Source organism: Epargyreus clarus, unplaced genomic scaffold (genome assembly GCF_041222505.1).
Source record: "Epargyreus clarus isolate Ecla_fem2 unplaced genomic scaffold, WU_Ecla_fem_2.2 ptg000008l, whole genome shotgun sequence".
Classification (NCBI taxonomy): domain Eukaryota; kingdom Metazoa; phylum Arthropoda; class Insecta; order Lepidoptera; family Hesperiidae; genus Epargyreus; species Epargyreus clarus.
Genome location: NW_027332216.1, coordinates 14,149,004 through 14,725,719, shown reverse-complemented (window position 1 = coordinate 14,725,719; position 576,716 = coordinate 14,149,004). Strand labels below are relative to the sequence as shown.

General features: G+C 35.3%; 8 protein-coding genes, 1 long non-coding RNA gene, 3 other non-coding genes and 1 pseudogene across 17 annotated transcripts; 6 read left to right on the top strand and 7 right to left on the bottom strand.

Annotated features, from left to right (window-relative positions):
• Positions 1-8,096: 8,096 nt before the first annotated feature.
• Positions 8,097-54,305, bottom strand: Ggamma30A (guanine nucleotide-binding protein subunit gamma-e). 3 transcript variants are annotated; one of them, XM_073076181.1, is made up of 4 exons: positions 54,201-54,305; positions 50,465-50,530; positions 35,130-35,252; positions 8,097-10,909 (listed from the first exon to the last, which is right to left on the bottom strand). In XM_073076181.1, exons 3-4 carry the CDS (start codon positions 35,240-35,242, stop codon positions 10,804-10,806), a joined length of 219 nt encoding a protein of 72 aa, XP_072932282.1. In that variant the 5' UTR covers positions 35,243-35,252; positions 50,465-50,530; positions 54,201-54,305; the 3' UTR covers positions 8,097-10,803. The 3 variants fall into 3 exon arrangements, with proteins under 3 accessions (XP_072932282.1, XP_072932285.1, XP_072932284.1); XM_073076184.1 differs by lacking the exon at positions 54,201-54,305 and adding an exon at positions 53,911-54,085; XM_073076183.1 differs by lacking the exon at positions 54,201-54,305 and adding an exon at positions 53,752-53,889.
• A 30,606-nt stretch (positions 54,306-84,911) lies between these two features.
• On the bottom strand, positions 84,912-115,550 carry LOC140744550 (uncharacterized). Its single transcript, XM_073076180.1, has 28 exons — positions 115,336-115,550; positions 108,947-109,132; positions 107,646-107,777; positions 106,776-106,905; positions 104,589-104,788; positions 101,477-101,609; positions 100,374-100,510; positions 99,644-99,788; positions 98,707-98,864; positions 98,004-98,048; positions 97,024-97,128; positions 96,225-96,610; positions 95,874-96,086; positions 95,375-95,669; positions 94,921-95,172; positions 94,350-94,693; positions 93,714-93,987; positions 93,269-93,442; positions 91,578-91,679; positions 90,111-90,160; positions 87,706-87,829; positions 86,981-87,192; positions 86,651-86,723; positions 86,503-86,542; positions 86,339-86,392; positions 85,844-85,970; positions 85,448-85,608; positions 84,912-85,050 (listed from the first exon to the last, which is right to left on the bottom strand). The coding sequence occupies exons 1-28, from the start codon at positions 115,447-115,449 to the stop codon at positions 84,929-84,931; spliced, it is 4,488 nt and encodes a 1,495-aa protein (XP_072932281.1). The 5' UTR covers positions 115,450-115,550; the 3' UTR covers positions 84,912-84,928.
• Positions 115,551-117,355: 1,805 nt separating this feature from the next.
• TRNAV-AAC (transfer RNA valine (anticodon AAC)) lies at positions 117,356-117,428 on the bottom strand. Its single transcript has one exon. It is a non-coding gene; the product is annotated as a tRNA-Val (tRNA).
• An 882-nt stretch (positions 117,429-118,310) lies between these two features.
• Positions 118,311-118,383, bottom strand: TRNAV-AAC (transfer RNA valine (anticodon AAC)). Its single transcript has one exon. It is a non-coding gene; the product is annotated as a tRNA-Val (tRNA).
• An 18,238-nt stretch (positions 118,384-136,621) lies between these two features.
• On the top strand, positions 136,622-272,314 carry Cht7 (chitinase 7). Its single transcript, XM_073076179.1, has 19 exons — positions 136,622-136,854; positions 210,042-210,120; positions 211,979-212,181; positions 214,266-214,503; positions 218,537-218,716; positions 254,320-254,443; positions 255,765-255,946; positions 256,392-256,519; positions 257,504-257,628; positions 258,785-258,898; positions 259,595-259,800; positions 262,577-262,794; positions 267,204-267,358; positions 267,693-267,864; positions 268,115-268,231; positions 269,173-269,308; positions 269,723-269,895; positions 270,231-270,432; positions 270,820-272,314. Exons 1-19 carry the CDS (start codon positions 136,852-136,854, stop codon positions 271,032-271,034), a joined length of 2,970 nt encoding a protein of 989 aa, XP_072932280.1. The 5' UTR covers positions 136,622-136,851; the 3' UTR covers positions 271,035-272,314.
• TRNAN-GUU (transfer RNA asparagine (anticodon GUU)) lies at positions 185,176-185,248 on the top strand. Its single transcript has one exon. It is a non-coding gene; the product is annotated as a tRNA-Asn (tRNA).
• Positions 272,315-289,813: 17,499 nt separating the features above from the next.
• Positions 289,814-289,934, top strand: LOC140744598 (uncharacterized; annotated as a pseudogene).
• Positions 289,935-293,389: 3,455 nt separating this feature from the next.
• mwh (multiple wing hairs) lies at positions 293,390-452,575 on the top strand. Of its 3 annotated transcripts, none has more exons than XM_073076176.1 (12): positions 293,390-293,595; positions 332,934-333,137; positions 333,632-333,784; positions 432,192-432,255; positions 438,047-438,204; positions 439,352-439,456; positions 447,198-447,347; positions 447,916-448,048; positions 448,603-448,869; positions 449,342-449,506; positions 450,172-450,337; positions 450,695-452,575. In XM_073076176.1, exons 2-12 carry the CDS (start codon positions 332,989-332,991, stop codon positions 452,137-452,139), a joined length of 2,955 nt encoding a protein of 984 aa, XP_072932277.1. In that variant the 5' UTR covers positions 293,390-293,595; positions 332,934-332,988; the 3' UTR covers positions 452,140-452,575. The 3 variants fall into 3 exon arrangements, with proteins under 3 accessions (XP_072932277.1, XP_072932278.1, XP_072932279.1); XM_073076177.1 differs by lacking the exon at positions 293,390-293,595 and adding an exon at positions 293,894-293,911; XM_073076178.1 differs by lacking the exons at positions 293,390-293,595; positions 332,934-333,137; positions 333,632-333,784 and adding an exon at positions 347,163-347,322.
• LOC140744547 (uncharacterized) lies at positions 442,431-444,903 on the bottom strand. Of its 2 annotated transcripts, none has more exons than XR_012102557.1 (4): positions 444,755-444,903; positions 444,233-444,416; positions 443,737-443,899; positions 442,431-442,727 (listed from the first exon to the last, which is right to left on the bottom strand). It is a non-coding gene; the product is annotated as an uncharacterized LOC140744547 (long non-coding RNA). The 2 variants fall into 2 exon arrangements; XR_012102558.1 differs by having other exon boundaries at positions 444,233-444,347; positions 444,755-444,894.
• A 365-nt stretch (positions 452,576-452,940) lies between the features above and the next one.
• Positions 452,941-457,873, top strand: LOC140744544 (uncharacterized). The gene is made up of 5 exons (XM_073076174.1): positions 452,941-453,145; positions 453,395-453,513; positions 454,066-454,242; positions 454,660-454,845; positions 457,492-457,873. The coding sequence occupies exons 1-5, from the start codon at positions 452,982-452,984 to the stop codon at positions 457,683-457,685; spliced, it is 840 nt and encodes a 279-aa protein (XP_072932275.1). The 5' UTR covers positions 452,941-452,981; the 3' UTR covers positions 457,686-457,873.
• A 14-nt stretch (positions 457,874-457,887) lies between these two features.
• RhoGDI (rho GDP-dissociation inhibitor) lies at positions 457,888-477,097 on the bottom strand. The gene is made up of 5 exons (XM_073076175.1): positions 476,939-477,097; positions 475,287-475,483; positions 471,186-471,295; positions 464,361-464,475; positions 457,888-461,520 (listed from the first exon to the last, which is right to left on the bottom strand). Exons 2-5 carry the CDS (start codon positions 475,471-475,473, stop codon positions 461,321-461,323), a joined length of 612 nt encoding a protein of 203 aa, XP_072932276.1. The 5' UTR covers positions 475,474-475,483; positions 476,939-477,097; the 3' UTR covers positions 457,888-461,320.
• Positions 477,098-482,842: 5,745 nt separating this feature from the next.
• LOC140744543 (guanylate cyclase 32E-like) lies at positions 482,843-573,427 on the bottom strand. Its single transcript, XM_073076173.1, has 22 exons — positions 573,286-573,427; positions 566,321-566,971; positions 563,281-563,426; positions 556,061-556,172; positions 553,291-553,476; positions 544,225-544,342; positions 540,812-540,958; positions 529,297-529,387; positions 525,433-525,517; positions 521,284-521,436; positions 517,933-518,190; positions 515,444-515,566; positions 511,382-511,679; positions 504,315-504,506; positions 496,665-496,842; positions 495,354-495,494; positions 489,413-489,536; positions 487,972-488,040; positions 485,369-485,528; positions 484,753-484,955; positions 484,393-484,468; positions 482,843-484,151 (listed from the first exon to the last, which is right to left on the bottom strand). Exons 2-22 carry the CDS (start codon positions 566,918-566,920, stop codon positions 483,937-483,939), a joined length of 3,675 nt encoding a protein of 1,224 aa, XP_072932274.1. The 5' UTR covers positions 566,921-566,971; positions 573,286-573,427; the 3' UTR covers positions 482,843-483,936.
• LOC140744542 (uncharacterized) lies at positions 499,463-503,707 on the top strand. The gene is made up of 2 exons (XM_073076172.1): positions 499,463-499,799; positions 502,881-503,707. The coding sequence occupies exons 1-2, from the start codon at positions 499,634-499,636 to the stop codon at positions 503,450-503,452; spliced, it is 738 nt and encodes a 245-aa protein (XP_072932273.1). The 5' UTR covers positions 499,463-499,633; the 3' UTR covers positions 503,453-503,707.
• Positions 573,428-576,716: the final 3,289 nt, after the last annotated feature.

Sequence of the window (576,716 nt, the reverse complement as noted above, 5' to 3'; positions counted from 1 at the left end):
TAGAATTATATGTAAATTATTCATTGGCAATAGGTAGGTCTATATACATATGTAATATTTCCAGTTAATTCGTATTTCCTATTATTATCACTTAAAATATATGTTAACGCTAATTAAAATATTTTAACGGTATATTTGAGGAAATTATTTAAAATTTGAGGATAAATTTATTAATTTATTTAATTTAAATAATTGCCTACAACGGTCCAAGCATACTAATAGCAATATAATAATAATGAACAAGTGTTCACTAACATATAATATTAAGATAAACCTATTAAAATAAAATATATAGTAAACTAGCTGACCCGGCAAACGTTGTGTTGCCATATAAATAAAAAAAATGTTTGGGCTGAATCACCACTCAGGGGTATGAAAAATAGATAGTAGCCGATTCTCAGACCTAGTGAATATGCATATAAAATTCGGTGAAAATCGGTAAATCCGTTTCGGAGGGGGACGGTAACTAACATTGTGACACGAGAATTTAATATATATGATTTCTATTGGCCGCAGTAGCTTACTATCGTGTTGCAGTTCACCTAATGGTAAGTAACGTTCGCTCGTCAGCTTGTCTGCTATTATAATACTATAAAAACCTTAAAAATACTGACTGATGGACGGGGATCCAACATATGTTATTTTCAAATAAACACCCGTTTTTGTTCGTTTTCGCAGTATATTACCATCTGCGATTAAGGGTTGAATTTTTTACCCGCCTCAAAGTCAGCCCGAACGAAGGGTTGCTTTTTATGGACTCAAGTTACGTGAATATGCCATAATGATGACAGTACATTCTCATTTTCGCTAAGTCATGCAAATGCAATGCAACTTATTTGAACAAATAGTCAAAAGGCTGTGTTAAGATCTCTTTTTCTGGAACAGAAAGAATGGAGAATTACTATTTTCTTAAAGAAGATATAAAATATTTTGATATTTTCGAACTGTAACAAAATTATAAAAATAATTACAACAAAATTAATTAATATCTTAATCCATATACAGTCAAATTAATGTAGTACGTATAATAATAATATTTTTTCGGTAAAACCCTTAAAATGAACGAGATATTGTTTATTATAAATTTCCTTTTCTTTTCTTGGATCCACATTGAACCAGTACGGCGTAATATACTTTAGCCCAGCAAAGGGACAGTAAGGGTTGCCATACACTTCGTCATTATTAAAATTACACAATACCTAAAACAATGGTGGAATTTTACACAAATATTGTAACAAGGAAAGAACTGTTTGCATACATAAGTACCGAGTAGTGGAACTTCTTGAAAGTGAAGACAAACTTCGGATAGTGGTCGGCGAGTTCGCACTGGAATACGGGATTGTGTTGTTTCTGGCTCAAGTGACAGGAAAGAGCGGGGTAAGAAAGTAAACAGAATCTTAAAATATAAAAAAAAACATTTAGAAGGTGATAGAACCCTTTATAGTTTGACTCCCGCGGCACCACCGTCACACTTATGCTGCTGTATTCCAGTTTGAAGGGTGTGGTAAGGAAGACATACTTTTCCGAGACGTTCCAGCTTAGTTCTCAGGGGTAGGGGTAGGGTAGGGATTGCATCTGTGGACGACCTCATGTAGGAATATCTAATTCTGTCTGGGTTGATTACAGATGTCCATGGGCTGCAGTAGCCCCTTACAATCAGGTGGTCTGCTTGCTCGTCTGCTACTCCTATATTATATAAAAAATACGAAAGTAACGTAATAAAAGCCGTGACTGGCCAGTTTATGGATTTACTATACTACAGTTTCGAGTTTGAATGTTGGACTGGTACCAATAGTTTTTCTATTATCCAAACTTTAGAACAACAATAATAATCGCTTCAATATACCTTAGATGGTATTGTGTGCGAATAAAAAACTTTAAAGGTGGTAGAACCCTTTGTGGTTCGACTCCGGCGGCACCACCGTCACACCTATTTCTGCCTCATTGTTAAACGCTGCTGTGTTCTGGTTTGAAGGGTGTGGTAAGGAAGACATACTTTTCCGAGGCGTTCCAACTTAGTTCTCAGGAGCAGCGGGACATCTGTGGCCGACCTCAGGTAGGAATATGTAAACCCATCTAGGGTCTCATGCACGTCTGCTACTCTTATTTTAAAAAAAAAACTCCTAACAGAATATGAGTTCTAAAATGTTTTTTTGGATTTTTTGTTTATTGCTCTTTTGAAATGATATTTTACTTAAGCCATATTTTTCACATGTTATGTCAGATGTTGAAGAGGCAATTCATCTGATGGTGAGTGCCTAATGCCGGCTATAGACATCTGTAACCAACTCTATATCAAACATGTTCCATCTGAAGTCGATCACAGGTGCTTACCACTCCCGAAAACTAGATGTATCCTAGAAGACTAGATGATAAACTAGCCAGTATCAAAACTCCTTCAACAACACACAAGAACTGCTTCACGATAAAAATAGTCAAAGCTTTACTTCTGCATAAACCATATTTTTAAATATCTTTCAAAATATCAGTCGTGGCATTACTTCGCATCAAACCAAATTTTCAACTCTATTAAAATATCAATTAGAATTTACAAGTCGCTTCAGCTCATCACAAATACTACACAAACAGTTCAGTATCTCACGCTCCCCATTTTCACCTCATTAATTAAGGTCCAGTGTAAATTCGTTTGACTATCCCATCCCCGGGCTTAAAATAATTACCTACTGTCAGCTCCGGGAAAGGAAATAAGATTTACGGAGCTCGGAAAAGATACCCCGGTTAATTGGGTAAATATATACAGCGTTATCGCGGTAAATTATCTTTTGTGATTGACGTTCTTTGCCATATTGGGGAGTGTACTTTGTAGGTCGCCTGGAGTACTATCTTCGCACATATCTGCTTTATAATAGCATTTGTGCTATGGTGTAGGAGTTTATAATGTGCTACATCAGCACGTAGCCTCCAGACCTCTACAAACGCACAAATGTGTGGACGCATCGCAAGTACTTGCGGTAAATTTCCTTTGATTTATGCAAGTCTATCGAATCGGTTACAAGCGCTTGCAACACAAAGTCAAATACTATATCCACGTTTAAATTCGTAACAGTTTGTCTGGTTTGGCGAGCATGTGGACGCGGCGTATGTGAAAGACACTAGCACGAGGTATTGTAGCTTTGTCTTCGGAGATGGCGTATTTGTATTCGCCCCCTACCGCCACACATATTTTGTTCTGCCTTATATCAGCGTAGCGGTGCTTTTGTGGGCGTGTAGGTCTAAAACTAGATTTAGGTGACACTTATACGAGGCGTTCCAACTTTGCCCTAACGGATAGCACCCTATATGTGGCCGACCTCAGGTGGGATTCCAATTTTATTTGAGGCTCATACCAGATATCCGATATCATGAAAGAAAATACAAAGTGATGTTTACAGAAATATTTTTAAAAGTCCAATCTTACCACTACTTTCAACGGTGTTTCGTGGAAAAAAACGAAAAAAAACTACATTGCACATATTTTTTACAAAAAATATCACACAAATAAATAACCTGAACAATTGGAGCAAGTGGAGCTGGAGTTATTTCAGACCACACGTTTTTATCGCTAACTTATTATTTATTTTATAATACGCTTTTTCACAAAGCAATTGTTTAATGACCTGATTAAACTTTTTGCTGAATTCATTATATTATAGGGCACTGGATGGGAAAGAATGGAATCACTTACAAAATTTATATTACGGTGTAGCCAGTATACTCTATTTACTACTTAGTATTAAAATTATGCTTATTACTATATTTAATCAACAATAACTATCCCTATTATTAACAATATTCATATAGACCACCGCTTATCTACATTGGGGTCACGACTTCTAAGGATTTCGCAATATGTTAAAAAAACAATATCTACGTATATTTAAAAGTATTTTTGTTTATAAATTAATTTTATTTCATGTTTTTATAATTTTTTATAAATTATTGTTAATTTTAAATAAGTGCACTTGTCATTAAAATAAAAGGGAGTGGAGCGGTTGCAATTCATTTTTTAATTACACTTTTGCCTTTTAGGGGTCGCGATATAAAAACGGTTGAGAAACAATGCCATAGTCACACTGGCCATGCATTGTTAGTGCCCTTGATAGTGCCAACCAGTTCTCCGAGGGACTGTCCAAGTTCACATCGTGGACTAACCTCAAGGGACACAGTAAATATCAGTTTAAGGATGGTATCTCGCGAGTATACATAGAACTTTCATTACGCCTTATAAAAATATATAGCAATTATCGTCTTGAATGTTGTAGTAAGCACTATGCCTGACTGATACGCCGTGGGTTCCTGCTACGATCACTGGCCAGACACATTTCTAATGATAAATTTAGTTTTTTTTTTTATATTAGATTGAAATAGCAAACGAGTATCAAGTCCACCTTATGGTAAGTGGCTAAGTGGTTATTGCCGTTAGCAACTTCATATAGAACATGGTTTCTAGAGTATAGAAATTATCAGTACATTTTAGAATTAGGCTAAAATAATAGTGTAATTATTATTCGTTTGTGGCAATTTTATCAGTACTTATAGTCTAGATTTAATTATTTAAGCACAGTTTTTCAGAAATTGTAAAGATAATTTGTCTATTTTTAGCAAAGGTCTTCTAATATTTACTACTACTCTTAGAGTTGGTATTCAAGGGTTCTATCTCTAATACACAAACAGTACAGCACCCATACCTAATTTCATGATTCTAGGATTGGTTTACAAAATAAAGCCCAAACTAATAGACCACATAATTTAAGATATGAGAGGACGTATCCTGGATATCGTAAAACCGAATAAAAGCTAGAAGCGGATACGGCCAGTTCGAACTGGCTCCAACCGGTACAAAGCAGGATTTTCGGCTTTACTAAATGACTAAAGGGGCTTAGTTGAAATACACGTGTAGAGTATTAGCTACAAATGGAACTGTGATGTTATATTCATTGTTGTTTGTGCTCGTTCTTACAGCCGTTGTGCAGTGATAGAAGGCAGAAGGTTTGATTCCAGCTAAAAATATCTTAATTATCTTATTGTATATCTATTATAGTAGTTTTTCTTATAATATAGCAGTAGCAGCCAAGCATGTAGTCCACCTGATGGTTAGTGGCTACTGCCGCCCATGGACATCTTTAACCAACCCCAGATAGGATTAGATATTCTAACTGAGGTCGACCGCAAAGGGTTCTACCATCTTTTAATTTAAAGTATCACCAGTAGAGGATGTGCAATGTCCATTTTCTTCTCTTGTGTGTTATTCATTATCATCTTTTTGTTTTAAAGAGACTATTAACATCAGGTCTCTTCTTAGTGATAAAGTTATACGCTATGTTATAGATAGCTAGAAAAAAATAGTTTCAATTCATTTTGGATTAGTTGTAGAGTAGCTACTTCGTTCCAAGTATTCTTATCACTTGCTACTTATCAGTTTACGATTATAATGACAAGTATGTCTGTTTTATTCAAGTGTGTGTAACTAATTCTATGGAATGTTAATTTGAACTGACTAGCCAAGTTGCTATGTGGTGTAAAATCTAAGAGAACTTTGCCTAATTGAAACTACGATGCAGATGCAGGTGGTGCATATTGACGACCCGCGTGGCGGAGCGGTCACCATGCCGGTCTGACGCGTAAAGTGTCCCGGGTTCGATCCCCGGCCAAACAGATTTCTAAATGATGAATTTAGATTTCTGATTCTGGGTCTGAGTATTTGTGTATTTGTCTCTGTGTGTCCATAGCACACACGACACAAGGAATCCTACTGAGGGGCTGTGAGTGTAGAAAGCGTTTTATATCTGCAACCTGTATATTATAGGATCTAAGATAGAATGCTGCTGATGTTACTGCAAATGTATTATTTGAAACTTACAAAGCTATCCTCTAGTACTTGACATGGACTCATTTGATCATTATTTCAAAAAGGTTCATAAAATCGGCTTACCGAAACCTACAAAAACACCTATTTCTACCTAATAACAGAAGTATTAAGCGCTGCTGTGTTCTGGTTTGACGGGTGTGGTAAGGTAAGTCTTCAGGGGTAGCGACTGTGGCCGACCTAAGGTACGAATATCTAATCCTGTCTGGGATTGATTACAGATGTCCATGGGCAGCAGAATCCACTTACGACCAGATGGACTGAATGCTCGTCTGCTTCTTCTATTTTAAAAAAATGCTTCTTATTACAATTATACATATATCATGTTCCTACATTACCTATATTACGTATTATATTATATTATTATTATATATTATATATTATGTTCCTATATTACGAGTATCTTACCATTTTATCTATATCTAATTGTTGGTTTTAGGTTTATACACTTAGCAAATGACAAATTTTCCCTTCCTATTGACCCTACCATTTATCTCCTAATGAAGGCCATTAATAAGGGGAAGTTAAGATAGTTGAAGGATTTTTCGGATGGAAATATACAGATATCCAAGCGAGGCCTTGAGCCCAAAATTAATCATTTCTCTAACCACTTAATCAATAGCCTCCTCTATTTTCTGAGGGGATAAACCACGGATAAATGTTCCTTGTTATTGACTTAGATTTTGTTAACAACAGAAAAAGATCGAAAGATATTCTATAATGTAGAGTAAAGCTTGCAGGCCAAATATTTCTAGACCTGTAGTGCTTCGGAAAAGTATGTCTCCCTTACCACAACCTTTAACTAGAATACAGCAGCACTTAACACTGTCATTATTAGGTAGAATTGTTGTGGCGAAGTGATGCCACCGGAGACGAATCACTGAGGGTTCTTTATTGGTCATGGGCATTATTCAATCCCTTAGAAAAGGGCTCTGAAATGGGCCGAAAAGCAAGAAATATCAGCGATCTAATTAAATGACAACAACATTAATCCTACAATGGGGGCGATCGAGAGGATTAAGCCAATCTGTATTGATTTCGCGTTGCCTAGAGATATAAGGGAGCGTTCTCAAAGTTTTGCAGATGAAACGGGCTGATGTAGAATGTTGTATATTTTTGGGACTAATTGACATTTCTCATATTTATGTTTATATTATTGTTGATGTAATGGACAGTTAAAATCAGATGAAACATAGATTGCTAGAATATTTCACTTGATATTTCTACTCTCTTCAAAAAAGGCACAAATAGAGCTCTTCTTCAAAGCCGGTGATGCATTGGCGACTCTTCTGGTGTTACAAATGTCCACAAGCGACGTTGATTTTCTATCAGGTAGCCCATCTGCCTCATCGTTTAAGTATGAATATAAAAAAAATAAGTTTCATCATTCTTATACAATAAGAAGTTACTTGTACTAAAAAAAAAATTATACTATACAGATACACTAATGATCTTTTATGACTGAGTATAACACTAATATACCAATGTGCTGCCCTCTATTAGACCAAAATGACTGGTTTAAACGTTATTTGTTTCAAAAACAACATGAAAGTAGATATTTTTAGAAGCGTCCGCTTTATTTTTTACGGTTGTAGAATACTTCTTAATTCAAATTGCGGTAACACTTTCGCTACATCTTTCTGCCTTATAATAGTCAAAATAGCAACGTAAAGCCGCTATGCTCTGGTTTGCAAAAATGTGGCAAAGCAAATGTACTTATGGAAGCCGTTCCAACTGGTCTTCAAGCTGTTCAAACAGCAACGCATGTGTGATGAAGAAGGAGACGCATATTACAGAATATTAAATTCGTGTGTACAATCGTACATTACGTGGAATTGTGTCAGAATAGGTGACAATCACTAGGTATTTTTTTTAATATAGGAATAGCAGACGAGCATGCAGTCCACCTGACGGAAGTGGCTACTGCCGCCCGTGGACATATGTAATCAACCCCAGTTAGTATAGGATAGGATGTAATAGGATAGGATAGGAGTATATAATAGGATAGGATGCGCCGCCACCCCTGGGGGCTAAGCTGGAACGCCTCGGAAAAGTATGTCTCCCTTACCACACCCTTCAAAACGGAACACAGCAGCGCCTAACACTGCTGTAATGAGGCAGAAATAGGCGTGGCGGTGGTGCCGCCGGAGTCGAACCACAACAACTACCTTCAACAAAGGGTTCTTCACCACCTTCAGGTAAATTGGGTTATAGAAGTAAATGCAACAAGTATTACAGATTTTGATTTATTTCAGTGATTACTGATTACATATTAATAATAACATATAATACCTTAGCCTATTGATTCTAAAAAAATCATTTCCAATATCACCTTACCTAGTTATTAAATTTTGGATTAATCCGTTAAAAATTACTGTTTAAGTTTTTACTTAGTAGCTTAAATTAAATATGGAGTTGAATAATACGTTAAACTATAACGCTAGGATTTATTTATTGACGTTACGTTAGCGTTACTCCGTACAACGCAGTGGTTTTAACGCCGTCGATACAAGCGAATCTTTGGTTTAATCAACTTAGAATACAAATAAATATGAAGAAATAAAATATACAATAAAACTTAATAAAATCGTAAATGCCTTGAAAATCTCCCAAACAGCTTCGCCAATAAAGGAAAAACTTTGCCACCTTAAAAACATCCCTTAATTAATTTACTAGGTCATTTTAAATAAACACATTACGTTTCATTTTAATTATAACTACGGCTAATGCTCTGAATTGCAATTTTATCGTATAAGTTAACAAACAACTTTGATTCTCGCTTAGTTTATTACTAACACTACGCATTACTCGCTAATTCTATTTTAAAACTATATCGGCTAAGAAAGGACATATGTAAAATTATACTTGATGGGGAAGAAGATGAGAAAAGAAGAAAAGATGAAGTGATGAAGATACAAGATATGAGAAGTAACGCTAATGGAGAAGTAGACGTACGTATAAGAAATTGACATAGATTCCAAATGCTAGTAATGGGTTCGGGAAGGTAAACTGAACAACCAAAGTCAAAATTACTTTATTGTCGGTAGCGTTTAGTCCAGGAAACCCTTTCTGACTCTAATGACGATGAGAGACATCTAAACGAATGGGAATTACTCACAGCCAGAATGATTTTTCATAGTTCATGTCTAGATATGGTAATAAGGAGGAAGGTATTTAATTAATTTAAGATTTTTTTTTAAGTTTAGGTTAGTTTTTACTTTAAATCTATAATTACCTACAGTGCGTACGTTTAAACTTTTCTATTTTAATCAAAATTAGGATTATAGGCAATCCCTTTAAATGGAATGTAAGATTAGTAGCACTACTTGAGATGACACTAATAGTCTTTCTGATTGAATGCCCTCTGTACATGTCCAATCGATAGGTTTCGAAACAGGATTCAATCAGTAAGAATATTAGAATTTCAAATCCAATATTCTTAGATATAATTTAGAAGAATTTTATTTTGGAATCTACGATAGTTCGCTTTAGCAAGTAAACCTTGTGACTTAGGTAGAAGTTTATTTTGATTTAAATTTTGAATTAATACTAAGCTAATCAAGTGCTAGATTTAAAATTGTAGTCGATAGATGAATAATTACCTAAATGTTTAATGCTTAATGTGGGGCAAATCCTGTTCGATACATTACGTGAACTTAGATAGGTGGGAAAGAAACCTGAAGACAGTTTTGGGATACAATAACATATGTATAAATAGACGTACTGGAGCGTAGAGATAGAGCGCTAAGAGTTATGTCATAGAAGCATTACTATATAATGGCACTGCGGAATATACCTGATCTCATAAAAAATTATCCTAAATCGGCTTACAATTAAATTGTTTTTGAACAAGATTATGTCGCATTTATCCATGAAAGTTACCTTAAGTTTAATATTAGTTTTCACTGCACTACGTTTAACATTTCGTCGTTTATTCTCATCTAAGATTTCTTTATTGCCAATACCTAATTTAAATTCCTGAATAGCATCCACGATACCGTGATTCAGCAAATAGATGTTAAGTTGTGATCTGCGATTTAACCCTATAAGATTATTAATATTAAGTATTATTTTTAAATACGAAGACTCACGAGCTCAATGAATCTTCGCATTTAAGTCATGAATTTTATCAACTAGGTCCGATGGCAAAGCTTTTGCTTGTACCAAGAGATCAACACAAAAACCACTGACCGTGGAAGTTAGATCTTCGCTTCCGGTCGCCACGAATCAGAATCCATAGCAAATCCATACAAATATCTAGGAGGAAGTTGCTGTCTGTATGGAGCCGCACGGGTTCTATATCAACAAACGCGAGAGATTCTGGAGATTTTCAAGGCATTCGTATAACACAAGTTACAACAAAATCTCTTTCATTAAATTTAAAACAAAATAAACTGGTTGTCAATATACGTTGTCGTAATTACGCTTTAATGTACAATTTTAATCCGTCCAACGATTACTTTCCCTTTACTTCTACCCACAGACTCGTGACCGAACATTCTATTACTAGAAATACAAAATTTAACGTATTTACAACCATTTTTATTTCTTTTAACAAAACATTCATAAGTACATCCTTGCGTCGCGCACAGTCAAAATGTACATTCTTTACATCATAGAATTTAAGGACTAGATTATCTTGTCGGTGAACGAAATTCACGTCGAAATCAATAAACAAATCTAAGTGGAGTTTGGCTTATCTAAAACGACCGTTGGACTCGATTCTACGTGGCTATTCTTTATATTGTCCGGCAGTAGCAATAGTTCCGCTTCGTCCAAGTCATCCAATATCATTCCTTAGTCATCATATACTGAGCTTGGTGCAATTAGTGGTATAACCAGACCAGTATCATTAAAGTGATCGCACGCCAAAACAGTGTTGTCTTTTTAGAATTTTCGGTGATATTTTTATTAGGGTTTGTTTTACGTTTGTAAGGTTACATGATGACGCATTTCCCTTTCTCAGCCCAAGGGTTGTTTTTCTTGTCTGGAGCGTGTATGAGAGGGTCGTTCTTCTCATTTTCTTCAACGTACTCTCTCATCCTGAAACAGAATTGGAATATATTAAATAACAGTTGTAATAAATTACCATACCGCTACGCGGCTCGAAATTGAAATAGTTTGGATAACATTTGCAATTTCTGGGGCAAATTTTCATATTTAGTTGGAAAGTTGGTTAATGGAAACAGGGAGTGACATATGAGTCGTAATTGATAATTTGCAGTACACAGAAGTTTTAAGTTTATAAAAAGTAGATCATGATGTATTTAGATCATTTAATGATAATCATATTTTTTAGTATCATATCGTATCATTACCTGATAACAGCAATTATACTGATAAAAATAAAATTAGTTTTAGACTAATAAGACCAAGAATACCAATCAGACGGAGAGTCGTAAATATTCTTAAGAGCATCCTACTCTGAAAACATTAAACCTCTTGAAGATATCTCAAATAACAACATAGAGCACTAAAACGTAGATGAAAACAAAATGAACTTGAATAATAATCATAAAATGAAGATATTTTCTTTCCGAATATTGTTTCGCTGAAAAGTTGGACTGCTGGAACAATTTATAGTGTGTATGAATCTCTAGAACAATAAGACTATAGGAACAATGGAGCATTCTCGGTATAAATTCTGTTAGTGCACATCTACTCTATAAATATGGAAACGTCACTTTATTGCACAATTTTATGCCATTTTCACATGCTATGAACATATAAACGTAGGAAATATTGTAGAATGGGCTTAATTTATATTTATGAACTTCAAAAAGTAAACCATATTTTTCCATACAAAATTTGAAGGTACAGTTCGAGTCTGTGCTGTCGTGTAACTGAAGATATAAATATCAATATTCATACACATTGTATATATCTAACACTTTCACCATATGAATATATAAATGCACTATATTTTTATAGAATTTTAACTTCATGAACTACCTAGTTCGAGAAATAATTAAAATCTGAAGATAATACGAATTCACACCACAATACGAAGAAGATTTCTTGGCTCTAATCCTACAATAATTTCTTTCAATGTACCAAGTTAGCATAACTTAAACGTAATAAACGCTTCACGTTAGTATGAAATACAGCCTCCAGACAATACGTCGTTTTAAACAATAGAAGATTTCTCCGTATAAATTATATCAAAGTACTTGTTTGCTCCATAATACGGTTGTTTGGCTCAATAAGGCTTAATGGATAAGGACATGAGGTTTAAATTTGAAAGAATACGAGGATACGATGACAATAACATATTTAATGGATGTGGTAATAGGACTTTTATGGTTTACCGTCGAGGTCATTACCGCTTCATTATTTCAGCCTGTGCAGTTATATTTTTTTGTTATTTTTGACTTGATGGGTATGTTGAAAGCTTAAACTGAGAGAGATTTAGCAAGATTTGAGGCAAGTACGAGTATGTAGAAGCTTTTGCAGATGCCTTTTTGTTGCAGTGATCCTTCTTGTGAAGTTTGTGTTTTTTTCTATAATATTGAAGTATCCAACAAGCATACAACTTGATACATACACATATATTTGATAATTGCCTATAGCCGCCCATGGACATCTATAAACATCCGCCATTTTGATTAAAATCCTACCTAGGGTTGGCAACAGATGCCTCGTTACCTCAGGACTAAGTTGGAAAATCTCGAATAAGGATGTCTTCACCACACCAGAATATAGCAGCGCTTAGCATTACTGTTATTATCAAAAGTAGGGATGGGGCAGTGCCGGACACAGTGGTTCACCACCTTCAAAGACTTATGAGGAATTAGACAGTTTATATTTAAAAAGTTCCATCTAGGGATGTTGCACATATACGCATCCGTCGCAATGACGGAACTTCCGCAATACTTTTAGCATCCGCATTGGCATCCGCACGTGCAAATGATGCGGAGCTTGGCGGATATGGTTGTTGTGCAAGTGGCAATAAGAAATACCCGGAAAATGATGGTGAATTTTTGTGTCTTTATGCCTGTGTATTTTCGTCCATGGGAATCCTGTTTCAATTCGGTTATCGCAGTGTTGAGTGATAAGAGCTGACTCAATTAGTATGTACTTAAAATATGAATATGAATCTTGAAACTTATCCAAATAATGCTGAATGAAAGGTGTTAGAATCAGTATGGTCGGTCTGGGAGGTATTCCAAACCTACAATTTTATTTTTTATTTTATTTATTAGACTCTTAAAGTATTATACAATTTTCATGCTCAATGAACACAATGAAGAAGTTCTTCACTATCGGTGGAAATGTGTGATTGCCGACTAATATACATTTGAGAATCTTAGTTTCTAAAGTTAAGCAACTCTTGTTGTACATTATTATGGAGTTGGTTAACGATGTCCATGGGTGGTAGTAACCACTTAACATCAGGTAGACGGAATGCTCGTTTGCTATTTTAATCTCATAAAAATATACATATCTTATTTACAAAATTCTCGTGTCACAATATTAGTTGCCGTACTCCTCCGAAATGGCTTTGCCGATTTCCACCAGATTTTATATGCATATTCAGTAGGTCTGACAATCGGCTACTATCTTTTTTTCATACCCCTAAGTGATAAGTGTTATTCACCCTTAACATTTTTTTATTTACATGGTAACACAACGTTTGCCGGGTCAGCTGGTAAATAAATGTGCGATAGACGTGCGATAATGTGATATAGATGTGCGAGCTTTTATATACGTACCTACACTCAAAAAATACATTCCTTTTAGGGCATTCGAGTTAAAATGTTTGAATATAGCAACATTTCGTATTACAACCATAGAGTTGAACTTTTCCAGTTTGCAGACTTTTATGTGAAAATAAATACATCGTTTGCGTAATTGCTCCCTCATAGTTCACAATCTGGATGAGGTTTCCCCAAAACTCTCGTAAAATATTACATTTTAATGTTACGAACTGCGTTATAAAGTACGCAGTGATTTTTCGGGCTTTTACAAGTTTTATTGGATGTTTGCTTAATAAATAACATTTCTTGGCAAGCGCGATAACTTTTTAAAAATCCTCTCTTTAAAAGCGGTATGTGTCGTGTAACTTGTGTTGCAAATATCCTTGAAGTAGTGAAGAAATAAATAGGTAGTTCATTTGTGTCTATGGTAAGATTAGGCTTATATTTTTTTATATAAATCTAGGAAAATGTAAGTCCAATATTTACTAATGAATGAATAAGGCCAACGTCTTAATCATCCATCGCGCTAGCCAAGGAATTGGTAGACTTCACACACCTTTGACAACTTTTTTAAGAACTCCCAGGAGTGTAGCTTTCCTTCTGTTTACGATGCTTTCCTTCATCGTTATAGAAAGTGACAACTTTGAAAAATTAGTTGGCCCGGGATCCGAACCTCGGACCCCAGTTCGAAGGTACTTCCAACCACTAGATTATTACAATTACCAACGTGAATAACCCCAATTACATATGTTATATGATATATTGTTTAACATATAAAACAAAGGGTTCCTGGAATTCCCGGAATTAAAGCGGAAAGCCGCCGCGATATTGGATATTGGCAATCAAAGCTGGTTCCCAATCTGCTTTAAATTTAGCGCCGATTAAATTCCGATGAAATATCAAACGCGAATCGAATACCAAACAAAGAAGCGCCTGTCCACGTTTCAACCTGAAGGGAGTGACCATATGTTTTGATGGAAAATATGAGATTGTCAAATTTTACAATTAGATTAAAGATAAAAGATGTTTTTTATTGAACAAAAACACGTTACAAAAATACAGTATTCGTAAACATATGCGCATAGTAAGAAACTGTGTCGCAGGTGTTTACGCCCATGCGAATTAATTTCAATAAAAGATAACTAATAATGTAATCGACCCCAGATAGGATTAGATATTCCTGAGGTCGGCCACAGATTCGCCGCTACCCCTGAGGATGAAACTGGAACGCCTTGAAAATGTATGTATACTCACCACGCCCTTTAAACTAGAGCACAGCAGCGCTTAACACTGCTATTATGAGGCAGAAATAGATGTGGTAGTGATGCTGCCAGAGTCGAACCAAAAATACCAAATTAAGTACGGGTGTGTCCATCGTACCCATCCAAGTAATTAATACATCATACGTCATCATTAATTTGACAACTGCTTTATTTTTATATTTTCGCGTAATTAATTTTTAATGGTTATAAAGTCTATTGTTTTATAACAAAGAGTTCAGAGTGCGCGTGTGGAATTAACGCCACGCCGTTCGCGATAGCATATTGCCAATCAACGATGACATCCAATCTACTTTAAATTTTGCTGCCGATAAATTTCTTGATTGTGAATATCAAATTAAATAGGAAGCCTACTATATAAGCCCAAAGCGGTAGTTCTTGGTTTTTCTCTGATTCACTTAGGAATGTCCGAAACGGGCTTTAGGAATAAACAATATTACTCGTACCTAACGACACTTTTCAAACCAGAACATTATCAGTGCTTAACACTGTTGTTATGAGGCAGAAATAGGTGTGGTGGTGGTGCCTCCGGATTCGAACAACGGGTTCTAGCACATTCGCAACATTTATAGCAGTCCCTTAAAAATAATTTAGTAGCTTTTCGGATAATAATGTATTTGTTTGCAGACAGATCAGAATCTACGTTGATGTGTTGGATATTGATACTTTGTAAACCAATAGAACGCTGTAGAAAAACTCTGTTTTGATTTTAGGAAATATGTCATCGGTTTTCTTGCTGTAGTGTATTCATGATGCATGTAACTAGAGAGTGGACCGCTGCATTCCAAATAAAGAAGATTGTGCCCACGTTACATCCTGCGTGACAATAAAACGTTACGTCCTGAGTGACAATAAAATAAGTTATATAAATTGACTTTTCAGTAATTATTCTTTTAACATAATTGTCTCTTTCTAAGGTATAATAATTTTCATGTTACTAATACATAGAAAACCGTTTTTTAAACAATTTTTATATCAACTTACATACCCGAACACAACACTACTGCAGCTGTAAATAACACAAGACCTAAAAGGGTCCACTTACGAAAACATTTTGAACGAAGCAATAAGAATCTAAACTGTTTACCGAACAAACTCAGTACAAATGTGTTCGCTTAACGAAACTATTGGATAGAACACTGCTATTATGAAAATGGCTCCCCCAAATCGATTATGTCATACATAATTCAGTATTTGGGCAGGATAAACTGATATTGCGTCTAGTATTGCAAAATTATAACGGAAATGTGTTTTCGTTATGGAGGTGCTTAAGCTCATGTTTACTGCATTTTACCTTTAAAGACTAAATTGGAATGCTTCATGTTCCCACGGTGGCACAACGACTACAACTTATGTATGTAATTCCTGTAGCACTTAAGTGTTCTACCACCTAAATTTTCCATACCGTCTTCCACCTATTTTTGATGACTTGACACGCAGTGAATCCTGAGTTTGATCCAGGCAGATATCTCAATGATAAATTTAGATTATCTGGGTCTGGGTGTTTGTATATTTGTCCTTGTGTGTGTGTGAGAGAGAGAATGCAGTGACCGTTACCCAATATGGCCCACCGTTAGGCGTGGGTCCCCTTTCAGAATAAAAAAGGTTTCAGCCCTAGTCCATCACATTGAAAAAGTGCGGGTCCATTTAATACAATTTTGAGAACTTTTTTGGATAACATATTGTTTCTTTACAGAGTCCTTTTTTTACTGCTCAAAGAATTGATGGTATAATTCTTATGACATAAATCGAAAAATCACAGCCTGAGGTCAAAACCCCAGGCCCCGAACATGAGAGGACGAAATTAATACTGCAGTTTTATTACACAAATACTGAAAATTACACAGGCATAAATCATATCATTTTGACGACCCGCGTGGCGGAGCTGTCACCATAGCGGTCTGACGCGCAAAGGCTCCCGGGTTCGATCCCCGGCCAGACAGATATCTAAATGATGAATTTGGATTTCTGTTTCTGGGTCTCGGTGTTTGTGTATTTGTCCATGGCACCCACGTCACAGGGAATCCTAGTGTGGGGCTGTGAGTGTAGAAAGCGTTTATAGCGTTTATATCTTAGAAAAAAATATAATAATCAATTTTATTTCATGTAACATGGTATGAATAATTCAGAATACGTTCATATTATACAAATTTTGGGAACACAAACGGTGTATACTACATTGTTATTATATACTATACGTAAACACAATACAGCGTTTTATATAATGCCTGGTATGCGATATAACCTTCGTTTCATACGTGAAATTTATTTATGTTATTCTGAATTCATTTCAAAAGTAGTCTCTCTTTTCCGAGAAATGTCTGTCATGAGGTGTTATTGTATTATTTGATTTGAGATTGCATAATGATTTTTATATGTAAAGATATACAAAATTGAGCCATTTAAAGTAAACATTCTGGTGGTTCGACTCCTAAGGCACCATCGCCATTTTATGTCTGACTAATAACAAGGGTTATAGCAGTGATAGCCTAATGGTTAAGAAACTCGGCCTCTCGATCGAGGGGTCTAAGGTTCAAATCCGATGCATGTACCTCTGATTTTTAGGGTTCCGTACCCAAAGGGTAAAAACGGAACCCTATTACTAAGACTTCGCTGTCTGTCCGTCTGTCCGTCTGTCACAGGGCTCTACCGCTTAAACCGTAATAGATAGACACATGAAATTTTGACAGAGGAGGCATAACGGGGGCAGCTATACCAACAAATACTAAAAATAAAATAAAGTTGAATATTAAAGGGGTCTCCATACAACAAACCGGATTTTTTCGGCACTTTTCGATCTAACTGTTAAACTGTAATAGGAAGACGGTTGAAATTTTTATAATACGTTTACTACTATAACTGGTACTATAATAAATACAAATAAGAACCATAAAACATATTTTAATATACTTATTTTAATTTTATTATACTTTGATCTATATATATAAAAGCGAAAAGATACTCACGTTCAAAACGTATTAATCAAGGTTTTGGCTAAACTACTGAAGCTCGAATCATGAAATTTGGAATATAGCTTCATTTTATAATGTAGATGCGCACTAAGAACGGATTTTAAGATATTCCACCGTTAAGGGGGTTAAACAGGGGTTGAAAGTTAATATGCAAGTCCGTCAGTTTTAATGCAAACTGGATGAAAATTGGTATTTAGCTTTCTGATTTAAAGTTATAAAAATCTAATCTAAGGGTTTTTCCAAAATCATCCCTAAAGGTGGTTAAATAGGGGTTGACAGCTTATTTTCAATTTTGCCATTTTGAAAGCCAGCACTATGAAAGTTAGCCATTGCTTTACTGGTTAGATATAAAAGAATTTTAGTTTTACCGTTTTTGGAAAATCAACCCCTATATGGGTCAAATAAGGGTTGTAAGTTTGTATGAAAGTCCCCCAGTTTTGATGTAAACTCTATGAAAATCGGTATTTGGGTTTTCGATACAAAATAATTAAATACATATTTCACATTTTTTGGAAAATCAACCCTTAAGTTGGTAAAATAAGGGTTGACAGTTTATTTTAAAATTTGCCAATGTGGTAGCCAGCGCTACGAAAATTAGCCATTGCCTTACTGGTTCGATATAGTGGTATTTTAATTCTACCATTTATGGAAAATCAACCCTTATGTAGGTTAAATAAGGGTGGTAAGTTTGTATGAAAGTCCCCCAGTTTTGATGTAATCTCTATGAAAATCGGTATTTGGCTTTTCGATAGAAAATAATTAAATACCTATTTCATTGTTTTTGGAAAATCATCCCTTAGGGTTGTTAAATGGGGGTTGGAGTTTTATTTCAAACTCCGTTAATTTGGAAGCAGGGATAGTAAAAACTTGCATTTGGCTTTCTGGTTGGGATAGATAGAACTTTTTTAACACCAATTATGAAAAATCTACCCCTTACCGGGTAATACAGGGGTTGAAAGTTTGTTTAGAAGTAAGCCGATTATGAAGCAAAGTCTATGAAAATTGGTGTTTTTCTTTATGGTTGTAATTAACATATCACTTATTTTTCCGTTTTTGGAAAATGAACCCTTAAGGTCGTTAAATAGGGATTGAAACTATATTTTATAATCCGTTACTTTGGAAGCAACCACTATGAAACACTATCATTAGACTCAATGAAGCATCTGAGTCACTGCTTTTTTAGATCAACCCTAAGACGGCTATAAAAGGGTGTATGCATTATGCCTTTCTGTTTACACATCTGTGTCAGCATTTTTAGCAACTCAACAATCAACCACATTAGGGTACTATAAGTAAAGAAAGTTTCTTTAAAAACCGTTATCGATGTTACTTCCTTTGGCGTGTCTGGAAAAAGAACAGAGTGCAGAGAAGTTTAGTGTAGGGCGAAATTCCACGGGCCGTCGTAACATATATTTTTAACATGGGAATGTATTGCGCGTGCTGAAGTGCAGAACAGCGGTTTTTTAGAGTTCCGTACCTAAAGGATAAAAACGGAACCCTATTACTAAGACTTAGCTGTCTGTCCGTCTGTCCGTGTGTCACAGGGCACAGGGATAAACATTTAAAATTCTTACAGGAGATGCATAACGGTGGCCGCTATAACACCAAATACTAAAAATAAAACAAAGTTGAAAAAAAATAGGGGTCCCCATACAACAAACTGCTATTCGATATTTTTCCAACTAACTTTTGAACCGTTACAGGTAGACAGTTCAAATTTTCACAATGCGTGTACTTTAATGGCTGCTGCAATATGAAATACTAGAAATTAAAAAAAAATGAAACTTTTGGTTCTACGGAACCCTCCAGGTGCGGGTTTGACTGGCACTTTGCCAATTATTAGTAACGCGCGGACCCGCGGGCCACAAGGGAAAGTCGCGGGCCACACACCAACCGCGGGTGTCGGGTTGCCGACCGCTGGTGTTGAATATTAGCTTTCAGAAATTTGCTGATAAAGTATTTATTGATGCATATGTACGAGTACATAGGAATATTTTTGAAATTCTACTAAGGAGGTAAAAGAAGTGTTATATGTATGGTTTGAAGTTAGAAACGTGAAATTTTAGATAACGTCTATTTAGACATATACACGACAACGTGGACGGGTGCAAATTTCATACATCATAATGCGTCATTTTATTCAAATTGGCCTATATTTTGGTATACTGATTAGGTACATCGCAACTACTTTGGACACACTGCATGCCAACATTTTGTCCTGCCGTGGGGTATGGTTGTGGTTATGCGTGGATTAGTGATGGTGATGTGGTAGACACATAGACCTTGGATTAAAATTTTGGGCTAGAACAGGGCTACAGTATCCCCTGCCTGTCGTACGAGACTAAAGGGGGACCTCTGGAGTTGCGGGTGGCAAGAATGGGATCTCTAACCGCCCAGCCAGCGACCCTGGAAAGATCCACTGTATGTAAGGCCCCATATAACATGGTCGGTTCCTATGGAATAGTGTAAATAATAATTATTGTATCCTACATGAAACTTATATTTCAAAGAAAGTTTCATTACAGTCCACTAATTAGAGTTTTAGTGTATGTTTCTGAAGAAAGCTTGACCAATTTAGGTACACATGACGAAAAAAAAGCTTTTATTAATTAAATATTAATGCGACTTAAAATTGTTAAAGGTATAAATTTACGATTACAGTTATTTGTATGTCATATCATATTTTTTTACGCGGGCGAAGCCGCGGGTTCTGCTAGTTACGTATAATCGTCGTCCCATTGTCACCGCAACGCCATCTATTTGTGTGTTATATAACTAAGTATTGTTGAAAATTTACGTCATCATCATCATCATCATCAACCCATTACTGTCCCACTGCTGGGCACGGGTCTCCTCTCAGAATGAGAAGGATTAGGCCATAGTCCACCGCGCTGGCCAAGTGCGTATTGGTAGACTTCACATACCCTTAACATTTTTTTTTTTTATAAATCTCTCAGGTATGCAGGTTTCCTCACGATGTTTTCCTTCACCGTTTAAGCAAGTGATAATTAATTTCTAATACGCACATTAATTTGAAAATCAGAGGTGCGTGCCCTGGGATTTGAACCTCGGACCCCTCGATCGAGAGGCCGCGTTTCTTAACCACTAGGCTATCACTGCTTGAAAATTTACGTATCATTCATCATCACCCCAACGCCATCTATTGTTGTTTCATATGACTAAGTATTGTTGAAAATCATAAAATGAATTAAAATAATGAACATTTGGTAGTACGGAAGCCTCCATGTGCGAGTTCGACTCGTACTTGGCGAATTATTTAAAGATATGCACGTATTAGTAATTAATTATCACTTGCTATACGGTGAAGGAAAACATCGTGAGGAAATCTGCACACTTGATAGACTTTATAAAGAAAAAATCTCAAAGGTGTGTGAAGTCTACCAATACGCACTTGGCCAGCGCGGTGGACTATGGCCTAATCCTTCTCATTATGAGAGGAGACCCGTGCCCAGCAGTGGCAGTGATGGTTTGATGATGAATAACAAGGGTTTTGGGTATACTTAGTTTTTTCAACTTGCAAATCTCAGGTAGGAATGTAATCTTACCGGAGGTTGATAACAGATGTTCAAGAGTGGCAGTGGCCAGTTGCCATCAGATGGACTGCATGGTCCTTTGTTATTTTTGATTCACTTATAAAAAAAGGCTGACGTATCGAAATTGCAACTATGATTTTCGATATTACTTTTTTTATAATATAGGAGTAGTAAACGAGTATGTAGTCCACCTGATGGTAAGTAGCTACTGCCATCCATTAGATATTCCTACCTGAGGTCGGCCAAAGATGCGCCTCTACCCCTCAAGACTAAGCTGGAACGCCTTGGAAATGTCTCCCTTACCACACCCTCCAAACCAGAACATAGCAGCGCCTAACACTGTTGTTATTAGGCAGAAATAAGTGTGCCGGTGGTGGCGTCGCAGTCGAACCTCAAAGGGTTCTACCAAGGGTTCGACCTTTAAATGTGTGTATTATGAGTAAAATAGTAATATACATACTATAATTATAATACTCGACTCTCATATCGAGTATCACTCAGTAAGCATTATCGATTTGTATTATTTTTATCGTAACGGCCTTCATAAAGCCCTCGGCTAAAGGTTGACGCTGAAGATATCTTTACAGCACAATTAACTTCTAACCATTTTTAGTAACACATTTGCATATATTTTTTTCTGATTTTGACTGTTTACAAACAAAAATTTGTCAATCTATATGCGTATTGGAAAATTATTCATCATCGTCATCATCAATCCATTACTGTCCCACTGTTGGGCACGGGTCTCCTCTCAGAATGAGAAGGATGAGGCCATAGTCCACCGCGCTGGCCAAGTGCGAATTGGTCAACTTCACATATCTTTGAAAACTTTTTTTAACATTTCTCTCGTACGCAGGATTCTTCACCATGTTTTCCTTCACCGTTTGAGCAAGTCATAATTAACTGCTAATACGCACGTAACTTTGAAAAATCAGAGGTGCCTGGGGTTTGAACCTCGGACCTTTCGATCAAGAGGCCGATTCTTAACCACTAGGTATCACGGCTATAAAATTGATAGTAAGCATTAATATCTTCAATCTTCATAATGTTTTCATTCCGAAATAGATTTATTTACACACGCGGGCGATGGTCTGCGATCGTCAGCTGTTTATATTGGTCCAAATATAGTTGGCCCAATGAAAACAGTATGGCATACTTAATTGCTATAGTGTCTATAAATAAATTTGTTGAAGGATTGTCCCGTTTTAGTTTGTTCATAAATTATCATAGTGGCGCATACTTGAATAAATAATAATGATTTTTGAAGAAATAATAATGTCCTTAGGTGCAATTAACCTCTTTATTCCATATCGAGTGGAAATCGGATTTGGGACCATCCGAATGATAGACTGCTACAACAAATACGCCTCGTATATGTATCTATAATTCTATTAAAAAGATTGTCGCTTAAAATTTTCTGTTTATCTCTCGCATGTTCTACGCCAGACACAAAATCCGGAGTTTTGCAACACAATCTTTATTCAACTAGCTTAAAGGTACTCTTAAATCTTCCTGAAACAAAGACATGTACTAATGAGCCAAGTTAGAAAACCATAAACATAAACCAATACCATATTAATGATAAGATATGATACACTACGATTCCCCAAGTCGTGGTTGCCATGGAGAGACATAGACGAAAACTCAAATACCTAGATCCAGAACAGAAATCTTTTATCATTCTGTGTCTGACTGGGAATCGAACCCGAATTCCTCTGACGTCAGACGTCGTCGCGTCAGGGTTGTCACACGCATTTCATTGCCATATAAACCCATTACAATCCCAACAGATGACTCTTCACCGAGCGCCGCCCCTGTCACTTGCCAAGAGCGGCTTTTTGTTTTTGGGTCAGTTATTTCGGATAAGGAGTGATATGTTGATGACACTAAGGCGTGTTCACAGTAAAGGTTTTTTAAGATTTTGTAGTAGTAAATAAATATGTAGTGCAGTTAATAATCCGTTATATTTATTTATGTAAACTCTTTCTACATTAAATGATCCACGATAACACGATCCACATTGTGGTATTATATTTGGATCAAATCAATCTCAACTTAATTCTATTGAGTCCCACCTGAGGTTGGCCACAGGACCATCGGTACCATTGAGGATGAAGTCGGAACGTCTCGCCTAACAAACCTCAAAATGAAAATATTTTTCTTGTTAAAGAGCAGATATAAATGTGGGATCAACTAGATCCCACATTTATATCAGCGTTAAAGCAAGTGATAAATAATACCTATATGGGTGGGCTGTGAGAGGGTGATATTCAAATTAGGATATCACTGCTTCATAAGATAGATTTTTATTTAATCTACGTATCCAACGAAACAAAAGCCTTCTTCAGCCTCAATGTTATGAATAAAACACGGGGTGTTTTTAAAGGCAAATTTAATAGGGGTGGGAAAGAATCGCTCCTCCATTATAAGCCCTATAAATTTGGTGTAAATTTAATATTGGGTAATATTTCCAACGGCCCTATTTCTTACCAATTGCCCTTAAAGTACCTATTATAGATGTTTAATGTTTGTACAATTTTTTTATAATGTCTTTCATTATTCAGTTGTATTGGTCTTTTTAACATTGAGTGACAGTAGTTCAAACAATGAGTCTAGAAATGTACTTTTTTACAAAGGAGTTTCAATAACAGAATAACAATTTTGAAAGGTAGTAGAACCCTTTGTGGTTTGACTCCGGCGGCACCACCGTCACACCTATTTCTGCCTGAGTGAAGGGTGTGGTAAGCGAGACATACTTTTCCTTTCCAGCAACTCTACACCGTCATGAGGTAGAAATACATAGATATGTGATCAAGTAGTGATATCTTAATGGTTGAACCTCGGTCTTTCGATCAGGGGGATACGATCTCTTATACTGAGTGCCCTGCAATGGGACAGTAATAGGTTGAGGACGACATACATAGAAATATCCACTATATAACCACAAAGGATTTACCCTTTTGAATTATTATGACATAATGCGTCATATTGCAAGTATCTATAACTACAAAACTCGTTGAAGGTTTCAAAGAAGTTCCACTACAAAGCTCGTAGTTAAAATTACACACTCCAAAGTAATCGAGGAAACTACAAAGATTGAAGTAATCATGACAAAGGGTCCCATTTTTCAGAGGACTCTTGCCCACAATAATATAATTTGCAACGTGGAAGTGCAATTCCGTTGTGAATAAATGGTTTAATGTGGTTTTTCTTTGAAAGTTTTTCATGTTCCCATAGATTAAGTTTCTATGTTAATGGATAACTGCTTTTATATTCTAGAATCAAGATTTCTTTTTGAACCGCGTGGCTGTGCGGTCACAATACTGTTCTGACGCGGAAAGTATTCCAGGTTCGTTCCCCGGCCAGACAGATATTTAAATGATGAGTATATGTTTATGTTCTTAGTTTGTCTGTTTGTGTCCATGATACTCATGACACAGGTAATCTCAGTGTGGGGATGCGAGTGAAGAAAGCGTTTTCTATTGTTTTAAGTTCTTTGGCATGGTCTAACCCGCATGATACGAGTAGATTTTTACCCAACTGCGTAATGATTTCCGACCGTATGTACGAGTACCTATGTATGTATGTCTCATTTGTTGGATTTTAACATATGAGGTGTCTATAGATTCATTTTCATAGCGCGAGTGACACTGCGTATACTAAATATTAATAAAAAAAAAACAAAAATGTGTCTCGGTTGTTACCGAATTTGCGACTTATTAACACTAGTATACTCGTTTGTTAAAATATGTTATTTCTCATTATAATTTATTAAGAGGTTTTTAAATAGGACAAAATAAAGTGGCATAAAGTAGGCACGAATTACAAATCTTTAATATAAATATTAAATAACCCTTTTTGAAATGGCTATACCTGTATCGTGGGTGCCATGGAAACAGCCAAATCCAGAGCATAAATTTACTTTTAATTGTCTGTCTGAGAACCGAACCTGGAACCGACCGGTTCAGTATGGGAACCGCTGTACTTATTATGTTATATTTCAAATACTTTAAAAAAAGCATAGTATACCAAAATAAAAAATACCTAATATGTATGTGTACGCACCCTTACCGTACGTGTACTGAAAATCTCAATTTTCCACGCCCTTAATTTTTATTCTCCAGTATTCTTTACGCAATGGGGTCTAACAATAAAGAAAATATTCCACGTATTATTTTCTTGTCCTGAATTTGTTTTAACAAAGGCCTTTGTTGCCGAAAACATAAGAATCTGTTTGTATGTACAATATGTTGTGTGTGACCTACTTTGTCTTTGAAAATCTGATAGTCTTGTTGGGCGGCTATAGGCTATCTGAATGGGACTCTTTATGTTTCATTGCTGGGCACTGGTGTACAATTAAGGACGGTGCATGCTTCGCCACGCTGCCACAATACGATTGGTGTAGGAAAGTAAGTTTAGTGGCCTGTATTGAACATTTAAAAAAAGTTGAACGTTAATGCGTACGTTGGTTTACTTCACACGGACATACTTTTTTAAATAATTCAAACTTTTTCAAGTTTTTTATGATTTTTTTTGTCATCGTATATAAATAGATACATTAATTTCGAATACCCACGAATAATGTATAGAATACATTAATTTCGAATACCCACGTAACAGTGAAAACCATTCAATTGTTTAAACAAATACAGATAAATAGGAATAGTAAGTCAAAGTTCTCCGAAACTTCAATAAGCTGACTTACAAGTTTCTTAGCTTATACGAGTATTGTCAGAACGAATTGGGTACAATTGGTCACTCTATCCCTCTCGTTGAGACAATTTAACGGTTTCAGGATCTTCCGAAACGTAATTTACTACCTTCGAAACGTCAGCTCCACAAGTTTGGGACACACTGGGCGAAATTGGATAAAACTTTGATAATTGCGCAATTGTTTTCCTGTCTCCGTGATTAGACGTGATGGAGGAAATTTTTCATAACGTGATAAATATATTGTGTGCGATGAATACAAATTTAATTGCGATTTTTTAAGATTGTTCCTTCATGAAGAAAAAAATGTGTATGTTGTCTTTGCTCGCGGCTTTTTTTGCGTGGGTCTTATCTAGTAAATAGTATGTTATGTGTTAACCCAGGTTATAAACTATACATGTGACGAATTTCATCTAAATCCATTTAGTTGTGTGTGCGTGAACGTGAAATAAACATCCTCCATCCTCACAAACCCTCACGTTTGTTATATTGTATACTAAGAGTAAATAACATCAAAAAAAACATTAATCTTATTATCCTTTACAATAGACTTTCCCAAAATATACATAGGCAATTATAAACAAACACAGATACTTTTATTAACTGCTTAGTATTTATTTAATTACTTATTTATTTCAAATTTTGAGATTTTTCTTTAACTATTCAGATAGCCTCTTTCATAACAGCAACTTTAGCACTTATGGTTTAATAAAAATATTAAAGTGTTAAAAATATAATAGCAAAGTAAATCTTAAAGACGAAATAGAAAGTGCGGAACTCCAGTGTGCTTCGAAGCTCAAAAGAACCTTGTTCAAGAAAGCTCAAAGCCATAAACGTGCGGAATCAAAGAAAATTATTTTCCAGCAGAAGAAAATAAAATCCAGTATGTAACTTTCCAAGGGTAAGCAACTTATACTTGAACTAATAGCCTTCGAACGCAAATTATGAGGAATTCTCATTTTGAGAGTTTTTTTTAGGGTCCCGTCCGCAAAGGGTAAAAATGGAACCCTATTACTAAGACTTTGGTGTGTGTCCGTCTGTCACAGGCTATCTTCTGAACCGTCATAGATACACACTTGAAATTTTTACAGTGTATGTATTACGGTAGCAGCTGTACTAAAAACAGCAAACACAAATCTTGTCAAATCTTATTACCCTCTAACTGTTTTTCCTTCCTAAATTTGTGGTCTTGTTTTCAATCATTTTAAACTGTGTTAACTTGAAGAAATTGCTGTGTTAGCGATAAGGTCGCCTTTTGTATCGTCCTAAATTGTATGTTTTTATATTTTTGTGTACTATATACAATAAAAAAATATTATTACTATTATTAGAATCATACAGCAATAAAAATAAAAAAGTTAAAAATAAATAGCGGTCACTATACAAGAAACCGCTATTTATCGACGTTTTTCACTTTATCTATTGAACCTTAATAGGTAGACAGTTCAAATTTTCGCAATGTTTTTACTTAATTGCTATAATAATAAATACTAAATAAAATGTTGGTACCCTCCATGTGCGAGTTCGACTTACACTTGGCTAGTTGGCGTATTTTATTAACGTTTCAATGGATTCGAGGAATTACCGGTTAGTGACCAATTTATGGCGAATGCCTTTGAAAAGGTTGCTTTTCAACGACAACCGTACTAGTTGATATTAATCGATATTACTCATATTTATGGGAGATATTCACAAAAGTGTAAGAGGAATTACTTATTGGCCTTTTAAAGTAGACTTTTTAACCGTCTATGGAATGTAATGTTTTAGATCAAAAACTTACTCTCTTAGATATACATATTATAAACTTTATAAACCAATAACAGTAAGTTGACACTACTATTGGAAGGCCGACTACCAAGTTCCCCTAGGTACACAAAAGTAACCATACTCAAAAACTCAAAAATGGTCACTTATGCTACCTACAAATAATACTACCTAAAGAAATTTATAATTTACCCTATACCTACCTATCCTATACTTTAGTTATATAACCAGTCGCTTAAAAGAGTTTTTTTTATATAATTATACCTAAACGATGAGGCAGACGGGCTACCTGATGGAAAGCAGTCACTATGGACATTTGCAACACCAGAGTAGTCGCCAATGCATCGCCGGCTGTTTTTACACGTTTCGAAGTGCCCCATGTCAAAAATAACTACTATCACTACCTTAAAAAATAACTACTATCAAAAACTCAAACTACACAACTTTATCACTTAAAAGTAATATCCGAAAGCAATTTATCTTTTACCTACCTATCATATACTTCAGTAACATGGCCCAGTGTAACCCTGCCCTAAATTTATCCTGTAAGGTAAATTCAGGGCGGAATTGGATCCCCTAAACCCAATAACATTGTGTACCTGCTCTGATCTATTTGGGTAGCTTGTTTAATATGATAATTTTATTTTCGTACACCTATATTAATATGGATAACGTTGTGTTGGATAATGCAGGATTAACACATAAATGACACATTTAAGGCGTATAAGGCAAACTTTTATGCCCTTTTTAGCTTATCTAATGAATTTTCGATAATCCTTTCATATGTATATGAGCGATGCATTATGTTTACTAGGCGTCTCCAAAGCCCTTATTATAATAAAGACAACAATCTATGTTAAAGAAATCTATCTATCTATCTATTTCTAATCTATCTATCTACCCAAAGAAATCTATGTAAAAGAAAGTTTATTTTGATACGGAACCCCTACGCAAAATTCTGGGTTTCTAAAGTCTACACCAAGTGGTTTGAGCAACGGTTTAATGTTCATATTAAGCGCCTAGTGGTTAAGAAACTCGACCTCTCGATCGAGGGGTCCGAAATTCAAATTCCAGGCACGCACCTCTGATTTTTCAAAGTTATGTGCGTATTAGAAATTAATTATCACTTGCTAAACGGTGAACGAAAACATAGTGAGGAAACCTGCATACCTGAAAGATTTATAAAAAAAATCTCAAAGGTATGTGAAGTCTACCAATACGCATTTGGCCAGCGCGGTGGACTATGGCCTAATCCTTCTCATTATGAGAGGAGACCCGTGCCCAGCAGTGGGACAATAATAGGTTGTTGATGATTAAGCGATTGAGCTGAAATATTCTCTACACGTTTGGCTTAGATGAAAATGTGTAGTGACGTCATTCTAGATTTAATATGGCCCACGCTTCAAAATGACGGGACACTGATTTTTACGGACCCCCACGATATGAATATCACATAAAAGGTTTTGCGAAGATTGAAGATTAGGAAAAACAAATGTCGTTACTAAAAACGTATTACAAAAACTTTTTATAAATTTATTTCTGATTTGTATCGCACAGGTTTGAAGGTATATTTTATGTTTATATGTCACGCACGACACAAGTGCTAGTACTATGAGCGTAGATTGTAGAGTTATTTCGATACCTCATAAATTATAAATAAAAAATATTATTCAAATAAATATTTTGAACTTTAATTCCTATTTATATACCTTTTCGTTCTGTTTATGGGGGCCATAGTATTTACCTTTATGTGTTTGTGTACCCATTGCTAATATTGTCATGTATATGTTGTGTATGCGCAGACTTGCAACACAATTCATTATACCATGATTTATGAAGCACAATAAATCAATGTTTACGTCTTTGTGAGATTGATTTATTATTTATAGACCACGGTTAGCAACTGTGTTACAATAAATAATAGTTAAGCTCTTCGAACATTGGCTTAGAAGCTTAAAAGCTTGAATGGATGAGCTTGTGCGTCATCGTAGTATTATTAGGTCAGAGTTAGGTAAGTTAATACTTATTTTAAACAGTAATATTTTAAGGAATATTTTACACTAGCTGACCCGGCAAAATTTGTACCGCCTCAAAATCTATTTATCAAATATATATCATATAAAATATAGCCTATGTTACTCGTGGATAATGTAGCTTTCGAATGGTGAAAGAATTTTTAAAAGCGATCCAGTAGTTTTTGAGCCTATTCATTTCAACCAAACAAACAAGGTTTTCCTCTTTATAATATTATTTAGATTGAGAGGAATATTTTACCCAATATATACAAGAACGAAATATTCATAATAATACTCTACACGTTTAGTGGCAATAAGGCGTGTGGAGTACTGGATGTAAATTTTACACCGCTGCCTGTGGTTGCTTGCAACCTTAATAGTCACGTCATAAGTACGAGTTACTAATTAAATTTATTTTGTGATTAATTTTTTTTTATATGTAACCTAACGATAAGACAGACAAGCTACCTGATGGAAAGCAGTCACCGTCGCCTATGGACATTTGCAACACCAGAGGAGTCGCCAATGCATCGCCGGCTTTGAAGGAGAGCTCTTTTAATGTTTATTTACATTGTAATTTGAATGTTTTATTTACATATTCTAAATAAATATCTACTATAAACTTACAAAATAGTTTTAAAGGTATGTGAAGTCTACCAATTCGCACTTGGCCAGCGCGTTGGACTATGCCCTAATCTCATTCTGAGAGGAGATCCGTGCCCAGCAGTGGCACAGTAATGGGTTGTTGATGAGAAATATACGTCGTAGAGTTGCCACCATATTCGAACAGTGAACAGCTCTATAACCTTTATTTTTAAAGTAGCCTTTTGTTATTATTTCAAGTAACTTATGGTTGGAAAGATCGTTAAATGGGGTAATGTTACACGCAATATTTTTTATGAGCCATAGCGTTAAAGGCTGTAGTTACTCTCTGAAAGTGGGGAAATAACGTGCTTATTTGGGGTTTTAAATCTATGTAAATATTTTAATATGATCTATCGAATGTAACTTAAATAAATCAGTTTTATTTTTAAACTTTCGTATATTTATTTTTATATGCGGTTAAAATGTGGTAGAACTCTGTTTCGACTTCGGACCATCACCGCCACACCTATTACTGTCTAATAATAGTAATATTCAGGGATGCCATGTTCAGGTTAAAGGGTCTACAGTCCACACCTTTCAAAACCAGAACAAGGGAGACATACTTTACCAAGACGTTCCGGCTATTTCCTCAGGGGTGGCGGCGCATCTGTGGACGAGCTTAGGTAAGAATCTAATCTTATCTGGGGTTGATTACAGAAGTCTACGGGCAGTAGTAGCCACTAACCATTATTTGGACTGCATGCTCGTCCGCTGCTCTATTATAATAAAATACATTGTCAATTTTCGAGCTGTCGTAAGTGCAAAATGGAAAATTTGATTGGCGATAGCAAAAAGTTCAGTTACATCAGAGTTAATAGTTACATCAGAGTAAAGGGCTTTCACCTATCTCCTGGCACGGTCACACTAATGCCCTGTCAAGCCTCCCAATTATATTGACTGATAGAACGCTAACCTTTACTGACACTGACTCAATAAATTTTCCCCGAAATTGACAGAAAACAATTGGAGCAGGAGATTGAGTTTGATTTAGACACAGTAAGATTATACTTTTTATACACTTACTAGCTGACCCGGCAAAAGTTGTGTTTCCATATAAATAAAAAAATGTTAAGGGTGAACAACCCTTATCACTTAGGGGTATGCAAAATAGATAGTAGCCGATTCTCATACCTACTGAATATGCATATAAATTTTGGTGAAAATCGGTAAAGCCGTTTCGGAGGAGTACGGTAACTAACATTGTGATACGAGAATTTTATATATAAGATTAAATGGAAAATTAGTTTTATAACCTTGACAAAGGGAAGTAAGTGGAAAGAAAAGAAATATAGTCTAGTTAAAGGAAATATTAGAAGGATTAGCTTACAAGCAGTGGTAGCTTAATGGGTGAAACTCTCTCAATAGTGGCGTTTAAATTTTTATAATTATGCGCTTAGATATGCATTAACACTTGCTGTAACAGTGAAGGCAGAAGCCTTTAGAAAAGCGTGGTGGACTATGGACTAACCCTGATTCTCATTCCGAGAGGAGTGCATCGCAGACTCTAGCACATATAAATGTTGTATGAACGCTTTTATGCTTAGTTTATGTGCCATTGTTCTGACCTCGTTTATATTGACTGACGATGGGAAGGAAAAGTGTCTACGAGTTATTACCAATTGGTTAAGTTTTTCGGAAATATATGTCGAACGTTAATCTATCAGACATTTAATGTGAAGCGAGGTGAAGATTTTGTTTGAAAATAAAAATCGTGCCAATGTCCGCTCTATTTCTGCATACGAGTAGCTGTAGCTCTATATAGATACATACTCTTTGTATATAAATGAGCCCATATCCGATAGGGTTTAACTGGCATAAAAACGTGCAGAAGATACTAGAGAATCATTACACAAAATCGCGACTGCTTAAAATATAACATATAATATATTAAATTGTGGAGGTAACATGTAACTCCCAAAATTTAGACAAATCCAACGACACGTCACATGTTACTTCGAGCAGTTTGGGATATATGTATCAAATGATACATCCATACATACGCTCTAAAGACATTACCCTCCGCAGCCGTGTGACAATAGATGAAACGAGATACAGATAGATAGATACAGTATACGTTTTCATGAATTTTGGTACTACGAGACATTTTGTTGTGTGTTTGGGCTGTGAGTGCCAAATGACACATACATACATACATACAAGCATTACCCTCCGCAGCCGTATAACAATAGATGAACTGAGATACAGATAGCTACAGTATAAGATTTCCCGAATTTCGGTGCAACGCAACACTTTGTTGTGTTTGGGATGTGTGTCAAATGACACATACATACACACAAACGCTTGTAAAACATTACCCTCCGCAGCTGTGTAACAATATATGAACAGAGATACAGATAGATACAGTATACGTTTTCGAGAATTTCGGTGCTACGCGATACTTTGTTGTGTTTGGGATGTGTGTGTTAAATGATATACATACATACATACATATATACTCACATACACATATAAATACGCTCTAAAGACATTACCCTCCGCAGCCGAGTGATAATAGCTGAACCGAGACACAGATAGATACAGTTTACGTTTTCGTGATTTTTTTGTACTACGAGACATTTTGTTGTGTGTTTGGGCTGTGTGTGGCAAATGACACATACATACAAACATTACCCTCCGCAGCCGTGTAACAATAGATGAACCTAGATACAGATAAATACAGTAAACGTTTTCGAGAATTTCGGTGCTACGTGACACGTGTTGTGTGTCTGGGCTGTGTGTGACAAATGTCACATACATACGCTTTAAAACATTACCCTCCTCAACTTTGTAACAATAGATGAACAGAGATACTGAAATACATATCTACAGTAGATGTATGTACAGTATACGTTTTCCTGAATTTCGGTGTTACGGGACACGTTGTTGTGTCGGTTACGTTGTAGTCTGAGGATGCTGGAGGGCTCTCAGGGAGCCTTGTCATCAACTTCAAACTTGCAACAATGCCGTGTTGATGAACCTTACCTACCTTGGTTTTGATGTGTATGCAACGTCTGCGACAAAGGTGTTTTTGGTTCTATCATAGTAATAAAGAAATTGTGTTAATAAATGATGTAAAAAATATTTTCTGTGTGATATTCATATGAATAACATCGATATGGTTGTAACTTTGCATTTTTTGTCTTTGCTTTGGTTTTGTCTTGAACACTACCGTGATGGTTATTAAAAAAAAATTAAATATCATCTGTTTAATTATTTACACATATCAATTTATTGATCGAAAAGGTTTTAACTATCTGCCTTCGTTAGATTTGTCTTGAAGATTGACATAATACAAATGTGTTTTTTATTCTTTAATATGGATAAGGAAATATATAATTGATACATAATGTAGAAATATCCTTTTATGTATTAATGTATATACTATGTTTATTCGCAATGTTTATGACTCCCAATCTTTTTTGTTTTATATTAAACCTGATGGAAAATAAAATATGGTTTTATTTTTACAAGTGCAAATAAGGCAATTTTACCGAAATTCATTATATAAAAAATAAGGAAACAAACGGAACAGAAAGTTAATATACTTTGTTTCCTTGTTATAATAATACTTTGAATTTTGATTATTATTATCATTCCCTTAATACACAACAAAAAAACTCTAAGCCAATGGATAATTTCAACCATAATATACCATAATGAGTTACATTACGATAAAATACCCAAGAAACACCGAATGTAAAGATTACCAGCTCCACTTGTAATGAAGCATTCATTCAAATGATTTAATACTTGAAAATGTTACCGATAGTCCCTTTGAAAATTAAGTCAATTAAAACAAACACACACATGTTAAAATACAGATAAAACACACGAATCCAAAAATCGAAGTCAACACACGTAAATTGAAAATTTGTAAAACAAATTTGTGAACTTTAAAAATAGGGAACAATGTATCTTAATTAACATAAAAAGGTTGATTTCCATTAAGATTAGAATACCCGCATTATTGTCCCATCAACTCTTAGATGCTATTATAATGATTGTTACAGTAAAATTTATGACTTAATAGACTTTTTTGCATTAACAGTAATTACTGGATAAAAACATTAAACGATAATTATATAAAATTTAGTATTACGTACTGTAAATAAGGAAATAAGGTATTTATATTACTATTTTCCGTACCACGCAAATAATACTGAAAACAAACGTAACCACTGAATAACTAAAAATAATACTCGTAAAACAAAACAAAATGAATACTTATATGAAATCCTACAAAAGTAAGGAGAAACAAAGTGGAATAAAAACGCTTCAGAATGCTGAAATTTTGTGCTTTCACAGACAGACAAAAGGCTGTTATTATACTCTGTTTCAAAGCTCTAATTATGCCAATTCAACCTTTCAAGAGGCATGCGAGGGGAAAATTAAAAAACAACCACAGCTTAGGAACTAAAATATGTCTGGATCACAAAAAATGATTCGATAAGCGTCGAACAGCTCACTTAGCGACAAACCATGGGATTTTATACCTCATTTCCTTTATCAAAAGCACCAATTCGCGTAACACTAAAAACCACTCCCGACCAGAACCCAATTATTTTCACTTCACGTGTGACGTCACTACACTATTGGAATTTCTCAAATAAATCAATTTCTACTCACGCAGCAATGCTTTTCGAAAGCGGCCAGCGTTCCATGGAGGCCTGGTACTTCATGTTTTCGATCTGCTTTTTCAGTGCCTCTTTGTCCATGGCTGCAAGTACACTGGGATCCATAGCGCAGAATCTGTGGTATAAAACACCCACACACAAGTTAGTTTCGTATACATACATCAATGTCTCGGTGGGCGTACCGCGTACACTCGCCAAGAAAAGACTTAACTCTACGAATAAAATAACAATCGAACTCGTTGCTCGTCGTGAAACGCACAAGCGTCGATACGCACTTAAATTAGAAGTGTTGGACCGAAATAGACTCAATTCGAAAATGGAACGCGGAAATAAATTCCCTGTCGAAACGAATTTTCGTTGTGATTGTACATCTGCCTTCTCGTTCGCACGATAAGGGGAGAAATGTAGGGGTGTGGGTGTGTGTGAATGATGCGCGCGCATGGTGTTACAGTTTCTATGACAACCCCTCCACGCACACAGTAGTAGTCTTGCGCAAATTTAGTTAATAGCGCCACCCGTTCGAAAGAGCACTTAGCGCGTTCAAAAACAAAGTTGATATTGGGTTGGGGTGAAAAGTGTAAAATTAATGAATTAGGCGTAATGCCCGGTAGTCGCCGTGTTTTGTATTCCATTATTCTTCGTCTGTTGTACTGTCGCCAACACAGTGTTGCGGCATCTGTCAAACTTGGGCACGCAGTTTTGGGTGTTTATACCTGAGATGTAGAGGTGATTATCGCGTGAACATTTCTTGTAGTTTGACGGATCTGTGTTGCCAGTGGCGTGTACACGTTGTAGTTATACGCAGAGTGAGATGCGTTGTGTTTACGACGCTCCGAGACATCTAAGGACGGTTAATGTAGCAGACTACTTTGTTTAGCGAATGTCGTTTCTGACCGTAACGATATGTTGGTTACACGAATACGTTTACGAACTCCGTCCTTGAAATTACGTTTACATATTATGAATTTTCTATAGTTAATTGTATCAGGCGTTACTTTGCGGAAATCCATGCTATTAAGTTAAGATTAAAACTACTTCGCAACAATCCGCTACAAATATGTATGATGGTATATATTTTAAACCATGCTGTATGTACCACCCTCCCTCCCTCAAAGGATGCATGCAGATGCAAAAATTAAAAATATACACCAATATGTATAAATTTTCTTATTTGGACACAAAAAGAATATGATTGACAAACAGATAATCAAATATCCATTGTTTTAAACTAAGCAATGTATGTTGAATAAAGCATAGATTGTGACAGACGTATAAAATCTTTATTTTTTTACGATTTTATAACATGTATATCCTTCCTACCTATATCAATACGGTACAAATTTATGTTACTCATTATATCTGTAATTAAAATATCTTTATAATATTCTTATTGCACGTAAAATTACGTAATTAGCGTGTAACGTTTATTAGTACCTACTGCTGCTTATTATAAATAGAATTATCACGGTAAACAGGAAAATACGATGTTAGTACGAGTAGTAGACTATAATGTACCTGGTGGATATCTGTAATCAATCTAAGATAAGATTAGATCCCTACCGGTTGCCCACAGTTACATTGTTGCCTAAGCTGGAAAGCTTCGGAAAAGTATAATGATTATGTTTATAATTATTATTGAAAAAATCTCAGTATTAAGAACGTCATACTTCACAATATTTTTTCTTTTAATCTATTAATAACGCGGATAATGTATTAGTGTTGTCATAATAACTTATGACCACACGAAAACTTAAATTCGAAATATTTCAGAAATTTCGCTCCACGTTAGTCGGAGTAAAAAATAAATAAATAGGTAGGGGAAGGTACACGCGGTCTTTCTTTGATGTGGTTGTGGTTTGAAATTCCCGCGATGTTCGGGATTCTGAGGTAGACGCTTCGGCCAAAAGCCAAAAGCTTTTTCATTTCGATTTCAACCCGAAATAGCCAAAGTTTACTGGTTTTGAACCATTTTTTAACTCAGGTCCGCTTTCTGCGGTTTCCTAGAGTTGAGTAACTTTTGGTGTCTAGAATTTTCCATCGTATATATTGAAATTATAATATAGAAGTATGGCATATTCAATTTATCTAATGGTAAATGCCTACTGCAGCCCATAAACATCTGCAATCAACCCCAGATATGATTATATTCCTACCCGATTTCGGCCACAGATGCGCCGCTACCTGAGGACTGCGCTGGAACGCCTCGGAAACGTATGTCACCCTTACCACAGTCTTTAAACCAAAATACAGCAGCGCTTAACTCTGCTGTTATTGGGCAGAAATGCAGAGTGGAACCACAGAGGGTTCTACTACCTTTAACATCTTATCTGAAGTCGTATCTCAGATACGTTCTTACCTCTAGGAACTGTTTAAACGTCTCATATAAATCCTGAACAATTGTAACACCTTCAAATCTTTTAATTATTTTTTTCCAGAACAGTACGACACAAGAAAACGCAAAGGTGCTTCTTTACCAAGCGAAAATAAAAAAATCGACTACCATTTTTATTTTTGGCTTCCGACAAATATTTGCAATACGTACGCCATTACGAACGAAACAATTTGCATCGAGCTAATTTCCTAATCATTGGCTCAATGGATACGCTCTTATTACTTAATAAGCGTGTCCTAATGGTTTTAATTGTTATACGCTTTTTAGTTCGGTTCGGAGTTTAATTGTTAAACACAATTGGATAATGAACAGAATTTTGTACTAACTTTAATATTGATTGACAAACGACGCTTCAATCTGAAAGAAGCCCTAGAAGGGCTGGTTCTTTTAATATAGCTACTTTATATTTTGCTTACGTAAATACTCGCAAGGCACCGGGTATATACTTAAGAACCTTTGGAGTCAATAAAATTCTAGGTGTAGGAAGAACGTTTTTTTTTTGGGGATACCTTCAAAAGGTACCCGACGACGTGGGAGCGACGCCGGGTTGTGTGGGATTTTTACCGCACTAAAACCCCCCCGGTGGCCGTCCTCAACGCTTGTTGGAGAACTCCGGGATCTCCAACGGAACACAACCGGAGCCCTCCAAGCGCGATGCCCAACGGGCTCTACCCTGGGGGAGCAGTTTTCGCTCCTCCCACACCATGCAGTGTTTACGACGGTATGCGACCACACATACCGCTGTCCTTCCCGGGGTCGCTTGCTGGACGGTTCGAGCTCCCACTCTTGCCGCCCGCAACCCCGGAAGCCCCCTTTTAGTCGCCTTCTACGACAGGCAGGGGATACCGTAGCCCTATTCTAGTCCCGGAACTACAGGGACAAGGTGTAGGAAGACCTAAGCTCCCTAAGAAACCTGAAATGATGACTTTAGGTCCATCTGTGAACTTTTATGAGGGACGAGGCTTTTTTTATCGACTTAGAATTATTTAGGCCGTCTTATATTTCTGCTTAAATCATATTTTTTGTCAATAAATACTTTGATGAAGCCTGAGTCTTTTGAGTGGTCCAAGCCCTCTCCTAAACTATTTCCCTGTGTCGACCACTGGAGGAAGTGATAATTTGCAGTTGATTTGGTCATGTAATGCGTAAATATATAGGCGCTAAGAATATTGAGGTAAGAGATTAAAATATATTTTTTTACATCTTTCATCGTCTAGGGAGGCTAATAATATGATGAAAGCTTTCTACTCATTAAGATAGTAGAGTCTTGGAAAAAAGAATAATTTTGGTCCATCTACAAGTAATTACGAGTAGAAATTGACTACAGTCTCATTAATAATTCTAGTCTAAGACGTGGTAGTTGTACCATGCGGCTACACTTTTAAGTGTAGCTTGAACGTGCAAATTTGACTGAAACTGGAAAGAAGTAAAGTAATAAATACATAGTTCAAAGGGTTACTAATTTATGCAGTCCGTCTAAGGACCAAGTTGAAACGCCTTGTCTCACCTTTACCACACTCGACCAGAATATAGCAGCGTTTGGAATGGTTATTTGATAGAAATAGGTATGGCAGTGGTACCACCTGAGATGAACTACAGAAGTAGTTGGATCATTACCTTCTAACATTTTTAGCGTATTTTAGATGCGACAGCACAATTGCTGTTATAAGTTAAAGAGGTGTGGTGGTGTCTTCGAAGTCGAACTACGAAGAGGTTTACTATAACGCACTGAAAACTTAGCCACTAACGATCACCCATACAACTACCGACTACGCCCAGTATGGCTTAATAGATCAATTGGGATCTATACGTGTGAGATGTACGCTTAATTTTACTAAGAGTTTTATTACTTAGTTACTTAGTGGGATAGCGCGAGGACCCAAAATGAGTCTTGGCCTCCGACAATAAAAGCCTCCATTTCGTTCTGTCTTGCGTGTCTCGCCAATCGTCCACCCAGAGGTCGCATTGGTCTTTCTCCACTTCGTCTTTCCAGCGATACTACAGTGTTTTATTACACATCGTGAAATTATTTTCTAGAGAAAACTGTAAGGGTAGGAACGAACGAGCTTCCATAGTACTTTTCACTCCAATCCCTAAAAAGAAACTAGAAAACTTCAAAAGCTCGGCCGGTGAAAGTCGGGCTCGCTTAATTTGTGTTCCGTACAAGTTATTGGTACTTGGTTGTTTCGCTTATACCCCGAGCACAGATCCTAAGCTTTGAAAAGTTTTTAGAGCTTAATAAACTCGGGTAATATTCAACATTTTTTCATTTCATCCAGTTTTCATGAAACATATTTTTTGATATTAAAATTTTCATGAGCTACATCTGATTTGTCATAAGCGATCCTGCGCTATTTAAATAATGATTTCATGTCCTGAGTGCTATATATGCACATAAAGACACATTTCTAAACACACAAAACCACAACATAAATGTAAATCAATTATTAAGATGTCTGCCTAGTCGGGAACCAAACTCTGAATCCTCATGTCTAGCCAGGATTCGAACTAGAACTGTTTGTGTCAGGTCGGTAAGCACCTCACTACACGGTTGTCTATTTATATTAGTGCTTAGTTGATCGCAGCGGCGGCTCGTAAATTATTATTTGAGTGCTAAGTATTTTTCAATTTGACCACGGAACCCTAAAAACTTGAAAAAGGACTCGAGTGATTAATATCCTTCCAGATAACACGACTGTCTACGACTAGTCGCTTTTTAAACGCCACCAGTCTTTTGTTATCGTGGAAACATCTTGAGGCTCATTGTTTGGTTTAATTAAATTTTTCTCAAGACCATTCTGTATTTATATTACCGGAATAACTGTTTAGTTTCACTGTGAACGGGTGAACGATAGACGATTAAGAAATTAATCGCTTTCTCTACAAAGTAGGTCTCAATGTAGCTACTAGTAGACAGAGTAAATAATGATTATATATTAATCACTAAGAATATTATATTTAAGCACTATCGAATTGTATGTTTAAACTTGTTTGTTAATTTTGGCAAGTCATCAATGAAGATCGCTGAAAATGAAATTGAAATAGTAAACGAGAATGCAATCCAAGTGATAGTAAGTCCTATCAGAGGTTGGCCATAGATTCTTTGCTACTTCGAGTAGCAAGGACTGATGAAATACCCTAGTGTCGATGACAAATGCCTAATTTTTTGATGCAATACAACTTGATGTAGATTATATAATGTTAAGCGAACACATACTTTCACTGAACAATAGTTATAGAACAGTGAGAAATTGTGAACAGCGAAGTGTGTTAATACCAGTGACTATACTAAGTATTTTGAGAACTTTAGTTTATTATTTCTACACATATAAAAATTGCATACCTTGCCTTACCTTCTGTACTACAAAATATTTTTTATGTATTTACGTCACAAAAAAGTACGGTGAAGTATAGTAATTTATCGTTATAAGTTGCCAATGGAACAGGGGGTTAAATCTGATTGACCGTCTGTTGACCTCTGTCTGTCTTATTATCCGAATTAGTATTATAAATCATAATGCTATTATTTAGTAGCTAGCTCAAATAATGGTAGCCAGATTCATTATAAATACATTTTTAGAAAGAATATTTTTATGTTGATACTATTTGATTTTTATAAAAACTACGTTCCATTTTGAAATCAAGTGTATTTTGTTTTAATCCGCGAATTTGAAAAGGGATTAAAACCCTCAAAAGATCCCATTTAATTCTATACAAATTTTGCAAAAGGGATGGAAGGGCGTTTAATCCATACGTCCTTTGATATGTAGGTCAAGTTCATATAAGCGTCCAGCTATTATTTTAGTCAGTCAAGCGTTTATTGGGTCCATATTTCTGAATGTTACTCAATGTCGAAAAATACTTGTAAAATTACATGGAATGTACCCTCTTTTTCTGAAAATTACGTCAAATTTACGTTAAATAGAAATCACGTCAAAAGTGATGATTTTCCATGTAATTGGGAGTAGGTTCGATTTGTGAGTCTATCATGACATCTATGTATGTTTATTATGAAGTAGTTTTTTTTAGTAGTAGATTGTGGATGGCGACTGACTTAGTCCTCGAGAGTGACACCACATTTGTAATCGGCTCCAGGTAAAACCTTATATGGAGTTGGTAATAGATGTCCATGGGTAATGCCTCCAGGGCAGAGCCCGATAGAAGGGCATCGCGTTAGGAGGACTCCGGTTGTGTTCCGTTGGAGATCCCGGAGTTCTCCACCAAACGCCGAGGACGGCCACCGGGGGGGTTTTAGTGCGCAGATGTCCATGGGTGGTAGAAAGCGCTTACCATCAGATGGACTGCATACTTCTTTGGTACTTTAATTTTATAAAAAAGATAAGACGTTGGGAACAATTCATTACGTAGTAGGTAATTTCTTCTAGAAAATAAATTCCATATCCACATAAATATGGATTTAATTTAGCGTCTACCATGCAAAGCAGGTAATTAGTTTTATGTTAAAATATAAGGTTCAGTTAACAATGATGGGAAGAGTAACGTGTGAACGGATGAATTAGTTTTTATTATCATAATTTTTATGGGATGTGAAATAGTGTGGTAAGAAAATATCGCAAAATGTATGTTTTTACATCGTAATTAAATACATGTTATGAGGAGTACGTTCTATTTTTAACACGCTTTTATTAGCTTCAGACGTATGTATGTTGGTATGTTGGTATGTTAGTATGTAACGGAATCTTTGAACATGATTTTAACCCCCTTCAAAACGTCGGATTAACTCGAAATTTGGCATACTTATTAAGGACCGATGACAATTCAATATTTTAAACATTAATAGTTTTGTACCATTGTCCTTATCAACATCCTCAGGATTAACGATTTTCGAGGCGAGATTTTTCAAGCACCTTCAGCAAAGTTCATCGCAACTTTAGATTGCAAATAATAATTATTGCTATTTAGTTTCAATAGGCGTAATTTATATATCGTGATTTTTAGTTTAGAAAATAATAATGTTATTTCCCTATAACTCAAATGTTCTGAAACATATGTATAATGCCCTCTTGTAGAATGATTTTTAGGATTCCGTACTCAAAGGTTAAAACGAAACCCTCTGCGGTCTGTTCGTCTGTCGTTGGGCTTTATCTCTTAAATCGTAATAGATAGACACTTGATTTTTTTACAAACGATGAATAATGGTGGTCGCTATAACGAGAAATACTAAAAATTAATAAATAATTATAGTTCAAAAAACTAAAAAACACGCTTTTATGATAAAATCAACTAAAAAGTAGAAAATAATTTTCAATCTAAGAATCAATTAAGGAACAGTAAATAGTATAATTGTGGAAAAAGTGTGGGGTGCTCCATTTATCAGGTTCGAAAAGCACCCCACACTTTTTCCACAATTATACTATTTACTGTTCCTTAATTGATTCTTAGATTGAAAATTATTTTCTACTTTTTAGTTGATTTTATCATAAAAGCGTGTTTTTTAGTTTTTTGAACTATAATTATTCATATAAAATATAGCCTATGTTACTCGCGGATAATGTAGCTTTCAAATGGTGCAAGAATTTTTAAAATCGGTCCAGTAGTTTTTGAGCCTATTCATTACAATCAAACAAACAAACAAAGTTTTCCTCTTTATAATATTAGTATAGATTTATGTTAAGTAGTAATTGCAGTCCGTATGATTCAAGTATTAATATAATGGGCGCTTCTTAATCGGGATAACACGACACGGTACAACACCGACAATAAATTAATAAAGTGGTGGATGAAGTAGGAATACGTCTACTTACTATATATCCTCACACGTAAATGCTTATGAATTTTTTTACACAGAATTAATATCAAGCACATATAAAGATGGTGGCATGAGACTACGTGACAGTACTTCCGAGGTCATCAAAGAGGCATTACGACAGTACTAAAAGTACTCAAGTAGTAAAATATGGCAATATTGAATATATGAATAATCAGCCGCTAAGGTGTTTAGAGGATGATTATTCAAAAATCCGTTCATAGGAATCATCTACTTTAAATGGAACTTCTATATCATTTTCATGCTTTAACCGATCAACTTTCGTTTATCCTTCAGTCAATGTCGACCTCCCTCTACTCGTCAAGAGATGGCGCCACGAGTATTCTGAATCACGCTATCGAAGTTTTCTAAATATCTGGCATATATACAAGTTCCGAACTGAGACTGTTGGAGCACGGCTGCTCCCCGGGCACGATCACCTAGCCCGGCGGGAGATCTCCCTTTTCCAAATTAGCAATACATAGTGACACTACAAGTCGATGACCAACAGTGCTTAAACTTAATTGTCGCTCGTGTGTCACCACCCTTATTTAATTAGGTAACTTACAACCACAACAGGGGGGCTAGCCATGTTACAAACTTTGCATTCTATTCGTTTTCTATTCTATTCGTTAGCAAGTTTCATTCTACATATACGATAAGTCTATGGTTAGCGATCACATTTAATATCAATGAGCCGTCAAATACAATATCGTCTGGTTTCTACACCAGCCAAAATACCTACATGGTAATGATTAATTATTTAATAGTAATATTAAAATATAACAACATAATATACATAAAAAATATACCATATTTTATAGAACATGTATTTTGTTAATTAAAACTATTTGCAAAAACTAAACTTAATAATGTCTATGAACGGTAACTATGGTGATTGGTGATTGTTTACAAAGAGCATATAAATTATTGTTTATAGCGATATTACTTATGACAGTAACAGCGATTGCATATAATTTGTGATGTGACCAAAAGAAAATATCTGGACGTCCAACTTCGTAAAATTTACTGGCTCATGGCACGAATGTCTCTCAGCAACAAACTTGACTACTACAAAGTCATACTAAAACCGATATGGTCATATGGATCTAAGCTTTGGAGAACCGCATCCAACTCAAACTTGGACATCACACAACGCTTCCAATCGAAAATGCTTCGCATAATAGCTGATGCTGCAGAGACAACAGGGAAAGAGGAAGTGACAAATAAACTAAAATCATATACTCGTCATATAAGGACACCCCAATGGGCTTGCTAGTGAGCTTATGAAATCCACCCGCACTTTTAAGCTCATCAAAAGGAGAGCTACTCAGGATCTTCTCCCATCGTAGGAGCGGCTTCCGAGGAGGCAATAATTATAAATGGGTATGTCACTGGGTGTATAGCATACAAGCCATCTCAACAAATAAACCTCATAACCACCAGCGTTATGCCTAGACAGGGAGATTGCAGGGAAACAGGAGATAATAATGAAAAAAAGGATACGGATATTAATATTATATTTTTCTTTTAAGATTTAAATAAATTGTTTAGTTACAAGTAAAGTTATTATGAGAAGGATTAATAATATTTAATAATGATTCAATAAAACAGTTAAACTGAGACAATATTTTTATTTAAGCACTGGAATAACTCTAAGTTCTATCATATCTACTTATCTATTGTATTATATGTTCATATTAATTTAAAATAGAAAAACGGCTGTGCAATTCATTTCTATAATATTTTAGGATACACTAGTTATAGAGAGCCATATTCAAATTTAAACAAATTTAAAGTAGGTATACATTTTCAAATGATCAAAAGTAATTAAAGTCTATAATGCAGTGATAGTGCGTAGTGAAGTGACAAACAGCTGATACAGAATTCGCCATTTTATTAGCGTTTACGTTTTCTACAGGGTCGGCGCGATCGCTCACTATGACATTTATCTTAGAATACGCTTCGCTAACAAATTTGACAAAAAAATCAAAAGGTTGTCAAAAGGTTGTCATTTGTATGGAAAAAAGCAATGACATGGGCATTGTAGAATCGCTAGCGTTCTATTCTATCGTGTAACTTGGCTACGACTTTTCTACTTCGCTATTTTGATCACGTGATCATTGATAATTTCATACATTTTAGCGTTTCTATAGCGTTTCTACAGCGCAAGCGACTGTAGAATGTCAACTTGGCTAGCCCCCCAGAACTAAAACTACTCGTAAAAACAAAGAAATGTCGCACAAAAGCGCTCGCAATGCAACCACTTCAAAAACTTTCGACTTCCTTTTAAGTACATGGCATATGAATACAATTGTCTGTATGTACATACGTTCCAAAACAGTTCATCTCTATACAGCTATCAAGATCTCGACTGCGCTCACCGTGCGTGAAGCGCATGAGTAATTCATTTAACCTTTTGGTTTATGGATGGAACCAGTTAAACTGGGGACTTGGTTAACCTTTCATGATTACTTGAGTCACTGGTAGATTTAACAATTAAGTAGAGTTAACACAACCATTAAAATAGCTTGGCGACAATAATACAGTACTTTTTACTACTATAGTATACTAATTATGTACAAAGGCGCATGGACTGATCGATTTTTTAACAAAATCAAACATATACCACTCGTTAATAGCGAAAACAACACATTGTACAACATTAACAGGTAGAGCAAATGTTTAGTAGTTGATGCAACAAGTAACCAATGGGCAGTTTTAAGCACAAATTTATCATCGTAATATCATACCTCTTACACATTGCAAAATTACTAAAATATTTCCTGAAAAGTAATTTATGCATATACTAAATTATTTTAAATTTAAATACAATACATTTGATTTACTATAAGAAATTACAAATGACAGTAAAATTATTCTGTCTTTGGACTAACCAAAAATAATATTTTTTATATGTGATGAAGAAAGTGCCCAAGTCCGTACTATTAGTGGTTGCATCCTAATTGAATCACAGAGCGCCCGCACTTGACCCCGCCGAGACATGCAAGATTCAAATTACGTTCTTAGACCAAATGTTATTTGTTTGTGAGTGTCTGTTGTTAGGGGAGATGTGTGTCAGTAACTAGAGAACTATTTTGAAAGAATACAAGGAGTATTCTAAAAAAGCTTAGGAAGCCATTTATAAGGCTTACCAATTATGTTATGGATGCAAGGTATCTGATACATATAAGAGTCCTATTGGGGTCCGATTTAGGGTTGTTACAAATTATGTACACTGCATGCTTAGGTATTTGTTATAATTTCATTAAAAATACACAATAATTCAATTTCTGCTTCATAATAGTAGTTCTAAGTGCTGTTGGTGTGGTAAGGGCTGGTAAGGGCATATTTTACCTTTTTTTTTGTTTACGAGGGGGAAACCTTTAAAAGGTACCCAGTGTCGTAGGAGCGACACGGGGTTATGTGGGATTCTTACCGCACTAAAACCCCCCCGGTGGCCGTCCTCAGCGTTGCCAAGAGGACTCCGGGATCTCCTACGGAACGCAACCGAAGTCCTCTGATCGCGCCTTCGGGCTCCTCCTAGGTGAGCTTCAGGACTCACCACACCGTCTGGTGTTTACGATGGTATGCGACCACACATACCGCCGTCCTTCCCGGAGTTGCTTGCTGGACGGCTCGACCTCCCAATCTTGCCACCCGCAATCTCGGAAGCCCCCTTTTAGTCGCCTCTTACGACAGGCAGGGGATACCGTAACCCTATTCTAGTCCCGGGACTACAGGGACAAAGGGCATATTTTACCTAGGCGTTCCAGCTTAGTCCTCAGAGGTGACCGATCTCAGAGGCCCATTTGTGACCGACCTCGGGTATGCATCGGATAGGCAAAATTTTTTCACCGAAATATTGCGATAACCATTCCTTTTTCAACACATTATAAAGTAAAACAGATGTTTTAAGCAACATTCACGTAAAACATATTTTTGTTAAGCGTAACACTTACATAAGGTTTCATACAAACCAATTTAAACCTTCGTTCGTCGGCCCAGAGTTAAATTTACAAAGTGAAGTTGCATCCGGAATTTCACGTAATAGATCATAATGAGTCAGTTATTCATTAATTAGAACACGTAATGCTTGTTACGAGCGTCACAGACGGACGAATAGTTATACATAATATATACATATAAAGAAATAGTTGTATATTTGTGTTTGTGATCGTTTTATTTCCTGTAATTGTTATACTTGTTCTCTTATACGAATGGTAAATCTACTAAAATACATCATATTTAAAGAAAAGTTTGGAAAATCCAAAAGTGCACGACTCATAATGCTCATTTAATTATGAAATATAAAAAAAAAAAAAACTTAAGTCGTTCAAAATTAATTGCCGAAAAAACAGCTGTAGTAGGAAGAAGGTACTGCACAAGCGCCCCTGGTGGAATAAATGTACATAATATCTATAGATATACAGTCTTGTAGTTTTCGTTTTTTATTAATTGCAATTAAACGACACTGAATTAATTAATCATTCGCATTCAGTGACCTACAATCGTCGAATAGAATTTTTTAATTTTTTTTTTAACTCAAATGGACTTTTTTTTGACCTATTTTGGTGTTTTTTTCCAATTCTATTGCAGTAAATCAATTTTTAAAAAGTATGGAATTAATCTCCATTAAATTATCTCGACAATAGTATGCAAAATATCTTGATTCCGTGAACTATCAAGGTTTTAATAATAAAAATAGCCGCCAAAATGAAGCGAAAAAAATTTTTCGATCGTAAAGCACTCTCTGATGCTTCGCATCATGAGTCGTGCAAAAATCTTATATAGGCATAAGCGTATGGACAATCTAAAGCCGAATATGCAAAAAAAATAAATGCAATTTTTGACATGTCGCTTTATACGTAGGGACCGTCGAATATTTGAGGTCAAAAATAACATTCTTTTTATTTTGTCTTTATTTCTGCATATACTATCGATACATTTTGAAATATACTGGACTAATTGAACAAGGATGAATAATGTTTAATTAAATATAAGTAACAAATATTTAGCTTTATTGCACAAAACTTTTAACAAATATTTTTGTTGTTAGATATTTTTTCTAGAAAATTATTTCATGTATGTATCCTCTAAAAAAATATTATACGTTTCCCGATATTGTATCACGAACACATAGAACAAATAAATCTAATTAAATATATCTGAATACCTAATTAGATATTTGCTAAAGTGAAATGCGCTTTTCTGTCACCAGCTGTCACTTCTATCGATAATTATCAATTGATATAATATAGGCCCTTACTTACTAACATAGTTTTGTCAATACGAGTGTATTATTATTAGGCTATATACTTAGAAAAGTAATCTCCTGTCTGGCTAGTTTGGAGGAGAATTTACGTCTGACTCCTAATTTGTTCTGAACTACAATAATTTCTATGACAGTCACAGCTGGGTATATGAGAAATTAATCTTATACCTAAATATGCCACTAGACAGTTATCAGGGAATAGTAATTTACTATTTTTTTCTTAGTTTCCAGAAATATGTGAGTTTGGTCATGTTAGTTTTCTAAAGAAAAAAAACAGGATGCCATTTCTACTACACGACTAAGGATGATCTAGAACAATGAAAAATTATGTATATTTATTGTATAGATTTGCACGACTCATGATGTGAAGCATCAGAGAATGCTTTACGATCGAAAAATTTTTTCGCTTTATTTTGGCGGCTATTTTTATTATTATAGCCCTGATAGTTCACGGAATTAAGATATTTTGCATACTATTGTCGAGATAATTTAATGGAGATTAATTCCATACTTTTTAAAAATTGATTTACTGCAATCGAATTGGAAAAAAACACCAAAGTAGGTCAAAAAAATTTCCTGTCCGTCATGTGTGAAACCTGAAAACACTGTAACTTGTGAAAAAATCCATCATTTGAGTTAATTTTTTTTTTTAATTCTAATCGACGATTGTAGGTCACTGAATGCGAATGATTAATTAATTCAGTGTCGTTTAATTGCAATTAATAAAAAACGAAAACTACAAGACTGTATATCTATATATATCCATGTAAAATTAACATGGATGGTGATATATCTATATCTATAGATATTATGTACATTTTATTCCACCAGGGGCGCCTGTGCATCACTTTCCTAGTACAGCTGTTTTTTTAATTTTTTTTTCTTTTTATTTTGCACGACTCATGTTTTTTTTTTATTATTTCATAATTAAATGAGCATTATGAGTCGTGCACTTTTGGATTTTCCAAACTTTTATTTTATTTTATTTTGTTTGTAATTTACATTTTTTGCATAAACATAGTACGTCTCTATTTCTATAAATGTTGTACATGCCTATAATTGGCTTGCATACCAGGGTATTTTATTATATCACAATGTTATTTGTAAAAATTCTGTATGTTATGCTGTTGGCGTGTCAAATAAATAAATAAATAACCTAGGAGTACTACGTACTACCAAATAATTCTATACTCAGTTGAAAAGTCCTACATCCGGTATATAAAAACTCGAGCTCGTACGTACTTCCTCATGTACACGTAATGTACGACGGCATGACTCACAAACTGAATACAATACCTTATTAATTATTATAAATTTATTCAAAACGTATTTGACTCCACAAGATTCAGTTCGTTGCCGTATATAGAGCATTGCTTCATTCAATCATATATTCAGTACTTATTATAATAATATATGATGATGGTAGTGGTAAGATACTAACTACTTAATACTTTAATTAATTGTAATGATAGTATAATTAAATGATTAATATAAATGAGTAATAAATTATTTCAATGTATAATTTGTTTCTTGTTTCGTTCTTTCATTCATTCTTACACTTCCTTCTTACTCATAAAAAGTCATTATTTATTTTTTTATACCTATTTATTCATTTTCAATTATAATTTATCAGTTAAGGCATTAACTGATAAATTATAATTAAAATTACAAAGGGCTAACACCTTTAAAATTGTTAAGTACTCGTATAACTAAGATAATAACTTAACAGTTAATTTCATTACTTCTACGTCCAGCACTTTATAATCAAAATTATATATTTATAGGAAATTTATACAATAAATATTTTGTATGAATATTCTTTACTGATTTTACATTCCAACTATACTTTAATGATTGATATTAAATTAATAATAATTATTTAAAAAATGTTACCTTTATTGCTTCCTCTATGATTGAAACTCTTCGACTCTTCGAAGCAATGGAGATTGGTATGAACTCCTGTAAATATAACATAAAAATGTGAGAACACAGTTATTATTTTTTTATCTACAATTTTCTTGTTTCTTTAATTGCTCTAGTTCTTCAATATTCGAATAGTTGCCATTATAAAATATCTATGAATAGATATATATATTTTTTATAATAATTTTATTTGGTTTTATCCAGAAGTATTTCACTTAACGTAAGATACGATACGATAATAATTAATGAAGTGCCGTGTGAAGGTACTGTACCTTCACATGACAATATATAGGTATAATATATGCATATGTAAGTGACCTTTATGTTAGATGGTGTGGTGTAGCTGTTATCATTTTTATAACATAAGAGTAGCTAATTTTAAAGTCTCCCTTACCACACCCTTTAAATCAGAACACAGCAGCGCCTCACACTGCTGTTATTAGGCAGAAATCGGAGTGCCGATGGTCGACAGAGTCGAACCACATGGGTTCTACCTGTATTTTATCTAGTAATGTACGGTAAAATTACTTATATAAAGTGTTCTATTTAATTCTCAGGGGTAATAACGTAATTGGCTTCAAACAGCGCTATTGTATCGTAGTTAATCGTTGTGACCTTTCAACGTCTATTACATTACTTACACGTTTATTTCCTTCAATTATATATAAAAACTTCATTAGACAATACATTCAGGTTGTCACACGACACAATCACGATAAAACCGTAATAACCTCACTCAACATATAAGGGAAAACGAAACGTATGTATGTCATAAATTGTCTTGACATTTGATACCGTCGTCAAATCCCTCAAGTGGCGACCCCTTGTTATCTACACGCAAACTTAATATGCACGAAAGCTGTGAGGAGTGCAGATACATAGACTGTCCTGCTCGCACGTGTAGCCTTCGATCGACTAATCTATAGACTCCTAATGCCTATACTTTCAGGGAAGACACTTAAGCGTCATGGGAAATCCATCATGTATACTCTTCCGTCAATCTATCATGTATACATTCCGTCTATGCTATAATCCAACCAGATAATACACCAAGGTATTCCTCGCTATCCCAAATTATGACACCCTAGGCGATTCCGTTCTACCACGGAATCGCCAGCGTTGACCCTACTTTATGTGGCTGGAGTTCCTCCATCACAACTTCATTTGAGCGGCGGCGGTTGTGTGACCCTGCCTTTTTCAGAAGAAATATAACCTAACCTAACCTAATCAGAGATTCCCTATGTTTACACAATTCCTAATGTCATCAGTTAATGATTGACCATTGAAGTAATATAATACAAGTATACATTGAAGTAATATGCGCGCAGACCTGATGACTTTAATCATTGTTTTTTTTTTATTTTGTTATTTAAAATTGATAGTAAGGATTAGGCTGTTTTGTCTTATAATTGTTCAAAAGGCTACCCTTCAAAGAAGGAAAGACGGTAAGCAGACGCTTAGGATTCTGTGAACTCTACCAATAAAGAGCCTTAAAAATATAAAATAGTTATCTTTTAGGAGTCTATTACTTCGTATCAAATAATTATTTATGAAGATTTATTATTATTAATGCATACTGTATGCACGCAACCTCCATTGTAAATACAGTTCGTGCAGTTTTTTTATTTCATTTGTGCAATCCACCTGACATCAATAAATCATTGCAACCCCTAGACATTTTAAAAGGGTTGCAGTCCGTTCTATTGTTTAACATAGAGCAATGAAATTTTATACTATCTGTGACATAGAGGCGGCAAGTTATATTGACATTAAAGAAGTTTGTACTTTATAAAGAAGCTATTTTGAATTAAAAAAATGATTTGATTTGTTGGAACGCCTTATTTAAATGCAAGCTTTATTTTCATTATATGGAGTAGCAGACGAGTATGCAGTCCACCTGATGGTAAGTGGCTTCTGCCGCCCATGGACGCCTGTAATTGACTACAGATAGGATTCGATATTTGTACCAGAGATCGGCCACAGATGCGCCGCAACTACTGAGAATTAACCTGGAACGCCTCGGAAAAGTATGTCTCCCAAACCACACCCTACAAACCAGATCACAGCAGTGCTTAACACTGTTGCTATAAGGCATAAATAGGTGTGGCGGTGGTGCCGCTGGAGTCGAACTACAAAGGGTTCTACCACCTTCAAAAGTAGCATTTAGTCAAAAATTGATTTCTATAGAATGATTATTGAACATTAACTCGGATGTTTCTCTATTGGATAGATTTCCATACTAGGACATAACTTAAGAAAAAAAATATGTGTCGTAAGTAATAGATACACAACAAATACAATTTGTTGAAAAAAAAATAACCTTTCACAATATCATAATAATATTATGAGCGCAGACGTCACGCCAGTTAAGTGGAACGGATTCGAAGACGATAGTTATAATAGTTCCATTTTTAAATTTATTTTAAAACGTCGTAGAATTACATGATTCGATAAGACAACACTGCTAAGTGTAGCAGCATACAATTTTTAGTGTTCTCGTGTTTCGATAAAAGGGTGTGGATACCCGCTGAATAACATATAAGGCGACAATCTCAGTCTTCAGCAGTGGCAACGGGTCTGTAATTGGCTTCAGGTAGAACCCCTGCTCTATATGGAGTTGTGGTTACAGATGTCCATGAGCGACAATGATCACGTATATCAACGAACTGCATGTCGGTGGCTACTCTTTAAAAAAATGGTTTAAAAATTATCACGAATAAATTAATATTGTAGGCCATTTTACGCCGGTCATAACGTTTAGAAGTTAATTGAACTTCAATCAAAATAAAACCAGTACCTGACACTCATATTAAATAATCAATTAAATAATATTGACACTGAAAATCATTTCGTCCGTTAGAATAACATAACAGTATATTATTAAATGTCAATCACTTCAATATGATTACGGTTTTACAGAATTTGTGTTTGAATTAATACGGTAGTGGTTTTGGCATTCCGGACGGCTAAGAAATTTGTGCTTAATAATTCTGAATTCGAACGTCGAACAGTCGAATACGACGAAAAAAATATAACGTTTTTAAATTACAATTTGAAAATCGAATACGTTTCTTTTATTGTTTTGCTTCATGTTGAAAATGGATTAATTGTATATTTTATAATTTACTTGAAATATCAAATTTCTAGTCAAAACACCTTAACTAATCTTGTATTAGCTATTTTCTTTGGCCTGTTAATTAGTTAACTACATTATGTAAGTAGGTCAATATTCTAATTAAGAAATTATTGGTACTCACGTGTAATTTAATTACGGATCCGAAGCATATGCCACAAAACTAATTAATATTCAAATTCGCGAACATTGTATAAATGTGAAACGAATTGAAACAAACATTAACGTTTAATTTCAGTATTTTAAGACATACATTATTCAGCCTATGACTTGAGTTACTTACGTGGGTCAATGTAATTCAATTACAGCTAATTATATTATCTGTAAGCCTGTCCACTGCGCATAGATAAAACCAAACTCAAAAACTTGGAATAAAAATGAAACTATTTTGGATGTATACGCAAATTGTGATAGACGGATTAATAGCTTTTAATTTAAAAACAATAAGAACACACGTCAACTGACAGGTCACTTAGGCGCGAATTGGTGCGACAAATAAAAAAAAATAAACAAAGCACAATAACACAACTTATACAGCCGATTAAAAGTTTACAAATTTTAAAATTTTCGTACCGTTTTTGAATGGAACAGCGTAAAACAAGCGTCTAACTTGAGTGCCGGTACGAGTGTAATACTGTAATACAAACCTAGTATGGGTTCACTACCGTGGTACGCTCTATTTGAGTGAGAATGTATCATGCAGAAGACAATTAATAATACTTTAGTGGGTTAAACTCAATTTACTGTCATTTGCCTATTAGGTTTTTTGTTTGCGTGTGTATAACGGAATGTAGAAAGTTTTGATATGTCAATATTAGTTTTTGTTTTGTGACGTGTATAAAGATTAACTTGATTGTCGATACTAACGACACGCGTACGTTTTTATTCAATATTTATTATTTTTTTCAAGCGCTTGTTATATTATGAGGTAGTTCTATTTTATTCAACTAAAATTTTATTTATTGCAATGCGTATAGGAATTAACATTTGTGGAAATGTGCATTATAATAATACGATATTTATCTAAGAGAAAAAATGTTTTAATAATTAAGAAATATAAGAAATAATCTTTAATAAACTGAATGTGAAAGTTTCAACGCATAATTCTAAAAGGAAGTTTACGCTGTGAGATACTTTAAGGAACAGTAAAATTAGAAGATTTAAATAGATACAATGAAATATTATTTTGTAATGTAAAACTGTTATTTTTACTTTCACTCAAGTCAATAAATTTTAGTATGTATTCATTTGCAAAAAATGCCAATTAACGACAAGTTATTTTAAAAAGAGTATTCTTTGTTTAAATAATACAAAATTATTTTTGTGTTGTAAATATTTCTGCAATACTGCAATAAATAGCACACAATATTCGCTATGAAATATGTTGCTTACTCCTACAGATATAATATTTTTTAATTCACGTATTTTTTTAATTCCTGGTTCTTAACAGCATAACACCATCACGCCAGCAAGGGCCTCTACATACGATCGCACACATCGCTAGGAATCCCACACACATGCATCAGTGCATATTGACCGTTCTATGCCTATAAGTTGGTTGTAAGCTTTTCCATTGTCATACGGCACGGTATAGATATGGCGAAAAAACGTTTCTTCGTCTTCCTCCTGTGGTATTCCTGCTATGATATGGGGCTCTTCAAGATAGGTTCAAAAAGAGCTCTCCTTCAAGGCCAGCGATGCATTGGCGGCTCCTGTGGTATTTCAAATGTCCATGGGCGACGGTTACTACTTTTCATCAGGTAATCCGTCTGTGTTATATTTAGGTTCCAGTAAAACAAACCACGTTTACAATGTTTTTCCCTTAAATAATGTTATGTGAAGATGGTAGAACCCTCTTTGGTTCACTCTGGCGGCACCAACGCCACACCTATTTCTAATAACTAATAACAGCAGTGTTTAGTGCTGCTGTGTTCTAGTTTGAAGTGGGGTAAGGAAGATCTCTTTTTCCGAGGTGTTTCAGGTTAGTCCTCAGGGAGAGCGGTGCATCTGTGTCCGACCTCAGGTAGGAAAATAATCTTGACTGGGGTTGACTACAGATTACAGATGTCCATGGCAGCAGCAGTGACTTATCCTTAGATGGACTAAAACGATAGTGCAATGGAAACAGATCCGTCGCTTCACCCGACATCACTATAAATGTATAATTCCAGAGGACACATGCCACGTACAGGTGCAAAAATTGTATATGATTCTCATAGGGGCTTTTGTTACACAACACTTGCTATTGGTGTCATTTGTATCACTAGTTTTGTTGAGTTGGAGTGGAACAACAAAGTATTGTTGTTCCACTCCGGAAGCACCGCCATACCTATTTCTACTGATAGAAGCAGTGTTAAGCTCTGCTGTGTTCTGGTTTGGAGGCTGTGAGATATCTCGATAGCTATCAGAGGCGTTGCAACTTAGTTTTCCAAGATATTAACGCATCTTAGTACTCTCAGGTAGCAATGTACCTGTGGCTATTCAATTAATTTTAATATTACGGTAATATGCAAATGTGGGGAAGCCTGAAGCATACTCTACGGTATTTATGGAGTTGCGGAGAAGGATACGGGCTGGCAATTATATTTAAATCGATTAAAGGCCTCCAAGAAGATCAGTTTGCTGGCGGAATACGTTCAAAGGAAGAAATAAGAAAATATAGCCCCCAGCGGTCACCCATCTAACTTTCGATTGAGCCCAATGTTCCTTTACTTTGCAAATCGCTTACAATCGTAAGGCAAGACTTCAAATATTTTTTTTAAAACCTATGCTATGTATAAACTTACTCGTATAGTTTTACTAGCCCTATTGGGGACGTAAGGCCCTATTGATATTGGGCCTTACGTCACTTACACACGCTTGTATGTGACTTTAAAAAATGTTTCACATTAACATGATTCCACACTGTCAATTATACATAATGATATGTAAAAATAGATCCCATGATCGATATAATATTGCACGGTGAAGGTCAATAAATTATGAAACGCCTCGTTGATTGGCCAATTTATGGTAACGTAAGGGCAATTACACATGAATTTATTAATTACACATACATGTATTAGACCAATATATTTGTGATGCTAATTTTAAGCTAAAGTTGTAAGATTTTTATAAATATCTTTGTGCAGACATTGAACGTGTCAGACACGGGTAGTAGCAGATTAAATCATGCTTTTTTTAATGTTTTGACGGGCACCGCCTCTGTATGCGCGGTTGTGTTACGGTAGATATAAATATTCTTATACATATTGTATAGGGAAATACTTCTTCGTCTGCTACGTTACGTGTTTGAAACGCTCTATGTCTGTACCTACCCTAAGATATCACATGATCGTTTTCACCGTTGAATCCATAAATACCTGCTATAAATTAGTATTACATATGTGGACTCGGGCAAATGGAGAATGGACCCGAGTACTAATCAGGAGAACTCGTAAGAGTAAAAGACACACATGAATTAACAATAAATACATTGAGGATTGTTGGGCGTGTGTTTTTTTATTTTTCCCTCTTCTTTGATAGACGAACGCTAATGCCAGGTTTAGATACTTGCCGAGTGCAGGCAAATAGAAATATGTAAATAACCCACTCGATACTCCGCTCGCCACTCATCAGGTCTCCACTGAATGTAGGCTTTTTAAAGTGAACTAAAAGATTTCGCGCTTGTCATTTATATACACTTTATTTTTCAGACAGTTATTTGGACGTATATCCACGAGTATGTACAGTTGTACACCCGGAATAATAATGTACAGTTTACGACAAAGAAATTTACACATCAATATTTTGTTTCATTTCTAGGTATGAGCCTTAAGAAAGATGACTGCTTAACATTGTAGTAGATCACATATGTACGTAATACATAAAGGATAATGTTTATTAACTAGTCGACCATTTAAATTTAGAATTTTAAATATTATTTTCATAAAAAATTGTATAGAATACATTTATCGCATTTTTACGTGTAAAAACTAGAACCCTTCGTGGTTCGAATTGGTTACCACTGAAACACCTATTTCTGCCCTATAATAGTAACGTTTATAACCGCTGTATTCAGGTTTGCGTCTTTGCAGGGTGTGGCTAGATAGTATTATAAACATTTGAATTAGTTCCCAAGGGTAGCAACGCATCTGTGGTTAACTTCGGGGAGAAGTTTAATGTTATTTGGGGTTAATTACAGACTTCCATGGACGAGACCATATGATACTCAATATGAAGATATTTTTATTGTTTTATTAATCCTATTTCAGTTTATTTCATTCCATTTGTATTATTATGTGTGGCATTTAATCGTCTATTTTTAAATTACTAAACGATTTCCATTAGCGTTACGAATATTCATTTTCTTACGCTGAATCTAAATAAATTCACACAAATTTATACTTATCTCTATGTCATAAAATACACTTATCTCTATGTTTATAAACATACTTAATTTCACACAAAATTACGAACAAACATTTATTCACAATCCAATTTTTTTACACACACAGTCCCTCGAGAACTGCCTCCTAAATGTAGCTTGAAATGTAAAAACGACGTTCGAGGGTTAAACTGAGTGGAAAAAATGGTAGGCAGGCGTTGATCTTACAGTAAATTGATCCAGCCCTGGAGGGTTAACCTTTCAAGGCATGACAGTAGTGGGTTATGAAGCATTTTCGTGTGATTTGTTGGATGACGTCTTTTTTACAAGCTTGATAAGTAAGTGGACGGTATATGGGTTAAATGTATTAACCTATTTTTAACTTTTTTTCTTTCGTTTTTATAAGGTACAATACTTTTATTAACTGAAAAATATTTACAATTATAATTAAACTTACAGAAAATTAAAAATAATAAATTAAACTATAAATATAAAATAACTAAATTTACAAAAATTACTTATATAAAAAAATGAAAAATAAAAATATAAAAACAAAAATTTTTAACTACTTCTACTTAACTGCTTAAACTGAAAATTTGAATATGTATGATGTTAGGATGAAAGTGTTATAATTTTGTGAAATATTTTTGAGCTGCTCTGACAATGGATCAAGATGCTGGTTATAGCAAAGGTTCCACTAAACAAGTCTTATTTAAGCTTGTTAAGTTCCTAATGATAAGTACCACTACCTTTTGTATATAAGTTAAAAACCTGTTTAAAAAATCTTTATACTAATTTGAGTTTGTGTTTACGAAACAATGAAACTGAAAATGACGTTAAGTACCTTATTTTACACAATGTTTTTTTTTTTTTTTTTTTTTGTATAAAGTACCAAATGACTAATAGGTACTTTATATTAATTACGATCTAGCCTAATTTATGACTAATGAGTAATTCTACGCTAACTTAAACTGCTAAATAATCATATAATGAAGGTGGCGTCCTCTGTCACTGCACTTCTTTGTTTTAACACATAAGGGAGTAGACACATTGTTCTTGTGTTCTATAATGTTCACTTATCACTATTTCACTAACACTACACTGTGTCATGTCACAAGCTCAAAGGGTTTAGTCCGTTTGAGTCTTCTCACTAGGTCCGTTGTATCGAGGAGCTGGATAGCCTCGATATTAACGTGATGATGAAGTCTTTTTTGATGACCTTCGGCATACGTATTAATTACTTTTTTGACAAGGTCTACTTTAAGGTCCCGATGTAGATCTTCATTTCTTACATACCAAGGTGCATTTGCAATACTCCTAAGTACTTTATTTTGAAATCTTTGAATAATTTCTGCATTACTTTTTTTGGTACAGCCCCAGAGTTGAATACCATATGTCCATACTGGCATTAGGACTTGTTTGTATAATAATAACTTATTGTATGTAGACAGCGAGGAATGTTTCCCAAGCAGCCAATGCATAGCTCTATATTTCAGCTCTAGCTCATCCCGTTTTTTCTTGACGTGAGCTTTCCAGCGCAGCTTCGCATCAAGAGTCATGCCAAGATATTTGGCTGTATTTGCGTATGGTATAGGTGTAGTATTTATATATATAGGTTGATAGTTATTATGCCTATTTGTAAAGTCGACGTGCACTGATTTGCTTTCATTGAGCTTCATTCGCCACTTTTTCGTCCAGTTAACTACTCTGTTGATAGCTAATTGGCATTTTTCGCTGCTTCAGCGTGATCATTCCCAACAGCTAAGATTGCAGTATCATCCGCAAAAGTTGCAAAGATGTTGTTTTTTGTTTCTGGAATGTCACAGGTGTATAAGAGGTACAGGACCGGCCCCAATACACTGCCTTATTTTACACAATGTAACTAAAAAAATATCTTTCTGTGCTGAAGTGTACTATTAATTTGAAGATCATTTTTTATTTGATAATGTTAATAAATTAAAAATGGTCAACGAGCGTGTAGCCTACTTGAGGCTAATTGATCTACAGCCAATCCTAAATAAAGCTTGAACTGTCAAAATGACGTTTCAGTGTTGAAAAGAGCGAAAAAAAAATTAAGAGCCGTTGATCTTACAGTAAATTGATCCAGCCCGGGGGAGTTAACCTTCTGTCAAATTACGACGGTAAATACATTTTTCGCAGCTCTTTTGTTCGTTGACCTCTAACCGTTTTAGGGACTAATTTGTGTTGGTTGTATTTTAATGAAACCGAAGTTTAGGTTAGGTAACGTAATTGACAGGTGTCAATTATTATTTAGAGAAGAAAAATTTGTACAATTTTGAATAATGGAAAAAAAATGGTAAATTCTTGTAGTTTATAAGTAAATATATTCGATTAGATAATTTAGATAACATTAGATAACAATGGCAAAGCTTGGATCTTTTACAGTAGATTATTTCGTCCAGACTATTTTCAGTAAAGGTATCCTGGTCCTTTTGGTTCTTTTCAATCTTCTTGAAAAACAATATACTAACAAAATACAAATAATTGTATCAAGTAGTATTAATATTATTAAGAGGAAGATCTTGAAAGATAATTCGAAGGAGAAGGTAACAAGGTAATGGATGTCTGCTGAGGTATATATGAGGCAACTGCCAGTCCTCGGGAGTAGTAACATATCTATATGGATATGAATATCATATCATATCATATCATATCATATCATATCATATCATATCATATCATATCATATCATATCATATCATATCAGGTTTCAACTACCTTCCATTTTTGAAACACTAAAAGTGACAACTATTTTTCTTTTCTTAATTCGACACGTCACAATTATCAAATCGGATATTCTATACCTATAAGGTTTTATTATAAAATTGTTTAAAAATAATTATTAAATTCGGAAATAATGACATATAGACATGAACAGCTTCAGATGGAACCCCTGCTGTCTATAGAGTTAGTTACCAATGTCTCTAGGCGGCAGTGACCTCATACTATCAGGTGGGCTACATGCCCATTAGACATTGTAATCTTGAAAGAAAAAGTAGAAGATATATTTTCCCTAATGTTAATCACGTGAGAATAATCTCACAGATCTGTAAAAAGGCCATCAGAAGGCCTGAGGGAAAACGGATCAGATTCGCCCATCTATCTTTGAGGACCGATTGAGACCCTTCGCACGGCAAAGTGTCGACTATCAATCTGCGTTACAGACTACTTTATATCAAATGTTTATATGAAAATATTGAATGCTTAGTTTTATTATTTTATTTACAATTACAATACTGGGAATATTGGGTGAATTATACAGGACAGCAAAGGTTGATGAAGACGATGACAAAGAACTTTGAAGGTGGTAGAACCTTTTGTGGTTCGACTCCGGCGGCACCACCGCCACACATATTTCTACCTAAAACAGCAGTATTAGGTGCTGCTGAGTCCCGGTTTGAAGGGTGTAAGGGAGACAGACTTTTCCGAGGCGTTCCAGCTTAGTCCTGAGGGGTAGCGGCGCATCTGCGGCCGACCTCATGTAGGAATATCTAATCCTATCTGGGGTGGGCTGTATGCTCGTCTGCTACTCCTGTATTATAAAAAAATAAATAAAAAAAAAGTATGAATTCCAAATATACAACTTACAGTCATGGATAATTAAAAAAGCAATTTCGTTAAAACAGAGAATAATGCAGTTGGCAACCCTGTCGCTGTGTCGGCAAAGATTAAACACAGTATGAGACGTGTAAAATCAATTAAGTCGGCTCTAGCTCTCATAGAGGTGCTTATAAAGAGGCAACTCTGCATACTACGAGACGGGGCGTTCTACAATGATGTAATTGTGAAATACAATTATTTTTGAAAAAAAAAACTTTCTAAAAGTTAAAAAATTGTTGTGAAAATAGTCTCAACGCTAAATTGTAAGTACTTTCGGTTTTAATTTTCAGCTATATTTTAGAATTAAGACATTTTAGGGCTTAATTATTTATATGTAAAACTAATAGCAGCGAATACGATATTAGAAAGTTCACTCCCAGCTTCATGGATCATAAACGATGAATTAAGATTTTTTAACTAGAAAATTATAACAGTACTATTGATTGATATGATCTCATCGTATGACGCTTTTTAAGTATGTTGATGTTTCCACACCAATGTATGGACTTGTCACGTAATTATGTCAACGACATCCTTCCTTGTATTACGTAAATGACCACTAAGGAAGGACTTTTGAAATTTGACACCTAAAGGGTCTAAATTTAGGACAACATTTTTACCTACATACAATATCAGTTTTATTAAAAAAAACAACTAACGTGAATGGAATACTCAATTTATAAAATTACTCGTTTTATATCTTTCGAATGTGACCACTATAGAGTGCCCCAGACTTCAGATGGTCGTGTTTTTAATCAAGTGCAGGGTGAGTGAATATCCAGGTATATTACAAGGGCCACCCTTACCGACCCACCCCGCCAAGGCCATTGGATTGAACCTTTGATGTTTTGGGAAAATTTCGTAATAATCCAAACCTTAACTTAGGTGAGGTAAAATCGTCCAAAAGGAATAAAATGTATGTATTTGCGTATAAAGTATGTAAATTTAGTTATATGGAACGATTCTTAGTATATATGAAGAAACAAGTAGATTTCTTATGTAATTTAGCAGTAAACTGGTAATCATGGGCTTTTTTTTTTTTATTTGTCGATGGGATCGACCTGATTACAGGTGAGGTTATGAAGAACCTTCCTAGAAAAGCTGTAATCAAGTTAACTTCCCTAATAAATGCTTCATTCAGAATTCAATATGTTCCAGACTTATGGAAGGTAGCTGAAGTAATAATGATACCAAAACCGGGTAAACCGCCACATGAAGCTGCATCATACAGGCCTATCTCCCTATTGCCTATAATGTCTAAGGTCTTTGAGAAGCTCTTGTTAAAGCGACTCAAACCCATATTAGAACATAAAAACTTTATACCAGATCACCAGTTTGGTTTCAGAGAAAAACACTCCACGATAGATCAGATTCATAGGATCTCTAGTACAATAGAAAAATCATTAGAAGAGAAGAAAATCTGCTCTGCAGTATTTTTAGATGTAGCGCAAGCCTTCGATAAAGTTTGGCATGAAGGCTTGATATTGAAGCTAAGAGCAATGCTACCAAAGCAATTCTCAGAAATATTAATATCTTATATTTCAAACAGAGCTTTCCGAGTGAGACAAGGAGAAGCATACTCAGATCTCAAGCAAATAAATGCTGGCGTACCACAAGGCAGTGTATTGGGGCCGGTCCTGTACCTCTTATACACCTGTGACATTCCAGAAACAGAAAATAACATCTTCGCAACTTTTGCTGATGATACTGCAATTATAGCTGTAGGGAATGATCACGCTGAAGCAGCGGAGAATTGCCAAGTAGCTATCAACAAAGTAATCAATTGGACGAAGAAGTGGCGAATGAAACTCAATGAAACCAAATCAGTGCACATTGATTTTACAAATAGGCATCCTAATTATCAACCTATATATATTAACAATACACCCATTCCATACGCAAACACAGCCAAATATCTTGGCATGACCCTTGATGCGAAGCTGCGCTGGAGAGCTCACGTCAAGAAAAAACGTGACGAGCTGGAGCTCAAATACAGAGCTATGCATTGGCTGCTTGGGAAACATTCCTCGCTGTCTATATACAATAAAATATTGCTATATAAACAAGTCCTAATGCCTGTATGGACATATGGTATTCAACTCTGGGGCTGTACCAAAAAAAGTAATTTAAATATCATACAAACGTTCCAAAATAAAGTACTTAGGGGTATTGCAAATGCACCTTGGTATGTAAGAAACGAAGATCTACATCGGGACCTTCAAGTAGACCTTGTTAAAAAAGTGATTAGCACTTATGCTGAAGGCCATCAAAAAAGACTTCACCATCACGTCAATATCGAGGCGATCCAGCTCCTCGATACGACGGACTTAGTGAGAAGACTCAAAAGGACTAAACCGTTTGAGTTAGTGACATGACACAGTGTAGTGTTAGTGAAGAAGTGATAAGTGAACATTATAGAACACAAGAACAATGTGTCTACTCCTTTATGTGATAAGACAAAGAAGTGCAGTGTCAGAGGACGCCGCCTTCATTATATGATTATTTAGCAGTTTAAGTTAGCGTAAAATTACTCATTAGTCTTATAGTAGGCTAGATTGTAATAAACATAAAGTACCTTATTATTCATTCGGTACTTTATACAAGGAAAAAAAAAAAAAAAAAAAATTTGTCGATGGGGAAACCTTCAAAAGGTACCCGATGTCTTGGGAGCGACACAGGGTTATGTGGGACTCTTACCGCACTAAAACCCCCCCGGTGGCCGTCCTCAGCGCTGCGTAGAGGACTCCGGGATCTCCAAAGGAACGCAACCGGAGCCCTCTTAGCGCAATGCCCCGTCGGGCTCCGCCCAGGTGAGGTTATCGCTCACCGCACCGTCTGGTGCGTACGACGGTATGCGACCACACATACCGCCGTCCTTCCCGGGGCCGTTGGCTGGGCGGTTCGAGCTCCCACTCTTGCCGCCCGCAACCCCAGAAGCCCCCTTTTAGTCGCCTCTTACGACAGGCAGGGGATACCGTAGCCCTATTCTTGTCCCGGAACTACAGGGATAGGTAATCATGGGCCTATTGACATTTGTAATCAAAAACAATGTAGTCCTATCTGAGGTTGACCACACATGGCTTTTTACCTCTAACAACTAACGAAAATGACGTCATTTTTCTTAAAAAATTACATACTATACATTCATATCAATATTGCTACATGATCGTCGGCCAATATATGTAATAGTATCTATACATTGGCTGAGTTTCGAGGTGGTAAACTATTGTTGATGAATTCGATTTTATAGCCCGATGACAATATAATGATGGGTGGATGACAATATAATGATGGGCTAATGATATCGCCCGATGAGTATTCATATTATTCATACAAATTGATCATTGGCCTAAAAACGTGTAATTTTAAACCTACTTTAGTTATAAAAGTGTCAGTGATAAAGACCTAAAGTGATGAAGGCCTAAGTAATTTTGTAGAACAGGTGTCTTAGGCGCTCAAAGACATTACAACTATCATTATCAGGTCGTGAAAGCGTCGCAAAATGTCGTGAAACTCGAAAATAAGGTAAAATTAAACGCCGAAGTAGCACTAGACTTTTTATACCTGTAAGGATATAAACAGATATCAAAGTGTATTAGTATTTATGATTCTAATGAACAATATTTTTAAGGCCTTGTCACGCACTGTAACCTAATCATTGTGCCTAATATGATAATTGATGGATGGATAAAGTCTAACAAGTCTTATTAATAATCAAAAAAGTTTACTACGATAATCAGAAGAAACTCGTCCGGGTATATTGTATTTTAACACATTATTATATTTGATCATAGAAAACTAGATTTTTTTTAAAAAAATGTTGGAGTAGTAAACAAGCTACACCGGATAAAACAAAAATATTAGCTATTTTATTACAGTATTTCACTAGTTATAAACTAATGAATACTGAAATATTACCTGTAACAAGTTGGGATACTGTAACGAGGACAGCCATTAGTGACCGCTCATCAAAGATCACTTAGCGGCGCAAGTGACACAAAGTGTTTTATGGAAGTGTTTATTTACATTTCCTTCAATACTTTTCGGCAATTAAAGTTTGGTAAGACATTTTACTAGGCTATATAAAAATGGAATATTTTGCTTATAGGTATTTGTACTTTATAAAATGGTTGCTGTGTTTGGGTTAAAAAGTTATGTCAAGTATGGTATAGAAAATAGAAGATATTCCAACTTAATACTCAAGTAAAACACATCTATGAGCAACTTTAGATGGTGCTCCCATCCATCTGAAGTAACTTAACAAATTGATACTAAGTTAGTAACTAATAACACTTAAATATAACCTGTAACTATTCAGAATCTGATAACGAGGACATCCATTAGAGACCGCTCATCAAAGATCACTTAGCGGCGCAAGTGACGCAAAGTGTTTTATGGAAGTGTTTATTTACTTTTCCTTCACGGTATTTTTCGGCACTTAAAGTTTCGGTGTGATATTTTACTAGGCAATATAAAAATGGAAATTTTGACAATATTTTCCACCTTGGTTCGACTGTGGTGCTATTATTATGTATTTTTGCCTGCTATAAAAGAATATATTAGGGTGTTATATTGCGGTATGAAGAGTGGCAAGGCTGACACTTTATGGAACATTCCAACGTAAACTACAGCTAGCAACGAAACCGTGATAAATTTTACCTGGAAGTCTTATTTTTTTATGAACCGATCAAAGTCACTCCTCTTTAGGTATTTGATAAGATGATAAGTGGTTCATTCATAATTAGTCCTCAGGGAGTTAAATATATATATGTGACCGACTTCAGGTAGAAGTTCAACCTATTTGAGATCAATTAACAGGTGAATTTGTAGCTCCTTATTCCACTTAATTATCATAAAAAATATAAGTAATTCGATTAGAACTTCCTTCCTTGTAAAAAGGCAGATAATTAAAACAATTTAAGTGCTAATTAATTATTTTGAAAGTACCTACTTACTGCATAATTTTCAAATTACCGTGAACAGTAGGAAGTGAACAAAAAACGTCGTAGAATTAATGAAGGCTCTTCTGGAACGCCAAAAATATTGTCCCGAAAAGCCTATTCATAACTTAAGAGCTACTAATTAACCGTTGCCCTTAATTTTGTATAACGTAATTAGTTATTGCTCGGAGGAACTCGAATTTTAATATTATTTGTGAAAAATTGAAGTTGTTGCAAAAGTTACACCTGCAAATATTGGTAGAATTTGAAGGTGGCAGAACTCGTTACCGCTCCTATTTCTGCCATATTACAGTTCTGTTTATCACTGTTAGTTTGAAGGTTGTTAGGTAGAGGTACTAATAATAAGTGAGGCGTACTAACTTAGTCTTCAGGGGTCGAGATTAATCCGAACTCGAGAAAGAAATATTTTCTTTCTTGGGTTGATAATGGTAATGGTAACAGTAAAATTACTGAGTTTGCAGGAGTGTACTTAAGTCGAGACAGTAACGCATTTGGCAGACTTCAATCCTTGGGCATTGACTACAGATCTATGAGCAGCAGTGGTCAATAATCATCGTGAACCAAAGTCCGTTTTCTGGGAACCACCCACGAAAATCTGTAATCAACATGTACTCCCCTGAGTACTAAGCTGGAATACCTTCGATACCTGGAATACTTTCGATATCCCTTACCTTCCTTTAAGCTTTAAAACGGAAAACTACATCGCAACACTGCTGTTATTAGGCATTGTAGAAGTGATACCTCCGGAGTGGAACCCCAAAGAGTTCTACCAACTTCAAAATGCGCACTATCGAGTTCCATTCGATTCGGTACTTTATACAAGGAAAAAAAAAAAAAAAAAAAATTTGTCGATGGGGAAACCTTCAAAAGGTACCCGATGTCTTGGGAGCGACACAGGGTTATGTGGGACTCTTACCGCACTAAAACCCCCCCGGTGGCCGTCCTCAGCGCTGCGTAGAGGACTCCGGGATCTCCAAAGGAACGCAACCGGAGCCCTCTTAGCGCAATGCCCCGTCGGGCTCCGCCCAGGTGAGGTTATCGCTCACCGCACCGTCTGGTGCGTACGACGGTATGCGACCACACATACCGCCGTCCTTCCCGGGGCCGTTGGCTGGGCGGTTCGAGCTCCCACTCTTGCCGCCCGCAACCCCAGAAGCCCCCTTTTAGTCGCCTCTTACGACAGGCAGGGGATACCGTAGCCCTATTCTTGTCCCGGAACTACAGGGATAGGTAATCATGGGCCTATTGACATTTGTAATCAAAAACAATGTAGTCCTATCTGAGGTTGACCACACATGGCTTTTTACCTCTAACAACTAACGAAAATGACGTCATTTTTCTTAAAAAATTACATACTATACATTCATATCAATATTGCTACATGATCGTCGGCCAATATATGTAATAGTATCTATACATTGGCTGAGTTTCGAGGTGGTAAACTATTGTTGATGAATTCGATTTTATAGCCCGATGACAATATAATGATGGGTGGATGACAATATAATGATGGGCTAATGATATCGCCCGATGAGTATTCATATTATTCATACAAATTGATCATTGGCCTAAAAACGTGTAATTTTAAACCTACTTTAGTTATAAAAGTGTCAGTGATAAAGACCTAAAGTGATGAAGGCCTTAGTAATTTTGTAGAACAGGTGTCTTAGGCGCTCAAAGACATTACAACTATCATTATCAGGTCGTGAAAGCGTCGCAAAATGTCGTGAAACTCGAAAATAAGGTAAAATTAAACGCCGAAGTAGCACTAGACTTTTTATACCTGTAAGGATATAAACAGATATCAAAGTGTATTAGTATTTATGATTCTAATGAACAATATTTTTAAGGCCTTGTCACGCACTGTAACCTAATCATTGTGCCTAATATGATAATTGATGGATGGATAAAGTCTAACAAGTCTTATTAATAATCAAAAAAGTTTACTACGATAATCAGAAGAAACTCGTCCGGGTATATTGTATTTTAACACATTATTATATTTGATCATAGAAAACTAGATTTTTTTTAAAAAAATGTTGGAGTAGTAAACAAGCTACACCGGATAAAACAAAAATATTAGCTATTTTATTACAGTATTTCACTAGTTATAAACTAATGAATACTGAAATATTACCTGTAACAAGTTGGGATACTGTAACGAGGACAGCCATTAGTGACCGCTCATCAAAGATCACTTAGCGGCGCAAGTGACACAAAGTGTTTTATGGAAGTGTTTATTTACATTTCCTTCAATACTTTTCGGCAATTAAAGTTTGGTAAGACATTTTACTAGGCTATATAAAAATGGAATATTTTGCTTATAGGTATTTGTACTTTATAAAATGGTTGCTGTGTTTGGGTTAAAAAGTTATGTCAAGTATGGTATAGAAAATAGAAGATATTCCAACTTAATACTCAAGTAAAACACATCTATGAGCAACTTTAGATGGTGCTCCCATCCATCTGAAGTAACTTAACAAATTGATACTAAGTTAGTAACTAATAACACTTAAATATAACCTGTAACTATTCAGAATCTGATAACGAGGACATCCATTAGAGACCGCTCATCAAAGATCACTTAGCGGCGCAAGTGACGCAAAGTGTTTTATGGAAGTGTTTATTTACTTTTCCTTCACGGTATTTTTCGGCACTTAAAGTTTCGGTGTGATATTTTACTAGGCAATATAAAAATGGAAATTTTGACAATATTTTCCACCTTGGTTCGACTGTGGTGCTATTATTATGTATTTTTGCCTGCTATAAAAGAATATATTAGGGTGTTATATTGCGGTATGAAGAGTGGCAAGGCTGACACTTTATGGAACATTCCAACGTAAACTACAGCTAGCAACGAAACCGTGATAAATTTTACCTGGAAGTCTTATTTTTTTATGAACCGATCAAAGTCACTCCTCTTTAGGTATTTGATAAGATGATAAGTGGTTCATTCATAATTAGTCCTCAGGGAGTTAAATATATATATGTGACCGACTTCAGGTAGAAGTTCAACCTATTTGAGATCAATTAACAGGTGAATTTGTAGCTCCTTATTCCACTTAATTATCATAAAAAATATAAGTAATTCGATTAGAACTTCCTTCCTTGTAAAAAGGCAGATAATTAAAACAATTTAAGTGCTAATTAATTATTTTGAAAGTACCTACTTACTGCATAATTTTCAAATTACCGTGAACAGTAGGAAGTGAACAAAAAACGTCGTAGAATTAATGAAGGCTCTTCTGGAACGCCAAAAATATTGTCCCGAAAAGCCTATTCATAACTTAAGAGCTACTAATTAACCGTTGCCCTTAATTTTGTATAACGTAATTAGTTATTGCTCGGAGGAACTCGAATTTTAATATTATTTGTGAAAAATTGAAGTTGTTGCAAAAGTTACACCTGCAAATATTGGTAGAATTTGAAGGTGGCAGAACTCGTTACCGCTCCTATTTCTGCCATATTACAGTTCTGTTTATCACTGTTAGTTTGAAGGTTGTTAGGTAGAGGTACTAATAATAAGTGAGGCGTACTAACTTAGTCTTCAGGGGTCGAGATTAATCCGAACTCGAGAAAGAAATATTTTCTTTCTTGGGTTGATAATGGTAATGGTAACAGTAAAATTACTGAGTTTGCAGGAGTGTACTTAAGTCGAGACAGTAACGCATTTGGCAGACTTCAATCCTTGGGCATTGACTACAGATCTATGAGCAGCAGTGGTCAATAATCATCGTGAACCAAAGTCCGTTTTCTGGGAACCACCCACGAAAATCTGTAATCAACATGTACTCCCCTGAGTACTAAGCTGGAATACCTTCGATACCTGGAATACTTTCGATATCCCTTACCTTCCTTTAAGCTTTAAAACGGAAAACTACATCGCAACACTGCTGTTATTAGGCATTGTAGAAGTGATACCTCCGGAGTGGAACCCCAAAGAGTTCTACCAACTTCAAAATGCGCACTATCGAGTTCCATTCGAGAAAATTCTGAACCCATAGTAACCATACGGGAGGTTTTACTTAAATTGGACGAGGTCTAGAAAAAATGGATATATCACATCACGAACACGACCGACGACGTATGATCCGACGCTAGGAGCAGATGCTGCGTCTTCATATTTTATAAGATGCACGTTTAAACCACTTAGGATATTTTACGATTATGGCTCTTTTGTCTTTCGCCTTAAATTTTTGGAGTCATACTTCTTTTCTTTTGGAAATAATTATCGGATACGAGTCACATGTTACGTGTGTACGCATTATACCCGCACTCCTTTGTAATTATTTTTATTAAGTAGAACAAAGAAGTATAACTTCATTTTATTAAATACGTCAAAGAAGTTTAACTTCTAACATAAGTACACATACGCTTTTTGTATAAATAGAAAACGGACTTTGGTTCACGATGATTATTGACCACTGCTGCTCATAGATCTGTAGTCAATGCCCAAGGATTGAAGTCTGCCAAATGCGTTACTGTCTCGACTTAAGTACACTCCTGCAAACTCAGTAATTTTACTGTTACCATTACCATTATCAACCCAAGAAAGAAAATATTTCTTTCTCGAGTTCGGATTAATCTCGACCCCTGAAGACTAAGTTAGTACGCCTCACTTATTATTAGTACCTCTACCTAACAACCTTCAAACTAACAGTGATAAACAGAACTGTAATATGGCAGAAATAGGAGCGGTAACGAGTTCTGCCACCTTCAAATTCTACCAATATTTGCAGGTGTAACTTTTGCAACAACTTCAATTTTTCACAAATAATATTAAAATTCGAGTTCCTCCGAGCAATAACTAATTACGTTATACAAAATTAAGGGCAACGGTTAATTAGTAGCTCTTAAGTTATGAATAGGCTTTTCGGGACAATATTTTTGGCGTTCCAGAAGAGCCTTCATTAATTCTACGACGTTTTTTGTTCACTTCCTACTGTTCACGGTAATTTGAAAATTATGCAGTAAGTAGGTACTTTCAAAATAATTAATTAGCACTTAAATTGTTTTAATTATCTGCCTTTTTACAAGGAAGGAAGTTCTAATCGAATTACTTATATTTTTTATGATAATTAAGTGGAATAAGGAGCTACAAATTCACCTGTTAATTGATCTCAAATAGGTTGAACTTCTACCTGAAGTCGGTCACATATATATATTTAACTCCCTGAGGACTAATTATGAATGAACCACTTATCATCTTATCAAATACCTAAAGAGGAGTGACTTTGATCGGTTCATAAAAAAATAAGACTTCCAGGTAAAATTTATCACGGTTTCGTTGCTAGCTGTAGTTTACGTTGGAATGTTCCATAAAGTGTCAGCCTTGCCACTCTTCATACCGCAATATAACACCCTAATATATTCTTTTATAGCAGGCAAAAATACATAATAATAGCACCACAGTCGAACCAAGGTGGAAAATATTGTCAAAATTTCCATTTTTATATTGCCTAGTAAAATATCACACCGAAACTTTAAGTGCCGAAAAATACCGTGAAGGAAAAGTAAATAAACACTTCCATAAAACACTTTGCGTCACTTGCGCCGCTAAGTGATCTTTGATGAGCGGTCTCTAATGGATGTCCTCGTTATCAGATTCTGAATAGTTACAGGTTATATTTAAGTGTTATTAGTTACTAACTTAGTATCAATTTGTTAAGTTACTTCAGATGGATGGGAGCACCATCTAAAGTTGCTCATAGATGTGTTTTACTTGAGTATTAAGTTGGAATATCTTCTATTTTCTATACCATACTTGACATAACTTTTTAACCCAAACACAGCAACCATTTTATAAAGTACAAATACCTATAAGCAAAATATTCCATTTTTATATAGCCTAGTAAAATGTCTTACCAAACTTTAATTGCCGAAAAGTATTGAAGGAAATGTAAATAAACACTTCCATAAAACACTTTGTGTCACTTGCGCCGCTAAGTGATCTTTGATGAGCGGTCACTAATGGCTGTCCTCGTTACAGTATCCCAACTTGTTACAGGTAATATTTCAGTATTCATTAGTTTATAACTAGTGAAATACTGTAATAAAATAGCTAATATTTTTGTTTTATCCGGTGTAGCTTGTTTACTACTCCAACATTTTTTTAAAAAAAATCTAGTTTTCTATGATCAAATATAATAATGTGTTAAAATACAATATACCCGGACGAGTTTCTTCTGATTATCGTAGTAAACTTTTTTGATTATTAATAAGACTTGTTAGACTTTATCCATCCATCAATTATCATATTAGGCACAATGATTAGGTTACAGTGCGTGACAAGGCCTTAAAAATATTGTTCATTAGAATCATAAATACTAATACACTTTGATATCTGTTTATATCCTTACAGGTATAAAAAGTCTAGTGCTACTTCGGCGTTTAATTTTACCTTATTTTCGAGTTTCACGACATTTTGCGACGCTTTCACGACCTGATAATGATAGTTGTAATGTCTTTGAGCGCCTAAGACACCTGTTCTACAAAATTACTTAGGCCTTCATCACTTTAGGTCTTTATCACTGACACTTTTATAACTAAAGTAGGTTTAAAATTACACGTTTTTAGGCCAATGATCAATTTGTATGAATAATATGAATACTCATCGGGCGATATCATTAGCCCATCATTATATTGTCATCCACCCATCATTATATTGTCATCGGGCTATAAAATCGAATTCATCAACAATAGTTTACCACCTCGAAACTCAGCCAATGTATAGATACTATTACATATATTGGCCGACGATCATGTAGCAATATTTTATCAGTGGTACCTGATACCTCCCTTGGTAAGGGAGACAGATTTTTCCGAGGAGTTCCCGCTTAGACCTCAGGGGTGGCGGCGCATCTGTGGCCGACCTCAAGTAGGAATATCTAATCCTATCTGGGGTTGATTACAGATGTCCATGGGCGGCAGTAGCCACTTACCATCAGGTGGACTGTATGCTCGTCTGCTACTCCTTTATTATAAAAAAAAACTCTTCGATCCAATTATACTGGCGATTATAAAGTTTCTATATCACTGGATATTCTTTGCGTATTAACTACATAACAACATAGTATTATGTATGCATTACATTGTGTACGTTATTTCATGCATTACTTTTAATACTGATTACGTTACAATACATATAAGTAAAAGTTGCTTTCTTTTTGTACCATCGCTATATTATTTAAAATATTAATTGTTCCTCGGAAAATAGGTTTTTAACCGCTATGTAGATAAATTTGCAGTGAAAATTGTTCATCGCTTCTAGCTTATCGCCTATCTAACAACAAATACCTAATACGTCACTTTGGCGTCGCAGCTGCTTACGTTACTTGTAGCGCTCATTAGGCGAGGCTTCTTCGGAAATGTTTTCTGACGTCACACGTTAAATACCGTGTAACGTCTTGTGACGTGACTTTTTTTACACACGTATAGTATAAATTATGCTTTCTACAATCATAGCCTCACAGTAGGTGTGCCATGGACACACAACGGCAATCATATTCAAACCCAGATAGAAGTCCTAACTGAAGTTGGTAACGCTTGCGTTGCTACACCTGAGAATTAAGATGGAATGCCTTACGTGCACGTTCTTCAAACTGAACACTCTATACTGGTGTGACGGTGGTGCCTTCAGATTTATGAAGTTGCATCTAATAGTAACTTAATACGCTTTCTGCACTCAGTGTCCATAGTAAGATGTGTGACATGGATACTATTCACACATAAGAAAGTTATGTAACCGTCTATGTGTGAATCCAAACCCAGAATAGATTTTTTTACATTTTGTTTCCCTGACCGAGAGTCGAACCTGGAACCGTGACGCTGATATAGTCGTCGTTTAATAACCTGTTCATAATAAACTTAAAGTATTCCTACAAATAGTCTTGCGTGACTGAACATAATATGAAATAGCTAAAGTTTTGGACACAAAAATATTGTTTATTTTGTTAAAACATTTCTTTGTTTCCAACTGTTTTTACACCGAAAAGGTTTCATGCACTCAGGACATTGACATTTTTAGTACAGAAGAGAGAAATACATTTATTATTTACCAAGAAAAGCGGAGAACACGAAAAATATATTACTTGTATGTTTAAAATAATATCTTATATATAAAATTCTCGTGTCACAATGTTAGTTACTCCTCCGAAACGGCTTTACCGATTTTCACCAAAGGTTGTATGCATATTCAGTAGGTCTGAGAATCGGCTACTATTTTTTTTTTTCATACCCCTAAGTGATAAGGGGTTTTCACTCTTAACATTTTTTTATTTATATGGCAACACAACGTTTGCCGGGTCAGCTAGTATTTTTATAATATTGAAATAGCAAACGAGCATGCAGTCCACCTGGTGGTAATTGGCTACTTTTCCTCATTGATATCTGTAATCAACCCCAGATAATATTAGATTTCTACCGGAGGTTGGCAACATATGCTTTGCTGAGTAAGTAATGATAAGTATGTCCCCATTACCACAGCCTTCAAACCAGAACACAGCAGCGTTTAACATTGCTGTTTTAGGCAGAAATAGGTGTAGCGGTGGTGTCGCCAGAGTCGAATCACAGCGGACTCTACCACAATTAAAATTATTTTCCTTGTTTCATTTACAATTGTTTATCCTCTAAAAACTGTCAACATGCACTTAGTACATTGACATTTTTAGTATAGAACAGTGAAACTTGAAGGTGGTAGAACCCTTTGAGGTTCGACTCCGGCGGCACCACCGCCACACCTATTTCTGCCTTATAACAGCAGTGTTAAGCGCTGCTGTGTTCTGGTTTGAAGGGTGTGGTAAGGGAGACATACTTTTCCGAGGCGTTCCAGCTTAGTCCTCAAGGGTAGCGGTGCATCTGTGGCCGACCTCCGGTACGAATATACAATCCTATCTGGAGTCGATTACAGATGCCACTTACCATCAGGTGGACTGCATGCTCGTCTGCTACTCCATATTATTATAAAAAAAGAAACACACTTATTACTCGTAGCAAGAAAAGTTGAAATCGCGCGAAATATAATGAAATTTTGAAAAATAATATAATTAGGTTTTAATCTAGCGAAGGACACTCAAATGGTATTACTGTCGGACAGGTGACCTGCAAAATTATTATACGGCTTCAGCAGCCCTTATTACAATGTATTATGAGTCGAAACCGCGTATTTAGGTGAAGGCGAAGTTCGGTCTGAATTAACTGGAATGGTTCATCCCCTACTATGTTGTTTTATAATTTTTATATTATATTTACTTTATTTTTCATGGTAACCTGTACCCTTACCAGGAGTTTTTACGTTTCGACAAATATGACTGTTTTGGTATTTGTTTACGTATTTGCCCATACAAATTCCAATCAGCGCCCCTAGCGGATTGTGTCAGAACTAGGAAATCGTATGGGCCAATACGTAAACAAATACCAAAACAGTCATATTTGTCAAAACGTAAACTCATAGTAAGGGTACTGAGGTATATTGATGGCACAGTGATAGAAACTCGGCCACTTAATAGGTGGGTCCAAAATTCAAGTCTCAGTCAGCTGTAATTTTTCAAAGTTATGAGCGTATTATAAATGGACACTTGATTTAACGGTAAGTAAGACAACGTGAAGAAACCTACATGCCTGCCATTTCTTCTCTGCCGCTGCTGCTGCTGTCCACCTACAAGTGGACTACCACCTTCAAGTTTCACTGTTCTATACTAAAAATGTCAATGTACTAAGTGCATGTTGACAGTTTTTAGAGGATAAACAATTGTAAATGAAACAAGGAAAATAATTTTAATTGTGGTAGAGTCCGCTGTGATTCGACTCTGGCGACACCACCGCTACACCTATTTCTGCCTAAAACAGCAATGTTAAACGCTGCTGTGTTCTGGTTTGAAGGCTGTGGTAATGGGGACATACTTATCATTACTTACTCAGCAAAGCATATGTTGCCAACCTCCGGTAGAAATCTAATATTATCTGGGGTTGATTACAGATATCAATGAGGAAAAGTAGCCAATTACCACCAGGTGGACTGCATGCTCGTTTGCTATTTCAATATTATAAAAATACTAGCTGACCCGGCAAACGTTGTGTTGCCATATAAATAAAAAAATGTTAAGAGTGAAAACCCCTTATCACTTAGGGGTATGAAAAAAAAAAATAGTAGCCGATTCTCAGACCTACTGAATATGCATACAACCTTTGGTGAAAATCGGTAAAGCCGTTTCGGAGGAGTAACTAACATTGTGACACGAGAATTTTATATATAAGATATTATTTTAAACATACAAGTAATATATTTTTCGTGTTCTCCGCTTTTCTTGGTAAATAATAAATGTATTTCTCTCTTCTGTACTAAAAATGTCAATGTCCTGAGTGCATGAAACCTTTTCGGTGTAAAAACAGTTGGAAACAAAGAAATGTTTTAACAAAATAAACAATATTTTTGTGTCCAAAACTTTAGCTATTTCATATTATGTTCAGTCACGCAAGACTATTTGTAGGAATACTTTAAGTTTATTATGAACAGGTTATTAAACGACGACTATATCAGCGTCACGGTTCCAGGTTCGACTCTCGGTCAGGGAAACAAAATGTAAAAAAATCTATTCTGGGTTTGGATTCACACATAGACGGTTACATAACTTTCTTATGTGTGAATAGTATCCATGTCACACATCTTACTATGGACACTGAGTGCAGAAAGCGTATTAAGTTACTATTAGATGCAACTTCATAAATCTGAAGGCACCACCGTCACACCAGTATAGAGTGTTCAGTTTGAAGAACGTGCACGTAAGGCATTCCATCTTAATTCTCAGGTGTAGCAACGCAAGCGTTACCAACTTCAGTTAGGACTTCTATCTGGGTTTGAATATGATTGCCGTTGTGTGTCCATGGCACACCTACTGTGAGGCTATGATTGTAGAAAGCATAATTTATACTATACGTGTGTAAAAAAAGTCACGTCACAAGACGTTACACGGTATTTAACGTGTGACGTCAGAAAACATTTCCGAAGAAGCCTCGCCTAATGAGCGCTACAAGTAACGTAAGCAGCTGCGACGCCAAAGTGACGTATTAGGTATTTGTTGTTAGATAGGCGATAAGCTAGAAGCGATGAACAATTTTCACTGCAAATTTATCTACATAGCGGTTAAAAACCTATTTTCCGAGGAACAATTAATATTTTAAATAATATAGCGATGGTACAAAAAGAAAGCAACTTTTACTTATATGTATTGTAACGTAATCAGTATTAAAAGTAATGCATGAAATAACGTACACAATGTAATGCATACATAATACTATGTTGTTATGTAGTTAATACGCAAAGAATATCCAGTGATATAGAAACTTTATAATCGCCAGTATAATTGGATCGAAGAGTTTTTTTTTATAATAAAGGAGTAGCAGACGAGCATACAGTCCACCTGATGGTAAGTGGCTACTGCCGCCCATGGACATCTGTAATCAACCCCAGATAGGATTAGATATTCCTACTTGAGGTCGGCCACAGATGCGCCGCCACCCCTGAGGTCTAAGCGGGAACTCCTCGGAAAAATCTGTCTCCCTTACCAAGGGAGGTATCAGGTACCACTGATACTCCAGAAACAACATGGATTCTAGCGCACATACATGATGCAGCAGATATCTTTGTCCTCAATAATGGTAACATATCTGTGATCGGCTTTAGGTGGAATGTAGTGATGTTGCAGGTTCGAGTCAAAGGCGTGTTGATTCGTTAATAGCTTCACTTTATTAAGTGATACCATAACAGAGAAGTACGATCTCGCTATAATTTTACTCTTTATCCCACTGTTTACTAGTTATTCGTCGATAGTCTGCAAAGAGTCTAAGGCTGCCGATATTAGTCCTAATGGACTTTCGTAATAGCCTAATAAGAACCAGCGTGTCTTAAATTTAACGCTTTTAATGGAGGAAAAAGTTTTTAGGGTTGCGAGGCACAATTGCTTGTGAATTTAAGTGTTTATGAAGTTTCTAAGGTTTTTAGGTCGTAGTAACTCCAAAAACATAATCGTATCTTATAATTTGTTCAGGCCATACGTTCTGTCTGTTCGTATATTGCACGACTCATGATGCGAAGCATCAGAGAGTGCTTTACGATCGAAAAATTTTTTTCGCTTCATTTTGGCGGCTATTTTTATTATTATAGCTTTGATAGTTCACGGAATCAAGATATTTTGCATACTATTGTCGAGATAATTTAATGGAGATTAATTCCATACTTTTTAAAAATTGATTTACTGCAATAGAATTGGAAAAAAACACCAAAATAGGTCAAAAAAATTTCCTGTCCGTCATGTGTGAAACCTGAAAACACTGTAACTTGTGAAAAAATCCATCATTTGAGTTATTTTTTTTTTTAAAAATTCTAATCAACGATTGTAGGTCACTGAATGCGAATGATTAATTAATTCAGTGTCGTTTAATTGCAATTAATAAAAAACGAAAACTACAAGACTGTATATCTATAGATATTATGTACATTTATTCCACCAGGGGCGCTTGTGCAGTACCTTCTTCCTACTACAGCTGTTTTTTCGGCAATTAATTTTGAACGACTAATTTTTTTTTTTATATATTTCATAATTAAATGAGCATTATGAGTCGTGCACTTTTGGAATTTCCAAACTTTTTACATATATAGACTATTGATGTGTTATGAAATTTGGAAAATAAATGTAGTTTACTATCAGCTAGAAAATGCTAGGTGAAACATGATAAAGAAAAATCCGAATGCATTATATACTAAAATCTCTCTTGTAATGCTTTCAAATAACCAAAACACCATAGAAATTGGATCAGTAGTTTTTAAGAATAATGCGGACAAACAAATTCAAAAACGAAAAACAAAGCAAATATTCGTGATAAGGAAGAAAGAAGCAAATATTCGTGGAATAATAAGAAGCAGAAAGATGTTGGGGTTAAAATGTAAAGGTTTTTTGTGCAAGTCACATTTATTATTTTTGGTTATTTTCCTGAAGTTTACTTATATTCTACCCATAAAATCTTCAAAACACCCTGTTTAGTAAGATTTAAAAAAAAAAACATTTAATCTAAGAAATTGTGTTATAACTTTGTAACTTAGTATGTAATTTATGCAGTAAATTTTGCATCAAAACTTATAGTATGGAATAATATATGTGGAAGATTCATCTCGGTACACGCGACTTTCTAACTTATAGTCCTTAGGGGAAATCATTTTCAGTGACAAATTTTAGCTGTAAATAAGACAATTTTTAAACTAGTAGCTGCATATAAAACTGTATAATGTAGAGCCGCGTTTTCCAACCTGTGGTCCGCGGACCCCTGGGGGCCCGCGAGTATATGTATGGGGGTCCGCGGTGTCCTCTCTGGACCATACATAAATCGCTCATTAAATGCAAAAGGGACACTTTACTGCTTTTTTTCAACCACATACCTACGTGAAAAGGCATTCTCTACTCTTGTTTATACAAAAAACAAATACGGAAACAGATTACAAGTAGAATCTGATTTGAGATAACAGCTTAGTAGCAACATCGACCCGAATATCCCTGATTTAGTTGCAAAAAAGCAACACCAAACTTCAAAATTATTTTTTTTCACATTTTTCATAATAAACAGTTTTTTTTATTTGTAATAACTAAAATAACTACCTAATCCGTATTTTTTGGTGTTTATTTTATTAAGGGAGTCCATGAAAACTGTGCTTGATTTCCTAAGGGTCCGTGGACTGAAAAAGGCTGGGAAACGCTGACATAGAGGATACAAAAAAGAACCACAAATATACTAAACCCAGACTTAATCTAAAGTTTAGATTATGAGAGAGAAGTAAAGATTACATCTAAAAAGTCATTATTTACATTATTTATTAAACAGATAAAAATGTATTTTCTGAAGTAGCTCTAGGTCTATAGTTCCATTATCGTAAATTAACATTGTATATTAAACTTTTATGAAAAAATGTGTTATAGAGTTTCTTACGCCACTGGGTCTATATACCAAAACACTTTGAGAAGCAGTACGTTACTGATGTTCAAAAATAATTATGTTATGTAAAGAATCTCTTTTGAATAAAATATTTTGATATCCCTATAACTGCTTGGCTGAGAATTATACCCCGAACTGTACATGTGTGTGTCATAACTGATGATCATTTATTTGTCATATGTGAAGCAAATCTTGCATTAGCAGTCTATTCCGTTACTTTATCTACGGCATTTAATACTAAATTCACTCATATTCCTGTAACTATATTCCTAATACACAGTGGTTTAATTAATGTAATTACACCTCAATTGAATATTCTGCAAACGTAACGGCTAGACATGTTGACCTAACTCAATACAAGCCAGAGTATAACTTGTTTCATTAAAGATTGTATCCTAAGATAGCAATACTTTTGTTAGCTACTCATTGCCCATTTCTGGTCCATTGTCTAGGCACGGGTTTCCTCTCAGAGTGATAAGGATTAAGTTTAGAACTTTAAAAACTTTTTAAAAGTTAGACTTCATAAACTTTAGAGATTTTTTTTACCAAATCTAAAGTAGATATTTCGGTATTCTCGCGATATTTTTATCATTATAACAAGAAGTGATGATAATACGCACTTATTTTACAAAAAATCATGGCAACAGGAGCATTCCTGGGATTTGAACTCTCTCTCAGTATGAGGATGTATTTCAAACCATAACGCCATTACTGCTAAAACCAGTCAGCCTCTTATTATTTCTGTTACATGAACAGGATACATACACGAGAGTTGCAATTTTGATTCCATTATTTACTGACCCAAGTTATACAAACGTATTCATTGAAATTAGTCAAACGTAAACCCGTAACCAAATGTATGACAAGTGGGGCGAATTAATTATCATTGTGTCGTACCTAATGAGGTAGAACCTTGTTAGCTTTACAGGTTTCCAGTGAAAATGAGTTTTGGATTCCAAATTTATGAGGTTGTATAAACAAAGGAGCATGCAGTCCACCTGATGGTAAGTGGTTACTGCTATACTAAGATATCTGTGATCAACTCTATATGAGGGCCTATTTAAGGTAGGGTTCAGATGTTTTTATTTCTACCCCTGTGAAAAAGCCTATGTGTGTCGCCCATATCGCACTCTTCAAATCAGAGCATGGCACTAATCAGTTTCTATAGGATAAAAACTAGCGGCAATGGAGTTTCTGAATCAAAACCAATGAGTTTTCTACTATTAAGTTAGATGTCAGTCTGGACGGGATTGACCCCGGAACCCTCACCGTCATAGAACGGTATTGTCACTGAGTCGATCAAATTTTCAGGACCCTAGGATTCCTTTCGTGCATACTATACTGTGTCATGGGTACTATGCACACACACAAAGACGAAAACATAAACACCCAGACATGGAACAGAAATCTATACTCATTATTCAGATATCTGTCTGACCGGGAATCGAACCAGCAAGCCTTTGCGCGTCAGACCGATATAGTGACCGAACCTGTACCTATATCTGTACTTGTTTACTCCAAGTTGCGAAATATGGAGATATCTGTATCATTTCCATATTTCGCAGCTTAGTTGCTAAACGTCCGAGTTTGCATGTAAATAGAACGGTTTGCTAATCATGTTTGTTTGAGGTTTAGGGATTCTGGTAAACACGTCTAGGTTGCTCTCGTGTAAACAAACATACATAGATGCATGTTTTAGTCTACGATATCTTTTTCGGTAAGAGGGGTCTGAGGTCAAATCACAAGCACCTCTATTTTTTTTTAATAAGTTCTAAGTTTTTTTAATAATTATCACTTGTACTAACGGTGAAGGAAAACATAGGGAGAAAACCTGCATACCTGAGAAATCTTAAAAAAGATTTCAAAGGCATGTCAACTGTGAATTCTACCAATTCGCAATTGGCCAGCGTAGTGAACAATGGCCTAATCCTCCTCATTCTGAGAGGAGACGCGCACCCAGCATTGAGACAATAACGGGTTGATGATGGTACCCTTAGTAGCCTAGCAGTTCAGAAACTCGGCCTCTCGATCGAGGGGTCCGAGATTCAAATCCCAGACACGCATCTCTCATTTTTCAAGGTTATATGCGTATTAAAAATTCATTATCACTTGTTTAAAACGGTGAAGAAAAACTTCGTGAGTTTACGTTATTTTTAATTTAACTGAGGAGGGTAATGTTTTTCGAGCGCATATTTGGCAGTATGTATATATGTCTTATTCCTTGGCACGCTCTGCAGACCAAACAAACACCTTGAGGGATTTTAACATACAAGATGTCATTCAATTCGTCTAATTTGTGGGAGTGACATAGGTACCTGTATTGATGGTGCCACCAGTCTAATTCTCCCTATAAAGTAAATTGCATCATTCCCGACTTTCTTTATTTTTAGTACGAGATAGTCAGAAATATAATGTAATAGAGGAACAACAATCTTGCTTTATTAATCCATTGCAATCACTAACGTGTAAAGGGTCACACTCAGAATTATGAGCAGACATAATCACACACCTTCGTTTCGCTAATGTAGTTTCCGCAAAATCGTGAAGTTAGTGAAGTAAATAGGAAAACAGTGAACAGTGTACAAACAGCTCGCGTAGCAACACTTGTTTGGTTAAGCATTTTGGAAAGCTCCACCATTTCGGTAAACACGCTTAGCTCGGAGTTTTGCTTCTATAACGTACAAACATGCAAAGCCCGCGAATTTGTTTGCATTTATTGACAGTTTAAAAGGTACAGTAAACATTTGTACAGTCTAAGATAAATTTAAACTAAGGTTTATTTCAGGTATGAATCCGTGTCCGTTCTGTTATACATGTTTTGGCATTATTTTTTATCCGACTGTGGAAGGTAAGGTTTTTCGAGAGCATGTACGGAGATATGTATGTTTGCTTTATATTTTGGAATGCCTTGCCACCAAAACGGCTTGACGCATTCTAATATATGACATGTCGTTAGATTCGTCTAAGTTGTTAATGTGTCATAGGAATTTTTAAACCGGGGTTTTTCTTTTTATAATTACTATCTACTATTAAATTTGGAGAGCATACAGTAGGTAAGTAATTGATTGACAACCAATGACACAATCAACTCTGAATCGAATTGAAGTTTTATCTAACCTGAAGAATACGTTGTTGCTCTTAAAAATATATCGGAATGTTCTGTGAGCATGTTACAGCTTCATATAATGCACAAGAGCACTTGATACTGCAGCTATGAGGCAGATTTGAATTATTGGTGGTGCCACCAGTCTAATTATTCTACGACTTTAATATAAGTATACTGCATTATTTGCCCACTTTTTTACTTTCAGTAAAAGAACACCAATAATATATGTAATTCAAGAGATGAATATCAGTATTCTTGCTTTATTATTCCACTGCAATCACCAACATGTACACTGTGCAGTGAAGCGTGATGATTCCGAAAATACCTTTTTCGGAAAACGCTTGCATTTTTAAGGATCGCTGTATGAATACATGAATTTATTATAAGAATATTCAATGAAAGCCCGCATCAATTAATTATTGTAACGAACGGATAAAATCCTGATGATATTGTTTATGTATTTACAAAAGCTTTTACATTCAACGTGCAAAATGAAAGGTTTAATGAAAGAGGTATGAAACGAAAACTGAATGCTAATTTTCAATAATTTGGAATACGGGATAAATTTAAATTATTTTGAACAATACAGAGGCTACGCACTACTTGTTATTCTGGCTGATAATGATGATAATTGGAGGAGGTGGAGGTGGAAGCACCACAGCCACACCTCTTTCTGCCTCATCATAGCAGTGTTAAACGCTGCTGTGAGCGACGCATCTGTGGCCAACGATCGAATATCTAATCCTATCTGAGGTTGATTACAGATATCCATGGTTGGCAGTAGCCTCTTAACATCAGGTGGACTGTATGCTCGTCTGCTTCTCCTATGTTGTAAATTAAAAAGGAGTTTCCACAGGAGCAGAAATAAAAGCATCTGAAGTCTAAAACGTACGAGTACCTGTGGGTGACTTTACATAGGACTTATCTTATCTGTGATTGAATATGGACGTCGATGAACATGATGAAAGTAGCCGCCTACTATCGGATGCTCGTAAGTTACTTCCATAATTATAAAAACAATATAAAGGATGAAAAATAAGCGGAATAACATGTTAGTTAGAATGTCCAGTCTGTTGTAATGTCATGATTTTAATAAAATAGTTTCCATGACATTGAAAGGTCACTGCGTCCTACGGGCATGGGTAATTATTTCAATTTTTCAAATATTAATCAATCGTGAAAATAATTCAAGACTCGAAAATATCTAAATGGGGATACACAAATTAAAAGAATATAATATTCAAACTTATTATATTCTGTTCATCAATTACTTCTTTTTTGCCTCTTGCTTCTTTTTCGTTGCTGAAAGAGTTCGATTTAAAGCTTCACGAGCAATTGCTTCATCTCTTTCTTCTAGAACTCTGGTTAATTCTTCACTCCACTGGGAATCTACAAAAAAGAGCTTAGCTATGATAAGCGTTGCAAAAACAGGTACAAACTGTCACCATTATCGTGCCTTCCACTGGCTATGAATATTTAAGTATCAAAACAAGCGTCAGCGTTACTGTTATAAAGCAGAAATTTAACAACAATGGCTGCAGTGGTACCCTATAGTTATTGAAAGTTTTAGTACATTGCATTGAGGAGCCTAATTCATCAAACTTAGCTCTCTTTCAGATCTCTGCCCAAAATATTCTAAATTCGGTGCAGGTTTTGACTTAATAATGAGCTATTTCCCCAAATACAGATATTTCCCCAAAACTGAGGAAGTTTTGAAGGAAAATACACCACGCTCTAAGCGTTTGAATGGGGATAACTTGGCTAAATATTTAGGTCAAAAGCATACCAATAAATAGTTTCTCCAGCAGACGGCATCGTTTCTTCTGCCTTCCCAGAACAAACTCTTCATTATGTGCCTGCAATTCTCTCTTGCGCTCTTGCGATTTTTCGATGCGGAACTCCCGATTCCGTCTGGATGCTTCTGCCATATCTTCTGTGATCAGTATACTAGAAATAGTAGTTATTAACATTTATTTTGCTTTGTATTGTTAAGAAAGATGATTTTATTTATTGCTAGATATAAACCTTTGTAAGCCTTTGTATTTTAGCTGTTTTGATTATTTAAATATATTTTGTTTACTCCATCAAGTTAGTTTACCTGGTCAGTTACCGACGCCTACCGTTTTTGCCCACGACCGCTATCAAGAGTCTATATTTCCTAAGTTAAAGAAAGTTATATAACCTTTCTTCTTCAGTCTTCTCTTTGGTGCAGAAAGGTATGAAGTACAACGACACGAACTTGTCCTTCAACTGTTCAGGCATTGCAAGATATCTGGCTTCTTCCTCACTTTCTATTGACATCTCAAGCACTGCAGGAGGAAATAGATTAGTATGATGTTCAAAGAACAAGCTATATAAGCATAGTAATTTTATTAACACCTATTGTTACTTTACAACAGCATTGTTCAGCCCTACTTGAATAGCATTGTAAGAGAGAAAAACACGATTCGAGTTAGTGCTCAGGAGTAAGATCTGTAGACCTTCTCAGGAAGGACACTAAGACTTATGTTGGGTCAATTATAGACGTTCAAGGGCGGTAGTGGCCACTTACCTTCTAGGGGCTCGTTTAATACTTCTATTATAAACAATGGAATTATAATACTGTAATTCAATTTGACTCTGCGAACATAAATTAATTAAAATGCAATTTAATAGAGCATGACTATAATGAGGTTACTTCCGCTTTCCGTGGCTGGCGTGGGTCCTTGCTGCGGTTGTGGCTCTGGGACTTCTGTAATTCAATAATGAATAATTTAAAACGTGCTCATATGGAATTAAACAAAATTACCATCATATTATTTTAAACAAAACAATAAAAAGAAACACAACAATTCTACTTACTTTTTTCCTCCCCTTCGAGTTCTTCGCCTAAATTCATTTCCTGGAAAACATATAACTTTTTTAAATTAGTTTCTATTGAAGATTTGAAATACAAATTGATAAAAACCAGGTAAATTAATTAAACAACGAAATATACGATAGTTCTGACCTCTGCGATGGTGCGTTCACTTTCTGAAGGTGGTGGAGGTAGAGCTTCGAGGAATTCCGCCCTAAAGTCTTTTCTGTTACAAAAAATAAACAAGTTTATGACCAATAGATAGTATAAATTTTAATTTATTGTTGGAGTTACTGTGTTTCTACACCCGAGGGTTTCATTTTGGAATTGGGATATCTGGTGAAGTCTCTGCTGTTCTAAAATAAAACACATCATCATTAACTGCTGTTATAAGGCACAAATAAGAATGATGCCTCCACAGTCGAACCTCTAAACATACCACTACCCAGTCAATAGATAAATATAAGACTATATGAAATTAACCTGATCTGTGCTCCTCTTGCGTTCCTCCCATGATCCTTAGCATCCCATGCTCGCCTGGCTGCAGCAAACTCAAGATCCCGTACATCATCCCGCCTGGCGTTGGATCCACCCATTACAGCTAGGGAGCACTCCAGCTCCACGTAAGCATCTCCTGGCTGGGGCTGGTGCATGGGCGGCGGGGACAGTTTCTCCTTTTCTTTCGCTGAACCCGGCTAGAATAAACCATGTTAAGATTTCAAAGCATTTTTATCTAAGGTCGTAAGTGATGATAAAACAGTAAACTGACCATTAAACCGCGTATGGCACTCAGCTTTATGGAAGTGGTAAATTGCAAACGATCCAACAACTTTAGTAACAAGTGGTTGTTAAAGATTTATTTTCGTTTGTTTTCATCGATATTTACACTCCAATTTGCATTGAGGGATCATGAATAATCTAAGTTCTATTCTTATTATAGAAAATTTACTATTTTATAAGATAATTTCATATTTTAGAACTAATTTACGTGTTTGTTAAAAAAATAAATACTATACTGCCTATTATAAACTTACATCATCAGATCTCTGATAAATTGACCTGAACTGATATGAAGCAGTTTTGGTTTTGAATTTATGGAATTGGATGTCATTGCGCAACGAACTTTGCACTGAACATAACCTAAGCTACTATGAAATTAACGTTTAATAAGTAGCATAAAACATTAAAAAAAGATAAAAGAGTAAGACCTTTTCTTTGGCCGGTTTCTTGCTTGACGGTGCTTCAAGCTTCATAGTCTCTGGTGAGTTACGGATCTCGTCGACCCTGCTCCATTGCGCCAAAGTTAGCGGCCAGCCGTGTGGTGCTATTACCCTATTTAAAATGGTGATAAACTTTTTCTATAACATTCGTAAGCTATATAGGTTTTCTTTAATTTAGTTATTGTGTCTGATGAAGAAATTTAAGACACTTGATTCTAATATGTGATCAGGGTCTGTCACGAAATGTGGCAAATATTCTATCTAACCTGTGCTTGGGTTTTCAAAAAAATAACCATCTTGTCTATTTCATTCATTGATTGTTTAAATTGTTCAATATTCAATTTTTTTTGTAGTACAAAATGGTCGATAAATAAAAAGGGTCTACACTTAATACGGAACTTATCGTGTATGGGTTTCTTGAAAATCATTTCAGGCAGAATTAACGAAATATCAGAACTCAACCTGATCACATGACTGTCTGCCTGTGGCATGAACAATCCAGTATACAGAACTAAATAGGCCGCTAAAACAATTGTTTATTTAACAAAAAATAGAAATAGAAATAGGAACAGTGATAGAAATCGAACAGAAGCAGCGCAGCGTGCAATCAGCTGTCAATTAGTCGCGAGGCTTTGTTGCGCGCCTGAGAACTGCGCTTTGTCGGGTAAGCTGGGGAAAAAAACAACAAAAGCACCCTCTAATGAACGTCCATCAGAATACGATTCTACTAATAACTGCTATACTTCGTTTGAACCGATACGCTCTCAATTTTATTTATAATCGATCGCAATAAAAAATGTCTTAAATACTACCTACAGGATTTACGTATCTCAATTTAGCATAATTACATGACTGTCTACTTGTGCATTGAAGACTTGAGTTTAGAGAACTAAATAGGCCGCTAAAACAATTGTTTATTTAACAAAACATAGAAATAGAAATAGGAACAGTGATAGAAATCGAACAGAAGCAGTGCAGCGTGCAATCAGCTGTCAATTAGTCGCGAGGCTTTGTTGTGCGCCTGAGAACTGCGCTTTGTCGGGTAAGCTGGGAAAAAAACAACAAAAGCGCCCTCTAATGAACGTCCATCAGAACTCGATTCTACTAATAACTGTTACGTCGTTTGAACAGATACTCTCAATAAACGATCTATTGCAATTTTTTGAAAATTTCTGCCTACTAGAAATTGTCAAATTACGATCTTTGCACAATTTGGATAGATATATCAATTATCATTAATACCGGTCGTGAATGACCAATACGGCGGCCACCGTGATGACACGTAAAGAGTTCGGAGTTCGATTCTGAGCCATATGTAAGTGATGATTTTTTAAAAGAAGCTTTAGAAGCTTTAGCTTTAACACTCGAAGCTCCATTAGTATCCCACGTATCGTGAGTACCATGATTACACACAAAGTCAAATACACATTTTTATTGTAGGTCAGGGTGTTAAAGTACTCATCTTCGTTTGGCAAGTACGTTCCAGGAAATTCGTTGGTCTAAAGTATTAAAAACGACATATCGTAAAAGCCTCCATTTAAAAAAAATATTGTACCTGAATATCAAAAGTTACGCTTACTGAAATGTACGTAGCGGGTTAATTTCCGCAATATATTCTACTCTACATCAGTGAAACTGTAAACTCTACTAAACTGCACACTAAATCAGGTAAATTGTCCGTATCATATTCGACGCTACACTAACAAAATCATAAACTTTACATAATTGTACCAGAGTGTACACGAACAAAGTTTAATTCTATTATTAGACAAATATAACAAAGACAATTACAATAAATATATTACATTTTTGAAACTGAATTAAACAAAGAGCCAGCAGTTTACATGATGATAAGCGGTCACTACCATCTATCAAAATCAAAAATTAAAAATTCATATAATATTGGACTCCTACCTGAGGTTGTCCACTCTCATTTTAGTACCATCATCAAACACAGAACTGTTTACAAACCGATTTTCAACTACCTCCACTGTATATAAAGTTTAATGCAGTCGATACATAAATCAAAGATAGTGGAACCCTTTGTGGTTCGACTCCGGCAGCACTACCGCCACACCTATTTCTGCCTTATAACAGCAGCGTTAAACGGTACTGTGTGTGGGTTTGAAGAGGGACTAGGGAAGACTTACTTTTCCAAGATGTTCCAGCTTAGTCCTCAGGGGTAGCGGCGCATCTGTGGCCGACCTCAGGTAAAAATACCTAAACCTATCTGGGGTTTATTACAGATGTTTACGGGAGGCAATAGTCACTTACCATCAGGTGGACTGCATGCTCGTCTACTACTATATGATAAAAAAACTGACTATTGCATTTTGCTAACAGTCTAGTAGAATAAGTCCCATTTCTTGGTCCTAATAAAGAAAATCACTTACTGTATCGAGTAGTGCTTCGGTTCATGGAATGCCGCCTTCAAATCCTTCAGCTGAAAAGATTTTCTCGTGCTGTACTTCACTGTATTGCCTTTTAATTTATAATGGGCGCTCTCAAACGAACAAAAGAGGAATTCCTATTAATTTTATAGCGCTTCGTTTAAAAGACGCTCTGTAGAAAGTAGGAACTCATTAAGTTACTACTACGTATATGGATACAAAATATTCGTTGCTTCTTTTAACTATTTTAAAAATACTTTGCAAAAAGGTAGTAGTATTAAAAATGTTGCTTTTGCGACAAGTTATTCCATTATGTTTGGACTGTATGAATAGTATTTTAGAATAAAACTTTTTTAAGTTCTTATTGTTATTTACTAATATAAATAAGCGTATTTTGAAACTGTGTATTTTAAGTTATGTGGAGTAACTGCAGACAGCGGACTTTTCATAATATATCATAGGCTAGCTTTTACACCGAAAATAGTCCGAGCAAACCTTTTGATCACTTACTAAATGATTAATCGATATCCACCAAATACAATTTTACATATATTTTATAGTGCTTCGATAATCGTCCATGCGAACGAATCCGCAAGCAAAACCTACCAGAATACAAATGCGTAGGTAATTTAGAATGTCCCTGTAGTAGAATTACAGCGGCCATTGTCAACCGCAGACCGACTGCCGTGGAATAAAACTAGCAAAGCTTGAGCCATTAAATTTGAATGGTGACGTTAAATAAGCATCTGTCCGGAGTAATGGCCGCCACGGGCCCAGAGTGATACAGCGATTTGTTGCGATTATTTTTTATCACGGTCCATTAAATTTCGATCTAAAATCACGCGGGAAATGTTTGATAAGTGGCCTAGTCAAATCGTTTATGTGAGTGGTCGCAAACAGATGTCGACATTGGAAAGGTATGTTAAGTCCGTCCTGATTGTTGTCATTGGAATTGACATTAGTAACGATTAAACTTTAACGAAGGCTTTATCGTTATCGGCTTTATCGGTTTAGAATAATTTGGTCACTGACTAGCACATCCATCCATCAATCCAAGAGATTCTACGGGATATATGGGGAAAGTAAAAAGGACCCAGTTTTGTCAGGCAGTCTGCGTCAGTTCTCTACAAGTGAGATAGTTTAGGCCTTAGTAGATCTTGGTGGCTAATTGCAGATTGGTAGATTGCATACACTTTTGTGTTTTTTTAAAGAACTCTCAGGCGTATACGTTTCTTTGCGACGTTGTTTTTTACCAAAAAGCAAATGATAATTAATTTCTAGTACGCACTTAACTTTGAAAATAGCGCCTGGGAGGAACCAGGGGCAGAGATTCAACTACTAGGCTATCATTACAATTTGTTACAGTATAATTTAGCTTTCACCAGCTAAATCGGAGTCACTTGCCCAGTAGTAGAACATAAAAAATCGTTGCAGCGAAATTTACCCAAAAGTATAACGAAAAGTGCTTACCTTAGTAGTGGATTTAGTTTTAGGATTTGCACTCGATGGTTTTGCCGGCCTAGCGTTTCTTAACGACCGGGCACTGGAATGTACCGTTGATTCACGTATGCTCTAGAATAGTTATAATTATTTACACGTTATAAATAACTAAGACGATAAACACGTGAATGTGGTAGGCCTTAGTGGTGGTTAAGCGCTGCAGTGTTACTGCTTTAAAGGGTGTGGTTAGGAAGATATAAGGCCGTTTGTCCACCGCATCGTCATCGAACCGATAACGAGAACGAGATTATTTCGGGCAGATTTCAATATGACGCGAGGGCAATAGTTTGTCCACCGCGACCGATATCGACGGTTTGTTTTGTTTCAGCTATCACGTGTTATCACGTGTGATGGCAGTGTATGGACAAGTTCCAACGTGTTTGATATTGCAGGCACATCGGCCCGTTAAAATCTCAGTGCCGATCCAGTGGTCACCGCCGATCTACTCGAAATATCGGCGGCCGGGATGACGGTGTTCGGGTGACGGACGTGCGGTGGACAAGTCACTATAGTAAATGTTTGTACGCTACTTCGGCGTCGTCATTAATTATCGGTATCGGCTCGGTGACGGGGGCGGTGGACAAACGGCGTAACTATTTATCCTAGGTGTTCCAAATTATTCCTCAAGGGTAGAAACGCACCTGTGGTCAAAGTCAGCTAAAACTTTAACCTCATCTGGGGTTAATTACCTAGCTTATTTTCTACAAAATTATTATCTACAAAAATATGCTATGAAAACATGCTTGGCTTTACTATTTGTTCTAAACGTGTAGAATATACAGTTTGTTATTTCAAGCTACAGCTTCTTTCATTTAATAAATTAAATAACATAAAAACAACACGAGGATTCCCAGCGATAGCGGACCGCATGCAGGACGGTTTCACGATGCAATATGTTAGCGAAACTTTTCATTTTCGAGAGTGCTATTTGATATAAAGGCTGTGGACTCGGTTTAACTACGCTTTTACAAAAAAAAAACCTATAATTTGTCAGATATAACAAATTGGACGTGATGCTTTGATGTTTCATTTTAAAATGTAGATGAAAATATTTTCAGTAATAGTTTGGTCTTTACAAAATTGTTTGTCACCGTTAATATTTACAAAAGTTAGAATGTTTATGGGAATTTACTAAATCATCGAATATGCAGTCCACATGATGGTAAAAAGTTGCTTGAAGTCACAACTGAGGTCCGTCACAGGTACACTATAACTAATTTGAAGCGCCTTGTAAGTTCCTCTGCCTCACTAAACACTTCAAGATATCGTTGCATTGGAACCACAATATGTTTGGTAGAACACCTTTTAAAAACATACAATACAAGATGGGGAAAACCATAGATATTTGAAGGTGGTAGGGGTTCTACCACCTTTGTGGTTCGACTCCGGTAGCACCACCGTCACACCTATTTCTATCTAATAACAGCAGTGTTAGCCGCTGCTGTGTTCCGGTTTGAAGGGTGTGGTAAGGGAGACAGACTTTTCCGAGGCGTTCCAGCTTAGTCCTCAGGGGTAGCGGCACATCTGTGGCCGACCTCATGTAGGAATATCTAATCCTATCTGTGGTTGATTACAGAAGTCCATGGGCGGCAGTACCCACTTACCATCAGGTGGACTGTATGCGCGTCTGCTACTCCTATATTATAAAAAAAATATAATACCGTTCCCAAATAAGCTTGAGAGTTGGACCGTTTTTTGAATGGAGACATCGCTAAGGGCGGCGTCGGCTCCAGCCTGATGTAGGGCCAGTACAGCTCGCCCTTCCCGGAGCACCTAGCCACTTCCTCCACCTCATGCTGGGATGACGTCGTGCGGAGGATTGCTTCCATTTCCAACTATGAAATGAACCAAATATTAACAATTAATTAAGAAGACACGGTGGTTATATGATTAGAACTAGCTCCTTTCACAGAAATACAAAAATCAAATCATTTTAGATTATTAAAATATACATGAAGTCAAATTGTAATTTAATTTTCTTAATTCTTCAAAATATTTAAGTGAAAGTGAAAGTTAAAGAAAATATTTCTTTAAAAATAAGCTGTCAACGTGTTTTCCGAGAGCTCAATTACAAATAAACTAACTTTAGTTTATGGCAAAACAAACCTCTTCTGACGTAGAAGCGGCTCTAAAGCTAATTATCTCGTGTTTAGTCACGAGAAATTCTATTCCACCAAGAATATTTCGTCTATTCGGTATAAAAATCTCATCAATGTGCAGTTTGCTGGAATGTGGTAACGGCTGCTCCTTGCAACCCTCGATTTCGTTGTCACAAACGTGGAACATATTGGCAATAGAAGACAGGACAGTGACTTGCCAATGTGCTTCAAAGTTCGTGCCACTTGCTTGAAAGAGAGACCCATGGCCCATGACAGTGTATCTGGAGGGAAATTTGATTTTATAGTGGTTTTATCTTGTTTGGTTCTTCTTCTTAAAGGAAAGATAATCTCAATTCGTCGCGAATACATTTTTTTTTGTATATTTGTACATTTATCCAAAATCATCATGATGATTGTTTTTAAGTATTTGATTTGAAACAATTGCTGTTTGTCTAGTCGCCGAAAATCGACAATAATCATTATTACAACTTTAAGGATCTTTATTGGTAACATATAAAGCTCATCAGTAATTATCAAATAAAAGAAAAACAAAACATCTTTTAATAAAAAATGGGCCAACAGCAATAAACTATTTTGTAGTTGCCTATTTACACAGAAAAGCAATAAAATTATGACCAAATACCCGTTATCATTCGGCTTGAAATCAAAAGTTATATGCGCGTTGTAGACTTGCGGCATTTTATCCCCACTATCATTATTGTACACAGCCAGGGTACTGTGCGCTAAGGAGCTCTGGACATCCAGATGAGCCTGTACTGGTGCATGGCAGTGGAATACGCCTTGGAAGAATGGTATCCACTTGCACTTCGGTGTCACGTAGATGGTGCCACTGTGCTGTTGTACTCCGTAAAGGCCGGTCAGAGCAGATGATAGGGAATACGCCCGTTTGGTGCTCGGGTACATTTCGAAGAACTTGTTCATCAACGCTGATAAAGCTTCTAAGTTTCCAAAGGCGTTTTCCATTACCTAGAACAAACCTTGTTTTAGACATCCCAGCCTGTTTCAAATATCAAATCGTCTTGAAAAATACTGGTCGAACTAGTAGTATCGGTAATTAAATTTAACAATGTGTTACAAAATTACTAGAAATTTATAGTAACCAAAGGTACCTTTCCAAATGGTCAAGCTTTTGACCATCACATAGTACTTTCTATAATTATGTTATTATATTACTTTAAACAGAGATCACTTACCAATTTTAAAGCTTCTGGAGTAAAAAAAGCATGATTACTGAGACACTTCCGCGCCCAGGTCCCTCTCCAATGAGCTTGAATAACTGTTGCTGCCTCATGTCTTTGGATTACTTTTTCCCTCTCATCTTTCAATAACCCACAGGGCAATTCCTCTGTGGCCAATTCGCAAACTTTTGATGAATTTGGGTCAATTGGTGAACTTAGTAGCTGGTCCATAATCGATGGGCTGACTAATGGCCTTTCTTCTCCAACCTTAAGTTGATTGTTATAAAGAAGCGTTGTGAATAAAAAATAAACTATAATTTTAAAAATGTTATTTTAATTTTATAAAAGGGATTTTAATTGTTTTACAAGTCAATTGATATACTAATTTAACTATTTTGTTGAGAGCTATTTTATTTCCTTGCAGTACTTAGATCAAAAACCTTGCATTAGAGGAACAATTTGGTTTTACCTGTTCTTCTACCTGTTCTCCAAATATTTCAACTTCCTCAGTTTCCGGCATAACACAATCACACGGATCGGCAGTGGCGATGTCTCTCAAGGACTTTGTTGGTAATGGCTTATTCGGTAACCCGAAGTCAGGGTCACAAAAGTAACGTCTTAGAACAGGGCAGACAGCCCGAAAATCAACAATTGACAATTTCTTCTTCAGCACGGCTTGAAGCGCTTGTCGAAACATCCAATGACGCAAGTGTATATCGTAGCCAACAACTTCCTCATCCCATTCTAAATCTGGTTGATAGGAACTGCGGGAAAAGTAGCAGATTTTCAGCTCTGGTGATGTGAACGGTATCTCATGGTACCTGTCCTCATAAGTCTTAATGAAAAGCTCATAGACGAAGACAATTACAAATCATTTTACTATTTTAAACTTTATTTATCTAGCGTTACGCAACGACGCATATAATTATGTTAATATTTTTAAATGTATTTATATTTTGGAAACCAACCTGTAAAATTCTCTATCCGTTGAAACCATGTTTGTACTGGATTTGACTACTCGGATCCAGTTATTGAAAGCGGATCCAAGGTTAGTTAGAAACCTAGATGCCCAGGGGCACTCTCTTACTGCAGCACACAGTATAGTGTCCCTTGACCCTAGAAGGAGCGTAGATTCACTAAGCAATGCCCCGTGCCAGTTCATGCGAGAATGGACCCAAAGTCTAAAATACCAAAAACAAGTATTTATGTAGCAATATCTTTATAAAAACAAAATATAACAATTTCGCTACAAAAGTTTCCACATAATTACATAAAAAATAAAAAGATTTTTTTTGGGGAAAATTGAATTTATTAGTCACCTGCAAACATGTCTCCCCGGTTGAAACTTGACTTCAACGGTGTCATAGCCTCTCGTGCTTACAAAAGCTTTCGCCAATGGAAGATCACAGTTAACAAACCATTCGAATACTTCCAGAATTAGATACGCAGACTCTATATGATCGACAACGTGTACACCGCTGTTCATTAGGATTCTCGGATGAAGCGTACTCAGTGATATTCTAAGGATATTCTCATCAGGCCCATCCACTTGGAGGTATATAGGAGCAAATTTAGGTGCTGGAATGTCCAATGCTCTGTTCACAGGCGCTTTTGTGACCCTCGTAGGTGGACTGCTTGCCACTGATGTGTATTGAAACATTGAGGGATAGTATACTATGCTGATACTCTTTACTACTTCTTGTATCTGACGGGAAGAAAATTTTAATCATTTGATATGATTTGTCTAACTAATATAATATAATTATCGAGATAGTCAAATAAAATTGAGACTCACTGACATCACACAGCAGTGATGATAACCTAGTGCTTAAAACTTAGCCTCGAGGAAGATTATGATTATGATGATTATGATTATGGGGGATTCTAGGTTCGAATACCTAACACGAACCTCTGACTTTTCCAAGTTATGTTGTGTATGCGTATTAGAAATTAATTATCACTTGCTTTACCCTAGTAGGAAAAAATCGCGAGGAAAACTGACTACCAACACGCATTTAGCCAGCGCGTAGGACTATGGTCTAATCCTTCTCAATGCCGAGAGGAGACCAGTGCCCAGTAGTGGGACAGTAATAAGTTAACAACGACAAGGCTCATTACCGCATTGTACTGCAACCACTCCCGTAGCTCCTCCTTCGCTTGCTGAACTATTGTAGAATTGGCTGTCATGGATCTATTCATTTCTTTACCGCCTACTTTTTTGAGCTACAGAAACAACAACAAAAGTAAAATTAATCTAAATAGCGCAAGTACGTGTTTATCTCGGTGTATTTAGAAGGTGGTAGAACCCTTTGTGGTTCGACTCCGGCAGCACCACCGCCACATCTATTTCTACCTAATAACAGCAGTGTTAGGCACTGCTGTGTTCCGGTTTAAGGGTGTGGTAAGGGAGACAGACTATTCCGAGGCGTTCCAGCTTAGTCCTCAGGGGTAGCGGCGCATCTGTGGCCGACCTCAGGTGGGAATATCTAATCCTATCTGGGGTTGATTACAGATGTCCATGGGCGGCAGTAGCCACTTACCATCAGGTGGACTGTATGGTCGTCTGCTACTCCTATATTATAAAAAAAATCTCGTATGCATCACCGTACTCGTATTTATTTGATTGTTATGAAAATTTGATGACTTGTTTTTCTCACGTCTACCAATATTTTGGATTAGCATAACTATTTTACAATAAATAGAGTACCTATAAACTTCATTATTTTTATATATAGTATAAGAAACCCTTCTTGGAAACTCATTAATTTAATTCGTACAACATAAAATGAAAAATTGAGTAACAATTCATCACTATTCAAGTTTTATTTGTGCGTACGTAATATACCACACTGTCGAAGTCGCTGTAAATGGCTGAAAAACACGCCAAACTTTACTTACTTTTTGCTTTAAAACTCAGCCAATATAATATTCACTGAATCACAAAAGCAATCGCAAACAACAATTAATTCACCTTTGTTCCGTAAAAGCTCCGAGAATTATACAATTTTAAATTATCCACGAATAAGCGGTATATCATATTATCTTTATTGGATCGAATGGGAAGCGTCCGGTGAAATTGTACAGCAATAAGAACTCACCGGAGGGTTCGTTTTGTCGTGCTCTTCTCGAAATTGAAACGTTATCTGGAAAAACAATTATTGCGACGCTGAAACTCATAGATACGTTACGTTTGGCAATTCTAAGTATTCTCATGCTGAACAAACGTAGGGTGTTGAACTTTTTATGGATCGGTTACGGGTATGAAGTGGTTATATCTTTTTTTTCTGTTTTCTATTCTGGGTCTCAGGCTTATATTGTTGGTTAAACCTTGAAACTTAGCCTTCAGAGAAACGATGCATCTGTTCTAAATTAGAAGTAGTTCTCTATTCTTTTATTATTAAATTTTAAAATATTTTGAATTTTAACTAAGAAACTTTTAGACTTACAAAACTACTTACAAAAGAATCAGTAACTATGTCCAACCTTGCTATATTAAGTATTCATGAGATATTATTGAACGTTTGTATTCTTTATAATCATAAAGGTAAGCCTAATTATTCACAGAATTTTTTCTATAGGTAAAGTTATAATAAGTATACGTGACGTAATTCTGAACTTAAAATTATATTCTTCCATACTTCGAAATTTTATGTTTTGAGATCAAAAGCAGAAGATAATCAGAGAAGAAGTCGTGTTTTCTTCTATTCATAAGGTATGGAGATAAGTATGCATACGTTATGCTCTTAAAAAAGAAGAACGTGATTTTATGACACATATTTTTCTGTATAAATTCTCACTTACCGACTCGGTACTTTGGACATCCAACAGATGTGGTGCATGAGACAGCTTCAGCAGCCCGTTGACTTTGAGGTACCTAGTCCTGGGACAGTCGAAGGCCTCATACAAACCGTGTCTCCGTGCCCAGTCCACCCAACGATAGTGCTTCCATAGTGCTACATCTGAAAACATATTTTCATTTAAAACCAAATTTTGTGAGATAAGTTAAATGTGTGAAATAAGTTATACATGGATGGGAGCTATCTACGAGTATATCGACCCCTTCTACGTATAATATCGTAACCCACGAAAGTACCTTTTCGTTTTTATTGTATAAATTGCCTTATTTTAATGCGTTTTATAGACAAAAGTAACGTTATAATGCGTATAAAATAAAATACATATACCAAATTTCATAGAGGTACCTGCAGAAATGCAGGTTTTTTCGCATTTTAGCGTATTCGAAACTTTGAAACGCTCTCCTGTAAAGTTGTCATTTTGCAGTTACAATATTACGTAGGAGGGGTCGATAAAGTTATGCAAAATATCATACTTTTCGGATTCAACGAACGCGATGAAGAGGTCATCATACCGGTCTGACGGATGTTAGGTTCAATTCCCGGCTAGACCGATATGTGAGTGATGAATTTAGCTATCTTTTTTTTGATTCTGGGTGTTTGTACTCGTCTTGTGTGTACATGGCATCCATGTGAGTGTAGAAAGTTTTTTTTGGACATATGGTCGTATTCAGCTAGTTACGGGCAAAAAGGTTTGAATTTCAATTTCAAATCGAATCCATCACCACACTGATACGACAACAAAGGATTCCAGATCCAATACCTGGCTACGTAGATATCTAAATAATGACTTATTTCCATTCTGGCTTGTGTGCTGATGTACTCTTATTTGTATATGTCTATGACATCCACGACCCAGGACCTAGTATGAGTGTTAGATATACCTGGTTCTGGCAATGGTTTTTTGAGCGGCAGATCCCTAGCCATAGTGACGAGGAGGTTCATCTCGTGTCCAGGGGTAATACCCGGCAAAGCGTAAGGGGGTTTGTTCTTCGTGTCTTCGAGCAGGAGAGTCGTCAGTGAACTACGCTAAAAGTTTTAAGCGTAGATTAACGAACTTTACAGGTATACCAGACTAGTTTCAATACTAGAATGTTATAAAAATATTATATAGAATAACAATTATAACTGTAAGTTAAAACGGACTAGGTAAGGAAATCTTATATTAGTTACTACGTTATAAAAATAAACAACGACTTATTGATATAAATAAGAAAATTGATATAAGTACCTATCAAGCTATAAGCAAGGTGACATAACTATACCTATTGTATTTTACCACAGTATAAGGATATATACTGTGATTTTACTTTTCAATCATTGGTCGTAAGAATCAACATTAGAAACTATGTATTTTCTTAGCTTTTTCAAACGGTATGTCTGTGGCCGGCGTTGATATCAATAGGTATAATCGAAAAAGTATTTTTGAAGTCTTTTCTTTACGGTTGAGTTACCTTTTTTATGCCGGCGTCGACATATCGTTAACATATCGAATCATATAATAATGTTACAAAGGTTATTTAATAAGACGTAGGATTTTGACATATCACATGGAGAATTTTGTTTTAAAAAAAATATGGATTCACCTATTTAAATATAATAAAATTATCATACCCTAACAACTGACACTTCCTTGGTGGTCGGTTTCTTAGTACTCTTAGATCGAATGGTGCTGGTCAGGGTGTCATCATCTTCGTCCCAGGAGAACACCGGCACTTCGGTCGTTATGAGGTCCCAGAGGACTTCGGCATCTAGGATGAGTGTCGAATTTTGATATCACTCAAGTTTTCTGGGTTTGAATCCCAGACAGGTACAGTTAAGTCTCCTAAATTGTATGCCTTCTATAAGAGGTGGTAGTGTCCAGAAGAACTCCCTAACTATAACTGCTTTGATTATAACAGAAGAGTAGATCTGCTGTGTTTTAGTTTAAGCGCATAGTAAGACTTCGATGGCCACCGATCTTATCTGAATTTGATGGCAGTTGTCTATGGACGTCTATTACCTAATATTAGATAGAGTATATTTTCAGTTACTACTTCAGTATTATTAACATAATGACAAAATATACACACAGACAGCTCATTACTCAGAATTACAAATAAGAAACAAAATATACCAAAACTGGAAGGTATTTTAAAAAATAGAGTACACAGAAAAGACGACAGCGTTCATTTTATTTCGTTAAGCGCCTGACTTTAGCTAATAAGCGCTTATAAAAGTGGGCGCGCCGCAATTGCGACATTTATTCTCCAGGCGCTGACAGTTAATAATGCACTTTATGGAGACGTAATTATTTGCTGTCCTGAGAACCGGCGTTGTTGAACATTTTTATTTTTGGTATCTTTACGTAAAGGAATTTCAAATTATGATATTTTCTGATGCTTACTGAATATTTGGTTATAATTACAGATGACGGAGAAATGTTGGGAGAAATATTGATTCGCGAATGACATGTTAGATTTGTAGCTTAAAGAACAACAAGTATTATAATAATAATGAACAGAGCGAGTTGTATAATAATTTGGCTCACTACCCGTCCTTTCAAATATACCACAAAATAAACTCCACCAAGATTTCATACACAATATATTCTGCTTTGTACAAAAATATCTATTCTACAAGCAAAGCCAACACTGTAGCGTATGCCAGCTGCTAAACGGAGCGAAAACTGGCATCGGAACGGAAGTATCACATAAATCATCCACCCACAGACTCACCAGAGATATGATAAGTCAAGTTCATCCCCCCAGTGAGGGCGTGCTGTATATCAAACTGCTCCATCAATTCGTCTTCCCAGCAATCCAGGTCTTCGTCGGAATTCATGTCAGGAGCGGCCAACTTCAGCAGCGCCTGTTCATTTTGATTAGTAATTAAACATTCACGCGTCGAGAATGTTTTAGCAGGACAGGCGCTTGATTAATAATTGATGGAAGTGACATACTACGCAAAAATCGATCAAATATAAAGATACACTTCATATAAGTATTATGTTATACAGAGATTGTATATGGATACGGATATGGATGTTCTAAGATTAATTAGGTAGATACAAGTTGTATAAAATCGTATCGTTATATTTGCCTAAAGCGTGAAACTATTGTTAACAGATCTGTTACAAACAAAAAAAAACAATTTAAAACACAATAAACATGTTACACACGCGATTGACCTCGCTCGTGCATTCTCGCTAATGGGGTCGAAATGACCCACATTTATTTTTCATTACGCTACACGAAAAATAACTTCGCAATGGTATTTGTTTTACCATACACGTAATGTCGGGACAAAAACGGCCTAAGGCGATATTTTCCTAACACCATTAGGGAATATAGGGACGGCAATACATTACTACTACAAGAATCGACCGTAGAATGGGACTGTGCCAGAAGTTCGGGTTATTTCTCTAGACATTTTTACGTCATTGTTCGTAGGCAAATAAAAATGTTCGTTTATTAGGGTTCCATACCCAAAGGGTAAAAACGGAACTAAGACTTTGCTGTCTGTACGTCTGTCTGTCTGTCACGGGGCTCTATCTCCGGAACCGTAATAGCTAGACACTTGAAATTTTTACAGAGGATGCATAACGGTGGCCGCTATAACAACAAATACTAAAATAAAAAAGTTGAATATTAAAGGGGTATGCCATGCAACAAACCGGTATTTTTCGATCTAACGGTTAAACCGTACTAGGAAGACAGTTGATTTTTTTACAATCCGTTTATTACTATAACTGCTATTATAATTAATAGAAATAAGAACAATAAATAATTCTTATTCATAAAATAATGAACATTTGGTGGTACGGAAGCCTCCATGTGCGAGTTCGACTCGTACTTGTCGAATTACTTAAAACTAGTATTCGCGCATGCCTGTGCTTGGTTTTTTGATTTTATGTAATAGAAGTGGCAATCGGATGCACTTCGCCTAGCTTTTAGTGGTCAGTTGACCTATATTTAATTGGAAACATTTTATCCTCTATCTGTGAGTGTGGAAAAGCCAGTGAATTCTATGAAGTTATTTAATATTTTCATATCGTATACGTCGTGTCCATGTAACCATGCATTTCATTGACTTTGACTGTGCATATTAGTAACCGCAGTTTGACAAATATCTTCACAGGAAAACGAACTTCACGTAGTTATTTAAATTCATTACTATCACATCATTTTAAACTACAGACATACACTACAATTTAAATTAAATGTATTCAATTCAAAATAATATAAATGAACGATTGTATTGGTGCCTCCTTTGTGTTACGTAGCCAATTTTATTGAGGCCATTTCACACAATTGCTATATGGTGGCTGCTAGGCGTTTTTGTTATGAACATGACTTTATTTACTTCATTATCAATCAAAAAGTGCCATAAAACTTATTAATACTAATGCAGCTGATAGTTTAATGAGTAAAAGATATTAAAAATATAAGTATTGAAGAAGAAAAGTATTTAATGTGACGTGTGATTTGTAAGTAGGAAGGTACCTATAACATCGACAAAATAAATTATTAGGAGTGAATGATTAGAAAGATATAGCTCCGGCTTCGGAGCTCATTTAAGACCATAACGGTCTGACACAAATAGTTTAGGGTTCGATTCCCGGCCAGACAGATATCTGAATAAAGAATTTGTTAATTGTATCAGTTCATGGCACCCACGACACACGAAAAAGCTAGTGTGAGTCTATGAGTGTAGGAAGCATTAAAGCGTTTTTGGATGCAGTTAATAAATAAAAAAGGGAGAAATCGCTTCCAGCCCTCAGACTCCAGGGCATTGTTTATAGAGTGAGGGACAGGGCGCAATAGTTGATCCTTATTTATAACGAGGGATGAAGCAGTTCGTTAACGGAGCCTCGCTGAGATACTGTAGCGCTAGACTAGGACTTATATTAATGTCTGACTAGATTTCCGGGTGACATTTTACATGACGGGTTATTTAAGTATTAAGTAAGAATAAAAGGGCGCTTATTATTGGTTAGGTACATGGAGGCTGGCCGGGGTGTGGATTATGGCACAGTACAAATAATAGATCCTTATACTGTGATTATGGTTAGGTTTGCAGTATTTATTATTTGTGTTTTTTATAAGAATTGATGACCCGCGTGGCGGAGGTACCATACCGGCCTGACAGTCAAAGGGTTTCAGGTTCGATCCCCGGCCAGACTGATATCTGAATGATTAATTTAGACAACTGTTCTGGGTCTGGGGGCTTGTTTATTCGTCTTTGTGTGTGCCCATGTCACCCACAATACAAGAAATCCTCGCGTGTGGATGTGAGTATAGGAAGCGTTTATTATTTATTTATTTATTATCCGTTTCTGATTCTTTTTGTATCGTATTTTTTTAACCCGACTACATTTAAAAGTTTTATTTAGCCACAGCCAGAGCCACAGTGGTAGAACCCTTTGTGGTTCGACTCCGGCGGCACCACCGCCACACCTATTTCTGCCTAATAACAGCAGTGTTAGGCGCTGCTGTGTTCCGTTTTGAAGGGTGTGGTAAGGGAGACATACTTTTCTGAGGCGTTCTAGCTTAGTCCTCAATGGGTAGCGGCGCATCGAATGGGTAGGAAGCTATAAATGGCAAAATGACTGACAAACAGTCAGCCATTTTCCCATTACGTCTCCGACGGTCATGGTGTAATTTACGCGGAAAAATGCCGACATGTGCAGTAAAGTGGTGCAAAAATTTTCATTCGTAAATACTCTAAAAACTACATTTTCCAATATTTTTCAAACACGAAAATAGCTAACAGTGACAATTCCAATTGTCATAACTGGTTACATTTTCTTGTTAGGATTCAGTAATCTTTACTGATCTATGACCTCACCTTACAAATCAACAGCGGCCACAGTTGCACCACCGGCATGGTAGCCATCGCTGGTGGCTGCTTCGCGGCCTTCGGCGGCGTCGCGGTCAGCAGCGGCGAGAACGGCAGCAGCGGGGAGTCCGTCGCGTCCACCGGCACCTGATCGCTGACCCACACGCACCGCCACGCGCCCAGGTAGTATAGGCGGACGAGGTAGCAACCTGTTAGGAAGTTTTTTTGAGGCCATGTGATGTTAAGTGGCTACTGCAACTCATGGATATCTTTGGTAAATTCTAGATGTGCGATGAATGAATTCCCTTACCAGATCCGTTCAAGCAGAAAACAGCAGCACTTAACACTAGTCTTATTAAGCAGGAATAAGTGTAGCGATGGTGCCTCCAGAGTGGAACCACCGCCGGTCCTACAACCTTCATCACGATATATAATAATAGAAAGATAATTTTACTATTAAAAAAAAATTCAACATATGTCAAACGGACGGAATAGTTTCATTTATTGACGATTCCGGTGCACAAGATGAGATAAGAAATGGCTACACATGTATCCTGAATCACGCTATTGAAGTTTTGCAAACAAACTTAAAACAATGAAAGATCTTGTATGTAGATATTAAAATTCTGAGGCTATGATGATAGACTTGTGATGCTAGCCAAAGCAAAGGGTGAAAGGCCCTAGTTTGGAGAGAGATTACTTTTCCAAAAATCTATACGATCCAAGAGGAGTTCTACCACCTTATTATTAGTATTAAGAAATAAATGACCATGTCAGTCACAATTTTATTATATAAACGAGAATACAGTTAAATAATCCAATTGTATTTTACATCATTGACACTGAACACGTGTACAATACGTATATTATGTGCTTAGCAAATGAAGTAATCCGGTTTGTCTGTGGATAAATAGGATTGCATACGATCTGGCTACTGTATTATGCTCATGATTGAAGAATAAATAAATATTGATTTTAAAACATAAGTAGTAGAAAGTCGAAGAGTTGTGGACAGCCTGTAAGTCTGTATATAATTTTAAGGTAATGTCACATTTCCATAGGTATGTATAAGAGTGATTGCGATAGCCTAGTGGTAGAAATAAGGCCTAATTCGAGGGGTTCGAATCCGTGTTATCCGTAGTTTTATGTACATATTAGATATTACTTATTTATTTCTTGTTTTAACTGTAAAGAAAATCGTCGTGTCGAAACCTACGCGCCTGAAAACCTTTATAGGATAAAAAAATGATCTCAAAGGTGCGTGAAGTCATCAATTCGCATTTGGCCAGCAATTTGAGAGTTTTGTAAGGTTCAAATAAAAATAATTACCTATATAAATATATAAATAATTAATATCAATCGAATCGAATATAGTTTGTCAACATCACTACAAAGACAAGAAAAAAGAAACACTTTAAATAAATTATTGGTTAAGCAGGTAGGTACATGATAAATTCTGAATTATTAATCTTTAAAGACCTATTTACTTTGGGAAGTCGGTTAAAAATAACGTTATAACATAAAGGAGTTACTTAAGAACAATAAGTACACAAGCGCATTCATTATGTCAGATTATGTCAGAGAATTATATTGTTAGTTTTTCCCACTGAGCGCCGGAAGGAAACGTTACTATATAATAAAGATATCAACAAAATCTAGTTTCTAGTATTATATAAGTTTATGGGAACATTGTTCTAAAGTGGGTATTATGATTATTAGCGACATGCACGACACGATACGTAGACATTCTGCCGTGAAGTGTCTTACGTTCGCTTCCCAATTATGCGGAAATTTTCGAAAAACTAAATATATTTAGAGAAGAATTTCCAGCATCGTTTACATGCCTGGGCAGGGATCAACCCGAAAATTTTTAGATGTATATTTTAATATCATTTAGTACTTCTTTTGTATCACCGAAAACCCAGCAGGATCTTGTCTAGGAATGAAAAGAATAGGCATTAGTCAACCACGCCGGCTTAGTGCAGTTTGGTACACTTCATACATCTGTAAGATACCTGATGATATTTTCCATTGACATTTCCTTTGGCAAGTGATAATTAATTTCTGAAAGTTATATAATATCGAATAATCAGGAGGTAGGCCCTTGGAATTAGTATTCTGGATCGACAACGTAAGATTCCGAATTATCGACGAATATCTATACCTTCGCTTTTCAATGAAAATAGTTTAACAAACCGTTTTTGGACAGTCCGGGGCGGTGTTGCGGTCCGCCGCCAGGCTTCACCCCCGGTGAATAAATATGGTATCTCGCCCGCCAGCCCTCCGGAGCGAAACTAAACACGAAGTTCTCCCACTGGTGTTCCGTCTGAAAGCAAACTCGTTTCATTTGTTTTCGCAAGGATTCTGATCTAAGATGATATATAGAGTTGGAGTTGGCTATGGAAGCTCAGTACTTAAATGACGCAACTGTAACTCCGTCGCCCATTGATTCGTTTTCTTGTTGATTTTTGTTGTTGTTGATTGTTTGATTAGTTTTCTAAGTATAGTCTGTGCCAAAATTCTAGTCCGCTCTGAAGTTGTTGCGCCCAGCGGAGGGTGCCGGGAGGATCCCGCGCTGCCTTCGTCCCGCTAATATATGCGATGTGCTATTGCGACGCGACTCGTTTCTATATTCGGAGCGGATTAGCAGTTTGGCGCGGACTATACCTAATCTGGTGATAGGTTTTTTTACTAATTGTATATTATAAGTTCCCCTACATCATCACACTCCGCGGGAACCACGTAAGGAATATAACGTCAAGCCTGTCATCTGATTTGTGATCAGTTTGTTAAAAGGTAAGGGGCGGATGTTCTGGTTTCTGCTTTAAAAAGTCATATACAAGACTTTTAACAATATAACCTTATTTTCATTTGAATAAAAATATTTTTTTTCTTTCTGAGTGTAAATAGAAGATTATCTTTAAAACTTTCTTAAACATTAATTAATTTCCGTTTACTTTAACCATCAAAACTCGTTATCAATTTAATTTTACAAATATTACTGTCAGAGGCTGTAATAAAATCAATGCGCATGAGATAACTCTAGTTAGGCGGCATAATACATACAGCGAGGCTCTCGACTCTCTCCAGGATGAAGCAGTGTGACAGCACGTTCCTGCAGAAGGAGGACCTGAGCAGCACCTGGGCGTGGCTCAGCTGCATATCAATCACTGATATCTTACCACTGCCGTTGTTCTCCTGGAAGATGGTAGTTAATATTAACCTATTATATATGAACGCATGGATATGTTGTTTTAATTAAGGTAACATTTAATTCCAACATAGTTTTCCGACCATCACGAGACTTGGTATATCTATCTGAACAGTTTCCAAGGAGGTTTTTTGTTGTAATTATGGTACGCAACTGAAAAGCTTAGCATACGCGAACAAAGTCGTGAGCGGAAGTTAGTAAAGTATTATTAAATAATTCTTATCTAAACTGTAGTGTAATTTTAAAATACATACAACAAAAATCAACCAAATATTTGGTGGTAAAGCATGCATTTTGTACCTATATATTTTTAATAATAATATTTGTAAATATGCACCTATATTAAAATTGAACCATACCTACTTACGAATATAAGAATTGTTTAAACAAGATTAATGATACACACGTTACAACCGCACAAACGAACAGACATATACACGTATATAATTTCATATTAAGTAAGCATAGACAAAGCAAGTACATTTTACATATTGGGTAGTCTTCGCAGCGTATCGGCTATAACTTACCGCCGCGAGTGTACCGAAGTGGCGGTCGTACACTCCGCACCAGATGCTCCTCATTTTAAATTTATACGTAAAACCTCGGAAGCTGAGCATTGTGGCGAGCTACTGAAAATATAGCGAGATTTTCGAAAGCTCTTGTTATTTTTTTTTTTGCTATATAACCGCCCGTAAACTTACGCTTTACAAGTTTTAGACGGTTCATAAAGATTAGAGGATCATTTTAATTTGTTGTTTGCTTTTAAATATTATTGTTGCACGCTATTTAGTGTAAAGGTTGCATTTATTGAAGTTAGGGCTTCAAAAATAAAATACAATCCATTAAAATTAATGACAATTCATGATATACATCGGTGAACATAAAGCTAAGTTTTTATTTTGGTTTACATACCATTTTGATTCGCCAATCAAAGCGAATGGCATTAGCTACTAGTTGTAATAAACTGCGTTAATGACTGCTTCTCATAGACAAAGTCGTCTTATTATAATATGAAAAGCTTTTGTTATTTTTCCCTGTACAATACAATAATCTTCAATATATTTTAAACTTCTAGCAGCGTACGAGTACACGATGTGTATGGGACACATTGACATACAATTTAAGAAGCAGCTATCTTTCTCTCGGACCCACTAACCTCAAAAACCATAACTTCAGCCTCCCATCGCCTCAAGGCTAAGTCCTCAGCTCTGACCCATCCATGTAGGTACTGCCTAACAGACCGCGGTAAGGGTTGGGTCTGATCATCCACCCATACAAAGTCCGCTGGAGGCTTCGAGACTGCCTTACTAATGAGAAGGGTTGCTCTGAAGGCTGCGGGACCCTAAAACATATTTTAAAAACTGCACAAACTAGGTACTTAATAATAAATAAATGCCTAGGAATATCTGTTATAGTCCGCTCCAAACTGCTAGTGCGCTCTGAAGTTCTTGCGAGCAGGTAATCATACAATTAAAGGGGCTTTCGGGGTTGCGGGCGGCAAGAGTGGGAGCTCAAACCGTCCAGCAAGCGACCCCGGGAAGGACAGCGGTTTCTGCGGTCGCATATCGCTGTAATCACCAGGGGATGTGAGAGTAAATTGCTCCCCCTAGGGCAGAGCCCGATAGAAGGGCATCGCGTTAGGAGGACTCCGGTTGTGTTCCGTTGGAGATCCCGGAGCTCTCCACCAAACGCTGAGGACGGCCACCGAGGGGGGGGGGGCGTCGGGTACCTTTTGAAGGTTTCCCCCTCGTCAACAAAAAAAAGGTAATCATACAATTAACTACGGCGAGGCGATTCATTTCTATATTCAGAGCGGACTAGCAGTTTAACGCGGACTATATCAATTCCATATAGAATAAGGTAAAGTCACCTATTTCCGCGGTATTTTCACCAAAACTAGAAAGAGCGTCAAATATTAAGCATTTACTGCGGCTTAAAAAGGAATTAGATAATTTCATCAAAAGCTTTAGTATGTGTTCTTTTGAAATAGACTCGACTTTTTACGGTAAAATATTAATTTAAATGTGTATTTAAAATAAATATGAACCAAGTCAGAAAACCCTAATTCCGATGTAAAAATCCTTATTCCGATGTATTTGATTCCTAATTCCGAGTATACAAAATAAGGGAGTGAAAGAGATAGAACGACTGCTACATGGTGTATAAAAATAAATATTATTTATTTACTTAGGTTTCAATTTTTTTTTTATTATTTAAAGAGTAGCTTTATGAAAAGTATTCTTAGCTAGGAATAAAGGGAAACTGCCAAAATAAAACTTTGTTACAATATAGTTTCTTGAATGGTTAATTTAACTTATGGATTTCATGTTAATTTGTTTAAAACCACGGTCAATTCGTGTATCTGCAATAAAATTTTGGACATTCTCTATAATGTACTTTATACTAGGGCTTATAATCATACACCAGAAATAATAATAATATGGAATGTCATATGCGGTTTGTAGAATTATTTTGATTTGAGTAATTTAATCGAATCGAATCGAAACATCGTAAAATGTTCTAGTTTTTAATTAAATAACTAATAAAGTCGTATAACAATGTTAATTATTCATTATTTAGGATTAAGCGAATTACTTATACAAACAATAAAAACGTTCTTAAAAACCGCTTAAAACTTTAAACACCCTGTATAGTATTTTGTCGTTATGCCGTGGATTAATGTGCCCATATAACCTAATTCCGACATATATACATCGGAATAGCGTTTCATAACTAAAAATCACGTTTCCAAATTCCGATTATTAAATAATAAAAGACTTTTACACTATTTAGAGGCAGAAGGATGATTACTGAAATATGTACATAATAATATACAATACTTGTTCAATATTACATCGATATCTGAATGAACTTCATTTTCTCTCCTTAGTTGTCCCATAGAAGAAATTAGGAAAGTACATAGATAGGTCATCTTTGGTATTATATAATTAGGTAATGCAGTATAATTCAGTACCACGGAAAATGATTTCAATATTAATTGAGTATTAAATTAGTCAAATCCGGAGCAAGACGTGCTTATTCATAAAAACAACTACAAAAATTGAAATTAAAAACAAGTCTATGAAATTGCTATTCCGTGGTATACCTCGGTTTAAGGGACAGTCTAAAATATTTCGCTTAGTCTCCCAGGACCCACCAAGCAGACCCACCAGTGGGTCTGTGAAGACTGATATGTCTCAATGGTCCCACTGGTGGGTCCTGGGAGACTTGTTTGTCTTCCAAGACCCACTATCCTAAATTAAAACCTGCTTAAATTATTAGACCAGTGTATACAATTTTTGAAACCAAAAATATATATATGAAGCCTATTGGAGAAGGACGAGAATATTTTTTTTTTTTTTTTTTTTTTTTTTTTTTTTTTTTTTTTTTTTTTTTTTTATAATTTAAGAGTAGCAGACGAGCATGCAGTCCACCTGATGGTAAGTGGCTACTGCCGCCCATGGACATCTGTAATCAACCCCAGATAGGATTAGATATTCCTACCTGAGGTCGGCCACAGATGCGCCGCTACCCTTGAGGACTAAGCTGGAACGCCTCGGAAAAGTCTGTCTCCCTTACCACACCCTTCAAACCGGAACACAGCAGCGCTTAACACTGCTGTTATTAGGTAGAAATAGGTGTGGCGGTGGTGCCGCCGGAGTCGAACCACAAAGGGTTCTACCACCTTCAGAATATAACAAATATAAAGGAAAAAATAAATTACGTTTATTTTTCCCTTTATTTTTGAATACCAGAGTTGTAGATTATTAGACTTTAGACTTGTAGTACTGCCGGAAATCGAGACAAACCGATTTGTACCCTTAAAAACTCATCCCCCCAGTCGCTAAGTGTAGCGACCGCAAATCGCCCGTAATTTATTACTACGTTTTTATTAGCTTGACCTGTATGTATGTAACGGAATCTTTGTCCAATTTATTTAAAATTTTGAACAATTATCAAGAACCGATGACAATACATTTTAATAATTTTATCCCATTCTCGTCATCAAGAGATCAGTTTTAAGGATTTTCCTTGTGCGATTTTAGCGTGTTTTTAGTTTTTAAACTATTATTATTTATATCTTTATTTTTGTTATATTTTCTTCCTTTTTCAATAGGTTTCACTGTACTATATATTTTTTTCACATTTTACCTATTTTGAAGCTATCTGCACTGGTCTATATTCACAGTGTTCGAAAATAAAACAATTGATTTTATTTGTCACTGTCATTTTATTTTCATTGATATTTATTTAATTCATAATTATTTTATAAATAAAAATGGATGTATCCGATTCATCGTCACGTTCCAATTCGGAAATTAAGTTTTTACCTAGAAGGGGCGGAACTGTATTGTTATATACTGGGTACCAGTATTATAAAAAAAAAGTATATAAAAATGGGTCCAGTATATGGCAGTGCAGCATGAGAAAAAAGTTCAAATGTAGTGGCTCACTGACAATACAAGAGGTAAGTACGATGTTATTATTAATTTCACGCTGGGGAAATACTGACCAATATCATACTCCTTGTTACCCTTAACATTTTATTTTCATTACTTTAATTGATAATAACTAAGTAGGTTGCCACTGTTATTGGCTATCCAACAGTATTTTACTTAAGACGATTTAGCCCTGGAAGTCGAGAAAAGGGGCGCAGGGTCGTTTTGGAGAGTTAGGGCTGCGGCAGTTTACTGTGAGACACGGACCAGTCACATCTCCAAGGCGAAATTGTTTGTCTGGTCGATCAACAATCGACTAACTCACTTATTTAATTTAAAGTATTATTTTTTTTATTTTTCAGAATCCTCTTTGTGTTTTAAAAAACACTCAACATAGCTCAGACCCACAAGCGCCTTGCAATCCCGATTTAACCAAAAATATAGTGGCGGAAACAATAGAAACGGCAAAAAAATATGTAACAATTTCCACAAGTCCAATACCAAAAATTTTTAAAGAAAAAATTGAAAATCCTATAAAAGATACAGGCTTAAACCTCATAACCAAACCACCCTCGTACGGAAATAAAAAAAGCCTTTTATATAATGCGAGGAAGCAATCACTGGGTGTAACTAAATGTGTATTTAATTACGTGACAGATGTAGAAATTCCTGATAAATTTAGATCCTTTTTGTTAGCCGACTACAGTTGCAACGAAAACCGAATTATGTTATTTTCCGCAAAGGAGTCGAGAGACCTATTTTCTTCGATTAAAGAGGTGTTCTGCGACGGAACATTCTCGAGCTGTCCTACTCCTTTCGTACAGTTATTTACAATGTTTGGTAATTTGGATGATTCTGTCAATAATGTTAATATGGTCCCGCTATGTTATGCGTTACTATGTAACAAAAAAGAAGAAACATACTTTGCCCTTTTCGAAATTCTAAAATCGCAGTTCCCGAATTGGAGACCCACAAAATTTCATGTAGATTTCGAAGTTGCATCTACAAATGCAATACTTAAATCATTTCCTGATGTTTTAGTAAAGAAGTGTTATTACCATATGACGCGTAGTCTCTGGAGGCGGGCTAAGAAATTAGGATTAAATAAAAGAACAGATAAACGTATTGTTGCACTCTGTGGGGTTCTTCCCTTATTGCCAGAGAACATGATACCTGATGGATGGGAATATATTTTATCGCAATTTCCTAGTTCAGAAAAATTAAATAAATTTAAAAATTATATGCAGAGGTACTGGCTAAAAGAAAAAGCATTTATAAGCCAGTGGTGTGTTTATAAAGAACGGCACAGAACGACGAACATTCTGGAAGGCTGGCACTCGAAACTTAATAGGAATATAAACAAAAATTATGTGACTCTGCTAAAACTTTTAAGTTTTTTGCAAAAACAAGGATCGACATTTTCTAAACGGCTACAACGTTATATAGACAGAGATCAATTTATTATTGATACTCAGTTAGAATTAATACGTAATCAAATTACAATTGGACATTTCCTTGAAAAATTAAGATAAGATGTTATTTATAGTATGTAAGTAAAGGTTCACGCGTAGTTTACTATAGTTGTTTTTTTAAGAGGAAATTATTTTTTTAATGTTACTATTTAGCAATAATTAGTGTGAAATAAAGTGAAGTAACCTAAAAGAAAGAGGAAATAATTGTTAGTGTTTGTATTAACAATATGTGAAAGTGAGGCAATAAAGTGAAATATCTATCTAAAGGACATCTAGCAGTAAGGTGAATAAATAAAGGATTATTTTTATTAGCAATAAGTGAAATATGAAGGACATTTTTTTAAATAAGGTGAATAACAAACAAGGTTTTATTTTTTTTGTAAGTAAATAATAATATACGAGTTTTTATATTATTTTGGAATACTCAAAAAGTTTTTTTATTTCTTAACTAGCTAACCCGGCTAGGTCTGTTTCGCCTAACATTATATGAAAAAGCAGACGTACCCTGCCGTACAGTTACCCTACCTCTACCGCATACTTATATCCTCTAATACACCCTGTAGATTCGTGGTGGGTCTAAGAAGACATAAAATAAAATAGTCTCAATGGTCCCACCGTCTGGTGGGTCCATTGAGACATATCAGTCTTCACAGACCCACTGGTGGGTCTGCTTGGTGGGTCCTGGGAGACTAAGCGAAATATTTGGCACCTAATGCCGCTGCATATTTAAACTTATTTTTACTCTTATCTGTTAAGAAATAAGCACAATATTTAATTGTTTTCGATTCCATATATAATCCATATAATGTTTTCATCGAAATACTATCACACATATGTAAATTTATCGAAATAATCACTATTTGAGAAATCGTGACTATTCACGTGCAAAAGGCCCAAAATGTATGAAGCATACGTTTGAGTTAGTCACTAGTTCAAACTATGAGATTATTTTAAAAACAATACACATAATGCTATTATGATGGGTATGTAGCAATAGAGTGATAAATTATTTACTAAATGAGATACCTTTCAGTAAAAACAATTTCGTAAATAATTAGTAAAGCTGTTTTACTAAATACCGCGGAATTTGGTGCCAATTTCAGAACCCCTCGGACTTAGGTGACTTTACCTTAGTAGTTTTACTTGAAAATAACCACAGTTAAGTTGTTATTCCTGAGCAAAATGTGGTTAAGTCCTGTAACGATCTGTATCTTTGCCCTGATTATTAGAGGACTTTAACAAGTTCCAAAATCGGTTTTGAGGTTTCAATGTTTTATTTCAGATACAGATTTAAATGTAATATTTTACAAAGATGTTTTGTGAACAAAAAATTTTAATTATTTTGAAAGCAGTGGCTGTGATTGTATTCTATAGATTCTTTGCCTAAGCTTAGTGTATGTTTTTAGAGACTTACTAGCTGACCCATCAAACGTTGTGTTGCCATATAAATAAAAAATGTTAAGGGTGAACAACCCTTATCACTTAGGGGTTTGAAAAATAGATAGTAGTCAATTCTGAGACGTACTGAATATGCATATAAAATAGGTAAAACCGTTTCAGAGGAGTACGGAGGAGTGCACAACTAACATAGTGACACGAGAATTTTAAATATAAGATAACTTGTTTCTACTTACCAATCCCCAAAATTCTGGGCCCAATTCATTGTCCCTGAATTCTCTAAAAGGGCACTCAGTTGGGTCTAACTCAAACACCAACATGCTCTTCGTGGGGTCAATTTTTTTGGACATTTTTGCTTTTATTAAAACTTTACTAATAACTACAAAATCTTATTTTTTACTTTCAATTCTCTGCTCACTAAAATATTCAGTCCATATCCTTTGACGTGATATATTTTATCTGTGGTACGACATTGACATTCTACTTTATTTTTAAACTACGCGATTTAAAAGTTGTCAGTATGTCCTATTAAATAAAATCTGCATGGTAGCACCAGTTACAAGTGAATTGTACAAATTGTTCTTACATTTTACCTTATCTTAAGCAATGTTTAGTGCGATTCAAAATAGGTTACCGGCTGAGTGGTAATAGCCAAATTCTATGCGCGCTTCTCTGCTTCAGTTTAAAGGGTTGTAATCATTAAATAGTAGTTGTAATTATACATCGTTAAAGACCTAATTAACAGGTGACAGATAATAACAAGCAATGATAGAGTAGCGGCCTAGTGGTTTGATACTTGCCCTTTTCTCTTTAATATCTTTGGCTCAAGTAGCGAAGTTCAGCTTTTAAAAAATCTCAAAAGTGTGTCGAGTCTACCAATCCACACATGGCCAGCGCTTTGGACTATAACCTAGACCACTCTTATTTAAAGGGCCTACCAGTGTGTCAGTAAAAGGCTGACGACAAGAAACCCTCAAAGGAGGCCATACATTTGGTTTGAAGCAAGTAGATTGGAGTCGGCCTTTATTCCACCAATTTATACTAGCGCAGCGTGATGGAGCATACTCCAGACCTTCAGTTGTAGAAAATGACTCGTAGGTACTTCATATTTGAACCTAAACGAGCTGCACCCATCTATAATCAATGCCCAATTAACACAAAATAGACGAATCATATTTCCTTTCGCTATTTCTATAATAATAAAAATCAAACAACAATTTCGGCAACAATATTCCGTGTCAGATTGTCCACTAGATATTAAAGTGGTTTGCGAGCACGTCGAGGCCGTTCTCACAAAGCCTTGTCACGGACACCTAAACAAACATTTGTTACTTACTAACAATATTTTATATTGTCATTGTCGCTTACAGACTATTTGATCGACAATCGTCGTTAGTAAGAATAAACAGATCTTAAACAATTTTCTGAAATTCGATGGTTTTGAAAAATTGTCAGATTTCGAAGTTTCGTAGGCAAAAGTTGGTTAAATGATTATTTATTAGCTTTCTAGAAAAATAAGTAGATAAGTGGAAATGTTGAAAAAGAATATAAATAAATAATATGGTAATTATTTCCAAAAACATTCAATTATATTTCGTTCTGATCAGTATTTGATGTCTTTCTACGTTATAATGTTTATTTAATAAACATGTCTAAATATTCCAATAAAAAAAGTAAATGTCTGCCTCGGGTAGCGATTCTCAATCTTTTTGTTATATTTTGGTCCTTAAAAAATCAAAGACCAGATATTTTCATACTTTTGTATTATATATCACCGCACCAATTTTTTTTAAAAAGGTTTTTACATTTTTAGGCACTAACGATACGTTAAGTCCTTCTTAAATAATAGTTTAATAAAACTAAAAAACACGCTTTTATTGCTAATCGTACTAAAAACTAGAAAATAAATCAACGCACGCTTTTTACTCTGAATTGAATTATTATTTTAATAACTTACTTAATATTATAATTTTATTTTGAGGCGACTCATTATGATTGATTGATTTATTTTCTAGTTTTAGTACGATTAGAAATAAAAGCGTGTTAAAAAAAAACAATTGAAACAGGTTAATGTTATTTTTATTAATAAATAATCTTATGTATAAAATTATCTTTTAATATAAAATGTATACCACAAATTGTATCTATGTGTTTGTTCTTTTAACATACGAAATAACACAAAAACCTAATATTTTAAAAAGAGAAATGTGAAAAAAGCGCATAAAAATAGCACAAAAGGAAAACCTACGTGATAGATGCCTCCAGGGAGAATCGAACTCCCGACCCATGGCTTGTTAGACCATTGCTCTATCCTCTGAGCTATGGAGGCTGTTGCTTTAAATCTCGAAAACTCCTATTGAGTGTCATTAATAGTTACAGCGCATGCGCGAATCTGCACAGGGCGGCTCTTAGGGTATTTTTTCTATCTAGCGGGTTTCTATCTACGTGCGTTCCGCGTGCATACCACTTGCATCCTATCATTTGATATATCTTATGTATAAAATTCTCATGTCATAATGTTAGTTGCCGTACTCCTCCGACACGGCTATACCGATTTTCACCAAATTTTATATGCATATTCAGTAGGTCTGAGAATCGGCTACTATCTATTTTTCATACCCCTAAGTGATAAGGGTTGTTCACCCTTAACATTTTTTTATTTATATGGCAACACAACGTTTGCCGGGTCAGCTAGTACTTTAATAACATAATTTAATAATCATAAATGGATTCTTTTAATAGCGGGTTTATGTTCACTCTTTATCACGAATGGATAGAAGTGAAATATCATGGTACTGTCAAACATTTGAATGTTAAAAAGCATCTGATTCAGAGGGATCTAAAATTGGCACCAAATTCCGACATACAAATTCGAAAAAACGGGCTCTTTTGTAACACTTTTTACTCTGAATTAAATTATTATTTTAATAACTTAATTTTTTTTATAATTTTATTTCGAGGCGATTCATTATGATTGATTCATTTATTTTGTAGTTTTAGTACGATTAGCAATAAAAGCGTGCTTTCTTAGTTTTTCTTTTTATTGAAACAGGTTAATGTTATTAATAAATAATTGATTGTAAAATTTATACCAGAAGTTACGTGTGTTCGTTTTTTTAACACACAAATTAATATAAAAACTAATATTATAAAAACAAAAAGTAGAAGAAACGCCTAAAAATAGCAAAATTGGACAACCTACGTGATAGAAGGCCTCCAGGGAGAATCGAACTCCCGACCCATGGCTTGTTAGACCATTGCTCTATCCTCTGAGCTATGGAGGCTGTTGCTTTAAATCTCGAAAATTCCTATTGGTTGTAAACAATAGCTACAGCGCATGCGCGAATCTGCGCAGGGTGGCCCTTCAGGCCTATTTTCTAGGCGGATTTGTCATGCGGTCGGCATGCGTACCACTGGCATCCTATCGTTTCATAGATAATTCTCTAAATAATTGTATCTTAAATTGATACTTAAATAGTATAACGGGTTTATGACAGCGTACATGTCTGCACGCTTGATTTTGCTGCAGTCTTTTCGCGACCCATGAGCATATATTACGCATTACATGAAATATCTATGAAACGATCGGATGTGTGATCGTCTCACCTGCACGCATGATTTTGCTGCAGTCTTTTCGCGACCCACGTGTAGTGCTCATAACTAGAAAATATCTATGAAAATATATGTATGAAGACGCAAATAAAAATAAGCATCAGAATTATGTAAAAAAAAATATAGTTCAAAAAACTAAAAAACACGCTTTTATGATAAAATCAACTAAAGAGTAGAAAATAATTTTCAATCGACGAATCAATTAAGGAACAGTAAATTGTATAATTGTGAAAAAAGTGTGGGGTGCTTTTCGAAAATTGATAAGTGGAGCACTCCACGCTTTTTAAAAGCGTGTTTTTTAGTTTTTTGAACTATATTTATTTTTAGTATTTGTTGTTATAGCGACCATCATTATGCATCGTCTGTAAAAAAATCAAGTGTTTACCTATTACGGTTTAAGAGATAAAGCCCTGTAACTTACGAACAAACAGCGGAGGGTTTCGTTTTATCCTTTGAGTACAGAATCCTATACGTCTTTCTACAAGATGGCATTATAGATATGTTTCAGTACATTTGAGTTATAGGGAAATAACATTATTATTTTTCAAAACTAAAAATCTATCTAGTAACTTTGCCTGAGCTTTCCCTAAGGCGCTTTCTCTCGCCTCGAAAATCCTGAGGATTTCGATAAGGACAATGGTACAAAATCATTAAAATCGTGTATTGTCATCGGTTTTTGATAATTTTTCAAAATTTTGAATTAAACTGAACGTTCAAAGTGGACAGAAATCGGGTTCAAAGATTCCGTTACTGTTATGTACATACATACATACATACATACATACAACCCAAGCTAATAAAAGCGTGTTAAAAATAGGGAAGCCTCATTTATAATATGGAAGGTCAGAAAAACATGTCCTAGCTGGTTCTTAGGTAGAAATGAATATGGCTGTCGTTTTCAGCAGTCGGACCTTATACGGAAATTTGTTTTACGACTTTGGATTTAAGACGAGTGCTCGGTTCCTTCCTATTTCCTACAATATATATTTCTCTTTTGATGTAGGCAACTTTTAGAATACTATATTTGCGAATTACTCTTTTAGAGCTAAGAATTCTTTTAGAGTTAAGAATTACGTTGGTCTCAAAATTACCCTAATATTTGTCTAGAAATCTAATAGCTTGGCTTAATACTTGACTTGCAGCTGTTGCAACTTTTCATGGTTTGACATCTAATCCTATCTATAAAAGCAGTCTTCGTTTTACTCGTAAGTAATCTCGTTTGAAGGGTGTAAGGTAGGTACAATTATGTGGAGTCTTTCAATATAGACCTTAGTTAGTACCGTTAGGACTTATTTGGGGGTAAAAATAGACTTCCTTGCAATCCAATACTTACAATAAGTACACTGCATACTTCAACTATATTTCCTGCCTTGATTCTATAAAGAAAAATCAATTTGCATAAGTATGATAAGTGACATATCTTTCTTCCATAATTGTATTAATTTATATACTCTTCCTAAATCGAATACGGAATAGCAAATTTTATATCATACACGTTCTGTTTTATCAAAGTACCTATCAGAAATGCCTTAAAGTCATTTAAAGTAGCCACTTATAATTTATGTCCACAAAATTATGAAGTAAAATTAAAGTGTCTGTCTATGGGTACAAGAAATAAACAATTCTTAAAAGTTCGTTTTACGCTTAATTGCGCAAAGTCAAAACAAAATACATTTTTTTTTCAATTTTGGCCGTTGATCTTGTAGACTGAACCGATTTTGAGAGATCTTTAAATGGTTAATTGTATCAGGCGTTACTTTGCGGAAATCCATGCTATTAAGTTAAGATTAAAACTACTTCGCAACAATCCGCTACAAATATGTATGATGGTATATATTTTAAACCATGCAGTATGTACCACCCTCCCTCCCTCAAAGGATGCATGCAGATGCAAAAATTAAAAATATACATCACCATACATACCACCACCAACACGTGTTTCGCTCCAAAACGGAGCATCATCAGGGTAAGTTGACTCTACGACGGTTAATCGCTAAGTGACGCTGTCAACCTAATGCGTGCATTTTATAAGTTGATCTTTAAATGTGTAATAAGTCTTGTAACATTAATTAAATTAGCTAATTTACCACGAATATTCAGGGTACCTAATTTAAAAAAATCCTCAATGTTTTGTGGAAGGGCAGCGCGGATGCTCGTTAAGTCTATAACTCAACGTTCATGGCATTTTTCCTCGACCAGTCCGAAGGCTTTCACGGCGAACCGGTCGGCTCACTTCCTGTGCTTTGTAAATGTCGACCTATATCCGCCTACGAATGTGTAATGATATGTACATGTTTTTGTAACTTACGGGGCCTTATAGAGACACTGGAACAACATAACTATCTGTTTTTTACATCTCCAAATTTAACTTCGTATATCATAGAAATATTAACGGACGAAATCTTGAAGAATTGTACATTATTTCTTATAATGAAGTCGTCATAATATTTAGCAACAACTAAGGTGCTATAAATCGTAGTAAAGATTCTTAAAACAACTATTTCAAACGAGGTCTATTAATATCAAGCGTAGCTCGTATAGATCTTGCAAATAAACTAGACATTTTAATTAAAACACTATATGTTGTTATGACAATAACTTTATAAAAATATCATGTTAAAAAGAGTTAAATTTTCCTTATAAATTTTAAGCCTTAAAAACTCGCGATAAGACCGTCTCTCTAGCGATAAGTATTCAAAGTGCCACAGAGTAAACCATCTACTTTAAATTACTTACAGCACTTTGCTGTGGACACGAAGTTGGAGCAACTAATTTACGAAGTTCGAGATGGCCAGCGAGCCGTTAAGGAGCTAAATGCCCTTTGAAAATTACATTAAAAAACTATGGAATCATATTGAAATGGGGTTAATAGTTGGTGAAGTTTTCCTTTAAAATATATGAAATTTGCTTACACAATCTGGCCATACTTTGTGTGCTCAGAGTGATTTTTCCCGTGAAGATTTTGGGATAAAAAGTATATAAAATACATTTTTTCAAATTTCGACGATGTATAAAAAATTCAATAAAACTTTTGGGGCACAAATACAAGGAAAGTGATTTTTCAAAGGTATGCAAAAATAAATTTATTTATTATTTTATTTGTAAATATTTTATTTTTTCTTAATCATATTTCATTTATTGCTTTATAGCTTAAAGGTCGATTGGTAGAGATTGCACTTGATTATTATTTAAACGTGGATTCAATGAAAACTGCAAATTACACTTGGATTATATCATAAAACTATTAATTTTATAATTGCTTCAATTTGAGCACCACTGAATTAATGTTTTAATCAAACTAAAATTTCAAAGTCAATAATATACTCAACCAAAGACATCTTTTATTATATTGATGTAGCAAACGAGCATGCAGTCTTTCTAATGGTAAGTGGCCATTCATCTGAAGGTGGTAGAACCCTTTATGGTTCGACTCCGGCGGCACCTACGCCACACTTATTTCTACCTAATAACAGCAGTGTTAGGCACTGCTGTGTTCCGGTTTGAAGGGTGTGGTAAGGGAGACATACTTTTCCGAGGCGTTCCAGCTTAGTCCTCAGGGGTAGCGGCGCATCTGTGGCCGACTTCAGGTAGGAATATCAAACCTATCTGGGGTTACAGATGTACATGGGCGGCAGTAGCCACTTACAATCAGGTGGACTGCATGCTCGTCTGCTACTCTTATATTAAAAAAAAATAATAATAATCATCAACCCATTACTATCCCACTGCTGGGCACGGGTCTCCTCTCATAATGAGAAGGATTAGGCCATAGTCCACCGCGCTGGCCAAGTGCGTAATGGTAGACTTCACATACCTTTGAATTTTTTTTTTTATGTTTTAGGTAACCACGTTTCCTCACGATGTTTTCCTTCACCGTTTAAGTAAGTGATAATTAATTTCTAATACGCACAAATCTTTGAAAAAATCAGAGGTGCGTGCCTGGGATTTGAACCTCGGACCCCTCGATCAAGAGGCCGTGTTTCTTAACCACTAGGCTATCACTGCTTCAAGTGGCCATTGCCGACCATTTACATCTGTAATCAACCACTGATAAAATTAGATTCCTACCTGAGGTCGCCACATATACGAGTAGCTATTGATGCTACTCTACTCTAAGGATTGCCACTCCTTGCTACTTTAAGGACTAAGTTTAACTGCCTTGGGTAAGTGTCTCTCTTACTCTTTTAAAGCGGAACACAGCAGCGGAAGACTGCTGTTATTAGGTATGGCGATGGTGCCACCTAAATCAAATCACAAAGCGTTCTACCACCTTCCATTTTTAACATAGTTTTTTTCGCTATTGAAACAGAAGAAATAGACTTGTTTATTTTTACCTTATATACCTGCTATTTACCAACAAGTTCAGACACAATTGAGCCGTACTCGATAGTCAATGAATATAGTAGGCAGTAACTATTATTCAAAAGATAACTGACTTCATTCCTGTTTCATAACTGTCATTACGTAAGAATGCGGCTTGGTTTGCATAAATATTCTATCGGAATAAAACATAAATATACTTCATGATTTGACGGTTGACTGTGTTGAGGACTATGTTGGAAGGGTGTTTTAACTAAAGCTTACAGATGATATAATGCTATAACTATGTATAACTAAAACTATATATGTATATCTATAACTAAAATTTATTTAATTAGGGTTACGTATTTAAAGGGTAAAAACGGAATCGTATCATTAGGCCTCCGCTTTCTATCTGATTGTCATAGGGATCTATCTTGTCAATCGTAATAGAGAGACACTTGGTTTATTTACAGAGTATGTGTATATAACAATACTAACAATAATATAAAGGATGAAAATAATTGTTGGTCACCATACAAGAAAACATTATTTTTCGGCGCTTTTCACTTAACTATGGAACTATAATACGTTGGATAGTTAAAAATTGCACAATTGCCTTTATTTCTGTGGCTGCTATGATAATAAAGACAAATTATGAGCATAAATATCTCCAGAACACAGCGGTTACACTATTCCTCGACAATCCAATAGAATTTAGAACAAATACAATCAAATTTGTGTAAGACAAAAAGGTTAATTTGTTAAAAACGAAAATCATTAATTAGCAATCATTTTAAAGTTGTTCGTAAATCAATTGATTAATGAACGTATTATGTTTTCATCAATTTATTCGAAACTTACGTATTCATTTGATAATTAATGAATTTATTCATTATTTATATTCATTAATTCGTTGTTGTCTAGGTCGTCTTTGTAGTTAACTGGTAAATATTAAAATTAAATGTAGTCGAGCATAGTACAGTCGGCATCAAGTTTTGAAAAGGTGCAGTAGTGGACTTATAATTATGGATTGCTATTAATCACAATAAGTTTTTGTACGTTCATAGTCTCACGCTAGGGTTTTTTCCTGTATTGTGGGTGCCATACACACAAAAAGACGAATACACTAAACACCCAGTCAGAATGCTATATCAGCTGTTTGGCCGGGGAATTGACATGATACTCATTACGAATCAGACCGGTAAGATGCGGTACTAATATATAATAACTACTATTAAAAAGTAAATTAAAAAGGTGTATTCAAATTAAGAAATTTATACTTTATGTTTCCGCCACTTGATGGCGCTTCTGCATTTCTGTTTGTCAATGACAGTTGTCAAAATTTTTCTTTTGTAATACTGCGTCGTACTATATTTAATAAAACGTTTATAAGTGGAAGTCTTACTCAAATCATTTATCGCACATTAGAAATCGAATAACTACAATAATAAGTTATAAATATAAAATCGGATTTTAAATCTATTAAAGATCTGCTACAGATGCGTCGCTACTTCTGAGAACTAAGTTGGAATGCCCCGTGTAATATTTGTTTTTGAAGGTAGGTAGGCTAGGTAGAACCCTTTGTGGTTCGACTCCGGCGGCACCACCGCCACACCTATTTCCACTTCATTACAGCAATGTTAGGCGCTGCTGTGTCCCGTTTTGAAGGGTATGGTAAGGGAGACATACTTTTCGGAGGCGTTCCAGCTTAGTGCTCAGGCGTAGCGGCGCATCTGTGGCAGACCTCAGGTAATAATATTTTATCCTATCTGGGGTTGATTACTGATGTCCATGGGAGGCAATAGCCACTTACTATTAAGTGGACTGCATGCTAGTCTGCTACTCCTATATTAAAAAAAAAACTTATCATCCTCTTTATTGAATCGCCAACATAATGTACACTAAATATTAAACAAGTTCAAGTATGTATAAGTGTAAAATACATACCATGTCATCCTCTTAGTAGCAGAATAGTGCGACGCTGCTGTTACAAGGCAGGAAGAGACGTGGCGAAGGTGCCACCAAAGTCTGAACCACCATATTCAAGTTGTTTACCTTAAAATATTAAAAACTCGCGATAATTTTAACTTTTATCCAGAATCTGGCCCTGATTAAGACCCAGAGATGAATTTAGTTATTCTTACTTAATAACAGATATCTATTGCTAAACGTCTTTGTCACGTGTCAATAATACGCCAATCACGGTGATGTTATATAGCATTATATATTGCGAATATTGGACAAAATAACAAATTACATAACATACATATATACCATTTACTGCAATAACAAGTTTGTAATGTTCTGAAATACCTACAGATGTAAAATAATTGTTCCAATGCGTTTGCAGCAACATGAGAATTAAGGTCAATTGCAAAATGTTCCAAGTCTGGTGAAAGTAGTTCTTAGCGACCAGTGCTAAGACCTTCCACTCCCCCCTTTATTACCTAGCTGTTGCTTGAAATAGTGGTGAATGTATGGCGGTACAGGGGTCTGGTTAAACTGGTCATTTGTCGAATAACTTCGCAGGCAGAAATATGTGGCTGGTTCCACGATTGTATTAGACGAAGGGTTCCAGTTATCGAATAATGTAATTAGTTTGTTCACGGCATTCTGGACTGTGTTGAGCATTCCTGAGTATAACTGCTAGAACAGGTGTATAAGACATAGATTTTGTGTATGAAACTCAGTATGATAGAGACAAAGATCTAGGGAACTTTAAATGTGTGACTTGGAGAGTAAATTATGTGAATGTTTTGAATGTGAACTTTTTTTGGGTAATGTCGATTTATATTTTCTCATCTAAACCATCATAGCTTACGATCCAAGCAATTACATATCTAAGCTATTAGCTTAATTTGTATTGAACGTATGTATGTACTCGTATATATACGGTATCTATATTTCGTGTGCTCTATCCTAGATACTTCATATTCTTAAAACTGTTCACGTTTAAGTCTAACATTTTTTTAAGCAATTTCTATCCTATTAGATAATGGGCGCTGTGTCGCCTCAAACTGAACCGAAATTTCTTAATTCCCAAAATCCATCATGCTAGCCGAGTGGGATCAGTATATATATTTTTTATCTTAATAGGTTTATCATCAACCCATTATTGTCCCACTGCTGGGCATGGGTCTCCTCTCAGAATGAGAAGGATTACGTCATAGTCCACTGCGTTGGCCAAGTGCGAATTTGTAGACTTCATGTACTTTTGAAAACTTATTAATTTTTAATACACACATAACATTGGAAAATCAAATGTCTGGGATTTGAATCTCGGATCCCTCGATCAAGAGGCCGAGTCTCTTTACCACTAGGCTATCACTGCTACTATCTTAATAGGTAGCATTTTACTTGTCCCTGTAGTTCCGGGACCAGAATAGGGCTACGGTATCCCCTGCCTATCGTAAGAGTAAGAGGCGACCAAAAAGGGCTTTCGGGTTGCGGGCGGCAAGAGTGGGAGCTCGAATCGCTCGGCTAGCGACCCCGGGAAGGACGGCGGTATGTGTGGTCGCATTCCAACGTATACACCAGACGGTGTGGTGATACAAAGTCATCAGGGCGGAGCCCGACGGGGCAGTGCGCTGAGAGGACTCCTGTCGCTTTCCTTTAGAGATCCCGGAGTCCTCTACGCAGCGCCGAGGACGGCCACCGGGGGGTTTTAGTGCTGTAAAAGTCCCACATAACCCCGTGTCGCTCCCACGGCACCGGGTACCTTTTGAAGGTTTCCCCCTAGAGAAACAAAAAGGTTGCATTTTACTAATGTTGGAATAAAATGTGAGGCACTACCTACGTAGCCGTGTGGGTATTTTAGTATCTGCTGAACAGTAAATGTGTTAAAGTTTTATAACACTGGGAATAGCTTTGAGGGAAGTTTGCACGTTTGCGGAAAGAAAATGTAAAATGCACTGCCGGACAGTTATGACACAAACTTTTGATACCACTCGAGTTGTGTAATGCGAGATTAAAAAAGTATAATATATTTTATAGAATTTTGAATCTTAATTAGAGTGAAAATTCACGATTTTGGCTGCAGTAGATTAATTGACAAACATTGATATAATTTGGGAAATAGAACTAATAAACAAGCATGCAGTTCACCTGCTGACAAGAGGCAGTGCCGTCATAAACATTGTCATCTGTGATCAACTTAAAATGGAATTGAACCACCGAAAATGAATGAGGACTTTAAATCTTCCTGATGTTGCTAACGTCGATTACGTTGCTACCCATGAAGAGTCAGAAGACTACGGATCCGCACCACTACGTACGGCACCACAGCAGTATAACGAAGCATCAACCCTAAAGAAGACTTTTGGGCCGCAGAAGGGTCTACCCTAAAGAAAACCTCGTAAAAACCCATACAAGTACGAGTTATTATTACGAATATGTCAGGAATTTTGCTACCATTTTCGTCACTGTCGGAAGCGTACAACTTTCACTTCCAACCGTATGATTGGTGATTTCGCAAGTTCACCTTATAAGTTATAATAAACGGTAATTAAAAACAGTACTCGGTTGCTTGTTTTTTCATTAGAAAACAGAGTTTAAGAGTTATAGCATATTATGACAGTGGTCAATGTACTTTTGTACTGGAGGTATGATACATTATCCGAATTTCTTTTTTATAATGTAGTAACAGACGAGCGACAAGAAGTGTCTTCAGCCATTATATCTGTTGTAAACCGATGATAGGATTGGATTCCTACCTGAGTTCGGCCACAGGTGCGCCGCTACCCCCGAGGACCAAGCTGAAACGGGCAAGTACTCGTATGTCTCTTAGCACACAATACAAACCAGAACACAGAAGTGCTTAACACTGCTGTTATTAGGTAGAAATAGGTGTGTCTGTGATGACACCGGTGTCGAACCACAAAGGGTTCTACTTCCTTCAAAATTACAAAAGTCGTTTTTAATAATTGATGTATTTACTCACCAAAAAGTTTGACTAATTCTTCATACTTTTAAAATTTTTATCTTTGGTAGGTAATTAAGGATAGATTGATTATTATAATGGACGTAATGATGTATTTTCTTTCTTTATCGGTCTCGCAGACGTCATGTACAGGGACATAAGGCGTTCTAGATTAGAATTTTGGGTTCAGCGTACGTGACAGACTTTGGGTAGAATTGTTCTATTTGTTTTTTCAAAGTATCCGTATATACCTATAATCCTTCTACTGGTATTTTTGCCCTTAATCTCTTAATCTCGCATACGAGTATATACAAAGATAGCATTTTCTTTGGTGATTTCCTTTCATCCCCATCGTCCCCTACGTAAAAAATACATTTCTAAATATTCCTAGACTTATTAGTGACTAATCACAATATATCTAACATTTGTAGGTGTCTTTTGATCCCTATAACAATAAATATTATTGTCGTGTCTCTCCTAAATGCCTCACCTTATTTCTGTTGAATCTGTCGTAAGGCCTAAATACTTCAGCGGTTTCCAAATTGTATGCTAGGGAACAATAGCAATAACAGTGCTAGGGAACATACAAATATGTCTATGTCCACTGCTCGTAAAGTATCTTCTTATAACTGGGGGAAAAAAGACTAGCCTAGGAAAAAGTCTGCCACGTTTTTAAAGTACTACCACGGCAATTTCTAGGCGAAAGATTTTTTCTGTATAATAAAGAAGTATCAGATGAACATGCAGTTCACCTGATAGTAAGTGGCTACTGCCGCCCATGGACATCTGTAATCAACCTCTGATAGGATAGATATACTACGACCACAGAAACGCCGCTACCTCTGAGGACTAAGTTGGAACGCCTCGGAAAAACTATCTCTCTCTTACCACACGATTCAAACCAGAACGCAGTAGAGCTTAACATTGCTGTTGTTAGACTAACATAGGTGTGGCGGTGGTGGTGCTGGAGATATGAACGAATTTTGTAAGTGCATACTATGAAGCTTATTTAATTTACTAACTCTATGTACTAGTATTTATCTAAACTTAAAGTTGAACAACACTGGACTAATCGTAATGAGAATTGTTAGATCTATATCCCCGCTTTCCACTTTGTTACTACATGAGCTTAACTATCATTCGGTACAGACAGAAGTGCAATCATAAATAAGGTATTAATATTAAGCATTATAACGATATTAGGGCTCTAATATACGAGCGACAGTCTTCGTCGGCGGCAGTAGCTGTATCTTGAAGGTGGTAGAACTTTCTGTGGTTCGACTCCGGTGGTACCACCGCCACACCTATTTCTGCCTAATAACAGAGCGCTATTGTGTTCTGGTTCGAAGAGTGTGAAGACATACTTTTTCGAGGCAATACAGCTTAGTCCTCAGGCGTAGCGGCGCATCTGTGGCCGGCTTCAAGTGGGAATCTGACCTTGTCTGGAGTTGATTGCAAATGTCTATGGGCGGCAGTACTCTTCTACTACTTCGTTATAATTTAAAGAAACTCCTTTAGCTTAAACCTAACGGTACGGCAGGTAGCCCGTCCGCCTTATCGTTGGGTTTAATTATGAAAAAAACAAATATTATTTCTTAAAAATAGAAACGCAATCCTATCATGTTGATCATCAGTGAGGATCGTTTAAGGACCGCAGGTAGACTGTCCTTTATAGGTCAAATTTTGCAGTATTTTTTTGTTATTTTTATTTTGGACCTTAAAATATCTTGTGTGTAAACAATATAGTTTGTAAGATATCTCGTCGAACTAGAACACTTTTGAAAGGCAGGGAAATATAAAAACTCTTTATTATATTGTCGTCGTAATATACATATAAATTCGTCGTAATGTATATATTTAAAAAATATATTTAAACGACGACAGTTTCATAGATAAGTCAAATGAAGATATTTAAATTTTCTATTATTTGTTTAGATGTATCGATTGCATGATGAGATGCATTGATCTTGCATGCATCTTAAGATGTAATCTGTTTTACACATATTCTTAGACATTTAATGAGTTGCGTCCTGTAAAATGTTTATATATAAAAATTAATTGCTGTTCGTTAGTCTCGCTAAAACTCGAGAACGGCTGGACCGATTTTGCTAATTTTAGTTCAGAACAATTTGTGGAAGTCCAGGGAAGGTTTAAAAGGTGAGTAAATATGAAATAGATTTCATAAATAAATTCTGAGGCGGTACAAATTTGCCGGGTCAGCTAGTAATAAATTAAAGTATTAAGGATCATTCTATCTATCTATCTAATGATAAATAGTCAATGTCGTTCATTCACTATTATTATAGTCACAGTAAAAAAAATAAGAAAGAACTCAGTTTAAACTGTTACCACAGATGCATTTCTACTTGAGGACTTGGACCGACCGACTTGATAATAATAATAACTTTTATATCTACACAAAATAAAAAACATACATGAAGTAAACTTACAAGGTAGTACAATATCATCATCATCAACCCATTACTGTCCCACTGCTGGGCACGGGTCTCCTCTCAGAATGAGAAGGATTAGGCCATAGTCCACCGCGCTGGCCAAGTGCGTATTGGTAGACTTCACATACCTTTAAGATTTTTTATAAATCTCTCAGTATGCAGGTTTTCTCACGATGTTTTCCTTCACCGTTTAAGCAAGTGATAATCAATTTCTAATACGCACATAAATTTGAAAATCAGAGGTGCGTGCCTGGAATTTGAACCTCGGACCCCTCGACCGAGAGGCCTCGTTTCTTAACCACTAGGCTATCACTGCTATAGTACAATATACAAAGTATTTATACAATAGATAAAGGGATACAAAATTTTGTAGTACATATGCATGTACCCGTATGTTACAGATTATAAAACTCTAGGCCCAGTAGGATTCCCTGTATCGTGAGGACTACATATATTAAGTTAATATTTTAGAAGTCAAGCGTGGCAACATATCTGTGATCGATTTCAAGTAGAATTCTGTGCTATATGGATGTGGTTACAGATGGGCGGTAGAGACCGTTTAACGTCACTTGGACTGCAGTGTATAGAGAAAGTGCAAAGTTAAGTAGACATTCTAAACGAGAGCACAGTAGCATTTAACACGTACTTCTTCATCTCGACTCTAAAGGAATATAAGATGACTGAAATAGTCATATAATTTTAGAGTCAAACCACGAAGAATTATATCAAAGAAAAAGGTTATTAGAGAATCATTATAATATGTTACTTCCATTCGAATTCAATGACATCTCATTTCTTAAAATTTGTCTGGGCTGCAAAAGAACACATACACACACATTTCGAAAAATATTATCCACTGTCTGGTAAAAATAACCAACTATGAAACTTTTTCTTCTGACGCTACTAAGAGCCCTATAACTTGCTTCATATGTCTAGGCTGCCCTATCACGAACTCAGCTACTTCCTTATAACCCGCGACCTAAGGCTTTGTAGGAAAACTGATAGAATTAGTGTGAGAATTGCTTTAGATGTCGACAGACAAGCGTGGAAGAATTTTGGGAAAGGTACTCAATTTTTGGTACGAATAAAACGGCGAAGAAATACAATGTGGGAAAAAATGTATATATGCCAGAAAAACCTCTAGGAAACAGTTAGCAAAGCTGTGTGTTTTTTTTATAATGTGGGAGTAACAGAAGAGCATGCAGTCTACCTGATGGTAAGTGGCTACTGGTGGTGGTGGTGGTGATGGTGGCCATGGACATCTGTAACAAACCACAGATGGAATAAGCTATTCCTAACTGATGTTGACTGTAGATGCACCGCTGCCCCTGAGGACTAAGCTGGAAAACCTCGGAAAAGTATGTCTGCGTCACCACACCCTTCAAACCAGAACACAGCAGCGCTTAACACCTTCAAAGTCGACTAATCCATGGTTAGACAGTGATTAATGCTCAAAGCCCAGCCGTGGGCCAAAATAATTGATGAGAAGTTAAGGTTTTATCCATTTAAGGTATCTTTCGTTCAAGCATACATCTATAAGCTCACAATTGCACCCACACTAAAATCACTATCTAATAATATCTGTCGGTCTAATAGCGGCCGATATTTAATCTAGACTAGATTGCGACACCGATGTGCCAATAGTTGCGACACAATAAGGAACCATCTTGTTCTGTAACCACATTAGGCTCAGCGCATGTATGTCATATTTACCGGTGAAATATTCGTGTTTACGAGAATTGGGCAATAGAAACGTGTGCGTAAATAGAAGTTGGCAAAGTAATAAAAATTGTTTAAACTTGTAAGAGGTATGTCGAGTAGGTTAGGTTGGGATAGTATCCACGTTGAAACATACTCCAAAGAGACTCGTACCAGCAGTGGGATACAATGAATTGCAGTTAATGCTTGGACTTATTAGCTGTCACTGTAACCTATTCATTTTAATATGCAACAAGCCCGATTATTAAAAACATCCGAATAAAAAGAGTTATAAATACAAAAGCTATAAAGGCACTCTAGTTGTAATTTTCTTGAGATATAGACCAAAATCTACGATAGGTTTTGTGTAAGGGAGTCTACCAGCAGCTATCAGTGACTCTCATCTAATATCGCCGTCTATTGTCATCGACATGAATATCGCTAGTGTATTATATCAGTGTTGCTTGAGTGTTTACATCCTAAAAATTACGCAAACATTACACAGAAACGGTAAAAACAGTTTATACCTTTTCGTTACCACAATATAACAACTAGGTGTCAAATTTGAGTTTAAAATAATAGATTATTATATTATATTGTGTCTATTTCACGCAACTTAACAAGAGATGGCGCCACACGATTCTGAATCACGCTGTCGAAGTTTTCTCATCTTGCGCATACACAATCCGAACTGAGATAGTTAGAACCACTTCCCAGGCATTATCACCTAGCGTGGCAATATCCGTGTGCCAAAATATATTAAAAATACTTCTTCTTCTGAGTTTTATAGAGAATTTTGAACTATATTAGTAAAGGATTTAAATCTGGCATCTCTTCTTACTAGGTCAAAATGATGCGCCCATAAATTTCAAAATAATATTTAACAATGCAAAGCAAATATTTTTAAAGATGATAAAGACTAATAAGGAAGCAATTCAAACTAATTAATTGCAGCCATTCATATGTGCTATCTCGCTCTCACATACTGACATTCATATGGGGTGAAAGGAAATGTGCGTAAAAATCTTAATAATAAGCAAACCTCGTTTGATTTGATTAAGTAGTCTTGATATTGTGATCTAGATAAAAAGTATAATTTTTTATTAATAGATATTGAAGAAGTTAATATTATCTCTATTAAATAGCATTTTAGCTTCTCCATAACGAAGCACCTTGTGAAGTGGTGGTAGTTGTATTGACATTCAAACAGTACTCTGTAAAGATCCTATTTTGAATAAAGAAAATTGATTTGATTTATATGAACTGCTTTAAAAATGCTCAAAACATAATTTTATTGACTGTATACTACTATTTGTAACTTAAGAACTCTTAATTCTTTTTTACTTTTGTATCTATACAAAATATTTGTGCCTTTAATAATTATTTCATCTTAGCATTAGCTATACACAATTATAATGTTTTTCTTTGTACAGCGCCTTTTCTTTATACAAATGAATATAATTTTAGCAACAGCAACTTTTTGTTGAACGTACCACTGAGATCAAGTTTAATTAATGGCAAAAGTTTGTAAGATTTCGTCTTGGAGCAACTATTTTGATTTTAGCTGGAAAATTCCGAGAAAATTGGTATTTAGCCAGTCTCGTGTAACGCGTAGAATATCTCAAAAGGATTAACAAAAACATTGTCTTCCGAAAACTCCTTACGGACTTAGGGAATGTCTTTGAACCCTCAATTAATTTATGCTAAGGAACGTAATCCTAATAATCTACTGAAAAGATGGAATTGCTGAAACGTTAAACAATATTCTGAAATTAAGATGTTGAAGCTTGCCTTCTACATATACAAAACTGATGTTCCTTTGTTTGTCAGCCTTATTTATTATTTTTATTTATATTATTTGTAGTTTACAAATATCTTCATTACCTCCTCTTTCTGTCTTATTGAATAGCTCTGGGCTCCTTTCATCATCAACCATAAATAACTGAAATCAACTCCGAATAATACCTGATTCTTACAATATTAAAACCAGATTTCAGCAGGACTAAACTCTACTTTTATTAGTTATAAGTAATTGTGTAAATGGTAACCTCTCAGTTGAATCACGATTGTCACGACCATTGTCATTATTGAATGTCGAAAAATTTTTTTTAACATACCGACAATTCGATTAGCAATTAATTTGCTTAAAATACATGTAAGAAAAATGTGAAAATAAAGCGAAGCTTAGATATAAGCTAGTATTAACTGAAATATTAAAGATTTTTGCGCTTTATCCCATGTATTTCCAGTCCAAATCTGAATTACCTAGGGATTGTTGTCTTTAGAGAAAAACGTTCAATCTCATTAAGATGATTTCGCACTATAAAAAGATGATGTTGATAAGGGACAGCATTTTTGGAATAATAGAATTATATAATCGGACTTTATAATAGAATCGGATGATGACGCATTTGGGTAGTTCCATTCTTCCCGAATAAGTCTCGAATAAGTAATAGAAGAGGAAGATCCAGGAGATAGGTAGCAAACTCATCTACTCATTAATTTCAACTGCGCTTTGTCTATCAATCGGTCAATTTTACAGTTTAATGGTACCAAATATAAGTAGAAAGCAGTGATGTCATAGCCAAAGTACAAAGAGTTCTTCAAGCTTAAAGCTGTATGAAATCAACACAAAAAGAAAACATACTCACGCTAATATATCGTGCCTATCGACATTTATTTTCTTGACTCATTTACGATCGTCCACAATGTTGCCCGATAACTTAGTTAAGGTCGTAAAATATACTGAACCCGATGTGTTGGTGGCCCGGACTTATTGCTTGGGCAGCGTGAATACGAATTTTGAAATTGTTGTAGTAGACTTGCTTTTAGTTTCGGGGTTTCGCGTATTGGCAATTGTATTGATACTGAACTACGTTTTGGTAATTCGCCGTCGCGGTAGGTAACGCAAATGCAATTAATATTGATTTTTTTATGATATTGGAGTAAAAAAAACATGTCTTTAACTTGTTGGTATGTGGCTGCTGCTGCCCATGGACTTCGGTATTCAACCCCAGATAAGATTAAGCTTCTTACCATAAGTAGGAAACAGATGCGTTGCTACCCGCAGTTGGAACGTTTCGGGTAAGTATGTTTCCCTTACCACACCATTCAAACCAGATGGTAACTCCGGGGTCGAATCAGGATTCTACCACCTTTACATTGTTAGTACCTTAAGGTCGTTAGTACATAAAAGTTACGTCACGTTTTTGGGTTTAGTTGCTTCTTCGAGCGCCCAAAAGAAGTTGGGACCATTGCTCAAATGTGTAGGAGAGGTAGCATGTAATTTCTACATAATATAGCTTCCGAAAAACAGCTACATCGCATATTACCGATACTACGAAAGGCAAGGAGACTTAAGTCAAAGTTAACAAAACATAATATTGACTTACGTCTACTTAACCGTCCTTGGTACAAGTCACGGCAGAATTAATTATAGATTTGGAGAGCTTAACTAATAAAACATGAATTGATTCGAAAATCATGGAAATTTTAACATTATTATCAATGATAAACATTATATATTAATGATTTAATATAATGTGCTGTAGTTTTTGTTAATTTATAATGCTTAATCATAAGATTTCATTACTATTTTACTTAGAAATTAGAATAAGGTAGATGTAGCGTTCACTGATCGCCTATGTCACCTTTCATTACTAAGCTGATATTTTTTGCGGAGCCTCTAGTACCTGTAGGTCGTAAATCTATCTCTAATTAAAAGCTATCCTCCGATTGGAAATAAGTTTTTGAGAGGCACCTAACGCATTGTCAATATTTTCTTAGTGATCTCATCAAACAAATTGTTATTAATATACTTAAACGAGGAAATTCTGTTCACGTTAATGACAAATGATATTATTTACCAATAAAGATTTAATTAATCGGTTATTGATTGACATAACCCACTTACAGTGTATAATTATTTATTGATGACGACATTATTATATTTAGCAGTTATATAAAAACTGTCTTTTTAAAGTATTTACTTTTAACACTTATATTATAAAATCAAATAGTTTAAGTTGGTAAGAAAACTTTATAAGTTCTTATATTTTTTATTATTCTTGCTTGGTTACTTTACAAATTTCATGAGGATCCAATCTTACAACTGAATTTTAGACACTTAAGCCTAACCGAATACCTGTAATTTTTGGTTCCAATGACAATACAGAATTGAAAAAACTTAATTTCTGGTAAGTAGTTATGATGTCGTATTTTTCAGTCTATCAAAGCTGATTGAGCTAAAATCTTAAAATTAAATATTTTGCTTACTGATTCCGACTAAATAAAAGCGCTTTATTATTAATTTATATGTGGGTAGTTTTATCATTGTCATACATAGTTGTATAATTTCGTCAACGCACAAATCGACAAACAATAAACAAATATCAATGCGTGCGTTCCCAAGAAATCATAAACGAAATAAATCACTTTCGTTTTTAAATCGAATTAAAATTCACGTCCAAGTATCAAGACAGTTAGGTCCGCGATCGGCGCGCACGCACACCTTTTGAATGGTAACTGTGGGGCGAAACACCGCACTTTCGACCGAATATTCAGTCCACGACCGTCTCTCCACCGTGACAGACGACAGGACAGACATGTTTTATATATAGATAACGATTAACGACAAGATCTGTATGGCAGTGATCTGCTCGTTGTGGATTTGAGAACCGTGTTTCTGTGACCGACTGTACTTGTGCAAGTTTTGTGGTGCCGGAGTAATTTTTGGTTTCAAGTGTACCATTTTCGCGGGAAACGGCGAAATGGTAAGTTTTTTTTTAGATTTCTTTTGGGGGTCGGTGACGTGTCAATTTTTATTGTTGAATTTCAAAATTGGTCGAATAAAATATTTATGAATAATAAACTAAAAGGTTTAAAAAAAGTGATATACCTTAAAAAACGTCGTAAAAAATAATTTAAAAAAAAGTCACGTGAGGTATATTTCTTAAATAATATAATTCAAAAGCTACCACAAAAAATGCTTTTGCTTAATACCATAAAGACAGCATACAAGTAGGTAGGTAATCAAATTAAAATAATTATTCCACACATGCAAGTCACTCGTCATGAAACGAAATTTTTAAGCGCAGAACACTTTCACTGCATTTTAATAATTCAATTACAGCAATAAATAGAAAGTTCATAGAAAGTTTATGACTTTGAAAAATTAGAGAGTAAGTTATCAAGGTTGTTTTAAGAAACTGTTTTAGTTTTGTGTTGCGGTGTTACTACATTGGCAAAGCACAGATTAAAGAAAAACGCAGATAGCGCGTAAAAAAATTACGCGCAATAAAGAAAACTCAATAATGTAAATGTTTAAAAATCTATGATTTTGTTACTATTTTTGCGTTTTTGTTACAAAAATAACTACAAATAAATTAAAATAAGAATTTCAGTGTGCTTATTAATTATGACAAAAATACAATATTATTTATCGTCAAAGTTTGAATAATATTTCGTCAATTACGACATTATTAAAATCATAATTTTAAATCAATTTTCAAATTAGAACTTTAATAATGCAATTATTATATTTTTATATCTTCATTATACATTATTTTATAAACAAAATAGATTTGCCAAATCGCTGCCCCGAGGAAGTGTAAAATAAATAGGATAATAATTTAAATAATAGTACAATAGTTTTTTAAATTAAATTGTATAAACAAAATTAATCTTACAACACTATTCTTTGTCCATATAGTTACTAAAATAAGTTTCCTCAGCCTTGTAATACAATACTAAAGGATATTTCGGCCGACTGGTTTAACAACTCGATATCCAACTAGTCTATTAAGCGTATTATTATTAAGAAATAATAATACTCTAGTAATGATAATTATTGAAATCCAGTGTAGATAATCGTATAGAACTGTTTTGAATTGAATTATTCAATTATTAAATAATTGAAATTTAAACGTAACGTATTTTTGTGTACGAATTTGATTTATGGAAACATCTAGGATATTTATTAAAGTTTTGTTATAGTGCTGTTGATAAATTAATAAAATTGATTTAAATAAATATAAATATTATCACTTTAATAATACTGAGCACGAAATAAAATAATATCTGTTTTTTATTTATTAATTCACAACAACGAAGTCATTTTCTAAATGGTTACTCAAATCTGAAAAAATAACAAGACAAGGCCGAAACAACATTACCAGAGGTTTATTATTTCAAAAGATATTGAAAAAATCTATACAAATACCATTTATAAATGAAATCTACAAAATAACTGCCGTTTTAAAGTTCTTGTGCGTATTTTCATAACACCAATACATAAAAACTTGTTTTAAAACGTTTGCCTATCTATACTTTACCTTGGAAACGAGTTAGTTGATTTTAAAAGGACTTATGTTCTTTGTAAAGGACCTTACGGAGAATAAAATGGAATTTATATCTTAAAACAACATTTTACTAAATATTAGTAACGCCACATAAAAGCTCGTAAGCACATGAACAGCAAATAATAACACACAAAGCATTCTAACTTAGTCTACTAGCACACAAAGCGTTCTAACTTAGTCCTTGTAGATACCAAAGCGTTCGAAGATTGCTTAACAAGTTTTAATTCAAGGTAAATGATTATAATCACCAAAATTGATTAATATCTTACCACTAATGAATGATAAATCAAGCAAATTGTTATTTGAGTTATAATCAGGTTAAAAGATGTGTGTTATGGAGTTTCTTTCACCGCTTCTTCTCCATAACGAAGCACCTTGTGAAGTGGTGGTAGTTGTATTGACATTCAAAAAGTGCTCTGTAACGAACCTATTTTCAATAAAAAAATGATTTGATTTGATTTGATTTAATAATTCTTTTGGAAATAGTGAACTACTTTCTCATTCGAATAAGTAACTTCCTGGTTAAAAAGTGTTACAGTAACAGGTGATAGATGATTGTAATCATGGTCTGTCTCTGTCTAAATCTACAAAACTTATCTATTGACAGCCGGTTATTATTATATTCAATCTTTCAACGTTTTGTCGATTGCCGTTTGACATTTTCTGCCTATTAGAATTCGCCAAGTTTCAATCTTTATAGATCTATAGATAGATATAGATTGATTATTTCAAACTGGCATAAGTAAATAACCGTAGGGCTTAATTATTAAGAGTTGGATGGATAGCTGCTAGTGGTCATATTTCATTCGTTTCCGTGCTTTGGAAGGCACGTTATTGCCGGTTTCGGTTGTTATCCTTGGTTAACAGTCAGTAAACCTTGTCAGAAGCTGTATGGCCATTACATTATAACTACATCAAACACGAACTTTTTAAGAGGCCTTATGTAGCAAACTCATATCAATGTATATAAATTCAAAGTGAGGAATACTTGGTGAGCAATGGTACATAAAAAGGTTTTTTATAACATAAGAGTAGCAGACGAGCATGCAGTTCACCTGACAGTAAGTGGCTACTGCCGCCCATATGTCCATACATCTGTAATCAACTCCAGATAAGATTAGATATTCCTGAAGTTGGCCGAAGATGTGCCGCTACTATTGAGGACTAAGCTGGAATATCTCGCAAAAGATGTCTCTCTACCACACCCCTTAAACCAGAACACAGCAGCGCTTAATACTGTTGTTATTAGGCAGAAATAGGTGTGACGGTGCCGCCTGTAACATTTTTATTCAACTGTAAACTAGTTTTAAAACTGAAACAAGTTTGAAATTGTATGAACTTTAGAACAAAAGATTGGACGGCATTATCAAATTGACTTCACTCACATTTACGAGTCCTTATGCTTTATTTAAATAAAAATAACGCAAAGAAACCGCATTTATAAGTTGTCGTACTTGACAAGTCTCGACGACAAGTTTTTATACGAATCCGATATATCACTTTGGACTCAGATGTAAAAATCACGAAATGAACCTTTGTTGGATTTATTCAAACACTACTGCTTAGTGTTCAATGTTGAATTATGTATGTATGTATGTATGAATGTGTTTGATTTTATTTGATTAATGTGTGTGATTTCATACGTTGTTAGAGTTCCTCTTAATATATTGACAAGTTTTTATTAAAGTGGAAATTTATATTATCCCGACGAAAAAGCCGTTATTGAATTTATTTAAAAGTATTATTCAGGAAAAACATTTTGTTATTCTCATTTTATTCCGAAACTGTTTTATGATTTTATAGATAAAATTTTTGCTGAGTGACAATGATTATAATAAATTGGAATTAAATTTATTTTATGTGAAAACTTTTATTTAAACCTTACTTTATTATCATTAATATTATATCAAAATATGCTAATAATTAAATAAAGTCTACTTTACCATAAAGTTTTATCAAATTAATAATTACTTTCTAATAATATTAACACCTTGAAAACACTATTACTCATGTAACAGATAATGTTATAATTATAACGGCCTTGAAACTATCTTCAAGTCTTGAAAGTGATAATGAAAGTGATCTTAGATGGAATGGATGGAATTAGATGGAATAATCAATCAATCAATCGTGGACGACAGTTAATATTTTATAGTGTTTCCATCGTTACGTTAAGCTCAGTAAGTTATCAATGCTACTTGTGAAACTGTATGTAGTAAATCAAATATGTGAAGCTAATAATTGTGAATTTGTTAGCTACGAAGCTGTTACTTGTGAAGCTACTTGTAGTAAATCAAATAGATGTGAAGCTAATAATGGTGAATTTGTTACTTATGAAGGTGCTACTTGTGAAGCTGCTTGTAGTAAATCAAATATATGTGCAGCTACACGTTATAAAGTTGTTATTTGTAAAGGTGTTAGTTATGAAGCTATTGTCTTTGAAGCTATATCTGTGAAGCTGTATATGTAAAAGTGTTACTTGTGAAGGTGCAATTTGTAAATCTGTATTTAAGAAGTGATTATTTGCGAAGGTGATAGTGGTACAGTTGCTAATTGTGATGGATGATCAAGGTTTTAAGTTAAAAGAACATATATATTGGTACGACTAACAACGTACTGTCTCGGTACTTCAGTAGATATTTCGACGGGATTGTCTCTACCATTTTGTTGGCCTTAATGCACCAGATTGCAAAATTCGGCGTAAGTAAAGTGCCATCGTCATCCATTACATTATTTCATTGTTAAATTTTCTTTCACCGTAATTCGTATGAATTCACACATGGATTCGAAAAACACGCGTTTAATAGATAACCTCTCTTCTTTGGGAAGTTGGTCAAAAATTAGATATGGCATTCGAACACAGCCGTAATTATACTCTAAATCTATTACATCCAAGTTCCATCATCAAAACCCCATAACAAAATCCCATTGGAAATCCACGGTGTCGAACGTTAGCTGACAATGGACAAAAACACAGTTTCACCAAGAGAAAGTGGCGAGCTAACGTCTTGTAGAAATCGCGAGGTTCACACGCCGCGCCGTGCGCCTTATGTTCTGATGGTTACAGATACATTTGCAACAGACAATCATGTTGCGTTAAAGTAGAAGTTTGTATGAAAAAATGTACTGGAAATGAAGGTTTTTATACATATATGATTATTTTATACATTATGATTCTTAGCAATGATTTGAAATTGATTTTTTCTATTATGATTTTTTTGTAACAATTTTTTGAAGTATGCAATCCCAGACTTTAATACCTATGAGAATTATAGAGAAGTTTGACATAAATATAATTCATCGCGATGTTTTCACACGCCGTTGAATCAATTGATAACTAATTACTTATAATAATAATAAATATTATAAAACTTTACATTCCAGCCCCCACACTAGCGCCTTGTGTGCACACATTTTTGCAGGCAATTAAATCATGTTTATCAGAGGATGAGCCTCTAATTTGAATATTGAACTGCTATTAAAATTTTACGACACCGCACGCCTTCAACTATGTATATAAATTCGTTTATATTTTTATTTAGTTACCCACAACTTAATGAAATTGAGGTAACTCAGGAGTATGGAGTAGTATCCATCTCATGATACGTTGTTTTTTATTTTTTTATACTTAGACCTTGGGAGCAGACGGGCTACCTGATGGAAAGTAGTCACTGTATCGCCAGCTTTAGAGGAGAGCTCTTCTTGCATTTTTCAAGAGAAGAGGTTAAAATAGTGGTATTGCGAAAAAGAAAGGGATTCACTTTTAATATCATCAGATCTCTCAGATATCTGTCATTAACTTTAGGTAGAACTCTACACATATGATTAATTTCACAGTTAGTTAAGTACAGTAGGTACATATTTACAAGTGAACTGCATGTTTAACACTACCTTATCAATGAGTAAGATTAATAAGCCCATTAACAAATTCGGGTTCGAACAAGATTTCTGTTACCTTAAAGTAGAGCGGCCTTAACCGAATTACATGTAAAAATAAGGCTCTATTTATACCGGTAATTACCGGTAATGGTAATTGCTATTACGAAATACACGTCCGGTAATAACTAGACACTACATGCGATTTTGCCTACAAATCGCTTCTTATTTTGAATAATTTGCCCATTTTTTTAAATAGATCATATTAATTGGACTAGTTATATGTCGATAAATTTTAACGTTTAATTATTTCCTAATGATATATAATTTTCCGGTATTAAGCTTTATTCCACATAAATAAACTTACGTAATCTTTAAATGCTCTACAAATAAATATTTTGTAATAGTTAATCAATTAATTTTAAGGTGTTTAAAAAATAACCGTTTCTACACTAATAACTACCTATAGGGCTTTTGTAAGATTTCTTGTTCTCTCATTGCCATGGACACACTCGAAGTTAATGAATCCTTACAGAAATGTAAGTTCAACACTTACATCTGCATTTGATGTATGATGACCACTGAACCACGCGGTTCGTCGACATTAAATGATATTTAAAATTTTATGACTTCATTATAATATTTTATCACAGATAATTAAAATAAAAAAAAATCATAACAAATAGGTAGAACAAACATGCATATAAAAGTCACACTTTACTTACTTTTTTTCATACCAAAAACTCCGCGTCACACCGATTTACATACAAAATTTAGTTCGAATTTAAAACAAGAAAAAAGCCAACTAACGACAGAGAATGTAACTCAAAGAGCTCGCTGGGGTCAAAAAACAGTCGAAAATCAAGTCGCTAGGACATCAAGAATCGTCACGTCCTATCAACTTAAAATTCACGCGCCGAGAATTCCACGGATTACAACATCACTATGAATGTATGTGCATTTGAAATTATTTTAAGTCTGAAGTATTATGCCTTGGATAGTGATGGGCTGTGTGCAATTATAAAATATATCCCGCACTATTGATTATTGTTATGTGGATAAGTTATTTTATTTTCCATAACCATTAACACCGTAAAACATTATGTAGTGTAATAAATTAAGTATCTGGGGTATAAACAAGGGGGATATTTTTAATAACGTTTAACCTTATTTACTTAAATGTACGGTACGTACCAACATGAGTCCAACAAGCCAAATACGACGAGGATGTTTTCTAAACTGACGTATTGCTACGGGCTAATGGGCAATCGGGTCCATAATCTGATCAGATAGTACTAAGTATCATAATAATATTATTGCTCTGCCATCGAAGTTATATAAATATTCCAAATTTTAGTTCAATCGGTTAAGTGCAAGTAGTTGAAAAATATTGCAAAGTTTGACCCATACGTAGGTACTGACATAACAAGTTAAAAAAAGCGTACAACAAAGAAATATTGGCCTTAAACCCGACACCTCAATATCGCTTCAATTTAAATAAAAAGCGAAATTTAATAATGACGAAATTCAACAGTTTTACTATTAGTCTAAAATTCAGATTTACCAACGCAGTTTTTGTATGTATTGCGCTGTCGATTTCCGACACTTAGCCAATGTTACAGTTAGTTTAAGACATCTTGAGGCAATGTTAACACGAAACTTAGGTACCGTAATATCTCCTAAGTGTTTGTTGGTACATCATTTATGTAACATTGATGAGGCAAGGTAACACTTGATCGCTTAACGATAAAGTTTTATTGCAGTTCATTGATATCTTAATATACGTACGACTCTTATTCTGATGGTAATTGGCGAAACAAGTGTATTTCTGGGTTATAAAAAGAACTTTATTTTATTTTTAAGATGGTTAAAGTTATTTTCGAAGGGTGCGATTTATTTATGACTTACAAATTTAAGTTGACATAAGATAAATAAAAATACCGAGTTTTCTTTTGCTAAATACATCTCTTAGATGAGTAATCTTTAATCTATTATAAAATAATCATCTACAATTAGTCAGTTCGGTTAGTAATTACAAGTTTCTAAGTGTGAATAATGTAATTAAAATGCTAAGTAATAACTATAAAATAACTGAGAACATTAATAAATAAATCATATAGAAAATTAATATACTTAGACAAGGATTGACCACAATGTCTGACTGTTTCATGGTATTATAAACCTTTAAAAGCTAACTTTGTTAAGAAACGTTAAGAAGATAATCCCGTGGTATCCCAATCCCGGGATAAAAGAACATCACCAATGATGAACCTCTTTTGCAAGTACAAATGTTCAAAGTTCCAAAGTTCGTCTTATCCGGATTTTAGTTGAATTTCTTATTAACAGTCTTAACTTACTTAGTAGTTACATTCTACATGGCTGGAGGATTGTGAATGCGTTCAAATATTATGCCTTCGTACGACTACTTAGTAAGCTTTCATTAAAACTCACCCGACGTTCCAACTTAGTCTAATTTATTCTTGTCTCTATGTATTTTTACAAGTTGTGTAAAGTAACTTAGTTCAACATTACTGTCCCACTGTTGGGTTATTTATTAGAGTGTGGTGGGTTTAGGCCATAGACCAGCACATTGGTCAAGTGTAGATTGATAGGCTTTATAAACATTTGAAGTTACTTTTAGGGTATTTAACCATTAAAGAAAATTATTGGTTGCCAATCGCATTTGGCCTTATCATATAAGAAAATCTGAGCCCAGCAGTGGAACAGCGTGTAGATTCCTACAACGTCCTTTGACTTAAAAAAAAACACCTTTACATTGTAACTCCATATAGCCAAATAATTTTACCTGAAGTCGATTACAGATGCTTTAAGACTCCTGAAAACTAAGACCAAGTAGTCACCTCAGAATTATGTCAACCGGAGTTCGGAAAATACTGAAATTTATACTACTAAACTATACTTCTGATGTGGTGACCTAAAAATATTAAAAATTATAACAGCATAAAATTGATTTTGTAAGAAAAATTCATAAAAATGTATTACAGAAAATGTGTTACACCAACGTAATAATGAACTATGAAATCTGCTAAAATGAAATCATTCTTTCATCAGCAAATTCTTCATGCAGTTTTCGCCAAATTTCATAAATTTGTCCACTGAACGAATAATATTGAAACCTTTGCGGAAATCATAAACCAACTGTGACAGTTATTTGAAAAGCTTGGAAACGTGTTTAGAATTTTATATATAAGTTACATTACATTTTCTTATATTACAAATTTAAAATTGCATTCAAATGCAATGGAATACTATGGTATTTTAGCAATGTTTAAAACATCATGTTTTAAATTTGCAGTAAATGATTTGGCAAATTTGTGTGCAGTGATGTAGAACTTTTTTTTTATTTATGTGAAGTTAACACAAATTACGGCGGAGTAAAGTAGTTACAATACTTGCAGAAGGGTCTGTGTGAGGGCAAACATTTTGACCTCCAGCCTGGTCAATTTTTGGTTTATGTCTAGGCCTGTGTTGATTTGTGTATTTCTTTTGTATATACATGTGTTAAAAGCATTGTTTTTACCTATTCTATATGTTACAAATATTACTAAGTATCACATTTTCATAGTCTCTGTACGAGTATAATATGTTTTGGGAAAGAATTTCCTTCTCTTTTGCAGAGTGTTTAGGAAAAAAATTCTTCCCTTTTGCTCAATACCTAAATGTTAAAACCATTCCAGTCCATATTTATTGATTTCTATTTCTACTGTATTGTCAAACCTTGTCCTACCTATATTGAACTCTCAGTTTTAATTTAAATGTAAATCTGTATATATTACTCCCAAATCCTTAAATCCTTATACTTTTGAACATAATAGCAAAGACATATCCTCAGATATCCGCATCATAAGACATCATATCGTAAGATATTTGACATCGAAATCCCGTTACTATCCCTTTGTAAGGTACAAATCATGATGATCACGCTATTCCAGCTTATCTGTGATTGCAGTAATACCGTACCATTACCGTTACCGTTAGGATAAGCACAGTGCCCTACCACTGCACCCGAGTAACGGTCCATCTCTTGCATTACTCTTGCATTTGATTGAACCACAGATTATATAAATGTAGAGAGTTGGTATATTAAAAATAATAAAGTAGACGTATTTTTATTTAGTTGCGTTGTTTATTTAGATGCAATACAATAACGTATTTGGCAAGTAATTAATGTATTTTTAGATGTAAGCCGTAAATTAATAAATAGGCAATATTATAATTCGATGTTTTGATTATTCCTACACAATACAATATTTGCAAATAAATTAGTGCTATAAGCAATCAAAGATAGCGCCCAGATCCAAAATATAAATCTAAGATAACAGATTGACTCCGATCGGGAGTCAAACCTGGAACTTTTTTCATGTCAAACTGATGAATTTCTTGACGAGATTTTATGCTACTAAGGAATTATATTCTGATTCAATTAGACAAAGTAAAAATATAATGATTTTCAAAGACATTGAATTACATTTAATGAATTTAGCTGATCAGAATTGATTGCTCTACATGTATTTATTCACTTACATCATTGGATAAATAACGACCATGTTCGAGGAACACGGGAAGCTTGATAAGAGACAAATTTGTTTTACGGTTAGAATCCACGGATCCTCGCCAACTGGTTTGTAATGCGAGTAACGGTTCATCTCGCGAGTCACGATCGTAATGCAACTGTGATTTGGTCACAGAGTAAGTAAATATAGAGTGGCAAGTAGGTACTCGTATTTTAGTATTTGGTACAAAAGTACTATTTGGCTTAGGCTACTTTTACAAGTATCCTATCCTTCAAGTTGGAATCTAATCATACATACTTATCTTGTTATTAAGATTGGTTAAGGTTTCCGATTATATTGGCCGATTTGATTCAAAAGATACAATATTCAAACGAATAAGTTTGGAAAATCCAAAAGTGCACGACTCATAATGCTCATTTAATTATGAAATATAGAACAAAAAAACTTAAGTCGTTCAAAATTAATTGCCGAAAAAACAGCTGTAGTAGGAAGAAGGTATTGCACAAGCGCCCCTGGCGGAATAAATGTACATAATATCTATAGATATACAGTCTTGTAGTTTTCGTTTTTTATTAATTGCAATTAAACGACACTGAATTAGTTAATCATTCGCATTCAGTGACCTACAATCGTCGATTAGAATTAAAAAAAAAAAATTAACTCAAATGATGGATTTTTTCACAAGTTACAGTGTTTTCAGGTTTCACACATGACGGACAGGAAATTTTTTTGACCTATTTTGGTGTTTTTTTCCAATTCTATTGCAGTAAATCAATTTTTAAAAAGTATGGAATTAATCTCCATTAAATTATCTCGACAATAGTATGCAAAATATCTTGATTCCGTGAACTATCAAGGCTATAATAATAAAAATAGCCGCCAAAATGGAGCGAAAAAAATTTTTCGATCGTAAAGCACTCTCTGATGCTTCGCATCATGAGTCGTGCAATATTCGAGACGAAAAAACAATATTATGATGTTTTTATCTGCACCACTTAGTCATGCATTTTTATATATATGTATGGATGATGCAGCTTACGAATATAAATATATAAGATACTTGTTCTTACCGTAGGCTTCGCTCGATGACAAGTTGTTTTTATCAATACCGCGGGAACAGTAGTTATTTTTGGGATAAAGCGTATCCAATATCCTTTCCTGGATTCCAGCCTACGTGTGTACAAAATTTCATGACAATCGGATAGGTAGTTAAGGAGTTGTCGTAAGACGCGACTAAAAGGGGGCTTCCGGGGTTGCGGGGGGCAAGAGTGGGAGCTCGAACCGTCCAGCAAGCGACCTCGGGAAGGACGACGGTATATGTGGTTGCATACCGTCGTAAACACTATATGGTGTGGGAGGAGCGAAAACTGCTCTCCCAGGGCAGAACCCGATCGGGGCATCGCGCTTGGAGGACTCCGGTTGCGTTACATCGGAGATCCCGGAGTTCTCCAACAAGCGCTGAGAGGACGGCCACCGGGAGGTTTTTAGTACGGTAAAAATCCCACATAACCCGGCGTCGCTTCCTCGTCGTCGGGTACCTTTTGAAGGTTACCCCTCGTTAAGCAAAAAAAAGGTAGTTAAGGCGTGAAAGCGTAACAAACAAACAAAAAACTTACATTTGCATTTATATTAAGAGTTAGGATGAGCCATTCAATTTAAATTGTTATTCAAAATAATTATGCACTTATTATTTATTTTAAACTTCAATTACATGAACGATACGAGTAAATGCATTGGTTTCAACAAAAAATACTATTAGTATTATGTTTTATCTAATATCATTCAATGTTAACTTTAATAAAAGGTCAAATCCCTCATTAGCGTTAATACACTACACAATATAATGTACACACAAAAAGTGCTATTAAGTATTAAAGTTATGAGATGTTTAGTCAGAAAGACAGCCCTTGTAGTAGTAGTAGTAGTAGTAGTATTAATAAAATAAAACTTTTTCTTGATCCAATTTACAACTTTTTATTCTTCCCGCGAAAAATATAACTCGAACGTCAAGAGCGTTTTTTTTTTCTTTTTTATGCCAATGCATACAATTGTATGACTCATACAGCCAGTGACTATATAAATGGACACTTAATATTGCAAAAAATAACACAAAATAATTAATTAAAATTGTGCTATAATTAAATAATCTGACTATATTTCTAACACTATGATGTTAAACTTTTACGATATAAGTTGATCAATTTATCCATTACCTCCTTATATCATAAGGCGGTCGTCTTTATAAAGGTCTTTAGTTTACACTATAAAGGTAGTAGAACCCTATGTGATTGAACTGCAGTGGCGTCACCATTTGCATTTGAAAGGTGGTAGATCCAGTATAGTTCGAGGTACCACCGCCACACCTATTTCTAGCGTGAAGTCGTTCTTACGTTTCGGTGGAAGGGCTTGGTGGCCGGCTAACTTACTTTTGAAGCTATAGTCCGCGCCAAACTGCTAGTCCGCTCTGAATATAGAAACGAGTCGCGTCGAATATCAAATTATAGATATTAGCGGCACGAAGACAGTGCGGGGCCCCTCCCGGCACCCGTCCATATATAACTGACGCGATTCATTTCTATATTCAGAGCGGACTAACAGTTTGGCGCGGACTATACCCTCTTAATTCGAAAACAGAAACAACACAGTTAGTTACAGGTATGCACGCGCGATAGGAGACCACTTAAAAATAGGCTACAAGTGAAGTACTAACTATAATTTAAGTATCTTTAAGTATAAATAAGAATAAAATAAACTTCAACATTTAGAATTATTTATGACTTACAATAAGTCACTAACATTTTATTCAGCCTGAAGATTCTAACCGTCTAAATTGAAGTGTACTCATTTGATAAGGCTATACCTATTGAATAACAGTGCCAATCTGCGATCGTAGCTTAGGCAATGCGCCCGGCTTGCCTCGTTACGTTCAGCTTATGTAATTCTGACGAAAGGGTATTTGCATATAACTTTGTCCTTTCCGGTATTACAGGAGTAGGTTTATGTATCAATTGGACACGTAGGTTTACGCATGTTGTCTCTGTAATCATTGTTTGGGTTGGAGAAAGTTCGCTAGTTAGTGTAATGTGTTATATAATTTGGGTCTCATAAATATGAATGACCTTTGAAAGGTAATGCATACTGTATAACATATATTATAGGTAAATACGTTTTTAAATTACCTTTTTAGGTACTAAAAAGGAGTGCTGGTAAGGTTTTTGTAAGAGAACTGCAAAAGAATATGTAGTCCGTTAAGGGCTCGCTATCGATCATAGATAGCAGCCAACTCTAGATAGAATTCCTCTCTACTCCTACCTAAGGTCCATTAAGATTATGTTAGTACTAATACTTCCTTAAGACTGATTAATTTAAGCTACGTGGTAATACAGCTAACACTGCTGTTGTAAGGCAATTTACGTGGCAATGATGTCATAGAAATGGAATCACAAAAATTCTACTGCCTTCTAATTCAATTTTAAATTAATAAAAGGTAACACTTGCGGTTTTTACCATCATATCATAATCAATCTATATTTTTTTCTTTAATATAGGAGTAGCAGACGAGTAGTCCATCTTAAGTTGCTACTGTCGCCCATGGACATCTGTAATCAACTTCACATAGAATTAGATTCCTACTCGAGGTCGGCAACAGATGCACCGCTACCCATGATGGCTGGAACGCCTTTAAAAAAATGTCTCCCTTACTCCATTTAAACCAGAACACTGCAAAACTTAAAACTGCTGTTATTACGCAGAAATAGGTGTGGCGCTGGTGCCGCCGGAGTCGAACCACTTCAAATTTCATGTTTCAATTATCCCCAAGAACCTATATGTCATAATAGCAATAACCAGCTAAGAATATAATACAGCATATAGTGTTCCTCCGTGCCAATATTCATGGCTCGTCGGTCTGTCCGTTGGAGCGGTGTGCTGCGCGAGACATGCTATTAGGGGCGTAGCGTCAGCAAAAATACGATTTTTCATATTTACTTCTTTCATCATCATCATCATCATCAACCCACAAAAGGATTATGCCATAGTCCACCGCGCTGGCCAATTGGTAGACTTCACATACCTTTAAGATTTTTATCTCTCATGCAGGTTTCCTCACGATGTTTTCCTTCACCGTTTAAGCAAGTGATAATTAATTTCTAATACGCACATAAATTTGAAATCAGAGGTGCGTGCCTGGGATTTGAACCTCGGACCCCTCGATCGAGAGGCCGCGTTTCTTAACGACTAGGCTATCACTGCATTACTTCTTTACCCGACTGCAAAGGGTTATATTGTCCGAGCGTATTTAGGTATGTCTCATCTTTTGGCAATCCCTGCAGCCCAAACAACTTGACGGGTTTTAATATAGGTGAAGTTGGATTCGTTTAAATTGTGGGAGTGACCATATGCTATACTTTAAGCAGTCGGATAACTGCTAGTCATTGTTTAAAGTAGTGTTTGGTATTATGAAGTACGTCAAACGTTCCAATTTAGTTATAAGCTGCTGTCCAACTCGTACTTTGTGACTGGATTATATCCTTGTTTTTTTTTCACGAGAGGGAAACCTTCAAAAGGTACCCGATGCTATGGGAGCGACACAGAGCTATGTGGGACCCGCACTAACCCCCCGCCCCCTGTGGCTGTCCTAGGCGCTGCGTAGAGGACTCCCGGATCTCCAAAGAAGGCTGATCCAATATATTGTATTGCTGAAGACAAAGAAGCGTAGCAACACGATTATTAAATGTTTAAACAGACTTAACGATTAAGGTTAATTAATTTTTAACAACTTAATCGCTTAGTAAATTTATATTTATCTTAGTAATAAATTAATAATTATTCTTGTATTTTTAAATATTGTTATTAGGTATATAGGTACATGTATTGACGCCATTTCAGCCTACTGATTTCTTAATTAAAACATCTAATGTAAGGTTAACTACACTATAATCGATTTAAAATTAATTATTGATAAGCAAACAAGTTAGAAATCAACCAAAATAATATAACACATTAAACCAGTAGTAAGTACCAAGTCAATCAACTAATAAGGTCGGCGGGTTCCACGTCATTACCTGTCAATTTCGTAATAGTCCCAATTTGTCTTGCGTGACATTTTAATTACGATAAAACGTTAGAATCGAAGATTTTTATAAGCTTAGGTGATTGATAGTATCGTTAAGGACTGTTGCTATTTTTAAAAACAGTTAAAAAAATAAAAATAATGTCCAAGTATATTTTCACTTAACATTTGTAAGTATAAATGATTTGCACCGTCAATTGTTTTAGTTAATTAAATATTACACAATGTTTTACCTACCTTTTATTTACTTATCTTATGTAAATTAAGATTTCATATTTATACTTAAGCGCACGTTTTATTTGCAAATCCGTGAACAGATATAATTCATAGACGAAAGCTCCTTTACTATTAGTTGGGTTTCTGTTAAGATAAGCCCTAATCAACGATCAATAAAATATGTTGAGTTAAATATTAGGGTTTTCTGTTATTGTACACTGTATAAATGTGAACGTACAAAATAGCCGCTATTTTGATCTCAGACATAGATACTTTAATTTTGTTCATGTAGAGAATAAAAAACAAAATTAATGACACATTTATGTGATAAATACTAGACATTTCGTAATGCTGCCAAATAAATAAGGCCATTAGCAAAAGCTAGGATATTTCGAGAGACATTTGAGTTCTTATAACGATAACATACGATAAGGTATAAATTATAACCTAAAATATTGCGTTAGGATACCGGTTTCAACCGGTTGGTTACGAAATGGTAAATATGCTAATCGCTGGTTTTCAATGGACACAAAAACGGCTTATTAGTGCCAATAGAGACTGAGAAATATGTAAGTAGAAGGTTGTAAACGATAGAATTCTCTGTTTTGACCTGTGTTCTGATTGAAGGACATCGAGGGTGAGAGGGGAGTTTTATATACAAGGATTAGATTGCTAAGTAAGGACAGTGGAATTTAATCACTAATAAAATATATTATACAGTGTTGCATTGTAAAGGTTGCAACTTTCATACAAGAATTGTCTGTGGTTTTATAAGACTTTCTTGTGGAGCCTCAAATTGGTACTTAAGTAAGTAGCGACATCTATATCGACTTATCGTACTTCAAGTGACTAATTATAGATTTATATGAACAACATTTTAACAGTCCCTAAAACACAAGTACAACCCAAATGAAAAATGAATACAATTTACATTTAATTTCGATCGAATGTATTCTATAAACACAAATTTAAAATCATTTACCTAAATTAAAAAATATTTAGAACAAAATAAAAAATACCCCACATAACTTGTATGCTGACGCTACCGTTAATCTTTCGCCTTTCACAAGTATTCGTGTTCGGGTTTGCCTGTATAATCTGATCAATTTGATTGGAGTGATTGGCGCAGAACATTCGTTTATCTCCACGTATGAATGTACTCGTACATTATGTAGTTACTTTACTTCATTTATGATCAAATTTTCGATAGCATATGTAATATTATACACGTATTTTTATACAGTATTTTACTGACCTGATTTGGTATAGGTATTTTATTAGGTAGTCAATTTTAAACAGATTTGGATATTAAGTATAGACAGTCAGATAGAAGGGCAGACGCCCGCCCGGGGACCGAACCCGATACTCTCTGTACTGGTACGGAACGCTGCGTCACGTGGGTCAATCATAGATTCATATTTTGTTCAATACAAAAGTTACAGTATCATCAAAGGATTGTATAGGGTCATGCTGTTTTTCTAAACACGCATTAAGTTTGATTGTTCTATTTTTCAATCATCTCATAGTAAATGAGATCCGAGAAAAGGGAGAACTCTGCCACAATGTTCTGTTGTTATTCATTTTTACATTTTAACCAACTTCTTTGTCAATTGCAAATTGATAAGTTTTGAATGCAGTAAGATATTGGTTCAGCATTCAGATACATTTTATGCCATCAAAATTAATATAAAGGTACTATAAATATTATGGACACGTTTATTAAATTTTGGTGCCAAAAGTATAGTATCATTGCGTTCCATACATTTATTCAAAAATATAAATATATTATAAATATATCGCGCGCGAAATATAATGCAATACCTACTATCACGGTTGGCAACCCTAGGTCAGTAGCTCGCAACACACAAACCAGCCATTATAAGCTCTTTAGCATTACGAATGTACCACAAACAAATGAAACTCGGGTCAAACTTGTACGCCGTGACATTTCGAAGTTCAGGCATAAAGTATGGTCATTTTACGGCAACTGATTATCATCTTAAATTAATTTTGATTCTCTTTAAAACGATTTAGAGGCGGAATTTGCATTTGATTTTAACTGTATAGTAATAAATAAAGTGTTTAAGTCGGAAATGTTATTTTTACATAGATTTTGATATGCAGCGAAGAAATATAAATACTTTTTGTACTTGTGTACTTTTTGTAACCTTTTACTATTAGATCGATTTGTCATTCCCAAAGAGGAGAGGTTATCTATTCGTCGCGTATATATTTTACGTGCAGGTCACGCAAAAAAATACAGAAAAAAATAAAACTTCATTGTAAATCACTCAGCTTGTTAAGCTTAGTAAATTTATAACTTAGATTTGTATGTACTTATTTTGGTAAGGTTAATGTTTTCGAATATATTATGCTTTCTTTGGCGCCCCACACAATCCAAATGGTTTGACGAATTTTCACATATGCGGTGATACCGGATTCTTCTAATTCATGGGAGTAACATAGGCTATATTCATTGCCTTTTGAATAAATTATTAGTTGGTTATTTTCTATTTATGATCTTATACTTAATTAATTAGTCTACTTGTTCTTTCTGTTGTTTATTTATATTCGTTCAGCTTTTGGTTCAATTTTAATAAAAAACAGATAAAATTGAAGCTTATCCATAACGGTTGTTCAATTTGAAACGAATTCGAGATTCAATATAATTGTTCGTAACATATCTTATAATTTACCTTATAGCGAATAAACTAAGATTTGTTAGTTATTTTACGATTCCTAATATATTTCACATTATACAAAGGTCAGTGGTTAGGAATACCAACAGCATCTGAATATGTTACTTAAATTAATTGCATTCGGTAATAAATTGCGGTTATATAATATGAATTTGTTGAATAATAATTTTGAATTCAACTGAACCGTGTAAAATATTACAAATCTTAAAAATCAAGTATAAGTTACTTCACAATTTCTTATAAGTTAGTCTTAAAATTATTAGATATATTTGCAACAATTATTTAAACTTTTTATATGTACGACGAGCTTACGAATCCTCCATATTGTTTTTTCAGACAGCTAGTGCTGGACATCAAGAGTAGTGATGTGTCTAACAAAATATGTGTCTTGTCTCTTAGGTCTCTCACATGTTAAAGTTATTTTATGAATGTATTATTTGATAAATAAAAATCCAACTTCACCAAAAATACCAATGTTTGTATTATGGAACATTCTTTTATTTCCACTTTCATTTTTTCATCATATTTACGTTTAAAGCTACTTCACGTAATAAATATACTTTTAGTAAATATCATATGATTATGTTTTTGCGAGCACAAACTGTTTATAATAGGTTCAATATATCATGCTGACAGCTTCATTAGAAACTTGCATCCTTTCTGCATTAGATCACAAATTATGTTTATAGAAAGTTTATGCCACGAAAACATTAAAGCATGATTTAACATAACTAATTTAATATTCATCGAAATAATAAATATAAGATTTCACTATTAACGATAATAACAGACAGATTATTTTGTGCCGAACATCGTGATACCTAAAAAGTCATACAGACCCTTCTAGTTGTCGAATATGAAATTGTTACGTGGAATCATTGTCTATATAACGATGAATATTTTGTAATTAATAAGCAATTGTCACTAAATGTCTATTAATGAAACTGAAATAGCGAATCTGCTTACAGTAAATATAGCTATAAGAGCTCGCTACCATAAATGGACATTTGTATTCAACTCTTAACTATTATACTTAAAGTCCTAAATTCAATGATGCGTCGATGATCCTGATGACAAAATAATTATAGTTCAAAAACTAAAAACCACGCCAAAATCGCACAAGGAAAATCGTTAATCCTAACTCCTGACGATGCTGATGAGGAGAATGAGATAAAATTATTAAAATCGGACATTGTTATCAGTTCTTCATAATTGTTCAAAATTTTAAATTAATCGGACCATTCAAAGTGGGTAAAAATCGAGTTCAAAGATTCCGTTACATACATAGATACATACATACATACAACCCAAGCTAATAAAAGCGTGGTAATTAGAACGTCTCTTAGTTAATGTGACTCTTCTTTAATCAATTACATTCACAATCACCATTACAATTGCTTGTATATGGATGTAACCACATAAGTCCGACTACTGGGCACGTTTTTGGAAAAACCTGGAAAATACTCCATTCCTTCAACCACTTCAATGATTAAAATAAACATAAATAGTTATTACGAGAATCACGATTTCATGCGTAATTATTTTCGTAATGTCTATAACGGTAAAATTGTTTTGTGGACACATTAAGTTAACAACAGGTTACTTAATAGATAGCGATTCCGTACTCCACGCCTTTTACTGTGACACAATACTTGAGTTAAATGATGTAAGATAGTTAGAAAAGCTTGTTACTATTTAAGTTAGGTACAGGACCTCGATTAACCGGACTAATTATTATCGTTAGGCATTCGGATAATCGAATAAAGAACAGTCGCCTTCATGTAGTATTTAATGTTACATAACGAAAAACAATGTTTATTAGGAATTATTAAATGATACATTTTCCAACAAACGATGTATTTACGTACATGCATAATTATTTTCTTTATTACTCGTATATACATATCTGATTGCGGTTGGTAGTCCGGATAATTGCGAATCCGCATAACCGAGGTCCGGATAATCGAGTTACTATTCCTATGTATGATATTGTATCATCATCATAATCATCAACCCATTGTTACTGTGTAGTTCCACTGCTGGGCACAGGTCTCCTCTCAAAATGAGAAGGATTAGGCCATAGTCCACCCCGTTGGCTAAGTGCGTATTGGTAGATTTCTCATAGCTTGGGAAACTTTTATTTTGTATATTGTAAGCTCTTAATGGTAAACCCTTTAATAAGTAAATACCTTAAAGATGTCGCGGGCTAAGTTGTAACGCCTCAGATAAATATATTTTTCTTATGGAACCCTTAAAAGCGGGACACAGCAGCAATAAACACTGCTGTTTAATAACAGCCTGCCTAATGGCAGACATAGGTGTGGTGGCGGTGCCTCCGGAACCGACCCACAAAAGGTTCTCACCTCTATGAATAAGTACAATACAACCTTTAACTGATATTTAAGGTACTATAGTGGATAATATTGGCTAATATAGTGATTAGCAAATACATTATTAAAAAATAGCACCTATTACCAACATGAAATGCGGAATGCCCCACGTTACACAATTACACTGGGCGTGGAGGAAGCAACAATGCGTAATATATCTGTCTTTTTATACGTATTGCGTTACATGCGTACGCGCATTGAAATTAGCGTAAAGTTGCTGGAAATTCGTTTTTTACAGTAGAGAAACTTCTTAGATAACGTCCGATAAAGGTTTGAGACTGTGTTTTATTTAACTGTTACACAGCGATTTAACCATAACAGATGTAGAGTTTAATGTAATATGAAAGTGTTAGAATTATTGAAATTTAAAAGAAAGAATGAAGTTGTTATTTCGAACCCTACTTATTTTTCTATTGATCCCTACTATAACTCCTCACCTAAAGGTTGTCTGGAAGAGGTCGTTGCTCAGTGATAAGACCGCCTTTTATACGTATTTTTTTTAATTGGGTTTAATAAAGAGTATTGATATGATGATATGATAAGAAGAAGAAATACATTTAAAGATATTATAAATAAATATATGTTTTTAGAAATTTTGGGTTCCATATTTGTGGATAACCGAAATCCCATTCGATTCTTTCATATTCTAGTCTTTCATAGAATCTTAGAGTCTTTCATATTCTGAAATCCTAATCTGAATGGTTGAGTGGCATAGAAAGCGTATAACTAATGGTAAGTTATCTGTCTTACTCAATAAGTTGCAGTTTTGACTGTCGAGTTTCAAACTATGAACACTTAAGTTTCCTATCTCTTTAACTTTCTAAGTCTTAGTATTAGTCTTAATCTTTGTCTACGTCTCAACGGTTTTTATGTACCATTGAGTGCGTATCTTTCCACAAAATTGTAGGATTTTATATACATGTAATATAGGAGTAGCAGACGAGCATGCAGTCCACTTGATGTTATGTGGCCGTCAATGGACATCTGGACCAACCCCAGATAGGATTATATATTCCTACTTCCTATTTCTACAGATAACGTTAAAAATCTTTTATTAAGTAACAAGGTTGTTACATTTAGTAAATTAGCAAATTACTACGACACTTGGTACCTATATCAGTACTAATGTCATCCAGAATTTAGCCTGAGCGGTGGACGGGCCGATAAGCCGCAAGTTCCATTAAAAAGACAATTTATTCTGCCAACGCTACATTTATCCTGATACGACCTCCCTAAATATACAACCCAAATTATAAGTGACATACAGACGTAAATTATTACTCTATTATATTTAAGTGGTAGCTAAATCGGGTCATATTTTCATACTACTCTTTGTCTAATAAAACTTTATGGGTTAGACAAAGGACTTACTACTTTTTTTTTTTTTTTTAGTAAAGTTATTTTTGTCAATATGCTTTGTTGTATGAGTTATTTATTAATTTGTCTCAATGGTAAGGCAAAAGCCTTAATTTATTTCATATAAAAATCCGTGACTTTCTTCCTATAGATTAAAAGAGATTTAATCTTACGAATTTCACCTTTTGGTTACCTTAGAACCCAAGGGGTTGTTTTTTCTTGGAAAACATAGCCGTATACCTTTATATTATATCAATGTTAAAATTACTTAAAAAACGGTTTAATGGCTGGAAAAACAGATAAAAAATCATTTTGACAAAATAATAAACGTGAATCTCTAAAAAGAACAGAATTGATATAGAAACATCTACAATAAATATAACGAATAAATCTGAGTCTATAATAAAAAAAATAAAAATACTGCCACTACTACCAGTATAGTCCTCTATCATTAGGTATGTGCGATGTTCTCTAGTCTATGGTTAAACTTGTGAGTACTGGCAACTTTCCCGCAAAACTTTCACGTGGTTCGCGGAGGTTATTTTCCTGATACGTACCTGATGATGGCAACACTCCATTAAACTAATATTAGTGGTTGACGTTTTATAAGTTGTATTCAATGCATTAATGGGTAGATAAAAGTTGTAATAATAATTGTACAATTGCAACATTTTTTTATATAAAAATATAGTAGGACGCTCACGGACATCTATATTTAACGTCAAATAAAATACAACAAAGACGATACAATACAATAATACAGAGTTTGGCCACACATACGTTGCTACCCTTGAGGACGAAATTAAAAGGTTTCGGGCATGTATCTCTTAAAAAGTACTAATATACCGCACTTCCTTCAATCATATTTTTACACATTTCTAATATAATTTTCAATTTTTTAATTTCTTTAAAATTCTTACTGTTTAAATATTTATTGTTTAACTTTATTATTTCAAAGACAAATGTTCCAAGTTTCACATTTTATACTGCGGTTAGATTATATTTCCATTTAAACCGCGAGCGAACGAAATATGGTGTGAAAAAATCGACTCGTTGAATAGAACGGTTTGAAAGATTGCAAATGGACGTTGAAACTTGAAAGCGAATCTTTTTTACGCTTTGCACAACCCTAGTTAGCGATGCATTCGTCTTCGTAAAAAATTAAAAAGTCACGGCCGATTCGAATATCCATTTGAAATTTCGAATGTCGAATTCGTCGTTCATTACCGCGTATGCATATGCATGGAATTTACACGGAATATTCGCCCTTTTTGTGTGCCACAAATGTCTGTATTGGCGTGAAATCTGCGCACGATGCGTAAATGTGAATTTGTTTAGTAATAACCGGTTTCGCTCGAATTTTCCACCGGTACAAATTAAAATTGATTAAAATCTCGTTTTAGTTTTAAAGAACACCATGTCCGTCCGGTCATAATTCTTTGTTAAGAATATTATTTAAAAAGAATAAGATGAAATAATAAGGAAGATTAGAACCAATGGGATGGATGATTAGAACGTCGGATGGGTTAAGCCGTTGCCACAATTTTTACTAGACTTCTTACGTTTTGATTGATTGGTGCGGTTGGTGACTGATTTACAAGTAAGACAACCATCTTAGCCCTCAGGAGTAGCAACGTATCTCTACCCTTACCATGAGCTTTTACGTTTCGACAAATATGACTGTTTTGGTATTTGTTTACGTATTTGCCCATACAAATTCCAATCAGCGCCCCTAGCTGATTGTATCAGAACTATAGTGACATTAACGTAACATTAAATGTCTAAATTGACAAAATGGCGCTTTATGTTTTGTCTCTCTGTTTTGAGAACATGTGAGGCAGACAAAATGACTTGGGCACTTACTTATTATTACGTTTATTCAGTCTACTGAAGCAAACGGAACAGAATAATGGATTGAGGTAACGTAAAATTGTGGGATATTTTGAAAACTCATGGTAAGGGTACAGTGAATGGCTTCACGTAGTAACTCTGTCCTATATGGAGTAGGTATGTCCATGAATGACCACGTAGGTACCATCAGGCGAACTGCATGCTCATTTGTTTCTTTATTCTTTAATCGTATAAAAATTATAAAAAACCATGTAGTTTCTCAACATGCAAACAACAATGTTATTACCAACAGTGTTATGATCGATCAATCATTGATATGTTGTTACTATGCATAAGTGATTGACAGTTGAATGTTGAACTGTCTATACAAACAATGAAAGTGATATCCGTTTCCGGTTTATACCGGTTTCTACATAAAGCTACGAGTATGCAATCCAGCGTGAAGTTACACGCTTCTCTAAGCTTCGCGTGAGATCGGACGGAACCTTAGGAAACATGTTGGATGTTATTTTGTTTTCCGTATGAAAGTTACTGGAATTACTGTATTATTGGTGAACATTAGAATTTAATGATATAAATAGTATCATTCTTCTCATATTGGACACGCTGTTTTGGCCGCTATCTATCGAAATGTATTGAGCGCCGACTTCAGAACTATGTACCAAACCAACATTTATTTGAATTATTTTTTACTTTGGTGTAACCGACTTCTACGGTTATATTTTTTTGTTAAAATTTTTTTACACTAAGAGTACATGTCTTAAAGGGCCTTGAAGATCCCTTGAAGGCGTCAAAATATCAGACAATAGGGGTGCAAAATCTAACTTCACTTTCTAAGTGACTCCACCTTACACCTAGTACACTAATTATATTCTAATTACAGCTGATTGGGAAGTGATTTTTTTATCATGCGGTTAATTAGATCGTTTTGCTCGTAACAGCTGCTAATAGCTTACTTCTTGTATGCTTGTTTATAGGGTACAAAAAGTTTATGTATGGATGTACACACGTAAGAAGTTAGGTTATCAAAGTTTGAATTTCATTAAGTTTTACACTTGTAATCATATTACACACTATTATATCGAAGTATAATAAGCGTTTAAAAATAAAAATCTTATATATAAAATTCTCGTGTCACAATCTTAGTTACTGTAGGTACTCCTCCGAAACGACTACCGATTTTCACCAATTTTTTTGTTGTTAATAGAATTTTTCATTAATTTTTTTCTAAGTTTATTTTATACTTTTTTAGTTTGATTTCTATAAAAGCGTGTACTTTAGTTTTTTTAAACTATATTTATTATTTAAATCAAGAGTAGTATGTTACATAAACACATCTTTTTTTAAACACCCTGAACAAACTCTTGTATCATTAAAAAATAATTAGGTATCTTCTACATTTTTATAAATATTCACAGTAAAATTATGTTACAAAATATGTTTGCAAACAATTTTATTATTACAACATTATACTCGTATTAATGTTAATAAGTTATGTAAAAGCAATGTTTTAGATACTAATCTATACGTAATTTTAGTTATTTATACGCGATTTATTTAAGAATACGTATGTTAATTTAATTTTTTATTATTATTTCAGGTAAGTTGCAGATAAACATACAAGTACTTACATAACTTTAGAATTCCGAAATATGATTATTGGGAATTATAATATAAGCTACGGTTCTACGAGTTCTACGGCTCTAAGAAGGTAAGTAAACATATTTTTATAAAAAAAAAAAATAATAATAATTAAGAAGTGACGAAAACTTTATTAAAACTAAATAAATATTTTACTATAACCGTAAGTATATGCAAACTATATTCTGAAAACGATATTCTGAGACTAAGAACAGTACTATTAAAATGTTAAAATATCTAAAACACTCAACTTTCGCATAAATCATAAGTCCAGGATACTAAAAGGGACACGGAATCCCTTCCCAAAATAGAAATTCGACCTTTTCGAGTATCCTTTCCGAGTTCCACCACAAATAAAGCCTTAAGCCCTCCTACAAACTAACGGTTAAACGCGGGGGTTGCATATTAAATTAGAAAAGCGGCTAGTGGCTCTAAGGGAGTAGAACCCTTTGTGGTTCGACTCGGTCGGCACCCCCGCCACACCTACTTCTGCCTAATAATGGCAGTGTTAGGCGCTGCTGTGTTCAGATTTGAAGAGGAGTAAGAGAGACACATGTATCAGAGGCGTTCCAACATAAGTCATCCGGGTTAGCAACGCATCTACAATCAACATCAAATGGAAACGTCTTATCTAGTCTGGGGTTGATTAAAGATATTCTTGGGCGGCTACTTAGCTAGCTAGTGCAATATTATTAAAAAATAGTCGCGCGGTTAGCCGCTTCTGCGTTTAAACGCTAGTGTGTAGGAGGCTCGCAGGAACATGCGTGAGAGCACTTTTGACTGGCCGTGAATGTCAAATGAGCACTTTCGCGAAAAGAAAGAAAGTATGACCATTTCTTCGCTTGTTAACGCGAACGGGGCATGGTATCGGTAAACGAGGCACGCGCGTAGGGCAAAGGTGTGGACGGAATTGTATTTGTAACGGGTTTGTCTTAGTAATATGTAGAAATGGCATGTGAAATAAACGACGTACAAAAATATATTGTGCCATCATCATCAACCCATTACTGCCCCACTGCTGGGCACGGGTCTCCTCTCAGAATGAGAAGAATTAAGCCATAGTTCTCTCTGCTGGCCAAGTGCGTATTGGTAGACTTCACATACCTTAGAAAACTTTTTTGATGATTTCTCAGGTATGCAGATTTCCTCACGATGTTTTGCTTCAACGTTTAAGCAAGTGATAATGAATATCTAAAACGCGCATAACATTAAAAAGTCAGAGGTGTGTGCCTGGGATTTGAACCTCGGACCCTTCGATCAAGAGGCCGAGTTTCTTAAACACTAGGCTATAACTGCTCGCTATATAGTATGTAAAAATTAATAATTAGTAATTGAGAATATAACTTTTTTATTGAAGTAACAAATAAGCAGCGTCCGTCTGTTGGTAAGCGACTACAGCTATAGACAAACGTCTTCGTTACAGATGTAATCGACTCCAAATAGGACTGGACTTTTGCCGCAAGACGGCCACAGATTTGTTGTTACCCACATTGAATACCGTTGAACACCACTAAACGCGTTGATAACTACAATGTACATTGAAATATACGTATATGCATACCGTTTAAGTTTTCTTCTTTAAAACTAAAACATAATTTTATAAACACTGATTTTATAAAGCAGAAAGAAGTGCAGCTGCGAAGTTAAACTACGAAGCATTCTTAACTTTAAAGCACGATAATATTATCTTTTTCTCACTATAATATCAAGTTTGTAATAGCTACTTCAATAGTGAATAATATTCAGTTTGTTTTCTTTAAAATATTACGTTTACGTGAACGGGGCATGATTGATAAACGAGGCACGTGAAGGGCTAAGGTATAAATAAAATTGTATTCGTAATTACTTTGTACATGTCAATAGTATGAGCACGGGTATGTAAATAAGTTATAACTAGACATAATAAATATTGTAATCCCAAATAGTTGAGCGAGAGCAAGCGAGGGATAAATAAATCCTGCTATTTTGCAACGCAATCGTTACTAAAAATTTTACGAGTATTTTATTTAAACACCCTTAACCTGATATTTGCAGGATAGACTTTACTTTATTATTTGTATATTTTTCTATATATTTATGTATTTGTTTCTGTTAATAAAGTAAAACAATAAAATAACGGCATGAAATCACCATTAATGTCTTTATAGGTACTTCTTAGTAAGATCTAAAATAAATCAAAAAAAATAATCTCTTAATCGTTAAGTACAAGCCATTTTTTTCATATGTCACAATAATTTAGTGTTATGTATATATGTTATAGGAATAACTAATTGTTATTGTTATTTCAGTCTTATATGTTGGGGGCATTTCTATGCCTTTCTTACTCTATGCAATACATACAGTTTAGCCCGAGGTAAGATGGCAAAAATGTTTTATTAGAATTTTGTTTCTTCAACAGGGTTAACCCTTTTTATAGGATCAAAGAGTACTTATATCGTTCAAAGCTTTTGGTCTAAATAAAAACGTGTATGAAGCTTAAAGATACGAAATATTGCTTGAGTGTCAAATTAGTTATCATAATTTGTGAGAAAATCAGACGTTTAGGAAATATAAATAACTAACCTTTACACGCAGTTATGCTCGTGGTTAGAGGTTTTTTATTTATCCCTCGGGAACTGTACGTCTTTTGAGTTAAAAGGTACCCTATGTCTTATTTTGAACCGCCGTCAACATGTGTACATAATTTCATGACAATCGGTTATTTAGCTATAGGTGTGGAAGCGTAGCAAACAAATAAATAAACAAAGTCACATTCGAATATTATGATCGATATATCATTAGGTAGCCCAGTTCTGGGTATGAACCTCCTTTCTAAGTTATTTTTTTTAAATTGTACACCATGTTAACTAAGTTGGTTATCAGGTAACAACCAACCAACAAGATTGGTAGATCAGGCCAGATTGGTAGAACTTTTTAGTTAATTCTCAGACATGTAATTAATCTCTTAAATTTTTCCTACACCGTTACAGAGTATAGAAATTAACGTCGAAAATTCACAAAGCATCGAAAAATCTCATCCAATTTTATATATAGTAACCTAACCTAACCTTTTTTTTTTTCTTCTCGAGGGGGAAACCTTCAAAAGGTACCCGACGACGTGGGAGCGACGCCGGGTTATGTGGGATTTTTACCGCACTAAAACCCCCTCGGTGGCCGTCCTCAACGCTTGTTGGAGAACTCCGGGATCTCCAACGGAACACAACCGGAGCCCTCCAAGCGCGATGCCCAACGGGCTCTACCCTGGGGGAGCAGTTTTCGCTCCTCCCACACCACGTAGTGTTTACGACGGTATGCGACCACACATACCGCCGTCCTTCCCGTGGTCGCTTGCTGGACGGTTCGAGCTCCCACTCTTGCCGTCCGCAACCCCGGAAGCCCCCTTTTAGTCGCCTCCTACGACAGGCAGGGGGTACCGTAGCCCTATTCTAGTCCAACCTAACCTAACCTAACCTAAATAAATACGAAAGCTTATCCAAATGGGTAAATAAAATATGCATGCAAACTTTCCGCATATAACGCATACGCATATGATTTATGATAGAGATCGCATTGCACGGCAGGAGGCACTATGATTATGTGCTAATTCGCACTATTACGTGCATCTAACTTAGACAGATGGTTTGTGATGATATCCTGTTATTCAGAGCATGAAGAATTGCAATGAGCTTATCTCTAATCAATTTTACTTAGAAAAGAAAATGTCTATTTCTTAATAGGAAGGTACTTGGTTTTTTATGAAATTGCAAGCAAAAGGACTTGCAGTCATCTGATAGTAAGTGTTCACTGCTGGTTGCAGCTTCAGTTAGAACAGCTGACGGTTCTACCTGAAGTTGGTCACAGATGTGGTGCCATTTCTAAGGACTAAGATAGTATATCACTGAAAACCACAACTGATTCACGCTAGAAATAGGTGGGAGCTCATCCTCTGGCACATTTTGTATTTCCTTGTTTGCATAAAAAGGGGCCCTCACCGTAACCTCCGCAGATATTTTGTTGAACATATTCTTATACTATTTTAAATTATTTTTAAAATAAAAAACACGATGTTTAAACATAATAATCGGAAAGAAAAGTTATATATTCTGTGTCAAACTTACAATTTAGACGAATCAAACGACATCTAATATATCAAAATTCTTCTAGCCGTTTGGACTGTAGGGCGTATCAAATTGTGAGGCATACTTACACATATTATAAATAAAAACCCTTGAAAACATTACCCTCCGCGGCCAGGTAAAAAGAAAATGATTTTAAAATCACAAAGAGACTGTTATCATAAAATTTCCTTTGATCCATATTCGCTTATACGATCCAAACATCGTTACTAAAATGAATATCTTTCTTTAAAGCGATGTCGCTTACATAACACGGGACCTTTTAGGTCAAATATTAATAATAATCGGTTAAGTGCGAGTCGAGCGGAGGGTTCCGTACCACAAAATTTTCATTTTTTTTTCATCTGTTCCTATCAATATCTAGTCCTATCTGGGGTTGATTACAGATGTCAATAGGCGGTAGTAGCCACTTATCACCAGGTGGATTGCATGCTCGTCTGCTACTCCTATATTATAAAAACAATGCTAGCCGTCTTCTGTATGGCGATCCCAAATTATTAAAAACATTTTTATTTTTAGTTTTTGTCTTTATAGATGAACATTTTCTGTAAAGATTTCAAGTGTCTATATATTACTGTTCAAGAGATAGAGCCTTGTAACAAACGGACAGACAGTAGTCTTAGTAATACGGTTCCGTTTATACCCTTTGGGTACGGAACCCTAAAAAGCTGGTCACGTGAATAAATCATAAAACAGTCGAAATTTTATTTGGTTTGGCACTGCGTAACATCTATTAATGGTTCGTGTTGAATATTCATAAGATATTGAACGTTGTTCGAATATTGATATCGAATTCGGCTGTATTGTTTACAACAATCAAGTATCGATTTAATTAAGCATAAAGTTTGGGAAATTACAATATTTGGTACAATTCACCTTTTGTAAAAGAGAAGTAATAGGTAAATTCTGAGTTAAAATATCAGTGTTAAGTGCTCATGTGTTCTAGTTTAATTGGTGTAAGGGAGATAAGCATTATTCCTTAGCAATATTCCTTATACGGGGCGTTGTAACTTATCTGTGGCTGAAGATTATGACACCAATTCTGTCTATAATAAATATTCGACAACTATTTTACAATGCCAGGGGGCCTACCACCATCTTTTAAAAACCATCATAGTTCAGGAAAGTTTTAATTCAATATTGCATCAACATCATTTTCGTACCATACCTACTTAAAACAGGTCATGGTACAAAATTTTATGTATGATTAAAATAATATTGTTTTAAGAGATGGTAGTAACCCCCAGATATCATTTGCCATAGCAATCTGCTATGCAGACCTTAGGGGTTCTTGGCGAAGCCGGAACTACACTATGAATTTAAAGTTTTGTTGTAAAACACTATATTTATGGCTGAGTGTAGAAAGCGTTATTATTATAGCGTTATTTGAAAGTTGAAAGTACTATCCTGCTACGGAATCACCGTTACGGCTATTTCTGCCGTATAGTATAGTAGTGTTGATGTGTTTCGCGTAAGTGGAAATAACATATGAACTTCACTTAATATTCAAGATTGTGTGTGTTATAAATTAATTATCACATATATTAAGTATGGAGTTAATAATCGTTAGGAGTCCGTATACGGTTCCTAAAGATTATTTGCCTCACAATTCTCCAAAAAAATCTTAAGTTTGTTTGAAATCTACCAATCCAAATTTAAATCCCACGACTAAATTTCTGAATTCTTATTTTGAATGAACCGGGTTTGGCAGTTGGAAAATGGATTGTTAACGAAAGCTCTATCGTCCAATATTAATAATTAATCCATCCATAATTTTACTACCAAAGATAAAAAATTGTCAGTTTCTAGTGGGCAGAAATTATCAAACCCCGATCCTTGATACACAAGATAGATTGTTTATTAACAACAAACGTACGTAGATACGAGTTTTAAGCCAAATTTGAATAACGACGAAGGCTTACGACACCACCGCGAAGGTTCTACGACTTATTTAAATAAGCAAGTGACATAACGTTGACAGAGACTAACAAAGCAGTTTATCGCCATTACGATAAAACGGCCATGTAACAATTTTAAATTTAGAATAAAAAATACGTTGTCTATGTTTTATATGAAATTGTCTGTGGATTATATTTTGTAGTTCTTACAATTTATGATGAATACGTAATATTTTTTTAGTTATTTTCATCCATATTTCGATTAGTCTTAATAATAGTTAAAATAAATGTAATATGTCTTTAAGAGAACATTTTATAATTATAAAGGACATTGAATCCTTCCTAATAAAATTTGTAAGCTTACATTAAAGCTTAATTAAATATTGTTTTTATCTTCAGGGTCTATTTTTGTCAGAATTCTTGATGATAATAATATGGGTAAATATATTCATATATCGTATGTGTGTATAAGTGTGTTCATATACTCGTATCGTTTATGTGTTTGTGTGAGAGAGAGAGTGTGTGTGCGTATACGTGTGTCTGTATTTTGTATCAAAAATCACTAATTACTATTATGCGACTCCAAAGGCGTCATGTATTTAAATTCACGTCACATTCACAAAGCGAATTATGTAACTTAAGTATGAAATACTTCAAAGGGGTGAAACATAAGGGTGGTGAGCCGTAGGGGTTGCGAAGTTTGCAACAAGGAAAACTACGAACTATCAAATTAATGAACAACAAACTAGCTTAATTCTCACAAGTCATAATACATGTCTCCGGTTTACGTTGTTGGCTCAAATATTTGTTACCAATGTTGGTTTATATTTCACATACATTCATATATTTGTTACCAATGTTGGTTTATATGTTACAAACATTATTTGTCACTTTGGTCTTGTTTTATTTAAAATCCAAGCACTATTAAACATAGTTTTTTTTCTAGTTTGTTGCTTGTTTTTTCTTTAATTTGTGTTACGTTGTGTAGTTATTGGTTTCGTTAGTATATTGGGCGACTTTACATATCTTACTCGCTTACACACTATTGACAAGAGCCAGAGGTACCTATTTATTTTTCGAAGATATACAAACATTCATTACCAGTAAATTTCTTTCCAGTTCCGATTCAAATAATTCCTCAAACAATGAACTACTTTTCATTTTATAAGCTGCATTAAACGAGTAGCTTATATCAATGGATTTATTTTTTTAGTTTTGTAGGTATACATATGTATAATTGAAAAAAAAACGTATGTATAAATAAAAGTAAAAAAAAAACTGGAGCAGTGTTGAAATTTTAGTCATTGCATTCATACAAAAGTGGACAAACATTTGGCCCAACATCTAGCCGCATTCTTCATTAGTGCAATTCTGCTGAAACTTGGTGAATAATGGACTTATACTTATTAAATGCAACTTATGCACGTAAATCATGTCAGTGTTAACTTATATGTGGATGAAATACGTTTAATGAATTTTGAGGAAGACGCGTTGTCGGTAAAAATATTCTGAACAAGACTTGATAGTTAAAAGATACTTTTTACGTTCACAAATTCATACTACTCGTAGGTTTCTCTGTGTCGTGGCTATGAACATATACAAAGACGAATATACGAACACACATACCCAGAACAGTTATTAAAGAACAATTTTGAAAGTGGTAGAACCCTTTTGGTTCGACTCCGGCGGCACCACCGCCACACCTATTTTTACCTAATAACAGCAGTGTTAGACGCTGCTGTGTTCCGTTCTGAAGGGTATGGTAAGGGTGACAGACTTTTCTGAGGCGAGCTTAATCCTCAGAGGTAGCGGCGCATCTGTGGCCGACCTCAGGTAGGAATATCTTATCCTATCTGGGGTTGATTACAGATGTCCATGGGCGGCAGTAGGCCACATACCATCAGGTAGACTGCATGCGCGTCTGCTACTCCTATATTATAAAAAAATCATCATTCAGATATCTGTCTAGTCGGGGATAGAACTCAAAACCTTTTGCGTGCTGATCAATATGGCACCTCCACCACGCGGTCAATGTTCTTCATTCTTAGTAAAGGTATCTTAATCATAATCTCTAGCTAAAGATCATGAAATCGCTTTTTACCGACATTGCCTAACCTTGTTTATAGTAGAGTTGATTTCAGCGAAATATTTTTATAACCATTCCATTTAGTACATTTTTATATTAAATTTTTAACTCTTTATTACCCTCCTTGTCCTTAAGATGACGAATTTTTATCTTGTTTTCAATCTCTGTTTATTTGCATAATATAAATATAAGAAGATCAAAATAAAGCAATATTTTTTTCCTGTTTACGTTCTTCAAAAGCATTTTCGAATACCACTCTTTTGTTTCTTGTATATCATAAGGGATGACTTAGGACTTAAATCCGGGATATATGTAACAGTAGTATATACTCTTTAATAAATAAAATAATTATGTTAATATTTGTAATATGAACTAACCTCTTATAAGAAATAATTCTCGTGAAAAACATCTTGTTCTATCCTTGGCTGTTTTCTAAAAACTTTTCCATGAAAAATATATCTTTTGAAGGTAAATAGGAATTCGCAAAACTAAGAAGAACCTCATTTCCATACAGCTACAATATTTCATAACACATTTTGCTTTGCGGGAAAACAGTGAATCAAAATTCCCAATTCCCTCATGCAATAACTGCAAGCTGAACACAGTCAGCATCTGAGACATTACCCTATCTTTATACCCCATCTCCAGTTAAATGGCATTATTAACTTGGGAATTTCATATATTTATATATGCACATTAATTTCCATACAGCTACAATATTTCATAACACATTTTGCTTTGCGGGAAAACAGTGAATCAAAATTCCCAATTCCCTCATGCAATAACTGCAAGCTGAACACAGTCAGCATCTGAGACATTACCCTATCTTTATACCCCATCTCCAGTTAAATGACATTATTAACTTGGGAATTTCATATATTTATATATGCACATTAATTTGCATTTATTATGAACAAACAAATACAGTTGCAGAAACAAATAATAGTAAAGCAGTCATAACCTAGTGGTTTAAAGTTTAAACGCTTTCTACACTCACAGGCCCACGCTAAGATTCCCTGTATCGTGGGTGCTATGGACACACAGAGACAAATGCACCCTCTGCGCGTCAGACGGATATGGTGACTGCTACGCCAATTTTGAATCCCAAGCCCGGAGCTGATTTTTTCAAAAGTATAGGTATGTGACTAAGAAATTAATTATCAAATGTAAAACGTGAACAATCCTCCATGTCTCACAGTTCCCTAAAAAAATGTAAGGTATGTAATATTTATCAATCTGCATTCGGTCTATGTCGTACATAATGTTGTAAGCCCTTCTGAGAACAATAGAAGACGAATAGATTTATAATATTGACAAAACAACAAACATAAAACTGAACTATCGCGATGCGTTCCTTCTTTGTTTTCAAGCTACAGCAGCATTTGTGCTAAAACATGGGATGTTCTGGCCACTAAACTGTGCAGACTGTTTTGGTTCTATAAATAAGTGATTGGTTGATCGCGATCTGAGGACGGGCCATGGACGACTTTCTCTAAGAACAAATAACAAAACATTGTTGTCAATGGCAATACATTTAATTAATAACTATAATAGTTGCAACTAAACGTTTGGCTATTGTTTTCATTGTTGTTACTAAAATTGGTATTTAGGTGATTAGTTCACCGGAATATCAAATCAATTTCCAAAAGAACTCTACCAACACTTTCGTTATAGCAGAGAAAATAAGTCCATACTAATGTTTTTAGAAGTTTCATGAGTAATATACATTTAAGCTAATAGAACATGTAGAGCTGGAGCTAATCAGGCCACATATATAATAGGAGTCCAATCTGAAATTGATCAAATTGACCTCGAATAACCTTACCTTACCTTTCAAACCAGAATACAGCATAGCAATGCTGTTAAGCAGAAAAAGCTACGGCGGTAGAATTATTGGGGTTCATATCAGAAATTTCCTCCAAAATTAACATTCAAACCGTACAATAAATTTAAATTCGTATATCTGTTTAAACAACATAAATGGTAAGACATTTCAATTAGGCTCATAGAGAAAGCTCCATTATTAATGCTCCCTGCAATTGTGCAAAGACTGGGAGATTCTGTACCTATTATTGTACTCTTGTTAAGTGCTTAACTATTGTCTATGTTTACTTAAAATGCATTGGAAACTGCGCGATTTTTTGTACATTATTACTATGAAAAATAATTTCTATTCATTTTATAATATTGTACTATATTTGTACTGTGTTTTCAAAGGTGGTAGAACCCTTTGTGGTTCCACTCCGGCGGCATTATTGTTACATCTATTTCTACCTTATAACAACAGTGTTTAGCGCTGCTGTGTTCTGGATTGAAGGGTGTGGTAAGGGAGACATATATTTCCGAGGCGTTTCAGCTTATTCCTCAAGGGTAGCGGCGCATCTATGGTAGGAATCGCATCTATCATGGAGACGATTACAGATGTCCGTGGGCACTAGCTACTAGACATCAGATGGACTACAAGCTCGCTTGATTCTACTCTATTATTAAAAATGTTTGTTCGTTTCTTTTTTTCTTTCTTTTCGTATAGTGGAATGCTTCACAAATGATAGAGCAATATGATATATAGATATCTGCTTGATCAAGAACCAGTCCGGTGGCATTTAATGACAGCTTTACGCAGGTCAAATGAATACACATAGATACACGTAGGAACTTATTAAAAACGCATTCTTATTCATAATGTTCGTCCATTTACGGAAGCAATCTTCCATCTTAAAACCTTTTCAATGTTTTCTTTGATTATTTGTTTACTTTATGTCAGTTACTTCCCGATTTAGGAATAAATATATACGTGACTTTAAAATGAAAGAAATATTATTCCAAGTGACTCAGCGTTAGTCACTTTCTTTAAGTTATATTTCTACGTCTCTATAGTAAGAATATGTTTATTTTGTCGGAGATTAATATTATTTAAGTGTAAGAATACATATTAAGATCACACAAGTTCTTGCTATTATACATCGTTATTGATCAAAATTAAGTAACGTCGTGAGCGATCAGGAGTTGGTTGGGTGAAAATTACTAAGTAGCACTAAGTACACTAAGTAGCAGCAAAATTTCTTGCGGGCTTCCATGATATTGTTATTATTAGGTAACAGTCGTTAAATCATGTCATAGAGTTGTCATGAGAGTGTCATGGATGATTAGTTAAATATTTTTTACCAAGTGCCTTATGAGCTTTTTGAAAACTAATACGACTTATCCTATATACTGTACCTTCCTCCAAGAATCCGCATTGAAACAGCATGACAAAGTATGTGGTAAAGTATACAGCCATAAGTCAACTCACTTTGTTCCAATTCACTAGTTTTATTAGAAACATCTAGCACACCTTTATTTGTAGACTTTACTCCCATCATCCCCTGATAATGTTAACTACGGCTGAAGCCGGTACAAATGAGCGGTCGGTCCCATGACTAACGAGTTGAGAACAATTGCACACATCAACCAGTCATTACGCTCAAAGAGAACTGGATACAACTGTTACGGATAGGGCTGGTATTTAGCGAATTCAGTCTATAATTAAAACGTTAGAGGTTCAGCAATAAATCGCAGTATCAGTCACGTTCGAATTACGAACTGCAGTTTTTAGTCACATTCGAAAAACAAAATGCAGTATATCGTCATATTCTAATAACAAATTGCAGTATTTGGTCAGTGTAGACAAATAAGCGATGTAGGGAAAATTGGGGGAAATATAGAATTGTATTTATTATCATTACATTTAGTAAGAACAAAGTAACGATTAAGTTAATAAAGCTACTTCGCAACACTTAACGCAACTTTAGTAACGATTTTTTTGACAACTTGTTAGAACATTACAATGAGTTAACAGCGCTGAAAAATTAACTTATTAATAATTTAGTGGTTCAACAGCAGTATGAGTGCCGCCGTAACAGAGGAACATAAAGTGCTATAGCGCTTGCAGGAAGCAATAAGAAAATTTGTTTCCTCAGGGGATTAAATAAAAAAAAAGATTGTATATTTTTATAAGCCTCAATTTAAATACTTTAAAAGTGACAACCCTATCCACGGGGCATTGTTTAACAGATCTGCTGACCACTTGTTAACTTCCAAGACAATACAGGAAGCTGGTATCGCTGAGAAAACATGTAATGATTTACGGTACAGCTTTCAGTGCGGAACCTTATTTTGCTGACCTATTCCCGTTAGCGGTATTTTGTTAAATACGTTTTATTGTTTATTTATAGCTAATTTCGTAAATATCAGAAATAAATTGAGCCTTTTTAAATTGTATAAATGTGCTTGCGACACCGTCACCGTTATAGACATATCTTATTTAGCTCTTTAGGGGATGAGATTTCAAAATGTGATTCTATGTATACAAATACGTTATATTTAAATGTGCATAAGTCCAGCTATACGTGGTATGTCGATAAGAATAAGATTAAGATAATAGCGGTATAAAACATCGGTTCTCTGGGTTGAAGGGTCTGAGTCATTTTAAATGGGGTTTGTTTATTAAACTGCTATCATATAGAGCATGCACAAAGAGCTTCGTGTAAAATTTCATTCTAAATAATAATAAAGTATAGTATTTCCCATTGACCTTCATACAAGCTTTCTTACCAAAGAGATATTTTCTAGAGCTGTGATTCATTGAAAAATTTCTATGAATCCAATTTGAAAGTACAGTGTAGCTCATTGACGGTGTAATTGGTGTAGCATCCTATAACCTAAGTGTTAAATAGCATCTATTTAATAAAGCTTTCTATTCAAATATCATTAGCAATCTATTAGTATTATACTTAAAAAAAACAAGGAAAAGTCAACACCTCCGCACTTTGGTCGAGTGATTCACTAGTTTCCTTAATAACGCGGTTTATTTCAAAACCAGTCTTCAACTAGTTCACTCGTTCAATATTCATTACTAATATCCTGTATTACTTACACATTTTCATATTTCCGTGGGGCTTTTAATTTGGTTGAAAATATTTCGTGTACTTTTTCGGCTTTGATTCTATTCTAATCTATTTCTACTACTATTTCTATGTTCTCTTTTTGGTTGGTCCATTAAAGAGATATTGTCTTCGATAATTCATAGAGCTTTATAGCACCTTTTTAAATGATTCATTGATTTATTTACCTAATTCTTTGCCATGAATTATGACACGAGGGGATCATCTAACTCCTCAGGAGTGGCAATGCATTTGTGAGAAACGGCTTCAGGTAGAACCTCTATATCAATAAAGTTGATTACAGATGATCAGAGGCGGCGGTGGCCACTTACCATCAGGTAAATTGCATGCTCATTAGCTACTCCAATATTATTTAAAAATCCTTGGTTTTGATTACAATAACGTCAAAGTGTTTCTCTAAAGACTTTAAAAGTAGCTTATGCTGGCATCAGAGTAGCACGAAAACATCATTCAATAATGAAATTGGTCATTTACCTAATTTTAGCAAAAAACTTTTACTTTGCGGTTAAAATATCATCTTCTTATTTTGAAAAGTCTAGTCATAAAAATTATTAAACGTAGAGTAAACCATTACGTGGTGAAAGCAGAAGTTCCGGTTTCTAAACATATGACCTAAGATAATGTTTGCGGACTAAAATACGCAAATACTCGCAAATTATGCTGGAGAAAGGCAGTAGTAAAAATTGGCATATGCCTTTGAATAGATGAATTTAAATAAATTGAGATAAATCAGATTAAAGGTGATTAAAATGCATGGAATATTAGGGAAACTGTGTTTGGATATTATTAATAATTAATAATACTTTTTGCCTCTATTAGAAAAGGATGAAAATTATTTTCTGAATTAGTATTGAAGATTTCTTCAACTGTTTTTCGCCAGCAACCAAAATTTTGATTATTTTTCGGTTTTCCTAATTTACTTTTGGTCTCGAAATTCAGAAAACGATTATTTATAAAATGTATTTAATAATTTTTCCTATAAGTTTTAAAGCTGAATTTTTCAATTTAACCCATTTACCTACATATTCTTACATTTCTTCAGACGGATAGACATTATTTATATTAAAATAATTTCAGTAGGTAGCTTTTAATAATTGCATAAAATTATAATTATATTCAAAATGCAATTTAATTTATTATTTATCTTTATTTATTTTGAAACTAAGACCAACTGTGCGTAAAGTCAATACGTAGATGTCATAATATCCTTCATTAGCAAACGTAGTAGTGAAGTAAATAGTTATTACCTAGTTAATGGTTGGTTAGGAAATCGAAATCTCGCACATACTGCAACAATTACAATACCTTTATACGGGTTTTGTAACTGTTTAGTAATTTTTGCTAGTTTTCTTATCATGGTCTCGAATCACGAAAGTTTCTACCACCTTAAAACGTTCACTCCCAGGTATGTATTGGAGGTGGTAGAACCCTTTGTGGTTCGACTCCGGCGGCACCACCGCCACACCTATTTCTACCTAATAACAGCAGTGTTAGGCCCTGCTGTGTTCCGTTTTGAAGGGTGTGGTAAGGTAGACAGACTTTTCCGAGGCGTTCCAGCTTAGTCCTCAGGGGTAGCGGCGCATCTCTGGCCGACCTCAGGTAGGAATAGCTAATCCGATCTGGGGTTCATTACAGATGTTCATGGGCGGTAGTAGCCACTTACCATCAGGTGGACTGCATGCTCGTCTGCTACTCCTATATTATAAAAAAGGTAACTGTAAGGTCTCTTATGTTTTACTACATTAGTAGATAATTTTTTTTTTTATTTATACAAATTGAAACAAAAAATTATTCGTTCCACTTAGGGGTTGATTAGTGTGTCGTAAGACTGAGTGGATACATGTGGTCATTGCGACTCCAATCTTCCTAATAATTTTAATGGATAATGTAAGCTTAGTAAATGTTAAAATAACTAGTTGACAGAGATTCACACGCCGTCTAAATATTTCCTACGAGATGCCGTTAGATGGCTTTGCAAAAAATAAAATAATTTTAATTATTTTTAGGCAACTGATACTTAAGTATCAAACCACGAATTTCGTACATAGTAATTTCACTAACTTATAGTAATTATGTATGTTTAAACAAGAATTTCTTGTTAAGGTATTAGAATATTTTCGGTGTCGAAACAGAAGTACTATTCGTCGCAGCTCGTTGGTTGCGAAGCAGTAAAGGTTTAAGTGGTTATGCATCTGACGAAGGCCCTTGTGCATACAATTTTCAACCTTAGCATCTTAGCTACAGATACTGTGGAAGGTATCTTGAATGTAATCACTCTGACAGGCCTTGTTTGTGTATTGGCGAAGGGTTCCACAACCTATCAACAACTCGATTCATCACTTAGATCTGCGGTTCTCAAAGTTCTTTCGTAAAACAACCACTTCTTGATCATTATATTATTTATTATCGCTCTTCTTCTTTCGTAAATCATATATTTTTTATCGCTCTTCTTCTTTCGTAAAACAACCACATCTAGTATTATCTATTTTTCAGCGCGTCTCCTTTTTTTATTCTTTGGCAATACAGTGAGCGAAAGATAGACTTTCCAATAACAAAATTTATGTTTCAAAACAGGCGTTAAAAAAGTCCTTCCTGCTGAGGTATATTCCCGATCCGCTATGAAATAGGGCTCAAATACCTCTATGAAATAGGGCTCAATAGTTTCAAAAAGAGCCCTCGTATAAAATTTTACAGTGGGGGCTCTTCTGGTGTTGAAAATATCCATGGATGATAGTGACTACTTTCCAAAAAAGGGCCCATTTATCTGAGTTGATGAAGCTGAAAAACACAAATGAGCTATTTCCCCTAAATTACTTTAACGACCCCTAATTCGCTATGCTATTCATCGCCCTTAAAGGGGTGTTTTCACTCACTTTGAGAGCCACCGACACATAAACCGGTCCAGAATTTTGGCAATGTTCACCACAAACGAATACCAACTCAGACTTAACGTAGTACGATCGATTTCGTATTCCGTGTTACATCCGACAATTTTATATATGCCGTTAGTTGAAGGGTTATTGATTGACTTTGAATGTTATTGTAAAGGATTAGGGCTGTGTATTGTGGTCCACTTGTTAGTTACACAGTTGCCTAAGCGGCTAAGTGTCTATTCACACGTACCACAAGGGCATTAGTTAACACCACACGGTAGTGACGAAATGTCCGTAGTATCTACTTACCACTGTAACATGTGAATTGCTTCTTTCGTATAGCTGCGTTTCGGAAACTACAAAACGTATCTATTCTTCTATATAGTATTCGGTTGCGTTCGAGTGCGATTTCGATGTTGTTGCGATGTCAATATTGTCCACAATGTTGAGTTACGCCCTTAACTTTAGCAAAACAATTTTAATCAATTTTTGCCTGCCTAAATTGGAAAGTTGAAAATGAATATCTAGACAAATTGTAATTTTTTTAAATTTGGTACGCAAAAAATTGGTTAAGATTGGAATAAAAATGATGTTTATAAATTGGTACTAGACGACAAAATGTAGCCTTTTTGAATAAACTATGCAATTTCGTACGAAATTGCTCCTCCCACACAGTTGTGTTAAGCTTGTGGTCCGTGTGAATAAAACTGTGTTTTCATACAAATTTGCCTGCCCACACAGTTGTGGTTGTGGTACGTGTGAACAGCCACAGGGTAACATGCAATGTCCGCAGTACTGTCGCAATAGTATCGCTACGAAGTTACTTCACATGAGTACAGTTGCGGTATACGAATTCGGAGTTGGGTCCATTTGGAATTAATTTTACGGCTACATTATGACGTGGAATTTAATTTTACATCCATATTTGAAAGCGGGTTAGGTTAAACTTTTGAGGTGTTGAAGGGAATGTGTAAAAGATAAGTGATTGAAAGCCGTGTAAAAGATATTTTTTGTGGGTCGGTGTTGGATTTATTTTATCTTTTGCGTTGTTTTCTTTGTTGTCTACGGAAAGAGTTGATTGGTGGTAGCGCTAAAATTGTTTAAGCTACCAACATAAGGCAGACATTGACCGGAAAGTAAGTTCAGTAGAAATGTAGACTTACAAAGGCAAATATGATGCAAAGTAAAAAAATCGATTGAAAAAGTTTGGGGATGAGTACGTTATTTTACGAGTATAGTGTTATTTCATTCTTCGTCATATTTTAGTCCAAAGTTATATTAGAAGACAATTTAACTAGACTGTCGACTCAGTCCCTTGCCAATGCGTCACTGTAGTTATTATTATTTTTTGTTGTTTAGATCTAAAGTAGAGTATTTTGTTGATTACACTTAATAGAGATGTTACGAGAGAAGCGTTTGCATAATGTACATTTTTAATTAATTTCAGCCAAAAAATACCAAGTCAAAATTACTGGCGTCAGGTTGTCAACTGTTTTGAAGTTAAATAATTAGAAAAGTAAGATAAGAACCTTTTACGCAAAAGCGGTCAAGTTTTCTTAAGCAACTTGTCTTACATCAGTACCCTGTGATTACGACTCAGTACCCTGTCTTAATAATTAACGTTAAGTCAAATGACTTAATCTTCCCGCGATCAGGTTGCTAATTCTTAATTAGTAACTTTGACAAAGTATTTTAAAGATCCTTTCTTCGTTCTTTTGTTTCAGCGGTAAAATTATGAGTGTCGGGTTATTTTTAAAAATAAAAGGAAAGTATGTTTAAGAACAGATGAAATGTCTTTATGTTTTAATTTTTATATTGGTAAATCAAAAATAACTTTATAAGATATTTTAATGAATGTTTAAAAACGAGGCTTATAAATGAAGATTTTTTTCTCGAATATTTTTATCTTTTTTTAACGATAGTCAATGCTTTTATAGTAAGAAATTCATAGAGTAGAAGGTCAGTAGGTGAAAAAAACATTAAATATACACTCACAAGATTTTCATAGTCTTGGATTTAGCTGCAATATTTACCATTAAAATATGAAATCGAGAAACACTGACCCGAATAGGAACTATGCCAAGCTCAAATCGAGAGCATAAGTAAAAGTTATTGTTAGCTACAAAAAGTGAGTTCAGAATTCAGAAGCAGATGTCGTTGACTCTGTCAGGTGATGACACACTGACCTAGTGGATGCGAAGAAAGTTTCAAGGACACGTTTGAACAGGATATCGAATGATCGCTTTAGCATTAGTCAAATTTTATAGCCAATTTAGGAAGTAAAATATTGTTTTTGTAAAAAAAGTTTTTGATACGGCCTGTATACGTGTTCGAAACTGGGATTTAAAAACAGAGGGATATCTTTCGGTTAATATGTAGTATTGTATAGATTATAAGTTGAATAGTGATCAGAAATGTACGGTGGCGCATGAAAGGCTTATGAGAATGGGTTTGTGAGAGATTTTAAGCTTGGAATCTCTACAAAGCAACTAGTTTTGCTTATAAAATTGATATTGTCATGATCGATTTGTAGGAATCTAATCTCATCTGGACTTGATTAAAGATGTGCATTGGCAGTAGCCACCACGAAATGGACTTCATACTGGTTTGCTAATTTAATATTATAAAAATAAACGCTACTTTGAATACCGTAAAACAATGAATGTTATTGTTCTTACCAAAAATATTTCACACCTTTATACCATCGCACTTTTATCCTTGCTACGTTCAAATGTACAGTCAGCTCCATAAGTAGATTAACAGATTAAGGTTTCAAAAATACCTATACACCCAAGCGTTCATAAGTAGCTGAACACAACTAGCACCGTAATTAAATGAACGTCGTAGAGTTTCAAAAGCAGCTGAATACTACAGTGTCAAAAGTAGCTTAACAGTGACATATCATATTAGTGGCATTAGCCATTTTGCACATATCGGTTTTCAGCTACTTATAGCGCCTTATATCGTTCATCTAATTTTTATGCAAGTGGTGTTCAGCTATTTAAGAACGCTTATGTGTGTAGGTATGTATAAAACATTCATATGCTCATCTAATTCTAGAGCTGACTGTACTTATAACCACGCTATTTACCAACTAAGCCGGGTTCTCGCATGTTATAACAAAGGGCTCAAAAAGAAATCCCAGATTTCTTATCGCATATTCAATAATATAAACCTCCACAAAACCCGCTCGGTAGCGATTCTATTTTACGTTGAATAAGGCTTTTGTTTCACTATCAGAAGTTTTCATCACAAGCGATCGTTTAATTTGGTCGCTCATTAAACACATTAAAATAGGTCCTATTTAGAGAATTTTCTTGGGTACGTAATGCACATTTTTTTAAGAAATTGTACTTCTCTAAGGACAGCCACAGATGGCTACATAAGACTACATTAAACGTCTGTATGTATCTGCCGTCGCATCTATATTTGTATTAAACTTAAAACCAGAATACAGTACAGCTTAATACTGCTGTTTTATGAACAAAATAGCTGTAAAATTAGTGGATTCATTAAATAGTTCCACCGACTTTTTAGCAACTATATTATGTATATAGCACATATCATGTATTCTTAGACGATCGTGGTGGACATATGATGCCGCAGTTATAAAAATACCCGTTTCCAGTACCCTTACCAGGAGTTTTTACGTTTCGACAAATATGACTGTATTGGTATTTGTTTACGTATTTGCTCATACAAATTCCAATCAGCGCCCCTAGCGGATTATGTCAGAACTAGGAAATCGTATGGGCCAATACGTAAACAAATACCAAAACAGTCATATTTGTCGAAACGTAAAAACTCCTGGTAAGGGTACTGTACTTGTAGGCAAATAAAATTTATGATATTAAGCGATAATCTTTTCAACGCTTATAGTTTAACGTTCATAGTGAGACGAGTTGGTGAAACGTAAAGGTTTTACATATTTTGTTCGTGAGGGTTACTTTCAACACACGATTCGACCTCCATTCGACGTTTCGTGCTGTACTGTTGTAAAAAATAAATTCTACGTTTGAAATAGAAAAATAATGTGTAAAAAATTTATTTTTATTTTAACGATTTTATTGAACTGGCGTTACGGCGAAATAATTAAAAAGTGAAACTTGTGCAGTTTTAATTCAAATAATAATAGTATTTTTATTATTTATTAAATTTTAACTGAACAAATAAATTAAATTATTAATTAGTCGTTAATTTTGGGTCTTTTAATCCACAATGCTTGCACGTAGTTTGATCAAAAGTGATGTAATGGATGGTCTTAAGTTGTAAAGTCTAAATGCCAGGCTTGATCCTTAAAAATGAGATTACGTGAAGCCTCCAGCCGGTGCAACGACCTCGAGGACAAAGGTACTAACTGACCCGTTGTTATGACGACAGTAACCGTTATATTTCTTACTTTATACCGAACCTGTATGAGTTAGAACATCTACATCGTAAACATTCTTTATAAATATCCATAGGTATATTTATAATAATTTTGTTAATTTATAAGTATCATTTTTTTTATAATATAGGAGTAGCAGACGAGCATGCAGTCGATCTGATCGTAAGTGAAACCAAGAGAAGATGTGTTTCATACCTAAGGTCGGGCACAAATGCCCCGCTACCTCTGAACTCTGAGTACTAAGCTGGTATGCCTCGGAATGCATCGGGAATACATTCAGTTGTTTAAAAATAAGTCGAAATTAATAAAGAACGGAACTGACCTTACATAACACCAGAAAAGGAAGTTCTCATACTAACAGTAATTCATACATTCCCAACGTTTACGATGATACGGTCAATGATTATTGAAATTCTTAATAATAAATACACTACATGAGAAGTGCATTTAATTATACGTGAAAAATATAAGTCAAACGAAATATTTATAACAATTAAAATTTAAAATACAGTTAGTTTATCATTCGATTAACAGTTAACAAAAAATAGAATTATTTTTAATGAAGAATAACTAAGTATGAATTAACATAATTTTTAAGGTGGTATACAACCCTTCGGGACTAACTTCGGAGGCAACATGGGCAGCATGTTTCATATACCATATACCAAGCTTATGTACTAATAATTCGTTATATAGCCTTTATAATGAAAAAATAGAGGCAAAGTTCACGAATATCTAATCAAAATGCAATTTTACAAAATAATTTTGTTTTTACCAATTTTAATGAGTAACACACAATAATCATCTTCATAACCGAGTAAACGGAAGTAGTCATCAGTTTCATATCTTCAAACATTAACAAAAATGTTAATTACTGTTAATTAAATACCCACAAAGAATTTAACCGCTCGTTATTTCACGGCTTGTTAATCACAAAATGATCAGTAGTGTTAATTATCATTTGATGAAGTTTCCTTTTTTTGTCTGATTGCGGAGGGTAATGTTCTTTTAGTATTTGTGTGTGTATGTGTGTACTGGTATTCCTTAGTCTTTAGCAGTCTTAGTCTTTTGAAGGTGGTAGAACCCTTTGTGGTTCGACTCCGGCGGCACCACCGCCACACCTATTTCTGCCTAATAACAGCAGTGTTAGGCCTTGCTGTGTTCCGTTTTGAAGGGTGTGGTAAGGGAGACATACTTCTCTGAATCGTTCCAGCTTAGTCCTCGGGGGTAGCGGTGCATCTGTGGCCGACCTCAGGTGGGAATATCTAATCCTATCTGGGGTTGATTACAGATGTCCATGGGTGGCAGCAGCTACTTACCATCAGGTGGACTGCATGCTCGTCTGCTACTCCTATATTATAAATTATAATGATAATTTATATTTATATGCCATTGGCAACATAATATCAGGTATTTTAAACGATCATTTTTTAAAGACTGAGTCATTCGACTAATTGTCATTAATTTGGTAACCTGTTCGACACCCGGAAGCGGTCAGATATAGATCATTACCACGAGTAGGTGTAAATCGAGACTCGTTACTAAAATCAACTTTTGTTAGGGATGTACTTAGCTATACGATATATATATTTATTTCATTTTTATAACTTATTCGTTTAAGAGGCTAAGTTACGAAGTTTCCTGCAAAAGTTAAAACCTAAAGGTCAAATGCAAATTATTTTTTTGAAGCATTCCATCTTAATCCGTAGGAGTAATGAGTTAAGGTCGCCCTTATGATCGATATTATGTAAAAGAAATTTTGATGTTGAAGATGTTTACGTATTATATTCTTCGTATAGCACTAATTAATATTCAATGTTCTGCATGCTTGTCTTCAACTTAGGGAGTTTATATAAGAGCAGTTGCCCTCACTGACAGTCGCTGACGACTGTCGACGAGCATCGCCTACAGTGGTTGACTGTAAGGTCGCAGACACCGACAATCATGAGTGTAGTAGCTCACTGACGCTCGCGTGGGACCTTATTCTCGGCAGGCACCGTAGCCCTTTTTCAGTCCCGGAACTACAGGGACAAATCGTGTTCGACGTGCCTAATGTTACAATAATATATTGTATATGAAGGGGATCAACATTGAAACGCAAAATAAATTAATCTTCAAATTATACTCGTTTATTATTTTTAGTATCGAAAAACAGAAACCTTGAAAGGTAACCTTAGTTTTATAGCCCTGGGACCTAAAAAAGCAATACCTATGATTTATAGCACCTCCCACGGACCACCGATAAGGTCCATTTATTTTTCTAACCTTGAGATTTAAAATAGCTAAGTCCAAATATTTCGGACTTAGGTAACAATAACCTGTTTTGTTTGTATATATCGTTAAGTTCTATTCATGTTATATTTCAACAATACAAGGTACATATTTTTCACTTAGGGTAAGTCTTTATATTAGTTTTAAGTAATTATTTGATTACTAGTTAATAAAGACTTACACTTAAAAAAGTTTGGTATGTAACTGTTTTACTGAAATACGAGCATGCACTTCAGCTGATAGTTAATGGTCACTACTGCCCATGGACATAAATGATCAACTCCAGAAAGGATTAGGGTCCTATTTTAAGTTGGTTACAAGTACCTTTCTACATATATGGACTAAGTTGGAATGCCTAACTTTACAACACCCTTAAATCAGAACAAACAACCCTTAATACTCCTTAAATGTCATACGTCAATATACATATGCAACTAAAATAACAATCACGCAGTATACTCAGTTATTTCCAATATAGGGGTTGTTTCATCCCTTTGTAATAGAGATTTACGTTGCAGGAAGCATAGCCCTCGTGGCGCAATGGCTAGCGCGTTCGGCTGTTAACTGAAAGGTTGGTGGTTCGAGTCCACCCGGGGGCGAATTCATTTTTAATTTTTGAAAACAAAAATTTTTTGCTTAGAACAAGACTGATTTGTTAAAATGTTTTATACAGCAGAAACAGAAATGTTAGAATAAACGCAGTAGTTTTAAATACAGTTTTATGATGTCAGGCATTTATTTTCATTTAAAGGGATAACAAAGTAAGTTTTTCTTTAACTTCGATTAGTTATATTGTTAAATACAATCTATGAAGGCTTGTTAATAAACGTATAGCGTTTTTCTTCGATTCATTTATATTAAATAAATCTTAAATATGTATTGTTAAATTACACGTCACAACACCAATAAAATGATAACCTAATCGGTAGTTCCGTGACAATTGTAAAGTAGTCCAAACTTTTAACCCTATAGGGCTGCAGAGTTTCATAATTAGTTTTGTTTAACCCTAATTAATTTAATGGTTTAAAATAGGCAAATTATTATATTACATTTAAATATTATAATATATTTATATTACCATTATATAGACATACATATGGAAATGAGTATTCATAATCTGTCTATTTGTTTTATGCTGAACTTCCGAGCTTTGTAAGTGCCTGAGGGGGCACTTAAAAAGCTTCAAAACACATCAATTTTTTTACTAAAATTTAAGTTTTGACAATCGGGATTTATACAAATCAAATTATTCCGCAGATATATTTTTATGGTATAGTATGATTTTTGAGCTGAGCTGATTCGATTTGGCGTAAAATAGCGACATATAGAAGTTTGTACTTTATGGTTGTATATTATGTATCATGTTAGGAGCATAATGGATATAGAGTATAGTGGGCAAAATTGTAATTAATGTCTAAATTCTCTATTATGTCCCTGATCTCCATAACTTATTTGTTTATTATTAAAAAAAAATATTATTACACCATTTTGACGGTTGCGAACTATTTTTATATTTTGTGAATTGTAACGTACATAACTTTATATACACAGTTTATAAATGTTAAAAAATGATACTATGTTTTAATGTATTCTAACATGTCTCAAGCCCAATTAGCCTTTTGACTCTGAATATTTGAATAATGTAATAGTTATTACGTTATATTACGTTTTCTTACGTTACGATAGGATATATTAAACGAAATAGCGAAATAAATATCCGTAATAATATTTAATGAACTTAATTTTTACGTTCGTTAAAATACATTTTCTTATTGCCGATAAATTATTAATACAACTTTAAAGCTTATTGTATATTCTAGCTATTTTAAGCTATTCAAAAATACAATCGTAAACCTTGAATCTCAAAATAAAATACACTATTTATATTCCATAATACATACTTACTTAACCAACTGTTATAGCTTGGATAAACAACAACACATTTTGAAATCTTTCGCAAATTTTGTCAAGTAAATAGCTCCGGCAAGTCTAAATTAAGCCAATTATTTTGTTGTGAAGCAATCGACACTTCACAGTGGCTGGATTCCGAAACCACATTTTGTATTCCAAATAATTCCAATCTCCAAACATTCCATTGGACCAAATAAATTGGAATTTGCCTTGTATTAGGCTTGTGTTCACATTATTTAATTATAGCTACGGTAATAAATCACTAAGTTCGACGTCAATTTACGACATTTACTGCTTAATTAGGCTTTTATTTGAAATCTTTTAAGTTTTAAGTAGAAATAAATGTTCTAAGTTTATGTTCGGGGTGAGTGAAATTCGTAATAATGAAATTATGAACTTGAAATATTTAAAACCTATTTTCATTTTTGTTTATAATAATAATATATGGTTTAACCAAACGGTATATTTTGAATCCGGTTAATCATTAATTAATTAATTTAACTTGCCGTGTTAGTTCGTATGTGAGGGTTAAAACTTCAAACTGAATTTTAAACATTTTAACCTCAATTGAGCTGAAATTTTGCATAAATGTTTGGTTAAAGTAACAACGCATTTATCTCAATGACGTCATCCTAAAACTAAAATGGCGGACGCCCTAAGATGGTGGACCAATTATGTTACTTATTAACGCACCCCAAATATAATTATGGATATCAAATTGACTACAAACATTATCAACATTACAAATAACATTAATGTAATAGAGTGCTAAGATTTAGGTCGCAAATTTAAATCAAATTAAATTTAGTGACTATTGAAATGTTATTATCAAACAGCATGTCGCAATTTTGAATAACATTCGCTAAACCCAATGCACGTTCATTTATAACACGACAGCGCAATTTGCGTACTCAAGTTATATTATTACATCAAGAATTATGTATGATTTATCTATATAAAAATAGAAGTGTCATCTGTGTGTTATACTGTTTTCGTATGTACTATCCATCTTATTGCAAATAAGTATATTTGAATTTGAATTCGAATGTCTTTCGAACACAATTCAAAACTAGTGAAATGAATTTTGGTCCTTAAAGCCATACACTTGAGTTTTTATTAGACGGGAATCTATTATGATTTTTTCAAAGGACTGGTGACTGCTTCAATATGTTTAATGTCTCACTGTTGGATATAGAACTGGTGGGAATTGTAGTACCTATATTCTACACTGATCTATTCCGAATTAGTAGTGGGTATTGTCGGATGATTTCAAGAGATCCAAAAGGGTTCCGACAGGATCTATTGACTACGGGATTGATTTCTTAACGTTATTGTAAAGCACGGAAGCACTTGAAATTCATCTTTGTACCTAACTTTACGGATCGGTTACATTTAACATAAGATCGGGATATGTAGCATCCATAGAGATAGATCGTGCCCTAAACTCTTCACATTTTAACTAAGCTTGTTTGTAAGCATTTTAACTAACTAAGCTTGTAAGGTTTTTTCTATGACACAAAAATGAGGAGCTGTTTTTAGATTTTAGATTAGACTGCTTGCAATATAAAAACTTAAGGGATTTTTATAGGAATTTCACACAGAGATGTTAGTTTTAGATGAAGAACCTGGTGTTTATCATATGAATGTGAAATTATTTTTTAATAATTGAAAATTTGTATACAAATGTACAAATTGCGATGTGATTTGAAAGAGGGAATGGGGGTAGGTCGCATTATATATTAGCAGTGTAGTGCTGGTTCATTCAGTTATACAAGGCGTTCCAACTTAGTATCTGTAATTGATTTCATAAGTGGCTTTTGAACTATAAAGAGTTTGTTATAAAACATCTATGGGCTGTCTGGTATTATTCTTAATAAGGTTAGTTACATTAATACTAATTTATAAGTACAAAGTCACAGTCAAACACTAGTCTCAAATAATTCAAATCATAAGCAATTCTGCGTTAAATTTTCGTCAACCTGCATCCATTAACTGCAGTCGCTCGCCAACTAATCGGGCAACTGGTCGGGCAACTGGTCGGGCGGGTCGGGTAATTCGGGCAACCGGTCGAGCGATCTTGTTGACATTTGCGTTCCAACCCGGCAGTGCATTGCGGCATAGTGGCTAATGTAAGCCGAATTTAACTTTCGTTTCAATTCATTTAAGTTAAGATACAGTTTTTGTAACGAATGATTTTGTAATGACGTTTTGAATGTCAAAACGAAAGTTCAACAGATGAAGTGTTATGGCTTGGTACCGAAATAACGTAACTCTAAATGTTTTCAGTAGGATAAGCATCTTCTAACCATTTAGTAACTACTTATCTAATTTACAGTAGTCATGTAGTATTAATATACTTAGAAATAAGAAATCTGAATCTACATTTGAATAACAATAATCGGAGTTCAAAAATCTGTAATAACATTTATTGGTCCTGCATTAGACATGCATATTTTGATTCGAATTGACATTATTAGTAGGAAGCAGAATATCTTGGTGTAGCTACGATGCTGATGCAGTCTAACCACGTTTTAATGTTGGTAGGACTCTACGTGGTTCGACTTTAGTGGCAATGTAACCAGACTTATTTCTGATATATAAGCCGTATCGTGTTCTAGTTCGAAGAGTGTGATAGTAAAAGGAAATATCTCTTTAGGACGGTGCATATATACTTTGTCCCCAAAAGTAACGCTGTGCCGACCGAAAGTAGAAATTTGACACAGGCCATTACCACTTATCAGGTGATTAGCTTGTGCATTTTCACTTCATTTTAAAAAGCAGATCGATCCCCTGCTCAATACTTACAGCAACTTATTTAAATATAAAAGAAATATCACACAAAACAACTTTTCATCAAAGTTTACCCTAACCGAGACCGAACAATTGATATTTTTTTCATACGGATATATATATCCAATCTTGTGGTTTTAACTTATACATAAAGAATTATTCATCAAAGGTACTCGATTCAAAGAGTTGTTAATTATAATAATGTCAGTGGAAGCCTTATATCTGTCGGATAATATAATTAATCTCTTGAGAAGATGATGGTCTTCTCGGTAGATATTAATTGAATTACTGTCCTTCAAAAACGATGATTCTGGAACGGACAGTATCTGTTATTTACCATTTACATTATTCTTATAAACTATAATAAATATAAGATTATAAATTCGTCCTCCGCAGAAGATATGTATGTATTAGTCATATACTGCTGCACCAATTTATGGAACTGGGAAAAAGAACAGGATCATAATAGAAAATAAGCTTAAAGAATGTTTCACGAGATTTTACGTTCCCATCAAAATAAATTAATTATTTTGATGGGAACGTAATTTTGGAATATTTTCGAAACATCACTTTCGGATGCCCATCATTCATCATTTTAGGCTGAAATGTCACCGTAACAATTATCATCATCTGATCCTTGCAAATTAAATGGCTTGTCAAAATCAACCTTTGCAAAGGTTAACATTCGAGAGCATTCAAAAAGCTCAAAAGTTCAGCGTAACACCTCCAGATTATATCAGAGCAGGTTGCCAAAACTGCTTGCTTGATATTGGTCAGTTGCAAAAAAATGTAGTACAGTTATCCAACCAGTTATACTGTGGTGCTGACTTTTTTCTCTCGAAAGTAAAAGTAGTACGCATTGACAGGTTCTATTGGAATTATGTAATCTGTCTCGTGTTGCACTAAGAGGGCCTGTACTGACCTGCCCTACTGAGATGTGATACGCGATCTTTAATTTACCCGTACTAAAATAAAAGAAGAAATGTTATCTCTCCAATCGATGTCATGTGATAAAAACTTGATTTTTTATGATTACATTTTGATGAAGTAAAAGTCCGACTAAAATTTTCTAAACATGCATTTCTACGCTAGAGTATGGAGAAGGTAAAAATTATATTTAAAAAGTGCAATGGAGACTATGAGTGAAAGAATGATATGAGGTTGCTTATAAATCTATTACTGCCAAAGATTAAGCTTAAACGCCGACAAAAACAGCCAGGATTAGATATTGATAACAACCTTTAATAAAATCATGCATAAATTACTTTATTATTTTTATTATTTCATGAAAATGCCTGTATATTTATTTATAATATACAACATTTTTATACAGACAGAAAAGATAATTATCCCTTCAAGGAGCCAGCACAGAAAAAACTATTGATTAAAATAATCTCTTATCGTTTTGTGCTCTTCGTCGTCAGTGAAACTTCCTCCACAGTACCATTACATTGATTTCAACGGACAGCCTCACTCAAATTAATCTTCATTAAGCCACAGATACGGTCCCTAGTACCGTTCAAATGGTCAATTAACTGTGACAGGTCGGTCATTTGTTTTTCAACGAATAACGTGTGAGGTCGTGTAGCTATTCACAAAAGTAACATGTCCCAAGAACGCAGTTCAAAAAAGGTATTTTGCAAGGCTTGAGTATATAATAAAGATTTAAATATATTAATAATGAAATCTGAAAGACGGTCCAGTTCTTTGTATTTAAGTGGTTGCACAAAGGTCAAATATACTTTGATATTCCACATTTGAAGTTAGTGATAATTCATAACGCCCTTTCTCTAAGCACAAGGAAGATATCAAAATTGATGTATTATCTGCAAATACTGAGTATATGCTTCTTGTTCAAGTTATTTGGAGATGGTATGCCACGCAACTCTGGTATGGCTGTCTAGTAATTTCTCTAAATACTTTCTGGCGTTCGAACACAAATTCCTATGCTTGTCATACTGAAGTTATGTCTAATAAGATAAATACATATCTTGTCTCATCATTAGATTGTATTATTTAATCTTCTAATGACTATACGAGTAGACCTTTTCATAAAAGCAAAAGAGTTAATCTCATTTCATGATAAAATGAGAAGGTTTAAGACTATAGCTCACGATAAATAAATATCAAGTTAGTATTCTATGAATAAAAGACATAAGTCCTAGAATTACCCAGAACCAATATTAATATAGCTTTAATTCCTTCAACCAATCAGAGCGTAAAAATACAAGATTTATTTACTGAGTCCTCAGGGAATAAAACTGTATCGACAAACCAACGCTCGGGAGGGATAAAATAAACGTCATAAAGAACTCTCTCATCTATCTTCCAACAATCGTAATCCACCGGGGATTCTGAACCACAAAATCTGTACTGTCGAAATGAAAGATTACGCAGAAACATTTATCAACAACTTGTTCTCGGGAACTTTGTTTGAACTTGAAGACGCGTACAGAATGTTATATAAGCAAGATGTTTTCCATTACAATTGTTAATATTAAGATTTTGGAGGATTCGACAATTTCGAAGTTAAAGATTGTCTATCAGATTGTTTTTGGGATCCAAAATTTAATTCCGTTTCTCGAAAGCTCCATTACATTCAATATAACTTTGTAACATTAAGGTTTCTTTTACATAAAATTAAAAAAGAAAAAAGAATGGTTTCATCCAAAACACCTTTAAGAGAATTCAAGTTTTCTGTAATCAAATGTCCAACTTCGCTCAGCCCAACAGATTATTTTTCCAACTACTATAACTTAGTTATCACTGAGTTTTATAAATATTCATGTTGAATTAGAACCAAACTTTAGTTAAAGCGTACCAGCGAAAATTTGCTTGCTTTTAACGAGCAAACTGATTTATGTGCCCGACGTGTTCGGATTTAAGAGCGTTTGCTGTAAACGAATTTTCGAAACGTCGAAGGTTACGTGTACCTTTGGGAGCGATCCCTGGCGTTATTGCCTGGGAATTTGTTTCCAATAGCAGATCTCATGCGATACGTCATTATACAGCTTAATCTTCAGCTATTGAAGAGTACGGAAATAAAGTGTAAGAACAGTTAACCAGGAAGATTCATGTGCTACTTAGAACTTTAGGCACGATACAGACAGATTTTCAAAGTTGTGCTTGTCTGTGAAGTGACATTTCTCAAGAATTCTACATGCGTTGCTTAATGGAATAAAGCCTGAATCATTGAATAGTAATGGGTCAAAGATGGTTTAAATTTTTCTAGGATTAACGTTTACTAGTCGTCCGTGGAAACAGTCTGCAAAGAACAGCAGCTCTTGGAAGCATTCTCCACATTATTCACTTTAAAAAGCTCTTTGTTACTGGCATTAGGGATTAAATAAGAGGAATGATCTGCTTTGTCGCAAATTTTTGAAATTTTTCTTGAAAATTCTTAGAGTGCCTTTTTCTAACCAGTTCTAGGTAACAGCTTTAAGTAAGAAAAGCATTCTTAAATTCTAGAAAGGTTTCCGAAGTTTTTTTAATATGTTACAACTATTATTGATCATGTTATAATTAAATTAATCATAAAAATATTTTACTAATAGTTATTACTATTTATAAAACACTCAACTAATTAAGGTGATCCATGACTATTTTTGATACACCCTACTTGCTTGCATCTTGTTCTTTTAAAAAACAACCAGTCCTCTTTTTAACATCCACATCTTTGTTTTTTTATTTGAATTGTTCAAATCCAATTCTATTGTTGATTTGTAAGCTCATATATTACTGTGATTGCACTATCTATCTTACATTTAATTGTTATACATTGTATAATGCATAGCTTGATTTACACATCTAGTTTCTATTAATAAAAGAACTACACAAATTACAATTGTACATCACCTTATTTAACTATTTTATATGTCTAACGCTAAGTTATGCCCGTATCCAAAAACACATCTAATACTCGAAATTATTTTCGTATTAGATATTACTACTTGTTTGACAGTAATATAAAATATCGTAATACAATTCAATGCTGACATCTCCAAAGTTATCAAAAGAGTATATAATATATAAAGCATGGTGATGTCCTAAGTCTCTTTTCAATCCAAGAGCAATTGAAGAGTACAAAGATTGATAATGATAAAATACATGATGATTATAAAGCACAACTTGTAAGCGGAACTATTAAACAAAATCCAGAAGTGACTAAAATGGTAAATGCTTGTAACTTCAATTTACATAATGTAATTGTGCGTAAATAAGTATTTAAATAAGATACGATGACACCTATAAATCTCCATCGTACACGGAATGGTGTTTTACTGTTTATTCTATAAATAAATTGATTTATGGATATTATTAACATTGGACATTTACATATTATGGCAACCTTAATTAATTATTCTTGACTTCCAAAAAATATTGTGATGAGTCGTATTATTGTAAAGTTTTTCTTTTATGATTCAATATTTTATCTGATTTCGCAACATAATATTGAGGCATTCAACATACCCAAAAGATTAAGAAAAAAATAAAAGATTTGATTGACTTGAATTCGGTAAGGTTCGATATAAAAATAATATAAAATACCATACCACAATTCAAGCCATCTGTATCACCTACTACTGCCAAATATAACTATTTGGAGATTTTTTCAAAGTTGCTTTGAAATCAGTAATCGCGCGAAGCGCAATGCAGCTTTATTTTCACTTCAATAATCTTTAAAAAACAGAGGAATATCAATATACTTCAAATAATAAATGCTCATAAAAGTATCCAAATCATATTATTAAAACTAAAACTTAACAACGGTACTATTTTAAATAAAACAGAAATATTGAAAACGTGTAAGTACAGCTACACTTTTCATTCTTACACAAGTTTCAACGCTAACTACCTCTTCTGTACAAACTTAAATAAAGTTCTGTTTGACTCAATTATTCTCAAGAATTCAAATGTACAGAGAGAAATTTACGATATAAGTTTATCTGTTTTGAGCTGCAAAGTAAAAAGATAGACTAAAAGTCAAAGGAAAAGTGAAAAAGGAAAATGGGGCAGATGTAAATAAATGTACTCTCTTGCATATGTTCAAGTAACCCAATAGGCGCACTTGACGACACAAGCTTGGTGCAAGTTACAAGTGACTAGCATACTTTACATGTTATTAAATTTACTATAGTTATTGCATTTTATTATTAGTACTACAATCTCAAGGACTGTAAAACATGACGAAATTGTGTAAATTTAATCAAATTACTATTACGACGATTACGACGTAATCACGTCGTAGTCTATGCAGATTCATAGGATCTTCGTAGTACAAGACACACACACACTCACACGCATAGTCAAGTAGCTACATGTTTTCTTACCTAGCATTTCAATTCGAACTTATATTTTTATTTTGCCGGCTTCGAACAACACGTTCCTTACACGCGGGTCCTAAACTATCAGCCACGTTAATTAAATACGACACACTCAATTCACGCTCTTTCAACGACGCTACCGCTACGATACACCTAACATTTCCGCTTCCGCTCATGTCTTTTACCAACCACTCAACAGCTGCGTGACGGAATCCACCACGCTCTAGTTGTTATAATTGTACCACTTGTCAATTTCTAAGCAAATATTTCAAATGTACCAAACGTTAATATCTTTTATCTTTTTGCTGCAAATATTGCGCTGGTAATGGCTGAAATGGGTTTACTGAAATGCTTTTATAAGTAACTTTTTAAATTTAAATATTAGAACACTTTGTGTTGGGATTCGAAGGCACCATCGCCACACTTATTTCTGCTGAATAATAACAGAGTTAAGCGCTGCTGTTTTCCTTGTGTGTTTGTGTGTGTGTGTTGCTTGAAGGGTGTGATAATTACTTATACGGACTTCCATATTATTCTAAGGTATTCTGTACTACTTTATTTTACCTACGAAAGTGCTTTTGCTGTCATTTTTGCAACGTTAAGCGCAGGCATATTAAAATTTCACTCTTATTTTCCGTCAACACTTAAAAAATATAGGTACTAAGCAGATTTATTTTCTCGAAAAAAGTTAACTCCATTACTGGAAGTTTGAAAGAAAATAAAAGTGGATCTGATCAACAAAAAGTTGAAACTCAAGCAACAATAACAGACCGAACAGCACAATAATGCCGATTCATCAACCGTAACGGTATTTAGGAACTTATAAACCGGTACGAGGCTTTGGTAAGACTTTTTAATAATGTTAAGGACGTATTTAATTTTATTCAGACTATTATTGAAGACCAAAGTGGTAAAGCGGTCTACATTCCGGTCTGACGCGTTCCGGGTTCGATTCCTGGCCAGGCAGACTTCAGAATGATGAATTTGGATATATTTTCTGGGTCTGAGTGTTTTTGTATTCTTTGTAGCACCGACGTTACAGGGTAATCTAGTAAGGGGCTGTGAGGAATCATCTACCTACCTTTAGCCCACTACTGAACTTGAGGTTACTCTTAGGATAAAAGTTCCAAGGTCTAAGTTCAAATTTAGTCCAACGCACTACTCGAGCTGAATCAAAAGCAAATTGGTAGACTTCATACTCTTTTTACCCGTCTGCGGGGGGCAATGCTTTTCCTGCATTTGTATGTCTCATAATTTGTCACGCCATGCAGCCCTAACGGCTTGACGCCTTTAACATACAAGTAATATGAGGCGTTGTTGGATTCTTCAAAATTTCTATAATAAGTAATGTAATTTATAGATATCTTAGGCACATAGGTCTTATACGTAATACAAGTGTTATAATGCACACTTCGAAAAATTAAAGGAAATCAAACATCTCCTAGCATTTACGGCCTGTTTCACCACTTGCCGATAAACTTCCCGATAACCTATGCAAAACTTATTTGACAGATGACCTATACAAAATCTGTCAAATAAATTATAGACAATACAATATTTTAATGTATGTACGAGTCATAGATTAGATAAAAGTACTCACTCCTAACAAGAAAATGTACCCAGTTTTGAGAATTGAAATAGTTGCGTAAAAAAGTTTTGCCACGTCTCCGTGCTAAAATGTCCCTAAAATATTTGAAATAATTATTTATTTATTACGTAAACTACGCAGGATTAGTTATTTATTCGTAAATTTTCTCTAAAAATGTTTTTATTTGTCAAGAATTCAAAAAAAGAACTTACTAAAATAAGCCATTTGTGGCTTCATTCAATTTCAAGGCGGCGAAGTATCTTTACTAATCTATGGTACGAGTACATCTCTTAATTCGTTTTTCATTTTAAATTGAAAATAGAAGCAATTAAGTAGCCAAAAGCAAAATATTTTGTTTATCTGTGCAAACTGAAATATCCATTAGTGGTCTATACATTTGTAATCGCAGTGCCGCTAATTTCGAATTAGCGACAACCGCAGTCGGTCTGCAATGCTTTGGCCATCATGTAGCTTAGTGATGGGTAGTTGGTTTATCGATAAAACTTATTGTTATCTAATTTTGTACCAAGTTCATAAGAGAACATACGTTTATATCTGATATTCTCCTTTATATATATCATTTGATCACTTTAAAATGTTTTAACAAAAAAATTAAAAATGGTAATAAAAATATTTTTCCACTTTTATTATCATTTCCGAAAGACATTCAAAATATTTATTATGATTATTATTATTGATTACGAATTATAGATAACTTTATGATACATTATGATGAAATGACACTGCACATACAAAATAAGCATTTAATTATAATAAAAAATATAACTATTTATATACAAACATGGCCGTAACATCCGGCAAGTTCAAATAATGTATCCGTTGCATTTATTTCCTTGTACTTCATAATCTACTAAACAATTTCCTGGATTCCGGTATCCTTTGTATTGCATAAAAGTCATACTTACATTTGAAAGTAAGTCCTCAATTTGCAAATTATAAATATAAGGTGGTTATAATAGAAGGTGGTAGAACCCTTTGTGGTTTGACTCCGGCGGCACCACCGCCACACTTATTTCTGCCTAATAACAGCAGTGTTAGGCGATGCTGTGTTCCGTTTTGAAGGGTGTGGTAAGGGAGACATACTTTTCTAAGGCGTTCTGGCTTAGTCCTCAGTAGCGGCGCATCTGTGGCCGACCTCAGATAGTAATATCTAACCCTATCTGGGATTGATTGCAGGTGGTAGTAGCCACTTACCTGCATGCTCGTCTACTACTTCTATATTATAAAAAAAAAAAGATCTGACAAGTTTCCTCAATGCCGATATCGTTCATAAACTGTACGTAGATTATGTTATGATTTATAAAATATGTCACACATTATTTTACATTGAAACATGAAATACTATTAAGATGTCACCAGATGGTGTTACCCTTTCACAGCTTTATCAACTACTATTCTATACATTTACGTGATTATAGTTCAAGTTGTTATGTAATTTAAATAATAATATTAATTTATTTCATTGAAAGAATTTCTAATCAATCACAGCCCCAAACTAAGATATCCTTTATCACGTGTCATAAACACGAATACATAAGTACCGAGAAACAAGACAGTTATCAAAATCAATCACTTTAGTAGCTGTTGGGCCGTCAAGTCTCTGATATCGATTAAATTAATATCGATTAAAAATATGTCAAGATCGAATAGTCTTTGTACTAGTAGTAGAAACAGAACAGAACAAGTGATATGTAAATCTAGTTACATGACTAATCTGATTACATTTGATACTGCTCACGCTTTATTTAGATCGCCTGTTAAATAAACATTAGACCTTCAAGGTTAATGACACCTTACACAAAGGTCACTAATAATATTAAAAATATCGTTCTACGTAATATTATTATGTACTTAAGTGGTTATATAAGTAGTAGTACACCGATTATTAGGTATAATATAAGTATGGAAGTAATCAATTTACAACCCAATTTTAATTTTATTATTGTATTCTATTATTCTATTTTATTCTATTATTCTATTCTATTAGAATTCTGTTATTGGAGTAAATAATTAAGTTTACCATTTTTTATACACCCAATTTTGTAAAATGTAAATGTTTCACTTTTTCGGGAACTTATGAAAACAACCTTTTATCCCTTGTTTAGTCCTTTTTGAGGATGATTATCTATACAAAGATACTTACGTACGTTATGTTCCTTAAATATTCAGTTTAATTGCAAATTATTTTTTGTACATTTAATAATTTAAACGATGTCGTTGCTATCTTATATTGTTTGAGTTGAAAAGAAATAAGTTTTCCAACTTTTTATCGATATACCAGCGCATCACTAGCAGAAATTTTAGGTCGCACTGCATTGTTGAGCAAAAAAGGTGGCTCATTGGAAATTTATTTGCCCTGGCGAGCCACCTAATGCTGATTTCACACTGTGCTAAATTTAGCATTATAAGTTATATATATGTAAGATTCACTAACTGCAAGAATAAGCAACGTGGTAAAATAAGATTGTGTGCATTTTTACTAAATTAACACGTTGGCTGCGTAAAAAAAAACAGTAACTTTCAGCTAGTGCGACGGCAGTCAAAAACTGCATCCACTAGACTTTCTTATTGTGCGTGGCAGGCCTTTTCGACCCGGCACCTCTGGGTGGTATTGAAGGCCTATTATCATAGTCAAGGCGCCTTTTATATTACAAATTTTTATACTTTTAAAATCCTCAGGAATCACTTGTCCATACATTAGTCCCGCCCCTGGCTCCTCCAAATAGAAAATGAGAAATTAGCAATCGAAAATGTCTGGTCGATAAGGCCCGATACCGCACTAGAGTGTAATTTTTGTAGTGATGGGATAGTAAAAGAAAAGAAAATATCGAGTCATTAATTTTATTAAATTTTAATAAACACAAGCCGAGCCTTTTTAATGTGTTACACATAAGTCAAAAGTAGTAATTATAAAGGTAGACCAAAATTTTATATAATTACAAAGATTTTTCTTAGGGATTTCGAAATATGAACCACCGTATTCTTCTTCGTTATCACTATCATTTTCTAGTACTATTTTGTTTTTACGATGCGTCATTGTAACGAAGCTTGCAGGAAACCGAGTAGCGCGAGCGCGTCCTCCTCCCGAAGCTAGCACAACACTACTGGCGGCTCAACGCGTACGCATCTGCACAGTGCGGCAACAGGTCGCGAGCGGTCATCCACCAAAACAGGCCTGCCCCCGCACTAAGATAACTTTTTTACGTTCTATGCGGCGGAGGTCGAAAAAGGCCTGCCGCATTATTTGATTGCTATATTTCTACATTGTTGGTCACAAATCGAAAACTATATTTGTCTTTGTCATATTCGTAAAAATACCCAAGAAACAGGTTTCGCACTAGCGAGAAGAACCTATTTTTCCTGTGCGCATATTGGTTTGGCACCGCGTCGGGCCGATTGTGGGTGATCCGCAGTGAACGTGTTAAATGAAATAAAATAATTATTTAAATTATTTTCATGAAAATCAGATACGACTATGTTTCTATACAACCTTATTTTAGGCTGAATTTTGGTTTTTCTAAGAAGCATTATTACATACTCGTAAGTGATACATATTTAAAGTTAGATACAACAATAGATTTTATCACAAGGAATAAATATTTCGAGCAAGTCCACTAGTTTAAATCGAAGTCTAGAACTTATAAGCTAAGTATCGTTTACTCTAGAAGAAACTCATGTAGAAAAATTACGATCCTAACTATCTAAGTTATATCCTATTACGATCTAAGTTATATCCTAATGTAACGAAGGAATCAATAAATGCCACTTAAAATAAATGTCCTAAAATATCGGCAGAAATGCGCAGTCTGGTCCAGTATAAATTAGCGCACTAGCGCACTAACTTCCAGTGTGTATACAGCTTAATGTTGTTTTTGCGCTTTGACTGCACCGAGGGTTGTAATGAAATTTTTAACGAGGCTCCAGTATTCCGAATTATTTATGCATTACTCTTATATACTCCTTGGTTGTTACGTGTTCCGAGATTTTTGGAATTCATTTTTCTCTGATGTTCTTTTAACGACTTCGTTGGTCTGCAAACCATTTAGTATCATAATGTTTTTGGAAATAGCATTTTGGTTAAATTGTTCTGGAATGTTTCATTGAATAAATAACATAGTGACATAATTAAGTATTTCATAATAAAACTTACTTAGTCTTCTGTCCTTACACATCTGCGGCCAAACGTATTTAGGTTTCCAACCCAATATTAGGTTGATTAAAGGTCTTACCTATCATCAGATGGACTGTATACTTATTTACTGCTTTCATAAAAACTAATTTTCTGCAATGAAAACTAAAGGCGAAAAATTCTGGTACAATATTTACCTATAGACAACAATTTATATTTTTTATAAGTGACGCAATGCGTTGGATCCCTATATCCTGGATCTATTACTAGGCTGGTACATCAAATGTTCCAACTTAGATTTTAAAAATAAAAGTATTTAATGATGATCTATGGGCTACCATACCACATGTTTTTACGCCGAGAAATGCTTCTAGATCGCTTCCCCCGGGCGAAAGGGGTATGTCGGACTCTTACCGACTAAACCATAGCACACTCGAACTACGAAGAGTTACTTTTATTTCAGATGCACGTTAACTTTAAAACACTACTATACAATCGTAACGACATTAACTTATTAACATTATTTTTCTGCGATCGACCGCTAACCTTTATCGGTCGGATCTAGTTCTACACGAGTGGGTCAAGGCGAACGCTTCCTGATCGACAGATGGTGTCAGGTGTATCTCTATCTGGATTTCTTATGTTTCTGAACCTGGGTTGAGTTAAAAGTGTTTGGTTTATCCTATAAAATACATAGGATAATGTGAGATTCCATTGCTATATGCTGCCATCACTGCTACTAGTTTACTACCGTTAGTTTTCGTTGAAATAACTATGTACTACGTTATATGTTAGAAGAGGGGTTCTAATTTAGTAGCTGTACCTAATAGTTCATAATTCATAAATGTTTATTTCCTAGAATAAGGTTACAACAAAAGCTCATAAAATTATTTTTAATATTTCCTTATCCTACCTTGTCGGCAGGCAAATTTACAGGCAATTCAGCGCGCAAAGTTATAGTTAGTTATTATTGGGAAATAGATTTGTAAACCCTGTTTATAAGTCTTAAATATTTTATTATTTATATTCAATGTACACGATGTCATATCATGGTAGGTATGTAATAAAGTGAAGTTAGGATTAATATGAGCAATATTGATTTCTAAAAATATTTTTGGGTACATAACATACCAAATCCTATAATCATCATAATTAAAGACACTCAAGATCATAGAAAAGAAAAGTTTTTTCTGTTCCATGCTCAAGATGATACTACTAGCGCCATCTGTGTTGTACTTAACAAGTAATCAATGCATAAAATTAGTTTATATGAGACGCCGGTAGATGGCGCTAAAATATGTTATTTAAAACTTGAACAAAAGTTACCATAGAAACAATTGTACAAGAATTCCTCATTGGTATGATATGTTTGTATGGCTAGGAGTGGATAAACTGGCTACAAGTTACAAGGTAAGCATGTTCCATCTACAACTGCATAATTATACCAGCGATGCCCAAAACAGTATGGCATGCATTGTACTCGTGGTCGATAAAAAAACACGAGATAGCGATAGAAATCGTTGTGTGGTAAGATAGTTTGCTTCACAACATGATCTGTTTCTTAAAAAGGCTTTTGACTAGTCACAACTAGTAGACCACTGTCTACTAAGGTTCATTGAAATGCATGGGTATCTCCTAATTGGCTTTTCTAAGTTCCACGTGAAAAAAGGGAGGTCTTTCTTCAGGCCTGTTGATCATATCTGGAAAGAGACTGTACTAAGACGGCGTTAGTTCAGAGATTGCATATGTACAAGATGTTGATAAAACTTTAATAGCGTGAGTCAGGAACGTCTGGTGCCATCTCTTGGCGAGTTGCGTGAACTCGCTACAAATGCTCTGCCGTCTTTCACATTTTTCTCATGACAAATTTCTGTAATACATCTTAATAAGACATAGATATTAATATGTAGCTATTCCAAATTACTCCTCAGGAGTGGTACATCGTGCAGTGGTCGACTACAGTCGTCATTCAATCCTATGAGGTTTATCAACAGATGTGCATACTGCAATAATCAATATCGACACAACTTTTTTCCAAAAAAGAAACAATATCATAAATTCTGTCAAAAGGCTGACGCATCTCATAAAAAGGGATCCGGAGAGCAAGGAATAAATGAATCTTACAGATTTTGAAGAGTCATCCCATATATCAAGCTCCAAAACATAAGCCGTATGCCATCGTATATCAAAACGTGGGTGAAACAGGTTAATTTATATGGAACCTGTTGCATTGACTGACAGGAACGTCTCGATCATACTGATGTGTCATGATCCTCGTAATGAAGATGGATGGTCCATTGAAACAAGGGCTAGGTGTGGGGTTTCAATTTGTTTTTATTAGGGTTCTCTACGTCAAATTAAAACCGTCGAAGAAAAAATTATCAGATTGTAGTGTTTCTGTGGGTTGGTTGAAATTTGGTACAGTGGTTTCTGTGACCCAAACAGACCTATAGGTATTTTGTATATATGTATGAGGTGTTTTCTAGACGTAAATAGTTATTTTATTTAAAACTATACTATGTGATATTAATAATAGACCTTGTGAAGATAATGTTTAAGTTACAAGCTCAATTTTTTTTATTTTATGCACGAATGTTTTATTTAACTGCGATTCCGACTCGCACTTGGCTGTTTTTTTGTGAATCAAAGTACTGTGAGATTTTGGGTACGATACAGTTGTTTTTTTACCATTAATCGCATTAATAAGTTACTGTTTATGCTTCTGCTTTTTAAATATTAAATATCAAATACAAATTCATATTTTTTTTTATTAGTTTTAATATTGGGTGTGTATAACTATTAAATTATGTGTCTGTCTGATCCAAAAACTATGAAAGTACAACAATTTGGATTGGTGTACTTTATTATTTACTTAGTTTTATATTTACTTAGTATCAAATATTAAATTAATGTGCAATGAATTTATTGCGTTGATTTTGTAATAAATTTTATTAAAATTTCAATTTATAAAAATATTATACACTGCTGTTCTTAAGTAAGTTTTAAGTAAGTCAATTGTTAAGTAATGGGTATAAAACCATATTTTCATGGCAGTAACATGTGTGATGGCTAACCGTGTGTCCGGTGACAGAATAATTCTTAAGGTCTAATCTGAGACAGTGAGCGACCTTATCGTATGCATAACCACAGAGTAGCGGTCAGCAGAGGCCATATAATATAGAAATAATGAATATATTAACTTATATCAATAATTGGCAAAGAACGAGCCGAACTCGAACGAGGGTTCCGTATAACCTATTTTTTATTTATTTCTTTAATTTTGAGTTATTATTTTTAAAGCGGTTACCGTTATACACAATCAGTAAAAATAAAGTGTATATCTATTACGGCTCACGAGACAAGAGTTTCGTGATAAACCGACAGACAGCGGAGGCTTAGTAAAAGGGTTCCGTTTTTAAGGGTTTTTTTTAAATACATTTTTACACACAGATTTGAACAAGTAATATTTAAGATATAAGATAACTATAGAAGCGATATTTTCCCTATTTTATTGAAAAATAATAATATCTGATAATGCTACTTTTAAAGATATACTTTTTTAAATAGTTTATCAATTTAAAATTTCGCAACGTTGACAGACAAGTATTCTAGGCATATGATTCAATTAAGAAACCAATTACTTAACCGTTAGAGATCAAAACAGATAATTATTTACCAATTATAAACTTTGTTGATAACTTGCACTTGTTACCTTTCATATTTATAATGAACACAGAGTAACTAATCAGTCGTAAAAATGAACCAAGTTACTAAAATGGAAACTACCTAAATTTGTACCATTATTAAGACATAAAGTGAGAAAGTACCTCTGTTTAATCTTATTAGCATTCTTATACCCTCTGCTATTTTGTAAAAAAAAAACAAAAGAGAGTTTCGTTTGTGGATAAACTTGTATCAGTAGACTAAGTAATTAAAATCAAAAATTATTTAGAGATAAAATATTGTAAGTAATACACATTCTGTGATATTTGACTTATACTTGACAAAACAAAATTACTCATACATTACTAATTCTTTACGACATAAAATATGAAATGACAATACATGCAGCATCGCAAATAGATATAAATGTGTAAATCCATTTTAATCAAGGTAAGACTAATTTATTTGAGAATTGCTATTTAAATGTACTGATTGCCATATCGCGTGTAAGGAATGACAGATTTAAATAAGTGCTCTTGCACGAGTTGCGACTGCAAATTGTAGTTTATACCCGTTTAGAAAACTGCAATTGATATATAATAGATATAAAAGATATCCTGTCAATAAATAACATTAAACAAATTAATACTTTCTCTTTAATCTGCGTTTTCCTATTTTATTAACTCTATATAACGTTGGAATGGTAATATAAAACGTGTGTTGCCGCCCAAGCATTTAATATCACCACTCAGAAAAATATTTTTTAAAATGCACATTTTGAAGTTTACAACTTTTAAACACTAGCTTAACTATGTTAGTATATACTACTAAAACTTGAAAATATTCTACTTTGAGTAAATTTTATAAAACATGACGACAACTGGCAAGAAATAAAAATATATAAGTCTATAAATATAAGAAAAAATATTCGAAATGCAAACAAAAAATGCTTGAAAATTATTTGTGAAATCGCAATTCTTGGACATGTGTCTTGATCTCTTTTACGTCATTTTTAGACGCCGATGTGCACGTACAGCCAGCGTGTACGTACACGTACGTCATTTTAGCCGCTTGTTAATAACCTCTACAGTACAGCTACTCTGAGCTACGTTTTTGCCGTTCGCTCCTTTTCCTTTCATTTGGCCTTGCCGCCTGCTATACAAACGTTGGTCTGTATAGTTTAACTGACCGATAAATACTAGGTTTAAATCATAATAACGCGTAAGAACGTTATCGATGGGAATATAGCGTTAAACTTGGAAATAGAGTCATGCAAGTTATGCGTGAAATATAAAATGGTATTAAAGGTATTTGCAATTTAGAAACCTTCATGATTCACGATTCATTCGCCAGTCTTAATCGTAACTACTGGTTAATCCTTGTTTAGTGAAAAAAATGCTTTATATGACAGAGTTTAAATAATTTACTTTAACGCTTTTGTCTTCCTCGCCTTATTTCTTATGGCCTTCCATAAGAATTCCATAATAGAATGTATTTGAATTGAATGAGATAAAATTTGGGCGCCTGAAACCAAATAAAAAAAAACAATTTACTGATACAATTATACTTACCTACAAATTTACAAATTCAGTATTATACCGTTAGAATTACTTAATGCTATTTTAAGTTTTAAATTATTAAGGGTGATAACATATGGCGCTACATACCGTTACGTAAAATATTATACAAGTTACATAAAGCTTTTGCAACTTAGCATATATATATATATATATATATATATATATATATATATATATATATATATATATATATATATATATATATATTTATGTATTCAAAAACCATTAGTAACAACAACAAGAGGTCCAAATTTCCTGACCTGACAAAATAAGGATAGTATAATAAATTGCACTCCAAAATACTGTAAGGGTTCCGCTCTGGCGTCAGGACCCTTCAATAAATTGCTCTCACTGCAGTCTAAAAGATTTTAAGCTAAAAATTATGCTTACCCGTTAAGCGTACAGTTGGCAAAAATATTTATTTTGATTTGTTTTTTACTCCCAAAACAATTCGTAAGTTTTCTAAAATAATTCGTAAGTTTTAAATTTGAAAATATACTGGCTATGATATCATAAAACATATTTCTTTATACCTACAGGTAATTTGTTTCAATAAAGGTTGCAATCTAAATTATCGATAATTCTATTTACCTTCTGGTCTTTCTCCATAATGTGTGAACAAGAAAAATATACAAGGATATGTAGGTTTTACTTGTTAAAACAAGTTATACCTTTTGATATGTAAGACATTCTTTACGTAGAACTAATTTTGAATGCAAAATGCATCGGTTAAGGTTTATAGTCACTTTTATGATAGGTTCACAATAACATGTCATTGTGTCATAAGACTGAATAATATTTTAATACATATCATTACTCGTTAATACTAAAAGTTGAAGAAGCTACGGTGGAACGTAGCATGCATACTAACTTTATAACTTAAACGAAAATCCTTATACGTATATGGTATCTCGGAAAGTTAATATGTGTAGATAATGTAAGCTTTGTAAGTATATTTTGGTGAATAGTTTTTAAAATGTACAAGATGTAGCAAACATGGATGCAGTCCTTCTGAGCTTAGATGTTCCACGTTACCCATTTACAGCCATTGGCTTCCACCTCCAAGTAATACCGGAAATCTTTCACTTTTTTTGTTGACAAGGGTAAACCTTCCAGAGCGACCAGTCTATCAATCACAGATGCTAGTTGCTATTCAGGAATAAAATATAACATCATAAAAAACAAATCTGCCTTATGACATCCTTTTAATCATACATACTAAATTCAAATGACCAAGACGTAGATTAGACCAATTGACACTAACCTCGACAGTGTGACAAGCGTATAAGACAATTAGAAGTTCACACTAACCTAGACAGTCCGCTGATAACTAATTTTGCAAATTGGCCGCAACATGAAAGGTTTATTTTACGGAACGTCTGAGTGTTTTCGTGAACATTGCCAAAAGAATGAAACGGCAATCAGTTTTCGAATTTGCATACGAGGAAAAACGGCTGTCATATGCACAAACACATTGGCTTAACGAATATGGAACAGTGGAACAATGTTTTGGCGTCTCAACACCATTATTTTTCAACATTTTTTGGCTCTGAACCAATTGTCTGATTTTACGGAAATTAGTAAAAAAACTTCATATTTTTTGTTTATTTTTTTAATTAAGTTATTGGAAGTAGTTCCACTTCTAGTCAAAATAGACATACATTAAATTAAAAATACATTTTACAAAATGTATTAATAATGAATACTTAGTAATAAACATTAGCCGTATATAACAAATCATTAAAAAATCACAAGACATAATTAAATAATTAAATACGGCACCTGTATACTATTTTTAGCGGCTTAAATATTTTTCTTAGTCATTAATCTTAATCGATATAGTAAATACTGATAAGGATACGAAATAGAGCAAACAGTAATAAAAAAATATAGAAGCTCGCACTTTAAAACCATTCCATAAAAAGATATTCTTTAAACATTTGAAGGTGGTAGAGCCCTTTGTGGTTCGACTCTGGCGGCACCACCGCCACACCTATTTCTACCTAATAACAGCAGCGTTAAGCGCTGCTGTGTTCCGTTTTGAAGGGTGTGGTAAGGAAGACATACTTTTCCGAGGCGTTCCAGCTTAGTTCTCAAGGGTAGCAGCGCATCTGTGGCCGACCTGAGGTAGGAATATTTAATCCTCTCTGGTGTTGATTACAGATGTCCAGGGGGTTGTTACAGATAGCCACTTAGCATCAGGTGGACTGCATGCTCGTCTGCTACTCCTATATTATAAAAAAAACATTACAGATCTAACAAAGAAAAACTTAACTCACTTGGCATTTATCTTCAGCGCCCAAAGAACTTTAGTGAAATGAAGATCGTTTTACAGCAGTAATTATGACCGCTGTAGTTAGGCAAAACCGCAGTTAGTGAAGCAGAGCAGACTGATACACAATGTCCCTTAGGATTTTAATCTACAGGAAAACAAAAAAACAGACTTTTGTATTCGGAATAATTACTTTTTTTGCAGCCACTACCAACCCTATTGTATCTGGGATCTAGTGATTTTAAATTAAAAGCGCCTGAGGCGTTGTCCTTATTTCACACTACAGGGTGTAAAAAAATTAACAACATTATTCTGAAGTCTAACTTTACCCATGTATATGTACTATAAGCGAATATGAAATTACTTGAAGTGATCATTATCCATCAAAAGTTAGTGTACTATTTCAAAACACACAGTACAGTAGGGCTTGGTATAAATAGTAATTTATACTGATTACTAAGCATTAATATATAAAACTTTATTTACATTTCACAGATTTCATAAGAAATAAAAAAGATATTTTTTTACCAAGCAGCGTTTATTTATACTTTTTATTTCCACATTCAAAGCTTGTAAATGCATTGTTAACGTTAGAGTTTTCTTTAGAAATTTCCCCACCCTGTATACACAATAAGGACGTCTATACACTTGATTACTGTTATTCTTTCTTTAGTTGTAGAAATAACGTAGTCGACTGATCGATTGGACTCAAGACAAAAGCTCCAAGTCTTTTATTGCGATTCTGTTTATCAGATATCAGACGTTTTGTTTTCGAGAGAAATGCGAGAATTTTTCAAACGGCACTTCAAAGGGAAAACGTGCAAAGGAACCTAAGCACCTTTACGTATTGACTGTACAGTACCCTTACCATGAGTTTTTACGTTTTGACAAATATGACTGTTTTGGTATTTGTTTACGTATTTGCCCATACAATTTCCAATCAGCGCCCCTAGCGGATTGTATCAGAACTATAGTGTCAGTAACATAACATTAAATGTCTAAATTGACAAAATGGCGCTTTATGTTTTGTTTCTCTTTTTTGCGAACATGCGAGGGAGACAAAAAGTTTATCGTCACTTCAGCACTTACTTATTGTAACGATTACTCAGTCTACTAAAGCAAACGGAACAGAATAATGGATGGAGTAAACGTAACGTAAAATCGTGGGATGTTTTGAAAACTCATGGTAAGGGCACAGTCTACATACTACGTATATGTAAATAAGTCGAATTATATTCTCTCTATGTGATGGAATTGAAGTTGGAAATGAGTATGCATGATAATGAGTTACTGTCGACCATGGATATCTGTAATCAATTTCTTTCTTTCCTTCTTTCTTTCAATTTCGGAGTCCTCCCGAGATCTATTGCATCGCATAAAACTATCTCTACCAACTCTACCCAACATAATTATATCTATTTAGAAATTGAAAAACCATACAGTTCCACCCACATAGGGAAATTACTAATTAAATGTCCTTCGTGACCTATAACAAAGGTAATTTGAGACCCTGGACCCTTAATTCTGGAACATATTAAGGTCTAATATATGGCTAGTAATTTAGTATGATCCCGGTCAGATTTAATAGCGCATGCAATATCCGATGGCTATTACCCGGTAATGAGGTAACAAAACTGAAAATGGGGCGGATAGCTCAGTGGTGTTAATTTATAAAAAGTTATATCTAAGGTTAAGCTTAATTAAAGCTAGGAGTAAGCTTTTTGGCTTTGTCGTACGACGATTATAGTTCTGTGGTGATGGTGTATTAAAAATTATATTTGAAATTAAGCTTAAGCTTGATTGTAACGTTTTTACGGTTATTATAAAGATTCGTGCGTGCTATCTATTTTTTGTGTAATCTACGACTTAAACATAAAGTGTCTCCAATTTTGGATGATAAATAAAGAAAAACAGATGTTTAATTTGAAAACACTTTTAAGTTAGACCTTAATCTACTTTTTATTTTAAGGACATTATAAATAATATTTAAGGGGGATGCGCTTTAAGGCAATACAGCATAAAGCTTTGCCTGTTTTTTGGCTGAGTTTAACGTATTGACATATAGCTTTGCCTATTTTTTATCTGAGTTTAATGTATATTTTTTATTGTTTCAGTGGCCACCCAGATTGTTACGGTGGACCGTCACCGTGTTGCTGATAGTTGCTGTCATCGCCCCCACATCAGACTCTACTTGTAAGTACAACTATATTATAATAATGGTTGGAATTAAAGATTTAATGTTAAAAATGTGATTAGCTTCAGACCCTTTTTTATATGAACTTGGTAAGACATGTCCATGAACGTTAGCCGTCACTTATCATCTGCTAGACATGCTTGTTCGCTCCAGTGTTATAAAATACGCATGTTTATAAAAAAATGTCGGCATAAATCGATAACTGAGCCACTTCCGTGTGAAATGTAACTAAAAACCATCCAGACAACCTCATAATTATGTAAAAAAAATCAGCAAAATCTGTCAAGACATTTAGACTTTTCCTATTGAACCGATACGATCATGACATCACCGATGACGTCACAATCAGACTCTTTATACAACACAAACAATCGCGGAGTTGAAATGCTAACCAATAACTCTGTTATTGATTTGAAGTTATTCCAAAAGTTATTTCTTCATATCACAACACCGTCTTGTTTATCAAATTCCATTTTCCCTGCCATCTTGACAGAACTTCATTATATTTTCAATCTTAAACTTATAACGTGACTGGAATACAAGATGCAGGGCGAGAAACTTTAAGAAAATATTTGTACTACAACTCCGCAACTGTTTTCCAATCAGAGGGTGTATTCTGAACGCTTAGTCCGAAGTTTCGGCCAAAGTTTCGGATTTGCACCTTGATGCTACCGATGACCGTTTCGAACGGATTTGCCGTAGAAAGAACGAAGTGATAAAGCCCTTCTCTATATTACATTGGGTTGATCCGAAAAAAATAATTTCACAGTTGTTTCGAATAGTAATGTCAAATTACACGACGAATTACATTAATTGAAAAATAAAAAAAAATTACATGAAGGGAAATAGAATAACGACCTGAAGAAAACATTAGAAAATTGATGTATGCAGAGGGCGAAAGGTCAGCCTGAGTAGCGCCATTAGTATAATTCCCATAAACAAAATTTGACATTTGGATAGGTGTCCAAATGTCCAAGTGTCTAAATGAAATGTTCAGCCTTAAAGGAAATTTTAATACGCAAATATCATAGAAACATCAAAGGTGCATGCTTGGATTAAGAACCATGGACCCTAAAGATTAAGAGGATGAACTTCAAGCCATTAGGCTAACACTGCAGTATCACCATCACAATTTTAACGAAGGTTGGATGGAGATAGCAAAAAACTTTCGTACGAACCCGAAACGTCACTAACAAGAGAATAGACCTCCTGTACCAATAATAAATTCTATGCACATTTTGAATTCAAGAGCTCACGAGAGAGAGGACATGATATTTGTGATGTTGTCAACTTTAAAACAAACCTTGTGTTTCAGAAAACAGGGTGAGTTTTTGGTGAAATTGGAAATTTGTTATTTAAATCCAGAGAAATGGAAGTTAAGGTTTATGTGCACGATTGTACACGTTATTGCATATTGATAACGCGGTTACTACATTTCGTACAGCCGGTGACATGTTATATTACGTTACGTTTTAGAATTGGAACCCTGAATCGCTAATTAAAAAATAATCTATATTTCATTTTTCTGTTATGACATACGCTTTGAAAGGGCGATGTTATTCCATAGGAAATGAAATTTGTAAATTGTGAGTTAAAGTATTTTTTTATTTAAATGAAATTCTCAGAATAATATCAGTATCTTTATTAGGTGCTAATTGACTCAGTCGATTCAATTAGCTACAGACGACCACTTTGGGTAATCACCCAAAGTGATTACCCAAAGTGGTGGATTGTAATCCAAACCTCCCCAATTGAAAATACGTGAGATTAGCATTGGAAAAATAATGGTTTGACGATGAGAACAATAATTTTTCAGTCACAAATATCAACATTTTCATATTAGAAATTTTCTTCCAGCTGTTCGCAGAAGACTACGAAAACCCAGCAAAGTATCCACATCAGTGTCGACCAGCGTATCAAGATCCACAGATCAAGTGATATCAGCTAGCGTGAACAGGCCCAAGATCCGTGGACGGCCCACCATCGCCAGTCGCAAGTCCTCAGCTGCCTTGGACAATTCTGTTGGCACAGAGGATCATAAAGACAAAGATGGATATAAGGTAAGGATATTAATACAATAGTAATAAGGTTTTTTCGTCCATAATGGACCCATATAACAATAAAAACACCGTATAACACCCATAACAGACAGCCCGATCCAGAATCGAACCCTTTGGGTTCTTGTCAGGTTAATGATTTAAGAGCTTATTCAAATTTTGACTTCAAAGGTACCATAGACAATCATAATATGATTTTTTATTAATTCCCCTACTAGAAATAACCCATAAAAGGTTCAGAAGGTTCGGAATTATATTATTTTATCAACTTTCATTTGATCTTACCTAGAATCGAACGCGGAACATAAACCTGTGTTCATTGAAGTGAATGTGTCAACCGCCTGTCATTTAATTACCTGTGTTTTTTCAACAACAGCAATATAATATCTTAAATGGTGTACACAACTTTTGGATATTGAGATGACAACAGAGGCTCTTAAAAAATGTAATGCAGCAAAAATGCAGTTTTCCTTTTCGCATATATTCGAAACACAAATTACCTCTAATATTTAGACTGGTTCATGGAAAGAGTGGATTGTACGTGTTTCCGCATTTAGAAAGGCTACACGAGTTTCCCTTTGCGATACACGCCAGGAAATATTAGCGGTCTCAGAGTAGAACCTTGCGGACACCTAGATGCAACGTTACTTTTACCACCGGTCCTTATAAAGCTACACTAAATTGGTGCTTATGATATGGAAATAAGGACAAAGAAGCAATTTCTAGTCAGCAATCAAAAGTCGGCGAGCATAGGTCCAACGCGGATATAGATTGAGCTTTTCGAAGGCAATAAAAGTTAAGTTGTTGGCCTTCGAAATCGTGTATGTTCGTAAGTGGCATTCAGATCGCAATGTCTAAGCTGTAAAGGCCGAATTTCCGTAGCAACTGAAGCTGGGTCAATAGCACCACATGTGGTGCGCTAAAGAAATTACCAGAATAATTAAGTGTAGTTGCGTCAATTTGAATTTAATATTGGGATGATGAAGCTATTGAATATCACTCTAGTAGGGAAATAATCGAGATTCAAATCCTAAATACACTTTATATAACGGTAAAGAAAAATGCCATAATTTTCTCAAGGGCGTTTGAACTTTTGACGCATGTTGACACACACACACACACAGCCCAAGAGTCAATAGTCCAAAATTGGCTCATAGTTCATGTCCTGTTTTCCATATACCTATATAATATAGCAATGAATCAGTCATAATTTGTTGAAGTATCATTAGACAGATGGGTTAATAACCATTTTGATTCATTCTCTTAGCATTTGCTCTAGTTTAGCGATACGTCTGAGTTTTGGCACAGAGAGAGCAATTTCTTTGTCTCGAGGATTAGGTTAAGCTCTAGTACTACACAACAAATTAAAATCGGTTCCATAAGGGTTTAAGATCCTATTGTCATACTTTTCTTTGTTATTAGTATAGTACTGTTTATTTACTTAGATCTATTGTTAATAATTCTAAGGTTTTAAAAAAGAAAAATGAAAAGCTATATGGAGATAATTAGTGACAGTTGTAGATCAACACATACTCCGAATTGTATTTGAATATCGTTCGAAAAAGTGAATTATCAAAATGCCTATTTATGCAATGGAAAGTAGTTACTGATTAAGATATCATGTAGAGAATAAAAAGAGAAAGTAGTTGCTACAGTTCTTTGAAAGCATTATAATTTGCCTTTCTGTATAGCTAAATAACGCATGCAATGGTATTTGTAGATAAATAATGTATGCTCAAAAGTTCTAAAATCATATGCTGCCCCATTGCTGTTTCTATTACCTGCCTAAAGTGTACTGTTTTTTTCTGTACTTCGCTGTTATTTAAATTCTAAATATATTGTATGTCTGCCTTGTCACGGCAACAGTATTTTGATACTAAGGTTGTAGAACAAATTTCACTTACTTGAGGCAGAACAACTTGTAGCGACATATTTATGACCGAATTTAAGGTGGAATCTATGTCTATTTGAAGTTAATCGCCGATTTAAATTTGTGGTACCTGTTAAATTGCCTGATCTTCTGTACCATTTAATTAAATATTTGTAATACGTTAGAAAATCAACTAAAATCGTAATATCTTTTCCAGATCGTTTGCTACTACACCAACTGGTCTCAATACAGGACGAAGCTTGGTAAGTTCGTGCCTGAGGACATCCAGCCGGATCTCTGCACGCACATCATCTTCGCCTTCGGGTGGCTGAAGAAGGGCAAGCTGAGCTCCTTCGAGTCCAACGATGAGACGAAGGATGGCAAGACCGGACTGTACGACAGGATCAACTCCTTGAAGAAGGCGAACCCTAAGTTGAAGACACTTCTGGCTATTGGTGAGTTCAGTACTATTTGTGACGAAGCTACCATCAAAACTGTCTCGGAGGGTTTTTTTATATTACTATAGGCTTGCGATTGGCTGCAATCTTACCTGATGTTAAGTGAGATGCAGCCTTAGGCAAGACGCTTGCCTAGAAGTAGCCTATTCATCCTTGTCCATTCTTTCAATTTCATGGTTTCATGTTGAATCTCCGGTCAAGCAGCAATATACATTTTGAAGCAATATCGATTTAGAGTTAGGAGGTTTTGTCCTTGTCTTTGAATATATGGCATTTAACACTCAGACAAATCTAGATTGGGACTATGTATTTAGAAAGTTAATATAATCTGGAATTAAGTAGTCAGTTCTATATTCTTGAAGTAACGGTACCAGATCTAGTCGCTTAATGATTGCATCTATCTGTTTTCTAATCGGTGTACTATTTATAGATAATTATAACTGAACGCAGTTAGGGATGTAAGATACCACTGAGGGTATCGATACTTTTACACAATCATAATCTTAATTATGATTAAGATTATGATTGTGTAAAAGTCGTATGTTTTTTTCGATAAATTTTCAAAAAAGTTTTCGATCTCTTAAAGAAGTACCCGATATAATATAACAGTTAAAATATAACCGGACATTTATTCTAAAAGTACTTTGTATACCAACAAACGGTAACAGCAGACAAAAATGGTAAAAACTCTGAATTTGTCTCGAAATTTCCACTCTACATTTTAAAGCAACGATTCGGTTTGTAAACCACAAAAACGTTATTAACTCTACCCGCGCCAAGGAAACAATTGTGAAAAGGCATCTTGTAATAGGATTGTTCCTTCCATTTTAGCTGTTTAATCATGTTTTGCTACAGTATTCCGCTAAACGCAACTCTACATTTGGACCAAAGAGTTGGTATTCGTATAAACATTAATTTCAGCATTAATGGTAGATTAATTATTTAGAAATTGAGATATAATTGCTCGCTGAGACTAATTCGTAATTGATACATCCTGTAAGTTGTGTAAACAACACGTTTCGCTGTACCCATTCATTATTTTGATGTTTAGGTATTAAAGTGAAGTACTATGTCTCAAGCACTATTCTGAGCACACTTTCTAAACACTATTTGAGAAATAGCGCTTTAGTTCTTGGTAATAGTATACAGGAAATTTATTAACATAACGAGCTTTTGCCCGCGGCTTCGCTCGCGTGACGAAGTAATATTTTCATCCCCAATTTTATCCCCTTGGGGGTATAATTGATCAAAATCCTTTCCTACGTCATAAAATCTACCTGCATGCCAAATTTCAGCCCGATCCGTCCAGAGGTTTGGGCTGTGGGTTGAGTCAGTCACCTTTGAGTTATATATATTTAGATTTAATAATCCCACAACAATGAAACCCATAATAGATTCAAGATACCATTTAGATAATTGGTCGACCAAAATTCCAAACTTGCCTTAACCAAAAGTAACAACACGCCCGAGTTTCATATTATTATACAATATTCGTTTCAGGTGTTACTATGAGGCATTCTTGTTTAGTCCAAGCGTATAACAATTAATTTGTGATTGATCTCGGTTAGTAACTTAGTAACTGTTGTATTGGAATCATTTTCAGATGTCCAAGATAACATGCATCTTCATTTTCTACTTCTGTTACTAATTCTAAAACTTAAAAAACAACTTTATAAGAATTTGTTATTTTATCATTAATCTACAGTGTTTGCTTAAACAACTTTACGATGTAGGTTCCACTTCAGTTCAGTTATAAACGTGTTAGTTACCCTTTTTACCGTCACATCACATTATTGGATATTTTCCTAATGGTTTTGGCTTACTTAGCTTAGAATAATGGATCTGGAGAACCCAGTGCGTTTCACTATACACCGCAAACAGTTCACCTAAGAGATTAGTGATGTGCTCGATGTGGATTTATTTGTCGATATTTATTCTTTATGTTTTCAAAAAAATTACTCTAACTTATTTTCCACCACGAAACACCTTGTGATGTGGTGGTAATTGTACTGACATTCAAAAAGTGCACTGTAAAGAACCCATTTTGAATTTAATTTATTTAACGATGTAAATGGACCATATGATAATAATCGGCACAGAAATCTGATTTTTCATTTTAATATCTTCAGGCAGATTTTTTTCCCTTCTTGAGTATTATTGCTTACTTTAAGGAGTTATGGCCCGATACACGTGCGCCGTTGTTCTTTATTGGTCATAAAACGTCATGTAGATGTCATAATATAATATTACGTGTACATACGCTTGCGTATTGCCGAAGGGATAGGCAGTGAAAACAATTGCTTCCTAGTTAATGTTGTCTTACTAAGAACGAGTAAAGGACAAGCGAACAAATAATTCATCGCCACAAAAATACCATAAAGTGTGAATGAGTGGTAATGTAACTCATACCTACAAAAGAAAGTCAAAATTATTAATGTATCTCATGCAATACAATAAGCTGAGTCGCTTCGAAAAGTATGTCTCCCTTACCATAGCCATCAAACCAGAACACAGAAGCGCTTAACACTGCTGTTATTATACAGAAACAGGTGTGGCGGTGGTGCCACCGAAGTCGAACTACAAAGGGTTCTAACACCTTCATCTGTATGTGTAGACTGATAGCAACAGCACTAGCTACTTCAAATGGATGCATTAGATTATATTTCCGATGACAATGGTTTACGTATGCTATCACCCTAACATATCTTTCTATAGTAATGAGGATTTAGTTGATACTGGACCAAGTCACTTAGATGTATTATTGATTGTCTTTTAGAAAGTTAGCTTACATAATAAGTTATATGAGTACTATTGTTACGTAAGACTTTTCTTTATTGACATGTTATAGAATAAATTGTTTTGTGGTCGGAATAATAAAACTATATTGGCGTAATACTCTACACCTGTTCCAGTAATACATCATCTAATCGACAGTAATGGGACATTTATGACAGAATGACGTAAGAATGATGTATCTCAGTGATGTCTTACTAAACTTTTTATAAGATTAATTACGTTATGTCATGTGCAAGATTATTAAGTAGGTTATTACGTAATTCAGATAATCTGGCGCTAAATGTGTAACAAACAAGTACGTTAACTTATACTCGAAATATGATTTGCAAATATAATCAGTTTGAAAAAGCAAATAGTTTTGTTTTGTATCCATTTCTCAAACTTATAAAGATAGTAAAGTTTAAGGAAATAAAAATAATAAAAAGATCACACATTACATAAGAATTTACTGTTAGATAAAATCGATATCGATACCCATCTAACAGCCCATCCCTACCCGTGCGAACACGCCCGCACCGCTTTCCCACGACACAAAGCGCTACACGACATTTTCACCTATTTTCACGACACACAAAAACCGTACCAGTTTCCATAAGTGCAAGCATGCCGCAACCGAACACAACGTAATCGATACTTTTTATCGACCGTTCCTCGCACTAGTTGGGAAAATATTGTATTGTAAGGGAAATAGCAAGCGATAAATCTGGATTGATTTTCCCACCTGCGTTATTGTTTGTATCTACTGTGATCTCTCTATAACTATTTGTTGAATAGAAGTACCTAGTAGGCTGCATTCCAACATGTATAAACACTGCTGTCCATGTACATTTATACTTAATTCCAAATTAGTAGAGCAAGAATTTGGAACTGATCAAAAATCTAGAACATTGATGATCATTACGCACCTTTAATGATCTTTTAACAACAAATAAATTTGTGGAATTACAAATAAGTTTGCTTCACTCTTTATACCAGAACACAGTACTACCAATATGATTCCTATGTAGAAAATAACGAAATACCTGTAGGAACACTTCCGCAACATTTGTATTTCTATTTAATTGTACTGTAGTACAGCCTACATACGTTTTATACAAATCAGACCAATTGAACTAACTTTTTTGAACACTCATGTTCTACGGTTATCATGTGTCCGCAACCCACCAATCAACGAAATTGTAACCATTTTACCAACTACCCCATCATCCAATTAATCGTATTTCGTCTTTTCTAGGTGGCTGGTCTTTCGGTACCCAGAAGTTTAAGGAGATGTCCGCGAGCAGGTACGCGCGGCAGACCTTCATCTACTCCGCCATCCCGTACCTCCGGGACAGGAACTTCGATGGTCTGGATGTGGACTGGGAGTATCCCAAGGGCGGTGATGATAAGAAGAACTTCGTGCTGCTGTTGAAGGGTGAGTACTTCTTTAATATATTATTTGACATGACGTAGAGCGAGTGTAGTTTTACGTTTGTATGTGCGATGACGAAGTGTCAAGTATGAAGAATTATCAGGTTAAATATTGCCAATCGAACCACTTGAGCTCCTTGAGCAAGACTCGTAATTTAATATTAATTCTTACGAGCAATTTTATGTTTTGTATTGTAGTTAGTGAACTACAACATTTTCGTGTTGTAGTTAGTGAACTACAATATTTTCGTGTTAAATACATCGACCAAGGGCGACTTTAAATTATTTTCAGATTAAATATCTTTAAGATAGAAATATCTTCCAGAAATTGTTAATAAGCAAAACCAAAAGGATAAAAATTCGGATAAAGTTAAACGCTAGTAATGCTAGTTAGGTTAAATTCTAGGTGTTTCGTAACTTCAAAAGTTCTCGATCTTTAATATATTAATTTAATACAATTAATAAATGCAATGAATTCAAAACTATATTCAGGGGTTTCTCTATTAATTTATGACGGAACACACATCAATGTAGCAGAGTTTAGTATGTAAGTTCTAAGACCATATATCAAGAAGTGAAATATGAAAACTCATATAGGGAAAGCCAAACTTTTATGGCCAAAGTTTTAACGATAAATCAGCTATTTATAAGTTATAACCAAGTCTTTAATGAACTCATAAATCTAGACCGAACCTAATACAATTTCCGAGATTGGCTTACGCTGACTACTATTATCAATTTGTAATCTACTTAACAAATATCCAAACTAATAGACTATGAATCTATATTATAAATTAAATCCAATTTCGACAACACAAACTGCTAATTGTTCTGAACCCGGGGGGTATAAATCAATTTGATTGCGCGATTCAACTCAATGGTTGCGATATAGTAGCGAATAGCAGTCCGCAGCTTTGTCGAATATTTTTTACGTTGTCGTCAGCCTTTTATTGTCCCACTGCTGGACACGGCTCTAATACCCGTTATTAATATTCAATCTATCCAATGTTTTGCCTGCCAAAAATTGTCATATGACCATTTTCTGCCTAATATGTAGAAATTGTCAAATTTCGATCTCTGATAGGAAAACAGGATAGATCGTTTATAAATAACCAGTGTAAGTGAGAGAAGTTAGGTTACAGTCCACTGAGCTTACAAAGAGCGAATTGATAGACTCCACACACCATTGAAAGTTTTTTGTTTTTGAGAATTCTCAGACGTATAGCTTTTCCTCAGCGTTTTCCTTCCTGTTTTCATTTATCGTTATACCAAGTGATATTTTTTTTATATTTATACCTAACGATAAGGCAAGCGGGCTACCTGGTGAAAAGCAGTCACCGTCACCTCTAGACATTTGCAACACCAGAGGAGTCGCCAATGCATCACCGGCTTTGGAGGAGAACCCCCTTGATGAGCCTCATGTCATAGCGCTCAGGGAATACTTCAGGAGGAAGTTCATTCAATTAATTAATTTCAAATACGCTCATCACTTGGAAAAATTGGAGGTGCGTCTGAATTCGAACCTCGGCCCCCGAATGAGAGGCCGAGTTTCAACCGGTACGCTATCACTGTTTATCTTTATGTATGTATACATATTTATGTATGTATACATAAAGATAAGCAAAATAATCTTACGATTACGTAGTGGTCATGTTCTCTAATAATCTTATGTAATTACTGCAAACCGGATATAACAGATGTTCAAATTTGTCCACCTGTTCAGATCCGGTTGTAGATTAAGGAAAATAAATATAATTAATTGGTAGCAGATTACAGAGAAACAAATAAAAAATACGCTTTCTAGACTTCAGCCTCACTAGAATTTATGTATCGCGCTTGCCATGGTCATAGGTACATTAAGCAGTCGGATTTTTGATTTTATAATAATTATCTAGTTTTTAAAGACAACTCACTACGGAGCAAGAGATTCTACACCTATGTATGTGTATGTGTAATTATATATAATAACTAGCTGACCCGGCAAACGTGTTGCCATGTAAAAAAACGTTAAAGGTAAACAACCCTTATCACTTAGGGGTATGAAAAATAGATAGTAGCCGATTCTCACACCTACTGAAGGAGGAGGTCACACGTTTCGGAGGAGTACGGTAACTAACATTGTGACACGAGAATTTTTATATATAAGATATATGTTATATTATATTTTGTGTGTGTTTGTGTAACCTATTGTATATATAATTATTTTATATAAATATATAATAATATAAAAACTTTTCCTACACATTTGAATACCGCCTTGCACGTTTTCTGTTTAGCCTAAAGGTAGACACAGAGGTGGCAGAGAATGCTTCTAGCATTAAGTCCGGCTTTTATACCGGTGTTAGTTAGGGCATAATAAAGTAAGTAAATAAACAAATAAAATAAAGTACATATATAAACATACACCTTTATAAATAATTATTCCGTTTATAACTGTAGAAATCAATTCGTATCGACAAATTCCTTTGAGTCACGCTGAAGAAAGTTCAGAAAGTTCAAATCGTGAATCATTCAAGAAATCAAGTGTAAACGAAATATATTTGCGAGGAAACCGAACTTCCTGCTTACAGAAATGACTGTGAGTCACGATATTTGCTATCGCTAACAATTAGCAAGAATAACGACTTTTTTATACGCAAGTAGTAAAGGTGCATGCACTCCACGTAATGGTATGTAGGTACTGTCGTCCTTGTAGAACTGAGCCTAATGTATCCCAGATAGGTATCCTTACCATGAGTTTTTACGTTTTGGCAAATATGACTGTTTTGGTATTTGTTTACGTATATGCCCATACAAATTCCAATCAGCGCCCCTAGCAGATTGTATTAGAACGGTATCAGAAACGTAACATTTAATGTCTAAATTCACAAAATGGCGCTTTATGTTTTGTCTCTGTTTTTTGCGAACATGTGAGGCAGAGAAAAAGACTTGAGCACTTACTTATTGTTACGTTTACTCAGTCTACTGAAGCAAACGGAACAGAATAATGGATTGAGTAAACGTAACGTAAAATTGTAGGATGTTTGAAAACTCATGGTAAGTGTAAAGATTATATATTCCTAACGGCTACTGTTATTGCTACCCGTGAAAACTAAAGTGGAATGCCGCCAATACGTCTCCTTTACCACACCCTTCAAACCAGAACAGTGCAGGGCTTAACACTGATGTTTTAGGCATAAAAAGATGTGGTGGTAGTGCCTCTGGTGTCAAACCGCAAATGGTTCCACCATCCTCAATTCTTCTATTTGGAGACACCAAATCTTTATTCAATTTTGAGTCATTTAGTATCATAATAACAATAAGTAACAAAGTCAGTCACCACTAAGTGTAGTCTAGTCTCAGTTTACAACTTTTATCCCACAAGCTTTCACCTCCTACTTAGCGCTCTTAACGGATTAATTTAAAAAAATCCTTTCTTAGCGTACACGTTAGTTATACAGGGAATTATCTTGCAAAATGTTATGCTTTTAGTTGTAATAGTTCATACTGTATTATGCTAAAAATTAACAAGTAGGTAGATTACTTACTGAAAGCATATTATTATAAAAGTAACGTGATTCGAAGAATCAAACTGAGAATAATGTTCTTCCCTTAAACCCACCAATTTATTGTATGAATACAACCTGAAACCTATCGGAGTAAATCAACAATTCCATTTAAGTATCTAGGAGTAAACACGAATCTAATAATTAGACGGAAAATACTGACATTTCTCTAAAATCTATCAACAAATCCAATCATCCTTCTAAAACCTATCGACAATAAATCAACCAATCGAGTTATCTTGTCGCGTTTCAATTCCCTGACTGTGAATGCCAATACTGCGGTCGGAAGAGTCTATTTGAGTGGCGTCAGATAGCACCGGATAGCAGTGTCGCAATCGCCGTAGCAGACCGGCCAGGTGTTCTAGAGTACAGTTAGGTCTAGAGCGGGCCTGTAAAATGCTGCTTGAATTTTTTTACTAAGATCTACTCGTAATATTTTAGGTTTAAAAGATAAATTTTAAATGTAATTATAGTGTTAAGCATGCAGTCAACCTGATAGTCCATAGCATCTATGGACTTAATATAATTGCAATCAATCGCTTATAGGATTAAAGTACTAGAGTAGATGGTGACAATGGCCCATAATTAAGTTCAAATAAGATAGGAGTACTAGTAAAGGAGTATTAAGAAAGGCATTGGTACCATGCAAAAATAATTTGCAACATTTCGCGTAACCAATGTAGTCTATACATATATTTTATAGCATAACTATTTGTATTTTATATACTCAACGAGCTTTTGCCCGCAGCTTCGCTCTACGAAGTAATATTATTAATTAAGAAGATTTATATAAACTTTCATCCCCTATTTTATCCCCTAGGGGGTAGAATTGATCAAAATCTTAGCGAATGCCTACGTCATAACATCTACCTGCATGCCAAATTTCAGCCCGATCCGTCCAGTGGTTTGGGCTGTGCGTTGATAGATCACTATATCAGTCAGTCATTTTTGAGTTATATATATTTAGATGTATCGATCAGTTGGTTTTATAGATTCTCTGATCTTATATCAGCAGAATATTTTATACAAAAGGGTAAAATAGCATGTATATTTTATTATCTTTTAGTTATACAATCACTTTACCATAGATAGAATAGTTGCTTATTCTGCATCTATGAGAAAATATACGACAAATATGGTATCAGATGACCTACAAATACATATTTGTACCAACTAAGTCACTTAGAACTTGGTGAACGTATCACTCTTACAACTAATGCAACTTGACTCAATATTGCTTCACAAACATTCCGTGCAATAATAAAACAACATTATTTTTTGGTATTGTACAAATAGCAAGTATATAAATTATAAGTATTCAATTAATCAAAAAAAGAATTTATTTTATGAATTTGTAGTACTATATAAATCGGTATATCAGCTACTTGTACAGTAGTTATTTCAGCTTTTAAATTGGCCGGTTTAAAATTAAGTAAAAAATTATTTATAGATATTTATAAAAATAATTAAAAGACGACGTAGTGGCCCCGCGCTCAAGCCAATTAATTGAATTTAAGTAAACACTAATGGGATTAACAATCTTAATTTTCATAAAATATAATGCAATTAATTTGCCGCTTCTACAAATTTCGGTGACTACCCGAAATCGAACAATCTATCGGCTGCGACTGACCGCCGTTGCACCTGTCGCGGACACAGCTAGTGTTGTCTAACGAACTATCGATATTGCTTGCATAACATTTATAGGCACTTTATAACATACGACGATAGAAGAACAAGTCTTAAGATACTCGTACAAAATTTTAGATAGATTTGTGAGTATTTAATTTGACAATGTATTTTTAACGACACTAGTAATCAAACTTGTTTTGAATAACTTTCAATAGATACTTTAAAGATTTTTTTAATTTATTTGTTTTACGCTTAACACTGTTCGAGTAATGCAAGTATAAGAGCAGACTTATCTTGATTTTTGATGTGAAACATCTATAGCCGCACGTAAAACCGATTTCTGGCGTGGCGACGCATGCCGTGGCGACGCGTCGCCAAGCTATACGATGGTATATATATACAGTCTATATGCAGTAGTGTGTACGGTGTGGCGATGCGTCGCCATGCGCAATCGAATTCAATAAATAGTCATCGTTATCTAGAAAAAAATCGTAATATTTTATTTTATCATTATGACATATTTAGTTCCTATCACAATATGTTCTTTTCTGCATATTACTTTTACAAAATAATGTCGATGTTTCACATCTGCCAGGCGTCCCGTGACGGCTCACATTTTATTTTAATGTAATCGTTGGATAAAATAATTCTCAATTAATGCTAGAGTCCATTTAGTTATTGTAGATTTATAGGATCGTATTTTATGAGAATTCGAAATAAGATTGTCTGTTTCAATATTTTAGATTGAAATACATTTAAAATCGCAAGACGACACTTTAGTTTCGTAACTAAAATAACTAGTATAAATTTCCCATAGATCGATCGACATCATTAGTCGGATCGTGACCAAAATCGTAGTCGTTAACTCTAAAATGGCACGTTTCTGTAATTTTCATAATTGGAAAGACTGAAACTAATACCTGAAGGAAGTTCGCCAATACCATAGAGACCGTTCTAATTGTAAAGGGCAAAACTTTTTGAAATATTGTTCCTGACGACTAAAGTTATTGCAATTAACGGGTAATTACAAGGTTTATGAGAGTTCCCGTTATTCTTTTAACACTTAAATTGGATTAACGGTGACTTTGTAACGAAAATTGAAGTTAGGAATAATTTATACGAAGTGCTTAATCCTTAGGGAGTGTATCTGGTAGTGGTCGGTCTCAGGTAGAATTCTACTTCTACATAGGGTTGATTACTGTACATACATATCGGCATTGATCTCTTACCGTCATATGGGCTCCATGAGTTTTTATCTGCATTTAAAAAAAACCTAAGTTTAGAATTTCACCTTTCCAATTTATTACTTTTTTCAGCTTTACGTTTAAACTTATCATTCAATTGCATAAAACTGCATTACTTTCATACAAATTTATTTTTAATATTTCATAACTTTACTGATATGTATGCAAATCAAAAAATATTAATCAATATGCTAATTATTTGCTACTTGAGTTCGTTGAATAGATTTTATCTATCTTCTAAAGTTTCCGGGTTCGATTCAAGGTCAATACACATATTTTAATGTCAGTAAATCATTTGTCTTGTCGTGTACATATCGAATTGTTCAAACGACATTTTATATACCTACTCACAAACTTTTAGTTGCTGCTTTTTTTGTAACGAATGTTGACCAAAAAGAAAAATGCTTGAGAATATATCACTTTGAACGTCTAGTGTATATATATTTGTCTGAGTAAGAAGGTTAAAAAACTTGCAGAGTGAATACAATACCGCGTATTTGCTGATAGAAGCCAGAAAAACGTCTTGTACGTATTGGTTTGCCTTAAAACAGAATCACATTAAATTCTTCCGAAGTTATGTAAATATAAATATAATACCGTTCTATTTCATAATCCTATGCTAATCCTAGTTTGATTAATTCAGTGATATCAATGTCTATGCTCTCTATTTCTAAACTATCCCGCACGCTTAGAAACGTAAAATATATTTCAGCTGTTTAATGCTCTACATTTCCGATATTTTACGTTATTTTTGTACTATATATTTTTAAATATGTTCATACCACTTCATAATTCTGTAGCCCAAAGAAACCATATTAAAAATATCGATTACTTTTTCCATCACTACTTCCCCAATAAGAGCAGCCCGCATCGCAGAGACAGACCTAATCGCACCGCGCAAACAGAAAGAATCTTGTACCATTGCCAACGCTTTGAAAACGTTTCCGAGAGATTTTCAAATAAATTAAGAAAATTCTTCAAAGAAATCATTACGTAAAGAATGACTGATTTTATAGAAACAACATTTGTCGAAGAAACTCAACAATCATAGCCCACTTTAGAAAAGGACTATGCAGTTCTTCTTCTGCGGTATTTTTATTTAAGACGCAGTTCATCTGGTACTAATTACTTAATTCAAATGGGATTATAATTGTACCCAACACGTGCCAATGTTTTTTTTTTTTTTTATAATATAGGAGTAGAAGACAAGCATGCAGTCCACCTGATGGTAAGTGGCTCCTGCCGCCCATGGACATCTGTAATCAACCCCAGATAGGATTAGATATTCCTACCTGAGGTCGGCCACAGATGCGCCGCTACCCCTGAGGACTAAGCTGGAACGCCTCGGAAAAGTCTGTCTCCCTTACCACACCCTTCAAACCGGAACACAGCAGCGCCTAACACTGCTGTTATTAGGTAGAAATAGGTGTGGCGGTGGTGCCGCCGGAGTCGAACCACAAAGGGTTCTACCACCTTCAAGTTTCTACCTCTGAGGTATATAATGGAACCCCTCGTATCGTACCACAATTTATGTGTTACCAGTTTATACAAACGAGCAGAAAAAATGTAGCGGTGGTGTTATCGCCTTCGAATCAAGGTTTTTAAAACATATGGATGTTTCAATGAACATAAAACATATGTATATTTAATAGATTAAGGAGGACTATTTTAAAGGATCATTATTAGATGAAATGCACGCTCAACTACTACTAGACCACGATTACACATGAATTACTTATTATTTAAAGTAAGAAATTAACAATATAAAGCTCATACGTTGGTAATGCATGTAATATTATGTTACATATTATTATATCCCATATATAATATAATACATACCTACATTAGTTGAGAACAACAGAGTACTTATTAGTACGTAAAAGCTTGCGGAGAAAAGAGTATTAAATACATAGCACTTATTTAATTCTAGAGAGTGGTGGCCTGTCCTTTATTTTCCCAACCGCTTAGTGTTCCGAGTTCTTTTTTCATTCTTCTTTTCTTAGGGTTTATGCCCACTGTAATTCAATCTGTAATCCTTAGAGTACTAGTTAATTCTTCTGTCAACTTTCTGTCTGAAATTTATGGAGCTATACTAAAAAAAGCAGTTGAAATAAATGAAATATCGAGTATATAAAATAACTATAGGTCTTATTACATTTATTGAATTTCTTTTACCTAATATGAGTACTACTGAAATTATCTATTACTAAAACATTTTGTTATTCGATTCTGACCACCACACCAGCTATTTGTGCCTTAATAATAAAAATGTTAAGGGTCACTATGTTCTAATTTGAAGGAGTGACACTTATACACGCTGTATGGATAAGAGACATTATGTCTATAAGCGACAGTTGCTATTAACCATCTATACTAATATTATAAAGAGGAAAACTTTGCTTGTTTGTTTGGTTGTAATGAATAGGCTCAAAAACTACTGGACCGATTTTAAAAATTCTTTCACCATTCGAAAGCCACATTATCCACGAGTAACATAATTTGATAAATAGATTTTGAGGCGGTACAAAGTTTGCCGGGTCAGCTAGTATAAAATAAATGCCTGTTTATCACTTCGCTAATATATAAAATCAGATATTTTATGACAAAAATATACTAAAAATGGCACCATTAGATAAATTGAGTGGCAGTGGCAATCGACCGTTAAAGTCAGCCGTAGCGATCAAACACACGAAATGAATTTCAGTTTGTAGTCTTGGCAAAGCTCTCGAGATGCATCCGGTGGATTTATATTAAGAGAAGCCTTCTTAGAAATGCAATAAGTAGCCTTTGACCTTTCAGAGATCGCACGGTTCAAAGAAACCACTTAAGATTGAATCTAGAAAATATATTGAAGGAGATACGGGTTTAAACGTCTAGCCGTAAATTGTTTTTACAGCTAGAAAGGGTGGTTTATGATATACTTAGGAGTAGCAAACAAGCATGCTGTATATGCCTTTTTTTCTCTGTAATAGGTAAATACCTTATTGTACACTTATCCCTATACAGTTTCACCTACTTGTTTATTGCCAATATAACATATACACCTATATTTCTGATATTTATTGTACTAGCGTCTATTACTACTTTTTTTTTTCTTTGTGCACGTGTCCATTTACGTCTTGTTTATTTTTGTGTTAATATTTTGTATACTATCAGTGGAAACTTGTTATTGGCCTTTATGTACCTATTCTTCCCTTTTAATCTATGTACAATTGTATGTAGCTGTAAGTTTCCCATAACTTGTAAAATAAAATAAAATAAAATAAAATAAGCATGCAGTGAACCTGATGGTGAGTAACTTCTGCTAGTCATGGACATCTGTAATGATTCAAGATGAGATTTGAGTTCTAGCTGTCGTCGGCCACAGATGCTCTATACCTGAGGATTATCGGAATAGTACGCCTTGGATAAGTATGTCTCCCTGAGCAATAAGTTTAACATTTTGTTTCACTTAAATATATAATAATATAAAAATAAAGTCGGCTATTTTAGTCTAAAATTAAATGTAGTTGAGATGGACGCTAGTCAATCATTTTAACAGTTTATCAATTGCAAAATTATCTCGTAGCAGAAAATTAGGATGAAACTACTTCGCAATCCAGTAATCATATTTATTTATTAAGTAAATTACAGATTGGGCCGAAGCTTTACCTCGCAACGCATATTACACGTTTTAAATATACCATCATATGTTTTTTTATACAAATTGATTCGAATATTTTCTTCTATGTATGTACGAGTACAATGTGCATGTGTAAATACATAATACTTTTATTTCACTAGCGTAAATACCATTTAAAATACACAAATACAAATAACAGACAGGAAAATGTATAAAATAAAGTGCCTATTCTGGCTATGTTTCTATGAAATAGCGTAATAAAAAATACTTTTGAAAAAATGTCATAATAGTATTCAATGAGTGTCGGGTTTACGACACTGGCGACCTCACCGAAGCGTTATGTTCAGTTTCATTAAGACACAAATCACGTTCCTTCGACGCTTCGTCACGATGTCTGTCGTGTTCTAGACACTACAATGAGTACAGAGCTTAGGGTGTTTCATACGGATGGTTGACACGCAGTGTTTTATGGCTAATATTCGTAGAAATGAAATAGATAAATAGTATTCATTAAAATATTATGGATATCAAAAGGAATGTACACTATATAAATAAGTAAGTAATAAGTTTTCCGAGGCATTCCAGCTTAGTCCTCAGGGGTGGCACATCTGTGGCCGACCTCAGATAGGAATATCTATCCTATCTGGGGTTGATTACAGATGTCCATGAGCGGCAGTAGCCACTTACCATCAGGTGGACTGCATGCTCGTCTACTACTCCTATATTATATAAAAGTAGAATTTACAAAAAAAAAACAATTCTGAATAATTTATTTTATTTTATTCGTAGATTTATTTTCACTTGCTCCATTCGCCGCTGTATATAATTGGGTTAGTAGATAATTCCAATAAACAACCCACTTATATCATAACAAACGCGTCGTGTACGTATACAACAGCTGTTAATCTGACACAGCTCTAACAATTAGGTCCTTTCGTAACAAGCCGTGGACTGCCAAAGGTCCGCGTCAGTGAACGCAATGAATACCTGATTACATGTCTCTAATAATAGTTTATTAAATATGGCGTCTTGCGTAAACGCCGGTAATAGCCAACCATTTTCTTATGTCGTGACGCTTCCATATTGACGAATCATTTCACAAGTCAAGACGGCACTTTCAATTGCATTTTACCTTTAACTAAAATACCTTGTAACGGTTCTAAGCTATTATTGTTACTAAAATGGCAAATTTACATCTGGCATGGCAATTCTTGCGTTTAGGTGGAAGGGAGGAGACGGCGTCTGAATTACGTACTTACGTACGTACGTTACTTACTGAGTCGACCATCTTAGTTTTCTAAGGTGGTGATCATATGAAGTGCATGCTTGTTTTTTAAAAACAAAAAACAACTGCTTATAAATAACGAGCTGAAAAGGAAGTAATGTAGCCTATATCACTCCTACAATAATGACCACTCCAACATAAAGAAATCTGTCAAGCCATCAAAAAATGAGAAATACACATATACCCACGAAAAACGTTACCCTTAGCAGTCAGCTAATAATAATAGTAATATCGGAATATTTCTGACGATTATACTCTGATATGTTGTCTAAAATGCTAGGTATATATAAATATAATGTTTGACCTTTAGTCCTACATTTCTCTTTATGCCCCATAGCAGCTTCTAGAAGTATGCTCAAGAAATATCTTCAAAGAAATCTATGTGGCACAAATTCATTCGCGCTCTACAAACTCTACATTATTAATGAATGCAAACACTATTAAAGTAAACAGAGCTTAGGCAAGTTCCTCAAAGAGGCTGTAACGGGTAAGTTTGTCCTGAGTACACAAAGCAGTTCGTTAGCGCCAGTTAGCGCCGAATCTAGAGCTGTTTGATCTTGAAAAATCTAGATTTTGCTTGAAAATGGGTGTTTTAAACTCTACTTCTTTTAAAACTCCGATATGTTAGTTGGTACTAGTTAAAATGCATTTTTTAAGATTTTAGTTGCAAATGGGGGTGTAGTCCACCTGACAGTAATTGTTCACTGCTGCCCATGGCTAGGTGTGACCAACTCCATATAGAATAAGTGTACCTAAAACTGATCACAGTTTTTTACAACTCCTGAGGATTAAAAGAATCGCATCATATCTAAGGTTTTAGATAAACTTTCAACAAAAATTACAAGGTACAACTAAACTTATTAGCGCAAAATTGTCACAAATAAGTATAATATTTCAAAATAAAATGTCTTGAATTTAAAATTGTCTCCTAAAGCCTGTAAAGCTATATAAAAAAGCTTAAGAATATTACCTGTCTGACGCACGTAAGCTCCCACTTGAGCTTAATAAAAGCTCATGTGCTGTAAGCGCCGACTTCCCCTAGATAAGATTGCTTGATTATAGAGTAAAAGATTGGACTTTGATTTGATGGAGTATTTATATGGAACTGGTGAATGTTAGCTCTACCATACACATTCCTCTGTTTTTCTTATTAACACATACAAAGACGAATACATAAACACCCAGACCCAACACTATTTATTAAATTATTATTGGTAAGGACATGGGAAGTTTACTAAGTTCTCTCTCGGGACGATCAGTATTAAATAATTGTATGCCTAATGCATCTTTCCATGAGATTATGCATAATGTATGTAATACTGAATTAAAGAATAATACAAGCTTAGTTATCTTTATAGGAAATAGGGGAAATGTGAACAAAAAGCATTTATTACATTACTTGGATACTTTGTTAAAACTTAATTTAAAGGAAATTGTAATGTTTACATTCCCCTATAGTAAAAGTTTGCCAGTCGAAGAGAATGATATTAGATATAAGTTAAATATGACTTTGCACACTGCAATGTGCAATAATAATAAATTTCATTTGATTGATACTAACTCGTTTAGTATGAATTTTTATTTGACAGGGGATAATTACTATCTCCCTAGATTTTATAAAAGACGGATAGCTGTTGTGCTAGAATTTTATTTTGACATTTCTGCCAAAAACTTGGCAACCAAACCTGCTTCTATTGAGCAGAATAATAATTTAAAATTATTGACATCCAATAATTTAAATTTGACATTGGAAAATTTAAATTAAATGATAGGACAACAGAGTGCACCTCTGGCAAATTATTTCATTTACAACCATTGTCAAATAGTAATTCATTTAATAACATTGACATATCAATAAATAATTATGTAACTAATTCATATGAATATAATAATAATAAGCAAATTAAGAGACATATTTCAAATAAATGTCTTCATATGGGTAAACTTAGTAATAATAAAACTAGCAATAAAAAGTTTTCATCTCTAAAAATATTGCACCAGAATATCCAGGGTTTTTCAAGTAAGGAGCTGGAACTGGAGTTATTTTTAGAGAGTAACAATTATGATATAATTTGTTTAACAGAGCACTGGTTAAAACAAGGTGAAACACAAATAAACTATATAAATCACTTTATTGCTAGTTCGTTCAGCCGTGAGTCAGCTATCCATGGTGGCTCATTAATAATAACTCGTAAAGGTTTAAAATCAAGAGAACGCTTGGATATAGTGGGGCTCTCGGTTGAACGTGTTATTGAATTATCATGTGTCGAGCTGGATAGCCTTATTGTGGTTAGCGTGTATAGGCCCCCTAACATAGAAACATTTTCTAGATTTGAAGGTGTAATGGAAAATGTTTTGGATATTATTTGTAAATGTAAGAAATATGTTGTTGTCTGTGGTGATTTTAATGTGAATATTTTAGAAAACACCACATTGAAAGTAAAATTACTTTCCTTATTTAGATCATATAACTTAGAATATAGTTTTTTTGAGCCAACCAGGGTGACTTCATCCTCTGCTACTTGCATTGATAACATTTTCTGTAACTGCTCTGTAGTTGAAAAATCTATAATAAATCATATTAAATCTGATCACAAGGGGCAGTCTGTCCATATCCAATATAACATATCCAAGGAAGGGAACATAAAGTTTCTTCATAGACCAATTACAAGTCACCGTTTATTAAAATATAATAAAGTGCTACTAAATAAGTTGTCAGTTCTGAACCATAGCACTTGTGTTAATAATTTATATTCTGCATTTTTCTCCACAGTGCACACAGAGTTTAAAAAAATATTTTCTGAAGTTAGGTATGAAAAGAGTACTAGACTTAGTTTTTGTGAATGGGCTACTAAAGGTATTCGTCTAAGTAGAAGTAAACTTTTCGAGCTTTATAGTGAAAGAGAGAATAACTGTAGCCCTCACTTCAATGAATATGTTTGTAAATATTCTAAAATATTTAAATCAGTTTGTATGACAGCTAAATCTAAGTTCATACATAATAAAATAAAAAATGCTGATAATAAAATTAAAACAATTTGGAAAATAATTAATGCCGAAACACGAACTTGTAGATTAAGTATCAGTAAAGTATCTCTTACTACTGAACGTGGTCAGATTACCTCAGATAAAGAAATTGCACAAGAATTTGAAACTTTTTTCTCGAATATACCATTTAATACTACTAAATTTTTAAAATCATCCCCAATTAAAGCAGTGACCATCCTTAAAGAGAATTTAAGTCAGTGTCACATTAAATTTAAATTTAGACATATTTTAATTAATGACATATTAAAAGCTTTTAAAGAATTAACTGTTAAAAATACAGAGGACATTTGGGGAATGTCAGTAAAAGTTTGTACATCAATCATTAAAACTTTAGCTCCCTACTTAGTCACTATTTTTAATATGTGTGTTGATCAGGGCTGTTTCCCTGATTTAATGAAACATAGCAAAATAATTCCATTGTTTAAGGCAGGTGATACTAAAGATCCCAACAATTATAGACCCATCTCAGTACTGCCTGTTCTAAGTAAAATTTTTGAAAAGATCCTCTTACACCAAATGTTGCTTCATTTTAAACTAAATAATCTTTTACATCAAAAGCAATTTGGCTTTACTAAAGGCCGTTCTACCACAGATGCTGGTGTTCAATTGCTGCGACATATTTTTGATTGTTGGGAACAAGCACATGATGCTATAGGTATTTTTTGTGACTTGTCTAAAGCTTTTGATTGTGTTGATCATAAAACCTTATTGTTAAAATTACAATATTATGGTATTCAGGGAAATTCTCTAAAGTTGATAAATTCTTATTTAAACAATAGAGTCCAACGAGTGCAAGTAAATGGAGCATTATCAGCAGGTTCTAATATTAAAATAGGTGTACCTCAGGGCTCCATCCTAGGTCCGTTTCTATTTTTAGTTTATATAAATGATTTGCCAAATGTAGTAAAGGATTTATCTGAGGTTGTTTTGTTTGCTGATGACACTTCCTTGGTGTTTAGAGTAAAACGACAATCACAGGATACGAACGATATTAATGAAACTCTTTGCTTGATTCAGAACTGGTTTCATGCAAACAACCTACTCTTAAATTCTAATAAAACTAAATGTATTAAATTTATGCTACCAAATGTAAGGAGTACGGGGATGAATGTCGCTCTAAATGGTGAGACTTTGCAATTCGTCAATGAAACTGTTTTCTTGGGGATTACCATTGATTCTAAACTCCAGTGGGGTCCCCACATCTCTGCTTTGTCCAGCAGACTTAGTACTGCAGCTTTTGCAGTCAGAAGAATTAGACAGTTAACAGACATACCCACTGCCAGACTTGTCTATTTCAGTTACTTTCACAGCATTATGTCTTATGGCATTCTACTGTGGGGCAGTGCTGCTGACATAGACTCTATATTTACTATTCAAAAAAGAGCAATAAGGTCAATATATAGTCTGCGGCGTGGTGAGTCCCTAAGAGAACTGTTTCCCACTATTAATATATTGACGGTGCATAGTCAATACATTTATGAAAATATTATGTATGTAAGAAAACACACTGATATGTTTGAAAAAAATAGTAACCACCATAACTTTAATACCAGAAATAGAAATAAATTAGCAATTCCTAAACATAGATTATGTAAGGTGGCTAGATCTTTCGTGGGCAACTGTATTCGCTACTACAATAAAATACCCGACCACATTTTGAATCTCACAGAAAAAAAGTTTAAACATGTCGTTAAACTAACGCTATGTAAAAAAGCGTACTATAAAGTAAGTGATTATTTGACTGACAAAACGGTGTGGTCTGAATTAGCTCCAGCTCCACATGTACCATTACGTTAAGTTAACATTGTCAAAAACTTTTTTTTTAAAAAAGATGTGTGTTATGGAGTTTCTTTCGCCGCTTCTTCTCCATAACGAAACACCTTGTGAAGTGGTGGTAGTTGCTTTGACATTCAAAAAGTGATCTGTAAAGAACCTATTTTGAATAAAAAATTTTGATTTGATTTGATTTGAAATTATTTATACTTTATTGACTAAAACAAAGTTGTGGTGCAAAAGGCAGACTTAATGCTAAACAGCATTTTCTCCCCCCAGTCAACCTTAAGGATGTCCAGAAATAAATTGAAGGCGGTTCAATAATATAGAAGGATTTAAATAAATGTCAATAAGATGAAAGAAAGAAACGTAATAAAAATAAATGTGAAACTATGTTTTAAATATTTAAACCGGGTTCGAACCTAAGAACCCTTTGCATATAAAAGAAATAAGTAATGATCGAATTTCATTAATTTTGTTGTTACATACGTATATGCCGTATGTGATAGTAAATGGCGTTGAACGAAATCAAAATAAATTAAAAAAAAAAAAAAAATTGACAAAAAGTAGAGTTGGCTGATTTGCGAATTAAGGTATCGATATACAAGATACTTGTTATAAATAATGAGTCGTTATTTCACGCCCAAATCAATAAAATAATGCAATAAATATAAAGAGATTAGTCGAAATATAAAACAAAATGACCGCATAAGTTACATCATAAATAAACACATATTTATTTAAATACACACAGCTTATTATAAAATATTTCTAGGAATCTTCAGTGTGCAAAAAACATATGAATAAAATTCAACAAATTCCTATCTACATGTTTGGTCAGCGGCTAAAAGGCAAAGGTAAAGATGACTTCACATGCCTTACATAATATGTTATTAATGTAACTTAGATAAGCATATACAGATATCCTTTTTAATTGCAAATAGAAATCTTTACAAACAAATAAAATTAACTTGTCTGTTTGTAGATTCTAAATAACGACTTTTTACTAATTCCGTATGAATGTATATAAAATAATAATATATAAAAATAATAAGTTACACGCTATAAATTTAAACTAAATATGTGTCCTTAAATCCTCATTTCTAAACGAGTGAAACCGCGAGGCACAGCTCGTATATATAAAACAGCTTTGTCTATATGTATATAGAATTTTATGAGTGCCATGGAAACAAAAACATTGTTAATTCTGTCCAATTCCTAATTCTAAGACCTTAGGACTAAGTTGGAACGGCTTGGATAACTATCTTCCGTTTCCACACCCTTCAAAACTAGAACATCCCAGCGTTTTTACTACTACCTAATAACAGGTAAAGCAATAAATAAAGCGTTGAATAAAACTAAAGTTCATAGGACTACAAAGGTTTCTATTACCTTTAGTTTCATTCACACCAACAACTGTGATAAATCCATATACATAAATACAGACAGAGTAACTTTCAATTGTTTTTATAGCCATTATTTAACATTTACCCTCCCGGTTCATTTATAATAGGCACGTACACAATACAGAATAGGTTATTTTTACAAAGAAATCATTTGTTTTCTAAACAGCTTTATACTGCCTCTATAGAAATGTATAGAACTACCGCCATAAAATTTACTGCCTACTACCAATCTGAAGTTCTCTTGATTTGTACACGGTCGAATAAAACTTTATAGGCTTATAGACCGGCGTCCTTCGTTAGATCGATAACAGTTTGTAGGTCATATATTTTGAGGCCGGTTGTAAATAAATACGATAAGTTTTATGGTGTGACGAAGTTCTGGGTTTGATTTCCCGGTCACGCAAACATACATACATTTATATTGAGGCTTATAAGGTTTATAAGGAAGAAACGATCATCCAATACATCTGTGCCCTTTGTATGAGTTTTCACGCTTTTACAAAAATGACTGTTTTTGTATTTATTTACGTGTTTCCTATACATTTACAATTAGTTCTGATACGATCCGCTAGGGGCGCTCATTGGAAATGTATAGCCAAATTTGTAACAGTCATTTTTATAAAGACGTAAAAACTCATACTAAGGGTATTGATGTTATTTACTAAGTTACGCCCTTGGACAACAGTAGGTACTGTAAACAGATCATAGATGCGGATTCCTGAGGACTAACATGGTTGCACCATAATTTGTAAATCAGCCACACCTTCCCACAGAAATGCGAACTTCTTCACATAAATATATAAATAGAAATAGGTTGAACCATGCAGGTTTTCCTATTCTTCAGTAAGACCAATATGGCGCCCTCTAAAGGATACAAAGTTCTGTACTTATTATTTGTGTTTATTCTACGAAACATATAAGGGACTTTGTCACTTTTAGTATGGTTAGTATTAGTTAGATGACTTATTAGTTGGACTGACTCATTAGTAGAAACCAATCACCAAACTTAGGTATAGAATGTAGGACACAGCGTATATGGCTTGGGAATAAAATACTGAGAATATCTGTAATCTTGCGACATGTAAGGAAAACTTATGTCTTATTTCATGGTAATTTTAGGATACATTTGCAGCAAAAGGATTCAACTTAACATTTCTAACATAATATAAGAATTTGTTAACTTGTCATCTTAACGTTTTCAACTTCACTTGTTTGCTTAATGTTTTTAATATAACTAGTTAGTTAATGTTATCGATTGAACATTTTCTACTTAACGTTATGTAAAAAGTAGACCGAGAGTAGTCTGATGTAATAATCATAATATCAAATTAAAGTATTTTACACAATTTTAAAATGAATGTAATTTTATAAAATGCAATGATTTTGTACAGTTTTATTAATTACAATTGCAACATAACAAGACCTTGTTAGTAAAGCAAAATTTATTTGCGAATAATTTTGGCAAGCGAGCAATTTATACATTTAATTTACGATAGCCGTGTAAGGAGTAGATACTTCGTAAGTAGTTTCTTATCACTACAATATCATTTGTAACTTGTAACTGCTATTATTTAAAAATAAAAAAGTACACTACATTCACTTACGCTACAGTTAAAATGGTAAACATTTGTTGTTATTAATTTAAAAACATAAAATTAAACATTTGACATTATAATATTTAGCTATAAACATTTCTTGATTACTATTTTAAAGACAAAAATATCGAAAATGTGTGTTAAAATCAAATACAGATTTTCCGAGACTTCTTTTTGCTATTTAATATTTTTTAAATTAATAATAAACATTTAATAAATCAGAAAACACCTATAAAACCTTTTTAAGGTGCAGAAAATTGTCTGAAGAAAATATCTTGGAAAAAATTGCAATCTCTATTTACCTTCACAATTTCATCTAAACTTTAATAAAGCCTTATTGGAGGTCAGACCTCAGGAGGCTTAGCTCCTGGCGAATTTAATTAACCGTATACAGGTGTAGAGTATGAAATAAAGCGATGTAGACTCTACGTAGAGTAAGCTGGTACGGATTATGTCAGAAAATTGTCTGGAAAGACAGCTTAAACGAACTGGAAGATAAGTAGAGCTTCTTAATAAGATCATAAGTCAAGAATATGTTTATTAATTATGAAGGGTACGTAGATTGTCATACGAATATAAAACACTGCCTTTTGTACATAGTTAGTAACCGTTATGTAAAGACTCGATATATTTGGTCATCAGTTTGACATGTAAAGGGTTCCGGATTCGATCCTCGGCCAGGCAGAATTTGAAAAATTTGAAATGAACAAGTATGTCAGCCACCTGCTAGTCAGTGATCACTGCTGGGTTTTGTAATCTCAATCTCAAATTATTGCTTCAAAGATTTGTTTAAGCTAAGGATCATCATCATCATCAACCCATTATTGTCCCACTCCTGCGCCCGGGTCTCCTCTTAGAATGAGAAGGATATTTTCCTTCACTGTGATAATTTACTTCTAATACGCACATAACTTTGAAAAATCAAACGTGTGCGCCTGGGATTTGAACCTCGGTCCACTCAATCAAGAGGCCGAGTTTCTTAACCACTAGGCTATCACTGTTGCCTAGTACTACTATAACTATTAAACCAAGGGTATACAACAAAAAGTTAATAAACACTGCCATACCGACATAACTTGCAATCTGTTAAAGATTTTGTTTAATGTTGCAAATTTGTTGGCAGTTCTCGCAGACCAAAGGCTTTGTAGGCTTTTTGTGATGCAAATGGACCGTCCTTTGTGACACCAGTTAAGGCTAGCATACATTCTACGGCTCACATTTGTGCTTTGCATCTTACACTGTTCCGATTTGAAAGGTTTTTAGGGCATCCTCGATGCATTTGGGTCTACTTCTAGGTATAGATCTTGTCTCAGAAAGAGAAGTGTGTTGGTAGTCTATAATCATAGATTTTTTATTTATGTTGTAATTTTATATGTTGTGTAATAAATAATATACCTCGTAAACCATTTACCGATTGATAAACTTCATACATTTGTAAGAACTTTCAAATATATTATGCAGGAAGGACCATCTTCGTGTAAAACAGGTATTCAATTTATGAAGGTAAATGATTTTTTTATTATCATTTTTGTCAATATTAAATCTTATCGAACGGGCCGTCATTTGTAAAGCAAGTTTATTTTAGTCTAATTTTTAATCTATGTAAATTTTATTTACGGATGAAAACAAATGTTCATAGATCATATGGCCACTTAACATTTGACAGACAGTAGTTGGTATAAATGTTTACTACAATTCATGTACATTGAAATCATTTTCGGCAAAATTATTTTTCGCATAAATTTATCTTGTTTTGTTTACGTTTGTTTTTGAAGGCGAATAAATTTGCGCCACTTCTTAAGGTCTCATTTGTGAGGAAGGCGCCAGGAACTCAGGACGAGAATCTTATCCGAGTTTATGCTTTCATATACATATTTTAATGATACTTAAAAAAGCTCAATTCAGAATAAATGATTCTATCAGATATACCTACTTTTTATAATAGGAGTAACACACGAACACAATTCTGCTAATGGTATGTGATCGCTGCTGCCTATAGATATCTATAATCGACTCCAAAATAAAATTGAAGCCCTACCCGATATCGGCCACAGATACCAGCAACAGCAGCAAGGGTAGCAACCCTTGTAACTTGACTAAGTTGTAACTTATGTCACATTCTTATCACACCTTTCTTATCAAACCACACTATTGCTATAAGACAAACATAGGTGTAGCACAGTGAGGTTCCCAATTGTAACACAAGATCTCGCTACCTTTAATTACAAGATAATCTTAAGTACATATAAAATTCTCGTGTCACAATGTTGTTACCGTACTCCTCTGAAACGGCTTTACCGATTTTCACCAAATTTAATATGCATATTCAGTAGGTCTGAGAATCGACTACTATCTATTTTTCATACCCATAAGTGATAAGGGTTGTTCACCCTTGACATTTTTTTATTTTTAGGGCAACACAACGTTTGCCGGGTCAGCTAGTATTCATATGAAAATCTCCATAGAAATAATGCGTTACGATATTATCCGTTTACGTGTGTATAGCCCTTAAAGCAACATAAGTAAGTGTACTGGCTGTCGTTGTAAAAAACTAGGACTGAAATTTTGATGGCGCCTCGCCTGTTATGTAATTTTCCAGTTTCGTTTGTTTTTGTTGATGCTTTAAACAAGTTTTGCGTTTTCATATACCGGCTATTACTAATACTAGTTTATAAAATGACTCAGAGTTTTAATAGGTTTTAGGATCGTATTAGCACGTATTAATCGCACTTCTTAAATGGTACTCGTTCGACTTTTTGGTGGACTTTTGTGCGGCAACGAAATATCTATTACGATTTAATCACTAACTTTAACTTTATTCACGAATTCACATTGAAATATACTCTTTTTTGGGTAGATACTCATGTCCAGCTATGAGACAAAACAGGTTACAGTCAATTTGAAAAGTATGTAACATTTTCGGAAATACAGTAGCCAAGTAAGGCAGTGATAGCTTAGTGGTTGAGAAACTCCGCCTCTCAATCGAGGGGTCCAAGGTTCAAATCCCAGGCACGCACCTCTGATTCTTCAAAGTTATGTGCGTATTAGAAATTAATTATCACTTGCTTAACGGCGAAGGAAAACATCGTTAGGAAATCTGCATAACTGAGAGATTTATAAAAAAAAAACTCAAGGGTATGTGAATTCTACCAATACGCACTTGGCCAGCGCGGTGGACTATAGCCTAATCCTTCTCATTATGAGAGGAGACTCGTGCCCAGCAGTGGGACAGTAATGGGTTAATGATGATGATGAGTAACCAAGTAACATACCATTCTCTCAAGAATGTTATATTACTATAATCATTATAGGAAAAGCAAATGGTCATTACTTGTAATGGTTAAGTTAACCTTTAACATTTGATCCTACTTTCTCATAAGGTTTTCTCTTACGACTCCGCGCCCTATTACATAGGCCATGCCGGGTTTGTGGCATTATATAATTAGAGTAAAACGTACTTAATTTTAATAATTATTTTAAAGTAAAATATAGGTATAGCATAAATAAACTAATAAAAATTGTGTTTGCTGGAGAAAAACAGTTATTTATTAAAGGATAAAATATTTGCTACTGTTAGAAAATGCTGGAAATTAACTTGTATCTAGTTTTTAACATTTATTTAATAAGTAAGTGTTTTTTCCAACCAAACAAAATTTTGTCCTAATAAATTACTTATTGGTCTTCTTACTAGTTCTTGAAAAGTTCTCAAAAATAACGTCATTTTCCAAAATAAAAAGGACTGTGATTGTTAAAATATTTATAAAAATAAATAACAGCAAATTAGCTATCTTCGCGCAATTTCAAAATCAGTACCTATATCAAATTTACTATTTTCTAAGTCTCATTTGCTAGTCTATGTTTAATTTTAATCAATCGAAACTTTCCAAGTATTTTCGCTTATTTCTCAGACTTATGTTAAAACAGTTTGATAAATAATTCTCTCTCTATGTATGTTTCGTTCCTCAAGCAAATGCGGTTCAAATTGAACTGTGGTAAGCCACAAACACTGGCATGCGAGACGTTTCGGCTTAATACTGAGATAGCACTGCATCTGTGAATGATTTCAAATACGTCTGCAAACCATGTTTAACGCAAACAATATTCTGAAGGAACCCTTTGTGGTTCGACTCCGGCGGCACCACCACCTATTTCTACCTCATAACAGCAGTGTTAGGCACTGCTGTATTCCGTTTTGAAGGGTGGTAAGGGAGACATACCTTTCCGAGGCCTTCCAGCTTAGTCCACAGGGGTAGCGGTGCATCTGTGGCCGACCTCAGGTAGGAATATCTAATCCTATCTGGGGTTGATTACGGATATCCATGGCGGCAGTAATCACTTACCATACCGAGCATGCAGTCCACCTGGGACTGCATGCTCGTCTGCCACTCCTATATTATAAAAAAAATGTTTCACCTCCCACATTTTGACCGACATGTGGTCTCGATTGCGTTACGGAAATACATTCATACATCATTTATACACTTTGTATACAACGATATGTTTTTTTTTGCACTGGACCATGTCGGACACGCATGATCTCAGCATATATAAATGTAGAATAAGTTTTTATTAAAAAAATCGTTAAAATCAAAAACTAACATTGTAGCCGTACTACAGTTCATTAGAAAATTATCTCTTTGTTAACTGTATTAAATTCCCTGGCCTACTAATTATTATCAATTCGGTAAACTGGTGAATTTGTTAACAAAATTGGCTTGTAGCTTATTAATAAAAGCTTGTTATAACCGTAGCTCATTCATGCGAAATGTTTAAAAAATAATAAATGAATTGAATTTTTGCCCGTAATTTTGTACTAACTTTTTAACGGAACCTTTTAAATATATAATATAGTAATATATAATAATAGTAATCATTTGCAGTGCAGACTAATAAAGACTCCATAATAGAGTCTAGTCCTTTATAATAGAGGTCGAGTCTTTGAGTATGGACCACCATATAAAATTTATTAGTACAGATTGCACCTTTATTACAGATAACTAGAATCTAACAAAACGGTATTTAAGGATACTTTAGTTCTTTAAAGACAAATCTCTAATTGTTAAGGAGCACAATATATCACCAATGAAATGGCGCATGCAAAATATAAGGCAACGTTACGTCATTTCCATTTTATCAAGACAAAGCTTCAGGCGAGGCTAAGGAATTCGGCGCCCGCCATAAATCCGACAAGAATAATCGTTGGTATGTTCTGTAATTTCCCGTATTCCCAAACCTCGTTAGTGCGAGTGTGTTTCGCAGTTTAATCACGGAGTAACAAACAGTGCGGGATCTGGGTGCTGGGGACGGAAACTGATGTACCCAGGTTACGGGTACCGTCTAAGCCTGCTGAATAAGGAATAAAGAGAATATTGTGCAGTTTGAATCGAGAACGCTGATTTTAAGGACAGTAATCTTTAAAGACTAATTTAAATAGTTTTAAAAAAGGAATCATTTGTGATGAACACACGATTTTTGGTATCATATATCATCAAGGAAGTCATAATTATATAATTTGTATAGAATATACCAATTTTAACTAAACTAATCTTTGTACACTAAATTAACTAAAATCCATTTTACTTTAGTGACACAATCTAAAATATTTAGTACTATACTAATTTTCCCAGGCAAACATTTTTGAAAAACTATGTCTTTCGGACTAAGTAATTAAACTAGTCCTCAACCTACTACTTGTAATTCGGACAATATCCATATCAAATAACTAAAATCTGTTTAATTAATAACTCCAAAGCAAACACGAGAATTTAATAAAGAGAAATTAAGTAGTGAGTGAGTTGAGTAGTGTGGTTTTACCCCGCTCTACCCAACCTCGTTAACAAACTCTAATCAGAGTACACACAAAAGTACAAGGCTTTGTTTGTTAGTTTAGGTCAGTTTCGTGGGCAAATAGTAAATCGAAAGTACATATAAAATTCATTGATACACTCGTTCGAAGTCGGGTATTTTAGTACCGCTAAAGTTTCAACGGGAAACGTTAATGCCATAGATTTAAATCTATAGATACGCCTTGAAAAAATAATTGTTTTTTATTCTCAAGGCGCCATAAATCGGATTTATTAAAGTCAATTCAATAATGGATTTAATTATACCTTGCATTATTATAAAATGTTATGTGATAAGAGTTTACCGTGCCAAATAGAGAGTAGTTCCCTAAAATATGAATATACCTTCCTGTAGTTAGTATTGTGGCGGCCTCTACTTCCAAAAAGTGGTTCGCAATTCTATACAGACGGATTTTAGTCACAGGGCAATTTAATTGTGCCCCTACATTAAAAGTCTTATTGTAAGACCGACTTAGGATTTTACCATCTAAAACGGTATTTGTTATATTTAAAAGTATAGTTAAATAAAAAAACGTCTCAAAATAAATTATACTTTACACCCTATACAAATTCAAAGCGAATTATATTTCATATACCTACATACTATTCCATATATATTTAAATGCCAGAAAATAACAATCACATAAATAATGTTTTCTACACTAATATTATAAAGAGGAAAACTTTGTTTGTTTGTTTGGTTGTAATGAATAGGCTCAAAAACTACTGGACCGATTTTAAAAATTCTTTCACCATTCGAAAGCTACATTATCTACGAGTAACATAGGTTATATTTTATATGAAATATATTTGATAAATAGATTTTCAGGCAGTACGAAGTTTGCCGGGTCAGCTAGTGGAATATAAACATATCAAATCATTGTTATACTCGTATTACGGTAGGGCAAATCTACAACTTAATTCCGTGTCCAAAGTACTGAAACTTCGTAATGGAAGCTCGTTTGAGCGTGTCTTTGTTTTTGGTTGATAGTTTCTTTGTTACAAAGGGTGGTTAGAAAGTTTAATCGAAATACCAGGTGGAGTCCAGTTGCTGGAGAAGTTATAGTAAGTGGTATGAAGGTTGTTTTATTGGATATCCGGGTTAGGAATTTGGAATCGAAATCAATAATTAGTTAAGAGTTCAACAGAAAAGTAATAACTTATCGTAAGTTATATTAGAAATGTGAATATGTATTTGTTTGTTCGTTATAGTTTCAAGAGTTAACTATATAAAAGCGTCGTGAAATTTTGTACACACGTTGTCAGGGGTTCAGTTCCAGCAGGATAGATAAATCTCGGACCGCGAGCAAAGTCGCGGGTAAAGTTTTAAATATTTTAAAATGCTCACGATGGTTTTCTTTTCATCTGGACAACATAACCTTTCTTATGTTCTCAAGGGTTAGTGCTTAGATAAGCTTAGCTTTTATTGTTTCCAAAAGAAAAATAACAATTAAATAAATTGTGAAATTATTTTCTAATTTCCTTACTAATCTAGTCCTCAGAAGTAACATTAAAAATTTTAACGTTCGTAGGTGGCAGTGACCACATACCTTGGCTGAGACTATTTATTTTACCCTTTGCTAAATATTTCTTTTGTTATTTTATTGCTCCATTTGACTATCTTTCAGTGGTTACTGAAACCAATACATATGAAACTCAAATATTTTATAGTGTGGGTCATTTTCTAGATCCACAATAGTTCTAAATCATAACGTAACTAAAGTTAATCACTCATTCTAACAAGATACTATAAAATATATCAACCGTATTAAATCAACGTTGTCCTCCAAGATCTCTGAGGGAAGATAAACTTCGGCTATAAATGCCTCCTGAGATAATTTCCCGGGCGAGTATCTCAAAGAGGCTTTCACGGAAAAATTCGTGACGCCGCATTTTATAGGTTTAGGTGCAGGTTTCATCGCTGACGAGTGAGAGAAGTAAGTTATTTGCGATTTTAAGTTATACTACTACTACTTAAGAACTTAAATAATCGCTAATTCACTACGAACTAAGAAAACATACTCAAAAATGAATAGTCTATTTGAGCGTAAATGTTCATAATTGCACATACTCACTACTTAACTTACTTACTTACTTACTTAACTTAACTTACAAAGTAATATTTGTATTCATACTTCTACTTCTAAAATTGAAATCACTACAATTTATTTTTTATATTTAAACTAGCTGACCCGGCAAACGTTGTGTTGCCAAATAAATAATAAAATGATAAGGGTGAACAACCCTTATCACTTAGGGATATGAAAAATAGTAGCCGATTCTCAGACCTACTGAATATACATATAAAATATGGTGAAAATCGTTAAAGCCGTTTCGGAGGAGTACGGTAACTAACACGAGAATTGTATATATAAGATTTATTTACCGAAAATTAAAACAAATATACCTTTTTTTATTAACTTATCTATCTCTATCTTTTTTTATTAGTGACTCAACCAATTAGTAGATCTTCCAAAGTAGACTTTCCATGTGAAAATAAGCTCTATTGCTAATGCTACTACAGCTTTTCCCAAATTGTAGAGGATATAAATATTATGTCTTAAAAATAGAATGTTTCTTCTTAACAACTAACATACTAGTGTCAAGGTTATCGATCCATAGATTCCTTGGCTATTTAGTAATTATAGCCACTCGCTCGCTCGACGGCAGTGCAACACATGATTCAGATAGCGTTGAGTGAATTTTGTTCTGAAATGATATTCCTTTGTGCCGTTGTATTACAAGCCATTAAATTTTGATGTATGGAGAGTATGGAGTTTTATTGCGATTCTATTGACGATATTAACGATTCTGTTCAATTGATACTTTGTTATTAATTATTGTTTATTTAGCTATATATTAATGACTTATTCCATATATGTACAGTATATACGGACGGCAGTGATAGTCTAGTGGTTAAGAAATTCGGCCTCTCGATCGAGGGGTCCGAGGTTCAAATCCCAGGCACGCACTTCTGATTTTTCAAAGACATGTGCGTATTAGAAATTAATTATCACTTGCTAAACGGCGAAGGAAGACATCGTGAGGAAACCTGCATACCTGAGAGATTTATAAAAAAAATACTCAAAGGTATGTGAAGTCTACCAATACGCACGTGGCCAGCGCGGTGCACTATGGCCTAATCCTTCTCATTATGAGAGGAGACCCGTGCCCAGCAGTGTAACAGAACATATACTTGAATGACGAACAATAACGAAGGATATTGTTAGTATTGTGTGTCGTGATATGGAAACTAGAAAAGAAAAATGAAATAGAAGTAGGGTAGATAGATTAATCTACCACTAGATCTTGTCAACGGTTTCTCCCCGCCACCGCAGTTTCGCCGTGACCACGATCCATGCAACTGGGTCGAAATATCATAAGACAATAAAGAAATTAAAAACCACATATCGTGAGTACCCATTAGTTATATAATAAAATAACTTAAGTAGATAAATTTGATTCTTCAAAAGGAACATAACTATGTTCAAGCAGAGATGGAAACTTCTTAACAACTCTATATTGTTATTCAGCTTTTTTTATTATTTTTTTTTATGACGATAATCATTACACTTTTAATTTTAATATGAATATTTTCAGTTTGATTAAACCATATTCCTTTAGTTTTGACTAAAGGAAATTTGACTATCTTGCCTGAAAATAAAAGCAATTTGCTTCAATTTGATACAAAGATTAAAGGCTTAAGCATGGGTCTTAGGATTTAGGTCCTTGTAATATAAAGTATTTTGTTTTTGTAGTACGTATTTCGGTACCTTTTCTGAAGAAAAGAGGAATAACCTAATTTCTTTGAAAACAAAGCAATTTCGCTTAAATTTCCGATCAAAGCCCTTAAGACAAAAAGGGTCATAAAATATCGGAATAGAAGGTCACTTGATATATTGGCAAACCCGACACTTGAATTGGATTGTAAGCAATAGCCCTTTTTGCAAAAGATATTAGCTGATTTTTCTTTAGGAATTGTACTAACAATGGCATAATTATAGTATAGTTGAGGGAAAAGGTTTTTGCTGGCTATTACCCCAAACAGTGCAGACCTAATTAGAATTGATCTCAGATATTGCGAAGAGAAATATGGAAAGAAATATAATATCAGGTTAATGAAAACTATTTCAACTCTATTTACAAAAATATACACATAATTTTGTTAAAACTTCAAAAAAATCTTTATTAGGTCCTTTTTTTTCGTATGTTTCTTTTATTAGTTCCTTTTTTTTATACGATTAAAGTAGACTCCATATGGAACAAGGGGTGTATCATAAACCATCACAGATATGAATCCACTCTTAGGATTAAAATATTCGGCTCAAATGTAAGTCAGTCTACATGCGCTGTTCTGCACCTTACCACCGAAATGCAAGAACTTTACCCTTAGTATGAGTTTTTACGTTTTCACGAAAATTACTCTTTTTGTTTTGTTTACGTATTTCCTATATATTTCCAATCAGTTCTGATACAATCCGCTAGGGGCGCTGATTGGAAATGTATGGGCAAATACGTAAACAAATACCAAAACAGTCATTTTTGTAAAAACGTAAAAACTCATACTAAGGGTACTGCTTCACACTAGAAAAAGGTGCAGTGGTACCTCCCCGGTTGAACTATACTCTACCGCTTTTCATTAAAAAATACATACTGTAGCACAAGAAGGAAGTTATTTATCGGATATGCGTCAGAATTAACATTAAAACACATCAACACGAATCTCATAGATCAAAGATCTTAAACAAAAATACGTATAATTTACAATATCATTCCCAGCGTCACGATAAACACGAAATGACAATATCAAGTCATGATTATTCTTATATTATACAATATACAGATATTTATACACTAAAATATACAAGATCGGAGCATCCTTACAACCTCGGGTAAATGTCGAGGACAACTGACGCTATGAGTCAGACTCACAGTTTTTTAACCAAAATAAGCTTAAAATACTCCTAAGGTCGGGCTAGCGATGTGTTACAACTTATAATTCTTTCGTTTTTACACAATAGGTTTGAGATAACTTGTTGGTTCGAATGATTGAGGTGTACTTATTTAGAAGATGTCATTTCTTTTGTCTAGATGGTCCATGCAAGCTGTCATAAAATATAGAGTGCTATAAAGTTATTTAATTACTCCCTCTGAAACTCCCTAGGTGTCTATTCCCTTTTCATTTATCCTCAACATTTCCATCTCAGGAGGAATTGGCCAGTGCTTGCCTTGAGCAATACTTATATTAAAGTTAAACGATTAGCACTATTCGTCAAAGTTTCAAACCGCTTACGATTCTTTATTTTTATTGAATTTAATGAATGAGTAGCAATTTGAAGGTGGTAGACTTGTTGTTCGACTCCAACGGCACCACCATCACACCAATTTCTACCTAATAACAGCAGTGTTAGGCGTGCTGCGTTCCGGTTTGAAGGGTGTCGTAACGGAGACAGACTTTTTCGAGGCGTTCCAGCTTAGTCCTCAGGGGTAGCGGCGCATCTGTGGCTGACCTCAGGTAGGAATATCTAATCCTATCTGGGTTAATTACAGATGTCCATGGGCGGCAGTAGCCACTTACCATCAGGTGAACTGCATGCTCGTCTGCTACTCCTATATTATAAAAAAAATCGTGCAGTCCACCTGAAGCCTTCGTAACATCTCACAGGCTTCCTGACGAAATCAAATCCCTATTTCAGCTATACAACACCCTTGAAACAAGTAACGCTTTTAAAACAGCTGTTATGAGGGAAATTTATGAGAAGTACAAAACATACTGCCAACTAGACTTAATTATTAAAACTGAAACTCAGTTCAGTATAAGCAAGTTACAAAATAAGTATGGCAATGGCCTGAAAATTCGTCTACATTATTTACCCGAATAGACCTTAACATAACTTATTCCGTTGGTCCAAAATCATAAATATCAACAGCTTGCCCTGAATACGAGTATAATGAAATAAAAGCCATATATCTTAGCATGTCCGAAACTCATTACTGGCCGAAACTTGTTCGCTTCTAAGAACAAATGTTTTATGAGCCATTCATACGTCGTTGTGACTAGTGGCTCCAAATAATACTGTTTTATGAGGACACGTTTTGTACGTATTTATACCACGTCTGGCATTTTTCCTTTAAATGAATAAGCGTTTAAGATGCAATGATAGTTTAGTGCTTCAAACTCGGCGTCTCAATCAGCGGGTAAGAGGTTCAAATCAGTCCTATGATTTTTCAAGTTATGTGCGTATTTAAATTTAATTATTACTTACTTAAACTGTAAGGAAAACATCATGGGAAACCTAAACGCCTGAGAGCTCATAGAAACAAACAATAAATACAGGTTTGTGATATCTACCAATACGCATCTTGCCAGCGCAGTGGACCATGGCCTAAGTCGCTCTCACTTCAAGTTGCTATACTATAAATATAATTATACCATCACTGTACCCGCTTTGAGATATCCAAAAATATCTTGATATTAATAATAATTTTCGTACCAAAGCATTTAAAGTACGCCTTCTTACCACAAAAACCTTACCTTCTTACCATAAAACAAATCCTAATTTTCCGCAACCAAATCATGGTCCCACGAGCTGTAACATGCCGGTCCGATATAGAACTAATGCGAATATAATTGCAGTTGACTGTAGGTCACCGTTTACCGAGTCGGACGCTGGAATTTTAGAAAGGTTGGGTGCCTCTCTAAGTATCGCAAGGACGGGTTCAGATCCTAAATACCTAGAGGATTTGGCAAATTTTAGACTAGATGTAGATAGGAATGGACTAACGAGACTGTTGCTTTGAGTCCTTTGTTGTAAATTAGTTATTGTTTAAGCATTGGTTCGTGTTATCTTTGTGAACTTTACAAATAACATTGAGCTACTTGAAGGTGGTAGAACCCTTTGTGGTTCGACTCCGGCGGCACCACCGCCACTCCTATTACCTCCTCATAACAGCAGTGTTAAGCGCTGCTGTGTTCTGGTTTGAAGGGTGTGGTCTGGTTTAAGGGAGATATACTTTTCCGAGGCGTTCCAGCTTAGTCCTCAGGAGTAGCTGCGCACCTGTGGCGGACCTCAGGTAGGAATATCTAATCCTATCTGGGAGTAAAGCATTTCTTGTTGTTTAAAAATTTTTGATACATAATTCAAAACACGTAATATGTATGTATCAGCAATGAAAGAATCTAAATTGGTCTTCATATAAATAGTGTTGTTGTTCGAATAATTTGTATAAAAACAGAGACTCAGAAAATATGAATTTTATACCATTATTCTAATAATCAACATTATTTTCGGTATCTTTCGTGAGCATTAGACACTTGGTCATTGGTTTAAAATAATGGGTCACCTGTTTACAATACTGGGTCAGCGGTTTACAAAAATGGGTCATTAGTTAACATAAATTCAATTAAATTTTATATTAAAGACAGACACCTCAGTATTATTAGTATATGTTTTATTGTGTAGTGTATTTGAAGTATAATTTATACTGAACCTGTTATTCATTTAGCACAATTCCCACACTGGAGCTAAAGGATTTGAAAGGATGGTCCATTTAAAGTGAACGTTACTCACGAGCCTTTGTTGAACAATCAATTCTGTTCGCTAGTTTGCGTGGGATATGTAGATACTTGAGGCTCAAATACTTTAAGGATATTAAATATTTGGACCCATAAATCTTTAGCATTATTTTATCGTGCGTTTAAGTCACGTGGTTACACAGAATGAGTGCAATGTGTAGAAGAGCCGCTTTTCTATACTTAGTTTCGTAGGAGACTGATTGGGTAAATTTGGGGGTAAAGAGATATTTCTGTGATTTTTTCACCTACTGTAGTTATGAACACACTTGGTTCAGCCGATTGTCACAAGCCAAACTAACTTTTATGTACTTTGTGAGAAGATAAAATGAAAATTAACTCTAGGAGAGGTCAAGTCTGGTAGTGTGTTCTAAAATATTTTAATATAACAAGTAATTCCTATAGTATGCCCTTTTGAAGGATAAGCAACATGAGCTTTTATTTATTTATTTTTTAAATTTAATGAGGGCAAATCTTAATTTGTTTTTTATTTAAATGCTACATAATTAATTAAACCTACAATAACATTTTCTGCTTAATTGCACTAATTAATGCGACATCCAATTATATTTTATGTACCTACCCTACTTTCTCTTCCAATTTAAATGACAACAGAACTGATTAATGTTAAAATAATTATTGACGAATTTGGGGTTTTCTTATGACACAATATACAATTGAAACGTATTATTTTGATAAAACAGTATTCTACTTATATTTAACAAGCTTACAATAATATTGAATAGAAAAGCATTGTTGATTATTAATTAACTAGCATGTTCAACAAATGGAAATATTTTGATTAATTTCACACACGAACGAACACCAACGAATTTTCGAACGTAAATAAAAATTGAATTCTCGTATTTTATTGTATGATGAAAATATTAAATCATAAGTTGATATGCTCAAACTTTATTTGAATAGTATGTCAATATTATGTCATTGTACAAAATACAACAATATTTTTAATATAAATTGAAATGACTCACTCGAAAGTTTTTGGTCCTTCGAGCCGCATTCAAAGACTAACGAAAACAAAATTAAAGACAGGCAATAAAGCCGCAAATGCATTTAAAATCTCAAAGAAACTACCGTAAACTAGCGAAATGCTTCCCCTAATGTAAGTTTACCCATTCTTGGTTACACGCCAACTCGACAAAGACATCAATTTGACTGAAAATGAAATATGTAACTTTGCGTAAAAGGACTGGAATTTACAGTCGGAAATATGAAATAGCGACTACTAATGGGTGGCTTGCCAAACGGAAAACTTCAACACAAATTAATAATTGTCATTAGAAACATATTAAAAGTTCTAAACAGATTTAGATGCTATTTTAATGTCAATGACAAATGATAAGCAAATATCTTAAATTAGAATCAATCTCTTTCAATTTATATTAATGAAAAACTTGAACTTATTTTATTTAAGAATAAAAAACAGTAAAGTTTTCGTAATAAAATCAGCACGCGCATTATTTTGTAATTATTGATAAGATACTAGTCCATTACTTGCGCGTTTAAAATGATTTTCAATCAGCTACTTACGTGAACTTTCATATTTGCAAAATAATATTAAAAGTCAATAAATATTCAAATTTTCAAAGTTTCATCCGTACGTTGCTTAACTAGTAAGTTGCGAACGACCATTTTGTTTTCACTGTGACTTGAAATGGCGTTTGTTCACCGATTTCCTTTGAGCGATGTTTGTGTAAAAGCCGTTTGTTGAATGGTATTCCAAAATGTATTTTACATTTTAAAATGTTTGTTTGATGTGCAACACAAAGGCTTGTGATTGTTTTGAATTTGAAGCCTTTTTTGGTATTTATAATGAAGTGCTATGTTGTTTCGTATTTACCAAAGGTCGAGGCGATGAATTATTAATATATTGTACTGTATTTGGTGCTCGAAATTTAGGGCAAAAGTAACAAGACACCTCTTAAGGAGATTTCTTATGGTTCGAAGCAACGAAAGATCGAGAATAATTTAATCTATTCTAAAACTAGATAAAGTTTTTTTATTTAACACATTTGGTTTATTTATATTATTGTTTAATTATAGAGTTCGATAAAATATTTTATGGATTATAATTACATACCTTGACTTTGGTTTGACTTAAGGAGGAAATAAATATCAGGTTCAAGTTGAATACATCATCGAGGTCATAATTATGGTAATTAATGAATTTATTACTAAAATATATAATTCTATACTAAATTTTAATGTTTAAATTAATACCATGTTGTTTTAAATGTCTTAATGCTCGATAAAACTATATTGTTATTATCTATTATTAACAAAGTGGAATTAAAATTTAAATGGCGATCTTATTATCTATATCGAGATTCGTTGTTTATATATTCTAGTATCTCTTATATTCACATTCCTTAAGGTAATATTAAGTTACTAGTTTATGATTCATATTTTATTGCAACCAATTTATATATTTGCTATTTAATTTACTATTGTAAAGCGAGCTAGGCCGTTAGACCTACTCACCGTCAGTCCGTCAGTAGCTATAAATCAATAATTGTCAATAAAGACAAAGGAACAACAGAAGAGACTGCATTCCCACACTATCTCCAATGTTGGAGAATACCTACCTTCTATTTAATATGTCTATTGACGACCATGGTTTATGATGTTTTTCTTTCAAACCTGCAAATAAAATTTTAATATTTAATCGATGATACGTTTTTTTCCATTTATATGATAATTTACTCTATCAACACTATTAAGTCCAATATTTAATAGTTCAGTAACTTCTAAATCATCACACTATTATGTAATATTATTATGCAATGAAGTTCTTTTTTGTAAATTATAGTCTTTATAATTATAACGCCGACCTTGGTCTGTCATTAAAGAATTGAACATTAATACCATTCATTTCTTTTAATGGTCCAAAATATCCAATTGTTAAATACTGGTATCGAATGCTGAATTAAAATCAATAAGAGACATATTCATGCTATCAGAGAATGTTTTAATTCTTAAACAATGAAAAAAATAATAACGATAATTTTATTTCTTTCTAGAACTCCGTGAAGCGTTTGAAGCTGAGGCTCAAGAAGTAAAGAAACCACGCCTGCTTCTCACAGCCGCTGTACCAGTGGGCCCTGACAACATCAAGAGTGGCTATGACGTGCCTGCTGTTGCCAGGTAATTTATATCACTATCGGTGATTAAAATAACTATGTGTATGTATGTCGACCAACCAACAACTTTGCTATGAGAGATTATCTTCTAACAGACTATATATATATGTGCATAGAGTACTTTCAAACTTTATTCTTAGATTCAATTATACATTGTAGTATACTGGTCTATTTGCATTGTTTAAAGATCTACATCCACATATTCATAACATATTCTAAATCGATTTAACTTGGTTTATAAGCTTCTTAACTGTAGCCTTTAAGCCGCTAGCGAAGCTCATAATCTTACGATAGATTATGAAAATGTATTTGCAATTCATAACATGTAACTTATGCAACACCTATTCCCGTCACTATTGTTCATGAGAATTAGCTCCTTCCGCTACTTAGATAACAAAATCTAAAATAGTTAAGACTATAGCATTACTAATACAATTAGCCATACACAAAGGCAGTGATACAAAAAGTGAAAGATTATAATCCTTTAATTGTACATTGCTTGTAACTTGTAAGCAACACTCCGCTATCATAATATTGTCCTAATTAATCACAAGGAGCGCTACCATTGCAAAATATTCTTTAGTTTCCATTGGAGCCTTATTATTCAATATTCGCTACGTTTTCCCACATTCACACACAATGTATTCAATACAACTTTATCTGTTTCGCTTTTCAAACCATCCGCTGCTCGGATTTCTTCCTTATCTCCTTCGTGATAAGTTCCATCAAATTCTACTATTTATTTAGAATCAGCACTCAAATCGTGGTAGAGTAGCATAGTGTCTGATGTCGGGCCCTTATCAAGTTGTCAGAAATGCCTATACAACTCGGCACGCCATTCAAAACCGCACCATTTGATACGGAACTTAATTCATAAGTTTCATAACAGATGAATAATATCTTTCACGAAGAATAAGTGAATGGAGTTTCCCAGTTTTCGCGAGAAAATTCTTAGGTTTTCTTGGTGCGATATATTTTTTCATGTTTCGAATAGACAATATTTAAGTCGATTTCGAAATAAACTTTTGAAACGGTGAGATAATAAGCTTTACTGTTGATGCACCTTGATATTCTCACTATTCGTGAAAAATGTCCAAAGAATTCGGTCCAAATTTCAACAAAATGTATTATCTTCTGTTACATCTTTTACCCTTTATGTATATGTTTTCTTGGTATAGATTGGAGGAATGTAAATTTACTGAAAACTATTTACATATTTACAACAGTTTTCATTCAAGCCAAAAAACACCTTCACAGAAAAGTAATATGAAAACTTACTAATTAGTTAAAACATTCCTAAAATTAACCCAGCTATAAATATGTAGTTACCTGGACTTCATCAACGTGATGGCGTACGATTTCCACGGCAAATGGGAGAGGGAGACCGGCCACAATGCTCCACTGTACGCCCCGTCTTCAGACTCTGAATGGAGGAAGCAGCTCTCAGTAGACCATGCAGCTCATCTCTGGGTTAAACTTGGTGCGCCTAAGGAGAAACTTATCATTGGTAAGTTAAAAGAAAATTTAATTTAAAATATTTAGTATCATTGAAGCGAAATATTTTCATACATTAATAAGTTTTATTTTATTCATATAAATGTTTAATTTTTAAGTTCTACTTTTCATACTTTTTATAACAACAGTCCTATTTCATCGTAATTTATTTAATGTAATGTTATTAGATTCGAGAAATTGTTATCTTTAACATGTTGAAAAATATTTAATATTCAGATTATCTTTAAAATTTCTTTTAGACTAAATTTTGATATTAATATCCGGATGCTCAACCGCTTCTAGATAATTTTAATCTTCTTATCATGCAGTAAACGCATCCGCTGCGGTTATGAGACTTTAATATTAAACCGGGTTTACCTCTTTAGCATGCGGAAGATTTGCTTCCAACAAAAGATTTTCAAAATTACGGCTTTGGGTACAATCTTTAAAAATTTCAGGTATGCCGACATACGGACGAACGTTCACTCTGTCCAACGTTAACAATTTCAAAGTGAATTCTCCAGCGAGTGGAGGGGGCAAGGCGGGCGAGTACACAAAGGAAGGAGGCTTCCTCGCGTACTACGAGGTGATTTTCATTAAACATTCTCCTATCCTTTAGGTGGTAGTCTTATCGAATGAGTGAGCTAACGATGAAATCGTTAAAGACAAACGATATTGTTGGTCCAGTCAGAAGCAATAGTGAAAGAGAATTGCTAAATAAACGTTCGGTTTGAAAGCTTTGTTCTATAGGAAATCTGTCTATGACTGAACAAGCAGGGGCGTGCACATAAACCAGTAGGATTATTGACCATCGTTATTGACCATTCGTATATGAACGAACGTTTTATGTCTAACATTTACTATTATGTACATATTTTACAATTATGTCTCATATCATCATTTGTAGAGAAAGCCATAGGCTTAACTTTGTCAAAACTTATCGGTGTTCATGCATAAAAACGAATCAACAGAAATTTGTGAATACGTACACATAAATAGAATGAACAATCTGGTTAAGTTCAAGCCAATATTAGGTCAAGTAAGCCACTTTAAAATGTTTAAAATTTATAAATCATGCATATATTATTATGTCTCGTTATCTTTCTTTTTTTTTAACAACAAGACATGTATTTTATCTCTTAGATCATAGTCGCTGATGGTAAGACGTGTGTTATTATCGGAGGGTCTCAAGCCTAAATTGTGTCGCAGCAGTCTACAATGATAACATCTTCATTTCTAGACACCTCTGAAGCCGTATTGTCATTTTCCAGTTAAGTGAACTTGTTTGATGACGACCGGCTTAGAGACAATGAGGAATGAAGACATGAAATCTTAATCAGTAGCTTTCTACGAAATAGATTCTCGTTGAATATTTTGTTAATTATCTTTACCTAGCAATATGTGTTCACTGATTAATTTCTATTTGGACATAAAAGCATCATAGATGAAATATAAATAAATATAATCTGAACCTTCTAAACGTCGTGTAGAAGTTATTACCTAATTTAGCCGTAAAGCGCTCAGAGCCTCATAAATTAAGAAATTTGATATATATTTTCTAATCCAACAGGTTTGTGAAATTCTACGCAACGGAGGCGCATATGTTTGGGATGACGAAATGAAGGTGCCTTACGCTATCCACGGAGACCAATGGATCGGTTTTGATGATGAAAAGTCCATCAGAAATAAGATGAGGTGAGGAATATAAATTATAATGCTTTACAAACTTACAGATAAGTATTGTAATTAACTGACCCCACGACGTATTCAAATTCTCACGGCCAGAGTAAACATTTTATGAATTATTTAAATATTATCTTAGAATATACTCCTATACAAGTTATCTCTATAAAAGCTTCGGCTTTAGCGATATCTTTTTAGACCACCTTCAAACCATCAAACGATAGTGCACGTAGCTTATTACATCTCACGTTAGACAATTTTCACCCTTACTCCATTATCAACAATGATCATGTGACGCGCCTTCATAAATTGACTGCCTTTGTTTGCTCGATTCGCTCTTCATGAGGATCATCCGGTAATTTATGACCGGGATTTGCGATCCCGGTTATGAAAAAAGCAGTGTTTATTTCGACGTGAGGAAATTATAATAAAGTTATCGTCCAGCCGCGTTTTAAAATGAGAGATAAGAAATAATGTGCTATAATATTAAGTCACTATGTTAAAAATTAAGATATAAAATCATTTTTAAATATATCTGTCACTAAAGTAAACAGTGACGTATGTAAAGATATGTATTGTATTGTATTGTATATTGTGTAGTGATATATTAAATATCGAAAGGCTAAGAAAATCGATGTAAACTTATTACAGTTTATTACAACTTCTTATTTTTTGGTAATGTTCCAAGTTTGTCTTTAAAGTTTATAAATCGGAGTGTAATTGGGACATGACTTAATTAATTAATTTTATGAATATCGATACGAGAGATTTTATTTTAATGATAATCAACCGATCTTTTAATAATACTCCAGTCTTAGTTTTACAAATTGAATAATTAACCATGTCTTATACCTTCTTATTTTCATATCTTATATATTTCATAAAGAAATTGTAAATTTGCATTTATGCATTTCATTACATGATTGAAATTATCGTACGTTAGTCACGCCTTATTACTCTTGCGGGTTTATTTCATATTAGTTTACGATACGAGTAATGTTTCATAAATTTAATCGGCACCATTTAATTTTTATTTCTTAATAATTTAGAAGGCTATGAAGGTTATTAGACTTAATTTTTTAATCATTTAGAAGTCCCGCTATACATGCGGAGGATGATTTAAGTGAACCCCTATTCATTAATATTAATCACGGTAATTTGTCATCAGGTGGATTAAAGACAACAACTTCGGAGGAGCTATGGTGTGGACCGTGGACATGGATGACTTCAGCGGCAGTGTCTGCGGTGGTGACGTCAAATACCCACTCATCGGCGCCATGAGGTAACACTTCATCTATCAATCAATTCAATTCTTCCGTTCTAATACTTGAAATGTTACAATAATATCAGAAGCAAACAGTTAATCTTCAGGTTTTTAGAGATATGCAAACTACTAAATATTTTTTAAATAAAACGTTATATGATTACTTCAAACCTGTTTCATATGATAAGGTCCACTTTATGCATAATCTTAGATCACTGTCACTGTCACTCAACTCAACTCAACTGTAACTCAACTGTGTGTGTTGACTGAAGTCAAACCTTAAAAAAATCTACAAAACCTTGCTAGAACCCTTGTTATTCCCATCATAAATACTTCTCCTGTGATCTTTGGCTAAGAAATATGTCTTTAATATCGTCCTTGTTTCATGAATCTCAAAATTCTGCCCCACATCTGAATATTGCCCAAATTCCTCCCAATAATTTCCCTTCCTCCATACACCAGTTAATTAGATGTCAACATACTGCATTTCAGATATTCCTAATAAGCGAATTAAATTCCTTCGCTGTAATTAGAAGGATATTGTTCGAGATAACCTGAGTAAAGCATACCTAGTTAAGACGGTTTAATAGTGACATAATTTAGAAAGCCAATATTATGTACCTATTCCAAATACATATCTTCAACTTATTATAGAAACATAAAAAAAAGCTTTTCAAATCAGAATGGAAATCTACATACGGTATTCGTTTTCAGGGAAGAACTCAGAGGAATATCTCGTGGAAAAGACGCTAAAGATGTAGACTGGTCATCAGTGGCAGCCAGCGTAGTCGTTGAAGTCACAGAGAAACCACAGCCAATCAAGATCAGTCTGACTGATGTTCTTAGCAAAGTGAAGAAACCCACGAGAACCCTCGTGATCAAGAATCCCACCATCGCTAATGCTTTGGTTGACAAGAACAGTGAGTATTGAGTAATATGTAACAAAATATCTATTAGGGAAATCTGAAAAATGCAGTTAAATATGACTTTCATTAAAAACAATAATATCACGTCATTTTAAATGAGCATTTCCTTCTGTATCGAAGATGTAAAGTATTTCAGAGCAAAACTTAAAGCCTTTACTTACAAAGAAATGACCATAGTTTATATAAGCGTGATAAAAATCACTTAAATCAGAAAGTTAAAACGATAAAAAATATCCTTAAAGAAAAACATATTGAAAAATAATGTCAATGTAACACCAATAGCATTCAATCCGACAGTTAATTACCTACCATTTATGAACAGTCGTCACAAAATAACAACTTGGTAAGAAGAAACACGTAGAATAAAATATTACGACGTATTACATATCTTTCCAATCGATAATAAGATCGCATTTTATTAACTTTTTGCGCGTAACTTAATATGTCCCAGTGTACGTATTACAGTACCAACTTTCACTCTTCACTCACCAATTGACAGAGACAATATTTTTTATATCACTCCATTATTACTTTCTAAAGCGCTTATGATACTTGCACTTAAATTTCTAAAGATTTCGCCAATGCGTTCGTATAACTTACATTGTAATATATTTGATACGCATGCAATTTAATTTAGCAATTTTCTCCGCAATGAAATGCAAACTTTTCAATATTCCGACAAAGAAACCACAAGTATTGTACACGTGACACTAAAAGCTACAAATCTTAAAGAGGAGTGTCACAAGGGTCACTTCTAGGTACTCTGTTGTTTCCAACTGCTAAGAATGGCTTGACACGACAGCCAGCGACATAGTTGCTAAAAGTTTGAGACATCGAGGGCTTTTACGCTCGAGTCTTTAACGACCAGGGTATTAGAGCCCCGATGTTATAACTACAGTTTGTTGTGTGAGCTAAATGGAAGGGTGAGAGGGGTCGCGATAATTTGGCGAAAGCAAGAAAGGAAGTTTATGGGTCTCGTGATTTAGACCCGTCAGGTTTATGACTCAAAGCGACAATCTCTACAAGTAGGTGCTTGAAAGTTTTACGCGTTCTCGAGTGGGCGTTGGTAATAAATAACATATTTCTGAGAGCTGCCAGTAGTTCTTTGAATAGTTTTATGTTCCTCTCATATAAATATGAACGATATTACTTCTTTATGTTACGTCCTGTCAGGTCATATAAATCACTAAGTAACCTTCATAAAACATGAAAAGCTAGTATGAAAGCCTTGTATATTACATTTTTCATCAAACTTATGAAAAAATAAATGCAGACGAAGTAAATATTGCCTATCATATATCATATGACAAACATTAATTTTCCTTTGAAAATATCATTCAATTTAGAAAGACTAGATCTTAATATCGAAGATTACTCTTCAATGTCATTCGCGAGCAAGAAAATTAGATTTCATCCTAAATACTTTCTAATTGAATGATTTATGGAATCCCAGTTCAGCGTATATTAAAGAAAAGCACGTTTTTATGAACAATATTATGTCGTTAGGAATTTATTAATGTCTTCATCTAATAACCATTTTCTTCGGTATATTAATTTGGATTGTAAATTCTCGGGTCTTCCGAAGGATGTTTTAATTAAATTATTATGTTAGGTAGGTAAGTTCATGGAACTTGGGTTAGGAAAACATTATTTGATATCATCATATAATATAAAATCATAATAATTATCAAGTTGAGTCGAAGTTTCATTATTTTTTAAAGGCTGTCATCGAACTTAAAATGTTACGTTGCTGGCCTATGAAAAGTCGAAAATTAAAGCTTTAAAATGACTTATGTTAGTCTAAAGTTGGACAAAAAAGAATCAATAAGCTTAAAGGGTAATCGAAAGTCCGTTCAATGGAAGTAAAAATTCTGTTGTTTGTAATTCGTGTAACTTATTTATTTGTCACTTGTCATTTGACACCACAATTTTCAGTCGACGTTGGTAGATCCGGAAGTTGACAAATGCAATAACTTTAACCAATTGAGTGATTAATGTGTTAGTTATGACGTAATAAAAACCTTAACTAAAATTGTGAGAGTAATAAAATTTTAACCATCGATTTGACGGTTGCTTAGGCCTTTGTTAACGTTAAAGTTGCATGGTGCAACCCAACCTAGAAAATATATGCATACTTAACGCGCATTGCTGTTACAGGAATGCGAATCGTAGATGCATCTTATAGATTTATTGCAGTATGCTAATTAGTTTCAGGCGCTATAGAAGTTTCATGAATGCTGAAACTTTACGAAGTGCAACTGTGCGAAGCGAGAAATAGTTCGTTGGATTGAGTTTTACTTGCGCGAAATAAAAAATGGTATTATTGAAAATAGGAGAAGGAAAAATGTACACCTGGTAAAAATAAATTTAATCCGCCGCGTCAAAAATAATATCATTTTATAATGATGAAAAGTAGCGATTTATTCAATGTACAAAAACTACCCATTATGTATTTTTTAGTATTATTTTGTGATCAAAATAACTCATTAAAAAACGAATTACTTAACTAATAGTCTATTTTTATTTTTGTCAGATGTCGGGTATATTACTAAAAATGACTGTGTTATTAGGTTAGTACAAAAATGAGCGCCTTGATTGGTATAAAGCACACAGGAAAATAAACGCATAACTTAAATCACGGAAAATTGATAGCTTATGAATACCACAAAATGTATATAAATATAATTAATTTCATTAATATTTATATAAATATATTACAAATGTAATTCTCAATAATCTAAAGATATACTTTACTATTCTTCTATTTCAGAACGTGAGCCCCAAGTCCTCTGCTACCTTACCTCCTGGTCATCAAAACGCCCCAGCGCTGGGCGCTTCATGCCCGATAACGTGGACCCTACTCTTTGCACCCACATCATTTACGCCTTCGCTACTCTCAAGGACCATAAGCTCACTGAAGGAGATGAAAAAGATGCTGAAATGTATGACAAGGTCGTCGCGCTAAGAGAGAAAAACCCTAATCTGAAGGTAAGTTATATATAGTTCATAAAACTCGTTCGTGCTTCAATGTTTACAAAGATTATTATCCATTTATTATGATGGGATAGCAGAAATCTAAATATATATAACACAAAGGTGACTGACTGACGTAGTGATCTATCAACGCACAGCCCAAACCACTGGACGGATCGGGCTGAAATTTGGCATGCAGGTAGATTTTATGACGTAGGCATCCGCTAAAAAAGGATTTTAGAAATTAAGAAAGGATAAAATAGGGGATGTAAATATTACTTCCTAACGCGAGCGAAGCGGCGGGCAAACGCTCGTATAATATACATTGGAGCAACATGGTGAAGTCCAAACGTAAGCAACTTGTGCGATAGACAAAGGTCTAACAATGAAACTTAAAAACTGCAGCCACGGCGGTAACGGCTCTCATAGACCTGCTACTTTCTATATCGGCAATGCACGATTTAGCGAATACATCAATATATCACGTCCTTACGTCTTTAAGTTAAAGTGACTACATGAACGCTGCATTGCTTTTTCCGCGTTCAGTTACGTAGGTTAGGTTTTAGTCGATGCATCTAGCTTACAGAACTGGACTAAATCATCTATAATTAAATCCAAAAGTCGCACGTCTGTCGGGGCCCTAATTAAATTGTGAAAACTTGTAGAGCATAAAAATTTCAAAGCACAAAGATTCACAACATCAAGTTAAATTGTAATACGAATAATACTGTATCTTTACCTCTCGTATCTGTATCAAATACCTACTCAAAAGTTCCTCAACTTTTAACGATCATTCTTGGGAAATGTTGAACAGAATAAAGAAGTTAATAGAACAAGTTACGCTCGTTGGAATATAGCATTGTAATATTATTTACAATAAGGGCCGTCGCACACGTGTATACAAATCTAGCGACGTCTTACTCCGTTATTCTGTTAGATGTATTCAACAAATTTGTTGACGCGTGGAAACTTAGTAAGGCATTGTATTGGAGTCGGTAGTGCTACGTGTGTGATGTGCCTTACTTGGCAACTCTGTAAGGCAAGAAAAGACTTAAGAGAATAACATTAACCCATTCCTCTAAAAACTTTTAAAGGCTCATAACTTGGTACAAGTTTGAAATTCTCTCGCAAAGTGGCAAGTTTACTTTAACTTTTACTTTAACTGTTGTGACATCGATAAGTAACGTGTTATTAAGCAGATTTAGCCGGTTTAAAATTATTTTTCTAATTACTTTTTCTTTTGAATAATGAAATATTTCTGATTCAAGTTATCTTATTTACAAATACTTGTAAAAGTAGATTGTATAAATTACAATAAATAAATAAAAGAATTAAATAAAAAAAGAGTTCTTGTCTATACTAATATTTTGGAAAACTGGTAAGTGATCATCATTACTGTTAATCAACAACATCGTGTAATGAATTTTAAATAAAATTGAGATACCTAAGGACTAATTTAAAATGTCCTGTGTACGTGTATTCCTTTATTTCACCTTTTTAATAAGACAGCGCTTAATAAGACACTGCAACAATACAGTGAAAACAGATGACAGTAGTACTCCCGAAGTCAACCCACAGAGTACTAACACGCTTGGATGAAACATTTATTCAACATAAAAATTACGTAACAACCTTGAACAAGTAAGGTTTAATAAAACTAAAACCTAAGAAAACAATTTCTATCCCTATAAAGCTACTTAGTGAGATTGAAAAATATTTCAATATCCCTTTGAAGTGAAACATAAAATAAATTGCTTCAAGCCCTTATCTGCAAAAGCTCTAAATATTTAAGCACTAGCCTCTTAGAGTGTACCTACATTCATCACATAGAATGTCCCTATATTTTGCAAGTTTTTTTTTTCTTTTGTAAAATTGGCGTACGTACGTGACTTTGACAGTTAAATTGGTTATTCTACACGTTCACAAATTGTTTTTATAGTCGCACGTCTGTCGGGGCCCTAATTAAATTGTGAAAACTTGTAGAGCATAAAAATTTCAAAGCACAAAGATTCACAACATCAAGTTAAATTGTAATACGAATAATACTGTATCTTTACCTCTCGTATCTGTATCAAATACCTACTCAAAAGTTCCTCAACTTTTAACGATCATTCTTGGGAAATGTTGAACAGAATAAAGAAGTTAATAGAACAAGTTACGCTCGTTGGAATATAGCATTGTAATATTATTTACAATAAGGGCCGTCGCACACGTGTATACAAATCTAGCGACGTCTTACTCCGTTATTCTGTTAGATGTATTCAACAAATTTGTTGACGCGTGGAAACTTAGTAAGGCATTGTATTGGAGTCGGTAGTGCTACGTGTGTGATGTGCCTTACTTGGCAACTCTGTAAGGCAAGAAAAGACTTAAGAGAATAACATTAACCCATTCCTCTAAAAACTTTTAAAGGCTCATAACTTGGTACAAGTTTGAAATTCTCTCGCAAAGTGGCAAGTTTACTTTAACTTTTACTTTAACTGTTGTGACATCGATAAGTAACGTGTTATTAAGCAGATTTAGCCGGTTTAAAATTATTTTTCTAATTACTTTTTCTTTTGAATAATGAAATATTTCTGATTCAAGTTATCTTATTTACAAATACTTGTAAAAGTAGATTGTATAAATTACAATAAATAAATAAAAGAATTAAATAAAAAAAGAGTTCTTGTCTATACTAATATTTTGGAAAACTGGTAAGTGATCATCATTACTGTTAATCAACAACATCGTGTAATGAATTTTAAATAAAATTGAGATACCTAAGGACTAATTTAAAATGTCCTGTGTACGTGTATTCCTTTATTTCACCTTTTTAATAAGACAGCGCTTAATAAGACACTGCAACAATACAGTGAAAACAGATGACAGTAGTACTCCCGAAGTCAACCCACAGAGTACTAACACGCTTGGATGAAACATTTATTCAACATAAAAATTACGTAACAACCTTGAACAAGTAAGGTTTAATAAAACTAAAACCTAAGAAAACAATTTCTATCCCTATAAAGCTACTTAGTGAGATTGAAAAATATTTCAATATCCCTTTGAAGTGAAACATAAAATAAATTGCTTCAAGCCCTTATCTGCAAAAGCTCTAAATATTTAAGCACTAGCCTCTTAGAGTGTACCTACATTCATCACATAGAATGTCCCTATATTTTGCAAGTTTTTTTTTTCTTTTGTAAAATTGGCGTACGTACGTGACTTTGACAGTTAAATTGGTTATTCTACACGTTCACAAATTGTTTTTATAATATCAATTTTGAGAAGTCGTCTATTTGGGGTTTTCATAATCGTTTAAGTTAAGTGCCCAAAAAATTCAATAATCAGAACGATTTTTAGTAGAACTAGAACTTTATAAACTTCTGCGTGCTCGCGTGCCTGCATGAAACGGGTGAAAATCGCTTCTATTAAATCTTAACTACTCGCATTATAGCCCTGCAAATCTCTTTAGCTGTATGCTAGTTTTTTTATTACCTAAAGAAGTAACTTGGAGTAATAAACTCTTAAGTGACAAACAAATAAATCTAACCAGTTTAGATATTATGTGAACATAGTATAGAAAAGTGGATACATAATTACAGGGTTAAAGCATTATAATCATGTTGTCCAATGTAGCGACTCCCTTTTAAACTCTTCTCTTTTTCAGTAATTGAACTTGAATTAAAATGCCTCGAAGAAACAGTAGGTATGTCGTAGATAAAGTTTCATTTATCAATGAAACTTTATTATTATCAAATAAACTTTTTTCGGATTTACATTCGTTAATCTGTATAGTGTCATAAATAACCACAAAGTAATTAACTAATTCAATACGTTACGTACGTCTAATTTATGGCCTTGAAGGTGAAGTTAAGGGCTATTTTTCCGAATGATTATATTAATTTTTAATCTCTTAATTTTCGTTCTTCTAAAATGTTTATAGGATTGGATCCATAAATTATTAATTCGATTTGTATTCAATTCCCAGATGTTCGCTAGTCCAATAGTTTTTATTATCTCTATATTATCTTTATATATATATATATATATATTTCTTATGTGCGTGTGTATGTCACTGAATTCCTCCTAAACTAAACAACTAAACTAAACAGGCGAATTATAGTGTAATAAATCTTAGATGACATAAATATGAAAAAATGACAATCGCGTATACTCTACAGTCCACTTGGTCTAAGGTCACTGAGCATCTGTAATCAATCCCAACTGGGTTAGAGTCCTTTGCGGTCGACCACAACTGCATTGCTATTCCTAAGGTCTAAGCTAGTATGCCCCGTGTAAGTGTCACTTCCTTACCACACTCTGACATATCAATTAGAATTAGATCGTCATTACGTTCTCTCATGCAGGTGGAAAGGCATAAAATCTGTCATCAAAATGGTTTCTGTGACTTAATTTTATATTTTGCCCTTATATTCCAGATTCTGTTGGCTATTGGTGGCTGGGCTTTCGGCTCCACGCCCTTCAAAGAACTCACCTCCAACGTGTTCCGTATGAACCAGTTCGTGTACGAAGCCATCGAATTCCTCAGGGATTACCAGTTCAACGGTCTGGATGTTGATTGGGAATACCCTAGGTAAATTAATAACTACTAATAGTTATAGTATTACTTTAAATCGTAAGTCACGTAAAGTGAAAATACAATAAAAAAAAATCTGTTCTAAATAACTATCGTCTAATTAACACGATTTATTAGTATATCATACGAAGACTGCTGCTTTTTCAAGTTTTAAAACAATTACTACTGAATCTTTACCTAAGATGAAGCTCACTAAACAATTTTTACTTATATTCAGTCCATTAATAACATTTGTTGTAATATTTTTATTTTTATTAAAGCAGAGTTCTTCTAAATGAGGAATAAATAGTAACAATAGATTTGGTTATTCTTACATGGTTGATTTCAACAGAGGAGCTGATGACCGTGCAGCATTTGTGTCACTTCTGAAAGAACTCCGCCTGGCCTTCGAGGGAGAGGCCAAGACATCTGGTCAGCCTCGTCTGCTGCTCACCGCTGCTGTACCTGCGTCCTTCGAAGCTATTGCTGCTGGATATGATGTCCCTGAAATCTCTAAATACTTGGTGAGTTACTCCTTTTAGTTCACGGCATTCAGAATATAATGACTTAGTTAATGTCTTTATACTAAGTCTTTAACAAAATTGAATATTTTTCTATTCCTTTCATTCTGAGAATAAACTTAATTAAGTCTTCTAACTATCTACGGCATTTTTTTGCTAACTATGTGTGTGATCACTCCATACTATTCTTCAAATAGATCATTTCTGTAAGTTGCATAGACCTTGTAATAATTTGAAATCATGTTTATTTTAGGACTTCATCAACGTAATGACATATGACTTCCACGGCCAGTGGGAGCGTCAAGTTGGACACAACAGTCCGCTCTTCCCTCTAGAAAGTGCTACCAGCTACCAGAAGAAACTTACAGTGGTATGTATTGTTTTAACGAGGTCGCAATCTAATAAATTGGACTTAAAGATGACTAGATCTTTCACAGTGATGGTAATTAGATGATGATCATATTATGCACCTAACAACGCTACTGATACAAATTTTCGCTTTGATAAAATGTTGTTTTTACAATATAATACAAGGCTTAAGACCTAAGAATGACTCTTACACAAGGTACCCGTATTTTTAAGGATATATTTCAATCTCGATGTCGTTGTTCATGATGTCGCTAAATTTTATTGCCAGCAACGACCATATTTTAAATAATAACACACAAAAACCAAAATCAAGCTAACAACACAAGCACATTACAACATACTTGACATTAATCAATTTGAGTTTTAATAATATGCTTTGAATTCTTAAATGTGTTTATATACATATGTATTTTAATCAAAGTCTCTCATATTAATTAGAAGTTTTGACAAGGTTTTCGTTACGTACCAGAAAATAAATTAACAGATTTTGTTGCGTAATGAGAAAACTCAGATAGAAGTTGCTTAACTTCACAAACAAAAGGGAATAATTTATCAAAGCTTATAATTATTTCAGAAATCCAAACCGGTTTTTACGAACTCTTATTACGTCACTGGCTTAGTTAATACACGGAAGATTCAAGACATTGAGGAAAAAAAACTTTCCATCTTTTCTTTCTTATTAACTTATTTGTTTTTTTAATTATCTTTTGCTGTCGAAAGTACTTTTGATTATTTTTAAATTTAGTTGTCATTTCATTGTAATAATCAGGAATATTTAAATCTGACTCATTCTCATACAAAACTAATGACTTTTGAGTTTGATAATCCTAATTATTACCAATTTCATGATCACGATTATGGTTAGTATTATCAAATACAACGGTAATACCTATTATCCATAATTCAATAATGGTCATAAATAAAATTTTGTCTTGCTTCCAGGATTACTCAGCCCGTGAATGGGTTCGTCAAGGTGCTCCAAAAGAGAAGCTGATGATCGGTATGCCGACGTACGGGAGATCCTTCACGCTCATCAACGAGACGCAGTTTGACATTGGTGCCCCTGCTTCTGGTGGCGGTAAGTACAATTTCTTTTTTTGAAAGTTCTTTGATAATGTATGTATTGTGGAGTTGCTGGCATAACCTTCTGTCTTTAGATCAAATAAGGTGAATACTACATCAAAGCTTCATGCGCGTTTGGGTACTCTTTAACAGATTTGCTTAAATGTTGCAAATATGGAATCTAGCAGATGTTAATAAATTGAATCATTAAACTTAGCCTTAATAGACATTTTTAAGGAAGAATAAGTTGCATATAATAATATAAACTTGAGTATGCATCAGTCTCCTCCAATTCCTGTGCTAGAACGCTCGTAGGAACAATGGAATTCTCCCTAAAACATGAATGAAGATTTTAAAACAGGATTTCAATCCTTTTTCTACTGCTTACATATTAGTACTCGGTAAGAAATTAACTTTGTCTTTTTCTCAGGTCAAACCGGTCGCTTCACCAACGAGGCCGGCTTTATGTCCTACTATGAGATCTGCGAGTTCCTCAGGGAAGACAACACCACTCTCGTGTGGGACAATGAACAGATGGTGCCCTTCGCGTACAGAGAAGACCAATGGGTCGGATTTGATGACGAAAGATCTCTGAAAACTAAGGTAACTTATCAGCATATCACTAACAAAAACGTGTGTTTAGATCACAAATTGACGTTAATGTCATAAATCGTTCACATTATATTTTCCATTTTATTTTTCACCCATTTTATATACTGTCAAATTTGTCTACTTTTCTTGCTAAACCATCTGCATTGTTAACAATGCTCTTAAGAGCGTACTTTTATTGACCATGCAGAAAACTTACTCTCGTCTCTTAAATGAACTGTATGTACTTGTATGATAATGATTTTGCATTTTTTGATTCTGAATATAAATTTTAGCGCTTTCTTTTTGTAAGAACTCATTTCTACATAGTACCATTCCTTTACTTTCAGATGGCCTGGCTCAAAGAAGAAGGCTTCGGTGGTATCATGGTCTGGTCGATCGACATGGACGACTTCAGAGGATCCTGCGGTACCGGCAAGTACCCGCTCATCACCGCCATGAAACAAGAGCTTGGGGATTACAAAGTCAAGCTGGAGTACGATGGGCCTTATGAATCTTCGAGTCCTACTGGACAGTACACCACTAAAGATCGTAAGTACTTGTTGCTATTTGTAAATGTCGCAAAGCCTTTTCCCATAAATTTAAAATAATTAATCATAGTCATGTTACACACACATCATAGACAGGCAAACACAAATATGACATTCAATTTCAGAACGAAATCAAATATAATTGTTTAGAAAAATAACTATAAAAATGTAATCTGTAAACTTACATACCCTAAGAATATCGTTTAAAGGTCTACTAGAAATCAAAACCACAACTAATAGAATAATCGATATGACCAATGTACCTATATTTATCCATTATTGTAAATTATCTATAACGTGCTGGTACGAAATCTACATTCACCCAATTATATAAAAAGTGTTGATTGTTTGAAATAACTTAATTTAATATTGTTCTCTTAACCAACAGCCACCGAAGTAACTTGCGAAGAAGAAGACGGTCACATCTCCTACCATCCTGACAAGGCGGACTGCACCATGTACTACATGTGCGAAGGCGAGAGGAAGCACCACATGCCGTGCCCCTCTAACCTGGTGTTCAACCCGAACGAGAACGTTTGCGACTGGCCCGAGAACGTCGAAGGCTGCACTCATCACACCCAAGCACCCGCTGCCAGGAGATGAAGAGATTTCGATAAGTTAGGATATTCGATTGAACTTCCCGGACACTTAAGTTAGTTAGCACTGGATTAGATCCTTGAAACAGTAACAATTTTAACTAAACGACGAATGTGGAATTGGAATACAATAATAATTACACTTGATAGCATTATAGCTGTGTTAGATACTACTAATGTATTTTTTGGGTAATTCGAAAGTTACGTTAGGACGAAATCTATTAATATTACATGTACGGTAATTCTAAAAGAAGTACTTACAACAACATAACTATAACGCTATTATTGTAAATTAGATTATTTATCATTGACAAATTGGTTTATTTTTTCATGAATTTATAATAATCCACCTTCAAAATCTGCGTACATTTTAAAATAAGATATTTATTTATAGCAACACTGGATATCTGACTTAGTAGAGAGAGTTCGTGTGATATACTGTATATTTTTAACATTATTGGTGAATTATGTATTTAGTTTTATCATTAAATTATACAAGCTTACCTTAATCATTAGACCGACTTGAGGTATTTCGCAAAATTTCGTCGATATGACAGAAACTTTGGAAAAATGATAAATTAAATAAGTGATAATGATTTTGTATAAAAATAATTTGTACATGTGTCTTAGGCACTTCGTACACATGGATATGTGATTGTTGCCACCAATGATGTGGTGATCATGGTCAAGATACCAAAAAATCCCTGTATACGAAGTGCCTTATACAACTTTTTAGAACCATGAGAAAATGGCGTCCGCATAATATAGAAATTTTAATTCTCAGGTCTAATCATGATCGTAGGCTAAAATACTATTAAGTATAAACCTTGTTTTCCCAAAGACACACAATATTATCTATTGGTATATAAATATTTTCATACAAAAGTACATAACATTATAATTTACATAGCAACACTAAAATTGAAACGTCAACGTAACAGAAAAAATAAATTCACATTTGACAATTTTTTACCACCGAATTATGTATCAAAAATGAATTATTTATTATGTTGTGTGTTTTTGGGACTGTTATGTATAATTAAGTTGTAAAATTAATTATTTTCGAGCTTTTTTATTTTTTTAAATACTCAAATCAGCTAATACACTGCCTTATATACTGCCTATTGTCTAAAGGGAATTATATAGAGTTGACAAAGGACACCGTTGTGACATTGTTTAGGTAAAATTTTATTAAATTAAGTAGATAATTAAAGTTATAAGATTGTAAATATTGTATTTAGATACAAAGGAGATGTAAGAGTATTATTAAAGATTTTTTAAAAGATCTGAGGGTGTTTTATATTTTTCCTTGGGCCTGTATTATCCAATTATGTCATTATTTGGTATAGTACCCATAGACACACACAAGTAAATTGACACCTAGACCCAGAAACAAAAAGTAACTTAAGTATCATAATACCTAATACGAGTAGATACACTTCACTTATTATTGGTAATTATAAAATATCTTTGAAGGTGGTGGAACCCTTTGTGGTTCGACTCCGGCGGCAACACCGCCACACCTATTTCTGCCTCATAACATCAGTGTTAGGCGCTGCTGTGTTTCGTTTTGAAGGGTGGGGTAAGGGAGACAGACTTTTCCGAGGCGTTCCAGCTTACAGTTGATTACAGATGTACATGGGCGGTAGTAGCCACTTACCATCATGTGGACTGTATGCTCGTCTGCTACTCCAATATTATAAAAAAAAAACTATTTGATACCTTCGGAGATTTCAATTGAAAACCAAATTTCAACTCAAAACAAGGTACACAATAACAAACATAATTGCAAATTAAGTTTTCTACCATTTACAAAGAGTATTAGTAAATAGAGAGAGAAGAGTAGAGTATATTAGTATTTGTACAACAAACTTATAATAAATAGCTTATTCGATTTCTAGACCAATAACAGTATAATAAAGCAAATACTATCATTATTATATCAAGTATTCTCGTATCAACGATGTTATCCTGTAATACCTGGTTCGGGACTAATGTATGCAAATTCTATTTGACTAAACCCACCCGAATTTGAAGCTTATTGTCCGATGTTAAGGTTCATATAACATTAACAATGTCAACTACGTTTGTACAATATAATACGGCATGTTAAGTCTAGATTAACATTTGTTTATGTATTAACAATAATATTACCTGAGGTATTATGGTAAATCATGAGAATTACGTATGAAACGTATTGTAAGAATAATTATGCGTATTTTAGAGGATACCTCCCATTTTGATATTTTAAAGCCTACTAGGAAGGTATTGGTGCTTTGTCGGACTCCTGTGTCATGTGAATGCATTAGTTATTTATTATTTTAATCTTGTTCAAACGTGAATACTTAATGCAATAAATAATATTGAAACAAGTTACTTGTACCTATAAAATAACAATAATATGAAACTGATGTAGGTATTCCGAAACATTAAAGAATACCTTCACTCCGACCATGTTAAGGTAAGTTTTACATAATTTAATTTTTGTATTATATTTGTCACTCCTCATTTTAACTAAACTACGCGATTGGTATATTTGGCATAATATTCAGAAGGAATATAAAAAAATGTGGAGGACATTTACTCCCTTCTTATTTTTCCAGAAAAAAAAGGTTATCCTCAAGACCCGACTAATTCTTGCCTACCTCCACATTACAAACACAGCCGTGGCATATAAGAGATCAGGAGGATAAGAAGCCACAATTAACGTATATAAAAAACTCTAAGATACTTATACTATGAATCCATGAAATAAAATTGTCTGATTGAATACCTCAAGGGACTTTTACATTTAACTTTCTACAATTGAAACTATTTTCCCCTTAAGTTTCATATAACTAAAGAAAGTATGCAAATTATTGGAAGAAAACAATAAAAAACAAAACATTTAGACCATAACGGAATTAACGTGTTAAGTAGTAAAAGTCAACGCCAGGTCGGTGTATTAAGTTATGGTAATCACCTTAGACCAAAAAAGATAGACAACACATCGTGGAAAATTAGCGGAAACACAACTTATACTTATGTAAGTTTTTTTTTTTTTATAAAAGCAAACAACATGCAGTGTACCTAATGGTAAGTGGCTAGTACCACCAATAGGATAAGCAACTCCAGATTATCTAGATTAGATTTCTACTTGAGCGACAGACACGTTAACCACATAAGGTTCGACCATATTCAAAATTGGTATTGGTAAATAGATATCTTAAATGATGCGAGAATGTCTAATTGATGCCGAATTATATTTTGCATCACACGACACGCGATAATTTTCTCTATACTTTTTTATTCTAGGAACTCATTCTATCTTTTTTGATTTGAGGTTATTAATAGTTACTTGTGTCAATTTGCGTGTAGGAATAAAGGAAGTATGCAATTTCATGAATTAGCTTTAAATAATAAATTGTTTTTTTTTTATAATATAGGAGTAGCAGACGAGCATACAGTCCACCTGATGGTAAGTGGCTACTGCCGCCCATGGACATCTGTAATCAACCCCACATAGGATTAGATATTCCTACCTGAGGTCGGCCACAGATGCGCCGCCACCCCTGAGGACTAAGCTGGAACGCCTCGGAAAAGTCTGTCTCCCTTACCACACCCTTCAAAACAGAACACAGCAGCGCCTAACACTGCTGTTATTAGGTAGAAATAGGTGTGGCGGTGGTGCCGCCGGAGTCGAACCACAAAGGGTTCTACCACCTTAAAGCGCGAATGTAGAGCGTGTATCTTTGTGGTAATAACATATCTCAAACAATATGTTGAGTATTAGTATCTTAACCAGATTGGGGACCAGTAGTGGCTTGTTCTGAGTTTGCGTGGTAGAAGGCTCTATGTTACGGTTCCTTGAACATCCAGATGATTCGCAAAAATCCAATTAATATGCTTGATTGAGAATCAAACCCAGTACTCCCTTCTATCTTTAACTGCTGTTGCCACCAACTGCTTACCTCAAATTTAAATTTTACTTCCATTATCATTTTACGAAATATATAAAAGAGAAAACCAAAATCCATTTTCCACTTAGTCAAGGCGTGAATCGTGTTTCTTGTTAAACTTTTAAAAATCCCTTTTTCCTAACAAAATAGAGCTTAGTTACAAAGCGAACCATCAATCTCTCCCCGAGTCATTCGATATCGAACTATTTGTTACATTTATTAACTTGAAAAATGGCACCGCATCACTCACCCTTAGTAAAGGGTTGGGTGTTTTCACTGGAAATATCTAGCTCGGGTGTTGAACTCGGGAAATGGCTGAGCGAACGATTTTTAGATATTTTCCTCGGGGGTTCGTCAACATGTTATCATTTCTTTTTTATTTTTTTGCAATATACATAAGAGTAGATAACGAGCATGCAGCCCAGCTGATGGTACGTGACCACTACAACTCGTAGACATCTATAAAATCAACCCTGGATAAAATTTGAGTACACAGTCCTTAGGACGGCCTCAGATGCATCTCTATCCTTGCGGACTAAGTTGGAACACCACTCTCTTCAAACTAGAACACATCATCGCTTAACACTGATGTTATGCACTATCGTATTCATCAAATTTTGATGTTTCTCATCACTCAAAGTGCAGACGAAATCTCGAAAATAAAGCAGTATTTTATATTTTCCACAACAAATTCCAATGATTCCATATGAAACCTACAAAAACGACCATAATCCCTGACTAATCTAAGAATGCAAGTAATCTCAGTGCAATCACCGAATCTTCCCGTTACACAAATTTCATTCGGTACTGAATCGAATTACATTATTCTAACGGCGAGTTATGGAATCCGTAGTAACAAATGCCGATAAAATTAACAGCTTTGCGTGATTCGCCCGTAACTGACGAACGTTAGATTGGAAATGTTAATAACCGACTTCAAAATTCAATTATGTAGTCTTGTACATATTTTTTGATGTAATATGGAGGAAACCATTTCTATCTTAAGAGGTTTCGCGAACTTGCTAAGTCAAATTTTATTAAAAAAAAACGTAGTTGAATTATGATATAGATTACTATATTACTAATATTATTACTAATATTATAAATCCGAAAGTAACTCTGTCTGTCTGTCTGTCTGGTTGTCTCTTCTTCACGCCCAAACCACTGAACCGATTTTAATGAAATTTTGTACAAAGATAGTCTGAGACCCGAGAAAGGACATAGGATAGTTTTTATCCTGGAAATCCTACGGGAACTAGGGATGGCGATCTAAGATCGATTACTCGGAGAAACAATCTTTTGGACCCAAAACATCGATTATTTTAATCGATATTAGTAAGGATTGAATAGTAAACTATGCATTTGATCAAGTGATGATCTTTAGCAAAGTTTAAGGTAAGAATTTTCAGTTTTATGTATGTTAGTATGTTATATTATTTTCTTTTAAACGCGGCCGAAGCCGCGGGCAAAAGCTAGTAGAAAATAGATAAGACGAAAATCATAATGAAAATATACATTAACTGTAATCAAAGAGCCGTTAGAAGGGTTCATATCTTACCTGTTAACCACATAAATATGATTGTTGATACTCGTGAAGACCTAATATCATAATAATCATAATAAATAACTAAATAATAATCCATGCATCTAATTTTTGCCCTACAAAGATGTAAATTTGTCAATTTATACAGCGCAGAAATTATTAAAGTTAAAACTTTTGTAGACAAAACATCAGACTGGATTATTAACGAGCTACCAAACCAAAATAGAGGGTTTGATACTGTTATAAAGCAGGATTATATGAGAGGGTAGTTCCAGAGTAGAACCACGATATATTATTTAATGAAGTTGTAGTTAGTACAAACAAATACGGATATTCTTTGGATCTTTCTAAAAAGATAAACGCGAATCGAAGACAAAATCAAAAGAGTCCAAATACTTCCTAACTTTCAACAATAAATTAATTGAAATACCTCCCTGAAATCCAATTTTATATTAAATATACAGCTTTCGGAAACAATCTCCAAGAACAATCGTAAATACTTACCATACCGAAATCACTTTGAATAACAATATTTTCCCTTTTCATATAAATACAAGTTACGTACGCGGTTCCGCGCGTAGTCTACGGTTCGTTGTTTTTACCGTTTTATGGGGAAATCCTAAATATTTTGTAAGGACATATGTATGCAATGTTTTGCTCAGTATAAGGTCGTCTATCTTTGCGTTGATATCATATGAAAATAGATTTTCTAATTTCTCCCATAAGCTTCTACATCGATACCTTAATTCGCAAATCAGCCAACTCCACATTTTGTCAATTTTTTTTTTATTTATTTGATTTTGATTTCGTTCAATGCCATTTACTATCAAAAGAAATAAAAAAAAAAACATTTTGACAAAAAGTGGAGTTGGCTGATTTTCGAATTAAGGTATCGATATACAGATTAGAAACTATTATGAAAACAAAAAAACAATTACCATCCAACGGCACCATGTGCTTAAATCCATCAACACGTTTAGGCTATCGAATCAAAAATTGAGACAGACATTCATACACTCGAAAAATATTACCATCCACAGCCGAATGATAACATCCGGTTTTATGTTTTGGTTCCAACTATTTTTATCCTCCATTGCAGCTCTTCAAAGTACAGATTTAGGTATAACATCATCATCATCATTATCATCAACCCAATATTGCCCCACTGCTGGGCAAGAGTCTCCTCTCAGAATGAGAAGGATTAGGCCGTAGTCCACCACGCTGGCCAAGTGCGTAGACTTCACGTACCTCTGAAACCTTTTTTTTTAATATTTCTCAGGTATGCAGGTTTCCTCACGATGTTTTCCTTCACCGTTTAAGCAAGTGATAATTAATATCTAAGACGCACATACATTTGAAAAATCAGAGGCCTGGGATTTGAACCCCTGACCCCTCAATCTTAGGCCGAGTTTCTTAACCACTAGGCTATCACTGCTTACCTACCTTACTGCTACAGATTTATATAATCGCGTATAAATAACCACAGCTTAGAGAACAGCAGTTTTCTTGAGTAAATTAAGTACAGACAAACACATTAATTTTATTTATATAAATGGGTAACAATTTTTCCTTTTCCCCATAAATACTTGGGAAAACCACATTAATCTTAGGAAACGCGGATTCCCTAAATCGACAGCTTTACTTCGAGTTGATTACACTTTTTATTCTTAGCTATAAAAAGTTCGAAACTGTTCGTCTGTTTGTTGCGGGATCTGGGCTTTATTAGCTGGTTTTATGACAGAGTGGACAACTACTAGAAATGCTTTAAAGGGTGAACCCTTTGTAGTTTTCCGGCGGCATCACCGCTACACCTATTTCAGTGGTATGTATGGTAATGTATATTTTTATGCAGTTTTATGCAGTGATAGCCTAGTGGTTAAGAAACTCGGCCTCTCGATCGAGGGGTCCGAGGTTCAAATCCCAGGCACGCACCTCTGATTTTTCAAAGTTATGTGCGTATTAGAAATTAATTATCACTTGCTAAACGGTGAAGGAAAACATCGTGAGGAAACCTGCATACCTGAGAGATCTATATATAAAAAAAAAAAAAAAATCTCAAAGGTATGTGAAGTCTACCAATACGCACTTGGCCAGCGCGGTGGACTATGGCCTAATCCTTCTCATTATGAGAGGAGACCCGTGCCCAGCAGTGGGACAGTAATGGGTTGCTGATGATGATGATGATGATGATGTATATTTTTAATATTTTGCATCTGCACGCATCCTTTGTGGAAGGGAGGGTGGTACTTACTGCATGGTTTAAAAAATCATACATATTTGTAGCGGATTATTGCGAAGTACCTAGTTTTAATCTTAACTTAAAATATTTCTCGCAATGATCTTCGCTGCTGAAGATGTACGCTTAGAAAAAGATGCGTGCCTGAGATTCGAATCCCAGAGTTTCTGAGTGAAAGATTTAATTTAAAAACCCTAGGAACAAAATAATTTAAATAGTAATAGGTTTTACTATTAATATGATAGTTATAGTAAAACCTTTTTATTCGAGGGGGAAACCTTCAAAAGGTACCCGACGACGTGAGAGCGACGCCGGGTTATGTGAGATTTTTAACGTGGTCGTCTTCAACGCTTGTTGGAGAACTCCGGGATCTCCGACGGAACACAACCGGAGTCCTCCAAGCGCGATGCCCCGATCGGGCTCTGCCCTGGGGGAGCGTTCCCACAACATCTGTTGATTACGACGGTATGCGACCACACATACCGCCATCCTTCCCGGGGTAGCTTACTGGACGGTTCGAGCTCTTACTCTTGCCGCACGCAACCCTGGAAGCCACTCTTTTAGTCGCCTCTTACGACAGCCAGGGGATACCGTAGCCCTATTCTAGTCCCCTAATAAATTTGAAACTAAATTTGAGGTACCTACGCACAGCCGTGCGTCTAAATACATGTGTACAATAATATAGAGCATATCTAAATATTCTCAGATCTGTGGTATTTATTATGAATTTTATACCCAGAGTTGAGTTCGTGTAATATCAATCCTGGAGGCCGACAGATGAATTCTTGAAGTTGGGTTATGAGAATAAAGTAAAAGGCGCCGCGTGCCAATATTGCATAGCCTTTGGAGGTAAATATGGCGGGGAAAGTCTCAGTAAAGTTATGATAGATTTATTTTATCTGTATTAATGAAAAATGTACAGTGATTCAAAGATGTAAGTCAAAACTTCTATCGGCGTTGTGCACTTTTGTAATGGGTAAAAAATGTTAAACGCCTGTAAGATAGCAAATCAAACGGCAAAAGTCAACATGTCATCAATACCGCCAATGAACATTTTCAATGAACCCCAGATAGAAATAAACTCGGATAGGATTTTTTTAGTTCAAGTGACTTGAAATTTTAGTTGTAGTTTGAATTTTGCGCTCTCAATCTAAGGTTCGAACCCCATACATACTACTTTTCAAAATTATGTGCTTATTAGAAATTAGATATTACTTGTTTTAATTAAGAAAAGCTCGAGGGAGAAACTACACCTATAAAATCCCAAAGGTGTGTAAACTTAACAAATTCATACTTCACCAGTGTGGTAGACAGACTTTCTGAAGGTGGTAGAACTCTTTGTGGTTCGACTCCGGCGGGACCACCGCCACACCTATTTCTACCTAATAACAGCAGTGTTAGGCGCTGCTGTGTTTCGTTTTGAAGGGTGTGGTAAGGGAGACATACATTTTCGAGGCGTTCCAGCTTAGTCCTCAGAGGTAGCGGCGCACTTGTGGCCGACCTCAGGTAGGAATATCTAATCCTATCTGGTGTTGATTACAGATGTCCATTGGCGACAGTAGCCACTTACCATCAGGTGGACTGCATGGTTGTCTACTACTCTTATGTTATAAAAAAATACTATAATCCACACTTTTCCCACTCTGACAAGAAACCCAAGCCCAGCAGTGGGACAACAATGGACTTCGACGAAATTTATTTTACATCACGTCAACATCTGCATTTCGCCTGCAAAGTACCGCATACACGTGACCGGCGACGTGCGATGAATTTTAGATGGACAGCTCCCAAATCTTTTACATTCGCAACTATCCGCATCTCGAGAAAGATACCTTTTGATGAATTGACGAACGAGTTTTCCTAGAGTTTCCATAACGTGACAAAATTTGTAAGGACAAGAATCATGGACGAACTTTTTTTTATACTTACCACTTATTTAGTGGTACGTGCAAAATGTGGAATGTGCTCCCTCCTGAGGTATTCCTTGAGCGCTATGTCATCATCAAGTGGGGTTCAAAGAGCTCTCCTTCAAAGCCGGCGATGCAATGGCGACTCCTCTGGTGTTGCAAATGTCCATAGGCGACCGTGACTGCTTTCCACCAGGTAGCCCGTCTGCTTTATCGTTAGATATAACTATCTGAAAAAGAAAAAAAAATGCAGTAGAAATAACCAAGGCATTTGACAAGACCCTTACCAAGAGTTTTTACGTTTTGAAAAATATGTCTGTTTTGGTATTTGTTTACGTATCTGCCCATACAATTTTCAATCAGCGCCCCTAGCGGATTGTATCAGAACTATAGTGTCAGTAACGTAACATTAAATGTCTAAGTTAACAAAATGGCGCATTATGTTTTGTCTCTCTTTAAATAAATGTTTTGAAATGGCATGATTACTCCTCCAGTCTCCCATTATTTCTGCCTTACAATTCAAAAATGAAAAAGTCACCGTACTAAATCCTATTCTAATAAAGGCCTTGATCAAACAAAACAAAGCCCGCTGCTTGACTGTGTAAATCGTATTCGTAACTGAAGTTGAAGTCTACGAAGTAAAGCAATTTCGAGCGCGGGAGTTGCAAGCATGCAGTCCACCTGAAGGTAAGTGGCTAATGCGGTCCATGGACATCCGTAATCAAACCCAGATAGGATTAAATATTCCTACCTGAGGTCAACCACGGATGCGCCGCTACCCCCCAGGAAGCTAGAACGTTTCGGAAAAGTATGTCTTACCACATCCTTCAACGCTTAACACTACTGTTAATAGGCAGAAACAGCTGTGGCGGTGGTACCACCGGAGTCGAACCACAAATGATCGATACACCTTCAAAAAACTAATAGTTCACTACGCAAAAAAAAATAGACATTTATTCTGTTCTACCCGTGCGAAGCGCGGGCGGGTTGCTAGTCAAACATAAATGCTATTAGAATCTAGTAACCAGTTTCTTACTTGCAAGCAATATTGAATAAGTAATATTACTGCAATGTAAACAAGAACGTAGTAATTCAGTAAGCAGGATGCGCTACCCAGTGACACGTTGGCCTGTACTAGCGGTTGTCTTTTTGCCTTGCTTTTCTCGTTATTGCCTATACATTAACTTTTACTTCTATACACTAGTTGACGTGTTGCCTATAAATTTCATTTACACACTAGTTGACGTGTCTGGTTGTAAAAATCAAACAACTCAATAGTTTACAGTAAACTTATTGTTTGACGTTCTTTGATTGACGTTCTTTATTTAACATATAAATTACTTTATGTCACAAATAGATGTCTCTGTACCAAAATTAGAACACGGTGACGAGATTTTTTACTGGGCATATATATACCCCAAAGAAATAAATATCAGTGCTCATTTGGAAAAGTTGTTTCATTGCGTTTGCTCCCCTTTGGACCCTTGGACATTATTTTGGTCCTTACGTGTCGGATATTAAGACTAGTTTTCCATGTCCGGGTCCAATTTTTGTTAAGGCACAGAAACCAGTGGCCAATTGTCACTGAAGTGCCTGAGTGCTGCACGAGTTGCAGCCTCACCCCAGCAGCGACCGCCGAAGGTGCTGCCGCGCGTCGCTCCGCACAAGGAGTCGACGGATTGTTTTGGCAGAGGGTGCCACTTGGAGGTGGTGTCTACTGTCTATCAAGGAAGCAGACGCAATAAGATGTGGAATCGGATGAAGCCTTAAATGGAATATCAAGTGGAGTAAACAACAAAGGTGGTTACTTGGCAACAGCGTGAGTTGACTTTGAATAATTTGTGCTGTGCTCAAACAAATTTCAACTTTATCTTTTCGGTCAGTAGAGTCATTTTATTGTGTGTGTCCTTACTAAAGACTTGTAATTTTTAGGTAGAAATTGGACTTAGAATATTTTCATTAAAATTGTTCAGACGTGGAATCCATGTCCAATTTTCTATTTCTTTAAATTAATTTTAAAAAACACTTGTAAAACTTGCAATTTTCTTTCCTTAATATGTTTGTGCTGTGCTGATTTTAGTTTAAGTCAAAAACACTTGTAATTTTTTTGGTTCAACGAAAATACAATATTTAAATTTAAAATAATTATACAATTATGGAGTCTTTCCTGAAGGTCCAGTTTGAGAACAAAAAGTTAATTGAGAAGGCAAGAATTAATTTTAAAAAATCACCAAAGGATAGGCTTACTCAAGTCTATCTAGAAACGCGATTAGAATCACTTGAAGACCGCTGGAAAGATTTCATTAAAATCCATAAAAATATTATAGAAGTATCTACTGATGACGATTTAAATAATTCATATTTTACGAAGGAAATGTATGACCAAGCAGAGGAATTTTATTTTATGTATAAGACTGAGTTAAAGGAGTGCATGCGTGGTAGCACGTCTGTAAGTAGTGAAGGTAAACAGGTTAAAGCAAATAATAGTAATGTAAAGCTACCAAAAATTTCTTTGCCAACATTTTCAGGACAATACACAGAATGGACGACGTTCCGTGATTTGTTTCTCTCACTTATTGATAAAAATGATGCATTAGATGACGTTCAGAAGTTACATTATTTAAAGAGCCATTTATCAGGGGAAGCAGAACAACTGCTACGCCACACTCCAGTAACTGCTTCGAATTATAAAGAATGTTGGTCAATTTTAACAAAGCGTTATAATAATAAACGGTTTTTGTCTAATTGTATGTTAAAACGTCTTTTTAATCAACCGACAATTTCCAAAGAATCTTCATTAGCAATTAAAAATCTGTTAGATACTACTGTGGATTGTCTTCATGGCTTGCGCACACTTGATATTAATCTTAACTCTTGGGATACTATTATTGTTTTTATTATAAGTGCCAAACTAGATTTTGAATCTCGTAAGCTATGGGAGTCACAGATTAGCGCAGGCGACGAACTAGCTACATTTGATGAATTCAAAGACTTTTTAGAATCTAGGTTTAGATCGTTAGAGTACTTAGATAGCAAATCGGAAAAGCCTAATGTTAACCGATATAATACAAAGTCTTTCCATGTAGCTTCTCAAATATGTATGTTATGTTCCGGCGATCATAAGTTATGCCATTGCAAGGACTTTGCAAAAAAGGACACTGACTCTCGTCGTGAGTTCGCTCGTGTTAATAAAATATGTTTTAATTGCTTGTCTAAAACTCACAATGTTTATTCTTGCCGCCAAGCCACTAGATGCCATTTATGCAAGAAAAGGCATCACACACTACTCCACCCTAAATCTATCACCACTGCTGCAACAATTAATACAAATAATTCTGTTGCACCAGTAGCCGCATCGTCCAACCAAAATGAGCCCACCGCTGGTGTATGTTGTTACGCAGATGTTCACAACCATGGACTGTTAGCCACAGCCTTGGTCGACGTCGAGTCAAAGACTGGATCACCTATTGTCTTAAGGGCCCTGATGGATCAGGGCTCTCAGGTCTCTTTTATTACAGAGTCCGCGGTTCAGTTGCTCGGCCTAAAGAAAACATCAGCTCACACTGACATTATCCGACTAGGCGATGATGAAGGTGCTACAATGCCCTCTAGATGGATAGTAAGTTTTAAAATACAATCACGCCTAGATCCCAAATTTGTTTTACCCGTCAGTGCTTATGTGTTGAGAAGACTCACATCACTTCTTCCTGAAAGGAAGATTATTCAGGTTTTACCATCATCGTTTGCATCCTTAGAATTAGCTGATCCATCGTTCAATACTCCTGGTAAGATTGACTTACTGTTGAGTACGCGTGTAGTGGGCGAGATTCTTCAGGAAGGTTTAGTTAAAGGTCCGCCTGGTACACCTATTGCGCAGAAAACTAAGCTTGGGTGGATTTTATCAGGCGAAGTCAGCAAAACGATGACAGTACCAGTATGTTGCAGCGTAGTCGGACGTACAAATGTTGACGAGCTTTTGCGAAAGTTTTGGGAGCTAGAATCCGACGAGTCTTCAACCCGACATCAGGTCATACTGACAGAAGAAGAGCAGAGATGCGAAGACTTCTACTCTAGCTCAACTATACGTGATGCTACCGGAAGATACATTGTCAAGCTGCCCTTCAAATCTGAAGAGCCTCAGAGTCAATATGGTAGATCAGAGGAGATAGCTCGAAAACGTTTCCACATACTGAAGAAGAAGTTTATGAAAAATCCTGAACTGGGAATGCAGTACAAGTCTGTCATTCAAGAGTATCTTCAACTGGGACATGCTGAGATTGTTCCCCAGTCGGAAATTGAGAAGATTGCGGCATATCTACCGCATCACGCCGTGGTACGCGAAGATAAGAGTACCACTAAGGTCAGGGTCGTCTTCGACGCTTCTTGTTCGGGATGCAATGGAGTTTCGTTGAATGATGATTTGATGGTAGGCCCTACCTTACAACCCGATTTACGTCATACCATCATGCGTTGGCGTTGCCATCCAATATGTTTAGTTGCTGACATCGTGAAGATGTATCGTCAAATAAAAGTGTCCGACGAACATGTGGATTATCAGCGTATCTTATGGCGCGAAAGCCCAGATACTGAATTGCTACATTTGAGGTTATTACGTGTCACATTTGGTACGTCCTCAGCTCCTTACCTTGCAGTTCGCACTCTTCAACAGGTAGCATATGATGAAGGAAAAGATTTCCCTTTAGTGTCAGAACGAGTTTTAAAGGACTTCTACGTTGATGATTTTCTCTCAGGTTGTGAATCTGTGGCGGAAGGTGAACAGATTTATCATCAAATGAATGAGATGCTCGGTCGAGGAGGTTTCCAGCTTCAGAAGTGGTCGAGCAATAGCAACGATCTTCTGACTAAATTACAATCCTCCGAATCGAAAGGTGACGAAACTCTTCATTTTGAAATAAATGCGTCTTTGAAAATTTTAGGATTGAAATGGAACAGAAGTTCAGACGAATTCCAGTATGCTGTCCATCTCCCTCCACTGGAGACACCCGTAACCAAGCGAAGGGTGATCTCTGATATCGCACGCCTTTACGATCCTCTTGGTTGGATTGCACCTGTAATAATAACAGCTAAGGTGTTCATCCAACGACTGTGGCTCTCAGGCATTGATTGGGATGAAGAATTGCCTAATTGCCTATTAAGAGATTGGCTGGATTACAGAAGTAACCTTCATAATCTTCAGAGCTTTCGTCTGCCAAGATGGATTCATACAAGTCGTCAGGACAAGTCTCTTGAATTGCACGGGTTCTGCGATGCTTCTTTAGATGCATACTCAGCTGTTGTCTACACGCGATCTATTGATTCGAATGGCTATGTTCACGTCAGTCTAGTAGCCTCGAAAACTAAAGTGGCTCCCATCAAACAGGTTTCTATACCACGTTTGGAATTGTGCGGCGCTGTGCTGCTTTCAAAACTTCTGCTAGAAGTTTCAGACACTTTAGGAATTGTGAGGGATAATATACAGGCTTGGACTGATTCTTCAGTGGTACTTGCTTGGTTGAGTAGCCACCCCAGTCGTTGGAAAACGTTCATAGGCAATCGAGTGTCAGAGATTCTTAGAGTTATGAATAATAATCAATGGTTTCATGTCCAGTCAAAGGAAAACCCAGCAGTCTGCGCGTCACGTGGAGTGAATCCGTGTGATTTAGACAAAATTGATCTATGGGTGTCCGGACCTAGTTGGCTTAAAAATGAAGTGATTGAATATAAGAAGAGTTCATTACTTGATACTAATTTAGAAGAAAGAAAATCAAATGTTGTAGTTAATTTAGTGAAAGAGCAAGGGGAAAAAGTTGATTTTATATCGAGATTTTCGACTTTACAGAGATTAACCCGAGTAACTGCTTATTGTAGAAGATTTTTGAAGTTAAAGAATAAACCAAAATTTACTTTGAATTTAACTTTTGATGAAATAAATGAAGCATTATTAACGTGCATTAGAAAATGTCAATTTGATTATTTTGGAGATGTGATAAATAATTTGAAGACAATAGGAAAGGTCAAGAAGAAAGGAAAGATCACTTCATTGTGTCCTTATTTGCTCTCTGCTATCAGCTGTTCTGCAAAGGATCCATGTCCCTTAACCCCTGGACATTTTTTGGTTAGGGAACATTTGTTACTAGTTCCTGATGCTAATTTTGAAAACTTAAGCAACTTAAAAAGGTGGCATTTGACTCAACGTATGGTCCAGGACTTGTGGTGCAGATGGTCTCGTGAATATCTGGTTCAATTTCATCAAAGGCATAAATGGCCACGCGATTCGCCTGAACCAAACGTGGGTAATGTAGTGTTAGTCATTGAAGATGACTTGCCTCCTGCAAGATGGCTTCACGGGCTTATTGTCGAAAAACATTGCGGTTCAGACCACATTACGAGAGTCGTGTCTTTACGTTGTAAAGGGTCTATAATAAAAGGACCTATTTCAAAACTAATTGTATTACCCATAGCATGTTAAAAAAGCATATTTTCTTATTAGATTATTCTACAATGTAATTTTAAGGCTATTATTTTTTATTTCAATTGAATGTTTTAATTTAATTTAAGTTAATGAATTGTATACAGTCCGCTTATTTCGAAGTGCCCAATTGTCAACGTTTTTCATGGTGGGCGGTAATTTGGAGACATGATGTAGTTAATTAACTTTAAGATTATGGACATTTTGTCCATGGTGGGCGGAATGTTTGACGTTCTTTGATTGACGTTCTTTATTTAACATATAAATTACTTTATGTCACAAATAGATGTCTCTGTACCAAAATTAGAACACGGTGACGAGATTTTTTACTGGGCATATATATACCCCAAAGAAATAAATATCAGTGCTCATTTGGAAAAGTTGTTTCATTGCGTTTGCTCCCCTTTGGACCCTTGGACACTTATTTTCACACAAAATATGTATCGTTCTAAAATGTTTTGTATGTACGATTTGATTTTGGAAAGCACTAAAACTTTATTTATTAATTATTTAATAATTGTTCAAATACAATTATTAAATAGCCTAGCCAAGATTTAAGGCACGGAGGACGCTTTGAAGGAGGCTTTCGAAACTATCAGCCCTATACTAAGATTCCCTGTGAGAATAAACAAATAAACAAACACCTAGACCTAGAAACAGAAATGAAAATTCATCATTTAGATAACTGTCTGGCCGGGGATCGAACCCGGGACCAATTGAGCGTCAGACCGGTTTGGTGATCGCTTCGCCACGCGGGTCGTACATGATTTAAGATACGAACATTGTGTATCTAAAATTAGATTAGTATTAGGTACATCTCGCATAAATAAGATAAAAAGTGAAAAATATTGCCGCTTGAAAAATCTTGATGGCATTAAGTTAGTATCTATTGAAAGGGCAGACTGGTACTAAACTAACTTTTATTGATGACAAGACGTTAAGAAATACGACTGACACAGACAGTGAGCAATTTATTGGTCTTTGTTTGTGATAGAATCTTCTCACTGACAGTATTTCTATCAAATAGTTTCTTATCAGTTTCAAATGTTAAATATGTCGTTTATTGCTTACAAAAAAGTATAAGAATGGAGTAGCGAACGAGTTTGCAGACCTCCTGATGGTGGTTACTGCGGCCTATGGACATCTGTGTCAAAACCATTTATTTACTCGTAGAACAGATTCTAAGTGAAGCCAATCATGCCAAATCAAGCCAAATGCGATACCACTCCCGGAAACCATGATGGTCTCCTCAAAATATGAGAAGTTCATATATCGATGAGGACTGAGATTAAACACCTCGTAAAAGTAAATCTGTTTTAAAGCTAAGGACATTGGATTCAAACTAAAACAAAACAGTAGGTGATTGATTAGTTTCGAAATCGGTCCATTGTTATCTCATTACTGGGCACGGGACATACTGGTATTAAAACGAAGAAATAGGCGGTGGTGGTATAGATGAAGACTAAATTCAACCACCTTAAAGTTGTGATAAATGGTTAACGTAGCTCTCGAATATCTGTAAACATATTAGATAAGTTTTTTTTTTATCATATAAGAGTGCACATAATGGCAACATACAGAGCCTACTGCTGCTAATGCGCATCTCTAATAACCCCAAATAAGATTAAAATCGTACCTGTGTTCAGCTAGAAATGCGCCTCTACCCCTGAGGACTAAACTGGTAAGCCTCGGAAAAGTATGTCTCCCTTACCACACCCTTCAAAACAGAACAAAGCAGCCAAACAAAGTTGTTATCAGGCACAAATATGTAAGTGTGCCGGTGGTGCCACCGGAGTCGAACCACAAAGGATTCAAAGCTCCACTTCACAAGGTGAAACGGCTTAAACAAATCGTTTCTTAACCTCAGTAACCACATTCCAACTCCAATACGGTTTAGCTCAGGTGTAACCGTAACTACATTACATTATTATAATGGGTTAACCACACGTTTGTCAATAATGAGCTGTCCAGGCCGCCAATCATCTCGAGAATCTGTAATTTAACCTGATAACAGAGCACCGCCGGGACATACCGATCGTACTGTGTACGCCACATGCCAATATCTCAATTATATTGGTATATCATCCTTACTAATATTATAAATCCGAAAGTAACTCTGTCTGTCTGTCTGTCTGGTTGTCTCTTCTTCACGCTCAAACCACTGAACCGATTTTAATGAAAGTTTGTACAAAGATAGTCTGAGACCCGAGAAAGGACATAGAATAGTTTTTATCCCGGAAATTCCACGGGAACTGGGGATGGCGATCTAAGATCGATTAATCGGAGTTTCGATCTTTTGGACCCAAAATATTGATTATTTTAATCGATATTAGTAAGGATTGAATCGTAAACTATGCATTTGATCAAGTGATGATCTTTAGCAGAGTTTAAGGTACTAATTTTCAGTTTTATGTATGTTAGTATGTTATATTATTTTCTTTTAAACGCGGCCGAAGCCGCGGGTAAAAACTAGTGGAGTTAATAAATTAATATGGCCGATGTAGCAAATGTAAGTACTATTTAGACTAGTGTACCGGTCTATGAATAAAATCTAAAAAAAATAAAGTTGCTCTAATAATGGCTAAGATGGTTATTAATTATAGAAGAATGAAAGCTATAAAATAAGTAACTTTAAACAAAAATATGTTAATGCATATAGTTTTCAATGATTCAGAAATGTCACCATCTCTCTCGCCAACGTCCATAACACGTTGAATACACCGGTTCTCGTCCGATCACCGAAGTTAAGCAACATCGGGCGCGGTCAGTACTTGGATGGGTGACCGCCTGGGAACACCGCGTGTCGCGTTGGCCTTTTGTTATTTTTGACATATTTGGTTCATTTATTTTTATTGCATATTTTAATTTTATCTTGTGGATATAATCTTTGTCTCCTAAACTAGCTACTAGGTCCAACAAAACATCTTGTGCAACTTAATTTCAATGTTAAGTTAATTTTACTTGATTTGCTTCGGATATTATGATATTTATAACAGTAATACGTTAAGATGAAAAAAAAAACACAGCCGTAATTATTTATTCAAATCAAATCAAATATTTTTTTTTAATTCAAAATAGGTTCTTTACAGAGCACTTTTTGAATGTCAATACAACCACCACCACTTCACAAGGTGTTTCGTAATGGAGAAGAAGCGGCGAAAGAAACTCCATAACACACATCTTTAAAAAAAAATGTTTTTTACAATGTAAAACTTAACGTAATGGTACATGTGGAGCTGGAACTATTTCAGACCACACCGTTTTGTCAGTCAAATAATCATTTGATTTATAGTATGCAATATTTAGGGGTTACCACCCCTAAATATTTAGGGGTTACCACCCCTAAATATTGCTTTTTTGAAAGAGTTTCGGCCTCTTATACCAGGATTTCAAATGTTAAGCTTTCAAATTTGGAATTTTCAAAATTATGTGCGCATTCAATTTAATTTCTCATATGCTGTGGTCACGATGACGGAAAACAATGTAAGGAAACATTCTATTCCTGAGAGATTTTTAAATGTTCGTGAATTTTACTAATCTGTGCTTAGTTGTTAGTATGTGGTTGGACTGATCCTTCTCATTGTAAAAGGAGACCCGTTCCCTGTGGAAGGCATACTGCGTAATAACGTTGTACATAATGATTAACTTATTTTATCTTAATAATATGATAGATTACATAATCCATATCTTACTTACATTTTCAAATTTTATGCATATAAAGAAAAATTACATGAGTCTTCCCGAAAATTTAGTGCTATATTGTTCTTATAATCGCATACACTCCCTTATGAAATATTTGGCTTCCTTCTATGCTTTGTTTGTTGTTGGTATGTTTGGCGTGTAAGGAACGGTAAAGAATACGTGGTTGGATGCTAGTATGTTATAATTATGTATATACATGCGGCATCTGCGAATATATTGTGGTATTCGCGTGTCTGTCATGTCATAGAATACATAGTCAATAGACATGTCTCCCACATTTTAGTTAACAAGCCAGCACAATTTTTTTTTTGTTGACGAGGGGGAATCCTTCAAAAGGTATCCGACGCCATGGGAGTGACGTTGGATTATATGGGACTTTTACCGCATTAAAACCCCCCCGGTGGCAGTACTCGGAGGTTGGTGGAGAAGTCCGGGATCTCCAACGGAGCACAACCGGAGTCCTCCTAACGCGATGCCCTTCTATCGGGCTTTGCCCTGGGGGGAGCAATTTACGCTTCTCTCACATTCCCTGGTGATTACAGCGATATGCGACCACAAAAACCGCTGTCCTTCCCGGGGTCGCTTGTTGGACGGTTTTAGCTCCCACTCTTGCCGCCCGCAACCCCAAGCCAGCACACCTAAGCAATATAATTCCATATTTAAGACTATTGCCACCCCATAACATGAGTTAAATATTTTCCCATTACAACATCTACGGGAACCAACACCCTATGACACCAACAACTTGAACCAATTGTACCCATGAGAACTATTGAAATGCCTTAAACCTAGAGTCTGTCAGCCAGAGACATCACAACTCCTATCAAATTCACATAGAAAGCATTCACAATACCTCCACAATGGAACCACGCAGAGTTGTACATATTACCTTTAAATAATATAAATAAGTATATTCATTTGTTATTAGACTCATTAGACGGCACTCTCGCTGATGTATTGTATGGACTGTGGAATGTGGACATCAAGTCATTCCACATTAATTCTTAATAAGTCACGTATTAAGTATTATAATTTATTATTACAATAGGTTTAAAAAATTATAACGTTTAAAAGAGTGGTAGAAGCCACTTACCATTAGATGGGCCTCATGTTCATCAGCTTCATTTATATTATAACGAGCTTTTGCCCGCCGCATCGCTCGCGTTACGAAGTAATATTATTAACTAAGAATATTTACACAAACTTTCATCCCATATTTTATTCCCTTGGGGGTAGGATTGATCAAAATCCTTTCTTAGCGAATGCCTACGTCATAACATCTATCTGCATGCCAAATTTCAGCCCGATCCGTCTAGTGGTTTGGGCTGTGCGTTGATAGATCACTATGTCAGTCAGTCACCTTTGAGTTATATATATTTAGAAGAAAAGGTGTCACGTTTTGTGCAAAAGTGCAACTTGATAAGGAAGTAAATTCGAAATACCACTTCTATGTTTTATGAACTCTGTGTTATGAATACCAAGCTCTGACATTTACCTTATACTCCGAAATGTTATATTAATATGATGTTTCATTATTATTACAAGAGTTGATGTACAAATAGTTTTGGAAACTACTCAAACTATTTTGTATGATAACATGGTGGCTGTTAGCGGCTGTAATATTTATTCGATCCGTATAATTATGATGTTATAATAATAATGTTCATTGAGAGAAATATGGTTAGGTTAGGTTAGGTTAGTCTTTTTAATCAGAATATTTAAATTTTATTATTAGTAGCACCGGGGGAGTTTTAGTGCGGTAAGAATCCCACATAACCCCGTGTTGCTCCTATGACACTGGGTACCTTTTGAAGGTTTCCCCCTCGTAAAAAAAAGGACCTCTCTTCCATAAGGAGTAAGTTCAAATATCCATGAGCGGCAGTACATGCTCGTTTGCCACTTCAATCTTATGAAAAAAAACTTTTCCAATAATAATTGTAATTTAAGGTTGAAGTGTTTTTTACCTGAGATCGGCCACAGATGAAGCTGTAATCTGTAATAGAACTCTTCGAATAACTATATCACCCCTACCTCGTCCTTCAAACAATAACATAACGGCGCTTAACAATGATGTTATTAGGTATGATTCAATTTTTTTTATAATATAGGAGTAGCAGACGAGCATGCAGTCCACCTGATAATTGTGTGTTGGTAAGTGGCTATTGCCGCCGATGGACATATGCAATCAACCCCAAATAGGATTAGATATTCCTACCTGTGGTTGGCCAGAGATGCGCCGCTACCCCTGAGGACTAAGCTGGAACGCCTCGGAAAAGTATGTCTTCCTTACCACACCCTTCAAACCAGAACATAACAGCGCTCAACACTGCTGTTATGAGGCAGAAATAGGTGTGGCGGTGGTGCCACCGGAGATGAACCATAAAGGGTTCTACCATCAAATAACTATTTATTAAACTGAGTGTTTCCAGTTGTAAGACGCCGTAAATGAATAACAATTCACGCGGGAATTCAAAATTCGATTTTCGAATTATCGTTTCGTTGTCACTGCCATAAAACAGGCACCCCTTTGCTGTCAGCGGTGCGCGTGCGCATCCACTCCGCACATAATTCAGTTCTAAACATCATTACCTAGCGTACGGCCGCGTCGCGCCATTCTAAATGTTTTTATTTCGTGCGTGATAAAAACTTTCAATGTGAATATTCCCGTGCTCATATTTCTACTCCATTAATTCATTTGTATTTGTTTAATGTGTAACTTAGTGTTTGAATAAAGTGCATTGAATAAATATTACGAGGAATGTGCGGATTGGAGGTACATGAAATGTGAATTATTCATATTACTTTCTTGTTGAGGATTTGCTAAAGAAAATCATTTATGTAATTATTTGTTTATGTTTATTTACTGACGTTGATGTATTGTTGATTCGAGATAATGATTGGGTTGGGTTGTTTTTTGTTGTATTTCAAACGTTTCGTGAGATTTTAAACGATGCACAAATTAAATGGTTTGAAATGCGTGTACGACGTACGTATTTTCTTATATCAGTCGGTGTAAAGAACTCGTTATGGCCGGCAGGAGCAGGACCTTAATTATGTTCAAAAAATAATTGTACCTTCCCGGAAAATACGTGAGTTGAACCATTTTAGCCTTAACATGCACGAAATGTCCAGTAATCAAATTGTCTTACTGTTTTATACATCAGAAATAATAGTCGGCATTAAAAGCATTTAGAAAGGTGCATTTAGAGTATGTTCCAAATTCAAAATAAAAAATGCATCGCTACCCTTGTTAGGAAATAATCATGCAGTCAGCTAATGGTAAGTGCCAATATGTAATCAACTCCAGATAAGATACCTACATGAGGTCGGCCACAGATGTGTTGCTACCCATTAGGACTAAATTGGAACGCGTGGGATAAGTATATCTCCACACCCTTCAAACCGGAACACAGCAGCGTATGACACTGTTGTCACAGGCAGAAATAGATGGGACAATGATGTCTTTGTAGTCGAACTACAAAGGGTTCTATCGCCTTACCGCATCAGAGCTAACACCTGTTTTATAGCAAAGAATTCTATCACTTTCAGAAAGAGACAGAATATCAAAATTTATACCGCAAACCGTTCGTCTAATTGTAATCAGCAAACGAGTTCCGTATTCAAATAAGCCACAAGGAACATCTTGATTTGCGTATTACTATGTATACTAACGTGACCATGTCTTTCACATGAAAGCGAGACACTTGCGGGAAAATTGCAAAAACATATTATAAAAAACTTGTTGGTATCGAAGATAGAACCTTTTGTAGTTTGAGGCACAATCACAACACTCATCACACAATTACATCTTTACTTTTTACATAAGTGTTAAATGCAACTGTTTTCTGGTTTGAAATATGTGCTTAGAGATTCTTATACGAAACATTCCATCTTAATTCACAGTAATAGTTATGCATCTGTGACCGACCTTAGATAGGATTTTATCTTATCTGGAGTTTGGTAAAGGAATCAGTGAGCACTTATTCGGTGAATTGCATGCTCATTTGCTATTTCCATACTAAAAAACTTTATTAAATGAATTGTTAATATTGCCACATATCCGGGAAATCAGGAGATTTTTACATACAACGGGACATATAAGTTTAAAAAGTAGAACCGTCCTGCCTAAAGTGCTTACCGCGCCTCTAGTATCAACTATCAGTACAGTTTTATCTTCTCTGGTGACAGAAGGACATTTACCATAAGGACAGGACTATCCCGCTTTGAGCCAGTCGTGTGGTCACCTTACGTATATCTTATGATACAGCTAACTATTGAGTGAGTCCTACCTTGCTGGATAGACTTCAACCCTATGTTCTTAACGATTAAGTTTACTTGATTTAGTAGTATAAGTGCAAATGCCTCTGCAACCAACTTAACGCGTTGGATTAATTAGTACTGACGCTATAACTAAAGCAAGTAGGGCATCGGTTGATTGACACTCAACCTGTCTTACTAATGCTGTTAAGAGAATAGTATTAACAGGTGAAGTAATTAAATATACTACTGTTAGTTGAAACAACTCCAGTACCGCTTGCTCAATTAACCAGAACCCTTTGTGGTGCGATTTCACCTATTTCTGCCTCATAATAGCAGTGTTAGGCGCTGCTGTGTTCTGGTTTGAAGGGTGTGGTATGGGAGACATACTTCTCGGAGGTATACCAGCTTAATCCTCAGGAGTAACGGCGCATCTGTGGCCTAATCATATGTTACCTGGGGTTGATTACAGATATCTCCAGGGCGGCAGTAGGCACTTACCATCAGATTGATTGCTTGCTCGTCTGCTACTCCTAAATTATTAAAAAAGTGTAAATTGTAGTGTTTATGGGAAACATGCGTTTTGTGTAGTCTCAGTTACCGGTTCTTTTTTATATAGGATGACCTTAGATATAAATAGAGATATCTTATATATAAAATTCTCGTGTCACAATGTTAGTTACCGTATTGCTCCGAAACGGCTTTACCGATTTTCACCAAATTTTATATGCATATTCAGTAGGTCTGAGAATCGGCTACTATCTATTTTTCATACCCCTAAGTGATAAGGGTTGTTCACCGGGTCAGCTAGTTTCTAATAAGAAAATGTTGATTTATAACAATAGTTAAGTTATACGCGCCACGCTATGAGATGACGTCGAACTATTCCTCTATTCGTTTATATGAGTCGAGATTATTATTTTTGAACTATTTTTGGCTTGTAAAGAAGTGTTAATGACTTTAATCTTTAGTTAAGCGTTCGGTGACGATGACGCGAGTTCCAAGAGTTTTGTTCACCCAAAAAGTGCTCAATGCACCTTAAGATGTTCTCACTTCAAGCACAGTGGCGTCGGACTCGAACCATAAACAGTCTTATCTTTATACTCATGTCACCACTAAGCATAGTAGCCCAAGCTTTATACAAACTGGTATGGGAAAGGGAGAGGACAGGTTTAAACGTTCTAAGATTACGAAGGTCAGATAACAATTGACTTGCGTAGGTTGCCTGTCAGGAAGTATTGTATTACAGAACCCTTTATACATTTCTGAAGATGTACGGGAGACAGTAGTGCCGGGTTAGCGGGTATTATATTTTTAGTTTAAACTTGGGAAAGTTTTTACAAATTTTTTGCATGCAGTCCATCTGATGGCAAGTGGCTTCTGCCGCTCATGGAAATTTGTAATCAACCTGATGTCGGCCACATATGCCATTCTTTGAGGACTAAGCGGGAGCTCCTCGAAAAAGTATGTCTCTCTTACCACATCCTTCACCAAAAACCAGCAAAACACAGCAGTTCTTAACACTGTTGTTATGAGGCAGAAATAGAGGCTGTGGTGCCGCCGAAGTTGAACTACAAAGGGTTCTATCAGGTTGGAATAACAAACGACCTTGCAGCCTACTTGTACCCTTAGTATGAGTTTTTACGTTTGCTCTAAAACGTTCATAGTTTACGAACTCGTACAGCGCCCTCGTGGACCGGAAACTATAATTTGACTGATAAGTGGTCACTCTGACAGATTGACGGACAGACAGATATAGCTGGCTTAGTACCTAATAAAGTTTCTTTTTTACCCTCTGTGTGCGGAACCATAGAAAATGACGCGGCCAATATTTTCTTGTCAGAATCTATATTTTTTTGTTTGAGGTTATAGACATCGATGAGCTAAAATATCTATTTAACATTTTATATAAATAAACACAGTAATTATTCGCGGTGTTGCAGATTCATAACAAAAACATTTCACAAAATTCAGGGTTATTTCTTAATTTAGTTTCTAAAGCCGTAAAAAACCTATTATAAATCGTGATTACGTACTTTCTAAATGTTACTTAGAAAAGACGATTAACTATTATTATAACACCCAACTGTTTATGATTTCACATAGATTTGCTAATAATTTTGAACTTGAAACAGCCTTTGTGTATTTGCAAGTTAGGAATAACGTTATGCATAAATTAAAAATGTAGATATTACTTTATAGATTGTTTTAATATATTTAGTAACGATATTGCGAAATTTCTATTTACCTCCTGCTCGCTTATATAGTGTTTGAGCGAAAAACATTAAAAATCGTCATATTGAATTAAACAATGTATTAATTAAACAAGTAATAAATTTAAAAAGACTTCGTGTAAATATTACGGATGAAACTTAGAGAACCTTTGTACATAATTATATTATACTATATATTTACGTCATATTATTATGACAACTTTGTTAATTTTCAAAAATTTTATGTCATCTTAAAAATACACGTATTTACACGTACTGGTAGGAGTATTTAGTAAAATATTTCTTTATAATCATTTAGTAAAATATTCAGTAGCTGTAAAAATAGTATGTATTCAAAACAATATTAATAAGTAAGTTTACACTAAGTGATGGTAAATAGACTTCCAAGGAAACTACATACACTATACGTTGAGATGGAAATCCTCGATGGTTATGATCCTGTAATGATACTCCCATACTACCATAAAATCGAATTGGTATCTCATTTACACAATAATCGCCTATAAGCCAGCATTCACCTTTCACATATAACGATATTCGAATAATCGTGATCATGCCTAGGTCAACTGTCAAATGTCAAGTGAGAATCGAATACAATTTGAATTTCATGATCGAATTCTGGTTAGGGATGGGGATTGTTTATGAAAATCTATTATTAGTTGATTCGTATGGAAGTATGAAGAATTAATCGAAAGAATTACGAGGAGTAAAATATTGGTTACTCTAAACTCCATCTTAGATTTACTTTATTGATGCGTGAAATATATCAGCGAAAAAAAACTGCTCAAATTTGGTTGACGTAAAAAACATTTCTACAAAAATACTAAGCTTTTACTTTGGTAATTTTATATATGTAATCAAACAAAATCGTATGCCAATTTCTGGTATCGAGATTGATTTATTGCTTACTATCGATTTCAATATATTTGGTTAAAAAATCGGTTACTCGTATTCGGATCACCTCCCTAGTTCTAGTCTATGAAATGGGCTGAGATTTGAGAACGTTACTAACTGTACGGATGTCCATATACGTTCAGTATTATTGTCTATAATATTGATGTAATTTGGTTATGTTAACATAATGTAATATGACCGATAAATCTGAAGGCTGAAGGTTTACCTATAAATATTGTCTAACTGTATATAATATATGTTATACCTACATGGGATATGTAATAGCAACATTGATTGTGTTAAGTTAGCGTCGAAGATCTTGTCCTTCTGTGTCCCTAAATTAAGAACTAGACAAACAGCTTTATTCGCTACTGGTTATAAACGTACTAACTATGCGCAGATAATCGTTAACAGATTACACAGAAACTATAATAAGATGTTTAATAAAATTGTCATTTTTTACAATAGTAGGACATCATTCAGACATGAAGTTATAAAAGAAATCAATAGGAATAAATAGGTAGTAATTAAAATTTAGCATCAATGAAGCATTATTTATTATTTAAAAAACTATATCTATTATACTTTATATTATGTTATTACATATAATATATAATCTACATAAACAATCGATATGTATAAAACAAATTATGGTATATTTTATTCTTGGTATTTAATTGTATTATGTGATATTACTTATATTATTATGTTAAAAATAAAAAAAAAATATGCACATTCACATACGCACAAACACACGCACGCACACACACACACACACACACACACACACACACACACACACGCACACACGCACATACACACACACCCTTATAATATTACTTATGCTCACAAAAGGCCATTATATTTAGTGTTGCAGTGCAATTGAATGTTATAGTCCGTAAAATGTAAATCCGTAATTGGCTAATTAGTTTAACCTAGAAAGTATTATATATATTACTTTAGTAGCTATGGATTTTGTTAAATAAATAAATATAAAATCGAACGGTTGTTAGTCTCTTAATATATTCTTGAAGCCTTTATTGAAATGTGAGATTGTTGAGTTATTGTTGTTGTAAATTCCGGCAAAGTGTTTAAATTATTTCTTTAACAAAGTAAAAATAATTGCCATGTTTTTATTTGTCAATTTCTTTCACACTGGCAATATTTTAGTTATATTATTATTATTATAATTATTTAGCTATTATCGTCATGATTATTAATACTTTTCTCTCCCTTTCCTGGACATGGGTCTTCTATCAGATATAGAAGTGGTAAGGGTTTAGTCCACAAACCTGGCAAATTACAAATGCCTGGCGTGTATGTTCCTTTTAATATTTTCCCTCACCCATTTTTTTTTTTTTTTTTTTTTTTGGCGCCCAGATGTAGGTGGAAAAAGGGCTGACCCTCTACGGAGAGGGAGGAGCAAAAAATGCGTCCAAGCACTTACAGGCCGCGACGGCCGGTGCCTGCGTCGTGTGGGGCTGAATGAAAGGTCCTCCTGAAGGGAGGACCATCCCACTAAAAACTCCTATAAGGCATTCGTCCAAGGGGACCGTACAGCCGACATCGGATAGCGACCTCTCGTTGCGGATCGAGAGGCGCTAGCGGCGCTCCCTAGAGAGCTACCGCTGGATAGATGACACTGAAGGTGTCAACGTATCATGAATAAGATTAGAATCGTCGGGAAGACGATTCTCTATGGAGAGTTGTACGCCCCTGTGGGCGGCCAGAAGATTCTCCACATCGGTGGAGAGTTTGTTAGGAGCGTCGGTCAAGATATTTCTTGGCCGACGGCAATTGTAACGGGTGGGAAGAGGGGCAGCATAGTCCGCTGCACCCTTGATTAAGGGGTTGGAATGGTTTTCTGAGCGGTCAAAGAACGTTTCAGAGAATTGTCTGAGGACTTGTTGTATTGGAGCGAGCTCCAGGTCGCGGTGGAGGTCAGCGTTTCTGACATACCAGGGGGCATTAAGTGCCCGACGACAAAAGAGATTTTGTATGACCTGGAGTTTGTCTAGGATGGTGGGATTCGCGTGAGCGAAGACTGGAGAGGCGTATGTTAACACCGGTCGAATGCAAACCTTATACAGCGTTCGCTTATTCCTGGCTGACAACTTGCTGTGTCTGCCAATCATGGCGTTGAGGCGGCTCATGTAAGAGCGGGCGGTATGGGTGACCTTAGAGACGTGGGGTCTAAAGGTGAGGCCCGGGTCAAGGGTAACTCCTAGGTATTTTACTGTGGGCCTCCATGGAATGGGGGCCCCAAGTAATTTGACGGAGGGCAGGTTGTTTAAGCGCCTGCGTTTGTGGTCGAAGCGCATTGCGGAGCTTTTCTCCGCATTGACTTCGATGCGCCATTTCCTAAACCAATCTCCTAACTCGTTGACCGAGCGTTGGAGTTTGGCGAGGACAGATGACTCCTTTTGCCCTTGGATGTAAAGGGCGGTGTCATCGGCGAAGAGTGAGAGCTGCACCCCATTTTTGGGGATAGGAATATCGTTGGAGTACGATATGAATAATGTAGGAGCGAGCACTGAGCCTTGAGGGACTCCGGCTGTTACGGGGCGTGGGGGAGAGAGGATACCTTCGTGCCTGTAGCGGAAGGTTCTGTCCTGAAGGTAGGAAGCCACGATGCGGACTAGGCGATCAGGAAGACCAGAATGGTATAGCTTGTATACCAGTCCTCCATGCCAGACTTTGTCAAAAGCCTTGGCGACGTCGAAGAAGACTGCTAGTGTCTTGTTACGTCTTGGATAAAACCCGCTTGTGATGTACTCGACAATGCGGTGGACTTGTTGGGGGCACGAGTGCTGGAGGCGAAAGCCAAATTGGTGAGGAATGATGAGTGGGGGAGCATCTATTGGGAAGAGGTGCCCTCTTATGTGAACGAGGATCACCCGTTCGAACACCTTGCCCATTGCATTGAGGAGGCTAATGGGGCGGTGGTTGGAGGGAATATGTTTCGGTTTCCCGGGCTTGGGAATACCGATAACTGTTGCTGTCTTCCAGGCTGTTGGAAAGAAGCTGAGATCGAGGCAGGCATTGAAGATAATGACCAGAAGGGTCAGTGCCTGCTCGGGGAAGTGTTTGAGCGCCAGGTTGGAGATACCATCCGGACCTGGGGCTTTACGAGGTTTCAAACCGCGGATGACGGTCCGGACCTCGTCTGTAGTGATTTTAATGGGAGCAGAGGTGACAGGGAGAGAGATCTTTTTAAGGACCTTTTAAGGACCACCTTGTGAATGTGGATAGGGTCGCACGGTTGAGTGCTGGGGGAGCACTGCGCAGCGATGCTATCTGCGAAGCATTCGGCCTTCTCAGCGTCTTCGAAGGCTATGCTGCCGTCGGAACGCGTGAGAGGGGGAGTGCTTGAGAAGGCTTCGGTACGAAATCGTCTAGCGATTTTATAGAATGCCTTATGAGAAGGTTGGATATCCTCCATGAGAGAGTTCCAGTTGGAGTCCCTCATTTCGGCTAGCCGGGATCTGACTTTCCTTTGGAGGGCGTTAGCGCGCCTCCTAAGGACAGGGGTGGGATACTTGGCGGCCCATCTGAGGGCTGCGTTTTTAGTTTGGATTAGCTTCCTGACCTCGCGAGGTAGTTTGCGGTTCGGGACCTCTACCACCTTCGCGTTGTCATGAAGCGAAGTCTGAACTAGCTGGGTGAGTGAGTTCACCGTACTGTCTATTTTCTCCGAGCTAACAAGGTAGTCTGGGGGAATAGTATACGGTGAATCGGGGGCCTCTATGGCCGAGATGAGAGATTTCTCGTACCCTTCCCAATTAGTGGAGGTTTTCGAGGAGGTATGGGGAGTTGGATCATAGGGACCTAACTGTAGAGAGACTGGACGATGGTCTGAGCCCAGATCGTCCAGTGTTTCGATCGCTCTTGTATTGAGCGCGACGCCTTTAAGGAGGGCGAAATCCAGCACGTCGGGTTCTTGGTCTTCCCGATCGGGGTAGTGGGTTGGCGCTGTTGGAGAGAAGATATCAAAGTCCAGTGCGCGGGAAATGGTTAAGAGTTTCTTACCGTTGGTGTTAGTCAGACGACTGTTCCAAACGGTATGTTTGCAATTGAAATCTCCAAATAGTACGACAGAGTCTCCGAGCGAGAGGAGGGCCTCCAAGTCGCTTTGGAGAGGGGCTTTATTGGCGGGGAGGTAAGTTGAGGCTATGATCAGGGACGGGTGTCCTGTCATGCCTAATTTGCATATGGTGGCTTCCATATTGGTGAGCTTGGGTGTTTCCAGAGGGGTGCAATGGAAGGATCTCTTGTAGTAGATGGCAGTGCCTCCGCCACGACGGTCGTCGGCTCTGTCATTACGTACAAGCGCGTAAGAGGGGAGACTTACGCCTTTAAGGGAGGGCTTGAGGAAAGTTTTCTGAACAAGCAACAGGTCGATATCCCTGTTGCGGACGAACTCTTTGAGTTCGGGAATGCAAGGCTTAAGACCTCGTGCATTGAAGGAGATAAGCGAGACGCCTTTAGGTTTTTGACGACCGGGATGGAGGGGTTGAGTATGAACGTTACTCATTGAATGGACTTGAACAACGCTAGATGTTCAGAGTAGATTGCGATGCGCTCCGCATGGCTGGCGTTACGCATCTTTTGCGAGACGAGTATGATCTCGTCGAGGTTCACGCCCTTAACGCAGTCCTTAAGGAACATGATATGTTCCCTTACCGATGCGTCTTGGGTGGGACGGGGAGTGGGAGTGGCCTTAGGGGCCGGGGTTGGTGGGGCGGTCGCGGGTGCGACTTTCCTCCAACTCATGGGAGCGGTTGGGGTTTTGGAGGCCCCTAGCCGCGGGAAATTGGTCGAATTGACCGGAGGTGGGCCTGCTTTTGAGGGCTGCTTTTTAGCAACCTTCTTTTGAGCGGGACGGGGGGCTTTAGGGCAGCCACGGTAGTTAGCCGGGTGCCCTGAAGTGGTGCATAGCACGCAGGCAGGAGGGGACTCGTCTTCACGAGTCCTCTTGCACTCACGTGTGGCGTGGGGTTCTAGGCACTTGACGCACCTTGGGGGGGCAGTGCAGTTCGCCGCTGCATGGCCGTAAAGCTGGCAGCGGTGGCACTGGGCAGGGTAGCCACGCTTGTTAGGTGGTTCCACCTGGATCTCAGAAAGGCCACAGATTGTGAGCTCCTTCTCCTTGAAAATGTCCTTGGAGGACGGGGTCTTGGTTAGAATGGCCAGGGCTAGAGGGTATTTGACCCCGTTGCGGTTGTACAACTTGTGTACACCTTCCACGGGGAACCCTTGGTTGACTAGATCCGTTAGGATTTCGTCGGTGGGAAGCTCGTAGGGGAGACCCCTAAGGACCGCTTTGATTTTGCGGTCCTCTTCTAAAGCGTACGTGTGGTACGGGAGTTGAAGGTGAGTTAGGAGCCTAATGAGGCTCCTGAAGTCCTCGGTGGTGGGGCATGAAACGCGAATAGAGTCGCGAAGGTTACGTGCCTTGGTGTAGTGGATCTGTTTTTCCACTAGGGTTTTAGAGAAGTCGGACCATTTCGACTTATCTCTGAAGAAAATGTGTGGGGGCGGTTTGCACTTGGCAAGTGCCGGTTCGCAGCGTGTGGCTGGCTTGGCGGGCTTAGCCGCGGGGGTTGAGCTCTGGGGCTCGGTGGAGGCTTTTGGCACGGGGGCCAGAGTGGAGGCTTTTGGCACGGGGGCCAGAGCGGGGGCCGCTGGGGCTGGGGTGGCTTCGATAGAGGCCTCGGAGGAAGTCTCACTTGTCGCCTTAGCGACGCGTTTGACCGGTCGTTTCTTGGTCTTCCTCGACTTGACAGGGGTGAAACCCTGGTCGTCGTCGGAGGAGGGGGCGGTGATGAGGGTGTGCTCCGACGATTCGTCGGAGGAGGCGGGGCGTTTTAGCGAGATGGCGTCAAAGTCCATCTCGTGTCTCGGGGTGGCATCAGGGGATGCGGGTGAATCGGTAACGGACAGGGGATCCGTTACGGACTTTAAGGGCTCGCAAAGGGAGCGGAGTTTGACAGCGTCAATGGGGCGGTTGAGCTCCTTGCTCAAGAGGGAGGACAGAGCCTCGAAAAACCTATCTGTTACCATGTAGGCCATGGTAACCAGGGATGCCTCCCTGCCGAGGCAGGGAGCTAACGGGGAGGGGGAGGGAAATGCAATTACCCCTAAGGGAAAGTAACTGCTACCGTCACCCTTGGGATAGCCCAAGTGCAGTGGGATCGACCCTCACCCATTAAGCGATTATCAATTTATAGCACACACACAAATTACACACACACACGCACATCGAAAGTAAGGATTCGAACCCCAAGAGTGAGAAAGCTAATTTTTAACCACTACACTATCACGGTTATTATCCTAACCATCATTATACGTAAAGCGAAATATCCTACTTATTCTTTTTGAAAATTCGTTGAGCAAAAATGTTATACAACCGTAATCCTTAGCTAAATAGAAAAACTTAAAAAAGCTTACCGGAAGCGGAAGTTCTTAACTTAGGCTGCATTTAAAAATTACTGTAAAAGCATGCTCGGTGCATTCTGTAATGGCGAGATTAAATTTTCCTGAAATAAGAAAGGTTTCACAAAGCTCCGTTGTATTTTCAAGAGCAATTGTTGAAGAATTTTCGGAGGGAAAACCCTATTTAGTGGTGGAGTGGATAAGTAAGATTTATTTTGAGGTATTATGTTTTTACTTTGGCATTACATTTTTTTTTAATTTTCAAATACCACACATAGTAGATTAATACTAGGATTCCAAGTGTAATAGACTCACACAAAATAACACCAAGACACAGAACAAAAATCAAAATCAATAAATTTAGATTTTTTTGACCAAGAATCGAACCCGTAATCCTATTCGTATCAGGTCGATATGGCCCTTCATCACAATGTCACAACTTCATCAAAATCAATCCTTTTTGTCCAAAACATAAATAAAACATAAACATAAATTAAATTTACATTTACATAAAAAAATGTATGAAAGCAGTTTATGACCCATAATTAAGTTTCAATTTCTCTTTCAAATAAGAAATTTAAAAAGGCAATGCTTAATTAAGACATTTATTATTTTATTTGTTGCCTAATTTCAATTAAAATCTCGTACTAAATCATCGTCATTATTATTCGAAATTTAACGAAACCAATTAAATAAATTGGAATAATTTATGGCCTTAAGCATTACACTTTTTTTATAATTTAGGAGTAGCAGACGAGCATGCAGTCCACCTGACGGTAAGTGGCTACTGCCGCCCATGGACATCTGTAATCAACCCCAGTTAGGATTAAATATTCCTACCTGAGGTCGGCCACAGATGCGCCGCTTCCCCTGAAGACTAAGCTGGAACGCCTCGGAAAAGTATGAAATATTTGACAAATTGAACTTTCTTTGAATTTCGCTAACAAACATATTCAAAAAAGAAAAGAAAGGTAAAAATCAAATGAAAAGTTCCGTCGTACAAAGTGCTCAGTAAATTGCATCACTTGAGTTGCTTTTAAGCTGAAATTACTATAAAAGGATTGTACTTTTTGAAGTAAGGCAATCGTACTAAGAATAATTTTATAGAGCAATACTCAGACTAATAATGATAGACGAAGCCTAAATAAAATATCCGAAAATACCAAATACAGAGTCGACAGCTTAATGTTTTTTTTAAGTTGTAGTTGCAAAAGCATGTAGTCCATCTAACAGTAACTGGTCCTGCTGCCTCTGGACATTTATAACCAAAACAGTGATTGGTTCTACTTGAAGCCGGTTGCGGGTACTAAATACTTTTTTGTTTTACTCTAACCATTAAGCAGACATGCTACCCGATGGAAAGTAGTCGTTGAACGCCGGTCAACGCAAAATTTCAAATAATTTCAAATTTGGCGTTGGTAATATATAAGAATACACTTGATGCAAATTATTGTTTTAGAACAGTACATAGAATTCCAGATTAGTCATTACGTTGTTCCACTTTATGCACATAAAAAATGGCATCACGTTGTAAGGGGTCAAATTTAATTTTATTGCATATTTTATTAAAATTTATATTTTAAACATTTATACTTAACATGACATTCAGTCACAAAAACACAAAGTTGTACACAAACTTCCGCTAGGCCTTATCTTACTTTTTTGATCTAAGAGTAAGTAATAAAAATCTTTTCATGCGTAACACATTGTGTTAATTAATAATTACTCTGACCAATGAACAAGCGGCTTAAAGAATTCCAACTATTTACAAGGCACTAGCTTGACCTAGCACGCTACTTTGAAAAGGCGTTGAAAAACAATTGCCTCGTGCAAGTCGAACTCACTAACAGAGGGTTCCGTACCACTAAATTTACATTTTTACTAGCTGACCCGGCAAACGTTGTGTTGCCATATAAATAAAAAAAATGTTAAGAGTGAACAACCCTTATCACTTAGGGATATGAAAAATAGATAGTAGCCGATTCTCATACCAACTGAATATGCATATAAAATTTGGTGAAAATCGGTAAAGCCGTTTGGGAGGAGTACGGTAACTAACATTGTGACACGAGAATTTTATATATAAGATTTTGTATATCTATTCGAGGATCGAACCGTGAACCTTTTACATCTCTCATTTCTGAAATGTTTATAGTTATGTAACAATACAATTTTTCAGTACAGATGGATACTTATAGTTACACTGTTGGATCATTTGTGTGTTCGAATGTGTATAATAAAAGTATGTGTGTTTTCACGATAAAGAGAAGATACAATAAAGCTGCTAGTTCTGATACACATATATAATTAGTTAACAAATAAAAATCAATATGAAATGATGTCGTGTTTTATACTCATCAGCTAGTAAAAGTATATTTATTAATTAAATGTGGAAGTTGATTTAAATTTAATATGCCATAAATTAAACAATAGGAAATAATGCAACGCTACTTGCATATGCATGCACTGAAATGTATTTTTAGTGTGGCGTGTTTAGAAAGTGTTATTAATTGGAAAGGAAATTGTTATTATAAGACTGAATTTAATGTAATATACGCAAGATGCTTCAATTTGATACATAAATATGTGCCAATCATACAATCCTTACAGAGTATCTTTAAATATGCAAAAATACGCACTCGAACACACACGGGGAAATAGGGAGAAATACAAAACGCCTACAGACGGAAATACAAATGCACACATACATGCAGATGTGTTTACAAACACACACCCTCGCGCATATATACAATCAAACACACGCACGCAGCAAGAGAGACATACATACATATCCGAGGCGTTCCAAGCTCTTCAGGGGTGGCAGTGCATCTTTAGCTAATCTCAAGTGGGAATTTAATTTCACCTGGGGTTTATTAGATTTACAGATGTTCATGGCGACAGTAGCCACTTACAATCAGGTGGGATTGTATGCTCGTTTGTAACTTCAATATTAAAAAAATAAGAATATTCACACACACAAAAGGGAGAGAAAAGAAACAGCGAGAAATATATACAGACAGACAGACAGTGATACAAATACATACTCTTACTTCCCCATACATACGCATACACACACTTGACTTGCACGCACATTGAAAGAGGAATAAAAAATAGACCACTATATTCATTTTTTTTTTATAATGTAGGTGTAGCAGACGAACATGCAGTGCACCTGATGGTAAGATGGTTACTGCCGGCCATGGACATCTGTAATCAGCCCCAGATAGGATCAGATATTCCTACCTGGGATCAGCCACAGATGCGCCGCTACCCCTGAGGGCTAAGCTGGGAACGCCTCGGAAAAGTATGTCTCCCTTACCACACCCTTCAAAACGGAACACAGCAGCGCCTAACGCTGCTGTTATTAGGCAGAAATAGGTTTGGCGGTGGTGCCGCTGGAGTCGAACCATAAAGGGTTCTACCACCTCATACTTACGCTTAACATAAAAATATTCTTCCTACTAACATTAAATATGAAATTGAAAGGGTTCCCTATAGACGCAGACAGAGCCACGCGCATTAACTGAAGCATAGCTGGCAAGTGCATATTAAATTCAGAGATTCAATCGTATTACTGTGCTTTCGTAGCATCGGCATTGCAATCAGTTTTTATGATTCCGCCACTTGACACTTGTGTAGGTGCACCATGATTTGGGATTTTGTGGGAATTTCCTGCTAACATATTAATACGTAACAAAAACTTGTGCAGTAATGTTTTATAACTTAAATTAATTCATTACGTAGAAAATTTATAAAGAATTGTTTAAATTACATAACATAAGAATATATAAACCTTTGATTTAGCACGTATGATTTTTTAATTGTTGTTATCATTACACTATATTACATGCACATTTTCTTCTAATTAAATCTAATAATTGAATCCGTACTCAAGATGTTTGATTTAATTATAACACTGATTTAAGGAATTAATAGTTATTTCTGACAAACGCTAAAAGTATTAGCCTAACTAATACTACCTCCAACGTAAGGGAGTTTAAGAAAGCATAGTTTTCCGAGGCATTTCAACTTAGTCCTCAGGGGTAGCGGCGCATATGTATTTGACCTCAGATAGGAATCTTATCTTATCTGGGGTTGGTTACAGATGTCCAGGCCACTTACCATTAGGTGGACAGCATTTTCATCTGGTACTACTCCTATATAATCTTATATTCTATCTCCGTAAATATTAGAAATTTGAAAGACTTATTAAAATCGTGTCACACTCCCTTACTTTTAACATTAAAGAAAATATCAATATTTACTTGTTATTTTTTAATCATTTTACTTTAATTTAAATATAAAATAATGTCTAAGTGTATGTTATTTATAAAATTGTACCGATTTTATTTTAACCCTCGTATGATCCTTATTTGTCCCTAAACCAATGGTCACCGTACTAAAGCGTTATTAGAATCGCTAGTCTACTGCAGGCGGCTACCGAGCGCACTTAGCATCTTCAATATTCAACTAAATTCTTTTCATTTCCCTCCGCATGCTATTACTGAGAAAATATTAGATTTATTGCTCATATCCCGATAGGCAACATTCCAATGGTAGTCTGGAGAATTATTAGTTTCCCTTACAATAACGTGAAAATTATTTATAAATTGGAATGTAGGTAATGTAAGTAATATAAAAAGGTCATTTATTATAAAATACCTTTTTCTTGTCAGGCGGTTTGATGTCCGCATGCGAATCAAAATTCGCATGATTACCATTCGTGTCATACCGTTTGATAAACATTTTTATCCTGTCACCTGTGCTACACGCACGCGGATCGAGTTCGGGCCTTTCTTGTCATGCAGATATATCACACAGCGTATCACACGCACGCGTGAATAGGCTTTGAAATTACTAGCTGCCATCATGAATGTAGCTGGTTCGCTTGGTACAATCCCGTCTGACGTGAAAAAGGTCCTTCATAACGCATGTAGATGGACGATGCGTGCAAGTCTGCTATTCAATAGTCAATGAGTACTGCTTACTATGCAAGTTTAAACAGTCATTCAAACAGACACACACCAACACTCTAACCCTCATCTATTCTATCTATCCAAACTCATCATTTCAGATGGAAAATGATATCAAAATTATCATATTAATGCTAATTTCAATTCCTCATTGTATTGTACAGCGCGGTATAAGCCTATATTACCATATTGCAGATGCAAATATCTCTACTAAAACGCATTAGAAAATAATGCTAATGTCTGCACGACGTCGTAGTTCTACTGACATATTGAAACACTCCCACATACATAAGGGTCGTCGTATACAGTGAATGTAATGTAATATTTTATCTTAAATTATTTTACGAGCTGCGTGAAACTATGTTGGTGAGACCTGTTTTGACTAACATGCGTGATTCGGAGGGTACGCTGGCCAGTCGTGCCAATTTTTTTTACATAGTGTTGATGCATAAAGTATAAACGCGATAAGGTTCATTGCGATTAAAATCCTCCCGATTAAACTATGAACATTTTGATAAAGATTAAAAGCAAAATTTCTGATATTCCCCCACTTGTGCAGAAGGAACACGAAACGTTCTAACACAGCGTATCTTTCGGGGATAGTCATTCCAAGGTGGAACAACGCTCATTGGATAAGAGTGATTTAACCTTACAGGAAACTTGAGAGTTTTCATTTGTTAATTAGCCGCTTAGAAAATAATTATGAAAATATCGGTTACATTAATATTATGGGTTTGAAAATATAACCCATATTTTCATAATTATTTTCTAACTTATATAAGGAACTGCTGTACAATATTTCATACTTCTAGCTACGCGTTTTATGTCATTCAGTCAGTGCTTGAGTATTATTAAGTAAATATATTCGACTTAAATATAATAATATAGTAACTTCATCGTGTGTGACAGCTTTAATGATCTCAATATTTGCATGTAAAGTACACTGCGGAACAGAACTCGTTATGAACAGTGTTAAAATCGAGATCTGCAATGAGTAACAAAGATTAGCATTGAATTGACAATAGGTTCATGTTCGTTGAATATCTGATGAGAGTTTGCGCGCACCCAATATTTATGTGAACTAATCATTACGTTTCGAAAGTACCTTAAAGAATAACACGCTTTTCCAATAGATATTTATAAGCCTTTATAAGTTTTATTATGCGGGATATTCATTAACAGTATAGAATCAACAAAGAAATTTTACTATAATCAAAAATTTGGTTTCTTCCTCAATTCGAATCCTACCTCAATTCGTCAATGCGTCTCCGAGGATTAAGTATGAACGCCTCATGCCTAACCCTTCAAACCAGACTCATGACAGCTAACCGCCTATAAAAGGCATAAAGAAGTATAGCCATGAAGAATGTACGGCATTAAAATCAATCCACTAATATTCTTGAACCAGAACTCAGTAATTAAAACACTGTAGATACTAGAGGTAGAGGTGACAGCGATGCCATAGTAATACTTCTGGGTTTCCCGTATGTTATTATAAGTATTGTTATAGATCTAGTACCCATTGTTAAGATAACATGCAAACAGTAGTAATATCCGCAAAATCTAACAGATTTGATTAATTCGGACATCCGATTTTCGTCAAGCGCCGCATAATTCAAACGTTATGCAATGCAAATCGCGGCTATATGGCAATTTGATTTGATTCAGATTGCTTCAATTCTCGGAATACATTTTGGATTTACGGAAGCCATAATTTGTGCAAGCAAACAGCATAAGTCCTGTACACAGGGTAGAAACCAATAGATTAAGTTAACTTATAATTTTACACTATTTCGCCTGCGTATATTTTGAAAAACAAAAAATTTGGATGGTACACCCCATCCATATTCTGTAAATCGCAAACATTACTCATTTGCACCTTTTTTTTGTTTACGAGGGGGAAACCTTCAAATGGTACCCGAAGCCGTGGGAGCGACACAGGGTCCACGTTTCGGTTTGCACGGACGTTCTTGCCACGAACGTGCAAGATGTGGAATGAACTTCCTCCTGAGGTATTCCCAGAGCGCTATGACATGGGGCTTTTCAAAAAAGGTGCAAAAAGAGCTCTCCTTCAAAGCCGGCGATGCATTGGCGACTCTTCTGGTGTTGCAAATGTTCATAGGCGACGTTGTGCGTACGACGGCATGCGACCACACATACCGCCGTCCTTCCCGGGACCGTTGGCTGGGCGGTTTGAGCTCCCACTCTTGCCACCCACGACTCCAGAAGCCCCCTTTTAATCGCCTCTTACGACAGGCAGGGGATACAGGGATAACTCATTTGAGTTATCCCTGTATCCCCCCTAAGGAATAATTTATTATATTATTAGACTTTTAAGTTATTAATACAATATTAACATGAATACCAATCACATATTTTTTCTTCTTATAAGGGTGTTTACAATTAATATTCCAACTCCTCTGCGATGGTTTATTCAAATATTACGTAAAGTAGACATTAAATTTATTTTTCAAATTAAGTCATACTCGAAAGCGAAACTAATTACTTGTCATCATTTTAATTTTATTCGGATGTTCTTTAGTGACAGTGATTAATTTAAAGGAGATTTTTTTGTTTAAACAATTTGTCAATAATCAAATAAGAAGCTAAACGAGTTCTTATGAAGACATCTTTTAATTCACGACTGTACCGTATCTAATATTATTTTCTATCCAACGTAATTTCTAAATAGGTATTAAGGTTATCTTTTCAATTAACTTACAAAAACACACTTTCAGGCATAATTGATTATAGATTAAACTTTCGTCACCGACTGTACGCGATTTCCATCAGTGTACGTAATTAGGCTGATGTTTTCTATGATAAATCTCATCGGCGTATTGCAGGTGAATCCGGGGCGTGTGCTAGTTGCTTAAGTTTGCGCTAATGGGGCCTACATGATACGAATTGTTAAGTAAACATCGTCGCAGTTAATCGATTATCGATGAGTTCTAGATTTTGAAGCACTTCATAAAAGATCTAAAGTAAACTAAGCGATTGTTGCCTTCTTTGTGTAGAAAGCCGTTAAAATTAGTTCTTAAAATAATCGTCCAATAACAATGAACTTTCATGAACCCATTATTGTATCAGTGTAGGGTTTACTTTCGCGAAGAGAAGTTCACTATAGTTCTTAGAATTTGAGAACCTTTTTTTATAACATAGGAATAGCAGACGAGCATACAGTCCACGTAATGGTAAGTGGCTACTGCCGCCCATGGACATCTGTAATCAACCCCAGATATGATTAGATTTTCCTACCTGAGGTTGGCCACAGATGCGCCGCTATCCTTGAGGACTAAGCTGGAACGCCTCGGAAAAGTCTGTCTCCCTTACCACACCCTTCAAAACGGAACACAGCAGTGCCTAACACTGCTGTTATTAGGTAGAATTAGTGTGGCGGTGGTGCCGCCGGAGTCGACCCACAAAGGGTTCTACGACCTTCAAACCTACACGTTCTTCTACTAGAATTCTCACATATAAAGATCCTCACGGTATTTTATTTCTTCATGAAAACGCTAGCATTGTAATTTTATTACTTTTAAAACGCACTTACTTTTTTACGTCAATAATGCATTTTTGGGATTATGACTTCTTTAGATAATTGTTAATGATTTATTTAAACAACATTTATGACGAATATACAATGGTATGTTACATTTGTTAGGTGTTTTAATTACTTTTACTGTTATCTGTACAATGTACATTCTCATATTAATTAGTGTTTGCTTTAGTTTTATCTTTGACGTGTGTTATCATTGAATCATCTTTTGTTATACAACAGACATAAAATTTTTCCTCACCTTTAAGCAAATGAGAAATTATTCATACTCATATCATTTATATACATTAGATCACTCTTTTTTAACACTGAAATGGACTGCAAGTCCGTTTCCATTTGCAATCCATCTGCTAGGGCCACTGTCTCCCATGGAGATAGAATATACTTATAACCGATGAAGTCTATGCATAACAAGATCCTATCTAAAGCCGATCACGGGTAAGTTCCTCATTTGAGTTTTAAGATGGTAAGTCAACCGGTTTCCACATCATTACATTTAAAGGAAAGAACTGCTTCACACTAGAAAAAACTCTGGCGAACACCGTGGGGCGTACCACCCTTTACTTTCCCTTCCTACCCTTGTTCTACCACCTTTTAAGTCTTAATTCCACTGAAATTGTTTTAAGTCAACGTAATAATAAATCACTATTTCACCACTAATCGGATGAGCATTTAAAATGACTATTGTCAATTCGTCCCCAAAGGACTAAGTAGGATATGAAAGCTTACAATAAATCGTTACAGCTATTTCTAGCAAATGGTATTCTACTGACGTTATTCTAAGAAATTAACCCCTTTGGCAATGTTGGAATGTTGAGTGATATCTTTAGAGGAACGATGTTCTATTTCCTGGAAGAGATCTATTACGTGGGATAAACTAAAGACGGAATGGAATAAATTATATGTTCATATGAAATATGTTGAAGTAATCTTGAATGTAGCAATCATTTTCTATGACTGACAAAGAAAACAGATTAGTGTTGAATCATTTGCGTAATTATAATCAAATTACTGTCCTACTGGTTGCAAGGAACTTGGACAACAAAAGGTAAAAACTGGACCTTCTTTATCTATCTTTTTGGTCATTGCCCCCCTTTGGCATTTGTAATAAACCTCCTGCTTCCCCTGCTACCCTTGGAAGAGTTGCCCCGTAAAATTATTTTCTCTCCCTTACCATACCATGCTAGAACCGGAATACAGTATCCCGTTACGTTGGTGTTGGTACTGCCTGAAGAAAAACCATGAGAAGTTCTACCTTCACCATCAAATGTGTTGTACGGTCGTTTGCTAATCTTATATATAAAATTCTCGTGTCACAATGTTAGTTACCGTATTCCTCCGAAGCGGCTTTTCGCCAAATTTTATATGCATATTTTTCATACCCCAAAGTGATAAGAGTTGTTCACCTTATCATTTTTTATTTATATGGCAACACAACGTTTGTCGGGACAGCGAGTTATGTTATAAATAGTTGGTAAATTGGGCTGATTAAGGAAAGCGTTTATCATTTATTATTCTCGCCTCTTTCGTAACTTTCCCGTCGCGGTAAATAAAAACACATCATTAGATCGTACATATTAGGAAGAAAGTGATTGAATATGGAACAAACTCGTTAGAAACCAGTCGATTTTTCTTTATAGAAGAATAAGTTCCTATTAGAGACCCAATACTTTAGTAGCTACTTTTTATTGGCGACAGCTACTTTTCTTTAAACGAGCTATCTTTTAAATCTTTTAGACAGGGACATTAAGAACGTGCTTGTAATATTAAGTTACATGAAAGGTAGAGTCTTCAGTAGATCGAAATCAGTAGTAATGTTAATTTATATAAAAGCGTAAGGTCGTTTGTCCACCGCACCGGCACTTAACCGATACCGAGAACGAGATAATTTCGGATCGATTTTAATATGTCGTGACGGCGATAGTTTGTCGACCGCTACCGATATCGGCGATTTATTTTGTTCCAGCTGTCACGTGTGTGACGGCAGTGTATGGACAAGTTCCAACGTGTTTTATATTGCGGCAAATCGGCCCGTCAAAATCTGGGTGCCGATCTAGCGGTCACGCCGATCTACTCGAAATATCGGCGGCCGGGATGACGGTGCTCGGGTGACGAATGTGCGGTGGACAAGCGACTATAGTAAATGTACGCTACTTCGTCGCCGTCATTATTATATCGGTATCGGCTCGGTGACGGTGGCGGTGGACAAACACAACTACAGAACCATGATATTAGAAAAAAGTTTGGTTTTCTAGTATAGTAATGGTAGACCCGCGTGGCGGAGCGGTCACCATACCGGTCTGACGCGCAAGGGTCCCGGGTTCTATCCCCGTCTAGACAGATATCTAAATAATGAATTTAGATTTCTGTTTCTGGGTCTGGGTGTTTGTGTATTTGTCTTGCACCCACGACACGGAGAATCCTAGTGTAGGGATATGAGCGTAGAAAGCATTTTTTTATACTATAGTTATCCGCGTCCCATCAGGGGTGGAATATTAAGTAATCCTTTTTTAGTTAAGTTGAATTATTATTATTTTTAGTTGAATTATTTTGTATGATAATCTTTACTTCATAAACGTCAAACGTCATGTATTATGGTAGTTCATGTTTAAGTAGCACTGGTCTCAGAAAGTCAAACTGTACATAAAGTTGAATTAGACTTTAAGGATACCGTGACCACAAAATCTCTAAGATACTTTAATGTATTAATGACTTCCATTCAGTGACAACACTAACCGTCGCTTTAACGTTCCAACCAAAGCACTGAAGCGCGAATTAACCACTAATGGTCACCCATCCAAATCCCGACCACGACCAACGTTGCTTAACTTCGATCGTAATCTTCGTAAACCACGATGCTATACACGATTAAGCTTATTAATTCCTTATTTTTAACAAAAAATGCGTATTTATCATTAACATGTCATTAAGCGTTCTAATTAATACACGAAATGTATAAAAATGGTAGAAAACATCGGAACTTATTCGATCCATTGGGTTTAGTTTTTGCGAAGTTGTCAAGGAAGTGAGGTGTTGATTTACAACGATTATGCTTGCGTAACACATGTAGGGTCTACCCACACTGTAGTGGCTGTTTAAAACCAATCAATGCATTCGAATGCTTCAAAATTGTTGTATTTACAGATATGTGTGTTTTTGTATTTTTTTTACAAGTAGATGCAGTTCACCTTATGTTAAGTTGTAATTGCGTTTAATTAATTATTGCAATCAACCATAAACAAGGATGGAATTAAAGTTATGTACATTATAAGTATTTATTTTCTTTGTTAAAAAGCTTAAGATATAAATTTGTAAACGATAACCACGAAAATGATGTTTTATGATGCTTACTCAGTGATTGTCTGATTTCCGTCAAAATCAGTCGTGTCGCTCGCGTGCTCCAATTAAGAGCAGAAAGTGCATACGAATCATAACATTGTCGCCGCGCCGCCGGCCGCGCCGCGTTCGTGCGATGACCCAGTTAAAGTGCAAGGTGTTATAACCGATTATTTTATTTATAATATTAAGGTGCAGCTACACTTGTCGTAAGTATGGCTAAGCAATCCCCTATAAAATTAAAAACAGAAACGGAACATATGCTCTATGAAGCATATATGAAAGAAAAAGCTGAGAGAGAAAATCTTGAAGGTATAATTAACGACTTTAAGTGTCAAATAGCCCAATTACAGCAAGAAATCGCAGAGCTAAAAGCAGAAAAAAATACCACGAGGAATGAGAATACTCCCAATGAGCAGCCTACTCGTTCGGTAACATACACTACTGATGAGGAAGATCTTGCGAAAGAAACGGAGTGGATTAGACAAAAAAGCAGAAAAAAGAGGAAATTAGCGACATCACCCACTTCAATAGAACAAGACTCCGGTGAGAAAAAGGAGCCCGAAAGAGAAAAACCTAAAAAACTACCCCCACCACCACCCATTATAGTGGATGGCATAAAAAACTACCAGACATTCTACGATTTCCTGACTCAACATGTTGGTAACACATTCAACGTTAAAATGTTGAGTAAGGAAACAGTAAAGATTAATACAAGCAATGAAGACAGCTACAGGACACTGACAAAAAATCTATCAGAGAACAAAATACTCTGGCACTCGTTTGAAAACAAACGCGAGAGGCCAATACGAGTCATTGCTAAAAAATTACACCATACATGCGAACCTACAAGAATAGTGGAAGACTTATTAGAAAAAGGATACAAGATTGTGGAAGCTACAAACAAGTTAAGATGGAAGAACAAAGAACCACTTAATATGTTTATGCTTACCTTTAAACATGAAGAAAATATAAGTAATGTGTACAATATAAAATCCATTTTAGGTTGCAAAGTAGAAATAGAACCACTGAAAACTCCAAAGTTAATTCCTCAATGTAAGAGGTGCCAAAACTATGGTCATACACATAAATACTGCGCAAGAGAACCAAGATGTGTCAAATGCACTGGCAAACATCTTACCACGGACTGTCAAAAACCGTCAGACGCTAAAGCTAAATGTATCCACTGTGGTGAAGCTCATCCCGCGAGTTATAGAGGTTGTATCGTAGCAAAAGAGATGCAAAAGATGAAAAATAAAAGCCAAAAGAAACTAACAAACCCTGAAAACCGTCAAACAATTTCAGAACAAAGAAATCCAGAAGCTACTGAGAAAAAAAACACTTTTGAAATAAACCAAAAAAACAATAATAAATCTTATGCTCAAGCAGCAGCAGCTAACAAGAAGGTACAACAACAATCAACCTCAAATAAGAGTAAAGAAACTGATGATAAATTAGGTCAAATTCTAAAGTTTATGACTACATTTAACGAACGGCTTAATAAACTAGAGAAAAATATTATTAAACATAGTAATAAATTATAATGGGTCGCATACTAAAGATAATGACATGGAACGCCAACGGACTACAGCAACATCAGAGCGAACTTCAAGTAGTCCTAGACACAAAAAATATAGATATCTGCTTAATTTCGGAAACACATTTCACCTCACAGTCACACATAAAATTCAAAGGATATGCAATATATCACGCAATCCATCCAGACAATTGTGCTAGAGGTGGAAGTGCTGTTATTATCAAAGATAATCTGTTTCATTATGAACAATTTAAACACGAAGAACATGATATCCAATCAGTGGCTATTGGTGTCGAAACTAAGGACTACCATATAACTATTGCAGCAATTTATTGCCCACCTAGATATTCAATAAAAAAAGAGAAGTACATACAATTTTTAAATAAATTTAACGAAAAATTCATCTTGGGTGGTGATTTTAATGCCAAGAATGTCTATTGGGGTTCGAGGTTAACAACTCCTAAAGGCAAAGAATTATTCAATGCCTTGAAACACTTGAAATGTGAAGTTATATCAACAGGACAACCTACATACTGGCCAACTGATCCTAATAAAGTTCCTGACCTGATAGATTTCTTTATATATAAAAAAATATCAGGAAGTCTCATGAGCGTTGAGGGTTCATACGATATGAGCTCGGACCATTCGCCAATCATACTAACACTGCATCAAAGCTTTGTACATCGAAATAGCCAGCTCGGCCTAGTGAATAAGCATACAGATTGGGAAAGTTTTAAGGTGGATCTCACACGTAATATAAACTTGCACGTTCCACTTAAAACTCCCGAACAAATAGACGAAGAAGTGGGTGGATTTGTTAAAATTATCCAACATTCAGCCTGGAAAAATACACCACAAGCTAGAGTGAGAGTCACACGTCCAACGTATACAAGGGAAATACTTGTCCCTATAAAGGAAAAACGGCGACAAAGGAGAAGGTGGCACCAAACGAGGTCTCCCGAAGACAAAAAACATCTGAACAATCTCACAAAAACACTTAGGAGAAAAATTAATCAATTTAATAACGATACCCTAAAAACCTATTTATCAAGCTTAAACAATGATCGCAGCACAGACTACTCACTGTGGAAAGCAACCAAAGGTTTGAAACGACCTATCAAGCAAATTCCCCCAATTAAAGATAAGTATGGAAAATGGATAATTGATGATATGCAAAAAGCTTCTCATTTTGCCCTTCATCTAGAAAAAATCTTCCAACCAAATGAAGGAGAATATAGTGATTATAGTAGTCACTGTATAGAGCAGACAGAGCTAGATATTAAATTTGTGACCCCAAAAGAAGTGTCAACAGAGATACAACGCAACATTAATCCTAAAAAAGCTCCTGGATTCGACCTGATTACAGGTGAGGTTATGAAGAACCTTCCTAGAAAAGCTGTAATCAAGTTAACTTCCCTAATAAATGCTTCATTCAGAATTCAATATGTTCCAGACTTATGGAAGGTAGCTGAAGTAATAATGATACCAAAACCGGGTAAACCGCCACATGAAGCTGCATCATACAGGCCTATCTCCCTATTGCCTATAATGTCTAAGGTCTTTGAGAAGCTCTTGTTAAAGCGACTCAAACCCATATTAGAACATAAAAACTTTATACCAGATCACCAGTTTGGTTTCAGAGAAAAACACTCCACGATAGATCAGATTCATAGGATCTCTAGTACAATAGAAAAATCATTAGAAGAGAAGAAAATCTGCTCTGCAGTATTTTTAGATGTAGCGCAAGCCTTCGATAAAGTTTGGCATGAAGGCTTGATATTGAAGCTAAGAGCAATGCTACCAAAGCAATTCTCAGAAATATTAATATCTTATATTTCAAACAGAGCTTTCCGAGTGAGACAAGGAGAAGCATACTCAGATCTCAAGCAAATAAATGCTGGCGTACCACAAGGCAGTGTATTGGGGCCGGTCCTGTACCTCTTATACACCTGTGACATTCCAGAAACAGAAAATAACATCTTCGCAACTTTTGCTGATGATACTGCAATTATAGCTGTAGGGAATGATCACGCTGAAGCAGCGGAGAATTGCCAAGTAGCTATCAACAAAGTAATCAATTGGACGAAGAAGTGGCGAATGAAACTCAATGAAACCAAATCAGTGCACATTGATTTTACAAATAGGCATCCTAATTATCAACCTATATATATTAACAACACACCCATTCCATACGCAAACACAGCCAAATATCTTGGCATGACCCTTGATGCGAAGCTGCGCTGGAGAGCTCACGTCAAGAAAAAACGTGACGAGCTGGAGCTCAAATACAGAGCTATGCATTGGCTGCTTGGGAAACATTCCTCGCTGTCTATATACAATAAAATATTGCTATATAAACAAGTCCTAATGCCTGTATGGACATATGGTATTCAACTCTGGGGCTGTACCAAAAAAAGTAATTTAAATATCATACAAACGTTCCAAAATAAAGTACTTAGGGGTATTGCAAATGCACCTTGGTATGTAAGAAACGAAGATCTACATCGGGACCTTCAAGTAGACCTTGTTAAAAAAGTGATTAGCACTTATGCTGAAGGCCATCAAAAAAGACTTCACCATCACGTCAATATCGAGGCGATCCAGCTCCTCGATACGACGGACTTAGTGAGAAGACTCAAAAGGACTAAACCGTTTGAGTTAGTGACATGACACAGTGTAGTGTTAGTGAAGAAGTGATAAGTGAACATTATAGAACACAAGAACAATGTGTCTACTCCTTTATGTGATAAGACAAAGAAGTGCAGTGTCAGAGGACGCCGCCTTCATTATATGATTATTTAGCAGTTTAAGTTAGCGTAAAATTACTCATTAGTCTTATAGTAGGCTAGATTGTAATAAATATAAAGTACCTTATTATTCATTCGGTACTTTATACAAGGAAAAAAAAAAAAAAAAAAAATGATGCTTACTGCCGTTTTTTTTTGTCCATAAACGAAACTTGCGAATGTGGCAAATCAGTGAAATCAAAAATAATTATGAAAAATCATATCATTTTTTTAAAATTTGATATTAGCTTGGAGGGCTCGTGATTCCACGTCATTGTGTACACGCCCTAATTAGCTAATTGTGCCGGGTTTTCTTTGCGACGCGTGGAAATTAATTTACAACTTTTTTATCTGTTTACACGTGAGTTTTACACTTATTGTTATGATGTTAATTTTGTTTTTGTGACGATATTCTGAAGATAGGTTCATCTGTCGAGACATCATAGATAAAATGAACCTACGAGTCTAACTAAAATGGATTGGAAGAATTGATTCGAATTTGATTGATTGATCTTTGATTGATGATTTCGAAGGTGATAGAACCCTTTGTGGTTTGACTTCGGCGGTGCCACCGCCGCACCTATTTCTGCTTCGATAACAATGAGCAGGTATGATGATGGAATCTCTTGAGTCAAATCACAAAGAGTTCTACTATTATTTTATAATATAGCAGTGCAGTCCACCTGATGTTAAGTGGCCAGTGCCGACCATGGACATCTGTAATCAACTGCAGATTAGTTTCCTACCTGAGGTCGGCCACAAATGCGCCGCTCTGAGGACTAAGCTAGACCTCGGAAAAGTATGTCTACTGCCTCAGGCTACCACTATCATTTAAAATTGTACTGTAATATCACCTAATACTAGTACCTACTAGCATTACTAGAGTACGAATCCCAAATAGAAATACAATGGCGAGCATTACCAAGGTAGAGTGGACAAGTAGGCTCTATTGCATGTGCGAAATGCGAACAAGCGTCTAATGCGCACAGGGGGGCTAGCCAAGTTGACATTCTACAGTCGCTTGCGCTGTAGAAACGCTATAGAAACGCTAAAATGTATGAAATTATCAATGATCACGTGATCAAAATAGCGAAGTAGAAAAGTCGTAGCCAAGTTACACGATAGAATAGAACGCTAGCGATTCTACAATGCCCATGTCATTGCTTTTTTCCATACAAATGACAACCTTTGACAACCTTTTGACAACCTTTTGATTTTTTTGTCAAATTTGTTAGCGAAGCGTATTCTAAGATAAATGTCATAGTGAGCGATCGCGCCGACCCTGTAGAAAACGTAAACGCTAATAAAATGGCGAATTCTGTATCAGCTGTTTGTCACTTCACTACGCGCTACTACTGCATTATAGACTTTAATTACTTTTGATCATTTGAAAATGTATACCTGCTTTAAATTTGTTGAAATTTGAATATGGCTCTCTATAACTAGTGTATCCTAAAATATTATAGAAATGAATTGCACAGCCGTTTTTCTATTTTAAATTAATATGAACATATAATACAATAGATAAGTAGATAGGATAGAACTTAGAGTTATTCCAGTGCTTAAATAAAAATATTGTCTCAGTTTAACTGTTTTATTGAATCATATTTAATCCTTCTCATAATAACTTTACTTGTAACTAAACAATTTATTTAAATCTTAAAAGAAAAATATAATATTAATATCCGTATCCTTTTTTTCATTATTATCTCCTGTTTAGGCATATCCCTGCAATCTCCCTGTCTAGGCATAACGCTGGTGGTTATGAGGTTTATTTGTTGAGATGGCATGTATGGTATACACCCAGTGACATACCCATTTATAATTATTGCCTCCTCGGAAGCCGCTCCTACGATGGGAGAAGATCCTGAGTAGCTCTCCTTTTGATGAGCTTAAAAGTGCGGGTGGATTTCATAAGCTCACTAGCAAGCCCATTGGGGTGTCCTTATATGACGAGTATATGATTTTAGTTTATTTGTCACTTCCTCTTTCCCTGTTGTCTCTGCGGCATCAGCTATTATGCGAAGCATTTTCGATTGGAAGCGTTGTGTGATGTCCAAGTTTGAGTTGGATGCGGTTCTCCAAAGCTTAGATCCATATGACCATATCGGTTTTAGTATGACTTTGTAGTAGTCAAGTTTGTTGCTGAGAGACATTCGTGCCATGAGCCAGTAAATTTTACGAAGTTTGACGTCCAGATATTTTCTTTTGGTCACATCACAAATTACATGCAATCGCTGTTACTGTCATTAGTAATATCGCTATAAACAATAATTTGTATGCTCTTTGTAAACAATCACCAATCACCATAGTTACCGTTCATAGACATTATTAAGTTTAGTTTTTGCAAATAGTTTTAATTAACAAAATACATGTACTATAAAATATGGTAATTTTTTATGTATATTATGTTGTTATATTTTAATATTACTATTAAATAATTAATCATTACCATGTAGGTATTTTGGCTGGTGTAGAAACCAGACGATATTGTATTTGACGGCTCATTGATATTAAATGTGATCGCTAACCATAGACTTATCGTATATGTAGAATGAAACTTGCTAACGAATAGAATAGAAAACGAATAGAATGCAAAGTTTGTAACATGGCTAGCCCCCCAGATCATTTATCTTACAGACAAACTAGTTAATTAAACTTTGTACTAGTATAAATTAAACGAGTAACATTATATGTATATATTAAAAAATGCGTATTGTACAATTAAATATCTATACTAATATTATAAAGGGGAAAACTTCGTTTGTTTGTTTGATTGTAATGAATAGGCTCAAAAACTACTGGACCGATTTTAAAAATTCTTTCACCATTCGAAAGCTACATTATCCACGAGTAACATAGGCTATATTTTATATGAAATATATTTGATAAATAGATTTTAAGGCGTTACAAAGTTTACCGGGTCAGCTAGTAACTTATACGAGTAATAGTATACGCGAAATCTAATCGATATCTTTTGTGCCATATAAAAAGTTTAATGTTTTCCAAATTATTGTAGGTATACGGAGTACTGAGTTTGTAGATAAAATCGTCACAAAAATGTAACGCCAAAAAACGTCAATAAAAAGTGGAGAGTTGTTTTATAGTGTTGTGATATAAAACAAATCTCCGTTTTCTATTTACGTATTCCGTTATATATTTTTAATACTGCTAGAAAATAAATTACAGTTGCAAACATATGTCATATTAATCAGTGGTATTATCTTTTTATAGTAAAAGTTGCACTTGGTTTTTTCATTATTTTTTTTTATCTATTAAGGTTACCGTCTTATCAGGAAAATTTAATAACAAAAAGTTTTCTCTACATTGCTCTGTGTTCTTAATTACTCTGTGGCCGCACGTGTAATTTGTCCACTGGCGTATTAATGGAAATTTATGACTTTTCTCTTCACTCTGGGACAGTTTCTCCAAGTAATGGCTAATTCTATTTAATCACGGCCTCCATGACATAATAATCTATTCACCTAATTGATTATAGCTCTGGGAAGTGGATTCTCATCTTAATTATACAAATTTGTAGAGAATATAGGTGAAGATTACAGATTACTCTTCCACATAAATTTACATATACTAAGGGTTATATCATTTATTCCTTGCTGTTTAGAAATGTTAGAATATATGCAGGACATTTAGTTCAGTACTGCGAAATACGTAAAAAAATACCGTAACTTATTTTTAAGTCATAATATGACTTATAAAGTTTTGCCTAAATTTTATCATTGCATTCAATGTACCTAATGCAATATGAATAGACATTCACACAAGGTCCACACACTACGTAATCTTAAAAAAAAAACCTATTCCACGACGAGTTCCATTTTTTTTAGTATTTAAATGAGATGTTTTAAATTTTACTTAATGTAGATAAAGTGGTCGCTTGTATTAACCATCATTCTATTTATAGAATTTAAAATATCGTAATTTAAAAATATGAAAACATTATCTACAGAAATACATAGAACTGAAGTATACATAATTGCATAATTTATTTAGAAACACGAACATTATGTTATCTATATAATTTAACATAAAAAACTATGATATAAGCATAAAACGCGTCAAATTATTTTTATAACTCTCCACACAAACGTTGACAAACATTATTACGACAAAATGATAACTACATTATTTTTCAACATTAGTCACGTTATGTTACAAAGTTTGGAAGCAAAACATGATCCGTGATAAATCGTGTCGACGCAGTGAAGAAAGAATTCATTAAAAAAAGATTCGTCGGCCATTTTCTATTGTCTATGCTTGTTTTCGTTTTATTCTGTTTTATTTTTTTAGTGAAAGTTGGTTCCCGCGTTTTTCTTTTGTTATTCGTAATATAATTTCGTATTCCGCTTTTTATTTTTTACTAATCTGATATTTAATCTGATGAGATTTGCGCGTTTACTTTTTTCTTTATTTTCGCAGGCTATTTAACCCTATACTTGACATTGTGCACTTAAATGCACATTCAAATCAGATATTTTTTTTTTCGAAAATGCAACATAGAATCTTATTACTAATAACTCAAAGCGACTTAGCAAACGTTTCTTTATGTCAGAAAATGAAATCTATATCTGTCTCGTTCACACATTGTCAGTGGTAAACAAAATAGCGAGCCGTCGGTCAGCGCCTGCACAACGCTCTCTAAGTATCTTATGTTATCTGAATGAAATTAAGTTATATGTACGAAATTTATATAATCTTACTTTCTGCAAGCTTTATTCAATGTTTTAGTGATATTTTTTTGGGATATAATGTTTTGAATATATAGTAATTCATGACTTTTGTTATGTGTGCATTACAATGCACACTGCCAACGACATACAATATTACTGTTTGTCAATATTGTGTCTTTAAATGCACACTGCCAACTTTGCTACTATATACTAAGGTTCTGCACACAAGGTAGGGGTAGCGTGAACAAAGTTCAAACAGAGTTTTTTTTTTATAATTCATGACTGAAATTAATATTTCCCCGTTTCCACTAAATTCCCAGTCCTTAGCTTGCAATATTGTTTTCGGATGACTGGAGGACGAAAAATTCTAGCTTTGGTATCTTAATTGCGTAATTAAATCTGATGTAGAATCCAGCAAATCTTAGAAAGATAAATTCCAGATGTCTAGGGCTCATCAAGACGTCCCTGAACTCAAGTCCTGTCCAATCAATAGCGTCTTCTGTCAAAAATGTAAACATCTCCAATAATGACGATTCCAGAAAATCTGCAATATCAATCCCAGATAAGACCAAATTCCCACTTGAGGTCGGGCATAGATGCGCCACTAGCCCTGAACACTAAGCTGAAATGCCTCGGAAAAGTATATCTTCTTACCACATCCTTCAAACAAGTGTAATAAAGTCCAATCACATGCTTAAATTTAATACAACATTCGAAAGGAAACATAGATGAAGGTCTAAACAGACAAGTCGCTTTATAGCGTACAAATATGATAGGCCATCGTTAGTATTGTCTTCACAGATCTTGGACATCTTCGTTTGCAATTCCTGGTTGCTGTTTCGTCATGGGAACAGCGGTAAACAAAAATTATTGCCACTCAAAAAGTTTTGAGTCGCTTTATGTGGGAACAGCCTTTTTTTGGGAGGAGGTCTTCGAATCTCTCAACTCAACTAAAATATCTCAAACCTTGTTGACATGTCATAACTTCCGGGACTTTTATCTTTAGTATTTTCAAAATGTATGATATTTTTTATATTTTTTAATTATTTCTTAGTTTAGTGAGTACTTGGCGGTGTGCATTTAAAGACACATATTTTTTTCTTGTGAACCTGGCAGTGTGCACTTAAAGACACATACTATATTCTGAAAACTGAAATTCAGAGATTTTTTATTTTATTTTTCCTAAAATCCTTGTAACCCAATTAACGCAGGGAAGTAGCAAAAGTATATTTTTTTTAGGATAAAATTCTCTGCCAAGTATAGGGTTAATTATTTTAAATATAATGATTACACTATTATATGACGCAAAATAATGTTCATTTAAATAAAAATAAATGATTTACTGAATTAATTTTAATCGAATGTAATATAATGCAGAAATAAAAATATAGCAAATAAGTTAACGTAATAATAATAAAATTAATACGTAGGCAACTTCCCAGTGATAATTTTTAAAAATGTTTAGGTAAGAGGAAACGTCATAACAAAAGCGGATGTATGACTGATTACCTTTGTCTTTTTCACGAATAAAATTATCTTAGAAATGTAGTGAACGTTTAATGGTATAAAAAACAATGGGAGATGTTCATTGTATGTAGATATATAACATAAATTACATAAAATATAGATAATGATATTTTATGACACCTTTGATTACATTCACATATTTCTGCCTAATAACAGCGGCGTTATGCGCTACTGTGTTCTGATTTGAAGGGTGTAAGGAAGGCATACTTTTCCGAGGCGTTCCAGCTTACTCCTAGCAATGCATCTGTGGCCGACCTCAAGTAGAAATCTAATCTTATCGTATTCATCACAAATGTCCATGGCTGTTGTAGCCTACCATCACGTGAACTGCATGCTCGTCTGCCACTCCTATATAAAAATCATAGATAGATATACAGACACAGACACTACGCATGTGTGAAGCCACGCGTGTGTGCGTCCACAATCATCGAACCGTTCGATGGTAGACATGTAACTCTTGATTTTCCGATAAACGATTATTCTATGTAAATGCATTCAAAGTAACGTTACGAACGGTATGGTACGTCCAAGGCGATACTGACCACGACCAACTTAATTTTTCACGCTTATAAATTTACACCCAATTTTTAAGTCTCAGACTATAAAAAGATAGAGTAAGTGTCGTGAATGTATTGGCATTGAATGAACTTGGCACTTGTGCGCGATTAAGTGAAAATAGATATCACTTGAAAAATATTACAGTATCGGAAATGTGATTACATTTGCACTTTAAAATATCCAATTTTAGTGTTACTTTAAAATATCTAATCTCTGGTCTAATATAATACAAAATAACGACGGATCCGAAATTTTGCGTAGTACTGAAGGCAATCAACAGAATTTGATAAAAGAATATCAACATTTAATTCGAGATGCTTTATCTATCCTTTTTACTTTGAGACTGTCATACAAGACAGTTACACTCTAATAAATTATTAAAGAAGTGTCAAGATTATATTTTTTAATCATTCAATATGAAATTTAGTTATTATTTAAATATTGAAGCCATCTTCAAATATTCCTATAATAAAAAAGAAACTGCGAAAAAACAACAACAAAAAAGGGTGAAACTTTATTTTTATAAATTAACTGGGTAATTACCCAATTAGGTATATTCTGTAGATTTTACTTAACTGGGTAGTTTAGTTATTTTAGTTAAGGTAAAGAATAACTGACATCCATCCCTATCTCATGTTCTTCTTATCGAAGATCGAAATTGGAATTGGAATTGTATTCCATATTTCCATTTGTAAATCGATATCGGTAGGTGAAAATTGGATAGATCGATTATTAATAACGAGCGTTAGAAAACAACCGTTCACTTTGACAGCTTCTTAGCTATTAATAATAGAGACTAATATAATCATCAAGCAAATTATTATCTTAACTCCTATCACCTTATTTACTATGTTAACATAAACAACGTATTTATATATATTATATATGTCTACGAAATTGAACCATTTTGAAATAACATTTAATTTTACGTCTAAATTTTAGTGTTATTACCCATCAATTAACTTACCGTTAGTGTCATAGACTAGGTGGAGACTAGAGGTGTCATTCATAATTTAGTTTTTTTTTATAATTTAGAAGTAGCAGACGAGCATGCAGTCCAGCTGATGGTAAGTGGCTACAGCCGCCAATCTCTGTAATCAACCCCAGATAGGATTAGATATTCCTACCTGAGGTCGGCCACAGATGCGCCGCTACCCCTGAGGACTAAGCTGGAATACCTCGTAAACGTACGTCTTCTTTACCACACCCTTCAAACCAGAACACAACAACGTTTAACACCGCTGTTATTAAGAAAAAATAAATGTCACGTGTTGCCTCCACAGTCGAACTACCGAGGGTTCTACCACTTCAAAACCAACCCATCTTAATACTCAGAAGTGACAACGTATCTGTGATCGGGTTCAGGTAGAACCTTTTCTACATGGAATTTATTACAGATGGGCGACAGTGTATCCTGTATAAGTAGTACCTATACCTGTATGTAGGTCTTTAGTTTCTTTATATCAGTCGCACTTCCGTTCCGTAAATTAGCATAGCTATCAATTTGGTGAATTAGCAAAAAACCCAAATTAGTCAGTAACCTCCCATTAAATGCTAATTCGAAATGATTCACTCAAAACACTAAAATGCTTGAGAAAGTTGCATCTTCTCTAGATTTATGCGTTGACTGTGATTAAATTTAATTCATATTTTATAGCTAAAAATCTATTATTAACTTTCCCGAAGAAAGCGCTTAGTGCCTCTAACCTATGTCAGCTTCAGTCAAGCATAATCATTTCTTCACTGTATACTAAGGCTATATTTATACAAATACACATAAAGGTGTCAAACACGGGCTATGACAGACATAATTTTATATATGTATAAAATTCTCGTGTCACAATGTTAGTTACCGTACTTCTCCGAAAGACTACCGATTTTCACCATCGAATCGAATCGACTACTATCTATTTTTCATAGCTCTAAGTGATAACCTACTATTTAGACTGTCGACACAGTTTGACACGGTCCGTGTATGCGCGGCTATGTTACGGTATAAGGGCTCGTACACAAAACTGCGATGCGACGCGACGCGAATTCGCAACGCAGAAAATTGCGACACGAATTGCTGCGATGCGATATCGTGCGGCATAGCGTCTCCCAGGGTGACCATTCTTCCGACAACCGTCAACCGTACGGAACGTATTTTGAAAATTAGGTCGTGACATGGAGCGTAAAAAGAAGTGTGTACATTTGTTTTTGCTTAGGAGATACAGGAAAGAGTAACAAAGAAGATTTTGAGTTCATCCATTTATCATATATCATTTATTTTATATTTAGTTTCCCAAAGAACAGGGCGTTCCTCAATCAATATGAAAAGTCAACGTCGTACTTTGTCATTTTTATACATTAAAGTATACGTCTTCCCACCCAACGAATACAGGTCTGTGCATCTTCCCCACACGCTGTTTTAGAACGAACTAAAAATGGCGTCAACAAGTGTGACGAAACATCGCAGGAACGTGCGATACGAATTAATTCGCAAGTTTATGCGATGCGTCGAGGAAGTTCGCAGATTTTTACGATGCGACGTCGCATCGCAGTTTTGTGTACGAGCCCTAAATACGTTTATAAAAATTGTGTAGGAGAATACTTGTTACGTGCCACGCATCTGATACGCTCTATATCTGCAAATAAAAATTAACCCTAATACACCACCCTAGAAACACACCCTCGTAAAACATTTATTAGAAACTTTTAGAGCTTGAACGTGTAGGTTAGACTAATTATGCATCGGAATAGGTAAGGTTACATACATTTTAAAATTAACTTTTTATATACATAACCTGCAATGTAATTATTACCAATCAACTGTTACCTACTACGTTGTATTTTCTAACTTTTTTATATTTAATTTAGATAACTTACTAACCAACTTATATTACATAAAGATATAGTAATATTAATAACAATGACTCGCATATATCGAAACATATTTCCTTATAGATAACTAAGTGAACTACATAAAAAATAGTCACTAAGCCAAAATAATGTAATCGCTGTTAAGCGATAGGTATAGCTCAGTTGATATTGCCAATGCACGAACAACCATTACGATCGCCGAACATTTTGTTGTAGGCGTAATTTCCCTCCCATAGCGTCTAATCCATTGAATTGACAATTTATTGCTCATTGTTGAGCCGAGATTTACGCGCCGCATTGTGTTGCTAGTGTGGATGGGGCTTTATTAGTGTTACTAGCTCTTGAATGTATTTGAGGACGTCCTGATCGGATATCGATACAACGTTGGCAGCCAATAGGCAACCTTTTTATAGGCATGATTTTTCTACCCATCCGCCACCAAGCCATTATAGAAAAATGGTAGAATCAATATGATTCTACCGGGATGGTACCACCACCTCCCTATTTCTAGAGCTTGAATTAGTTTTTGCATTTCGGTGGAAGGGTGTGCAATGTGCATTTACGGCTGATTTAGCCCTCAGGATTGGTAACGCAGGTAAACCTTCTGTTTTATATGGAGTTAGTTACACATATCCAGGGCGATATGGAAGTGGTATGGACTAGTATAGCCACGGCATAATATATATTTTAATTCTCACGTCTGTCTTAAAAAAAGGTTGCATACAATTTGGGCGATACCAACTATATAACATGAATACATTTAAGATACTATAACTAAGTGTGCACCAATTTATTTTTCACTTACTTTAAGTTCAATCAATTAAAACCGCACTTATCGCTCCGACACCACAACCCGTTTGAGACTTGTCCCGATATACTAAACTTGTGGCAACACTACTTACCTAGCTTGATTAATTCGAGTGTGCGAGTTGAAATTTATTAATGCCCGTATTATGAGCTGAATATTGGCTTGCATGGGTTTGTATGTGCGTTAATTTCTGTGATTAGCTGCTGGATTAATTCATGAGATTCGGTCCAGTAGGTCTCATAAAAAATGAGCGACGTGACAAATTGATTTGTAGATTCTGCAGGAATCTTGTTTGAAGACCCGCGTGGCGGAGCGGTCACCATACCGGTCTGACGCGCAAAGGGTCCCGTTCGATCCCCGGCCAGACAGATATCTAAATGGTGAATTTAGATTTCTGTTCTGGGTCTGGGTGTTTGTGTATTTGTCTATGTGTGTGTCCATGGCACCCACGACACAGGGAATCCTAATGTGGGGCTGTGAGTGTAGAAAGCGTTTTTATTTTATTTATTTATAAATCCGAAACATTTTTTGCTCAATAGAAACAACAAATAAACATGCAGTTCATTTGATTTTAAGTGGTCAATACTGACAATAGGTACCTGCGACCAATCATTTATAATTGTGTCCCTTTCGAAAATCGTTTACAAATATCGCTAATACAGAGGAATGAGACGAAACACCGAGTGATAAACTAGTTGGCACAATAAACTAGAAAAACGGTTTATTTAATTGATAAGCTTGTGAAAATCTTATCTATATCCAAAAGCCATATGAAAATGAGTTATCTTTACCCCAAAGCCATATTATTTAGGACTAGAGTAGGTAAACTGTATTTTAAACTATTATTTTTAACAAAGAGACAATAAATTAGATTAAAATCTATAGCTTCGTTATAATTACCATAAAACTATGTAAACCGCTTAAGCCTGACATTCAGACCATGAAATACAAGTTAGTTAAAATAATTATCGGCAAATAATATCGCAATTGTAAATGATGTTTGAATATTTGAAGTGTAAATATTAATCGAGTTAATTGATATGAAATGAGATGGCACTAATTGATGTGGGTTTAATTATTGTTATATTACCTATATCAAGGATATTTATTTGTGTTCATGAATATGATTAACAATAATGTTTTATTGTTCTCGTATACAAAAAATCTTCATAATAATTACGGAATGAAAAAAATAGGTAATATAAATTTATAAGTATGTAACTATAAAGCCTAAATGACATAGGATTTAGTATAATTTAGCTGTTGTCTTATTATCTTTGGATTTACTTTTACATAGCTTTCTGTCTTAATGCAGTTGTTGAAATAAACGACTTTTGCAATCATATTATTTAGTAAACATTGTTATATTCCGTCTTTTGTTTTTTTATTTTTTTATAAAAGGAATGTTCTTTACTTCTGTAAATATAAATATTACACTTAAATACTTGCCTATAATGTAATCTCGTATCCTCAAAAAATAAAGCGTTAACAGCATTTAAATTGTTAAAATACACATAAATTTGAACCTTTTTAGCTACAATAATTTATTTCCATCTTAAAAAAAAAGGAAACACATTAAAAACAAGAAATAATGGTGTCCAAAATTACGCATTTCTTTTTTACAATAAATAACATTAACAATTCTCAATTCCAGCGCACGTCTTCTCCCTTCGAGTGCTGAGAACGAAATGACCAAATAAGCTGTCAGCATGGGAAGCGGGCTCAGTACCGCCAACAGTCGGAAGTGGTCGAAAAGAGAAGCTCCAAACGCCGAGTCTTCGCGAGTCCTCTTCCTTCTGTACCTGATACATAGGACTTGGAATGTTGTTGTGGAGCATGTGGACTCTAAAAGTGCGAGGTACTTTCTTTATCTTTTTTTCAAATACAGTTTCTAGTTCCCTTTAAAGTAAAAACCTTAGATATGTTGTGCTCAACTCTCTGCCTAAAGTAAAGCCACGTTCGCAGTTTTATTTTTGGAGTTGTGAGTCAACATGCAATTTACCTGATGTAGAGTAGTCACTGCCATAGAGCAGTAATTCTTCTGTTGGCAGATTACTAATACATTAAAGGTAAGACTATACGATAACGACTACATTGGAATCCAAGGTAATTGCCTTAGCACTCCCTGAAAATAAAAGCTTAGAGCCTTTACATAAATTTACATAATTTCAATTAAGAAATATGTTGTGTAATTTAAAGTTATAAGCACATTATAGAGCATATTTGAGGTAGTTTTATCAATTCATATTTTGACCTACCAACTTATCAGCGTACATTGAAACATTCTATTTCCATTCCATTCCATTAATGAAACTTACCCATTTTTAAGATTCTTCCGTTTCCAATTTCCAGATGGCGCGGCTCCCATACAGTCCCAAGTTCTGGCGAGGGTTTGGGCCACAGGTTCGACTCCGTCAGTCTGGGGGATTCCGAGCCTGGTTCCTGCTACTCCTCCTGCAGCTGCAGCTACTGCCGCCTGCGGGAGTGCGCCCAGGATTGTGTCAGGTATGGACGTTTTATACAATAAAACAATAGAAAAAGATATTCTTCATTTGGGGATGTAAGTATAAGACGTTCACAGGTTAACAACGCAAAATCATTTTTTTTCTGATGGAAAAGATGATTCGTCATCAACAGATTATTGTTCATACGAAAAACCTTGATAAGGGCCTTTCAAATCTACTCCACATTATAATTACGTGTAGTAGTTACCAGCATATTATTATGTCTTTAAAATCAGCATCATCCGTCCATTACTATATCACTGCCGGGCAAACTATCTCAGAATAAGAAGAATGTATACATACATTCTTTACCTACGTCCAACTCGCTAAACAAGTAAGGACTGGTAGACAGTAGACCTTACATTTTTGAGAATTTTCTGGAGAATTTCCATCAAACCTCTGATGACTTTAATTTAGTTTTCAGCAAAACAAGACTAAGACAAGACTATAACTTAAGACTAAATATTAAATCTAATGAGAGTACATAATTAAGCGAACCCAACAAGAAACTGATAGATGCAAATTGCAATTTACTAGCTCTCAACAGATTAATTAACGCTGCTTCCTAACTAAGTAATCTTCGCTGACGTCAAACAGTAGTCTCTTAGGAGCTAGATTAAATCGATGCCTTTGCTAAGATACTGTTAAACATGTCAATAGCGACAATTAGAGCAGATAGATTCTGATAAACACTTTATAGAACTAGCTACTACTAGCTTTTGAACCGGTTGTACTGGTCGTTTGAATTCAAAAATCCTGAGTTTCTCAGTTATTTCAGCAAGATAAAGACAGGTCTTACTGTAGATTGTGATAATTGTGGCACCAATGTCACATTTATTTCTGTCTTTAGCGGCTTAGTGATAATATTTATATTTTTTTATCTTTTCTTGGTGTCGTGGCTCAAAAGCAATATATCTGGTGATAGGTGATAAATAGTTATTGCCACTTACATAATCAACTATTGATCGTGAATAGATCATTCACTTCCAATAGTATCGCTATTCTATTCGGGACTTCGTTGTAGCTTTCCATCATAAACGCGGTGAAACCGCGCGGCACAAAAGTACTTAAAATACATTAAACCCAAACTGAACACAACTTTGTATCCGATTCACTTACTATGTACTTTCTGTTTATTTTCTATAGGTAATATGTCATTCAATGGTTTTCTTTTTCGTTTCAGGTATGCCTTCTCGGAGTCTAATAGCGCTGGATCGAATGTGTTAAGAACTCTTCAGCTTAACACCACTATTGGGTAAAAATGTGTGAGATGTATTGCCGTTGCAATCAAACCGTGAATATTTCCAATTGCCAAGAACGAATCGAAAAAATCTCGTTAATGCTCCGTCCATATGGTTGCTCTTATTTCCTACCCTATTCGATACAGAATTCGGAGTTGGCAGAAGTACTGTTGGCTTGCATTTATCATTTAAAAGCAGGTACAGGCAATTTTATTTCTGTTGCCAATTTTAGGTTATCTTCACCCGTAACCACGTACTAGAATCGTGTTTAGAATGACACAGATATATGGGTCACTTGTTAAGATATAGCTGATCTGACTGTAGCCTGTTAGTCTAGTTTCAGGGTAGCCAACCCTCAATTGCGGTGATAAATCCAATAGATCATGGCAAAAATAACCGTGCCTTTTTGTGACAATTTGCCAGATAGACAAATTTAAGAAACGTATTTGCGATTGACGGCGTTTTTTCCAACATTCCTAGGGAGTAGCGCAATAAATTTGTAATTAGTAGGTCACACGGAATCTAATTAGATACTAAATAGATCATCGATACAATAAAAAAAATCATAATTTCAATCTTATAACAACAGTATTAAGCGCTTCGGTGTTCCGATTTGGAAAGTGTGGTAAGGGAGACATTCTCATCGAAGGCATACCAACTTAATCCTCGGGGTAGTAACATTTTTGTGACCGATCGCAGATAGCACTCTGGCCTTTTTGCGGTATGATTAAAGATGTGATGAATGCCATTAACGGCACTGACCACTTACCACCAGGTAGACTGCATGCTCGTTTCCTACTTCTGTATAATAAAAAAAATTAAAGTCATCCTATAGTGCTTAACGACTATAAGTAACTTGTATGACAAAAAAATCTGTAAGTAAAAAATCTGTAAAACCTATAAGTATTAACAATCTAACGATCTTCTTCCCAAACTTTATCAACGACCATAAGTTATGTCTCCGTGTCTCCAGAAACTACAATAAAAGGGCTTTGATAAAACCAAAATGTACCAAAACCTCTTTAAAACTTTACTCTATTATCTGCGAGATCGCCGGGCAGATCCGTATTAGCGGGGAACGCACCGTGATGATTGATACGAAAAGTTTCTACGTTCAAAATGATAGGGTTGCCAGGATTGGATCTTTTTGAAGTTCTGGAGGCATGTAAGCTAGATCCAGATGTGGGGGGATTTGAGCCTAGCATATATAGGGATTGGAGCTAAGCGCCTTATGAGGATGTATGACTAAAATGATTTGATACAATGTTAACTTGTATATCCGTTAGACTATACTAATGATACCAAAAAAATATCCCTCGGTGACTGTCATAGTTATGTGCGTGATTAATTATCATCACTTGCTATGGAGTGAAAGGAAAACAAATTAAGGAAACCTACGCGCTTCTTTAAAAAAAGTTCTTAAGTTTGTGTGCACTAGGCCAGCGCAGTGGACTGAGGTCTAAACACTTTGAAAGGCGACCCGAGCCCAACTGTGGGACAATAATGGGTTATCGACGGCAATAACAGAAGCCTACAAGCACCAGTGATGACATACCACTAGTCCCTTCAGCACGATAGAACACTCGTAAAATATCTAAGAGAGGAAGAGAGTATCCAGCATTGGGATCACAAAAAAACAAGTATTTATATAACAAAAATTCGCTCTGCCATAATTTGTCCACTCCAATCCGACAACCTTAGATGGCTCCTGCAGATTACCCTCAAGTGAGGGCGCGATAAGCCTAAAAGGCTTAAAACGGTCATTATAAAGAAAGAACGTCAGCGCTGAGCTTAAGTGCTAAAGTTGCTTTTTAATTTTCGGTGAATTAATTCTCCATTTTGTTACGTCAGATTATTTTTAAAGCCACGGAAATATTTTATGGGGATAACGAAGATAATGACGATTAATTCGTACAAGTGTGATGTTTTTCTTCTTACAAGTCTATAAAGAGCAGTGAAGGGACTCGGAACTAATACTGTTTTTTTTTCAGAATAGGAACGCTTTAGACCATGGTCCACCACCGTGTCAACGCGGACCAAGTGCGATTTTTTTATATATATTACTAGCTGACCCGGCAAAGGTTGTGTTGCCATATAAATAAAGTAATGTTAAGGGTGAACAACCCTTATTATTTAGGGCTATGAAAAATAGATAGTAGCCGATTCTACGACCTACTGAATATGCGTACAAAATTTGGTGAAAATCGGTAAAGCGGTTTCGGAGGAGGACGGTAACTAACATTGTGACACGAGAATTTTATATATAAGATATAGATATAATAATAATATAATAGTAACATTTATTCACGAAAACAACAATCACAGCAAGGACTACAGAAATCATTATGACAAAATACAAATCACATAAAAAACACAAAAAAATTAAAAAAAAATTCGACTTATAAATATACCTACTGTTTTACGGACAATGTTTTGCATACCGTGCTGCAGGCCAAGCTCGCAAAAAGGTTACTGGAACTCAGCATAAGTCGAGATATAGCAGACGAGCATGCAGTTCATCTGATGTTAAGAGGCTACTGCCGCCCAAAGACATCTGTAATCAACCCCAGACGAGACCGGATTGTCATCTGAGGTCGTCCACACATGCTACCTTTGTGAACTAAGTTGAATGCCTCGGAAAAGTATGTCTCCCTTACCACACCCTTCAAATCAGAACTCAACCGCTCGTAACACTGCTGTTAGTAAGCAGAAACAGGTATAATATGAACCACAGAGGGTTATATCTCCTTTAAAATATATTATATATTAGATATCTTTGAGAACCTCTTTCTCAGGTATGTAGTATTCTTTGCGACGATTTCCTTTACTGTCACAGCAAGTGTTAGTTTCTAATAAGCACATAACTTTAACATAATCTGAGGTAAAACGCCTGGAATTCGAATTCCAAATCCGCAGCGGTAAAGGCCAATTTTCAAACCACTTGGCTATAAAGTTTTATATAATAAGTTTGCTCAAAATTGAATTTGAAGTGCCAGTGGCATTGCGGTGTGAAGCACTGCATTGCATATGGAGATAACCACTGCAAAGATCCATCTAATTGATTAATCCATATAAAAGGTTCGGTTTGGTTCGATTTGGGAATGTTTGCCGAATTCGTGTGTAATTTCATATCGTTGGAAGCGGATAGTATTTGACGTGTCCACAGATCACTTACGTAACAGAATATCTCCAATATAATTTTATCAATCAATCAATCTACCAAGTTTTAACTTAGTTAATTGTATCAGGCATTTTGAAGGTGGTAGAACCCTTTGTGGTACGACTCAGCAGCGCCTAACTCTGCAGTTATGAGGCAGAAATAGGTGTGGCGGTTGTGCCGCCGGAGTCGAACCACAAAGAGTTCTACCACCTTCAAAAGGACTGTACGTGCATTACCCGTACAAAACGTAACCACCAATTTAGCACCAAATTACTAGTCAAACGCAAATTACTATCTTCATATTAGCTATTTTTAAAATGCATGTGATCTAACCCATTCGGTACATTACTTGAGCTTTCAAAGAGCTTTTTAGTAATGAATGTTCCTCAACGTTTTATTTTCTACCCACATCCGGGCGCTTTGGGGTACGGTAATGACGCTTCCTGAAAGTCTAAAGAAACTTTTTTTTATCTCCAATTGAGTATCCTTCATGCAGTCCTTTATTACTTCAGTCGTCCTGGGTAAGGGTCTTTTCCTACAAATCAAGAGACCAGACACATTGTAGCAGTGTTCCCATAGGTATTGGTGAAAAGAGTTATATATTACTGGCATTTTTTTTTTATAATATAGGAGTAGAAGACGAGCATCCAGTCCACCTGATGGTAAGTGGCTACTGCCGCCCATGGACATCTGTAATCAACCCCAGATAGGATTAGATATCCTACCTGAGGTCGGGCACAGATGCGCCGGTATCCCTGAGGACTAAGCTAGAACGCCTGGGAAAAGTCTGTTACCCTTACCACACCCTTCAAAACGGAACACAGCAGCGCCTAACGCTGCTGTTATTAGGTAGAAATAGGTGTGTCGGTGGTGCCGCCGGAGTCGAACTTCACTACACTACACTTACGAGTATATTGAATATCCCGGTGAAATAGCTAAACAACACAGGCTTGTGTTCTTTGTGGTTCACTTTATATCCCTTTAAACCAGAACACACCAGCGTTTAAGATGCTTATTAGGCAGAAATAGGTGCATCTTATATAGAGTTCCAGACCTCTGTAGTCCTGTAGTTCCGGGACAAGAATAGGGCTACGGTATCCACTGCCTGACGTAAGAGGTGACTAAAAGGGGGCTTCCGGGGCGACAACAGTGGGAGCTCGAACCGCTCGGCATCGGGTACCTTTTGAAGATTTACCCCTCGTGAACAAAAAAAGCAACACTCATATGATACATTATAATTTATCTCCGCTACAACTGGCACCATACCCTACCCGCATTGCTATAGAGAAAACAATTAAACTCTCGTCACTGAGATCTTTGAGATACAAGTATGTTGGAGCGCAACGCTACGCTTTATCAACTGCACATCTCATTATTGCTTTTAACTTTTTATGTTAAGTACTATTATGGTCTAAGTTCTGACTTGATTTCGATATTTTAGCAAAATACATGTTCGTTGTCGTCAACTGTTTATTTCACTGGTGGGAATGCGTCTCTTCTCAGATTGAGAAGGGTTTAGACACAGTATAAGTGTCTATACTTAGTGGTTTAGACAATAGTTCACGGCGCTGAAATAGTGTCTATAAATACATATATGAAAACATTTGTAATTTGACGAAGGTAGTAGAACTCTTTGTGTTTCGATTCCAGCGGCACCACCGCCATACCTATTTCTGTCTTATAACAGCAGTGTTAAGCGCTGCTGTGTTCTGGTTTAAAGGGTGTGGTAAGGGCGACATACTTTTCACTTTAAAGTCAAAAACGGATTTACATTTTTGTTATATATGCTTACGGTAGGAAACAGTCACAAAATGTATTTGTAAATGCAATTATATGTTTAAAATTATATGTTAATTATATGTAATTAAATGTAATTGTAACTGGTATAGGTAGTTCCTGTTATAGAGACATACTGTGAGTCGTCTTTAACAATTTACTTCCACTAAATTACATAGAATAAGTGATTAAAGTCTATTTTATATGCATCGATGGATACGTTTATCTTTTATATATACTATAGGAGTAGCAGACTAGCCTCGGAAAAGTATGTCTTCCTTATCATACCCTTCAAACCAGAACACAGCAGCGCTTAACACTGCTGTTATGAGGCAGAAATAGGTGTAGCGGTGGTGCTGCCGGAGTCGAACCGCAAAGAGTTTTACCACCTTTCAGAAAGGGTCTTACCACCTTTAAGCTACCTGGTGAGAAATTAGTACGACGCGGTTTGTGTTCATGTATTACAATACCAGATCTAATGCTAATAATCCTAAATGTTCTAGTAATCTAGTCTAGATGCAATTCAATTTGAAGTTGTCTGCACATCAGCGCATGTAGCTTGCAAACACACTAAACCATAGGTTCCCAAAGTGAGCGATATCGCTTCCCTAAGGATGCCCAATTTTAGATGGTTCAGAATGATGTGCGTTAATACAATTTTGGGTAACGGCTGAAATATCTATTAAACTTATATTATTGAGCAAGATAATCTCAGTATGTTACGGTTTTTTACTCTTTTCGTTTTCTCTTCAAACTCAAATTTTATGACTTACACACTGAAACATTGTATCATTTAAGCTTTTTTAAATATATGCAGTTTACAATATCTTATATATAAAATTCTCGTGTCACAGTGTTAGTTACCGTACTCCTCCGAACCGGCTTTACCGATTTTCACCAAATTTTATTTGCATATTCAGCAGGTCTGAGAATCGGCTACTACCTATTTTTCATACCCCTAAGTGAGAAGGGTTGTTCACCCTTAATTTTTTTTATTTATATGGCAACACAACGTTTACCGGGTCAGCTAGTTTTCGCTAAATTCATTTCAGCATAGGTATATAGGTAATGTAAATTATTCACTTTACAGGATGAAGTCACTAAGATTTTTTGCAACATTAAGTCTTAAGATTATCATTTGACTTATTTTATTATTGTTATATCTACTAATAATTATCAAAAGTGAATGTAAAAACACCAACGTTTCAAAGTCACTATTTAAAAAAACATTCCTAAGTACTTATCTTAAGAGTTAATGTTATTATCAATTTTAATGACTTGCTTTAGTTTGCAACCACGAAAACTTTGGGAACCTGTGGAATAAATACTGACAGACACTTGGATTGATTGGAAGTACTTCCTCGATAATGTTCTCTATTTTGGAACTAAAATTACTTTGAAAACGTCTACAATGTGCATACTCAAATCAGCGTAGATCAAAGTCTAGGATAAAACAACGACGAAGGTTCTATCACACTGTTACTTTTAGAAGAAACAAAAATAAAAACTCAGAAAAAATTAAAAAAATCTGTTTACCTTTTTATACGGAAAAAGTATATAACATTTCTCGAGCCAAACCGATTAACCATTTTTATTATAATTAATAACATTTAAGTAACATGAAATTTCATTGTTTCCTTTTTCAAATACAAACAGACTAAATAAAAATAAACCATATTTTATCTTACTATGGTATACTACTATTATAGAATGTAGTAGATAAATTTAATTATGCCATTGTCACCTAATAATAATTATCATGTAATAATTGCAAAATAAGGCGTATTTGTAAGCTATTGGTTACTGGAACGTTAACTTTTTAATCGACATTAGTGTAAACAACGCCATCTATCAAACACAGCGCAAACTTGTTGGCTAGAAAGTAAAGCTTTCCATGACTTTCACTACAATGCTAGTCGTAGCTGTTATTGTCTTGAGGCCGGTATTAAACCACCATAGGTAAAAGTTTTACCGTGAAACTATAGATGGCGCAGTATTCAAATACAACATTTTTTAGGAGAACAAAAAATAAATAGAAATCATAATTTTATGTTAATTTAACTCTAAAACGTCCGCTACCGAGCAATCCCTAGGAAAGCTGTCTCTCAAAATGGGAATTATGTACCATTTCATATTTATTTACCTACTTATTTACAGTATCTTAAAAATAACTAAAATTGTAAACAAAATAAATGAGCCAGAACGCTGCCCCGCGCTGTATCCAATACAGTAGCAACATTACCTCGTTATTATGTATTTAGGTACTACTTTATAATTTCATCTTAAATATTGTTCCACATATGTTGAATTTCGTTGCCACGTGAACACAATGAACATGAATACAATCGTAAATGTGGAAAGTCGTCGTTATTGAAGCATTTCAAAACCATAAGTGCGTATTGTCACGAAATTAGGCGACTTCTAGGAAACGTTCTCAAGTTCAATAGCGAGAAAGTCAATACTGTTGACTTCATTGTTGTTGATGTTGAGTGTTCAGTTATTTTATTGACTGATAATTTGGAAAATTACTTGCAAAAACAGAATCACTATATACCACAAACACATTGACAGACATATATGTAATGTGGTTCCTTACGGTTAGTGTCACGATTACCTACTTATGTTACTTATTACAGGTTATACTTATAATGGTAAGACCCTTTGTGAATTAACTCTATAGTCACCATTGCCGTAGGTACCTATTTCGGTCAAATAGCAGCAGTGTTAAATGTGAGTGCTACGAGTACCTTGAAGGGAGACATATGTAGGTACTTTTTTGAGGCGGTCTAACTTAGCCTTTAATGGTAGCAATACATCTGTGCCAAACTCAAGCAAAAATCTTATCTGGGGTTGATTACAGATTAGTGGCAGTAGACACTTACCATCAGGTGTACTGCACGGTTTGCTGTCTCAAAGAAAAACAAAAAAAAACAAACAATTATAAATCATAAAATATCCCTTACGAAAAATCACGTAAAAGACCAATATTTAAAATATAAATCAGCGACGCATAATTAAGATTCTTACATTTATTACGTAACGGGTAGGTACTCAGGATACGGAGTTAAATTACTTTAGTGCCTATCGTCAGTACCCGTTACTTAATAAAAATATATAAATTTCGCTCTAATTGGTTAGTTTTAAACAATGTCATAATTAAATCAGAAATTTGAGGTACAAGTATTCAAAATTTGATGTGATGAGTGATATGGTCCTCGTAAGTTTACTGATCAAATTCCCGGCTCTTTTTAAGGAAATTACAGAATTAAACTTAAGGCTGTCCTTTCCTTCAGCTTTTATAAGACCTTTTTTTTGTTCTTTTTTTTTGTCGAGGGGGAAACCTTCAAAAGGTACCCATTGCCGTGGGAGCGGCACGGGGTTATGTGGGATTCTTACCGCACTAAAACCCCCCCGGTAGCCGTCCGCTGCGCTGCGTAGAGGACTCCGGGATCTCCAACGGAACGCAACCGGAGTCCACTTGGCGCGTTGCCCTGTCGGGCACCGCCCAGGCGAGCTTGGAACTCACCACACCATCTGGTGTTCACGACGGTATGGGACCACACATACCGCCGTTCATACCGGGGTTGCTGGTCGGGCGGTTCGAGCTCCCACTCTTGCCGTCCGCAACCCCGGAAGCCCCCTTTTAGTCGCCTCTTACGACAGGCAGGGGATACCGTAGCCCTATTCTGGTCCCGGAACTACAGGGACATTAGGTTTTATAAGAACTGCAATAAATATAACTTCCTAAGCAAATGGGACATGTACACAGATTTTACGCAATGAAAGACTTACCTACTTCATTTTGAAGGTGGTAGAACCCTTTGTGGTTTGACTCCGGCGACACCACCGCCACAACTATTTCTATCTAATAACAGCAGTGTTAGGCGCTGCTGTGTTCTGGTTTGAAGGGTGTGGTAAGGGAGACTTACTTTTCCGAGGCGTTCCAGCGTAGTCCTCAGGGGTAGGCGCATCTGTGACCAACCTCAGGTAGGAATATCTAATCCTATCTGGGGTTAATTACAGATGTCTATTGGCGGCAGTAGCCACTTACATCAGGTTGACTGCAGGCTCGTCTGCTACTGCTATATTATAAACTAGCTGACCCGGCAAACCTTGTACCGCCTGAAAATCTATTTATCAAAAATATTTCGTATAAAATATAGCCTATGTTACTCGTGGATAATGTAGCTTCCGAATGGTGAAATAATTTTTAAAATCGGTCCAGTAGTTTTTGAGCCTATTCATTACAATCAAACAAACAAACAAAGTTCTCCTCTTTATAATATTGGTATAGATAAAATACCTTTTCATTCGACTTCTTATAAGTAGCTATTGCCCATTTCCTGGATGGAATTCATAATTCACAAGTAAAAGGAATGGTGTCTAGGCATAAACGATGGTGACCTTTACCACAAAATAAAATACCTTTTTATTTTGTGCATTTACTCAGTATAAAAATAACCCAGGATAAAAATGTAGACCCATTAAAATATCTACATCTTTATTTGTATCCGTCGACAAGTATTTAAAATACTTATGTAAATATGAAAAGGATGTTGAAAATATTCTCATTATTAACAATATGAAATGCTTCTGGCATAATCTCTTTTTGCAGTGCGTGGCACCCTGTGGGTTTTGTGAAATTTACCTGATGTAAAGAAATCAGCAACTTTGTACCTACTTTAGGTAAAATCTAGATAAGTAAGGAAACGCACAAAAACATACCAAAAATAAATAAGTGTACGATCAGCATCTCAGTCTGAGGGCTTTTTATTTTTTTTTATATGTAACCTAACGATAAGGCAGACGGGCTACCTGATGGAAAGCAGTCACCGTCGCCTATGGACATTTGCAACACCAGAGTAGTCGCCAATGCATCGCCAGCTTTGAAGGAGAGTTCTTTTTACACCCCTCTTGAAGAGCTCCATGTCATAGTCCTGAGGGAATACCTCAGGAGGAAGTTCATTCCACATTTTGCACGTACGCGGCAAAAATGACCATCCAGTTGATGTGGATGGAACCTTATCCTTCGGCGAGTGGTGCAATGAAGGAAGGGTGATGTAGGCACCAGATCGAAGAGTTCCTCAGAACACAAACCATTGTAAAACCGGTAGAACACGCAGAGGGAAACTTCTTCTAACCGATCTGAGGTTCGAAGCCACCAAAATCTATACACTGTTTTTTTTTTCAAAATTAACTGCGTATTGGACACCTCTTACTCTGGGAAGAAACCCATGCCCAGCAGTTGGATAGTAATGTGTTGACGACTTAAAAGTTAAGTAATATTATAGTCCGCGTATAACTGCTAGTCCGCTCTGAATATAGAAGTGAATCGTATCGCTATAGTAAATTGTATGACTGCACCTGCTCGCAACAACTTCAGAGCGGACTAGCAGTTTGACGCGAACCATACGCGCACGCATTTTAAATTCAATTTTATAAAACTGAAGAGCGCCCCGAAAATGACTTATCTTTTTGTTTTTGCGTGATACCCTAGACGCTGTTAAATTTGATTCGTCATTGTATAGCAAAACATTGCATTATTTTACGTTAATAATAAAATGCTACTTATTTAATTAAAAGACTAGCCAATTTATAAAAAAAACGTAACCACTACCATCGTACTCACTTAACTCAATTACAAAAAGTTATAAAGCATCTATCTATCAGTCATTATGATTACATTTTTCCGGCACGAACTGTTAATTAAGCTGGGTATTTCAAGTTCCACTTACGAGTGCTTTTAATGCACAATTACGCATTATCACAGATAGCATCTGAGAACGCTAATACAATTAGATCTGTTGCGAGTTTCCATCGAAATACGGGTGAGTGGCCGTGGTTGCGCTACTGTGAATATTTCAAAATGTGATGGATATAAAAATAATTTTGTAAAGTGTACATAATACGTAATAATATATATATTTTAATAACACTAAATTAATTAATATTTAGCCATAACATATTCAAACATTGTAATGTAAGGATTTTTGGATTAAAATTGATACATTTTGACGCATTTTCATGCTATCAGGCAACTTCTACTACTCATATTGAGATTCGTATTAGTTTTAATTCTTCTAAAGTAGAAATAGTAGTCATTGCACACATTTTGCTTTATGGAGTACTTTGAAGCTATCATTCATTCATTTCGTACATGACTTTTCTGTAGTTGACGATAACAGATACTTATATTCACCATTTAGATGCCTGGCCACTCGGAACACTCCGGGTTCCATCCACTAGTTCAAAAGAAAAAGTTGTGAATAAAAACAAAGGGGAGCATATTGAATAACGAGATCTTCACCATTATCATAATAGTCGTTCGAGTTGCGATCGAGTCTCGGGCGAGTGCCCATGGTTACGGTACGGTAGCCACCGCAATCAATGGACATAGAAGAAAGGGTTTATTCTGGAAGCTCCTTTGTTAAAGTACTTTTTAAAGTAAGTTATTATTTAACCGCCTGCAGAGGTTAATGTTTCTCGAGTGTAAGCTTGTATGTATGTCTCAATCTTTGGCATGGCCTCCAGCTCAACCGGCTTGACTTATTTTAACATATGAAGTGTCGTTGCATTCAACGAAATTGAGGAAGTAATATTGGGTACAATTTTAAGGAGACGCGTTTTTTTTTTATTTTATAATAATGAATAGTAAACTTATTTCTGTTACTAAAATATTTTTTCTAAATAGTTGCTTTGGATTTGTGAAAGTATTTGTATAAATATTAATATTTTGTTTATGTATTTTATCACGATACGTAGCGATAAATTTACATTAAAGTTTTCACTTAAAATACAAAACACGGATTTCTATTTAAATAAATTAAATGTGTTACACTTTTAAGCATGGAACAAAATGTTTATTTTTTAATATTATCTAATAACGTATAAGATAAATTCAAATATACCTATTTATTTGATATAAGTATTAAATATGAAATAATTTATAATTAAATTAAAACGTAATTTCAAGGAGTACAAATGGATAATTTATCATCTTTAAATAACACATAAATAACAGTAAATAAAGCTACAGTTTTTATCGGACAACAGATATTGACAGCCAATAACATACCACAAGAAGTACTTGCGTTACGAGTTCTATAAAACTATCGCATTCCAGCGATAGTAAGACGACATAAGAACCCGAATAGAGCCGCGCTCTTGAAAATGCCAAGTTCATGCTTACAAACGAACTAAGTGAAGACAGTAACTCTGCAACCGTCGCGGCGAATGCACGTGTGCGTTACATTACGTTAAATTGAATATTACATTTCGTTAAACATTACATTAGTGCGTGTGTGCTGTTGGAATTGTTGTGTGGCATGGCAGGATTGGTTTGATCGTCGGCTTTTAACACAGGTGAGGTTTTGTTGTTGTTGTCCTGTGTAGTTGTTTCGGAGCTAAGGTGTGTGGATCTATTCACACAGGTTCGAATGCATTGCCGGCTTCTTGGGAATTACACAGGAACATAATAAAATGAGGAATAAATTAGCAAATGTAAATTAAGTGTACTTTTTTTAATAAGTGAAACATTCACACGTGTTTGTTTCTCAAGAATCAAAACTATGTAATTAGATACTTAATTCATAATTAACGTACCTACTTACATTTACTTGCATGTAGCTTATTTAGATTATATGTATTTATTGTATCACAATAAAATAATTTATTTTTCCATTGACGATATTAGGAAAAGTGTTTTTAGTTTCTGGTGTCCTGGTAACGTTGCGACTTAGACAACCAAAAATGTGTGAAATAGGGAAAAATGTATATAGTCCAACTGAATTAAAAAACACAGGATATCTTTAGCTAATCTAAATTAAAGTTTAGCAGCTTTAGCTAAAAATAAAACGGTTAATTTCATATTAGGTTATTCAATAAATTGATTAAAACCTCTTTAAACCTTCAGTCATAACACAGTAATCCACGTCTGGTATGCATATAAGATAAACTTAAATTTGATCTATTGATAAAATTTTAATAAGACCTGTCATATCTTTCTCTTCTTAGATTTAACGTAATACTTCATATAAAATAAATACATTTCCTACAAGAGCAAAAAAGTCAAACGATCTCTCTCTCTTTAAAGTTTAGTTTACATTTTGTCTGTCTGCATGTTCATTCAAGCTAATCCTAGAAATATTCCACATCATTTCATCTAAATATAAAGATTTGAATAGGACTTTTATAGATAGTAAAAATGTTACTTTCTTGACCATTTTAAGTTATAATCCTTCATAAGTATGTTTTACTTTAATTATTCAAGTCAAACATACTTGTACGAAATTACATTTTTGACTTCGCAATACGAAGGCGAGCGGAAGTCCGTTATTACTAAAATTCTTGCGTACAAATTTCTCAAACGCCCAAGGATTTTAAAAGCAATCTCGATCGTAATAAAGATTAACAGATCATAAATCGGTCTTAATATAAAATTTCTCCGCACCGTGAAAGCAAAGAGCTCAGTCGAACGCTTTCTGTCGCCAACAAGTGATGCTCGATGTGCGATATTTTGCTCCGATACGGCGAAAATTTGTGTGTACATAACTGAATCTTTGTATGTCATAGAAATAGGTATGTTAAACATAGTGAAGTAGTTTGTTTGGTGGCTCTTGGGGTCGAACGTCACGATATTCCTGGTAATAGACAGACTCCCAAGTCTTCCCAATGGAACTTATTCACGTCTGCCCAAAGTCTTCAATCTTTAAGCGGCCTGTACCCTTGTAAATCAATTTTTACACTTACCTATGTAAGTGTATGTAATAGGTACTAGGTTAAAAATATTTGCTAACCCAACAGTTTAAAAACGCTACTGTTTCTATACTTTTATGTTATTGCATTATATCTATCACACCTATTTAGTATCCTTAGGAGACTATTTTTTCAAATATTTTACCCTAAATAATGCTTCAGGACCTGCCGTCAAATTTATGTTTAAGGTTTTATATTAAGGTTTAATACATAGATTAGTATAGATTACTCACTCCTAACAAGAAAAGGTAACGAGTTTTGACAATTGAAATTGTCACTGTCATCTATTTTCAAGTTTGACAAATATTAAAAAAAAAATGTAGTTTTTCGATCACTTACGAATGAATCGATATTTCTCCGCACTTTTTTTTCAATTTCGTGTTTTTGCACTACTTAACTGCGCATGTCGGCATTTTTCCGCGTAAATCACACCATGATGACCATGACAGAACTGTCAGCCGTTTAAACCATTTAGTGGCTTCCTTCAATTACAAGGCGGTGAGATATCTATACTTATCTATGGTTTAATATGATTTAGTTTACTTAGAAATGACAAATCTATTAAACGTACACATATAGCTTTTATCAAATAGTGTCTAAATTGAAATTACTTAAAGGATTCCTTGCCTATCAACCTTAATTACAGGGAAAAGCCACTGTACCACCATCATACCCCTGGTGGTACGGTGGCTCTGTTCTATATTAAAACCGTACCACCATACTTATGGCCTATAAAAGTTGGTTATACATACAAGAAATAAAATCTAAAAATACTAAAATAAATATACCTACGCCTATCTCATTAAATATATTCCAATCTAGTGCCTATAACATCAGTAACCAGACAGTAGCCGTTCAGTTGACAATAAAATTAAAAAGCGAACATTCCGAGCAGTCTATTTATATGGGACTAACCGCAAGTATTTGCACCTGTTGTTAGAAAACAGGTAATATTACCCACATCCAGTGCTAATGTAACTGATTGTAATATATTCCAGTGCTTACATTTAAATGCACTTTTATACGACTGCACTCCTTATGTAATGTTAGCTACGTTGTGTGTGAATGCAACAAAGTTGGAATTTATTCAAGAAATACGTAATATATAGATAAATTATTATTATAACAAATGTTTGGTGTCTAAAAACTTTTGGTCATCAAACCATTTATAAGCTAGACATAGGCTAAGGGCTGATTAAAAATTAATACGGAACCTTAAACATTAATAAATATTTTCAATTATTTATTTTGATTAGACATGTTAGCTTACAGGACTCTTAATGTGGTGACTATAAAATATTATAAAGGATTTCCTTTACACGCTGAAACGTTTCGTGTATATACAGTGCGTGCATTCGTGAATTTGCGTGCATTGCCAGAACTTGGTGGATCCACTGCCATGCGTCTAAATAAAATCCAACTGCTTAAAAATAGTTACCATATGTCACTCCCATAATTTAGACGAATATAACTACACTACATATGATAAGATTTTTTTATTCTTTAATCAGAATTGTAGTTATGGTATTTCGATTCGTATTCGTATTCGTATACCTTGTGAAGTGGTGGTAGTTGCTTTGACATTCAAAAAGTGATCTGTAAAGAACCTATTTTGAATAAAAAAAATTGATTTGATTTGATTTGATTATTATTTTTTATAACGTCAATGAACCCAAAATATTTACAATACGATCTACTATTAATAATATATTCATCACCAAAATACTACAACCAATAAAAGTCATTATAAAGCACTGTAAAACATTCTTAACACTAAACGCCGTGAAGGTTATCGTAAATATGATCGTTAAGTTACTTTTAACTTTACATAACTTCACACATTCGACTAATGTCGATATGGCTATTAAATTTTATGATTTACAAATTGCATTCGCACGGAGTTTGAAATTTATTACGTTCTTTATTATCACTTTTGTCACGGAAGTTTAGGGTTACGTATCATGGTGTTAGCTTATTAAGTAACTACTTTTTGTACGTTTTGTATATTAGTCTTATTTTGAGTTTAAATTTTGATTAACCCAAATTTGAGTAAAAAATGATTTGCATAATTTTCACTTTAAACTATAATTTAAAAAATGTAAAAGACCACTAAGTAATAATAATCATAAATTATGTATTCTCAAAGTTATTTCGTAATTTAATCCACTTATGTTGTAAGACGCGAAAAAAAAAACTTATGAATTTATCCCCGTTATCGAGCGCTGATGATAATTAAAGCCTTTAGCGCCCGTTGTTATTAATGAATCTATCCAATGTTTTGCCTACGTTTGAGCTGATATTTGAGCGACAATATCCTGCTAAGAGCTAAAAATTCTAACTTTCATACACAAAAATCTAATAATAATTCAAATCTCATTTATTCAAATTAATCTGTAACTGGAGGCACGGCAGTGCCTCCGCCAAGTCGAGCCAAAAAAAAAAACGGTACGGCCGTAGCATTATTTTCTCGAAGCAATTCGGGCCATTTTGACCCCCTGTTAGAACTTTTTTTTGAACGTCAACAAACTACCGCTGCTCGGAAAGTGTTTGCTATGGAGTAGCGGCGAAAGAAACTTGAGTATTAGAAACAGGCTTAAGTCTGTCTAGTTGTGTGAAGGTGGTAGAACCCTTTGTGGTTCGACTCCGGTGGCACCACCGTCAGGTGGACTGCATGCCTGTCTGCTACTTCTATATTATAAAAAAAACTATCTTTCTTTGCCTTACTTCACCCCAAAAATACAACGCTAAACTCTTATAAGGGACAAAATACAGTTGCGCCTCGAACCTCAGGGTACAGAATACTTTCAAGCACATTTATTTAAAGGGTCAAGTCTAGAAGTATCGCATCTTACCGTTATTTTCTAACGCCATATTCCACATTCGATAGCGGCTCCATCGTCTGAAATTACATCCTCGTATTACGTATTCTCGTATAAAATGCTTGATGCTAATCTTTGTGACATTGCAAAATGTGGCACTTCCAGCCTAGCAAGTACTTGTTCTTTGTTTTACATATAATGGAAGTGCTTGATAAAAGTAAGAGATATGCGCGTAAGATAAGTTTACCATGCTTCAATACTGGCTATTGATATCTGAAGACATTTTTATGTCTCTCTGACAGACATGTATGTATTTTCTCACATCACACATAAAGCCTATTGAACCACGTTCTTAACGTCATTATGGCGGAGGAAGGTTTGTCTATATGAGCCTTAGGAGGAAGACTCCTGTCCTATTCAGTAACCATACCAGGAGTTTTTACGTTTCGACAAATATGACTGTTTTGGTATTTGTTTACGTATTTGTCCAATAAGCGCCCCTAGCGGATTGTGTCCGAACTAGAAAATCGTATGGGCCAATACAGTAAGGGTGTAGATATCTATATGGAGACATATCGCATATAACTCTACGATTTCTGCGAGCTGTAATAAGGAGTAAAGTCTGACACGGTAAAATTGTCTGCCTCGGTAGGCTTAAAACTGTCGTAGATTATCACGGCACGATGTCGTGCAACACTACGTTAAATTAACAGAACGTTAATAGGTTAACTTCTTGTTAACTTCCGTTTTTCGAAGGTCACAATAAGCTATTAATCCCCGTAATTATCATATTATGGCAATCGTCATCAAAATTATTATCCGTCATCCGTCATCTTATTATTATCCTATACTTCTTTGGACCAACAAGATGGAGACAAGGGGGCTTACTACCATGTCTAAAAACAATATTATTTTAATCATTCTTTTACTTTTTTTGCAGGAAATTTAACTTTTTAAGCAAAATATGACAATTTAAGTTGGTTGTATACAATGATAGGCGAAAAATTAATAAGGGTTTTAGTTTGTTCAACTGTGTATGATGGAATATTTTACTGTTTTAAGGAGGAAATAAAACTTTCCGAAACTATGATGGTTTTTAAAAGTTGGTGGTAGGCCTCCAGGCCTCCACTTGTGAGTAGAACCTTGTACTTAGCAGTGAGGCATAAAAGAGATAGCACACATATTATTACATCCAACTAACCATAACAGGCAATTAATTTGTCATCAAAGTTCTAAGTCGGCAAGCGGTTTGCTCTGTAATTATGCAAATGCATATGCCCCGCTATGCATAGGATATTATGCGATACTGATCTTCTACTTATTATTTTATCTTCATTATAACATCATAATGCAAGTATCAAATGACCTTTATATTTTATGATTTTATCGCCGGAATGTCCGAGGAGTTTCATAATTAAGTGTAGAATATAAAAATTTCATTATAAGAATTAATGAAGTAACGGCGAGTAGACTAAACATTAAAATACTTAAGTATTGATATTATATTCCAAATAAATATTTTACGATATACTAATGTAATGTAAAATAATATTTTACAATATACGAATGCCTCGTTATGTAATAATAGGTTTTTTAATTTAGGGGGATGGAGGAAATCTCTGTATAGATTACGGAGGAAATACTTTCTAGGGAAAAGGCCAATCGTGTAAAAAATTTACTCACCTTTAAAACTCCACATTTTGGATTTCGAGAAACCCCGAAATCTCAAATAGAACTTTGAGTTACCTTAACTTACTTTTTATTTTATGAAATTGCGGAATTAGATGTATGATACCTCCAAAAACTATAGCCTAATTACAGTTTGTAGATGTAATAAAAGTAGAAATAATGTTATGTGGTCACTGCCCATCATACCCCTGAAAACCGGTTAGAACCTGCCTTACCGCACCCTTAAAACCAGGTTTCTCTATACGGCCGTTAACGAAGTTTCAAATCCGCCCTAAAGTTCCCACGGTCGTTACGTTTGACATTACTATACGATTAACAACTGTCTTTAATTATTTAAGCCTATAAATGGGCTTTGAGTTTTTATTACAAAAAAGTTTTCTAGTTAAATTTTTGCTCATAGACTTTAGTTTAAGTATTTAATACAAAAAGATTTCTAGTTAAGTTTTGAAAATAGCAACTTATATTTGAACAAAAATAAACAACATATTAATAACATTTTAGCATACACAAATAACTTAAACAGGTTTTTAAATAATAGTTATGTAATGGTGATTAATTAGTCAAAGTAACTTCAGGATTATTTAAATTAAAGTTGTCATTTTAACGATTATTCCAAAGCATTTTTCATATGAAAAGACTAAGTCTGCAGTCTTACTATCAGCGTTCAATATTTAGGTTTTTAGGTGTCAAATGTTCCCCTCGTGAAGCCTGAACAAAACGGTCAACTTGGACAAAGCTACGGACTTCAGTACATAGTACAGACCATCAGAGTAAATGGAATATGTGTGACATTGATGCCACCACAATCTAACCAGAACGATTTGTACATCCCACTCTAATTTTTAAAAGGAGTTAAAGAACCATTCGAACTTTTAATTTATACTAATTAAACATTTAATAAAAATGTAAATTAAATGTGACTCGCCCTAGAGTCAAAGCGTTATCTCATAAATGACATAATATTAAAAACACCAAGCCCTTCATAATTCAAATACCGAATGTGAGAAGTCATAACTAATATGAAATACGTTAGACATAAGCCATAAAGTTGTCCGATTAATCTAAAAATTACATAAACAATAACGTGTCCCACTACAGCCGGTTACGCGATAACGCGTCAGCGATAAATCATTCTCGATAACTCGCTTAACGGAAATATAAAATAGGAAAATGGCATAATGCTTTGTAATTGAATATAATGGCGTAATTTTGTTTGTTTCTGGTTGAGTATTTTTTTATTTGCAATTGTAGTTTTAAATTTTTCAAGGGTAAAGTATTTTTCTTTTTTTGTTGCTTTCCAATTGTTGTTATTATGTGACACCAGGCATATTTATTATTAATTTTATGTTAACCCAACAAAGATTTTACCGACATGTTAAAAAAATAAAAGAAACGTCCTTTTAAAAAGTAAACCATTAGACGTATAAATCCAAGATTATAGATATCAGTAAATAAGTGAAAACTTATATTAGGTACGTCTCTTATTAAAATAAGAAAAAACGTTAAGGTGCTAGCGATGTAACTTTATTTTGATAAACAATTATCGCTTACCCGATACCGTTTGCTTTTCCTCATTCATCTTCCGCCTTTCATATCGCTCATCGTTACTCGCTCACAATCAAACACCCACACAACCTCACGTGCTACAGATTGAGACATTTCGCATAGTTTACGTCGATAGCGGCCATTTATGAATTATTCATGCTTTACCGGATTTCCGGATGTTTTCATACATTTGCGATATTAAAGCACCGCTCATATAAATTATGTTCTGTTCCTCAATATCAAAGTGATTGTACATTTTTTTCTAAGGCTGCGACCACATTGTTAATGAAAATATGGCGTTATTTTAAACAACAATTTCATTGATTACAGACTAATATTATTGAATTATTTTACGACACGTACAATTATTGAGTTATTTTTTGTCACGGGTACTCACGACGACGGTATCCTTTTATCCAATATCTTTCAATTCATTTTCATGATAGGTATTTCATTTCATCCAATGTTTTTGAAAGAGTTGACAATGTATGCCTACTAAACGACTTAGAAAATTACTAAGAGTATGATTGCAGGACACCGAATAGTAAATGCCGCCCAGAGACATCCTAATATACAAGTAAAGACCTGCCTGAAAAAAGATCATAGATTGTTAGTTGAAAGACTATGATCAAACGCCTCACGTGTTTTTTAATTACTCGCGCATTCGAAAAAATAATCTGTTTAGCGGTATCATATCCAAAATAATAAGTAATACGCCTCGTCAAAACATTGCTTTGACCGCAAATTAGTTAGAGCAGGGGTTCCCAATCTTTTGTAACCCGCGGCGCAGTTACAAGTTTAATATTCTTTCACGGCGCCCTGTGCCTTGTCCTAGCTAACTATTTGAAGAAGACAGTCGAAAGAAATAGGTAACTACAATAATAGTAGTTACCTTAGGTTGATCGAAACGAATTTAAAACACCACAATATGAAATTGTAATTTGAATACACACACACCACAATATGAATTGTAGTGAAATTGTAGTAGTTTAATATTCTTTCACGGCGCCCTGTGCCTTGTCCTAGCTAACTTTTTGAAGAAGACAGTCGAAAGAAATAGGTAACTACAATAATAGTAGTTACCTTAGGTTGATCGAAACGAATTTAAAACACCACAATATGAAATTGTACAATACTTTATTATAAAATAATTTAAACGGAAAACAACAAGAAAGACTTGAGGATAACAAAAATAAAATACGATATTTATTCAGTCAAATCAATGTGAAGGGTGAGCTAAGTGATCTCCGCGCAGTTTTTCAAAGCGGGGAATATCACTTGACACTGCTATTCCTATTTCTTGCTCCACATTGATTCTTAGCGATATTTGTTCTTTATCACAGCTACATCTGAAAACCCAGCTTCACATAGATATGATGTTGCAAACGGAATTAATTTGATGAACGGATGATGGAACGGATGATGAACGGATTGAATGCTTTGGATGTTAAATTTGGATATTCATTTTGAATCGATAACCAAAACGCCAATATCTGTGGTGTCCAATAATTAGAGGATCGACTCACGGCGCCCCTCTTTACTTTCTACGGCGCACCAGGGCGCCGCGGCGCACACTTTGGGAACCCCTGAGTTAGAGTATACAGAAATAATAGTTTCTTTGAAGATAACTACATTTTTCGCAAAACAGTAAACAGAGCATGAAATAAATAAAGTAACTATGATATTACGAAGTTATTTAGCATTTTAACAGTTTATTTTTAACGCGTTTGTGAGTGAGATTTTTTAATTTTGCAAAAATAATCAAATAAGGTTAGAAAATTTTAGGGGATTTTTGTAAAGCTAAGTAAAAATATTTCTAGCTCCACTGAAATAGTGCGAAATACGAGTAGCTTGATAATTCTAAGCTTAGGGATTTTTACTAAGAAGATCTCTCTTGATTTTTCCTGTAAGACAATTCCACTTTTTTCACGTTTTTAATGAAATCCATTTTTTGTTTTTGTTAAGTATTTAATATTTTTATTAGCATTTAATAATTATTGTAACGTTTTCACCTTAATTTGAGTAGTAGTAATTTTCACGTATTTTTTTAAAGCGCCTATAAAAACGAAAACGACACTTTTAAATTTAAAAATTCGTATCTATCCTAGTATTACCTCGACAGCACTCCCACACTAACTAACAGCATTACACAGCTTATACGATATCCCACAATATAAGATAGTAACAGCTATTATAAAAACGTTAACGCTAACCGCTTTCCTATGCCCAGAAGCTGGATACCGTTTTAACAACTGAAAGTCCGGTGATGTAACAGGACTGTGTCGTAACGGGGCATTTTATTAACGTTCTAAATTAATAAAACTGTGAGGTATAGTGCCAATTTATTAAATATATATAAAAGTCAATTTGAGGTGTATATTTGTATTTTTAGGAGGTGTATTTTTGAGTCTATGGCCTGCAAATGATTATGGAATTTAGTCCCACATAGACTACACTTAGATTATTTACGAGTTTTTTTTTATAATGACAATGTTTTCATGACATTCGTTAAGCACTATTTGTACAACACAAGCTACGTATTTTAGTCACTAGACTAAACCGAAGTTGTCTATGAGTTGTTTTTTGTATTCTTTTCTTTATTGCAATATATTAATGATTAATAAATTGATTACTAATTAATTAATCTGAAAACTGATAATAAGGACGAAATGTAAAAATACATTACTTTTAGGAGATCGTTACTAAACTAACTGTTAAGCTCAACTCGTGTTGATGATCTAATAAATTAACATATAACTAACACGATACAAAAATCACAGATAAGATAATAAAGAAATAAAAAATGATCGGTTTTTTTACTACAGTCTCAACTAATACTCAGTACCCTTACCAGGAGTTTTTACGTTTCCACAAATATTACTGTTTTGGTATTTGTTTACGTATTGGCCCCATACGATTTCCTAGTTCTGACACAATCCGCTAGGGGCACTGATTGGAATTTGTATGCGCAAATACGTAAACAAATACCAAAACAGTCATATTTGTCGAAACGTAAAAACTCCTGGTAAGGGTACTGATCACGATAACAATGATATAATCTTTATTGTGCCTCAGTCATTGAACATACCGTAAAATATATATTTTTAAAAGCTAGCTAATTTACATAACGCTTTACATTTCATTTGGACTGCGGCATAAACACCGATGGTGTGGTTACGACCAATTAGAGGCCCATAAACATAGACAAAGTACGCAGATAGACTCCAAATGCGATACACAAACTTCTGGCACCATATCAGACTAAAAGATCTTAAAATCACGCATATCAATATTATTGGATAATATAAAATTGGTGTATCTTTGAGGCAATGACCTGAAAATGATCTTGGAGTTTCGGTCTCAAATAGACTACACTTAAATTATTTACGAGTTTTTTTTAAAACACACAATGAATTATTTTATTTTTATGATACAAATTAGTTTTATTATCTTCAATAAGTTGATAGTTGATACAGAAAGATAAATTTCATGTTTTAATATCATATAAATAAACGGATAGGTTTAGAAAATAGCAATTATTTCGAAACCATTGGCAGATATCGATATACCTCGTTTATCATCTGTAGCTGAGTCTGGTAATTAGGAGTCTGTTTATTACTACGTCTATGCAGTTACGACCAATTAGAGGCCGAGACAGCGAGTACCGATTTATAGGCGTTAAGTGAAATAAATGGAGAATCGATGAACCGTTGACTTAACTCATCAAATGGTATTCATGGAAGCTTGTCATATGATCTTAAGTGGTCATTGCCGCCCATGGACATCAGTGTAAGGAAATAAAAATATTTTTTTTATAATATAGGAGTTGCAGACGAGCATGTAGTCTACCTGATGGTAAGTGGCCACGGCCGCCCATGGACATCTGCAATCGACCCCAGATAGGATTAGATTCCTACTTGAGGTCGGCCACAGATGCGCCGCTACCCCTGAGGGCTATGCAGCAACGTCTCCCTTACCACACCCTTGAAACCAGAACACATCAGCGTTGAACACTGCTGTTATAAGGCAGAAATCGGTGTGGCGGTGGTGCCGCCGGAATTGAATCACAAAGGTCTCTACCACCTTCAAAAATATTTACCTATAAGAATCATCTGTCTACAACTTTAGATCATACATAAGCGTCAATAGTTTATTTTAATTGAATAATTCTTGGTTAACTAAAATCTAAAATATATAAGTATAATGGTTCCAGAAATAGACTGGCCAATACTATTTATAATTTCCCATAAGTTTAATTGCGTTTTTCAACAAACTCGTTGCAAAGCCGTCGGCAGATAATATCTGTATGAAGTAGTAACCTAGAACTAGATTGTATTTACGTTGACATTTTTTATCTGTGGTATAACATAGGTAACTAAGATGGGAGATAGAATTGAAAGACAGGATGCAAATGTTATTGTGACCAGTCTAATGTTGAAATGGGTATCTTTCCACAGATTAGGTTGATGATAGAGATGTATTATTAAAATTTTACAGCAATGCAGAGAGTCTGCCTGATGGTAAGTCACATATCAACTCCGAATTCTCTTCTGTCATACAAAAACAAATAACTTTACCAAAATAATTAGCCCCATATCTTAAACTAGCTGACCCTAACTTTATACCGCCTCAAAATCTATTTATCAAATATATTTCAAGTAAAATATAGCCTATGTTACTCGTGGATAATATAGCTAGCGAATGGTGAAAGAATTTTTAAAATCAGTTCAGTAGTTTTTAAGCCTATTCATTACAATCAAACAAACAAAGTTTTCCTCTTTATAATATTAGTATAGATAAGTGTATAAATATAGTTATCGCCAAACTGCTTGTCCGCTCTTAAGTTGTTCCGAGCAGGTGTAGTCTTACAATTTGTTATGGCGACGCGATTAATTTCTATATTCAGAGCGGACTAGCCGTTTTACGAGGAATTTACCCAATTAAGCATTTTTTGTTTTCTATCTGTACCGGTACTTCTTAAATTATAAAGTAGGCTTCTTACGTAAAATAAACCAACGCAGATACACCTGCACGTACAATTTTATTTTCAGCATAAATATTGCAGATTTAACTTGGTTAAAAAACACGACAACTTAAAATAAAACATTTTTATCAATCGACTTTTCAACGACAATTTTTAATAATTACGTCGCCTCTGTCCTTAAACTAATCTACATATCTTCGTAATTAAAAAGCGTTATATCTTACTTATTCAATGTTTATTAGGCAGGTGTCGTGGTTTTTTAAACAGGATGCAGTCGCATTCCTAGGAGCATACAATATGCTAGGAATACTTGTTAGAATATAAAATGACTGCAAGATGGTATCTAACGATGTTATGCCTGTTTTCATGGTTAATTGACAGGAATTTTATATTTAGAAACGAACACAAAAAGGCAATTATCGGGACAATGCCCTGTTTCTATCTACAGACACTGGGCGTGTCAGACACGGACTGTGACTGACAAATTAATATTTTTCAATACGATGAATCGTAACGCCGCATAGATATAAGCAGTAGCGTTCAATATTGTATACAGAAATATTATTTTTTCTGTCACAACTTGTATCTGGCACGTGCTTTGTCTGAATATATAAATTAACATTATACTAGATTTACAAAGCAATGTCTACAGCAAATATAATTTCAAAGTAAAATATGGGGTTGCGTTATAGCGACTTCAATACATATTTTGAAGGTGGTAGAACTCTTTGTGGTTCGACTCCGGCGACACCACCGCCACACCTATTTCTGCCTAATAACAGCAGTGGGCGCTGCTGTGTTCCGTTTTGAAGGGTGTGGTAAGGGAGCCAGACTTTTCCGAGGCGTTCCAGCTTAGTCCTCAGGGGTAGCGGTGCATCTGTGGGCAACCTCAGGAATAGAATATCTAATCCTATCTGAGGTTGATTGCAGATGTCCATGGGCGGCAGTAGCCACTTACCATTAGGAGGACTGCATGCTCGTCTGCTTCTACTATATTATAAAAAAAATTAGGACTTTGTCGATAAGACACTACTTTGAAAACTACAAATTCCACAATTTGGACTATTGTTAAAATAATGTTAAAAATTCAAACAATAATTCAACTTAGTAAAATAATACAATATCTATTGTATTTCATTTTTACGTATTTTTTGCAAAATTATAGTACATAACTCTACATTCTACGACATAATTAACGTTTAGTCCGTAGCGTGAACAAATACTAACTGACATGCCATTGTAATACTTTCGTCTCCTTGTAGCACATTTATTCCGGACATACGCATCAGCAGGTCAATGGCCCATAATAAAGAAATCAAACTCCACGATTGCAAAACGCAATCCCACACTCATATCTAGCACTCAATTATCACGCAATCACAACAAATTGCCTGCAATGCAACTGTATCGGTATATTATCGTTGTAATCTCGGTCGCCTGTACCATCCAGTACTCCCGAGTAACTCGAGCTTTGCTTTGATTCATATGGACACAGCGTGAAGGGCGGCTGTTTTATTAGTGCTTGTATAAGGAAGACCCAGCTAATAGGGTTGTCACAAATCTATGATAGTTTATTTAATCGACACAAGTCAAACCTCACTTGTTTCGCTTCAAGTACTTGTAATGTTAATGTCATTGTTGCCAAATTAAAGCAGAACCTACTACGTCTTCAAATCTAGTTCTATTTCATAGTAAAAGTGTACTGCTGCGCTGTTATGTGAAGGGTTTGGAAAACCAGATCTATTTCAATGAATCCTTTAACTTATACTTCCAATATATCAACACATCTATGATCCACATTGGATCTGACTTTTCTTTATATCAAAAAGTGCGAAAAACCTGTCTAAGGGCGGCATTAACCACTTTCCATTAGGGAGATATTTTTTATAATAAAATCGCTTATTTTGTATTTTTAAATAGTGCATTTGTTAATTGTCCCAACAAAATAAGGACTAGTCCCCACCATATCAGAAATTCTATATCTTACACACAAAGTGTTTAGTTAATTTATAATTAATTTCTTCGGTCTGACAACCCTAACAATAATGATGGCCTTGTAGCAAGCAGCGGCCGCCACGCGAACTTCCAGTAGCGAGCAATCAGTCTCATTTAATTATCGTCCCTCGGAATAGGCGCCTGGATGTCCATTCCACTTTCTTTATTATACATATTACGCCGTGTCCACACGCCAAACCTGAACAAACCGCCGTAAATTTAAATGTGTGGATAGAATGTTTGATGTGTTTTATTTTCCAAATATATTCCAAATAAATAAAAGCCAAACGTTGGTAGGGTTTGCGAAAATCTAAATATTTCTTTATATAGTGCACGTTTTGAATCCTCAAGCCAAACAAATAATCATATGTATATTATAGTCGTATATGCTATGATAGGCTTTTATTTGACTTACCGTATATGGTATTAGTTTCGATAACAAAGCATGATTAGCATAATGACGTCATTCTACTTTAGGGCTGTCAACATTTCTTCCACGAAATATAATATTTTTTAAAATAAGCTATAAAAATAGTATTTAAGAATTATTTATAAAAGCTTATAGCAGTAGGAAATTAGTCTATATACATTGGTATAGCACTGCCGCCTATATATATTTGTAATCAACCCTGAATAAAAATAACATTCTTTCCGACGTCGGCCACATATACGGGTACACATATATAGGTACATTGCCATGTTGCAGTGTTTCAAATTTATGACAATCCTCCAAAACAGATCTGAACAACTCTTACACTAACATAGAACTACATATAAAGATAGTTTGTAAGTCGCAGGAAATTAAAACTTTCTATAAATGTTATAATCCTATTCAGCGTATGCGATATAAGCGTTATAAAATTTCTTACTTCATTAACTTACTTATAACCATAATGACTTGATTGCACTTTCTATAAAACTTAATTATTACTATAAATAAGCTAACTTTGTGTTACTATTAAACGTTACATAAAAGAGCTCGAAAACAGAAAACGTGCTACAATGGCAGACCAGCTGTCAATCTTTCGTATATATATATTTTATAATATAGGAGTAGTAGACAAGCATGCAATCCACCTGATGGTAAGTGGCTACTGCAGGTACTAAACAAAAAATAATAATAAAAACACTACTTAGAAAAGCTAAATAGAATATTATTATATGACAATAAATTATTAAAATAAAATTGAAACATATCACAACGCTAAAACTGAGCTTACAATAAAAAATAGTTCATAAATATGCATTCTAGACTCGATTATTTTTAGAGTCTATGCTTTTTATAGATTGTCTATGGTACCTTTATTTTTTAATCGTAAGAACTGTACACAGTCGGACACTAGTTTTTATTGTTCTGTGGTCAGACATATGACCATTAATAATCTACATCAAATGGGTTGCACTCACAATGCTACCGACGGTTCCTTATTTGAATGTAATACAAATGGCGATCAAGATGGCGGACGCATTCCCGCCAATTGATACGCGAGGTACTATGTCTATAATACTACCAATAAATAAGATTTCACAAGGCATGGTACATACATGCAAAAACCAAAATAAAAACACCCATGTTATGACCTTGGCATTTTAGAACAATGGATTTGGCGGTCGAGTTTGAATCGAACGCGCCAAAAAAATATGGGTAACGCAATATTAATAATATGGCCGACATTTTCAAAGTAATCCTGCCGTTATCCTCTGTACTTATGAAAACAGTTGTAAAAATGTAGACTAAATCCCGACTGCCAACTAGAAAAAGCTTAATGATTTTCAAACAGCCTAACAGATTTTTTATCATCATAGCAAAGAAGACGATAAAATGTTCTTTTAAATCATAGAGTAGTAAATATTACTCACTCCTAACAAGAAAACTTGAAGGTGGTAGAACCCTTTGTGGTTCGACTCCGGCAGCACCACCGCCACACCTATTTCTACCTAATAACAGCAGTGTTAGGCGCTGCTGTGTTCCGGTTTGAAGGGTGTGGTAAGGGAGATATACTTTTCCGAGGCGTTCCAGCTTAGTCCTCAGGGGTAGCGGCGCATCTGTGGCCGAACTCAGGTAGGAATATCTAATCCTATCTGGGGTTGATTACAGATGTCCATGGGCGGCAGTAGCCACTTACCATCAGGTGGACTGCATGCTCGTCTGCTACCCTTATATTATATAAAAAAAGAAAAAAAAAAAAAAAAAAGAAAATGTAACCAGTTTTGACAATTGAAATCGTCACTGTCATCTATTTTCGTGTTTCAAAAATATTTAAAAAAATGTAGTTTTTAGAACATTTACGAATGAAACGATATTTCTCCGCACTTTTTCTTCGATTTCGTGTTTTTGCACCACTTAACCGCACATGCATTGTTCCGCGTAAATTACACCATGACAGCCATCACACTGACACTCACACATTGTCTACCATTTAAGCCATTTAATGGAATCCTTCAATTACAAGACGGTGAAATATGTATAATTACTTATCAATGTTTTAAATACACTAAATCCAGATCGGTTTACGTAAAAACAAACATTTTGAATTTATAACACGCCCCTATTGGGTCAAGGGTCAAAAAAACAAAAAGCAATCCGCTCAATAACTTACTGTTTACACATCGTCCCTGTTTAGCGAAATAGAAATAGATATTTCTAACGCAAGAAGCGTCCAATTTGCATAGGATTGCAAGCTGCACTTTGGTTCATGCTAAGCCATGAATATGCATGCATAATTTCTGTTTACATGCAATTTGACTAAGTATTGGATCACGCATGAATGTCTGCAATAATTGGCTGTTTCCTTTTATACATAGTCATATTAAATGCAATCCTTGATATAATTGTCTTTTTATAGGATTTAAGTTGCAATCGAGCATGCAATCCAACGGTAAGCGGTCGCTACCGTCCATGGATTACGTTATAAGCTCCAAATAAGATCTGAGTTATAAGGTCAGGCACTGATGACTTTTATTTACGAGGACTAAGTTGGAACACTTCGAGCCTATAATAACTCTGTCTCAGCTTTACCCTTTAAAGCAGGAACACAAGTAGGTGTGATGATGCTTCAGAAAGCGAATCCTGAAAAGTTGTAACGGCCGTGTCGCTTTTTTTGGCTTTGGCTCGACTTGGCGGAGGCACTGCCGTGCCTCCAGATTACACAGTAATTTTGAATTTGTAGTCGCATCTTTCTTTACTAAACTTCTAGGTACTACTTTTCTCCATAACACTATATTAATCATTACTTCTTATTAACTTTAGAGAAGCTTGGTTAAACTGCTCAAAGCTAAGATTGATCTTCGAGGAACCCTAAAAATCTTAAGTAATTATTGGCGTATATATTACACTACTACACTATTTATCACTATGCAGATTTGAGGTTCGCAGAAACAGAAATATTTTATTAGCGAACATAATTCCTCATATTATTTTGAACGATTTATTTTGGGCAATAACAAAAAATAAAGTTTACTAAAAAGTACCAATGGAAAAATTTGTTAGTACATAAACGTTAAAAATACGTTTCGCGCCGCAAAAATATTAGCCGGGTCGTACGTTGGACTGTAAACAAAGCATGAAATATAATTTGTCTAGAAAACGTATAATTTGTTTGAAGAAGGCATCGTGACGTGAATCGAATCACCAACTTTCCCCGTTACAAATATGGTGCAATAATTACTTGAGCTACGAGAATCTAATTAAATTTCATAATTTTACGCCCACGTGACTACCACGGTTTACTGTCGGTGAATGATTTGGATTATGTTTCATGTAATATGATAAAATCTGAAGCACTTTCTGTTTCTATCACTTGGATGCCACGTTTTTAAATATCCTATTGAGTGACTCAACGTGCCTTAGACGAGGTCTGTCTCTAACTTTGTTGGTCCCCATATCATATCACAAATGATTTCTTCTTTGTCTTTCGTAATTTTTAAAGTCAAAAGCTTTGGGCACGTTGGGTGCGTTTTGTGATATACTTCCCTGGAATCCCTGGAATTATGATTTCACACGGTACCTCTGTAGCACGGGAGCCCCATATCATTAATACGGCTAATATGGCGGTAGCTTCGCCCCTGATTCCTTTGTTGGACTCTAAAAATGCGCCTTTGAATTTTATTTATTTAAGTAAAAAAAATAAAAATCCTGTATGCTTAAGAGTACTCTACAAAATTTTACAGGAGAAGTTGACCAATCTCCACTTAACCACTTCAGTAAGGCTTAAATCTTTCTGAGAAGAAACCTTGTTAAGTAATATGATAGTAATATGTTTGTAACTTTTTGTAAGTACATAGAATAACTTTTTCTCACTATAGCGAAGCACTACACCCTGCCGCTACGGTTACGGGTAGTATTTTTACTTTCTAAAACCTCTCAAAAATCTTCCAAAATTTCAAAGTACACCAAAAGTTAATTTCAACATTCCCACCTTGAAAGTTATTGTCGAAGTTACAGCTATTTGTCAATCGAATTATCCAATTAATATTAATGGTTGTTAGTCATGGTGTAAATTCTTGCAGAAATACTGTAAAGTTATTTTTTACGAAATTGAAGTAAATCGGTTGCATGCAACCCACCGGATGGTTAGCTAATGACGTCCATGATCATCGGTAATCAACGGATAAGATAAGAGGCCTACCAGAGGCCGAAAAGAGTTGTTACATTTGAAGAGGAAATTGAAAGGCATGGGCGCCACCAGCATTATTTTCAGAAGGGTGCAGAGCCATTTTTCGCTGACGGATACGTATATCCTGTTTGGCCCTGGCGATCTTTTTTGTGTTTACTGACGAGTCTATACATATTTCACAGATTGGTCCTGACGAGATTATTTTCGTAAATATTTGAGAGATTTTTTTACCTATGTTCTTTTCCGGTCAAAGAGGTGCAAGTGTATCCCCTTGCACACCCTGCCGGCGCCCATGTCGAAACGCTTTGTGTAAATAACTGCACCGTACAAAACAGATAGCACTAAACTCAATTGCCATAAGGTAAAATCAGGTGACGGAGATTCCGCTGCAGCTAAATCACGAACGTTTTTTAGACACGACGACACGATTTCACAACCAATACTACCGTAACGTATTATGAAGCTGGTAGAACCCTCTGTGTTTCGACTCCGGTAGTACCACGGCCACACCTATTTCTGCCTACTAACACGATTCAGCGCTGCTGTGTTCTGGTTTGAAGGGTGTGGTAAGGGAGACATACTTTTCCGAGGCGTTCCAGCTTAGTCCTCGGGGGTAGCGACGCATCTGTGGTCAACCTAAGTAGGCATCAAATCTTATCTGGGTTTGATTTCAGATGTTTATGGGCTGCAGTAGCCACTTACCATCAGGTGCATGCTCGTATTCCACTCCTACATTATATAAAAAAATATTCACTCTAAAATAGCTCACAAGGAAAAAATAAAATATTTCATCTCCGTTACGGTGTAACAAAGAATATACGCATATGCTATTTTTACAAAGCTCATCAACTTTTTTACGAACATCGAACGAAGCAAAAATTTTATCGCCCCATTACAGGCATTTATGATCCATTCGAATATATTATGAGTGAATTACAGAATACATGAATGAAATTACTTTAAATCAGCACCGTATCCGTGTAAGTCTTGTAGCGGAATGGAATGCGAATTTTTAGGGTTCCGGTTCGAATCCATGTTTGGCAATATATTTACCAAACATATGTAGTTTGATACTATTTTATTTCATTGTTTAATTGTTTTATTCTCATACTGTATGTCAAATTAATGACCCGCGCCGCTGAGAAGTTACTATACCTATCGTTATAACATTGGGTTCCGGTGTCGATCCCCGGCTAGATAGACATTAAGTTGACGCCTTTTTGCGCTTGGCCGAAACCTAAAAAAAAAGATACTTAGATCAATAAAATATTTTTAATAAAAAAAAAATAAAAAATAGTATTTTTCACGTAGTATGCTCTAGTAGTGGAGCTTCTTGCCCAGCATTGGGAAATAAAACAGTTACATCCAGAGTTTCAACTAAATAGCGTTTTGTAAATACGATTTCCTACAGAACCATGCAACATCACTAACACGGTCGGTGGCGATGCGATGCATCTGCATCAATATGCATGCATGCGAAATGCTCAAGATGGTTCGTATAACTAGAATTAATACGGGATGCACTTGCACTTACGGGCAATGTAGTGCATGAATGCTTTGAATAAAACATTGAATTTGGTAGGAAATTTCAAACAAAACTAATTTACATACATAAAGTTTTAAGAAAAAAATGTTATTACTGACGACCCGCGTGGCGGAGCGGTCACCATACCGGTCTGACGCGCAAAGTGTCCTGGGTTCCATCCCCGGCCAGACAGATATATAAATGATGAATTTAGATTTCTGTTTCTGGGTCTGGGTGTTTGTGTATTTGTCTATGTGTGTGTCCAGGGCACCCACGACACAGGGAATCGTAGTGTGGGGCTGTGAGTGTAGAAAGCGTTTAACTTTTTTCCCCGACTGAGGAGGCTAATTATGTTTCAATAATAGATAATTATGTACATTATACGGTATGTAAGTATGTTTTATTTTTTGGGACGCCTTATATACCAAACGGCTTGACGGAATTCAACCATGAAGTGTCGTTGGATTCGTGTTAATTGTGCCAAAGACATAGGATATACTTTAGAAAAGTAGCTATTTTATATTTATAATAATTCTCGCGTTATTAAATAGTATTTACTTACTATCTGTTGACCCGCTTTGAACTTAATCCCTTGAACACCTTTTCTGGATTTGCATGAGCAAATGTTAACCATAAAATAGATCTACCACATAGTCTAACGGATTTATATAAACCGTTTTATAATTTTACAATTACATAAAACGTTTTATTCATAAACATTCATTTAACCAATTAAGCTATTACGCCGTTATACCAAAGTTATTTTAGACCGATGTGGTTAAAATTAACTACAATTAACAAGGATGTCGGTAGTATCTTGCTGGTCTGACACGTAGACTGTAGAGTCACTGGTTTGATTCCCAGCGAAGCAGATATTTAAGTGGTACATTTCTGTTCTGGGTCTTAATGTTAGTTTTTTTTTTTCCTTTTTATAATATAAAAGTAGAACGAATATGCAGTCCACGTGCATGGTGCGTAGCTACTGCCGCCCATGGACATCTGTAATCAACACCAGATAAGAGAAGTCCAATATAAGGTCAGCCACAGTTATGTCGCTACCCCTGAGGACCAAGTCGAAACGCCTCGGATAAGTATGTCTCCCACACCCTTCAAATCGGAACACAGTAGCTCCAAATACTGTCGTTATTAGACAGAAAAAATAGCGGTGATGCTTGAGTCCAAAAGAGAAGGTGGTGGAACCCTTTCTGGATCGACTCCGGCGGCACCACCGCCATACCTATTTCTACCTAATAACAGCAGTGTTCCGGTTTGAAGAGTGTGGTAAGGGAGACAGACTTTTTCGCAGCGTTCCAGCTTAGTCCTCAAGGGTAGCGGCGCATCTGTGGCCGACCTAAGGTGGGAATATCTAATCCTATCTGGGGTTGATTACAGATGTCCATGGGCGGCAGTAGCCACTTACCATCAGGTGGACTGCATGCTCGTCTGCTACACCTATATTAAAAAAAAAAAAGTCCGACCACTTCTTCTACGGAAGGGCTCTTCTACGGAACCAATCCCAAACAGAAGTATCTCGCTTAGGACATTCTCTACACTTATATCCAATGCATGTGGCGAGTAATTCTAAAAATTACACACATATGCTTAGCCCGCGGCGGCGTTCTAATGCACAGACATTGCTAACGGTAGCTAACTTAGTAACGGGTGTGGAGAAATGGTCATTTTTATGGCATTCAATCCTAGAAAATGATAATTAGGGTGGTCGTAAGATGCTTAACGAACACATGACTATGTTAAAGCTTACGGTACATGTTTTTTTTACTTTTATTGTATTCCAAAATTATTTTTCTATAATAATTGTACTACATTGTCAAATGCAATTATAGACTTACTAGACAAATGTCCCACATTTCATTACAACTTGAGCTGCGATCTTTATTGATTATCTTGACCTCAAACACCTTTCAACAATTTACTATTCAGACAGAAGTTATTTATTATAGTTTAACCTAAATTACTAGGCTTCTAATGTCTGTTCTAGAACTAGGTTATAGTTCAGAGCTTTTGTTCTTAATGTGTTTGATGGCAAAAATGATAATTTTTTCGAACAAGTATTACTATTTCCCGCTGCGGGGTCCGGGCCCACAACTGGAGGAGGCCTGGAACGTAGTGCACCACGCTACTCCAATAGATATTTGTGGAGAGATACCTACTAGTAAATGACTAGTGGCTTGACTAGATTATGTATTCGTCTTAGTGTGTTCATGGCGCCCACGCAGGGAATCCTAAGGGTTTAGAAAGATTATTTTTGTATAACAACCAGAACGTATGACCTAGGTCAAGTATTAACAAAGTGAAGATGAGCGAAGGGCTTACAAGTCTTGTAAATAACCAGTACCCCTTATTATATATGTTCCTCAATCTCAAATGTATATGTTATTCACGATACATGCCTCAGTTTATCTCCACTTTAGTGTATACCAACCCTTAACGTGCCCTTCGTAGCACCGAAGCGCTCTTAGAAGCCACTAACGGTCACTCATATGGGCTTAATCCACTCATACTTTCATCCATTGAACCTTTCGTTACTTGCCTTCAATTTCTTTTTCTTTACAATAATAACACAAAAGGTATAGAAATCGAAAACTATACACATCTCTTTCTAACACACCAAAATAGTATATTATAGTCCATCTCTCTCTAAGGTCATTCCAAACAAATGACGATATAAAATTTTACTAAAGAATGACTTGACAGTTCGCACGGAGAAAGTGAATTAGCATTTTAAAAAAGTAAGCATACTATTGAAGAAATAAACCGCAAATGTTGGTGTTGTGAGGTATTAGTACTAATAGGAACGGATATGAACTCCCTTTGATACTTAATAGGAGACAATGATGGAGTAATTTACATGTGAGTGACAGAGCGTCATATCAGTTCAGAATTAGAGCTTCGTGAATTTGCGACTATTATAAGTTTCACGCCGATGTAGGTTTCCTTACGGGGATTAATTTTATCCTCAAGTCGAGTTTTTTTGACTAATATTAGTAGTAGTAGTAGTAGTATTTGACTAATATAAGAGTAGTTTTTGAGCCTATTCATTACAATCAAACAAAGTTTTCCTCTTTATACTATTAGTATAGAATAGATGGAGCCACAGACAAAAGCTAGTATCTATACATTGCACTTAAATAACTCGAGGCGAGAACATAACGCCGTGCGTGTCAGTCCATAATATCTATAAATCTCTGGCTCGAGTTTATACGCAATTAAAATGCGAACGGTGCCGCGGGGCAAGACTAGTATCGTGCTATCTTAATATCGAAATCGATGCACTAGTGGAAGTGTTTATTCTGTAACTTTGATTGGGTCATCTGTTACTTTACACCTAAAGGACCAAAGAGTAGAATGAATGTTTTTGTATTATTTATACAACCTTACAATTAAGGTCAAGTATATAATTTATTTTTCAGAAATCTTTCATAATAAAGTTGTCAAAGGTATATGAAATCTACCAATTCGCACTTGGCCAGCGCGATGCACTGTGCCTAATCCATTTTATTCTGAGAGAAGACCCGTGTCTAGCAGGGGGACAGTAATGTGTTGATGAAGATGATGATGAATACTTTTTATATTTAACATCTGACATGTGAACCAACGTTTTTAGTCCTCGAGTGGCAATGCATCTATGGTCGGCTTGAGGTATACTCTATTACACTCATAAACTTCACAAGCAAAGCAAGGAGAAAAACTAAGGCTTTATCAAAATATCTTAATTGAGATTATAACGCCTATATCATTATGTGCTATTTTGTTTATCGCTAGCCATAAATATAATGGGCTTTCGTCATGCCTTTCATTATTTTTACATAGAGAAAATATTTGTAAATTCTAACCTATGTACTCTTACTTTACGTATGAGGAATTCTAATAGAGTCATCAGGGGGTCTACCCATAAATTTCCAGTCTAGACAAGTGGTAAATGCTTCCTAGTGAACAGCGCCACTCCACACTTTTTTCAAAATTTTCATTTGATCGCATTTTAAGGTGGTACATACTATCTCTGTGATCCGATTCCGGCGGCAACACCGCCATACCTATTTCTGCCTCATAACAGCAGCGTTAAGCGCTGCTGTATTCTGGTTTGAAGGGTGTGGTAAAGAAGACATACTTATATCCGAGGCATTACATAGTCTTCAGGGGTAGCAAAGCATCTGTTGTCAACATCAGGTAGTAATCTAACCTTATCGGGTATTTACTACAAACTTTCTACTAGGAGACCAGGAGTAACAACTTCGTATGACTAGCGTCAGATAAGAAAAAAGGTTAAAGGTGGTAGAATCCTTTGTGGTTCGACTCCGGCGGCACCACCGCCACACCTATTTCCGCCTTCCAACAGCAGTTTTAAGCACTGATGTGTTCCGGTTTGAAGGGTGTGGTAAGGGAGACATACTTTTCCGAGCCGTTCCAGCTTAGTCCTCAGGAGTAGCGGCGCATCTGTGGCCGACCTCATGTAGGAATATCTGATCCCATCTGAGGTTGATTACAGATGTCCATGGGCGGCAGTAGCCACTTACCATCAGGTGGACTGCATGCTCGTCTGCTACTCTTTTATTATAAAAAAAAGAATACTTACTACTTAGGACACAGTCAAATGACCAAATAAATCGCATGTTCATTCGCTGCTCAAAAAGTTTTGCCACCATATCGAACATATTATTATGAAAATTAAACCGCTTATGAAACAGTCATTCAAGCATTTTTGTTTTAGCCACGCACGTTCTAGTAATAACTATAATTCGACAATTGTGAGTAATTTTGCGTTAACTATAATTTAAACGTTAAGTATATCAATACACGCGATAGAACGTTTTTTGTTTCATATTGAAAGGGACTTTGAAGTAACAATCAGGACATAAAGATTGTAGTAGTAATCACAAAGTAAATTTGACATCATTGACGTCAACCTATTAATGTGCCACTGCTGGGCACGGATCTCCTCTCAAAATGACAGGGATTTAGCCATAGTGTATCGTGCTGGCCAATTGCGAATTGGTAGACTTCACACACACCCTAAAGAGCTTTATCTTACAACTCTCAGGTCTCCTCACTATATTTTCCTGAATGATAGGCCGAATTTCAAACCACAAGGCAGTCTGCAGTTAGAAGTAGTATAGAGAATTTCTAGATCATTCTCTTAAAGCATTATCACAAAAACATTGTTTATTGTAGCTGACGATTGGACCTGATTGTTCATCGCCCAACCGGAACAGCTATTTTTTAATGACATTGGCACTATTTATTAACTTTTTTGCATTCCACTAATGCATTTGCCTCTTTCTGGAGAATTAGTGGATCTCTAAACACAATTAGAGAAACTCTTAAAAATTTAGTTTGTAATGCAACGCTGCAACTATTCTGATCTCACTGCCTTCCACGTCAGCAGTTCTTTAGTGCTACATCATCGCTTATTGGTAAGGAATATATGTTTCCGTAACTTTACAAATATTTCATACACTGAAAAGTTTATATAATACAATCGTAAATCGATTGATATTGCTGTAGGTACTCTATATTATGTACAATGTGTATAAAATAAATTATATCTACATAAAAACAGCAGTGTTAAGCGCATCTGTTCGGTGTTGGTGGAGGTGGGAAGAGAGAAAGACAGAGACTTATCCGAGGCGTTCCAACTTAGACCTGAGGAGTAGGAATCTTATCTTTTCTAAAATTGATTACAGATGTCTATGTACGACAGTAGCCACTCACCATCAGATTGCGTGCTCGTTACTACATACATACATTAAAAAATGCATTCTGATCCTAAAATTAAGCTTTAAATTCCTACACAATCTCCTCCACATAAACTAAATTTGACACCGACCGTTCAAATTGTATCGATCTAGTTCGTCTAGACCAGTCCATCTAGTTTTCATACAATACAACACGTATGTTTACGCTACGATGAATATTTATAACGCGGAGAGGAAGCATAATGTATGACGAATGTTTCACATGATCGCCCGCGCATAAGGAATAGGGTTTATCAATTTAAATAGTATTGGGCCTGAGCGTGTGACTGTGGGAATGCATATGGGTGTTGAGTTTTCTTGGAAATACAAATAAGAACAGCATCTTTAGTTAGCAACTTCAGCAGCATCAGTAGATGGGTTGAGGTTCTTCGGTCAAACTTTTTTTAAGTTAAGGAGTGCCATTTCTATGAGAGAAATAGCAATAAAGCGTATCGCGGGAACATTTCTCGGTCCAGCTTTTTTCAAAATTGTGGAGTGCCATTTCTATGAACGAAATACCAATCGAGCGTATTGCAGGATAATTTTTCGGTTCAGTTTTTTTCAAAATCAAGGAATATGTACCATTGGATAAGAGAAGTAGACAAGCGTATTCAACTTAATATTATCGATCGAGGATTGAAGATTGAGTTAAGTCAGCCTTACTTCAGCCTGCCAAACCAGTTACTGATTACCAGTAGCATATTGCCGTTGCAGAAAAATGTTATACCACGTATAAGAAACTAAAAGACCACGAAAAACCTAAAAGTCTGATTTTGCAATAATTATAAGTTTTCAAGAAATGCAACATGTCTGATCCCAGTTTGTCAAAACTATTTTTGGTAAGTGTAACATTGGCTTTGTTAAAAAAATTGCAAATATTTTCTCCGAAAATATAAAACCGCGCTTAAAATGCTATATATATAATTCACAAATAATATTTATGTTGTTACTATAATCTTACGAAATAGTTTTCCTTTCCAAGGAATTTTAAATCATAAAAAACTAGTTTTCGAGATAAACAGAATCCAGATCAACTTTGTCTATTTATTAAATTTACATATGTTTCTAAAAGATTTCACCTTTAATAAATTGTTTATAAAGCCATTTATAAGCTTAGTAGTATATTAAGGATAAATTGATAAGAGTGTCAGTCTGCAGACTAGAAAACAAGTATGTAAAATTCATCGCATTGATTTTCGCGATATTTAATGTCGAATAACATTTGGTCAATTCATGACTATCTGGTAGAGAGGGTTTTCGGTTCGATTCCCAGTCCGACCAAACTGTGATCTTATGACGAAATTTGATATTTTCTTGTAGGGTTAAGAATATGTGGAAGAATATATTGAAGGTGGTAGAACCCTTTGTGGTTCGACTCCGGCGGCACCACCGCCACACCTATTTCTACCTAATAACAGCAGTGTTAGGCGGTGCTGTGATCCAGTTTGAAGGGTGTGGTAAGGGAGACAGACTTTTCCGAGGCGTTTCAGCTTAGTCCTCAGGGGTAGCGGCGCATGTGTGGCCGACCTCAGATAGGAATATCTTATCCTATCTGGGGCTGATTACAGATGTCCATGAGCGGCAGTAGCCACCTACCATCAGGTAGAAGAGTAGCAGCATGCAGTCCGCATGCTCGTCTGCTACTCTTATAACATAAAAAAAAAATGTGGAGATAAGACACCAAATAAGGAAATTATGCCCTATTTTTACATACATACAACTTGTTTTTTAGTTGCATTCAGTCCAACTGACGGTAAGTGACAATTACACCCATAGATATTTATAATCAATCTTAGATAAGATTAAGAGTCCTACTTGACGTCGGATTAAGAGTCCTCTCGAGGCTTAAGTTAAAACACCTCGACAAGTATGAAGTATATCACCCCAGTCTATATTGAAATAGACAAAGCCGCGGGAATTATATTGTTTAACAATATATAGTTAAAGTGACGCGATGTTCCGAGTGCCGATTTACGAGTGAATAGATAAATTAGCATCAGTGAAAGTTTACTGCAAATATTTGATTCGCGTTTAAGAAAATATCTTCTCGTAAATATGTATATTTGGTACAACAGGTTTGGTATATGAAGTAATATGAAAAATTAAGTGTCAGAAATAAAGAAACGAATCATTTATTATGATATTTAATTATTGAAGGCTAAGCTAAATGCTAATCTGAAATAAATTATATTTAATTGGTGAAGACGAAGTGATACGTTGGTACGGTTGACCATAATAAATCAACGGTAAACATTTTTTTAGAATATAAGAGTAGCAGACGAGCATGCAGTCCACCTGATGGTAAGTGGTTACTGCCGCCCATGGACATCTGTAATCAACCCCAGATAGGATTAGATATCACTACCTGAGGTCGGCCACAGATGCATCGCTACCCCTGAGGACTAAGCTGGAACGCCTCGGAAAAGTCTGTCTCCCTTACCACACCCTTCAAAACGAAACACAGTAGCGCCTAACACTGCTGTTATTAGGCAGAAATAGGTGTGGCGGTGGTGCCGCCGGAGTCGAACAACAAAGGGTTCTACTACCGTCAAATTTTCGGTAATTGTGACTCTTATGTCTAACCTCACTCCGGAGGGTAATATTTTTCAAGCGTAAGTACATATGTATGTATATGGTCATTGGTAGTCCCCACAGGCTAAACACCTTGACGGATTTTAACATAGGTATGACGTGTGTACATTGTTGAAGTGATATACTTAGGCTCTTTTTTAAGCAGTCGGTTTTTTTGTAATAATTATTGTTGTTAAGTTTGTCACCTGGCAAATGTAGAAATAACTAACATACCTTAAAACCGTGTATACAAACAAGTGTTACAAAAGGAAAGGAAAAACAAAAGGAATAAAAAAAATCAATTTTAAATAAAAGCCATTTGAATTTTAATTAAGTGTTAAGATTTTTTTCAGCAGTGATAGCCTAGTGGTTTAGAAACTCGGCCTCTTGATCGAGGGGTCCGAGGTTCAAATCCCAGGCACGCACCTCTGATTTTTCAAAGTTATGTGCGTATTAGAAATTGATTATCACTTGCTTAAACGGTGAAGGAAAACATCGTGAGGAAACCTGCATACCTGAGAAATCTTAAGAAAAAAAAGTTGTCAAAGGTATGTGAAGTCTACCATTTCGCATTTGGCCATTGCGTTGGACTATGGCCTAATCCTTCTCGTTCTGAGAGGAGACCCGTGCCCAGCAGTGGGGCATTAATGGGTTGATGATGATGATAATGATGTTAAGATTTTTGTTTGCATGTATGGCATTAGGTACCTATCTACAATTCTACATTAATAAAATACAAGATCTGTATAAACAAGAGAGCTAATTTTAAACTTGTTCCTACAATCATTTTTCATTTTAAATTCTAAAAATACAATGCAATGTTCACTTTTGAATTGTTTTAATTTCAATATGCTACGTATCCAATATGCTCCTTGCTTTAACTCTCGAAATGCGACACCCGTTTCCAATATAACCACGGATATCGTATCGAAATGTTGAACAAACATTAAGCTTTAGTTACGCCTTCTTGTCGCAGTAACCCGATCCCGACCGCCAATATCGTTAGCCTCTGATGAACAATTATGTTGACTAAGAGCGTTATGGTTTTATTGCAGGTAAGTTACGAGTGATATGAACGGCTTGTCTCTTCGCAAATATGTACAGATGATATGTAAGTATTAGAAGTTAAGTATCTCTTGCTTAGAAAGAGTCGCCAATGCATCGCCGACTTTGATGGAGAGCTCTGTTTTGTACCCCTTTTGGAAAGCCCCATGTCATAGCGCTCAGAGAATACCTCGGGATGAAGCTCATTCAACCCAAAATGCCCGTGCAAACCGAACTGTGGTTCAGAGTTAAAAATAATAATAGTGAATTTAAATTGTTAGGTTAGGTTGTTTTTATACTTTTGTATGTCCAACAACTATACTATTCTAAAGTTAAATTGAAAGTGTTGTTGATACGAACATGAGCTACGGCCTGGAATTTGAACCCCAAAGCCTGCACGAAAGAATTTCAAATAAGTAACCACTGGTATAATTTCATACGCTCCTTGCCTACTTAAACTAAAACGACCCCTTTTATGAAGACATCTAGTGACTGTTGGTACGAGACTGTTTTAGAGGGGGCGTAGACCTACGTCATAGGTATGAAAACAACTAAAGCCAGTAACACTAGATGTCACTGTACCATTTCTGAATCACGCTAACGAATGTACGACGGAAGATGTACTTAAGGGACGATTTTGGTCATTGAAATAACCAATCAATCTTACTACGACACCGAATAAAACATTTTTTGGCAAGGATTAGCTCGCTACTAATCCTTTTATATTATTAACCGTGCTTAGTAGTGGTAAGAAAGTCCCTGTAGTTGCGGGACCAGAATAGGGCTATGGTATGCCCTGCCAGTCGTAACAGGCGACTAAGAGGGGGCTTCCGGGGTTGCGGGTGGCGAGAGTGGGAGCTCGGACCGTCCGGCCACCGATACCGGGAAGGACGACGGCATGTGTGGTCGCGTACCGTCGTGTACACCAGACAATATGGTGAGCGTGATGCTCACCTGGGAGCCCGACGGGGCGACGCGCTAAGAATACTCCGCTTGCGTTCCTTTCGAGATCCCGGAGTACCTTACGCAGCGCCGAGAACGGCCACCGGGGGGGTTTTAGTGCGGTGAGAATCCCACATAAGTCTGTGTCGCTCCCACAACACAGGGTAGCTTTTAAAGACAAAAAAAGTAGTGGCAATAAAATTAAATATAAGGTGGTAAAACCTTTTGTAGTTCGACTCCGGTGGCCCCACTGCCACACCTATTTCTGCCTAATAACAGTAATATGAAGCGCTGCTGTGTAGTGGCATGGTATGGTAAGCGTGACATGTCTTTCCGAGGCAATCCATCTTAGTTCTTAGGGCTACGGGCATCTGTAAGTAGGAATCTAATCAGGTAGGAACTTAATCTTAACTGCGGTTGATTACAAATGTTCAAGGGCGGCAGTGGCCACTTACCATCAGATGGAAAATATGCTCCACGTCGTCCACAACTTATCGACACTAACATTTTGTTTTTTAAAGTTGAAAGCCTAAATAAAAATATTCTAGTTCATGTAACTGTTCAATTTCTGACTCACTTTAACGAATGTACGCCGGAAGATGTAATTATTTTTACGGGGTAGCTAGCCGTCCTACCCCTAACTAAAACCTTGCAGTGAAATATCGATGCTAAAAATATATTGATGAGGCGATTTTACCATAGTAGAAAACCCGTGCAGGGTGCACGAAAGAATTTGAAATGACTAAGCTACCACTGGTATTATTTCATACGCTCCTTGCCTACTTAAACTAAAACGACCCCTTTTCTGACGACATCAAGTGACTGTTGGTACGAGACTGCTTTAGAGGGGGCGTAGACCTACGTCATAGGTATGAAAATAACTAAAGCCAGTAACACTAGATGTCACTGTACAATTTCTGAATCACGCTAACGAATGTACGATGGAAGATGTACTTAAGGGACGTTTTTGAATCATTAAAATAATACATTAATCATAATGCATACAATGATTTTTTGACAAGGAACAGCTCGTTACTGATCCTTTTATATTATAACTTGTGCTTAAGTCTGGCTAAAAATGGAGTAGAAAAAATTAAATGTGGGATTTAAGGATGGGATTAATTCATTCGATCAGTATCAATAAATGATATCGGTTTCCAAGTGTCGGTATTTAGGTATGATCGTCCACAACCTATCGACACTAACATTTTGTTTTTTTAATCGACTTTAAAAAGGAGGATGTTATCAATTCGGCCGGTATCTTTTTTTTATGTATGTACACCAATTACTCCGCCGTTAGTGGACCGATTTTAATAATTCTTTTTTTATTGTGTAGAGACGAGCTGCAAGTTGGTCCCATTTAAATATGGTTAGGATCCATCGATTGGTTCTGGAGAAAAAGAGGGGAACTCCTCCACCCATGAAAATATAACAGCCATAACTTCGCCGTTTATGAACCTATTTTAATGCCTTTAATTTCGTGTGTCGACAATTGCTACAAGTTGGTCCCATTTAAATATGATGAGGATCAGAGTGGGTTCTGGAGACAAAATATATAACTCCTCAACCGATGGGTATAATTGAGTTTTGTTTGAAGATATTTGGTGTAGGTTCTAATGAAATTGCAAAACCAGTTTATCTTTGACTATTTAGTTAGGTTAGGTTGGAACATATAAGACAATATAAAACTAAGCGAGCAGGGCGCGGTAGCGCCCTGCGAGTGGGCGGTTCCAATCAATGTTAATTCAGACCTTGCCTTAATTCATGATCACGTCTATACAATTTTATATTGTATTCATATAAATGTTATTATGTCATCACTAAAAAGGGTGAAAAAATTTTTTTAACAAAAAATACAACCGACTTCTATGTCACTACAAAAAAAAAATAATTCAAATAAATGTTGGTTTAGTACATATTTCTGAAGTCGGCGCTCGATGTAAACAGCGTGTCTAATATGAGCGCCGACTTCAGAAATATGTACTAAACCAACATTTATTTGAATTATTTTTTACTTTGTAGTGACATAGAAGTCGGTTGTATTTTTTGTTAAATTTTTTTTACAGTTGCAGGCCAAATTATTAATTAAATATTCTACTTCGTGTCACTGTTCAATTTCAGAATCGCTTTACCAAATTACGCTGGAAGATATATTTAATGCACTAATAACAGTAATATTAAGCGTTGCTGTGTAGTGGCATGGTATGCTAAGTGATATATATTTTTTCAAGGCAATCCATCTTAGTTCTTAGGGCTACGGGCATCTGTAAGTAGGTATCTAATCAGGTAGGAACTTAATCTTAACTGAGGGTGATTACAAATGTTCATGGGCGGCAGTGGCCACTTACCATCAGGTGGAAAACATGCTAATCTGCTACTCCTATGTTTTAAAATTTAAAACCACCCCTTTAACGCCATCTCGTGACTGTTGGTACGAGACTGCTTTAAAGGAGGAGTAGAGCTGCGTCATAGGTACGAAAATAACTAAAGCCAGTAACAATAGATGCCACTGTATAATTTATGAATCACGCTAACGAATGTACGCTGGAAGATGTACTTAAGGGACGTTTTTGGTCATTGAAGTATAACTTGAAAACAGTCTTTCTTCGATGATGATGAGATAACCCTGTGCCTACTAGAATATTTTTTGGCAAGGATTAGCTCGCTACTAATCCTTTTTTTTATATTATAACTCGTGCTACACTTGCTAAATAAAATAAAGTATCGAAGTAACGCCTAATCCTTCTCATTCTGAGATGAGACCCGTGCCCAGCAGTGGGTTGATGACGATGATCGAATTTAACGACAGGCGATTTGTTCATTCGTTCAGTATGAATATTTCGGTATGATCGTTCACAACTAATCGACATTTTATAGTTATATTACTAAACATAGAACACTTTGTTTTGTCTATTACTTCTATAGTGTTGTATAAATGAGATAATGGCAAAACTGCCTGGGAATTGTCAGTTATAACTTATAATTTGCTTATATTAAATGCATTGAAAAAAAAGCGTGTTTCTCAATAAAGATATTGTATTAATTAAATATTACATATCTAAAATACAACAAACACCACCCTTTTACGACATCTAGTGACTGGTGGTGCGAAACTGCTTTAGAGAGGGCGTAGTCCTGCGTCATAGGTACGAAAATAACTAAAGCCAGTAACACTAGATGTCACTGTACAATTTCTGAATCACGCTAACGAATGTACGATGGAAGATGTACTTAAGGGACGTTTTTGAATCATTAAAATAATACATTAATCATAGTGCATACAATGATTTTTTGACAAGGAACAGCTCGTTACTGATCCTTTTATATTATAACTTGTGCTTAAGTCTGGCTAAAAATGGAGTAGAAAAAATTAAATGTGGGATTTAAGGATGGGATTAATTCATTCGATCAGTATCAATAAAATAATGATATCGGTTAATAGTCCTCACAATTTAATAAGCCCATTTTGACACATGCCATCGCTATGGCACTAAGCATGTGCGACACAAATCGATAACCAAAGAAACCGATTTCTACTACAAATCGATAACAACTCCATATCGTACTGTATTGATTACTTAATATTTTGTAAACAGAATATTTGTTTAGTATTTTTCTAAATTATCTTAAGATTTAATAATAAAGAAAAAGGAAAATAACTTATTTCGTAATTTAAAAATTTAATCATTTTCAGAAGATTAAATATAGCATGTCTGTGCTGTCGTACCCTGTACTCATTTATTTTTTACATTTTAACATTTACAAAGGAACAAAGTGTCGATTATTTTATTGTTATGATGAAAAAACGATAAAAAAATATTATTGGTAATTCTAAGTTTCTATTATTTGAAAGTTAATCGATTATGGTTTCTTCCGAATGGTTTGAAGCCGCAAGCTGTAGCCGTAAATTGTCGTAAACTGTTAAAACACCCGACTGATATAACATTGCAACGACGCCCTTTGATACTTCTTGGTGTAGGATTTTTTTTTTTATAATTATACCTAAACGATGAGGCAGGCGGGCTACCTGATGGAAAGTAGTCACCGTCGCCTATGGACATTTGCAACACCAGAGGAGTCGCCAATGCATCGCCGGCTTTGGAGGAGAGCTCTTTTTACACCTTTTTTGAAGAACCCCATGTCATACCGCTCCGGGAATACCTCAGAAGGAAGTTCATTCCACATCTTGCACGTCCGTGGCAAGAACGTCCGTGCAAACCGAACCGTGGAGGACCGCCACGACTCCAGTTGGTGTGGATGGAACTTCATCCTTCGGCGAGTGGTGCGATGGAGGAATGGTGACGTAGACACCAGGTCAAATAGTTCCTCGGAACACTCACCATTGTAAAGCCGGTAGAACACGCAGAGGGAACCTATGTTTTTTTTTTTTTTATAAAATAAGAGTAGCAGACGAGCATGCAGTCCACCTGATGGTAAGTGGCTACTGCCGCCCATGGACATCTGTAATCAACCCCAGATAGGATTAGGTTTTCCTACCTGAGGTCGGCCACAGATGCGCCGCTACCCCTGAGGACTAAGCTGGAACGCCTCGGAAAGTCTGTCTCCCTTACCACACCCTTCAAACCGGAACACAGCAGTGCCTAGCACTGCTGTTATTAGGTAGAAATAGGTGTGGCGGTGGTGCTGCCGGAGTCGAACCACAAAGGGTTCTACCACCTTCAAAAAGTCCTTCCCTCCGCAAGCTTAAAGGTTCTAACCGATCGGAGGTCCTGGGGTCGTTGACGATTCGGATCGCTCGTTTCTGCACGGAGTCAAGTGGGTTAAGTTGGTATTGGGGCGCCCCTGCCCAGAGATGGGAGCAGTACTCCATGTGGGGTCTCACTTGTGCCTTATACAACAAAAGGACTTGCCCCGCAGTGAAGTACTGCTTCGCTCTGTTTAAGACGCCCAGCTTTTTTGACGCCAACTTGGCCTTAGCGTCCAAGTGACCCCGGTACTGCACGTCACACGATATTTCAACTCCCAGGATCCCCACACTTTTATTAATGGTGAGTGGAATTCCTTGGAACCGTGGCGCTATGACGAATGGGGTTTTTTTAGCGATAGACGCGCAGACTTGTGTCTTCGTGGGGTTAAACTCAACAAGGTTAAGACGACCCCATGTCGAAACCTGCTCCAGAGAGTCTTCGATTTCAGACACAAGTCGGATTCTGCTTTCTTCTACGAGAGTCCGAGAGGTGTTTGCACGGCCCGTGTACGTTGCATCTCCCGTACTATCATCTGCATAGCAATGTATGTTGCCTGTTTTCTGCATCATATCATTGGTATGCAGAATGAATAGTGTGGGGGAGAGGACTGAGCCCTAGGGCACGCCAGCATTAACGGGCTTCGTGTCTGAGCAGCACCCGTCGACGACGACTTTGATGTGCCGCTCAGACAGAAAGCTGGCTACCCATGCGCATAACCCCTCGGGACGACTAACTGCCAATGCCTCAGCCGGTGGTCCTCGAGGTATCTAAGGAGCTGTGTATTTACCACACGCTCCATTACCTTTAAGAGCAGGGAGGTTATCGCTATAGGCCTGTAATTAGCCGGGTCACTGCGGTCACCCTTTTTGGGAATCGGGTGAACAAGGGCTACCTTCCACGAAGACGGTACTTGTCCGGTGGTATACGAAAGCAAGAATAGGCGCGTTAAGATGGGAGTCAACTCGGGAGCACACGTCTTCAGCATCACCGTGGGGATTTCGTCTGGCCCACTCGACTTCTTGACATAAAGGGACAATAGAGCTCGCCTGACAGCTTTCTGCGTAAAGCGTATATTTGGCATAGAGCTCTCACACCGCGGGATCGTAGGCGGTGTGGCCCCTCCGTCGTCAAAAGTCGAGTTTGAGGTACCCAGAAGATCGGCTTTTCCCTTTGCCGTGTGGGCCAGAGAATCGTCTGGTTTCCGCAGGGGCGGTAACGAGGAACGACAGAAGTTCCCTTCGACAGCTTTGGCCAGCGACCAGAAAGCTCGACTCCCGGAGGGGTAACCCAAGATTCGCTCGCCAATTTTGCCGATGTGCCTAGACTTCGCCTTGGCCATATGCTTCTTTGCTGAACGGGAGGCAGCGTTAAGTGCCGTTCGAAACTCGTCGGTGTGCGGATCCTTGCACGCGTGCGCTGATGCCCAGGCTTGATAGCCCTCTTGCTTATGACTGGACGCCTTAGCGCAAGACCTATCACACCAGGGCTGACTCCGCCCACCGACGGACACGACAGAGTTTGGAATAAAGCATTCCATACACTGCCGAATCACGTCGGCCACAGAGTCAGCGCACGTGCTAGGATCACCCGAGACGAAGCATAGCTGCCTCCATGGGTACGAGGCCAGGAATTCCCGGAGCCCGTCCCAATCTGCTGAACTGTAGTGCCAAACTTGTCGCTTCCCCGGAGGTCGAGCCCCCGTGGGACGCGACAAGGGCACAGAAGAACTTACCAAGCAATGGTCAGAAGATCCAAGAGGAGCCTAGTTTCTAGACACATTTTAATTGAAATAAAATGTGTAATACAATTCATAAATTTTACTAATTATTCTTGTTAATAAATTATTTCGTAATCGTATTTTTAGAAGTATTTCACTTTCCAATTACGTGTCATACAAAGTTAGTTCAAAAATTTTATGACATTAGGATGGCATGTGTCAAAATGGGCCTATTAAATTGTGACGACTATAAGTATCGGTATTAAGGTATGATCGTCCACAACCTATCGACACTAACATTTTGTTTTTTAAAGTTGCAGGCCAATTTAAAAATATCCTACTTTGTGTCACTGTTCAATTTCAGAATCACTTTACCAAATTACGCCGGAAGATATATTAAATTTAATGCACTAATAACAGTAATATTAAGCGCTGCTGTGTAGTGGCATGGTATCCTAAGCGATACATATTTTTCCAAGGCAATCCATCTTAGTTCTTAGGGCTACGGGCATCTGTAAGTAGGTATCTAATCAGGTAGTAACTTAATCTTAACTGAGGGTGATTACAAATGTCCATGGGCGGCAGTGGCCACTTACCATCAGGTGGAAAACATGCTAATCTGCTACTCCTATATTTTAAGGTCTACGGTAAGAATAGGTCTACGGTATCCCCTGCCTGTCGTAACAGGCGACTAAAAGGGGGCTTCCAGGGTTGCGGGCGGCAAGAGTGGGTAGCTCGAACCGCCCGGTAAGCGACCCCGGGAAGGGCGGCGGTATGTGTGGTCGCATACCGTCGTACGCACCAGACGGTGTGGCGAGCGTCAAGCTCACCTGGGCAGAGCCCGACGGGGCAACGCGCAAAGAGGACTCCGGTTGCCTTCCTTTGGAGATCCCGGAGCCCTCTACGCAGCGCCGAGGACGGCCACCGGGGGGGTTTTAGTGCGGTTTATATTATATTTATATTATATTTATATTGTACTCAAAATACGAGTAAATAATATTTTCAAGGTCAAATTGCTCAAAAGCGACCTTACAAGATTGACCTTGAAAATATTATTTGTGGGTATTTTGAGTACGATATTCTTCATCTGCGGGTCAAAATCCATAGGTGTGCTAAATTTCAGATCGATCAGAGGTATGGGCTAAACGGAAGTTTATCCCTTTGTACAATTTGCTTTGACCATTTTAGAACATAGTTTCAGGTTTGTCTTGCCAAAACCTGGCAGTGAAATAACGATGCTAAAAATAGATTGTAGAGGCGGTTTTCCGGCAGTGGAACCCCGAACCCTGCACGAAAGAATTTCAAGTAACTAAGCTACCAGTGATATTATTTCATACACTCCTTGCCTTCTTAAATTAAAACGACCCCTTTCACGACATCTAGTGACTGTTGGTACGAACTAGACTGCTTTAGATGGGGCGTAGACCTACGTCATAGGTATGAAAACAACTAAAGCCAGTAACACTAGATGTCACTGTACAATTTCTAAATCACGCTAACGAATGTACGCTGGAAGATGTACTTAAGGGACGTTTTTGGTCATTGAAATATGAAGTCCAACTTTATAATTATGATAATGATTTAAACATTTTTGGCAAGGATTAGCTCGCTACTAATCCTTTTATATTATAAATATAAAAATATTAATCGTGCTTTACACGTCTTAAATAAAGTTAAGTATCGCATTTAGCGATAGGCTATTAATTCATTCGATTATTAATACTGATTTTAGTTACTAAGTATGAGTATTTCGGTATGATCGTTCACAATTTATCGACATTTTTATAATTATATCACTAAACATACACCACTTTGTTTTGTCTGCTACTTCTATATAGTCCGATTCATAATTAGGTGTCCAAAATGTAAACAAAGGTGTTGACCTATCAAGAAAATATGTGTCAATTGGCAGTTTCTTATTTTTGACAATATTAAATTAATACATCGATAATAAAATAATAATATAAATAAATTAAAATCAATTCATATTTTCCAATATTTATATTACCTCAATTTCATTTCATACAGTAATAATAATAAAAAAACAAGATTTATGAGAGAAAATTAAATTGTGATAATGGTCATACAATCGGCATCCAAAACATTTTTTGTGCCGCCATTTTTAAGTTTCGTAGTTGATATTATTCATTTTCGTGATCGTGATCGAACTCGATTTTTTTCTAGTTTTCATAGCGCGTTTTTTTAAATTGTGTGCAGTTATTAAGTTTTTGTTTTATGTTGAATTTTGTGAAAGTTTTCGTTTCTTGTTAATTTGTTAAGGTTTGCAATACCTGTCATCGAATTTTGACAATGACATTTCTTTGTTTACATTTTGGACACGTAATTATGAATCAGACTATAGTGCTGTTTAAATGAGGTAATGGCAACACTGCCTGGGAAGTGTCTGTTATAATTTTATTATTATTATGTTTTGAAATATAAAACGCGTGTTTCTGTATAAAGATATTGTATTAATTAATTACATATCTAAAATACAATAAAAACCACCCCTTTCATGACATCTAGTGACCGTTGGTAACAACGAAACTGCTTCAAAGGGGGGCGTAGACCTGCGTCATAGGTATGAAAATAACTAAAGCCAGTACCACTAGATGTCACTGTACAATTTCTGAATCACGCTAACGAATGTACGATGGAAGATGTACTAAAGGGATATGTAGTTATTGTTTTGACGTTAGAATGTTTATTGCTTTTGAATTTTTGACAAGGATCAGCTCGTTACTGATCCTTTTATATTGTAACCTGTACTTTAGCGATGGGTCGTAGTTTTTTCCATCAACGAAACGTCAACGTTAATTTCCGTTGATTAACTTGTTGATCAACTAGTAGATTAACTAGTTGATCAACTAGTTAATTTCGTCAACGAGTTAACGTGCTACTAATTTCAACTTGCATCAATAATAAACGGTTTTTAACTATGCTGCAACGATCAACGCGTCTCTACTGACGTGCGGTAAATGTTATTATAGAAAAAAATGACGTAGTGTGTATTATAAAAATCAAGATTATAATTATTTTATAATTATTTATTAGGAAATTATTAGATATATTCTACATAATTGGAGTTCAAATTATGTTACTATAGCGACAATCAAGGTATAGCGTCTGCTGCGCATATATTATAAAAAATATATATTTTATTTTATTTTTAACGTAGGTTTAATTCTAAACAAAATATAGTTTACGTTGAAATTAATGAAACGTTCCGTTCAACGTCGTTGACAAATTTAACTAGTTAGTTTCTATTGGGTTAACGTTGATTCGTTGAAAGTGAATCAACGGTTGATTTAACTAGTTCTTTGATTCAACGACCGTGTGCCGTACTGTGCTTAACTCTGGCAAAAATGGAGTACAAAAATGAAATGTGGGATTTAACGATTGGATTAATTCATTCGATCAGTATCAATAACTGATATTGGTTTTTAAGTATCGTTATTTTGATATGATCGTCCACAAACTATCGACACTAACATTTTCTTTTTTGTTAAAGTTGCAGGCCTAATTGAAAATATTCTACTTCGTGTCAATGTTCAAATTCTGTACCCTTAGTATGAGTTTTTACGTTTTAACAAAAATTACTGTTTTTCTATATGTTTACGTATTTGCCCATACATTTCCAGTCAGTATCAGAACGGAATACTGATTGTACTGAATTACTTTAACGAATGTAGGCCGGAAAATGTAATTAACTTTTGAGGGTAGTTAGTTATCCTACCTTGTCCCTTTAAAACTTTGTACCTACAATTTGCTTTTGATTAGAACCTTGTTGGAGCTTAGAACTTTTACGTTTGTATAACCAACCTTGCAGCGAAATACCGATGCTATTAATATATTGATGAGGCGGTTTTACCGCAGTAAAACAACAAAGTATTCGACCACCTCTACTTACTCCTTACTTGTTTCGTATACCATCAATTCCCGCTCATTTGCCACTTGAAATAGCTGAAGAATCTTCACGTCATTCCGTTGCAATAAACACTTCCACCTAATAAGGCAGGATCTCATTTGCATAATTTGTGACCGTATCCGTTTTCGTGCATTCCGCATTCCAGCACGCGATGTCACCAGAGGCTTAATTGAAACAAATCGCCCATAAAGCAACTGACACGATACATTGCTGCTATGTAAGGCCATTAATGGGAAACTTGAAACCGAACATGCGATGGACCGCGTGCAGATAAAGCTGGTTTATTACTCGAACTTGAAGCTTGAAACGCTCATCGTTCGTCTGTGAAAGGATATCGCATTTTAAGCTCCAAACGTGTTGGGTCATTAATTGGCTGTTAGATAGCCGTATTTATACGGTTTGAACCTACTTGGCTGCAACTTATTATGCTCGGCACGAATCTCTTATTCTCCATTACTGGGGAAGATCTAAAGCATACTTCAATCCACTCACGAATTAATAAGGTATAAGTTAGCGGCCAACCCCAATCAAATGTTTTTAGATCTTATGTTGTAACTTCAAATATTGAACTCTTGCTAAACTAACTGCTAGATTTGTAGATAAGTATGTCCAGATTATCTATCCAGTCTCAATCTACACAAACCTCAGTGGTGATTGACTCCGCAAAGTGATAAATAACTGGATCATATGATAAGGCATCGAAGAATAATCAAAAAATTAAAAAAAAACTTTGTCTAGCAGAAAACAAATAAATAAACTATATAACCTTATAATATAATCTTTATATATATATATTTCTTATGTGCGTGTGTATGTCACTGAACTTCTCCTAAATGACTGGACTGATTTTGATGAAATTTGTTGTGTGTGTTTAAGGGGACTTGAGAATGGTTTAGATTTACAATTTAGTCCGTGCAAAAAGGTTTTTTTTTAATTCGCAAGTAGTTATAGAATCGGAAACTATGCTTTTGATCAAGTAATGATCTTTAGCAAAGTTGTTGTCCAAGAGCCCACGAGGGTTTGGGAGTTGGTAAGACCAATTTTCGACAGATGGCACCACTGTCATTCCAATGCAGGTACAAATTTTCCGTTTTATGTATGTCATATTATTTCTTTAAAATGCGGGCGAAGCCGCGGGCACCACTAGTTATACTCAAAAAATAATGTTCTACAGATTTGAATTTGGAAAATCATCGTGACTTTACAAATTACCTAGGAATTATTATATATGAAAAAGAACCTAGCATTTGTTCTGAATTCATCAATATTATACGACTCTGTAAACCTCAAAGTGAACATGCAATCACAGATCGAATGCTGGTGAGTCGTCACAAACATCGTCTAAACCACTTTCAACCTTACGTTCTTCTGAATCAAGAGCATGAGATGAACGCAACAATTGCAACTTTCGTTACAATACTTATAGTTTTAGACAAAGCAATTGAACAATATGTTAGATGGTGGGAACCATCGACCTCCTTAAGTCTATAATTACAAGAGATTACCTTTTGTTTCCTGTAATTTTCTTCGTTAGCGATGAAAGCCGGTGAGTGAATTCTTTGGACCTAAAAACTGGATTAAGCTTTGTGTGATGAACAAAGCTTGGAATTGAATTACGAGCGAAATAAATTAAATAATGTACACGAAAGTGGCAAAGCTTTCTTTGGCCCGCGAGGTAAATAGTCTAAATTAATATGTCCGAATAATTAAAATATGTACAATGTACATCGACAACTCAGACAAAACACAAGAGAAGGTTAGCACTTACGTAGCTAAGATAGTATTTTTATTCTCACATTTAACAACATTTTTAATGTTCTAGATCAACAGTAATCTCCGACCGAAATAGACGATCCAATTTTATATCTATCATGTTCGGAACTTTGGCAGCATTCTATCATTTTTTAAATCTTAGCCTCTGATCATTCTTATAATGAGAGGACACATAGTTCCGGGGCATGAAGATCATCACCTATTATTAATTCAGATTTCATAGATTAGTAAAGATTACTCACTTCTAACTAGAAAATGTGCCCAGTTTTGAGAATTGAAATACTTGCGTAAAAAAGTTTTGCCACGTCTCCGTGCTAAAATATCCCTAAAATATTTGAAATAATTATTTATTTATTATGTAAATTCATGTAAATTACGCAGTATTAGTTATTTATTCGTAAATTTTCTCTAAAAATGTTTTTATTTGTCAAGAATTCAAAAAAAGAACTTACGATAATAAGCCATTTGTGGCTTCATTCAATTTCAAGGCGGCGAAGTATCTTTACTAATCTATGTCAGATTTGGAAAAGTATTTTTTATTTATGAGATATTTAATATACCGTAAAAGTGTTGTTTGGTTTCATTTGAATAAAAATATCATGTTCATCACTCATTATAGTCTAATGAGTATTATGAATCCAATGCATATATAATTTAGACATAATATATCATTTCGAAATTGCTTGAAAGTGCAAAACGGAAGTGACATTAGCTGTCCACCTGCTGCGTTCATCAGCAGGTTTAAACTAATTATTGAGAAATAGGAGCATCTGAGGAAATTTAACGCTATATTTTTTGCCTTATTTTAGAATTATTTCATTGTTTTATTTTAGCATCCTGCTTAGTTCGACCTTCAAGGCGCGACTTAACACACTTCTGGCTATTAAAAGCAGTATTGAGCGCTGTTGTGTTGATTCAAGTGCTCTTCCTCGAATTGGATCACAGCAAATTTCATTTTTTTTTATAATTTTTTTTATTTTAGTTTATTATAATATAGGAGTAGCAGACGAGCATGCATTCCACCTGATAGCTATATAAGCTACTGCCGCCCATGGACCGCCCATCAACCCCAGATAGGATTAGATATTCCTACCTAAGGTCGGCCACAGATGCGCCGCTACCCCTGAGGACTAAGCTGGAACGCCTCGGAAAAGTATGTCTCCACACCCTTCAAACCGGAACACAGCAGCGCCTAACACTGCTGTTATTAGGTAGAAGTAGGTGCGCCGGATTTGAACCACCTTCAAAAACAGTACACACAGTAAACTGTACAGTTTTACAGTAGAATTGGATATCACAGTAACCATGGAAATAAATGCATTGTAAAAATTTGACCTACCTACTACGGTTTCATAGAAAAACCTGAAAACTCCCAAACATTGCAGTTTCTTACTTTTATTTTTAGTATTATATTGTCATAACGGCCATCATTATACATACTATGTAAAAAATTCAAGCGTCTATCTATTACGGTTTAAGAGATGAGCCTTGTGACAGACGGACACACATCGGAGTCTTAGTAATAGGCTTCCGTTTTTACTCTTAGTGTACGAAACCCTAAAAAGTCTTCGACAAATGTCATTGCCCTTTTATTTTTAGAAACGTCCACATTATCAGCCCAGAGTCCAGTTAGCGGTCCCCGAGGTCAGATGGCCATCGAGTTGAAACTAGAAACAGTGGTATCTAGGTGGCAATCACAGAACTTGGGCTATTACCAAGTATTCCTAGCGAATCTGGGAACTGGTGGGTTGATCTTAAAACATAAGCTATCTGACGGCAGTTGTCACATCACATAATAAACAAAACTGGTTGCTATTCTTGTGGTTAGATTGTCTTTTGTCAGAGAGTTGCGTTATTATCTAGGTATATTTTGGGGATAGAAAATTACAGCCTTATGCTATGTTAGTATACTATATGCATGGGTTAAATCTTGCAATTAGATTTTTTTAAAACTTCACCTTAACCAATAAAGGCATGCTAATATTATATGCGAATGTGAGTTTGTTTGTTTGTTACAATTTCACACTTAATCTAGATAATCAATTGTCATGAAATTTTGTAAGCACATTGTCAGGGTTTCACAAAGTGTTACTTTTATCGAAAAATGTACCTACTATTCCTGAGGTATGCCTCACTACTACAAACTTTGGATGAAAACAAATACAATCATAGACATTTGCGCTCAAGCGACGCCGGGGGTGAAAACAGTAGGATATATTTTTTAAATAATATTTCCCTATTTTGTTATTTGACTGATTGCTAAAATTATTACGCAATTTAAAAAAAACACACACACGATTCTTCTCCAAGAACGAAACCACTCTGCTTAACATAATTTTCCATAATCCATAGCGAAACACCTTCCGAAGCAGTGGTAGTTTGTTGACTTTCAAAAAATATTTTATATGAATCAATTTTTAATAAATGAGATTTGAATTTAATACACCTACTCCACTGAGCCCTAAGCGCTTTTCCGTATTCTTATACCGTTACCAATGGTACCAACAGTAGTCCATTTCCAAGCCATAATTCCCAGGCGATATGTCCCTTTCAACAATAAGTTATTTCACCTCATTTCCATAATAACACGGCTCCTACATTCTCCGTTTATCTGCCTGGAGAACATTTATCAAGTATGTACATAGAAATGTCTTCCGGAAATTTTTGGTATTGAAGCCGTTTTCGTGAAATATTCAACAGTTACGGGTGGGGTAATGTAAAAGATGTTTCTATAAATGTTTGTACGATTACATAATATATTGTTTATCTAAAGATAGTATAATTGAGCAGGGAAAGGTGGTAGAACCCTTTGTGGTTCGACTCCGGCGGCACTACCGCCACACCTATTTCTGCCTAATAAAAGCAGTTTTAGGCGCTGTTGTCTTCCGTTTTGAAGGGTGTGGAAGGCTGACGCCACTGTCATTCCAATAAGGTACAAATTTTCAGTTTTATATATTTTGGGATGTATATTATTTTGTTTTAAACGCGAACGAATCCGCAGCCAAAAGCTAGTATTTACTATTTCATAAATAAAACTCCTAAGTACATTTTTTATGACTGAATCATATAACTTATTTGAGCATTACAAATCGTCAGCACTTTGCAAAATGACTTCTAGGAATTGAACATTAGACATTAGCCTGAAATAAACATTGCAGATGATTTTCTGTTCATCTCTCATTTGCAGCTTTCGTTTAAATGTCTCAATCAAGCCATTCCCATTAGCAACACTTTAAAACAAATACGAACATAATAATTTTAATGTACAGTGCCATCAATGAACGATGAAACATAATATCGATACCTTAATTCGCAAATCAGCCAGCCAAGTTTTTGGAGTTTACTCCTTAAGAAACGATTTGAGTTATAAGGCCCGGTACGGAAATTTTATGAGGAGTAAAATCAAGTGTAACACGAAAAGTTGAGGCGTAACGGTAACCAAAATATGAATCAAGAGTGCTTTTATTAATTTAAAATACAGTAAGTTCAAATCCCATATGAAAGTAATTATTACAATAAAAATAATTAGCAATATATAAAACATTAAAACGTCATTAACTAATTTGTTTACATTTTTGCATAAATTAAGTTATAGGTTTGATCATTTATAAACATTGTGAAAAATATGAACATTGGCGCCATAATATGATTAACAATCTTTTATGAACGTTTTTAAAGAAGAGTAACATATAAAATCAGTAAGCAATTGAATAAGATATAATATTAGCAAAATAAGTTTTTAACATAAAGAGGCTTTTGTAAGTTACTGATATATTAATTTAACTTATAAAAATGGATGCATTATTGACCAGCACCATCTATCAACGATAAACGGGCAAAATCAAAACAGTATTATTTAATATTTATTACAGAATTATTGCTAATGAATTATGTTCAAAATGAGTTATATAAAATTAGCAATACGTTTTAAATGAATTCTAGAATTATAAAACATTCAGAAACAATCCAAATTACATATAATAACATGTTTATTGAGTCTCATATAAATTTCATCCGTAAATTGCAACAAGGATATTTTATAGATGGCAAAGAAATTATAATTATTAAGTTTTAAGTTATAAAACGTTTAACATTGTTTTAAATATAAATAATTATATTATATTAAAATTTACTTTCATATAAACAATTATATTAAGTTACCATTATAATATTTGGAACCAAAATACATAGATTGATAAACTTGCAAACTTACAATTTATAAAACTTGCCACTAGATGGCGCTATTTTATATTATTTTGTAACATACTTTATGTAATACGCATTATTGAAGTAATATAAATAATCCGAATAATTACAGATATATGTTTGTTTCTCTTATCATTTTAGCAGATGCGTTCATTTACCTACCCTTTTTTCTATTCGATATATATCATAATTATCATTCGTAAGGAGTAAACTCCAATCGTGCGTCGTAGCTGACACACACACACTTTTTTTTCAAAATGTTTTATTTATTTATTTTAATTTCGTGCAACGCCATTTATTATGAAAATAAATAAAAAAAAAATCATTTTGACAAAAAGTGGAGTATATTTAATTTTTTTTGGTAAGAAATCGGATAGCTAACTTTTCGGATAACATTATATTATTACATTACATTATATTATCGACGTATTTATTGTGAAATAAAATCTCAAATAAAAACTTAACAATATTTATTTAAAAGAATAATTATCGTTACTTGTAATTTTTGTATGAAAAATAATATTTTTCATAATTTTTTTAGGCAAATTCTGCATCTTAAATTCGATACCGAATTTTTCATGATGCCGTATTGCCTTGGAACAGTACAATGTATATATTTTATTTTAACAGACGGATAGGCATCATAAATAAGTGACCGAGTACTTATCTCCTAACAGTTACTTTGCTCTTGACCAGAATAACCACCAAAACCTAAATTTATGCCTTTTGACACAGATAACTCAAACGTACAGATAGCGCCTACCAAAAACGTCAAATAAAAAACTTCGCATAGCCATAAATGTAAGCGACAGATGTTCGTGACTGATCTCTCATTGTATTGTGAGATTGTAAGTAGATTACAAAATACGATGCAAAGAAGACATTATTGTATTAAAACCGGTACATTATGTGATTTTTTTATTTAGTAATAAATCTGTTGCAATCGCTGCCTATAAATGGGAAACATAACTCCTTCGACGACGTTGAAAAACTAAAGATAGTAAATGGTTGTTATCACTTGCAGGATAACACCATCTCAACATGCCAAAGAACGGAAGCATTAAATAACCACTTAAGGACACCCATCCATCTCCCGGCCGCGCCCGATTTTGGTTAAGTTTGTTGATCGGTAAAGATCTACACTCTTTAAAAAATATTGATCTTAAATAGTTGTTTAACGGCTCTTAATATTGCTAAAAGTTTATTCAATACATTTTAATGTCATACTTATCACAACCCAATCGGCTTCCATTTACAGTGCAAAACATGACGCTAGATCAATATTTTGCCTTTCTGTGTTATTTGGTTCATAACACAATGTTCTAAGTAGCGGCCTTGCCCGTCTTACTGTAACATAAACCAGTTCATTATTCGGGTGTATTATTTAATCATCTTTAATGTTAGCTTTAAAACGGCATCTTACTACGTGGTGTTACGTTGCATATCTCTTCGACAAACAAGGTAACGGTCAACCACCTCTATAGCGTTATGATTGCCTGGTACTCGATGAAAAAGTGGCGTAAAGTCACGAACGAATGTAGGCATTAGTTTTTTAGTGGCAACCAATCTGGAGCGCAGGTGAAGATGGTAGAGTTGTTTGGTAATTCTAATTTATGTTCGAGTTTGTAAGGTGATTTCAGAACAGTTATGAAGATGTTGCTTATTATTTCCGTTGATTTAGAAATAGCAGTTACTTTAGATATCGGTTCATCCTTTCAACGAAGTTTAGGATCCATTTCTGTCAAATTCAATTCGGATGGGTTCAAAGCCAAGTTCAAAGTAGAACTTACGATAAAGGCATCCAGTTATAACTAATGATAAATTTATTTTGATCTGGCATTGCTGTGCGTCCACCAAATTAACTTGAATTTAATTTGTTTTAGTGATTGATTTGGTGGAACAGTTTTGCTTTCCGAAAGTTTAATATTAAAATATATAATACACTAAATACATAGATAACAATATATAAATATACCAAAAAATCAAATACTAAATGCGTGTATAAATGAAACGAATAATAAATTAATTTCTAAACGCTCGCATTTTAATATTTCAATTTAATATTAATTTGAAATTGTTAATAAAAAAGTACGTGCGTGCGTTTGATTACACTTGGTTAATTTCTTATTTCACTTTTACTTTTCACAGTTCCAAGCCGGTAGTTAAAGTAACTATTATTCATAACTAAATTGGTTCATCGAAAATCAATTACTGAACTAAAATATTCGATCTGACAGGTGCATAAAGTTTAATATGAGCACTTAATAATGTTATTACATGAACTACATAAAACATCTCATAATAATGAACAATCTTCACGTACTCAATTAATTTTTTCGCAAGATATTCATTTTCGGTTTTATTATTATTATATAATTATAGTACCAGTTACGTTATGTAGGTAAATCTATTATGATTTAATTTAATAACTGCCATTATTATTGATGATAATTAATACATGTACTTGATAAAAGACAAGTAAACGTAATTCACTTTCAAGGAAGTGAATGAAATTAGATAATGTGGCCTGGGGTTAGAAAATATTGCGTAAAAGTCAGCACAAATCTATCACAGTTATTTCAAAAGGTCCGCCTTATTCAGAAGCAAGTAAGAGACCGAATGATATAATTATTACGTGCAAAATAAAAAAAAACACGAATCTGAATATTTAATTGCTATTTGTTTTGTACCGGTCATGATGTTGAAGATATTTTGTGCGTTTCATGAGCTTAATCTAAAGGGCGACACATTCTTATAATTAGATCCACTCGAAGGGACGATTTGTTGTACCCATGTGCTACCAACATCTATTTTTAACTTAATGGTTCTGGTATATGGTTCAAGAAAGTTACCCCTCATGAATCAGACAAGTAGCAAGATTTTGTCGCTAAATTACAGGCATAGCCCTAAGGAACGGTCGCTCTAAGTATCAATTATTTTGTAGTAAATAAACCAAGCACACAGCAACGTGTAAGCCGGTGGCAAATAACAGTAATTGTAACATCGACCACTTAGAAAGTGGACTATCAAGACCATCAACGCGATAATGTCGACGACAATTTTCTAGTTATCCGAGGATTTAAATATATTTTTCATCATCAACATTAACCCATGCCAATACCCACAACGCCGAGTTCATGTAGGCAGCACATATTTAAGAACTTTTTTATGATATGCTTTCTTACAATGATTGCCTTCACAGTTAAATCATTTGATAATAAATTTTAAATACAAATGTATTTTCGAATATTCAAAGATGTCTAGGATACGAACCCTAGTGTGAAAGCAGAAATAATACCATGACTGTTTTGGTATTTGTTTACGTATTTTCCCATACAATTTCCAATAAGCGCCCCTGGTGGATTGTATCAGAACTATAGTGTCAGTAACGTAACATTAAATGTCTAAATTGACAAAATGATGCTTAATGTTTTGTCTCTCTTTTTTGCGAACATGTGAAACAGACAGAAAGACTTGAGCACTTATTGTTACGCTTACTTCAATAACTGAAGCAAACGGAACAGAATATTGGATTGAGTAAAGGTAACGGTAGGTAAGGTAAAATTGTGGGATCTTTAGAAAACTCATGGTAATGGCACTGATTATCACTGGTTCGTTCGATATGTACGCAAGTGCCTTAATACATATATTAAGCTACAAACTCTCTGATAAATGCTCTACGATAAAAAAACATTTAGAACGGAATCGGCCTTTTAAAAAATAACTTTTCTTTGCATTAATCACTGTCCGGCTGTTGACAATAATTAAGTATAGATAGTTTATTGAAGGCGGTCTCTTTCATGTATGTAACTCATCCGAAACCTATACGATTATATACATATTTATATTCATTAAATGCTTTTAAATGTGGTACAATTTGGGCTGATATGTTTACAGTATTACTCACATAACTTGAATTTTTACCCTGACTTCAGGGAACCATGCGATTTTTTTAAATAATATATTCACAAATATAAATTATTCATCAGAATTCCCCGTCATCCCATTAAAATACTTATCAAATATTAATACCAAATGTGAGAAAATAGTAATGTTTCGAAGTAATAAAACTTTTCACGGTCATGATATTAAAATATCAATAGCAGGAAGGAAATAATGAGGTACTATCAATAACAAATACAGTAACAGTGTTATAATAATAAAAAATATATTTTTGTATAAAACCTTCTCACCGTTGAGTAGAAAAGTGAAAACGACTTTTTGCGACATATTTCTTTAATAATCGACCCCGTTTGTGAATTGTGTGGATTTTCCTTTTGTTTCTATTTCTTTATATTTCCTTAGCAAGTTTTTATTCGAAAATTTCAAAACTTTCACTGATGTTACGTCTAGTAAACATTATCTATTTTAAATTACTTGGTTTTTATACTATTTTCTTTGTAAGTAAATATATTTTTACCGAATAAATGTAGTCACTACTTTTTAGGACTAACGTTACTTTAGTGAAATCTTTAACCGCGCAGGTGATTTAAATAAAATTTAAAAATGTAAATGTTGAAAATTACCAAAATGATTTTCATTTAGTCCTTGCATTTTCAAAGGTATGTAGCAATTCGCACGTGGCCTGCGCAGCAGACTATGGCCTAATCCTTCTGCTTCCTAAACTTCTTCATAAATTCTTAATCATTCTGAGCCCGTGCCTGGCAGTGAGACAGTAATAGGTTGATGATGATGGTGAATCCTTGCGTTTGAATCCTTGCGTTAGATAAAAACGTCCTCAAAATCGTGTTATATATTATAACATGTCATAGGCACCTTTTAATTTTGCTATGTTTCATGATTACAAATACTTGAATACGATTAATAAAATTTTCCCATTTATAAAAACGTAATATCAGCATTTTAGGAATTTAACGTCGTATTCCTGGAACTATAGGAATATTTTCGAAAAAGTTATTCAAGAACGCACAATTTCTATTAAGGGTTACGATAAACCAACAATTGGATTTGGGTAACAAACACATTAAGATTTTAAATACAAAATCGATCTCAATGGACCAATATCGTTTCAAATCAAATCAAATATAATTTATTGTGGAACATGGGTACATGGTACAAACATAGTATTTTTAGTACAACATATTCCCGCCACAGGTGGGCATACAATATTACCTTCGTAATACGTAAATAGAAGAGAAAATTGTTTTCCCATGAGATATATGCCGATGAAATTGAAAGCCAGCAAAATTGAGTTACATAAGTAATATATGAGCTCATTAGTTCTTGCAAGAGGTGCTTTTGAATGGTGAAGTGATTTCTCCGATACAAGAAGTGGATGTTTCAGCCTCGGACGGAAGTTCATTACTGTTTACCTGTTTTTCGTTGTACATCTTGATGCAACTAAGTGGTATATGACATAAGTAAGACATTAGCTGACTTCCTGTGAGCTGGAGGTAATCTCTAAGACGATTTTTCATACGTAACTTAATTAAAATGTTTTTTCTTGATATATGGTTGCGTCTTTACGTAATTTTTATTCAATTACAAACATTTCTGACAGACAGTCTTGCAATATTTTGATATCCTAAAATTATATAAGTTATGTATATATATGATATAAGTATAGGTTAACAACAAAAGCTTCAAGCGCTTTGCTTTTTAAAAAAAAATCAAAAAGTCATAAAAAAATTGTATATACTACACCTACTCGCAACAACTTCAGAGCGGACTAGCAGTTTGGCGCGGACTATACTTTGAATAGCATGGTAGGGTACAAATCTTTGTCCGAGGCATTCCAACCTAATGCTTAGGAGTAGCAACGCATCTACGATCAACCTTAGATAGAAATCTAATTTTATCTACAGTTGATTATAGATGTCCATCTATGGTAGTAGCCACTGGCCGACAGGGGGGCTGGTCGTTTGCTACTGCAATATTATAAAAAATAGATGTTCTTTGATAGTTATCTGAAATATACACAGAAATATTGTATTGTCTTGTGTATTTAAGAAGAGGATTTATGCTGATTAAGCCCAATCTGCTATATGCACCTTCAGTATCAATGAGAACGCTTTCGAGTTTATCCAAAGATTAGTTTACTCGCAGTTAAAGTAAGCAGTTAAATCATTTTCTATGAGACATTCGATTTTGACGAACCTTTAAAACAGGAACCAATAGTTAATAATAGTCTGTAATGTTAGGTCTAGAGCCATTTGCAAAACTATAAACGGTTGAAGGACAGCCCACGGGAATTCTAAGGTTATTTTGAAAACATTATCGAGTTCACAGTACACAGAACGAGGAAACGTGTGGGAAAGTCTGACAAAGAACCATTGTTGTTTACTGGTTAAACTTAGTTGAGGTCATTGCGAGCGATATATAGATGTTTGTACGCGATATACCTGTATTGCTTTAACAATAAACTTATATTACTAATATGTATCTACCATTTGCGAAGCTCCAAAGTATGGTTCAAGCCGGCTGACAATGGAATTATTTGTGAACGTTTTCTTGGAATTGTGTACGTGATATCATAGATATATGACGTGATATGACGAGTCCAAAGCATCATATATGAGTGTTAGCAGCATTGAATCAGTGATATGAATTTACACTTTTCACAGCAACGATTCCAGTTCGACTCCTAAAAAATAAAAATTCATTCCCTAGAATTCAAATTGGGGGATAAATCTATGATCTATACGTAATAAATGAGTATATTGTTATGTTTAAAATATTGGCCGACCTATATTATATGAATGTAAATAAATACTTCCATCCATCAGCCTTTAATAGTCCACTGCTGGACATAGGCCAATAAATACTTATACAAGCAATAAAACCCAGAACAGAACACTATTTAATAATTTAAGTATCTGCCCTTTCGGAAATCGAATCCAAGACACTGAATGCATCCAAATTGGTATTCAACCATTGTGCCACACCAGTCTCGATCTCATCAAAATAGTCTTAAACAATACTGCCGGAAACTCAATATCTCATAGATCAACAGCATGTGTTCCCACAGTTTTATTCAAATTAAAATGGCGTTACAAATTGATTTTATAACGGTAATCCAGTCAAAATACGAGCTGCGGATGCGTTCAGTTATCGAGGTAGTTAAAATGTTTATTTACTGTCTTGTTTAGAATCCGTGTTTATGGGCGGCATTGCCCCCATAAGTCTGTGATTTTATGCACTATTAGTTAATCAATGTTATCAGTACGAAACATCGTGAGGTAATCTACGAGCTAAAGAATTCTTACGAAAAGGTTTCAAAGGTCTGAAGTATATGAATGCACACACGGTTAGCGAGCTGGACCGTAGACTATGTACTAAACACTTTTGTCTTTTTTTATAATATAGGAGTAGCAGACGAGCATGCTGTACACCTGATGGTAAGTGGCTACTGCCGCCCATGGACATCTGTAATCAACCCCAGATAGGATAAAATATTCCTACCTGAGGTCGGCCACAGATGCGCCGCTACCCCTGAGGAATAAGCTGGAACGCCTCTTAAAAAAGCGCCTAACACTGCTGTTATTAAGTAGAAATAGGTGTGGCGTTGGTGGCGCCGGAGTTGAACCACAAAAGGTTCTACCATATTGTCTGAGCGGAGACATGTGCCCAACAGTGGGATAGAGATGGTTTACCGACGACACCCCGGTAATTTTTTTGGGAAACGTATACGTAACGTATATCGTATCACATTTATATAAAACTAAAATTCTCTACAAAACTTGTTATTACATAATATAATCGTGCAAACCAACTTTTTGGTGTAAATTTTTATAATCTTACAACGTTGTAAATAAATCGACTTCGTCAATTTTTCCAAGCGGTCTTATCCCGGAAGAAAGTCAATCTGAGTTTCACGCATTTGTAAATCAATACGGGGTGTTTCTACATAAACATAATTATCTGTTAAAAAGTAACAAACCTTTTCATTTAGAACCCGCACCGTTACGGCTTATTAACAAAACGGTCAAGATCGAATCTGTGATACGTATCAGATAAATCTGCTCCAAATACCGATCTAATCATAGGTGCATATTAATGATTTTAATACTAAGTACGGGTGTAAGTGTAATTTCAATCATAATTATGATTGATTGATTTACATTAATGTAAGATTAATACTATTTTTTGGTTAAAAAGTAAGTAAGGTTTGGTTAAAAGATAGAGTAAGTAAAATTTTGATGGCGCAAAAATAACTCTTATTACTTTTGGTAAGCATTTGATTTCACATGTAATTAAACAGTTATCAATCCTATGTTTTCAGTATTTGTTCCAAATAATTCTATTAAATAATTATTATTAATTTATTACATTAAGAATCTTAAATTTTATACGTTTTACAAGTTTTTATTAACAAATAATATCCCATAGAAGCTATCAACTTGAAAAAATGTGTATATATTCTATAATTATAGAATATACACAATTGTGTAGATACAATTTGATATGACATTTATTATTTGATACATACGTAACTTTGTACAATCCAAAACTTATATCAACATCCAACAAAATTGAACAACTAGGACAACACGAACAAAACAAACAATAAAAACCTGACACGATTCCCAACACTAACTTGCAAAAACGACAATAAATGATATAAGTTTCAAAAGCCATTGCAATATAGGTTACGGTAGCCCCAAAGTGGTCTCATTTTAATTGCGCCGCATAACGGGGCTTTTCGGCGGACCAGTTTCGTCTGGGTCGTTGATCTTGTAAACGGATTCACTGTACACAATTAACGCTTTGTAATTAAATAAGAAGGTATGCTGTGACGTCACACGATATGACCACCAGGCTGGCTTCTGGTGGTCCAGTAAAAGATTATTATCACTTAGAGTTAAAGATCGTAGAACCCCTCGTGATTCACGTCTTCGGACAGTATTGCGAAATTTATTTCTGAAATAACAGCAGTGTTAATCGCTGCTATATTCTGGTTTCAAGGGTGTGATAAGAGAAACATACTGCCAAGGCGTTCCGATAGTCCTCAGAGGTAGTAACACATCATGGCCAACTTCAGGTAGGACTATAATTTTATTTGGGATTAATTACATATGTCTATGAGCGGCAGTAGCCACTTAACATCAGGTAGATTGCATGCTCGTGTGCCACTTCTATATTATAAAAAGCGTGGTAAAAAGATAGTTGAGACCGGTGGCACCACCGCCAGTCTTATTTCTACCCAATAACATGAGTGACAAAAGCTGCTGTGTTCTGGATTGAACGATGTATTAGACAAGAAAAGATACTCAAACGAAGGTTTCCAACAAAGTCCTCAGGGGCAGCAACGCATCTGTGGCCGACCAACTTAGGTTATCAATTCTATGTGAGGTAAAGTATAGCCTGTACAGACAGAGGAGAGAGGGAGACAAACTTTTCCGAGGTGTTCCAGCTTAGTCGTCAGGAGTAGCTACGCATCTGTCGCCGACCTCAGGTAGGAATATCTAATCCTATCTGAGGTTGATTACAGATGTCCATGGGCGGCAGTAGCCACTTACCATCAGGTGGGCTGCATGCTCCTCTGCTACTTCTATATTATAAAAAAAAACAATCCATGTACGGTGATGGCAATTGCTATGAGGTGTACTGCATGCTGGTTTTTTTACTATTAACACTATTAACACACCTTTACAATATTTTTACCGTATCCTACCATTAATAAATATAGCCGTTTTCATGAAACCTACATCAAAACAAAACTAAACGCAATAACTGCAGTTCGATTATACAGAATTATGTTTTATAACCCACCTCTGCAAGTTATTGCCAAGTGAGCCTCATAGCCAGTCGTAAAGTCGTAAAGTCGTGTCGCCGTTGTCGGTTACCGCGAACCGACGTTTCCTCTGAACGCCTATTGTTCCAGCTCGTACTCGCACGATGAAGTTGTAAATAACGTCAGTATGTTAAGTTTAAACCCTTTGCAGATATTGGCGATTTGACTGCCTAGTAAGTCCTAGTATAATGAAGTATGGATACTGTTTTTACCGGACTGTGGTGGTCATGTTTTTCGAGCATATGGATGTGTCTTATTCGTAGCATATGCCTCTTTTTTTTTTGTTTACGAGGGGGAAACCTTCAAAAGGTACCCTATGCCGTGGGAGCGACACGGAGTTATGTGGGATTCTTACCGCACTAAAACCCCCCCGGTGGCCGTCCTCGGCGCTGCGTAGGGGACTCCGGGATCTCCAAAGGAACGCAACCGGAGTCCTCTTAGCGCGTTGCCCCGTCTGGCTCCGCCCAGGCGAGAGTGGTGCTCGCCACTCCGTCTGAAGTGCACGACGGTATGCGACCACACATACCGCCGTCCTTCCCGGGGTCGCTGGCCGGGCGGTTCGAGCTCCCACTCTTGCCACCCGCAACCCCGGAAGCCCCTTTTAGTCGCCTCTTACGACAGGCAGGGGATGCCGTAGCCCTATTCTGGTCCCGGAACTACAGGGACGCCGCGCCGGTGGGCGTTATGTACGCCCGCGGCGACTCCTCCTCCGAGCGGGTTCAGCGCGCTCCCTAGCTCGCTGGGCGGCTTCCTTTGCGGACATTACTATGTCGCAGAAGGTGATCGTGCCTTCCCAGGCTTCGCTGCGCTGAACCATCGCCCCACCAATGGCCGCTGGAGACAGGTCCGACCCCACTTTTGACACGAGGATCCGCCGCTGGGCAGTACTGTCGTAGCATATGCCTGCAACCCAAACGTTTTGACAAATTTTAACATGTACCTACTAATAAGGTGTTGTTGGAATTTTTCAAATTGTGAGAGTGACACTGGCTACGTATTTAAATTGTGAACATTATTTTAATTTTTTTAAAAATCACTAGCTCTAGTAGCATAAGGATAGAGCAGATTCCTTTGGACTTATTTGTTTTAGCTTAAACTAAACAATAAAAAGAAAACAAAACTAAACAATATAAAGAAAATAATAATAATAATAATACAATGGTAGAGCTTTAAATATTACTAGCATAAGCATTGATATACATATATTTGTTAACAGAAAAACTGTAGTTTCAATATGTAGGATTCTGTTTTATAAGCCACCTCTGCAATATTTATCATTGTCAAATGCCCAGTCTCAATAACTCGCCTCTGCAAGTTATTGTCAAGTGAGCCTCATAGCCAGTCGTAAAGTCGTAAAGTCGTGTCGCCATTGTCGGTTACCGCGAACCGACGTTTCCTCCGAACGCCCATTGTTCCAGCTCGTACTCGCACGATGAAGTTGTAAATAACGTCAGTATGTTATGTTTAAACCCTTTCCAGATGTTCACGTAACCTTATCTATAATCTATAATAATATTATAAAGAGGAAAGCTTTGTTTGTTTGGTTGTAAGGAATAGGCTCAAAAACTACTGGACCGATTTTAAAAATGATTTTCACCATTCGAAAGCTACATTATACGCGAGTAACATAGGCTATATTTTATATGAAATAAATTTGATAAATAGATTTTGAGGCGGTACAAAGTTTGCCGGGTCAGCTAGCAGTATAATAAAGTATGAATAATATATGTAAAAGGTAATGTCGACCGTCAGCATCAGTCATGACGAAAAATGTTAACTAAGTATTACTACTACGTACTAATACTATAAAATTAAGCAAAGCCTTGCTAGAAATAAACTTCGTGAAGAAATATTATGTAAATTTAGATACATTACTTTTCCAAAACTAATTGCACTTTAAAAATATTTAAAATTATATGAAAATCTCAAGACATTTTTGCATTGAAACAATCCAAATGTTGAATAATAAATCATATGAAAAAATACGCAGCTATGTTGGCATTTGTGTATCGAATCAAAACGGCTTAGGTATCTGTCGTTTACAAGTTAATAAATCTAGGAATTTATACTAACATCTTCCATATTGGTACTGCTATCCCACAGGACATGGCCACATGAAAGGCTACCGCACTTTATCAAACTGTACTGCATCCGCGGTTAATTCACTACAGTGATTTATTTCAGTTTTATTTATGCCCCTCAGAAGATGGTTTATGCCCTACGTTTGTCTTGTATCATTAATATCCTGCAAGAATGGCTTATGAACGAGCTTTGTATGTTTGTTCGTTAAGTTATATGATAGGGTAGTCTGGAAGTTTGTATGTTGAGTTCATAGGTTCTCAAACCGTCGTTTAACATCTTATAAATTGTTGCCTTATTCAAGATTTTGACATATAAGTTATTATATTTGTTTCGGTTGATCGAACTTAGTTAAAAGTCTGCAAAGAGTTACAAATATTGTCAAAATAACTGTTTTGTGTTCAGAAGCTATTTAGTTAATAATCAATACCAGTCATATTTAAAAAAAAATCCTTACCATACTGTCACGACCGTGTAAATTTTTTATGCTAATTGTAAACACGATAAAACTTCCGTTCCATTATTCCTGATTTCGTATCTAATTATTAATTATCTAATTCTCGTATAATCCTAATTATTATTAGTAGGTATTTAACCATAAATAACACTTTAAATATTAGGGAATAATTATTATCTTCTATTAATGAACGCCATTTACAAATGTTAAAATCACTATAAATACATTTCCATCACTTTACTGCTAATGCCAATTGAGTCAACCGTTCGAATTAACTATGAAAAACGTCATAACCAGCCGCTATTCACTCATCCAGTCTAAATACCAGAAGTGTACTTTCGCTGTAAACCCACGAGTTATTTTTAACGGTATTGCTCGGTAATAGCAGTTATTATCGCTTCATGAATTGTCGAGTGAAAAATTGCGAGTATGTCCGCTACCGTGACGCTCGATACAAATTATTGATAGAAAGTTGAGCATCGCTTGCTAGTTATTGTCTAGTTATTTTTAAAATAGAAGTATGCAGTCCAACTGATGTTATAGCTACTGCCGCGGATATTTGCAATCAACCTCAGACAACTCCAGATTCCCACCTGTGCTCAGTCACAGATGCGACGTCTCAGAGTCAGCGTCTAAACTGAATCGCCTCGGAAATGTTTGTCTCCCTTACAACACCTTTCGAACCAGAACACAGAGCGTTTAACACTGCTATTATAATGGGTTATTATACTTATATAAGTGGCATAGGAGAAAAACACGAGATAGATTACATATAGACGCCCACCGCCAAAATTGACAGAATCGAAAGTAATTTTGTGCATAAATATCAAAACCTGTTAAAAATTACGATTGTAAATTACCTCCATAAGATATTTTTAATAAACAGAAACCAAAAATGTCTGTATTATTTATTGAGACTTATTTAGCTTTGACCGTCTTTTACTTTTAACGAATTATAAGTACGAAAATTAATCCAAAAATCGCATTTCACTCAGAATTGCATGTCCATGCTCTGTCATTGAAAGCAATTTGTTAATTAAGATGTTATAACTGGAATGCACGATATTGGCGTTAAGATTCGGTCACACACGATTTGCAAACCCATCTCTATTATAAACGAAAGCGCATTCTTTGTGGACTATTTCTTTCTTTATGTATTTTAAAGATATCTCTTTTTCTGTTCGGATGTACGCCAAATTGGGAACCGCTGGTCCGATTTTTTCGGTTCTCTTGCATGATGGAAATACGTTATCAAGTCAGATTTTATTATACCTACCTTTACGATAGGTTATTTAAGATTTTTTTTTTTATAATATAAGAGTAGCAGACGAGCATGCAGTCCACCTGATGGTAAGTGGCTACTGCCGCCCATGGACATCTGTAATCAACCCCAGATAGGATTAGATATTCCTACCTGAGGTCGGCCACAGATGCGCCGCTACCCCTGAGGACTAAGCTGGAACGCCTCGGAAAAGTATGTCACCCTTACCACACCCTTCAAACCGGAACACAGCAGCGCCTAACACTGCTGTTATTAGGTAGAAATAGGTGTGGCGGTGGTGCCGCCGGAGTCGAACCACAAAGGGTTCTACCACCTTCTTACAATTACAATTACTTACAATTACTACTTACAATTTAGCGCTATAGGTCTTGCGGATCATCTTTATTACCAAGTGAAACCGCAGTCACGGCTAGTACCTATAGTGTATCCATTTTTTTGTAAATTGTTAGTTTACTGTTACTTCTTCTATTTGACCTAATAAGAGTGAAATTAGTTCGGAGCAACTTATGGTCATAAATATTATATAGTTCCACTGCTGGGCATAGACTTGCCTTTGAGAACGAAGTAAATCAACAAAGTTAGCCTTTGTATCTATTCCCATTAAAAATATTAAGATAGAGAACTAAGTAACTAAACTAAAATGCCTCGTGTGCCCTAATATTAGATCGGGTGAATGAATAATCGTCGGTGGATGCAAACCGCGCAGTCATCATCACAATTATGGTAACGAGAACAGACACACTCAATGACGATACACCGACTGTAGGGTTGTCAAAAACTACAAAGTAATTTGATAACTACTTAACTAACATATAGTAAATTAATTGTTAGTTTGTGTAAGTCATATTTGAAATTAAGTAGTACTCCAAAAGCCTAAAAATTAAAAATATTCTTGAAGTGCCAATTTTTTGAAAGACTTCTAAAAACGTATTTTATTTACCACATTTTTCTATATAAATTACTCATTCCGTTTTATTTTATTGAAGAAAAAAAATTTAAACACCATAAATTTAAAACAACTAATTTCGCTGTCGTATCTGTCGTGTTTATAAGTTTCATAACGCATAAAGCATATGTATAAAAAAATGATTGTATGAAACTGTAAGTAAACAAAATTATTATTATCAATTATTTGTGAGCTATAATTATAGTACTATGTAAAATTTACACTTTATTGATTTTACTACAAAACTTTTAAAATTGAGATTGTTTTTTTTCTAATTTAAACTAAAAAGGTGGCAACCCTAATGTTGCGGACTCGTATCTCATACATTTCGAATCATTCATTTCTCAATAGCATCACTTTCTAAATTTCATAGTAATTACATGCAGTGCCGATGTAAACATATCCTATACTAGACAATATATTTAATGTCTGTGGCTTACTTTTGAACAAACATTTTGGAAATCTTATATTTTCTGGGTGACAAATATAACAGACTCCCTATTTTTAAACAAAATCCGCAATGGACAAAAATAAGATTCGACTAACAAGATTAATTCCAAAATATGCTAACCTTATTTTAAGAGCATACAAAAAAAAATGATAGCTGTTAATTGCATTTTTATATCGTTCTTTCTTTCGAACGAATGCAAAACTTCAAATGTCAACTTAGCTACCGCTAATAAACGTCAAAAAACAAAGAATTTGTACTTATAAAGAACGAAATAGAATATAAACAATCTGTTATCTAAACCAGCTGCACAAGTTGGTCAGCGGTTGCACCGTTCAATTAGCGGTTACACTCATTATACGGTTACTCGATCAACATGACGCTTCTATTAATGCTAATGTAGGTAAAGTTAGTTAAGAAAGTAGTGAGTTCGGGTTAAGAAGTAAGATAGGTAGGTAATAGATAGGTAGATACTGAACAGGCGAACAAATAAACCAGAAGAAAGTAGTGTAAATCTAGAGATCTCCAGGCAAATCTTAGGATTTACCACAAATCTTAAGATTTGCCGTAGTTCGGACTTTTTAGTAGCATCCTACTTTACCAGAATTCAGAGGTATGGACTATTCGGAACATTATAAACATTGTTCCCAGAAAGTACTGGCTCTACATGAAATATATTTACGACATAAAATTCCAATCTTTTTATTGCCAACAACTTCTCTTGGAAATAGTTGTCTCTAAAATCAATATTTTAACAAATAAACCCGAAATACGTCCGAAAAATCAGGTTCTCAAGGCCTAAGATTGAAATTGAAATTTTAATATGTAGCCATTTTGCCTCTGATATTTGTTATCAACCTTCAATCGTTCCTATTAGTGATCGAAGTTTTCAAAACATCGAAATATAAAAAGGTTTGGTTTTGCTTGTTTTACCATGTACAAAAATACGAGACCAACCAAGTTCTCAAAAGCAGCAGCGTATCTGGTTCCAACACCAAGCAGAAGTACTCTCAAAAATAAATAAATTTATTGCTCTCAATGACATATTGAACACGACCGTTTTCCTCACCGTTTGTGTTCTACGAATCTTCGTTAAAAATTCACGTTCTCAGTAAGATCGCAAGTACGTAACTGTAATATTAGGGTCTTTACAAATGTGCAACTGTAACATAAACGATAAATTAATATATTCTGGAATTTTACTTAATGTCATCTATTAATAACATAACTGTATTTCTTTGAAGACGCTCATTAAAGCATTTTACTAATACAAATAATTTAATTGAACATGAAAACAATGTCTCGTCAAGAAAATTTTAATGATTTTTTTTTTATCTTGTCAAGAAACGTGAAAAATACAAACGTTTTATTTTTTATTAAATTAAATTTTATTAAATTTAGATTACACATTTGCCATGAGTTCAATCTAAACATGCGAAAATAGACAAAATTACATATTACGTTATTCAAAGATTTAGCGCCCTAATAACAGTTTGTTCAAAGTAGCAAGCATGTAAACCGCCTAAACACAAATAACGCCAACTTGTCAACGCATTGTATTGATGTTCCGTTTTCGCAACCAGTTGCCCAAAAACGAAATAAGGGAAGTGTGTCAGTAATGCGAGGGCTTTTTATTGGAGAATAACTTATATTGAAATTTAATTTCTTATTCATTTCGCCTGAAATGAAGCCGGTTTATGCCTCATGGTTAACCCATTATTTATGTTTTATTTATTTTTTGTCCTCTCTTCGCCATAACATAATTATCTTAAGTAGTTATCGTAACTTATAAACCATCGAGACTTATTATATAATGAAAACACTTTGTATTAAAATTAAAAGACTAATTGATACGATCTTTAGAGCTCTGAAAGCTGTTACAAAATTATATTGTGCAGATACAGAATATCTAATTATTATTATGTGATTACAAAGTGCCCGAAACAAATGCACCGACCTTTCCCTGCCTTCCCTCTCTTCGGACCAAGAAGCCCCATGCACGCATTACAATTGAAATTTAAACTCCGATGTGTCTATAAAACTGCGGCTTGCGGTAATAAACCAAGAAGAATTGATCTAATATACCCGTTATATAATAGCAAATGTACACCAAAAGTTACGACTCTATTTAGCTACTTTATAACACTAACCCATATCAGGTAGAAAAACCGCAATCTACCCGGTGGCATAATCTCGAAATCAGATCGAATCATAGTTACGCATAACCCAGGACAGGTGTCGGCAACCTGAGGCTCTTTCGATATGAAGCTGCGGCTCTTTAGTTTCATGCGCAAATATAATTTAATTTATTTAAAAAAAATAAACATTTGTTCGTACAAGTTACATTGTTTAATAAACTTTACATTTTCTATTTGAATAACCATGCAAATCCTTGTTGATCATTGAAATCGTTTGCTCAATTGTTTGTTTTTGAAGTACAAGTTAGTGTTGTAAGAAAATGTTAAAATGTTTTAATTTTTTACTAATATAAAAAGTGATTATTTTATAATACCATTTACATAATATCTAATTTGTTGTGATTAAACTACTTATGTATAAATATATATTTTTGTGTAACAAATATTATTTATTGTCGAGAAATGATGCTGTGGCTCTTTAAAAACTTTGAAATTTTATAAATTGTAATTTTTGACTGAAAAGATTGCCGATCCCTGACCTAGCACAGGCCGGAAGCCGCCCAGTTAACAGCCCGTCATATCGGAGCTGTATTTTGTTTGTAAGTGGCTGTTAATATAAATGAATTGAGCCTGAACGTAATTTTGATCTGACAGGCGTTTCCTATGTTCGTATTTTATGCTTATTTACACGTTGGCAACATTGGCGACTTGTCTGGTGTTGCAAAGATGAAGACGATCGTGGTGCATCTACTTTGATTTTCGGTCATTTTATAAGAAAAATTGGTATAAGTATAATACCCCCCTATCCCTTATAATACATCCCTTTAAATAGGCCTCCTAATATATCTATGATGCCAATGGGGCTATTCTAAGTCAGAATACACAATTAAAAAAATATTAAGAGAATAGCAGTGTAGAATTAATACAAGAAATACTTAGATATAGATGTTAATTTTGTTCCAGATAGCCTTGTTTTCTTTGTGTGTACATAACACACACAACACACAATCTAAGCGTATATGGTTGCAAAGCTTTACTCGCGTACTTTAAATTTGTATAAGTATTCAGAATTCAATATGTTTTATATACATTAACTGTAGTGTATATTACCTCCAACGGTATTCATCTCACAATTATGGTATTGGTAACTAATCTGAATTCCTTTCAAACGAGAAGCATCTCCGGCGAGTGACAAATGGCAGGAGTGCTCCACTGTGCGCCGAGGGACGATTTGTCATACCTCCGAGTTAGGGTGCGGTTACACTATGTAACAAGAAAATCTTAAATATTTAAAAACATCTGACTTTATGAGTAAACGAGCTTTTGCCCGCGGCTTCGCTCGCGTTACAAAGTAATATTTTCATCCCCTATTTAATCCCTTTGGGGGTAGAATTGATCAAAATCCTTTCTTAGCGGATGCCTACGTCATAACATCTACCTGCATGCCCAATTTCAGCCCGATCCGTCCAGTGGTTTGGGCTGCGCGTTGATATATCACTACGTCAGTCACCTTTGAGTTATATATATTTAGAAGAGCTGATCTTCAAATATTCTTTAAGAGCTCTACAAATATTCTTTAATAATAGCTAACAACACGCTCGACTAGGTTACTTCTCAAAAACGTTTTAGTTAACCAGCGCATTTTTTTTATAATAAAACAATACCCTTTTTAATGCAGTATGCTAAATTTGTAAACAGACGCTCTTTGCAATGATTCATTTCTTCATCTTTTAAAATCAACTTCAACCCTCTGACCGCTCTCGAATTTCGCCTAACACTAACTCTATAAATAACTAGACAATTTGAAAAAGTGTAATTATCTAGTTAAAACTTTTACACGAGGATCTTCAACTCACTGGAAAGACCTTTTTGTATTTTGACCATTAGGCAAAACTTCGTCACAAGCATAATATAGGCCAACAGTCAAACCGGTAAACCGGAAGGTGGTAGAACCCTGTGTGGTTCGACTCTGGCAGCACCACCGCCACACCTATTTCTACCTAATAACAGCAGTGTTAGGCGCTGCTGTGTTCCTGGGGTTGATTATTGTAATGCCATGGACTGCATGCTCATCTGCTACTTCTATATTAAAAAAAAAAAACACTACAAGTATAATACAATAATAATATCCTTCGAAGTAGCTTAAGAGCCTAGAAATAGTATATTGAAATTTTATACCGTAGAAATATAAACGCATATAAAAACGGACAAGTCATTACCTACATTTATAGCTAGAACTTCACGGAAGCGTGCAATTTTGACCACTTTATCATTGAAAATCTGTAGCGGACATCTCCGAGTTTACCGTTTGGAACCAGAAGTACTTAATCCTCTCACTATTTAACAGTACTTGCAATAACACGAGTTATCATTAATTCTGTGCAGAAAAAATGTAGGTGAGTGACGTCATGTTTTTGATATCAAAATAATTACTGTCTGTATGTAATGTCCAAACTCAGCGAGTTTTGTTTGACGGAACTAAAAACAGAATTATAATAATATTTGTTTTATATGCCTCTGTCCGCAACCGGCTCGCTGGATGTAAATGGTCACTACTTTTTTTTTTTATAATATAAGAGTAGCAGACGAGCATGCAGTCCACCTGATGGTAAGTGGCTACTGCCGCCCATGGACATCTGTAATCAACCCCAGATATAATTAGATATTCCTACCTAAGGTCGGCCACAGATGCGCCGCTACCCCTGAGGACTAAGCTGGAACGCCTCGGAAAAGTCTGTCTCCCTTACCACACCCTTCAAACCGGAACACAGCAGCGCTTAACACTGCTGTTATTAGGTAGAAATAGGTGTGGCGGTGGTGCCGCTGGAGTCGAACCACAAAGGGTTCTACCACCTTCAAAATGATTGGAAACCTTCTTAATGTCGGCCAAACATAGTGAAGGTACTGTTTTTGAGGTCTAAGTCGTAATGCCTCTTCAAATCAAAACTCAGCTGTGTTGTTTAACAATAATACAGTACAAATACAGCTGTTACTTAAATATAGAATGGTGCCGCTGGAATCGAACCTCCGAGGATTCTATCATCTTTAAAATATCCGGTTAACTTAACTCTACCATAATTACTCCATTGTTATGACCATTTTATAATCTGGAGGCACGGCAGTGCCTCCGCCAAGTCGAGCCAAAAAAAAGCGGTTACTTTATTTGCAAGTCATACGTTTATGTGCACACGACCTAACACACATGCTTAGTTTTTGCCGTACGCAACGGTTGCGCTGTGGTGGAATTTCCGAGTGCTTTTAACGGTTGTATGGATCCCCGGCGAAACAATTATACACCCTACTTGGATTAATTATGCATAAAATTGCGACGGGATTTAATATGGAAATGTTGAGTATAATATTAAGTAAAAAATCTACTCTTAACTTAATCTGAGTATTTCCTATTGCGTGCAATTTTTACGCTGAATTGAATTATTATTTTAATAACTTAAACTATTTTCTGGTTTTTAGTTCGATTAGCAATAAAAGCGTTTTTTAGCTTTTTTAAACTAAATAATAGTTTAAAATTATTTTTTTTATAATAATTATGTTTTAACGCATTTATATATCTAACTGATCGGGAATCGAACCCGGAATCCATTGATTGATTATTATGAGACTGGTAAAAAGACTATTGCGCGGCGCGGCTCTACCCGCGCCTTCACTCCTTAAAATATTGGTCAACATAAAGTTCTCAGTGAACAAAGTTCAAACAAATAAGCCGCATATAAATATGCCATGAACGTAGCAGTGATTTTGTACAGCAATAAATTATACTAAAGCCTATTCAAATGTGTACGTGTGTCCACTGCGTTCCACTGTTTTCTAAAATACATCTTTTATTTTTACACATTTTATAAAAAAAGTTATTCATAAGTTATTTTTCAGTAAGGAATCACAATATTTGTACATTACAAAACTGTAATATTTGGAAATAACGAAAAAAATGTATCTGACTAATAAATAATAAATTCATAAACATACTACGAATGTTTTGAAAATGCCCAAAAACTCCTGTATGTGTTTCGAAAGGATATATCCGCTTAAAGATCGAATCCAAATCGGTTATTGATACTCAAGATTACAATGGAACGCCAGCTTACTTGTCTTATTATAAAAAAGTGTATTGGTGTTACTGCCGAACTCAAACCACGTAGTGTCCTACCGTCCAAGTAAGGTTAATTGTTTGACTATTTTCCACATTGTAAAAATCTCTTAACGTATCCGTTTATGGAAAGCATTCAGTACTCAAGGCAGTTGAATCACTCGCATTGAAACGCTAGACTTGTGTCGCGAGTGTCGCTACACAATACGCTCAGAGTCTCAGACGTCTCGAGCCTTTGCTCAACCGGCTAACATTCATTCCTCAAACAATCAAGACACTGTCTTAATGTTACTTTAACGACTGTGGAGGGTAATGTTATGCAAGTGTATTTAATTATATGTATGTAGCATTTTTGGACACACAACCGAAGAATGTTTTGAAATTTATAAATTTGAATATCAATTAAAGGATACAATATCTTTGTATAGATGAAAGATTTTTTATTATTATTTATTTCAATTTTTAGAACCCTTTGTGGTTTCGACTCCGGCGGCACTACCGTCACATCTATTGCCTCAAAACAGCAGTATTAAACGTTGCTGTGTTCTCGTTTGAAGGGTGTAGTAAGAATAATCGACTATAGGAACAATAAGGTCTTAAAAAGCTTACATAGAACTCACAATCCTTAAAAAATCTCTTATTCGTTAACTTTGTCCTGCAAATCACAAATCTCGTACCGTAACCGCTTATGGAGACCATCAGTACTCAAACAGGCAACTCAAGCAGGCAGTTGAATCACTCGCATTGAAACGCTAGACTTGTGTCGCGAGTGTCGCTACACAATACGCTCGGAGTCTCAGACGTCTCGAGCCTTTGCTCAACCGGCTAACATTCATTTACTCAAACAATCAAGACACTGTCTTAATGTTATTTTAACGATTGTGAAGGATATTGTTATGCAAGTGTATTTAATTATATGTATGTAGCATTTTTAGACACACAACCGAAGAATGTTTTGGAGGTGGTAGAACCTTTTGTGGTTCGACTCCGGCGGCACCACCGCCACCTCATAACAGCAGTGTTAAGCGTTGCTGTGTTCTGGTTAGAAGAGTGTGGGAAGGGAGACATACTTTTCCGAGGCGTTCCAGATTAGTCCTCAGGGGTAACGGCGCATTTATGATCGACCTCAGGTAGGAGTATCTAATCCTATCTGGAGTTATTACAGATGTCCATGGGCGGCAGTAGTCACTTACCATCAGGTGGACTGCATGCTCGTCTGGTATATTATAAAAAAAGTAGGAGCAGTCTAAGTAGCTTAGCCGTATACCTAGTATACTATCACAAACCTTAGATACTTTCTTTACATATCCGCTAACAGCGGACGTTTAAAAACACATATATTATTCTAAGTATCCTAGAACAGGTCCTGTAAATGACTTAACACGTCCTGAGTCAACTGTTTGTTGACAACCTAGTGTCTATTCACACGTACCACATAGCAACGACAAATCTGCAAGCAACTGCTACGTTGTGGTTGCGTTGTAGTTACTACAAAAACGTGTTTGCTATGAAGGCAACCTCTTATCTGTTATCGCGGTCGACAAACTTTTTCTCAACACAAAACAACGCTATATAAGCTATACGAAGTAATGGCGGGCCAGATTCGGAATAAGCCGTCGAAAATAAAAGGGTGTCACGAATTTTTTGTCATAATTTGAAATAACGCGTGTGAGAAATTAGGTTCTCGGAAGATACATGGGCCGCAAGCAGAAGTTTTAGGAAGACTCGCAGCCCACTAGAAGTGGGCGATAAAATATGGTCCCAAAGTAGTTGTAGTTGTGGTGTAGTTGTGGTACGTGTGAACAGACACTAAGGGAATGTACTGAACCGGTATATGACGACTAGCAACATAATAGTGTGTTATGCTCGATGGAGCATATTATATCATCAAGTGACAGTGTGACGGTAATAGGGTGTTTGAAAGCCTTTATGGGTGACGTTTGTACATGTACTGGATTTTATGAGTCAAATATGGTCATCAATTTATCTTCTATCTGTCAACCCTATGTTTTTATGTTGATCGCTGCTGTAATCTGCTTGGAGTGGTAAGGAAAATACTTACAAAACAATGGCAAAGGGAGATCGTCTTCCAGAGGAACGGCCGTGCTTCTACAGTCTCATATTTTCTGAGTTTGCATATATACGTAATTAGAAAACTTTGAAAGTGTGATTAAGAAATACTTGTAGCACCATCTCTTGACGAGTTTGCGAGTTCAATTTTCTCAGAACTTTAATTAAAGCTTCCTCATAACGCATCCACTAAAGTCAAATAAAATATAGAGTCTCGGAAAATGTATTGTACTAAATTCCATTTATATGTACATCTTTATTTATTCTTTTTTGTAAATCCTATCGTTATTTGTATTTAAAATTATTCGTAAAGTGTATTTAATCATAAACAATAAATAGATTTATTACTAAAATGTAAAATTTATATGTGATATTTATATTTCCGCGAATAAATCGCAAACATCAAACGCACAAGTATATAAAATCAATACGAGGCTAGATTTATACTCGTATCGGATGGCACGTAATAAGGCCCTTTAGGGGAAGCTACCAGGCATTAACACTTGCGACCGCCACCGGCGCACAATGCCCGGCGACCGGTTTGGAACAGCGATGCTCAAACTGTGCACCTATTTCAAATAGTTCGGATGAAATCATTATTTCACAACAACAACCATTTTTTTCTTTCTTCATAGTTTCATTGTTTATATAGTCGCATTAATGAATAAGTCATAGACACCTCAGTACTCTCTTATATTTATTCTCTTATTTCCCTTAACTTATTTTAATTAATCTTGTATTTAATAGCGTTGCAATTTATTTTGGTAACATATATTACTTTTTACTTGAATTGTAGATATATAATATCACAAAAACGAATACTACGAACATACTACCAACTTGCAATGATGTACAGACTAGAATGCCTTTATCATCATTTAATATGAAACATTCATACTTAACATTAGTATAAAATGTGAGGGAATATTATCTTATATTGAGGGAACGTTACTAATTTCTTGTATTCTTTGTTTGGTATATATGCAAAATGCAGGTATATGCAAAAGAAAGGCCTAAAACCAAAATTTAAAGGACTCTAATTACATGGATGCAGGTATGGTGACTGAATACTGATTGAAAAGAATTAACTGAACAAATTATTTAGTAAAACCTTTGGGAAACCCTTCTTAAGATGCATTCACGCGATAAAGAGCGTAATCTAGTTATGGGATAGTAAAAATATGGCGCTATGACTTAAGATACCTTTGTTTTTGTTTAGTTTTTAGATTACATACAATACATACCATCCTACTTGCTTCTGTGCCCTTCTGTGTGTGTAGTACACACAACAATCATGCCTAATAAGAGCCGTGCGCTGTTGTTTTACTTTTAAAGGTGTGGTAACTTGTATAATTGTGTGAATCTACCAATCAGCACTTGTTGAGCAAGGTGGACTATGGTCTAAACTTTGAGAACTAAGTTGTGCCCAGCAAGGGAACAATTATTAACATTGAAAAGTATTTCGTACTTAATATAAAGTATTAATTCTTCTGACGTAGTATCTATTAACCCTTAAAATTACTTCTAATAAACCTTTAACTCTCAATATCCTAATATCAAACTTCAAGAACACTTTATAGTGTATCATAGATAAGTATAGATATCTCACCGCCTTGTAATTGAAGGAAACAATTAAATAACTTAAACGGCTGACAATTCTATCAGCCATTTAATGGCTGTCATGGTGTAAACTACGCGGAACAATGCCGACATGCGCAGGTAAGACACGAAATCGTAAATGATCTTAAAACTACATTTTTTAATATTTTTCAAACACTAAAATAGATGATAATGATAATTGTCAAAAGGTTACATTTTCTTGTTAGGAGCGAGTAATCTTTACAAATCTATGTAGTGTATCTAAATATATTTATAGTACTTATATCGTCTATTCGTAGGGAGACTGATCGGTAAGTTGTTTAAAGTTAAAAAATCAACGATTCCTCCGACGTATCAAATGATCATCATAAAGTGTACGTGAGTAATTGTGCATTATGACAAGGTCCTTGATCTTTGAGCTAGGGATGTACTTAACGGAAAATTTGTCGACATTTGTAAAAAATAATTTTAAAACAAATAAAAGTACCTACCTATAGTCTAAATATCAAAAGAATTATATTATAGGTATTATGGAAAATAAAAAATATAGAAAGATAAAGACGGAAATAATATAGAAATGATAATTACTCGTATATATTCAGATAACTAAATAAAGATAAATAAATAAAGGTATATTTAATTTTAAAGATTTCAATAAATATACAAATTATTTTTTTATAAAACATCAATGTCATCAATTAAAAATATTTTCGTTAATACTGCCTGAGTTCAATCACAATAATATATTTTATTTCGTTGATTTATTCATTTGCCTGCTACGCGGAACGCATATCAACCCCGACCAGACGTTCAGAGACATATCTAAATTAGGAATTCATATTTCTTGTCTGTGTTTGATTAGTTGACTTTAAATAGACTTAGGTGATTAAGTTGGATCTCGTGGTTAAGAAACTCGGCCTCTAGATCGAGGGCACGGACCTCCGATTTTTCAAAATTATGTACGTATTAAAAATTAATAATTAATTGCTTAAACGGGGAAGATTCTTATTCTGAGAGGCAGACCCGTGACACCGCACTGCGATGGGACAATAATTGGTTGATGACTTTGAACCTGTCTTTATCCATGTTCAATAGTGATACCTTACCTTAGTAGATAGCTTACAACAGGGAATCCCAATGTCATCCCAGGCTTACAAGATAAGATTATGTTGCATAATTAGTTCAAATTATATCGATATCAGGTAGCACTTTAGCACATCCCTATCGAGGTCACTATAAACAATGCTTCGCAGTTCACACGAAACCACCTACGAATTTCTCACAAACGGTGTAATATAGGATGCACATTATAAGTATATTGCATCGAATACATTTACATATGATTGTCGAGGTATTTTATGTTATTACTCGTTTATTTAAGGCTAGCGTAGGTTTGCACGTCCCGTTTTAAAATGAATGAACTTTTTTATGGTTGGATTGTACCTATTTCTTATAACAACAGTGTTAATGCTGTTTTTTTAGGTTAGAAAAGTGTAGTAAATCAGAGGAAAGCAAACTATTTGAAGGTGGTAGAACCCTTTGTGGTTCGACTCCGGCGGCACCACCGCCACACCTATTTCTACCTAATAACAGCTGTGTTAGGAGCTGCTGTGTTCCGGTTTGAAGGGTGTGGTAAGGGAGACAGACTTTTCCGAGGCGTTCCAGCTTAGTCCTCAGGGGTAGCGGCGCATCTGTGGCCGACTTCAGGTAGGAATATCTTATCTTATCTGGGGTTGATTACAGATGTCCATGGGCGGCAGTAGCCACCTACCATCAGGTGGACTGCATGCTCGTCTGCTACTCTTACATTATAAAAAAAAAAAAAAAAAAAAAAAAACTATGGTAAAGCACTTACAGGAAATGCTTAATTTAAGTAGTAACGAATCTGTGACTGAAACAGGTAAGACTTTGATCTTATTCTGAATTGATTACAGAATAACAGATCTGAAGGTGGTAGAAGCCTTTGTGGTTCGACTCGGGCGTAGGTGTAAGTAGGTATAACTTGGTTTTTGTAGGGCGCTCCAGGGTCTCCAAAAATTATCCTAGGTAAAAATTATCCTTGCCCCGGGTTCTGGGACTACGATATCCCCTGCTTGTCGTAAGAAGCGACTAGAAGGGGGCTTTTAGGGGTTGCGGGAGACAAGAGTGGGGGCTCTAACCGTCCAGTAAGCGACCTCAGGAAGGACGGCGGTATGTGTGGTCGCATACCGTCGTAAACACTACATCGCCCAGGGTAGACAACAAGCGTTGAGGACGGCCACCGGGGGGGTTTTAGTTTGGTAAAAATCCCACATAACCGTTGCTCCCACGTCGTCGGGTACCTTTTGAAGGTTTCCCCCTCGAAATAAGAAGGTAAAAATTATCCTATGTTGCTCTTTATGACACAGATTATATTTTTGGAGAATTAAATAAAAATCGGTTACTTACTTTATCCATCAAAACGGAACATCCAAGGGCCAGGGAACCCGGAACCTTTGACAGACCGATACGTCACAAGTCCTCAAATGTAAGTGTGCTAAGTAAATTCAATATTATGCATTAGTATACTCGTGCGTGCAATTCGTACGATATTCCCTAAGTGTGGAGCCGTGACCCGCGCTGAATAATGTATGCCAACTTAATCGCAGCTTACTACGCGGAATACATAGCAGAGATTAGCAATGACTTTGTATTAGTACCAGACATGTTTGGGAGCCAATTTATATACTTAAACCATGGTTTCTTGGTAGAATCCATATGGTTCTACTCCGGTGGCACCTCCGCCGCGCATATGTTTTTTGTTCTATAACAGCAGTGTTACACGCTTCCGGTTTGATGAGTGTGATAAGAGAAAGTATGTCTAGTTTTCCGAGGCGTTCTAACTTAGTCCTCGGGGATAACAACCCATTTATAGCCATCCTCGGGTAAACATGTGCATGATCTCATCTCATTGCTACCATATTTTATTGAAAATAATTTACCTGTGTGAGGCATGTTTATCAAAATAAACTAAAAACAAATTAAACTTTACTTAAACTTAAACGTCATCTTCGTCTGTTCGCAAAAATAAGTAGAGAATTATGGAAAAGTCTAAAACTAGACTCAAGTAAACGCTCAATTTATTTCGCTTTTACTTTTATTCCAATTAAGTGAGAATAATTACCGATTATGCTAGCCTAGGCAACGGAGGCTTGAATAATTCAGTATCATTAAAAATAACTGGATTGAGTCTAACTCGATCTTGATTCAAGCTGTTAGATGTTTCGATAAAATGTAATAATAATGCTAATATCATTTTTTTTATAAATAATTGGCCAAGTGAGAGTGGAACTGGAACACGGAGGGTTCCGTACCATCAACTTTTCATTTGTTTTTATTTTTAGTATTTCTTGTTATAGCGGCCACGATTATACATATTCTGTGAACATTGCAGGTGTCTATCTATTCTGATTCCAGTGATAGAACCCTGCGACAGAGGTTATAGGATTACGTTTTTACCCTTAGGTGCAGAACCCTAAAAATGATGTTTACTAACAGGTTATTCCTGTAGTCATATTTCACGAGTTTCATGAGTTCATAAACACATAAGATCAGTGATCTCAATTCATAATTTAGATATTTACCTGAACCGGGATCGAACCCTTAACCGCCGAAGTGTCAGGCTTATATAGTACGCCACCCAGGTAGTCATGTATGTAATATTATTATAATACTAATAAGTATAAAATATAATGTATAACAGGACTATGTAATGAATTTAATATTTTTTGTAAGATAGATTTTACAAATAATAATAATTAACACCAGAATTATATCGATAAATTGTAATTTGGACATAAAGCAATCCGTCAAAACATAATTACAAAGAATAGACCCCATTCTATCATCATAATGTTAATGACAGTAACATACAAGGATCATATACATGTAATATGGTGTACAAAGATCATCACTGTAATAAACGCATTAAGATACCGATCGAATCTAGCCGTGGTATGTCATCAACCATCAGACCTAGTAAACCGTCAGCGGAAAAGAATTTGGTGCAAAATATAAGGGGTGAGCGACAAACAATATTTATAAAAAGATATTTCTTTGCCATTAACATTAGTAGGTAACTAATGATTTTAATCGTAAAGAAGAAAATAAAAGTTATATTGTGTATTCAAAAATGCATAGGTTTCTATATATTAAAGTAAGGGCGATCAATAATCGAACTATGAGATTAAGTATTCACTAAGTCCGTGTGATAGTATTGCTGTATTGAATCGGAGATAAATTAATTTTAAATTCAAAATTTCTCAAAATGATTAATCATCGTAATTAAAAGTCTTAAAAATATAGTCCACATCACTCCCACAATGTTAATGAATCGAACGACACGTCAAAAGATAACGCCCTTCAGTCGAATAACAAACTTAGCTAGAAACCTTTTGCCAAATTATTTTTCCATATTTAAAAATAACATAATACACGTATTGTTAATGCAATTGTTAATGTGACAATTTCCAAACAACCAATTTAACATTGAAACTAAATCAATCCGCTAATCCCTTTTCACTTAAACAATGGCATACTTTCATCTCAAATTCAATGATATCGTGGTTAGAGATATTATCGGGCTCACCGCGGAAAATTGCCTTTCCTATCCGACAATTTCGCAGGAAAATCATTATTTAGATTATTAACTTTTGTATCTGACTTGGCTTAATTATGTATTTAGAATTGTAAACATAGACCATTGTAGAAAGCAATATTAGTGGCTATTTGATATCGAGACCGAGAATTGGTGCCCAAGACCGGTGTAAAACTAGGCTTTGCTTGCGGGTTTTCTTCTAACATTAACATTGGCATTAGCACATACTTTAAAGCTGCACTAATATATTTAACATCTTTATGTTATGTTATGTTGTTCAAGTGTGTGTATAGGGTATGTCTGATTTTTTGACAAGCTAAAACAGGTCTACGGATTTTTATCTATGAGATGTCGTTGCATTCGTCTAAATTGTAATAATGACGTGAGCTGCATTACTTCTTTTTCCAGTTAGAATTCAATTGTTACATTCTTTAACGCTGAAAGAAAATATCGTGATGAAGATGAGACCTACAATGCATGAGTTCTTTAGAATCTTTAGAAGAAAAATCTTAAAGGTGTGATATGTGTGAAATCCGCCTTTTTACATTCATCACGTATGACCTAAACCTTTTTGACTTTGATAGGAGGAGACCAGTGCCCAGCAGTGGGACAGTAGTAGACTACCAATTGATTATGAATAAAATAACGTCATTTTGATAACGTAATTTGAAGTTTGTTCCTATTTTGCTTTTACTTTTTTCTGTTTAATTGTCTGTTATATACTTAATGATATAAGCAGTGCATACATTATTTAGTTAAGTGTTACGTTTAACTTTCCAGTTTAGTTCGCATCAAAACCAGAAGTACCATCGAAAAGTATCGAGTAGATCGAATCGAGTACCTACTCATAATCGATTAAAACGTTACCTAATCTGACATCACTTTCTTTCGCATTTTACATAATAGTGTATACCTATCATGCGAGGCAGTATCTATAAAGTTATGAATATCGGAAAACGGAAGCTGTATTTAATATCTTTCAAGGACTTTGTATAGGGACGATTTGTTTATCTATCAGTATCGTCGTCAAGCCATTACTGTCCCACTGCTGGGCACGATGCTCCTTTCAGAGTGAGGAGTGTAGGATATAGTCCACCACGCTGCACAAGACTGGCCTTGGAGGTAGACTGGCCTTGAAATTTCTTTTCGAACTCTCAATCGTACAAGTTTTCTTGCGATGGTTTCCTTCACCATTTGAGGAAGTGATAATTAGTTTTTTATACGCAGATAACTTCGAAAACTCAAAAGTGCCATGGATTAGAATCTCGACCCGCTGGATCTAGAGGCCGTCTTTAAACCACTAGGCTATCAATCCAAAATGCCCAGAAGGATTGTAAATAAATGTGATGATACAGAATTATATGGAATTCAATACAAAAGTTGAATGCCAATGGAAATTGTTTAGTAATCAGATTTATACTTCATGCTAACGGCCAAAACGGGACTATAGGCACACTAAATTACTGTCTCCATCGCGCCGCCCTTATAAGGGTAGGAACGTACTGAGAACATCTGAAGAATTTATACAGGGTCCTTTTTCAAAGATTTTTGAATATGAAAGGACTCAAAGTATTTATTATTATTAATTTATAAAGGATATTTTGTCGCTGGGCAAACATATATTCCCGTAAAACCACAAACTAAACAATCCATCCATCATAAATAATTAATTATAATATGTAGCACTATGTATAATTGTACAATATTTACTTTTGAAAAGATTGAAAATATTTGCACCCATATGTAGTTTCAAAGTAATTATGGGACTGATTTTGATAAAAACTAACATTGAATAATTAGTTTAAAATATCTGTTTCCTTAGACGGAGATCGAAAAAAATACACGATTAACTACTTATTGAAAAAAAAATACACGAAAATACTACAATAAAAATTTTGGAAAGAATCAAATATATTAATATACCTCAAGGTGTTCCAAATAGTTAGTAATCCTAATAAAATAATCTTATCTAATTTTTAGAAAGTGAAAAACGAAATGAAAGTTATAAATTAGACTGGAAATTAATGATTATTGAAATTTAAAACAGAGACATCAATCATTTAAGTTTACACTTGTTCTGTTGACACCGAGACATCAACAACATACCTTATCCATCATTTACTTTCAAGATATTCTCACTTGTAAGGTAGCGTAGCGGATGAAGTTACTGCATAATTAATTACTTTTACTTTTTTCTTACATTAACATAGGTCTAATCTATATCATGCATGATAATATTTAACATAATTATATAATTATTGTTTTTAAATTTCCTGTTAATTTGACTCTGACCAAGGTATTTTAAGGTCAGTCAGACAAGGGCTTCCCTGTCAATATCGCCACTTAATCTGGTCCTGTACCCTTTGAGCCCAATTACCTCCCTTTTCTTCTTTAGGACATCGGTCCCCCTAGTCAGATGCCTATGTTTCTTTTACCGATAACTTCCTCCAGAAACATTTCCAATAGTTAAAGGCTCTCTGAGATATGTGCAATGTGTATACTTGTATAGTCCAAGCCTAGTCTGCAAATGTAGGAATATTTAAGAATTTTTGAATTTTTGAATATTCTGTCGCATAGCAAAATACAAAGTAGGTAATCTCTCGTTCTCCATAGTTCATTAAGCGACTCTGGACCACGTATATTTAAGCACTTATATTTACATAACTACTTGACAAATACAACTAACTCGTAAAAACATCTTTGAATTACTACTTAACAGATGGTACAAATAGGCGTTACGCTGTTAAACAAACAATTCTCTATTCGAATCAGTAGAAATTGAAGATGTCAATTGTAATACTTTCTATTTCATATAAGAACATCTAGTGATCTATGAAGAATGTAACACTTACTTATGAATAGAGGAAGTCATTACCATCATTGTGTCATTATGTAGCTACTTTAATATAAAGTTGTTTTGCGAAATAAAAGTATTGAAACAACAGTAAACATTTATGTGTTAATCTTCCTGTGCACAGTGGTTTTATTAAAATAAAATATTTTTTCTTTTAACATAACTACTGACTAAATACTGCCAAAATGGATTTGAGAAAAAAAATTGTCTTAGATATAGACGGTTTACTACTAAACAATCTTAAATCCATAGCTTACGATTAGTACTTGTCTGTAAATAGTTAATTACGAAGTAAAAATAATAGTACTCCACATAATCAAACGCAAAATAATAGTAAAAAAATATAAGGTTCCTTTTGTTATTATTAATTCATATGAGTAGGTATATAGTCATACAATTAAAAAATTTTAAAATTAAAAAAGATATAAACTATACCCATTGTACCACCACCCTAAACGAAGTCGTGCGCTCGTCATATACGATCAGTAGCCGTTGCCTCCGAGGATCACGATACGATCATTTCCTAGAAAGCCTACACAAATTCCCCTATTAAATTTTATTCCTGCCATCATGTGAATCATCCGAGGTATACTTTTGACTTGTTATTGCGGAAATAAATTCCCGTGCAATATCTGTGCAAGATTGGCAGTTTAACAAATAAATTCCCGTGCAATATCTATGCAAGATTGGCAGTTTACCAAATGACTTAAATTCTCGACATGATAGTTATAACTACGAAGTGAATTAAACACGTAGGCCTTTTTTTAAATAGCAAACGTGCACGCGTCCACACTTGATGGAAAGTGTCCTTCGCCACGATTGATGTAACTTGATGTTTGGCCACAGATGCGCTACTGCCCCTTAGGATTAAGGAGTGCCTCGTGCCTCTCTTTTACCACACGCGTCTAACTACAATGCAGCAGCGTTTGACACTGCTGTTATGAGGCAGAAATAGGTGTGGCGGCAGTACCATCGGTTTTGTCTGTGGTTCGATCATATTCAAATTTCAATTATTAATGTTATGAAAACAGAAACACGTTTAATTCGTTAAAAAGTAGAGAGATGAATTTTTGTTACTTTTTCACGCAAAAACCACTTAACGCATTTGAATGAAATTTAGCACACAGAAATTATGACCTAGATTAACACATAAGACAACCGGACATCAGGGGCGGCGCGGGCGAAGCCAAACAAAACTTATCAAAAGTCATTATGAAAAAGCTACAGACCTACAAAAAACGGCAATCCAGATAAGCTGACATCACTGGCACTATTTTGAAATATTACGTTATAGTGAACCAGTGGATTGCAGTAACTGTGGGCATTCGTCGCGGCTGCCCGGTCCCGTAACTCCATTACTTGTGCTGTTAGGCTGTATTTTATGAGGGGCTAGATTTTAAGACTTGGAGAGAAATCTTTTCTTTCGTTCGTGATTGTAGTGGGCGATCAGAATTCTCATGAAGGATTTTCTTTCTTGAGCTTTGTTAGTTATATCCCTTCGTGCATCGGAGTTCCGCGTTTGGTTTCCAGTTTAAGCATTTTCGATTTTTTTTATTCGAAAACTTTAAAAAGTGGTTCTGCATTCAATTGCGGTTCGATCTCTGACTGGGCCTTCGAAAAAAATGAAGTACCGTGTACCGACTAAATTTGTACATCATCACTGGCACATCTTTAACTACATAAAAAGGTACCCAAATTCCAGTTTTCAAAACAGTCGTGTCAGAATCAGAGCATCGTAACATCCAGTCACGATCTATCGTGACGGGCTCGAGACGGCAAAAAGCGGCCTAGATCGCCGACACTAATGTCGGACACTCAATACGATGTGGATAAACCAATCTTTAGTTCGTGTTAGCAAGTGGTTTAATCGCCATTTTGAGGAACCTAGATCGACGACATTAATATCGGACACCCGATGTTGTGGATAAACAAACCTTTATTTAGCAAGTGGTTTGTTGGTAAGTAAGGATAGAGCAGCGATAGCCTAGTGGTTAAGAAACATGGCCTCTCGAAAGAGGGGGCCGAGGTTCAAATCCCAGGCACGCACCTCTGATTTTTCAAAGTTATTTGCGTATTAGAAATTAATTATCACTTGCTAAAACATTGAAGGAAAACATCGTGAGAGAAACCTGCATACCTGAGAGATTTATAAATAAAATATCTCAAAGGTATGTGAAGTCTAAATACGTACTTGGCCAGCGCGGTGGACTATGACCTAATCCTTCTCATTATGAGAGGAGACCCGTGCCCAGCAGTGGGACAGGTTGATGATGTTGGATATAGAATGAATCGATAAAGACGCACTGTGAAGTATTTTTGTATATCTAAGGGAACTTACACACGAGTGACAGTTTGTATAAGACCGTCACCTTCCGTCGTCGACTGCCGCCGCTTGTTATTAGCGACCGAAAGAGGCTTTCGTTGCTGTCGCAGAATGTCGTCAGCGATCAACAGTAATGTAACAACAACAGTAACAACTCTATTACCTCCGTAACACCTATAACGTCCGTTGTTTAAGCATCTTAAAAATGGAATAAAAAACGTTAAGTATCAAACATTCAAGAAAAATAAGAGACAAATGCTGTGAGTTTCTTACCAGATAATCTCAGTTGATGTCATGGTCCGGTGTTAGCATAAAAAAGTAAAAGTAACTGTCAATTTTATTGTAAGCGCCTCCGTGCGCTAGTAGTAAATAAATACTTTTCATTCCAAACCTTGGAATAGGAGCAAAGTTTATTTTGACTAAAACCACGGTGAAGTTAACGTGTAACCACAACAAAAACAAAGCTGCGGTGATGTTTAATTCACTTCAACGCCTTCATATCGTCGCCACAAATCAATCGGGGCTGTCGGTGCAATATTTATAGAGAGAATTACAATCTTAACGACCGTAAGAAATATTGAGTGAGTGAGTAAGTGTTAGAGCTTCTAGAAGCTTCTAAACGAATGTTGTTTATTGCACGAGAAAACAACGAAACTTGTTGAATGAAAAAAAAAATATTAGAACAAGCTTAAGGTAGGTAATATCGAACGGGAGAGCTTTGTAAGCTTCGATATTTCACTTGGACTTATTTAGGACTATGCAGATATGCCACCAAAAAAGGAAGCATTGTAGGTACATAAGCCCGACCTCAAGTACCTATACCTGGACGGTCTGGATGGTCTTATTTGGGATTGATTAAAATCAAAAAAATATATGTTTTTTATAATATGGGAGTAGCAGACGGGCATGTAGTCCACCTGATGATTAGTGGCTACTGTCACCCATGGATATCTGTAATCAACAGATGCGCCGCTACTCCTGAGGACTAAGCTGGAATGCCTAGCTTGGTGCTTAACCGTTCTTCTTAATATTAAACAATAAATAAATAAATGGCTGACAATTGTCAGTTGTTAAGGTAATTTAATGGCTTCCTTCAATTATATCATATTATATAACTATACTTATCTATCGTAAACACACATATCAATAGCAACTATAATTATAATCTCACATGAACTCATAACGGCTACCTCCATATATACCTCCTTACTTAAGGAGGTACTCCTTACTTACCATATAAACAGTAACATATTCGCATTCCACAAGTAAATCTCAAAGGGGACACTTCAATAAATCTGGGGGTCGTGCGTTGCGTGAGGTCACGGCGATCTGACGGTAACGGTACGTAGCGCGTTACGCCTAATGAGGCGGACTCGATGCGTTGAGCTCCATTGACCATAGCCTCCTAATTGGCACGAACCAGCCCTTAGCCTGAGCTCTGAGCCTAATGGTTCCCTGTAACCTTCGAACCATAATTCCATCGTAAAATTAAAACTAACTTGCTTAAAATTATGCCACTCCTTTCATGTATTTTTTGTCATTGTAATTTTCGCATCTATTGCTAATAAAAATAAAGATATTCGTGGTTTCACTTTCAAATGTACCTTATAACAGTGTTATTCACAAAATTTGAATAAGGCTATTATTGAAAAGGCTAAAGTATTCCTTATCACACCACCACCCTTACCATGAAATGGACCACATTTTCTATTGCTACTTCTATTTTACGAGTATAAACGAAATATCGTTCATTCTTTGCTTTTCCTTTGAATACTTCAACCTACTTTTGCAGGCCCAGACCTTATACCAAAGGCTATAAACAATTTTTATGCGCCTTGCATTTCTGAACAATGCTTGCCCAGTGTGCTTCCACGAAATGGATTTGCGATGACATCAATACGTTTTATTGCTTGCCGTATACCGATTGTATCAATGGTTCATGTTTTAGTATTTCAAGGGTTATGACAAGTTTATTTCTTGTTTGTTGGTTTTTTACATTTCAAGTGTATTTTTTTAATATATAATATAGGAGCAGCAGACGAGCATGCAGCTCACCTAATGGTAGGTTACAGGCGCTCATGGATATATGTAATCAAAACCAAGTAATATTACATATTCCTACCTGAGGTCGATCACAGATGCGCCGCCACCCCTGAAGATTAAGCTGGAACGCGTCGGAAAAGTATGTCTCCCTTACCACACCCTTCAAACCAGAACACAGCAGCGCTTCACACTACTGTTAATAGGCAGAAATAGGGGTGGCGCTGGTACTGCCGTAGTCGAACCACAAAGGGTTCTACCACCTTCAAATGTGATGTGATGTGTGTGATCGAACCTTGAAACCAGAGAAGTATTATAAAATATTTTATAGTTTCTTCCAAAATATCACCGCTTGATCACGCAGGTGGACACAGTCTGCAAAAAGCATAAAGCATAAAGATGTTAAAGGTTAGATAGAGTTAGGTATATCGTAAAATGATTTACTCACTAACGCGAGTTTGTATACCATGGTGCTATAAAATTTGCAATAGAATTAAACGGACATGCAATAAACTTATCAATTACTCTCGAGCTATAAACTGCTCTTGTCGACATCGCTGTACCGTAAACAATAAAACAGATGTCAGAGTTATAATCGACGCTTTTAAATTATTGGGCTTTTCTTTGGGCAATATTATTTTTGGGAAATATTCGGGCAGAATTGACCACGGGTGTGGTGCTACTCTTGAGTGCTAAGTTCGAACGCTTATATCTAAGGAGATAAAGGTATCCAACCCATTCAACTATGTAGAACAAACACACTTAACGCTGCTATTATTTGGCAGTAAAAGATGTGATGGTGGAGCTTGAAATCAAATTGAAATCAATAATAAGATTGACTGCAATTAATACTGATTAATAGCTGTTTTCAAATAAGATTAAGATTTTGTTTGGGATTTGCCGATTTCTTATATCGTATAACTTCATTTATAATGTTTTAATTGTCCACAGTGAGCTGACGTTGCTGGAAGGCATGGCCAATTGTGGGGGATGGAGTGAGGAGCCGGTCTCCAAGGTAAGCCATCTCGTTTAATCTTTCTTTTAGTTGTGACACTGCCGCAAGCAAGTCATTAGGAGTTTGTTATTCCAAATAATCTAAAAAACTTAAATGTTTTTTTTCCTATAAGAACATTTTCGCTTTACAATGAAACTAACTATTATAAACAGGCAACCTATAACCTAAATAAGTAAATAGAAGCATTAAATTTTGCTTGAGCGTTCATATATTATAAGGCAGATTGATGAGCATCAAAAATATTTTTTGAAAGTACAAAAAAATATGGTTTTACCTTGAATTATGACTCTACCCTGCACAAGTAAGCATTTGTGAAATTTCTATTGTAACCTAATAAATAACTGTCAAATCACGCTAAAAGAAAAGTGGTACACGGTAATCGTCAGTTTTTCTCGTTCATAAATATTTCGATTGCATTTGCGTGTGGCTTTAACTCGCAAAAATGATAAAACGAAATCGAGAGCGTGCGACCGATTAATTAATAATAATCGTGTGTAACGGAATGTTTGTGGCGAGAACCTTCGAACGGGTGTGGGTTCCGTTTTAATAATGTAGCTTAGAAGAGTAAAATTAACATAGATTAATCACTCGTAAGAGAAAATTGTAACCAGTTTTGAGAATTGAAATTGTTGCGTAAATAGTGTTCCACGTCTCCGTTTTAGAATGGCCCTATAATATTTGTAATATTTATTAATTACATAAATTACGTCGTATTAGTTATTTATACGTAAATTTTCTCTAACAATATTTTTTATTTGTCCAAACAATAAATTATAAAATCATCAATTTGTGGCTATATTCAATTTCAAGGCGGTGAAGTATCTTTCTATTTTATTTATCAAAGTCATTTAGTAGTTGTATGAGTTTTAGTTTTGGTCTAGTACTATTCCCTCTTTGCGGGAATGTTGTAAACAAGATTGAATGTGAAAATGGGATGCATGTTTGAAGGTGGTAGAATTATTTGTGGGCCGATTGCGATGGCTCTACCGCTACACCTATTTCTGACTAATAAAAGCGCTAGTGCATTCTGAGGATCATGCCTAGGGGTCCTCGCTCCGAGTCTAATTTCGCTTATTATATAAATAAGATGTTGAGAAAACTTCAGTAGCGTGATTCAGAATTATGTGGCGCCATATCGGAATTCCAGGAAGTAGTCACAAAAAGAAAATATACGATTTATCAACGATCGAAATAGGAGAGAAAAGCAAATTAAAATACAAATTAACCTGCCTATGTCCGTTAGTGTTAAAATACTTAGTACTAAGAAACTGTATTACGGTAATCTGGTATCCTGTACTGCCTAGATTTCCTGGTTGTTCGCGGAACCCTATAAATAGTATCGGGATCAAGATTGCGCAAACACTTTTTGTATCCAACACACTTCCCGTAAAAAATAATCTCGTTAACCATCGCACGTCATATTGTTACTATTGAATAACTACACACACACTCATAGATTAGTAAAGATACTTCGCCGCCTTGAAATTGAATGAAGCCACAAACGGCTTATTTTAGTAAGTTCTTTTTTTGAATTCTTGACAAATTAAAACATTTTTAGAGAATTTTTTAAAACATTTTAGAGAATTTACGAATAAATAACTAATACTGCGTAATTTACGTAATAAATAAATAATTATTTCAAATATTTTAGGGACATTTTAGCACGGAGACGTGGCAAAACTTTTTTACGCAACTATTTCAATTCTCAAAACTGAGTACATTTTCTTGTTAGGAGTGAGTAACCTTTACTAATCTATGCACACACTACACTAGACACTATAGTACATATTTCCGCTAAAAGTCCTAGTTGTGGCACGCAGTTCCGAGGCTTTGTAGATTACTAGAAAGTTAAGAAATGCTTGCAGTTGTCAAGAGATGGATGGGTTACCGCTAGTAGCTACATTTCATCGCTTCCGTGTTTCAGAGGGTACATTAAGCCGTCGGTTTCGCTTGGTATGATTAGGTTCATAATACCTTTTCGGGTGCCATAAGGGTATGGGCGGTTTGAAAATATTCAAATCAAATCAAATCAAATCCAATCAAATCAAATCAAATCAAATTTATTGTGGAACATGGGTACATGGTGCATGGTACAAACATATTTGAGTCCTACATATTCCCGCCACAGGTGGGCATACAATAATTGTGCAATAAGATATAAGTAGCAAATCATTAAAAAAATATTAATTACAACAATAGAAATATAATAATTATTATTAGTCATTGGAATTAAATTATAATGGAAAAATAATTAATATTGGATATTATATAGATTTGTCATTTAAAAAGTCATTTAGTGAGTAATAACACTTGTCAATTAAAAAATTATATAATTCCGCTTAAATAGTTCAGCTTCGTTGTTATATTCGTTGTTCGCTGTTTGCTTATGCCCATGCTTTATTACGAGTACATCAATATCTTAGTCGTCAAAGTCGTCTACGATATCGACAGGGGAATAAGAAGTACTTCTACACAGATTAACGCCCGTTATTAATAATCAATCTATCCAATTGTTACCGAAGATCGAAATTTGACAATTTATCTAGTGTGAAAACAATTATAAATGTAGATCTTTGGTAGACAATACTAATTAATTAAGATTGTAAGTATATTTAAAAACATGTTAATTCTGAAGTATTACAATAATTTATATAACAACAGAAAGAATTAATCTTCATACTAATCGACGGTTTAGTGACAGAGATATGGATAATTAATGCGTGAGAATTACGGTATTAAGTAACGCTAATGAGTTCGGTTCGTGCGAACTGGCTGTATGACATGTATTAGAAAATTACTGTTTTTATTTATAACACAGGAGTAGCAAACAAGCGGTTACCTGATGGTAAGTGACTGGCGCCCATGGACATCTGTAACCAACCCCACATAATATTAAATTCTTATATGTAATCAAGACACATTGTCTAACATTCCTGCCTGAGCCTCGGCCTCAGATGCGTCGCTACCCCTAAGTTACCACACCCTTCAAATCAGAACAGTGCTCAACACAGTTGTTACAAGACAGAAGTAGATGTGGTGGATATATTTCCGGAGTCGAAAGAGGAGTTCTACCTCCTTTAATATCACACTTACCATCTACAAGTTTACTCCCATTTACTTAATATATAATCTTTTATAATAAAATCGCCAGATACAATCATTATGGAGTGTACTTCGCCCATTCTCACCCACAAACATAATACACGGTTTCTCATAATAATATAGATCATACATATTTGAATGCAATTAAAACGGATGAAGTTGCAATCAGACAGCAACAATAGCCTTTCTCTTTTGCATAATACTAATCTCAAAACTAATTTGCAAGTGTGCAACTATAATTTTTAAAGTGACGAGGCGGCCAAAACAGTCGTTCTCATACAAACTATTTATTTGATAAAATCTACGACGAAATGTAACACAATGGATGATGTTTTACTACAGTTACATCAAATATTAAATTGTACTTAGGACGTGGTGTAAGTCATAAGCGACGGTGATTTCTTATTAGTTGTGTTTCTACTTCCGCTGATTTCGAATAGAGATGTGTCGAGTCAGGTCGACTCGAGTGAGTACTCGAGTACTTACATAAACTCGCATATTCGAGTAGATACTAATAAGTAGTATTCGAGTACCAGTGATACTGGAATACTGACGGTATTCGTATAGTGACTTCAGTCTTATGTACCTTATATAGGCAAACGAGTGAATGCAGCAGGAATTGTGCAAGTAACAGTGTTTAATTTTGTTTAGTGACTGCCTTTTTTGTTGCTTTTTTTTTGATCTTCGAGGTTCTATGTTTTACAAAGTACTCGAGTACTTCATGCTAACTCGAGTACATTGTGAATACTGTGGACTCGAGTACTGACTCGATTCTTTTTTATATGAGTGCTATGGTACTCTAATACCAAAAATAGCCGACTCGGCACATCATTAATTTCGAAAAGTCGAACATTTTAATGTAAGATTATTACGTCATTTTTTATAATATAGAAGTAGCAAACAAGCGTGCAATTATTTTTGCCTAATAATAACAATGTCACACGTTTTTGTTTCGGTTTAGAGGTGCAGTAAGCAAGACATTCCTATCCGAGGTGTTTCAACATAGTCCTTAGGGGCTACCTATGTAGCCGACCTCAAGTTGATTCTCATGTTATCTTGCATCGATTACAGATGTTCATGGACGGAGGTAGCCACTTAACATCAGATGGACTGCATGCTCGATTACTACATCAATATTAATTTCCGGTTCCGCAACACAAAATTTTCATTTGTTTTTTTATTTTTAGTATTTATTATTATAGCAGTCATAGAAGTGAATGCATTGATATTTTTTAACTGTCTATCTATTAAAATTCAAATACAAAGCTAAAAATAGCAGTTTCTTGTATAGTAGGAGTTGTATAGTAGATTGTTATAACGGCCACCATTATACCTACATATTCTGTGAAAATTTCAAGTGTCTATTACGGTTCCAGAGATAGATACGGTCCGTCTGTTACACTGGATCACTGTAACAGACGGTCAGACAGCGGAGGCTTAGTAATAGAGTTCCGGTTTTACCCTTTGAGTACATTACCCTAAAAATATAACAAAGCTTATCGCGTCTCGCTTATGCCTTAACCCTCAATTACTTAGTCTCCACATTAGCTACTGTTGCTGCTCCGCTGAGTTTGATTCCCTGCTCCGTTCATTAACCTTAAAATTAAAACTATGCCCACTCTACACTTGCTTTCTTTTAGTTATGATGTCCATTTCGTAATTTATAGCCGGTTATTTAAGAATTAAAATTGCTCACAAAGTAAGAAGTAGTAAACACTTTGCTAAGTAAATCTTTTGTCATAGATGGCGCTGTAGATAGTACCGCTAAGACTTATTATGAATCTTAGTATATTGAATATTTCTAGAACTTTTAAAATTACTATTGTAATGTTATTTAGTGTATAGCGTATATACATAACGTGTGGCAATTTTTTTGCATTCACCCATGATTGCCTGGTAGATAATGTAATCTGGCATTAAGTTTACCCTTTTGTACGTACCTTAAGTTGGTGTTAGTGTTACATTAAATACATAAATAAATAAAAATAATATAAAATAGCATACAATTTTAATATAAAATAGATTTTTAAGGAAATTTTACCGCAATAAAGCATACAAATTATTATTTTGTTTAAAAAAACTTTTTCAATAGGATTTAATAATTATCTCAGGTCGTTTGAAATACATCGATTAAATATTTATTAGTTTTCTCAGATCTCGTAGAATAGCTTGTTTTTGTTAATAAGTATTTTTATTAGCATTACCTACATTCCAGTTAGGCTTTCGCAGCTGTCAGCTTATCGCCATTGTTGAATCTTTGACGTATGGTCGCGTGCCATCTTAGTCTAAAGTAGTGAAATAGTAGATGTTTTAGCATAAATTCTAGGAACTATAATTAGGTATATATTTCTATCTGTATCACCTTCTGTTCGCGACTTCATTTATGTGGATTTTAGATTATGAGTAGAGTGCTGAAATGGATTGTAAAAAACCTTGTAAAAAATCACCTGCGTAAGCCAAATCTTATGGTAATAAATCGCAGTTGGAATTTAACGATATATAATATTATCTAGAAATGTAAATGCTGGGAATATTAGACGAAATGTTCAAAGTTAGATTGACAAATAGAATAGAAATCAAATATTAATTACATAACCTCCTAATTTGACGTCAGTAATAAAAATACTCGTAGAAGTATGCAATTGTTTTCAAATGCCCAAAGATTCTAATTCAAATTTCCCATTCCCAGGATAAACAACGCCCCCCGATCTACAACCCGGAGGACTACGCCACATCGCTGAAGAAATGGGGCAAGAAGACAGGCGCCGGGAACCTGTACGACCTGGACCCCGGACAGGACCCCAACAAGTCCAGGACACTCCCCAGCCAGGGTAGTAAGGACTTTAGGTAAGGACCTAATTGAAACAAAAGTTTATTATATTGTTGGTAAGAAGAAGTACCAAACGACCATCGCTGATGTAAAGTGGTCACTGTTGCCAATTCTAAATGTTGTAGAACTCCTCGTAGTACGACTACGAAGGTATCATCGGCACATCCATTTCTGCCTTGGAACATTGGCAACCGCTGCTTTGTTCTGGTTTGAAAAATCCGTCAAGTCGTTTTGGCTGCAGGACATGCCAAAGAATGAGACATATATTTATTTATATATGGTGGAAAATCATAACGTTTCTTAGTCGGATACAAAGAAACGTTCGTGCGGAAGTGCGACAAAATATTTAGTAGAGGACTGCAGGATATTATAGGAATAGAAAATAAAAAAGAGAAGAAGAAGAAATTAATAAATATTTCATTAGACTGTCGCCCAATACAGTGCTATTAAAGATGACGTCTAGCATAATTCTAATCATCCTTAATTCTTCAACAATAGAATATTCAATAAAAAATAAAAGCCATGCACCAAACCAATATGCATGTGGTGAAGACACGTTGATTCCCATTATACAGGACCGACATGACAATAAAATGACGTCAACGTGCAACGTGACAAAATTAACGCATCAAGGCGTTTATTGTTATGCTGTAACAGGCCCACGGCACATCACTGTCAATATGAATACTGTTACATTACGATATGGCTGTACAATTTGGGTCATAGGTCCACGGATCTGAATGACAATCGTGAATCTATGATGATATAACAAGGTATTGTTATAGTTTAGAAACGAACGCTCAAAGGTCGACTTATTGAAATCGGGCCTGTTTTTATGTTAATTTCTCAAAGGTGGGACAAGATCATTTTTGCTGTGAACCTACGATTCCTTTGAAATATTTGCAGAGCCCTATGACACTGGACATGTTCCTTAAAAGACAAAATAAGCTTCTCTTCAAAGTTAGCGATACGTTAACAACACAACAATGTCAAAAACGACAACAACATCAGCAACAACAATGATATTTACCAGAAATAGGGGTGTTTACAAAGACTTAATATTTTCCCCTACGCCTGTATCTATGGGGTGGTTGTAGTAAATAAGATCTTTTTTAAATAGTGTAAGATACTTTATCAATTATTTTAATTATATTGTTTCATCAGAAACCCTTGCTTGGGCGTCGGCGAGGAAATGAGCCTCCGTCAGTTCGGAACACCGAGCGAGTTGCTGACCAAACTGAGGGCTGATCTCCGTCTTTCGTTTCCGAGGTAAGAACAAACCGATACATCTATATTATATCGATATTTCTATAACATCATTGATTACATTTCTACAGTTAGGGGAAACTGGGGACACTTGATCCTTACGGGAGACTTGGTACACTGGATTTACAGAGCTTCTGTGAACACAATATGATTTTAGTGTGGCAACATTGGTTGTCTATGATACGTTATAACTTTCTAAACTTGGTACTCTTGTCCAATTTGATATTTAAGCAGATGGCGGATGATTGTGTGTTTCGTGTCGCAGGAAAATATTTTTCGTAAGTTTTCATTTTCATTAAATAATTGGTTAGTAAACTTATTTTGGGTAAGTAACTTTTAAACTATTCATTATCTATGTTTTTAAACGTCTGTTGCATAGAATAGTGTTAATAGTAGTCGATTTTTTTACAATATCTTTTTATAACCACAGTATAGCTAGGGTACACTTCGTACACTTTCTTATGGGAGATATGATCCCCCCGCATCAAGCATCCGCTAATGTTTATTTTTGAATAATTTCAGGGTTCAATATGCCTAGAGTATATAAAACAATAGAAGGTACAAGAAAAAAAAATATCAACCATAAGATTCTGTGATAATAGGAACATTAAGTAATGTTAGCTGAAAACATAGTTACTCGTATATGTGATTTATCAAAACAGTGGATATGTTGTTGTTGTTGTTTCTACTTTATCTACTAAGCAAATAAATCAATGATAAATCAATTTTAACATATTTTTTTTCATTTTGGTATCATATGAAAATATAGGAGACTTATTTCCCGCAGGATCAAGTGTTCCAGAGGGGGGGGGGGATCAAGTCAGACATATATATGGGACACATGGTATCATTCCCTATACAAAGTTTTCGTGGGCTGGTTACAAAATTGATATACCGATATCATTAGCTTTTATACTTAGTATAGCCAATGAAATTCACGTATTTCAGTACCAATATATCTAAAATCGGATCAATATTTACCAAATAGTGGTCAAAAAACAAAAGGGGGATCAAGTGTCCCCAGTTTCCCATATGGTTTTGGGGAGTTTGACAGATAAAATCCACGCCATTGAGTTAGCTAGTAAATATTGCAAATTTTACCAAAACAATTTTTTTGGAATGTGATCCGATACAATATGTTACGCTACTCTACGTGTCGTGTCACATATGGTATAATTTTGTAATATTTTCTGTGTCATACGGTGTACTTAATAGTATCACTTACGGAGTAGGTAAAAATAATCATTCGCTTTTGTAGCACTTTCCCGGTTTTGGAGCAATTTTAGTTAGGACATTTTGCCCGCAAAGTTCTAACTTTACTTTACTGATATATGACGTAACTTTATAGTTTTCGTTTCAAGTTTGTGCAGCTTTTCATCTCCCATGCATATACGTTTTGCTATTAAATATTTAACTTTATTACCCGTGGATACTAAACCGAGTCTGTTATTTATTTTACGATCTTAAATCTTATTAAGATCATAATAATTTCAAACGTAATAAACCTAAGCTTAGTAATTAGCTAATCAGTTTGTGGCGTCGTTGCAAAATTCCGATAGTATTGCCAGGGTCTGGGATATTTTTAAAGGTGTTTTTTTGTGATTTTTAAAGGTGGTAGAACCCTTTTTGGTTCGACTCCGGCGGCACAACCGCCACACCTATTTCTGCCTCATAACAGCGGTGTTAAGCGTGTTCTGATTTGAAAGGTATGGTAAGGGAGATACTTTTCCAAGGCGTTCCAGCTGCTAAGCCTCGAAACGCCTCGAAACATCGCCCTGAGGGCTACCTCAGGGCGATGTTTACTCTTACCGTTAAAGCTTTTATATCACTTGGCTTATATAACTTAAAAAAATAGAGGGAGGATTTAAACCCCGAACCACCATTACTCGTATATAGGTGGACGTTCAACTAGCCTAATATTGTTAATATATATCAAATTGGGCAAAATATAATTCAAATCTGGCAACCCTGACAGTTTTTGAAAACAATGTTGCTTTACTAAAACACTTTATCTAACGGAAGCTAGTGCTTTAATAGAACCAGGAGATAGCTGGAGGGTTTAGGGCAGACGATAATGTAATCTAATACCATTAGCTTCGTTGCATGGTCCAATTTGGTTAATATAATAACGTTATAATATTCCCTAAGTATATTTTTATATATGTATATTTCTTATGTTTGTGTGTATGTCACTGAACTCCTCCTAAACGACTGGACTGATTTTAATGAAATTTGTTGTGTGTTCAAGGGGACTTGAGAATGGTTTAGATTCACAATGTAGTCCGGTCTTATATATAAAATTCACGTGTCACTATGTTAGTTACTGTCCTCCTCCTAATCGGCTTTACCGATTTTCACCAAATTTTATATGCATATTCAGTAGGTCTGAGAATCGGCTACTATCTATTTTTCATACCCCTAAGTGATAAGGGTTGTTCACCCTTAATATTGTTTTATTTATGTGCCATATAAACAACGTTTGCCGGGTCAGCTAGTATTTTTATAAGATTGATGCAAATGAGCTTGTAGTCCAAATAAGTGGTGACAACTGTATCCTTAGTATGAGTTTTTACGTTTTCACAAAAATGACTGTTTCTGTATTTGTTTACTTATTTGCCTATACATTTCCAATCAGCGCCCCTAGCGGACTGTATCAGAACTGATTAGAAATGTATGGACAAACAAAGGAACATAGACAACACAATAAAGCTTTTTCCGAAACACGCCACACGCACAAATAAGTTTGTCGGACTGTATTTGACAATGTTCGTCGAAGTCGAAATGTCGATCTTTGGTTAGCAAAATATTAAACAGATTGATTATTAATAACGACGTAGATCATCACGGAGAAATGTTTGCTAGTTGCGTTTATTTTTATTTTACCAAACACATAGTATAGGTAAAAGTAGATTAGGTAATATTAGACAATAAATTTAAAATAAAATAAATTTGAGTTGATAATAATTGAAATGCCGTGAAATTGCTCATTATTTATTCACCAATTAATTACTCGTAACATAGTTTAACATCATTATAATATTTTTAATTTCATTTATACGAGTATAACGTTACATTATTTATTTTTGACATACCTACTTAAATTTATTATAATAATTTCGTAACAATTATTTTAATATTTTCTTATGTAATAACATTTTAGGCATATAAGACAATCCTCCACGCTTGGAATATATTATAAATTTGTTTCAGTATCATAAAAGTATGGGAAATATTTCAATTTTAGTAATTTTGCCTTTGAAATCGGTAGAGTTATCTGAAACACAAAAATGTAATTAATTATTTATTTAAAATTTACAGCTATATAAAAATCGGCTAAATGAGCGAATAAGACTGTCGCAAAGAAGGTTCCGTATAATAATAGGATAAATTTATCAAGTGTAATAAAAATTTGCGGAAAATGTTATAAGGAGTAACAAGGCCGATTTTGATGAAAATGAATACTGTATTAATAAAAGTGATGTAGGTAAAAAACATGTATAGACATAGGTAATTATTATAAAAACCTATGTCACTCCCACAATTTAGATGTATTGAAATTATTATTGTTAAATACACATACTTAGCTACACGCTCTTAAAAACCCTTGCAGTATAAAAAAGAATCGTCCTCAACCCATTATTGTCCCAGAACTGGACATGGATCAGACTGAGGAGTGATCCATGTCCAGCATAGGGCTATATACCACCCACACACGTTTGAGGACCTTTAAAGACCTCTCAGGCGTATAGGTCTCCTTAACGATAATCATCATCATCATCATCAACCCATTACTGTGTCCCACTGCTGGGCACGGGTATCCTCTCAGAATGAGAAGGATTAGGCCATAGTCCACCGCGCTGGCCAAGAGCGTATTGGTAGACTTCACATACCTTTGAGGTTTTTTTTTTTATATATCTCTCAGGTATGCAGGTTTCCTCACGATGTTTTCCTTCACCGTTTAAGCAAGCGATAATTAATTTCTAATACGCACATAAATTTGAAAATCAGAGGTGCGTGCCTGGGATTTGAACCTCGGACCCCTCGATCGAGAGGCCGCGTTTCTTAACCACTAGGCTATCACTGCTTTTATTAACGATAAAAAGAGTAGTAATTAATTTTTAATACGCACATAATTTTAAAAGATCAGCGTGCATGGCATTGAAATTGGGATTGAAACTCGGCCTAGTTTCAAGCCTAATCCACCACTCTACCACCCAACCACTCCACGAGTTTCTATTACGCCACCTACGAGTAAAATGGTTATCACTTTTGTAAAGGAATACCTTATGGGAATCCAGCGAGTCTAGCATGGCATTAGGCTCGATTCGTTCCAGTTTTCTTTTTTTGGTTGGTAATTCAATTTTGGTTTTCCAATCGCAACATACAGTGAAATTCTTGCAAACGCTGGTGCAATCATCGCAACTGAGCGACTCACTCGGACCGCAACTGAAAATTTGAAAGTCATGAAGGTGATAAAACTATTCGTGGTTCGACGCTGAAAGCGCCAGCATAGGGTTTGTTGTACAAATAAAGCCTTTTTTCTTCAGAAATCCTTTCCATTTGGAAACTATTTTTTTACAAATGACGTATTTTTGTCAAAATAATTATAGAAATTTAGTGTTTTTGGGAAACTTCATCATGTAAGGGTTTCCGTTTTGTCGTTTGAACATACGGAATCCTAAAAGTCAGTTTCAAATTCATTTCTATTTGGGTCTTAAACCAATCTTATATTTCCAATATTTCTGGGAATGTGTAGAATTAGTTAAAATGGGTACTCACTGTAGAAGGGAGACTGCCGCTATCAGTAGTAGAATCATGGTGAATATTCCTTGTTGTCATCTAACCAGTTGTCTATCCAATGGAAGGGAAGATGTCTGACCGATATTTATATAGCCTGCAAACCTCGCTGATTTATCAAAATGGTAATGCTATTCAAATTACGCAATTATTATTGAAATTGCTCCTAAAACAAATTATGATTAGTGAATAATTTCCATCAAAACCCATTTGGCGCGGTGGATTTGCTTTGCCTATGTTTGAGGGTTCAATCCAGGAGTTAAATGACATTGAAACAGCTATTTCTGTCTTACTGGCTTACTTGGTGACCACTGCATTAACAAGGTGTTGTCTATAAGACGGTTTTTATAATAAAATAGTGAGTAGCATTCGACCTGATGGTAACTGGTACCCATGGACACCTATAATTAACCTCAGATAAGATAGAGTCCTAGGGTCGGCCACAGATGCATTGGTACCCTTAAGGACTAAATTATATTTCATTTTTGAAGTAAGTACATGTACCTATATAAGCAAGTGCATGTAGTTCGCAAATACTAATAATCAATCTATTGAATGCTTTGCATTTACAATTAAGATTCTTTGGTATGTTAATATTGGTTAGAATTGAGCATGGAGACCAAGCACAAGGCTACAATAGCGATTTTATAGGCCCTTATAAATTAAAAGCCTAATTAATTAAAATATCAGCTAAGAGATCAAGCATAAGGCTACTAGGCTAGTATTAATTTTATTCCCCCTTGCAAGATTAGCTCACACATTGATTTTTTGCACGCAACATTTAACTTGTAATGTAAGAAAACAATGCGTCACAAAGACCGCAACATAACTTCAACTCAACGCGAAATTAAGAACAATAATGACAGTGGAATGCGACACTGCAAAAAGGTATTAATGTCGAAGAAATAGCAAATTATGTGGACTGAGCTTCTTCCATTACGTGTAGTGTTGCCATGTGTTGACAGTCCTGAGATAAATCTCCTGATATTAAGCAGGATAAGTCCGACATGAAATTCTTTGCCGCGATAAGTAAACCAACTACTATATTATCTAATCCGTAGACTTCACAATATATTCGAAAGAAAAAACAATATTTTTGTAGTTATATTTCTTTTAAAACGTTATGAAAATCAGTATTTTTCCTAAACAAGCACAAGCGCTAACATAGGATATTAATTATAATTTACCTATTGTTATGATGGAGAAATTGAAACAGTTAATTGCAATTTAAATATTGGCACATACCGTAAGCCTGCTTTTTAACTACGCCTAACTAACTAAAAAATCATTTTCTTACGTACGTACACATGTAAAGTAATTACATGTGTAAAAGTCTGCATTGTAAAACTAAAATTCCAAAATTCAAATATATTTCTCACAAAGCTCCTTTCTATAATGCCGCTAGTATTTCTTCTATTTTCTTATGATTACACTACCTATATTCTGATACTAATACAACGTTATTTGGTCACGTCCCGTTGCCCGCTACCGCTAATCCCGGTTTTATGTAAATGGGTTCTGGCCACACTACAAGCCACTTGACTATGCGATGCGGTCAGCACGGAATCGTTTCGTGGTGCAGCTTGTATGGTCCAAGTTATAGGAAACAGCGGTATTTTAGTACTGAAATTTGTACATAAGTAAGTACAAAATAACGTATTTTAACTATCATATGAAAAAGAGTAGTAGGAATAAAATCTGTACAATAAAATCCAACTTAAATGGATTTAATTTTAGTAAGGACCCTCGTAGTAGTCTACGCAGGTGGACTGTTTGTAGCAATGATTTGTGGTGGTTTGGAATTATTCTGGTGGTTTAAAATGTGTTTAACTTAAAATATACAAGTAATTAAAAATACATCACATAATTTAACCTAAATTCTGCAAATCAGGTTAAATACTTGTTGTAAAATATATTTTTAATAGCATTATTAAAATTTAAAAAAACCTATGTTGGTGGGTTTTTATTAAACTATAGGTTACGATTATGTTTTTATCAGCATTACTTACTATAACATAAATATAGCGATAACAACAAAAACAATTCGCATTTTGCAAATTGCAAATTATGTTACCACCGCTACAACTTATAATTCTGACCAAACAGAAAAAGTTTTTGTTCCTGAAATTGCTAGGACAATTCTAGCGAGCGCCGCGTACCTTGGCGTAAATTGTGACAGTAATTTATCTTTATGTCTCCAAATTATATGGCAAGTATTATTATAGCTCGCATTGGACAGATAGCCTAATGGGCGGTTTATTTACTCATTTTACGGCATGCAGTGGCGCCGGCGCTTTTTTGTATATTAAAGTACCAAACGAGCATGCAGTCCGTTTGATAGTAAGTGGCCGCCTGTGGATCGATGATCAACCCCAGATAGGATTAGAATCCTATGTGGGTCGGTTACATATGCGTTGCTAGTCTTGAACGTAGTCTACGTTGAAACAACACAACATTGAATTCAAAACAGCAGCGCTTAACATTGGTGTTAATAGTAACAGCTATGTTATGTGCTGCTGTGTTTGTTATCTTGGTCGTGTCCTGGTTGTCGTTTATGACGACCCGGGTGACGGAGCGGTCACCATTCCGGTCTGACGCGCAAAAGGTCCCGGTTTCGATTCCCGGCCCGACAGATATATAAATTATGAATTTAGATTTCTGTTTCTGTGTCTGGGTGTTTGTGTATTTGTCAATGTGTGTGTCCATGGCACCCACGACACAGGGTATCCTAGTGTGGGATTGTGAGTGTAGAAAGTGTTTATATTTAGGGTTTATACGAGGCGCTCGAAGCGAGTTTTCAGGAGCAGATCTCATGTAGCACTTTAATCCTATAAGGAATTGATTACGGATGTACACTGCGATAATTTTCCTTCACCGCAAGTTGTATAACTTACTATTTCCGTTCAATATAAAATGTGACTAATGTGACACAATCATTGACTTCCAGCTTTGTACAAGAGTTCGCGTCTGAGCCGCTAGATGGCGTTACTCTTCTACTGGAACTCCTGCGCAATGTGCAGCTCAGTCAAGCTGGAGAGGGCGCTCGAGGACCACCAGCTGTGAGGCGGAGACCGTTACTGGACGAATTGGCTTGTTTGTAAGTACCTACATATTTATCACATTAAAAGATTATAAAATACCTTACGTGCAGCTACTCCAAATCATCAATCGCCCATATTCGTAAGTCCTTTTTACGGAAATTCCAAAAAAAAATAGTTTGGAGGTGTTTGAAGGTGAAATCGTTTGTGATTTGATACCAGAGGCACCGCTACCCAGGCCCTACTTCTAGCCTATAACAGCAATGTTAAGCTCTTCTGTGTTCCAGTTTGAGGGGTTGGTCTGGTAATGGAAACATGATTATCCGAGGCGTTCCAAGTGTTCATAGCGACAGGGATAGCAACGCATCTGTGGCTGATATCAGGTGGAAGATTTATCTTATATGGGGTTGATTACAGAAGTCCATGAAAGGCAGTAGCCACTCAAGTACCCTTAGATGAAACGTGTGCACGTTTATTATATCAATATTAAGAAAAATACTATTAATAAAAAAAAAATATTTTAATAAAAAAATGGATAGATGGTGTCGTCAATATAGATGGCCCTAAACTCTTGCAACTCAAAATTCTCCTTTTAAAATCTTGTCTTTGACCCTTGTTTGTTCCCAGACAATGCCTTTGGAGTTGTTGCAGCCGGTACTCTGAGTGTATCAGGCGGCTGGTGGCCGGCTCCAATGGTGTATACGCGCTGACCGTCTGCATCATGTCCACTGTCAACAAGTCCAGGGTTCTGGCTTTACAGGTACAGCTTTACAGGGATTTTTTGTTACAAAACATGGCTTTGTTCGAAGGGAATCGGTTTTAAAGTATTTATCTGTTGTTAACATAAACAGTAACACACACAAGAGGATAGTGTCTACTTTGGGAAAGCAGACTCAGTGTAAAATGAGAAGTGATATATGAAAGACCTAGTAAGACATTTTTAGTGTTGTTTTACTTAGTTCCTAACTATTTAATTGAAAATATCTGTTTTGGTATTGCCTTGTGGAAAAAGTATCAGAAATCTTCATTTAATTAAAATGAAACGTAATAATCAAAGTAATAGTTTAAACCTAGCTTTCATTTAAATTGTTGTTAAAAAAAAATTATATTGTACTCGTAGAATGCATTCACCTCGATTAAGCACAGTTCATTAGAACTCTTACTAATTAATCTAATATTGTTCGCAGCAGAAACCAATTGTTCTAATCGACTTTGAAAATGTTCGCTACTATATCAATGGTTCTAATAGACCCCTTTTACAATATTCCAGTGAATAAAAAATCTTACAACTAAACTTGTCCACATTTTTTCCAGCTGTTAACAAAAGCCTGTTACCCGCCCGCAAACGGTCACAACATGGTGTCAGAGGCGCTGTCGACGCTCAGGCTGCGGTACGGGGAGCCGGTCCGCTTCAGGTTCCTGGTGGGCATGCTGCAGAGCGGCGGCGGCAGCGGCGAGCTGCAGGCGGCCGGGCTGGCCTTCATCAACGCGCTGCTGGGCAGTGCGCCCGCGCCGCAGCGCAAGCTGTACATCCAGGCCGAGCTGGAGCAAGCTGGCTTCGATATAGTCACTTTGAAAAAGGTATGTACGTTTGTTGGCAATCGAAATTCGACCAATCATTTAAAAAAATATAAAAAATCAATAGTCTAATAATAAAAAGTCGGTTAATACACAAAAGCGAAAAATGATCCTAAAGCCCCCTCCACATTCTCGCGAGAACGGGAGAAAAACCCGATTCGTATAGACTCCACATTCTCGTTTCTCGTGCTTTTCTCGTTCTCGCGAGAATGTGGAGAGGGCTTAACTGTTTTACGTTATTAATACTCAGTCCATCCGAATGCATACCAAAGATCGAAATTTGAGGACTTTTCTAGTGATTTTTTTATTTTTTACATTTTATTCCTCGGCTTTACTCTTACTTTTAGATCCCCTTAACATAGCGCCCTTAACCCCCATGGGCCATGATCATGCTTAGACCAACGGCCTCCAAGAAAAACCCTCTGTTCGTCGTATTCAATTTCAATAAATCGAATTTATGATATATTTTTTACAGATAGTATCCAAACTTACAAATTCGAACGAAAGTGTCGGAAGAGAAATAGAGAACTACGAGAGACAACTCATTGACATCGACACGCTGAGCGAGAAGGCGCACGAGGCGCAGAAAGAGAAGGACGATCTCAGGCACAAACTTGAACTTCTTGAGAAACGAGTCAAGGTAAGCTCAAAAATGTTTATGTATAGTCCGCGTAAAACTGCTAGTCCGCTCTGAATATAGAAACAAATCGCGTCTCAATAGCAAATTGTATGACTACACCTACTGCACAACAACTTCAGAGCGGACTAGCAGTTTGGCGATAACTATACTCGTATGCACAGTAGAAGTTATACCATAAAGTTTACCTGAGAATGATTCCTAAATCCAGCCTGTTTAAAAGTATAGCTTAAGTCAGTCTCACAATTTAGACGAATTCAACGACATATCTTATGTTCATCATCATGTATGTATCATGTTTACCGTGGTAAACATGATAAAGTTAATAGAACCAAATAACAACAGTTGGTAAATTTCCTCTTGATGGAGTTGTCTTCATGCACATTACATAAATTAGGACCCCAGCAGGCACAAAACTTTTAGCGGAGATCACCGATTTAATGCAATAACTGAACACTTGATACAAGAACTGAACACAAAATACGCCAAACAGCGTTAATACAATCGCAATAACGCCCTTTTTCGATACTGCGACCGAACGTAGACAAAAATTATAGAATAAACTTATCGTTACTTACTAAAGTTTAATAGTAATAACATTTCAGTCTAATTTGTTTTACCGTTTTACGTACATATAAACTATAATGTTACCTTTTTTACCATTTCAGATACTTCAAGAAGAAAAAGGGATCTTGCTATCTTTAGAAAAATGTTTGAAGGAGAAATGTTGCGAGCTACAAGAGGAAGTGTCTACTCTAAGATCGGAACACAGCAACTCCACTCGTAAGAAGACATTTGTGATTAAGAAAAAAAACTCAGTTCACAAAAGTAGAGGTAAGTTAATAACTGTTTAATGTTTACAATACTGTATAAGTATATGTTTCTACTAACCTTAGATGTAAACTAACAAGTAGATGCCTCTGCACTAAACGTCTGTAAGGTAGTTAAGCTATGGATCCCAAATCCACCAATAGAATTGCTTTATTTTCATTGAGCAAATCACACTGAAAATAATTTAAAAAATTCGTGAATTTGATACCCAGCTATAACTTAACTACCTAGTTCCAATTTAGTATTCAAAGACACTAACATCTTACAGAGTTCTCATTTTCGGCAGGCTTGCATAGTCATTCGATAGTTATATTCAACCCATCAAAATGTTGTTACCATCCATTCCTTTGTCATTTCCAGATGAGTCATCACCACCCGAAGATGAAGGCATTAGTTCTTCAGAAAGATCCCTGAGTCCTGAAGGCGATCCACAGCGAGAATCAATGGTATACGAAGTATTCAATATCAAAAATGAAACGTACGACCTAATGCGAAACAAGCGACCACTGCACAAGAAATTGGAGAGCACCAAAAAGATAGAACTGAAAAAACCGTCTGATGATGAAGACGAAACTACGATAGACGAAGTTATTCAAGAACTTAGAAATATTGTGAACCATGCCGAATCCGAACAGTACGTGAAAGACAGAATATCATACGACGAGTCAAGATGCAACGATAGCTCAGAAATAAACGTTTCCTTGAAGGCTCTACATAGAAATATTGAAAAGGAAGATTCCATTACAAGCACCCGACACAGTATTCAAATCACCAATGACTTTACCGATGATAATGAAGACGAAGAAGAGGCTGAAATTGTTCCCAGTAAAATTCTCCCACACCCGCCAAGAAAAGCAAAGAGTCTCGTACATTTATTTATCCCACCTGCAGAGAAAGGACTGATGTATAGTAAGCCAGCTGATTTATTCGAGGATAACTATTACTCAAGTGATGAAGGATCAGATTCTTTGCTCAGCGCATCTCGATGCCCAAATCAAGCGAATAAAACCTTCGACTTTAATGAATGTCGAGCGGTCTTTAATACTGGTACAGATCGTGATGGATCAGAAAATAAAGTGAAACTTTCGAGAACTCAATCTAAAGGAGAATCTAGAAAGACTTCAATCAAACGCAGTGAATCTTTCCAAACGTCTGAGAAGGGTTCGCGTCAACGCGAATATATTGATAGTATGTTCTATTCAGAAAATCAAGCGTCGCTCGTTAGTACTACGTCCTTGCAACGATCAAATTCAAAATGTAACCGCGTTGACGAGATAGTAAACTTAATAGAATCAAAGAAGTTAACTAAGAGCTTGGACAGGATTGATGAAGGACTGAACTCAATGGTGGACATTGTCGTAACGGAGGAACCAAAAAAATGGTCTTACGAGCGAAGACAAAGATCGTGTTCGCGGAATAGCAGCGACGCAGGCAAGGAATCTCCCGTCGTTCCCGTGACACGATCTCATGGAAGATTAAATCAAGGTTACGACTTCAGAACAAACAGTCATAAGGGCAAAGACGACTCTAAAAACGATTCCATGCCAAAATTACTTTCGAAGCTAGGCACTGGGTCTTTCGACGGCCCGTCGAGTTTCAACAATACATTCATCATGAAACGCGGGAGTAACTCAGGGTTCTACTCTGGCACCCACATGTTAAGGGACGCGCCCGCTAGCATGACGAGTCTCGTAATGACCGGAACACACAGCTACAGCGATCTCAAAAGAACATTATCCCCAGCAGGATCAACGAGCAACTTCGGGGTCCATAAAGTAACGGACATGCCGTCAGGACTGTACTAGCTTTAGCGTTTTTGTTATTCGTAATCAAAACCAACGACTAATTTAAGCAATTTGTACCTAATTACTACTACTAGTGCAATATTATAACCGATTAGTGTATAACCCGTATTGTATTTAATTTAATTTTCGGCTTAGGTTTTTGTTGATGGAATCTTAGTAATTTTGTGCATGAGCAAAATTGGCTTAAGATCGCATATCTTCAATCCGCTTTTATTTTGGGTCATTTTGCGATATTGGCCACAACTTGAATTTATTGTGGATGAGTCTAATAAAATCGGAATACGACCCAAAATGAGCAAAGTTTTTGATTCACCATTCTGTTTTGCATTGAATTAGTTGTCTGCATGTCTGTATCACAATTCAAAGTTATAAGCGCTGTAAATATTTCTAGTTTCTAAGCAAAAATATTGATTACAACAATAAACTTTAAATAAAGCCTATTTGTCTTATTTATACTCACATTTCCAAAATATGATAAATATGACAATTTGTAGTAGGCAGGAATTGTCTAGGAATCTTTGGTGTGTAAAACATTGGATAGATTATTAATAACAAGCTTTATCTCAGGGATAGCACTTATCTCCTTCTTACATGGAACTCCAATTCTTTTTTGAATTGCTTACCCGTTTCCCTGGACGATAGAGACCACTTACAGTCAGCCAGGGTATACGCTATATGCTACAATCTCCTAAAAAAAATGAGCTCATTAACTGACTCATTATTTTGAATCTGAATGAGATATTTTCATAAACATCTAAACAAACCGATGCACTCAAACAATAGCTACTATTCTATTGACAGTATTAGCTTAGATTTTATACGATCAGTTGGTCTATACTAAAATGTTTAGGACGAGTATTATTATTATATTTGTAGTAGTTGTCGGTAAAAGTAATCAGAAAAATTCTAAAGATCAAGAAAGTTCCATGATAGATATAATCGATCTTACGTATCCGACCACTTGGGAAGGTTTGTCTGATTTCTATGGAGCTATGGAGAAAAGATGGTGAGTAAATTAAAGCAAGCATCTTCTTAATCAATTTATAGCGACTGCGATAGTACTAAGCTGTGATAGCATAGTGGTCTCTACCTTTCGATCAAGGCATCGGAGGTTCAGGTCCCAGATCCCACCTCTGATTTCTCAGAATTAACTACAATTTAGGCAAATGGTACTATTTTTTATTACAGAAATAACTTCGACTCCTCCACGTCGATAGTTCATTTACTTAACTTTTTACTTATTATATCCTGTCAGGAAAATCTGCGTTAATTGCGGCATACCCGGGCTTGGCACCGCAATTCATATGGGGCACACTAGCTACGAGGGTTCCGTGAAACCAGCTGTGATTCCAACGGAGTACCTCTTAACTAGATGTAAGTTTAATTACGTGTGAACTAGCTATGTCTGTAATTTATTATTTTGATAATTACTTAATATACTTTAAGATTTATATAATATCTAGAAATATATAACTTTTGAAATGATTTTTGTTGAATATGAGGCGTTTGAAAAAAATTATAAGAGCGTTTTATTTAAAATTTAAGTAACTGATAGTCTAAGTTTTCTAAGTCAAGATAGACACGGCCATCAAAATAGATAAAGTACAGTCTGTAGTAACTACAGTTATTATCTTTTCGTATAAGTTACACAAAAAATGAAACTATTTGGGTAAGATACATGAACATGACCCACATATTTTGAAGAAATGGGTCTACTTACGGTTACTGTCCTGATCTATTTGAAGTACTGATTTTGTCTAAGGAAAGAAACCTTGGCTTTTACCAATCATCAAACAGGATACCTAACACAAGTACAGACACTAAAGTAACTTATATATGAATCACAAAACTATTCATTTCAACTTTATCACCTACATAAGAAGAACCAAACATTTGTCTTCGCTAATAAATACGATTTTTCAACAGTAGAAATAATCGACGTCAGCTACTTGGCTAAGCTGGATCCTGATTTATCCCTGAGCCTGGATGTGGCTCGGCAGTGGTCGATACTGAAGCGAGACCCCAAAGAGTCGACCTTACTCCTCTTCAAGTTTGGATGGAAACAGACCAGCACTAAACGGCAATGTGTTTGCAGGATTCCTGGTGAGATAAACTGCATTTCAAGTAGACTCATTGACTCACTACATAGTAATTAATTAGAGGCTATATTTTATAAAATAAAAATAGCAAACATTCAGTATAATTGACTGAAAATAGCCACTGCCACCCATGACATCTGTAATCAACAGTAAATGTTAGCCTTGTGACGTCGTCCACAGATGCGTCCTAACATAGTCCACGTTGAAATATAATTGTCACACCGTGAAACCACAGCTAGAACACTCTTGTTTGTTATAAGGCCGTAGTATCTAAAGTAAAACCACAAAAAAGTAATATTTAAAAAGGTTTCTTAAAGTTGCTAGATATAATTACAGCCAAGAGTGGAGAACTCTGAAGACTTATCTTATAATGGTACAGGCGATTATTTCAAATGCCAAAACATAGGTTATGTTTATCCAGGTATAAGCTACGAACTAGCCGATTGGATAGCGTCGAACCTGAGCCACGTAGTAGGAATCGGTACCGATGCACCAACATTGGAAACGCATGAAACCAGGGAGTTGTCAGCGAGAACAGTTTCCAACGTCCTGGGGAAGAGTGGCATTTACATCATCGCGAATGTTCACTTACGGAAACGACTGCCAGGTATAAATTGAGATAATTGGGTACTTGACAGTTATAACAATAAAATATGAAATATATCCAATATGATAGCTTATCAGCAAACATAAATTATGCAGTATTTAGTTTAATTTTTAATACGTTCTAGTATTTTAATTTTTTAAAAGAAATTTTCGATTTTTTATCTGTGGATTTTAAATCCCAAAACGGCGACAGTGCTGCCTTAAATGTCAGGTGACGTCACCACATGCATAATAAACAAGACAAATAAAAATGATATCGTTTGCTGTTAGAGTTGGTTGAATTTATGTTGTGAACCGAAATGAATCCACAGTATATTAAAGCTGATAGCGTGAATCTGCTTAAAGAAGATATACAATGCAATAAATAAAAATGAATACAAAAACTTCCGTGAAATAACCTATGGAAATCACAAATAAACAACGTAAGTAAAATATTCTTTATATTTACATTTAATCATTTCGGACAGTTAAAACATTTCTTAACCGATTTCCGATAGAAGAAAGGTTGTCTTTAAGTGATTATCAAGCTTTTTAAACTATACTTATATTCTTATGTGAACTGCTCTAAGGTTATTTATTGGTTATATTTATATTTTCAGATCTTCGCGACACTCGTATAGTAACGACGCTATAGGGTATGTGCAGTTTAAGAGGCAGGCAAGTTTGTATTTCATGAAAAGTAAAAGTTGTCCTGAATACAAGGTACATCAAAAGTCATGCTCAGTGTCCATGACTGTATATGAAAAACAAAGTATTATTAAATGTGATGACTGTCCTGCCTCCCAAGGATGCAGCAAACATGATTTAATGTGGAGTCATAGAAAGTGAGGAACCAAAAGTTTCAAAGGTGGTCAGCACTCTGTAGTACATAAAGTAAAGGAAATGGGAAATAGTAGTTCTTTACTTGAGTAACAAGATGAAGGAAGGAAAAAGACCATACAGTTGCTGTTATTGCACTACAGATTTCTCAAAATGACAATGATAAAAATTATATATCTAGTTGTTAGAGGTTATCTGTAGTAAATATTGTAAATGTAACATAACAAACTTTTGTATATATTTATCATTATATATACAAAAGTTTTATGGTGTGTACTCAATAATAGACCCATATAAACCTAACAAACAAAGCAGTCGGTTAATAAAAGATTAAAATTAGCAAATCATGTATTTTTAATTATACAGTCCTGTTAATCCGTGCATAAGTAATAATAACTAGTTTGTTTCTTATTAATTACAGAATGAGGCCTTAAAATAGAGAATTCTCGTAGACGTCTTTTAATTCATTTATTCTATTCTTAACTAATACTATTCTAACTCTATTCTTATTGTAGACATCTTTATAATATATGAATACTTTAACTTGCTGTTTTGTTCTGATTACATCCGGGTTTGATGATTTAGAGTAGAGGAATCACTCCTTATTCTTTTTTCTCATTAATACTTCTATTATATGTTCGAATCCTCTGTCTGCAAGTTCTTTTAACGTTTATGAGATTTCGGTTTAGGAACGTGTATAAGCAAATTTGTTAGGATATTTAGCGATCGTACTTGTACACATCGTCACTGCACACGTCTTATAACTTGTCATTTATTTCAATTTTAGTTATAAAAGCTAAATAACTCCCTATTTTCATCCGAGCGTTGTTTGTTTACAGTATAATGACGTTTCGCCACAAAATGACACTTGACCGCCTGATTTAACGCGACGTTCCGTTCACCGTAAAGAAACTTTGTTTTTTATTAATAAATAGCCCTTTTTTAGAAAAAGTGATCAATGAAAGGCATATATAATACGTATACTAATTCATTACAACACTTTCCCAAAAAGTGTCAAGTAGCCAATTACCTAATAAATTGAACTTTTCATGTTCATGACTAAAGTTTATGAAGGTGGTAGAACCCTTTGTGGTTAGACTCCGGTGGCACCACCGCCACGCCTATTTTTGTTATTAGGCAAAAATATTCTGGTTTGAAGGGTGTGGTAAGGGAGACATACTTTACCGAAGCATTTCAGCTTAGTCGTCAGGGGTCGCGGCACATCTGTGGTCGACCTCAGATAGGAAATTAATCTTCTCTGGGGTTGATTACAGATGTCCATGGCCGGCAGTAGCCACTTACCATCAGGAGGACTGTATGCTAGTCTGCTACTCCTTTATTATATAAAAAGTCAAAAAAAGTGGTGGAAAAGTTTGATCCTTGTAAATTATAAGATTTACTGTAGCCAGGTAGACCATATTAGCAAAACAAGGTTATAGGACAACACCAAACCTTGTCATAACTTACATCCAGCAGAGGACTGATAAATTCTGGTATCCGGATAAATGACTTTGTGCCGACTTACGCATGGCTACATGTGACTTATGTACAGGTAAAGGTGACTCACTTACGGATCACATTTTATTTACATATCAATAATATGACTCATATAGAGACTTTTTTTTATAATATAGTAGTAGACGAGCATGCAGTTCACCTGGTGTACGTGGCTACTGCCATGGACATCTGTAATCAACCCCAGATATGATTAGATATTCCTACCCGAGGTCGGCTACAGATGCGCCGCTACCCCTGAGGACTAAGCTGGAACGCTCCGGAAAAGTAGGTCTCCCTTACTTACCATAAGTTGTACCACATTTCCTTCCAGCACATAGCTGCATGTCCATAGCGATGCCACTCAAGTTGCTAGAAGCCCACTACGTACCAACGCGGCTAACTGCCTTCTGCCCGTCACGGAAAACCGACCGCAAAGCCACCATAGCCCTGATGAACAAACCGCTTCCCTTGCACATTCAGAAGAGCAGGATGTTTGAAGTTAATTTGAATGAAATATTAAACTAAACCTGTTATTCGTGACTATTGAATAGACACTGCAATTGTGTTAACCCCAATTTGCAATAATGACAAGCAATGCTTGTGATTATCACATCCTTATGTCACAATATGACCCGATCAATCGGATCGAAGCCAATTATAATACTTTGAGCACTTACATTGTACAGGAATGATTGTAACGAAATAAAAATAAATAAAAGGTATCGCCTTGAATAAATAAGCTTTATTTTTGGCCAAAACTATTACATTGCATACATCTTTACACATCTATTAAAAAAATCATTACTGCCGTAACAAAGTATTCCATCAAAAATATAGCGAGAAACTGAACATCTCTACAGAAGTAACAGCTCCGTAAACACGACCGTACGCAAATCAGTTAAAATACAATTTAAATTGACAAGCTACTATTGTGAATATAATAATACTAAATATTCTATAAGTTTATTTAAATCAAATCATATATCTTATACTATAAACAGCTTTATTGTTCCGATGCAAGAATCACGTGTAACCGACCAATCAGAGTCGATATAATTATTTTGCGCGTGCATTCCCGAGTCCCTATTGGTCAATCATCACGCGACATCTACCCACATCACGAAAGTACAAAATACGAGTTCAGAAAATTTCAAAACATGACAGGATTTTATTCATTCAAAAATTTATAAAAAGGAGCCTTAGGATAAGATAAAAATTACTACTAAATGCTGGCAGTTCGGATTTAAGTCTATTTTTGACTAGCTTCGTAATAGAAGTAGCTATTTACTTAAATCCGATTGTCATACATTTGGATTCACAATACGAAGAGCACCAGTTTACACTGAAGCACCTCTGACACTCACACACACGCGACTACACACAATACGAAAACGATTGCGATATGTTTTGTATATTGCAATTCGACTACAAGCCGCGTGTGTAGACGAGGCAGTACATCTCATATCCCCCGTACATATGCTAAAGCATCGACTCCTCAGCCTATCAATTACAATAAAATGCTACAATAATACAATGATCGCAGTTGTCGCTTTAGAATTTCAATGTGTACTTTATTGCAAACGCTTATGTCTAATTTATCTTAAGTAGCTAAGAAAGTCCGTAATAATTTTAATACTTTCAACATTATTGCCACATTACGCACAGTTAGCGTGGTTATAAGCTACGTTGTATTAAAAATAGATTATATATTTTCCGTCTTGTTACACCGATATAATTTACATGTTTACAGCTACTAGTTTGGTAAATTCACAACAGATTTTTTATAGTAATTGTGACGATTCTAGTATAAACATAGTGACTCTCATTTGACATAGATTCGAAGTCAAGTATACGTTAATTGGTACACACTACCACTGTATAAATGTAAGTACAAAAAGAAACGTACATTTTGAAAAAATATTGAGACACGTAGCGCCCTCTAGTGTAAGTTTTTGCGCATCAAAATCGCATTCGAAGATCTTACATGCATTCTTATTAAATTATCGCACAGAAGAAATATAGTAATAGTTGTCAATTTTCTCATGCGTCTTACGTAGACGAAGAATAAATGTATGAAACGCAACATATACAAATATACAACATTATACAAATTACGCAGTGTGTACACAATATTTGAGAAATCGGTACCGACATACAGACATAAGCTCCATTTATTCGGCTTACATGGCTCAAATGCTTACAAACAGGAATGCTGTTGTGACCGCATGATATTCACATACAAAGGCTGACTAAACATTTAATATCGAGTTTATGTTTATTTCTCATGAAGATCTCATAAAAGTTCTCACTTACCTTAATTTTGAGGTAATTACGAATGAACATGCACGTATACGTAATGCTGGCTTCCCACGACACGCGATTTTACGGACGTACACTGTCAGTAGTCCATGCATCAATCCGTAACTAACGCACCGTAGGAAGCCGCCATAATGTACTAATCTTAATACAAATATAAACTTTATTGTAGAATCAATGCGTGATTACAGCTATACTATCATCTATATTTTATAAGTGTCAATAAAATGCCTATCATTACACTGTATGGTTTACAAGTTCATCTAAATATTACATTGATAATCGAATCATACAAAAATACTATTGGATTTCAACACCGATTAAAAATATGTTACTTTTATCTATTATGTAGAAATGTTTAATTATACTAATTTCAATGATTTTCGACAGGATGACGATTTTCGACCACTGAATTCCTACGAATCGTAGATCCGATTGTATATCGATTATTCGAATAGAGGGAGAGGGCGATACTGTAAAGATGTAAACATCGTCATCTTTAGCCACTCGGGCTTCATAATATGTTATATCGATCGATATCAAAGGCTATATTAATTACATGAAATATAACATAGACATGCTATAAGACATGACTACTTTATGCTCGATTGGTGACAATGTTTCAATTAGCCGCACTATGTTCGAACCGGTCATACATTTTGGCGCAAATATTGCCACATCGTACCTCTCCATTGTCCCAAATAAATTTGCAATACGAGACTCCATTTTTTTGTCAGATTGACTTTAATCGGATTCAGAAAATCGAAAACGCACCCTGCCTACTTCCGTAACGATTAAATTACGTATTGCAAATATATCAGACTTATAATTATGTTTGTATCTCATTACACGATAACACTATTTTATAAATCCAACATATTGATTATTAAATGTGATTATTGCTATTTATTGAATGCACAAACGGTATCAAAGAGCACTTTGTATAATTATGTGTAACATTAACATCAATTATTATCAATTAATTGATAACTCGATAAATCTGAGTTGTATTGAAGTAAAAATTCATAAAATTATACACATCAAAACGTGAAATGCTAACTGGATTTTGGAACCTATGTATGTAAATAGGAAGATCTAGTGACGTCATTCACTAAATGTTGTCATTCAGTCAGCCATTCGATCGACACGGACATGGTGGATTGACTGAAACTGTTCCCATCATCTGAACACATTATTATTTTATGTGCGTTTTAAAATTATTTTTATTCAAATTTATATTTATCGCAACATTGTTGTAATTTTCTTCTTATGTTACTTTACACCAGTGTAGTCAATTTAGAGTTACCCTTTAGATATCTGTTCTATTCATAGATTTTGTACTTGCCTGGCTTACACACTGAAAGTTTTATCTTTGTGATTTTAAGTAAGCGGGTATTAGGTACCACATGTTATTAAATGGTTATATTTGACAATGAATTTTGGCATATAGGGTTATGGCATATTTCATCTGAGGAATAAGATCACTTCACCTCAGGTAGTCTTGTACATACACCACACCAAAAAATCATTGTCAATATTATATAGAAATATACAGCAGCGGTACCGCCATTCACTTTAAAGTTTGACCACAATAAATACTTTTTTTTAGTAATACGCACTTTGTATAAATGAGTGCAGTGGTCAACACACATTTATCCATCCTTCAAAATACAATTCCCTGTCAGACTAACTTAGCGGTAAATTTAATTTCTTGTAATGGGTCTAAACATTACACCCAGGCCAAGTCATCCTAGTAAAACTATGAACCAAGCGTTACGACGACATACCAAAGCGCGTACCAACAACAGTTTCAATACAAATCCAGCACATCACCAGCAACCTTCCTAGTCCTTCCAATCCTTCTTGATCTCGAAGCTCCACTCCCACTGCAGGTGGATGTTCTTGTCGTCGTCCGTGAAGAGGCTGTTGACGGTGTAGGCGCCGCGGGCCATCATGCCCGAGGGGGCGTCCTCGGGCGGCGTCGTGTATGACTGGATCTCCGTCTTGGGCGGGTACGAGCCGACCATGTGCGTCATTTTGTCGACTGGAATGGGACGAAAGGTTCTTGTTAGAAGACAGTTTAATCATAATCGAAAAGTTTAAAACCAAAGTAAAGAAATGTTACAGTCAATTCAAAAATAACTAATAATTCCTTTCAAATTTGCTTTATGAACATACGTATTTCAATATACTTTTTTAAAATACTCTTAATTTTTTATAATTATTTTAGTATTATCTGTCTTTATCAATTTTTTGCCTGGCATCAAGCGATTGATATGAAATGATTAATAATCATAAAAAGCTTGTAAAAATTACATTTATTTTTGAAAACAAAACAAAAATGTATCTACTTTTTTCTGGATCATATTTATATAACTAAGCATATATTTATAACTAGCTGACCCGGCAAACTTTGTACCGCCTCAAAATCTATTTATCAAACATATTTCATAAAAAAATATAGCCTATGTGGATAATGTAGCTTTCGAATGGTGAAAGAATTTTTAAAATCGGTCCAGTAGTTTTTGAGCCTATTCATTACAATCAAACAAACAAACAAAGTTTTCCTTTTTATAATATTAGTATAGATAAATTTAAAACTGTAATAGGTCATATAGGCTTGTAACAGCTTGAATATTCATCTCTCGTATGAACGTAAAAGCCCTCTTATTGAAATTCAGATGGTGCCAAATCAATTCAAAACAGATTACATTTACCAATGTATTTCTTTAGTGGTTGGTGCAGAGCGTTACGTAAACAACCACAGATGCCAGAGAGGCTCGTTTTAGTGACGAAACGATTACGATTTATCGTTACGACATGTCGTGACGGTCACGATTATTTAATATTGACGATGATTGATTATTTAATAATGAATCAATTAAATGAAACAGGAGTGTATGTTTGTCATTTCAAGGAAACTTTTATTTAACTGTGACCCATTTCTGGTACATTATTATGAGACCGGTATAATATCCGTAGATTTTATTGTGTTATTTGCTAATAGCTGTGCTCTATTTCTACATAAAGAGGTACTAAAATTACAAAAAGATAATATATTTTTGTATTCAATAAGTTACCAAAATCAGATTAGAAAAATAGATTAATCAGATTCTTGTATAGTTATCTTTTATATTTCTATTTTTTTAATAATGCCCCTTTTAAGGACCGTCGGTATAAGATACAATCGGCTTCCATACGGCACTTCGAAATTGAATAACTCAAAATTTTATACCAACCAGAAAACCACTCGACAGCATCGCCAATACCGTGCCAAATCAAACCGGCCACAAAATAAATGTATGGATGCATTCAATCAGTGCAGTGGTTTACGTAAACGAACAGTGAAGCCAAAGATGTTTGTGTTAGCGTATTTTCACCTGCCAATATTGTTTAGTGGCATGTCATTGACGACGTAAAGAAATAGACTCCATAGAGCAAAATTTACATACATAATTTCTCTCTATTACATGTTAATTAAAATTATAATCGTACTCAACATTGTCTAGATTCAAAAATAATAATAATAGTTATCATGCTTAAAATGAGAAGAATCGTTGCTTGATAGCACCATGGTCTTAGTTATTACGTACTTGAAACAGACTTTCTGTTTTGGTGGAAGTATATGGATAACGGCTGACTCACATACGAGGGACCATATTAGTTCTCAGGGGTTGCAACGTATTTATATAATTAACTTCAGTTAGGACGTATTACTACAAACAACTGCACATCATAATCTACGTATGAATATATGAATCACAAAAAAGTTCAATTTTCAATGTCGTGCGCCAAGTTCACATAGCCTAGGTAAAACCTCCACTTTATACGGAGGTTAGGGATGTCCATGAGCTGTAGTGACCTCTTACCGACAGTTGGGCTGCATGCTCGTCGGCTAGTTCAATCTTATTAAAAAAGCGTGGTAAAAAACACATAACATCTACCATTTACAATATTACACTACCTGGCCAAAGTTCAAACCCGGAACCGCGTTGCACAGTAGAACCCACAACCACTACACCACACCGGTCACACCACCGACCATATAAATCACGCTCATTATTCACGCACACACACCCCAAACAGTTCATACATGTCATTGCATACAATACACGTGACACAATTACACCGCGCGCGGAATATTTATAGTGCGCTTAATAATAACGCGCCGTTGGAATATAAATCGAATGATATAAATACGTACCGGGCACTGTCCGGCGGCGTGGTGGGACGAAAGTTTGTGTATTAGTAATGGCAAAGGTTTATAATAACTAACTACACAATACAAAGAACACCATTTGATTAGCCTCCAGAGGCACCACCTCCAGTAGCTACATATTACAAGGTGGCAGAATCATGTTGCTCCGGAGGCATCACCGCACAGACCTATGTCTGCCTAATGACAGCAATGTTGAGCGCTGCTGTGTTCTGGTTCGAAGGGCTGGTAAGGAAGACACTTGTTCGACTCGTTCAAGGCTAAGTCTATGGTAGCAACACCCCCGTGGCTGGCCTCAGTTATGACTTTTATCCTATCTGGGGTTGATTACAGATGTCCAGGGCGGTAGTAACCACAAACAAATGTTAAATCTTGTCAGAGATTGTATGATCTTAGACCAATGTTTTATACTGATAGAAACAAAGTTTTATCATGAGGGCTCTATACATTTGTAACAACGACAATTATGTACTGCCACATTACAAAAAATATGTCATAAAATGTTAAATAGCATTTTTTTTCTTTTAATCTATTAAATAACTTTATCGCCGGGCGAACATTACCAAATTTAATTTTTATTTTTTATTTGATATTTGCTTTAATAACACATCATATTTGAATACTATCTGCTTTGGTGGTAGAGAACTATATGGTATGATTGCACTCACCCGGCACTCCCAGTCTGTAAGTCTTCTGCACGTATTTCAGCCCGTGGACAATTTCCCGCTGCACGATAAAATCAATCCTTATCCGGTACTGCACTCCCTCCTTTATAATGAACACCTGGAAGAGGAGATAGTTTGTCGTTATTATAATGTTATATAAGCAAACGATCTATAGAAAGAAGATTCCTGGGAGATTTTTCCTATGTAAATCAAACTAGCATAAAGTCTACTGGGTGGTAAGCGGCCACAACCACCCCTAAACATCTGTAAGAAACTCCACATAGGATTGACGAGTCAAGTAGCTTAACCTCGGGGTACCCTCAAGACCACTGTGAACTCATGTACGATTCGATATTTAGTAAAATAATATTTTCCAGAGTTAATGCATATTCACGCATCAGGCAAGTTCTAGGAAAATAAAGGATTTTTCATTCGTTTGATTTAATCGTTTGATGGTAATTATCAGGTTAACCAAAAATAAAATCAAGACGAACGGAGTGCATCCGGGTCAAATTCAAATCTTTAAGCAATACCAGCAGAACGCACGCAGTATAAGTTTACTACACAAAGTCTCATATTCACACATAACGGTGTCAGATTTGGCATATAATACAGACAAGCTGAAGACAAACAAACAGATATGGCCATATTTATCAGAACGCAACGTTGCTTTTCTTGGAAAGATTGCCACGATCAGTCAAATAACACCTCATCTCTAATCCCAGTTATTAAATTTGGCAACATTTTTGCCACAATAAATATCGAGTCACAGGTACCTAGTGCCAGCTCCTCCCACACACTTAATCGTTTTATTTTACGATCGTGATCATGAAGTTGTATTTATGATAGCACTACATCATGGGATTGTTGGGGAGTTTATTTTTTATTTAATATAATAACTTTACACACTTCACACGACTTCAAGTATAACTTCATCATATTTAAAGTATGCTACAAGCTAGTATGGAAAAATAAAAGTTCCATGATAATTCCAAAATATACGTTACTCAGAATTTAATAAAATTTAATAATTTCTTCGATACTCAGAGACCTATCATTCTACCATGTTCACACATAAGTTCATTTCATATATTTCACACATGAACACCCAGACCCGGAATAGAAGAGTTTGACCTGAGAATGAACCTGAAACCCTTGAAACCCATCAACCAGACCAATATAGCGACCTCAGCTCTAAATGTCATCGTTAAAACCTACGATATTTCATGTAAATCTTAGAATACCTCTAATGCGAGTTGCAATTAGACGGTGTTTAGATAGAACCAATAAATTACCTTAATGTTAGGAGATGGAGCTATTTAGATTCCACTAAATGCTGTATACAAATATACAATCTCAACGCAATGTTTATACATTAAAGGATCGATTACGATCCATTTAATTCCGTAATAGATTTCTGCATCAAACCCTATATAGGACCGGAACAGGAGTGCCGTGCAGTTGATATAGTTGAATTGTCAAATTTCCATCCATTATTGACAAATATGACTGTTTTGGTATTTGTTTACGTATTTGCCCATACAATTTCCAATCAGCGCCCCTAGCGGATTGTGTAAGAACTAGGAAATCGTATGGGCCAATACGTAAACAAATACCAAAACAGTCATATTTGTCAAAACGTAAAAACTCATGGTAAGGGTACTGGTCCACACGTGTTTAGGATGCACGTTGGATGTTACATATGAATGACACGTCATTATTGTGGGATTTTAACCACGAAGTGACGATAGCGAGGCCACTGAATATGTCGTATCACGTTTAAAAGTTCAAAGAATATGACGTAATAGTCCTAAGCTGGTAAAAATTAATAAGCCATTCAATCAATCGTCTCGTATATAGGTGGCATAAATATGTCGTTATCCTGAAGCGTTAATGACGGGTGAGGCATTGAGTCTGATATGACTTGACTGACGCGTTATTATTGTGGACTTTCAACCATAAAGGCAACCAATTTTAAATATAATGTGACGTTAACGATAGAAAAGGCACTGATTATGTCTCATATTTAAAAGCTCAGTTTATATGATATAATTATCCTATAACAATCAATAAGCCAGTCAATCAATCGTCTAGTATTTAGGTAGCGTAAATACGTCGTCTCCTGAAGCGTTAATGATGCGTGAGGCACTGAATCTGTCGACGCACGTTTAGGTAGCGCGTTGGATATGACAGAAGCGTCATTATTATTGCACATTAACCACAACGGCATTAAATTTTAGATTTTATGTAACATTGATGATAAGGAAGACATTGAATATGTCATCTCATATTTAGAAGTTCAGAGTATATAGCCAGTAACAATCAATGAGCCATTCAATCAATCGTCTCGTCTTTAGGTAGCGTAAATACGTCGTTATCCTGAAGCGTTAATGACGGGTGAGGCATTGAATTTGTCGGCTTGTGTTTAGAAGCTCAGAGTATATGACAAAAATATATAAATGTATCCCAAAACAGTAACAATCAATAAGCCATTCAATCAATCGTCTCGTATTTAGGTAGCATAAATACGTCGTTATTATGAAGCGTTTATGATGGGAAAGGCACTGAATGTGTCATCTCACGTTTAGAAGCTCAGAGCATATGACAAAATTATGCAAATTTATCCCAAGCCAGTAACAATCAATAAGCCATTCAATCAATCGTCTCGTCTTTAGGTAGCGTAAATACGTCGTTATCCTGAAGCGTTAATGACGGGTGAGGCATTGAATCTGTCGTCGCGTGTTTAGGTAGCGCGTTGGATATGACAGGTGCATCGTCGCGCGCACGTCCGCGCCGCGGCTGCGCCCGCAATTAACGCGCGATACGGCGGCGCGTGCGCATGGCGTTTTGCCAGTACAGTCTTGGATACAGGGTGTTCTGATATTCAAATGTGAATGTGGTTTTACATGCAAATTTAAAACTGGTGTATATTTTGTGTTTATTGTGCATGGTAAGCACGTATACAATTGATGTCCAAATTTTCAAACATGATAAATATATTCAAGAATTTATATTAAATGCAATTATTTGTGTCATTCTTTGTAAGTCGTCTTTGGACATTTAAGTTCACAAAAATATTAGTAAATGAATATAACAGTAACTATTAACATAGAGAACTAATCCGCTTAGCACCTCTTTTTCTCCTCTCTGACGACGGCAGTGGAGTCCCTGATGACTAAAGAGAAAGGGGGTGTTTAGTGGGTAAGGCATGCGTTCATAAGAATAAACAGCTATAGCAACCATTAAGTAAGAACTACTCCGTTTGTTAATGTAATTTTAGTTAAAATAAAATAGTCATAATAATTACAGCACCTGTAGAATGAATAACAGACAAGCGCATAGATCATCGAGATATATTGGCTGGACGGCACGCTTCGTTTTGTCTTGTCTGTTGTACACTAGGGTGGATTAGCATTTAAATTGTGGTTTAAAAACTCAGGGGATTTATAATTAAGGTGAACAATTATTTAAAAAAATTATATCTTTAAGACAGTCTATGATATTATTAAATAATCAAATCATTAAAATACACACATATTTCCCTATTGTTTCCGTCAAAGATTTAATGAAATGGACACTTGGATTAGTCGCAGCCCCACACTAGGATTCCCTGTCGCGGATGCCTTGGACACACACAAAGACGAATACGCAACCTTAAATTCATTACAATTCAAATTCATAATTCAGATAACTATCTGGTCGTGGAACTCAATGCCACGCGGGCCATCGTACGAGATAAAGGTTTGTCTACACTAATATTATAAAGAGGAAAACTTTGTTTGTTTGTTTGGTTGTAATGAATAGGCTCAAAAACTACTGGACCGATTTTAAAAAATCTTTCACCATTCGAAAGCTACATTAACCACGAGTAACATAGGCTATAAGTTATATGAAATATATTTGATAAATCGATTTTGAGGCGGTACAAAGTTTGTCAGGTCAGCTAGTAGTAAATAAAATAATCCATACATCCAAACGCCAAACATTACTCCACTCCTCTACTCTCTACTGATTGTAGACAACAAATGCCTCCCGTCCGTAGGTGAAAACAAATGGGTAATTATGCACGTGTCGGGCCGACGCCCCATCAATCACATTCTTAGGAACTGAATCGGAACGGTTACATCTACGGTTGACGGACGTAATTGTTCTTCGAAATAGAATACTAAAATAAATTATGAACACAATTCTAATTATATTTAGACAGATTTAAAATAAATGTTCTAAAATGCCCTCGGTGCAGTTATCTATGCGCGAATCTATTGCACGCCTGAGAGTTCGAATAAAAAAGTTCATAAGAGGGTCTGAAATCCGTGTTAGGGTTATAAGCCACAGAACTCTAATACCTGCCTCTGCAACTTGGCTTAGACCAAAAAAATATAGAAATCCTATTTTTTGCCAATAAATTTGTATAAAAGCTGTCCCAAGCTGCAAATTCACACGCAACTCCCAGCTTTGGACCTCCCCTTACTATCCCTTCAAAGCCTGGAGCGCGATGTGTAGCCACTGGCGGCCACCCATCCAACAACTGACGACGACAGTGACTGACGACGCTTAACTTTATTAGATCAGTTGGGATCTATACATGAAGCGGGTTCGCGCGCGCTTCCCTATCTAAATTAGCAACAGTTAAATGCCAAAGCTATCCATTCATACCTATTCTACTCATTGATCAATCATTGAGAACTCTTGCACCAATGCAGTATTGGTATGTAGATAAGGTATTGCAATTCATTTAATGGTATAAACACACATATAAATAGCAACTATAATACATAATTATAATCTCACATAAGCTCATAACAGCTAATTCACCTTTTAAGCGACCATTTTAGTTTCCAGCAGTTGCAACGGATCTGTGGTCGGCTCCAGGTAGAACTCTTGGCGTCAGTGACCACTTACCATCAGGTGAACTGTAAGCTCATTTGGTTCTACCTTTACAATAATTATTACCTATAATATAAATAAAAAACCCGACTGATACCATTTTTGCCAATCTCACTCCTTCAATTTACAAGGATCCAACACCTAACATGTGAAAATCCGTCTAGTTTATTAAGCTTTAGATGCCAAAGAATGAGACATAAATACAGTAAAAAGAGCATTACCGTCCACAATCGGGGGAAAAAGCGTCTTACTATCAATACGTCAAGTAGCAAAACAGCTTCTAAAGGCAATTTGCAAATTAGACCTCCATGCTAATAGCTTATAGATAAGGTAGCAGAACATTTTGCTACTTACGCAAACTGATAGTAGGAAGGCAGAACATGACATACAATTAGAAAACAGCGTTGTTATTGAAGCAAACACCCTGCAAGGTAAACTGCCAATTAATATCAATTACAGTTTAATATATCCACGTCTAGTGTTAATTACTCTGCTTCGCTTCATAAATGAAGTATTACAAAAAATCCAAATATAGAAACTACAGAATGTCACTGTAAACACTACACGACTTAAAATTAAATTGCACAGGCTAAAATCTAGTTACAGCTTTATCATATAGAACAAGATTTCAGATGTATTTATATAGGTTGATTTTTTCAACTTGGATTGTATAGCCAAATCCGAAAGTATTAGTAAAAGAAAACAAGTATATAGGTTGATTTTTTCAACTGGGTTTGTATAACCAAGTATTAGTAAAAGAAAACAAAAATTATAGTAAAATAAGTTTTTAGTAACGTCCTTTCATATTCTTCTCAATGTGGGATGTAAGATCATCATACAAATTACTAACCACCATCTTAAGGCGTAACCCATATTAGATTTAAAATGACGTCCCTAAGGTTACCATAAATTACAATCCAAACTAAACGATACACGTTTTCAAAATGCAAAATTTTACAAAAAAAAAAATACGCGAAAAGAGGAAAGCAAATAAGTAGTGTAACATACATCGCCAATACAGATGTCCATCGGCGTAGTTCTAAAAATTTAATTACCAACAGACACATCGACTTGCTATATTTAGTTTCCATCGGGAATCGATAAAAAACGTTTACTCGACGGTAGAACGAAACCAATTAATGTAGAGTAGAATCGTTTGCCTGTTCCCATCATCAAAGTCAATCTGGTACCCGCGAGAAATCAATTTCAATGCAATCATCGCGAGGTTTAGGTAAAAAAAGTTTGATTTCACGTGCTCATACATACATATGCACATATGCACACGTAGAGCATATATCGGTTGCTCTGAAATGGGTCGCGTGCGTCCGTGATTAGCTGTGACAACCTGATAGACATTATGAACCATCTACGAAATAGATGTAAATAAGTATTCAACCACCTGTCGGCACTCAAGGACTTCTGTAATTAACCCTGCCATTCTTTATAATATATTATAGCAGTAGCAAACAAACATGCAGTACACGTGATTGTTAGTGGCTCCTGCCGCCTATAAATATCTATAATCAACCCTAGATAGCATTAGGAGCTCTACCAGGGGTCGGCCAGATATATGAATTGCTACTACTCCACTCACGCACGGTAGTTTCACACGTTTACATGAGGCGTTCCAACGTAGTGCTTCGTTCAATTTTAGTTCATAAATAAACCTATAGTGACCACATAACATTTCAAGTACTGTACAAAGGTAAACTAGTCTGCAGTCAAATATAATTATTATATAGTGTAAAAACTAAAAACCACACTAAATTTGCACAAGGAAAATCCTTCGGTTATCGGTAAATTTACAATTTTAATCAATTGGACCATTCAAGGTGGGTAAAAATCGTGTTCAAAGATTCTGTTGCTTACATTACATTACATACCGATACAGGTACATACAGCTCAAGCTAGTAAAAGCGTGGTAAATATGTAAGATCATACCTGCTTCTTTAAGTCAGTGAGGTCTCCACTGAGGTCCAGCTCGACGTCGTCCCGGCCGGTCACGCAGAGCGCCAGTTTCTTCACTATCACCTTACGAGGATCGTTCGCGTCTGTTAAAATGGATTCAATTAGGTTTGGTTTAGTTATTTAATTTCGAAGGTGGGAAGAACCCTTTGTGGTTTGACACTTATTTCTGCCTCACAACAGCGGCGTTAAGAGCTGCTGTGTTCTGGTTTGAAGGGTATGATAAGGGAGACATACTTTTCCGAGGCATTCCAGCTTAGTCCTCATTGATTGATTACAAATATCCCTGAGCGGCAATAGCCACGTGGATCAATGCAGTCTGTAGTCCACTTTAAAATAAGTGGCTACCGATACCCAGACATATCGTATTTTACGGAGAAATAAATTTGAACCCCTAAAAACTGCCTTGCGTTTTTTAAACGAGAGCTAAATTCTGGGTCTTTCACACACAACTATGGCAGAATCACCATTACTATGGCAGAAAAGTACCATTTACTATGTAGTGTATGACATGCTCAATACACGAATACACCCAGACTCAAAACAAACAACCGATTATCATTCACATTTCCGCCTCGCCAGGAATAACACCCGGATCCTGAACGATACGGTTCAACGGTCCCTTTTAACAAACGAGACTCGTTAATCCATCTTTTATATTGAATTAAATTAGCAAACGATATCCAATCCACCTGGTAAGTGACTACAGCCGCCCATGAATATTTGTGAACAACCCCAAATAGGATTAAAGTTTTATGTAAGTCGATCAATGATTGCTACCCTTGAAGAATGTATTGGAAAACCTCAAAATATTTTTACTTTAGCATATTCTTCAAAACAGATCACAAAAAGCGTCTGGTACTTTTGTTGTAACATAGAAAAAAGGGCAGCGGAGATGTCGCTGCAATCGAACTACGTAGATTCCCAAAGGTAAACGTCGTAAATCACACTGATCAAGTGCAGATTGGTAGATTTTTCACAACCTTTTTAAACAGAACCTTACGACCTGGTAAACCTGTCCCTTCATAGTTAAAACAAAAAAAATGATAAGACATTTGTAATATACATGATTAAACAATTCCCAAAAATCTAAGGCATGCCTTTGCTTCAAGCCCCGAATCCTTAGCGCAAGGGTCCAAATTTCAACCACTACATTTTTACTGCTACTCGTATCGATACCCCTTTAATAAATGAGCATGTAAACCCGCAGACAAATTCTAGTCTCGATATATCCTAGTTATTGGACGCAAATAGCTCCACGACTATGCAGGGTATACGTGTGCGGTGGTCGATGGATTTCACGCTCGATTTCCCGTGAATCGAAGTCTCAGGTTGCAGTCAATTTATAACAGACACGCCGACGTAATAATACTGCAAAAGTATTATTACTCTTATACTGTAAAAGTATTATTAGTCTTGGGGATAATTAAAACAAATAACAAGCATTTTATCGTATTAGTTTTTACCCGTATCATCGGTCGCTTTAAAAGCTTTTTATATATCCGCCAGGAGCAGCACTTTTTCGGGATAAAATGTACCCAATGCCCTTTTTTGAACGCCTGACAACGTGTATAGGACAGTTATATAGTTAAGGCGTGAATATGTAACAAACAAACTCGCATTTATAATATGGTTTGGGATATCCTTGTGTAGTGATTGGAAATAAAGCGTGTAATATGGTAACAAAAAAAACCTGTATATCCATAACCTAACCTAAGCTAATAGAGATTATGCGGTCACTGTATCAAGCGAAATAGTATATGTAGGTTAGTGATGGAAATATATCAAAAACAACGTAAAAAGTTTTTTTTCATCCTATCATATGTCTTCTGATGCCATTTCTGCAAAAAACTGAATTACGTCAAAATTACGATTACTGCGTTCTTTATTAGTCAAGCTACAAAATAGTCGCAGAGTAACATTTAACACTAGCGTTAACCACGTAATCGCTAATGCTACCAGTTCCTCAAAAAATAGTAGCCAATACATACAAATTTGTTATAGAATTACCAAACTGAGTACTCGGTAGACAAGATCACACTTGACAACGATAACAGATGGAACATTCTAGTAGCGTTATCACAGGATCGTAATGATAACGGTTTATCAATTTGCTCGTAATTTGTAGAGAGAAAGCGATTTACAAAAGGCGTTGTGCCTAAAATTATATTAATATATGAATGTCCACTTTCCCTCCTCCAATTTCCTCATTTCCTCCCTTAAAAAACATATTTTACTATAACCGTTCTAGTGTTTTAGTCGCTCCAGGATTTAAAGTTTAAATCCTTAATTTTAAACCATATTCGCTTTCTATAACGTCCGTGAGTCCGTCCGTCCTTCTAGACCGACAATACATAACAAACAAAACTTACAAGAATATTTCGGATTTTGGAATAACCACTCTATTTTTCATTAAATTTTATACATTTCTGATATTTTGAGACCATCAGCGTCATAGTGGACACCACGACTATCAGTGGCATAATGGATCGGGATCGATTCTCGGCAAGTTGGGTTTATCATCAACGACCCATTACTGTCCCACTGCTGGGCACGGGTCTCCTCTAATAATGAGAAGGATTAGGCCATAGTCCACCGCGCTGGCCAAGTGCGTATTGGTAGACTTCACACACCTTTGAGATTTTTTTTTATAAATCTCTCAAGTATGCAGGTTTCCTCACGATGTTTTCCTTCACCGTTTAGCAATGTGATAATTAATTTCTAATACGAACATAACTTTGAAAAATCAGCGTGCCTGGGATTTGAATCTCGGACCCCTCGATCGAGAGGCCGAGTTTCTTAACCACTAGGCTATCACTGCTATTAAGTTGGGTTATTTTAGATTTATTCTGTTCTAGGTGTCTATTCGTCGAATGCGTACGTTCTACATTTCTCAGTTCATTTGTGAACACCAAACGATACTTGTAACCTCGTTTGTCTCGCAAATATTATTATAACACAATAGATGCGTGGGCCAGATTTAAAAATGAATCAAAGGTAAAAGATATACTGTTCAATACTTCTGGACCCGTAACCATCGTAACAATTCGATAGTAACGTAACAACGATGTTTGTTTACGTATAAACATTGTTATGGCAACTACCGGCGACGGTTGCCGCCACAATATCCGTTGTGTCGCTCCAGTTCATTGGGAAAAACATTTTCTTTCACAATTTGTATCGAAGTACCTACTTACGAACATCGTAATAAATAGGATCGAGCTCCCCTGACAAAATTAGAATTTTGTACCCCTAGCAAGATCTGAAATTTGTTGTACCCCAAGAAATTTTCTAAAGGGAAAATTATCGTTATCATCATGATAATTTTCATGTTGAAGAGACATTTTCTAAAGGGAAAATTATACTTTTAGAAAATATTCACCTATCCTTTGGAAAATATTTAATTAATGAAGTTGGAAAATCTTGACCTTTTGTTTCATGGTCTTGTTTCAAAGACTAAACTTGTTTTTGAAATATCTAATTTAAGCATGTTGTTAACTATGTATGTATGTGTAAGTATGTATATGTGTAGTTAAGCTTTTCTTTGTATGTACGATTTCTTTTCGCCAATTCATACAGATTATAATTCTTCTTTGTGAGTTGGCAAAATGCATAACCCTGATGATTCTACTCCTGACAGCTGCCTGTCAGGCCAGACTTTAAATACAATGTTCCTTACAAAGCGCGCATTGCCCAATTTATATCGATTGCGAGCATTCATGGTGTGCAGATTAATACATCTTATATGAAAAGGTTAGGATTATGTTTAGTGATTAAATGGTCTTGGGTACTAAGCATTTATGGCGGTGCATGGGTCTCCCCTGACCAAGACTTAAACATAATGACCTTTAAGGCAGAAGGGACACATTTATTCAAAGGTCAGCTGAAGTAATATCAAAGAGGGGCAGTTAATTGTATCAGGCATAACTTTGTGGAAATCCATGCTATTAAGTTAAGATTAAAAGTACTTCACAACAATTAATACATATTACATATATATTTGTAGCGGATTGTCGCGAAGTAGTTTTAATTTTAACTTAAAGAGAGGAATACTAGATAGGGAAGAAATAAACATACCAAATATGACAACTCCAGTCTGCGCCTGCCCTAATAAGGCTTCCTTGTACTTCCTCAAGGACTCGTCCTCCTGGTCTGCGGCTAGGATCTCCTCAATAGTTTTCTCTGGAGGTGGCTTGTACGAGGATTTGATTTCTTCCTCCTCCTCCTCTTCAGGTGTGCGTGTAACCTCGGGTTCTCCGGACATTTTTGAGGATCTATAAAAAAAATGTACACATAAAAATTGTACAAGAATTTTGATATCTATATTTAGTGCAAAGGTAAAGAAAGATACAATCAATTTATTTTTCTATACTAATATTATAAAGAGGAAAACTTTGTTTGTTTGTTTGTTTGTTTGTTTGTTTGTTTGTTTGATTGATTGTAATAAATAGGCTCAAAAACTACTGGACCGATTTTAAAAATTCTTTCACTATTTGAAAGCTACATTATCTACGAGTAACATAGACTATATTTTATATGAAATATATTTGATATAGAGATTTTGAGGCAGTACAAAGTTTGCTGGGTCAGCTAGTCATGCATAAACTTAAAAATTAAAAAGGAACTTTAATATTTATACTTAGTGCAAAGATAATGATAGATACTACTTACTCTTAATAACATATCTACCAGAAGTTGGTGGAAGGTGATTAATATGATAAAATAAAATTATATAAAAAAGGTATGGAGCTTAAAATATAATGAATTAAAAAGATATGTCATCCATATTGGTATATAAATGCAATATATTCCTAATAAATTTGGGATTTGAAAACAGTAAGTAATTAGCTGATGTCTTATATTAATAAATATGTTCAATTAATAATTAAAAACATTGTAAGTTACATAAAGTATAATATGATAATAAATAACAAATCTGGTGTTATTTTACTACAGTTTACCTTTTACATTAGACTGTTAAGCATTGTAACTGAATTTGCTTATATTTTTATCACAGTTTCATCCTTAAACATATTTTCTAAATTTGTATTAGTGTGGCCTAATACACACATATTAATTGCAATACTGTTCCTTGTACATTATGTGTGCTTATTAGTTATTCCATATATTGAAGTAATTATAACATTTAATTAATTTTTCCCAAAAATAACAACCACACAAGTATAACAAAAGTTTATAATTCTGAGGGAAAACGTGAGAATTTGGCTGAGTGGTAATTTTCTGTGATGTTTCCAAATCGTATAAATTGCGATGACTCATACATTATCTGTGTGAACTGCAACATGTCATTTATCAACGAAAAATATTTTTTTTAACCGAACGCCGCTCGTTTTTTGTCGGCAGCAATTTATTGACTTTAATCATTTATCCTGTTGAGCACTGCTATTTTACCTGCTTCCTTATTTCACGTCAGACATAGTACATACAGATAATAATAAATATGCCACCAGCGGTCCCGCGCCGCTAGCGTGGTATTCTGAAGACAGGAACACCGCCCCTCACATTAATGGGCGAAATATAAACTTATTGAACATGACATGCGGGGGTGAATTGATGCTCGTGAAACATGAAGATATTTATATCTTATAAGGATCAGCGACACTGACGCATGCTAATACAGTTCACATGAAAACAGAAGACATTAGAGGCTTCGTCATTCTAACTAAACTCTTATAGTACCCTAATGCAAATCTAAACGTGTACTCTACCTTAGCTTCAGTTGCCTGGGTCCAAAAGAAAATCAATAACCACTAAATGTCACAAAATTCCCAATTAAAGATAAAACAAAGCGTACGAAAGAAAATTATGAGCTTGTAAAATCTATACTAAAAACTATAGATCAAAAAGATTGACTGACGGGCGAAACGCTTCCGGTTATATTGGCGGCGACTATTGTCTATGGTAACAAAGAATTTATTATAATATAATTTAGAATAAACTATTTTAATCGAAAACACTTTAAATATATTTTTTGATAATTAATTATGAGCATGTTCTAATATAAATACATTACATAGTATTCAATAGACACGATAACATAGGCTGTATATATTTACGAATTGAGACCTAACATTCAATATTAACTTAAAAAAGACGACCGTCAATGTTATCATTCGTCAAAACTCAAAACATCAATGACAAAATGACAAAAATAAAATATCGTTGTCAATATCTCGACGACGTAAAGTCATAACTAAAAAAATATGTGCAAAATTTTAGCATTTTGCCCCGAGGTTAATTACACAAAATGTCGCCTGTCTATTTTACATAAAAGTTAAATATCAGAGCAGGATGATATTCGAGTATACATAATAAGAAGAATCTTCATAATCTAAAATTTTCAAAACAATCTCAAAAAACACAAAAGGCCTGATACAATTATGCTCGTAAGTATTATACTGACCTACTTGCATAAGAATAGAGTTCCTATCAAGAACTTCACAGTAAAAACTTTAATATTTTCAGAAAATAAGAGTCTTGCCAGTAGCATCCATCTTAAGGTGTCAATACAAACGACCGCGAGGACTTTGCACTACGTCAAACGTAACTGAGGAAGAAAAGGAAAAAGAAATTGAACGAATTACCAAAAACGTAAGTGGTTGTATAATAATATAGCGTATCACTAACCATAAGCAAGCTTAAATTAAAAAATGTAATTCTTGGACTTTAGAGCACCATCGCCACAGCTTTGCCTGCTCTATACAAACAATATTAAACTCTGTTGTATTCTGATTTGAAGGATATGTTAAGGAGCACATGAGGCTTTCCGACTTAGTTCTTAGAGACTCAATTACTTCATGGTTGAGTTAATGTTAGACTTTTTATTCAACGGTTTTGACTGATGTCCATGACTAGCAATAACTACTTTTAACGTGCCTAAGTGTTCATTATCTTTTAAAAAAGATTATTTGTTGCTATAAAAAAGTGGCTGGTCACAATAGAACTGATCCACATCACTAGTTCAAGTAACCATTTGTTTATCATCTTAATATATATAACTCAAAGGTGACTGACTGGACGGATCGGGCTGATAAAGAAAGAATTTTGATCAATTCTACCCCCAAGGGGATAAAATAGAGGATGAAAATATTACTTCGTAACACGAGGGAAGCCGCAGGCAAAAGCTTGTTCTGTCATAAAATAGAAATAATTTTTATTGATAAAAATTTCAAAATTCCAGGCATCCATAGATGAACCACCAACAGCATGTTGCAGATCGGGGTGTGCAAACTGTGTCTTCATTGTGTGGGCTGAAGCCCTCGCCTCTAAGATGGAGAATGCTGGCCCAGAAATAACCGACAAGATCCTGAAATTGGTTGATGACCCATCTATGAAGGCTTACTTAGAAATGGAGTTGAGATTGCGGCTGAAAAAAAGGTGATTGTTTACTTGTGCTTAGAAGACTTTTCCGAGGCATTCCAGCTTAGTCCTCAAGGGTAGCGGCGCATCTGTGGCCGACCTCAGGTAGGAATATCTAATCCTATCTGGGGTTTATTACAGATGTCCATGGGTGGCAGTAGCCACTTACCATCAGGTGGACTGCATGCTCGTCTGCTACTCTTATATTATAAAACAAAAAAATATATATATACAATAACATAAATGCAAATATAATACTATACTCTTGTGAAAAATCAGGTATGTGAATTTCATTTCCCACTTTTTTAAACAGTTACTTAGGGTGGGTTGCATCGAAATCCTGGTTAAAGTTTGTGTTAAAGTTAAATATAACAGTAACTTTGACGGTAGCGATGAAATGTAAAAAATATTTGTTGAATCAATCGATTTGTTATTAGATAGGGAAGTTGACAAAAAATTCAGTAACTTCAACCGATGGAATTCGAGTGGTTAAAGGTAACTATTAGTTATGACATAATTTCAATCTCAACTAAAATGGTGCAATCATTTATTTTTTAACATAACAACAACAACATTTTTTACTTACTTACTTACTTACCAAAGTGTTTTTTACGAAGTCTGTATATTTTTTACACTTGTGTCATTGTAAATTAAATGGGTAAAAATATAAAAAAATAACAAAATATTGTACATTCTACTGTATACATTTTGTATAAAGAAGTAATTATTCATTAATTAAACATTTAATGAAAGGTTCTGTAAATTCATTGTAGAAATATAAACTACTTAGTTTTAAGAGGATCTATTTATAGCTCATTAGTTCATGATTTCATTATAGTTCATGAGAAGCATATTTTTTTTAAAAAAGAATTTCATCAGTCACCGAGAATTATTTTTTTGTTTTAGTTTATATTGAATGTTAAGAAAACATGTAAATATCCCTCTAAAAATTTTTTTAATCCAAATGTTTGTAGTCTCATATGTATTGTAAATAAAATTACAAAGAATTTGATACTTTATTTAATTTTCATTGTACAGTCATAATAAACATTGATTATAAAGTTGTAAACATAATTTTTGAACAATAAATCGATTCTTAAAAGTTCTAGGCCTTGATCATTCTTCCAAATTTTCTAAAAAAGTCATATGCATAATGAAATTGATCTAACAATTTTTTTCCACCCATTTTGACAAAATTTAATAGTACAGGATCCCTAGTATAGTTTTCATCATTTATTAATAACAAGCTGATTTTTCGTGAGTAGCTTCGTTTCGACAAGACGCCCAACATTTTTCCTTACAGCAATGTTGGTAAATGGTAGCTTGATGGGGCAGCAAGGATAAAATATGTTGACCGGACGAATTCTAAAAATTTATTACTAACCAAATTTTTCTTTGTTAATTATCAAGATAATTATTTAAATAACGTGAAAAAATATTTGTCCTACAAAATATAAGGTTTTTATTAAGGCGTCCCCCCTCTCCAACATGTATCATAAACAAGGCCATGAAAAATAATTACTAACCAGCTGATTTTTTTTTTATTGGCTGTCTACCATTTACATAGTCTACCATGCACATTGTCCTACAAATTACATGGTATGTCATCTCGGACCTACACTTAAAAGTTGTAGTACTAATACTTAATGTAAAAATAATTAGTATCAAGCTGAGTGTTCCAGAATAGCTTCGTTTCAATGAGACGCCCAACAAATTCTCGTACGAAAGTTCTCGATTGTGGTTTATAACTAAAATAATAGGGATGAAATATGTTGATTTGACGAATCAAAAAAAAATATTACTAACCGAATTTTTTTTATTAATTATCGAGACAATTATCTAAATAACGTGAAAAAATATTTGTCCTACAAAATATAAGGTTTTTTTTAAGGCGTCCCCCCTCTCCAACATGTATCATAAACAAGGTCATGAAAAATAATTACTAACCAGCTGATTTTTTTTTTATTAGCTGTCTAACATTTACACAGCTTACTACCCACATTGTCCTACAAATTGCGAAGTACGTTATTCCAGTCCGCCAGTTTTATAGTTTATTTATATTATATTATAGTTAAATTACAAATCTTGTAGGATTAATAAAAGTTACCCTTTTTTTTGTAGGACATTGTTTTATTTAGATAAAAATTATATTATCCTATCACGTGATACCTTTGTCCTACAGTTACTAATAAAAAAAATAATCCTGCGGAATTAACATCTTTTCAGCGTAGGTCCGAGATGACATACCATGCAATTTGTAGGACAATGTGCATGGTAGACTATGTAAATGGTAGACAGCCAATAAAAAAAAAATCAGCTGGTTAGTAATTATTTTTCATGACCTTGTTTATGATACATGTTGGAGAGGGGGGACGCCTTAATAAAAACCTTATATTTTGTAGGACAAATATTTTTTCACGTTATTTAAATAATTATCTTGATAATTAACAAAGAAAAATTTGGTTAGTAATAAATTTTTAGAATTCGTCCGGTCAACATATTTTATCCTTGCTGCCCCATCAAGCTACCATTTACTAACATTGCTGTAAGGAAAAATGTTGGGCGTCTTGTCGAAACGAAGCTACTCACGAAAAATCAGCTTGTTATTAATAAATGATGAAAACTATACTAGGGATCCTGTACCATAAAATTATTTTTACATCTAAACACACACAACCCATACATATATAAACATACAATAACTATAAATATGTAATGATATAACATTATAATATACCTCAAAATAACATCCAATGTCATCAGAATAATATCTTTGCAATTTACGACTAGAATATTTAGGAATAAACCGAAAATATCAATATAATGTTTAATTCTTCTGGTAAATGCAACTTTGCACGTAAAAATAAATAATATATGGTAGTGTGATTAATTACAAATAGCATAATAAAGCCTTATAAAGTGCATTATTATTAACAATAACATTTATAATTATGTACGAGGGTGCGTTTTTAAGTCCGCGGAATGGCAGGGTTAGAGGGGGGATAGCGGGCTCGTTAAGGGCGGTGTTAAGTGACTCATAAATAGTATAAATATAAAGTTTTATCACAATTGCATCATTAGTTTTAAAACTATCGACAATTAAACAACTCAATCCGGAAGAAAATTGGAAGTATGGAGAAAATCGAGCATAGCGCCGTTATAAAGTTCCTTACCAAGCAAGGAAAGTCTGTGCAAATCATAATGGAAGAGATGTCATCGGTTTACGGGGACTCTTGCCCTGGAAAAACGATGGTTTACAAGTGGAACAACCTTTTTAAGCAAGGCAGGGATTCACTTGAAGACGACCCACGACCAGGACGGTCTGTTGAGGTGACCATTCCGGAAACGATAGCGGAAGTCGAAAAATTAGTACTGGAAGATGCTCGGCTAAAGAAGAAACAGCTTGCAGAAATGGTTGGAGTATCGGATACAACCATTTTTAAAATTCTGCATGACCATCTTGGCATGACTAAGGTCAGCGCGCGGTGGGTGCCGAGAATGCTCACGCCGCCTCAGAAACAACAGCGCGTTGAATGTTCCCGTGCGTTTTTGAACCTCTGTGGAGAAGATAAGGATATTGTACTGAATCGAATTGTTACTGGAGATGAAACTTGGGTTCACCATTATGAACCTGAGTCTAAACAAGACTCCATGCAGTGGCATAAAAAGGGTACAGCACCTCCTAAAAAGTTTAAGGTGTCACAATCGGCCGGCAAACTCATGGCGACAGTCTTTTGGGATGCAGAAGGAATTTTGTTAATAGATTACAAAGATAAAGGTGTCTCTATAACCGGAGAATATTACGCAACAATCTTGGAGCGGTTAAAAGAAGCCATCAAAGAAAAAAGACGAGGAAAATTATCCAGAGGTGTCCTGCTGTTGCACGACAATGCGCCCGTACACAAGAGCCGTATTGCACTGGCTGCCCTGCATAAGGTGGGCTTTGATATTTTAAATCACCCACCCTATAGTCCAGACCTGGCTCCCAGCGATTATTATCTCTTTCCAAAAATGAAAAAAGAGCTTCGTGGAAAGAAATTTTCTACAGACGAAGAAGTAAAGGACGCAATTTCCTCGTATTTTTCCAACAAGGACAAAACATTTTTTTATGAGGGTTTAAATAAGTTAATACAAAGATCTGAAAAATGCATTCGTCTTGCAGGAGAATATGTAGAAAAAGAAAAATAATTTTGACATTTTATTTTCGCTCCTTGTCCCTCATTCCGCGAACTTAAAAACGTACCCTCGTATGTATACTTAAATGTTACACTTTAATAAACTATTACGACAACAAGTCAATACTAAATAAAAAAAAAACATTTAATAGCAAAGTCTACATCACATTGCTATACTTAGGTACTTTCAGTTAAGAATTTTTCATATAATTTGTATGTAATATGATTATCAAACATATTACTTGTAAAGGGTAGGAGTAAAATATTCATCGAAAATTCAAGTTTTTGTCAACTACCCCTTCAATATTATAAATACCTAAATAAGTATTATCTTTATTTTCCAATTTAATTCCTATTCATATTTCGAAGTTGCACAATTCGAAGGTTTACATTAAAATTTCAACTACCCACCTGCCAATCAACAAAAAATCAAGTACCCACTTGCCTCGAAGTTTTAATAGCAGTTCTCCTGGCCCCATACACCCAGATTCTAAATTTTTCTACAATCTACATATCAAGCATACAAAATTCATCTTACTTCCTACAATCTTCTTCCCTGTAGCCCAGCCTTTTTAAGTAGATTCTAAACGTAACGTTTTAAAAATAAAATGCGGATAGTACGAGATCAAATTGACACACACAGAGAAATACTAGACTAGTATTTATATAGGTACATCGTGATATTTTCTAAAACACATACATATTTTTCATTTTAATTAATTTCCTATGGTGGACGTCTCAAGTAAGTCTTGTCCATCCGTTCATCACATATATTATGCATTAAGTATATCTACCTTAAACACATTTTTATTAAACATCAAATTGTGAATACTTTTGTCTGGTTAAATTTTATTTGTAGGTTATAGAATAGCCTTATTTTATAACAAAGTTAGGCGCCTGGTTAAACAACCTATTCTGCCCTATGGCAGAAACTCCATAACTAAAACGAACAATTAGGGTACAGCTAATTACAATCTAAGCCATCACTGTTATAGTCCAAAGAATACAACCGCTTCATCGCAGCCAGCCATCGCTTCCTCGCCTCGTAGCCGTCGTCTTTCAGATCATCCGCGTCGCACCACCCTTGCAGAATGCACCCGACTTGCTTCGTTACTTTCAAGGTTTCTCTAAGGTTTGACCATTTAGGGAGGAAACATTTGGCTGGGTTAGCGTCAGTCGTAGAACGTGACGACGGGGGCGGAGTGGTGGTCACGTTGGGGCACGAAGCAAGCGCAGGCGGGGGCTCCGGGCAGGGACAGCGCGGAGCCCGGCCCGAGGGAGCCCGCGCAGGACAGCCGCGCGCGGTCCCGGATGTTGAGGATGGAGCGCTCGGGGCCCCACAGCCTGTCGTCGAAGATGTCCGTCTCGGCGCTGCTGATGCACAATTCTGTATATAAAATATCCAGTTATATTACGGAGCAACCTTCCATTATAAACAACTAGACGGACGATCGGACAAGGGTGTAAATGGACTTGTTAGGGAGTTTTCTGCTTGTCTCTAAAAGAAGTAAGCAAAAAAAATCTTCCTATAACCTATTAAAAACTACAGTATTAGCTTAGCGGACCACTTTTTTCTAGTATCCGATAAAATTATTGTATTGTATGTATATGATCATATTTGAACTCACGTTGTCGAAATAATGAGTCGCGTCTTCTCTCATGATTTTCACCAACTAACCACCAAGTGCGCATCTCGCCTTTGCCCTGTCAAAACAAGAATTTATTTACTTACACCTATACATTGTATAACTTGTTGAGGGAGTTGTCTAAAAGTAGTGGCGTAGTTGAGGTTGGCAAAAAGAAGTTTGGTGAAAATTGAAATATTTTTCACCCTATGCTAAGAAAGGAACGGGGGGACGTCAGGACTAGATAGTCTCAGAAATTTGTCACCGGCGATTTAAATTTGAAATTTTTTATTTTCTCTTCTATGCTAAGGATTCTCCTCTCTAACCTTCTTTCCCCTCTTATGCACCCATAATCATTATTACCTTAATATTTATGACACCCCTCTCCTTAAACTTATATCCGCCGTGTTGCTTTAGCAACTTGTATGTATCGTTGCTGATGTGGATCTTCTGGGGATCGCCGGTGGACTCCATACGCGCCGCTGTTATCACAGTGTCGCCGAATAGGCAGTACCGGGGCATCTTGATGCCGACCACACCGGCTGCACATTGCCCACTGTGTATGCCTGGCGACAGAATGAAGATTTCGAGTTATGCCCGTTATTCCAATCTGACTCTTTTTTCCTACCAAAGATCGTAATGTGACGATGCCTTCTTGGCAAAAAAATCTAGTTTTGAACTGTTGTAGGCAAGAATATCAGATAGGTTGGACTTATAACGGGAGTTATAAGAAGTGGACGAAAGAAACCAGTAAAATTACCCAGAAAAGTTAGGGTTTTGTATCAAGATTTTTATTCCAAAACCGTTATCAAAATCGTTATTTACCTATATTTAATGTAATTTATTATATAATATTCGAGGGATATATTATATAAAATTCAAGGGACGGACCTGTGACAGATTAACAATAGAGGATTATTAGCAAGGTTCTGTTTGTACCCTTTACACGCAACTCTAAAAAGGTTTACAACCAACTCACCAATCCTGATATGCAGCTTCGCAGCGGGCATATGCCTCATCTTGATATTGGGCACTTCGTCCAGGATGTGCAGCGCCAGAGAGGCCACCTCCGCGGCGTGGCGCGGGCACCGCTCCGGCACCCCGCCGACCACCATGTACGCATCACCTATTGTCTCCACCTGGTAATACGCAGACTCACTGCTTACCTGACTGCTTCGGTTTGCTTTTTTGACGCAAACCGAAGCGTACGTCATCATCATCAACCCATTATTGTCCCATTGCTGCTCTCAGAATGAGAAGGGTTAGGCATTAGTCCACCGCGCTGGCCAAGTGCGTATTGGTAGACTTCACATACCTTTAAGATTTTTTATATATCTCTCAGGTATGCAGGTTTCCTCACGATATTTTCCTTCACCGTTTTAGCAAGTGCCGTCACAGTCAAGCGTACATGTAGGTATAGTCCGCTCCGAATATAGAAACGAGTCGCGTCGCAATAACAAATTGCAGATATTAGCGGGACGAAGACAGCGCTCTCGCCCGCGGGTACACAGCGGCGTTAGTGTGCCCTAACGTTACGGAGTATATGCTAACTAAACCTGCGCGCAACAACTTCAGAGCGGACTAGAAGTTTGGCGCGGACTATACCATGTACGCATTCTAACTGATTGTAAGTGGTCGCTATCGTAGGTACATGGAATTCTGTAATAATTATTACCTACTTGGAGCTTCATCACAAAATCCTATCAAAATAAAAACACAATTTGACCTACATTTATATGCAAATGTAAGTAAGATTAAAGCATCAACGACGCTTTGGCATTTAAATTCAACATCAACATTTTTAATTTGCAATCTAAGTATTTTTATATCACGGCGTGCGTAAATTGACGTTTTACGCACGCTTCGCGTGCGCAAAACCCCCATTTCCGACCCCGTAATATAAAATTTTATACAACACGCGGACGAAAAATGTTTTTCTGACTCGTGTGATTGCAGTCCTCGCCTGCGGCTCGGCCTGCAAACTCACACTTGTCAGAAAAAAATTTTTCGTCCTCGTATTGTAATGTACTATATAGCACTCTGTGACCTAAACCCGCATTTTAGCCACGCTTTTCTGTGTCCAAAGTAGCCGATTTTTACACTGTATTAATGTCAGTACACTACCATCACAGTTGTAAAAAATTAATATCGCTATGAACGTTTCATACTTTTAAATGTCATTTGAAAATTAAAAGTGAGTAAGGATTATTTTGTTTAAAGCAATAATTATGTTAATATTTATTTTGCATGTATTTATAAATATTTTTGCCATTTTGTATATTCTAAGCAATAGCATCAATGTAAGACTAACTGTTGAGCTGTATCGAATTTTATTGTTTGTTTTGACTGTTTATTTTCGCTACACACCAAAGTAGGACATATTTAAATTAGGAATCATTATCAAAATTAGCCATAATACTACTCCCGTAAAAACTTGATAAAGCGAACTATTTGTTGTCGTACGGCATTCGGACTATCAAAAATTTGGATAATTGCGTTTATGAAGAAAAGCTATTTGATCCGATTGAGGAAGGCAATGTTTTTCGACCGTATGTTTGTACGTATGTATTTTTCATTCTTTGTCAAACCTAAACGACTTCACGAACTAACGACATATATTGACATATATGTCGTTGTATTCATCTAAATTGCAGGGATAACATAGGCTATATTATTAAGCAACCGGGTTTTTGGTTTGTATTATAACTTTCTACTTGCGATTTGGCTGCTTTCTGGAATTCAAATGCACACATCACACACAACGTAGCTAATCTGCGGTTATTACAAAGTGACTTGTTCATGTTTGGCAATACAAATAATCTGTGTAACTGAGGTCCGGATAGTCGATTTTGTACTGTATCACTAGTATATATTATGTGATTCCTTATCATGTTTCTTTAATACGTTTAGGTGGAGATGCCACTAATTATTTTAAGATTTGTATGTTACATACAAATCTTAAAATACTAGATACAAATTACTAAATTTTCTAAATCAAGACTTCTTCTTTTGTTTTGTTTGTGTCACATTTGTATTGGTTTTTTAATTCATATTTTTTAGTTTCAATCATTTATAAGTTTAAAAATAATTATCATATTTTTTCACAATACTTCACAAGTATAAGCGGGTTTATGTCACACGAGCTATAAAATAGTATACGATACTTGTGACATAAGTAGCCTATTATGTGCACGGCGTTTAGCACCCTCGCTGCGCTCGGGCGCTAACTTCACGCCGTGCAAAAATAGGCTACTTTGGCCACGCGTATCGTAATGTACTATTTCTACGTAGGTAACGACCGTCTAAGTACCTACAACATTTTATTTTTTTCAAAGCGTTTAATATCTTGCAAGAATTGAAAGTAACTTGAGTTTTACCTACACAAGTATAAGTGCGTAATTTGGGATTGCTACACAATTAAATTTTAAAAGTAGTAAAATCCTTTGGCTCCGAACGTACCACCACACCCTTGACTCAAGAAGCTATGTAATATGTATTATACCTAATTTTTGGTCGGAGTCTGTTACGAAATTCTGAAAACTATATTCAACGCCGAAAATAAAGTAAATTAGTCATACGCACCTTGTATACATTATAATATGATATGATCTCGTCACAACACGTGTAGAGGTCGTTTAGAATCTCCACAACCTGCAATAGGAATATTGCATTAATATAGACATGAAGGTAAACACTTTTGGAATACATAAGTAAGGACTCTTGGTTCCAAGTTTAGATAAATAGTTTGTAACCAAATTCAAACTAGAACCGATTAATATAACTATAGTTGTGTGAAATTTCCTATCACACTGGATCCCAATTAACTATTCTGTGCTATTATTATTCAAACTCGGAGATTTAATGCGCTCAGACGCACATCCTAACAATACATGTGATGTCACTATAATTTATAAATGAGTGTTTAATTGAAGTTTTATTCCTAATTAATAGGTACGTACATGCTCATTGGTGTAGATATAAATTGTTTTTTTTTATTTCAACAGTACCTACATTACGCCGATCGTTCTCACTGACTGACTAATTGACTTTACTTTTATTAGCTTATTCGGATCTTACGTGCTTCGTTTGTTTATATTTAATTGTTAAAGTAATAAAACAGGTGAGCTACCTGATGGTGAATAGTCGTCATGAATGGAAATTTACAGCCTTAAAATAGTTGACAATACGTCGCTAACCTTCAAGATGTAGGTACCTATCATTTTTATAAAGCCTTATAAAACCCAGCTCTTTATGAAAAAATCTTATTTTTCAGATAGATTGCTGGATCTAAATTAATCTCTGACAACTAAGCTGAGACAATTTGACGAGATGAGACTTTGTATAAGGATTTGTATTCCAATTTATTAAACGTGATTGTACCTACTTGTTAAATAATCTTTGAGAAAAACGAAGTTCTGGTAGTTAGGCCGACATTGTAATAATTGAATATTTAATCGTACCAAAATTTTCATATTCTTACAAAATTTGAAATTCAAATTTTCGCCTTCTTAAAAGTTTGCTAAGTAACCTTTGAAATTTTTGTTTGAAAGTAGGTTTCGGTTATACATTAAATTGTAGTTATGGCGCAAAGTTTGAGCAATTAGGCTATTCCGTAAAACTAATCCCGTTTAATTCCTTACTTCCAACTAAGAGGCCGAATTTGATATCACAGTTATGATGAGTGTTGTAGCCAGGGCCTTGAGCGTCCCTGGTAAGGGTTGAATTTTACGCTCTCGAGTTTATCGACCTTGTTTTTCAAAGACAATAGTTTTTACATATGGCACGATGTAATCCTTGACAAGGATTCGTTGTATAAAGACGTATATTTTCAGTGACATATTGTAAAATTGAAACATAGTTTATTTTTCATTTGAAAATTTCGCCCCCATAGATGTCGCTCGTTTGGCAGCCATCTTTCCAGCCAGTTTTTAACAACAACGCTAACTTTAAAATTACTTACTTAACCAATTTACGAAATTGCAAACAATAAGAGGAGAAATCATATAAATCTTATATGTCTTACCTGCATAGGAGAATTCGTGGCAGCAAGCCTGGTAAATCCGACGATATCACTGAAGTAGATGGTTACACAACTGAAACTCTCCGCCTGTACCGGCTCACCACGTTTCAGGGCCTCCGCTACCGTTCTGCAATCATCAATAACTTATGTTATAGTACGCGCCAAATTGCTAGTCCCCTCCGAATATAGAAACGAGTCGCGTCGTAATAGCACAGTATAAGGATATATACAGTATTTTAACTCGGCCCTGACCTTGAATTAGATACCTACGGTTTCGCTGGGCAAGGTTACGCGTTAGGGCTGCCTGCCTACAGTTTTTTAATTACATCTGCATACTTGACTTTCTTTTTAATTTTTTGATTGTAAATGTTGCATTTTTCTATTTAAATAAATGGATGTTATAGTAAATTATATAGAAAGTGTTGAATGAAAATGCATGTTATGTTTTTTAATATGTATATATTACGTAATAAAAACTATTCTTATAATTGGGTACTTGACAGTTACAACAATAAAATATGTTTGACATGATAGCTTATAAATTAACATAAATTATGCAATATTTAGTTTAATTTTTAATACAATATTTAATAATAATTTTAATCTATACTCCGATTCATAATTAGGTGTCCAAAATGTAAACAAAGGTGTTGACCTATCAAGAAAATACGTTTCAAATGGTAGTTTCTTATTTTTGACGATATTAAAATAATACAACGATAATAAAATATTGATCTAAATAAATTAAGATCAATTCTCATTTTCTAATATTTATATTACCTCATTCAGAATAGTCCCTCGGCGGCATATCGCGCGAACAAACGGGTGCCGAAAGGCTGCTAAGCCACGCCCTAAGCCTTTGTTGCGCTGCGCGACGACGAATAAATACGACGCGTGCGTTGTGCAAGCAAGCCCTTCGTTTATCAACGGTTTCGAGTTTTATTTTGCGCGGGAATAGTAAAAGTTGTAAATTGGTCGAAGAAATAGTTTTATTCATTGATCTATAACTAAAGATCCGCCACAAGCGGGCAAAACTTGAAACATACAAAATACGGCAAGTGGTGTAAAACGACTCCAGCCAAGTCCAGTCGCTCTCGCGCGGCGTAGTAATACACACGAATGTTACTGAACACGTTAAACGTCATTATTTTGAATTTAAAGCCTCAAAATGCCTTCTTGTGCAATGCGTAAATGCAAAAATTATGCTCGAAATAGAAACAAACTTCATGGAATCACCTATCACACGTAAATGAAGAGAAATTATTAAATTTTGTTTATTTTTCGTGTTCGATCCGCCATGATTACGTGAGTAACCAGAAAGAGACAAAGTATGTTTTTGTCAATGAAAGTGATAAAGACGCAAAATGCATGGTCATAGATCAACAGAACAGAAGTGACATTTTATTGAATCTGACGATGTTCATATGTCGTATGTTATAGTTTAAGATCCCACTGCTTAATTTTTATATTAGTGTGTTTTTAGTCAAAATATAACATTTTATGGTTCATTTTAATAAAATAAAATCGATATATGGGAAATTCTGTATCCTAATCTTTAAATTTCCTTCGATACCTGTGGTAAATAATAAAAAAATATTACCATAAAATTTATATAGGATAGTATACGGTATTTTAAAATTTCTTTAATTGAATAAATATTTCAATCATTAAGGTCGTATTTCTTCCTTAACCTAAACATAATTTAATAAACAATCTTTGTATAGCCAGAAATTAATCCTAAAAAAAACACGGTAAAATTAGAATCTTATATATAAAATTCTCATGTCACAATGTTAGTTACTCTGTACCTACTCCTGCGAAACGGCTTTACTGATTTTCACCAAAATTTATACGCATATTGAGTAAGTCTGAGAATTGGTTACTATCTATTTCTCATATCTCTTAAGTGATAAGGGTTGTTCACCCTTAACATTTTTTTTATTTATATGGCAACACAATGTTTGCTGGGTCAGCTAGTACATTTATAAAATTTACACAACTTTGCAATTAATGGTCGTGTGTAAAATAAAACTGATAATAATAAACATAGATTAGTAAAGATACTTCGCCGCCTTGAAATTGAAATAAGCCACAAACGGTTTAATAGTAAGTTCTTTTTTGAATTCTTAACAAATAAAAACATTTTTAGAGAAAATTTACGAATAAATAACTAATACTGCGTAATTTACATAATAAATAAATAATTATTTCAAATATTTTAGATACATTTTAGCACGGAGACGTGGGAAAACTTTTTACGCAACTATTTCAATTCTCAAAACTGGGTACATTTTCTTGTTAGGAGTGAGTAATATTTACTAATCTATGATAATAAATATAAACAATTTTTAAATCGTATATTTTAAACCAGTCGATACATCTGTATAGATACATTCTTTCAAATTATATTTTTATATAATAATAATTTATTTAGTTAAACTGTACTATAACATTTCTACGTAAACGACATACTAAAACTATTATCGACAGTTTTGGACATTTTTTACCTTCTGTTCCATTATTTCTTTGTCTTTGACAAGCATGCGGATCAATGGGAAACCCACCATACGTCCCGTTTTTACGGGACAGCCCCTTTTTTCGATGCTTCGTGCCGTTGTCTCCGAAATGAACCGTTGCCATTGTCAATTAAGTAACAGTAAATAGTATAATTGTGAAAAAAAACATGGGGTGCTCCATTTATCAGTTTTAATAAAGCGCCCCACATTTTTTGCACAATTATACTATTTACTGTTCCTTAAATGATACCTATATTGAAAATTATTTTCTACTTTTTAGATAATTTTATCATAAAAGCGTGTTTTTTATTATTTTTAACTATATTTTTTCAAGTAAAAAGTATTTGACATAAAAGAATCGATGTCCCGTTTTGACTGAAGTAATCATTGGTCACTATATTCCATGGTCAATATTTACGTTTGCGTACACTTAAACGCAAGGTCAAACACTAGTTGTCTTTTTTTATCACATTGTTCTAATATCTCTGTCCCTTATAGAACATTTGTCTATGTAGTTAAAGGTAAGTAAATTAAAAAACGTGCATGTGTGCTATCAAAGCAGTTTCGCTCAAGTTTTCTCTTAAGTTAGTGGGCGTATAACGTGTCTAGTATAATTTTTTTTTTTTTTTTTTTTTATAATATAAGAGTAGCAGACGAGCATGCAGTCCACCTGATGGTAAGTGGCTACTGCCGCCCATGGACATCTGTAATCAACCCCAGATAGGATTAGATATTCCTACCTGAGGTCGGCCACAGATGCGCCGCTACCCCTGAGGTCTAAGCTGGAACGCCTCGGAAAAGTCTGTCTCCCTTACCACACCCTTCAAACCGGAACACAGCAGCGCTTAACACTGCTGTTATTAGGTAGAAATAGGTGTGGCGGTGGTGCCGCCGGAGTCGAACCACAAAGGGTTCTACCACCTTTGGTAGTCACCTTTGGTAAAATGTCATTGGTTTTATTCTATTAATTCAGAAGAGGGATAACCTCAAATAACAAACTAACACCTGTCTACTGAACCGAAATTACAACAATCATACGTATTTTTTTTAAATATCAAATTATATTAATTAAAAACTAATCTAATTTAGTAGTAGTAGTACCTAGTAGATTAAGTATCTAGTATTAACATAAAAATCATTGTAATTGTCTTACCTTTTGGAGTTTCCAGGCAGTTTAATCAATGTTATATCTGGATGTGTTATTGATGAATTGAAGCAACCAAAAACAGCACAATATAGTCTATAAATTTTCTTCACCATATTATTCTTGAAACGAAAAAATAAACTCCTTAAAAAACCGTCACATCGCGCGCTCGTCACCGTGGCACATGCACGACTGTTCGTGTACCAAGTGAATACTAACCTCCGAGTGTAGTAGTGGCGAGTGTAGGAGTGTAGTTGTGGCCGCGAGTAGGCGTGGCTTGCGTTTCGTGCGTTTGTATGAAGATAAAATATACTGTATATATCCTTATACTGTGGTAATAGTAAATTGCACATATTAGCGGGACGGCACCCGCCTGCTGTCCACTCTCGCCCACGGGTAGATAGCTGCGTTAGTATGTCCTTACGTTACGGAGTAGGTATATTATATGCAAACTAAACCTGCGCGCATCAACTTTAGCGCGGACTAGCAGTTTGGCGCGAACTATACCTACCATCCAACCAACAAGTAGATTGCCTAAGGACACTACACATCTGCTTGATTATTATCGGATTATTTAGACGTTAGAATTGTTTACGGCATAGTTGGTTTTATTTAGTTTTATATTATTAATTATTTAATTCTTTACAATTTTATTTAATTAATTTATGTTATCTTATAAATGCCTAATCATTTTTCAATTTATGAAATATTTTTTCCGGGAATATATGTTAATGAAACGTTAATAAAATTATAAATGTAATAGAAATTAGTACTTAATCAAATAATATTTAAGTGGACTCTGCATTAACATTAATCATCCTAAATTGATCGGTAAGTGGAAACTCTGTCCGAAAATACAGTTAAATAATTTACGACTACCTACTTTTATAATTAGGCCTATCCCAGCTTCATTACACTTATTTAAAGAGTTTATCAAAACTTTAGTATTCGTCGTTATGTTTAAACGTTTAAACTGAGATTCCACGACAGTGTAAATCTGTCATTAAGAGTTGATTCAAAGGCATAGCGTTGGTACTTTACGCTCCGGGAAACACTTTAGGACGAGATAAATTTCCACAAATTACGGTTTTATCGACGCCTAAAGTGTAAAAAAAAGCTTTTAAACTCGTTCTATAATGAATCGTTCATTAAATGACATATTTCCTAAACCTCTATTATTAGTACCTACTTATTAAAATTCTGCGTATTGTTCCGAATTTTTCATACTGTACAGCCTCAAAATAAAGTTTTCTAGAATCTTTTGGATTTCATTATCTATTCGGCAGTCGGCTAGCGCCTCAGTCTGAACGTGGCCTACACCCATGTTACACCAGTAAGCCCGTGTGATTAGGTCGTGATATGGGTTATTTACTCTAACGGAACAACGCATGACACTTTACAAATGGAATTGTATGATGCTAAGAAATGAAAAAGGATTGTCCTCGTAATAAAATCAACGCCACAATACCGACACCAAATAATATGCACATAAATAACAGCATTAACCACCGCAAGTTATTACCATATAGTAACATATTTTCAGACGCATTCTAAGACATTATTTCTCGCCAAATGTCTTGAATCATTATTCTAGGTCAATAGGCAGTAGGTATAGATAGGTTTTGATTCCTTTGTATTCCTTTGACGTATGTCATATCTTTTGATCGCGTTGGCATAGGTTTGATATTTTCACAGCTCATACAAAAGAGAGCGTAGACCCGGATATTTGATATAAAACGCTTTCTACACTTACAGCCCCACACTAGGAATCCCTGCGTCGTGGGTGCTATGGACACACACAGAGACAAATACACAAACGCCCAGATCAAGAAACAGAAATCTAAATTGATCATTCTGTCTGGCCGGGGATCGAACCCAGGACCCTCTGCACGTCAGACCGGTATGGTGACCGCTCCGCCACGCGGGTCCTCAAATAAAATAAATTTAAATATTACCTTTATACCTACGGGCCTGAATAATACCTGTACAAATATATAAATAACTGACTGTAAATTTCGCCAGTTTCCATATAAGAGAATTGTAAATAATTTTAAGACCTTTGGTTAGAATAAGGTATTCTAAGAAATAAAGAAATATGAATATGAATACGTATGCCTAAGAAAAAGGGTCTTGACAGGCAAACATAAAGTGATCCTACTTATGAAACATAACAAAGTGATCCTATATAAGTATGTGGGATCCATTTTATCTTGAGGAACGAAACCCTAAAAAGTTTGGAACTTACTGTAGGAAATCACTGGTTTTAATATTAAAACCATAATACCTTGGTAACATCCTGTTGAGCAAGTCATCCGTCCTCCGTTTCTCCTTCATCAGCTGCTCGGTCCTGGCGTCCACCAAGGCCTCGAGGTTCGAAGCGTACTTCTCCATCATTGTCAGCATATTATCGAAAATGTTCGACTTCCTACGAGTTAAAAAAAATCACATCATATAGCAGCGATAGCCTAGTGGTTAAGAAATTCAGCCTCTTAATCGAGAGGTCCGAGGTTAAAATCCCAGGATCGCAACTCTGATTTATAAAAATTATTTGCGTATTATAAATTATTTATCACTTGCTTAAACGGTGAAGGAAAACATCGTGTAGAAACCTGCATACGTTTTCAAAGGTATGTCAAGTCTACCTATTCGCACTTGACCAGCGCGGTGGACTATGGCTTATACCTTCTCTCTCTGAGAGGAGTCCCGTGCCCAGCAGTGAGACAGTAATAGATTGCTGATGAACAATTTCCGAATTTCGTTACGTTAGCTACCTAGTAAATTCTCAGTTAATGAATAGCTTAGGAACCTTATAAATAATTCTCTTTGCTACGACAAAGGACTTGCCTGTAATGGTATCAACTGTTCCTGTATCCTACTTCCCAATTACCTATTGTCTAAAGGAATCCAATAAATTGGAAATACCCCTTGTATTATTAAACACAATTGATTAACGTTAATCGGAGTGACAATAGGCTCTTCAACCGGGTAGGGTTAATGACATATGACTATCACAAATAAATCAATATTCACCCAAAAGGGTCCACATCTATTACCGCCTAGTAACAGCAGTTACTATGTTGGTGTATGCTTTGTTCTAGTTTGAAGGGAAATATAGTTTAAGGGAAAGACACTTACATGAAGACTCCCAACGTTTCCTACTTAGTCATTCTAGTATCTACCCAACCTCAAGTAGAACTGCAATCCTACCTGGGATTGATTAGTGTTGTTCATGGGTGGTAGTAGCCATTTACCATCAGGTGCACTGTATTCGTTTGGTACATCTACTTTTTCATTTTATGTTATAAGAGTACGGACGAGCATGTAGTCCACCTGATGGTGTGTAGCTACTTCCGCCCTTGGGCATCTGTAATTAACCTCAGATCAGATTAGATTTCTGTTCACAGATGCGCCGCTACCTCTGAGGACTAAGCTGGAACGCCTCGGAAAAGTATGTCTCCCTTACCAAAGCAGAACGCAGCAGCGCTTAACTGTTACTGCTGTTATAAGGTAGAAATAGGTGTGTCGGTGATGCCGCCGGAGTCAAACCATAAAGGGTTCTACCAACTTTTTAAAATAAATACAACAACAAACTTACATGCCAGCGTGCATATCCTTTAGTCGAACGCGCACCAGCTTAACTTCAGGGCGGCGGTCAGGTCGCTCGCTCCAGCACTCGTTCAGCACCGCAATGAGCGAAGGTCTCGTCTTCAGGTTCCCCAGTGGTGGACGAAACAGAACCCCGCCTATCGGTTGACGAACTCGCCCGATGATTTCTAAAAAAGATGATTGTATATTAGACTTTAGATTTCATAGACTACGAAAATAACGATAGGTTTCATCACGCACATAATGTAGAATTGAATCCTATATTGAAGAATGCAAACCCAACGAAATGAAATGGACACGCCATTCTAAGTTCTCATGCAATCTTTTCCGAGGCGTTCCAGCTTAGTCCTTAGGGGTAGCGGCACACTTGTGATCGACCTCAGGTAGGAATATCTAATCCTACTAGGGGTTGATTACAAATGTCCATGGGCGGCAGTAGCCACTTACCATCAGGTATACTGCATGCTCGTCTGCTACTCCTATATTATAAAAAAATCAATAAAAAAATCGTCGCATTTTGTTTACACACGTCTTCAACCCATGACTGTCATTGCTGGACACGGGTATCTTCTCAAAATGTGAGAAGTTTAAGCCACCGCTCTGGCTGTGTGTGAACTGATAGATTTCAAACACCTTTGAGAATATTTTTGAAGGATCTCAGGCGTGAAGGTTTTCCTAACCCTTTAAGCAAGTAATATTTAATTTCTAATACGCGCATAACTTAAAATGAAAGGTGCTTGTCTGAGGCTTACACAAAGGAGAACAATGAATAAACAATCTGGCTAGACATCTGAATTTAATTAGATACCTGCCTACGCATAAATCGAAATCAAACACATAAGCTTAGACTTGTATATTGGCTAAGTCATAGGACGCTGGGAATCAAAATTTAGTAGTTGTCGTTGTTGAGGGTTGTCGGTTGTAGACATTTGTAGAGCAAATAGACCTTTCCTAACTACTCAAATGAATTCCTCGTCAAAAAGTGGGGCAAAACCCCTAAGGGTTCCATTTATGGTCGACAAGCTACTAAAAAGGTATGTAAAACTCTCACTATCTTTTTTAAATTTAATATTCTGAAAGAGATCTTAATAAACAAAACATTTGATATGCAATAACAAACTTAATTTCTTTAGAAAATAAATAATCCTCAGACAAGATCCGCATGGGAATTTTCCCTACTCAATTATATTTGTCGGCCGAGGCAAAATATAATAATGCAATACAGCTAGGAATATTAAATTGTTTGATGCAAAATAAAGCTTATAAGCATCAAAAGATTTGCTGGGTAGTCCCTCGAGGAGATCAATAAGCGATTAAATTCAAGAACAAGAAAAGAAAATTAAGTAGGTATCTGTCCATATTCATTTTACAAGATTCTGTCTGTGTAATACACGGTCCCGCACAGTAACTTCTTTAAGCAGCCACAGTGAAAGATTTACGCTCATTTTTAATAATCAATGTTACTATACAATGTTTTTCTAACCAAACATCGTTTCAATTTTCGGTTTTTGGTAGACGACATGTGAGTAGATTGATTATTAAGAAGGGGTATTGCCCCTTATAGAAAACTAGATACAAGGATCAAATCAAAGTACTTACCTACACTATGATCAAACGCTTAATCCAGAAATGCCGTTTGTGGCGATCGTTGAATCTAAAGCGATAATTCAGATTTAAATCACATAAAAAAATAATATGACCCCCATAAACGCATTAATTGTAATTAATATACAGTACCCTTACCAGGAGTTTTTACGTTTCGACAAATATGACTGTTTTGGTATTTGTTTACGTATTTGCCCATACAAATTCCAATCAGCGCCCCTAGCGAATTGTGTCAGAACTAGGAAATCGTATGGGCCAATACGTAAACAAATACCAAAACAGTCATATTTGTCGAAACGTAAAAACTCCTGGTAAGGGTACAGTACTGTTATTCTATTTAAATTAGAATATGAATTAACACAAATTAAAACTTCATACAATTTTTTTATAATTAAAAAAAATTGTCTAGAATTTTTTCCTCAATGCCCTTTCAAAATTAACAAAATTTATGTTGAATGGCCGTAATGAGGAAAAAATGTTATAAATATAATTATCAAAAACCAACTTGTAAAGACTTAAATGCTTTTGAATCATAAAAATGACTATGTATAAGTACTATTATCTATTTTACTAAAAGTAATTATTTTGGATTTCACAATTACGTGGACAATATAGTAGTATGTAGGAGTACTAGAAATAACATGAGTAGTTTAGGGTAAGCCAAAATGTGCGCAACATCTATATCGGGTCGTCAATATTGAGTCCTCGAATAAAATTATTAACATTCGGTATAAAAATTATAGTAGTCCTTGAAATAATTCGGCGAAAAAAAACGTTGTCTTGAATTTCAAACTTCATAGGATAATTCTCTTTCTAGAGTAAAGTCTTAGTGTGCACAAACTTCCAAATCTTGCCCAAGGCGCAAAATTATAATCTAGCTACAACATAGGTCCTGTCCATGAAACTTTAGTTAGGATCCAAGATTAGTCTTTCCCGTTGACCTAAGAAAATTAGTTCAACTATTAACAATCTGTTTTTGATAGCTATTATAGAAATACTAAACTCTAAAGCAATATCACAGTTGCTAATAGGCTCGCTTACAAGCAAGGCCGAAGTAACCGCAACAAAAACAAAACAAAAACATAGATGTACTCGCTCAAGTAGTTATACCTTTGAGTACAATTACCTCTATGTGACTCAATATAATGCCAACTTACACATCTACATTGTACGTGAGACCTCTTACGAGCGTAGAACGCATGTGCATAACGCAACCAGTTTGAAACGGTCTCAAACCCGTTTCAAATCAGTCGCATTACATCCGCCGCGAGCAAGTCACGTCAGTGAAACCTAACCTTAATCCTTTAATAAATACTTAAAATTTAATTACATAAATGTTTTCAGTACACAAAAATGATGGCCCATGAAACTCGATTGAGTGAACAAGCGAGCAACGTAAAGTTTGTTTACGAAATAAAGAAACGGCCGTGTTTATACAATCCCGATTTGATGACGTACTCTCGCAAAGACATCACGGACCAAGCTTGGGACGACGTTGGCAAAGTAATGAACATGACAGGTAGCGTATCCATTTCATTTATTATCTGTTACTTATTAACAATGCATAGATAAGTAACGAGTTAATAAACAAAACTTGTGTTGTTTCTTTTTGTTACAAACTGGTTTGTAATTCATTCAGCCAGTGTTGATCGTAACTACTGTTTCGTTTCGTTTTTGTCGCTGGTCATACGAGTATGATGAAAGTGTATAGCACTGCCTTGGCGACCTTGAAACTAACATTTCTCGCGATGTAATATTGATTTAGAGTAGACAGCTAAGGTTACCTTGTCATTTAATTATAGGTACATTTTTATCTGTTTTGATCACATATACCTATATTTAGATAGATACCATCTTGTTCTGAATTAAAATAATTAAGATATTATTGTGATTATTAATTGGTATATATATTTTTAATTTTTTCAAGAAAGTACTATGTACGTTTTTAGCCAGGTCTGCCTATCAAAATCATATTAAATACAAAGTAAATGCTAATTAAAATATTTTGTGGCTTACCTAGTACGTTAATTATTATTTTTATAACATTTTTTTAATATATTCAATACAATTAAATTACTTAAAAAAATCACAATCTAGAGTTTGAAAATATTTTAATATATAGAATTAATCATTGGAAATCTTGCAAATACAAGCGACTTTGATGCTTTAGTCTTTCCATGTTTTACTTTCTATAAGCAAGTTATAGGTGTACTATGGGTGTACTACTAAAATAATTTCGTACCTACCTACTCTTATATAACAAATAAAAACCTATATAGATTTGCTATTTGAAAGAGGCAACTGTGTAATTTTTCTTGTGCTGTGAAAGTGAGTGTCTCCTATTATCTCGAGAAGGGTACAATCCATCCACCACTATATTAGCCAAGGGCAATTTCACAACTATTTTTTTTTTAATTATGAAAACTTGCATACATTTAAGTTTTCTTAGAATGTTCTCCTTCGCTAATTGAGGAAAGAATAACTATTTGTAAAGCGAGACTTGTGCTTTAGAACATATGCAAGGCCATGGACTTTAGCGTCCGACGATAAAATACAATCGCCGGTTTCGTCTCACGACAGTTAGCGACCGTCGACGACGATCGTGTGACGCCAGCGATCGCTAGCGACAATAAATGAGGCAAGAGCCGTCGTCCACAATCAGTAGTCAGCGATCTTTGGCGACTGCCGCAAACGTAATAATCGTCAACCACGGTGACCGGCGAGCGACAGATCTAAAGCATCCTTATATCTATAACAAACCTAATCGAACTTTGTTCAAACACAACGCGGAAAAATAAGCCTTCTCCCGCCATTAGCAAGGCAATACCAATCGCGGATGATCCTCTGGAATAATGATTAATCACGAAACTGATTATCAAAAACGGCTGCGTAGATAAACCGGTCAATAAACAAACAAGTGCAAATTGAATTTCACCAAACCAGATTAACATTTAAGGAAGAGCACGATTTCTAACAAGATTTTTTATCTTCGTTCCTTCACGATTTCCTACATATTCCTTCTTTAATATAGGTACCTAGTATCCCAAATTAGAAAAGAATTTAGACGATAAGTACCTACCTAACATATTCACCCGTATGTAAAGATTGTGTATATTAATAAACAATATGTCTCTCGTAGACGGAAATAGTAATATTTCGATATTTGGTAAGCTAAATATAGGATAGATTGATTTACTGATGACGGATGTTTACTCAACAATAAATAGACATAATGTGTCTACTCCCGAGCACTAAATTAGAACACGTTTGCAATATGAAGGACAATTTCCTTAGCACTGAAACAATAGTTTTATCTTCGTACCGTTCAAATATTTCAGTGATAGCCGCAGCACTTCGTAGTTGCCGCTACCCCAGAGGACTAAGCTGGAACGCCTCGGAAAAGTATGTCTCCCTTACCACACCCGTCAAAACGTAACACAGCAGCGCCTAACACTGCTGGTATTAGGCAGAAATAGGTGTGGCGGTGGTGCCGCCAGAGTCGAACCACAAAGGGTTCTACCACCTTCAAATTATTCAAATTATTTGTTTAAAACAACAACAATATGTCAATAATAACTACTATTATAGTAGTATGTTTTTGTTTTTTAATTTCCTGTATAAACGGTATATAGGCCATTTATTAATATAGAAAATGTTAGCTCTATGAACCATACATCGTTATTATTGTTCGTTCAATTATAATTAATAAACATTATAATTCAATTATAATTAATAATATTAATAAACAATATGTCTCTCGTAGACGGAAATAGTAATATTTCGATATTTGGTAAGCTAAATATAGGATAGATTGATTTACTGATGACGGATGTTTACTCAACAATAAATAGACATAATGTGTCTACTCCCGAGCACTAAATTAGAACACGTTTGCAATATGAAGGACAATTTCCTTAGCACTGAAACAATAGTTTTATCTTCGTACCGTTCAAATATTTCAGTGATAGCCGCAGCACTTCGTAGTTGCCGCTACCCCAGAGGACTAAGCTGGAACGCCTCGGAAAAGTATGTCTCCCTTACCACACCCGTCAAAACGTAACACAGCAGCGCCTAACACTGCTGGTATTAGGCAGAAATAGGTGTGGCGGTGGTGCCGCCAGAGTCGAACCACAAAGGGTTCTACCACCTTCAAATTATTCAAATTATTTGTTTAAAACAACAACAATATGTCAATAATAACTACTATTATAGTAGTATGTTTTTGTTTTTTAATTTCCTGTATAAACGGTATATAGGCCATTTATTAATATAGAAAATGTTAGCTCTATGAACCATACATCGTTATTATTGTTCGTTCAATAGGAATAAAAATAATGAAACACGTGCCGACCGTACTTGACATTGTAACAAAGCAACAATTTATTCCACATAATTTATTCACGACTCTCTGATCGAGGACCTAAAGAATTCTGAATGAAATAATTAAAATGCTATTTCAATTTGTATGTTGAAGTCTTATAAATGCCTTAATTAGTTTGGCTCAATATCTGGTCTGTAGAAACTCAACCAAATTAATGAACTCAATTACAGTTAATGCCTAATTTATTTAAATTAATAATATTAATTTATTTTATTACAGGTAGCGCGTGTAAGGAGAAATGGAGAAATTTGCGAATAGTGTACATGAGACACATGAAGTCTAGCCGTTACAGCGGCACAGGCCGGCGTAAGAGACGGTACTATCTCTCGGACGCCATGCAATTCCTTCTACCCTTCATAAAAATAACACCACCGGTGCCTCCAAAAATCGTCACCCCTGAAGACGCTGAGAAGAAGGAAAAAACCTTTTACGACGCATACAGATTTAACAAGGAAGACGACCAGTCAGAGGACACAATACCAGAAGCCTGGAAGGTCCCAGAAGTGAAGATCGAAACGGACGACGATCAAAGCAACGACACGAATCAAGACTCCGAAGGGAATTCGTCGAGGAAAAGATCGATACAAGAAATCGAATACAATTATCTAATCGACGCCGAACGACTCGACCGCTCCACGTCATGCCTCTCGAACACGAACGATCCGGTCAGATCGTTCTTGGTCAGCCTCGTTCCTGAACTGAACGAAATGAACGCATCACAATTCAAAAGTTTCAAGAGAAGAGTTCTTGCGTTAATCGATGACATAACAGAGGAAAGTGAAAAAGTTTAGTCTTTTCTGTGTTATAGGTACGCAAGCCTTTTTAGAATATCAGCATTGTACTCATTCATTGCAAAATTAATTAATTAAAAAAGTACGAACTGTTTCAGTTACAGTACAGTTACAGAATTTTTAAGCACAGGCTTGAAAATTCTAATGAAATTAAAAGTTTCATACGTCCAACACAAGTATAGTAATTTTATAATTAACAATAAACAATTTGTTACTTAATAAAAAAATAAACTACAAATTTAGAAATCAGTAAAATTATCTCTTTCATTTAGCACCATTACTTTAGTTTAAAACGCAAATTTATTTTAATTTACGCACGAAAATTATTTTAATTTTAACAATAACAAAAAAAGTACTGATACATTTTCAAATTACTAAATTTCTACAGAGTAAAAATTAATTTACATTTTCAATCATAGAGCGTGTCGCGTGCTGGCAGACATAATATTTTCCTATAGCTACAATGCATATTAAAGTAACAAAACCACAAGTCGTGCCAAATATTGTACAGAAAAATATGATTTTCATGTCTTTTTTTTGGAATATAGGAGTATGCAATTCACCTGACAGTAAGCGGCTACTGCCAAACATTGGTATGTAGATAATCAACTCCAGATAGAATTAAATTTCTACCTGAGATCAGCCACAGATGCGCCGGTACTCCTCAGGACTAAGCAGCGATGCCTCGAAAAAGTATGTCTCCCTTACCACATCCTTCAAATTAGAACACAACAGCGCTTAAGACTGTTATTGTTAAGCAGAAATAGGTGTGGCAGTGGTGCCGGCGGAGTCTTCCCAAAGAGGATTCTACTCTATGAGTTTAATGTCTATATGTCTAATATGTGTTATGTTAGTTACTTACCGTCATTTGTCAAATTAGTGTCGCCCCAAGGTCCATTTCTTCCGAGTATTTCGTATAAGATGATCCCGAAGGAGTACACGTCGCCCTTCTGAGTCCCTCGCGGAGGTGGATTGGGATCCCGCAGGAGTTCAGGAGCACGCCAGAGCATGCGGCGTTCCGAGCGTAGAGCGTCTTCTGTGACAACGCACCCACCTTTGACAAAAAAGTATTTTAATTGAACTCAATTTTAAATTTCTTACTCCAACTTGATTTTATAGACACATACATAAATATTACATACACTTACACACAAAAACATAAACTACCATACCCAAAACCATTACAAATTCAAAAGACTTGGATTTATATTTTCTACATCTTGCCAAAATGCGTTAGCATTTTTTATTTTACTTTTGTAATTTGTAAATTACCCTTAAAAAAAAGGTTTCGAAATGAATGAATAACTAAAGACATTTTAAATTTTATATCGAAGTCATTCGAAGTCGTCTTTTTAACAAGTTAATGATATTCATCCGAAAGCTACAACTCAAGGACCATTAAGCTACAAATGTAATCAACTCCAATAAAATTTAATTATTTCGATGTGAACATCGCATCTTTTTTTTTATATTTTTTTTATTTTGTTTTTTATAGTTTAACCTAACGATTAAGCAGACGTGCTACCTGATGGAAAGTAGTCAACGTCACCTATGGACATTTGCAACACCAGAGGAGTCGCCAATGCATCGCCGGCTTTGTATGAGAGCTCTTTTTGCACCTTTTTTGAAGAGCCCCATGTTATAGCGCTCCGGGAATACCTCGAGAGGAAGCTCATTCCACATCTTACACGTCCGCGGCAAGAACGTCCGTGCAAACCGAACCGTGGAGGACCGCCACGAGTCCAGTTGATGTGGATGGAACTTCATCCTTCGGCGAGTGGTGCGATGGAGGAATGGTGACGTAGGCACCAGGTCAAATAGTTCCTCGGAACACCCACCATTGTAAAGGCGGTAGAACACACAGAGGGAACCTATATCCCTCCGCAAACTCAAAGGTTCTAACCGATCGGAGATCACTGGGTCGTTGACGATTCGGACCGCGCGTTTCAGCACGGAGTCAAGTGGGTTAAGTTGGTGTTGGGGCGCCCCTGCCCAGAGATGCGAGCAGTACTCCATGTGGGGTCTCACTTGCGCCTTATAAAGCAGAAGGAGTTGCCCCGCGCTGAAGTACCGCTTCGCTCTGTTCAAGACGCCCAGTTTTCTTGATGCCAACTTGGCCTTAACGTCCAAATGACCCCGGTATTGCACGTCACACGATATGTCAACTCCCAGGATCCCCACACTTTTACCAATGGTGAGCGGGATACCTTGGAACCGTGGCGCTATGACGAATGGCGTTTTTTTAGCGGTAAACGCGCAGACTTGAGCGCCTACATTTTGTTTCAATTTTTCTAAAGGTTTTTATAGTAAAAGAACATGTAACTGCCGTCCATGAATATTTTCAACCAACTTCACATAGAAGAAGCGTTCTTGATTTGAAGTAGATCATGTAGCAATTCCTGAGAAATAAAGTGATCGCCTTAAATGCGTTTAGACAAAATATGTAAATTTAGACTATTGACATCTAATATTGACATTGAAACACATTTAGCAAAGGGCATCTTCCGCCAAGGTGATCACAGAGAGTGGTCGTGCTCCGACAGTTTTAGTTCGGTGCTTGTATATATGCAAGATGTTGAGAATACGTCTATAGTGTAATTAAGAAACTTACACACACACACACACACACAAATACATAGAAAAGTTATTGAAGTATGTAATCCTCATTAACACTTAAGTACATTATTTACTCAGTAGTATATATAGGTACACGTTGAACGCAAATAGCATAAGAGGTTCTATATGCTAATTAGTTAATAAGCGTAATTCGAGATAATAGGCAACGATGTTAAATTAATTAGCTTGATTAAGCTTTACAAATTACACCGATTACTTAATTGAAATAGAAGCCCACATCAAAATCAACAACATAATTAATATATTTGTATGGCGTTAACCAAATACTTTGTTTAATCCGATTTTCGTTCTTCAATTATAGAAAGAACGAGCTTTTGCCCGTGGCTTCGCTCGCGTTACGAAGTAATATTTTCATCTCCTATTTTATCCCCTTGGGGGTAGAATTGATCAAAATCCTTTCTTAGCGGATGCCTACGTCATAACATCTACCTTCATGCCAAATTTCAGCCCGATCCGTCCTGTGGTTTGGGCTGTGCGTTGATAGATCACTATGTCTGTCAGTCACCTTTGAGTTATATATATTTAGATAAATTTTGGTATCAACAAACTCTATAAGTCATTATATTTATACATTACAACTCCTATCTAACCTCGTTAAGGTATATTCCCCAGAAATCCTCTAAGTACATACCTACTTCTTAGTTATGTACGTCCTATCTTATTAAGAAGGTAATTATGGTATTAGTAAGGATAATAGATTAAGCAAAAATATATAAAATCGTGATGACCATAACCTACTGTTTATGTATGTATGTAAAACACATACACTATTTAAAAAAATGTGAGCCGTCACGGGACGCCTGGCAGATGTGAAACATCTACATTATTTTGTAAAAGTAGGTAATATGCAGAAAAAAACATATTAATTTTTTAATGTTCATATTTATAACAAATAAGAAAAAACTTTCGTGCGCTGCACGCCATCAGCTGATTTTGAAATACAATTCTGTCAGTCTTAATAAATTTATTCTCTGAGAAGAATGACATTAAAATTAATTAATAATTTAAAAACATTGTATGCAATGATTTTTATGTGAATTTTAATCTACCAAGATAGTAGATTTTACATTTGCTGGCGCTCAAAACACACCAAATATACGCGTGCTTAATGCACAGATAAATGCATACTTTAATTATAAAAAAATAATTAACTTACTGATGACTTGATGGTGTGTCATAGTGTGATTTTGCTTTCTTTGCAGAAGGCTGATCACTTTCACTCTCTAAATTATCACGGTCAGACATTTTATTATCAGAAAAATAAGCGGGCAATACTTAAAACATACAAAATACGTCAAGTGGTGTAAAACGAGTTAAAACGACTCCAGTCGCTCTCGCGCGGCGTAGTAATACACACGAATGTCACTGAACACGTTAAACGTCATTATTTTGAATTTTAAGCCTCAAAATGCCTTCTTGTGCAATGCATAAATGCAAAAATTATACTCGAAAAAGAAACAAGATTCATGGAATCACCTATCACACGTAAATGAAGAGAAATTATTAAATTTTGTTTATTTTTCGTGTTCGATCCGCCATGATTACATGAGTAACCAGAAAGAGACAAAGTATGTTTTTGTCAATGAAAGTGATAAAGACGCAAAATGCATGGTCATGCATTCATTGACAAAAACTTTCATTGGTGAATTGAACTGTCATAGATCAATGAAAAAATTTTCATTGATCTATGACCATAGATCAACAGAACAGAAGTGACATTTTATTGAAGCTCACGATGTTCATACGTGTATGTTATAGTTTAAGATCCCACTGCTTAATTTTTATATTAGTGTGTTTTAGTCAAAATATAACTTTTTATAGTTTATTTTAATAAAATAAAATCGATATATGGGAAATTCTGTATCCTAATCTCTAAATTTTCTTCGATATCTGTGGTAAATAATAAAAAATATTACCATAAAATTTATATAGGATAGTATACGGTATTTTAAAATTTCTTTAATTGAATAAATTAACCTAAACATAATTTAATAAACAATCTTTGTATAGCCAGAAATTAATCCTCAAAAAGACCACGGTAAGATTATATAAAATTCGCATGTCACGATGTTAGTTACTGTACTCCTGCGAAACGCTCTTACTGATTTTCATCAAAATTTATATGCATATTCAGTAAGTCTGAGAATTGGCTACTATCTATCTATTTTTCATATCTCTTAAGTGATAAGGGTTGTTCACCCTTAACATTTTTTTTATTTATATGGCAACACAATGTTTGCTGGGTCAGCTAGTACATTTATAAAATGTACACAACTTTGCAATTAATGGTCGTGTGTAAAATAAAACTGAAAATAATAAACATAAATTAGTAAAGATACTTCGCCGCCTTGAAATTGAATGAAGCCACAAACGGCTTATTAGTAAGTTTTTTTTAAATTCTTGACAAATAAAAACATTTTTAGAGAAAATTTATAAATAAATAACTAATACTGCGTAATTTACATAATAGATAAATAATTATTTCAAATATTTTAGGGACATTTTAGCACGGAGACGTGGCAAAACTTTTTTACGCAACTATTTCAATTCTCAAAACTGGGTACATTTTCTTGTTAGGAGTGAGTAATCTTTACTAATATACGATAATAAATATAAACAATTTTTAAATCGTATATTTTAAACCAGTCGATACATCTGTATAGATACATTCTTTCATCAAATTATATATTTATATAATAATAATTTATTTAGTTAAACTGTACTATAACATTTCTACGTAAACGATGTACTAAAACTATTATCGACAGTTCTGGACATTTTTTACCTTCTGTTCCATTATTTCATTGTCTTTGACAAGCATGAGTATCAATGAGAAATATACGTCCATACGTCCCGTTTTTAACGGGACAGTCCCTTTTTTCGATGCTTCGTGCCGTTGTCTCCGAAATGAACCGTTGCCATTGTCAATTAAGTAACAGTAAATATTATAATTGTGAAAAAAACATGGGGTGCTCCATTTATCAGTTTTCATAAAGCGCCCCACATTTTTTGCACAATTATACTATTTACTTTTCCTTAAATGATTCCTAGATTGAAAATTATTTTCTACTTTTTAGTTAATTTTATCATAAAAGCGTGTTTTTTATTATTTCTAACTATATTTTTTCAAGTAAAAAGTATTTGACATAAAAAAATCGATGTCCCGTTTTGACTGAAGTAATCATTGGTCACTATATTCCATGGTCAATATTTACGTTTGCGTACACTTGAAACGCAAGGTCAAACACTAGTTGTCTTTTTTTATCACATTGTTCTAATAGCTCTGTCCCTTATAGAACATTTGTCTATGTAGTTAAAGGTAATCGTCGCCACGCCAGAAATCTTTTTTACGTGCGGCTATAGATGTTTCACATCAAAAGTTTCGCATGTTGCAAATTATTGTCACAGTGGCTTCTGGGGTAAGATACAACATAACCTAAGTACGGTACTCCAAAAATCTATAGACAAAATCCATCGAGCTGTTTGGGTCCCATTCCTATCACGGAACTCCTCTCGTTGGAAGAGCATAGTCCACCGTGCTGACCAAGTGCGAATTAGGAGACTTCATACACATAAGGGAACGTTTTCCAAGAACTCTCCGGCGGCCAGATTTCCTCACGATATTTACCTTCGCTGTTTGAACAAATGAATTTTAATTTCATCATATGCACAACTTTGGACCGTGGCTGCCCGATTGAGAGGTCGACTGTCTAACCACTATCACGGTTCCAATATCATCATACATACATCATCCTCACATAAACACATACAAAAACAACCTCTTGAGGCAAATGGTACGAAGTGACTGAGTATCAAAACTTAGTACCAATTTTTGGCGTCTACTCTATGTTTATTAATTTTAAGTTGTCAATCTAGGTTAAAAGCGAACTTAACGACTTACAAACGAATACATTTTGGCAGTCGTAAAATCTAAAACAATATTATTATTAACAGAAATTATTGGCAAAAAACTCAAGGATTTTCTGGTGGATCTATTTTCTTGACGTTGTTATGCGCAAAACAGTATTGAAAAAATCTCGGCATTCTCGACATTTTACAATACTATACTTCCGCCTCTTATACTTCATTTAAAAACATTGTGTTTATATATGTATGTCATATGAAATTTAACTAAAAAACTAGCCTGAAGCCATCTTATAGTAAGTGATCACTATAGTCCACAGACATCTGAAACCTGCTCCATACGGAACTGCCTCTACCTGAACCTGATCATAGATACATTGCTATCCCTGAGAACTAAGATGGGTGCCTTATATGAAAGTCAGCCGTCACCTCATTCGGCGTCTCTCACTTTTTTTTTATAACATAAGAGTAGCAGACGAGCATGAAGTCCACCTGATGGTAAGTGGCTACTGCCGCCCATGGACATCCGTAATCAACCCCAGATAGGATTAGATATTCTTACCTGAGGTTGGCCACAGATGCGCCGCTACCCCTGAGGACTAAGCTGGAACGCCTCGGAAAAGTCTGTCTCCCTTACCACACCCTTCAAAACGGAACACAGCAACGCCTAACACTGCTGTTATTAGGTAGAAATAGGTGTGGCGGTGGTGCCGCCGGAGTCGAACCACAAAGGGTTCTACCACCTTCAAAACTCACCACACACATCATCCCACCTTACTTCATTTCACCCCATCTTACTTCCCCCGTCGGCACCCCAATTCGCCATATGTCACCCCACAAAAAGACAAATTGGGTTCAAATGAATTTGATGAATAAATCGTTTTGCGAATGATTAAAGATAGTTTTATTTGCGGTTTATCGCTTATCGGAAAGCGATATCTAAATTAGTTGAAAACTTACGCCATTAATCTTGATTTAATACACTACGAGTAGGTACGTCTAACTTGATCTATTAAACAGATTAACAGTAGCATAGTTCGCACTTAAATGTTTTGATCAAAGAAAATATATTAAATAAATAAAAGCAAATATGCATTTATCTGATCATAAGTGATCACTGTTACCAATATATTTCCCTAAACAATTTAAGTAGTTTTCAAAATGTTGTCAACGCTTTGCTACCCTGAGTGCCAGCATCGCAACGAGGGCCCTGTTTTGCTGACCACATATGAAAAATAAATTAAGTCGTCAACATTTTTAAGCCCGAGGGCACAACATCCAAATCGGGCCAGAGGCACATATTTCACATATCAAAACACAAACGTTTAAAACTTCTGTTATAAAAAGTCAAAGGTTAAAAGGTTCTAACTTTTAACTCACCAACGCTGTGAAAAAAGTTGAAAACAATAAATTACACAACTCGCTTACTTTTCAACGTATGTAGCCCATAATCGGTGATCTGCAGCACCCAGCGTCTGTCGACCAGGCAGTTGCTAGACGTGAGGTTCCCGTGGGAGATGAGGTCGGAGTCGTGGAGGTACGTGAGGCCGCGCAGCAGGTCCGCCACCAGGCTCGCCACGAACATGTCGTCGAGGTGGAGGTCCCGGTCAGCGAGGACCGTTGCCAATGACCCTCGAGAGCAATAGGCCATCACGATGCAAGCCATGCCGGTGTCGTCGCAGACCCCAACGAATGGGGTCAGGTTCTCGTGACGAAGTTCCCGCATCTAGTTTAAAACACATATTTTTATTAAAGCAACAAACAATCTGTTTACTTGATCGTTAGGGATTACTGCCGTACGAGCATAAGTGATCAATCCCAAATAATCAGTCCTACATATAGTAAATTCTTATAAAACTCTATCCAACCTTCTATTAATTAAACAATATGTCTAAATGTCCGCAGGTTATACTACAATTGTTATATAAAATCGAAGTAGCAGACAGGTCAGCAGTCCACTAGATGGTAAGTGGTCAATGCCGCCTTTGATCAATCAAAAGAACGATGTATGGAACGGGGTTTCTACTTTCGACCACAGACATCATCATACATGAAGTCAGCTGGCGTCATATTCATATTCATTTATTTGCTTTTAAATGTGGTACAACTGGGTTGGTAGGAAATAAAAGTAAAAGTTAATAATTTTTGTCAGCTTCAAATAAGCATGCAAAATTTTAGATTTTATCTTCTTCGTCGACATTTCGTCATCATCTTCACCGTTCACGGAAACCTAGAACTGTTTCACAACAAAATTGGGTATAGCGGTGAATTCTTTCCTGTCGAACCATATTGATTCTACCACGTACCGCAAATTATTACAATGTATCAAGGACAATCCATGTTACATTATAAATATTATGGCTACATATAAATTTGAAAAATTACAAAAAATTAAGCCATAACAAAAGATAACCTTTGGTATTGTTACCTACAAAAAAGCTTTGCCATAAAATGATGATCTTGCTCGTCCAATTGAAGTATTTCGACAATTTTTCCGCATTCCAAAGAAAAAATGTAATTTGCTATCCGTATGTTATTAGGGTATTAAATAGAATGAACGTTTTCTACACTCACAGCCCCACAACAGCCTTAAATTCTAATTCACAATAGTCCGCTACCAACATGTAGGATGGTATATAAATTAAACCGTGCATGCACTTCCCTCCCTTCCAAAATACATACATACATAAGAATTTACGAGTATAAACTGCACAATTTTTAACCTGTTTTATTACTACTTTTATAAACTGTTAGATGTTGTTGAAATGTATTTCCATTAAGAGAAATAAAATCTTTATATATATTAATAATCGAGTGTTATTTTGCGCTAACCCATCAATATTGATAGCGGTCTGTTGCGAAGTACTTTTTATCCTAACTTCAAAAGATATAAGAGGCCGTAGGAATGATAGGTCTCCCAAATTCTGAGTTACGTCATGATAGCGGCTTTATACAAAGCTGAACAAATTTTGTAACACGAGATCTGTGCCCACTCGACGGTTAAGCACCTTAATAGCACTATCGGGCTATAAAAGCTTTCATGGAGATTCAAGGACTATTTGATTGCTTTAGGCTTTTTATTTAGGGCCGGGAAGGATTCTGGTGGACGCAGTAACTTGTAACGCGACGTAATGCAGGCTTACTGTAATATCGCTTAAGGTTGTTGGGTTTCATCCCCAGTGGAATATCTAAATTATGATTTGTAAGCCTTTTATAGGTATGGGTGTGTACCTGTCTTTATCCCTATAACATCCCTCAGAAAGGAAATCTAGTTGTTGAAATCTAGTACGTGGATCCTTAGGATCTTTTTCCTGTCACCGGTTTGTGTCAGTGTGCAGAGCTGGTATACATGCGTACCAGTTGCATCCTATCATACTCGTAGATTATAATCAGATTACTCGCGTGAAACGAATGCGGATAGCAAAAAACTGTAATTTTTACGATAACGTATCAACCCAGTTCTACAACAAATAACTAGTAACACAGAACAGTGTTTTAATTCAAGTCACACGTGCCAATGGTAAACGCGTTGAGCCGCGTGACAGGACTTTTTCCTACTTCCTATTATCCAATTTTACTTGTTTTAAAATAACACTTCAAAGGTTTCACTATAATCACAATATATTTGACTGTTATATAAAATTGTAAGACCAATAAAAACACGTTTCTGTTACGACAATTTTACCTTACAAAAGTATTCAAGATATCCCAGACATAACAGGTAAACCGTTTAACCCTTACCATATCTGAGGACATAAAACATACTGATAAAAGCATTCACGGATCATTATTCAAATCTAAAATTCAAATTCGAGGTAAACGGATACCAAATAAAATATGACCTGAATAAGGTATTAAAATTCAAATGTAATACCGCATTAACATAACATGTAATTCCAATTTCTTGTAAAGTATTTCTATCTACCAGCCTTTAAAGTCCACTGCTGGACATAGGCCTCCCCTAGTCTGCGCCACTCCGACCGGTCTTGAGTCGTCTGCATCCAGCGGTTACCCGCCGTCCGCTTCAGGTCATCAGTCCACCTGGTCGGGGGGCGTCCTGTACTCCTCTTGCCGAGACGTGGATCCATTCGAGGACCTTCCTACCCCACCGGTTATCGGTAAAGTATTTATTACATTATTATTTAAATTCACAACTCAAATTGAAGTTGATTCATGGGTAACAAAACGCCATGACCTAATTCATATATTGGTATATCCAGGTAATTTCTATTTCATGAAATGTATTATCATTATTTAAATTCATACATCAAATTCAAGTTGCAACATGGATAACGAGAAAACTATGATGTGACCTGATTCAGATATTAAAATTCAAATAACGGTACAATGTAATGTAATGTAACATTAAATTTCAACGTAATGTAGTTCACACGTGCCTGATTTACCGTACTGTAATGTATGCTTTAATTCGAACTTTAAATTAGGTTCAGATGCAAATAGTTAGCAGTTATCTGGGAGTTGGACACGAGTTACACAAGTATTTTAATTATGCGATGGCAAATAAAGCGTAGAAGCATTCCCGTTTTTGATTGTTGTAACGCTGTCTAAAACTTTCAAATTACGGCACAACCCTCTGACAGCTCTCACAGCTCCCACTTGTGTACTTGTCAGAAATTAATTATGAATTGATTTGCCAGTAAAGTAAATATCGCGAGGATCCCTGCGTGCCTTTTAGACACTTAAACTGTTGTTGTGTTAAACAACAGAATTACTGTGAAAATAAAAATCTCGACTGCTTTCATATACTAATCATATCATAAGGTACTCTCACAATTATGGCGAAACAAATTACACCTTATATGATAAAATCCGTCCTACCGTTTGGGCTGTAGGGCCATTATCCTCTCAGGTCAAGTAATCAAAGGTACATAAAGTGATTGATACTTTAATCCTTTTCACATGAGAAAATAGAACCGTGCACAAAACTTGGTCAAGATAAGCTGTTGATAATTAACGCCCGTTAGTAATTAATAACCCTTAGCCAATTTATGCGCACCAAAATTCCAAATGTGATGTTTATTACTTAGGAAGGTGGTAGAACCCTTTGTGGTTCGACTCCGGCGGCACCACCGCCACACCTATTTCTGCCTAATAACAGCAGTGTTAGGCGCTGCTGTGTTCAGTTTTGAAGGGTGTGGTAAGGGAGATAGACTTTTCCGAGGCGTTCCAGCTTAGTCCTCAGGGGTAGCGGCGCATCTGTGGCCGACCTCAGGTAGGAATATCCTATCTGGGGTTGATTACAGATGTCCATCGGCGGCAGTAGCCACTTACCATCAGGTGGACTGATGGTAAGTGCTACTCTAACGCTCGTCTGCTACTCTAATATTATAAAAAAAAGGAAAATCGTCAAATTTCAAAAAATCGATCAAATTCGAAAAGTTGTTAATTTCGAACTTTGGTAGGCACAAATTGGCTAATATTGATTATTTTCACTAAAGGACATAAGTTGTCAAATAATTGAAACAATACCTGTTTTAGCTCCTTCTTGACAGCTCGCGTGATATCAATGTTCTTCTTCTTCAGAATCTTCACAGCGACAATGTTGCCTCGGTAGGACGCTATGGTTGTGTGAGCCCGTCGTCTGTCCATCTCCTGATTCAAATTCAAATCTCATTTATACAAAATAGATTCATATACAACACTTTTTGAAAGTCATCAAACTACCACCGCTTTGGAAGGTGTTTCGCTATGGCGAATCGGCGCAAGAAACTCCATACGTGTGCAAATTTGCATCTTTTAAAAAGTAAATAATATTAATTTTACATAGTGGTACATATAATTATTGATGTTGGAGCTGGAGTTGTCATATCATTCGAATTTATCGTTTAAGTACTGATTTACATTATAATAAGCTTTTTGTACGAACAGTTAATTTTATAGTAGAAGATTTAGACCTTTTTTCGGATGGGTTTGATTATAAAGAAAAAAAAATATTATCCGACTTAGGCGGAGCAACAAAAAAAGGGCTATGATTTTGGTATTTATTAATATAAAGTAACTCTGTCTGTCTGTCTGTCTGTCTGGTTGTCTCTTCTTCACGCCTAAACCACTGAACCGATTTTAATGAAATTTTGTACAAAGATAGTATGAGACCCGAGAAAGGACATAGGATAGTTTTTATGCCGGAAATCCCACGGGAAGTAGGAACGGCGATTTAAGATCGATTAATCGGAGAATCGATCTTTTGGACCAAAAAATCGATTATTTTAATCGATATTAGTAAGGATTGAATCGTAAACTATGCATTTAATCAAGTGATGATCTTTAGAAAAGTTGTTGTCCATGAGCCAACGAAGGTTTCAGAGTTGGTACGACCAATTTTCGCTAGATGGTGCCACTGCCATTCCAGTGAAGGTACGAATTTTCAGTTTTATGTATGTTAGTATGTCATATTAATTTCTATTAAACGCGGGCGAAGCCGCGGGCAAAAAGTAGTAATTAATATTTCAATGATATCAATAGCAATTTCATAAACCTAAAGAAATTGTTTATAATCTACAAATCTACATTAATTTAGATTTTACGCCTTGCCCACATCCAGCTTTGTTATTATTTCAAGCCATATCCTAGAGACGCCCATAATAAATCAATCTCAACCAATTTTTTCCTAGCAAAGTTCCAAAGTTAGTTATAATTACATTTCGAAATTTCTTCCGTAAATATTGCTTAGGATTGATTTTATTATTAGAAACAAGTAAAAATAGACGTTTTCTTCACTTAAAGCCCCGCACTAGGATTCCCTGTGTCGTGACGTACACAAAGACCAATACACAACACTTAAACCCAAAACGGAAATCTAAATTCATCATTCATTCATTAAAATATTTGTCTGGCTGTGACGTGTGTTAGGATAATTACGTTAATTGAATTTCTCATAATTTATACAACATAATATTCAGAAAACAATATATGTTGCTACGCAATATATTTTTATTTGTACTTTACATAATTATATAGGTATCGAGATAACAAAACTCAATTGTATTGTACTTCAGCAAAATACTTATTTTTACTCGTATTTATTTCTGTATAAAGCTCAGGATCAACTCGATGAATAATTCCATTTGGGTCGGGAATGGTACCGGACGACATATTTTTATTTAGATATAATTCAGGTCGTACGGTTTGACCTTATGGACAAGAAGTCGAGTCCCAGATATTTTTATAGCTCTAAGGTAATAAACAAACGTGCAGTCCGTTCGATAGTAAGTTGTCACTGCCGTCTGTGAGTATCGGTAATCAATCCAAAACAAAATAAAACTTGTACTTGTCGAACACAGTGCGACGCTACTAAGGACTAAGTTACTACTCCCACAAACAACACGGTGGAGTTTCATAGGTGTTATAAGGTAGAAATAGGTGTGACGGTAGTGCTTTAGGGTTAAACTATAATAACCATAATGAGTTTACCTATAAGATATACAATTATAGTTACTGCTAAACATATCAAATCCAGAAATCAAAGCGTGTCTGAACCGTAGTCATATGAACTGGAATGAACGAATACTCACGAAAACAGTTTATGTGAATCCTTGAATGAAAGAATAAAAAATGAAATGATAATGATGTTTACTGTGAAATTGTCCTCCAGCTCCAATTGTTCCATTACCGTAACTTAATACTGTAAATAAAACTTTTATAAAAGATGTATTGATACGGAGTTCTTTCGCCGCTTCTTCTCTGTAAACGAAATATCTTATGAAACTGTTAAATTGGCTTTGCTTTGTAACGAATCTACTTTGAAATGAAATAAAATATATTTATTTTGTTAAGGACGGAGGAGGCACTTACAAATTGACAATTACATTTATTACTACAGGATCGGATTGCGAACTCAACTGAGAAGATCGGGTAAGAAACTCAGCGGGTTTGTCTTTTTTTTCGATAATCATTTTATTTATTTCCTTTGTTATGGATGAAATATCTTAATGTTGAGAAAGTACATAAATCAAACTCACGATATCATCGCAGGTGGTGATGAACTTCAGATCCTTGGCCTCTATCCTCCAGAGCACTGAGGCCAGTTTCCTCTCGTAGCGGTAGTGTTTGACGAGCAGCGCGACCGCCAGGACTGCAGCCGACGCCACGGCTGCTGCAGCGGATATGACGCCAGGGTCGTGGGGTAAGGGACATTTTCGCTTGTCGAAGCCACATGCTGGTTCCGCTGCTGGTGGCTTACCACCAATCCAGGCTATGTTGTTGCCGCCAACTAGCTCCTAAGTTACAAAAGTTAGATCTGTACAAAATTCAGTTTTATTCCTGTCATTATAATCAAACTTAACCAATTTTAGCCTACATAGTTCGAAGAATCATTGTCTAAATTAACTGTCAACTTCGAACTTGCGTGGGTAAACTTTAACATTGATTTTATTATTACTGAATTGTACGTTATACTAGTAATAGTATTCTGTGAAAATCCAATGCAATGATCACAAATATGACTGATAGCATAGACTTAGAATTTTTTCGCTACGCTATATCTATGACTGATGTATATTCTTAAAAAGTTAATAAATGTAATGAAGTAATTACTTTCTTCAAAGTTAATTAGTTTAAACTTCTGCTTCCACCATTTGTATAGTTTTTTATAGACTCTGTAATTTCATTCTGGAAACAGCTCAAAATCAGCAGCTCGAAATCAGCAGCCTCCACTGGGGTGATATGATTTAGGTCCACTTTTTAGTCCACCTCAAGAATGTTTAGGTTTTCTGTATACAATTTCAAGGTTTTTGGGCAAGTCTTCAAAACCGTACCGTAGATAAAGGATGTACGACATACGTACCTAGATATTTCAGGGTCATTTATTTTCAGAAGAATTCTACAGAACACTTCAATCCAACGTGCGACTTATTGGATTAAGTTTGCCCCTTGACCCTCAGCCGACCTTTAATCTATATCCTGTCCAATATCAAGATTTGCTTCTGGCGCAAATTAAGAATCTGTGACCCATTTGGGACTCAACGGAAGTTAAATATTCCTATTGTGAATACTATTAATTAAAAATGTAGGATTATTAATTATGTTTATTGCTTTAAGAAATGTAATTAACTTCTATTTAGAACGACAATTCGATAGACTTGCTGTCACGTTGTAAAGTGGTCAAAAAAGCCTGATGCGATTTTTTTATTCTTATGTGTATATTTTTAATTACTGGAATACTGTTATATTTGTCTTTCTTTTGTAGTTCGGATTCCCAAAAGGTTATAGTTCAGTATTTCGGACTGGCCGCAATACATAAAGAGTACCTAAATTCAAAATTTAAAATGTTGACGTTTCTGTCATTACTCGGAATTCGTCACGGGACGAAATATAAGTTATATTTATTACGGAGGCCCTCGGAGGACTTATTCGAAATATGCGAGTTGGTGTGTGCTGCACTAAAGTTGTCAAGGGTAGCAGACGGCACCACTCATCGGTATTTATATATCTATTATTACACCTGCACTTATTACCACTAGCGCACAAAAATCTAAATTATAATTCGGATAATTACCTGAAATTCATACATTTACTGTGAAAGAAAAACATTCCGCGTACACAAAATATGACAAAACATGATTAACTAACACACATAAAAAACCACCACATCGGGCCTTTTGTAAGTGATCCATAGTGAATATATTGAATAGTGCTTGTATGATGACTCACTGGTAACATATCAGAATAATTGGAATAGCGGAAAGCAGCAACGGGTTGCGCCCGCCAGCCTCCCGCCGCGGAGGGGTCCTCCACCAGCCCTATAACTGAGAAGTTGCCCTCTGCATCGCCCGCACTGTCCATGTACACCTGTTTAATGTAATGAATTAATGATATGTTAAGTTACGATATATTATATAGGTGGTTATATAAACTTTACTAACTGGAAAAATATAATAAAAAAACGAGACTGGTTAAATTATAACTTACTAGCTGACCCGGCAAACGTTGTATATTACGTTGTATAGTAGATACAATATAAATAAAAAAATGTTAAGGGTGAACAACCACTTACGGGTTTGAAAAATAGATAGAATATTTGAAACTGCAATAGTAGCGAAGTCTGTCGAATCCAATGTGAAACATTCCAAAATCAACAACTACTTACGAATTAAAAAATAATTAAAAAAACCTTTTCCCACGGACTAAATTGTGAATCTAAACCATTCTCAAGTCCCATTGAACACACAACAAATTTCATCAAAATCAGTCCAGTCGTTTAGGAGGAGTTCAGTGACATACACGCGCACATAAGAAATATATATATATATATATATATATATATATATATATATATATAAAGATATTACTCTCTACAATTTAGACGAATCCAACATCTCCTAAGTTAAAATCCGTCAAGCCGTTTGGGTGGCAGGACATACCAAATTATGAGTCACACATACCCTCCTCAGGCCGAGATATTCGCAAATTAACTGATAAAAAATTATTACAAGAATTGTCCATCCCGGGACCTCATGTGTGGCAGAGACCGAGGGCCCATGTCGGTCTCCGCCACTAGGTCTGTCATGAAAGCAGGCGACGGTCCTGCACACGCCGCCTGCTAGCGGCTGCCCGGCCAGGACCCGCGACCGTCTCTCCTGCCTCCCTGACTCGCTCGGCCTCTTACCTGACTTTTGATACCATACATTTTATATCTCGGATTAAATATAGTCGTAGTATCCTCAACCACGGAACAAAGGAATCATTAATTTACACGCGCCTCAACACAATGGTCGGCCTTTGGCTATTCAGCTTTTGTATTATAAACATTGTACAACAAAGTTTATAATACAATAGCTAATTTTGTTTATCAAAATTGCTTATGAATACAAGGTCAAGCGTTACCACCTTTCGATCCACAAAATACCAAAATGAGACCAATCTACGAACAAATATCCAAAAAAGACCCTCAAAGCAGTTAAAAATGTATATCAGAATATTCTCTGATCTATGTTCAAAGTTAAAAAAGTTCATTTATTATAATAAGATATATAAAACTAATAGACTCGGTGCGCGAGTCCGACTCGCACTTGGCCGTTTTTTGCGATTAAAAATTTATATTTCTCGTCTTTTATCGCAAAGTTTCCATAATAATTTCACGATGTTGTTACATCTACCAAAAAACATTAATCTCTTAAGCTTGTTAGTAACATATTAAATCTTTACCAATTTTTGCCTAGATAAGTTCGAAGTTTGACATTTTTCTCAGGCAACAATTCGTACTTTGACAGTAAAAAAATGTGAAGATTGATTATTACTAAAGGACCTAAATAATTTATAAACATACTCGGACAGTTATAATTATTTAAGGGTAGTTCATAGTCGGTACTTACATCAAAACCCTGAAGAGATCTGTAAGTAGTGGGTCGGAGGAGCCTCATGAGAGTGGCTCCATCTGTCGGCGGTATACCATTCCTCATCGCTGCAGTGGCCGCCCTGGCCCACAGGGTCACTCCATCGTACAGATGAGCTGCTTCTATTGGCACCTAATCACATAAAATAACGTTGAAGAACCTGCTCTTTGATAAGTAAAATAGATAGATACTTCACCGCCTTGAAATTGAACGAAGTCACAAAACGATGATTTATAATTATTTTTTTTAATTCTTGACAAAATAAAACACATTTTTAGAGAAAATTTACGTATAAATAACTAATACTACGTAATTTACGTATTAAATAAATAAGTATTTCAAACACTTCAGGGACATCTTAGAACGGACACTTGGCAAAAGTTTACTAAAGCAACAATTTCAATTCTTAAAACTGCTTAGACATTCTTCTTAAGATTGATTTATTTATGTATTTACTCATTTAAAGCCTGCTTTAATGTTTTGTGAAAAATATATTTATTATTTAACTTAGTCTTAATGAATTAGAAGTAGTCAGCGTAATTAACGAGCGCCCGTCAGCTTTATTTCTTTACGAGAGAACAAAATATAACATTTAATATTACTACAATATCAAAGCGCAACAATAATTAGGGCGCCCGCACACTAATCGATGGATGCGTTCAAATGACGTCTATTAATTGATATGGTGATAGCTGAACGTCGATCGATGCGTTCGAATGACGCCTATTAATTGTGGTGATAGCTGAACGTCGATCGATGCGTTCTTATGACGCCTATTAATTGTGGTGATAGCTGAACGTCGATCGATGCGTTCGAATGACGCCTATTAATTGTGGTGATAGCTGAACGTCGATCGATGCGTTCGAATGACGTCTATTAATTGATATGGTGATAGCTGAACGTCGATTGACGCGTTCGAATGACGTCTATTAATTATGGTGATAGCTGAACGTCGATCGATGCGTTCGAATGACGTCTATTAATTGATATGGTGATAGCTGAACGTCGATTGACGCGTTCGAATGACGTCTATTAATTATGGTGATAGCTGAACGTCGATCGATGCGTTCGAATGACGTCTATTAATTGATATGGTGATAGCTGAACGTCGATTGACGCGTTCGAATGACGTCTATTAATTATGGTGATAGCTGAACGTCGATCGATGCGTTCGAATGACGCCTATTAATTGTGGTGATAGCTGAACGTCGATCGATGCGTTCGAATGACGTCTATTAATTGATATGGTGATAGCTGAACGTCGATTGACGCGTTCGAATGACGTCTATTAATTGATATGGTGATAGCTGAACGTCGATTGACGCGTTCGAATGACGTCTATTAATTGTGGTGATAGCTGAACGTCGATCGATGCGTTCGAATGACGTCTATTAATTGATATGGTGATAGCTGAACGTCGATTGACGCGTTCGAATGACGTCTATTAATTGTGGTGATAGCTGAACGTCGATCGATGCGTTCGAATGACGTCTATTAATTGTGGTGATAGCTGAACGTCGATCGATGCGTTCGAATGACGTCTATTAATTGATATGGTGATAGCTGAACGTCGATTGACGCGTTCGAATGACGTCTATTAATTGTGGTGATAGCTGAACGTCGATCGATGCGTTCGAATGACGTCTATTAATTGATGTGGTGATAGCTGAACGTCGATCGATGCGTTCGAATGACGTCTATTAATTGTGGTGATAGCTGAACGTCGATCGATGCGTTCGAATGACGTCTATTAATTGATATGGTGATAGCTGAACGTCGATTGACGCGTTCGAATGACGTCTATTAATTGATATGGTGATAGCTGAACGTCGATTGACGCGTTCGAATGACGTCTATTAATTGTGGTGATAGTTGAACGTCGATCGATGCGTTCGAATGACGTCTATTAATTGATATGGTGATAGCTGAACGTCGATTGACGCGTTCGAATGACGTCTATTAATTATGGTGATAGCTGAACGTCGATCGATGCGTTCGAATGACGCCTATTAATTGTGGTGATAGCTGAACGTCGATCGATGCGTTCGAATGACGTCTATTAATTGATATGGTGATAGCTGAACGTCGATTGACGCGTTCGAATGACGTCTATTAATTGTGGTGATAGCTGAACGTCGATCGATGCGTTCGAATGACGTCTATTAATTGATATGGTGATAGCTGAACGTCGATTGACGCGTTCGAATGACGTCTATTAATTGTGGTGATAGCTGAACGTCGATCGATGCGTTCGAATGACGTCTATTAATTGATATGGTGATAGCTGAACGTCGATCGATGCGTTCGAATGACGTCTATTAATTGATGTGGTGATAGCTGAACGTCGATCGATGCGTTCGAATGACGTCTATTAATTGTGGTGATAGCTGAACGTCGATCGATGCGTTCGAATGACGCCTATTAATTGTGGTGATAGCTGAACGTCGATCGATGCGTTCGAATGACGTCTATTAATTGATATGGTGATAGCTGAACGTCGATTGACGCGTTCGAATGACGTCTATTAATTGTGGTGATAGCTGAACGTCGATCGATGCGTTCGAATGACGTCTATTAATTGATGTGGTGATAGCTGAACGTCGATCGATGCGTTCGAATGACGTCTATTAATTGTGGTGATAGCTGAACGTCGATCGATGCGTTCGAATGACGTCTATTAATTGATATGGTGATAGCTGAACGTCGATTGACGCGTTCGAATGACGTCTATTAATTGATATGGTGATAGCTGAACGTCGATTGACGCGTTCGAATGACGTCTATTAATTGTGGTGATAGTTGAACGTCGATCGATGCGTTCGAATGACGTCTATTAATTGATATGGTGATAGCTGAACGTCGATTGATGCGTTCGAATGACGTCTATTAATTGTGGTGATAGTTGAACGTCGATCGATGCGTTCGAATGACGTCTATTAATTGATATGGTGATAGCTGAACGTCGATTGACGCGTTCGAATGACGTCTATTAATTGTGGTGATAGCTGAACGTCGATCGATGCGATCGAATGACGTCTATTAATTGATATAATTTGACTGTGCGACGGATACCGATAAAGCGACAATCGAGGATCAATCGATTGAACCGTCTTCAATCGATGATTGACGTGACCATAGATCGTTATTTGCAACAGATGTTTTTTTAAAATGTGTGGTAGGATCGTTCATTCGACGTCGATCGACATTTATAACATAGTTCTTAATGTATAATTAGAAGATAATGATCACTTGCTGTATCGATAAAGGAAAATAGAAGAAACCTACACTACACCAGGGTGGTGCACTATAGACCAAACCCTTTTGGATATTTCCCGCAGTTATATGTCAATGTTAAAATGACAGGTGGTAGAACCCTTTGTGGTTCTATTCCGGCGGCACCACCGCCCCAACTATTTCTGCCTCATAACGGCAGTGTTAAATGCTGCTGTGTTCTGGTTTCAAGGGTGTGTAAGGGAGACATAGTTTTCCGAGGCGTTCCAACTTAGTCTTAACTTAATCAAATCCTATTTGGTGTTGATTACAGATGTCCATGGACGGCAGTAGCCATTTACCATCAGGTGGACGGCATGCTCGTCTGCTACCTCAATATTATAAAAAAAATCAAAAGATATTTTCACCCTATTAATAAATATAGAATCAGAGCCAAAACAGGCTTTTAAAAATTCATTGAGGATTTCGCTTTGTGCATTATGTCCCAAAATGGAATTAAATAACTAATGAACAGGAAATGACAATGACAGGAAAGGACATGATTCGTTTCAAAACGAATACCGAGTTTAGAAATTCAAAAGCAATCTCCACATTTTAGTAAGAAATAAATTTTACAGATAAAACATCTTTATAAACTTTTATTTTTATTTTTATGTTATAAATGTAAATGAATTAAAATGTAGCTGATTTGGCACATACTTACATTGGCTCGTAATAACAAGCAAGCCAATTCAAACAATATTTCAACCGTTCAAGCAGTCGAGATTATATGTTATCGAGATTTGATTTCGTCTTAATATTTCAGTGAATGACATGAAGTGATAGTGCGATCACTTCATGTTGTGAGTGAGGCTTTGTTGTGAGGGAATGAATTTTAATATACATATATACACTTACCGAAGTGTCTTCGAATATCTTGTGGTAGTTTGGCACGCAGAAGGGTGGCGCGGCAGACAACTCCCTTATCATTTGACATAACACGCTGTAACAAAACAGAATTATGTTACAAATGCAAAGGCGTATTGTAGGTCCCATGCCGCCCTCTAAAATGCCGCCCCAGAAATTCGTAGCGCCGAGAAGTCTCTCTGTAAAAATATAGATCGTGCAAACCGATAAAAGTAGAAAGTTTTTTGTCATAAAGAATATGATTTGTAAATTATTGTCCCATCCCCTCTCCTCGGCATGCTACGTGATGACGTATGATTTATTCGTTATTCAAATATGAATCGGTACAATGTCCAGTAAAATGTATGTTGTCAAATAATTACTGTAACCTATCGATCCTATTAACAGTAGGTTAATCCAAAACAAATGGAAAAAAAACAATAAAATATTTGGAACTACCATGAATTATAAAGTAGCTGTAATATTATTCTATAAAATCTTTTATATCGAATGGTTTAAGCTTAATCCTCGAAGTTAATGTCAACCTCAAATATTTCACTAGTGAAATAGGAATACTGAAATCGATAGTGCCGGTGGCACGTGGAATGTGTAACTATTGTATGCGAGAAATTCTCACATTACTTGTACGGCATGTAAATGTTTATGGCATTCGGTAAGAGGATTAACGGCACAAATGTGAAGTTTTATTGTTTTTAAAATACACTTCCATCAATAACATTCGTCACAGAGCAATTCTAATTGGTATTTATTCGATTGTGCATAGATAATTGGCCAAGGGCAAGACGAACTCACAATTGAAGGGTTCTGGTTTGACCACCAAAATTTTCATTATATTCAGGCATAGAAATAAACGTAATGTGAAAATGTGAACTGTCTACCTATTACGAATTTTAAGTATTACGCTGTTTGTCCACTGCACCGCCGCCGAGCCGATACCGATAATTAATCACGGCGCCGAAGTAGCGTTTCCCACTATATTCCTCCACGTTTATATCGAGTGATAGGTAATTAATTTTCTATTACGAACATAACTTTGAAAGTGGTTAATATCGTACCTCGGACCCTCTCCTCTCGTCCTTTTACTCCCCCTTGGGAAACCGAATTTAAATCACTGGGCTCTCACTCAATAGTTTAATACACCATAGAAATTTACAAATAGACTGTTAGTTGAACGGAAACGTTGTACCGGGCTGACATTACGTAATTTTACATCACATCGAGGTTTTATATAATGAAATTGTAATTTATAATAGCGTGACTCTCGCAGGCTCGCTCCTGATTTATCCTAATTTATTGTGACAGCTTCGGATTTACCCAGATTTGCTATTATAGGCTTAACGTAAATACTTGTATACTCTTATTTAATTATAATATGTTTATGGCTTTGATACGTACGTCATCCTTTTAATAACATATTCCAACTTTTGATAGGTAGTAGAGCCACAATTCAACCGGGGAGGTACCACCGCCATACCCACGCCCTACCGCCACTCACATTATGAGGCAACCATCCTTGGGATTACCTAAGGAGTGGCAACGTATCTGCGATCCGCTTCAGGTATCCTGTTGACTCCTTGGAGTCTCCATGGAGTCGTGCATGCATGGGTTACAATGAACTCAGAGTACGCCGAGAGTTCGCACTAATCGCGTATTTAGTAAAATCGTTACGCGGTGTAACTCATGATCCCGAGGTACTGTGTCGCCTGGAGCTCTGTGCCCCAGAGGACTATGTATGTAGACGCCGGCGCCCGCCGCTGCTGGCCGTGCCGACAGCCAGGACCAAGCTATTGGCTATGACACCTCTCACTCGAGCACTCTGTACACTCAACCAGGCGCATGAACAACTTGACGTTTTTTCATGTAACTTGAGTGAATTCGCAATAGTTGTGCTTCATATAATATGTACAATGAAGTAGGAATGTAGGTAGGAATTTAGTTTAAGTGTTTAAAATAAGGTCTCTCTATCTTATTGGGTGTTTAGCCTGTAAGGATAGATGTAATGGTGTTTTAAGATAAATAAATAAATAAATAAAATGGCAGTCACCACTTACCATCAGGTGGACTGCAAGCTTGTTTGATACTTCAATTTTAACAAAAATGTCATAAAATATAACAATTTTTAACCGCACAAAGTCAATGACCGTAAATATTTCCACTCCTAAACTTCCCAGAACACTTAGAGTTGTTACAATCTAACTGGCGGTAGGTAAAGTAAACCCTAGGGACCTCAAGTTATCGACATAAGAGTTATCGACATCACACGACGCCCACACTTTTACGAGTACATTACAGAAATGAAATGAAATATATTTATTTTGTATAGGCATGCTGAGGCACTTACAAATTGTCAATAACAATATTTTTTGTAATACTGTCATGCAGAAATAAAATATGAACACAAAGACCTTGGTAGATCCTGAAATCTTTACACTAAACATAAGAGTTAATATCTTAACAATTTCTTTACTACGAATTACAATAAAACAAAAAACTAGCCTGCTTAAAAATAATCTAAAAAAGTGACTACTAGTCACTACTATCACTAGGACAATTTCGACGAACCCACCAATACCGTATGTGTAAAATCCATCAAGCCGTATTAGGCTGCAGGACGTGACAAAGAATGAAACATACACACTTCTGTAGTCGGTTAATATAAATAAAATAATGCTCGATAATACGTGATTACTAATACATAATTTATCACATTTTTTTTGTAATCTTATTTTTATTCCATAATCGAATTCTTAACGTTAGCGTCCTTTTCTTGACACGCGGGACTATTTCCTAACATGCGACCCCCGCACGCGTGAACCGTGGTTTCATTCCCTGCAGTGTCTTTGCGACCCATGAGCGTATGGCACGCATGACAGGAATAGTATGAACATAGCTATATGACGCAAGTGTTACGCATGTAAACAAAATTCGCGCGTAGACACAATCAGGCGTGATAGGAAAATAAAGCAAATATACGTAATAATCGCACAATCTTCCTTCGCCAATCCAAATAAAAGGGCAGGTTTGCAGCGACTTTAAACACTACTATGTTTTAGTTTGCGTGACTGCACACTAGATGCATGAAGCACGGCAACGTGATAAATAGAAAAGTTTAGGAGAGGCCTACGCCGAAGAGGCGACTACTAATCTGTAATATTTAAAATCACTTTTACTAATGTTATTGTTAGAAATAGTTTATTTTTTTAAAGCACTAAATATATATTTTATATAAAAAGTATGTATAGTAATATAAAAGTAAATTGAAGAATAGTATCTGAAGTAACATAGATCATAATATGTATAAAAGTATAAGGTAGGTATAGTCGTAATAAAGGCTATTTTTATTTATTTTATTTTCTTTTATTTATTTATGTTTTAGTTTGAAGTTTGTGGTAAAGCTTCTTTGACATACGAAACTTTACAATTTAGTCTGGGGTTGCCGACCGTAGGAACAAGTTCAATCCTATTATTTACAGAGTTATCCTTAAAGATACTTAAGGCTTTGTTATTTCACTTTAAGTATACATGTTACCGAGTGTATCCAATTCACGTTTATTCGGACCTAAGCTACGAGTATATGATTAATTAATACTCTATTACAACAACCAAGGTGACTTTGATACAACAGAATTCATTATTAATAATTTTAGTTAATCTTAAGATTTAGCGTACTTCGGGATTTAACAATAACATATTTATTACTTTGACTAACTTTAACCTGCTATTATAGATTATAGCCGGATAAAATGATTAATTTATCACATCGGTTGGACAAATTAGGTTGTTATTCATAATAACCAGTCATATATGTATACCAGCAGTTTAACCACTTTGACTGTAACATACATATATACTTACGGATAATGAGGATTGCTGGGGAATGATGGAGTCAGTTTCAGGACTGCTCTGAAGGCCAGAATGTCGCTGCTGCTGTTCTGGATCAAGTGATCTGCGAACAAACCAATTGTTAAAAAAAGCTGTAACATAACTTATAATAAGGTAGACTGCTTAATTAAAGTGGACTTACGGACTGCAAGAAAGAAATTAACACTGACACTCATAATTTAGTCTCTAAAGAAAAATTCAAAGCATTTTATTCAAATATGTCCTTTTGAACGGCAAAAACAACTGACACTTTATAAAAGCAGTTAATATTCTTTGTGAAAAAGAAGCAACGTATAAAACAGTAATGGCTTCTTAAGTCAACATTGCGCTCACTCAATTTAAATTTCAAAAGATTTATATAGACTAAGTGCGAATCGAACTCGCATATATCCTTTTTCCCATAACTGTTATTACTTTTTTTCACTTTTACCTTCCTTCTCCTTATATTGTATGTTCTATGCTATCATCAATTTAACTTCACTACTTTACTGTTATTTAAAACTGCACTCTATTTACACCCTACCTATTTTTATCTCATCCTTACTTTTACTCCTCACCTTAGGGTTGCCTGGAAGAGATCGCTGATTAGCGATAAGGCCGCCTGTTGTATTGTTTTATATTTGTATGTTACTTTGTTATTTCATGTTGTGTTGGTACAATAAAGTGTATTATTATTATTATTATATGGAGGTTCCGTACATACAAATGCTTGCAACATTTTTTATTCTTAATATTTGGTAATACGGAAGCTACAGAAGTAAATGCACAGAAGTACATGAAAAAAAGGGTCTTTGGTTCTATATATAGAATAGGTACATCAAAATTCGCCGAAAAATACCGCTTTAAACATACTTCTATATGGAACTCACAATTCTCGTTACTAATAAATTTTAACATTACGGAAAAAAAAGTCTTAAAAACATTTTAAAGTCTGACACTAAGCTTAAGTTATTTAAGTTTAAGTTATTTACTCTCTACATATAGATTACTCGATTATCGATACTTGACTTAGACTAGACTTAAAGAAAATATTTCTTTATTAAAATTCACGGCGCGTGTATTTTTATATTCAAGCTAACTTTATACATCGACTACACAAAAATTATGTGTTTATTTATATTTTACGTCTAATATACCAAAGGTTACAGATAAATATAGAAGTTAGACTAGAAAATCGATTAGGTCACACTAGGTCACAGGTAGAAAAACACGTCGAAAGGGTAATTTACAAAAGTTATAGCAAGTCTCCACCTAAAGTCCTAGGTGGGTCCTAAACATTCTTAGACTGAAACCCATGAGAACTACAAATCCATCTGTAAATATTGAAGTCTCACGCCCGCTGTCTGTCTGAATGCGATAAACTCGAAACCTACTGAAAGGATTTTTATACGGTACGAGCTTTTGCCCGCAGCTTCGCTCGCGTTACGAAGTAATATTTTCATCCCCTATTTTATCCCCTTGGGGGTAGAATAGATCAAAATCCTTTCTTAGCGGATGCCTACGTCATAACATCTACCTGCATGCCAAATTTCAGCCCGATCCGTCCAGTGGTTTGGGCTGTGCGTTGATAGATCACTATGTCCGTCAGTCACCTTTGAATTATATATATTTAGATTTACCAATGGTAGAAGTGATTCGTCGGAAAGGAGTACAATTTATAGAGGATTTGTATAATTTGACGGAAGTAATTGTTAAATATGTCGGATAAAATATTCTGCCGCCTGGAAGTCTTATCGTCATCGTAAACCAATCGTAAATCTACAATAACATATTGTATATAATGCTAGCAGGACCCGCGGCTTCGCCCTCGTAAAAAAATATGATATGACATACAAATAACTGTAATTGTAAATTTTTACCTGTGACAATTTTAACGATAAAGTAGCATTAATATTTAATTTATAAAAGCTTTTTTTTCGTCAGTGTGTACCTAAATTGGTCAAGCTTTCTTCAGAAAAATACACTTAAACTCTAATTCATCATCAACCCATAACTGTCCCACTGTTGGGCCCGGGTCTCCTCTCATAATGAGAAGAATTAGGCCATAGTCCACCGCGCTGGCCAAGTGCAAATTGGTAGACTTCACATACCTTTCAGATGTCTCAAAACTTTTCTACAACTTCAAAGAGTTTTGAAACTCTAATTAGTGGACTGTAATGAAACTTTCTTTAAAATATAAGTTTCATGTAGGATACAATAATTATTATTTACACTATTCCATAGGAGCCGTCCATGTTATATGGGGCCTTACATACAGTGCTTCTTTCCAGGGTCTCTGGCTGGGCGGTTAGAGCTCCCATTCCTGCCGCCCTCAACTCCCCCCCCCCCCCTTTAGTCTCGTACGACAGGCAGGGGATACTGTAGCCCTCTTCTAGCCCAAAATTTTAATCCAAGGTCTATGTGTCTACCACATCACCATCACTAATCCACGCATATCCACAACCACGTGGGGTGTCCACCGCAGGACAAAATGTGGGCACGCAGTGTGTCCAAAGTAGTTGCGATGTACCTAATCAGTATACCAAAATGTAGGCCAATTTGAATAAGCTTACACATTATCATATATGAAATTTGCACCCGTCCACGTTGTCATGTATTTGTCTGAATAGACGTTATCTGAAGTTTCACGTTTCTAACTTCGAACCTAAAATATTCCTATATACAATTATACATACATATAACACTTCTTTTACCTCCTTAGTAGAATTTCAAAAACATTCCTATGTACATATGCATCAATAAATACTTTATCAGCAAATTTCTGAAAGCTAATATTCAACACCAGCGGTCGGCACCGACACCCACGCGTGGTGTGTGGCCCGCGACTTTACCTTATGGCCCGCGGGTCTGCGCGGTACTAATAATTGGCCAAGTGCAAGTCAAACCCGCAACTGGAGGGGTCCGTACAACCAAAATTTTCATTTTTTTGTTAAATTCTAGTATTTAATGTTGCAGCAGCCATTAAAGTACACATTGTGAAAATTTGATCTGTCTACCTCTAACAATTCAAAAGTTAGTTGGAAAAATATCGAACAGCAGTTTGTTGTATGGGTATTTTTGTTTTCATTTTTTTTTTAATTTTTAGTATTTGTTGTTATAGCGGCCATTGTTATGCAACCTCTGTAAGAATTTCAAATGTCTATCTATTACGGTTCCAGAGATAGAGCCCTGTGACACACGGACAGACAGCGAAGTCTTAGTAATAGGGTTCCGTTTTTATCCTTTAGGTACGGAACCTTAAAAAACCGCTGTTCTGCACTTCAGCACGCGCAATACATTCCCATGTTAAAAATATATGTTACGTCGGCCCGTGGAATTTCGCCCTACACTAAACTTCTCTGCTTTTTTCTTGTATGTTCTTTTTTCAGACACGCCAAAGGAAGTAACTTCAATAACGGTTTTTAAAGAAACTTTCTTTACTAATAGTACCCTAATGGGGTTGATTGTTGAGTTGCTAAAAATGCTGAAACAGATGTGTAAACAGAAAGGCATAATGCATACACCCTTTTATAGCCGTCATAAGGGTTGATCTAAAAAAACAGTGACTCAGATGCTTCATTGAGTCCAATGATAATTTTTCATAAGGGTTGCTTCCAAATTAACGAATTATAAAATAAAGTTCCAATCCCTATTTAACGACCTTAAGGGTTGATTTAAAAAAAATGGAAAAATAAGTGATATATTATTTACAACTAGAAAGCAAAATATCAATTTTCATAGACTATGCTTCAAAAACTGCGGACTTCAAAACGAAGTTTCTACCCCAATTATACCCTCTTAAGGGTAGATTTTCCATAAATGGTGTTAGAAAAGTTCTATCATTCCCAACCAGAAAGCCAATTACCATTTTTTACAGTCTTTGTTTCCAAATTAACGGGTTTTAAAATAAAGTTCCATCCCCTATTAAACGTCCTTAAGGGTTAATTTTTCAAACCGGTGAAATACATGTTCTATTATTTTTAATCAGAAAGCAGAATACTAAATTACATAGACTTTGCTCTAAAATCTGCGAACTTCTAAACGAAGTTTCTACCCTCTATTTTATCCTCTTAAGGGTAGATTTTCCATAAATGGTGTTAGAAAAGTTCTATTATTTCCAACAGGAAAGCCAAATGCAAAATTTTCTAGTCCTTGCTTCCGAATTCACGGAGTTTGAAATAAAATTCCAACCCCCATTTAACAACCTTAAGGGATCATTTTCCAAAAACAATGAAATAGGTGATTAATTATTTTCTATCGAAAACCCAAATACCGATTTTCATATAGTTTACATCAAACTGGAGGACTTTCATACAAATTTACAACCCTTATTTAACCCCCTTAACGGTAGATTTTCCAAAAACGGTAGAGTTAAAGTTCCACTATATCAAATCAGTAAGGCAATGACTAACTTTCGTAGTGCTGGCTTTCAAAATGGCAAAATTTAAAATAAGCTGTCAACCCCTATTTAACCACCTTTAAGGTTGATTTTGGAAAAACCCTTAGATTAGATTTTTGTCACTTTAAATCAGAAAGCTAAATACCAATTTTCATCCAGTTTGCTTTAAAACTGACGGACTTTCATACTAACTTTCAACCCCTATTTAACCCCCTTAATGGTGGAATATCAAAAAATCCGTTCTTAGTGCGCATCTACATTATAAAATGAAGCTATATTACAAATTTCATGATTGTAGCTTCGGTAGTTTAGTCAAAACCTTGATTAATACGTTTTGAACGTGAGTATCTTTTCGCTTTTATATATATAGATAGTCCATTTTGTTGTATACTACACAATAACTGAATAAGATACAAGTATTGATTTTTTAAATTAATTAAAAAATGAAAAACCCGACTGCACTAAAAAGGCTGAAGTAGAATTTTCAAAAACGGTGAAATAGGCGTTTCAATATTTTTATCCAGAAAGCCAAATACAAAGTTACATAGTAGGTATCTGCTTCAAAATCAAAAGATGTTCAAACAATAATATCCTATTTTATCCTCGTAGTGCTCATTTACGCTATGTAAAGAAACTATGAGTAAACTTCCAGCACTCTAAAGTTCAGCGGTTTCCATTTGCGTTGATCTCTGGCACAGCAACACTACTCATTTAGACAGACAATCAATCAAATCATCTCGATGTATTATATATATATATATATATATATATATATATATATATATACGTATATAGTATATATATACGTATTATATACGTTTACCGAAATAGTGATACACTACTCGATAGGTTTGGTTATTTTTTTTAAACGTATTACTATTTCGCGAAAAAAAATCCACCATTTACGCTCTATAAAATATATAACTTCAGTAATTCAAAGTTTCAGCCATTATTTTACCTCGTTAGGGGTAGAATTTCATTATTTTTATATTGCAAACCAGATACAGAATTTCATAGTGTTTGCCTCAAAATTGACGGTTGTTCAAATGAACTTTCAACCCCTTATGAGAGGATAATATATGTCGTATCCAGAAAGACAAATACTAAATTTTATAGTAGTTGCTTTAAAATTAAATGATTTCAAATAAACTGACATCCCCTATTTTACCCTCTAAGGGGTAAAATTTCCAGAAGGTCTTTCTTAATACTTATTCACGTGACATAGATAACCTATGTGCAAAATTTCAGGTCAGTGGCTTAGGCAGTACGTTGATTTCTGAAAAATGAATTAGTCACTTAGTCAGTCAGTCACCTTGCTGTTTTATATATATACAAATACTAGTGGTGCCCGCGGCTTCGCCCGCATTTTAAAGAAATAATATGACATACATAAAACGGAAAATTTGTACCTGCATTGGAATAAAATTGGTGCCATCTGTCGAAAATTGGTCTTACCAACTCCCAAACCCTCGTGGGCTCTTGGACAACAACTTTGCTAAAGATTATCACTTGATCAAATGCATATTTTCCGATTCTATAACTACTTACGAATTAAAAATTAATTAAAAAAACCTTTTCCCACGGACTAAATTGTGAATCTAAACCACTCTCAAGTCCCCTTGAACACACACAACAAATTTCATCAGAATCAGTCCAGTCGTTTAGGAGTTCAATGACACGCACATAAGAAATATATATAGATATATATTAAGATGTTTTTATAGTCTCCGTTTAATTTTCTTACATTTAATACCCTACTCGATAGGTTCGGTTAACTTTTTTTAAAATGTGTTACTATTTCGCGCTAAAAATCCGCCATTTTGATTTTTTTTCTACCTACCAATTTATCTCAATGACCCGAGTGTCATGACACCTTAAATGTTGAAATTCATCCAGCCGTTTGGTATGTCCGATCAAATAAAGAAATACAAACATACAAGATACGCGCGAAAAACATAACCCTTCCTTGGCAGTCGGGTAAAAATGGCGGCAACGTAAACAATTATATTGTGCTTCGCTACCCGTGCGAAACGACAATTTTCTAATTATTATATAAATAGGCTGACGAAACGGTTTTCTCCTTTGTTTGTCAACCAATTTACTTTATTTGCTTAGTTTGGTAGGTATTAACGAGCTTCAGGCTGGCTGCTCATTGGCTACTTTCACCTGAGTGATAATTACGGTAGCTACTATCTTGACACTTGAGCTACTCAGCAGTAATTTAAAAAAGCAGTGAAATGTATGAGTGAATAACGAACAGAAAATTGTTGCTTTTCAGGGTTCCGTACCCGAAAGGTAAAAACGGAACCCTATAAAGCAACAATTTTCGCTGTCTGTCCGTCTGTCACAGGGCTATATCTTCGGAACCGTAATAGATAGACACCAGGGTTGTTGCTGATTTTTTCAGATAAATATCAGCTGATGCTGATGCTGATGCTGATATTTAAAAATACTAAATAATAAATATATTTTATACTGAGGTATTTGTACGTCCCATACGAGAATAGTCTTTTTTAACCAACTTCACAAAATGAGGAGGTTTCTCAAATCTACCATATGTCTTTTTTATGTTTGTTCGCGGATAACTTCGTCGTTTATGAACCGAACTGGATGATTTTTATTTTGTTGGAAAAAAGATATTTCCAAAGTAGTTCCATTATAAGAAAATAAGGGTCTGATCACCAGAGAAATCGAGGGGTACTTTAAAAAATCGTAAGGGCGACTAGTGCATTTGTAAGATTTTTAGTATGTCATCACTAAAAAAGGTGAAAAAAAAATTAAAAAATACAATCGACTTCCATGTCACTACAAAGCAAAAATCAACTGAAACAAATTTTGGCTCAGCACATATCTCCGAAGCCGGCGCTCATATTGAATACGCTGTTTACGCCGTTATCCAACTAAATATATTTAGCACCGACTTCAGAACCATGTACCAAACCAACATCCACTTCAGCTACCCTCCACTCTGCAGTGACACAGAAGTCGGCATTTATTTGTTATTTTTTTTACAAATACTACACTGTGTCGTATATTTGTTCAATAACGAAATATTTGGTCATATTGCACTTTTAACTGGATGTGGCATTATGAATTGAATACATAATTCTGTTATTGATTGATTGAACTATGATCGAAAGTTATTGATGTCTAACCAAATTACGTTGTCAATACAATCGAATGATTGTTTGATGACAACTTGTGTTTATAAACTTATGTGATTGGCTAAAACTCCACGTGATTTAAGCTCGGACCCGCCTTCAACGAACACGTTACAATTTCAATATCAGCATTAAATATCAGCATCTTTTATTGCGGATGCGGATGCTGATGCTGATGTTTAAAAGAAAGCTGATGATCAGCGGATGCTGATGCTGATGCTGATATTCGCAACAACCCTAATAGACACATTAATTTTTTACAGAGGATGCATTACAGGGCGACTATAACAACAAATACTAAAAATAAAATAAAGTTGAATATTAAAGGGGGTCTCCATACAACAAACCGGTATTATTCGGCATTTTTCGATCCAACTCTTAAACCGTACTAAGAAGACGGTTGAAACTTTTACAATTCGTTTACTATTATAACTGGTATTAAAATAAATACAAATAAGAACCATAAAACATATTTTAATATGGTTATTTTAATGTTATTGTACGCTGTTTACGTATTATTGATCATCACCCCAACGCCATCTATTGTTGCATCATATAACTAAGTATTGTTGAAAAGAATAACATAAATAAAAATAAGTAAAAAATAATGAATGGTGGTACGGAAGCCTCCATGTGCAAGTTCGACTCGTATGAACTCGACTTGGCGAATTATTTATTCTCTCAACAATGGACTATTTACGCATCAGTATGCTTAAGCTACTAAATAATCGCCAGGCATCTTATGACAGTCGCGTTAACCACTGATTAATCGTTAATGCTATCAGCTCTACTACGTTATTACCCTTATCTCTAACCACAAATACACATCTGAAGTTTAAACTACAATTAGAAACAATTTATGGCAACACTAGTTTTTGCCTGCGGCTTCGCCTGCGTTTAAAAGAAAATAATATAACATACTAACATACATAAAACTGAAAATTCGTACCTTCAACTTTGCTAAAGATCATCACTTGATCAAATGAATAGTTTACGATTCAATCCTTACTAATATCGATTAAAATAATCGATGTTTTGGGTCCAAAAGATCGATTCTCCGATTAATCGATCTTAGATCGCCATCCCTAGTTCCCGTGGGATTTCTGGGATAAAACCTATCATTCTCGGGTCTCAGACTATCTTTGTACTAAATTTCATTAAAATCGGTTCAGTGGTTTGGGCGTGAAGAAGAGACAACCAGACAGACAGACAGACAGACGGACGGACGGACGGACGGACGGACGGACGGACGGACAGACAGACAGACAGACAGACAGACAGACAGACAGACAGACAGACCGACAGAGTTACTTTCGGATTTATAATATTAGTAAGGAAGTAAGTACATCCGTAATTAAAATTTATTGGGTACGGAACACTATAAATATGTACTTATATCTGTTCTCAGCGGATGTCACGAGGCTGGAGGATATTAAACTGTTAAGCGAAGCACCGGTACTTCAACGACGGATTCTAGTATCTAAATTTCACCGCTTATTTTAATAAAGATTAAACTTAATCTCTTACGTAAATAAATGGCGTATTGCTTGTTACATCATCAACATTACATCATCTTATTTTTATTCCACTTTTGTGCACATATCTTATCAAAATGAAAAGGTTTAGCCCTTATTCCACCACTGGATATGTAAAGTTCGCACACCTTTATATCTTTTTTTTATTTTTACAATTGCAGGTTTCTTCACGATGTTTTCATTCAATGTTAAAGCTACGATCATGGAACAGAAAAAACAAGTGGAAGTGCAAAGTAGGCGTAGCGCGGCTTCCACTAATAGGCGTTGTTACTCTCACTTGCCTTTAAACGAGTCTACTCATGTTTGAGCATTGGTCCGAGACAGATATTTGTCAAATTCAATAAAATAAATTATTAAGACATATTATGCTATTTAGGAATGTAAAAATGATAGCAGAAAGAAGACAATTAAAAACGGAGGTGTTTCGTACCATCACTGAGTATAATTTTATTTTATTTTTCCTAAAATCTTAAAAATATCAAATTGATAAATAATTTCCACTTAGTCATGCTAAAATCAACCTTACTGCTTTCAAATAAAGTTCATTTTAATTGATTTCACCATACCAAAACGTCTAGAAAAATCCACGCTACTCAATAAGTGATAGGGGCAATACAATTTTTCTTATCGATATTTTATAATATACATTATTATAATGGTAAAATATTTTAATTAGAAAATAAAATTATATAAATCTAAAATTAGGGTTTTGCGGCGAAAAGTATCGTAATACCTACTACGTAATAGCTACTGAGGTGTACTCACATATCATATCTCTCATGATATATCTCAATGTTTTTCCATAGCTTGGATTTATGAGTGCTACTAGTAAGGAGAAATAGACAGATAAATGTTTAACATTTATATATTTACTTTATCTCATTTACAAAATATATCTATGTACAAAAATACGTAAATTACGTAGTACGTAGTATTTAGAGTCTTGAACATTTTAACCTAACTATTTTTTTTTATAATATATTTTTAAAACAAAATTTGTGTATTGATTTTTACGACTTCTACTCACGAAACGTACGATCTTGACACGTAACCTACCATTGTTGTACAGTACCTATGTTATTTTTATTACAGTTCTTAATAATTAAACCTTGTTTAATTTTAATCTTATCCCATAGATTTATTATTCACATTAGATTGATAAGTATCGATAATTTTATCGTAAATAAACTCTTTCGCCTGCACTATTCCAGTAGGAGAAATATTACGCAAGTTTGGTACGTAAGGTGAATGTACTTACGGCTATAATTGCATTAAGCCCAATCACTGCCATCTATGGTCAAGTAGCGGAACTACATTTTCAAATACTAAATGACGTAAATGCTTTTAAATGTTGTAGCAAAATAAACCTTAATATTATATGCGCCTAAGTTGTTTTTACATATTCATTCTGTATATTTTAGAATTTTTTCGAGTTAACTATAAACGACCAATAAAATGATATTTACTTTAGTAGCGTTACATATATGTAACAAGAAAAACGCAAGTGTGAGTTTGGGGACAATGGTTCCGATACATTCGCTCGTACTTACCACTTCTACTTGCTTTTCTTTTCTATGGCTACGATAATGAATTTATAGAAGCACGTCTCATATGCACACAAATTCGAAAAATCACAGGTATGTGTGTGCCTTAATTAAGTAAAGCTCGAATAAGACAAATTTTAAATCACTTGTCTGGCGCGGATAGTAAAAGTTAAAGTATTAAACATTTAAGTAACCGTAACTTTTGACTACCTAAATTTTCTCATTTCGCTGTGAAGTTGTTGCGAGCAGTTGTAGTCACAATTTGCTATGGCGACGAGATTTATATATTCAGAGCGAACTAGCAGTTTTACGCTGACTATACATATGTATACCAATTCGTAAATCCATTCCATTCCTTTGTTAAACAGTAAACGTGTCGAAAACTCTGAAAAACTCCGCTCGAAGTACTTAAAAACGGAAACCGTCTATGTCACCCGAAACATATTTCACTTTGAAACTGACAAAATATCCCATATTACAGCAGCATTTTCCGTTTTACCTTTGAGCAAACTCGTAAATATTCCTAGGATCGGCGTGAAATGTCACGGCTCGCATAGCCACTGCCCAAATTACTTTGAATGGCAAATGTATCTTGAAAGCATTTATACTGTACCGGAATTTTGACCAGTTAAAGGTAATTTGACTAACTTTCTATGGTATATTAATTATTCGACGACCCGCTTGGTGGACCGCTCACAATGCGAGTCTAACGGACAGAGGATCAGGATTCAACTTGTTAACAGAATTATATCTTAATTATTACGTATATTATTTAAACTTCCACGCTGTCCTCTATGATATTCAGACAAAATTGTCTCTGAATCAAATGTATGACAAATCATTTTGCTAGTTATTTCTTCAAGAACATACCAGCATGGGTGATGGCAGCGTTATCAGGGTCGTAGATCTCGTCATCGACGGCCACGACGGCATATTCGCCATTAGCGAGGAGTCCGTTACGAAGCAGCACATTCACGAAGTCCACCAGGGCAATGTGTTCTCCAAGGAAGACGTATACTGTGAAAGAATGATTAAGTTTATTAAGGTGAACCAGCCATTGACGTAGCGTTTTTTACTCAGTCTCTACCCTAAAAGCACAAAGAGCTCATGCTCGGGAGTCTCTGACAAAAAGAGGAGCTCAATAAAAAAACAATATATTCGCTAATACGACCTGCTAAACTGATCATTCATTTGTCGAGTTCTAATTTTCCTTACTAATTTTCTTCACCCATATATAAAAAAACCCTAGACTGAACGAAGCCGAGGGTAAAAGTGGTTGATAAAGAATTAAAGGTTGAGGGTTTAAATAAATAAGACACACCAAAACGAGAACCATAGAAACAAGTATATTCAGGCTTTTATATGTCATTTTTGATTATTTTTGTTGAAAAATTACTTATAATCCCAAGGCTCTGTCTATAAATAATAAGAATTATTGTCGTAAAGTACCGCCTACTGCTTTCTTTAAAAAGGAAACTTAATTGAATCCGTACAATATCAACTATTTATACTTACAAATTAATTTTAATAAAATATTAGTAATCTGCTATCGAAATAGACATTTTTACTTGGTTTAGAACTAACTTAGATGGGTAAATAATAGTAAAGGAGTTACTTATGCGGGGCATACATATTTGTGGCCATCTCGGGTCGACTCAATTATATGGGGTTGATTACAGACGTCCATGTGTGGCATTATTGCCATAAGTAACGGCATGTGAATTTCCTACTTTAGTGTCATAAAAATCTTATCTACGGGCTCCTGCACACCGTTTGCGTTGCGCAGAAAACTATAGTCTGATTCATAATTAGGTGTCCAAAATGTAAACAAAGAAATGTCATTGTCAAAATACCATTACGGGTATTGTAAACCCTAAAAAAAATTACCAGAAACAAAACCTTTCACAAACGCAACAAAAAAAAAAAACATAATAATTACACACAATTTAACAAACGCGCTGTGAAAACGAGAAAACAGTCGAGTTCGACCACGATCACGAAAATGAATAAAAAAACACATAAAAAACAATGACATCAACTGAGAAACTTAAAAATGGCGGCACAAAAAATGTTTTGGATCCCGATTGTGTTACCATTATCACATTTTAATTTTCTACCATAAATCTTGTTTTTATTATTATTACTGTGTGATACGAATTTGAGTTCATATAAATATTGGAAAATGTGAATTGATCTTAATTTATTTATATTATTATTTTATTATCGTTGTATTCATTTAATATCGTCAAGAATAAGAAACTACCATTTGAAACGTATTTTCTTGATAGGCCAACACCTTTGTTTACATTTTGGACACCTAATTATGAATCGGACTATAGTGTGTAGAAGGACTTTTTCTGATTGAAAACATGAAAATCAAAGTTTTTTGAAGGGCACCGATCGGTACATGCGGGGAAAGGACGAGAACTATATCCACTATAGTTTACTTAGGACTATTTCATATTTACATAGAGCTCAACTTTTGTGATGGATTTTTTATCATTTAATTATATTGGTTCGCAAATATTTTGGCCCGGGGAGTATGTATGTCTTGTTGTTCGGCACGCTCTGTAGCCTATACTGATTGACCGAGTATACATATGCGTTGTTGTTGGATTCGTCTAAATTGTGGGAGACATTTATTCAAATAAACAAAATTTAAATAAGGGTTTGATATGGCTACAAATTGTTGTATTTTTACTAAATATTCGCATATGCTTGTATATTAAAGTATATACCCACGGTACTTATAACAAAGACAATTACAAAAATTGTTGTCTAACTGTTTGTACCGCTTAATCTTTTAATTGACTGGACCGATTTTAACGCAACTTTCACTGACAGTTAGCTGATGCACTTATTTTGGAACAATAATTAAAAACAGTCGGATTTTTTGTTTACATCATAATTCTCTAGTTCATCATTTTTTTTAATAATAATTTGTTTATTTAATTTTATTTATTTATTGATTTTTAATAATTATTAAGGTCTTTTTAGTAGGACTGTACATTTGGAGTGTATTTCAATTTTCTTTTCAATTATAAAATCACAAATGTTTATTTGATCAAGTTTTCGATTACAAAACATTTGGTCAAGAGTCGTGTAAAAAATGAAAATGCTTCTAGGTTTTCTTAGTTTAATTGAAGGTTATTAAGGAACCGTCCCTGCCAAATTTCTAACTTCTAGAACTTTGAAAGATTTCAAAGATTTTGATCTGGCATATTTAGTTCGCTACACGAATTTAAATCCTTGGATGGTAATCATATTCATATTATATTTGTGAAGCTTATGAGCATGTACGGCACCTATCTGTTAGACACTGCTGCACGTTAAATCTTTCACTTATACGAAATGAATACATGTTTTTCTTTTCACTTTATATTACTTTTTTCTTTGTGGGAGTTTTATTCCCACATCGAGTTGATTACTGTGTAGTAGTATTGCGAATGCGTATCGCTACGCATATCGCTACGCATATCGCTACGCTATATCACTACGCTACATCGCTACGCTATATCCCTACGCTATATCGCTATATAAAAATGACATGTAATAATTTAATACGACTTAACTTTTTTAATTTTAATTTTTATGTTTTTCTAAATTTTACAATTTGACATTATTGCACACCATTGTAATGGTAGAATGTACGAACTTCTCTTGCTGTAACTATCTTTGTGTACTACATTCTTGCAATAAATAAATTTCAATTAATTTCATTACAACTAAAAACTTCCCGATAAGTGTATGTGATATTACTTCTGATCTTGCATATTTAAGGACATACAAAAGTAAAAACAAAAATTGCACATTCTCTTTCGATCCCTTGATAAACTATAAAAAAACATTAGCTTGTGGTCAATGATATAAAAATTATAAAATCGTTGCTTGTGGAATTAATGTGCAACAACTAAGCTCAGCCATAGAGGCATTATTACACCTGAGAACTAAATAAGAATGTCTCGGGTAACTATCTCTTCCTTACCACACTCTTCAACTGCTGTTATAATACAGAAACATTACCAGTACCCTTACCAGAAGATTTTACGTTTTGACAAATATGACTGTTTTGGTATTTGTTAACGTATTTGCCCATATAATTTCCAATCAGCGCTCCTAGCGGATTGTGTCAGAAATTGGAAATAGTATGGGCCAATACGTAAACAAATACCAAAACAGTCATATTTGTCAAAACGTAAAAACTCCTGGTAAGGGTACAGATAGCCTTTATATCCCTCTTTATCATGTGCTTTACAACATTTTTAAATAGTACATAAACTCACCCCTCGTCTTATAGTACGTTTGTTCTACAATCTTCTCCATGACAGCGATATGGCGAGGGATGTAGTCCGCAAACCGGTGTTCCGCCGTGATGGTCATGTCGTTGCTTTGAGCCAGCTCCTGAGGACACACTTGGATGTTAATGTTAAAGTGATGTGACGTGTATCACCGGTGACCGGTCATCATATGCCGTCATATCAAGTCCGGTCATCATGGTCTGGCACACATAGGGTTTCGGATTCGATCCTTGGCTAGACAGAAATCTAAATGATGAACGTAGATTGTTTTGAGTCTTTATGTTTGTGTATTCGTCTTTGTGTGTCGCAATCATTTCCTCAATGTGTGTGCAAGTAGGTATGTAAAACCGTATATGCTAATATAGAACAAAAAGTTATTTCTTATTATGATAGTAGCAGGCGAGCATGCAGTCCAACAGATGGTAAGTGGCTACTGCCGCTGATGGGCACCTGTAATGAACCCCAGATAGGATTAGATTCCTACCTGAGGTCGGCCACAGTTGCACTACTTCCCCTGAGGACTAAACAGGAACGCCTTGGAAAAGTATGTCTCCGTTAAACAGCAGCGTTTAACACTGCTGTTGTGAGGCAGAAATAGGTGTAGTGGTGGTGCCGCTGGGGTCGAACCACATAGGGTTCTACCACCTTCAAATCTTAATGATATTACATATACTTATAATATAAAATGGTTATACGTAAACGCCTTAGATACAATTATAAAAGTAAACTTTTTTGATTTTCCGTACAGCGCTGTACTTTGGCTGTATAGTGTCGCGTAAATAATTATAATTTATTTTGACGTTGAAGGAAATATTCATTTCAAATTAACTATGTTGTACAATACAAACATCATTTGTAAAAGTCTTTAGCTTCGTCATGTTAATTAATTTTCTTTTGAGTTTGTACTTAGCGTCGTCATGTTAATTAATTTTCTTTTGAGGCTTTCGTAGAGCGACATAATATAATAAGTATTTAATACGCTTTTATTAGCTTCAGACGTATGTATGTTGGTATGTTGGTATGTTAGTATGTAACGGAATCTTTGAACATGATTTTAACCCCCTTCAAAACGTCGGATTAACTTGAAATTTGGCATATTTATTAAGGACCGATGACAATTCAATATTTTAAACATTCTGACCCGTTATCCTTACTAGGATAATCAGGATCAGCCATTTTTGTTTTCCTGAGACCCGGAAGGTCTGCGTTAAGACCAATAAAGGAATCTACCAGGCGCGCCGATCACCTAACCTAACCTGACCTGACCTGACCTGACCTGTAGGACTACCATGAGTTTACAAAAGTATTACTCGCTAGCGACTGCGTAAAATAAATGTATGAAAAATTGTACAGCGCCTCTGGTGGTTACTCGTAGAACTAAAATCCGTAGTGACGTAACTCGATACGTAAAAAACCTATCGAAATCAAATCGCTAGCGAATGTCATTATGATCTATTGCCATACAAATTCGGTCCCATGAGTCATTAATTTGACAGACGTTGTCAAGAAATACCGTAACGATAGTAGTTATGTTATTCACTAGCAAAATGACAATAGTTTTCTATTTACCATTTCTATAGTGGCGTTTCTATGCCAACTCATGGTAATGCTACTGACCTGACCTGACCTGACCTGACCTCAACTTCGACGCGTCCGTTGTTAATAGCATCATGAAGCGGTATCTCATCATCCTTATTCATTCAGCACTTCAACATCTGCACCTTCCTTTAACAAGATTTCCACTATTTCATTGTTCCCATTTCTTGCTGCCAAATGTAAAGGCATATATGATTTCAGCTCATCGTCGTAGTCACAACTTATATTATTAACTCGAGCTGTAAAATTAATTAAACTACTAACAGTTTTAAAATCTCTGCAGTGTAGTGTATTTTTTTAGTTTTTTTAAACTATTCTTTATTTTTCATTTTTTGGTCGAATTTTTTATAAAAGCGTAATTTTTAGTTTTTTTTAACTATTATTTATTTTATAAACGAAGTAGTTTTCGAGCCTATGTACAACAACATTACTACCAAAAGTACGTTTTTTTCCACCTGTAGCACCTTATAATATTTAATTTGTGTTTTACTACATTAATTTCATTATTGTAGGTCTTGTTTTCCTCTTTTTAATTGACTTCATTCAGTTTATTATTTTCAGCAGTAAATTAAATTAAATTCTAAATTAGAACTTTTTAAAAAAACATCTGGTCGTCTTTTTGAAATAAAACCTCACTTGGCTATCTACATTCTTCGCCTTTGCCTTTTTACACCTAAATTTCTTTACTTGCTCCGTTGTTGTCCTATTTGGAAATTCCTTTTGGTTACAAATATCATAGATAATACTTTGAAACTGTGTATTACAAAAAAATTAAATTTAAAATTTTTGATGACTGCTCTTGGAGACAGGCTTGCCTTCGAATTAAATTTGGAGGGTTAGGAATACGATCCGCGAGAAAGCCGGCAGGGCCACAGCAAGTGTGGCCCTGCCGGCTTTCTTGGCTTCCACGCACAGTTCGTCATTCCTCATCAGCAAAATTTTAAACATAGACATAGCTGATGTTCGTGTGGCGAGCTTGAGTGAGGCCGTGGAGACTTGGAGGGCCGCATTTCCTTTGGAAAATATTCCCGTGGATGATGCTTCGCAACAAAAAGTTTGGGACTTGCCCGGCATTTCATCCACGTTTGCCTGTCTCTTTGATCAATGTGTAGACGATACGGAGCGAGCAAGACTTTTGGCTGTTTCCGGAGAAGACTCAGGCCACTGGTTACACGCACTTCCCTCCCAAAATCTTGGCACCATTCTGGATGCTTCGACACTGAGAATTTCAGTGGATCTCCGGGTTGGTGCCAAGATTTGTGAACCTCATCGTTGCCTTTGTGGCCGAAGCGTGGGTAAGTATGGCCGACATGGTCTGTCCTGCTACAGGAGCGCTGGCCGTTTATATAGACACGGCACCTTAAATGATTTAATCCGTAGGGCTCTTGTCACCGTCTCTGTACCAGCCTCACTAGAGCCAAATGGTTTGTACAGAGACGACGGCAAGAGACCTGATGGTGCAACTCTGGTGCCGTGGAAATTAGGTCGTGCCCTGGTGTGGGACATGTGTGGACACACTAGCCCCATCCTACATACATGACACCTGTAGTAGTGCTGGGGCTGCAGCCGACCGCGCCCAGTTTCTCAAGCGCCGCAAATATTCTTCAATTATAAATGATTATGAATTTGCGGCGCTTGCAACTGAGACGTTGGGTCCGTGGTCGGCTGATATGAAAAAAATTGAAAAAGATATGTCCCACAGACTTATCCTCGCTTCGGGTGACCAGAAGGCTGGCAGCTATTTTGCACAAAAAATTAGCCTCACTATACAGCGAGGTAACGCTTCCAGTGTTCTGGGCACTATGCCACAAGAAAGGGTTTTGGACGACATATTCTTATATTATATTATATTATATTAGATATTCCTACCTGAGGTCGGCAAGAGATGCGCCGCTATCCCTGTGGACTAAGGTGTAACGCTTCGGAAAAGTATGTCTCCCTTACCACATCCTTCAAACTAGAACACTGCAGCGTTTGACACTGCTATTATGAGGCAGAAAGAGGTCGGAGTCGAACCACAAAGGGTTCTACCACCTTCAAAAATTGTTTATTTGTGTAATCCCTTGGATTTAAATTTATTAAATTTTCATACGCGACGTTAATCTTATCAAGTACTTAGGTACGTACGTATTAGATGGTATGTACAACTGTATTTATCATATTATTTACCAAACTTCTAAACAATTTTACGTAAATAGATAATCAAAGCAATTCCACAATATTTCTGCGAACGCATGAAGGACATTTCAGCGTGAATAACGTCCAGATACGATATTCAAATAATTCTCACAACAATAAAGATGTCTGCGTTTAAGCTACCTATTTTCCCTATCGACCGTTACTGGAGCGTAATACTTTAGAAGATTCTATGAAAATATTATTTACACGAATTACTCCGCCGTTAGTGGACCGATTTCAATAATTCTTTTTTTATTATATAGAGACGAGCTGGAAATTGGTCCCATTTAAATATGGCTAGGATCCATCGATGGGTTCTGGAGAAAATGAGGGGAACTCCTCCACCCATGTAAATATAACAGCCATAACTTCGCCATTTATGAACCTATTTTTATTCCTTTAATTTCGTGTGAGTTCAATTGCTACAAGTTGGTCCCATTTAAATATGATGAGGATCAGACGGTTCTGGAGACAAAATATGTAACTCCTCAACCGATGGGAATAATCGAGTTGTGTTTGAAGATATTTGGTGTAGGTTCTAATGAAATTGCAAAGCCAGTTCATCATTGAATATTTAGTTAGGTTAGGTTGGAACATATAAGATACTATAAAACTAAGCGAGCAGGGCGCGGCAGCGCCCAGCGAGCGGGCGGTTCCAATCAATGTAAACTCAGACCTTACCTTCATTCGTGATCACGTTTATACAATTTTATATTGTATTAATATAAATGTTAGTATGTCATCACTAAAAAGGGTGAAAAAAATTTTTTAACAAAAAAATACAACCGACTTCTATGTCACTACAAAGTAAAAAATAATTGAAATAAATGTTGGTTTAGTACATATTTCTGAAGTCGGCGCTCATATTAGACACGCTGTTTACATCGTTATCCAACGAAATATATTGAGCGCCGACTTCAGAAATATGTACTAAACCAACATTTATTTCAATTATTTTTTACTTTGTAGTGACATAGAAGTCGGTTGTATTTTTTTATTAATTTTTTTTTATATTCTACTTTCCTAGCCGGGAATCAAGCGAGTTCATTTTGAAAAAATGCACACCCTATATTTAATATTAAGCTAACAATTAAGTCACTTGTAAGGATCAAATTGTGACAAATAATCATAACTAACAAACTAACGGTAAATCGTTAGACTCTCTTGTCAAACTCTACCAAACGTAATTATTTAATTCCTTTGTTTATTTAGTTGATGTTTTACCCTTAAATTAATTTGGGTGCCTCCGTAAATATTGAAATCTGTTCGGTGAGGCGTAGTAGCGAAACGCGTGTTAGGGCTCGTTTCTAATAAAATACGATGTTATTTTGTATATTGTATATAAGTTCGGGTTTGATCTTAAATGTTTTTCTTGTTAAAAGCTTTTTTTCTTGGTTCCTTAGTTCGTATGTATGTATGTCAAATCTTGCGACTAAATATTTCTAATATACCAAATCTCATACCTACACTCGTAAATGGAATGATAACGAGGACCTGTACCCTTACCATGAGTTTTTACGTTTTGACAAATATGACTGTTTTGGTACTTGTTTAAGTATTTGCCCATACAATTTCCAATCAGCACCCTTAGCGGATTGTATCAGAACTATAGTGTCAGTAACGTAAAATTAAATGTCTAAATTGACAAAATGGTGCTTTATGTTTTGTTTCTCTTTTTTGCGAACATGTGAGGTAGACAAAAATACTTGAGCACGAAAAATAATTTAAATTTAAAAATTTTGCGCTATTTAGTAAATCAGATATATGTGTTGCGTGCATTATTTGTCATTAAGATATTCATTAACTGTGTAGAAACATATTAACGAGTATTTATCCTCTGTCCGTAGGCTACAAAGGATAAAGCACTTTGTCTTATATGATTTCCCAGAATAATATAAAAAGTAATAACAGTAACAGATCCGTACTTAACGTATAATATTACGACTTCTTATATTTCAGGGTAGGTCGTAGGTATATAATAGGTATGATAACGGGCTCAATAAAACAATGTTATAAGAGTGCTCAAAGCCTTTTGTAATTATAAGTGTTTATGAGTATTCATACGAGTACTAGGCATTGATAGCCTAGTGGTTAAGAAACTCGGCCTCTCGATCGAGGGGTCCGAGGTTCCAAATCCCAGGCACGCACCTCTAATTTTTCGAAGTTATGTGCGTATTAGAAATTAATTATCACTTGCTAAATGGTGAAGGAAATCATCGTAAGGAAACCTGCATACCTGAAAGATTTATAAAAAAAAATCTCAAAGGTATGTGAAGTCTACCAATACGCACTTGGCCAGCGCGGTGGACTATGGCCTAATCCTTCTCATTATGAGAGGAGACCCGTGCCCAGCAGTGGGACAGTAATGGGTTGATGATGATGATACGAGTAATAGTTCGTCCTTTTTTGCTCCAAAATTGTCTTTTTCCATAATTACCACATACCATTATAATCATGTTCCAATCAATAAAAGGTTCATATTTGTGCCTATAGGTCTATAGTAGAAGTTAACCCAATACTATCCCACTGCTGGACGTGGATCTCCGCTCGGAGTGAAAGGTGTTAAGGATAGGTCCATCGCGAAAAATACGCATGAGTATAAAATGCGCAAACAAGTTCTCGTAATTGTGTTAAGACACAATTTTAAGAACTTTTTGAAAGATCTCTCAGACGTGTAGTAGGTACCTACATTGCACTGGTTGTCGATTTTTTTTAGTTTAATTATTTCACTTGTTTATAAATTATTACTTCCTTATTCCTTATTCTTTACTAATTTCTTACTAATATTATAAATCTGAAAGTAACTCTGTCTATCTGCCTGTCTGTCTGTCTGCTGGTTGTCTCTTCTTCAAGGCTAAACCGCTGAACCGATTTTAATGAAATTTTGCACAAAGATAGTCTGAGACCCGAGAAAGGACATAGGATGGTTTTTATCCCGGAAATCCTACGGGAAGTAGGGAATCGATCTAAGATCGATTAATCGGAGAATCGATCTTTTTGACCAAAAAATCCATAAATTTAATCGATATTAGTAAGGATTGAATCGTAAACTATGCATTTGATCAAGTGATGATCTTTAGCAAAGTTGTTGTCCGTGAGCCCACGAAGGTTTCAGAGTTGGTACGACCAATTTTCGCCAGATGGCGCCGCTGTCATTCCAATGAAGGTACGAATTTTCAGTTTTATCCACGTTACTATGTCATATTATTTTCTTTATAACGCGGGCGAAGCCGCGGGCATAAACTAGTTTCATATATTCTTTGAATATGTTTTTGTGTAGTCTTTTGATTAAAACTTGGGTTGATTGTTTCATAGGGTCGCGAATAAATACGACCGTATGACCAAGTCCTTCCCGGAATATACATACAGGGTGTCCCGTAAGTACCACGACAAACTTGGGGAGAACATAGGTGAGGGTCTGACCTCTCTGGGAAAAAAAAATACCTTAATAAAAGTGTCACCGTTTTTGCATTATCAATTGTTTTATTTTTTTTTGGAGAAATTCAGCCCTCTTCATCTTCTTTCGTTAACTGCGTGTACAAATTTGGTGATGCAGTGTTTATTTTTTCTGTTAAATACTATCAGAAAGTTGGTCTATCATATTGAAATGTAAATTAATTAAAAGATGTAAAAGAACCATGAAAAAAAATGGGATATTTTTAGATTTTAATTTTTTTACTATTTTATCCCTAAACTTTGACTCGGTGAACTCGGTTAAACGGTGAAAAAAATGTACTGCTCCATCATCAAAACAGTTCCAAGATGTCAAATTATGGTATTGTCATTCAAATTACATACATGTACGAAGTTTCAATAATAGGATTACCTAAAAATAACCCTAATATAACATCTCTAGTAATTACTTACCTGCTACGGTCACCACACGCAACCAAGCGCGCTCATTGCTAAACCACATGTTTATATCCTGGATAGATTCAACGGCTGATAGAGCTTTAAATCCTTTCAGCCAAAGATGCCTATCACCTCAAAATGTACCTATTTTTTTTATTTTTTTTTTGTTTACGAGGGGGAAATCTTCAAAAGGTACCCAGTGTCGTGGGAGCGACGTAAGGTTATGTGGGATTCTTACCGCACTAAAACCCCCCCGGTGGCCGTCCTCGGCGCTGCGTAGAGGGCTCCGGGATCTCCAAAGGAACGCAACCGGAGCCCTCTTAGCGCGTTGCCCCGTCGGGCTCCGCCCAGGTGAGCTTGGCGCTCGCCACACCATCTGGTGCGTACGACGGTATGCGACCACACATACCGCCGTCCTTCCCGGGGCCGCTGGCTGGGTGGTTCGAGCTCCCACTTCAACCAACCAACCCCGGAAGCCCCCTTTTAGTCGCCTCTTACGACAGGCAGGGGATACCATAGCCCTATTCTGGTCCCGAAACTACAGGGACATCAAAATGTACCTCTGTCAACTATTCATCCTGTAGCCATTTGACAAAGGGTGACAATTAATCTATGTCGAGGCTTCAGTTTTTTTTCGCTTCAACCCACTTATATGATCAATCAAACGACAAGCTTTTGAACTACCTACAGTGTATCTTTATTCTTGAACGTCTATCTTACGGATACCTACTTAAATCTATTACAAAGAGTAGATGTTTTTAGAATAAAAAGTAAATTCTTGTGCTATTTTTAAACACCAATATGTTAAACCTTTCCTCGACAACGCTTTTTATAAGGCTCAACCTGTCGCTAACTGACATTAAGTAAATATATCTTTTTCTATTTGTCCCGGCCGGAAAGGTACAAAAAATAGGCCATTAAAATCCCGGGTGAAGAGAAACATATCAAGTTAAATAACTTACGACATGTAGTGTATAAACGACGCCCTTTTTCACACCTTGTTTCTGTATAGAATTGTATTTTATTTCTCTCTTAAGGACTATTACATTATATTTATGTCCTTATTGTATGGAGAATAATTGTCTTTTGACAAAGGTCTCTTCTCAAATAGAGGGAGGTATAAGAACTGTCAGGCGTGTAGATTCCATCACAACGTTTTCTTTCACCTACGTACCTACTTGAAAGTCTTTAAAGAACTTCACAATGATATGCGTAGGTATCGAAGATACGTGTACCAATCCACATTTGGCCACCATGGAGAACTATGTCCTAAACCGATCTCACTAAGAGATGAAATTTCTGTTCTGCAGTGAGACTGCAATGCGTTCTAACAGACCGCCGACAAGGCTATGACTACCTAAACATAGTAATTTAAACTTAGTACATTTTACTCTAACCTGGATTCCAGGACATCATTTAACTCACCTTAATCGCATCCATCTGCTGGCCAGCAGCCGTGACCTCATCTCCAGCAATAATTGCGAACTTGGTCCAGCTGAAGGCCTTCAGCAAAGCGACCACGGACTTGCTCACTTTGTGGGCGGGCGGCAGCGTGCGGGCGAACGTGGCGCCCAGACCGCCGTGTTCGCCGCCCTGAGCTCCAGCACATTTCTAAGATGATAGTTACTTAAGTTAGACGTTTCATCATCCAGAGACTATATATATATATTTTTTATAATATAGGAATAGCAGACGAGCATGAAATCCACCTGATGGTAAGTGGCTACTGCCGCCCATGGACATCTTTAATCAACCCCAGATAGGATTAGATATTCCTACCTGAGGTCGGCCACAGATGCGCCACTACCCCTGAAGACTAAGCTTGAACGCCTCGGAAAAGTCTGTCTCCCTTACCACACCCTTCAAAACGGAACACAGCAGTGCCTAACACTGCTGTTATTAGGTAGAAATAGGTGTAGCGGTGGTGCCGCGGGAGGCGAACCACAAAGCGTTACCCTTATAATTATTGACCTAAGTTGGAAAGCCCCCAGTGCAGGATATGGTAAAGCAAAGTTACCAGGAGCAAAGGAGCGTTCACTCAGACTGATGGTAAGTAATCAGTGCCTGTATACATCGGTAAGTCATATAAAACAATGTTTTATCTCAAGTCAAAGAGGCTAATATGGTTGCCACACTCTTCCACCGATTCGTAAGACCTAGAAATAGAATCACGCTAGAATCTATTACAGAACCTTTCGTACATTTCGTACGTACATACTCGTACAATTTGATTTCGATACGTACGATCCTGTAACGAGATTCAGGGTAAGATATACCTAATAAAATGTATCAACGCCGATACGTATGGACCTGCTATTCCCACTTAAATAAGTTATGTACATTACGAACCTTATCACAGAGTCTTATCACACACGCTCAGCTTAAAAACGATCCTTAATACTACCTAATATCGTTAAGATATATGAAGAACAGCATATATTAGCTATCATATCGCAGTAGCTTGCGTATCCGAGATCAGGTTGTGATAGCGAGTTATCCAATGAAAATACGCGTCATTTGACATAATAAGAAAAAGAGCTCTAAGAGCGTAAAAAAATCGAAAAGCACTTCATAAGTTTGATAGGGTAAAGTGGAAATGGCCGTCTTCATAAATGGCGGGGGCCCTTATGCACATGAGATTTTGGGGCCCAATTAAGAAGTAATAATTTTATTATTGAATGAAAAAATATCTATGCTGTCGTTCTTACAAACTAAAAAATTAATCACAAGCAAAATCGCTTAAAATAAACATAACAATAAATTTAAATTTGTATTTTTATTTAAAGTAAAATCAAGTATACTTAATCATATGTATCTATATAGGCATTTTGATTATAGTGGGACTTCCGAGACCCCACTCAGGTCGGAGCCCCCGTGAGGTCGAAGACCCTGAGCACAGACCTCGAGTCCTTATAGTAAAAACGGTATTGTTCAGATCCCAATATATCAAAAATGAAAAGAAATGTTTATCTCCTTACATCTTGTACGAGTTTTTAAAAAACACGAGTATATATTTTACATTTAACAGATAATAAACATGAATAGATGTAACTTTTAGTCTGTATAAAGACACAAAGTTGTAAGAGGCTTATTTTTTCAATCTCCCGAGAACGCTTCACATTGTATTTATTTTGTTGATAGAAGCGTCAACATCGAAATTTAATTTCGCCAACCTTGAATTTATGCTTTGTAGTTCGAGTCAATGAACTATCGGCCGTTATTAATAATCATTCTATCTATTTGCTCATCAAAGATTTTTTAACAAATTATGTCTACTTGAAAGTGTCAAATTTCAATGTCGTCAAATTGATAATTAATTAAGGGCGTTGACTTTACATCTTCGCTTTACATAAATGTTGATGCACGAAATACGTCACAAGGCGTTTCGTTTTAACAAAAATATTTTACAACATTATAGTAATTTTGAATACATTTTGAAGGTGGTAGTACCCTTTGTGGCTCGACTCCTGCGTCATTCCATCTATCCATCCATCAGCCTTTTGAGGTCCACTGCTGTACATAGGCCTCCCCTAATTGTGCGCCACTCCAACCGGACCCGTGCCCTTTGAATCCAGCGGTTTCCCGCCGTCTTCTTCAGGTCGGGGGGCGGCCTGAACTCCGTTTGCCTACACGTGGTCGCCACTCGAGGACCTTTCTTCCCCATCGGTTATCGGTCCTCCGAGCGATGTGGCCGGCCCATTGCCACTTCAGCCTGCTAATTTTGAGAGCTATGTCGGTAAGCTTAGTTCGTCTACGGATTTCATCATTGCGAATCATGTCTCGTAGCGAAATACCAAGCATAGCTCTCTCCATAGCACGCTGAGCGACTCTGAGCTTTCGAACTAGGCCTACAGTAAAGGACCACGTTTCGGCGCCGTAGGTCATCACTGACAACACACATTGCTCAAATAGTTTCGACTTCAGGCACTGAGGAATTTTTGACGAGAAGATGCTCCGTAATTATCGAACGCAGCCCTGCGTCATTACCGCTCCCTATTGCTCCCTCATAGCAACATTGCCACTTACCATCAGGTGGATTGCAAAAAAATAATAAATAAATAGAGATCCCTTAACTCAATTAATGAAGCGTTGCTACTCCTGACGACTCAGAATTGCCAAATAACTCGAATTTAAAAATCGATCTTTACCGGAGACAATCGCCAGCTTTATAGTGAAAATAGTTGAAAATACTTACATGTGATATGAGTGGTAGGTTCCAGGCCGCTGCCAGCTTGGCCTCGGTCTGGCAAGTCCCGTCTGGGCCGAAGAAAGCCATCACGCCAAGATCCCGCATTTGTGTCATTACTCTGTCACAACAAAAAATATATACATGTTTTTTTTTTCAAAACAAGCCTTTCGTTATCTTCTAAACAAACCGTTTGACATAGACGAGACATAGAGACATAGAGATATCATAGACGAGGATAAAAAATTGTCTGTCATCTTAGAACGTCCGCCATCTTAAATTTATAGTAACGTCATTTTATTTTTCATATTCATATCATGGGAGTATATAAAAATAATCGGTCCGCTATATTTTTGATTTATAATGATGTCATTTATAGTCACCCAAACCAAACTTGTATATAAACATTTCAGTTCAATCGGTTGGGCTTAAAATTCAGTTAAAAGATTTGCATACATAATTAACTATACAACTTTGACTTTGTTCGAGCATCATAAATACAAGGCCAATTTAAATTAATATTTAATTAAAAGCTGATATTAAAAATTTAAAAAGTGAAATCGAATATATTCTATTTGCATTACTCCTTTTACGTAAACGTTTAAAACAGAGCGTGTATCAATGTGTTCGCATGCGCAAGATGTAAAACTATTACAAAAAAATATATATATAACAAAACTAGTGGTGCCCGCGGCTTCGCCCACATTTTAAAGAAATAATATGACATACATAAAACGGAAAATTTGTACCTGCATTGGAATGACAGTGGTGCCATCTGTCGAAAATTGGTCTTACCAACTCCCAAACCCTCGTGGGCTTAGTAAATTATTGAACATTACTTATATTCAGGGTCAAACTGTACATACATACTACTCGTATTAATATTACAATTGAATCCACCAAAATTAGATTTAAGCATTTTATGAGGTTTTATTATTACCACGCTTTAATTAACTTGGGTTGTATGTATGTATGTTTGTATGTATGTAACGGAATCTTTGAGCTCGTTTTTTACCCACTTTGAACGGTCAGATTAATTTAAAATTTTGAACAATTATCAGGAACCGATGACAATACACCATTTTAATAATTTTATCCCATTCTCCTTATCAGGATCGTCAGGAATCAGGATTAACGATTTTTCTTTAGCGATTTTAGCGTGGTTTTTACTTTTTAAACTATTATTATTTTTATATATCGTTTTTCGTGTTTCCTCTACATATTATCGTTGTTTTCGTATTACTATACAGATTTGTAGAACGTATGTTTTAATTTGATACTTAAAGAAGTGATTTTTCGAATTTAAATGTATGGGAGTCGAAAATGTTTTTTCTGAAGTTATTCTCTTTTGGGGGAAATTATGACATTGTTAATATACGAGTAAATTGTGACAAGTTTATGTTTGCTGGTAACTGAACTAAACAAATACAGTAATGAAAAGTGTCAGCAACAACTTACTACTAATCGGTAATAAATAATATATTTCAAACATCAATCAAACCGAGATCACGGACACTTCGTGAATCAAATTCGTAGGTGAAATTGTAGGTATTAAAAAGAATTAATATTTAAGCTACAACAAGCAGTAGGGACGTAGACAAGGTTATCAAAATAACATGTTTATACCGTCTAACGATATCACTACACTAGATCACAATCATGACCTCTGTAAAATAAATTGTATGAAATTACGGCAGCACCAAAATATGACCTCTTTATACTACGCAGTGGGTCGCCGTGTCGTACGGTGTTAGGGTTCCGTACCCAGCCTGTCGTAAGAGGCGACTAAAAGGGGCTTCCGGGGTTGCGGGCGGCAAGAGTGGGAGCTCAAACCGCCCGGCCAGCAACCCCGGGAAGGACGGTGGTATGTGTGGTCGCATACCGTCGTGTACAACAGACGGTGCGGCGAGCGGCATGCTCACCTGGACGGAGCCCGACGGGGCAACGCGCTAAGAGGACTCCGGTTGCGTTCCTCTGGAGATCCCGGAGTCCTTTACGCAGCGCCGAGGACGGCCACCGGGGGGGTTTTAGTGCGGTAAGAATCCCACATAACTCTGTGTCGCTCCCACGGCACCGAGTACCTTTCGAAGGTTTCCCCCTCGAAAACAAAAAAAAAAAAAAAAAAGGGTTCCGTACCCAAAGGGTAGAGACTGAATCCTCTTACTAATTTACTAGTCACATGGCTCTATCTTCTAAGAATAAATATATGCCTAATAGATAAACGCTTGTCATTTTTACAGAATATGTAATAATAGTGGCCGCTTTAACAACAAATACTAAAAATCAATATTTTTCGACGGTTTTGGCTTTATCTGTTAAAATCGTAATAGGTAAACAGTTTAAACTTTCACAATGCATTTACTTCAATGGCTGTTATATAACAAATACTAAAAATTAAAAAAAATATATAACATTTTGAAGATACGGAACCCTCCGGGTGCGAGTTCGACTTGTACTTGGCCAATTATTTAGATCGCTTCCTCCACATATCAAGATCATACATATATCGGTGTTTTCGTATTACATTGCAAATTTAAAGAATGTATGTTCCATCGCGATAAGGGTGGAACGCAGGTGGAAGCCGTTTTTCCGAGGTGATTTCCTTATATAAAATATATGAGTGCCGGAAATATTTTTTTAAGCGATGGAATTTAGAGCCCGGGCGATCCTAGTAGCGAATTTCTTAAAATCGATGGGTGTACAACACATTAACGTAGGTACGAGTAGGTACATAAATTTTCCAGAAGTGTCTGACTACCTTTGATCTCATATTGCTTTGAGGCGGCTACCTACGTTTCACAGGAGTGGCAAGTCTTATGTGACAGACTTTAGGTAAAACCCGGTTCAGTATTTCGAACTGGCTGAAATACTGATAATAAATAAAGAGTAAATTCCAAATTTTAAATGTTGACGTTTCTGTCATTACTCACATAATACATACTCATTACTCGGAGTTCGTCACGGGACGAGATGTAAATATTATTTATTACGGAGGCCCTCGGCGGATCTATTCGGAGGATGCTAGTTTGTGTTGAATCACGGTCGACCGGTCGCCAAAAGGAGCTCTACCCTTGCCATAAGTTTTTACGTTTCGACAAATATGACTGTTTTGGTATTTGTTTACGTATTTGCCCATACAAATTCTAATACTAACTATAGTGTCAGTAACGTAACATTAAATAAATATGTAAATTGACAAAATCGCGCTTTATGTTTTGTTCCCTTTTTTGCGAACATGTGAGGCAAACAAAAAGACTTGAGCACTCAGTCTACTAAAGCAAACCAAACAGAATAATGGATTTAGTAAACGTAACGTAAACTTGTAGGATGTTTTGAAAACTCATGGAAAGGGTACAGACAGCACCACTCGTCGGTATTTATTTACTTTTTCACCTGCACTATTATCACTAGAGCACAAAGATTCACAATTATAATTCGGAAATATCCAGCTACTTGAAATTCATACACCTATTATACTCGTATATTATAATATGATGTTCGTTACCGTTCTCCATGAGCTGTAGCGACTACTTCCATCAGGTATATTCCATTCAGGATCGATTAATATTTCAATGTTACAAAAATACTAGCGTTTTTACAACTTAACGTATTTTATCCGAACATCTGCGACTGCAACTTTAATTAAAGTAAGTACCTAATTGAACTTAATTTATCATTCTTAATCTTTTTACATTCAAACTCTTCACCTTAAATATTTAAATCCTGGGGTATTTACACTTATAGTTGTCACAATTTAATAGGCCCATTTTGACACATGCCATTCCAATGTCATTAATGTCTTAAACTAACTTTTTAGTAGGCAGATTACGACTACGTCACAGTTAGAGCTTGCGGCTTCAAAGCATTCGGAAAAAACCCATAATCGATTAACTTTCAAATAATGGAAACTTAGAATTAGCAATAACTAATTATTTTTCCCTTTTTCATCATAACAACAATAAAATAATCAAGACTTTGTTTCTTAGTGAATGATAAAACGAAAAAAAATACAGTTTAGGACCGATGCTTTATTTAACCTTCTAAAAATGATAAAATTTTTAAATTACACTAGAATTTATTTTCTTTTCTCCTTTTTATTGAATATTTAAATGATTTAGAAAAACATAGAATAAATATTCTGTTTACAAAATATTAAGTAATTTATACAATACGATGTGTGGTTGTAATCGATTTGTCGTAAACATCGGTTTATTTGGTTATCGATTTGTATGTCACATGCTTAGATCCTAGCGAAGGCATGTGTCAAAATGGGCCTATTAAATTGTGACGACTATAATTACTGTTTAAGTTTCTAAGCTTGTCATTCCGTACACACAGACAGATGTATGGACCACACTTAAACTTTTTTACAAGCATTATAAGACAGTTTATATATTTCTCACGTAATTACTTGCAGGCATAAGTACCTACCTTATTTTTTTTTTATTATTTTTTTTTATAATATAAGAATAGCAGACGAGCATGCAGTCCACCTGATGTGGCTACTGCCGCCCATGGACATCTGTAATCAACCCCAGATAGGATTAAATATTCCTACCTGAGGTCGGCCACAGATGCGCCGCTACCCCTGAGGACTAAGCTGGAACGCCTCGGAAAAGTCTGTCTCCCTTACCACACCCTTCAAACCGGAACACAGCAGCGCCTAACACTGCTGTTATTAGGTAGAAATAGGTGTGGCGGTGGTGCCGCCGGAGTTGAACCACAAAGGGTTCTACCACCTTTAAATTTTTTTTGAAACCTATCGTTTTTAACGTATCCAGCATATACATTGCCAGTATTTTTTAATGAAGGATAAGCAATAAGCATACAAGCATGTACTCCACCCATTGATCTATAACTAAAGATCCGCCACAAGCGGGCAAAACTTGAAACATACAAAATACGGCAAGTGGTGTAAAACGACTCCAGCCAAGTCCAGTCGCTCTCGCGCGGCGTAGTAATACACACGAATGTCACTGAACACGTTAAACGTCATTATTTTGAATTTAAAGCCTCAAAATGCCTTCTTGTGCAATGCGTAAATGCAAAAATTATGCTCGAAAAAGAAACAAACTTCATGGAATCACCTATCACACGTAAATGAAGAGAAATTATTAAATTTTGTTTATTTTTCGTGTTCGTTCCGCCATGATTACGTGAGTAACCAGAAAGAGACAAAGTATGTTTTTGTCAATGAAAGTGATAAAGACGCAAAATGCATGGTCATAGATCAACAGAACTAAAGTGACATTTTATTGAATCTGACGATGTTCATATGTCGTATGTTATAGTTTAAGATCCCACTGCTTAATTTTTATATTAGTGTGTTTTTAGTCAAAATATAACATTTTATGGTTTATTTTAATAAAATAAAATCGATATATGGGAAATTCTGTATCCTAATCTTTAAATTTCCTTCGATACCTGTGGTAAATAATAAAAAATATTACCATAAAATTTATATAGGATAGTATACGGTATTTTAAAATTTCTTTAATTGAATAAATATTTCAATCATTAAGGTCGTATTTCTTCCTTAACCTAAACATAATTTAATAAACAATCTTTGTATAGCCAGAAATTAATCCTCAAAAAAACCACGGTAAAATTAAAATCTTATATATAAAATTCTCATGTCACAATGTTAGTTACTCTGTACCTACTCCTGCGAAACGGCTTTACTGATTTTCACCAAAATTTATACGCATATTCAGTAAGTCTGAGAATTGGCTACTATCTATTTTTCATATCTCTTAAGTGATAAGGGTTGTTCACCCTTAACATTTTTTTATTTATATGGCAACACAATGCTTGCTGGGTCAGCTAGTACATTTATAAAATTTACACAACTTTGCAATTAATGGTCGTGTGTAAAATAAAACTGATAATAATAAACATAGATTAGTAAAGATACTTCGCCGCCTTGAAATTGAAATAAGCCACAAACGGCTTAATAGTAAGTTCTTTTTTGAATTCTTGACAAATAAAGACATTTTTAGAGAAAATTTACGAATAAATAACTAATACTGCGTAATTTACATAATAAATAAATAATTATTTCAAATATTTTAGAGACATTTTAGCACGGAGACGTGGCAAAACTTTTTTACGCAACTATTTCAATTCTCAAAACTGGGTACATTTTCTTGTTAGGAGTGAGTAATATTTACTAATCTATGATAATAAATATAAACAATTTTTAAATCGTATATTTTAAACCAGTCGATACATCTGTATAGATACGTTCTTTCAAATTATATTTTTATATAATAATAATTTATTTAGTTAAACTGTACTATAACATTTCTAAGTAAACGATGTACTAAAACTATTATCGACAGTTTTGGACATTTTTTACCTTCTGTTCCATTATTTCTTTGTCTTTGACAAGCATGCGGATCAATGGGAAAGCCACCATACGTCCCGTTTTTACGGGACAGTCCCTTTTTTCGATGCTTCGTGCCGTTGTCTCCGAAATGAACCGTTGCCATTGTCAATTAAGTAACAGTAAATAGTATAATTTTGAAAAAAAACATGGGGTGCTCCATTTATCAGTTTTCATAAAGCGCCCCACATTTTTTGCACAATTATACTATTTACTGTTCCTTAAATGATACCTATATTGAAAATTATTTTCTACTTTTATAAAAGCGTGTTTTTTATTATTTTTAACTATATTTTTTCAAGTAAAAAGTATTTGACATAAAAAAATCGATGTCCCGTTTTAAGTAAGTAATCATTGGTCACTATATTCCATGGTCAATATTTACGTTTGCGTACACTTGAAACGCAAGGTCAAACACTAGTTGTCTTTTTTTATCACATTGTTCTAATAGCTCTGTCCCTTATAGAACATTTGTCTATGTAGTTAAAGGTAAGTAAAATAAAAAACGTGCATGTGTGCTATCAAAGCAGTTTCGCTCAAGTTTTCTCTTAAGTTAGTGGGCGTATAACGTGTCTAGTATAAAATGTCATTGACTCCACCTATGTTTTTCTTTAATATAAGCGCGCGTTCGCCTTTAATCTCATTTGGTGGTAAGTGATGATAAGGCCTAAACCGTAGCTCGCTTACCTAGAAGAACCTACCACTCATGTTTTGAAAAGTCCCAAATTTCAATTTTTGGGACGAATTGAAATCTTAATAGAGGTCAACAACGGCATTAAAGGCTTAATTAAAACGCGACGCATAAGTTAATCTCTCTTACAGCTTCTTCTTTATTACAACTCACCTTAAAGACAGACTGTCTTTGTCCAAAGCAAGCGGTGGTCTAGGTCTTCCAATATCAGCGGTGACATAACGTAGCTTCAGCCCAGGCAACAAACTTGGCTCCCTGTTTACAGCTGCCACCGCCAGGGGAAGCGCGCCGAGAACCGTCTGCAAAAGTCACGATATAAAAATTTCCCGTCGCTCCTAAGGCAATACTTTTTGAGAATTGGCATGATTTATTATGAAATGTTTGTTTGATGTAAAATATGAGTAGAAATATAAATCCAGAGATAGGTTCGTGGATTAAATTTGGCCTCTCAATCGGGGTGAACGCGGTTCGTACACACCTCTGTGTTCTCATTTTTTTCTGTTTAATAAAATGAATTATAATTTGCTTTAATAATGAAGCAAAGATACCACGAAAATACCTACAGGCTTTGAAAAAAATTCACTTGGCATGCGCGGTGGGCCACGGCCTTCATATTTATGGTATATATGACTTTATACAGTTTGTATTGTATTTCTAAGACTTGACTTTTCTATAAATTCTCTATATATTATATCTATATTCTATCCTTTCTCAGATAATGTTACAACACCGAATTTTCAATTAAGTCACCAATAAAATTCTATGAACCGCTTCTAGGACCAAATTTAAATGAAAGTACGCGTTCTTGGAATAAATTATGTACATTGTAAATGAAAATGTTCCTATTTCTCCTTTGTATTCATAGAAATAGATACTAAGAAAGCACTCATTGAATTTCAAACACAAATTTAAAATACAGTTATGACAAAATGCCACTGTGATGCAATATTGAAACATATACATTCGCAAATGGGAAATGTAATAAATAAAGATGTGTATGAATAAACTACAATATAGAATTTTAACGTAGTCATGTTAGATATAAAGATAAATATACGCTTTCTACACTCACAACCCCACACTAGGATTCCCTGTATCGTGGATGCCATATACACACACAAAGACGTAGACACAAACAACCCAGACCCAGTATCTAGCTTAATTATTCAGATACCTGTCTGGGCGGGGTTCGAACCCCGAACCTTTTGCCCGGATCGTTTGAACAGCACTGCCGCGCGGATCATCATGTGTATGTGATTTTTAACTAGCTTTTATAAATCCAACGAGCCTAAACACTACAAGGATGTCTCTATTTAGTTGGAGCATTGCTAGCCAGCATCTGGATCCATCATCAGATCCGCTTTTATATTTTTCATGCAGCAAACGAGCCTGCATTCCTCCTGATGGTACGTGGCTACTGTCACTCATGGACATGTATAATCACAGTTGGCCACAGATCTGTTGCTACCCCCGAGAACTAAATTGTAATACCTCGGATAAATATGTCTCCCATACCACAGCCTTCAAAGCGGTACATAGCAGCGCTTGAAACTACTGCTATAAAGAAGAAATAGGTGTGGCGGTCGGAGTCGAAACAAAGGGGGTTCTACCACCTTCGTCTCAATCCGTCAACTGAATGAAACTAGCAAAAAGGTACGTATTAACATTTTTTTTTCTGATTTTAAGTGGCTACTGCCGCCCATGGACATCTGTAATCAACCCCAGGTAGGATTAGATATACCTACCTAAGGTTGGCCATAGATGCGCCGCTACCCCGGAGGACTAAGCTGGAACGCCTCAGAAAAGTCTGTCTCCCTTACCACACCCTTCAAACCGGAACACAGCAGCGCCTAACACTGCTGTTATACCACCTTCAACATAACAAGATTTTAAAAAATTTTTAAAAATAATAAATATGAGATGAGTAAATCTACTTTCTATTTAAGTATTATCTAATTTGTAACTACATACGAGTAGATACAATGTCCAAGAGCTCGGTGAAATTGAGACTCGGCGTCAAGGCAAAAAATCTAGCCAGACTATTCTGTAACATCGTATGAAATTTCGAAAGCTGAATCCTTAATTATAAAATCCGACTGTGCCTGTGATGTCTCAATTTTGGTGTTAAGATGAGTTGTAATAGTGTGGGAGGAATTTTGATAATGATCATCATCGTCTTTATTCATTACAGCCCACTTATGGGCACGGGTCTGTTTTCAGATGAGGCTACAGCCCAACAAGCTGGTTAAGAATTGGTACATTTGGACTTCACGTGCATTTCAGAGTAATTTTTTTAAACTATCAGAAAACTTGCATAAAGTTGTCTCACATTTCCCTGGATCGTTTAAAATTGATAATTTCTAATATGCACGTAACTTTGAAAAATCAGACATGTGTTGGATTCAAAACTCTGACCCCTCGATTGAGAAATCGCGTTTCAACCACTGGGCTACCACAACTGCTGTTCTTCTTTAATTCTATTATTACATGTTTATTAGAACTTCATGGCTTTCAAAACACGAATTAACTTGTCTTACTTTCACTCGCTTTGGAGCAACTGAGACAATTTTTTCCAAAGTTCGAATTCATGATTATATTTTACAAAATAAAATTACAGTTCCCAGACTATTTGTAGCCGAGTACAAAAATAAGCACGTTTAACCTTGTTTCCACTTTTCTCATCTCAGCATTCCAATACCAGCAATATCATAAAAAGAGTAACAATTGCCGCCTTCTCAGAACCCAGCGCTCAGCGAAGTCATCAAGTCAATATTGTTATATATTTCGAATTTTGAGAAATGTTTGGCACGTTTTGCATTTTAATTTTTGATCTTATTAAATAACCTAAATACAATATAATTACAAGTATTTACGAAATATTAATTACAGCAGTAGTGCTGTGTTTTTATTTGAAGGATGTGCCAAGAAAGTTTCACTTTTGCAAGGCTTTATTAGGAAGATAACACTTGAGCGACAGTCGACGACGATGGTGGCTGCAGCCACTTGTCGTCGGCGACTATAGTCCGTCACCTCTGGCCACATGCGGCGTTGGCTACCAAGTTAACAACCGTCGGTGGAGGCTGTCAGTGTGTGTGTGTGACAGTCGCTTGTGTGTTTACAGACACTTTACATCAGGCAGCAAGCCCGTTTTTTTACTTCTATTACTGTTATTATATTATATAAAATACATTACCTGGCTCCACCCATAAGCGCTGAGAAATCCTATTGTGATAGTATTTTTTTCGGTCCAATTCGCTCGCAGATCCGGGCACACCTTCGCACCACCGCACTCGCTCTTCACCAAATCATACAAACTGATCCCGTTCACCGCAATCTCGTCAGTTGTCACTTTATTTTCAATGAGGTTTTTCGTTGCCGAAGAATAAATATTGTTCAGATACACGGAATTTAAATTCTTTGTCTCGAATTTCGGTTCGTCCACAAATGTACTGTTTACAGGCTCGCATTTTTTATTTGAACTCAAGTTCTCTTTCGTTTGTATAACTTTATTTGTTTTCGTATCCAACTCTTCTGCTATTGTTTGATCAACATAAGACTGTGGATCTGTTTGGTTATAATCATTAGCTACCATATTCAAAGAATTAGTAATTCCATCGGTTTCGTCGATTACAATAGATATATTAAAATTATCTGTGTCTGTCGTGTCGTCTGTCTCCATTTTCTCTAAGTTTTTCTCATTTTCTAGATTGTTTTTAGCATTTTTTTGTATATAATAGCACACGGAAACTCTAAGTGCTAAACAAAGGATTAATATTATTATTTTCTTCGACATCTCTACGCCTTTATTGTATGTGGGTTGGGTTTATCCGGTAGGCATTGTTCACTGCGAACAAAAAGGAAAATTATTTATTAAAATATGAAATAAGAAAAAATAATAAATAGCAGTTAATTTTGTAAGTTGCACAATACAAAAATATATTTTTATTTCTGTTACATGCTTAGCGTAGTGAGCCAATCTTAACAACATCTAACCTATCGAGAGAGATTTATAGATCCTTAAGTAGGCTACAGCTTCCTGCTCTTGTTTTTATTTTTAAAGCTAAAGTAATTGCCAAGAACATACAAGATATGGAATAAACTTCCTCCTGAGGTATTCTATGAAATAGTGCTCTTCCAAGAAGGTGCAAAAAGAGATTTCCTAAAACCAGCGATGCATAAGTGACTGCTCTGGTATTTCAAATGTCCGTAGAAGATGGTAACTAGTTACCATTTCCAGCAAGTAGCCCATCTGTCCTATCCTAGTTTAAGTAAGTATAAAAATATCGATAAGTACAAAAACAGTACGTATTTATTATATAATTATTATGGAATTACGTACAGTGGAATATATTAGTTACACAGTAATTCTACTTTTATCTTTCGTTTACTAATGTTGAAAGTCTATGAACTGTACCATCTAAAATTGTAGTTTAAACCTATTACGCAGAAAATAGCCCTTCCATACTGTATAAATCGGAATATTGAGTGGATAAACTAATTCGCCGAAATGTACATTTGAATTCTAGGTGTTAGTATTAGCAAATTATTAACTTGTAGTGCGTTGGATCGAAATTCCCTTTGAGGTGATATTGGCAGACGTTAATCAAAGTTGTTGTGTTGAACTAATTCGACTAAAACGCGTGAAATTTCGCAGTTCAGACATTTTGTTGTATAGTTTGGCGCAGTGTCTTTCTAAGTGTGTCACAACCTCGTTAAGAATCGCTAAACTTCAATAAGTCGAGAAGCATTAATAAAAAAAAACAAAATTTTCAAAAACATATTCTACTAAGAAATTTGCAATTAGCACATATATGCATTTTAACTTAATAGTATGCAACAACCACCTTTCTTTTTTTTTCATTTCGAGGGGGAAACCTTCAAAAGGTTTCCGACAACGTGGAAGCGACGCCGGGTTATGTGGGATTTTTACCGTACTAAAACCCCCCGGTGGCCGTCCTCTGCGCTGCGTAGAGGGATTCGGGATCTCCAAAGGAACGCAACCGGAGTCCTCTTAGCGCGTTGACCCGTCGGGCTCCGCGCAGGTGAGCTGGACGCTCGCCACACCATCTGGTGCGTACGACGGTATTATGCGATCACACATACCGTCGTCCTTCCCGGGGTCGCTGGCCGGGCGGTTCGAGCTCCCACTCTCGCCACCCGCAACCCCGGAATCCCCTTTTAGTCGCCTCTTACGACAGGCAGGGGATACCGTAGCCCTATTCTGGTCCCGGAACTACAGGGACAATGCAACAACCACCTAGTAACACTATCTGAAAATCAGTAAGTAAGTATAAAGAACTCCAGCTAAAACCTCGCTATCTATCTTATTTTCGACCAAAACCGAAACCGAAACTTTATAAGATGAAGTGAAATATTTTAATTAATTTTATAAAACAAAATAAAAACAAAAACAACGATTTGTCTCTTCGGCTCCCTGAAGATCCGCTTGACCTTACTTACGACAACCAATTTAACTAAATGTGGTTAACGTTTCGGATTCGATTTCACGAACGTATACTCGAACCGAAAGGTTCTGCCAATTTCTAAGCGAGACCTAGATTGAGCCATCTGTTAAGTTGTATTTTGAACCGACTTCCCACAGGAAGAGAGGTTCTATTCGACACGTTTTTTACGCCTTATTCGGCGCTTATATTGGACACGCTTTTTACGTCGTTATCCAACGAAATATATTGAGCGCTGACTTCAGAACTATGTACTAAACCAACTTTTATTTGAATTATTTTATAGTGACATAGAAGTCGGTTTTGTTTTTTTGTTATTTTTTTTTTCATTAAAATACCATCATGGAAACATCGCATAAACGATGTAAATAAGTAATGTAGTAACTTCAAAAGTATTAAATGTTTGTTATTCTGGCTTTCTAACTTCCTAAGTCTATTACGCTGTCATCAGTCCGTCTCTGAAATAGGTCGACATTGTATAACTTTGAGTTTGACTTTTATTTGTCTATATATCTCCCTAGGGCCGAATAACTGACTACGGAAGGACATCCAGTTTATAGGTATTCTATTTACGAGTACTCTCATGATATAAGTTATTTTCGAAGTGCATTAGACGAGAGCAACTAGTTACAAATGTATATACTTATACATATAATTTATTAACAGTTATTTTATTTAGAAAAGTTAAAATAAAAAGAGATTCTCGTATTTCGCATGGTTTGATTCTTACGTGTACACGAACAGACAACAAGTTCAAAAGCTAATAAAAATCAATCACCGAATCTCCCGAAGTTATAAATGGCTCAACCAATTTAAATATTTACTTTTGATTTGTCTCCCACAATACGTAGGTGGTTTGGTAAAAGATTAAGAGGATCAGCCGAAAAACGGAAAAAATTACATTGGTAATTTTGTACAAGAATTTTCAGTTTGAATTCAACTGGAAAATCCAATTAGAGTTAAAAATCTGATTAGGATTGATGCAAGAAATTCGCAAGAGAAACAATTTTAAGGTGGTATGAAGGTCATTGGGCCATCTAGTACACTTAATACATTTCAGATGACTAACAACGCAGCTTAATCGAATGAGTTTAGAAGCTTACACCGGAGTTCTATAACTAACTTATACGAGCTTAGACATGGTTTTCGAAAATTCACCCCTATGGCTAAATGTAGGATGAAAGCTTCCACTTAAATGAAGTGAGTTCGACGAGTATGAAGACAAACGGACCATTGTTGACCCTCCCGTGTCTTACCGTCTGTCAAAAAAGCATATCACTTAACAAAAAATAATGGATACTAAAAATAAAAGATTAAACTAAATAGAGTCCTCGAGCAGAAAAATAACATATGAAACTGTGTAAAATATATGAAACTTAATCACAGTAAAATGAAATTAATCATCTACATATAGATATACAATCAATAATTCATTCTACACACTCGTTATTTTATTTAAATGTGGCTTAGGCAAGCTAAACTATATTTTTTCCTACTTTGGGTGTTTTCCAATAACTCCAAAATGCAAATTTATCACCAATTGCCAATCTGTGACCGTCCTAATGCCGAACAAGAGTCACAGAATAAGAAGGCTTTAAGCCAAAGGCCACCGTTCTAGCCAAGGTCATACTGGTTGGGTAACTTTAGATCTTTTTCTAAGATTTCGCAGACATGCAGGTTTTCCCATGATGAACCACTTTATCTTTAAAGCAAATGATAATTAATATGCAATACGCATATAACTTTAATCATAACTATAATATGTTAAACGTAGCATATCTACTGAGAAGCATTCACCTAGGTCGCCTATATTTGTCCCTGTAGTTCCGGGACCAGAATAGGGCTACAGTATCCCCTGCCTATCGTAAGAGGCAACTAAAAGGGGCTTTCAGGGTTGCGGGCGGCAAGAGTGGGAACTCGAACCGTCCGGCTAGCGACCCCGGGAAGGACGGCGGTATGTGTGGTCGCATTCCGTCGTATACACCAGACGGTGTGGTGATACAAACTCACCTGGGCGCAGCCCAACGGGGCAGTGCGCTGAGTAGATTTCGGTCGCGTTCCTTTGGAGATCCCGGAGGCCTCTACGCAGCGCCGAGGACGCCCACCGGGGGGGGGGGGGGGTTTAGTGCGGTAAAAGTCCCACATAACCCCGTGTCGCTCCCACGGCACCGGGTACATTTTGAAGGTTTCTCCCCCGAAAAAAAATAACAAAAAAATACAACCGACTTCTATGTCACTACAAAGTAAAAAATAATTGAAATAAATGTTGGTTTAGTACATATTTCTGCAGTCGGCGCTCATTATGTTTCGTTGGATAACGATGTAAACAACGTGTCTAATATGTCACCAAATATCTTCAAACACAACTCGATTATTCCCATCGGTTGAGGAGTTACATATTTTGTCTCCGAGCCACATTATCAGACCCTTAAATAGTCAATGATGAACTGCCTTTGAAATTTCATTAGAACCTACACCAAATATCTTCAAACAAAACTCAATTATACCCATCGGTTGAGGAGTTACATATTTTGTCTCCAGAACCCACTCTGATCCTCATCATATTTAAATGGGACCAACTTGTAGCAATTGTACACACACGAAATTAAAGGCATTAAAATAGGTTCATAAACGGCGAAGTTATGTCTGTTATATTTACATGGGTGGAGGAGTTCCCCTCATTTTCTCCAGAACCCATCGATGGATCCTAACCATATTTAAATGGGACCAACTTCATACAATATACTACATTATATACTATATACAATAAAACAAGAATATTGAAATCGGTCCACTAACGGCGGAGTAATTCGTGTACATACATAAAAAAAAAGATACCGGCCAAATTGATAACCATGACGCTCCCTCGAGCACTTGAAGAATAAAATTCGCGAAATATAGGCAACCTTAAATATAATAATTTCAAAAGTATTTTCGTAGATAGACGTTAAAATAGATTTGTGGTGAGAATATAGGTACTCATACAACAAATGTGTAATTGAAACGAACATTACATTAAACTAAAATTATGAGTAAAATATTTGCAATATTCTAGTAGAGGATACCAATATATTAACCAATACCACTACCAAGGTCTCAATCCTTGAGTAGTGGTTTACCAGTTTATACCTGCTTATCCGAGAGTTGTGACGGGAAAAATAGTCAACCTAAGGTTTGGATATTCTATAGGACTCATACTTTTCATTAGTATGTATTTTTTCTATAAAACAAACAATTAAATTTTTAAGAAAAAAAATTGTTAGTCATACTCTGCACTGTTTTTTTTTTTGTCAACCATTTTGCAATATATTTTTTTGATTTATTCAATTTGATATACGAAAACGTTTTATCCATTAACCAGATTGGTAAACTAGCGACCTACATTGGGATCTTACACCATTAACAATCAATAGATTTAAAGGTTAAAGAATTATACGGAATCTATTTATTAAGGATGGGTCCTTGTCCCCGTGACTGTAAAATATGAGAAATAAATCTTCTCTACAAGTTTCTATCTACATACACTTATTTTCCATTGAAGTCCACAAAACAAGTGCGAATTGGTGAACTTTAGAATTTTTTAAACAATTCTCAGGTGCGTATGTTTCCTCACGATGTTTTCGTCCACGGTTTAATCCAGTTATAATTAATATTTAATACGCACATGACTTACAAATTCATAGGTGCGGTGTGGTGTCTGGCATTTGAACCTCGGACCTGACCGGAATGGGAGACCAAGTTTTTTAACTAGTTGGTTGGTTGGTTGGTTGGTTGGTTGGTTGGCACTATCACTGACCTACAGATTAACCAACTAGTTCATGAAACTGCCTTATCTCAGTACAAGGCTACCGAAAAGTGAATGAAGTAATGTAATAACAATTTTTAATACATATAAGCCGTCTTAGCCTTATGATTTGAAAGTTCGCCAAACAGGAAGTCCACGGTTCGAATCCCAGGCACCACAATAATCGATATGTCCTCAGATTTTCGTAAAAAAATCCTCAAAATTTAAGACATTGATTAATCAGTGTAGTTGAATATAGTTTAAACCTATGGCCCACTTTGAGATAAAATCTAGACCTAATTTCAGGAATGAAATCGATCGATTACGACGTATGATAATCAATTTAAATTCTTTGTTTACCCTTAAAGCTAGACAAACTTAAATGCTGCCTTTACCTATAATATTTTATTATATATTTTTGCCTTGTGTTAATCAAATTTAAGTACAATATCGCCGATTTGATTATAATTGGTGTCATTTTGGGATAATTTACATTCGTTTTTAAAACTGTAACTTTTTGAAAATATGAAAATAAATTAAGCACATATTTAATCACTTTAAATAAATAATTATAACCTGTTACTTATATTATTATGTTAGCGGAAAAGTATCTACGTAATTAAAGTATCTATACTAAACTAACTTTGTTACCTAAACATGCGATATATTTTTAAAATGTTTTATTGTATTAACAAATTTGATGGATTCATGTGTTTTACATAAATCTATAAACGTATAATATAAATCATTATAATATTAAAATAATTATTATTACAAATACGAAAACTAATATCATGAAAACATAAAATATAAACTTAAAAATATAAAGTAATATTTGTAGACGAAACATAAACACAAACTTCAAAACAATTTCTATAATACAATATAAGAAAAATATTTTTTAAAACATACCTTTAAATCCCAAAAACCAAATAGATCACAATCTCACTTCACTACGAGAGTAAACTACTCTCAATATTATTATTTTATATTCGCTCTAGAGCATCCACCGCACGACTTCCCAGCTCGACGTCTCCCGAAAGACTGGCGCGTCAGGAAACATTCCCCGATCCTGAAATGTTATTGTTGTGAGTTACTTTGTTTGTGTATTTCAGCGAGAGCTGGTTTCAACCGGTCGGGACAGTGAAGTTCACTTACGCTCTATACGGTCATTATTAATATTAAATAGTTTTGTCTACCAAAGATATAAATTTTCAATTTTCAGTAGGACTAGGAGCAATTGTCAAATGCCAATCTTTCGTAAATCATTGGATAGATTGTTATTGGTCGTTAGTAATATTAGGCTAACTTTGACAATTGCTTAAAGATTAGTTAAGATTGATTACAGCAGCCTAGATATTTCAACGGCAAAGTCACCTCTTTAATTAATTTCCATGTGTTGAATACGAAAATGACTTTAATGAATTAGTTTCCAGTTTTTATATAAATCAGTTTTGTATATAAAAATGAGATAAGTATAAAAACAGTTACGTCATTAGTGAGCTAAAGGCAGTGATAGCTTAGTGGTTGAAACTCAGCTTGTCAATCGACCCAGAATTCAAATCCCAGGCTCGAACTTCTGATTTTGCCAAGTTATATGCATATTAGAAATTAGTTATCACTTGCTTTAACGGTAAAAGAAAACATCGTGTACATGCTTCCTCATACTTGAAAGATCTTTAAAAGTTCTCAAGCATGTCTGTGAAGTCTACCAATACGCACTTGGCCAGCGCGGTGGACTATCGCCTATACTTTTTATTCTGAGAGGAGACCCGTGCCCAGCAGTGGGATATATATTTATCGCTGTATTAGCGCTTTGAAAGGAAAACATTTTTTGTTGGCACAGAACCAATTTCTCAAATTTTCAGGGATTTCAGCAGAAATGTGGAACCCAGCTTTTATCCAAGTTGATATCCTCTTTGAAGTAGTAAGAATAGATTTTTTATCACAGCCGATTTAAAATATATTTATTTACTGAATACTCCAATACAAATGTCACAAAAAACTTTTTATAAAACCGGTTTATTTATACATTTCGAAACGTTTTGGTATAAAACGTAATACTTCTTATTTTTTTTCATTTTTATCACTTACTAATAAAGAGAAGAACACAAAACATAATAATTTTAACTTTGCTGACAACTAAATAAATATCAAGTTTATGAAGTTGGACGAAGGTAGCTTTGTTAATTTGAAAGTTTTAAAGATATCACGTACCTACCTTGAAACTTAATAAAAGTCACAAATGAAGTTTTACTCTTCAACTCTCTTCAACTTCAACTTTTTAGCACGGCAGAAATTATTTTGGATACTTTATCACTGTACAATGAAGTTTTTAAAAGGTAAAGGCAAAAGGTGTTTTAAAAGCTTTTAAAATGTTGTTAAGTATACCGACCTCAAATAAACGGATTTCAAAGCTCGGAGTAAAGTGGTTAGATTTCTCAGTACTTGTAAAGCGCGGTGGACTTAAAACCTAAATCCCTCCCACTGACCTCTCAGACCTCGAAGGGGTCCCCTCGGACCTTTGCCCAGCAGTGGGACAATAATCGAAAATGACACATCTATTTACATACATAGGTGTGTCCTTCTTCGTGTATTTTATTTTATATATTATGTATTAATTAAAGATCGTCTGAAAAGTTGCTTGTTCTTCGAAATATGGAAAACTCCAAGTAAATGAAATCTACGATGTATTTTCAAGCCAAAACTCTATTAAGCAACGTCCGCACACGACCCAGGGGAGGATCGGTCACGCACCTATCCAGCTGAGGACAGCGAATTATGTTGACGAACGAGATTCATCTCATAAGGCTAGTACAATACATCTCGCTCATCACTACACATTTATTTCTGCCTGCGTAGTTCTGCAACGTTGGTGTTTTTATTTGGAAGGATGATAAAGATTTTCACACGGGGCGTTCCAAGTTGGTTTTCGATATCAGGAATCTTAGTTCCGTCCATCTGTCTGTCTGTCCGTTTGTCGGTGTGTGTATAAAAGCTCTGTCTTAAATCGTAATAGATAGAGAATTGAATTTTACAGTGTAACACCATAAAAAAAGGTACGGAACCTTGACCGACCGACTTGAACTTGACCGACAAACTCCGAGTGCGAGAAACCGAATTTCAAACCACTCGGCTATCACTGGTCACCGCTCACCTACGCCCGTTATTAATTATCAATCTATCCTACATGCCCATCAATATATCCTACATTGTGAAATTTCGATATATATGTATTTTGATTATTAAAATGGGCGCTATTCGCAACTGTAAATTCAAATTATAGTCAGAATTATCAACATGAAACCGTATTTGTGTCACACATGGATACACAACACGTTGGAAATTTCGTGGTTTGAAACAATTGATTCCGTATCAACACGCCATTCTCTAAGTGTGTGGTCTATAATGTTTGTACTAAATGCGAATATTGTGGAATTTACTAAAGTATTAATGTTAGTATAATATATAATAATATATAAATAATCTACACTAATATTATAAAGAGGAAAACGTTTGTTTGTTTGTTTGGTTGTAATGAATAGGCTCAAAAACTATTGGACCAATTTTAAAAATTCTTTCACCATTCGAAAGCTACATTATCAACGAGTAACATTTTTAACGAGTAATATTTTATAATATTGAAGTAGGAAACGAGAATGCAGTCCACCTCACATTAAGTGGCTATTGCCACCCGTGGATCTGCATCAAACTCAATAAGATTAGATTCCTATGTGTGAGAGACCACAGATGCGTTGCTACCCCTGACATCTACATGCACACTCGATTGAAACATTTTTAAAAATGCCTTTCTAGAAGCACCCTTTTTTATTTTATGTGCCTTATTTATACTACATTGTTATGTCGTTATTACAGTTATTATTTATTATGACAACCACCTTACCTAATATATAAAATCTATCAGGACCTAAATTAGCTGTAGGTACGTATTTATCAAAATTGTTGTTTTAGTAAAGTTTAAGTAAGTTTTCGAACACGTACCTAGCTCTATTTACCCTTCATTAAAGTAAATTCCTATCATTAATCTAGACGTAACAAAGTTTCCATCAAGCCTGTTATACAATATTTTATTTACCTACGATACAACCCAAAAGTTTTAATTATTTTTCGTTTAAGAGTATTTTTTTGGGAGTATGCAAATATAACTTCATCATTGCGTCAAGTAGGTCTATCCGAAAATTTAAGCGCAGACTAATGTTACAATTTTGAACATTACAATGGTGGTGTCAATTGGTACGGGACCGGTTGGAGTGGCATACATTGGGGAAGGCCTATGTCCAGTAGAACATATAATGGATGGATGAAAATTACCTTTAAAAGCA

Bases quoted from the DNA above. Each gene is read 5' to 3' on its own strand.
- Ggamma30A (XM_073076181.1), bottom strand. From the start codon at position 35,242: ATGGATCCCAGTGTACTTGCAGCCATGGACAAAGAGGCACTGAAAAAG. The intron at 10,910-35,129 runs GTGAGTAGAAAT...ATTCTGTTTCAG, and splicing joins CTTTCGAAAAGCATTGCTGC to GATGAGAGAGTACGTTGAAG.
- LOC140744550 (XM_073076180.1), bottom strand. From the start codon at position 115,449: ATGTCCAAAAAAATTGACCCCACGAAGAGCATGTTGGTGTTTGAGTTA. The intron at 107,778-108,946 runs GTTAGTGGGTCC...ACCATCTTCCAG, and splicing joins CTGAAGTTATGGTTTTTGAG to GAGAACAACGGCAGTGGTAA. The intron at 93,443-93,713 runs GTTTGTTTTGCC...TTCATTTCATAG, and splicing joins CCGCTTCTACGTCAGAAGAG to TTGGAAATGGAAGCAATCCT.
- Cht7 (XM_073076179.1), top strand. The intron at 210,121-211,978 runs GTAAGTACAACT...ATTTTCTTCCAG, and splicing joins CCCCACATCAGACTCTACTT to CTGTTCGCAGAAGACTACGA. The intron at 269,309-269,722 runs GTAAGTACAATT...TCTTTTTCTCAG, and splicing joins TGCCCCTGCTTCTGGTGGCG to GTCAAACCGGTCGCTTCACC.
- mwh (XM_073076176.1), top strand. From the start codon at position 332,989: ATGGGAAGCGGGCTCAGTACCGCCAACAGTCGGAAGTGGTCGAAAAGA. The intron at 333,138-333,631 runs GTACTTTCTTTA...TCCAATTTCCAG, and splicing joins GTGGACTCTAAAAGTGCGAG to ATGGCGCGGCTCCCATACAG. The intron at 439,457-447,197 runs GTAAGAACAAAC...ATTGACTTCCAG, and splicing joins CTCCGTCTTTCGTTTCCGAG to CTTTGTACAAGAGTTCGCGT.
- LOC140744544 (XM_073076174.1), top strand. From the start codon at position 452,982: ATGTTTAGGACGAGTATTATTATTATATTTGTAGTAGTTGTCGGTAAA. The intron at 454,243-454,659 runs GTGAGATAAACT...ATGTTTATCCAG, and splicing joins ATGTGTTTGCAGGATTCCTG to GTATAAGCTACGAACTAGCC. The intron at 454,846-457,491 runs GTATAAATTGAG...ATTTCCTTCCAG, and splicing joins CTTACGGAAACGACTGCCAG to CACATAGCTGCATGTCCATA.
- RhoGDI (XM_073076175.1), bottom strand. From the start codon at position 475,473: ATGTCCGGAGAACCCGAGGTTACACGCACACCTGAAGAGGAGGAGGAG. The intron at 471,296-475,286 runs GTATGTTTATTT...CCATTTTAACAG, and splicing joins GACTGGAGTTGTCATATTTG to ACGCGAACGATCCTCGTAAG. The intron at 461,521-464,360 runs GTGAGTGCAATC...GTCCCATTCCAG, and splicing joins TTACAGACTGGGAGTGCCGG to TCGACAAAATGACGCACATG.
- LOC140744542 (XM_073076172.1), top strand. From the start codon at position 499,634: ATGATGGCCCATGAAACTCGATTGAGTGAACAAGCGAGCAACGTAAAG. The intron at 499,800-502,880 runs GTAGCGTATCCA...ATTTTATTACAG, and splicing joins CAAAGTAATGAACATGACAG to GTAGCGCGTGTAAGGAGAAA.
- LOC140744543 (XM_073076173.1), bottom strand. From the start codon at position 566,920: ATGTCGAAGAAAATAATAATATTAATCCTTTGTTTAGCACTTAGAGTT. The intron at 511,680-515,443 runs GTATTGTTTCAA...GTTTTAAACTAG, and splicing joins TCAAGAAGGAGCTAAAACAG to ATGCGGGAACTTCGTCACGA. The intron at 496,843-504,314 runs GTAAGTAACTAA...CATCTTTTTTAG, and splicing joins CACTAATTTGACAAATGACG to AAATCATCGGGCGAGTTCGT.